The 456,760-nt window shown below is 45.4% G+C and overlaps 11 protein-coding genes and 6 non-coding genes across 27 annotated transcripts; 8 read left to right on the top strand and 9 right to left on the bottom strand.

Annotated features, from left to right (window-relative positions):
* The first annotated feature begins 33,918 nt into the window (after positions 1–33,918).
* On the top strand, positions 33,919–207,932 carry ZSWIM5 (zinc finger SWIM-type containing 5). Of its 2 annotated transcripts, none has more exons than XM_055138102.1 (14): positions 33,919–34,704; positions 153,461–153,817; positions 158,461–158,609; positions 160,186–160,336; positions 176,997–177,176; positions 189,198–189,374; positions 191,446–191,592; positions 192,102–192,239; positions 194,872–195,132; positions 195,333–195,468; positions 196,617–196,774; positions 204,921–205,084; positions 205,548–205,629; positions 206,225–207,932. In XM_055138102.1, the coding sequence occupies exons 1-14, from the start codon at positions 34,107–34,109 to the stop codon at positions 207,085–207,087; spliced, it is 3,561 nt and encodes a 1,186-aa protein (XP_054994077.1). In that variant the 5' UTR covers positions 33,919–34,106; the 3' UTR covers positions 207,088–207,932. The 2 variants fall into 2 exon arrangements, with proteins under 2 accessions (XP_054994077.1, XP_054994078.1); XM_055138103.1 differs by having other exon boundaries at positions 33,922–34,119.
* A 2,239-nt stretch (positions 207,933–210,171) lies between these two features.
* Positions 210,172–213,912, bottom strand: UROD (uroporphyrinogen decarboxylase). 2 transcript variants are annotated; one of them, XM_055138104.1, is made up of 10 exons: positions 213,766–213,912; positions 213,078–213,190; positions 212,884–212,963; positions 212,748–212,810; positions 212,349–212,546; positions 212,072–212,233; positions 211,160–211,297; positions 210,902–211,002; positions 210,736–210,802; positions 210,172–210,398 (listed from the first exon to the last, which is right to left on the bottom strand). In XM_055138104.1, exons 1-10 carry the CDS (start codon positions 213,783–213,785, stop codon positions 210,237–210,239), a joined length of 1,104 nt encoding a protein of 367 aa, XP_054994079.1. In that variant the 5' UTR covers positions 213,786–213,912; the 3' UTR covers positions 210,172–210,236. The 2 variants fall into 2 exon arrangements, with proteins under 2 accessions (XP_054994079.1, XP_054994080.1); XM_055138105.1 differs by lacking the exon at positions 212,748–212,810.
* A 1,002-nt stretch (positions 213,913–214,914) lies between these two features.
* HECTD3 (HECT domain E3 ubiquitin protein ligase 3) lies at positions 214,915–223,778 on the top strand. Its single transcript, XM_004621566.2, has 21 exons — positions 214,915–215,403; positions 215,565–215,725; positions 215,896–215,988; positions 216,066–216,201; positions 216,444–216,559; positions 216,641–216,754; positions 216,902–216,984; positions 217,636–217,801; positions 218,008–218,089; positions 219,429–219,611; positions 219,740–219,792; positions 219,972–220,036; positions 220,118–220,221; positions 220,383–220,502; positions 220,589–220,678; positions 221,627–221,833; positions 221,977–222,106; positions 222,185–222,259; positions 222,343–222,424; positions 222,534–222,605; positions 222,879–223,778. The coding sequence occupies exons 1-21, from the start codon at positions 215,035–215,037 to the stop codon at positions 222,961–222,963; spliced, it is 2,586 nt and encodes an 861-aa protein (XP_004621623.1). The 5' UTR covers positions 214,915–215,034; the 3' UTR covers positions 222,964–223,778.
* Positions 223,779–234,027: 10,249 nt separating this feature from the next.
* EIF2B3 (eukaryotic translation initiation factor 2B subunit gamma) lies at positions 234,028–334,753 on the top strand. Its single transcript, XM_055139687.1, has 12 exons — positions 234,028–234,161; positions 238,930–239,086; positions 243,583–243,728; positions 266,230–266,389; positions 273,727–273,838; positions 288,571–288,660; positions 304,829–304,956; positions 306,380–306,552; positions 307,595–307,672; positions 308,381–308,529; positions 321,998–322,101; positions 334,543–334,753. The coding sequence occupies exons 2-12, from the start codon at positions 238,939–238,941 to the stop codon at positions 334,593–334,595; spliced, it is 1,341 nt and encodes a 446-aa protein (XP_054995662.1). The 5' UTR covers positions 234,028–234,161; positions 238,930–238,938; the 3' UTR covers positions 334,596–334,753.
* Positions 334,754–342,786: 8,033 nt separating this feature from the next.
* Positions 342,787–362,681, top strand: PTCH2 (patched 2). Of its 2 annotated transcripts, XM_055138998.1 has the most exons (22): positions 342,787–343,020; positions 343,874–344,066; positions 354,139–354,328; positions 354,435–354,504; positions 354,725–354,816; positions 355,733–355,928; positions 356,449–356,570; positions 356,716–356,863; positions 356,953–357,084; positions 357,319–357,474; positions 357,558–357,650; positions 358,516–358,641; positions 358,725–358,843; positions 358,934–359,282; positions 359,366–359,678; positions 359,765–359,907; positions 359,991–360,171; positions 360,289–360,569; positions 360,664–360,801; positions 361,364–361,506; positions 361,584–361,683; positions 361,946–362,681. In XM_055138998.1, the coding sequence occupies exons 1-22, from the start codon at positions 342,949–342,951 to the stop codon at positions 362,198–362,200; spliced, it is 3,612 nt and encodes a 1,203-aa protein (XP_054994973.1). In that variant the 5' UTR covers positions 342,787–342,948; the 3' UTR covers positions 362,201–362,681. The 2 variants fall into 2 exon arrangements, with proteins under 2 accessions (XP_054994973.1, XP_054994974.1); XM_055138999.1 differs by lacking the exons at positions 360,289–360,569; positions 360,664–360,801; positions 361,364–361,506; positions 361,584–361,683; positions 361,946–362,681 and having other exon boundaries at positions 359,366–359,502; positions 359,591–359,678; positions 359,991–360,126.
* Positions 362,682–367,986: 5,305 nt separating this feature from the next.
* LOC129405203 (U5 spliceosomal RNA) lies at positions 367,987–368,103 on the top strand. Its single transcript, XR_008630386.1, has one exon. It is a non-coding gene; the product is annotated as a U5 spliceosomal RNA (small nuclear RNA).
* Positions 368,104–373,694: 5,591 nt separating this feature from the next.
* BTBD19 (BTB domain containing 19) lies at positions 373,695–378,918 on the bottom strand. Of its 3 annotated transcripts, none has more exons than XM_055140091.1 (8): positions 378,402–378,913; positions 376,804–377,005; positions 376,634–376,687; positions 375,729–375,770; positions 375,562–375,630; positions 375,304–375,435; positions 375,096–375,221; positions 373,695–374,984 (listed from the first exon to the last, which is right to left on the bottom strand). In XM_055140091.1, exons 1-8 carry the CDS (start codon positions 378,485–378,487, stop codon positions 374,850–374,852), a joined length of 846 nt encoding a protein of 281 aa, XP_054996066.1. In that variant the 5' UTR covers positions 378,488–378,913; the 3' UTR covers positions 373,695–374,849. The 3 variants fall into 3 exon arrangements, with proteins under 3 accessions (XP_054996066.1, XP_004621626.2, XP_054996067.1); XM_004621569.3 differs by having other exon boundaries at positions 375,711–375,770; positions 378,402–378,907; XM_055140092.1 differs by lacking the exon at positions 375,096–375,221 and having other exon boundaries at positions 375,711–375,770; positions 378,402–378,918.
* On the top strand, positions 375,111–381,229 carry DYNLT4 (dynein light chain Tctex-type 4). Of its 5 annotated transcripts, none has more exons than XM_055140096.1 (3): positions 375,117–375,227; positions 380,418–380,481; positions 380,583–381,229. In XM_055140096.1, exon 3 carries the CDS (start codon positions 380,593–380,595, stop codon positions 381,226–381,228), a length of 636 nt encoding a protein of 211 aa, XP_054996071.1. In that variant the 5' UTR covers positions 375,117–375,227; positions 380,418–380,481; positions 380,583–380,592; the 3' UTR covers position 381,229. The 5 variants fall into 5 exon arrangements, with proteins under 5 accessions (XP_054996069.1, XP_054996071.1, XP_054996068.1 ...); XM_055140093.1 differs by lacking the exon at positions 375,117–375,227 and adding an exon at positions 378,135–378,251; XM_055140095.1 differs by lacking the exon at positions 375,117–375,227 and adding an exon at positions 379,871–379,939 and having other exon boundaries at positions 380,569–381,229.
* A 12-nt stretch (positions 381,230–381,241) lies between these two features.
* Positions 381,242–386,061, bottom strand: PLK3 (polo like kinase 3). The gene is made up of 15 exons (XM_004621571.3): positions 385,733–386,061; positions 385,478–385,585; positions 385,250–385,366; positions 385,011–385,140; positions 384,799–384,886; positions 383,883–383,978; positions 383,601–383,799; positions 383,385–383,511; positions 383,075–383,166; positions 382,760–382,853; positions 382,572–382,655; positions 382,324–382,486; positions 382,103–382,232; positions 381,818–381,931; positions 381,242–381,732 (listed from the first exon to the last, which is right to left on the bottom strand). Exons 1-15 carry the CDS (start codon positions 385,943–385,945, stop codon positions 381,541–381,543), a joined length of 1,947 nt encoding a protein of 648 aa, XP_004621628.2. The 5' UTR covers positions 385,946–386,061; the 3' UTR covers positions 381,242–381,540.
* A 10,036-nt stretch (positions 386,062–396,097) lies between these two features.
* On the top strand, positions 396,098–399,616 carry BEST4 (bestrophin 4). The gene is made up of 9 exons (XM_055140387.1): positions 396,098–396,249; positions 396,340–396,434; positions 396,883–397,116; positions 397,292–397,446; positions 398,329–398,406; positions 398,636–398,830; positions 398,921–399,001; positions 399,083–399,237; positions 399,328–399,616. Exons 1-9 carry the CDS (start codon positions 396,098–396,100, stop codon positions 399,614–399,616), a joined length of 1,434 nt encoding a protein of 477 aa, XP_054996362.1.
* A 5,236-nt stretch (positions 399,617–404,852) lies between these two features.
* Positions 404,853–408,016, bottom strand: RPS8 (ribosomal protein S8). Its single transcript, XM_055139185.1, has 6 exons — positions 407,969–408,016; positions 407,457–407,563; positions 406,972–407,071; positions 406,462–406,637; positions 406,100–406,229; positions 404,853–404,999 (listed from the first exon to the last, which is right to left on the bottom strand). The coding sequence occupies exons 1-6, from the start codon at positions 407,970–407,972 to the stop codon at positions 404,890–404,892; spliced, it is 627 nt and encodes a 208-aa protein (XP_054995160.1). The 5' UTR covers positions 407,973–408,016; the 3' UTR covers positions 404,853–404,889.
* Positions 405,085–405,154, bottom strand: LOC129405366 (small nucleolar RNA SNORD38). The gene has a single exon (XR_008630522.1). It is a non-coding gene; the product is annotated as a small nucleolar RNA SNORD38 (small nucleolar RNA).
* LOC129405367 (small nucleolar RNA SNORD38) lies at positions 406,331–406,399 on the bottom strand. The gene has a single exon (XR_008630523.1). It is a non-coding gene; the product is annotated as a small nucleolar RNA SNORD38 (small nucleolar RNA).
* On the bottom strand, positions 407,154–407,257 carry LOC129405368 (small nucleolar RNA SNORD46). The gene has a single exon (XR_008630524.1). It is a non-coding gene; the product is annotated as a small nucleolar RNA SNORD46 (small nucleolar RNA).
* Positions 407,652–407,730, bottom strand: LOC129405361 (small nucleolar RNA SNORD55/SNORD39). The gene has a single exon (XR_008630517.1). It is a non-coding gene; the product is annotated as a small nucleolar RNA SNORD55/SNORD39 (small nucleolar RNA).
* Positions 408,017–412,480: 4,464 nt separating the features above from the next.
* On the bottom strand, positions 412,481–441,438 carry KIF2C (kinesin family member 2C). Of its 2 annotated transcripts, XM_055139666.1 has the most exons (22): positions 441,250–441,438; positions 440,259–440,353; positions 435,501–435,602; positions 435,281–435,329; positions 429,489–429,597; positions 427,780–427,809; positions 427,407–427,516; positions 426,526–426,626; positions 422,564–422,659; positions 421,635–421,689; positions 421,380–421,542; positions 419,427–419,517; positions 418,747–418,810; positions 418,579–418,670; positions 417,931–418,073; positions 416,718–416,922; positions 416,528–416,638; positions 415,275–415,342; positions 414,972–415,077; positions 414,774–414,887; positions 412,650–412,773; positions 412,481–412,563 (listed from the first exon to the last, which is right to left on the bottom strand). In XM_055139666.1, the coding sequence occupies exons 1-22, from the start codon at positions 441,311–441,313 to the stop codon at positions 412,481–412,483; spliced, it is 2,175 nt and encodes a 724-aa protein (XP_054995641.1). In that variant the 5' UTR covers positions 441,314–441,438. The 2 variants fall into 2 exon arrangements, with proteins under 2 accessions (XP_054995641.1, XP_004621631.1); XM_004621574.2 differs by lacking the exons at positions 427,407–427,516; positions 427,780–427,809 and having other exon boundaries at positions 429,475–429,597.
* Positions 441,439–452,836: 11,398 nt separating this feature from the next.
* On the top strand, positions 452,837–452,953 carry LOC129405202 (U5 spliceosomal RNA). Its single transcript, XR_008630385.1, has one exon. It is a non-coding gene; the product is annotated as a U5 spliceosomal RNA (small nuclear RNA).
* Positions 452,954–456,760: the final 3,807 nt, after the last annotated feature.

Here is a 456,760-nt window from a genome sequence, read left to right on the forward strand (position 1 = left end):
ACTCAATAGAAGGCCTGAAGGGCAAAATGCAGATGAGGTAGAATTTGATGAACTCCAACATCAGATGAAGGTAACCTCTAGAAAATAATAGAAGATAGGAAAAAGTCTGAAAACAAACATGGATCCTTGCACATGCAAGGTATGTGTGCCTGACCAGAGTAATCCTTCCAAGTCCCTCTAGTTACTTCATTGTTTTTTTTTTTTTTTTGCTTTTTGGGTCACACCCAAAAAGGGGTTACTCCTGGCTTTACACTCAGGAATTGCTCCTGGCGGTACTCCGGGGACCATATGGGATGCTGGGAATCGAACCCAGGTCAGCCGTGGGCAAGGCAAACGCCCTACCCGCTATACTATTGTTCCAGCCCCTAGTTACTTCATTTATAAAAAAAAAAAAAATTTAATTGGATATCTGTGAGATAGACCATTACAAAGCTGTTCATAACTGGGTTTCAGTCATACAATGATCCAGTACACATCCCCCACCTCCCACAACCAGTACCCCCATTTCTACATCACCATCTCCTAACCTCCACCCTCTAACCCCAGCCTCCCTCTATGAGAGGCAATTTCCTTCTTGTTCTCTCTCTCCTTTTCCTTCTATGCATTGTGGTGTGCAGTACAGGTGCTAAGAGGTCATGGTGTCTGTTCAGGGCATTCACAATTTTTACCAAGATGGTAAGGCTAGAGTAGCTTTTTAATTGGTTGGCAGCTTTGGGATGTGGATCTCACTGCTGAGACTTCCGGAAATACAGGGAGTTGGCGGGAGGTAGCCCATACCAACCACAAGAAAGCCTGAAGATTTCAGTCACAAAAACCGCATACCAGAATTTTCAACAGATTATATCTTGGTGAGGTCCATCCTGAGACGGTGGAGTCAGGCCAGGGGTATGGTGGAAATTTTGGACTGTGGAAGCAAGTGCTACTGGGAGCTCTGCTTTGGTAGGCCACCAGGCCAACCCTCCCCCTGATGTCGGTGGGCCCCACGGGTGACTTACGTGAAGCGGGGAGGAGAAAGACAGTCACTTTCTCTCCAACCGCCTCAAACACCCGGGACCCAGGGTTACTGGGTTCTTGTCTCGCTCACAGAAAATAATTTCAGGAGTAGACAAGCAGTGAAGTAGCAGATTTTATTTAGAAGTTCTTAGGGAAGGAGGAAGGGATAAGTGCAAAAGAAAGACCAGTAGGAGTAACGCGCTCAAGAAAGAACGCAGTCTCCTCCGAAGATGAAGAGAGCTCTACACACATCCTAGCACTAGACACGAAAACATGAAAGTATACATCTCAAGGGGGCAGATGCGGGCACCACATGTGCTCGGCCACATGGGTACGAGCAGCACATGGGCTCAGGCAGCATATGCGTGCCCTTCCTTTGTTCAAGGTGTCTTTTATAGGGTTTCTTCAACCTGCCCCCACCCACATGGGGTTTCTTTCCAGGTAAAAAGTTCATTGCTAAGGTTACCAGGGAGGTTGGGAGTGGTGATGGCCTTCTTTGGGGAACCTCCTGGGGAGGGGTCCATTATCCTCAGGGTCTGCTAAAGGTCTTATCAGGTTTGTTTCCTGTATCCACAGGGTGGGTCAGTCTCAGGATTCTCCTCCCAGGAGACTTTGATAATCTAAGTTTCATTGCCAGGGGCCTTTCCCTATCTACCTGCCTACATCACCCCCTCCAACTTACCTCAGTCTACTCAGCCATGCCAGGGTCCGAGATTAATTGTGGCTTTTGATCTCTTTCGAGATTTATATATGGTTCTCTGAAATAAGGCCAATAAATGAGCTTGTGTAGCTGAGCCAGAGGTGGTTTGTGGGCATGGCTCCCACATACCTGAATTTTGGCTGTTTAATTCTTGGTAAACTTGGTCCCAAGTTGTTGGGGTCCGGTCAAAGGCACAGTGGTAATTGTGGGTTGTTAGGAAGTCTGAAGGCACTCTAGTTAGTTCTTTAAGGAAGCGAAAAAGCATCTCATTGTATATTCATTATATTTTATTTATTACTTTCTAACTTATTACTTTTATAATCTTAAAAGATGGTGTCTGCTGGGTTTTTCCACTGTAAAGTTTCTATCTTTCCCTTCCTCTATAGTATCTTTTCATACTTGCTGAACGAATATAGCTACTCTCAAAGGGGAGAGGGCAAGAATTAAGCTGTACATCCTAAAGCTGGCAGCATCTACATAAATTATTATGTAGAAAAATTTGAGGATCTTTTAATTATAGTTTTTAAACAAATTTTAAACTTTTTATCAACAACAAATATTCACTAACTTATTTTTTTCTTCTAGAGGATTTATCATTAAATCTTATTATAATTAAAAATTGACAACTGACTAAAATTGTACTTTACAACATATTATGTGGGAAGGACCAACACCTTTTGTCTGTTTCCATTTATTCATCTTCATTTATATCTGGAATGCTGTGCTCTTATCCAAGTCTTGGAAACACATGGGCAGATATACAGGAATCACTTGTGTAGTTAAACCCTGCATTCCTGTGGCACTGCATATCCAGCTGCCCCAGGGAAAAAACTTACTGGACAGATGAAGCTTGAAGTTGCTATTAAATTTTGCTACACTAATGTAGTATAGAAAACATGAGTATGCATTTGTGGAATATAAAGTAACAGAATGGGAGACTAACACCCAAGAATAGTAGAGATAAGGACCAGGAGGATTGTTTCATGGCTTGGAAGCTGGCCTCACATACTGGGGGAAAAGGCAGGTCAGATAGAGAAAGGACCATCAAGTAAAGGATGCTTGGAGGGCCCGCTTGGGATGGGAGTTGTATGCTGAAAGTAGACTATAGACTGAACATGATTGTTGCATGAACGTTCCTGCTGTCAGAGGCGCTGAGATAAGGAATGCAGAAGAAATGTCTTGATTGGAAGACTAAGGCTTTCCTGGCTCTTAGCAAAGGCAGAGGGCCTCATGGACCTCCTTATAAAGATCATGGTAGCTCTAAAGGGCGCAATATAGTGACTTCACCAAAGGCATCAAAAGATGTTACAAGAAGAACATTGAGGCAACATTATTTCCTTGATCTGCAGGCTAGTAATCTAGGCCTCCAGAAAGAAGAAGCAAAACCAAAACTGAAACCTTCCCTGGGCTAAAAGCACTTGGATTTACATCCCAAAGACAAAACTGGGCCCTGCACCTGAAATCTACATCCCAAAGACTAGGCTGGGCCAGAGCCTACAATTTACAATATCAAAGGTCAGGCCTGGCTAACACCATCTGCATGTCAAAGACCAGCCAGGCTTCTGTGAGAGAAGGAAAACTGCTCTTTTTAGTTTACTGAAATTATTTTTCTGAAGGCAGCTTGAAGGGGGAAAATGTTCAGCTTCATCCAAACCAGTCAGGACACAGGAGAAATCTCGCCCATTTTCATGGGTCCCTATGTTCCTGTCCGTAGTACAGTACAGTATACATGGGCTTGCCCTGGTAGCTCAGTCCAGCCCCAACACATGATGGCCACTTAATACTTGCATTGCAGACCACAACACCCTAAAGGAGAGAGAGAGAGAGAGAGAGAGAGAGAGAGAGAGAGAGTAAAAGGGAATGTGCCTGCCACAGAGGTGGGGGTGGAGTGATGGGCTGGGGATGGTGGGAGGGATACTGGGAACATTGGTGCTAGAGAGTGGGCACTGGTGGAAGGATGGGTACTCAACCATTGTATGACTGAAACATAAGCATGAAAGTTTTTAAGTCTAACTGTACCTCACGGTGATTCATTTAAAAAAAAAGGAAAAAAGAAAAAGAAAACATGAGTATAAAAGGCAGAATGAGATTTGGGGAAAAGACAAACAATAAGCATGAATTCTTTGAGGTCAGGGACCAGGTTTGGTTTATCTTTGTACTTCCCGTTTAGCACATGAGCACTTATTGACTATCTGTTGAATAAATGACTAATGTAGCAAATAAATAGTTAAAGTTGACCTTCATTTTTTTCACGGGGGGCTCTCAAGCGGTGTTCAGGTCCAGATGAACCACTGATTCCTGGAGGCTGAAGTTCAATGTAAGGGCTTGAGGATGCAGTGCTGCCTCTGCTCCGGCCACCCTGGTTGTTCTGGAGTCTTCAGGGACACACCTGGTGGTACTCGGAGCCTCCAGGGATGCACCAGTTGATGCTCAGGAGACCATGTGGTGCCCAGAACAGAACCGGCCTAGCGTGTCCTCTAAGTGCTATACTATCTCCTAGCCTCTAACCACACTTTTAACCACACTCAAGGCTTATTTGACCATTGTTATGCTAGACAGCTTCTGTGGATTATTTGTATTACGTGCTCATATTATTTGAAGAACTTACCACTGGAATTTTTATTTTTGTCAGTGACATTTTTTCATATTCAAGTTTAAATAAATTCAGAGAGAGAGAGTGAGAGAGAGAGAGAGAGAGAGAGAGAGAGAGAGAGAGAGAGAAAGAGAGATCAATAGGCTGAGTGCACGCACTGCATGCAGGGGCCTAGGTTTGATCACCACACGATTCCCTGAGCACCAGGGAGCAATCCTGGATACCCAGATGGGAGTAGTCCCCTGAGTACTGCTAGATTTGGGTCGAAAACAAAATGAAATTTAAGTTATGATGGACTCACTAAAATATATATTAATATATATTAATAACATTCAAAATATGCTATTTATCTGACACATTAAAACACTGAATGGTTATATACATTATAGAATATTACATTTAAAAATAAGAATACAAAAATCACTTTCAAGCCACAATTATAATACAAATCAAGGTTGCGCATGGTAATAGGCAGATACTGTTTTTGTTGCTTAGTATCTATTCTTTTTTCTTTCCCTAAGAGCACATGTTTTGTTTTGAAGGAACCCAGTGCTTAGTGGTTAAGAAGGGAATTACTTCAGGGACAGTGTGTTAGTACAGCAAGTAGGGAGCTTGCCTTTCATGTTGCCGGCCTATCTTGTGACACTCCATGTGATTCCCCTTTCATGTTGCCGGCCAATCTTGTGACACTCCATGTGATTCCCCCAAGGCTGCCAGGAGTGATCCCTGAGTATATAGTCGGGAGTAATCCCTGGCCCCAAAACAACAAAAAAGCAAAAAAAGAAGGAATCCACTTCTTACCAATCATAAGTGTGGGTCCTGGTAATTCAAGTCAATCTGAACTTCATCTCCTTGGTCATAGTGGTTGGATTAGGGCTAGGTAAGTAAACTCATCAAGCTCATTTTTACAAGGACTGCATGAGGTGTGAGGATGCAGGATTTAGAAGTTCTGGTGGTGTTTGCCACCACACTGGAACTCCCTAAGGTTATGTGTGGAGCCTGAGGGTAAAGCCACACAAGGGCAGGGAGAATGGAGTAGACAGATGAACTTTTTTTTTTCTTTTTGGGTCACACTTGGCAATGCACAGGGGTTATTCTGGCTCTACACTCAGGAATTACTCCTGGCGGTGGTCAGGGGACCATATGGGATGCTGGGAATCGAACCCAAGCCAGCCACTTGCAAGGCAAATGCCCTACCCGCTGTACTATCACTGCAGCCCCAACTGAAGATACTTGGTGATTTAGTTTAAGCTTTGATACTTTAAGTTTGATACTTGGTGATTTAGTTTAAGCTTCTGGGTCAAGTTAGACTTTGCAGCAATTCCCATTCCTTTTCTGCCTGGTTGTTTGCAAGTGAAATACCTAATAGGAAAACACTCAAAAGAAAAGGGAAAATTGAAAAGAATTTTGATTTTTCAAATCAAAAGAAATTTGATAATTTTGCACTAGTTGGATTTGGGGTAATTTTTTCTTTCTTTGATTTCTACTAATATTGCTTATGTGACTGACAACTGACTAGGCTTTATGGATATAGAAGGCATCTCAAGATCATGCTGGCAGAAAAACAGCCCAGTGCCACATCTACAAAAGAACATGATACCTACTATAGAATCTTCTCAGGTAGACTCGTCTGGGCTGAGAACTCTGGGGCCTCCTCGGAATGGGAGTGGGTAGATTCCCCTTTCTGCCTGAATCACAGCAGCCCAGAGCTACACCTGACAACTATTTTGACAAAGAAATGGTCCAGCTCTGGGGCTGGAGTGATAGCACAGTGGGTGGGGCGTTTGCCTTGCACGCGGCCGACCCGGGTTCAAATCCCAGCATCCCATATGGTCCCCTGAGCACGGCCAGGGGTGATTCCTGAGTGCAGAACCAGGAGTAACCCCTGTGCATCGCCAGGTGTGACCCAAAAACAAAAAAAAACAAAAAACAAACAAAGAAATGGTCCAGCTCCACAATTGAACCTCGTCAAACTGCCAAATCTATAGTTCTTGGACCATGCATCTAATCGCCAGGCTACATGCCACTTCCAAATTTCATAGTATTATCAGTCCAGTAGGATCACAGCAAATCTGATGGGAAAGTTGCCTAGAAGCCCACCAAGCTCAGTGAGCCTAAACAATAATAAAGAAGGCTCAAGCTCAACTAGCACTGACCAGCACAGTAGATCCTCAGTGACTTAAGTAACAACATTGTCAGATATAACAATTATTACGAGTTGACTCTTATTAACCTAGCACTTTAGCACTTTTTTCCCATTGTTCATAGATTTGCTTGAGCAGGCACCAGTAACATCTCCATTGTGAGACTTGTTACAGTTTTTGGTATATCGAATATGCCACGGGTAGCTTGCCAGGCTCTGCCCTGTGGGTGGGATACTCTTGGTAGTTTGCCAGTCTCTCCAAGAGGGACAGAGGAATCGAACCTGGGTCGGCAGCATGCAAGGCAAATGCCCTACCTGCTATGCCCTACCTGCTGTGCTATAGCTCCAGCCCCTTATTGACCTACGTTTGATAATTCCATTAGCCTTTGTATTTTTTTTTTTTTGCTTTGTGGGTCACACCTGGCAATGCACAGGGGTTAATCCTGGTTCTGCATTCAGGAATTACCCCTGGCGGTGCTCAGGGGACCATATGGGATGCTGGGAATCGAACCCGGGTCGGCCGCGTGCAAGGCAAATGCCCTACACGCTGTGCTATCGCTCCAGCCCCTCCATTAGCCTTTGTATTATAACAAACAATATAAAGTAAATTTGTTCATGTCTGCAAAGGGCAGGCCGGGGTGGTGGATGGGAAACTGGGAATATTGGTGGAGGAAAAGTCACACTGATGGTGGGATTGATGTTGAAACATTTAATGCCTGAAACAACTGTATTATGAACAGCTTGGTCAATTGCAGTGTTATAATAAAAAATACATTAAAAATAAAGCATCTCAAGAAACCAGGGAGTCTCAATAAGGATAATATTATAAACCTGTACTTAAACTTCCCATTCTCTGTTAATATTATGAGAGTTCTCTCTGTATTTAGCCTTATTCAACAGGGGGGTCAGTACTAACACATGCTCTCAGAATGGAAGCACAGTCATCTCACAAGTGTATGTAGTGAAGGTATAAAATATCAGTGGCCTAAGGGCTGGAGTGATAGTATAGTGAGTAGGGAATTTTCCTTGCACACAGCAGACCCAGGTTTGATCCCTGGCACCCCATATGGTCCCCCGAACCCTGCCAGAAGTGACCCCTGAGCATAGAGCCAGGAGTAAGCCCTGAGCACTGCCAGGTGTGACCCTAAAATCACTGTCATCCCATTGCTCATCAATTTGCTCGAGCGGGCACCAGTAATGTCTCCATTGTGAAATTTGTTACTGTTTTTGGCATATCAAACACACCATTGGTAGTTTGCCAGGCTCTGCCATGTGGGCGAAATAGTCTCAGTAGCTTGCCGGGCTCTCCAAGAGAGGCGGAGGAATCAAACTCAGGTCGGCCGCATGCAAGGCAAACGTCCTACCGCTGTGCTATCGCTCCAGCCCAAAAATAAAATAAACAGCCCTAAAATAAAAACAACAAAGTTTACTAGTGGTCTAGAATCTAGTATGCAGCTCTTTCCAAATATTAATAGAAAAAAAAGACGAAGACTGTAAGAATTAAATATGTATTGTTTTATTCCCCCTAGTGTTAGCCCAATGGAAGAACTGCATAACAAATTTATTTTTGGTTCGTTTCGGCACTGCTTCTGGATCATTACTCAGAGGTCATTCCTGGTGGAGTGACTTGGATATACATGTGGTGCTGGGGATTGAACATGGGTCTCCTGCTTTCCAGACACGAACTCCAGCCTATTGAGCTACCATTATGGCTCAACAAAACTTAAAAAACACCGGTCATACTCATTGGTGCTGCATTAGGAAGGAGAGGCCATAATGTACGGAGCTTGAAATTGGGGTCTTCCACTTGTGAGGCATGTACTCTACCACTTGAACTATCTCCCTGACCCCACAACTGTTTCCCAAATTTCCAGGATTCCTCAGTTTGGTCTTAGATTTCTGGATCACTGCCATCTCTGCAGATCGAGTTTAGCTCTCAGGAGTAAAGGACTGAGCCTCATTTTCCTGTTTCTTCCTCTTAAAAAAAATGTGATTGCAGGACAGGTCCCTTACCTCCTTCAGTTGTGAGAGCTGCATTTTATTTATTTATTTTTTATCTTTTTAATTAATTTATTCTTTTATTGAATCACCATTTGGAAAGTTACAAAGCTTTCAGGTTTAAGTCCCAGTTAAACAATGCTCGACCACCAATCCCTTCACCAGTGCACATATTCCACCACCAAGAATCACAGTATACCTACCCCCCACCCCCACACCTCCCCAGCACCCACCCCACATGTGTAACTGGTAAATTTCACTTTACTTTCACTTTACTTTGATTACATTCAATATTTCAACAAAAAACTCACTATTATTGATTTGGAGTTTCTCCCCCCTAAAGTCGACCTGCTGAAAAGAAAGCATTTGATAATTTGTTTTCCATTGCTGAGAATGAAGAGATATGAGGTCGAGCGGCCGCACTAGCAGCCACATGGTTTTGGATTTCTGTATTTTAGTATTTTAGTAAATACAAAGACAATCTCCAGAATGGGAAAAGATATTTACGCAATACCCATCCGATAAAGGGTTGATAACAAGGATATACAATGCACTGGTTGAACTCCACAAGAAGAAAACTGCCAACCCGATCAAAAAATGGGGTGATGAAATGAACAGAAACTTTCCCAAAGAAGAAATCCAAATGGCTGAGAGGCACATGAGAAAATGTTTAACATCAGTAATCATCAGGGAGATGCAGATGAAAACAACAATGAGATATCATCTCACACCACAGAGACTGGCCCACATTTCAAAAAACAAAAGCAACCTCTGTTGGCGTGGATGTGGGGAGAAAGGGACTCTCCTTCACTGCTGGTGGGAATGCCGACTGGTTCAGCCCTTTTGGAGAGCTGCATTTTAAAGGTCCTCTTAGTTTCTGATCATTCTGGAGATGAAAGCATACAAGACAGAAGACCCCAAGAATAGAGAGAGAAGGGAAATGTGTCGAGAGCCTTGAAATACAAATGCTTCAAGTGAAAAGGGACTAAAGAAGGACTGAAATACTTGAAGTCTTTCCAAAGATTAAAGCCTTTGTAAAGGCAACACAAACATCTCTGAAACATTACTGAGTTTTGTAACACTGCCTAATGTTACAGTATAAGAGCAGCTAGAAGAAGTAATTGTTGAAGTGATGAAAAGGGAAGACATTGAGTTTTATTCTTTCATTTGTGTGTGGACACTCACCAAGTTCCCTTCCTGGTGTGTGCAAGCATTCAGGGTTCTCTCACTGTCCATCATTTTTGGATTTTGTTTGTTTTGGAGCCATATCTGGCAATGCTCAGAGGTTACTCCTGGCTCTGAACTCAGGAACTACTCCTTGTGATGCTCGGGGGACCATATGAGATGCCAAGGTTGGAACTGGGTGGGCTACGTGCAAGACAAACACTCTCCCTGCTGTACTCTCTCGGCCCTCGCTGTCCATCTTTTTAAATTTATTTTTATTTATTTATTTATTTATTTTGGTTTTTGGATCACACCCGGTGATGCACAGGGGTTACTCCTGGCTCTGCACTCAGAAGTCACCCCTGGCGGTGCTCAGGGGACCATATGGGATGCTGGGAATTGAACCCGGGTTGGCCAGGTGCAAGGCAAATACCTTACCCGCTGTGCTATTGCTTCAGCCCCTCGCTGTCCATCTTTCTTCAGAGTTCTCTTATTCAGCATTTGAAGGTTACATTTTTGAGCTTGACCTAATTTGGGTGATTCTATTGCCAAAACCTTAGTTCTTCCCAGTGAACAATATTCCTATAAATATTTATGTTTAAAACTCTTAGACATTTAGAGTCTACACAAAAACCAGTTATACCTGCATTGTATTTGAACTAAAAAACCTGGTTGAAATTATGTCTGGTTTCAGGGGGTTTTATGGTCTGTTTGCAAGTTTCATGGGCTTTGTTTGTTTCTTTTTAGGCCATACCTGCAGTGCTCAGGGACTACTCCCTGCCCAGTGTGTAGATATCACTCCTGGTGGATCTGAAGGGACCAAGTGATGCTGGGGATGGAACCCAGGCCTCCTACATGCAAAGTATGTGCTCCAGCCCATTGACATATCTCTTCAGTCCATAGCATCTATTTGTTTTGTTTGAGGGGAAACACCTGGCAGTGCTCAAGGCTACTACTTTTTTGTTTGTTTGTTTTAAAATTTTATTTTCATAAAGTTGTTCACAGTAATGGGTTACATTCAATATTTTTTTTTTTTTTTTGCTTTTTGGGTCACACCTGGCAATGCACAGGAGCTACTCCTGGCTCTGCACTCAGGAATCACCCCTGGCCGTGCTCAGGGGACCATATGGGATGCTGGGATTTGAACCCGGGTCGGCCATGCAAGGCAAGCGCCCTACCTGCTGTGCTATCTCTCCAGCCCCACATTCAATATTTAAACACCAATCTCACCATCATTACACCCTCCCACCACCATTATTTTGCATTTTCCCACCACCACTCAAGCCTGCCCCACAAGCAGATGTTAGATAATTTATTTTGTATTGCTTGTTATGAACAGCATGAGATGTCGTAAAAGTGGCCACTCCTGGAATTCTAAAATTTTAAATAATTAGGGTCCAGAGAAATCTCTGCAGGGAGCTGTTCAGTTCCCAGATTCATTTGTGAGTCTATGGATCATGGCTGTTAATGTGCTTAAATGGCACCTGGAGGCAGTTTGTGGGCATGACATCCAGGACCCTGTAGGGGTCAGGATATGGGAAGGAGTGTCAGGGCTACTTTTGTCTTAATGCTCAGCAGTCTCTCCTAGAGATGCTCAAGGGGCCATTTGGTGGAAGAGATCAAATTTGTGCTTCCTGTTTGTAAGGTATGCACTCAGACCATTGAGCTAACTCTTTCTAGCTCTCATGTTCTGTGTGTTTAGGTTTTTTGGCCACACCTGATGGTGCTCAGGGCTTAGTTCTGGCTCTGTGCTCAGATGTCATCCATGACAGTGCTAGGGGCACCATATGTGGTGCTGAGACTCAAACTGGGCTCAATAACATGCAAGACAAATGCCCTACCCACTGTACTAACTCTCTGGTACCTTGTTTCAAATTTTAGAGTAATTTTGCTGCATAGGCATGTATTACAATAAAATATATATATCTTATTTTTGAATTTTAAATTTAAGTTTTAAAGAAAGTTTGAAAGGGTATTAAGTAGTGAGGAAATAAGTAATTTAATGGACCACAGTAGTCTTACTAGGAAGTGTGGTGGGTACAGCTAATTAAAAATAAATAAAAGCTAATTTTAAAAACCTTTTGTTACGAAAACTTTCAAGGATATGCAAAATAAACAACAGCCTAATGAACTCAGGTGCATATCTTCCAGCTCCATAATCATTATCACCATTCTGCCATTCTTGTTTCATTTGTTTCTACCCACTCATCTCCCCTTTTGGCAGTTATTTTCAATGTTCAATTTACACATATGAAATGCCAACAAAGTTAATTATACTGTTTTGACATATAGAATCCACCTGTATAGCCCACACTCCAATTATTATAAAGAATGTTTCAACCACTGCAGATAGATTTATGTTCCATCAACCCTTCCATACTCCCGCCCCAGCAAATAGAATTACCATTATGATTATTTTCTTCCCAGCTCAAGCTGGGGTAAGTCACATGCAAGACAAGCACCTCAACTTTGGTGCTAATTTTTTAGACCATGTGTGTGATTCTTATGTTTCCTTGACAGTTGCTTTATTTTTTTGTCCTTTTTAAAATTGAACTTTCAATTCAAAAAGTGTAATTGGAGCAGAGACAACATATTATGAGTTACTTTTGCTTAATTCTTGTCCTTCAGAAGAAATCTAGCTAACATGGTATGGGTTCAAATAATAGCTCTGTATTTTACAACTATGTTACTTTGGGAAGTTACTTCGACATCAGTTTCTTCCCTGTTAAAATACACATATATCTATCTCTTTATCTATCTATCTATCTATCTATCTATTTATCTATCTACATATCTATCTATAGGCAACATAGTACTGTGCCCAGTACCTAGTATTCAATTTATATTAGTTATTAAAATTTATTCATATTTTCCAACCATATCCGGTCTCTGATTTGCCATGCACACTTGAGATCATTGAAACGTGTCCAGGAATATTCTGTGGTTTGCTTCAATACCAGGAATTTGGTAGAGAACTTGTACTTTATTCACATTTGAGTTCTAGAATATTCATATTTGTCTGTAGGACAGGGTTGAAGGAAGAATTTGTAGGACACCTGAAAGAAGAACATGAATGAGGGAGTTAGGCTGAAGTAATAGAGTTGATTCTTGCAGGCTTGGGGAATAGTTGCCGGTATGGGGAGGGTCTATGCTGATTAGCATTTAACTCAGCCTTCTCCAAACCCTGCTGGAGTGGCTATTGCTTCTGCAAAGGTGTAAGTTGAATTTAAGAAAATCCTTTACAGGAGGGCCAGTAAGCTATGCTGTGCTGGTCATAGGAAGCGGAGTGTGTTCTATCAACCAGGCAAGGGTAGAACTATTGGAAGTTGGGACATACAGTTGAAAGCAGATAACAGATCATAAGCAAAGACCAATAGCAGAGGGTATTATATCTGGGTAGCAAAATATATATGAATTCAAGGCTGGAGATAGTTCAGAGAGTAGGGTGCTTGTCTTGCATGTAGCTAACCCGGGTTCAATCCCTGGAATCCCATATGGTCCCCTGATCATGGCCAGGAGTGATCTCTGAGCACAGAGCCATGCCATGAGTAAGCTCTGAGAACTGTTGTGTACTCCCCATGATATCCCCCCAATTATCATGCATCATTTTTTTACTTTTGCAATACTGGGGATAAACAAAGGCCTCACACATACAAGGCAAGTGTTCTGCTAAGATATATCCCAGGCCTATATTTATCTTCTAATATGATATACATACAACCTGGTATTAGTTTCATTATTATATATAATATAATATACACAGAATGTAAATATTTTCATTTTTTCTTCTTCTAGTCATTTTTTTAAAACTAAAGTTTAGAATGTGCTGGCCTACATAATATTGAAGCTGAATCATTTAATGGCTAATCTAGGTTTTTTCCCCTATATTTATTGTATTTGATCTCTTTAAGGATTGGAGCTATAGCACAGCGGGTAGGGCATTTGCCTTGCATGCGGCCTACCCAGGTTCGATTCCTCTGTCCCTCTAGGAGAGCCCGGCAAGCTACCAAGAGTATCCCGCCTGCATGGCAGAGTCTGGCAAGCTACCTGTGGCATATTTGATATGCCAAAAACAGTAACAAGTCTCACAATGGAGATGTTACTGGTGCCCGCTTGAGCAAATCGATGAACAATGGAACAACAGTGCTACAGTGCTACAGATCTCTCTAAATACTTTTTTATTTTTCTCTTCTTTTTGATTGGAGGGTGGCTCCCAAGAATTGCTAGAGCTGGGGATGGGTGAAGGCTGGGAGGTTCAATTCTCAGGCCTGATGAGGGAGGGTGCTATGTTGTGGTACTGCTTGAGTGCAGCAGTGCTAGGGACCACCAGGGAATCAGGGGACCAGGCTGTCTGGGGACTGAACTCAGGGCCTCTGCATGCAACACGCTACCCCCATTGTCCTTTCTACTTAGCCTTCATTCTTCCGTTGTCCCAGTCTGCTTATAAGGCTCCACTCTTCTTTCTTTATTCTCAATGTATGTCTACACTCTATGTGTTGATTTCATTCTAGCTTGATCTCACTTGATTTCATTCTAGCTCCTCTCTCTGCCCAGCTTCCCCGACCAATTCTGGACACTGTTCTTAGTTATCCTGTCTCATCCATAAGACCCATTATTCTTACCCTAAGTCTGACTGAACTCTCCGTTACCCCAAATTGTTCTCCTGAGTTTCAGGTCATTTACACCTGAATGTTAATCTCACAAACATCTCAAGCCTAACCTGTCCCAAAGTGAACCCAATATTCTTTTTTTTAAATCTCCTATTCCTGGGCCAAAGTGATAATGCAACAGGTAAGGAATCTGACCCGGGTTTAATCCTCCGCATCCCATATGGTTCCCCCAGCCTCCTGGGAGTGATCCCTGTGCACAGAGCCAGGAATAACCTCTAAGTACTGCCAGGTATATGGGCTCAAACAAACAAAAAAAATCTCCCTTTCATGGATTTTGGAGACATAGTACCACAGGTAAGGTGCTTGCCTCCCATGTGGCAGACCTAGGATTGATCCCTGGTATCATATATGGTCCCCTGAGTCCGCCAGTAGTGATCCCTCAATGCAGAGCCAGGAGGAGGCCATGAAAACAACCAGATATGGCCCCAAAACAAAAAAATCTCCTAATCCCGAATTTGGTTATTATACTCCCATTTTGGTTATTGGCTTCAACTTTTACTATGTATTACAATTGAGAAGCCTGAAACTGTTTTCTACTTTCCTATAAAAGTTGCTTTATAGTTTCTAGTGAGTTTTTTTTGTTTGTATGTAATCAAAGTAAAGAGAAAGTAAAGTGAAATTTACCAACTACACAGGTGGGGTGGGGGGCTGGAGGGCGGGGGTAGGGTGGGGGGGAGGTTTACTGTGGTTCTTGGTGGTGGAATATATGCACTGGTGAAGGGATGGGTGTTCAAGCATTATGTAACTGAGACTTAAGCGTGAAAGCTTTGTAACTTTCAACATGGTGATTCAAAAAAAAAAATAAAGTTAAAAAAATACATAAAAGTTGCTTTATTATTTCAAGTCTACCTAGCCCACTTTTTTTTTTTTTTTAATTTTATTGACTCACCGTGAGATAGTAACAAGCTTTCATGTTTGGGTTACAATCTCACAAAGATCAAACACCCATCCCTCCACCAGTGCACATTCCCCACCACCAATATCCCAGATATACCTCCCCTTTCCCACCCTCCCCTTGCCTCTATGGCATACACTATTCCTCATACTCTGTCTCTACTTTTGGCTAGCCCACTTCTTAAATTTGCTTCAACATTACTCTTGTATTTACCTTTAAAATCTTCAGATCCATTCCCATTTTCTTTCCTCGTGGAGCATTGTTCATTGTATCACTACCTTTCTCCCACCTTAATATACAATCTGGTCTGGTCATTCCCTGTCTGAAAATCTCTGCTGGTTGGGTTACAAGATAACTCAGAGGTTGAACACCTACAAAGGTGAGTCTAATTTCAAGAATGTGCCTACCTGTTAAGTGTGATCCTGGTGGCACTGCTGTTTGTGACCCCTGGACCACAACCAGTGTCAGACACTGACACACCGACACTGTGTCTGCAAGCAGGGCAACTAATATTTGTGACCCCTGGTAGGCACTGCAACCAAAACAGCATGAAAACATCAAACCAAGTGTATGACCCTCAGCAAACATTGCAACTGGCATGGGCTTTGAAGCACTGTAACAAACGTGTGTGAGCACCACAATCAAGTGTATGAGCAGGGCAACTCAACAACACAGAGGTAAAAACATCTCTGACTCCCAAGTTCCTATAAGAGAAAATTTAAGTCCCATCAAATGACTTTAATGATCCTTCACCTGGATCATCAACTTCCTTGTGCTAACTTCAACCTACTGCCATTGTCCTTTCAAATCTGAAAGTCATCTATCTCAATTCTGGGAAATGTTCTTGAGTTTTTCAAGATTTCCTCCCTTCTCCTTTTTCTTTAATACCTGCACTTTTTAAATTTTTTAAAAATGCAGCTAGGTGTGGCACCCCAACAACAACAACAAAAAAGGATAGTGTTATCATTCAAAAATGTGGTTATAAGTTTTTTCTTAGCATAAGTATATGACATTTTCTAAAGTTTTTACTATGCACACGAAGAAATTATTTTTAATATTATTATTGAGTATCTTGGGCTGGAGCAATAGCATAGGAGGTAGGGCATTTGCCTTGCACACGGCCGACTCAGGTTCGATTCCTCCACCCCTCTCAGAGAGCCGGGCAAGCTACCCAGAGTATCCCACCCATGTGGTAGAGCCTGGCAAGCTACCCGTGGCATATTCAATATGCCAAAAACAGTAATAACAAGTCTCACAATGGAGACGTGACTGGTGCTCGTTCCAGCAAATAGATGAGCAACGTGATGACAGTGACAGTGATACAGTGATTATTATTTTTATTGTTGTGGGGTTCATATGAGGGACTTAGTGATATGCTGGGGCCGTGTAGTGCTAAGGATCAAATCCAGGTCCTCATACAGACAAGGCCAGTACTCTACCACTTGAGTCACATCTACAGTGTGGAATGCCTCTTATCCTGATGTACTATTTGGACTGATCATCTAATTTTAAAAAATCATTTATCTTCTAGTTTCCAACTTTTTTAGTATACTTTTAAGAGTTTCTTCAACTTTAAAAATATTTTAACTTCTGGGGCTGGAGTGATAGCACAGTGGGTAGGGCGTTTGCCTTGCACACAGCCGACCCGGGTTCGAGTCCCAGCGTCCCATATGGTCCCCTGAGCACCACCAGGAGTAATTCCTGAGTGCAGATCCAGGAGTAACCCCTGTGCATTGCCGGGTGTGACCCACAAAGCAAAAAAAAAAAAAAAAAAATTAACTTCTGGTGTCACTTGTCTTCTCAGATGTTTATATATTCTCTCTCTGAATACTTCTTTTATTGAATTATTTATTAATGGCATGATATTCTTTTTTTTTTTTTTTTTTTTTTTTTGCTTTTTGGGTCACACCTGGCGATGCACAAGGGTCACTCCTGGCTCTGCACTCAGGAATTACCCCTGGCGGTGCTCAGGGGACCATATGGGATGCTGGGAATCGAACCCGGGTCGGCCGCGTGCAAGGCAAACGCCCTACCCGCTGTGCTATCACTCCAGCCCCCATGGCATGATATTCTTGAGTTCTTTTTTTTTTTTTGCTTTTAGGGTCACACCCAGTGATGCACAGTGGTTACTCCTGGCTCTGTACTCAGGAATTACTCCTGGCAGACCGAGCCCAGAGTTGAACCTGGGTTGGCCGCGTGCAAGGCAAACGCCCTGCCCGCTGTGCTATTACTCCAGCTCCGAGTTGTTCTTTTTGAGGAATTTTTTTCTCAGTGTAGAAAATTAATTTTCTCCAAAAAGTTTCTTTCCTGATTGCTTGGTTGTTTTGATGTATGTCTTTAGATCTGTCTGTTAGAGGATCTTCAGTGACATGGTAATTTTGATTGTCTGCTCACTATAACTTGTACATCAGTTCAAAAGATTTTCTTTTTCTTTTTGGGTCACACCTGGCGATGCACAGAGGTTACTCCTGGCTCTGCACTCAGGAATTATTCCTGGTGGTGCTCGGTGGACCATATGGGATGCTGGTAATTGAACCTGGGTCGGCCATGTGCAAGGCAAACGCCCTACCCGCTGTGCTATCACTCCAGCCTCCCAATTTTTTTAAATGTGATTCTGTTTCAATTTTTGGATCATACCTGGTGGTGCTCAGGGCTTTCTTATAGCTCTGCTCTTCTCTGTTCCTATGGGGCTGTCCCTGGTGGGGGAGGGGTTCAGGGATGGAACCTGGGCTGGGTACATTCAATTCAAGACAAGTGCCTTAACTCCTCTACTGTGGTGATTGCATATTCTAACGGGGCTTATTGACTTTGAGTCTCCCCAAGAACAGGCCTAGGAAAATAATTTATTGAACAAACCTCTGTTATCAGTGTTTTTAGGTCTTTCTTTTTGGAACCTTCATATTCCCCACAAAAGAGTCCTACATTTCCTTGCTGAGGAGCAGAGGTCCTGTTCCTCTTGACTCCGAGCAGGGTAGACATGAGCTGGAGTCACAGCAGTTAGCATGAGGTGGTCATTTGATTGTCCTGTTTTTGTAAGGTACCCAAACCTTTAATTTTTGCCAGGCATCCCTAGTCTAGAGACCATTCATCATATCCTCTGCAGGAAATCAATCTAGCGACTTCTGTTGTAAAAGGGAAAGGACAATTACTTGGTTCCGGAAATGGAAAGGAAATCTAGGAAAGTAAGCACTTCTCAAAAGGTTTGCTTAATCCTTTTCATTTCAGTCATTCCCCTTTATCCCTAGCTTCAGAAGTATAGAATGTTACCAGTTTTCCTTTGTAAAGGAAAGAGTATGTGTGAACTTCAGGAGTAATACTAAAAGTAAAATTGATAATTAAAAGTGAATGTGAAATATAAGGGATATTAAGGATAACGGAGGAGTTGAATGGAGGTTTCTTTTTCCCTTGGAGGTTTTTTTTTTCTTTTTTTACATATTGAGAGTGTGAATAAAAAAGAAAGATAGTTGAGAACACCTGTAATAAGAGAAGTTAATTGTGTCAGGAAAATCCTAAAGCACCTGAAAAGGTGAAATTGAGGACACAGGAAAGTAATTAACCTTGGTAGGTTAAGGATAGGCTAAAAGGTGGGTAGGACACAAGAAAAGCAGAATTCTGTGATTGTTTAGGATAGTATTGAGAACAGATGGAGAGGGTGGACCTAATATCCTTTTGCTTTTCATAGGAAATGACTAAGAATAACTGGTTGAAAGCTCTACCTAGTCTTGATTTAAAATATCTGGAAGGGACTGGAGAGGCAGGGACTGGGTGAGGTGCTTGTCTTGCATGTGGCCAATCTGACACCACATATGGTCCTCTGAGCACTGCCAGGAGTGATCACTCAGTACAGAGCCAGGAGTAAATCTGGAGCATTGCCAGATGTGGTCCAATCTCCTCTCTCTCCCAAAACATTTTCTTTTTCCAAATAAGCACCATGAAAAGAACATCATAGGATTGACCAACTTGAAATATCTAGATGTATTTTTTTCCACACATAATTGGGTTAGAGTATCTGTGCATATCTGTACAAATGTTCTTAACAAAATTAAGGATAAAAGAAATGCCACAAATTCCAAAGATTCCACTGCCATTGCCATTTTTTGAAAAGAAGATGGTCTGTGGGAGCTATAGTGACAGGTCTTTCTATTTTCTCATTGTAGACAGGCAAGATTTTATTTGAGAAGTAACCAATTTAAAGGCAAAAGAATTAGAAATAGCAGTTACAATAGTAGTTTAAAGCAGGTATATAGCTTGAATTTGTGGCAAATGAATATATCTAGATACATTGCACTAACTTTGGAATAAATGACCAGAAGAAAAATACAGAAAATGGAGGTTTAAATGTGTTGTCTAATAATTATTCTATGCATAAGCAAGGTCAAGAGATAGCAAGGCATCGAAAATCAGATGGGCCAGATGTGTAATGCAATTTGGAGAAGACCGCTGGACTAGAGCTGTTACCGACTGGATTCCACAGGATGTGAAAAGAACGCCTGGCTGCCCACCTACAAAATGGTCAGACTTCTTTACCAAGACCCTAAAGGAATGGTTTGAGGCTCTTCGTGTTCCTGGAGCGAGCAGACGCCATTGGGCTACACTGGCACGCGACATGGACGAATGGAGATGTTACTGGCACCCACTCAAACAAATTGATGAGCAAGGGATGACAAGTGACAAGTGATACAAGTGATGCTTGCCACAGAGGCAGGGGGTGGGGGGGTGGCGGGAGTGAGACTGGGAACATTGGTGGTGGAGAATGGGCACTGGTGGAGGGTTGGTTACTCGATCATTGTATGACTAAAATGTAAGCATGAGTTTGTAAATCTGTACTGTACCTTACCTTGATTCATTAAAAAACACTGTACCACTGTCATTCTGATGTATGCAGGTAGATAGGGAAAGGCCCTTGGCAATGAGATTTAACAGAGCCTCTGGGAAGGAGACTCTTAAGACTTGCAGATTCAAGAAAACAAAAGACTGGGAGGAAACCATCAGCCAGATCCTGAGGATAATGGACCCCTCCCCAGGAAGTTCCCCAAAGAAGGCCATCACCACTCCCAACCTCCCTGGTAACCTTAGCAACGAACTTTTACCTGGAAAGAAGCCCCATGTTGAAGAAACCCTATAAAAGACACCTTGAACAAAGGAAGGGCGTGCATATGCTGCTTGAGCCCATGTGCTGCTTGTGCCCACGTGCCCGAGCACATGTGGTGCCCGCATCTCCCCCCCTTGAAATGTGTACTTTCATACTTTCATGTCCAGTGCTAGGATGTGTGTAGAGCTTCCTCCACCCTTGGAGAAGTTCTCTCTTGAGCGCGTTATTCTTACTATTTCTCTCTCCCACTTATCCCTTCCTCCCTCCCTCAGAAACCTCTGAATAAAATCTGTTACTTCACTGCTTGTCTACTCCTGAAATTCTTTTCCGGGAGCAAGACAAGAACCCAGTAACCCTGGGTCCCGGGTGGTAGAGGCGGCTGGGGAGAAAGTGACCGTCTTTCTCCTCCCCGCTTCATGTAAGTCACCTGTGGGGCCCACCGACATCAATTCCATTGCTCATCGATTTGCTCTAGCGGGCACCACTAACGTCTCCATTGTGAGACTTGTTACTGCTTTTGGCATATCGAATACGCCACAGTTGGCGTGCCAGGCTCTGCCATGCAGGCGGGATACTCTCGGTAGCTTGCCGGGCTCCCCTAGAGGGACGGGGAAATCAAACCCAGGTTGGCTACATGCAAGGCAAACGCTTTATCTGCTGTGCTATCACTCCAGCCCTGGAATTCTAAATTTTTTAAATATTTGGGGTGTGGAAGCATCTCTGTGGCATGCTGCTCTCTTCTGAGATTAATTTTTTTTAAACTATTTTTATGGGGGCTGGAATGATAGCACAGCGGGTAGGGCGTTTGCCTTGCACGCGGCCGACCCGGGTTCTAATCCCAGCATCCCATATGGTCCCCTGAGCACCGCCAGGGGTAATTCCTGAGTTCAGAGCCAGGAGTAATCCCTGTGCATCGCCAGGTGTGACCCAAAAACAAACAAACAAAAAAAAAACTAACTTTTTTTTATGAGGTACTATAATTTACAAAGTTATTCATAGCTCCCAAGTTTACAATCAGCCAAGATAAAATTCCATTTGTATGGTTTACCCGATCAAATCTCAACCTCATCGTACCAGTATCAGAAATCACTCCCGCCTGGGCTCTGGGGCCATATGGGGTGCCAGGGACCGAACCTGGATCAGCCCGCACTGCAAGACAAACGCTGTAACCACTGTCCTGTCACTCTGGCTCCACTTCTGAGATTCATTTGAAGGTCTCTGGGTCATGGCCGTTAATGCACTTAAATGGCACCCAGAGGCAGTTCTTGGTCATGACTGCCAGGAAACCGGAAGTGCAGGGAGATGGGGGAGGTTGTTCATAACCCAACTTTGTGAAGCTTGGAGTTTTCAGTCACTGGTCTCGCATACCAGGTTTTTCAGCATATTCATTCTCATGTGTGGGGGATTTGGGATGAGCCTGTGAAGGTCGGCCATGAGTATGATGGCATTGAGTTCTGGAAGTTTGCAGCTACTGGGGTTCATGTGGGGCAGGCAGAGGGATACACCTCCCCCCTCCCAGGTGCTCCAGTGAAATCAGTGTGGCACAGGGTGGGGAGACATCTCTGTGGCATGCTGTTCTCCACAGAGATTCATTTGTAAGTCTCTGAATCATGGCCATTAATGCACTTAAATGGCCTGCATTTGTTTTCTTTCGAGATTTATTTATGAGTCTCTGAAGCAAGGCTGATAAATGAGCTTGTATAGCTGAGCTGGAGGTGGTTTGTGGGCGTGACTCCCACATACCTGACTTTTGGCCGTTTAATTTCTTGGGAAACTTGGTCTCAAGTTGTTGGGGTCTAGCCAGAGGGACAGTGGCAATTTTGGGGTATCAGGAAGCCTGAAAACACCATCAATCTGCTGATGCACTTGCCCCGCAGGTACAGGGTGACCTGCTGGGCGGCATCATACCCCTAAAAAACAGTATTACTTTAATCCACACCAGTATATGAAAAGAACTAGTGGATGTCAACAATAGCTTTGCATAGCTTGCAATAACATTACTCAACTCCATATTCAATCTACATAAGACACCTATCACTAAGATTTTACTTTAACTTCATTATTATTATTTTATGAATCACTGTGAGATACAGTTACATAGCTTTCATGATAGAGTTTCAGTCATACAATGATCAAACACTTATCTTTCCACCAGTATACATTTTCCACCACCAATGTCCCCAGTATCCCTCCTGCCACCCCACCCCACCTTACCCCACCCCCTGCCTCTGTGGCAGACAATTTTCTTCTTACTCTCTCTCTACTTTTGGGCATTATGTTTTGCAATACAGTTACTGAAGAGTCATCATATTTGGTCCTTTATCTACTTTCAACACACATCTCCCATCCTGAGCAATCCCTCCAATCCACACTGACATAGTGATCCCTTCTCTATCCCAGCTGCCTTCTCCCCAAGCTCATAAGGCAGGCTTTCAACCATGGAGCAATATTCCTGCCCTGTCTCTATTGCCCTTGGATGTCAGTCTCATATTATGTTATTTTATATTCCACAAATGAGTGCAGTCCTTCTATATCTTTCCCTCTCTTTCTGACTCATTTCACTTACTCTCCCTTTCGATTCACTTAGAAGTGAATTTAATGACTTCATCTTTCCTAACAGCTACATAGTATTCCATTGTATAGATGTACCAAAATTTCATTAACCAGTCATCTGTTCTTGGGCACTCAGGTTGTTTTCAGATTCTGGCTATTGTGAGCAGTGCTGCAATGAGCATACAGGTGCAGATATCATATTTTCTGTGCTTTTTTGCATCCCCGGGATATATTCCCAGAAGTGGTATTGCTGGGTCATATGGAAGCTCAATTTCTAGTTTTTTGAGGAATGTCCATATTGTTTTCCAGAAAGGCTGAATCAGTTGGCATTCCCACCAACAATTGAAAGAGAGTCCCTTTTTTCCCACATGTGTGCCAGCACTGGTTGTTCTTTTTTTTTTTTTCCAATGTGTGGTGTTAGATGATATCTCATTGTTGTTTTGATTTGCATCTCTTTGATGATTAGTGATGTAAAGCATTTTTTCATGTGCCTTTTGGCCATTTATATTTCTTTCTCTGAGGAAGTTTTTGTTTGTTTCTTCTTCTTCCCCATTTTTGATGGAGTAGGAGGTTATTTCCTGTAAGATTCTACTAATGTCTTGTACATTCTGGAAATTAAGCCCTTTTCTGATGGGTATTGGGTAAATAAATTTTCCCATTTAGTGGGCTCTCTCTGTATTTTGGTCACTGTTTCTTTTGAGATCCAGAGGCTTCTTAGTTTAATGTAGTCCCATTTGTTTATGTTTGTTTCCACTTGCTTTTTAACCTCATTATTATTCCACTTGCTGATATTATTATGACTATCTTATCACAAGCCACTGCTGCTTGTATTTTTCCTTCTCACCTAATTTGCTGTCCTTTTGTTTTTGTGCTCCTTTTCCTTTTTCTTCACTATCAGACTACAATTAATGGAATTTGAATGGGTCTTGTATTTCACTAAAAAATCTAAGTGCTTATTCTCTTTTAAGCTAATCAATATGATAGACTTTTTCTGGCCCAATTTGAGTCTCTGTTCAAGATAGAGAATACAAAGTTACAACCCTTTAGGTCCTGAGTAAGACAACTATAGTAAATAAATGACTTTCATTGGATTCTGAATTCAACAACATAGATATGAGTTCTGCTACTTGCTTGCTAGTGAGCTTAATACCCAATTTTTCTAAACCTTTCGTTAGGATTAGAATAATGTTTTAGGTCAGCACAATCCAAATAAGATTTCTCCAGAAGTACTTTATTTTCCAGCTGAAAACCGAGATGCTCTACATTAATTTAAAATATTTTTCTTATTTTATTTTAGTTTTCTGCTTTTAGGGTCACACCTGGTGGTGCTTAAGGGTTACTCCTAGCTCTGCACTCAGAATTACTCCTGGTGGTGCCTGGGGGACCATATAGTATGGTGTGGATCGAACACCGCGTGCAAGGCAAACATCCTACTTGCTATACTATAGCTCCAGCCCCTAAAATATTTTTATTATCTGTCCTTGCCTTCTTATTTTTCTGCAACTTTTGTAGAAAGTTGATCCCCAGTACCTCATTTGGTCTTCCTGTACCAGTTCAAACCCACATTTACTTTTTTTTTCTATTCTTTATATCCAGTCTCTTAAACAACTTAGTATTTTCCATTGCCCAGGGATTTTTCTTGGCCAGAAGGGATCACTTCTGGCAGGCTCGAGGGACCATATAGGGTGCCAGGAATTGAACCTAGGTCAGCCACGTGCTAGGTAAGTGGTCTGTATACTATACTACCGCTCCAGCTTGTTTTTTTCTTACCAGTGCTGTATGCTCAAATCCACATTCCTTCATTTGGCATTTAAGATTATCTATAATTATTTATAATTTTTCAGGGGCTAGGGAGATATCTCAACTGGTAGAGCATGTGCCTAGGATGAGCAAGGACCAGTTGTGCTCCCTAGTACCACTTAAATGACCGCTTGAGTACTGTTGGGTTATGCCCATATAAAAGACAATTTAAAAACTTAAAAAAATTGTTTTTGGGCTGTTCAGGGCTTAAAACTTTTATTTTGTCTTGGCTCTATCTATGCACAAGGATCATTCCTGGTGGTGCTAAAGAGACCAAATGAGGTACTGGGGATCAAACTTGTCTTGGCTGTGTGCAAGACTAGCACCTTCCCACTTTACTATCTTTAAACATTAAAATAGTGATTTCCCATTTTTATAACATATTAAAATTGTTTTTATTAAAATCTTTTGAACTTTTCAGATTGTTTCTCTTGAACTTATTTAACTCAATTGAAATTCCCTTCTTAAAACTTCTATTAAAATTCTACTTAAAAGAGAGATATTGTCTGCCATAGAGGCAGGGAGAAGAATGAGACAGGGCTGGGGGGGAAGGGATACTGGGTATATTGGGGAGGAAGGGATACTGGGTATATTGGTGGTGGAAAATGTACACTGGTGGGGGGATGGGTGTTCAATCATTTTATGACTGAAACTCAAACATGAAAGTTTTCCAACTGTAGCTCATGATGATTCAATAAAAAAACTTTAAAAATCCTACTTAATCTCTAAGATCTAGATAAAACAACTCAGTATAACTTTCACATATTTTACTCAAAGTTATCTTTCTTCTGATTCCCAAAATAATTGCTCTTTTTTCAACAACCTACTAAAGCTTATTGGAGTGATCATCTTTTCCCCTATTTTTGATTCTTCCTGTCCTTATTATGATTTAACTTTATATGTATTTAATATTATTTCACTTAGGAGGTAAACTCCCTGAAGTAATATTGTTCCTTGTATAATGGTATTTTGAAAAATACAGAAATTATTCACTAGTATCACTTGTCATCCCATTGCTCATTGATTTGCTTGAGTGGGCGCCAGTAACGTCTCCATTTGTCCCTGTCATGTGCTAGTGTAGCCCAATGGCACTCCAGGAACAGGAAGAGCCTCAAACCATTCATTCAGGGTCTTGATGAAGAAGTCTGACCATCTCATAGGTGGGCAGCTAGGCAATCTTTTGACATCCCGTGGAATCCAGTCAGTAACAGCTCTAGTCCAGGTTGTCTCCAAATCGCATTATATGTCCGGCCCATCTGATTTTTGATGCCTTGGGAAATGAATTAGACAGCGTCCCTGATTCTCAATCGTTGACGAAGGTCAGAACTCCAGATTCCTCCTCTCACTTGAGTGAAACATGATATTCTAAGCATAGCTCTTTTGATTCCTCTTTGGGAGACCTGAATAGTGTTCTTATTCTGTTTTCATAGGGTCCAGGTCTCTGAGGCGTACGTTAGTGCAGGAAGAGCAGTGGAGTTGAAAAGATGTGCCCAGAGCCAGAGGTTCTTCGTCCTCTTAACCACGTCTTCAACACTCTTGAAGGCATTCTATGCTGCTCTCTTCCTCCTGAGCAGCTCAGGTTCCAGGTTGTTTGTCATGTTGAGTTCTCCACCTAGGTTCACACAGCTGCTGCATTTGGAGATGTTCATTCCATTGAGAGCAAATGGAATGTCAGGAACTAGTCTGTTTCTCATAAACATTGTCTTCGTGAGATTCAGCTGCAGTCCGACCTTTCCACACTCTCAGTCGAAGTTGGCCAGCATTCGAGCCACTTGGCTAATGTTTGGTGTTATTAGAACGATGTCATCAGTGAAGTGGAGGTGGTGTAGTTGCCGACCATCTATCTTCACTCTTCATCTATCTTCCTTCCCATTCCAGTCATTGCATGATTTATGATTTAACTTTATATGATTTAACATTCCAGTCATTGCATGACGTTCTCGAGGTGGCACTGAAGAGTTTCAGTAAAATGGTGTCGCCCTGCCAAACCCCTCTCTTTACGTCAATGATCACTTCCTTGTAGAATGGTGAGATCCTGGTGGTGAATCCGTAATACAGGTCACGAAGGATCCTGATGTACTGAGTTTGAAGTCCTGTTTGGCTAGGACTTCAATGACAGCTTCAGTCTCAACAGAATCAAAGGCCTTCTTTAAATCAATGAATGTTAGACAGAGCGGCATTTTGAACTCTCATGAAACCTCAATGAGCGTGGTCACTGTGTGGATATGGTCGATCTTGCTGAATCCTTTTTAGAACCTCGCTTGCTCACATGGTTGTCCTTCATCCAGTGTTCTACCAATCCTATTCAAGATGACTCGAGTGAACAACTTGTAGACAATGGACAACAGGCAGCTTGGGTGATAGTTGCCGATGTCATGGATGTCTCCCTTCTTGTATGGTCCTGCTGGTTTTCCGTTGGGACGAAACTTTGCATTCAGACAGTAGTGTGTGAGCCAGTGTATTGGTGAGTGCTGGTGGCAGATTCTTCAGGTATTCGGGTCTGACCTTGTCTGGACTGGGTTCTATACGCATCTTTACCGCCAAAATGGCATGTCAAATTTCGAAAGGGAGAACGCTGGGAATGACATATCCATCCTGTGGAATTTGGTATGTGGGCAGGTGGATGTGGCTATTGAAGAGATCTGAGTAGAAGTCATGGATAACCTTCTCCATTGCCCTTCTGGAAGATGTGATAGATCCATCAGGACGTCGGAGGGCAGTCATCTTGGTCTTATAGTTGGCAAAGGACAGGCGAGTGTTGCTAATACTTTTCCCGGCTTCTGCCACATCGGCCAACACTGCTGCTCTTCTCTCTTTGAGGTCTTCCTTTATCGCTTCTCTGCACAGCTTTGCAAGTTTGGACATTAGCTTGTGGTTGCCTGAGGCTCACGCCAGACCACATTGGTGAATGAGCTCGAGAGTTTCTGAAGACAGGAGACTTTTTGTGGCTTTGTTTCTCTCTGCATTCCTCGTATAATCATGGGGATGCTGAACCAGTCAATCATATTCCTTGTGGATGTTGTCAGTGATGGCATCTTCCCACGTTGCCGCAATAGTGCCAAAGAGCTTCAAGTTGGTGGTTGTTCTGGGAGTTCTCTTCTTAAACTTTGCAGCCCTTTGTCCTGCTCCGTGAAGTAGAATTTCGCACAAAGGAGAAAGTGGTCTGGTCCCGTTTGGAATTTTGGGACAACAGCAAGATCAGTGAGGCAAAACCATCGATTGAATATGATATGGTCAATTGTTGTGGAACTGTCCACTGGGAGACTCCCATGTCCAACGTTTAGATTCGGCCTTCTGGAACTGTGATTTACCATGGATGTTCTTGGTCAACATGATGAACTCAGACAGTCTCTCACCCTGTTCCATTCTAGGCTGTGGGTCCTGATTTGGAGTTCTTCAGGTGACCTTTCCAGGTCCTATCTTGGCATTAAAATTACCGACAATTACCTTGTAGAAGGTGTGATCTTCATTATAGAACTTCTTCATCTCCATGTAGAACTTCTCAATTTCTTCTTTGTCATAGTTGGACGTTGGTGCGTAGACGATGAAGATAGAAACTGCCGGCAATGAACCACATCTATTCAAATGTAAGCGTCTGATTTGTGTTGTTAGGCATTTGAACAAATCAACGCTCATGGCCAAGTTTGTGTTGACGAGGACACCCACACCACCAATGCCTCTACTGTCGCATATTCTGAAGAAGAGTTCTTCTTCGGTGTCGAAAATGGTGTATGTGTTCGATTCCTTCTTGTCTCGGTCAATTCAATGACGTTGTACTTGATCTTTTGCGCTTGCACCATCAGGTCCTTGATGGAGGTGTCCGATGCCAGCGTATGTGCATTAAAAGTGCTGACAGTCATTTTAGTCCTTCTTCGTTTTGGCAGCCTAGTTCGGCCCTGAGATTTTAGCAGCCCCTCCTTGTTTGTCCTTCTCAACGCTGCTGTATTGGGGCCTCTTCCAGGGTCAGGGGAATGAGGCCTATTCATGAGGTGAAGTGAGGGGGGCCACCTCCCTACATGCCACCTGCACAGCAGAGCCTGACAAGCTACCCGTGGTGTATTCGATATGCCAAAGACAGCAACAAAAATGGACCTTATTCCCCTGACAGAAATTATTAAGACTAAAAAATAAATATGAGTTATAATAAAACATTTAGTTTTTTTTAAAAAAGATCTTTTCAGTTATAAAGATTTTTGTTGTCCCCAGATGAATTTATAAACTCAATGTAGTTTCAATAAAAGTTTCAGAACTTTGGGGAAAACATATATATCAAAGGATAAAAATGTGCATTGAGAGCTATGAAACATTTGAAAAGCCATCACAAATAAGAGGAATTTATCCTAGCATCATCTAAACATTTCCAAATTCAATTATATTTTATAAAATTTAATGATAAATAAAAGAGAATATTATTATAATGGTAAGATATACAAAGGTAAGTGAAACAAACAAAAACATTCAGAAACAGATCTGTGCAATTAGATAACTTTGTACATCACAGATAAATGGAGGAAAGTGGACTTATTTGACAATTGGAACTAGAGTAATTAGTAGTTTTCCCTATGGAAAAAATTAAAACCATATCCACAGAAAGAAAATGTGAATTCTCAATAGATAAAATGACCTAATAGTGAAAAAGTCCAAAATAACTAGAAGAAAATATAAAGTGAAACTTATTCTCAATTAGGATAAAATAGGTATATAATATAAAAGTTAGGTATTTTAACTTCATATAAACATAAAGTTTTTATAGTAATATAGATAGTACTACTATGGGTAAATTATTCATATATGCCCCTATTGCAATAACTGTATCACTGTCATCCCATTGTTCATCGATTTACTCGAGCGGGCATCAGTAACATCTCCATTCCTCCCAGCCCAGAAATTTAAGCAGCCTCTCCTTACTCATCTTTCCCAACAATTGGAAGCTCTTTCAGGGTCAGTGCATGTGTGTGTGTGTGTGTGTGTGTATTACTCTCTGTGATTTGTTGCCTACTGTCTGAACTCCATCAAATATCTGTAATAGTTATGGAAAATGGGTAGGAAGTGTCTCATAATGTGTCTCTCGGTTTAGAAAGTGGCCTGGAGGGGGCCGGAGCGATAGCACAGCGGGTAGGGCTTTTGCCTTGCACGCGGCCAACCTGGGTTCAATCCCCGGCATCCCATATGGTCCCCCAAGCACCGCCAGGAGTAATTCCTGAGTGCAAAAGCCAGGAATAACCCCTGAGCAACGCTAGGTGTGACCCAAAAAGCAAAAAAAAAAAAAAAAAAAAGAAAGTGGCCTGGAGCGTGGCAGCAGTTAGGTAGTGAGAGTCGGCTGCCGGGACTGGGTCCCTTGGGGCAGGAGGGTTCTCACCTGCTCCCCTCTGGGGCACCCTGAGTGAAAACTGCCTGGTGCAGAGTCCCTAATTGTAATATATAGTAATATAATAGGGGCATATGTAAATTATAAATTCTGAGTGGTGAAGATATAGGTACATTATATATTACTAATATAACATAGAATATAGTAATATAGATAAAAGGCATAATAAAGTAAAAGACATACTGGAAGAAGATATATATAATGCATATAATAGAGGAGTACTGCCTAGAAAATATAAAATACTATAAATCAATAAAAATTGTATAATTAGGTAATTAACAAAAGATAATATATGATTACCAAAACCATATAATCAGTGACTGGGGATGAGACTCAAGTAGTAGATCACTAATATAGCATATGCTAAGGCATTGTGTTCAATACCAGGTACCACATGGCTCACAAACACTTTTGGATGTGGACCCTATCAATTAAAAATTATATATATATATGTATGTATATGTGATATATAAAATGATGTACAACCTCACTAGTAACAAAAGAGAAAAATTTCATATTAATCAGGTTCATAAAAATTATTATTATTATTATTATTATTTTTTTTCTTTTTGGGTCACACCTGGCAACGCACAGGGGTTACTCCTGGCTCTGCACTCAGGAATTACCCCTGGCTGTGCTCAGGGGACCATATGGGATGCTGGGATTTGAACCCGGGTCGGCCGCGTGCAAGGCAAACGCCCTACCCGCTGTGCTATCTCTCCAGCCCATGTTCATAAAAATTATTAAGTCTGCTTATTGATACAGTTACTACCACTACCAGTAACAACAGTAAAATCAAACTGATAGGCAAGAACTTTTATTAAACCTATTTTATAAATTAGAAAGTTAAGGCCTAGAGGATTTGAATCACTTCTTTAAAAGCATATATCTAACAAGTGATAAGAGTAGATTTCAACTGCCACATTGAAAAATATAATATAAAATAATAAATGTATGCCACATTGAATATTTTACTGCACTTATAGAAATAAGTGAAATCCTTGTGCATCTTTATGTATAGATGCAAAAAGAAAGTTACCAGTATAAAGATGGATATAACAAAACATACATAAAAAATATAATAGGGGCATATATGAATAATTTAAAGGTGGAATGTATATTCAGGTTGTAATCGCTCTTTGGGAGGCTACATGAAGGAAGGTAAAGTGGACTTTTTATTTATTTTTGTTTGGGGGCCACACCCAGTGGTGCTCAGGACTTCTTCTGACTCTGCACTCAGGAATCACTCCTGGTGGTGCTCGGGAGATCAGATGAGGTGCCAGCAATAGAACCCCTGCCTGCCATGTCAACTTAAACATGCTTGGTGTTTGGATAGGCAGATGCCCTATCTGTCTGGGCCTCTAAAATGGACTTCTCATATGCTAACTAAAATTATAAATTCTGAGTGGTGAGGGTATAGGTATAGGTAATGTTATCCTTTGTTCTTTTCTATATTGGTTAATGTCATCAAAATGAGGTAAAAGCACATAGTTAAGTCAAAAACATATGAATGGATTTTAATTTTTTTTTTTTTTGCTTTTTTTGGGTCACACCCGGCGATGCACAGGGGTTACTCCTGGTTCTGCACTCAGGAATTACTCCTGGCGGTGCTCAGGGGACCTTATGGGATGCTGGGATTCGAACCCGGATCGGCCGCGTGAAAGGCAAACGCCCTACCTGCTGTGCTATCACTCCAGCCCCAGGATTTTAATTTTTAATAGATTTTAACTGACACTTCTTCCTATATCCCATATTGCTATTAACCATATTATCCATAGTTAATTAAATCAAGTAATATACTCATTGATTAAAAAATTGGTATCTTCCAGTTACAGGCATTATGACAAATGTTAGAGATAGGCTCTTACGTAGAACAGGTTTCTGTTGTTATGGTCCTGGTTATGTTATGCTCATGGTCTAGCCTGGGAGAAAGGCCTTAAAGGAGTACTCACTCCCCCCACCCCAATAAACTAATCAAAGAAAAAATGTGGACAACATGAAAGTCTATTGTGATTATATTAAATTTAAGGGGGAGAATGGATTATGCTACTTCACAATTCATTAAAATACATATACAAATGTATTTGCAGATATAAAAAGATACTTATTGAGCACCTGCCATACTGAACAAACACTAATGATTTCTAATTCTTACAAGTTATATGCATAGGCATTATTACTACTTCCTTTTTACAAAAGATTTAACTGAGTCATGATTAGCATCACACAAATAGCAAGTGTGATTCACACTCAATCCTGACTCTATAGCCCAAGCTCTTTAATTCTGAGATTAGAGTAAGACCCGTTTGGCTCCAGTCTGTCTCTGATAAGCTACTCCTGGCTCTTATGCTTGGGCATAGCCCAGGGCAGTAAATGGGGGGACCATGCAATACTGGGCCTGGGGCATGCAAAGCATGTGTTCACTCTTTGAACCATCTCCTGGGCCCTCTTTACCCCCTTCTTACTCTTTTATACCTCACTCTAGAATTTATTCACTTTGAAGGGAACTCTCATTATAGTTCTTGGAGTGATTTTTATCCCCCAGATTTTATTTTATTTCTATAAAGTTGTTCATTACACTTTTTATTCAAATAGGACTGGAGTGATAGCACAGTGGGTAGTGCGTTTGCCTTGTACATGGCCAACCCAGGCCGATTCCTCCATCTTTCTCGGAGAGCTTGGCAAGCTACCGAGAGTATTCTGCCCGCACTGCAGAGCCTACTCATGGGGTATTCCATATGCCAAAAAAAGCAACAAGTCTCACAATGGAGAAGTTACTGGTGCCTGCTCCGGCAAATCAACAGTGCTACAGTGCTACTAATATTCAAACACCAATCCCACCGCCATTGCACCTTCCCACTACCATGTTTTGAATGTTTCCATCCCAAATCCCAAATTGTGTCCCCCAAAACTTGGTACATCAGTGGTATAGAGTATGAGAGGTTGCATGGTCGTGGATGCGGCTGCATTAGAACAATTTTTTAATTGCATAAATAAGTTTCAAATAATCTTAGCCTTCTGATGGATCCACAGATTGTCCTGGGAAGTCACTTTTCTTGAGCACTCACATCTGGGCTAGGTTGGGGATAACTCAAAGGGAGATATATATCTATATCCATATTTATTTCTATATCTATACACAAAATCCAAAGTCCTGTGAGCTTAGTGTGTTGCAAAGACATTAAAAGATATACATTAATAGGTACAACTTGTTAGTTGTAATATGTAGGTAGAGAAGACTGGAGCTAAAAGGAAAACACAACCTAATCCTGACAGAGATCGGAGAATTCATAGTGTTCGGCTTCCTATGTTCACAAGCCCTCGTGTGACTTGGAGATGAGCTCTTGGCGTTCGTTCGGGTGCTTTCATTCCGCCTTTCTGTGAGGTTAGGAGAGTTCTCACAGCTCCAACTTTCGGATTTCCCCCTCTAATGTCTTCCTAGCATCTTTCTGCCAGGTCCCCGGCTGGCTCGCGTGACAGCATCCTGTCCTGTCAGTGTGCCTCAGAAGCCTCATTTCGACACTCTCTCACTCTCTCACTCTCTCTCTCTCTCTCTCTCTCTCTCTCTCTTACACACACACACACACACACACACACACACACACACACACACACACACACGCCCCTCTCTCTCTCTGTCTCTCTGTCTCTTTACTTCACTGAGGCGGCTCCCGCTGACTCGCGGCCGGCCAGGCCGTCTCACTTGGCCCCGCTGTCCTCTCCTCTGTGTTCCGACCGCTGCTGGGTAGGACGCTCGCGGGCCGGCGACAGTGCCGGGCGCTCCTCGCCCTCCGAGGTGGCATTCAAGCTCCCACTAGCGCTCGGGCTAAGCGCGCGGTCCCGGCTTTCTGCGCTTGGCGCGCGCCGCCGCCGACCCGCGCTCGCGCCCGCGGCGGCCCGGACAGCGCGCGCCGCCTCACACGGGTCCTCAGGCCGCGCCCGTCGGCCCTGGCGGCGCGCGCACCGGACCAGCCCAGGCTCTCCACTCGGGCGGGCGGGCCGGCGGGCTCGCGGCTGGGTTCGCCCCGCCCCCGGCGTCGCAGCTGGGCGCTTGCGCGGGGCGCGTGGCCGTGGCCGGGGTCTCCGCCGCAGCCGGTGCCGCCGCCGCCGCCTCAGTCAGTCAGTCAGTCCCCAGCAATGGCGGAAGGAGGTGAGCGAGAGGAGCTGCCCTCGCTCCCGCCGGTCTCCCCGGCCAAGCGGCTGTGCTCGTGGCGCAGCCCGCAGGCGAATCCTCGCGGTTCTCCCGGGGCAGCCAACGGCGGGGCGGGGGGCGTCGGCGGCAGCTGCCTGGCCCCGGGGGCCCGCCCCCACCTGCAGCCCGAGTCCTTGCTGGACTGCGCTGCCAAGACGGTGGCGGAAAAGTGGGCGTACGAGCGGGTGGAGGAGCGCTTCGAGCGGATCCCGGAGCCCGTGCAGCGCCGCATCGTCTACTGGTCCTTCCCGCGGAATGAGCGGGAGATCTGCATGTACTCCAGCTTCCAGTACCGGGGCGGCCCCGGCGCCGGCTCGGCGGGCGGCGCGGCGGGGGCTCTGCCGGCCGAGGAGGGGCCGCCGCCACCACCCGGGGCCGCCGCTCCGGCCGGCCCCGCCCCCGGGCTCGCCGCGGCGGGGACGTCCCCCGGGCTGGGCGCGGGGGCCGGCGTGGTGGGCGGCGGCGGCGGCGGCGAGGGGCTGCCGTTCCGCCGGGGCATCCGTCTGCTGGACAGCGGCGCGGTGGAGAACGTGCTGCAAGTCGGTAGGTGCTCGCCCGGCCCCGGCCGGTCCCCGCACTCCCCTCCCGCAGGTGCCTTCGCCTCTGTAGAGACCCGGGCCGAGCCCCCGGCTTTCCGCCCCACTTCCCCGCCGGAGGACAAACAAGCCACCGGAAAAAAAACTTTTCTTAACATTTCATTCAGGGCCACTGCAGCTCGTTCCCCCACTGGCCTCTACTCCCTTTTCTTTTTGTTTGAAGAGCCAATAGGTTTCCTTTTTTTTTTTTTTTTGACTCTTCATTCTGCGTCCCACGCCAAAGGCTGAGAGAGGACGGAGCGGCGTGCCTCTTCGGACGGAATCATTTCAAAAATGCATTCCCTCCCCCCCACCACCTCATTTAAGTTTAGAGAGGAGAGAATTGTGAGGGAATCTGGGGCAAGCGGTCTTCCAGGGGATGTTTGGGGACAGGCTGTCAAAGGCAATCGACTGTCTCAGCCGATTGCAACTGGACGTACTGAACTTTAATACTGTAGGGAAGGAAAAAGCAAGCTAACAAAATTCTGTGCATTTTAGATAATTTCAATTGTCTGCTTTCATGGTCCTTTTCCCTGGACCGGTGATACTTAGGAATCTAGGCTGCGGACTAACAATAACCGAAGATGGAAATGTGACAGCGTCTCTCCGCACCCCCACCCAAGGCAAAAAAAAAAAAAAGCCACACAATCTGGAGTGGGGGTGGGGTTTGTCTTCCTTGTCAGACTGGGGTAAATCAAAGCTGCTCACGTTGGGTGTTTCAAATGATTCTCATTTAATAAGTCTTCCTATTTGCTTTTGTTTTATGGTCCTTTTTTTCCGGGAAAATGAAAAATGATCCCCCCACCCCCACTTCTTAGGAGCTTCTAGTCAGTTTTTTTTAAAAATCTCATTAAATATACAAAATAAATCTAAGGCTTCTGATTTGTGGACTGGTTAAGGAATATGAGAAAAAATGACATTGTTTAACATTGACTTGCTATTTAGAAAATGAGAACACTGATTTATTTTTTTCTCTCTTGGGTTATTATAGCATTCCGGAAGTGTACATTATCTTGATCATTGTACATTATACGCTCATATTTATTTTTTAAATACTGGGTTTTGAAGGGAGTTGGAAAGAGGTTAATTTTAGAATTAGATAAGCATAGGAACGCAAATACACTGGCGCTCTAAACATCTAGCTGTCTTCTCCGCAGGTAAACATTTGATTATTTTTGCTTTGAAGAGAAGTTCGTTGTGATTTTAAGTAATCTAGTTTTGATTGAAGAGGATCATTGAATCCTATGTTTTTTTAAAAAAAAACACTTGTATTGATATCACAATTTGTTCTGCAAATGTGAATTTAAATTTATCTAAATTTATCCTGTTCCAGAATGTAGAATTTAGTGACAGTGGATTGAAAAGTTTTATTTATTTGAAAGAGGCTAGTTCATGTTATGTTTTTGAAAGAATGAATTAAATAAGCAAAAAATTGAAGCTTATAGTTTTAATACTGAAAGCATGAAAATAAATACAGGCATTTCTTCATTATCTCTTTAGTTTTTAAAATTTAAATCAGTTTTAAGATTCTTGTTTGACATAGACTGAAAGTTAAGTGGTCATTTAATAGTAAGAGATGTATTTAAAGAATTTTCAAACTTGAGGGGGCCAATGAAAGAGAGGAAGAGTTTTAAAGAGGCATTTTTTGAAATCAACTTCAATGTTAAGTTCCAAATGAAATCAGCTTTTGTGGATGGTTAGATGTTTTTCTTTTTTGATATTTTGAATATTATCAGGGTGATGAGCTTGTATATTGCAGTTTTGGATACTGGGAAATAGGAGATTCTTGCTTTGGAGCTTTAGATGAAACTGGGAGATGAATTAAATCAGTTTCAGGTTATGTGAACCCTGAGCTGTGCAAAGTTATTTTTTTTACTTAAACATATGCTGTTGAGTGTGACAGAGAGGGATATTCCAGTAGGTATCATTTTGAACTTTGTATCTTGGCATGAACCACCTTTTAATAGTAAAATTAGAAACTCATCTCTTATCTCTTGAACTTAAAATTGTATGTGATTTAACCTAGATAGGTTTTATAAAAATATAAAAATAAGCAACAACAAAAAAAACTCCTTCATTGAGTGTCTTAAACTTTGGTAGCATCTTATTGCCATTTATAATCTGGTAATATGAAAGTATGAACTGTAGAAAAGCAAGTGGTTTCTGGAAGACATCAGTTTTGAACCAGAACTAAAACATTCCCAGCTTTATATAAGTAAATGAGAGACCTATAGGTTGTTGTGCTCAAAGGATACATTTCTTTTACATAACAGTACTGAATCAGAAGTATTGTTCGTTTAAAAAGGGAAAATTGTAATTAGTCTTTTCATGGACATCTGTAAGTTTGAAGCTGTATGAATAGACTTACAGACTGATCTCTCAGTATTATGAATGTAATCGAGTTCACATGTTTTAAGCATCTGCATTTTTAACCTGTTTAAGAAGTCCATGGAAATCGTGGTAAGTGTAAATCTTGGGAAAAGTGCTTATGCAGGAGTCCACAGATGGTATTAGAATGGAACAATTGCATTGTACTAATAATTTTGAGATGTTAACCCTGTATTTGGTAGAGCTTAAAGGAGATTTGTTCCTTCACAAGGAAGTTTGCATTCATGAGAAGCATTAGGTTTTTTATCTCTTAAAACAACAAAAAAATTATTTGTATATTATTATTTTTGAAATTGTGTGAAGGCATGCAAGAACCTGTGTTGGTTTATCTTAGTTGTATAAGTATCAAGAAATTGTCAGTATATTTTGACAGTTGACTTCAAAAATTTCTTATTTTTAGTATGTATATTTTCTCATAAGTATATAATTTATGTGCTTGGATAGCCTTTAAAGCTAGAGCCATAATACCAAGTACTGCTAACTTAAGTGAAAGAAGTATAAGGTCAATAAGAATAACTTTCATTTTAGAAAGTTATCCATAAGTTAAACATCAAATAGTAAGTTTGTCATTATGAGCTCTTGTATATCATCAATAAATATCTGGGATTTTTCTGTGGTACAACTTTTTTTTATGATGTGAGGTGCTGGGAATTGAATCAGGGCCTTATACATACAAGGCATGCACTATACAACTCTTGTGAAATAAAGCAATATGCACGGGTAGCTTGCCAGGCTCTGCCGTGTGAGATTTTCCATCGCTCTCTTCCGGGAGCTTTGTTTTATAGTCTCTGGATCTTGGCTGTTGATGAGATTATGTGGTGCTATGGGCAGTTTGTGGGTGTGACTGCCAAGCTACTGGAAATCTGGGGATCTGGGTGGAGGAGGCCCAGTCCGGATCCAAGCAGGCTTGGTGATCTCAGCTGAGATCTCCAAGTTAGAGTTGATATGAAATGATAAGTAGACTTAATTTTTGTTAAGTTTATTAAGGGGGAAAAAGACTTAATTCTTTTTGTTTGTTTGTTTGTTTGTTTGTTTTTGGGCCACACTGCAATGCTCAGGGCTTATTCCTGGTTCTGACTCAGATCAGACTGAGTGTGGTCAGACCCCACTCAGCCGTGTGCAAGTCAAGTGTCATAACTACTGTACTGTCTTATCTTTCTGGCTCTACTTACTTTTTAAAAGACCTGTTATAGTCAGAAAACAGTTGTATGCTTTTTAGGGATACATAAGAACATTTTTATAAATTATAAACATAAGAGATTTTTAAAATAGTAGCTGCTCTCAGTGTACATGGCAACCATAAAACCTTAACAATGCTTAGGGTCACCCATCACTGCTTAGAGGAGACACTGTTGTTGGGGATCAAACCCTATCACATGGTAGGTATATGCTCTTTTTTCCTGAACTATCTCCTTATGCTTAGAAATTTTAAATCATTTTTGGAGGGAGTGAGACCTTTCAACCCAGTGCTTTAGAGTCCTTACCATTGTTCTTTCTCTCCGGCTCTTGCTTTTTTATTTATTGTTGGTGTTGGGGGGCACACCCTGTGGTGCTCAGGGTTTACTTCTGGCCCTGCACTCAGGGATCACTCCTTGCAGGTTTTGGTGGACCATATGGGGTGCCAGAACTGAACTGGGTTGACTGCTTGCAAGGCAAGCACCTTGCCCGCTGTGTTGTCTTTCTGTTCCTTGTATCTTCTTTTTTTAACAAAACAAAACAAAACAAAACTTAATTCCTAACACTCCCTCTATCTCAGTACATCCCACACACATTTTAATGTTCAGTAAATGATGAATAGTCAATATTATTATGAATGGACATTTCAGTGTTACAAAGCTAAAAGAGTAAAAGAGCAAGGTAGAGAAACTTGAATCTTTAATGTAGTGCACTATTAGAAGATCACTGTCACTGTCACTGTCATCCCATTGCTCATCGATTTGTTCGAGCGGGCACCAGTAACATCTCTCATTGAGAGACTTATTGTTACTGTTTTTGGCATATCCAATACGCACGGGTAGCTTGCCTCGAGGGCTCGATACTCTCCGTAGCTTGCCAGGCTCTCCGAGAGGGGCAGAGGAATCGAACTCGGGTCTGCCGCGTGAAAGGCGAATGCCCAACCGCTGTGCTATCACTCCAGCCCCACTATTAGAAGATATGGAAGGAAATTCTTCTGTATACAATAATTTGATAACATTAAGTGGTACGAATATTACATATCTGTATCTTTTGTTTATTACCTACTTTATGTGAATAATGGTGATAAATGAGAGGGTCTTTTTTTCAGGGCGGGGGAATGTTTTAAGCTGTATTTGTCAGTGCTCAGGGGGCTACTTCTGGCTCTGTGCTTTGGGGACTATGCAGAATAGGCTGTATCTAAGAAAAGCATCTGACATATATTTCTCTGGCCAGTCAAATGAGAATTTTAAGTGAATTCTTATTGATTAATTTCTGAAACATAGAACTCACATTTTATCATTTAAAATTTTTTTTGGTCTGCACCTGGTGGTACTTGAGGGGTTATTCTTTTTTTAAAATTTTTTTTTAATTTTTAATTAGTGAATCACTGAGGGTACAGTTACAGATTTATACATTTTTGTGCTCATGTTTCCCCCATACAAAGTTCGAGAACCCATCCCTTCACCAGTGCCCATTCTCCACCACCAGTAAACCCAGCGTCCCTCCCACCCTCCCCAGTCCCGTCTCCCCCCACCCCACACTGCCACTATGGCAGGGTATTCCCTTTCGTTCTCTCTCTCTGATTAGGTGTTGTGGTTTGCAATAAAGGTGTTGAGCGGCCATTGTGTTTAGTCTCTAGTCTACATTCCGGCACCAGTCACCCCTCCCCCGCATGACCTCCAACCACATTTTACTTGGTGTTCCCTTCTCTGAGTTGCCCAGAATGAGAGACCAGCTTCCAGGAGTTATTCTTGACTGTTTGGGGGTCACTCATAGTGGTGCATGGGGGACCATGATGGGATCAAATCAGGTCAGGCTGCAGGCAAGGACCTTTACCCCTTTTGGAGACGGCTTTGGGGCCACATTAGCCTATTGAACTTCTATGCCTAAGAAATCATGCTCAGATTAGCTTTAAAATTATATTATCATATGCTAAATTAGTTTGATACTTTTCACAATCACATATAGCCAACTGATTAATTTTGATTTTCACAATTGAGAGAAAATGAGGAAAATACATTGCTTAGAATGTTTAGTATGCCCTGAGTTGGTGCTTAGTAAGCCATTATTTAATGAATGAGTAAATTGCTGTATAGATTTTTTATTTTAAATAGTAAGGACATAGTCATTCATTGCTTTATATGTAATTGAACCTATGAAATAGACTGGCATTTTATAATTTCTGGATATTTCTAATTTTTAAATCATTACTTTTTTTTAATGGAAACATTACTTAACTTTTTTTTTTTTTTTTTTTTTGCTTTTTTTGGTCACACCTGGCGATGCACAGGGGTTACTCCTGGCTCTGCACTCAGGAATTACTCCTGGTGGTGCTCAGGGGACCATATGGGATGCTGGGAATCGAACCTGGGTCTGCAAGGTAGGCAGACACCCTACCCGCTGTGCTATCTCTCCAGTCCCACATTACTTTAACTTTTAAACCATCACTTAGATTTTTAAAGAATGGCCTGGGAATGTGGCTTAGTAGTAAAGTGCATGCCTTTTGTGCATAATACAGTTCCTCATACTGCCAAAGAAACCTCAAAGCAACAAATGAAAAAAGTCCCAAGCATTATTACCAAGTAGTTCTTGATTCATTCATTGAACTTTTAGTTGTTTTCTGTAAGCCCTCCCCTCCCCTCTCCTCTTCCCTTTCCCCTTCACTTTCCCCTTCTCCTTCTCCTCCTCTCCTCTTCCCTATCCTCTTTCATTTTTTTTTTTGGGTCATATCCAGTAATCCTCAGGGATTTCTCCTTACTCTGCTTAGGAATCACTCCTGGCTGTGCTCAGAGGATATATGGGATGCTGGGGGTCGAACTTGGGTCTGCTTCCTGCAAGGCAAGCCCCCTACCTGCTGAACTATGTCTCTCCAGCCCCCAAATATACTTGGTATTTTTCTACCTTGAAATACAATCTGGGTTCGACACTAAAGACCAAGTTCCTTCCTTCCTTCCTTCCTTCCTTCCTTCCTTCCTTCCTTCCTTCCTTCCTTCCTTCCTTCCTTCCTTCCTTCCTTCCTTCCTTCCTTCCTTCCTTCCTTCCTTCCATAATTTGTTGAATCATCCTGAATTACAAAGTTACAAAATTATTCATGATTGAGTTCTCGGGGCACAATGTTCGTCACTAGCACACACTTTCCTCTGCCAGTGTCACCAGTTTCCCTCCTGTTCCACGGCCTGCCTCTCTGGCAAGTACTTTTTGTTTTCTTTCTTTTCCCCATTAGGTACTTTGGTTTATAATACTATTATTGATGGGGTATTATGCATATCACTTTACCTCCTTTTAGCTCCCAGTCCTAAACTTTAGTGGCCTCTTCTACCATTGTCCTAGTGGTCCCTTCATTGACTTTCCCTCCTCCCCCCCAGAGGCAAACTTCTTACAAACGGCCCATTGTCTTCTTCATTTCTATTATCTTTGGACATTAATTGCTCCCCTATGATGTTTCTTTATATCCCACAAATGAGTGAGATTATTCTGTCATTCTCCCTTTGACTTGCCTTACTCAGCATGATTAAAGCCATACCCAGATCTGTACATGTAATAGTAAATTTCCTGACTTCATCTTTTCTAATGACCTCGTAGTATTCCATTATGTATATATACCATAGCTTCTTTACCTAGTCATTTATTCTTGGACACTTAGGTTGTTTCCAGATTTTGGCTATTGTGAATAGTGCTCTAGTGAATGTAGGAGTGTGTAAAAAACTAATGCACGCCAAAGGGCGTGTGCACTCGAGGGCTCTCTGGGTGGCTCTGTCTCACCGCCCGCGTTCGGTGTTCTGGAACCGCTGTGTATGGACTGGATCAGGACGGCGGTTGGCCAAGGACAGGCGAAGGAAGAACGAGTACCAAGCTGGTTGCTGATTAGTTACTGTTTATTCAATCTTCCATCTTTCTCATCTCCCACACTCCCAGCTCCGTCAGGAGTGCAAATGTTTTCTTCATGAAAGACCACATTTATAAGTAAGTATACTTAAAAATTTTCTTCATCTCAGTGTAGGAGAAAGTCCCACATCCACTGGTGCTGTATGCTCAGAGATCACTCCTGGTGGTACTGGACAGGTGTGACCAAATGGGGTGACAAGAATCAAACCTGAGTTGGTCTTATGCAAGGCAAGTGCCTTACTATCATTTTCACGCCCTGAAAGGTTTTTAAAATTTTATTTAACTAATTTATTTTTGGTGTTTGGGCCATACCCAGAGTTGCTCAGCGGTTACTGATAGCTTTGTGCTCAGGGATCACTCCTGGCTGCGCTCAAGGGATCGTATGGGATGCTAGGGATCAAACCCAAATCTGCTATGTGTAAAGCAAGTGCTCTTACTCACTGCCCTACTCACTCCAGCCCCAGTTATTTTCTTTTTGGGTCACACCTGACAATGCACAGGGGTTACTCCTGGCTTTGCACTCAGGAATTATTCCTGGCATTGCTCAGGGGACTATATGTGATGCTGGGCATAGAACCCGGGCTGACCATGTGCAAGGCAAACGCCCTACCCGCTGTACTATCACCCCAGCCCCTATTTTCAATTTTTAAATAGGGTCCTCACCCCTTTAGTACTTGAGTGCACAAGCTCATGCTCCATAGGTAAGTGAAGATTATTAACTGAGTAGGTATTTCACTCTGAGTTTTTCTAAAATCTTTTAAAAAAATTATATATATTTTTTCAAATTGAGATTACTCTGCATTATAACATACACATTTCAGATGTATATCACCGAAACTCTACTTATATACTGCAGTACATTTCCCATTAAAAGCTCAGTTTTATTCTTGTTTTGTGTATTTGTTTTGATTTTGGCTCATATCTGGAGGTACTGAGGGTGCTCCTGGCTTTGCTTTTTGGGGTCACAACTGACAGTATTTGGGGACCATGCTGTGTTGGGGATTTAATTCATGCCTCCAGCATGCAAAGTATGCACCTGGCTAGTTGAACCATCTCTCCAGCCCATATATTCCCAAAAAAAATTAATTAGTGAATACATTTTTATTTATTTATTTATTTATTTATTTGCTTTTTGGGTCACACCTGGCGATGCACAGGGGTTACTCCTGGCCCTGCACTCAGGAATTACCCCTGGCCATGCTCAGGGGACCATATGGGATGCTGGGATTTGAACCCAGGTCGGCCGCGTGCAAGGCAAACGCCCTACCCGCTGTGCTATCTCTCCAGCCCCTGAATACATTTTTATAGGGAGCACACCAGTGGTTTTTAGAAGCTATTCCCAAAAACTGCTTGGGGTCTCTTCCAGTAGCACTCAGGACACCGTGCAGTGCAGGGTATTGAACCTGGGTTTCCTGCTTACAAAGCATCATTTAGCCCTTCCCAGCCCTAGTTTATTCCATACCACACATTTATCCCTTATTGTGGTTTTTGAGCCACATCCAGCTGTGCTCAGAGATCACTCCTGATGGACTCAGGGTACCATATGGAGTGTTGGGAATTGAAACACGTTGGCTGTATGCAAGGCAAGCATCCTACCCACTATACTATCTCTATCCTCTGTCCCTTTATTTTTGAAAAGTTTTATTTATACGTGTTTTCGATCATTTTCTCATTCCTCATTATAATAAGGTAATTAATGTGACATGTAAGGCAGTACAGCATTGTTACCTTCTTTCAAAATAAAATCTTGAATCAAAAGAAGTATCCTTCTCCCTAGTGGTTTCTTGCCTTAGGAACAATTGTTTGTATACTTATTATCTTTTAGTTCTTTAAAGTCCAAGCTTATTTTACACACAGGCACTCACAAAAATGACTAAAAATAAAGACAGATATTATCAACTGTGCTAACAAAAGATGAAGAGCTACTGGAATTGTCTTTGCTAGTGGGAACACAATGATATCATTCCTTTGAAAACAGTTTCTTATAAAGTTAATTATACACTTTATCCTAAGATTCAACAACCCTATTCCTAGGGGTTTACTTTAAAGAACCCAAAACTGGTTCATAGGATAGAAAAGCTATGATAGGATGCTTGCTTGCCTTTCACATGGACCCACTTCTTTTTTATTTTTCCTTTTTTTTTTTTTTGGGTTTTTGGGTCACACCCGGCGATGCACAGGGGTTACTCCTGGCTCTTCACTCAGGAATTACCCCTGGCGGTGCTCAGGGGACCATATGGGATGCTGGGATTAGAACCCTGGTCAGCCGCGTGCAAGGCAAATGCCCTACCCGCTGTGCTATCACTCCAGCCCCTCACATGGACCCACTTCTATCCCTGGCATACATATGGTCCCCTGAGCTCTGCTAGGAGTAATCCTTGAGTGCAGAGCCAGCCAGGAGTAAGCCCTGTGCACTGCCAGGTGTGCCCCGAAACCGAAATTAATAAATAGAATAATCACTTGTATCACTTGTCATCCCGTTGTTCGTTGATTTGGTCGAGTGGGCACCAGTAACATCTCCATTCATCCCTGTCACGTGCTAGTGTAGCCCAATAGCGACTGCTCGCTCCAGGAACATGAAGAGCCTCAAACCGTTCATTCAGGGTCTTGATGAAGAAATCTGACCATCTCATAGGTGGGCGGTCATGCCGTCTTTTGACATCCCGTAGAATCCAGTCACTAACAGCTCTAGTCCAGCGGTCATCTCTAAATTGCATTACGTGTCCGGCCCATCTGATTTTCGATGCCTTGGCAAACAAGACAGCGTCCCTGATTCTTGATCGTCAGTGGAGGTCGAAACTCCGGGTTCCTTCTCTCACTTAAGTGAAACGTGATACTCCTAGCATAGCTCTTTCGATTCCTCTTTGGGATACCCGAATAGTGTTCTCATCTTGTTTTAGTAGGGCCCAAGTCTCTGAGGTGTATGTTAGTGCAGGAAGAAAGGTGGAGTCAAAAAGATGTGCCCGGAGACTGAGGTTCTTCATCCTCTTACCAACTTCTTCAATGCTCTTGAAGGCATTTCATGCTACTCTCTTCCTCCTGCGCAGCTCAGGTGCCAGGTTGTTTGTCATGTTGAGTTCTCGACCTAGGTATACATAACTGTTGCATTCGGAGATGTTAGTTCTATTGAGAGCAAATGGAACATCAACAACTAGTCCGTTTCTCATGAACATTGTCTTTGTGAGATTCAGCTGCAGTCTAACCTTTCCACACTCGTGGTCGAAGTCGGCCAGCATTCGTGCCGTTTGGCTGATATTTAGTGTTATGTACAACCAAGAGTGGAACCCATTATTCTTGGTGGGTGGTCTAGTTGCCAACCGTCTATCTTCACTCCCATTCCTTCCCATTCCAGTTGTCGCATGATGTTCTCGAGGGTGGCACTGAAGAGTTTTGGTGAAATGGTGTTGCCCTGCCGAACCCCTCTTTTTACGTTGATGATCACTTCTTTGTAGAATGGTGAGATCCTGGTGGTGAATCTATAATATAGCTCATGGAGGATCCTGATGTACTGAGTTTGAACACCCTGTTTGGCTAGGGTTTCAGTGACCGCTTCAGTCTCAACAGTATCAAAGGCCTTCTTAAAATCAATGAACGTTAGACAGAGCAGCATCTTGGACTCTCGTGAAACCTCAATGAGCTTAGTCACCATGTGGCTATGGTTGATCGTGCTGAATAGAATAAAGAAATCAGGAAATTAAAATTTTATCTATATAAAAATTTTGTGCTCTAGTATTTAGAAATGGAGCAATAGCACAGTGAGTAGGATGTTTGCCTTGCATGTGGCCAACTGGGTTCAATTCCTTTGTCCCTCTCGGAGAGCCCGGCAAGCTGCCGAGTGTATCTCACCCACACAGCAGAGCCTTGCAAGCTACCCGTGGCGTATTCGATATGCCAAAAGCAGTAACAAGTCTCATAATGGAGATGTTACTGGTGTCCGGTTGAGCAAAGGGACGACTGTGCTACAGTATTTAGAGCTGCTTTATTCAAAATAGCCTTAATCTATTTACCTTTCTAGTGGGTGAATAAATGACAACATTGTTGAATATCCATATGATAGAATATTAATCAGCAGTAAAATAGAAGAAGCAGCAGTACCGATACCTCTCAGAAGCGTTATGCTAAATAAGTTAGATCAAAATGGGTACATGCAATAGAATTCATCAACATGAAATTTCAGAAAGGCCAAAGCTACAGTGATAGAAAGTAGATCAGTTGTTATTATGAGAGATTGGAATGAAGATTTGTGGGTGAAGGAAATACTATTTGTCATGATTATGGTAGTGGTTATAAGACTATGTATTTGTTTGCCAAAACTTCATGAATTGCCCTGGCAGCCGACCTCCACTACCCAACCGCTGCCATGCTCAGCTGCTTTCCAGACTGTGCAGCTTTGCGGCCACATGACACATTATAAAACACTTCCTTACTTGTCTTTCATGATTACCACACCATATTTGATGGAGTTCAGACAGTAGGCAACAAATCATAGAGTAATATATATATATGTGTATATATATATACATATATACATATATGTATATGTATATATATATTCGCATAGCCTGGCAAGCTATTGAGAATATCCTGCCTGCACGGGCAGAACCTGGCAAGCTACACGTGGCATATTCGATATGCCCAAAACAGTAACAATACGTCTCATTCCCCTGACCCTGGAAGAGTCTCCATTCGTTGGGAAAGACAAGTAAGGAGAGGCTGCTAAAATCTCAGGGCTGGGAGGAATAGAGACATTACTGGTGCCCACTCGAGTAAGTCGATGAACATTGGGACGACACTGATACAGTGATACAGTGAAATTTTATTAAATGATAATAATGCTTCAAAAATTGCTTGTAAAGAATAGTAGGTTCCACTCTTGGTTGTACATTAAAATCACCTGAAGAAGTATCTTTAGTAATTCTGATTAATTAAATCAAAATCTATGGAACATGAGGACTGAACTTTGGAATTTAAAAGAAGATTCCCAGAACTGCCCTACCTGTGCCTTGCGATACCTCAGTGACGCAACCAAGTTCAATCTGCTGCCCCACAACCCCATGCCTCTTGGCGAGCATCACAACCAAAATGTGTGCCTATATTACAACTAAAGACTAGCAAACTTGGGGCTGGAGCAGTAACACAGTGGGTAGGGCATTTGCCTTGCATGCGGCCGACCAGGGTTCGATTCTCAGCATCCTATATGGTCCCCTGAGCACCGCCAAGGGGTAATTCCTGAGTGCAGAGCCAGGAGTAACCCCTGTGCATCACCAGGTGTGACCCAAAAAGCAAAACAAAACAAAACAAAACAAAACAAAAAAACCCAAAACCAAAAAAAAAAAAAAAGACTAGCAAACTAGTGTGTAGACAGTACAACCAAGCATTCACTCTCCCATCATTGCAATCACACACACATGAATTAAAAACAAACTCCTAGGTGGTTTTATGTACAGCCAAGGTTAGAAAGAACGTTAGAAAAATGATTATCTTTATTGGTGTTGTCAACTTTTTTTTTTTTTTTTTCTTTTTGGGTCACACCCGGTGATGCACAGGGGTTTCTCCTGGTTCTACACTCAGGAATTACTCCTGGCAGTGCTCAGGGGACCATATGGGATGCTGGGATTCGAACCCGGGTCGGCCGCGTGCAAGGCAAACGCCCTACCCGCTGTGCTATTGCTCCAGCCCCGGTGTTGTCAACTTTTTAAACTTACTTCAGACACTTAAAATTTATAATAGTTACTATACAAATGTTATGGAATACATCAACTTTCTTTTCTACTTCAGTCTATTCTCTTTTACCTTTTTTTCTTTTTTTTGGACCACACCTGGCAATATTTAGGGCTTAATCCTAGCTCTGCATTGAGGGTCACTCCTGGGCTTGGGGGGGATCATCTGGGGATTTGGGGATTGAACCCTGTTCAGCCACATGCCTACATTGAGTTATTTACTATTACATTTCTCCCCACATTTTGGTTCCCTGTTGTGTAAAACCCTTAATTTTGCCAATCTTTTCTGTCACTCAGTACTTTATTATTATGATTATAGTTAATGTATTTTTTCATATATTATCTGCTGCACTATCATTCTGGTCCTCTTTTACCTTTCTTTATTAATGATCTTGGATAATTATTCTCTTACCACTTAAATAATATGTGTCTATGTTTTGGATATGTCTTATACAAGAGCATGTTATTTGTCATTGACACCACTAAAAGATCACTTGTTTAAATGTAATGCCAGAATATAATTTTCTTTGTTCACTTATTTATAAACCTTACATTTAGTATTTTTTAATATTTTGTGCAAGGTAGATTACAATTTTTATGTTAAACAAATATATAATATAGTTTAGAATACTCATAACATAGCATTGCAGAGGTTCCCAAACTATCTGACCTGTTGCCCCCTTTTCAGAAAAAAAGCCTCTCATCATCCACTGGAAGTCTACACTTCCTTAAAAGAACATATAGCTTCTCCAAATTGCACAAGAGGCTACTACTTCTTGAATCTTTCTAGGACTACTATTGCCCACTTTAGGAAGCACCAATTAATACAGTGATTTTTGATAATAGAGATAGTTATTAAGGAGGCAAAGAATAAGAAGTGATCAACCAGAGAAATGAGGACAGCTGTATATATTACTCTTTCAGTACAGTTTGAGTTATAAATATTACAACATCTAATATTACTATGAAGATTAAAATACTTTTTTTACTGCTTATAAGTTATATTAACTTTTTCTTGAAGTGTCGTCTCTTTTGACATTTTTTTTTTGCGTGGGAGCCACACTTAGTGGTGCTTAGGACTTACTCCTAGCTCTGGTGGGGCTTGGGGACCATATGGGGTCCTCAGGAATCGAACCCAGGTTGGCTGTACAGAAAGGCAAGTGCCGCTGTACCATCTCTCTGCCCTCCCACCCATTTCTCCACTCCTGTGTTTGACATTTGATATTGACATTTCTGTGCCTGTGTTGTTGATTCAAAGGAGTAACTTTGGCAACCAGGAAATTGACAAAAATATTGCCAGATACTAATCCTTTCTTCTCAGATTAGAGATTTCTGGCTTTAGAATAGCTTTATTATATTCATATAATCCTCTTTTTTTCTTTAAAAAATTGTTGCTTCTTTTAGGTACAAATATATGTTAGAGCTAATCAGCAAACTAGATTTTGTCTCATTCATTCTTTACCTTGTGTTTTGTGCACAAATAGGAAAATGTATTATATCTTTGAAAGCCTTGGAGGTAATTTTATTTTCTCCTATTTATTCATGGTTTTATTGAATGGAAGCCTGCAACACTAATACATTTAAGAAAAACCAGCCTGTTTTATTTTGTTTAACTCCTTTAATGCCAAGCATACTTGCATTACTGGTATTACTGATATACATTGATGTTATTTACTATAAAATTTCTCCCCACATTTTGGTTCCATGTTGTGGAACCAAAATTAAAACCCTTAATTTTGCCAACTTTTCTGTCACTCAGTACTTTATTATTATGATCATATTTATGTATTTTTTCATAATTTGTTTTACATTGTCATATATATGTGTGTGTATACATATACACACACACACATATATATATATATACATATATATATATGTATGCAGGAACTGAGCACCAGATAGCCTCAGAAACCTGGCTCTTAACTATTTTGTTCTTGTTAGCTTGCCTTCCTAAACCTCCTCATCTCTAAAGCCCTTTTTGTTTGTTTTTGAGCCACACCCATTGGGACTTCAGGGACTATATGGGATGCTGGGGAATAAACCAGGGTCAGTCATGTACAAGGCTTTACCTACACTATTGCTCTGGCTTCTCTGAAGCTTTTTCAGTCTGACTTAGGGCTTTCACCTAGTATATTAAAGTTGATCTTTTAAAGGTCATCAGTAGTCAGACACAGTTTGGAGTTTTAAATGCCATTTTAGTTTTTGCAAAAGGTAAAATTTGTGTTGTTTGGGTAATTGAAATGGAGCACAGATTCTCAGTGTGGCCAGCTTCTGCTTCTCTTTGAAATCCTGAAACACTTCCACATAATCTTGTGATTTGGAGTCAAGATATATTCCTTAATTTTTTCATCTTGGTGATATGATAGATAACTAATATATGTGAAATACTTTATAAATCATTGTGCAAATAGTATGACTGTTAAGTCTGCTTTATTCTTCCTTTGAAATTCAAGAGCAACATGTGTGTTTGCCTGGTAGATATTTCTAAGTGGATCCCCCTGCTAGTCATTCAAAATTGACATGTCTGGTAAGATATTGATGTCCAGAATATACATAAATAACTGTACCACTGGACAGTAAAAGACAACCTGACTAAAAGATGAGAACAAAACTTGAATAAATATTCCTATAAAGAAAGATATGTAAATTAATAAGCACGTGAATATAGCTAAACAAAGGGATGGGAGAGATTCGGGAACACCTTGATGGGTGAGACTGGGGTAAGCCTAAACTCTGGGGAAAACCAGGACAAGTTACTTGTGGCAAGGGGGGAGAGGACAAAGTAATGTCATCCTACAGGGGGTCAGGGAGATAGCTCAAGGACTGGGACTCATGCTTTGTATTCTGGATCTTTGGGTTCTGGCACTGCATGATCCTCACACACTGCTTAGTGTGACCCAAAAGCAACAAAAATAAAATTAAATTTAAAAAGAGGCTCAAGGGACAGAAATGTGGCTTAGTGGTAAAGCCCAGGCTTTGAATGTTTGTTGACCTGGGTTCAGTCTCCTGACACTTAAAAGAAAAGTTTAAGGGGCTGGAGTTGGTAGGGTGCTTGCCTTGCTTGTGACCAATTCCAGGTTTGATCCCTGACACCACATGTGGACCCTCGGGGCCCACTAGAACTGATCTCTGAGCTCAGAGCCAGGAGTAAACCATGAGCACTGCTGCGTGTTGCCCCAAAACAAAACAAACAAAAACTTCAAAATTGCTAATTGTTAGGGAAATACAAAATAAAATCACAATGGGGTAATCACTTTGTAACTGTTAGAATAGTTATTATTATTATTTAAAAATGAGTGTTAGGGTATGGGGAAATTAGAACTCTTGTGCATTGCTTTTGGAAATATAAAATGGCATAGTTGCTGTGGAAAATGGTATGAAAGTTTCTAAAAATATTTAAATGTAAAATTACCATATGATTTAATAATTTCTCTTCTCAGTATATAATAAAAAGAAATGAGGAAGGAACTTGAACAGATATTTATACATCTTTTTAGCAAAAATATTACCTAAATCAACACCTTTATTGCAAGCCACAACAGCTAATTAGAGAGAGAAAACAGAAGGGAATGCCTTGCCACGGTGGCAGGGTGGGGTGGGGGGGAGATGGGATTGGGGAGGGTGGGAGGGTCACTGGGTTTACGGGTGGTGGAGAATGGGCACTGGTGAAGGGATGGGTTCCCAAACTTTGTATGAGGGAAGTATAAGCACAAAAGTGTATAAATCTGTAACTGTACCCTCACGGTGATTCTCTAATTAAAAATAAATAAATTTAAAAAATAAAAAAATATATAAAAAAATAAAAAATAAAATAAAATTGAATTTCCATAAGGAAAAAAAAAATATTACCTAAAAGGTAGAAACAATCCAATGTGGAATATACATTAGGTATTATATATTACATTGAAGCCAATGTTGCTCAGCTTCAATGAAGGAGGAAATCTTGAAACATGCTGCAACCTTCAGAATAATATTTTAAGTGAAATAGGCCAGACACAAAAGAGCAAAATTTATTACTCTATTTATATGAAATCCCTAAAATAGACAAGTTCAGAAAGAGAGAAAGTGAAATAGAGCTTCCTAGAGGTGCAGGAAGAAGGGGGAATGAAAGGTTTTTGTTTAATGTAGCACTGTTTTTGTTTAATGTAGCACTGTCCTATTGCTCATCGATTTGCTCCAGTGGGCAACAATAACATCTCCATTGTGAGACTTGTTGTTACTATTTTTGGCATATCGAATACGCCACAGGGAGCTTGCCAGGCTCTGTTGTGCGGGCGGGATACTCTCGGTAGCTTGCTGGCTCTCCGAGAGGGGCAGAGGAATAAAACCCGGGTCGGCCGTGTGCAAGGCAAACGCCCTACTTGCTTTGCTATTGCTCTAGCCCCTATGGCTAACAAAACAAAATAGCTATTTTGTTTAATAGCCATTTGGAAAGATGAACAAGTTTAGGAGGTGTATAGAAATGGTGGTTAAACATAGTGTGAGTGTAATTAATGCCACTGAAATGACCTCTTAAAATGGTGAAAGTGGTGAGTCTTACTTTTTTTTTTAATGCACAATAAAAAAGTTTGGTTTTGGTTGAGGGCCACACTTGGCAGCGCTAAGGGCTTATTTGAGGCTCTGTGCTCAGGATTCAGTCCTGATATTTGGTGGTGCTTGGGGAATATGTGGTGCTTTGATTGAATTGGGGTTGGCTATGTGCAAGACAAACGCTTTTCCTGTGCTATCTCTTGGTTGCAATAAATATGCAAATAGTGAATCAGAAGAGAAAGAAATCAAAGAGACTTATTCCATTCAAAACTGTGTCCAGGAGCTGGAGTGATAGCACAGCGGGTAGGGCGTTTGCCTTGCACGCAGCCAACCCAGGTTCGGTCCACAGCATCACATGTGGTCCCCCTGAGCACCGCTAGGAGTAATTCTTGAGTGCAGAGCCAGGAGTAACCACTGTGCATCACCGGGTGAGACCTAAAAAGAAAAAAAAAAAAAAACTGTTCAAAAACATGAAGTAACTAGGAATTATCTTAACAAAAGGGTGGTAAAGGGAAAGTAATTTGAGTGTGGGGTTTCTTTTGGGGATGATGAAGACGGCCTAACATTAGATAGTGATGGAAATTCCACAAATTTGTATACCAAGTTCACTTAGTCGTATACTTTAAAAGCGTCAGTTTTACTTTATATGACATACTCCAATGAGATGTTATTTAAAAAAGATATGGTACAAGGTCTAGGGCATTTGCAAACCTGGTTTTTATCACATATGGTTTTGCAAGGATCACCAGGGGTCATTCCTGAGCACTGCTGGGTGTGGCTCCAAATCCAAACAAAATAAAAGCATATATTCCAAATAGGAAAGAAGGAAAATCCTCAGAGACATTCTGTTTCTTAGGGAGGATTGAAATCTAAATTCTTAAACTTTATTTTAGGAGACTTGACTTTTAATCATATTTCTGTCACTTTACAGCTGTGTCACATTGAATGACAAGTTACTTAGCATCTGTATCTCTCTGTTTCTATATGTGTAAAATGGAGAGATGAAGCTATATCAATAGTTAAATGAGATTATTTTCCAAGGTCACCTTGGAATTTCTTACACATAGTAAGGATGCTGTAGTTTTCTTTCTTTTTCTCTTTCCTGTCGTTTTAACAGTCTATAACCTTTGTTCTTGAAAGTACCATTTCTGAGGGCTGGAGCAATAGCACAGCGGGTAGGGCGTTTGCCTTGCACACGGTCGACCCGGGTTTGATTCCCAGCATCCCATATGGTCCCCTGACCACCACCAGGAGTAATTCCTGAGTGCAGAGCCAGGAGTAACTCCTGAGCATCGCCAGGTGTGACCCAAAAAGCAAAAAACAAAAAAAAAAAAAAAAGAAAAGAAAGAAAGTACCATTTCTGGGGCTGGGAGGTACAGTGAGTAAAGTGCTTGCCTTGAATGTGACTGATTCTGATTAGTCCTTCAGCACCACCAGGAGTGAACCCTGGGCACAAAGCCAATTGTGGCTCCTGAGCACTGCTGGGTTGCTAGCCCAAAACATGTTATTTTCAGGCCAGAGATATGGCTCAGTGGTAAGAGTGTCTGACTTGTAATTAGGTATGAGCCTACAACGTAGGCTCAAGGGCAATATTGACTGTAAGACATTAAGAGTTCCTTACTCCACCAGCTCTCAAGTGCACTCAACTAAATGTGTGCAAACCAGATGTGCACGGGGCTGTGGATATAGTACAGAGGGTAAGGCACTTGGCTTCCATACAGCCAATTCAGGTTTCATTCTTGGCAATCCATATGGTCCCCAGAGACCCATCAGGAAGTATTCCTGAGCACAGAGCCAGGAGTAAGCCCTGAGCACAGCAAGGGGTTATTTACAAAGCAAAGCCAAGAACAAAACAATTGAGGCTGAGATACCTGGTTAGCACCACCACCAAGAGTGTGACACCGTCTTTTGCCTCCCCCACCCCCATGAGGGAAGCAACTGTGTGAGCAACTCAGCCAAGTGTGCGACTCCTGGTAAGTACTGCCACCAAGTGTATGATCTCTCAGAGAGCACTGTAAACAGGTGTGTGGCTTCTGGCCACCACAAAAATAATAGTAAAGGGAATGGACTGGAGAAAATTATGATTAAAATCAAGCTTTCCTTTCACTTTTGTCCTATGACTTATTCATCAGTTGTTTTCTTGAGTGCTTGTTAGATTCTAGGCTGTGTTTCATGCATACCCACTAGATGTGGCAGTGAATTAAACAAAGTTCCTGCTATCATGAAGCACGTGCATTTTAGTGAAGGATCAGAGAGCATTTTGTACTTTCAGTTTGTTTTGTGTATGTTACAGGTGTTTTCTTCCTTTCCAGTCTGCAAACATCTCCAGGGCAAGAATTATCTTTTATATTTAGCACCTAGCATAATACCTAGTGCAGTTCATAATGAGCTTTTAAGAGGTTTTTGTGGAAACGAATAGAGAACATTATCTTGTTCTTTTTTTTTTTATGATTTTCATAATAGTAATTTCCAGTACTGGCTGCTTTATACTTGTCACATAAGGAGCTTTGGTAAAATACAAATTCTGGGGCTCTACCCTTGGAATTCTGGATAATTAATATTGGAATTTGGCCCAAGAAACTATATTTTTTTGGCAGGGGGCCGGAAAGATAGTACATAACGAATAGGACATTTGCCTGGCATATGGCCGACCTGGGTTTGATCTGCAGCACCCAATATGTTCCCAAGCCCATTAGGAGTGATCCCTGAGTGCAGAGTCAGGAGTAAGCCTTGAGCATTGCCAGGTATGGCCCCCAAAAGAAAACAAATCTGTATTTCTTAAAAATCTTTTAAAATTTGTTTCCTTTCTTGTTTTTGGGTCACATACAGTGATACTCAGGACTTACTCCTGACTCTGTGCTCAGGAATTGCACTTGGTGGTGTCAGGGGACTGTATGGGATGCTGGGGATTGAACTTGGGTTGTCTGTGTGCCCGCTGTACTATCACTCTGACCCCCCAAAATCTGTTTTTTGATAAGCTTTCCTGGTTTAATTATTTGGGAATTGATGCTTTATAGCATCTAGCACTATGATTTACATAGGATATGCTTTATAGATGTTAGTTGAATTGATTTATTAATTTGTATACTAGCAGTCCGAACCATATTGGAATTTATGTGTCAAATTGAATTAAATAATTAATCTTAATGAGAAAGATGTTAAGCTCAGTAATAATGTAAATTACCAATGTTGAGGGAATCATGTATGTATGTATTCATCGTTTTTTTTTAATTTTTAAAATTTGAGGGGATGGGCCATACTCAGTGTTGCTCAGGGCCTATTCCTGGCTCATACTTCACTGTATCACTGTCATCCTGTTGTTCCTCGATTTGCGCGAGCAGGTGCCAGTTATGTTTCCATTCATCCTAGCCCTGAGATTTTAGCAGCCTCTCTTTATTCGTCCTTCCCAATGGTGCCGCATTGGAGGCTCTGTCAGGGTCAGGGGAATGAGACCCATCATTGTTACTGTTTTGGCATATCGAATATGCCACGGGGAACTTGCCAGGCTCTGCGGTGCAGGCAGGATACTCTTGGTAGCTTGCCGGGTTCTCCGAGAGGGAGAACTAGACAATAAGAGGTCATGAGCTTTGTTTCATAGTCTCTGGATCTTGGCCATTGATGGGATTACACGGCGCTGGGGGCAGTTTGTGGGGGCTCATACTTGGGGGACCATATTTGGTGTTAGGAGATTTAAACTGGATTCAGCTGTTTGGAAGGTAAGAGCCTTAATCCCTTTTCTATCTCCCTGGATCCTGTCATTTGTTACTTTAAATAAAGTTCTTAACATAGTTGTATACAAAATAATACAAAACAGATGGACTGGAGTGATAGCACAGTGGCTAGGGTGTTTGCCTTGCACACGGCCAACCCGGGTTCGATTCCTCCGTCCCTCTCGGAGAGCCCGGCAAACTACTGAGAGTATCCTGCCCGCATGGCAGAGCCTGCAAGCTCCCTGTGGCGTATTCGATATGCAAAAATCATTAACAAGTCTCACAACGGAGACGTTACTGGTGCCAGCTCTAGCAAACCGATGAACAACAGGATGACAGTGCTGCAGTGCTACAGTGGCATCTTTTTTTGGGGAGAGGGGCATACTTCTGATACTCCTGACTCAGTTCTTTAGGGACTGTAACCATGTGGTGTTAGGACTCCTGCATGTAAAACATGTCCTCCAGCTCTTTGAACTACTTGGCCCTGTTGGCATCTTCCCTTTTAAGTTAACATGGGTTAGAGAGATGTCATTTTATCTTTATAAGTGTGATTTAGGTCACAAGTTCTTAATTAGGCATCTATAAATGAATCAGGGATTCATGAACTCCTGAAATAATTTTCAGATGTTACAAATGCATATAGGTGTTTTTTCCAGACAAGACAGACCACAACTTTCATGTGATACTCAAAGGGATTAATGACCCAAATAAGTTCATGAGCCACTAATTTATGCAGAAATCCGCTGTATTTGATATAAATTCTGCAGTAAATTCTTCTATTGTCTTTGAGTCTTGGTGTATATAATATGAGTGAATGTGATTCATTAGCTTTTTAAATTATACCCTTTTAAAGGATATGAATAGAACAGTTAACTTTATTTTCTTAAAGGTTGATACAGCTCTATTGTATGCTACTTCTAGTCAAAGAGCTGGGTTTTGACAACTTTGATATATTCATCATTTTTGCTACTTAATGCTGCATATACGATTCTTTTTTTAGTTTGTTTCAGCAGAATGGTGACTTGACAGTTGAGTTTTAATGATCTGCTTTAGCTGAAATAAAATGATATCCTATGAGGTTATTAAACAGAGTAGGTCATAGCTACTTCTTTATTGAATCTTCTTATGGAATTGGGTTTTTTAGGTTACGTTCCTTGGGAAATAAGAATGAGATGGAGATTTGCTTGCAGTAAGTTTATTGAGGAACTCTTATAGCAAGAGGAGGAAGAGTAGCAGAAGAGAGAATGAACTGATACAGTTGCAGCAGAGACTTTAGTCCTTTATTCTGGGTGCTCTGGAATTAAGATGACATTTCATCCTTTCCTAGAGTTGTCTGGAATTTGATTTGGGTAGACATACAGGAGAGCCGTTTTAACATGGATGGAAGTTTCTTTTTTAATAGAGATGGCGGTGGATTGTGCAACCCCTCTTTCCAGGTATAGGAAGAGGAAGTACTTTAAGCAGACAGCTTTCAGCTGTATCTGGTTCAGTGTTTCTTTCATCTATAGAGAACTGCTTTACCTACTACATCCCGAGATGTCACATTCTTGGGATAGCTATCAAATGACCCAGCATTTAAACCCTGAGTGTTTAAAAGTCCAGTTTTTTTGGCTAACATGGAACTCTTTGACAAACAATACTTGCTCCAGAAAGCTGTACTTGGCTGTTCCTGTTAAACATGAGTTGTGTTTGGCCATTTCTGCTTCTTCTCATTTCTGCCTCTGTTTCTTTGTTTGTGTTCCCTCCACCTCCATCCCCCACACCTGCATTCTGGGTATCAACATAGGGCCTCACAGATGCAAGACTTCTTCCTTTTCTTCACAGGTATCTTCTGCATTCCAAACTTCATCTCAGTGTCTGCTTTCAGATAACTCAACCTGTGATACTTTGGTTGAAGGCAGCTTTTGTATGGGTCTTAAGTGTCTAGTGGCATTTAAGGGAAGAATGCTTTGGTTCTGAAAGAATTATGTGCACACTTCACTCCTTGTGCCTCTTAGATTCATTTATGTAGAAAATTTGTCTCATGTAGAAACAGTTGTAGCATTCTGTTTGATCTCTTTTTCTGGGAAATTAATGAAAGTATGAATAGTGGACCATTTACAGGCTTTGTCAACAACTAGTTCTGATCACAGTTGAAACTCACTGTCTCCCTGCTTCAGTTCTAATTATATATATATATATATATATATATATATATATATATATTTTTTTTTTTTTTGCTTTTTGGGTCACACCCAGCAATGCTCAGGGGTTACTCCTGGCTTTGCACTCAGGAATTACTCCTGGCAGTGCTTGGGGGACCATATGGGATGCCGGGGATCGAACCCGGGTCGGCTGCGTGCAAGGCAAACGCCCTACCCGCTGTGCTATCGCTCCAGCCCCTCTAATTATATATTCTTGACCAGAATCTCTACTTGTCTATTTGGTTTACCAGATGGAGTGACTGTCATCATTGAGGAGTCTGGGCCTAGTTTTCATGCCCTATTTAGGCTATGATCACTGTGCTGTGCTAATTTACTGTCAACATGGGGCTGGGGAGTATGCAAGATACAGTCCAGTAATAACCTGGGTGTTAAAAAAGTTATCTATTCCAAATGTTATTTTTCTTTGTGTTGATAAATCTTTATTTTATAAACACCATCAGTTGCTAAGATTGCATCTTATATGACATTAAAACCAGTTCTAGCTCGGGATGGGAGATGTGTGTTGAAGGTAGACTATAGACTGAATGATGGTCACTTAATGCCTGTATTGCAAACCACAACACCCAAAGGGAGAGAGAGAGTAAAAGGGAATGCGCCTGCAACAGAGGTGGGGGGGTTGGATACTGGGAACATTGGTGATGGAAAATGGGCACTGGTGGAGGGATGGGTATTTGATCATTGTATGACTGAAATGTAAGCAGGAAAGTTTGTAAGTCTGTAAATGTACCTCATGGTGATTCATTAAAAAAAAAAAAAGCCAAAACAAAACAGTTCTATTGTGTAGGCTTTAAAGACCAAATATAACATTGTTGAATCTATTTTATTAATGTTTCTTTGATACATCCATTGGGATAATAATTTCAGAGGTTTGTAAAATGTCACCTTTTGTTTGCCAACAAGTATTTTCAGTACATTAGGATAATTATAAAACACATGTTTTTCTTTTTTGTATTTCAATGCAGTTTTTTTTTTTTTTTTGCTTTTTGGGTCACACCTGGCGATGCACAGGGGTTACTCCTGACTTTGCACTCAGGAATTACCCCTGGCCGTGCTCAGGGGACCATATGGCATGCTGGGATTTGAACCCGGGTCAGCCGCGTGCAAGGCAAACGCCCTACCCGCTGTGCTATCGCTCCAGCCCCCTTCAATGCAGTTTTATTTAGAATTTTTAGTACTGATTTTCTATTGCCAACTCCCCATTATCTGTTCAATTGGAGATTAGAATTGATCATTGAGAAAGAGCAGTATTTAAGTACTTACATCATTTACATTCATATAGCCATGTAAATTAACATTTCTGGAAGATTTTATTTAATTAATTTCATTAATTTATTTTTAAATTTTATTGAATCACTAGTTACAAGCTTTAATGTTTGGGTTATACTCATACAATGATTAAATACCCATCCCTCCACCAGTGCACATTTCCCACCACCAATATCCCTAGTATATTCCCCTCTCCCACCTTCCCCCTGCCTCCATAGCAGACAATATTCCCCATACACTCTCTCTACTTTTGGACATTATGGCTTGCAATACAGACACTGAGAGGTCATCATGTATGGTCCGTTACCTACTTTTGGCACACATCTCCCATCCTGACTGATTCCTCCAGCCATCGTTTTCTTAGTGATCCCGTCTCTATTCCATCTGCCTTCTCCCCTCTGCTCATGAAGCAGTCTTTTCTGGGAGATTTTAAAAGGAAACCATCCATCCTTGCTCTTTCTCAGAGAGATTTTGAAGATAGCAGTGTCTACGGTATTCATGGATAGACAGTATTTTAGAACTGGGAGCTCTCATAGCAGCCTCCCCCTACTCCCCACTAAATAAGGGGCATGTGTTGCTGGAGAGCAAATTCAGGCTTTCCATGTAATAAGCATGTGTTGTAGGACTTGAGCCATAACTCTGGATGTCATAGTAGTTTTTTTAAATTTAATTCTTATATTTTGTTCACGAAATAAGAGCCTGGCAAGCTACTCGTGGTGTATTTGATATGCCAAAAACAGTAACAATAATGGGCCTCATTCTGCTGACCCTGAATGCGACAGGGACGAATGAGACGTTACTGGCGCCTGCTGGAGCAAATCGATGAGCAACGGGACGACAGGCATTTTGTTCACAATAATTCATTACATTTAATATTCAGACACCAATCCTACCATCATTGCACCTTCCCATCATCATATTTTAAATGTTTCCACTCCAAATCCCAAAACGTGCCCCCCAAAGCAGAACTAAAATCATTAATTTTGCATTTTTTGTTACGAGTAATCTGCCGAAAATGGTCCAATAAAGTTTCCTTAGAGGAAAGTATGTGAAGATTGTATTTCATCCTGAGCCATTAAGACCTTGTATAAGAGATTACTAACAAATTTGTTAAAACCAATCAAATGTTGTATGCTACTCTTGGTAGAGCAATGGTATAGAGTATGAGAGGTTGTGCAGCCACAAATGTGGCTGCACACTCCAGGAATTTTAAATTTAGAATACGATTATAGAGCAGATTCTTTCATGGGTGAGGCCTGTGTTTCTCTCTTTCAGAAGCTTTATTGGTCATAGTAATTTCCTCTTTTTTTTTTTTTTTTTGCTTTTTGGGTCACACCCGGCGATGCTCAGGGGTTACTCCTGGCTTTGCACTCAGGAATTACTCCTGGCAGTGCTTGGGGGACCATATGGGATGCCGGGGATCGAACCCGGGTCGGCCGCGTGCAAGGCAAACGCCCTACCCGCTGTGCTATCGCTCCGGCCCCAGTAATTTCCTCTTTTTAACTTTTTGATTTTTGAGCCATACCTGGTGGTGCTCAGGAGCTACTCTCATTCAGTCATGGGAACTCATTTCTAGTGGTGCTTTGGGAACCATGTGGTAGCAGGAATTGAACCTGGCTGGCCTCCCACATGTGAAGCATATGCTTGAGTCCGTTGAGCTGTCTCCCTAGTCAGAGCTCTCTTTCTCTTTTTTTTTTTTTAACTATTAGTAAGATAAAATTCACTGCCACACAACTCACCCAATTAAATTGTCCACTTACATGGTTTTTAAAATATCCAAAGATATGGGCAGCCACCGCCAAATATACTTGGTTGTGGTAATTATAAGTATCAAACACTTGGTTGCAGTCTACTGGAGATTGATTAGACATTGTTGTGGCCCTGGGGGGTACAAACAGCAGAGCTGCTGAAATTGTGAGTGAAAAAGGTATATTTGAATATACTTTATTTAAATTTTAAATAATTTTTTAAAATTTTTTACCTTTTATACAAAATTTATAGGAATAATTATAATTCATAATTGTGTTAGCATTTTGCTAAAATAGTTAAGTGATCAGTTGGTTAAATTTCAAATATACTTGAAACATATTCTACAACTACATAACTACAGGAAAGATAGTACAGCTGGTAGGGCACTTGCTTTGTACACAGCTGACCCAAGTTTGATCCCTAGCACCACATCAGGTCCTTTGAGTCCAGAGCCAGGACTAAGCCCTGAGTACCACTGGGTGTGGTTCAAAAGCCAAAACCAAAATAAATTTTGATTACAGTTTTTGAATTATTCATAATTAATAAAAATAGTTGCAGTGATATAATCCTGCTGGTGATTCACCACCAGGATCTCACCATTCTACAAGGAAGTGATCATTGACGTAAAGAGAGGGGTTCGGCAGGGCAATACCATTTTACTGAAACTCTTTAGTGCCACCCTCGAGAACGTCATGTGATGACTGGAATGGGAAGGAATGGGAGTAAAGATAGACGGTCGGCAACTACATCACCTCCGCTTTGCTGATGACATCGTTCTAATAACACCAAACATTAGCCAAGTGGCACAAATGCTGGCCGACTTCAACCGAGAGTGTGGAAAGGTCGGACTGCAGCTGAATCACATGAAAACAATGTGTTTTTTTTTTTTTTTGCTTTTTTGGGTCACACCCGGCAATGCACAGGGGTTACTCCTGGCTCTGCACTCAGGAATTACCCCTGGCGGTGCTCAGGGGACCATATGGGATGCTGGGAATCAAACCCGGGTCGGCCGCGTGCAAGGCAAACGCCCTACCTGCTGTGCTACCGCTCCAGCCCCAACACAAAAACGTTTATGAGAAATGGACTAGTTTCTGACATTACTTTTGCTCTCAATGGAATGAACATCTCCAAATACAGCAGTTATGTGTACCTAGGTTGAGAACTCAACATGATGAACGACCTGGCACCTGAGCTGTGTAGGAGGAAGAGAGTGGCGTGGAACACCTTCAAGAGCGTCAAAGAAGTGGTTAGCAGGATGAAGACCTTTGGCTCTGGGCATATCTTTTTGATTCCTCCATTCTTCCTGCACTAACATTTGCATCAGAGACCTGGGCCCTACGAAAACAGGATAAAAACACTATTCGGGTCTCGAAAAAGCTATGCTTGGAATATCACATTTCACTCAAGTGAGAGAAGGAATCTGGAGTACCAACCTCTGTTGATGATTGAGAATCAGGGACACTGTCTCGTTTGCCAATGCATTGAAAATCAGATGGGCTGGACATGTAATGCGTTTTGGAGATGACTGCTGGACTAGAGCTGTTACCAACTAGATTCCACCGGATGTCAAAAGAACGTGTGGCCGCCCACCTTCGAGATGGTCAGACTTCTTCATCAAGACCCTGAACGAATGGTTTGAGGCTCTTTAAGTTCCTGGAGTGAGCATATGCCATTGGGCTACACTAGCATGAGACAGGGATGAATGGAGACATTATTGGCACCCGCTCAAGCAAATCGATGAACAACGGGATGACAAATGACACAAGTGAAGTAATACAATGATATAATGTTTTCTTTGGAAATTATTTTTATGATATTTTATTATATTAAAATATTGTATACTATAATATAAAATAATTTATAATATTTATAATATTTTTATAATTAATGTTCATTCTCACAGTAATAAGTTCATGTCTTATTTCTTTATAATTATACTCTGGTGCTTTTGTGATTCTTATGGGGTGTGGAATATAATGATATAACCATCCATCTTATAAAAATAGGCTGAACTAATTTTAAAAGAAGTGTAATAGTGGAGAGGTTAGAGAGATAGTACAGTGAGTAGGGTTCTTGCCTTGCACATGACTGATTCAGGTTTGATCCCTATATGGTCTTCTGAGCCCTGACAAGAATGATCCCTGAGCGCAAAGCCCTGAACACCACTGGGTGTAGTCCCAAAACAAAAAAGTGTGATAGTGGAGCTGCAGCAAGAGAGATATTCACGTAGTTGGAAGACTCTGAGTTTTCATTTCAGAAAAGTATTTAATTAAAGTATTTAAGTGAAGACTATGAGTTTTCATTTCAGAAAATATTTAATTTTTATCAAATATATGTCCTTGTAACAATTCATACTTGGTTGCCTTTCTGTTTTTTTTTTTTTTTGCTTTTTGGGTCACACCTGACAATGCACAGGGGTTACCCCTGGCTCTGCACTCAGGAATTACCCCTGGCCGTGCTCAGGGGACCATATGGGATGCTGGGATTTGAACCCGGGTCGGCCGCATGCAAGGCAAACACCCTACCCGCTGTGCTATCTCTCCAGTCCCTGGTTGCCTTTCTGATCTTAGCAATTAAATATTCTGCACCAGTAAAAAGATACAGTATTATTATTTATTTTGCTTTTTGTTTGTGGGGCATATCTGGTGGTGCTCAGGGCCAGAAAGACCCTTTTGCTCCTTCTCTTCTCCCTCCTTCCCTTTCTCTATGGTAACCACTGTAATTTTCACAGAGTTTAACAACTTTATGTTTCTTGCCAGTTTGTTCGTATTCATATTCACAATGGAACCACTTAGTAATTGGCTTTTGCTTTCTTAGTTAATTTAGTTAGCTTACTCACTTCCAATTCCATCTATTTTGTCCTAAAGAAGCATGATTTCATCTTTTTTAATGGTAGGGTTGTATTCATTTATGTATACATATCATAGTACTGCTTTTTTTTAGCATATTCTTTGAGCTATACCTAATGGTGCTCAGGGCTTACTTCTGGCAGTGGGATACTGGAGGCATATGGGATACTGGAGGCAAATGGGATACTGGAGATTGAACTGGGGTTGGCTGGGTTCAAGACCAACTCCTTAACCCCTCTACTATTGCACCAACCCTCATCATAGCTTTATGTAGTCTCATTGAGGGACATTTAAGTTGATTTCATGTTTTAACTTTGTGGATAATGTTGCTATGACCATAGGGATATTATTATTTTCATATTCTTTAAATTCTTAGTAGTGTTATCTTATGAAATTTCCATTTTAAAGATGATTTTTTTTTTTTTAACAGGAGTCACACCTGGCAGTGTTCAGGCTCCTGGAGCCACTTGCAATGGTGCTTGGGGCCAGCAGTGCTCCTGTCAACCAGTGCTTGAGGGTCATCAGGGCCACACCCTGGGACTAAATTCATAGCCTCACATATGCTAGACATGTACTCTACTCTTTGAGTTATCTCTTTAGACATTATTTGTTTTTTCCTGTTATTTATTTAATTGAATCATTATTAATTGCAAAGTTACAAAGATACTTATGATTGACTTTCAGGCCTACATTGTTCCAACACTAATCTCTTCACCAGTGCCCACTATCCTCAGTTTCCCTCCCATCCGCAGCCTGCCTCTGTGAAAGGCACTTTCCTTCTCCCCATGTCCTAGTTTTCCCCTCACCCCTGCCCCAATGCCAAGTTTCCTACTGAAGATCAGTTCTCTTGCTCTTTGTTTTTATTGCCACTGGGCTTTTGATATTCCCTTATGAATTTTCTTTATTTCCTACAGTTGAGAGAGATCATTCTGAATCTGTTTCTCTTCCTGTGGCTGATTTCACTCCATATGATACCCTCCTGATCCATCTTCATTGCAGCAAATTACATGGCTTTATCTTTTCTTAAGACTGTGTAGTAGTCCACTGTGTATATGTCCCATAGTTTCTTTATCCAGTCATCTGTCTGTTGGCATTTGGGTGTTTTTTCTATATTTTGTCTATTGTATATTGTGTTGACGTGAACATAGGAGTGCCGGTGTCTTTTCTGCATTGTGCTTTTAAGCCCTTGAGGTGTATTACCAGGAGTGAAATTGCTGGGTCATATGGAAGGTCAATTCCTAGTTTTTTCAGGGATGTCCATATAGTCTTCCGAGAAGGCCGGACCAGTTGACATTTTCAGCAACAGTGAATGAGTGTCCCATTTTTCCCACATCCTCACCAACACTGGCTGTTGTTCTTTTTGATGAGTGCCAGTCACTGTGGTGTGAGATGATACTCATCATTGTTTTGATTTGCATTTCCCTAATAATTAGTGATACGGAGCATTTTTAAAATACTCATTTTGTTCATTTGTATTTTTTCTTTGAAGAAGTTCCTGATCATCTCCCTATTTTTTGATTTGGTTGAATGTTGTTCTTTTCTATAGAGTTCTACCAGTGCTTTATATATCTTAGGTATTAACCCTTTGTTGGATGAGTGGTTGGCAAATAATTTCTCCTAGTCTGTAGGCTCTCTTTGTATTCTGTCATTATTTCCTTTGAGGTGCAAAAGCTTTTTAGTTTAAAGTAGTCCCATTTATCTCTGCTTCTACTTGCTTGGTTAACGGCATTTTATCCTTAAAAATGTCTCTAGCCTCAATGTCATGGAATAGATTCAGGTCTGATATCTAGGTCTTAATCCATTTTTATTTAATTTTTGTGCATACCATTAGAAAGAGGTCTGAGTTCATTATTTTTGCACATGGCTGACCAGTTTTCCCAGCTCTGGTTTTGAAGAGATTTTCCTTGCTTTACTTTATATTTTTTACTCTTTTATTAAAGATTAACTGACCATATACCTAAGAGTCTATCTCTGGGTTTTCTATTTATTCCATTGACCTGAAGATTTGTCCTTATTTCAGTATCACATTGTTTCTAAATTACTACTGCTTAAAGTAGAGTTTGAAGTTGAGGAAAGTGATACCTCCCATCCCCCCTACCCCTCAACAAGGATTGCTTTTAGTTAGTTATTGCGGGGATTTATTGTTCCATATACATTTCAGAAGTGTTTGATCTATTTCTTTGAAAAATGTCATGATATTCGTATAGGGACTGCATTGAATCTGTATAATTGGAGAATATTGCCACTTTGACTTTGTTAATCTTCTTGGTCTGTGAGCAGGGAATATGTTTCCATTTTTTGGTATTCTCTTTTATTTCTTTTTTTTTTTTTTGCTTTTTTTGGGTCACACCTGGCGATGCACAGGGGTTACTCCTGGCTCTGCACTCAGGAATTACCCCTGGCCATGCTCAGGGGACCATATGGGATGCTGGGATTTGAACCCGGGTCGGCCACGTGCAAGGCAAACGCCCTACCCGCTGTGCTATCTCTCCAGCCCCTCTCTTTTATTTCTTGAAGTAATGTTTTGTAGTTTTCTTGAATAGGTATTTCACCTCTTCAGTTAAGCCAGTTACTAAGTATTTGGTTTTCTGAAACACAATCATGAATGAGATTTTTTTGTAAAAAAAAAATCTTTCTCTTCTGTTTTGTTATTTACACATGGGAAACCCATGGACTCTGCATAGCCTGCCACTTTACTGTAAAAGTCAGTTGTTTCTAGGAGCTTTTTCTATGGTCTTCAGGTTTTCTAAATATAGTATTATGTTATCTGCGGATAGTGAAAGCTTTTCCTTTACTATCTGAATATCCTTGATATTTTTTTCTTACCTAATTCCTATGGCAATTACTTTCACTACTATATTGAATAAAAGTGGTGAGAGTAGACAGTCTTGTCTTGTCCCTGACCTTAAGAGGGAAGGATTTGAGTTTTTTTCCCATTGAATGTAACGTTAGTTGTAAATTTGTGATATATGGTTTTGACAGTGTTGAGGAAAATTCCTTCAATCCCCCCCCCTTTTTCTTTTCTTTTTTCCTTTTTGGGTCAAACCTGGTGATATTCAAGAGTTACTCCACGTGGTGTGGAAGGATCAAATGGGATGCTGGGGATCCAAACTGGGTCAGCCATGTGCAAGGCAAATGCACCACATAGTACCTGCTGTACTATCACTTCGGCCCTCAATTCCCATTTTATTGAGGATTATTTTTATCATGAATGGGTGATAAATCTTGTCAGATATTTTCTCCACTTATTGATACAATCATTATTTTTATTTTTCCTTGTATTGATTTGGTGTATTACATTGATTGACTTGCATATATATATATATATATTTTTTTTCTTTTTGGGTCACACCCAGTGACGCTCAGGGGTTACTCCTGGCTTTGCACTCAGGAATTACTCCTGGCAGTGCTTGGGGGACCATATGGGATGCCGGGGATTGAGCCCGGGTCGGCCGCATGCAAGGCAAACGCCCTACCCGCTGTGCTATCGCTCCGGCCCCTGACTTGCATATATTAAACTATCTTTTCATACTTGGGATGAATCCCACTAGGTCATGATGTAAGATTTTTTTTGGTGAGTTGTTGGGTTCTATTTGCTAGTATTTTGTTGAGGATCTTTGTGTTCATTAGGGTTATTGATCTCTAGTTCTCCTTTTTTGCGCTGTTTTTGGTATAGGATGTTTGCATCATAGAAACTGTGAGTGTTTCTGTTTCTTTAAGGTTTGGAAGAATTCATAGTGAGCCATTTCTTTGCACCTTATTGTTTGGGACGAGGTTCCACAGTGCTTGAAAGATACTCCCACCATTTAAAGTTTTTTTACAAAGAATACTCAATGCTGTTTTCCACAGAGGTTTCACTAATTTAGATTACTACCAACTGTAACAGGTTTTTTCCCCTACATCCTTGTTGATACTTGTTTAAAATCATTAATATTTTTTTAAAAAAATTTATTTTTGGGGGCTGGAGCTATAACACAGTGGGTAGGGCGTTTGCCTTGCATGCGGCAGACCCGGGTTCGATTCCCAGCATCCCATATGGTCCTCTGAGCACCGCCAGGAGTAATTCCTGAGTGCAGAGCCAGGAGTAACCCCTGTGCATTGCTGGGTGTGACCCAAAAAGAAAAAAAATTATTTTTATTTATTTATTTTTAAATTTTATTTATTATTATTTTTTTTAATTTATTGAATCACCATAAGAGCAGTTACAAAGCTTTTGGGTTTAAGACTCGGTCATACAATGATGAAACACTCAGTGCGTATTTTCCACCACCAAAACCCCAGTATAACACCCTCCCCCTACCTGTGTGGCAGATGATGTCCACATTACTCTCTATTTTGATTACATTCAATATTTTGACACCAGCCCCACCATTGTTATTTGCTATTTTTCCCCAACACTTATATCTGCCGAAAAGGCCACATTAGACACTTTGTTTTCTATTTCTGATTATGAATAGCATATGATGTTGCGTGGCTACAGTAGCAGCCCTGCAATTTTGGAATTCTCAAATTTTTATAATTAAATCTGGAGGGATTTCTGCCAAAAGTTGCTGGGTTCCGAGATTTGTTTCTGAGTCTCTGGGATCTTGGCCATTCAGCAGCTCTATCAGGAGCCAGAGAGACCATTGGTGGGATGGGCGGCAACTCGGGGTCTTGTTTGGGTTGAGGAGGAAGGGGCCTGCCCCACCCCCATCCCGTGAGGCCCCTCATGCCTTCTCACTGCAGGCCCAAACCTGTCTGTCCATTGGCCTCTGGAAGATGGCAGCCCCCGAGCCACCAGGGGGCAAAGGCCAGGGGGCAAAGACAGTGGATGGGCACCTTTTCCTACCTGGGGTAGCCCAGGGCCGAGAGCCTAATTTGGAGTCAGGTTGCATATCTGCCAAAAGCCACTGGGTTCCGTGATTTGTTTCTCAGTCTCTGGGATCATGGCCGTTCAGCAGCTTGATCAGGAGCCCTTAAGATCTTTTCAATATAGTCATTTTCCTGGAGATGTAGCTCAGCAGTAGAACACTTTCCTTGCATGTTTGAAACCCTGGGTTTCCTTTGAATCATACAAAAGAGTATGACAGCCTTTCTAATAGGTGTACGATACCTTGCTGTGCTCTTCATTTCCATTTCCACAGTAATTAGTTATGTTGTAGCTCCTTTATTTTGATTGTTACTTATCTTCTTTTAGCATCAATATTCTTGGGGCAATAAATAATATCTACTCATAGAATTGCCATGCATACATTTAATAAGATGTCACTTTCCACCGAACTCTGTCTAAAAATATGTTCACATGCATAATCTTTTATGAGATTGTATACTTTTCCAAACTTTTTTTAAAATTTTTTTTTTAATTAGTGAGTCACAGTGAGGGTACAGTTACAGATTCACACATTTTCGAGCTTGTTTTTCCCTCATGAATATTCGAGAGCCCATCCCCCCACCAGTGTCCATTCTCCACCACCAGTGAACCCAGTATCCCTTCCACCCCCCAATCCCATCCCCCCCACCCCATCCCACCTCTGTTGCAGGGCATTCCAATTTGTTCTCTCTCTCTCCTTTTGGGTGTTGTGGTTTGCAGTAGGGGTATTGAGTGACCATCATGTTCAGTCTCTAGTTTATTTTCAGCACCCATCTCCCTTCCCGCGTGGGATCTGCAATTACATTTTACTTGGTGTTCCCTTCTCTATCTGGGATGACTTTCCCCCAGCGTGTGAGGCCAGCTTCCAAGCTATGGAGCCAACCTCCTGGTATTATATACTACTATTCTTGGGTATTAGTCTCCTACTCTGTTATTTTATTTTATTTATTTATTTATTTATTTATTTTTGTTTTTTGGGTCACACCCAGCAATGCACAGGGGTCACTCCTGGCTCATGCACTCAGGAATCACCCCTGGCAGTGCTCAGGGGACCATATGGGATGCTGGGATTTGAACCCGGGTCGGCCGCGTGCAAGGCAAACACCCTACCCGCTGTGCTATCACTCCAGCCCCTACTCTGTTATTTTATATTCCACAGATGAGTGCAATCCTTCTATGTCTGTCCCTCTCTTTCTGGCTCATTTCACTTAGCATGATACTTTCCATGTTGATCCACTTATATGCAAAGTTCATGACTTCATCTTTTCTAACAGCTGCATAGTATTCCATTGTATAGATGTACCAAAGTTTCTTTTTTTTTTTTTTTCTTTTTGGGTCACACCCGGCGATGCACAGGGGTTACTCCTGGCTCTGCACTCAGGAATCACCCCTGGCGGTGCTCAGGGCACCATATGGGATGCTGGGATTTGAACCCGGGTTGGTCACGTGCAAGGCAAACGCCCTACCTGCTGTGCTATCACTCCAGCCCCATGTACCAAAGTTTCTTTGACCAATCATCTGTTCTCAGGCACTCGGGTTTTTTCCAGATTCTGGCTACTGTAAACAGTGCTGCGATGAACATATAAGTGCAGATGTCATTTCAACTATACTTTTTTGTTTCTCCAGGATATATTCCCAGAAGTGGTATTGCTGGGTCAAATGGAAGCTCAATTTATAATTTTTTGAGAAGCATCTATATTGTTTTCCAAAGGGGCTGGACTAGTCGGCATTCCCACCAGCAGTGTAGAAGGGTCCCTTTCTCCCCACATCCTCTTGAACAGCGGTTGCTTTTGTTCTTTTGGATGTGTGCCATTCTCTGTGGTGTGAGGTGGTATCTCATGGTTGTTTTGATCTGCATCTCCCTGATGATTAGTGATGCAGAGCATTTTTTCATGTACCTTTTAGCCATTCGTATCTCTTTCTTAGAAAAGTTTCTGTTCATTTCTCGTCCCATTTTCTGTTGGGGTTGGATGTTTTCTTCTTGCAGAGTTCAACCAGTGCTTTATATATCCTTGATATCAACTCTTTTTCGGATGTCTATTGGGTGAATATCCTTTCCCATTCTGTAGATTGCCTTTGTATTCTGGTCACTGTGTCTTTTGTGGTGCAGAAACTTCTTAGTTTAATATAGTCCCATTTGTTTATCTCTGTTTCTACTTGATTGCTTAGTTCCATGTCATCTTTGAAGATAACTTTAGCTTCAATACCGTGAAGGTTTTTGCCGACCTTGTCTTCGATGTACCTTATGGATTGTGGTCTGATGTTGAGGTCTTTAATCCATTTTGATCTGATTTTTGTGCATGGTGTCAGGTCGAGGCTTAAGCCCATTCTTTTGCATGGTGGTTGTCCAGTTATGCCAGCAACATTTGTTGAAGAGGCTTTCCTTGCTCCACTTCATATTTCTTGCCCCCTTATCAAAGATTAGATGATCATACATTTAGGGTTGTGTGTTGGGATATTTCACTCTGTTCCATTGGTCTGCAGCTCTGCCTCTGTTCCAGTACTATGCTGTTTTAATTGTTACCGCTTTGTAGTAAAGTTTAAGGTTGGGGAGAAGGATGCCTCCGATCATCTTTTTCCCAAGAATTGTTTTAGCTATCCGTGGACATTTATTGTTCCATATGAATTTCAGGATTGCTTGATCCATTTCTTTGAAGAATGTCATGAGTATCCTTATAGGGATCGTGTTTCAGCGGGCACCAGTAACGGTCTCTCATTGAGAGACTTATTGTTACTGTTTTTGGCATATCTAGTACGCATGGGTAGCTTGCCAGGCTCTGCCGTGCGTGCTCCATACTCTCGGTAGCTTGCTGGGCTCTCCGAGAGGGGTGGAGGAATCAAACACGGGTGGGCCGCGTGAAAGGTGAAAGCCCAACAGCTATGCCATCGCTCCAGCCCATAGGGATCGTGTTAAATCTGTATAATGCTTTGAGGAGTATTGCCATTTTGACAATGTTGATTCTCCCTATCCATGAGCAGGGGGTATGTTTCCATTTCCTCATGTCCTGTTTTATTTCATGGAGTAGCGTTTTATAGTTTTCTTTGTAGAGGTCCTTTACTTCTTTAGTTAAGCTGATTCTGAGGTATTTGATTTTCTGGGGTGCGATTGTGAATGGGATTGCTTTTTTCATGTCCCTTTCCTCTGTCTCATTGTTTGCATATAGGAAGGCCATGGATTTTTGGGTATTGATTTTATAGGCTGCGACTTTACTGTACAGGTCAACTGTTTCTAAGAGTTTCTTAGTAGAGCTTTTAGGCTTCTCTAGATATAGTATCATATTGTCTGCGATTAGTGAGAGTTTGATTTCTTCCTTTCCTATCTGAATGCCCTTAATATCTTTTTCTTGCCTAATGGCTATCGCTAGTACTTCCAGTACTATATTAAAGAGAAATGGTGAGAGTGGGCATCCTTGTCTTGTCCCCGATCTTAGAGGAAAGGCCCTTAGTTTCTCCCCATTGATGATAATGCTTGCCATAGGTTCGTGGTAGATGGCTTTTCCAAACTTTCTTGTATGGTTGAATTTTGAAGGAGTAGAAGCAGGATTTTTCAGGTGCTGGTGGTGTGTGGAGATAAACACATTAAGGACATTTTGAACAGAAGAAACTAGATGTGTAGCTTGCATGTCTAAAAAATGTAATGTGTTTAAGAAATGATGGTATATATCTGAAGGGAGTTAAATTAAGGGAAATAGAAGTTGAGTTATATATAGCTACAGCCCATATTATCAAGGGTCTCTTTTTCTTTTCTTTTTGAATTTAATTTTATTTATTTCATTGAGACTCAGTGATTTACAGTACTACTAATAATTTTTATTATGTAACTAATAATTATTTCTCAGATAATTTCAATACCATAGAACTAATCAGTGTACCCATCTTTCTCTGCAAAGAATCTCAACACCCATTAATTATTCTTATATATCAAAAACTCAGCCTACTACACTTAGGTAAAAGTAGATCTGTTTTTACCTTTGAGTTAATAGATTTGAAAGTAAATTACTTCCTAGAATATTGGTTTATAATCGCCAAAATTCTAAGTCTACCTGAAAAGCCATTACCTCAAATCTCATGCCTATACATAGAAACAGTCATTGATTTGTACAGTATCTTTATTATGTGCTATAAACTTGCCTTTATTTATATATTAAAAATTTTATTTTATTTTTATTACATTTAATATTCAAACATCAATCCCACCATCATTACACCTTCCCACCACCATATTTCAGATGTTTCTCCCCCAAACTGTAAAGCTGGCCTCCAAAGCAGGACCTAAATAATTTATTTTGTATTACTTGTTATGAATAATCCTCTAAAAATGATCCAAAAAAGTTTCCGTAGAGGAAAGTTTGTGAAGATTGTTATATTTTACCCTGGAGCCATTAAACCCTTGTCTTGGTACATCAGTGGTGTAGAGTATTTGCAGCTGCACAGTCCAAGAATTCTAAAATTTTAAATACGATGATATAGCTGAGGTTAATTAAGGAATTCATTTTTTTTAACTGGTTGGTGACTTTGGGATACAGTGGCATCCCTTGCGGCATGTTGTTTGTGTTGCTCTATTCCATGAGATTTATTTCTGAGTCTCTGGATCATGGTCATTAATGAGCTTATATGGCATCAGAGGCAGTTTGTGAGTGTGACTGCCAGGCTACTGGAATCAAAGGGATATGGGGGAAGGTCACCCATCCTCAACTTTGTGTAATCCTGGAGATTTCAGTCACAAGTTCTGCATACCTGGGTTTTTCAGCATATTTGCTCATGAATGAGGCTCCTCCAAGCCTGTGGAGGTCTGCTTGAGCATGGCGGCAGATTGAGTTCTGGAAGTTTTCAGCTACCGGGGCTCTATCTGGGGTGGGTGCAGGGATTCACCCACCCCGGCCTTTGGGTTTCCCTGAATGAGATAGCCTGGCCGCTCAACACCTTTATTGCAAACCACAACACCTAATCAGAGAGAGAGAACGAAAGGGAATACCCTGCCATAGTGACAGTTTGGGGTGGGGGGGACGGGACTGGGGAGGGTGGGAGGGACCCTGGGTTTACTGGTGGTGGAGAATGGGCACTGGTGAAGGGATGGGTTCTTGAACTTTGTATGGGGGAAACATGAGCACAAAAATGTATAAATCTGTAACTGTACCCTCACGTTGATTCACTAATTAAAAATAAACTATTAAAAAATTTAAAAAAAAATGAGATAGCCTGGCTGGGGGCGTGGGGTTGGAGGCACCTCTGCGGCATGTTGCTCATGTTGCTCTCTTCTGAGAGATTATTTTTGAGTCAAGGGTTTCTTTTTCTAAGGAGTACAGACTTTATCCTATAAAGGAGACAGAGTACGTTTATTTGTTATGGGAACCAGGGAAGTAAGGTAAATGAGTAATTTGAATTGGGTAAAGATTGTGGTAACCTGGCAACTGCAAATCCTATATTCTCTCTCTTACCTCAGTATCTTTCATTTGCTCCAGATTTTGTTTTGTAGAAATTTGGACCCAGTAAAAACAAATTTCTTATTCTTTTCTTTCTTCCTTCCCCTTCTTTCTTTCTTTCTTTCTTTCTTTCTTTCTTTCTTTCTTTCTTTCTTTCTTTCTTTCTTTCTTTCTTTCTTTCTTTCTTTCTTTCTTTCTTCCTTCTTTTCTTTCTCTTTCTCGCTCTTTTTCTTTCTTTCCTTTTATTATTATTTTTGCTTTTGGGTGGTTCTCAGAGGCCATTGCTGGCTCTGCACTGGTGACAGGGGTAATTCTGGTGGTGCTTTAGCGAAGCATGTTAATGCTACGGTTTTTCACCTGAGTCGCCCACATGCAATGTAAACACTCAACCCTTTGAGCCATATTTTCATCCAAATATTCTAGTTTTAGAAAGTGAAGCCGAATACTTTATACTTTTCTGCTCCCTCCCACTTTTATATTTGTTTGTTTTGTTTTGTTTTTTAAATGTAGGAATACTACTACTTGTTCAGCCACTGATTAACCTGACTGAAGTGGGCATGAACTCCACATTACTCTTTATTTTAAAATTATTTTTTATTGAATATCTGTGAGACAGACCATTACAAAGCTGTTCATGATTTGGTTTCAGTCAGACAGTGATCTAATACCCATCCACTAGTGTACATTTCCCACAATGTCCCCCATTTCCCTCCCACCATCCCCCAACAACATCCCCCTGCCTCTTTTTCTCTCTCCTTTTCCCTCTCCCTCTGTCTTCTGGGCATTGTGGTGTTCAGTACTTTTATTGGGAAAGTAAGGCTGGAGTAGCTTTTTTTAACTGGGTAGTAGCTTTGAGGTATGGATGTGATTGCTGGTGCTTCCAGGAGTATAGGTAATGGGGGAGGTAGCCCATCCCAACTCTGAGAAAGCCTGGAGATTTCAGTCACAAAACTTGCATACCCAAATTTTCAACAAGACAGTGGAGTCTGGCCATGGGCATGGTGGCGATTTTGGATTGCAGGAGCAAGCAGCTATAGGGGACTCTGCTTGGGTGGATGCCAGGTTGATCTGCCCCCTTTGAATTTGCACTGATCTGTTCAGCCTTAACTTGTGGCATTTGATCTCTTTTGAGATTTATCAGTCTCTGAAGGAAGACTGATGAGCTTGTATAGCTGAACCAGAGGTAGTTTGTAGGTATGGCTCCCACATACCTAACTTTTGGCTGTTTAATTTCTTGGGAAACTTGGTCCCAAGTTGTTGGGGTCTGGTCAGAGATACAGTGTTAGTATTGGGGTATCAGGAAGCCTGAAGGTACCATCAGGCTGTTGATGTATTCACCCTGCAGGTACAGGTTGGCCTGTTGGCGGCACTGCACCCCCTTGTTTTTGTTTTTGTTCATTTGCTGGCGGATCATACCTCAGGGCTTACTCCTGGCTTTGGGATCTGTGATCATTCCTGGCAGATTCAGTACCATCTGGGGTGCTGATCTCCTCCTTGTAAGGCAAACACCTTACCCACTTCACTATATCTCTTGCCCCTGTATTCTTATTTTTATTTATTTATTTATTTATTTATTTATTTATTTATTTATTTTTTTGGGTCACACCTGGCGATACACAGGGGTTACTCCTGGCTCTGCACTCAGGAATTACCCCTGGCCGTGCTCAGGGGACCATATGGGATGCTGGGATTTGAACCCGGGTCGGCCGCGTGCAAGGCAAATGCCCTACCCGCTGTGCTATCTCTCCAGCCCCAACCCCTGTATTTTTAATGTAAAGTATTTTCCTTTCGGGGAGGTCATACCCAGCAGTACCCAAGGTTTACTCCTGGCTTGGTGCTCAGGGATCACTGATGGCAGGGTTTGGGGGACCATCTGGGGTGTTGGGGATTGAACCCAGGATGAGCTGTATGCAAGACACATCCAGTCTGCTGTAGTTGCTCCAGTTCCCTAATGTGAAATCTTCTTATTTTTAAAACTAATTTAAGGAGCTGGGGAAATAGCTGCAAGGGCTGGAATGCATGTTTGGCATACACAGGACACTATATTTGATCCCCAGAACTGCCTAAGCTCCCCAGCAATGCTGAGTTCAGTCCTGGTGACCCCCAACTGGGAAGTTTTCCCAAAATCTAATTAAAAGCATCTGTGTGTATGTATGTATTTATAAAAATGCCAACTTTATTTATTCAATCCGTACCCTATCAGTTCATTGTCTTTGTTATACATAACCAGAAAGTTTCAAGCTTTAATTTAAAAAGCCTTTTTCTAATTGAGGTACCAGGATTTACATCTTATTAATCACACTTTTCATGCATATGTTATTCCAATGCCACACCCAGCACCAGAGAACCTGTTTCCTTCCACCAGTATCCCAAGGATTTCTCCCAGTCCACCCTAACGTAAGCTCAATTTTATAGACAAAATCTTCAATTTTGATGAATTTGACCAGTTATTGTTCCTTTACTAGATACAAGCCTTTTTTTTTCTGGGTTGGGAGGAGGCGTTGGGTCACATCTGGCAGTTCTCAGGGCTTAACCCTGCCTCTTCACTCAGGGATCACTCCTAGCAGCCTTGGGTGGTGCTGGAATTGAACCTGGCTTGGCCACATGAAAGGTGAGTGCCCTACCCACTGTACTATTGCTCCAGTCCAGATACAAGGCTTTCTGATACAAAGGATAGTCACACGACCAGCCAACATTATTCTGATGTCAAATGAAGATATATATCATGTGTGTGTGTGTGTGTGTGTGTGTGTGAGAAAGAGAGAGAGAGAGAGAGAGAGAGAGAGAGAGAGAGTGAGAGAGTGAAAGCAAGCGCATAGCAGGTAAAGTACTTGCCTTGCATGCAGCCAACCTGAGCACCACTGGGTTTGGGCCAATAAAAAAAGAAAGAAATTATTACTATTTTGAGTTACAGATGAAGAAGTTAGTTACTGAGATAGATATCATAAAAGAATACTGTGCACTTGATGAATATGACTTCAGAGATTCTCAGAAAAATATTAAGAGCTGAGCTAGTTTTCAAAGAGCTGAAATGCATACTTAGTATGAGGGACTCCCAGTTTGATTCCTGTCACCACATGGTCCTCCTGTGTACTGCTGGGATTGACCTCCAGCACTGCTGGCACCACTAAGTGTGTCATTCCCCTGAGAAAGCAGTGAACTAACCCACAATACATTAATAGGATTATATATCATGATGTGCTGAGATTTATTCCAGGGATGCAAAGGTTTAGCACACATAAACCAATTAATATACCATGTCAGCATAAGAAAAGATAAAAATAATATCATGTTGATATTACAGAGAACCCCGTTTTTGTTTTGTTTGGGGGCCACGCCTGACAGTGTTTAGGGCTTACTCCTGATTCTGCTCAGGGATCACTCCTGGTGGTGCTTGGAGACCATAGTGGAGACTATGTGGGGTGCCAAGTATCAAACCTGAGTTGGCCATGTGCAAGGCAAGTACCTTCCCTACTGTATACTATCTGCAGGGAAACCTTTTAACAAGATTGAACATCCGTGTATGGTAAAACTCTCAATAAAAATGGGGATGAAATAGACATACTTCAACAGAGCAAAGGTCATATCCAATGATACTACAGCTGTAGTCATAGCGGTGAAAATCAAAAACTTTTAAGATCAGGCACAAGACAAGGATATCCACTTGTATTGCTATTATTCAACATGGTAGTGAAAGTACTATCCAAAGTAATTAGGTAAGAAAAAAAGGTCTTTATTCTTTTTCAGTCTGGAGGTGTTATTTTTGTGGTATTGTGTGGATAGGTGACTAGAGTTAGGATGTAAGTGAGATATGAAAAGGTGAAGAAATACACTGCATTAGAGGCTGCATGATTCACAGGATCCTGACCAGGAGGTGAGATGGCAAGTTCTAAGTGCTGCTCCCCAGCTACTTTCTGAAGTTTTCTACAGCTTTCTTTTTACTTTCTACAGCTGCTTTGAGTTTGTTGGACCAGGAGCGGGGCCTTCTGAGGCCTCGCTGGGACCCTCCAGATCCTCTGGGGACTTCTGGGACCTCCCAGGGCTAAGCTGGGGCCTACCTTGGTACCTGAGAGCTTCACAAGGTCCTAACCCAGGGATGAGATTGCAAGTTCCAGATCTTTATATCTTTTTATTTAAAATAGTTACTTTTTATCTAAATTAGCGTGATATCTAATAGCCTTGCTCTCCCTCTTGGAGAACCTGACAAGCTACCAAGAGTCTATTACCCGCATGGGAGAGCCTTGCGAGCTCCCCACAGCGTATTCATATCCTAAATACAGTAAAAGATATATATATATATATACATACCTCTCGGAGAGACTGGCAAACTACTGAGAGTATCCCGCCCGCATGGCAGAGCCTGGCAAGCTACCCACGGCATATTCGATATGCCACAAACAGTAATGATAGGTTTCATTCCCCTGACCCTAAAAGAGCTTCCAATCATTGGGAAATACGAGTAAGGAGAGGCTGCTAAAATCTCAGGGCTGAGTATAATAGAGATGTTACTGGTGCCTGCTTGAGTAAATCAGTGAACAACGGGATGACAGTGATATAGTGATATATGTGTGTGTGTGCATATATATGTATATACATATATGTGAGATAGATATATATAGAGAGAGCATTGTTAAAATGACCATTCTACCCAGCTCTACAGATGCAATCCTATCAAAATTCTGAGAACACCCTTCAAAAAAAATTAAAATATGTACAGAACCACAAAAGACCCCCAATAGCCAAAGCAACTGAGAAAAAAGATGGTAGACATCTTATTCTTTAGCTTTAAATTATAGTATAAAGCAATAGTAATCAATACAGTGTGATTTGAATAAAAGGAGATACACAGATCAATGGAATAGAATTTAGAGCTTAGAAATAAAATTTCGTGTTTATTTCAGTTTCATCTTTAGATGACTTTCATTTGATTTGACTACTTTCAGATTTATTCTTATTTTGAATATGTTGCTGAACTAGATAAAAAGTAAGATACATTATTATTCTTCCTAGGAGTCTTGATCCTTTATGGTCTCCACAATTGCAGTAATTTTAGCTATTGTAAAGATTGAGTTTTTTTAAAATAGAGTTTTGCAGTATAAGAGTTGGTGTTCAGCTACTTAAAACAGCAACTGTTATATTACCATAGAACTACTATAAAAAAAGAACAGAACCAACGTTTATTAAAAATCCTTTTGTATGCCAGATATGTCAGAATGAATCCATTGTCTAAATCAGTATTTCTCAACAGAGACTGTTGGGCCCCCTGTAGAATAGCTGTGGCCCCAGGATATTCTAAGGCACCACAGATACATATCCTATAAATGTGAGGCCATGACATGAGACTAGGGGGCCCATGTTAGGACAGGTGGGCAGTAGGAAGGAAGCAAGTTTAAGAGAGTGCCATGATTAGAAAGAGGTGAAACTGGTATAAATTATCATAGAAACTCATAAAGCTAAGAATTTTCTGTATTTTACAGATGTAAAAAAAATTTCCCCAAGTGTTAAATGTCTCACTCAGATTCCCACAACTAGTTATAGTCAGAGCCAGAATTTAAGGCCAAGTCAATTTGACATTAAAAAGTAATTCTGTGAAATTACTGAGAAACTGTAAATAGTTCAGTCATTAAATACTTGTCCCTTGAGAAATCGTGTTTCCCAGACACATGTTTGACAAAACATTGGTAACTAAGATATTTCAAGAATTCTTGCAACTTGATAATAAGTGAAGTAGCCCAGCATGATATGGGCAAGATATGTAAACAAATACATCACAAAAATATTAGATACTAAAGGCTGATAAGCATGTTAAAAAGGCACTCATCATCATAGTCATCAGGGAAGTACATGATATATCACTGCATTCTCACCAGAATGGCTGATATTCAAACATGTTATTAAGTATGTGAAATAATGAGAAGTCATATTATTAATTGGGAATATAAAACAGCCACCTCCTGCCAGCGCCAGATAATCTCCTCATCAGCCACCCTCCAGAACTCACAGCTGCTTCTCCCCGAAGGGAGTATAAAATGAGGCCACCATAACCATGCCACCAGACTCTGCACCAGGAGCACTCCAGAGGGGATGGGTGAGAGCCCTCCTCACGCCAAGGGACCCAGCCCTGGCAGCTGACCTCCACTACTCAACCGCTGCTATGCTCCAGGCCGCTTTCCACATGCTCAGGCCAGGCCTCACGCATGAGTGAACATATTCCTGGACACATCATCATAAAGAGAAAAATATATATATATATATATACACGCATATATATATCTCATCATCATCCCATTGATTGTTGAATTTCTTGAGCAGTCTCAGTAACATCTCCATTCGTCCTAGCCCTGAGATTTTAGAAGCCTCTCTTCCTCGTCCTTCCCAGTGATGCAGCATTGGAGGCTCTTTCATATATAATATATATATAATATGCCTCTTTCATATATATAATATGCCTCCCTCTCAAAGAGTCTGGCAGGCTGCCAAGAGTATCCCGCCTGCGCAAAAGAGCCTGGCAAGCTCCCCGTGGCATATTCGATATGCCAAATACAGTAACAATAGGTTTCAGTCCCCTGACCCTGAAAAGAGCCTCCAATCATTGGGAAAAACGAGTAAGGAGAGGCTGCTAAAATCTCATGGCTGGGACGAATGGAGACGTTACTGGTGCCTGCTCGAGTAAATCAATGAACAACGGGATGACTGTGATGACAGTGAAGTAACAATTTAGACCGTGATGTAGAAGTGGTAGAGTACTTACCTTGCATGTGTGAGGCCCTGAGTTTGATTTATGTTACTGGGGGAAATAAAAGCCGTAAAGACTACCATTGATTAATAGTAATGAGCCAGATTTTTTTGCTAAATGTTTTATATACATTATGCAGCTGATATGATCTTTATAAAACACAAAGGAAAAATGCAGTCCATTTCTGATTTCTCTAAATCAAAGCCAACCCAACTCCTTATATGCTGCATTTAGTGGAAAGATCAATATCACCTTTCCCAAATAATATCTGAAATACAGTCATTTCCCTTTCTCTTTTATTGACTAAAAGCTTCAAAGGGGCTGTTCATTCAAAACAGGTGCACTTAATTTCTGCCTCCAAGCAGGGAGGAATAGTGGTGATTCTCAGGCAGCTGTTATTTTGTTCTTTGTTGTGAGGTGGCACAGATGACAAATAATTCACCTCTAGTCTGATACTGCTGATTCCCTTTCAACGACTGTTGGCAAAAGCCAGTGAAGTTCTTTCAAATGATGATGATTCCATGGGTAAATTTCCTCTCACTGTTCCAGTATTTTCTTTGGGTTTTTTGTTTGTTTTTTGGACCTCACGCAGCTTGGGTATTGCTCCTGGTGGTGCTCAGGGAAACATGAGGTACAGGCGATCAAACCTGGGCACCCATATGCAAAACTTGTACTACAGTCCTCTGAACCATCTTCTTTGTCCCCAAAGTGTCTTTTTGTACGCCTTTAGTTCTCAGTCTCTTTAGGCATATCCTGTAATCCATTCTTTTATCAGGTCCTGCTGCCACAGAGAAGTTATGTCTTCCTGGTTTTGGGTATCCTCTCATTGTAGATTTACAGTCACTGTCTCTTTAAGAAAATTCCCCAAGAATTTTATTTTCTGCCATCCAAATGCAAAAGTCCTTAAAGATGTCCCTCCCAGAAAGTCTTGCCATATATGTATGGCATACATACATACATATATGTATGCCATAATTATACATACATATAATTATGTAAATTATACAATTCATATAAAATCGTATAAGTTTATATAAATTTGTAATTTATATAATTACAAATAATTATAGTTTGTAATTGTACAAATATACAAATATATTATAACTTGTGTGCATATTTATTATGTACAAATATATAATACAATTGTATATTGTATTATATATACAATAATAGATAATGAGAATATCTATTATTAAGTCTCTCTATTTTGCTAGACTCTAATCATTAAATAGAGACTTCCCAGTTTTCTTACATATATGTACAAATTAAACAGAGGAGCGCCAGAGGGAGAGCTTAAAGGCCTGGGTTTGATCCCTAGTACCTCATAGTCCTCAAGTAAACACCAGGAGCAACCTCAGCATTCTGGTGTGGCCTCAAAATAAAAGAAGAGATCAGAATGCTAATACAGCAGATAGGCAATTTGCCTTGCATGTGTTTAACCTGGTTTGATCCCCAGCACCCCATATTGTCCCCTCAACTTGCCAGGAGTGATTCCTGAGCACGGAGCCAAGAGTAAGCTCTGGGCACTGCTGCATGCAGTCTCAAAACCAATAAAAATAATAATAAATAAAAATTTAAGCTATTTAAATTATCCTTTCTAAGACAAAAGATAAAATATGTAAAAAAAAAATACCACTTACTGTCCTCAAACTTTAATATACGTAAGATCTCTTGGGCTGTTGCTGGGGTTGCATATTATTAGGGCTCCAACCCCAAAGATTTTGAGATCTAAAAAGAGGCCTAAATTGAGCATATTTTGATAAATGCTTGATGTTTCTGAAGCGGATGATCTGTAGAACATCTTAGGGAAATACTGAATAAGTTTAGATACTCTTGTACTTTATAGTAGATAACTATAACTAATCTCCAGTCTCCCTCCTTCTTTCCCTCCTTTAAGATTGCTCATGCTTTGCACTTGCATGTTTTTTTTATCTGTATACTGTCGTCTCACATCTCCCCATCTGTGTGTGCATGTGTTTTGTGGCATGGGGAATAGTATTTAATCATTCTGAAAAACCTCCCTTCATACTTTAAAATTGTATTCAGATGTCATGTTTTCTGTGATTCTCACAGGTAGAATATAAGGATGTTTATGTTTTAAGTACCTATATAGGTAGATATATAATATGTATTGTACATGTTTAAGTACCTATATATGTATATATTATATATTTGGTTAAATACATATATTATATATTATATATATTTGGTTAAATATTTTGTGAGTTGGAAAAAACTGTATAAGGTGTGTAAATTGCAGCGGACTCTTCTATTCTGGGCAATTTGATGGGCCCTAGAGTAAATTATGTTTTGTTTAAGACTTGTTTGAGAGATATTAAGGTTAAAATGCACAGAAACATGCATTATATATAGAAATAGTGTATATGAATACCTAGAAGTTAGACACTGACATATTTGAAACTGAAAAAAATTTAGTCAGGTTTGAGAGTTTGCGCTAGGGTCATATAAAAAGAGAATTTTGTGGGCCTTAAGTCAGAGAGCTAATGACAGGTTTTGTTTTTTTTTTAAATTGGAATTAGGGTGAATGGTGGCAAGAAGTTCAAGATTTGGGAAAACTAGAACTTCTGGAAAATAATATTGATTTGGGCTAGTATACCTTGAAAAAGCAGTTGAATTTCATATATAAAATAGTGTAACTTGGTTATTGTTTACATATTGGGAGAATTTCTGCCAAGGCAGCAGTTGGAGATTAGAATGAATATCTCCCCCTCACCCTTCAATCCCCCTCCCAATCCCCGATTGTGACTTCTAGAAGTCCTCTAGAAAGTTGTTATTTGTTTGTTCACTTGATAGGATTTTGGGTTATGAAAAAAAAATTATTCTTATGTAGCTAAATTTATCTTTTCTATTAATCATCTGGATTTCAAATTATAGTTAAAAGCATCTCTGCAATTAGGTCTTAAAGAAAACTACCCATATTTTCTTCCAGTACTTACATAGCTATACTCTTTCATATTTAGGTCTCAGACTCATAGGAAGTTTATTCTTTTTTGTTTTGTTTCTGTTTGGGGGGGCCACACTTGGTGGTGCTCAGTACTTACTCCTGGCTCTGCATTCAGGGATCATTCATGGTGGTGCTTGGGGTACCGTATGGGATGTCAGGGATTGAACCCAGATGAGCCACAAGCAAGGCAAATGTCTTACCTGTTATACTGTGGAGTAGTAAGGCAAATGCCCTACATGCTCCCTGGAGTTTTTTCTTCAGTGTGGTATAAAGATAAATATAAGCTAATTTTGTATACACTATAGTTTCAATTTTTTTGAATAGTATCAACACCATTTACTAAAGAGTCTAGGGCTGGAGTAATAGTACAGTGGGTAGAATGCTTGACTTGCACGATGCTGATCTGGGTTTAATTCCCAATCCCCAGCATATGGGCCTCAGAGCCCACCAGGAGTGAGCCTTGAGTAGAGCCAGGAGTAAGCCCTGAGCACTGCTGAACGTGTCCCCCCAAACAATCACAATACCAAAATCAAAGAGTCTATTTTTTCCCTTATGACTTGAAATACCAACTTTGTCATTTGCTTTGTCATTTGCTTTTTGAATTGAGTGATTTTCTAGACATGCTGTTTTAGTCCACTGGTATTTCAATATATTTGGTAGTAATTTCTTATAATTCCCCTTTTGGTGTTTTCTTGGTTATTCCTTTTAATTATTTTTAATATGAAGCTAAATATAAGTTTATCTAGCTCCAGAGATTGGGGGACTTGTTAAATATCTTAACTTAGGAAATCTTGATGAAGTTGAAACAACCTGAGAGCAAGGTTTCATCTTTTAATAAGTATTTTTGTTCTTTCCAGAGTGTTTTGTAAAGGTGGAACATTTCTTACATTTATTTTATTTTTATTTCATTTTTAGTTTTGGGTCACACCTGCCGTTGCTCAGGGATTGCTCCTGGCTCTGCACTCAGGAATTACTCCTGCTGATGCTCAGGGGACCATATGGGATGGAGGGATCAAACTGGGTCAGACATGTGCAAGGTAAACACTTTACCTGCTGTGCTATGGCTCCAGCCCCTTATTTTGTATTTTTATATTTTCCTTCAGTAAGTAGAGTTTTCTCTTATAGTATCTATTCTTTATTTTCTTTTAAAAAAGTCAGAATTTTAATTTAGCTTAGCCAACTAACATGTTATCTCTGTTATTAACTTATGCCTTAATCTTTATTACGTGATGTATTTTATTTTTTGCTTTTTTGTTTGTTTTGGGGCCACACCCAGTAGTGCTCAGGATTTAGTCCTGGCTCTTTGCTCAGGGATCACTCCTCGTGGGCTCAGGGGACCATATGAGATGCCAGGGATTGAACGCGAGACATCTGTTTGCAAGGCAAGCACCCTATGAACTATAGAGTACTTGGTACAAGGGCTCCTGGATTTTTCAGATGGACTGTAGTAATTTTTGTTGGTAAGGATTTTGTTTGTTTATTGTTTTAAAAAATTGTGATTTTTTTTCCCAGTGATTAACACTACTATGAAATTTTGTGAATATAACTTCACACTTATGTATGTGTATAAAATTTTCTGTGCCCCCAGTCAAAATTTCAGTGTCATCATACTATGCTGACTACTTTAAATGTAACATAGATTGATTGTGATATAGTGTTTGGGTTACTGTTTTTCAAAAATCCTATAATTTCTGCTTGTATTTCCCCATTTACTCAATAGTTATTTAACAAAGACTTCACTTATAGATCAAAAGATATTTTTAGCTCTTAAATTTTGTTGCTTTATAATCAGTGTGCTGTTTTAATATTGTTTTATAAGATTTACTAATTCAGGGGGCTGGAGCGATAGCACAGCGGGCAGGGCGTTTGTCTTGCACGCGGTCGACCCGGGTTCGATTCCCAGCATCCCATATGGTCCCCAGAGCACCGCCAGGAGTGATTCCTGAGTGCATGAGCCAGGAGTAACCTCTGTACATTGCTGGATGTGACCCAAAAAGCAAAAAAAAAAAAAAAAAAATTTACTAATTCAACTTAGCAGTATTTTATTTATATCTATTTCAGGATATATTATTAGTTATATGTAGATTTTTGTATGTCCAATCTTACTTTCTTACCTGTCTTTTACTAAGAGCACTTTATAAATCTTTCTATATATATATATATGTATATATATATATTTTTTGCTTTTTGGGTCACACCCGGTGATGCACAGGGGTTACTCCTGGCTCTGAACTCAGGAATTACCCCTGGCGGTGCTCAGGGGACCATATGGGATGCTAGGAATCAAACCCGGGTCGGCCTCATGCAAGGCAAATGCCCTACCCGCTGTGCTTTTGCTCCAGCCCCTAATCTTTCTGTTCTTAAGTCTGAAGATGAATCTTAGTGGGAGACTCTCTGCCTTGCATTCGTAAGGTCATGAATTCAGTCTTTGAAACTGCCCCACATCACAGAGTGCCATCCCTGCTATTGTGATCCCTGGTGTCACAACTAGTTGCAAATCCCCACTGAATACCACACTCAAATGTGCAAATACCACAACCAAGTACACAATCCCTGGACATTACAACAATGATTAAAAACAACAACAAAGGAAGAAGAGGAGAGGAAAGCATTTTACTGATTTGGTTTTTATTGATTTCTTATTTTCTGGCATTTTCTGTTTTATATTGGTGGGTGTTTTTTGTCTTTTTTGCTTATAAGGTACTGTTAAGTCTTCATTTTTGGTTTAGGCTTTTCACATTATAATACATACCTCTTTGTTTCATTTAATGATTTTGTCCTAATTCTTCTTTGTCTGATAACAGGATTATTTCCATTTGCTTGTTACAGCTTTCCCACCTTTATTTTTAGTATTTGTAGGTCTTAGTGTACTAGGTATGACTCCTTTATATAGCATAGATTTAGATTTTTTTATGAACCAATTGGAAATGCTTCTTTAATTAAGTGAATGAAGCTTATTCCCTTTAATTGATATGACTGACATGTTTGGTCTCAACACTGTTGTATTATTTTATGCTTAAATTATCTCTGTTATTTTTCCTGAGTTGTTTTTCCTAATTCTTTGATATTTTTCTATTTTGAAAGATTTCTTTTGGCAAATAGAGGTGTTTTTTTTTTAAATTTTTTGGTTTGTTTGTTCTATTGGTTACCATGTTTATACATTTTGGTGTGCTCACTGTCATTTTTCTAACTTAAGTTTACTTTGCAATTTTATTTATTTTTATTTATTTATTTATTTATTTTTTGCTTTTTGGGTCACACCTGGCAATGCATAGGGGTTACTCCTGGCTCTGCACTCAGGAATCACTCCTGGCGGTGCTCAGGGGACCATATGGGATGCTGGGATTCGAACCCGGGTCGGTCGCGTGCAAGGCAAACGCCCTACCCGCTGTACTATCACTCCAGCCCCCGACTTTGCAATTTTAAATGCTGTGCTTTTGAGTATCACTATTGATTTTACTTTATGATACTATTATACTTTCTAATTTCTTACTTTTTCTCATATACATTTCTAAGTCCTAGTTCTTTTTAAAAAACACTGGGAAGCAATGCTGGTGGTGCTTAGAAATCTTCCAGTACTGACAATCAAAATCAGATTCTTACATATACAAGGCATGTTTTTTACAGCTTGAGCCTCATCTCTAGCTTTAAGTTCTAATCTTTTTTTTATGCGGGGGTGGGGCACACCCAGCAGTGCTCAGGGTTTACTTTTGTCTCTGCACTCCGGGATCACCCCGGGTTGGCTCAGGGACCATATTGGATGCTGGGGATTGAACCAGTTTGATTGTGTGTAAGGCAAGTGTTCTGCCTCTATATTATCTCTCTGGCTCCAAATTCTTTGATGTTGTTGTTGTTGTTGTTGTTATTGTTTTGGGCCACACCTATTGGTGCTCAGGGCTCACTTCTAGAACTCCATTCAGGAATTATTTCTGGTGGGCTCTGGGGACCATATGGGATGCCAGGAATATAACCTGTGTCGGCCACGTGCGAGGCAAATGCACTGCCTGCTGTACTATTGCTCTGGTCTCTGGCCCTAAATTCTAATCTTAAAAATGCAGAGACTTTACCCCCTTTTTTATATGAAACTTATATGTCAGTAATTTTAAATATGCAAATAAGTGGCATATCATGTGATCATAGTTTTGGGCAACCTGCCCCCAGGATGTATGCATCTTTAAGTACTTAATTTAACCAGCTTACCATGAAGTATTTTGTTAGGAAGGTTTGGAGAGGCCCAGAGATAGCTTAGTGGCAAAAGCACCTTTCTTATAAGTTATGAGGCTGTAAATTCAAACTTTGATGTTGTTTGTATGCCCTGAGCACAGTCATTGTGACTGTACTGTTTGGGACGCCAGTACTAGAGCAAGTAACTGAGTGTGCCATGTTTGGCTGATTGCACCCATGTGTGTGTGAGCACTGCAATTAAGTTGCGTGACGTCTCACAAACAATGGAACTAATAATATGGAGCATCATGGTCAAGCATGTGTGTATGTACTGCAATTAAAAGTGTGTAATCTTAGGACTGGAGAGATTGTACAGTGGGTAAGGCACTTACCTTTTGTGTAGCCAACCGGGGGTTGATCCCTGGCATCCCATATAGTCTCCCAAGTGTTGCCAGAAGTGATCCCTGAGTGCAGAGTCTGGAGTAACCTTTGAGCATCACTTGATGTGGCCCCAAAACCAAAAGAAAAAAAAGGGAACAGGGTGCAATCTCCAACAAGCACTGTGACTGTTTAAGCATCATTACCAGATGTGGAACTCCCAGCAAGCAACACAACCAAGTATGGGAGCTCCCACACCAAATGTGTGCCATAACAAATCACTTAACAGTCATTGCAACAACATGGGGAAAGGGAAAAAGTTCTGCCCTCCACCCGAAAATACTCTCCAAATGGAATATATTCAGAATCTTATGTATATAGATAGTTCAGTGTAACATCTCAGCTAAATGCAGAATTATTTTCATCCCCCAAAAATAAATTTAACAATGATAGTGATTATGTATTTCTTATATAGCCAGTCATTTCATTAAGATGTAAACTGAATGTATATTCAGCTAATGACAATCATAAATCTAAATAAAGTAACATTAGTTTTCAGTTAGTATTTTGTGTGTGTAACAGTTATGTATCTTGAAAGTTTAATTTATTATCATTCTCCCAAGTATTTGTGATCTTATGGTGTGTGGATACAAGATGAAGGGAAAAAGTATTCATATAAATATTGTAGGACGTACTTAAATATTATTAAAAAGTGTCCATTTGGTATTTTATAAGAGGGCTCAATGGTTACCTTTGAGAAATGAGGAACCACTGAACATTAGCTATCTAAGGGAGACTATCATTCTATGTAGCTTTTTGTCTGCTTCTTTTAAAGATACTTCATGATGCTCTAGGATATGCAGTTAGCAAAGCTTTGGATCTCACAAAAGCCTGAATACATCTTTGATTGGTTATATATTAAAGGAAATAGCCCACAGCATGATGCCAGACAAGTGTAGAGCTCAACCAATTTGATCCTTAAGCAGGGAGAAGTCTATTCATCATTAAGAGGTTAGATTGTAAAATGTTGTAATTATTTCAGCCTAAATTGGTTTAAAGCTTTTTTTTTTTCAATAAAACTTCTCTTCAAATTGTGAGGCAAGAAGACAGTTTTCATTTTGACGACCTTTCCTGTATTGTATTTTTCTTTAAGTCCTCCCACCCTACCCTGTGGCCTACTCTGTTTACTGTTCAAATCTGAATCATAATGTGCATCTGGAGCGATCCTGAATCATGTGACTGACTGAAGTGTCTCTTGTCATTTATTAACATTCTTTGAATATTTAATTTTGACATAGTATTTGGTTGTATCCTGAAGAAACTTGCTTCTGCTCTTAACTGTTATGGAGGTGGGTGCATATGTAAAATTATTTTTTCTCTTTTTCATTACACACAATTTTTTGTTTTTAAATTACAAACTAGAACAAAGAATGACAGCCACGTTGGGTCTTGACAGGAATCTTTTTACTTGAAGGACCACTCTTATAATGAATGATTTTTATTCAAGTGAATATTCATATATTTCTCTGACTCTAATTTGTATGAAATGACAGCCTGCAGACCATTTTGTTTGATTACAGTCCCTTCACCTTCATTATCTTTTATGTCTATTTAAACTCTGGACTTGCCATATCCATCTTGACCCTCCCCCACATCTCTCTGTTTGTATTTTCTTTCATTGCAATTTTCCTCTTTTCTCTTCTGTGGGCATTCACAGATTGTTTTTGGAGTTCATTAAAAACGGAGTGTGTTGTCTGGGTAGAAAATTGCATTTGCATGCTTGAGAGAGGCCTAGGGGTTTTTGTGGGGTTTGGCAAGATTCCTGTTTTTTTTTTTTTTAAAGGATGGGAGGGAAGAATTGGAAAAGGGTAATAATAAAGGATTAATAAAGGATCTTTTGGAATGGATAAAAAGTAAGAATTGTTGAGCTGATTTCTTCTGTTCTATATTTTTCTTTCCACATTATATACCTCTAACCATTTCCCCCCCTCCATAAACCACTTGACTAACAATGGAACAGATTAGAGGCCTTTATGGAACTCTTATTGAATGCATGGTAGAGAATTCTGCTAAACAGAAACCTTTCCTATGATGGTAATTGTACATTGACTAGTGATGCTGGCAAGTTTCTGTGTGTGTGTGTGTGTGTGTGTGTGTGTGTGTGCGCGCGCGCGTGCATGCGCCCTGAGCTTTTTTCTTTTTTGCTGTGCTTTCTGATAATTTGAAGGGGTTTTCAAGGGAAATTGTTTCTTGAACTAATATAGTTTATCTGAACTGATACCTGTATTGAAATTCAGCTGTGTTTGAATTAGGATTTTCCACTTTCAAATTAAAAATTTTTCTTTTAGGGGGTCTGGGGGGTAGCACACACCTGGTGGTGCTCAGGGCTTATTCCTGGCTCTACACTCAAGGATAACTGGTGGGCTTGGGGGGTGGGCTAGGGTTCATATGTGTGCTGGGTATCAAACCTAGGTTGACTGCATGCCAGGCAAGCACCTTACCCACTGTACTATTGCTCTGGTCCCACATTTTAGGTTAAGTGTAATATTAATCCTCTTGAAGTTGACAATATTTGTTAATTTTTATTAAATATATTTGCTATCTAGAACCTCTCATTTGCTCCTTCTGGGATGTGAGTTAACAGAATATTGATAATAAAAAACATACTTTACAGCACTAATAACTCAGATTATTTGCCTAGGTAAATAATTACAGACATGAGGGAGGCAGAGGATTGAGAATGGTATGTGGTAAAAAGTGGACAGAGGAATCAGTCCATTACTTTGTGCTATATTATATATTCATTGAAAAAATGTTGATTTATCATGAAGTAGAATTATTGTTTTTTCCCCACAGCCCTTGAATTCTTTTTGGATTTTTTTTAAAAGCCTGATTGGCTTACTCCACACTATAGCTATGCAGCAAATGATTTTAATTTATTACTTTGTTGTACGTATTCTCTTATGTTAGAACTACAAAGATGAGTAAAATCCAAGAGCTGTCATTTAGATGCTTGCAATCAAATGAATATGTATAGTTGTTGTTCTGCGTGATACACATAAAATATAGAAATAGAAACATCTTTTTTTTGAAACACATATTTTTAAGATTGCAGAAGTCTTTGATGATAGGTATATTTGCCTATATTTCCAGACTTTATTATTAACCATATTAGTACTGGGTTATTAGAGGGATGTTTACAATATAAATGTTTAATAAAACTGTAAAAAATAATTGGAGGGTAGGGCACATGGCTCAGAAGTAGAACACTTTCCTTAAATGTGTGAGACCTTGGATTTAATTTCCGCACTACCAAAATTTTTTTGAATTGCATTACCAGCATTCTTTATTTGACATTTCCATTAACAAATAAACATGTCTTGTCTCAAAAAAATACTTCTCTTGGGGCTGGAGCGATAGCACAGCGGGTAGGGCGTTTGCCTTGCACACGGCCGATCGGAGTTCGAATCCCAGCATCCCATATGGTCCCCTGAGCACCGCCAGGGGTAATTCCTGAGTGCAGAGCCAGGAGTAACCCCTGTGCATCGCCAGGTATGACCCAAAAAGCAAAAAAAAAAAAAAAAAAAACAAAAAAAAAAACCTTCTCTTTACTAATTTATATCAGCTATTCTTTTTCTGTGGGGAACAGGGAGAGTTTGACCCACACCTATCAGTGCTTATTCCTAGCTCTGTGCTTAGGGATCACTCCTAGTGAGCTCAAGGAACCATATGAGGTGCTGGGGATTAAACCTGGGTCGGCCATATGCAAGGCAAGCACCCTACCTTCTGTATGATCACTGCAGCCCCATCAGCTACTCTTTACTGTCTTCTGTAGCAAAACTTCAGGGGAGTGCTATATACATTAGTTCCTATTTCTTTTCTCCCATTTCACCTGAAGACTATTTTCCCAGTATTTACCGTTGTTTCTTATCTGTTTTCATTATGTCACAAGTAACTTCTGTATTGATGACTATAATTTCTCAGTCATTTGTGTAGCTTGACTCTCAAGTAGTATTTAGTACAATTGATTACTCCCTCTTTATTGATTGGTTTCTTTATAAGATTTCCAGGATATTCTAGTTTGTATTTCTCTTACCTCACTGATAATTTTTTTTTAAATTGAATCACGAGAGTTATATAGTTACAAAGCTGTTCATGATCAGGTTTCAGTCATGCAATGTTCCCACACCCCTCTTTCCACCAGTGTACATTTCCTACCACCAGTGTCCCCAATTTCCCTCCCGCCCCCCAACCCCAAGCCTGCTTCTAGGGTAGGCTCTCTCTCTGTCTTTATCTCTCTGTCTCTGTCTATCTCTGTCTCTGTCTCTCTCTGTGTCTCTCTATCTCTTTCTGTCTCTCTGTCTCTGTCTCTCTCCCTCTCCTTTTGGGCATCATGGTTTGCAATACAGATACTGAGAGTTAATCATGTCTGTTCCTTTACCTGCTTTCAGCATGCACTTCTTATCCAGAGTGATTGTTTCCAACTGATAACTCTTGTTCTCTTTGCTCATTCTTTATCGTCTCTATTTTCCCTCGGTTTAGAAAAATTTAAATTACACAGCATGAGCCTGGGGACATGACTCAAACAGTAGAGCACCTACTTTGTAGACATGGAGCTATGAGTTTGATCCCTGATACTTTCCTATGTGTCAAGTACAATCCTAGTTTGTGACTCTGAGCACAATCAAAACATGTGAGTACTAGAACCAAGTGTGTGACTTCCAGAGAGCACCATAGCTGCAAATGGATAAACTCCACCACAAGTGAGTGTGTAGCCCCTACAAAGCAACACTACAAGTATTCAGCACTTGCAACAACTGTGTGAACCCTGGTGAGCTCCCAAAATTATTGTATGACATCAGCAAAGGGACAAGAAGAGGGGAAAAATGGGTACTGAATTGCTTAGTGGCAGAGTGCCTGCCCTTATGCTAGTGACATTGCCATTGGAGATTCCTGGGGTACTGCAACAAAGTGTGGGATCTCTACAGCACTGTATCCAAGTGTTGTATGTCAGTGCCACAACTATCTGTATCACCTTAGTATGCACCACAACTAAATGTATAACAACAAGCAAGCATAACAACTAAATGTATGTCCTCGGAGAGTATTGCAATCTAATTTGAAATTCCTGGTCCTCACTAACAATAACAGTAAAGGCATGAGAAGTGGAAACAAACAATTATAGTAAAAAAATGAACTTTTGGGGGATATATTTTTGATTCTGTGATTTTTTTTAGGTGAATATATAAATTTTAACACATTTAGATTTGTGTAATAAGTATTATAATCAAAATGCAAAATAATTGTGTTACTAAAAACTCCTTTATGTTCTTGTTACATCTTTAACATCCTAAAACCAGTGGCCACTTCTTTGTCATCATAGTTTTCTTTTTGAAAATGTGACACAGATTTAACTCTTAAACTGGATTGTTTAACATAGTTTAATGCCTTTGGTATTCCTTTAAATTTTTACTTATTCCTTATATTTGTTGATTATTTATATGGATGTGCCATAAATTATTTATACAGTCACCTGCTGAAGGACATAAGCGATATATCAAATTGGATTGCATTGGGCAATTATGAAAAGAAGTGTTATAAATATCGATAACCAGGTTTTTTTGTGTTAATAGAAGTTTTCATTTCTTTAGGGAGAAATCCCAGGAGTGGGATTGCTGGGTAAATATGGTAAGTATATATTTAACTTTATAAGAAATTGCCAGATGCTTTTTCAGAGTCTCTATCGTTTTTGTATTCCTACCAGCACGAAAATCCCAATTATTCCACCTCCTTACCACCACTTGGTGTTGTCAGTATTTTTAAAAATCCATTCTCATAAGTATGTGTTAGTAGCTCATTATGGTTTTAATCTCCGGTTCCCTGAGGGCTAATGATGTTTGAACATCTTTTCATGTGCTTACTTGCCACTTGCATACTCACTTTGGAGAGGTATATAAATCTGGCACCTTACTTTAAATTGGGTTGTTTGTTTTATTATTTTGAGATGTGAGAATGAATTATGTGTTCTGGATACAAGTCCTTTGTTGGATCTGGTTTTGCAAATATTTTCTCCAAATATTCCTTATTTTTCTATTCTCTAAACAGTGTCTTTGGTAAAGCAAAGACTTTAATATTAATGAAGTACAGCTTAACAATTTCTTCTTTTTGGAATTATGTTTTTTTTTTTTTTTAGAAAATAAAGACAAGTTTATTTCAACAATAATCACAAATAGGGACTGGAGTGATCATACAGTGGGTAGGGCATTTGCCTTGCACACGGCCAGCCAGGGTTCCATTCCCAGCTTTCTATATGGTTCCCTGAGCACCACCAGGAGTAATTCCTGAGTGCAAAGCCAGGAGTAACCCCTGTGCATTGCTGGATGTGACCCAAAAAGCAATAATAATAATAATAATAATAATAATAATAATAATAATATTATGACTAGTGAAAAACAATTTAGATGGTTGGTGAAGACACAAAAAAGAATGGCAAGGAACTTGCTGTCTTGATTTCTGGAAGCAATTTATAGGTGTCCATGTGAATCAGAAAAATATATGAAAATATTTTGTACTTTATCTTTTTTAAATTTTTTTTATTTTTATTTTTATTTTTTTTAATTTAATAGTTTATTTTTAATTAGTGATTCAACGTGAGGGTACAGTTACAGATTTATACATTTTTGTGCTCATGTTTCTCCCTTACAAAGTTTGATAACCCATCCCTTCACCAGGGCCCATTTTCTACCAAAAGTAAACCCAACATCCCTCTCCCCCCTCCCCAGTCCCGTCTCCCCCCACCCTACACTGCCACTATGGCAGGGTATTCCCTTTTGTTCTCTCTTTCTGATTAAGGTGTTGTGGTTTGCAATAAAGTTGTTGAGTGGCCATTGTGTTCAGTCTCTAGCCTATATTGGGCCCGCATCATCTTTCCCCCACATGACCTCCAATCACATTGTACTTGGTGTTCCCTTCTCTGAGTTGCCCAGAATGAGAGACCAGCCTCCAAGCCATGGAGACAACCTCCTGGTACTTATTTCTACTATTCTTGGGTGTTAGTCTTATAGTCTGTTATTCTATAGTCCACAGATGAGTGCAATCTTCCTATGTCTGTCTCTCTCTTTCTGGCTCATTTCACTTAGCATAATACTTTCCATGCTGATCCACTTATATGCAAACTTCATGACCTGATTCTTTCTAACAGCTGCATAGTATTCCATTGTATAGATGTACCAGAGTTTCTTCAACCAGTCATCTGTTCTAGGGCACTCGGGTTTTTTCCAGATTCTGGCTATTGTAAACAGTGCTGCGATGAACATATAAGTACAGATGTCATTTCGACTATACTTTTTGGCTTTTCTGGGATATATTCCCAGCAGTGGTATTGCTGGGTCAAATGGGAGCTCAACCTCTAGTTTTTTGAGAATCGTCCATATTGTTTTTTGGAATTATGTTTTGAAAAATGTCTTTAAAAACTCTTTGTCCTTAAGTCTCAAAGATTTTCTGCTAAACAGTTGCTGTATTTGCATTTTACACTTATTTTATCTGTATTCTATTTTGAGCTCATTTTTGTACATATGGGAGATTGAGGTTAGGTTATTCTTGCCCCCCCCCGCACCCCCCCGTTGCCATTTCTCAATAATCATTCCTATATGTGGAAAAGCCTGTCCTTCAGTAGATACAAGGGCCAGGGGGATTGCCCCATAGCTGGAAGCCTGCTTCATGAGCAGAGGAGAGAAGGCAGATGGAATAGAGAGGGGATCACTAAGAAAATGATGGCTGGAGGAATCAGTCGGGATGGGAGATGAGTGCCGAAAGTAGATAATGGACCATACATGATGACCTCTCAGTGTCTGTGTTGCAAGCCATGATGCCCAAAAGTAGAGAAAGAGTATGGGGAATATTGTCTGCCATGGAGGCAGGGGGAGGGTGGGAAACGGGCGTTATACTGGGGATATCACTGGTGGGGAATGTGCACTGGTAGAGGGATGGGTGTTTGATCATTGTGTGATTGTAACCCAAACATGAAAGCTTGTAACTATCTCATGGTGATTCATCAAATTTTTTTTAAAAAAGAAAGAAAAGCCTGTCCTTTCTCCATTCAATTGTTAATCCCTCTCCCACTCTTTTCTCATTTCCTTCATCCATCCATACCAGCATAGCTTCATAAAATGAGTTTGGAAGTATTCTCTTCTCTTCTGTTTTCTGGAAGAAATTGTATGAAACTGGTCTTACTTCTTAGTTAAATGTTTGAACTTCTTAATTAAATGTTAGAGAGAATTTACCTGTGAAACCCTTTGTCTTTTTAAGTTTAATTCAGATTTTTAACTATACGTTCAACTTCTGTAATTAATATAGGACTATGTGGGCTAGAGAGATTTGGGTAAGGTGCTTGCCTTATATGAGGTCACAAATGAACCCCTGAACCCTGCCAGGGGTGATCCCTGATATAGAACCAGGAGTAAGCCTGAGTACTGCTGGGTGTGGCTCAAAACCCATAAATAATAATAATAATTATTATTTTTTTTGCTTTTTGGGTCACACCTGGCGATGCACAGGGGTTACTCCTGGCTTTGCACTCAGGAATTACCCCTGGCCGTGCTCAGGGGACCATATAGGATGCTGGGATTTGAACCCGGGTCGGCCGCATGCAAGGCAAACGCCCTACCCGCTGTGCTATCTCTCCAGCCCCCATAAATAATTATTTTAGGTTATTATTTAATCTTTGATGAGATTTGGTCCTTTGACTTTTTGTGTTTTGGGGCACTATATGCAGTGCTGGGGATCCAATCAGCACTGGCAGCATAAAAGACAAGAGGCTTAATTCCTGTGGTATCTCTGCAGTTCCTGTGTTTAATTTGGGGGGACAGGAAACCAGGCAGTGCTTGGTGGATCATAAAGTGCTGGAGATAAAACATTGGGAACTTACGTACAGAGCATGCACTCTTTTGTATCATAATACCCCAACCCCCAATTTGTTGAATTTTTATATATAGAAACCTTCCTAAACAATGTTTATTGCCTATTCAATATCTTCAGAATCTGTAGTGATATTTTTTCTTAAATTCCTTAAGTTGATCATTTGTTTCCTCTCTTTTTTTGGTCAGTCTTTTTATTTTATTTTATTTATTTATTTATTTATTTTTTTGCTTTTTGGGTCACACCCAGCGATGCTCAGGGGTTACTCCTGACTTTGCACTCAGGAATTACTCCTGGCAGTGCTTGGGGGACCATATGGGATGCCGGGGATCGAACCCGGGTCGGCCGCGTGCAAGGCAAACACCCTACCCGCTGTGCTATCGCTCCAGCCCCTGGTCAGTCTTTTTAGAGGTTTGTTTATTTATTTATGTTTTATGGTGTTGGTGGATGTTGCTCAGAGCTTACTCCTGGAGATGTTTTGGGGACTGTATATGGTGCTAGGGTTTGAATCAAGATTGTTTGCTTGCAAGACAAATGCCTTAAACCTTGTACTATTTCTCTGGTCCCAGTGTATGATTTTGTTTTTCTTTTTTGCTTTTTGGGCCACACCCGATGATGCACAGGGGTTACTCCTGGCTTTGCACTCAGGAATTACTCCTGGCAGCGCTCCGGGGACCATATGGGATGGTGCATATGGTCCACATGCATGTGCAAGGCAAACGTCCTACCTGCTGTACAATCACTCCAGCATCCCCCAGTGTATGATTTTTAATATAAGAAGTTTTTATTTCTCAGAAGTTTATAATTTATTAAATTGACTATTCCAGAGAACCAACTTCTCTTTTATTTTTTTATGGCTGATTCTAATTTAGTCATGCAATGTTCCAATACCCATCCCTTCACCACTGTACATTTCCCACTGCCAGTGTCCCTAGTTTCCCCCTCCTGACTCCCCCCCCCCCAATCTGCTTCTATTAGGGCAGATACTTTTCTTCTCTCTCTCTCCCTCTCTCTTTCTCTCCCTCTCTCTCTCTCTCCCTCTTTCTCTCTCTCTTCCTCTTTCTCTCTCTCTCTCCCTTTTTCTCTATTTCTCTGTCTCTCTTTCCTTTCAGGCACTGTGGTTTGCAATACCGTTACTGAAAGGTTATCATGTATTTCATTTTACCTCTTATCAGCACTTAGTTCCTGTACAAAGTGACCATTTCTAATCATCATTGTTATAGTGGTTCCTTCTCTGTCCTCACTGCATTCCCCCACAACTTGTAGCAAGCTTCCTACCATAGACCAGTCCTCTGGCCCCTGTTTTTCCTTGCCTTGAATATTAGTCTCAGTATTTTTTATATCCCACAAATGAGTGCAGTTGTTCTATGTCTGTTCCTCTCCTTCTGATTCATTTCACTCAGCATGATATTCTCCATCTCCATCCATTTATAAGAAAATTTCATGACTTCATTTTTCCTAATGGCTGCATAGTATTCCATTGTGTTGCTACAGTATCATTTCTTTATCCAGTCATCTGTTCTTGGGCACTTGGATTGTTTTTGGCAATTGTGAGTAGTGCTGCAATGAACATAGATGTGCAGATGCATTGTTTTTTGGGACCTCTAGAGTATATTCACAAGAATAGTTGTTAAGATCCAACCTTATTTCGTTTTTATTACTAATCTAGCACTTAGATTAGTGAATAAAAAATTTATTATTCATAAACAATTGAGAGCTAAAAATTTTCTCTAAATACTGCTTAGCTTAGCATGTTTTAGTGTGTTGTAATTTTTGTGTTGTTTTTCTTGGGGGCCATACCTGGTGATGCTCAGGGCTTACTCTTGGTTCTGCACTCAGGGATCAAGTATGTTTAATATATATTTTTTTAAATGATTTTTTTTTTTTTTGTTTTTTGGGTCACACCCAGCAATGGTCAGGGGTTACACCTGGCTTTGCACTCAGAAATTACTCCTGGCAGTGCTTGGGGGACCATATGGGATGCCGGGTCGGCTGCGTGCAAGGCAAACGCCCTACCCGCTGTGCTATCGCTCCGGCCCCCAAGTATGTTTAATATTAAGTTCAAACTGTTTTCGGCAGACTTCTTTTTGTGTTCGAGACTTCTTTGACCCATGGATTACTTAGAAATATGATGCTTCAAGAGTTTGGAGATTTTTCTTTTATCTCTTATTGTTGATTTCTAGTTTAATCTAGCATGATTTGAAAACACACTTTGTGTGTACCTGTGTGTTTTATGTTTGTATTTTGGCCATGTCTGGCAGTGCTCAAGTTTACTCCTTGCTCTGCACTCTGGGGCTACTTCTGATAGGCTGGTAAAGTCTATATGGAGTGTATTAGGAATCAAACCTGGGTTGTCTGCATGCAAGGCAAGTGCCCTATCTGTTGTACTATCTTTACTATGTCACTCTTCCCCTGTGTTTTTTTGTTTTGTTTTGTTTTGCTTTTTGGGTCCCACCTGGTGATGCACAGGGGTTACTCCTGGCTCTTCACTCAGGAATTACTCCTGGCGGTGCTCAGGGGACCATATGGGATGCTGGGAATCGAACCTGGGTCGGCCGCGTGCAAGGCAAACGCCCTACCCGCTGTGCTATTGCTCCAGCCCCTGTGTTTTTTTTTTTTAATGTTGAGGAATGAACCCAGTATCTTTTACATTTGAGGCATGTACTACGTCAGTAAACCACATCCACAGTCTCCTTTCCTTGTTTACTTTTTTGCTTCATGTATTTTGAAGCACTGCTAGTTGGATAATAGTGAACCAACCATATTTACAAATATTTTATTGGTGAAATTACCTCCTGTTTAATTATCTGTGATATTGTTTTATTTCAAAGTCTGCTTTGTCATATATTACTGTAGCCATTACAACTTTATTATTTTGCTTTTTGCATAGTATTTGTTTTTATTCTTTTAATCTTCCTATATCGTTATATATATTTTTTTACTTTTAACAGTTTTATCTAGGTACACTGATGGATTGACATGCATTTAGACTGTATCACTGATAGGTTTTTAACATATCTGTGTCTCTATACACATAGATAGGTATACACTCATGAAACTATCTCTACAGTCCAGAAAATGAACATATTCATCACCCTCAATAGTTGTCTTTGCCTTTTAATAATATTTCTTTCTCGCCACCTATGCCTTTTTTCCACATCTATCCATTTTCTGTTACTATACATGACTTTCCATTTTCTAGATTGATAAATGCTAGATAGAGCAAAATTAGGTAGATCTTAGATATAAGACAGATAGTAGATACTAGGTATGTAATACACAAGTAGATACTAGGTAGATAGATAATAATAGGTATGTAAGTACTAGATAGATAGGTACTACTAGATAGGTCAATAGCAATAAATAATGGGCAGGTAATAGACATGGGACTACATGCCTTAGACTGCTCTTTTCATCTGGCTTCTCTCATTCAGTATTGTAAAAAACTAAGGCTCGCCGAAGGGGTGAGTGCACTCGTGGGCTCTCTGGGCAGCTCTGTCTCACCACCCGCATTCGGTGCCCTGGAACCACAGCGTGTGGACTGGATCGGGACGGCCGGTGGTCAAGGAAAGGCGAAGGAAAAACGAGGACCAAGCTGGTTGCTGATTAGTTACCATTTATTCAATCTTCCATCTTTCTCATCTCCCGCACTCCCAGCACAGGCCTCTCTCTGGATCAACTGCTGCTTCTTTCTTCTTCTCTTCTCTCCTCCTACTTGTCTCTCCCACCTTGCCCTCTAGGCTACACCCAGCCAGCTAGCAAAATCAACATAAGAAAGCCCTTCCTGAGGGCAGGGCATTCCAAAGCCCTTCCTCACTCTTAAGGTTTCTTTTTCTTTTCCTTAGTCCAGGAACTTATTAACATCTTAATACTAGTTATTTTTGTATGGACATAGCAAGGGATACATTGAGGCTTGCAAGGCAGCTCTCCTGGCAACATCTTGCCACAGGCTCAGACCACAGCACTCAGGCCAGATTAATCATTCCTCACCCTAGCAGGGTCCCAATCTAGTTATCACTGTTTGGATCATGACAACATTTGTCCATGATCAAGCTCTTAACTTATAGTTAAGCGTTAGGCACTTTGGCCAGGCCCATCTCGATGCCAGGGTAGCACACACAACTCACCTCTTGCCCTGGGTCCTTCTTGTCCCACGTCGGTACCGTGCTTTGGGGGTGCTAGGAAGTAAGGGCAGCTGAGGCTTAGGTCAAGAGAACAGAAGCCCTGGAGGAAAATATCATGTAGAGTCAAATGACTCCCAGGTTACAAAAGCATAGCATTTGTTAAGTCTTCCTGTGTCCATACAAAAAGGACTTGCTCTGAATAAACTATGCAAAGGACTCAAGGAGAAGAGAAAAACATTATTTACAAGTAAACAGAACACTAAGAAAGAAGCTACAAATAAACAAAGAGGAATAGGAGCACTGTAATGGGAGTAACCAAATAAACCTAAACTACGTGAGGCTATGTTATCCTACACAGTATAATTTTTTTTTCTTTTTTTTTGGGTCCCACCTGGCGATGCACAGGGGTTCCTCCTGGCTCTGCACTCAGGAATTACCCCTGGCGGTGCTCAGGGGACCATATGGGATGCTGGGAATCGAACCTGGGTCGGCTGCGTGCAAGGCAAACGCTCTCCCCGCTGTGCTATTGCTCCAGCCCCTCATTCAGTATAATTTTTGAGGTTCATTCATGTCATTGTTTGAGTGCTTCAAGGTTCTTAAATATAAATTTTTAATTTATAGCAAATTTGAACATTTATTTAGTCTTGATTTCTTCAGAACAGTTTATGCTCCTTACATGTCCACCAAGAAATTTATAACATATTGGTTAGGGTACTATATCATTATATTTGAAGTGAGTTTATTTTGGTCAGTTGACTTTTGTTTAAATTTTTGGTATCACATAAACATATGATCTTAATAACATAATGGATGTTTAGTTGTGTAGGTAAACAGGACCTAGAAGGACATGTCAGGCATAACTGCGTGTAATTGTGTATGACTGTTCTTTGCTTCTTTTTTCCATTTCCTATTAACATGTTAACTTCCAAAAAATAATAAATATTTAAAAAACCTGCAAAAAAATTTTTTTGGTATCATGTTGGTTGTTCCATCCTGCCTTTGGTGTGCTTGTTGTCATGGTCAGATGTCTCAAAATCGGTTGTGTTGCTCATAGTGGCCACGCACTTCAGTTGTAGAGATTGTGCACTTGTATGTGGTACTTGGAATCATAGTCTAGTGCTGATATTACATTTATTCTGTGGGATATTTTTGAGAATCAAACTTGGGCGCTCTGGTTTGCATGAAACTTCATCCCTGAGCCTGATAAATTTTGTTTTAAAAGACAGTCTGGGCCAAAGATGGTACATGAGGTAGGGCCCTTACCTTGCATGTGGCTGCTTTGGCTAATCCTGATTCTATTCCTGGCCCTTAGCATCTCTAGGAAACACCCCTGAGCACAGAACCAGAAACTGTAGCCCCTGAGTACAACAGGGTGTGGCCACAAAACAAGACAAAAATACAGTCTTCAATTTGGGCATTCCTTAAAAAACTGGAAATTGAGCTTCCATATGACCCCACAATACCATTTCTGGGAATATATCCTGAAGGTGCAAAAAAACACAGTAGAAATGACATCTGCACCTGTATGGTCATTGCAGCACTGTTCACAATTGCCAGAATCTGGAAACAACCCGAGTGCCTGAGAACAGACGACTGGTTAAAGAAACTTTTGTCTATCTACACAGTGGAATACTATGCAGTTGTTAGGAAAGATGAAGTTATGAAATTTGTTTATTAGTGGATAGTCACGGAGAGTATTATGCTAAGTGAAATGAGTCATAAAGAGAGGGACAGACCTACAATGACTGCACTCATTTGCATAATATGAGACTGACATCCAAGGACCATAGAGACAGGGCCAGGAATATTGCTCCATGGTTGGTAGCCTGCCTCATGAGCTGGGGAGAAGGCAGCTGGAATAGAGAAGGTATCACTAAGTCATTAATGATTGGAGGGATAGTTCGGGAAGGCAGATGTGTGCCAAAAATAGATAAAGGATCAAATGTGATAGCCTCTCAGTATCTATTACAAACCATAATGTCTGAAAATAGAGAGAAAGAAGGAAATTGTCTGCTATAAAGGCAGGGGGTAGGGTGGTGTGGGGGTGATTGGAGGGATACTGAGGACATTCGTCGTAGAAAATGTGCACTGGTGGAGGGATGGGTGTTTGATCATTGTGTGACTGAAACTCAAACATGAAAGCTTTGTAACTGTATCTCACAGTGACTCATTAAAAAAAAAATACGGTCTTCTTTCTAAGGCTCATGCTCCAAATTCCAACCAAGATTTTGTGGAATCATCTGACTATGATTCTAATTCAGTTCTGGTTTTCAAACCCAGTTTGCCTTGCCCTCAGTGACCAATGTGGGACTTAATCAGAGGTCTGTTTGTTCAGTTTTCAGAGTTTTGTCCTGCCAAATGGAATCAGTCCACATATTTTTGGCTTGAGCTGAATCCATGAGTTTATTGACTTTACAGGATTGCTCCACTGATTTACTTGTCTATGTGAATGTCATAATACTTTCCAGTTCTTGCTATATACTTCCACTTCCAAATAGTGAAAGGAGAGAGAGGAAAAAAACAACTGAGGGATTGGTTCTACCCTTTGAGAGTCACAGCTTCATCAGATACAGAGGAAGGCTCTAATCTTTAATGTTTGCCTTCTGATGATTCCTGTTACTGCCAATTTTCTACTGCTACCACCTTCACTCTTATTACTGTAGGAACGCTGTGGGTTGGGATGTAAGAGAATGGAGAAAAAGAGGAAAATGGACCTTCTACATTGTGAGCTTTGAGATTTTCTTTCTCACTCTTTGAGCCAGGACTAAAAGAAAGTCTCCTTTCCCGATGTTACTCTATGAGATTTTTTTTTCAGTATTTCAGATTCAGGCAATAATGAATGATACACCAGGGAGTGAAAAAGAATAAACTCATAAATGATTCAGTGGTACTTTGAATTCTGGTTTTGTTTTTCAGAATCTGTAAATTCTATTCCATGCATTCTTCCCATATTTTTTTTCCTTTTTGGGTCACACCTGGCGATGCACAGGGGTTACTCCTGGCTCTACACTCAGGAACCACCCCTGGCGGTGCTCAGGGGACCGTATGGGATGCTGGGAATCGAACCCGGGTCGGCCGTGTCCAAGGCAAACACCCTACCCGCTGTGCTATCGCTCCAGCCCCTCTTCCCACATTTTAAAGTTACTTTCATTAGGTCTTACTCTTGGCTCTGCATTCAGGTATTGCACCTGGCAAGGCTTGGGATAGAAATTGGGTTGACTGCATGCACAGCAAATGCCTTATCCACTGTACTGTCCCTTCAGCTTCTGGGCTTTAAGTTTTTATATATATTGGGAATCTTTGCCTTTCTTTTTGGAATAATTAGAGCATTTACTTGTATGGTTTTGATTCAGTCTACCAAATACTGTTTGTTTTCTTGTATTCCCCCTGCATTTTGTTACTTTTCTAATTTTTTTTTCAGATTTAAATTTTTCATAATTCCACTTCATTTCTTGTGTTGATTATTAGCCACAGCTCTTTCTCTGCTTGAGGGTACAAATAAGAGTCCATCAAAGATTTTCTAAAAAAGGCCCAGATTATAAGTATTTCAGACTCAATGAGCTGTGCTATCTCTAAGATCAATACTATACTATCTTTGCACAAAAGAAAGTAGCCAAATGTAATGTATGAGTGAATAAATGAGTGTCTCTGTTCCATTAAATTTTTATTTGCAAAAACAGGTGGCAGGCCAGATTTGGTTTACAAGCCAGCCTCTGGTTATACCTTTAATTTAACATGATCTACCTTCAAGTGTTATTATATCATTTGTGAAGAATAACTTTGTTCCACCTAGAATGGCCTTTGCATTCTGTTGAAAATAAATTTACCATCAGTATAAGGTTTTCTATTTATGCTTTTAACTTGTGTGTGTGTTTGTGTGTGTGTGTGTGTCCTAGCAGTTCATATGGTCAACTCCTAAGCACTTCCAGAAGTGACTACTGAGCACCAAGCCAGGAATAGCCCTTTGAGCACTGTTAGGTGTGGCGCCAAAGGGCAAGGTGCTTGTATTGCACATGGCAGATCTGGGTTTGATCCCTGTATCATGTGTGGTTACCTGAGCATCATTAGGAGTGATTCCTGAGAGCAGAGCCAGGAGTAAGTCCTAAGCAGATTTGGGTGTAGTCCCCCCTCCAAAAAAAAAAAAAAGCAAAAAAAGAATGGATAGAATATGGAAAAAATACACTACTCCTAATGCTATTAATAGCATTAGAGATGTTGTTATTCTTTTGCTCTTATAGATAATGCTGATGTTAATAACTCATACATGTTTTACATTTGTGGGGGCTTGTGTTCACATAGTTTCTTAGAGGGCTGGAGAGATTGTTCAGTGAGTAGGGTGCTTGCCTTGTGTGTGACTGACCTCAGTTTGATTTCCAGTTTCCCATTTTGTCCCTCCAAGCAGTGCCGGGAGTGATCCCTGAGTGCAAAATCAAGAATAGGCCCTGAGCACTGCTGTATGTGGCCCAAAAACTGAACCAAAACAAATCAAAAAACAATAGTTTCCTAGAATTGAGACTGGAAAATAAATCTTAATACTGGAATAGCTGCTTCTCATTATTTCCACTGTTCGCACCATAGTTCAAGTTAGCATGGTAACTCTCATGAATTATTATATATTAATGTAACTATCTCTATCCTTGGCCTTACCAGAGTATTTGCAACATAACAGCCAGAGTGATCATGTCATGTCATGTTCCTGCAAAGACAACATTTTGCTCAGTATTTTCTATACCAAATGTTGTGCAGTGATTTATAATAATCTACCTAGTCTGTAACTCAGTTCCTATTACTTCTTTGATTTCCCTCTTACTGCTTTCTCACAATCTCATTCTCTGTCAACCACAATGTCCTATTTGCTCTTATTTGAATGTTTCATGCTTATTTCTACCTGGGGAGGGGGCGATCTTTATATTCTTTTTTCTTTCCTAATAAAATTTTTGTTTCAGAAGATGCCACTTTTTCCAAGTGTTTGCTTAGTTGTTACCCTTTTTTAGTGTGGGAGAAGGAATGGGCCACAACTAGCTGTGCCTAGGGCTTACTCCTGAACTCGGTAATCACCCCAGGCAGTGGTCAGAAGACCATATGTGGTGCCTGGGAGGCCAGATGCTGTACTTGAGATTAAACCTGGATCAGGTATGTGCATGGCAAGTGTCTTATCCAATGTATGAACTCTTCAGCACCTACAAACGTATATTTTAAATACTACATAGTTTTGTCAGGTGTATGTACTTAAGTTAAGCTGGGAAGGAAAGATGAGTGTATGGAGAATGTAACATGTACCAGGATCTCACATTATTTCTACAATTTTTCATACATAAGAATTGAAGCTCAGGGGACAAAATTCTACTAATAAATAAGAATTATGTAAACATCAAGAGAAAAAAAATAGATAAGAGAAATAGGCCCGTAGGGGTGAGAGCCCTCCCCACCCCAAGGGACCCAGACCCAGCAGCCACAAACCTCCAGAACCCAACTGCCTCCATGTTCAAGGCCGCTCCTCACTCTCTTAGGCCAAGCCTCACAATAAAACCCAGGTATGTGGAACTTTGTGACTGATAACTCTGGGTTCAGTGGGATTGGGAGCAGAGATCCTCTGCCCATTTCCCCTGTCTCTGGTGACCCAGCAGTCATGTCCATAAGCCACCTCTCTCTGGTGCCAGATAATCTCATCATTGGTCATGTCCAGATCACATGATCTTCTCTCCCGGAAGGGAGCATAACATGACACTTGCCGTATCCATGCCACCAGACCCCACGCCAGGTTGTTTCACTGGAGCGCCCCAGAGGGTGGGTGAGAGCGGTCCCCACCCCAAGGGACCAGCCCCCAAAGCCAGAAACGTCCAGAACCCAACTGCCACCAAGTTCAAGACCGCTCCCCACTGGCTCCAGCCAAGCCTCATGCATGAACCTATTCCTGGACCGCATAACACATCATAAGATACACTCCACCTATACTCCAAGAGTACCACACCACATCTGATGGGGTTCAAATAGTAGGCAACCAATTACAGAAGGAAATATAGATACATATATATACATGTGTACATATACATATATAAATATTTACAGATATATACATGAAAGTTCACAAGGCTCAACCTTTAACATGTTAGTGATAAATTATAGAAGGTCTTAATAATGGCCCCTGTCAAAATAGAACAATCTTCACACTCTTTCTTCTATGGATACTTTTTTGTAGCATTTTCAGTGGTTTTTCATAACAAACAATACAAAATATTTCAGTTCTGCTTTGGACAGGGTTTGGGATTTGGGATGGAAACATCCCAAACATGATGGTGGGAAGGTGTAATGGTGGTGGTATTTGTGTTTGAATAATAAATGTAATCAAATACTGTGAACTACCTTATAAAATAAAAAAAATTTTAAAGAAAAATCGACCCACAGGAGAGTCATATATTTGATTTAACAGTTATATACTTTATTTGCTATGTGTGTGGGGGGGGTTGTGGGGGAGGGTGGTTGGGTTTTTAACCACACCTGGCTGTGCTCAGAACTTAAGCCTGGCTCTGTGCTCATCTATCAGTTCTGGGTGGTGCTCAGGGAACTATCTGCACTGCTGGGATTGAATTTGACTGCATGCAAAGCAAACACCGAACCTGCTGTATTACATCTCTAACCCACAGATGTGCACTTTAAAATTGCAAGATACCGTTAAAAGGAATTTTAAAAAATCCAAATAAATGAACAAGGTGCTCTATTCATTGTTATGAGCATTATTAAATTAGAAGTATTATAAAGATATCAGTATTTTCCAAATAAAAAATCCAAATAAAAAATTTTGGGGTGTTTGTGTGTGTGTGTGTGTGTGTGTGTGTTACTCTGGATTGAATTCTGGACCTCACAAAAGAGTAGCAAGTACTGAACCACTGTAATACATCCTCAGCCGCAAGTAAACTTTTTTTTGTGGTACCTCCCAAGTGGTGCTCAGAGGACCTGGGTGCCTTGTGCATTGATACTCAACCAATAGGATACTATTTCAGTGCTAACGCCCAAGAATACAGTGCTGTCCAGGGGCCTCCAGTACCATACTTGGTAGTACTGTGGGACTTCCAGGGCCAAACTGGAGATGCTGAGGACGGTGATGCTAGGCATCAAATTGGGGTCAGATGCATTCAACACATACCCCTTATACTATCTCCCCAGCCCCCCCAAAAGTTTTTATTTCCAAGTGTGAAAATTAGCACTCTAAATCTACAGGTATGTGTAAATATAAAAATTAAGACTCTAGCTTTTTAAACAGTGATTGCAACTTCATATGGATCATAACACTTTTTAAAAGTTGATGTTATTGTTTATAATAGTATTAAAGTTGTTACTTTATAGTTGGAGAGTATTGCACCAGTTCTTCCACAGTATTTCAAGATTACTGCATCATAGTCCTACAGTCCCTTTCCCCTATCCCCAGTTCTGTTGATTATGTTTTAGGATTTTTCCCATAGAGGATGGAAATCTTTTTCTAATCACTTTGTTTGTTTTTTTGTTTAGGAGAAGAGAGGGATGAATTTTATTTTTTTCTGAATACCCTTTTATTTAAACACCGTGCTTTACAAAGTTGTTCATAATGCATTTATTACAGACATTTGATATTCTAACACCAATCCCACCACCAGTGTGACCTTTCCTCCACCATTATCCCCATTCCCCGCCCCCCCCCCAAGCCTACCCCCTTACTCCTTACCAAACACAAAATAATTTCTTTTATATTGTTTGTTGTAGGTGGGTTCCAGAGGTCTTTGGCTGCGGGATTCTGCTAAGGGTGGGGAGGGAAACTCAACCCGTCCCCCTCCGAGGGGCTCCGGTGAAGACAGTCAGGCGTGGGGGCAAGAGACTTGCTCTCTTCTGGGAGCTTTGTTTTATAGTCTCTGGATCTTGGCCATTGATGGGATTGCGGAGGTGGGGGGGGGCTTGGGGCACGGGGTGGCAGGGCGAGGGTGTGTGCATTTTGTGGGTGTGGCTGTCAAGCTACTGGAAAATGGGGGATCTGGGTGGAGGAGGCCCAGTCCTGATCCGGGTAGGCATGGAGATCTCAGCCCCGGGTCTCACACACCTGGGTTCCTCTGCTGGTTCCTTCATGCGTGAGGCTCCTCTGAATGTGTGCAGAGGGGCCTTGAGCATTGCTGTGTCTGAGTTCCAGAGGTCTTCGGCTGCTGGGGCTCTGCTCAGGGTGGGGAGGGAAACTCAACCTGCACCCCTCCAAGGGGCCCGGGTGAAGACAGCTAGGCACGGGGGCAAGAGATTCTGCCAAGCATTTGAGGCCTCGCAACCTCTTATAGCCTAGTTCTCCCTCTCGGAGAACCTGGCAAGGTACCAAGAGCATCCTGCCTGCACAGCAGAGCCTGGCAAGCTTTCCGTGCCATATTCAATATGCCAAATACAGTAACAATGATGGGTCTCATTCCCCTTACCCTGAAAGAGCCTCCAATGCGGCACCACTAGGAAGAACAAGTAAAGAGAGGCTGCTAAAATCTCAGGGCTAGGACGAATGGAGACATTACTGGCGCCTGCTTGAGCAAATCAATGATCAACGGGATGACAGTGATACAGTGATATTGCTTATTACAACTAAATGGCTAAGATGACTTCTAAAAACACTTGAGTAAAAGAAAATTTGTAAAAGTTGTTATATCACACCATGGGGACATTAAGTCTTTGAGGGTTTTCTGAGCTCTTATTGCTACTTGGGCCTTCTGTGTTGATGTTTTTGTTTATTGAGCTTAGTTGGTCTCTATGTTACTTTCCCATCTAATTTGTGTGTGAGTGTGTTCCTTCTGGGATGTTTAGAGCGCATGCCTGGCATGTAGAAGTTTCTGGTTGGATTGCTAACATTGCATGGTCTTGCTAGCACTGCCTGGAAGGAGGGAAGGGGAATGTGAGGGAGAGAGAAAAAAAATCCTTTACTTTTTTAACTTTTTCTTACTTGTTTTTGGTGCCACATCTGGTGATTTTCAGGGAATCATGTGTAGTACAGGAATTCAAACATACAAGGCCAGCACCTTACCACCTATATTAGTTCTCTACCCCTCCCTCACCTTTTTTCTTATGCTATCAAAATCTCAAATTTGTATATCTCAGATTCAGTCCCTCACATTTCTCCATTTTCAGGAAGCACTTTACTATCTTATTATTTTCTATTGTGAGGGTGTTGACCTAGTGTACTTGGTGACTTCTCTTATCCAACTCTATGCTCAAGGATCACTCCCCGTAGTCAGCAGGGGACTGACCACATTCAGGGATCAAATTGTGTTCACCTTCCATGCAAGGTATGCACCTTAATTAACCTTAATACCATATCTTTGGTCCCACTTTACTATTTTAAACTTTATTTCACTGGCACAGATCCAGTGAAAGAGATTTTACTGTCTTTTGAATTATCTGTGTTTATTTCACCTTCATACACAATTCCTGATGATGAACATGTTTTCAGAATTATTTTAGTTTACGAACTGTCCATTTTGTTGAGAAATTTCAGTGTGTAAAGTCAAAAGGCAGTACCTCAGTCTATTTTAAAGTAGAAAGAAGTCATATTCTTCTTCATTTAAATTTTTTTTAACATTAAAAAAATTTTCAGTGCCATGGGCTGGAGCGATAGTACAGTGGGTAGGGCGTTTGTCTTGCAGGCAGCTGACCGAGTTTGATCCCTGGGATCCCCTATGGCCACCCAGCACCACTAGGAGTAATTTCTGAGTGCAGAGCCAGGAGTAACCCCTGCGCATTGCTGGATGTGACCCAAAAAGAAAAAGAAAATTTCAGTACCAGTATTCAAACCCAGGTCTCATGCATGTAAGCCTGAACTTTACACAGAGCCATATGCCTGGCCATTTTCGTCATCTTATCCCTGAGCAGCTGGGGAAAAGGGGATGAGTTAAATCTTGGCCAATCAGTTGTTTCCTCTTAGTAACTTGAATCATAGATAGTGAGGCACACCTTTTAATTAAAACTTTTAATTTTAAGCAAATTGAGTACACTAAATGCTTTACTATATGCCACACAAATTAGCAAAAATGTCTTTGCACCAAAAGCTAGTATTGACTCAAAAGTTAAGAATTTAAAAAAAATTTTTTTATTAGTGAATCACTGTGAGATCCAGTTACATACTTAAAAGATAAATATTTTTAAAAGGAGTAATAAGGAAACTTTTTTTTAGTATAAAGATAATATATCACAGTTTTCAGTTACACACTATGAAATGATCATTCAATATAGGATTCTGTTTGTAACTATTTCAAATATTCCTGTACATTTCTTCTGTTGATTACTCTTTGCTTTTTTCTTCTTTTTTAATTTTTATTTTTATTTATTTTTTAGTATTTGGGTCACACCCCTCGATGCACAGGGGGTTACTGACTCTGCACTCGGGAATTACTCCTGGCAGTGCTCGAGGGACCACATGGGATGCTGGGAATCGAACCCAGGTTGGCTGCATGCAAGGCAAATGCCCTACTCACTGTGCTATCACTCTAGCCCCCTCTTTGCTTTTTTCATATCTCCAGAAGTTGGACAGGAAAGAGGTCAACTGAAAATAAAATTAGGTAGCAGTTTTACGGGTGAGCAGCTGTCATCATAAATTTTATTTATATTTTTTGTGGGTTTTTTTCCCCACATCCAGCAATGCTCAGGAGTTACTCCTGGCTCTGCACTCATGAATTACTCCTGGAAATGCTCAGGGCACTATATGGGATGCACGAATCAAATCCAGGTTTGCTGTGTGCTAGGCAAACCCCTACACACTGTACTACTGCTGTAGATGCCTGTCATAAGTTTTTAAAGTTAAAATATTGAAACTAACTGGGCCAGAATGATAGTTCAGTGGGAAGGGAACTTGCCTGGAATGTGGCTTACCTGGGCTCAATCCCCAGCACCCTTTTTGGTCTCTTGGACCCCATCAAGAGTGATCCCTGGGTGTGGCCCATACTCTGCCCCAAATAAATATTGAAACTTATAACTAAATTTAAATGCTTAAATTTTGAGTGGGTTTTCAATATTTGCTACTTTATTTTTTGTTATTGTTTGTTTTGCTTTTGGCCACACAGGCTGTACTTAGGGCTTACTCCTACCTCTGCACTCAGAGATCACTCCTGAGGGGGGATTTTTAGGGGACCACATGCGTGCTGAGCATAGAGCCTGGGTTGGCTTTGTGTAAGACAGGTGCCCTCCCCACTATACTATCTTTCCAGCCCCAATATTTGCTACCTTAGTAATTCTTGCCAACACTGGTTTTATTATAGAAGGAGAGCATTTGAATTTAGGTTAATAAAAGAGACATTGATGATATTCATTATATAACCTTCAGTTTTCTAGTTAGGGAAAAAATCAGTATCCTATTGTTCTGAAATAAGAATAGGATGGACTCAAGTAGTCATGAATAATGCAATAACTGTTTTTATATATTTCTAACAAATGAAATTTTGATTTTTTTCTTTTCACCCCCTTTTTAGCTGAAGGTATTATTAAAAAAAGATTTCTCTTATTATCTGCCTTGAAGTTTCATACAAACCTATTTGATAGACTTTCATTTGGTAATATCTTGCTATCAAGGGAGAAACTCCAAATAGCACTAATGTTATAAAGAAGATTCACCCATCTTCATGCCACAATTTATATTACCTAGAATATCTATTTGCCTTTTTCTAATGCAAGCTACCGAGAGCATCCTGCCTGCAAGGCAGAGCCTGGCAAGCTACCCATGGTGTATTTGATATGCCAAAAAACAGTAACAAGTCTCACAATGGATACGTTACTGGTGCCCTCAACTCAAGCAACACAATGAACAACGGGATGACCGTGCTACAGTGCTACTGTAACTAAACTTTCCTCTGTTTTATTCATATTAATTGGTTGTATATATACATACAATTGTTTATTTTGAAGTATTATTTGTGCTTAGAAAATTGACATAATCAGTGCCAATATTCAATCAATGGATTACTTATACATACACACCAAATTTTATTTGTTAGATAATTGGAAATTACTTCGACCTAGTATAGTATGCTGTTATATTTTTATTATATTATTGTTACAAATGAATTTGCTTTTTTCATGAATCACCAAGAAACTAGACTACTTGAAAAAGTACATTTTATTTCAGAATAGTTTCAGATCAACAGAAAAATTTATGAGATAGTACAGACTTCCCATATATTCCACTTGTCTCATTAATGTCTTTTATTTATGTCATAGTAAATGAACCATTGTTGTGTTACAACTAAAGTCCATGCCATGCTCAGATTTTCTTAATTTTGATCTGATTTTCTTTTTCTATGCCAGAATCTTATTTAGGATACCACATTACACTGTTTTGTATCCCTAGGTTCCTCAAACTCAGAGTTTTCATACTATTTTTTATAACCTGATAATTTTGGTGTGTATTTGTTAGTTTGTAAAATGTCTCTCAATTGGGTTTCTCTGATTTTTCCTTTATATTTAGACAGGGGTATGGATAGCAGGAGGAAGACTATAGAAGGAAAGTGTTAATTCTCATTACATCCCCTCAAGGATACATACTGTCATCCTGATCCCTGCTGCAATAATTTTTCTTGTTTCTCCATTGTAAAGAGACTCTTGATAATGAACTCTCTGGAAGGAGGTACTATCCATATTCCACATTCCACTCTTAAGGAACCAGGAATTCTGTTGCACCTCTTTTTTGGCTGAATATATAAATTGTTTGGATATTTCATTTGTTTCTGGATCATACCTTGTGGAGTTTGGGGACTATTCCCAGCTTAGTGCTCCAGGGTCACTCCAGACAGTACTCAGGGGATAACACCAGGTGCCAGGGATTGAACCTGAGACTCCAGTAGCTTTAGGATGCAAAGCATGTGCTCCAATCCTTTGGGCTGTGTTCCTGCCCCATTTGGATTTTTCTGTACTCACTTATCCTGTCTCCTACTTAATCAATTACTTATTTATATCAGTATGATGGATATTTATTTTGTACTTTGGTATGTAACCCAGTAATACTTTCTTTTCTTGCTTCTATTTGGCCACTGGGAGGTTTTTCAGTTGACTTCTGTGTCCCTTTGACATACGCATTATCGTGGGTTTCCTTGAATGATTACACTAGTATGCTTTTTGATCCTAGGGATCTTTTCTTTTCACATGTTGGCCCTTTGCATTTGTGCTTCATTTAAAAATATTTCTTGTTTTTATTTCTCTATAAATTTACAGTCATGATAACTTTGCTTATATCAATTTGATGTGTATTTAATTATATGAAATGAAATCTATTTAAAATTAATGAGGATTATTGAGAAACGATTAGCTTTTATATACCTTTGTGAAAATAGTTTTCTAAACAATAAATTATGTTTTAATTAATTAATTAATTTTGGTTTGGGACCACATCTAGTGATGCTTAGGTTACTCCTGACTCTGCACTCAGGAGTTAGTCCTGGCAGTGACCAGAGGACCATATTGGATGCCTGGGATTGAACCCGGGTCCACTGCATGCAAGGCAAGCGCCTTATCTGCTGTGTTATCACTCTGGCCCCTGTATGTTTTATTTCTTCATTTTACTGTCCTACCAAGATTTCATATAAAGGGGTATCTCTCCCAAGATTAACTGGACAACTGAAAATAATATGGAAAAATGTAGGTGAATGAGAGGGCACATATAGTCTAAAGAGTAGAGAAAAAATGTATTCTTTGGGTATGAGAGATTGCTCAAATGGCTTGATTGCATGCCTGGCATGCAGATGCTCTGAATTTGCTCCTGGAAACAATTGCTCCCAACACCATTGAGTATGCTTTTAAGCACTGCCAGAATGACCGTGGTGAGTGGTCCCCAGCAATACTGTACCTGAGTAGACTCCTATGAATGCACAGGCCTGAACATTCATCCATTCTTCACAGCTGAGCACTGCTTGTGATGCTGCTCTTCCTCCTATTTCCCCCTAAATTTGTTGATAATTAAAGACCATAGGAAATGGTAGTCCATAGTTCTTTTCAGTAATCTTGTTAGGATTATTTCCTAATCTTAATTCTTAGTAGATATTCACTCTTTGAAAAGGAAAAACAGTAGTTCAGAAGTAATTGAGTCATGTCAGATAACAAGTAGAGTCTAAATCATTCAGTTCAAACTGTTAACTGTCCTGTTATTATTAAAAAATAAGTAAATTTAAGTAATTTTTGTCAATTCTTATGTAACCCTAATCCACTAGAAAATGGTTTAATTTGCTAGTGCCATGGTTCAATTTTTTATTATGATTAAAAACCACAATATTAAATTTACCACATTACCATTTTTAAAATATACAGTTCAGTCGTGTTATGTGTATTAACATGGTGGTTAATACACATCTCTAGAACTTTTTCCAGTGTGAAAAATTGAAGTATCCCAATAAACTCTTATTCCTTTTCCCATAACTTCATCTGTTGACAAATACCTTTCAAATTTCTGTTTCTATGATTTTAACATTGTTGGATATTTTACATGAGTGGAATTATACAATATTTGACTTTTTGTTACTTACTTCACTTGGCATAATGCCCTCAAAATTTATTTGTGTATAACCTTTAAAAAAATTTTTTATCAGTGAATCACCATGAGGTACAGTTACAAACTTACGAAATTTCATGTTTGCATTTCGTTTACATCCCTCCACCAGTGCCCATTCTCCTCCACCAATGTTCCCATGTATTGCTTTTAACTATTCATCCATTTCACTTATCAGTGTATCAGGATTTTCTTTCTTTTTTAAGGCTACATATTGTTGCCTTGTGTGTATATACCTCATTTTCTTTCCTTTCTTCCTTTTTTTAATTTGTTGGGCCACATCCACAACTTTGTGGTACCAGGGATCAAACCAAAGTTTCTGCATACAAAGAATATTCTCTAGCATTTTTTTCTAGCTAGCTCCTGGGCCTATACTACATTTTCTTTACTGAACATTTGCATTGCTTCTACCTGCTGGCTATTGTGTATAATACTGCAGTCAGTGAACACAGGTGTGTAAACAACCCTTTGAGATCCTGCCTGGAATTCTTTGCATATCCCACATCCAGAAGAGGGATTTCTGAATAATATCTTAATTACATTTTAATCTCTGTACTATTTTTCTTAATGCTTGTATCATTTTATATCCTCAACGGTAGCAGACAAGGGTATCAGTACTTCTGTGTCCTTACTAATATTGGTTATGTTTTTTAATATGGGTTAATATGGGCTTTAATATGGGCTTTGTTTGTTTGGGGCCCACATTCAGCAGTGCTCAGGGCTCACTCCTGGCTCTGTATTCAAGGATCACTCCTGGCAGGGTTTGGGGGACTGTATGGGCTCTTGGGAATGAGCCCAGGTCAGCTGCATTCACGGCTAGTGCCCTACCTTCTGTACTGTCTCTCCAGCCCATGGTGTTTTGTTTTGTTTATGACAATCATCATAATGAATGCAGGGTGATACCTTACTGTCTTTTGATCTTCATTTTATTAGTAGTGGTGTTGAACATCTTTTCATATGCCTGTCGGCCATTTGTGTATCTTGTTTGGAGAATTGAGTATTCTACTTGCTAATATAAACATTTAAAAGAATTTTTTGTTTCCTGTTTTTTTTTTTTTTGTCTTGGGGAACCACACCCAGCTGTGATCAGGTCTTACTCCTGGTTCTGCCACATCCCAGCAGTCTTGGGGGACCATATTAATTGCCTGGGATAGAACCTGGGTAGGCTACATGCAAGGCAAACACCTTACCCACTGTACCATCTCCCCAGTCCCCTCTACGTGCTAATATTTATTTGGATAAGTGAGTCTATTGTATTTGCATTTTAGAAATTCTTCACATATTTTAGTTATTAATCCCTTACCAGGTATATGGTTTGCAAATATTTTCTCCCTTTCTATTGATTGCCAACATGATTAATTCTTTTCAGCGGGGCCGCACCTGGTTCTTTAGTAACCAGAGGCAGTTTGGTAGAGCTCAGCCTGTGAGGCCTTTGATGCTCAAGACTGGTGGTTCTGGGGCCCCTTAGGGTCTATTTTGTATGGTGTTCAGGGGTTGATCTCAGGGCCTTGTATGTACTAGACATGTGTTCTACCATTTGAACTGTCTCCCTAACTATACATGAATAATTTCATTTACATTGAAAAATTTGTCTGTTAAGTAGAAAGTGGCTCTTCCAGCATTCTTTAAGGAAGTAGAACATTAGTAAAATTTGCATCAAACTAAAAGAATACTCATAACTACCCTGAGGAAAAAAAGATAGGAAATATCTTGTTCCCATATCTTATACTGTGAAGCTATCTGTAGTAATCAAAACATTGGGATAGTAAAATAAAAGCAAATACTCAGGCCAATAGAATAGAACTGAGAGAGCCCAAAATACAGCTATTCCACTTTGTGGCATTTACCTCCCAAACACAAAAACATTAATTCAAAAGCACATATGTGTATACTTATGTTCAGCTTACTTCAGTAGTCAGGATATGGAAATAACTCAAATGTTCTACTACAGATGCACTGCCAGATGTGTCCCAAAAACAAAACAAAAAAATTAAAAATAGAACTACCATAAAATCCAGCAATTTTTCCCTATCTATCCAAAGAACAGAACAGCAGTAATTTGAAAAGATGTATGCACTCCTGTGTCATTGCAATACTGTTTATAATATGTAAGGTCTGGTAAAAACCTATGTGCTAAGTTACAGATGGGTAGATAGAGAAGATATGGTCTATATATACCATGGGATACCATTCATTTATATGGTCTCCCAAACCTGCTAGGAATTATCCCTGATCACAGAGCCAGGAATAAGCCCTGAGCACTGTTGAATGTAGGCCAAAACCAAAAGAGAAAAAAACAAAAAATGATGAAATGTTGCCTTTTGCTACTATATGGGTGGAACTGGAACACATCATGCATAGTAACTCAGAAGGTGAAAGACAAATACTGATGATGTCATCATATATGGTACATAAGGAAATAAATCAAATTTATTCATTACCAATAAATAATGAACCCCTAGATTCTGATCACTGATAAGTGGGCTGAAAGGATCCAGTGAACTGTGGTGGAGTTGGCACTTCAGATATAAATGTGGTGTGGTAATATTGTACCCCCTAAAACATTTACACTCCTGGAAACCAATGTAACCTCAATAAAAATAATTTTTAACAAGGGATATAAGGCGGGAAAGAAAATAGATCTGTATAAACTACAAGAGTGGGACTTAGAAAGTCAGTTAGGTGACTGTTTCAATAATGTTGTAGGACTCATGCAGGAGATAATTATGGCTTGCCAGTAGCAATGGGGAATGTGGAAGGAGTAGAATAACACTTAGAACCAGACTCACTGATATATGACTTGTTTTTTTAAGGTCCTATAGAAGGAGCAGTCAAAGATACCTTCTAGATTTCTTTTTTTTTTTTTTTAATTTATTTATTTTTAATTAGAGAATCACCGTGAGGGTACAGTTACAGATTTATACACTTTTGTGCTTATACTTCCCTCATACAAAGTTTGGGAACCCATCCCTTCACCAGTGCCCATTCTCCACCACCTGTAAACCCAGTGTCCCTCCCACCCTCCCCAATCCCATCTCCCCCCCACCCCACCCTGCCACTGTGGCAAGGCATTCCCTTCTGTTTTCTCTCTCTAATTAGCTGTTGTGGTTTGCAATAAAGGTGTTGAGTGGCCGCTGTGCTCAGTCTCTAGCCCTCATTCAGCCCGCAGCTCCCTTCCCCCACATGGCCTTCGACTACAATGTAGTTGGTGATCACTTCTCTGAGTTGACCTTTCCCCGGAAAGTGAGGCCAGCCTCGAAGCCATGGAGTCAACCTCCTGGATACCTTCTAGATTTCTGAGTAGGATAGTTTGGTGAGTATTGTTGCTTCTCTTGAGATGGAGATTGTAAAAAAATAAATAAATAAATTTGCAGAAAATTTGTACCAGTAGCTAGGGAGGAAAAGGCACAGTTGAGATTAGTAATACATATATATATATATATATATATATATATATATATATATATATATGAACTGTCTGTGGGGTATCCAAGTGATGACATCAAGTAGGAAGTTGAATATGAGGATTTTTAAGTTTAGAAAAGTATTCTAAACTATAAATATTTATAACCATTTTTGCATACTTTGTACACAATCTGGGGGTCTGGTATAAAATGAATTCAGGACATAATTGAATAAACTACCTCAAGCACGTTTTTTGTACTTTATCCTAAGAAAAACTTCCACTGTTGTGAATTAATCTTGGCTTTGGTTAGAATTTGCAATAATTCTAACTTCTGATAGAAATGAATCTAAGGGGGCTGGAGCGATAGCACAGCGGGTAGGGCGTTTGCCTTGCACGCGGCTGACCCGGGTTCGATTCCCAGCATTCCATATGGTCCCCTGAGCACCGCCAGGAGTAATTTCTGAGTGCATGAGCCAGGAGTAACCCCTGTGCAACGCTGGGTGTGACCCGAAAAGCAAAAAAAAAAAAAAAGAAAAGAAATGAATCAAAGAAAAAGTATTCCTCTTAAAGGCTATTTTGCTGCTGATTCTCACTATAGGCTGCTTCTTTTCTGCTACCCTAGCTCAGGTTACAGTTACTTCCCAGTATGCCTCCCAGCATATTGCTTTTTCTTTTTTTCTAATCTAAATCTAAAAGAAAGGAAATGATTCTGCTTACTTTTACTGTCTTCCTAGGATTGCCTTTGCTGCTTTTTCTAGTCTGCATGGAAATGTTCTCTTGATTTCTTCTCTTTTACCCTTTCTTGTCCTTTGAGGGTTGGAATTATTATAAAAGCAATTGGCATCAGACAAAAAGACTTAAGAGATTGTTCATTAACTTTTCTCTAAGATCCACAGCTCCTTCCAAGTCTGAGTCTAATTACTTTTTCAAGTTCCCATCTCTTTCTTTTTCTTCTATACAAAATTTTTAGATTGTATTTGAACAGAACAGGCACAATTGTGTGTGGGGGGTGGGGGGGCACGTGGGGATACAGTTCACATGAGGCCCAGGGGCTATTCCTGGTTATACTGGTCCTAGCTATATGGTGCTTTCCAAACTTATTGATGCTGGGGGGTCCAGGGCAACCCTGGTGATGCTCTGATACCTCAGGGGCTATATCCTGCAGTGTTGGGGAGGGCATACAGTGCAGGGGGTCAAAGTCAAGGCCTTGTGCATATCATATATGTACTCTCCAGCCCTTTAAGCTGTCTCCGTAACTTACCATGCACAAGTTTTAAATAATTTCTATCGCTGTCACTGTCACTGTCATCCCGTTTCTCATCGATTTGCTCTAGCAGGCACCAGTGACATCTCCATTGTGAGGCTTGTTGTTATTGTTTTTGGCATATCGAATACGCCACGGGTAGCTTGCCAGGCTCTGCTGTGCGGGTGAGATACTCTCGGTAGCTTGCCAGGCTCTCTGAGAGGGTCGGAGGAATCGAACCCAGGTTGGCTGCGTGCAAGGCAAAACGCCCTATCCACTGTGCTGTCGCTCCAGCCCAATAATTGCTATATGCCTTTTAAAATTAATTTTCCCATAAAGACAATATTACAAATGGTGATTTAATTCCTCAACTGCTAATTTTTTCTGAGGCAGGAATAGGAAGGGTAGTGGGTGTCCCAAGCAATGCTGAGAGGGATCCTCCCAATGATTCTTAGTCAATCAGGTCAGCTGTTCAAAGCAGGATGTGGTGCTTTTAGGCCCTGCAGTGCTGGAGATTACCCAGGCCATCCCAGCAGAGCTCAGGGGACTCCAGAGACACATATGGTGATACTATGGGGCTTCAGGGACTACACCCAGTGATGCTTGTGGGTTTTATGGTGCTGGGGATCTAACTAGTTTAGACCACATGTTAGGTATACCCCTTTACTCCTGTACTATCTCTTTGGCCCCCAACATCATTTAAACTGCTTTTAAGTGGTATTTCAAATAATTGACAATAGCTGTTCCTTATTTATTAAAAGCAGCCATATTTTGCCTATAGTTTTTCTAATATTGCTTAGAGAGAAAAGGACTGCATTAAAAGGGGCCATATAATTGGTTTTTTTTTTTTAACATAAATTGTTTTTAACTTTTTGTACTAACAGCCTAGAATCATAGACTTTATGAATAGCAGATACTTTGGAGATAATATAGTCCAGAATATATATTTTGTAAGATATAAAACTGGGAGTCAGGAGACCTAGATGACTTTTCCTTAGTGACATATTCTTTTACATACATGAATCCTTTTGTTTAGAATTTCAGATAAACTTTCTAATGTCCATTAAGATTCAGTTCTTCTATGAAACTGTCAGTAATCCTCCTTGCCTTAGGTATCACCCAGTCACTTTGCTACATATATCATATAAAGCTTTCATGTTTATTTCTTTTTTGATGATACTGAGAATAGAACCCAGGGTCGCATACCTGAAAGGCAAATTCTTAATCACTAAGACACATCTCCAGCCCTACATAACTTATTTTCTTAATAAAATATGACCTAGAAGTGCTTTGGGATACCAGATAAGTATCAAATTCAGGAACCCCATATATACTAGGCATGTTGCCTACCACTTGAGCTACTTCCTGGAGCCTGTTTGTAACTTTTACAGCGCTATTTAGCAAAAAGTATACAAGTTACCAAATATCTAAACCATAGAGGAGGAGGAAGAGGAGGAGTAGTAGTAGTAGTAGTAGTAGTAGTAATATCACCTATCTCATAGGATTGTGTCTATATAAAAAGTTAATAAATATAAAAAGCTTTATATAAAAACTTTAAAAATGTGTGGTGCATTGTAAATGCTATATAATTATTAGCTTTTATAATGAATTAGTTTTTTACATATATACTTATTTTTCCTGATCTGTGAGTTCATCAGATCACTAAGATCATAAATATTATAGTAACTAATTTTTGTAAGAATTATGTTTTTACCACCCAGTACCTCCATTACTAACCACAACACCCAAAAGGAGAGAGAGAACAAAAGGGAATGCCCTGCCACAGAGGCGGGGTGGGTGGGAGGGATGATGGGGTCATCAGTGGAGAACGGGCACTGGTGGAGGGATGGATACTCAAACTGTGTATGACTGAAATATAAGCACGAAAATATGTAAATCTGTATCTGTACCCCCACGGTGATTCATTAATTAAAAAAATAATAAATGTTAAAAAATTATGTTTTTAATGAAAGTTTTAATTTTGCAGTAAGTTAAATTTACATGCACCTGTAAAAAATATTAGAGATCCCATGTACCTTTTAATACCCCCAATAAGTACCACATTATAAAATAGAATACCCTGACCAGGATATTGACATTGAAACAGATAAGATTCAGACAATTCCATCCCCATAAGTATCCCACATATGTTCTTTTTTTTTCCCACATATGTTCTTTTATAACTGCGTTTATTTCTTTCCAATATCTTCTCCCCACCAACATTTCTAACTCCTAGCAATCTATTCTTCACTCATAATTGTATTCAAGAGTATTAGTTAAACAGAATAACCTAATATGTAAATTTTGTGTTTGTTGCTGAGCATAATTTTGGGGGGATTCATCTTAGTTGTTTCATTGGTCATTGAGAAAAGATACTGAGGCGCACTCCATTCTGGAGTCACCTGCATCGCAGCTCAAATGCAAAATTTCTCTTTATATTTCTCTCTCTCCTTTTTTCCTTTCTCTTCACTAAAACTGCTTTACTTCAGAAATTAATCAGTTACCGAGGGGTCATGGAGATAACTCAAAGAACTGGATAGTATGCCTCTGGTTAATCTCTCGCACTCACAGCTTTCTAGCACAACCAGGTATTGCCCTCTGACCATTTTTGGTGTGTCTCCAAAGTTACTGAGTTGTGATCCATGTACATACTAAGTTCTGTACATACTAAGTATGTTATGGTACATGGCATGGAAAACCATTCTGATGTTTTTTTAAGTATCCATTGGAGGGCACCTAAATTGTTTCCAGGTTTTAATTATTGGGAATAAAGCATTTTTGATCACATGTTCACATTGTGTGGATGTAATTTTTCCCTGAAATAAAATGCCCAGGAATACAGTTGCTGGATTATATAGCCATGGCATATTTAATTTCTAAGAAACAGCCAGCTTTTCTCCTCACAGATGCTTCCATCTAATCACTGGTGCATTTTCCCCTTCTCCCACACAATGCCAAATCATAGTCTCCCAAAGAGCTAGATCAGTTGCAAGAACTCTTCATTGGAGTGTTGACCTTTGAAGACTGATGAAAGTCTGAGAAGCCATTTGAATAATGGCAATTGCTCACAAACTGTGTGTTAATGAGAGATCCAAATACCAAGACTTCGGGTTTGTCACATGTGCCATTGTGGAGGAAGTAGGTGCAGCTATGAATGCAAAACCATAGAAGGTAAGTGGAACAGTTAGGAAACCAAAGAAAGATTCTCAAAGAACTGGTTCTCACTTAACTGAAAAATGATTGTTGGTGGCATTAAAGACACTGAAAAACATTATCTGAGAGTTTATTTGGAACAGAGTGAAAAAAGGAAAAAAAAATCCCTGGCAATTGAAATCATAACTAATGCAGCGGCATGAAGAAAGGCTTTGCTACTGTTAACCATGCGTCCATAGATAAAGATTGTCATTCAGAAATTCCATATGTGAATGGCTACAACTGTAAAATAAGAAAATCTTTATCTAAGCAGCAATCTTCAGCCTTCTTGCACCTATGAACCTGTATTTGTCCTGTATACCAGTCATACTGCACCCTTGAACAAACACTGGTCTGTGAACCAGTGGTGAAGACCAACTGAAGTAAGCAAGTGATGACTAGTGTTTCATACAGCCAGAGAGGTTTAGTGGTTCTGGGCACTTTGGTGGTGATCATGGAGGTGGTTTTGGTGGGAATGAAAACTTTGGTCGTTGAGGAATTCTCAGTGGGTGAGGTGGCTTTGGTGGCAGCCAAGGTGCTGGTGGAAATGTTGGCAATGGGGATGGCTTTAATAGATTTGGAATGTAGAAGCAGTTTGGAAAAGGTGAAAGTTACGATGATGTTGGTAACTACAACCAATTAGACTTCACGGGCTGGAGCATAGCACAGCGGGTAGGGCATTGCCTTGTTTGCTGGCCGACCCAAATTCAATCCCCAGCATCCCACATGGTCCCCCAAGCCATGCCAGGAGTAATTGCTGAGTGCAGAGCCAGGAGTAATCCCTGAGCATCGCTGGGTATGACCCAAAAAAAAAACAAAAACAAAAACCAACAATCAAACTTCAGATTTTTGATCCATGAAAGGAAGAATTTTGGAGGTCAAAGCTTAGGCCCCTACTTTGATAGAGAGGCCAGTATTTTGCCGAACCACAAAACCAAGATGGGTATGGTGGTTTCAGCAGCAGTAATAGGTATCACACTGGCAGAAGGTTTTAATTGCCAGGAGACAAAGTTTAGCAGGAAAGGAGAGTCAGAGAACTAAGGTTACAAACAGATTTGTGAACTCAGCCAAGCACAGTGCTGGTATGGCCTAGCTGCAGTTTTTAAAAAACGCTTTAGATAATACGTATATATGAGTTGTGCTGTCATTCCAGTCTGGATTGGACAGTCAGGACCGAAGTGATAGTACAGCGGGTGGGGCGTTTGCCTTGCACATGCCAGCCCAGGTTCGATTCCTCCGTCCCTCTCAGCTACCGAGAGTATCCCACCCGCACGGCAGAACCTGGCAAGCTACCCATGGCGTATTCGATATGCCAAAAACAGTAACAAGTCTCTGGTGCGTATGCTGCCTGAGCTCATGTGCTCTTTGTGCCCACACGGCCAAGCACATACGGTGCCCAAGCACATGTGTTGCCCGCATCTCCCCTCTTAAGATGTGTACTTTCATGCTTTCGTGTCCAGTGCTAGGATGTGTGTAGAGCTCTCTCCACCCTTGGAGAAGCCCATGTTCTCTCTTGAGCGCATTACTCCTATTTTTCTTTTCTGCTTATCCCTTCCTCCTTCCCTCAGAAACCTCTAAATAAAATCTGTTTACTTAAAAAAAATAAAATAAACAGTAACAAGTCTCACAATAGAGACGTTACTGGTGCCCGCTCGAGCAAATCAATGAACAACGGGATGCGAGTGCTACAGTGCTACAGTATATTTAAGCAAAATGGCTTGTATTTGTGTCTGATTGTATAATGGTGTAGGTTATAATGGTTATTTACCCTCATAAATAACTCCAGGTTATTTTAGTTTTTGCTCTATGGAAAATATAAAACGTTCCAACAAAGGATTTTAGTGTAGATTGGTGGTTTTATTTTTTTGCACCCTTGCTGTTTTTGCTAAATATAATAGTTATGATGCTGAATAAAAGTGTGTTCAAAAAGAAAAAAGAATTTGCCAAACTGTTTTTTCAAACTTAGATTCTCACCAGCAATGTATGGGTGATCCAATTTCTCCATATTCTTATTATTTGGTGTTGCTGCATCTTATTTTATCCATTCTGATAGACATGTAATAGTATCTTATTGTAGTTTTAATTTGAAGTTCTTTAGTAGGATATGATATTGAACCCTGTTTTGATGCTTTTTTGGTCATATGTGGATGCTTTTTAAAGAAAATATCTATTCATGAGATTGAAGGGATAGTACAGTGGGTAGGATGTTTTCCTTGAATGCAGCCAACCCAGGTTAATTTGCCAGATCTGCTATGGTCCCCAGATCCCCTGAGTACCACTAGGATTAAGTCCTGAGTGCAGAGTTAGGAGTAACCCCTGGGCATTGCTGGTCTGGCTGCCAAACAAACAGAAACAGAAAACAAAAAAATCTCTTCATATCTTTTGCCCATTTACCAATTCGATTTTTTAAACTTGGGTTTTAAGAGTTCATTATATAGACCAAATACTAATCTTTTTGTTGGCTGTATTATTGTTCAGAAATGTTTTCTTCTATTCTGTAGCTTTTCATTTCATCTTGCCACCATATACCTTTATGTAACAATAACTTATAATTGTTATTAAAGTATACAGTTTTTATTTTATGGATGGTGCTAAGAATTCTTTGTATGGCTTTCAACTGGATGTTTTTCTTTAATTTTCCTAAAAGTTTTACTGTTTTACATTCTGAACTTATCCATAATCCACCTTGAGTTTATTATTATTTTATTATGGATATTCAGATATGCCAAACACAGTAACAATGATGGGTCTCATGCCCACTTGAGCAAATCGATGAACAGGACTACAGTGCTACATTGTTTTCCTGATTTAATTTCATTTTTGTGTTTTTAATACCTTGTTTAATTTGTCAAAGCAGATGTTTTGAATTCTTTATCACAGACAGAAAATTTCACATCTTTGAGTACATTTATTATATCATTATTATTTTTTGATGACATGTTCATTTTATTCTTCGTACTTCTTGGTGTTATTTTTTGCTACTTTCATGTTTGAGGTAGCTAACACCTTTTTGGTGATCATCTATTTTTTAATTGAATCACTATGAGAGATACAGTTACAAAATTGTTCATTATTGAGTCAGTCACACAATATTCCAACACTCATTCCTTCACAATGTGTATTTGCCACCACCAGTGTCCCCAGTTTCCCTCCACTTCCCAACATCTAAGGCAAACATTTCCCCATCTCCTTTCACTCCTGTTCCCTCTCTCACTCTCACTGTATCCTCGATCTTTTTTTTTTTTTTCTTTTTGGGTCACATCCGGCAATGCACAGGGGTCACTCCTAGCTCTGCACTCAGGAATTACCCCTGGCGGTGCTCAGGGGACCATATGGGATGCTGGGGATCGAACCCGGGTCGACTGCGTGCAAGGCAAACGCCCTCCCCACTGTGCTATCGCTCCAGCCCTTGATCCTTTTTTTTTTTTTTAAGGCACTGTGGTTTGCAGTACTGTTACTAAGAGGGGATCATACATATCACTTTACCTTCTTTCAGCACTCAGTTCTTGTCCAAAGTGATCATTTCCAATCATCATAGTGGTCCCTTCTCTATCCTAATTGCAGTCTACCTACCCACTTATGGTAAGCTTCTTACCATGGACCAGTCCTCCTGGCCCTCATTTCTATTGTCTTTGGGTATTATTCTCATACTGTATCTCTTTTTTTGAATGTCCTGCAAAAGAGTGTGGTCATTCTATGTCTGTCCTCCTTGTGACTCATTTCACTCAGCATGATACTCTCTATGTCCTTCAACGTATAATCAAATTTCATGATTTTATTTTTCCTAATGGCTGCATAGTATTCCATTGTGTAGATGTACCTTAGTTTCTTTATCTAGTCATCTGTTCTCAGACATTTGGGTTGTTTCCAGATTCTGGCAATTGTGAATAGTGCTGCAATGAACATAGGAGTGCATATGCTTTTCCTGTAATGTGTTTTTTGGCCCCTACGGTATAGAACCAATTCCCAGAAGTGGTATTGCTAGGTCATTTGAAAGCTCAATTTCTAGTTTTTTGAGGAATGTCCATAATGTTTTCTAAAAAGGCTGAACCAGTTAGCATTCCCACCGCAGTGAAATGAGAGTACATTTTCCCCATATCTGCACCAGTACTGGTTGTTCTTGTTCTTTTGAATGTGTGACAGTCTCTGGGCTGACACCTCCTTGAATCATTATCATGTTGTATATACTCTTTATTAGTCCTTTTATATCCAGAGCTTTCTCCATCTGTGTATGACTGTACTTGTTCCTCATATGATTGAATTCTTTCTTTCTTTCTTTCTTTCTTTCTTTCTTTCTTTCTTTCTTTCTTTCTTTCTTTCTTTCTTTCTTTCTTTCTTTCTTTTTTGTTCCACTAGAAGGATTTGATAACAGTGATACAATGATACAGAAGGATTTGAACCCAGGGTTATGGTCACTGTCACTGTCATCCCGTTGCTCATCGATTTGCTAGAAGCGGGCACCAGTAATGTCTCCATTGTGAGACTTGTTACTGTTTTTGGCATATCGAATATACCACAGGTAGCTTGCCAGGCTCTCCCATGCGGGCGAGATACTCTCGGTAGCTTGCCGGGCTCTCCAAGAGGGACGGAGAAATCGAACCCGACTTGGCCGCATGCAAGGTTATGGTAAAAACTCTTACAATTTCTGTTTCTGTCACAATTCACCAGGCTGGATACTGGTAAGCTTTTCTTTCATTTTCCAGAAGGTGGTGCTACAACTCAAGTTTGTTGTTTCTTGTGCCCATAGACCCTGGTCTGACGTTTCATCATCATATATGATATTTGTGGCACTCACTCTCGATGCTGCCCTTGAAAGTATGCACATTGGGAAAGTTACTGACTAGACTATGGGGAGGTGTCATTTCAACACTTGGGGTGTTGAGTACCTGGGGGCCAGATAGGGCAATCATTAGGCCAGATTCTCCTTCTACTCATGGGTGGGTTAAACACAGCCTTGTCTCTTTAACTCACCTAATATTCTGATCTGCTTCTTCCTATCCTCAGTAATGGAGATTCCAGCTTAATCCTCTGGTACTGATGAAAAAGAAAATGGGTTTCTTAGGCAGCATCTGTAAAACTACAGTAGCTGGGAGCTTAGTCACCACTCTTCCTTTCCCTTGATTTACACTAGCTACTGTACCTCCTACTGTGTCACCTCCAGTGACAAATGAGTCTGGCACATTCTGCTTACTTTTCCCAGAAGATTCAAAAATATTTATTTCCTTCCAAGAGTAGACTTTCCCTTCAAGGGACTGGAGAAATAATACAGCTGGTGGGGCATTTGACCTGGATGGGGCCAACTTAGGTTCAATCCGCAGCGCCTCATGTGGTGCCCTACCAGGAGTGATCCCCTGAGTACAGAGCCAGGTCTAAGTCCTGAGCTCTGCCAGGTGTGGCCCAAAACAAAAAACAAAAAAATTCCCCTCAAAATGACTGAATTTTTATAAAGATTCTCATATCCTACATGACTGTCCAGTGCTAGGTTTTTTCTCAGCTGTAGTAAAGAGGAGTTGGGGCTAGTTTACTGAATCATGTTCTGAGCCCTTTTCAAATTCTGTCTGCCTATTTACCCAAAGCACAAGTGAGCAAAACTCTTTCTAGGTCCCTTAGCATCGGATGTTAGATTCCACAACTACTACATTGCTAATTTTGTTTGTGGATGGATTCAATTCTTTGTTGTTTCAAGAGGGAATAGGGCAGATGAGAAGGAACCTAGGTGCAGTGGTAGAGGAATATTGGCATTTGCTGAGGAGTGTGTTGTATTAACATTGTATGCTTAAAGTATAAATGTTAACTGTATTATAGACCAATACAAAGAAGGGGGGAAGAGGAATGTCTTAAGTAGCTATGATGCTGATGTCACTCAGGAAAAAATCTTTTGTTAGATTGAGGGAAGAAGAGACTTTGGGACCATGGTAGAGCATTATTGGTACTTCAGAGGTAGGGGTGGTGCAGTCGCATTACATATTTTAAAATAGTGTAATACTAGTGTAAACCACAGTAGCTCAGTAGCATTGTAGCACTGTTGTCCCATTGTCCCACATGTTGTTCATCGATTTGCTTGAGCGGGCACCAGTAACGTCTCCATTGTTCGACTTGTTGTTACTGTTTTTGGCATATAGAATATGCCACGGGTAGCTTGCCAGGCCCTGCAGTGCGGGCGGGATACTCTCGGTAGCTTGCCAGTTTCTCCGAGAGGGACAGAGGAATCAAACCCAGATCAGTCGTGTACAAGGCAAACACCCTACGCACTGTGCTATCTCTCCAATCCAATTAAAAATAAATCTTTTTAAAGTAAATGTTAGTGCTTTATAATACTGTATAAGTTTTGGGAGTGTAGCTTGATACCTTTATAGGTGTATATAGTACACTGAACTAACCAACAAAGTTTTAGTCTCATCATTTTTATATTGACCCCACACCCATTCCTGCCAATATGTTCTCTTTCCTTTTAGTTACCAATTTTTTTTTCCCTCGGAGTTTTAGTTATTTTTGTTGTTATTGTTTTTTAGTTCTTTTAGTTTTATCTGTCTCCCCTCCCCTCTCACCATTCCACAGAAAAGTGAAAACATCTGGTATTCATCTTTCACTTTGAGACTTATTTCATTAGCATAATCTCCTGAAGTTTCATTTATATTGCCACAGAAAGGAAGATTTTTACCTTTTTTACTAGCTAAGTAGTATTGCAGTGAGTACACATATCACGACGTATTTGTTTTGGAGGGCCTCCCTAGTGGTGCTTGAGGTGAGATGCAAAGCACTCCATCCTTGGAGTTATCTCCACGGTTTATGCCACAACTTCTTTATCCAGTCATCAGTGGGTGGCATTTAGGTTTGTTTCCAAGTTGTGACTGTTGTGTATAATGAATGCTGGCATAAACAACTATGCATATATCTTCTCAAATTAATATGTTTTTACTTTTTGGATAAATACCTAAAGTGGAATTACTGTATCATATGGCATTTCTATTTTAAGCTTTTACTTCACTTCTAAATTATATATTTGGGGACCTCCCAGGCAGTGCTCCCAGAAATCTTTAGTCAACCAGACTGACAGTTCAATACTGGGAACTGAGGCTATGGTGCTGCTCAAGCTCTGCAGTGCCAGGGGCCTCCAGGACCACACCCAGTGGTGCTTGGTAGACCCCATGGTGATGTGGGTCAAATGTGGGTCACCTGGCATGCTCCCTATCCTGTGTACTACCTCCCAGTCTCTCTTATTTTTTAGCTTTTTTTTTTTCCCCTGCTTTTTTTTTTTTTTTTTGCTTTTTGGGTCATGCCTGGCGATGCACAGGGGTTACTCCTGGCTTTGCACTCAGGAATTACCCCTGGCGGTGCTCAGGGAACCATATGGGATGCTGGGATTTGAACCTGGGTTGGCCACGTGCAAGGCAAACGCCCTACCCGCTGTGCTATTGCTCCAGCCCCCTATTTTTTAGCTTTTTAAGAACTTTCCATACCACTTTCCATAGATGCTGCACCTGTTCACATCCTCAATGGACATATTTGAGTGTTCCTATTTCTTTGTATTTATCATCATTTGTTTCTGTTCTTATTTTTGTGGGGGCCTTACCCAGCAGTGCTCAGGGGCCTTGCCTGACAGAGCTTAGGGAACCATTTGCAGTCCAGGATATGAACCTTTATTGCAAGCAGCTACAGCAGCATGCAAGGCAAGTGCCTTGTCTTCTGTATATTCTCTGGCCCCCCTTTTTTTAATTATTAGAAAAAAATTGAGATACTGTAGTTTACAATAGTGGTAGTGATGGTTTATGCATACATCATTCAAATACCATACCTGCCACCAGGGGGCTGATTTTCCTCAACCAGGTCCCAAAGACCACCACTTCTTGTTTAGTCCTCCCCCTCAAGTTTGGTTCTGTGGACCATCTCTCCAGTTCTGTTGTCGTTGGCCTCTTGTTACTCCCCTTTTTCATTCTGAGGGGATCGCTTCACTGAACATTATACCCTCTAGTTTTATTCACATATAGATTTTGTCCTTTCTTATAGTTGTATAATATGTGTGTGTGTGTGTGTGTGTGTGAACTTCTTGATCCATTCATTCTTAATTTGGCATTTGGTTTGTTTCCATATCCTGGCTACTGTGCTAAGTGCTGCAATGAACACAGGTATGCAAATAATTTCTAATTATTTTTTTTTATTATCGGGGTAGATGCCAAAAAGTGGTATCTCTGGGTAACATGGGAGTTCTAGTCTTACTTTTTGGAGAAATCTCCATATTGCTTTCCAAAGAGATTGAAGCAGATGATACCCCACCAGCAATATTGGTCATCACATCCTGCCAATACTGGCTATTTACAAACTTTTTGATACATGTCATACATATTGGTGTGAGATAGTTTCTCATTATGGTTTTGATTTATTTTTCCCTGATCAAAAGTGATGATGACCACTTTTTCATGTGTCCTTTTTGAGGAGTATCTGTTGATCTCTTCCCATTTTTGGATGAGGTTGTTTGACTTTTTCTTCTTGAATTTTGTGAGTGTTATATAGATTTTAGATATTGGCTTTTTATCTCATGTGTTGTGAGAAAAATATGGAATAAAAAATGGGAGAAAAATATTTTCTCCCATTCAGTGAGTGTCTTTTTAATCTAGGTTGAGTTACTTTTGCTGTACAGAAGCTTTTCAATTTTTGTAGTCCCATTTGTTTATTTTTGTCTTTGTTGTCCTTGCCTCTGTGGTCTGATCATTGAAGACCTCTCTAAGATTCATTTCCTGGGGAATTCTTTCTGTTTTCTTTAATGCATTTATATGTTTTAGCCTAATCTCAAGATCTGTAATCTATTTTGAATTTAATTTCATGAAAGGTATGAAATACAGTTCCAAACTCATTTTTATGTAATCAACCTTCAATACAAAAGTCGAAAATTAAAACAAAAAATGAGATAAAGAATCTTTTAAGAATATATATTTCTTTTCTTTTTAAAAAATGTATTTTAACTTTTTATTAAAGCACTGTGATTTACAAATTTATTCATAGTTGGGTTTTAGACATACAATATTGCGGCACTGATCCCACCACCAATACCAACTTCCCTCAAGCACTATTCCCAGGTTCCCTCCTATATCCCCAGCCCCTCCAGCCTGCCCTCTTGACAGGCACTGTGCTAAATTCAGTTGTTAAAGTTTGGGTCCCTTGATTTCAGTATTGTTGACTCTGGTTTGGATATTCGGCTCTATTTTACCTTAACGCCACCCTTGTACCTTAATCCCCCAATCTGGCCCTTGTTGTTTCTTATCTGCCTCTACTCCCCCAGCCCTCTATTCTTTTTTTTTTTTTTTTGTAGGTCATGATTTTTTATTTATTTATTTATTTTTAATTAGAGAATCACCGTGAGGGTACAGTTACAGATTTATACACTTTTGTGCTTATACTTCCCTCATACAAAGTTTGGGAACCCATCCCTTCACCAGTGCCCATTCTCCACCACCCGTAAACCCAGTGTCCCTCCCACCCTCCCCAATCCCATCTCCCCCCCACCCCACCCTGCCACTGTGGCAAGGCATTCCCTTCTGTTTTCTCTCTCTAATTAGCTGTTGTGGTTTGCAATAAAGGTGTTGAGTGGCCGCTGTGCTCAGTCTCTAGCCCTCATTCAGCCCGCAGCTCCCTTCCCCCACATGGCCTTCGACTACAATGTAGTTGGTGATCACTTCTCTGAGTTGACCTTTCGCCCTCTATTCTTTATTCCCTTTTCCTCCCTATATTCTGGGGCCAAGATTGATCTGGGATCCACCTCTCTTTAAAACATTGCATTCCAGGCGCATATGCTGCCTGAGCCCATGTGCTGCTTGTGCCCACATGGCGGAGCACATGTGGTGCCGAGCACATGTGTCGCCCGCATCACCCCCCTTGAGATACACCCCCCTTGTGTACTTTCATGCTTTCGTGTCCAGTGCTAGGATGTGTGTAGGGCTCTCTCCACCCTTGGAGAAGCCCGAGTTTTCTCTTGAGCATGTTATTCCTATTATTCTCTCTCCCACTTATCCCTTCCTCCTTCCCTCAGAAACCTCTAAATAAAATCTTAGACCATCATTTTCAGTTATAATGTTTAAGGATATAGTTGACACTTTGCTTTTATCAAGTTTTGGGGAGAGACATGGGTAAAAATTTAATCAAAGTCTTGTAAAGAAAGGGAAAAGTTTTTAAAATTTATTTTATTTATTTATTTATTTTGCTTTTTTTGGGTCACACCTGGCAATCCACAGGTATATATATATATATATATATATATATATATATATACCCAAAAAGCTATATATATATATATATATATATATATATATAGCTTTTTGGGTCACACCCAGCGATGCTCAGGGGTTACTCCTGGCTCTACTCTCAGGAATTACTCCTAGTGATGCTCAGGGGACCATATGGGATGCTGAGAATTGAACCCAGATTGGCTGTATGCAAGGCAAATGCACTACCCGCTGTGCTATTGCTCCAGCCCCTAATTATTATTTTAGTCACTGTGAATTACAAAGTTATTCATGATTAGATTTTGGGCATACAATGTTTCAACACCAGTTTCTTTCCCAATATCCACATTTCTCCACCAAGGCTTCCAGTTTCCTGCTCACCCACTAATAGGCACTTTTGAATCAATTCTTTGGCACTGTGGTTTATATAGTACTGTTACTGATAGGGTTTATGCATAACACTTTACCACCTTTCAGCACCTTTCACCTTTCACCCCTCCTCCTGGTTTGACCACTTTTCTCCACTATTTTTGTAGTGTTCTCTACCTGTTCTATTTCTCATTCCCTGAATCCCCCATCCAGCTTCCTACTTAATGTTAGAGAATATATATATATATACATACATATATACATATATGTATATATATGTATATATGCTTTTTGGGTCACACCCAGCGATGCTCAGGGGTTACTCCTGGCTCTGCACTCAGGAATTACTCCTGGCGGTGCTTGGGGGACCATATGGGATGCCAGGGATCGAACCCGGGTCGGCTGCATGCAAGGCAAATGCCCTACCCGCTGTGCTATTGCTCCGGCCCCTAGAGAATATATTTTTGTTTTAATGATGTTAGAGATGTCTCATGCTAGATAATGTATTTTTGCTTTAATGATAGCTTCTTTCACTATGAAGAATTTTAATAATTTAATGCAATTTTGTTTATTTAATTTTGGTTTTAGTTTCCTTGCAAAGGGAGTAGAATTCCTGAAGATAACATTGAAGCCAGTATGACAGAGCACTTTCACTGAATTTTCTTTTAGGAATTTTACAGTTTGGGGTTTAACATGCAGTCTTTAATCCAGTTTGAGATAACTTATTTATGGTCTAATTGATTCGGTTTTACTTTTTTGTTTTACAGGTGATTATTTCGTTTTCCCACTCAACTTTTTGTAGTGACTTTTCTAAGAAAGAAAAAGGGCTTTATTAGCTCTGCTCACGCACAAGTGGCCCATTTATTCCTCACAAAATATGAATAAAGTTATTCACCATTTTACAGATAGGAAAACTGAAGTACAGTGAAGCTTTATAATTGTTCAAGATTACACAAATATTAGTAAAACAATTAACCTAAATTTTCAGTCATTGTGATAGGGAGAATAATAGTTCTCTAAAGATATTTCCATCCTAGTCACTTGTGACTATATTGTTACATATCAAGAAAGAATGAAGATTCCCTTAATTTTAATTAAGAATATTTACAAATTGAAGACTGGTGCCCTTCTCGGCTGAGGTGCCCTTTTAGCACCTAGGCTAAAGGGAATCCCCGCAAGTCTTAGGAGTGGCCAAAAGTGAACTGAACTGCAAGCCCCAAGCTGGCACCGAAGCAGCCCCCACCCCCAACACACACAGGTATAGCAGTGGCGGTGGGTGTGATGTCTGGGGCATTGTGCCCAGTGAGCAGAGCCAGGGATCCTGAAGAGTATTTACAATTATCTGACCTTGAGATAGAGATATTACCCTGGATTATACAGGTGGGCCAATGTAACCAGTGTCCTTATAAGTCAAAGAGACTTGCAGAAGATTGAGTGACAGATTGAGGCAGTGAAGATACAGCCATTATTGTTGCTGAAAATGGAGAAATATTATTGGGACCTGAGAGATAACACAGGGGTTAAGGCCTTATATGCAGCAGACCTTGGCTTGATTTCTGGCACAACATATGAACCCCTGAGCACTGTCATGAGTGATCCCTCAACAGGGCCAGAAGTAAGTCCTGTGCATAGCTGGGTATAGTTTATAAACCCCGCTATCCTCCCCCAGTTATATCACATAGAACATGAGAATCCATAAATGTGTTTCTCACAATTTAGGGATTCTAACGGTGTTCAGAAACTTTTCTTAAAAAATAAAAAACCCATGGGGAAGGACATTCTATTTAGCAGTTGTGCTTTCTATCTTTAGGATTAAATAAAATTAAAAATTAAAAATCATCCATAGTGGCAGATAGGGGGTGAAGGGTGGAGGGTGATGGGAAAGAACCTGGGAACACTGGTGCTGAGAAGTGTACACTGGTGGAGGGATGAGTGTTGGAATACTGTGTGACCGAAATTCAATCACGAACAGCTTTGTAATGGTCTGTCTCACAGTGATTCAATTAAAAAGTTTTTTAAAAAATCATTCATGTCAGATGGGGTCATAGTGACAGTACAATGGGTAGGGTGTTTGCCTTGTACTCGGCTGACCTGGGTTTGAGCGCCAGCATCCCATATGGTCTCCCAGCCCTACCAGGAGTGACTCCTGAATGCAGAGCCAGGAATAAGCCCTGAGCACCACTTGCTGTGACCCAAAAACAAACAAAATCTAAGAACAGTGAACACAGGACCAGGAAGATGACTCAGAAGGCCAGATTGCATGCTTTTTATGGGGAAGTCCTGAGTTTGATCCTTAGCACCTTCGGGTTCCCTGAGCACTGCTTGGAGTGATACCTGAGGACCAAAGCCAGAAGTAGCACCCTTCCCCAAATCCAAAAAGAATAAGAGCAAGGAGATGTTGGCTAATGGATAAGATTGTACATTAAAAAGGTAATTTTGATTCAGAATTGTTGCTGATAATGAGATTTTTCTTATGAACTGTTCTCTCAGATCCAGTGGCTAAGATGAGTGCTTTTAGAGCAAAGACCTAATGAGAATGCTTTCTGTTTGGTGTCTGTATGGAGTCAGGTTACTGTTGAATGTGGAAAAATGGTTTTGCTCCAGTTTCTAAACTAAATGAAAAGCATTGTCCTAATTGAATTTGTTTTGATATTCTTGTTGCCCCACACAGGTCAAGTTGCAAGATGAAACAAAAGAACAAAGCTCAGGGATAATCTGAGGCCTTGACCAGATTGCTATAAATGTTAGGAATGCCATTCTTACTAGCACATGAAACCTTTATGTGAAGAATGTTATGTGGGCTGTGCATTCATCTGCATATTAAAAAGGCCATGTTAGAAATAAAATGTCATAGAATTTAGAAAAGATGAGGATTAAGGTCTCCTGGAAATTAGTCTTTTTATTGCTATAAAATTTACAATTCATGATTTTATGGATAGGTACGTTTCTTTGGATCATTTCAGGTTAAACTTTTCTTAAATGAAGGGGTCTTATAATATGAGACCAATACTCAAGGACAGTAGAAACCAATGGCCAGGAGAATTGGTCCATGGTTGGACTTGGACTCAAGTTCTGGGGGAGAAGGCAGTTGGGATAGAGAAGGAACCACCATGACAAAGATAGTTGGAAATGATCACTCAGGGTAGGAACTGCATACTGAAAACAGGTAAAGGAACAAACTTGAGAACTTCTCAGTACCCATACTGCAAACCATAATGCACCAAAAGGGGAAAAGGAGAGAGAGAGAGAGAGAGAGAGAGAGAGAGAGAGACAGACAGACAGACAGACAGACAGAGACAGAGACAGAAGACAGAGAGACAGAGAGAGACAGAGACAGACAGAAAGACAGAGAAACAGGAGGGGGGTGGGAGAGAGAGAAGGAAAGTCCTGCCATGGAGACAGGCTGAAGGTGGGGGGTGGCAGGAGGGAAACTGGGGACATTGGTGTGGGAAATGTACACTGGTGGAGGGATGGGTATTGGAACACTGTATGATTGAAACTTGACTATGAACAATTTTATAACTATCTCACAGTGATTCAAATTTTTTAAAAATGAAGTGGGGCAGGGGTAGGGAGAGATGGGAGGGAATCTGCAGACATTGGTGTTGGGAAATATACACTAGTGGAAGGATTGGTCTTGGAATATTGTATGACTGAAATCCAGTCATGAATGGCTTTGTAGTGCTTTAAAAATTTTTTTAATGAGAAAAAAATTAAAATAGAAAGTTAAAATATTTTTTAAATGAAGGAAAGGAACTACAATTATAGTCAGAATACTAAAATTAGCTATTTTTAAGTATTTGTAGTATATCAGACATTAAATTTTAGCTACCGTATATATTTACTTATTAGATTATAATTTCAGTATATTATGATTAATTGAACTATTTGCAGTGCCTCAGAGAAATAGGCATAAATGTCTTTTCCTCTTGGGAAAAGACGCTATTTTCAGTGCCATTAAATAAGTCTGAATACTGTTTGGAAAACTTGGAAAAGTGAACATTTGATTCCTCAATATTAGTTTATCAGAAATAAGTAGTATCGTTTTCCTTTTGAAAGTAATATATTTTTTCTTTTTCTTTCATGCAAACTACTGGAATTATGTAATTTCTGATTAATTAATTTTTGTCACGCCATATGCAAAACCTAGATCTCATCGTCATCATCATCATCATCATCATCGTCATCATCATCCCATTGGTTGTTGATTTTCTTGAGCGGTCTCAGTAATGTCTCCATTCGTCCTAACCCGGAGATTTTAGAAGCCTCTCTTTATTTGTCCTTTTCAATGGTGCCACATTGGAGGCTCTTTCAGGGTCAGGGGAATGAGACCCATCATTGTTACTGGTTTTGGCATATGAATACACAACAGGGAGTTTGCCAGGCTCTTCCATGTGGACAGGAAACTCAGTAGCTTGCCAAGTTTTCTGAGAGGGAGATCTAGGCTATAAGATGTTGCTCAGCCACAAAGTGGCTGATTCGATTCCAGGACCTTGGTTTTAGAGTCTCTGGATGTTGACCATTGATGGGATTACACAGCACAGGGGGCAGTTTCTGGGTGTGACCACCTAGCTACTTGAAAATGGGGAATCGGGCTGAAGCGATAGCACAGTGGGTAGGGCATTTGTCTTGCATGCAGCCGACCCAGGTTCGGTCCCCAGCATCCCATATGGTCCCCTGAGCACCGCCAGGAGTAATTCCTGAGTGCAGAGCCAGGAGTAACCCCTGTGCATCGCCAGGTGTGACCCAAAAAGCAAAAAAAAAAAAGGGGGGGGGGAATCTGGGTGGAAGAGGCCCAGTCCCGATCCGAGCAGGTTTGGAGATCTCAGCCCCGGGTCCCACACACCTGGGTTCCTCTGCCAGTTCCTTCATGTGTGAGGTTCATCCGGACGTGTGGAGAGGGGCCTTGAGCATGGCTGTGGCAGGGTTCCGGAGGTCTTTGGCTGCTGGGGCTCTGCTTGGGGCGGGGTGGGAAACTCAACCCACCCCCTCCGAGGGGCCCCGGTGAAGACAGACAGGTTCAGAGGCAAGAGACTCTGCCAGTACTTTACTACTGAGCTGTACTACTTTTTTTTTTTTTTTTTTTTTAATTTTTTGTTAGTGAATCACTGTGACATACAGTTACAAACTTATAAGCTATTGTGCTTGTGTTTGAGTCATAAAATGTTTGAGTACCCATCCCTCCATGAGTGCCCATTCTCCACCACCAGTAATCCCGGTATCCCTCCCACCCCCATCCCATCCCCCCACCCCACCCCGCCTCTGTGGCAGAGCATTCCCTTTTATTCTCTCTCTCTCTCTCTCTCTCTCTCTCTCTCCTCTTGGGTGTTGTGGTTTGCAATAGAGGTATTGAGTGGCCATCGCCATTGTGTTCTATCTATAGTCTACTTTCAGCAAGCATCTCCCATCACGTGCAGGTCCTCCAGCCACACTTTACTTGGTGTTCCCGTCTCTATCTAAGCTGCCTTTTCCCCCGTATGTAAGGTCGGCTTCCAAGACATGGAGCCAACCTCCTGGTACTTATCTCTACTATTCTTGGGTGTTAGTCTCCCATTCTGTTACTTTATATTCCACAGATGAGTGCAGTCTTTCTATGTCTGTCTGTCTCTCTCTCTCTCTTTTTTTTTTTTTTTTTTTTTTTTTTTTTTGCTTTTTGGGTCACACCTGGCAATGCACAGGGATTACTCCTGGCTCTGCACTCAGAAATTATCCTGGCGGTGCTCAGGGGACCATATGGGATGCTGGGAATTGAACCCGGGTTGGCCGAGTGCTAGGCAAATGCCCTACCCGCTGTGCTATCGCTCCAGCCCCTGTCTGTCTCTCTCTTTCTGACTCATTTCACTTAGCATGATACTTTCCGTGTTGATCCACTTATACGAAAGTTCATAACTTCATCTTTTCCAACAGCTGCATAGTATTCCATTGTGTAGATGTATCAAAGTTTCTTTAACCAGTCATTTGTTCTCAGGCACTTGGGTTTTTTCCAGATTCTGGTTATGGTAAACAGTGCTGCAATGAACATACAAGTGCAGATGTCATTTTGACTATACTTTTTTGCCTCTCTGGGATATATTCTCAGAAGTGGTATTGCTGGGTCAAATGGGAGCTCAATTTCTAGTTTTTTGAGAAGCATCCACACTGTTTTCCAAAAGGGCTAAACCAGTCAGCATTCCCACCAGCAGTAAAGTAGAGTCCCTTTCTCCCCACATCCACACCAACACCAGTTGCTTTTGTTCTTTGGGATGTGGGTCAGTCTCTGGTGTGAGATATATCATTGTTGTTTTGATCTACATCTCCCTGATGATTAGTGATAAAGAGCATTTTTTCATGTGCCTTTTGGCCATTCATATTTCGTCCTTGAGAAAGTTTCTGTTCATTTCATCGCCCCATTTTCTGATGGGGTTGCATGTTGTAGAGTTCAACCAGTGCCTTATATATCCTTGATATCCAACCCTTAACAGATGGGTATTGCATGAATATCCTTTCACATTCTGTAGATTGTCTTTGTATTTTGGTCACTGTATCTTTTGAGGTGCAGAAGCTTCTTAGTTTAAGATAGTCCCATTTGTTTATCTCTGGTTCCACTTGGTTGGTCAGTGGCGTGTCATCTTTGAAGATACCTTTAGCTTCAATATCGTGGAGGGTTTTGCCGACCTTTTTTTCAATGTACCTTTTGGATCCTGGTCTGATGTTGAGGTCTTTGATCCATTTTGATCTGACTTTTGTGCATGGTGTTAGGTCGAGGCCTAAGACATTATTTTTCATGGTGGTTGTCCAGTTATGCCAGCACCATTTGTTAAAGAGGCTTTCTTTGCTCCACTTCACATCTCTTGCTCCCTTGAGCTGTATTTCTAGTTAAGTAATTTCTGATTTTTTTGTCATATTATGTCGTACTTTATTCTGTTCTAATCAATAACTCAAGTGATATTAATTAGCTTGTAACATTAATTATAGTGCTACATGTACCTTATATAGTATGTGCACATTGTTAGGAAACAACTGCAAAATGAATATGGTAATGCCCCTCCCCCCAGCTCTGTGTTCAAAGCTGTGACCTGAAGAGGAGGCATTTATCTACAGTTCTGAGTAGATTGATTACTCATCAGAATACAGTACACAAGACAACTAATTCTATTAGCCTTATGTTCCATCGAATTGTCAAGGGGAAATTAGATTGCTATTTTAATTTTCTTTTTTACTTTGTTTTAGGATTGGGGTGAGGGAGGGAGCATATCTAGCCCAGATGGATGTTCAAGAGTTGCTCCTGGTGGTGCTCAGGAGGCCATTTGGTCCTGGGGATTGCACCTGTGCCTCCTGCATGCAGAGCCTACACTCCAACCATTGAGCTGTCTTTTTGTCCTTAATTTACTGTTTTTAAAGTGATTCTGTTTCTGTTTCGTTCTCTTTTGAGGGTCATACCCAATGATGCTCAAAGTTTATTCCTGGCTCTGTACTCAGGGATCACTCCTGACAGGGTTCAGGGGACCATATGTGGTTCCAGGGATCTCATGTTGGCCACATGCAAGGCAAGTGCCTTACTCTTCATACTGTCTCTCTCCAGCCCCTAAAATGATCATGTTTTATTAATGTTAGGCTTTTTAAATGAAATTTCAAAATAAATCTTGCCTTTTATTTTCCTACCTAAAGTGTTTTTAAAATAACTAAGGAGATTGCAGTCTTTTAGAGATACCTACCTAGATCCCTGGCAAGATAGGGTTGGGCAGCACTGCATCCCTGGGCCCTTACATTGAACCCCTAGCCTGACTGGCCAAAATTGCCAGGATGACCTTTTGAGCCTCCTAAGCCCTGCTTGGAAGTTTCCCCACAACCACGCCCCCTACACACACACACACACACACACACACACACACACACACGCACAAAGAAAAAAAGAAAAAAAAAGAAAAAGTAGTGTTAAAGCGTCTTTAGAAGGACAAAAGAAAAATAATTAATAATGATATGGGACTCAAATGGATCAATCAGAGTGAGAAATTTGATGTTCAAATGAAATTTAAAATGGAGATTTTCCTATAATTATCGCATCAGAGAAATGGCCAACATTTCAGGAAACTGAATATTTAAAGTGTAGGACTTATCTAATTTTTTTCTAAAGTTGTTACTACTGAGTTACTACTCAGGAATGAATAGCAATTGGAAATACCAGAATAGCAACTTGAGGGGTCAGAGTGATAGTACAGCAGGAGAGCATTTGCCTTGCATGTGGCTGACCCAGGTTTGAGTCCGGGGATCCCATATGGTCCCCAGAGCATGCCAGGAGTAATTTCTGAGTGCAGAGCCAGGAGTAGCTCTTGAGCATTGCAGAGTGTGACCTAAAAAGACTAAATAAATAAATGGCAGCAACTTGAGAAATAATAATAGGCAAATTTCAGTATTGGTGGAAATACCACATATTTGCCAGAATACCATCTGTGTATTGTCTTAAGACTTACATAACATTGTTATCTTCCTTTTTTCAGATGATGAAAAATATGCACAGAGATTTTAGGAAATTCTCCCAGGCCACTCAGATAAGACTTTCATTTGATTTCAGGCTACATATATATACCAAGTAGTCTCTTCCAGCTCTGTGCTTGGGGGTCATTCCTAGTGGTGCCTGAGGAACTGGGCAGTGTTACAAATCAAACATGAGCTTCCTTCATGCAGTACCTGTGCTCAGCCTATTGAAGTATTTCTCCGTCCCTTTAGGCACTCTTAAACATGATGTTAAATTATCTTAGTTTTTTGTCATCTAATTAAATGTATCAAGAGATCTGTTATCTTCACACTTCAAATAGCCAGATGTGGCCCCAAAACCAAAAAATAAAAATAGTATATGTAATTTTTGTTAAACCTTTTTTCTTTTGCTTAGGGCCACACCCAGTGGTACTCAGGGCTTATCCTGACTTTGCATTGAGGCATCACGCCTAGCAGGGTTCAGGGGTCCCTATTGGGTGCCAGAGATCAAACTCCAGTTGGCTGTGTGCAAGCAAGCACCCTACTTACCCACTGTATTGTTGCTCTAGCCCCATTAATTTTTCTACTTCCTCTCTGTGTTTATTTTCTAAGTATATATTTTTAATAACGATTAAAATATTTTGTTCAATAAAAATGGAACTCTGGTTTTGAAAGATATGTATGTACGTATATACATACACACACAAACACACACATACACCCTTTTCAAGAGTCATGTAAAAGTATACTAGAAAACCCTTTAATGCAAGGGTATTTCTAAGTCAATGCCAGGACTTTGGAAGCCTCGTTGTGCTTCAGCTATGGTTGCTGGCACAGATGGAGAGCGGAGACCACTATCTCATAAAGCTGATACTTAAAAGGGTCGGTAGCTGCTCTTCAGAGGTTAATACAAGGAAAACCTCTTGATTTGCCAAAGGAGTCTTGGGAGGAGAGCAGATGGCCACAAGAAGGGCCCTTCAGCTTACTCAGCTGCTCCCAGAAGCTTAGGGTGACCTTCTGATACAAACAAACCAAGTAGCTCTCAGAGTAATGGGACAGCATCGTTTGCATCCCTGAATAATAATCATTCTCACATTGCATCTCTCACACCCTCACCCAGTGAGTGGGAGCCATCTGCTTCTTGTGAACTTATACAGGCACTGGCCCTGGATGGTTTGGGTTGCTATTAAATATCTTTGGGAGATAAGTTCTTTAAAAGTTATTTTCACATAAGTCTAACAGACTTTCTTCTGAAAAGGAAATTTGTTATTTTGCTTGTCACTCTCACTGTTTTAAACCTTGGTACAGCAACTGCTTTGCTAGGTGATGGGAAGGAGAAAACGGAACTGCCTGTAACTGCTGAGGCCTTCCTGAAAACAGTAATTAATTGAAAAGGTCTAATTTACACAATGCTATTGCATCAAGGCCAAATTTAAGAGGAAAGAATTCTGGTCCAAAGTTAGAAAATTTATATTTCTCTGCATGTGCTTGTGTGTGCATGCTAATGTATATATTCCAACTTTTTTTTTAATTATTCTTTTTTGTAAACCACAACATTCCTTTTCCTGGCTATTGGCTAAAGCTACATTCATTTTCATGTATTAACACCTGCCCTGGGGCCTGGTGAATCAAAAGAGCAATGAGCAAAGTGGTTTTAATTACCCAAGCTTTCCTAGAGCCTTTCTTGTATTCAGAACTACAAAAGACTGAATGGTGTCAGAGGGCTATTCTGAGAAGTGCTTTCCTTTAGATCTTTTAGCAGATGATTCACTCACAGTGCTGAGATATTGTCTTGTACAGATAAGTTCTTGAGCCCATCTTCATTCCAACTGAGAGCCTCACAGAGCACTTGTCACTTTCAGTTGCCCAGAAAATTAGACATCAGAGTTTGCTAACTTGCCATTTGTACAGGATCTATCTTTGCAGAGTTGTATTTGCTAATTACTTTAATAAAATCTATATATAATTTAAACTGCAGTCATATTTAATTTATTGTAGTGGTTAAGAACACAGTTTCTGAAGATAATATACCTGTGTTCAAATAGCCCTACTTTTTATAGGCTATATGATTTTAAATAAATTCCTTTACTTCTCTAAGTCTTGTTTACCTGACCTGAAAGGGAATGATAATAGTTGAATCATATTGTATGGGTTTTAGATAATACACAGAAAGTATTTAGATAATATACAGAAAGTATTTAGATAATATACAGAAAGTATTTAGAACATTGGCATATAGTAGTCAATAAATACTAACTAATGAAACTGATGGTGCCTTCAGGCTTCCTGATAACCCCAAATTGCCACTGTAACTTTCAGGGGACCTTAACAACTTGGGGCCAAGTTTTCCAAGAAATTAAATGGCCAAAAGGTAGGGAGCCATGCCCACAAACCACCTCCTTTACTGGCCTTATTATACAGACCAATAAATAAATCTCAAGAGAAATCAGAAGCCGCAGTTAGGAACTGGAACAATAGCACAGTGGGTAGGGCATTTGCCTTGCACGCAGCTGAACCAGGTTTGATTCCCAGCATCCCATATGGTCCACTGAGCACCGCCAGGGGTAATTCCTCAGTGCAGAGCCAGGAGTAACCCCTGTGCATCACCGAGTGTGACCCAAAAAGAAAAAAAAAAAGCTGCAGTTAATCTTGAACCCGTGCATGGCTGAACAAACCAGGGTAAATCAGAGGGGGGTGGGTTGGCATGGTGCACGCCCAAGCAGAGCGCCTGGCAGCTGCTTGCTTCCATAATCCAAAATCGCTGCCTTACCCCTGGCCTGACTCCACCGTCTCAGGTTGACCTCACCAAGAAACAATCTGCTGAAAATTCAGGTATGCAGTTTTTGTAACTGAAATCTCCAGGCTTTCTCAGAGTTGGGATGGGTTACCTCCCCCTACTTCCAAAATGCTTGTAAGTACTGATAGTTACTCCCACAAACCAACTCCAGCACCACCATGTATGCTCTACTACCAGTCTTGCTTCAGAGACCCATAAAAAAATCTCAAAAGAGCTCAAAAGCCACAGTTAATCTCGGACCCACACATGGCTGAACAGACCGATGTAAATCAGGCGAGCTGGGGGGTAGTCTGGTGTCTGCCCAAGCAGAGCCCCTGGCAGTCACTTGCTTCCATAATCCAAAATCGCCGCCATACCCCTGGCCTGACTCCACCGTCTCAGGATGGACCTCATCAAGATACAGTCTGCTGAAAATTTGGGTATATGGGTTTTGTGGCTGAAATATCTAGGCTTTTTTGGGGTCAGGATGGGTTACCTCCCCCCACCTCTCTGTACTTCTGGAAGCCTCGGCAGTCACATCCACATCTCAAACTGCCACCCAATTGAAAAGCTACTCCAGTCTTAGCATCCTGATAAAAATACCGAATGCTCTGAGCAAACACCATGACCTCTTAACACCTGTACTGCAAACCATAATGCACCAAAGGAAAAGGAGAGAAAGCAAGAAGGAAAGTGCCTCCCATAGAGAAGGGCTGGGGGTGGGAGAATGAGGTGTTGGGGGATGGTGATAGGGAAACAGGGGACATTGGTGATGGGAAATGTACACTGGTGGAGGGATGGGTGCTGGATCATTGTATGACTGAAACCCAATTATGAACAGCTTTGTAATGACTTAACTCACGGATATTTAATTAAAAAATTAAAAAAGTAATGTGGAGTTCATGCCCAATTCAATCAGCTTAATCAATGGCTGAATAAATAGCAGTACTACTACATTAAATTAAAAAAAATAATGAAACTTGCTGTTTTTTATTAAAATGTATGGAAAGCTGGCAGAAACATAAAAGCTGTTCCTTTGAAGCATAAATATGGATTATAAAAAATAATCTTAGTATTTCATTATTATTTGATTGTGTAAAAGTTGTGATTCTGCTCACCATTAAGAAAAATTATTCAATTATTGGCTGGCTTAATTTTAATAATAAAATCAGATTTTATAAATTTGCCTAATTTTCTCTATTGAAGATATGAATAATTGAGTTAAGGATTTACTTTAAATTTTTCTGTGATAATGTTGGACTGGAGCAATAGCACAGTGGATAGGGCGTTTGCCTTGTACTCAGCTAACCCAGGTTCGATTCCTCCATCCCTCTCAGAAAGCCTGGCAAGCTACCGAGAGTATCCCACCCACACGGCAGAGTCTGGCAAGCTACCTGTGGCGTATTTGATATGCCAAAAACAGTAACAAGTCTCATAATGGAGATGTTACTGGTACCCGCTCAAGCAAATCGATGAACAACAGGAAGACAGTGCTACAGTGCTAATGTTGACTTGCAAGACTTGTAAATATTTATTTTTTCATTAGTTACTGCATCATGCCACCACCCCTTCTACTATGCCACTCTTCTACTACTGTCCCTAGGATTCTACCCATCCACTCCGTCTATCCTGTAACTTCAGTTCTGTCTTCAGAGTGTTAAGGGTTTGTTTTCACTGGACATTGTCTACTCCCTTTCTATGTCCACATTATTATCGTACATGAGCAAGATCATCTGGTATTTGTCCTTCTTTCAAGTTATTTCATCAGGGCTGGAGCGATAGCACAGCGGATAGGGCGTTTACCAAGTTATTTCATCGGTTGAATTTTAAAGAGGTGTGACATTGTACCTCTGAAACATACAGCATACAGTCTTATAAATCAACATTACCTTTATTAAATGTTTTAAATATTTAGGTGTTAATTTATTCATTCATCCATAAACAAATATTTGTAAACCTTTAAGTGTGTCAGATGAAAATATAAAAGTGAAAAAACAACTTCAGCTTTCAAGAATGGTTTTGTTATTTTTAGAAATTTTAAACTAAGATAACTTTTTTTTTTGCTTTTTTTTTGGGGGGGGGTCACACCCGGCAGTGCACAGGGGTCATTCCTGGCACATACACTCAGGAATTACCCCTGGCGGTGCTCAGGGGATCATATGGGATGCTGGGATTCGAATCCGGGTCAGCTGCGTGCAAGGCAAACGCCCTACCCGCTGTGCTATCACTCCAGCCCCTAAGATAACATTTGTTTGCAGGAATATAGGGGTACAGTGTTATCACACCACACCCACCACTAAAGTGCCAGTGACCCTCTAACATGGTAATTTGGACTCCCTCTCACCTATCAGCCCGCCTTCCCTTGGGAAATTGGCAGCCTTGGTTCTCTGGTCAGAGTCTGAGGGCTTGTTATCATTAGACACTATTCCCTTGCTTTGTTCCTCTTTATACTACATTTAAGTCAGATAACCCAGTATGTGTCTTTGTCGTTCTGACTTACTATGTATAGCATGATATCCTCCAGTTCCACCTATGTCATTGCAAAAGACAAGATTTCATCTTTTTAAATGTCTTTAGTATTTTATTGTGTGCATATACCATTGTCTTTTAAAAAAATTTTATTGACACTGATTTACAAAGTTGTTCCTAACAGAGTTGTTTCAGGTATACAATGTTCCAACACAAATCCCATCACCAGTGCTCCCCCTACCCCCACCAATGTCCCCAGGTTTCCTCCCACATACCAGCCTGCCTCCTCGGGAAACATATAACAAATTTATTTCATATTACTTGTTTCAGTAAAACTTAAAGGAATGGCAGATGGAATTATTAAAAAATAATAATAAAAGTCAATTTGTGATGAATGATTGCTAAGGGATTTTAACAATATAAATAATACATTAATTAATCATTGAATATATGTAAAAATTCTTCATCTAGCTTGGAGTATATATATCAGTGTTGTCCCGTTGTTCATCAATTTGCTCGAGCGGGCACCAGTAACATCTCCTTTGTGAGACTTGTTGTTACTGTTTTTGGCATATTGAATACAATACAGGTAGCTTGCCAGGCTCTGCCATGAGGTTAGGATACTCTTGGTAGCTTGCTGGGCCCTCCGAGAGGGGCAGAGGAATTAAACCCGGGTCAGCCACGTGCAAGGCAAATGCCCTACCCGCTGTGCTACATATACCTTTCCTAATTTGGTAGAGGGCAATCATAAGCACCATTAGCAAGTGTCATGTTTAATGCCACATGTTGGGAAGTTTGTCCTGTCCTTTAGAGAAACTTTTATTTTTTTTAATAATTTTTAAATTTTATTTTTATCAAATTGTCCACAATAATTAATTACATTTAATATTTCAACACCAATCCCACCACCATTATACCTTTGTAGCTTCCTACTTAATTATTTTTAATACTTTGTTCTTTCTGTTCAAATCTTTTACAATCTTTGTTTTTTCCTAGTTCTTTTTTAAAAAAATTTATTTTCAATAAATAGAGTTGTTCACAGTAATTGATTACATTCAATATTTCAGCACCATTACACCTTCCCACCACCATTATTTCGAATTTTCCCACCACCACCCAAGCCTGTCCCACAGGCAGATGCTAAATAATTTATTTTATATTGCTTATTATGAATAATTGACTAAAAATGATCCAAAAAGGTTTCCTTAAAGGAATGGTGTGAAAATTGTTGTATCATCTTGGAGCTATTAAACCCTTGTATTAGAGACCATTAACGTTGTTAGAATTTGAGTCTTGTGTGCCAATATATGTACATATATACATATTTTTTGGACAAGATTCGTTATCTTCTACTTTACAGCCCATCAAATGTGGTATGCTACTCTTGGTATATCAGTGGCATAATGTATGAAATCACAGCCACATACTCCTGGAATTCTAAAATTTTACATAGGGTACTAGAACTGTAGTTAAATTTTTTTTTAACTGGTTGGTGATTTGAGGGTCCAGAGGTATCTATGCAACATGTTGCTCTCTTCCGAGATTCATTGTGGGTCTCTGGATCATGGTTGCAAATGTGCTTAATGACACCCAGAGGTAGTTCGTGAGCATAATTGCCAGGAAATCAGAAGGGCAGGGAGATGGGAGAAGGAGCCCATTCATGAGTCCGAGCAAACCTGGAGGTTTCATTCACAAGTCCGACATACCTGGGTTTTTCAGTGGATTCAATCTCATGCATGGGGAGCTGTGAAGGTTGGCTGTGTGCATGGTAGCCATTGGTTTCTGGAGGTTTGCCGCTTCTGGGGTTCTTTTGGAGCAGGTGGAGGGACATACCTGTCCCCCTCCATGGTGATCAGATCAGCCTGGGAAAGGGTAGGAAGACATCTCTGTACGTGTTGCTCTCTTTCAAGATTCATTTGTGAGTCTTTCCTAGTTACTTCTTTTTGGTACTTTTGTTCTTTTTGTTATCCTGAATGGGATTGTTTCCTTTATTACTTTCTCTTCTATTTTATTTGTATATAGATATGCACAGAGTTTTATATATTGATTTTGCAGTCTGCTGGTCTGTTAATTTGCTCTGAGATTCATTTGTGAGTCTTTCCCAGTTACTTCTTTTTGATACTTCTGTTCTTTTTTGTTAAATTGAATAGGATTGTTTCCTTTATTACTTTCTCTTCTAGTTTATTTGTATATAGATATGCAATAGAGTTTTATATATTGATTTTGTAGTCTGCTGCTTTAGTGTATTGGTCTGTTATTTTCCATGGAGATCATGGAAGACCTTACAGAATAGGTATATTTGAATTGAGAATTAAGGATGCCAAAGACAGAAGGTAACATTTAGTATGGAAAGTTCATATTCAGACATATAGAGTATACAGATAGCTTAATTTGGAATTCATAAGAATTTTAGTAAGTTTGTATGTTGAGAAATGGTAGGAAATGTGCCATAGAGATAGAATTCACACCGTAAGAAGTTTGAATTTTATTCTGTAATCAGTTGAGCTTTTTGAAAGATTTTAAGCATTTGAATTCAAGAAATATCTTTGTAATTTTTTATTCTATGTCAGATTCCAGATTCAGTGTTCTGTATCAAGACTGTATAATTAATTGTTTTAGTAGGAATGACAGATTTTCTTTGTCTCTGCATCTATTGATGTGAACTTAGAATGTTTATTACTTCTTGTACCGATGGATGTATCACATTAATTGACGTATATCTAGTGAATCATCCTTGCATCCCTGGGGTAAATCCCATTTCCTTGCATCCCCCTGGTAAATCCCACTTGACCATACTGGAATGCCATTCAGGGTTACACCCAGTGATGTTCAGAGGAACATGCAGTGCCTGCAATCAAACTGGGTTCAGCTACATGCAAGGCATGTGGCTTAAATCCTATACCATCCCTCCAGCTCCTAGGACATTTTTAGTTTTATAAAGTACTTTGAAGAGACAGGTATAGTAAGTATTCTCATCCCAAATTTACAGAGGCGGAAGCTGAAACTCAGGAATAAAGTGAATGGCATTGTAGTACATAGTCAATAACAGATCCAAGCTAATTTTTAGTGTAATTTTTCTCTAACATATGAGCCTATTGGAATATCTGGTATAGCCACATCTATACCAGAGAGAAACTTCTTAGTTCTTCTTAGTTCAATAATTTAGCTATCCTTAGTTACTGGAAATTAATATTAACTTTTTCATAATGTGTATCATTTTTGTATTGGGTTTAAATATGCCTTTATAAGTATTAATTTTGCATTTTACTTAATGCTGTTAAGTTTGGGTTTTTTTTAATTAACTATAATTACTGAAACTTGAACTTCAGAAAGTTTTCTCTCTGCATTTTTGGTTTTGATGGAGTCTGAGCCATACCTGGTGGAACTCAGGGTACATTCCTGGCTCAGTGCTCTGAGATCACTCCTGGTGGGAGGTGACCATAGGTGGTGCCAGGAATCAACCCAGATCAGCTATGTGCAAGGCATGCACCTTACCCACAGTCCTATCTCTCTGGCCCTCTGTGCATTTTTCAATTCTGAAAATTCACATTGTAGTTTTGTTGTAGCAACTTCATGAGGTTTTTATGATGACTTATTAAAATTACCTAACAGCTCTGCAACATAATAGGTAATTAGGGCATTTGCCTTGCACGTGGCCAGCCCAGGTTCGATTCCTCCAACCCTCTTGGAGAGCCCTGCAGGCTATCGAGAGTATCTTGCCCACACGGCAGAGCCTGGCAAGCTACCCGTGGCATATTTGATATGCCAAAAACAGTAACAAGTCTCACAATGGAGACGTTACTGGTGCCCGCTGGAGCAAATCGATGAACAAAGGGAGGACAGTGCTACAGTGATACAGTGATATTCTGTTAATATCTCTAGGCCTAGTAGAAGTTTGATACTTGATATCTCAGACTTTTTTCCAGTGACTGTATCATTAGCTGATTACATATTTTTTTGTAAAAGGTTATACTCTTACTTAGAGTAAAAAATACTCTAGAATGTATTTGCTAGTTATTTTCCTTATTGTACAAAGTTCTTGTAAATAAAGATAAATATACTTTTATATTCTCAGCAGGTACTATCACTCCAGCCCTTAGAAGTCAATGTTTTAAGAAAAAAAAGTCAGGGACACAATTGTACAATGAGATAGGGTACTTGCCTTGCGCACGTCTGACCTGGATTTGATCCCTGACACCCATATAGTCCCCCAAGCCCCACCAGGACTGATCTCCAAGCACAGAGCCAGGAGCAAGCCCTGACCACTGCTGGGTGTGACTCAAAAACAAACAAAAAAAGACATTGCTGGTGGGATTGGTGTTGAAGTATGTATGCCTATAATCCAGGTATCAGTAACTTTGTAAATCACAGTTTTTTAATTAAATAAAAATTACCCTATTCCCTAAAAATGAGAATAAGTCTTTGTCTTCCTTGGTTTTCTCCCTGTCCTCATGGCATTCTTTTGGTTTCTTTGTAGTTTAGTAGCACTCTCCTTATTCTAGACTGTATAATACTTTTCAAATTGTCTTTGCCCTAGCAGTACCTAGAACTCAAAATCTAACGCAAAGGCTCTTAACTTTTGGGATTCCTTATTAACCTTTTTGAGATTATGATGAAAAGCTATGAGCTATTCCCTCTGACAAATATAATTATGTACAAATCAAAGTTTGGATATGAATCGAGAAAGTTCTTGTACTTTCTGAAGATTTTGTTTCTATTTAAAAAAAAAAATTGTGTGTTCTAGCGCCAGACAGCTAGTACAGGAGGTAGGACACTTGACTTGCACACAGCCCAATTCAGTCCCTGGCATCCCATATGGTTTCCCAAGGTGAGCACAGCTGGATGTGGCCCAAAATCAAACCCCAAAAATGTGTGTTCCTTAAACATCACACCTGAGTTTCATTGGCTTTTGCGCTGTGACGAGCCTTCATATGTATAGAAGATATTCATAAAATCATTTCTGATTTGATAAAATTGAAGTGCAAATGAGAATCTTCAGGTTTCTTACTATAGAATTTCTCATTGTGCTGTCTTTGTTTCCTTAGGCTTCCATCTCAGTGGCACAGTAACTGAGCCAGCCACTACTTCGGAACCAGCAGTGACTTATAAAGTTGCAATCAGCTTTGATCGATGCAAAATCACTTCAGTGACATGTGGCTGTGGAAACAAGGACATATTCTACTGTGCTCATGTGGTAGCACTTTCACTCTACAGGATTCGTAAACCAGACCAAGTTAAATTGCGCCTTCCTATCTCAGAGACCCTTTATCAGATGAACAGGGACCAGCTACAAAAGTTTATTCAATATTTAATCACAGCACACCACACGGAAGTTCTTCCAACTGCACAGAAACTGGCAGATGAGATTCTTTCCTCCAATTCAGAAATCAATCAAGTAAATGGTAATTATACAACATTTTTATGACTCTATGTACTTTTGCTTTATTTCATGTTTAGCGATTGGGTTATTTTTGTTGTGGTGGTAACATTCTTGTTCATCCTTTCATAACAACCATATTATTTAGCTTTTTGCTTCTTGTTTATTTTTTATTTGGGGTTTTAGTGCCGTACCCATTAGTGTTCAAGGGCTAATTCCAAGTTCTTTGCTATTCCAAGTTTTCTCCTCATGTTGCTTAGGAGACTATATGTGATACTGGGGATTTGAACCAGGGTCAGCTACATGCAAGGAAAGCACCTCAATTTCTGTACTATCTCTCTGTCCCTCAAACCTTTAATTTCTTAAAAAGACAGTTATATATTATTTCTATTTACAATACCTGCCCCCAAAGCAAAAAAATAATCTGTGTCACTCAGTGAAATGAAATGTAAATGGGAAACTCCAAACAATAATAGTGAGTTTTTTGTTGAAATATTGAATGTTTCTTTGTAAAGAGAAAGTAAAGTGAAATTTATCAGCTACACAGGCAGGGGGTGAGGGCTGGGGGGCGGAGGGGCTGGGGGGAGGTTTACTGTGGTTCTTGGTGGTGGAATATGTGCACTGGTGAAGGGAATTTGAGAATTGTGTAACTGAGACTTAAGCCTGAAAGCTTTGTAACTTTCCACATGGTGATTCAAAAAAAAAAAAAAGAAAAAAACAACAACAGAAAAAAAAGATTTCTCTTAATTGTAGTATTTCAGGAGTCTAGGGCTGGAGAGAGAGAGAGAGAGATCAGAGGGCTGAGTGCAGGCTTTGCATAGGAGACCTGTGTTTGAACCCTAGCCCCATATATGGTCCCTCTGGTACCACTGGGAGTAACCTCCATGCACCTGGAATAGCTCCTGACCATCGCCAGGTGTGACAAAAAAACAAAACCAAAAAATTTCGGGACTCTACAAGCATCTGTAAGTATTATGTTTATGAGCCATAAAATGGAAGCAATAGGGTGTGCTTGAAGGGCAAAGAAAGTAAGTGAAGAGAAACTGTGCTCACTCATTCAATCAGCAAGTATATATTGAGTACTGTGTGCAAGCAATTAGTGCTTATTGTTATGGGCATAAAACAGACATGGTTCCTGCTTTCAAGTAATTTATAATCTAATAGAAAAGATAACTAAATCTGTGCTTTTATAATGAAGTCAGACTGTAGGGACTTAATCATAAATTATTGAAGGATTTTGAAAAGAGGAGCTATATGAGCCAAGTTTTCGCTTTGTATGTTCCATTGTATTCTGGGTATCATGCAAAAAGGTCTTCATCTATGTTAATTCATTTAGTTTTCAACCTTCTCAGATAAGTGTTCATAACTATTTCTGTTTTATAAATAAGAAAATTAGTATAACCAAGAACAACATGACTTCAGAAATTAAATTCTTTTCTGTTACTTTATATAACCTTTTTATTTTTTATTTTAATTAATTGATTTTGGAGGTTGATTTTGTGTCACACCCAGTGGTGCTTAGGGGATGCTTCGTTTGGGGGCTGCTTTATGCCTGGTATTGCTGGGGGACTGTGTTGTGCTAAGGATTAAACCCAAGGCTCAAACATGCAAAGCGAGTATCCAGCCCTTTGAGCTATCTCCCTGAGCCCTGCCTTCCTGTTGCTAGAAGATAATGTTGGTGAGGGCCAGGGAGAGCTTAGCTGACTGAATGTATGTGGGCATTGGGACACAGTATGATCCCCAGATACTGCTGGGGGCAATCCCTAAGTACAGATCGGGGAGTAACCCCTGAATACTGCTGGGTGTGGCCCAGAAAACAGAAACAAATGAGTTGACCACACACAAGGTAAACACCTTAATTCATGTTATAGCATCTCTTTTAATGAAAATTTAAATGTTCTAGTGAATGCAAATAGGAACTTTTCTCTCTCTTTTTTTTTCATATTTTTGTTTGGTTTTATTTTGGGGGCATATCCAGCATGCTCAGTGTCTATAACCCACTTTGCTCTCTTCCGGCAGTGCTCCAGGAACCATATGGGGACAAACTTAGGCCTCATGCATGCATGCACTGCAGCCCCTTGAGCTATCTCTTTGGCTCATACTTGTTTTTTGTATGTTTGGTTGGTTGGTTTTGGGTTGGGAGCCACCCCTGACAGTGCTCAGGGCTTACTGTGACTCTGTGCTCATGGATCCCTCCTGGCAGTGCTTGAGGTACTATATGAAATGCCAGGGATTGAACTACATTAGGCCATGTGGAAGGCAAGTGCCCTGCTCAGCACCCTTATCTTTTCTTAACAAAAAGATTTTAAAATTATCTTTCTTGTGAGTGAAGGAAAACTAGAGAGACTTGTTGTATACTCCAGACTTATATCTAGTTAAAATTATAACTTTAATTATAGCTTTTGGGGCTGGAGCAATAGCACAGCGGGTAGGGCATTTGCCTTACATGCAGCAGACCCGGGTTTGATTCCCAGCATCCCATGTAGTCCCCTGAGCGCCGCCAGGGGTGATTCCTGAGTGCATGAGCCAGGAGTAAACCCTGTGCATCACCGGGTGTGACCCAAAAGGCAAAATAAATAAATAAATAAATAAAGCATAAAGTCAGAGGAAATGTGTTTGACTTTTGTCAACACTAGGTTTCCATCTGAAGCAGAACATAAGAAGACGAGGCCAGAAATGAAACTGTGGCATGAAATGGAAGGCCTTGAATGCCATAATTTTGTAAGAATAGCACCTTGGGGGCCAGGAAATAGTACAGGGGTCCAGACATGTGGACAGTAATTTGATCCCTGGCACTGTCTGGTATGTCTCTGAGGAATACTACCTGAAGACCCTGCACTGCTGGGCTGGCATTTGTGATCTCTCGCACTGCATGCAGCCTGGGGCCCTGGCGTTGAGCCTTCTAGTTCATTTGTCTGGGAATCGCATGAAGTGGTCCAGACTCCCTGAGTATAATTTGGGTGCCCTCCATAACCCCTATGCCCCCCAAATAAAATAGTACCTCACTAACATCTTTGGAAATGAAAGTAATATAATCCGAACTATGTTCAGAACTACATTTGAAGAGAAGTAGCATATAGTAGATATCTTATAGAACGTCTATGTATTCATTTGTATTTTCAGAATAAATGAATGATTGAGCACTCTAAATTTCTGGAGAATGAGAAGCCCCTGGGTTTTATTCAGGCAGGATTTTAAAATAGAGAGCCAAGAATAAAGGTAGACTGATTAAACATGACATGGATTTGTACCTATTACATGACGACATTGTGTAATGTTTGCTATAGTCTGCTGTCCTTTGGAGACAAGTTTCTAAAAACTTATCACAGGACCCTAACTGATAAAATTAAAGTGTAAGATTCAGCTTTTATGCAACAAATATTTCCTGGGTGCCCATCAGGTTATCTGCATTGTGATATTGGTGATACAGCTATCAACAAGGAGCTAACAATTGCCTAGGGGAGAATGTATAAATAGTGTTTTTAACTGTTGTTGAGGTAATTCCAGATATGAAAGATATTTTGAGCATAAATTTGGGTGAGAGGAATTTGGAGCCACACATGGCTTTGCAGAATGAACTCCTCATGGGGCCCAGGGAACCATTACAGTGCTGAGGATCAAACTGGAGTCAACAGTGTGCAAGGCAAGTGCCATACTGTGCTAACTCTCCAACCCTATTGAGTATAAATCTATAAAATTATGCTATATATGATTCTGCCTGTGCTTAATGGGCCAACATTCTCAAAATTTGAAAGTGTTGATTCCACTGAGAAAGTATAATTTAAAAAATAGAATTTTTAAGCGTAGGAAGATAGAACACTTGCTTAGTATGTGCAAGACCCCAAGTTTGATCCGTGGTACCACATGGCCCTCCTGGGCCCACACACCAAACCTTCAAGCCCACACCACCCAGCCAACCATTATCAGGAGTCCTCAAGCTCAAGTAGGGTTGGCACCTATAAAAAATAAAAATGGACTTGTTAATTTTCTAAGAAATTTTTGGGGGCAGAGCTCCTGAGCATCTCACAGTTGGGGGGCAAAGGGGCAGCACAGGAGCCACTCCCAATGGTACTCCACCCAGCCATGAAGGACAAGCAATTCAATACTCGGGTGCCATGGTGTTTAGGTACCACCAGAGTCAGTCAGCAGTGTAGAGCTTGGAGGACAGTGCAGTACTAGGGATCAAACTCTGGGCCCCATGCAGGCCAGGCCTGTGCTCTGCCCTATGAGCTATCTTCCCCAGCCCCACTAAGAAAGAATGTTTATTTTAAAATAATATGTGTACTTTAAGATTTCTTTGAACTTCATAGAAAGACAAAAACAAACAAAAAAACATAAATGTCACTCTCCTAGAGAAAAAATAACTATTTCTGTTTTGTACATTTCCATCTGGAATTTCTTCCCCGCACCCACCTCTAGTCCCCAGATAATACTTGTAGACCTGGGAATAAAATTAATACAAGAAAGGATTGTGAAAATACAAGTTAGACTTGAATGTACTTAAAACTAGGTTTGTATCTCTTACGTAAGTTTAGGACCGTGTAATTAACAAAAACCCAGATCAAGAGAAAATATCTGTTTTTTTTAATAGAGTAACAAAGTGTTGGTCTTGATGAATATTTGTCATATGAACCAAGACATTCATTCCACCTTTCCCGTTCATCACAGGTGCCCCAGACCCCACAGCTGGGGCCAGCATTGATGATGAGAATTGTTGGCATTTGGATGAAGAACAGGTGAAAGAACAAGTGAAACTCTTTCTCTCTCAGGGTGGTTACTATGGCTCTGGAAAACAGCTGAATTCAATGTTTGCCAAGGTAAGGTTTGAAAAGATTCCCCCTCCCCGCTTAAAGTGAACTAGGCCTGACACAATACTGGCTTCATGCATGCATTGACCTCGCAGTACTGAATGCTTGAAAACTAATGGGAGGGGCTAATCAGAGCAGACCTGAGCTGGCTGCATTGAGGGAGCAACTACTCTCATCCTGGCAGTCCTCTTCCTTCTGCTCCATTTTCTATAAAAGAGTTGATGTGGCAGTGGGATTTTGGTAATGTAAATCCCTCTACTACCAACTAAAAGCTGCTTGATGAGGCCTTGAATATTTTGGAACTAGAGAATCTTTCTGCCTTCTCTTCTTCCTCTCCCTTTTCTTGTCACTATACAGTTAACTCATTTAATGTGTAAAGTTCAACCATTTTTAGAATGTTCATAGATAATATGTGGCAGTCATAGTGTTCAACTTTAGAACATCTTCATTACTTTTTTTTTCATCACTTAAAAAAAAATCACATCTGGGTGCTTGCACACATCTCACCCAGGTTCCATCCCTAGCACCCCATATGGTGTTCTGAACACCACCAGGAGAGATCCCCTGAGTGTAGAACCAGGAGTAACCCCTGCGCACTGCTGGGTGTGCCCTTCACCCAAAAAAAATCAAAATACACCCCCCCCCAATGTAAAGAAATTAAACAAACCACATGTAACAGGAGAGTTAGTACAGAGGTTAAGGCACTTGCCTTGTGTAGACTGTGGCCATGACAAAGGTTTGAAACCAGCTTTACATATGGCCCTCCAAGCAACTCCAGATGTGGCCCCAGAGTACAGAGCCAGGAGTGGCTCCTTGACACTGCTGGGTGTGGCCCCCAAATAAAAAATAAGAATAAATAAAAAGAAACCCACACTCTATCACATCTATACAACTCATGCCCATCTATGGTGAATCCAGAGCAATCACTAATCTATCCTCTGAAGATTTTCCTGTACTGGACTTCTTTAGAACCAGAATCATATTGTACGTAGTTTTTTTTGTGACTGGCTTCTTTTACTACCATAATATTTTCAAGGATCACTAGTGTTTTATATTACCGATATTTCTTTGTATGTTCAAATAATATTCTATTATTTGTAATATCCCACATTGTTTAGTCATTTATCTATTGATAAGCATTTGGATTTCTCCACCTTTTGGCTACTTTAAACAGTGCTATAAACATTTTTTGCACAAGTTTCTATGTAGATGTTTTCATTTCCCTCTAGGAATGAAATTAATGGGTCATATGTTAATTCCACATTTAATTATTTGAGGTACTGCTAGACCAGTTTCCAAAGTGATCGTATCATTTGATATTCTCACTATGTGAGAATTTTAATTTCTTTATCTTTTTGCCACCCCTTTTATGACTCTTTTTATTTTATCCATGCTACTGCATGTGAAGATATACTTTATTGTGAGTAGAAGACTTTCTTGATACATGCAGATAATCTGTCTACAAACCCACAGACCTTTTTGATTATTGGAAATGTGCTTAGATATTTCTTCTCTTCATCTTACCCTTCCTTCTACTTTTTTATGATGTGCAGTCACCAACACCTTGTCCTGCCTTATGTATCAGGTTCGAGAGATGCTGCGGATGAGAGATTCCAATGGAGCCAGGATGCTGACCCTAATAACTGAACAGTTTATGGCTGACCCACGACTTACTCTCTGGAGACAGCAAGGAACGAGCATGACAGATAAGTGCAGGCAACTCTGGGATGAGTTAGGTAAGTACTCAGATTTCAGAGCAGTGCTGTTTGTCCTAGCAGGTTATCCCCCTAGTAATAGCATTATCATGAATTTCCACTGTCAATCATTCTATGAACCTTGCTAAGGGAACTTTAGGCCAGCTGCTGGAAGATTCAGGATCTATAGAGTCTACCCAGAGTACTTCTGAGCCCACATTGCTTCCACAGTATTGCACTCACTGTGACTCCAGCATCTCTTTCAGATATCATCTTAGGAAAGTTCTTGTTGAGAGGAAACCTTTCCACTTGGCTTTTGTTGCATAGCACTAGCCTGGCTCTTCAAAAATATTGACAGTTTGGGGCAGAGAGATAGTACAGCAGGTGAGGCTCTTGCCGCCAACCCAGGTTCAATCTCCCACATCCCATATGGTCCTCTGAACACCTCCAGGAGGGATTCCTGGGTGCAGAGCCAGGAGTAACCCCTGATCGTCACCATGTGGCCAAAAACAAAATACAATACACACCAAAAAACAAATACAGATGCTTCGTGGCTTAAGATTTTTCAACTTTATGGTGGTGTGAAAGTGATACACATTCAGTAGAAACTACTTTATTATCTTTATCTATTTTAAATTTTATATTTTCCAAGTTGTTGTTTAATACTTAAAATGCCGCTTCAGCACCCTGACCACCACCGTTTCAGTATTATTCCATCACTGCCCCAAGATCCTGCTTGCCTGCCCATTTTTGTCACCACAGATCACTGTTTTATTGGCATTGTCTCAGAGATTGTTTACTCTTGAGGACTGTCTTATTTGTTATGTTGCTTATATCACAGATACAGGAATGATAATTTGGCGACTTTTTTCCCTGTTGTCTCACTTCCCTTAGCATGATACCCTCCAAGTCCATCCAGATTGCACCAAACTGCATGATTTCATCTTTTCTCATAGCTGAGTAGTATTTCACTTTAAAAACTGGTGTGTGTTTTTATCTCACAGTTTTATTATCCTTTCATCTGTTATGGGCACTGAGTTGTTTATAGACCTTGGTTATTTAACGTGAATAATGTTGCGATGGAATGTTATTTTATCCATGCTACTGGGTGTAAAGATATATTTTATTGAGAATAGAAGACTTTCTTGATACATGCAGATAATCTGTCTACAAACCCACAGACCTTTTTAATCCTTGGAAATGTGCTTAGATTATAGTGTGCATATATCCTTGGAGATTAGTGTTCTTGGGGTAGATGGCCAGGAAGTGAATAGCTGGGTCATATAGAAGTTCTAGTCTTATTTATTCAGGAGTCTCCAACTGTTTTCCATAAGGGTTGGACCAGACAGCATTTGAATTTTGAGTTAAGACATTGTTTTTCACTTTCAGTATAAGTATTCAGTAAATTTTATGTGATATCCAATACTTTATTATAAAACTATACTTTATAATAAAGTATTATAAGATAGTTAATATTTTATTATAAAGTCTATTATAAGCTTATGATTGGACAAAGTCATCTAATAAAAACTTTTTCTAAAAAACAGATTATATTAGATGGTTTTGCCCACTTGTAAGCCGTGGTCAGCCCCTTTTCTTAGCCTTCTGAGCCCTCTTAAGCTAGACTAGGTTAATCTACCATGCTTGTTAGGTTTGGTACAGTAAGTGTTGAAGGGGGGACACAACCAACAGTACTCAGGACTGATTTTGTGCTCATGCATAATTCCTCACAGAACTCAGGGGATTGTATATGATGACAGAGATTGAACTGGGATCAGACACATACAAAGTATGCTCTTTAACCCTGGTATTCTCTGGATTAGATGCTTTTTTATCTTTAAGATATTTTCAGTTTAACAATATCTTTATCAAGACATAACACCCTGGTCCTGAGCGATAGTACAGTGGGTAGGGTGCTTGCATTGCATGGCCCATCAGGATCTGATCTCCAGCATCCTCTGTGGTCCACAGCCCCACAGGTAGTACGATCCCTGAGCAGAGCCAGGAATAAACCCTGAGCACCTCTGGGTGAGGCCCAGAAACAAACAGGAAAAGATGTAAAAGTACAAAAAATGCTGTACTTAACCTCAATTTCCTCCATTTTCCTAGAAAATTCTTTATTTGTCTTCTTTATTATTTCTAGACAGATCTCTTAGATATAGGGGCACTTTTCAAGTCTTGGACCTTCTATTCCTTATCTGTATTTTCTCAAGGAAAGGCTCTCTTATTAGCATCTTGATTTTCAACCTGTACTATGACTGGAGCGCTAGCACAGCGGGTAGAGCATTTGCCTTGCACACGGCCAACCCGGGTTCGATTCCTCCGCCCCTCTTGAGAGCCTGGCAAGCTACCAAGAGTATCCTGCCTGCACAGCAGAGCCTGGCAAGCTACTCATGGCGTATTCGATATGCCAAAAACAGTAACAACAAGTCTCACAATAGAGACATTACTGGTGCCCACTCAAGCAAATTGATGAACAACAGGGTGACAGTGCTATTCACAGTGCTATTCACTATGACCTCAGCTTTATCTTTCTTCCACTTATCTGATTGATATTCAGCTCCATATTAGCAGCAGCTGCCCCTTGACCATCCTGCCAAAAACAAAACAAAACCTGATAGTCGCAAACTGGAGAAATCTAAATAAATACAGAATTCTATTAAAATAAACCCCTCACTCTGGCCCTGGCACCATTCCTCACTCTATCAGACTTGTTTTTGAGCAGTCGTTTTTCCTTCACTCCTTACTCTCAGTTACCAACATTTTTTTTATTCCTAAACCTTCAAAATATCCACCTAACTTTTTATTTCCTATAACTGCCGAAATGATTGAAGGGTTTGGAACTTTCAGATTAAAATAAAAAATGTGGGCTCCTGAATAGTCTTTATTGTATCAACAAGATAATCTTCTCCAGTCATCCTTTGTCTTTATCATTCTCCTGCTCTAAGACTAGTCTTGCAGTGCTAATTCTCAGCTACTTTCATGTCTTCAGTATCTTCCATACTCCTTTTTAATGCAAAAATTTCATTCAATTCTATTTATACTCTACCTCTCTATTCAGTATGTGAGATACTTGGCAACAAAAGACATTGTAATAGCATTAAGAAAACTGACATATGAAATCCAAAAAAGGGCAAAAGAGAGCTGGAGCATGCTAACAGAAAAGATTTGTTTTTACTTTGGGGCCACACCTGGTGATGCTCAGGGCTTGCTCCTGACTCTGTGCTCAGGGGTCATTCCTGGGGACATCTAGGATCCTATACAGTGCCAGGGATGAAATTCAGGTCAACCACATAAAAGGCAAGTGCCCTACCTACTGTGCCCTACCTACTGTACTATCTCTCCAGTCCTTGGTTTGCTATTTAGTTGTGGTTAGTCTTCAGACTTGATTCCTCATACTCAGAGCAAAAAGGGAAATAGACTACAATAATGATCCTAGTGAAGAAGCATTCAAATTCCTAAAGGAGAAATCTTTCCTATGAATTAGTTACAGATTTCAGCTTTTCTGAAAATAATATAATTATGTTTGCTGAAAATAATTTGGAGAGTACAATTTTTTTTTAAGTGTGGGCGTGAAGCAATAGTCTAGTGTGTAGGGTGCTTACCTTACATAGGATCAACCCAGATTTGATTCCCGGCACCGTATAAAGTCCCTCATGCCCATCAGAGTGATCCATCCAGAGTACAGAGCTAGGAGTAATCCGTGAGCATAACTGAGTGTGGTCCAGAAGCCAAATATATATACATACACACACATATGTATATATTTATATAGCTAGTCACAATATTGTTAAAGTTTGTGGTATCAATACACAAAATTACTATGTCCCACTACTGCCCCACTTACTTCTGGTCTGGTCTTTTCTCCTCTCTCTGCCTCCCACTATTTGTTAATTGTTTTAATATTCCAGTACTAATGGTTTATCATTGTTCATTACTGTCTTTTTTCTTGTTTTGACACTATTCCACAAATGAATAAGATCAACTGGTATTTCTCTTTCATCTAACTTGTTTCATTTAACACGATACCTCCAATTCCATCCACATTGTGGCAGACTGGGTGATTTCTTTTTCTTTCTTACAGCTGTGTAGCATTCCTTTATGTATATATGTTGTAATTTTTGGAGAGTATCTTACATACTCATAACTCTTTAGTCATACCCCACTTTTTAGTTATACTGGAAGGGTTCTAAGTGGCATATTTTAAAAGTTCTAGTAAAATTATAATGAGGATTTTAGTTATTCTGGACTGAAGCCCTTGAAGCATCTACTTTATAAATGGAAGTCTGAAAACCTTAGGAAAGGCTGAATCACTCTGGGACTATATCTGGATGCTTTACAACTGATAGTGTGGGGCGTTGGTTTGGGTGCTGAGGCTTTTAAACATGGGGGCCACTATAATGCCTTTGGAGCACTCATTAATAATGAATAACTACATTGTTGAACGTTTTGTCCTTATCTATGTTAAGAATTACATTGACATTTTTTCATTTAGTTCTCATAATACTCTCAGATAATTATATGTTTATTGCAAAGAAATAGCTCTGTTTACTTATAGATACTGGGTTAAAATAATTAGAGAAATTTGTCTCTTATGCCATAATCATACTTTCTGTGATATTGAAATGTTACACTATTAGTCTATCCTACTAGTCCAACCAGTTGTTACCAGATCACATGACTCAACAACACATGAAACTTAGAAACTGTGTCTAAACTTTTACCTTAGAAAGATTATGACATGGACTTTTAACCAGGCCTAGATATAGACATCTCTGTATTTTTAGATGAAATAAATTATCTCGGAAAAGTTAAGTCAAGGTCACACACTTGTAGGTGGTGGTTTTAATGCTGAATCCCAAATCTTTCATACTCCAAACCAAATATCCTCTGCAAATCTCACTTAATTCTATCTTGTTATTCCTTTTTTCCTTCCGAGTGTACATTTCTCAAGAATTTTAAATCAGGGGCCTGAGTGATAGTACAGGCAGGTAAAGTGCTTGCCTTGCATGTGGCTTACCCAGGTTCAATCCTCAGTACCTCATATAGTACCTATGCACTGCCAGGAGTGATCCCTGAACACTGAGCCAGGAGTAAGCCCTGAATGTCATTGGGTATGTCCTCCCACCAATTATCTTTAAATTAGGGCCAGAGAGATAGTACAGTGAGTAGAACGCTTGCATTACATGTGGTTGATCCAAGTTCAAGCCCCAGCACTGCATATGGTCTCCAAGCCCTGCCAGAGATAACTTCATCTGAGGCTTGAATTTCTTGGACTAATTTCTATGATTATCTTGAAATTGTGTTGTGGGTTTGGGCTTGACCTTTGGTGCAAAGATATGTGAGATAATGTAAGAGGAGCTGGCTTCCAGAGTTCTTAAAGTCCTTATGTTATACATAGGTTTATTTCAGAAAGCTCATGCTTCTGACTTTTTTTGGGGGGGTGCGGGGAATGGAAGGCACACTCAGATGTGCTCAGGGCTTCTCCTGGCTCTGTGCTCAGGATCACCTTTGGTGGTGCTTGGAGAACTATATGAGGTGTTGGGCATCGTACTTGGTCAGCTGTAAAAAATTACAAAGATGCATGCGGGAGGGGGAGATGAGATGTGATGTTTGTTGTGTTGTCTGAGGGCTCTCGGGGCGGGGCGGTTCTCTCACACTCGCACCACTTGAGTTTGGTGCTTGAGTTTGGTGCTCTCGAGCCACACTGTTTATGGACCGGATCGGGATGGCTCTTCCTTGTGCTCTGCTTCTGTGTGCGCCACTGTGCTCTCTTCTGTCTGTCTCTCTATCTCTGTTTCTGCCTCTATGTAGTCTCTCCTCTGGTCTCTTCCAACCTCTCTCTGTCTCTGTCTCTGCTTCTGTGTCTTCTCTCTTACTTCTGTATCTTCTTCTGTTTCTTCTCTCCTGTCTGTCTTCTCTCCTTGCTGTGTCTTCTTCTGTCTGTGTCCTGCTGCCTCTTCTTCTGTCTTTGCTGTCTCCTTCGCTTCTGTGTCTTCTGCCCTCGCTCCTATGTCTTCTCTGTGTCCGTGTCTCTCTATTTCTGCTAGTCTTTGTTAATATAGCAATCACTTAGGGTGGTAACACAAAGGTGGGTTGAACATTAACAAATCAACAAAGAAGGGTAAGACCATTTCTCCAGGAGATTAACAAAATCTCATCTAAAGAGATTACTAGTAGATCTGCTCAAGGGTGGGGTCCAAACAAGGTTGTGTCAGGGTGTGTCCCTTTTTTTCCTTCCTCAGCTAGTAATCCACTTACATAGTTATAGTAAATTTACTTCAGATATTTCTAGCAATGTCATTCTGTATTAGCACAGTAAGAGATATATCAGACTTAAAGTTTGGTTCTTCCTGAGGACATTCACTATATATTCCAGACCACAGTCCTCAGGCCAGGTTAGTCTTCCTAACCCCAGCAGGGTCCCAGTCTCATTGTTACTTTTGGATCATGACAGCATTTGTCGATGACCATGCTCTCAATTTAGATTTGAGTATTGTGATGCTTTGGCCTGACCTATTTCGATGCCAGGGTAGCTCACAGCTTGCCCTGGGTCCATTCCATCCCTCGTTGGGACCCTGCTTTTAGGGTACTAAGAACTAAGGGCAACCGAATGGAGAAAGCAGATGCCCAGGAATAAATATTACTGGAGTCAATCAACTCCCAAGTTACAAAGCATAATATTAACTGTCTTACTGTGTCCATACAGAAAGGCCATTGCTCTAAGGTAAACTAAGTTTCCTGCGACAAGACTAAAAGGACAAACCCCATGTTATCCTGTAGTGAGCCACATGCAAGGCCAGCACCCTCCCCACGATACTATCCTTCTGGTCTCACTTTTGACATTTTTCTAACTGAGAAATTACTGTACCAGCTTTCTAAGAAATTTTCAGCATTCTGTAATCACATTGGTTTTCACACTTCTCAGGATCACCTGGAACGTTTGTTTAAATAGATTTTTGAGGCCTGTCCTAATTTCTGAATTCGTAGATTCAAGTAGGCCTGAATATTTGCATTTCTAACAAATTCCCAGTGAATACTGTGCTGCTGTTTCAGAGAATACATGTTTGGAACCCTGCACTTGTTGGGTGAAAACTCACACTGCATTCATGCTTTCCCTAACTACTGTGCAGCCTCCTTATCAATTATAAGATTTGCTCACTTGGAAAGAACATAGGCAGGAAAAGGGTTGTTTTTGTTGGTTTATTTTTTTGTGTGTGGGGGGAGGGCCTGGGGAGAAGAGGATGTGTTTGTTTTGGAGTCACTCCTGGCAGCAGTCAACAGTTACTCTTGGCTCTGTGCTCAGGGATCACCCCTGTCAATGCTTAGGGAACTATATGGGGTGTCAGTGATTAAACCTGGGTCGGCCGGCCATGTACAAGGCAAACGCCCTATCAGCTGTACTATCATTCTGGCCTAGAGGCAGAAAAATTCTGTAAGAATTTAAAGATGTGGGTGTCATACTATCAGTTCCTAAGTCAAAGGAGATAGAAGCAGATGTCACTTTTTTAAAATCTCTTCTTATTTATCTACAGGTTTTGCTTTCTTTTTTGGTTAAAAAAAAAATGTATAAGGTGTCCATTTCTGTTAAAAGTCAACCGTTACATGGTTTCTTGTATTTTGCCTCCATGAGTCTCTTCTTTTTTCTGACTTAGTAGTTTTTCCCTGTCTGCTGGATCTATTCCATCAGCACACAAGTATGCTCCAATATTTTTTATCTAAAAAGTGAAAGTGTCTTTGATGTAGCCACTCCTCTACATTTTTACCCTATTGCTCTTCCCTTCAAAGGAAACTGCACTTCCTGACCAAATTGTCTGCAGTCACTATCCGCTTGTTTGTCTTCCATTCTCCCTTGAGCCACTACATTTGAGCTTCTGTTGAAGTAATTCTTGCCAGATCACCATTTACTGTTTTTACATTTGGATCGTGGTACAAATACGGATACAGTAGTCACTTGTCTTACTGAAATTCTTGGAAATTTTCAGTAAAATCTCTCTCTCCTCTCTTGCTTCTTTCTCACACTCTCCTCTCTCTCTCTCTCTTGTTCCTCTCTCCTCTTCCCCCCCACCTCTCTCTCTCACTCTCATTTTAGTGTCATACCTTGAAGTATTCAGAGCTTACTCCTGGCTCAGTAGTCAGGGATCACTGCTGGCAGTGTTCAGGGGGCTTTATGTGATGCCAGGTATCAAATCCTGCTAGGCAAAAGTACCTTACCGACTATACTCTCTTTCCGGTTCATTACTCTCTTGAAACTTAGTATTCTCTTGGTTTCCTTATAATGACACCCTTTTCTGATTTTTCTCTTATGTTTCTGCTTTGTAGGTACCACTCCCTTTTCTCAGGTCTAGTATTAAATCCAAATCCCCTATCTTTGTTCTCTGCTTAAGTGATAACACTTAGTCTCATGACTTTAAATACCATCCAGGTGCAGCTAAACAATAGATTTATGTTTCTAGACCTGATATTTTTCTTTCTTTTTTTTTTAATTGAGTCACTGTGAGCTACAGTAACAAAACTTTCATGTTTGAGTTTCAATCATACAATGCCTGATCTTTTTCTTGAGTTTTACGTTCAGTTTCCTGCTTCCCACCACTTTCAAAAAACATCTTGAGGGGTTGGAGCGATAGCACAGTGGGTAGGGCATTTGCCTTGCATGCGGCCAACCCGGGTTCGAATCCCAGCATCCCATAGGGTCCCCTGAGCACAGCCAGGAGTAATTCCTGAATGTAGAACCAGGAGTAACCCCTGTGCATCGCCGGGTGTGACCAAAAAAGCAAAAAAAACAAAAACAAAATCTCGAACAATGTGACATTCAAAGAATACTTAATTTTCCTGCCACGGCTGATTGTCTCCTTTCCCCCATCTTGATATAAAGCAGCAAGACACTTTTAGTTGTGCTGGAAGATAATCTGAGAATTGTCCTTGGGTCTTTCTCTTTTCTATCTTCTACTCCCAACTCCCAGACCTGTTGACTCCCAGAGTTGGAGGAGTTGGAGAACATATCACACTCCTTATTTTAATTTTTTAAAAATACATAATTGTGTAAATTTTAAACCTTCGTAATAGCTGCATTTTGTTTGGTTTGACACATTTTTGAAGTTGCTGGAAAATAAACTTATTGATACTGGTAATAGTTCCATGAGTGCTATTACTGTCTATGTAAGAGCTGCAGAATTTTTTGGTTTGGCTGTTTCTAAAAAATGTGGTAGCCTGGGAGTAACTTTTTCCTTTTTTTTAAATTTGTCTTTCCTTCTTATAGCTTGAGTATTTTTTTTTTTTTTTTTTTTTTTTTGGGTCACACCCGGCGATGCACAGGGGTTACTCCTGGCTGTTCACTCAGGAATTACCCCTGGCGGTGCTCAGGGGACCATATGGGATGCTGGGATTAGAACCGGGGTCGGCCGCGTGCAAGGCAAACGCCCTACCCGCTATGCTATCGCTCCAGCCCCCAAGCTTGAGTATTTTTTAAACAACTTCATGTGGTCTTAAGATAGAAAACTAATTGTTAACTTGGTGAAAGTTTATTTATTAATTGTTAATTTGGTGAAAGTTATGTACAGGTGAAAGTTTATATGCTCATTTTCTCATGTTTTATTTTCTGAATGTCTTGGAAACAGGAACTCTATGATAACCAGAATTATTAGCACCCTGTGTTTCTTTACCTCTGGAGCCTTCTCATTTATCCAATCTGTTTTAAGTTTCTATTACCCTTTTTAGTTTTCTCTCAGAATATCATTAGAATCTTGCTGGTTACCAGGCTTAGTGACCTCTTTTTGTTTCTCCTCCTTGCATGAAAACTACCTCTAACTGAAGAATATTTTTTAAACTGTGAAATAAATGTTTGTTACTAATATTGAATCTGGGTACCAGAGAAATATTACAGGGGAAGGCACTTGCCTTGCACACAGCCAATCCTGATTCAATCTTAGCACTGCCGCCTGTTGTCCCCGAAGAATTACCAGGAATGATCTCTGAGCACCAAGCTGGGAGTGAACCTTGAGCACTGCTGGGTGTCACTCCCAAAAGCAAACAAAAAACTAGTAACAGCATTCTGCCAGATTAGGATTGCTAATTGACTTGATTATTCCCGCTCTCTTCTTCAAATTCCTTCTTTTCTGCCTAAGACTGACTTAAATATTAATCACTTGTATCACTGTCACTGTCCTCCCATTGCTCGTCGATTGCTTGAGTGGGCGCCAGTAACGTCTCCATTTGTCCCTCTCGCGTGCTAGTGTAGCCCAATGGTGTCTGCTCACTCCAGGAACATGAAGAGCACATTGTTGTTACTGTGTTTGGCATATCGAATATGTCATGGGTAGCTTGCCAGGCTCTGCTGTATTGGCCGGGATATCCTCAGTAGCTTGCCAGGCTCTCCAAGAGAGGCACAGGCTTTGAGCTTATATAGCTGAGCTGGAGGTGGTTTGTGGTTGTGTTTTCCACATACCTAACTTTTGACCGTTTAATTTTTTGGTAAACTTGACCTCAAGTTGTTGGGGTCTGGTCAAGGACACAGCTAAAAATTCTGTTCTTTTGCACTCCTCTCATTCTGAAGATGAGGGTTTTTTATATTGTTTTTCATTTTGGACCATACCTTGCTGTGCTTTGGTCTTTGTTCTGACTCTGTTCTCATGAGTCACTTCTGCCAGGGTTCAGGGGACCATATGGGGTCCCATGGATCAAACCCAGGTAGACCGCATGCCAGGGAAGTGCCCTACCCACTACACTTTCACTATGGCCTCGGTGAGGTATTTTTAATCTATTTTTAATAGGAGCCTCAACAGTCCAGCAGTGTTGGAGAGGCACCAAGCCCACACCTGCTGGTACTCAGGATAGGGTGGGGCATGCAGCATGCAGTGCAGTGCCAGGGGTTGAACTCAGGGCCTGGCATATGCTAGGTCTGTACAGTACCACTGTGTTTTCTCCTGCTCCCCTTATCTTTTAATTTGTGTGTGGAGCCCCATTTCCCATACATAAATTTGAAGGCAGTAGCAGACAGTGACAGTGTGACACAGGCACCATGGAGAACTAAAATGTGAAGTTCTCCATAGTTTTCCATATTCATAGAAAAGAATAAACTTCTTTTCTCATGAAGTTTATTCAGGCCTTTGGGATTCCCAAATCCTAAAAGTGGAAAAGTAATTCCTTTATAACCTGAATATTTTTGCATTTTTCTTACTGCCACAGTTAGAAAACTTTTTTTAATCTCCTGCACCTATATATTAAGAATATCCCGCCACCTTGTGTTCTTAAAGGAAACTGTAATTAATAGTAACAGTCCTGTAGCTCTGAATGTCAATGTCATAGATTTCAAAAATTTCAGAATAAAAAAACATTCTATAATCTAAATATCCATAGTAACTAAAGTGACTTTACAGACTGTATTTACTTTAGCTATGTCCTTTCGCCCACCATCTCTATCAAAAGAACACCTGCTACTTGGGTGGTGCTTGCCTTGCTCGTGGTCAACCCAGGTTCTATCCCCAGCACCCCATACAGTCCCCTGAGACCACGATGAGTGAACCCTGAGCACAGAGCCAGGAGTAAGCCTTGAGCACCACTGGTGTGTGGCCTCCCCCCAAAAAAGAATTCCTATTATTAATTTCTTGTTCTTTTAAAACTCATACTTTTTAACAGGCTAAATGTTAAAAGACTACAAATTTTAGAATAAACTGTGTTCCATTATCCCATTCTTTCAATTGCCAATTCCCACTTTTTAGAAAAACCAGTTTATATATATATGTAAAAGAAGTGTATATTATATAAAAGCAGTGAATATCTATGTACATATATTTATAAATTATAAATATATTTTTACATTTCACTGTATCACTGTCATCCCGTTGATCATCAATTTTCTCAAGTGGGTGTCAGTAACATCTCCATTCGTCTTAGCCCTGAGATTTTAGCTGCCTCTCTTTACTCGTTCTTCCCAGTGGTGCTGTATTGGAGGCATTTCAGGGTAAAGAGAGACCCATCATTGTTACTGTATTGCATATCGAATATGCCACGGAGAGCTTGCCAGGCTTTGCTGTGTGAGCAGGATGCTCTCGTACCTTGCCAGGTTCTCCAAGAGGGAGAACTGTTATGACCGTGCACTTCCAGGAGCATTGTTTTATAGTCTCTGGATCTTGGCCATTGATGGGATTACACCGCAGGGAGCAGTTTGTGGGTGTGGCTGCTAAACTACTGGAAAATGAGGGGTCTGGGTGGAAGAGGCCCAGTCCCAATCCAAGCAGGCTTGGAGATCTTAGCCCTGGTTCCCACATACCTGGGTTCTTCTGCGGGTTCCTTCATGCATGAGGCTCGTCCGAGCATGTGGAGAGGGGCCTTGAGTATGGCTGTGGCTGGGTTCTGGAGGTCTTCAGCTGCCGGGGCTCTGTTCGGGGTGGGGAGAGAAACTCAACCTGCCCTGCTCCAAAGGGCCCCAGTGAAGACAGCCAGGTGTGGGGGCAAGAGACTCTGCCATTTTTATATTTATAAATTACAAATATATATGTTTATGTATTTATATATTTTTTTTGGCTGGTGAAAGGGGAGGACCGCTTGACAGTGTTCAGAGACCACTCACTGCCATGCATGGTGAACATGTGGTGCTGGGTCCTCTGCCTGTCTCTGCATCTAGACATGTATTTCTGACTTTTAAGCTCTCCATCATGGCCCAGTTCTTAATTCTTTTAGATTATTTTTTGTCTAATATGACTTCACACTTTTAAATAGCTGTTCTTTTTTTTTTTTTTTTTTTTTTTTTTGCTTTTTGGGTCACACCTGGCGATGCAATGCACAGGGGTTACTCCTGGCTTTGCACTCAGGAATTACCCCTGGCCGTGCTCAGGGGACCATATGGGATGCTGGGATTTGAGCCCGGGCCGGCCGCGTGCAAGGCAAACGCCCTACCCGCTGTGCTATCTCTCCAGCCCCAATAGCTGTTCTTTCTTGATTTTTGTTTATTTTTGGTTTTGTTTGGGGGCCACACCCAGCTATGCTCAGTGCTTACTCCAGTCTCTGAACTCAGGGATTACTCAGGGGACCATATGGAATGAGGATCAAACCCAGGTTAAGCATGTGCAAAGTAAGTGTCTGACCCACTGTACTATTGCTCTTGACCCCATGATTTTTTTTTTTTTTTGGCCTCATGATTTTATAATTTTTTTTTTTCTTTTTGGGTCACACCCAGCAATGCACAGGGGTCACTCCTGGCTCATGCACTCAGGAATCACCCCTGGCGGTGCTCAGGGGACTATATGGGATGCTGGGATTTGAACCCGGGTCCCCTCGTGCAAGGCAAACGCCCTACCCGCCCTACCCGCTGTGCTATCACTCCAGCCTCTTGGCCTCATGATTTTAAAAAAATCTAGATATTATCTTTGTTTTCCTACAATGAAGTAAGGCTTTATCTCTTTAAGGATCATCCCTGAGTATTCTTTCAAAAATTTTTTTTTCTTACTCTTTTTAAGATAGGCCTAAGGGCCAGAGAGATAGTGCAGTGGGTAAGGCACTTGTCCTTCACAGAGCTGACCTGGGTTCAATTTCCAGCACCACATATAGTTCCCTGAAAAAAATGCCAGAACTGTTCATTGAGCATAGTTAGGGATAAATCCTGAGCACTGCCCAATGTGGCACAAAAACTAAAAGAAAAAATGAAAGAAAAAATGGTTTGACTGAAGAAATTACAAATCTTTAAACTCTCTTTTCTTTTTGATGAGTAATTCGCCTTTAAAATAATGTATATCCTCTTGCATTTTACTAATAGTAGTCACGAGGATCCAAACTATCTTTTTTAAAACCTTGCATAGCCTAGATGTGTATGTACACATACAAATGTGTATGTGTGTGAAAATCTGAGATCCTGTATTTATTAATCTAGCCTTTTATCTCACCAGGAATGACAATTCAATTTTAACTGCTAAAAAGATAGATAAATAAATAAATAAATAAATAAATAAATAAATAAATAAATAAATAAAACGAATAATTAAAATCTTGCTTAGATATTTCCTCAGTCAGCTTTGTAGTATGTTATGTTTTAGGTGTGCAGTGTTGACAGATCTTCTCGCAAATTACACACTGCCCACAGTTAGGCTTCTGGTCATTCTGTGAAGATGGGTAGAGAAGAAAGAGAGCAAAGGGGTATCTTCTAAAGGGGTTAACTACAAAGATTCATCCCAACATAGCAAGAACAGTAGAAGACCAATGGGGAAAATACTCAGAAACCCCCCAAGTTCAATAGGTGGAAACAACATCACCAAAGACATAAACAATACCAATCAGCTCAGTAAATACTCAGTGTTTTTAGTGACATTTCTCGGCCTGAAGGGTCCCAGTGAAAATAAACCCAAGTAGGAAATCTCCAAGCCACATTATAGTCAAAATGACAAAATCCAAAGATAGAAACAATAATAAAAGTAGCTAGATCAAAAAGGAACTTTCAAAGAAAAGTTTGTAACATGTACAGCAGATCTGTAAAATTACATTCTACAAGCCAGAGGAGGCTGGAGGTATACAGTACAAAAACTCAGCAAAATGAATACCTCACTAACAGTATACTATTCAATAGATTATCATTTCAGATTTGAAGAAATGATACAAAGCTGCATGGAGAGGCAACAGCTTAGGGAATTTATAACCATGAAACCAACTTTGAAGGAAGGATTAAAAGACCTCTTTTATTTATTTATCTGTTTGTTTGTTTGTTTGCTTACTTTTCGAGTCAGATCTGAGATGCACAAGGGTTACTCCTGGCTTTGCATTCAGGAACTACTCCTGGCAGTACTCAGAGGATCATACCCGGGTCAGCCGCGTGCAAGGCAGACGCCCTACTTGCTATACTATTACTCCAGCTCCAAAAGAGCTCTTTTAAAGAACAGGAGAAACTTCCCAAAATGTGGCATTAAGTATGGCACTTATTAATGATGCATAGGGTGGTCCTTTACTAGATTAAGAAAAGCTAAAAACATATAACATCACAGTTTGACTTCTGTTTATTTGTTTTCTGATAATTCTATTGGTATTCTTTTGTCTTGTTAAAGCAAGTAATATGAAATAAATTTGTTATATATCTGCCAAGGGGGGAGAGAACATTGAAATATTGATAGAAGAGGACATTGGTGGTAGGATTGATGTTGGAACAGTATATGTCTGAAAAAACTATATTATTAACAACTTTGTAGACCACGGTGTCTTTAAAAAAATTAAATAACGCATTCCTCTTTGACTTTGAGGGGTATAGTAATACACCTTCATCCAGATAAGAGCTCCATCCTAGAGGATGTTGAACTTAAGACAGCAGGCTTATTGCTAGCTTGAAATTGAGACTATAACTTACTCAACCAGAGAGTTAGCTTTGAAAACTATTCTGGGGCTGGAGCAATAGCACAGAGGGTAGGGCGTTTGCCTTGCACAAGGCCCACTCGGGTTCGATTCCCAGCATTCCATATGGTCCCCCTAGCACCACCAGGAGTAATTCCTGAGTGCAGAGCCAAGAGTACCCCTGTGTGTCGCCGGGTGTGACCCCCCCCAAAAAAAAAAAACTATTCTGGCTTGCTTGAGTGGAGTGTGATGTGGTCAAAAATAACACTATCTATTGACTGTGTGGAGTATGTGATATCTACTAGAGGGTCAGACAAGACCCAATAATAATATTTTCTTGTTGTTTTGATTTGAGGGTCATATCCAACAGTGCTTTGGGGCTATTCCTGGCTCAATGATGGTACTTAGGGTACCATGCAGTGCCAGGAATTGAACCCAGGTCTCCTCCATGCAAAGCAAATAACCCATTGCACCATCTCTGTAGCCCAGTGTGATAGGTTTTTGTTTTGTTTGTTGTGTGTTGTATTTTCTGTTTTCTTTCCTTTATTTGTTGTTATGAGACCACACCAGCCTGTGCTCAGGGATTACTCCTGACTCTATGCTCAGAGATTTCTCCTAGAAGTACTCAGGGTATGATATGGGATGCCAGGGATGACTGATTGCAAGGCATCTCTCTGGCTCCTCAGTGTAATTTTAAGGTAAAGTTTGTCAGTTGTATACAAATCCAAATAAATAATTTTCCCTGTAAAGGGGACTATTCAAATTTTACTCTTCCCAACAATATTCAAGGCACTTAAAAAATGTTTCATTTAATTCTAAGTGTTCCTACAGAATAAGTGTTGATACAATTTTCATTTTGCAGTTGAAGGATTTGAAGCTTAAAAGCTCAAGATCAACTAATAATCGAAACATTTTCTGAACATCTAGCTCTCTTCCCATCCTTGTGTTTCCTTTGTGTTGCTATTATACCCTGAAATTTTGCTTTAACACTTATCTTATTTAAATGGCATTATTTATTTCACACTCTCCCCTGGGAGGTGGGATTAGGTTCTTATTCTCTCACAAGGACTCAAAGTTCAAATATGTCTTGTTCATCAGCATAGGAATGCATGCAGATATCACAGTAATCCTGATATTTAGGAAATATCCTTGTTTTTAGGAAATTTTGAGAAAGAAAATGAAACCCAGTTTTGAAATTTTTTGGTAGATTTATTCTTTTATATAAAGAAAACTGGTATTTTGAAATTTTTCTTACTAACTTAAAATTGAAAAAAAGAGTAACCTGAAATATTATGACTTGTACATCAAAGGAGAAATAAGAGTAAACTGAAATATCATGGCTTACATACACATCAAAGGAGAACTATCAAGATTATGGGTTGCTTTTATTTTTCAGGTGCCTTATGGGTGTGCATCATTTTAAATCCACATTGCAAACTGGAGGAGAAATCCTGCTGGCTGCAGCAACTGCAGAAATGGAATGACCTGGATGTCTGTCCCCTGGAGGATGGGAACTATGGGCATGAATTGCCCAACATCACCAATGCACTTCCTCAGAATGCTGATCACAGCCCAGGTAGACCCAGAATACTTTTGGGGTTATTGTGCTTAGAGATTCAAAAGGTCAGAGAATCAAAATCCTACAGAAAAATGAATGGACAGTCTCTTAGTTGTCATAATTGTCATCCTAAATTTTAAAAGCCTGTTGGTTAGAGGGACTGGAGCGATAGCAAAGCAGGTAGGGCATTTGCCTTGCACACAGCCGACCCGGGTTTGATTCCTCTGCCCCTCTCGGAGAGCCCAGCAAGCTACGGAGAGTATCTCGCCCGCACGGCAGAGCCTGGCAAGCTACCCGTGGCATATTCAATATGCCAAAAACAGTAACAAGTCTCACATGGAGACGTAACTGGTGCCCGCTAAAGCAAATCGATGAGCAACGGGATGACAGTGACAGTGACAGTGGGTTAGAGGTAAAGTACTTGCTCTGCTTTGGGCAAGTCCAGTTTGAATCCCCAGTTCAACATATGTTGCTTTTGAGAACTGCCAGATGTGGCCCAAACCCCCCCACCACACACACACACCCCACATAAAATATTAGAAAAAGTTTGTCTTTCTCTTTTCTTTTTTTTTTTTTAAATGCCAAAACTTTAAAGGCAAACTTTTATCTTTGACATTAAGAGATGCGGTTCTTACCCACATTGAACGTATCTTGCACTGCTTAGGATAAATGCATAGAGCCCTTCAGAAATATCCTCTGTTCCCTTCAAGTTCTTCGTGACTAATGAATCTTGGTCTCAGGGATGTTTTTATCTTAAACGACCTACGTGAGGGCCTGGAGAGATAGTACAGCAGGCACTTGCTTTGTATACAGTGAACTGGGTTCAATCCCTAGCATTCCATATGGTCCCCTGAGCACTGCCAGGAATAACACTCCCTCACCCCCGCCACCCCCCAAAAAAGATCTGCCTGAAAGGACAGATGAATGGAAGGCCTACAAAAGACAAAACACAGTTTTTCTTCCCACCATCAGCCCCCCCTCAAATTTTCTACAGCTAGGGAGGGTCATTCTCCCAAGTTACTGTTAGGACTCATATTCCATTTCAAGATAAAGAGTATGATAATATTATTATTATATCATTATACTGTCACCAGGCATCAGCATTTATATCAGTTCTATTTTTTAATTTTTGACTTTTAGGCCAAACCCAGTGGTACTCAGGGCTTCCTGCTGGGTCTGCACTCAGGGATCACTCCTGGTGAGATTCAAGGAATCAAACTTGGGTCAGTCGCATACAAGGCAAGCACCCTCCCCACTCTATCTCTCCAGCAAATCACATCAGTTTTAGGCAATCTATCTCAGGCTCTTGAAATTGGCAGTTGGATAGTTTTTAGCACATCGGTAACATTTATTGGTAGAATATTTTATCAGACATTAATTTTACATGCAGTCCCTTTTATGGGAGAAATCTACTGATTTTTCAAGGAAGGAATCATTTAAATTATTATTCTTGCTTTGTCTGTATATTTGTCATAATTGTTTGTCTATATATTCTAAGTGTGTAAGGTAATGACTACAATTTAAGTGTGTAAGGTAATGACTTCATTGGTACTCATCTAATCTCCACAATACAGAAAGTCATCCTCTTAATTTTATTATTGTGGATTGGCATAGAGAGATTAAATACATATACAATGCCTCCGTATAACCATTTCTTCCTTGTCATTATATATTGTTATAATATAGTTGTTACAGCTTCTTTCAGGATGTTGCTTTCTCTGTAGTCTTTTCAAGTTGTATCTTGTTTATATTTCACATCTCTTTGTCTTTGGGTCCAGTGGAGCAATAGCAATCCTATTTATTCTTCATTGCTACTTCTATGACCCTGATACCAAAAGCATACAGAGAATCCACAAGGAAAGAGAATTACAGACTGATATCCCTGATGAACACAGACGCAAAGATCCCCAACAAAATATTAGCAAATAGATTCCAACAACTCATTGCTACTTCTATGTAATTTTTTTCTCCCTCTTTCTTAAAGTACTTACCTGATTTAAAGCTGACGATGCTCAGGGGCTACTCCTGTCTCTGCACACAGGAATTACTCATGGTGGTGCTCAAGGGACCACATGGAATGCCAAGGATCAAACCTGGGTCATCTATGTGCAAGGCAATTGCCCTATCCACTGTACTATCACTTCACCACCCCCCCTTGAAGTTTTTTGACTATTGGCTTGATAACACTGCTCACTCTGTCATTACTTCTGTCCTAATTCTTGATGATTTTAATAGATACAAATAGTCCTTTCAATATTTTATCCTCTTAGATCTTTGACCTCTTCTCCTTTGGTAGTCTTATCTGTTGGGATAGCCATAACTTAGGCATAAAAATCAGAAGATCAAATCTCTAAACTTGGTCATTACCAGTAACTATACACCTTCATAATCTCAATTTCAGCAGCTTTGATTACCACCTCCAGTCGTAGTAGCTTATTTTCTTCTCAATTGCAAACAACCCTAATTACCACCACCGGTCATACTAGCTTATTTTCTTTAGTAACCCAATTCTAGTAATTCTTTGGCCCACCAGGAAATTTGTTCCTACCTCTTGTTCTTTCTCTCGATAAACTCATTTTCTTCCTTATTCACTTTAGATTCCTTGGCGCACCATTATAACACTCTTTGCATACATACTTAATCCCCCTTTCTCTTTGTTCCATTAATGTAGCAAAACCTTAACCTGTATTTCTCTTTTAACCTCTAATTTCTCAGTGTTCACACTGCATGACTGGTGGAGGAAAAAATACAACTACAAAAACTGGTAATTTATAAGTTTTAACTGCTAATATCAAGTGGGTGTATAATACTGTCCAGATACCTACTACATTTCCCAACTCTATCTTTTTCACTTTATAAATTAATATTTCTTACCATCTTTTCTGTTAAAGTTTCTATAATTTCTCCTCTTCATTCCTTTCCTCTTTTATCCTTCCTTTCTATTCACTGAAAATATAAAAGCAATCAGGAGAGAATTTCCAAAACTATATGACCACATCTGTCACTTTCTCTGCCTATCTGCTATCTTTTTCTGCTTTTGTTTATGCATCTTGCCACAGCAAGATCTTCCCTGCGGCAAGGCTGAGAGGACAAACCTAATGTTTTCCTGCACCCTGAGCACAGGCCCCAGAGTTAGCCCTGAGAGCAACCAGACAGACCCCCTCCCCAGACCAAAATACAGATTATAAGATGGAAATACAACATTCCATGAATGAAGCATGATATCAAATTAACCGAAACAATAAAAATTGTTCTAAGTCAACTAGCAAGTTTCCAAGCATAGCCTCTTCCTGCTGCTATTTAAGGTTCCCTTTTCCCTTCCTTTTTTGGGGAGCCTTTCCCGGCAGTGCTAAGGGGACCGGGGGTATTTCCAGCAAATTTTAGCCTTCAGGGTCCTGAAATTCACTGTGAGGGTCTGAGGAAGCGACGCTCCTTGGGCCCCGGGGGTGTGGGGTGTCTAGGTGCCCTGGGGTGCTGGGGGGATTTCACATCCAGTCACATCCAGTCACACCCAGTGACCATTGGTGCTGGGTATGAAGTTGGGTCAACTGCCCGCACCTAACCCCCATTATCCCTCTGTATTCCAAGAGAGCTTAGCTTCAATCAAAAACAGAGAAATGACTGCTTTATTGGGAAAGGGGTCACCACAGACCAGGCCCTGGCACGACCCAGATGCAGTTTTCCACCTTGCTCTTGGTACACGTGGCACCCAGCTCCCACCCAGCCTGTCATAGTTCACAGGCTTCATCCCTCCATGCCCACTTCCAGTGTCAGGTCTTTCTCCCAGGACAGACCCCAAGTAGACTTTCTTTTTGAAAAAATGTGTATTAAAAATTTCAGGACTGGACTGATAGCACAGCGGGTAGGGCGTTTGCCTTGCATGCGGCCAACCCGGGTTCAATTCCTCCGTCCCTCTTGGAGAGCCCGGCAAGCTACTGAGAGTATCCCGCCTGCACAACAGAGCCTTGGCAAGCTACCCGTGGCGTATTCAATATGCCAAGAATAGTAATAAGTCTCACAATGGAGAAGTTACTGGTGCCCGTTCAAGCAAATTGAGGAGCAGCAAGATAACAGTGCTACAGTTTATGCATCTAATTCTAATACCTCTTCTTTTTTCTTGGAATCCTTTTTTATTTATCTAGGACATTAGCCAGGAATTTCCTCTCTGCCCTGCATCCAAAAAATTTTGTGGATTAATCCTACAAAGACTACATACTGTTTCATCAATTCTCCCAAAACATAAAGCACTCTTTTTTTTTTAAAAAAAAGAATCTTTAATTTTGCATGCCTATCAGAACAATGCCCTTATTCTATTTGTTTTTATTTATTTAATTTATTTTTGGGGGGGTCACACCCGGCAATGCACAGGGGTCATTCCTGGCTCTGCACTCAGGAATTACCTCTGGCGGTGCTCAGGGGACCATATGGGATGCTGGGAATCGAACCCGGGTCAGCCGCATGCAAGGCAAACGCCCTACCCGCTATGCTATCGCTCCAGCCCCAACATAAAGCACTCTTGATTCACTGGTCAGCACCCTATTTGAGGTAGTAGAAATAAATGAAAAAAATTAAGAAAAATAATTCAAAAGAATAGCATATGTAATGCTATCCCTATTTCTGCTGTTTTCTCCCTTGAACTCATTCTTTTTTTTAAAATTTATTTATTTTATTGAATCACCATGTGGAAAGTTACAAAGCTTTCAGACAATGCTCGAACACCCGTCCCTTTACCAGTGCATATATTCCACCACCAAAAACCCAGTATACCTCCCACCCCCCATCCACCCACCCCCGCCTGCTTAGCTGATAAATTTCACTTCACTTTCTCTTTACCTTGATTACATTCCATATTTCAACACCAAACTCACTGTTGTTGTTGGAGTTTCCCCCCAAAAAACAGCCCTGCTGACAAGGAAGCATTTGATAATTAGTTTTCCATTGCTGAGAATGAAGAGATATGAAGTCTCTTCATATTTTGGTTTGGGAGTTCTGTATTTTGGTATTTTAATAACTAAGTCCAGGGAGGGGCTGGAGCGATAGCACAGCGGTTGGGTGTTCACCTTTCACGTGGCCAACCCATGTTCAATTCCTCCGCCCCTCTCGGAGAGCCCGGCAAGCTACCCAGAGTATGGAGCCCACACGGCAGAGCCTGGCAAGCTACCCGTGCGTATTGGATGTGCCAAAAACAGTAACAATAAGTCTCTCAATGACAGACGTTACTGGTGCCCGCTCAAACAAATAGATGAGCAACGGGATGGCAGTGACAGTGAAGTCCAGGGAGATTTATGTTAGAAATTGCATCATTTCCCTTCCTGGGGCAGCATGGGGCTATGGCTTAGTTCATGGTCTAGAGACATTGCTGCAAGCAGCTGCTGGTACCAAAAGTAGTCTAGCTGGCCTCCGGATCGTGGCCACTCAGCATCAGAGCAGGCACACAAATGTGTGGCCAGCCAGGTCGCATCTCGTCGAAGAGCACACCAGTATCACCCCCCCGTGCCCCCACCGCCCAAGATCGCCCACGTGTCCTGCTGTTGCAAGTTCATACCTCTTTTTCTTTTTTTTTCTTCTCGAGCCACCAAGTTCATACCTCCTTAATGGTCCTTATAACATGGCGGACCCCACACTGTTTTTTCCCCTCCTCGGCCGGCATGGGGCTATGGCTTAGTTCACCATCCAGAGACATTTCTGCAAGCAGCTGCTGGTACCAAAAGTAGTCTAGCTGGCCTCCGGTTCGTGGTCATCAGAGCAGAGCGGCCACACAAATGTGTGGCCACACGGGTCGCATCTCGTTTGAGAGCACGCTGGTATTGCCCCTCCTTGAACTCATTCTAGTCAGACTTTCGTCCCCTCCTACTGATACAGTTATTGTACTGGTCACTACTGTGGACCATTGTTAACTCTGGCAGTTTATTCTGTCTTAATCTTACTTGACCTATCAACAGCATTTGGCACAGTTGATCAATAACTCTCTCATTGAAATACTCTTTTCTTCTTATTTCCAAGGCAATCTCCCCTGATTTTCCTTTTACTGTATTGACTTCTTTTTTTGTGATTCCTGTACTGTCTCATTCTTGATTCCCACCCTGGTCCTTTTGCCTTCTTTCTGTCTCTATCCATAGCAAATTTATGTTTAAAATATTAGAATCATTCTTGATTTTTTTTCTTTCTCTCTCATCTCCTAATCCAAACTCACCTATTCTTTTTTTTTTATTTTATAAAGTAGTTCTGTGTTCAATGTTCAGAACTACTTTATAAAATTTAAAAAAACTACTTTATAAAATCACTGTATCACTGTATCACTGTCATTCCGTTGTTCATCAGTTTACTTGAGCGAGCACCAGTAACGTCTCTATCACACTCAGCCCTGAGATTTTAGCAGTCTCTCCTTACTCGTCTTTCCCAATGATTGGAGGCTCTTTCAGGGTCAGGAGAATGAGACTTATCGTTACTGTTTCTGGCATATCGAATACACCCCGGGTAGCTTGCCAGGTTCTGCCATGCGGGCGGGATATTCTCGGTAGCTTGCAAGGCTCTCTTAGATGTATGTATATATCTGTTACTGTATTTGGGATATGAATATGCCACAGGGAGTTTGCCAGGCTCTCCTGAGCGGGCAATAGACTCTTGGTAGCTTGTCAGGTTCTTCATGAGGGAGAACTAGGCTATTAGATGTTGCCTATAAAATAAAAATTAAATTATTTATTAATAAAAATAAAATAACTTTATAAAATAAAAAAATAAAGAATAGATGAGTTTGGGATAGGAGATGAGAGAAAAAAAATCATGATTCTAATATTTTAAACATAAATTTGCTATGGATAGAGACAGGAAAGAACTGGAGCCACAGCACAGCAGGAAGGGCATTTGCGTTGCACGCGGCCAACCCAGGTTCGATTCCTCTATCCCTCTTGGAGAGCCTGGCAAACTACCAAGAGTATCCCACTCGCACGGCAGAGCCTGGCAAGCTACCCATGACGTATTTGATATGCCAAAAACAGTAACAACAAGTCTCACAATGGCAACATTACTGGTGCCCGCTTGAGCAAATCGATGAACAATTAGACAACAGTGCTCTACAGTGCTATAAAGTAGTTCATAATATTTGATTACATTTAATATTCAAACACCAGTCCCACTACCATTACACTTTCCCACCACCGTTTTTTGAATGTTTCCACCCTGAACCCCAATCCCTGCCCCAAAGCAGAACCAAAATAATATATTTTGTATTGCTATTATGAAAAACCGCTGAAAATGCTACAAAAAAGTATCCCTTGAGGAAAGAGTGTGAAGATTGTCGTATTTCAGCCAGGGCCCATTAAGCCCTATTAGTGAACTCTTATAGAGAGTTCACTAACATGTTGTTAAAGGTTGAGCCTTGTGTGCTTATATACATATATATATATATATAAAATGATGATATATATATACATATATATGTAAAGAAATATTTCCCTCTAAACATTGGTTGCCTTCTACTTTGAACCCCATCAAATGTGGTGCGGTACTCTTGGATTATGGGTAGGGTGTGTGATATGAAGTGTCCAGGAATAGGTTCACTCATGGGTGAGTCTCAGCCCGAGTGTGTGGAGAGCAGCAGTGAGCATGACAGCGGTTGAGTTCTGGAGATTTTTGGCTGTCCAGGCTGGGTTCCTTGGGGCAGGGAGGGGTCTCACCTGCCCCCCCTCTGGGGCACCCCAAGTGAAACAGCCTTGCACAGGGTCTGGTGGCATGGTTATGGTGAGTGTCATGTTCTGGGAAAGAAGGATATGCAGTCTGGATGGTGGCCAATGATGAGATTATCTGGCGCCAGCCAGAGGTGGCTTATGGGCATGACTGCTGAGTTGCCGGAGACAAGGGATATGGGCAGAGGGCAGAGGATCTCTGTTCCCTGTCTGGTCGAACTCAGAGTTCTCAGCCACAAAGTCCCGCATATCTGGGTTTTCCAGGGATTCACTCATAGGTGAGGCTTGGCCCAAGCAAATTTATCTATTCTTATCACCACTACTTATTACTCTGGCCAAATTACCATCATAGTCCACTAATGACTGTAGTATCTGCCTAACAGTTTGTGCCCTTACAGCCTGTAATCTGTTCTGAACATAGTTGCCAGTTACTCCTTTAAAATGAAACTCAAATCACATACCTTCAACATCTCAGAGCTCTCTAGTGGCTTCTCATCTTAATCAGAATATCAAAGCTGTCTTTCACTCATGGTCTACAAGGCTCTCCTTGATCAAGCCCCCTAGTTTCTCTCTGACCTTACCTCCTATTATTGCTCATTCCATTCAAGTGCACTGACCTCTTGACTGCCCTCAAACATTCCAAATACATTGACACCTAACGATCCTAGCACTTGCTGTTTCTGTTGCCTGGAATGTTCTTCCCTTAGTTATATTTAAACTTGCCCTTCAGGGGGCTGGAGTGATAGCACAGCGGGTAGGGCGTTTGCCTTGCATGCGGCCAACCTGAGTTCGAATCCCAGCATCCCATATGGTCCCCTGAGCACCGCCAGGGATAATTCCTGAGTGCACGAGCCAGGAATGACCCCTGTACATCGCCGGGTGTGACCCAAAAAAAGCAAAAAAAAAAAAAAAATCCAAAAAAAAAATAAACTTGCCCTTCAGTTTCTGAGTCTGTTTTAATTTAATGTTACTAGGGATCATTAGTGGATATTATTTGCAGAATTAATGAGTTAGTTAGAAAACATATTAGAAGGCTAATTCCACTATGACCTGAGCAGACCAGCCGTTTTGTATGAAAGAGACTTAGATTTCTGCCAGTACAAGGGTTAATATATTTCTATTGAGGGGACTGCATGAAAAAGAAGCAATGTTAGTAAATTATGTCAGTTCAATTCATATGCTATGGAATATAGCAGTTTCTGAAGAGATGACTTAATTCCAGAATTTTATGCTTAATGAATGAATATGTTTATTTTATGTTAGTCTGAGTCATGACTTTTTGCATTAGGTTCAAGAGATGCACAGCTCAGGGCTGGAGCGATAGCACAGTGGGCAGGGCGTTTGCCTTGCACGCGGCCAACCCGAGTTCAAATTTCAGCATCCCCTATGGTCCCCTGAGCACCGCCAGGGTTAATTCCTGAGTTCAGAGCCAGGAATAACCCCTGTGCATCACCGGATGTGACCCAAAAAGAAAAAAAAAGAAAGAGATGCACAGCTCATTTGGGAATCTCTGGAAACCTCAGTTGTTGATCCTAAAGTACTTTCAACCGACCTTAATCTGACAAAGAGTCAGTCAAATTATCCTTAGTTTTCCACTTAAATGTCGTTTTGATGAATCCTTCCATATAACAATATATTCCATCAGATCTCCCTACCACCTATAAGAATTTATCCTACTTAAAAACAGACTGCAGACCAATGGAACAGAGTTGAATATCCTGTCACAGACCCCCAAATAATATGGCCACTTAATCTTTGACAAAGGAGCAAGAAATGCAAAGTGGAACAAGGAAAGCCTCTTCAACAAGTGGTGCTGGGAAAACTGGATAGCTACCTGAAAAAAAATGAACTCTGACCTCTGTCTAATGCCAGGCACAAAAGTCAGTTCAAAGTGGATTAAAGACCTCAATATCAGACATGAATCGATAAGGTTCATAGAAGAAAATGTAGGCAAAACTCTCCATGACATTGAAGCTAAAAGCATCTTTAAGGATGAAACAGCACTGACCATGCAAGTGGAAGTGAACATAAACAAATGGGACTACATCAAACTAAGAAGCTTCTGTACTTCAAAAGAAACAGTGACCAAAATACAGAAAGAGCCCACAGAATGGGAAAGAATATTTACCCAATACCCATCTGCTAAGGGATTAATATCCAGGATATGCAAGACACTAGTAAGATTGTATAAGAAAAAAACCTCCAACCCCCTCAAAAAATGGGGAGAAGAAATGAACAGAAATTTCCTCAAAATAGAAATACAAATGGCCAAAAGGCACATGAAAAAACGCTCCATATCCCTAGTCATCAGGGAGATTCAAATCAAAACAATGAGATATCATCTCACACCACAGAGACTGGCACACACTCAAAAGAACAAAAGCAGCCAGTGCTGGCATGGATGTGGGGAAAAAGGTATGCTCCTTCACTGTTGGTGGGAATGCCAACTGGTCCAGCCTTTCTGGAAAACAATATGGACAGTCCTTCAAAAACTAGAAATTGAGCTTCCATATGACCCCACAATACCACTTCTGGGAATATATTCCGAGGATGCAAAAGAGCACAGTAGAAATGACATCTGTACCTATATATTCATTGCAGCACTGTTAATAATCGCCAAAATATGGAAACAACCCGAGTGCCCTAAAACAGATGACTGGTTAAAGAAACTTTGGTATATCTACACAATGGAATACTATGCAGCTGTTAGGGGAGATGAAGTCATGAAATTTGCTCATAAATGGATAAACATGAAATGAGTTAGAAAGAGAGGGACAGACATAGAGGGACTGCACTCATTTGTGGAGTGTAGGGTAGCATCACATGAGGCTGACATCCAAGGACAGTAGATACAAGAGCCAGGGGGATTGCCCCCATAGCTGGAAGACTGCTTCATGAGCGGAGGGGAGAAGGCAGATGGAATAGAGAAGGGATCACTAAGAAACTGATGGCTGGAGGAACCAGTTGGGATGGGAGATACATGCCGAAAGTAGATAATGGACCAAACATGATGACCTCTCCATGTCTGTGCTGCAAGCTATAATGCCCAAAAGTAGAGTGTATGGGGAATATTGTCTGCCATAGAGGCAGTGGGAGGGTAGGTATGGGGGGGTATACCTGGGATATTGGTGGTGGGGAATGTGCACTGGTGGAGGGATGGGTGTTTGATCATTGTGTGATTGTAACCCAAACATGAAAACTTGTAACTATCTCACGGTGATTCAATAAAATTTAAAAAATTTTAAAAAAAGAATATATCCTACTGATAATCCAGAGAGATAATACCTGAGACAAGGCACTTACCCTTGCATGCAGCAAGTCTCTATTCAATTTCTGGCATTGCTAGGGAATACTCATTGCCTGAGCATCCTAGGGATCACTCTTGAGCACAGTGCCAGGAGTATCCCCCTGAACACTGCTATTTATGGCCCAAAAACAAACAAAACAAAAGTAGCCCACTGAGAATCATGGAGAGATAGCTAAGTTAGCTGGAGCACATGCTTTTGAATGTAGGAGCGCTGGATTCATCTCCCAGCACTGCATGGTTTCTAAGCACCACCAGGAGCGATTCCTGAGTACAGAGCCAGGAGAAATCTATTTTTTGTGTTGTTTTAGTTTCCTGTGGCCCTTTTTCTGAAGAGAGGTGACATGGTAAGACTCCATTAAAAAATTGATTATTCTTGGGAGGGGGCGGCAGGTATACTGGGGGGGTGGTGATGGAAGATGGGCACTGGTGAAGGGAAGGGTGTTTGAGAATTGTATAACCGACATAATCCTGAGAACTATGTAACCCTCCACATGGTGATTCAATAAAATTAAAAAAAAATTGATTATTCTTTTGTCAGCACCAGTTTTTTGTATGAAAATGAGGCTATATAAAACTGTTGAAATCAGTGGGACGGATACCAATATATAGCAGAATTCCCCTCTGTTTTTTCTACTCTGAATATGAATTTTATGGAAGTCTGATAAGGGTTATGCTGTAAATGACTCAAGTTTATTGATTGGCCAGGGAAATTTTCTAATTGCTCTGTTCTCTGACTTCTGTAGAAGCTGTATATGACCTCATAATCTAACAGCTGAGCAGAATTACCCTTCTCTTTCATGTGGCTCTGCCTCTTCGGATAAATTGAAAGATAGCCATAGATTGTGCAGAAAGATTCTTTCCACAGAGGGCACAAGCACACTAAAAGCTATCCATAAAGCAGAGGATGCACAGTGAACATCCAGATGGCAGAGTAGTTGCTTCACTAACCATATACTATTCTTCTCCCCATCGTCCAACCTGAAGAAAACATGAGTTAGGGCTTCAGACTATTCATCATTGAACTGCTGCATTTTTCTGTTTCCCCAGACTCCTTATCCAGACCAAAACGAACAGTGTTCACTAGAGCCATCGAGGGCCGTGAATTGCACTGGCAGGACAGCCACTTACAGCGAATAATCAGCAGCGATGTATATACAGCTCCTGCCTGCCAGCGGGAAAGTGAGCGACTCCTCTTTAATTCCCAGGGCCAGCCACTGTGGCTTGGTAAGTGTACATCTCCATCTCCTCCACTCTTTAGACCTTCAGGCTCCCGGGTTAAAGAAAGCATTTGTCTTACGTGTGTGAAACTTTGTGGGTTTGATTCCAGAATCAGTATAAAAGGGGGATGAGAGAGAGAATTTCAGAGCTCACCGCATTCACCGCATTCCAGGTGAATAGATACGAGTAACACAACTGCAGTTTGTTTGGTTTTGGTTTTGACTTGCCCATGGGCTACTTCTGGTATGGTACTTCAGATTTACTCCAGTAGTGCTCAGGGGACCATGTAGTACTGGGAATTGAACCCTCCCTCTTGCACTGCTTGTACTCTTTGATCTATGTCCCTGACCCCACAATTGCAATTTGGACAATATTCATACAGATCCTTTAGGTCCTGACTAAGTCCTTAGGGTATTAACATTAGGTGTGGCCTATTTGCATATGTTGTCAGCTGAGATGTGATAATATTAAATAAGAGAGTTGTGTTTTCTAAGTTGGGAGAAGGCATAGGAGTCATTAAACCTCAAAACATACTAACAAAGCAATTAACCATCAATTAATAGGCTTTCTTAGAAGTTATTGAGCAACATCTTGATCTACTCTGAAATTTTTTTTTCTTTTTTTGCTTTTTGGGTCACACCCGGCCATGCACAGGGGTTACTCCTGGCTCTGCACTCAGGAATTACTCCTAGCGGTGCTCAGGGGACCATATGAGATGCTGGGATTTGAACCCGGGTTGGCCGCCTGCAAGGCAAACGCCTTACCCGCTGTGCTATCGCTCCAGCCCCTACTCTGAAATTTTATGTTTTGCTAAAAAAGCACTTAGGGGGCTGAAGCGATAGCACAGCGGATAGGGCATTTGCCTTGCATGCGGCTGACCCAGGTTCAATTCCCATCATCCTGTGTGGTTCCCCCGAGCACCGCCAGGAGTAATTCCTGAGTGCATGAGCCAAGATTAACCCCTGTGCAATGACCCAAAAAGCAAAAAAAATAAAAAATAAAAAAGTGGTTAGATTGGCAACTTCAGTTACTCTATGCTAGAAGCTAGGTCATAATCTGCATTTTTTATCAAACTGTCTTCATTTTCTCATCCCCATCTGCCCTTCCTTCAGCATAAAATACAATTGTTCTGTCATGAGTTTAATCCCTCTTCTGACCATCTGTTAATTTGTTCTTGAATTTATTTTTTCAAGCCCATTAAAAGTTTAAATTTTTTTTTCATGATTTATTTTCAAAGTATTATAGCCAAATACATTTTTTTCCCTTTTTTAATTAGTCACCATGAAATTACAAAGTTATTCATGATTGGGTTTCAGAATAGATACCCTAAGGTAAATACAAATTCCTTAGTGTAACATTTCATATTCTAACTTTCCAGGCTATATATAACCACATAACCTTTTGCCATATTCTAATGATGCTATATAGATACTTTTTATATTTTATTTATAAACACTTTTATTTATATACCTTGGCTTATATTCCCTTTGCCAGGAATGCCTTTCTCTATCTACCTGTTATAAATCTTGCATGTCCCATATTGTTATTTATTTTCTCTTTGTATGAATTTCTATCGTGTAATTCTTTTGACTATTTTATAATGATCTTTTATGTTACTTATATGGTCTTAAATAAATAAGTTATTTCCCTTTAAAAAAAAGTTATAAGGTTTTTTCCACTCCGAAGAAGTCCATATTCTCTCTTAAACATTCTCTCTCTCTACAGTTCTCTAAATAAATTTCTTGAAGTAAAACCATTTTATTTCACTTTTTTTAAAAAGTTATTACCTCTACCAGATTCCCATTGCAATATTCACCAAGAGGTGAATATTATCATCCTAGTTGTGCATGCTTTAGTGTATACCATACCGCTGCACTGTGACTTAAAATAGCTCTATGAATGTAGTATCTGAGGCATTCTCAATTTTACATTCCATAAAGGTAAAATAACTACTAGTGCATAATAGATGTCCAGTTGAATTTGAGTAACTAAATGAATACAGACTCCCTTTGTCAAGCATGAATTTTTCTGATTTGAAAATTTAACTTAATCAACATATTTTTCTTCCCATCGGTAGAGCATGTGCCCACAGCTTGTGCTCGAGTTGATGCTTTGCGTTCCCACGGTTATCCAAAAGAGGCCCTCAGACTCACTGTGGCCATTATCAATACTCTGAGGTTACAGCAGCAGCGACAGTTGGAAATCTACAAACATCAGAAGAAAGGTATAGTGACTAGGAGCCATCTTAACTCCCTAGGCTGAGGCTGATAAAGACTTCTTTGGGATTATAAGGATTATATTTAATTTTTATTAAGTGTTAAATTTTCACTAAACTCTTTGGTATAGCAGGGGTTAGGGGATTCTAAGTTATGTACATTCTACTCACTGTGTGATGTGCCTCACTTTACCTCAAGGAATCTCAGACTTTTTCACCTTAAAAAGGATTAATAATGCTGATCAGCTTCCCTCATAAGACAATTGGAAGGCCTACCAAGATCTGATATGAGATTTTTTTTTATGAACTGTAGAACTGTTTCTACTTATGTGTGCTTCCAGCAGATATCTAGAATACAAACTACATGATGAACTTGGAGTCCTATCAGCTCCAGGGAAGACAATGAGGGGAAAATGTCTTTGAATTTAAGACCATTGCCTAAAAGACACAGTTCCAGAAGCCAGGCAGGGACAGAGAGCAGGGTATCTCTCTTACTCTGACATTTTCCTTGTTTCCAGAACTGTTGCAGAGAGGCACCACAACCATCACAAACCTGGAAGGCTGGGTGGGCCACCCGCTGGATCCCATTGGCTGCCTGTTTCTCACTTTGACTGAGGCCTGCCGCCTGAATGATGATGGCTATCTGGAAGTGTCAGGTACAGGGCTTAGCTTGAGTCAAACCAAAACTTCCCATATCAACTCGCTTCTCCTTACTTGACACTGTTCCATGCATCAGGGAGCCTTTTTTCCCCTTTTATCCAAACTGGACCTCCCCTGAGGCTTCCTTGGGCTTCTTTTTCCTACCTAATTTTTTTTTTCTTTTTGGGTCACATCCGGCAATGCACAGGGGTTACTACCGGTTTTGCACTCAGGAATTACTCCTGGTGGTGCTCAGGGAACCATATGGGATGCTAGGAATCAAATCCAGGTCGGCCACGTGCAAGGCAAATACCCTACCCACTGTGCTATTGCTCCGACCTCTCCTACCTACTCTTTACCCGGTGGATTGGCCCTGCCCTGTCCTACTGCCCATTTTACCTTTATAGCTGTGCTTTGCTTCTCTCATTTCCCTACCATGAATGCCTGAAGAGTAGTGCGCCAGAGGAATAAGAACTAGAGGAACATAAGGAATTAGAGGCAAAGACTTCACAGCCAGGTAGGAACAAGAATGCTCATCAAGAATATGTATATCAGGGCTGGAGAAATACTACAGCGAGGGAGTAGATTGCTTGCCTTTGCACATGGCCAACCCAGGATCTATTGCCCGCATCCCACATGATCCCCCAGGAATGATTGGCACTACTGTTACCACCAGGAGTGATCCCTGAGCACAGAACCAGGAGTAAGCCCTGAGCTTTTGGTGTGACCCAAAAACAAAACAAAAATAAACCAAAAGAGTATGTATATTTCTTTCATCTAAATAATACTCTTATTTCCTACTCTCTTATTTCTCTTGGCAATTTTGTACCAATTTTACAAATGATAGAGGAAAATAATTTAGCATATATCAAAGTAGCAAAGACTAGAAACAGAACTGATCCTTTTCTTTAAACCACTACTGTATTGGGGCTGGAGCGATAGCACAGCGGGTAGGGCGTTTGCCTTGCACGCGACTGACCCAGGTTCGATTCCCAGCATCCCATATGGTCCCCTGAGCACCGCCAGGGATAATTCCTGAGTGCAGAGCCAGGAGTAACCCCTGTGCATCACCAGATGTGACCCAAAAAGCAAAAAAAAAAAAAAACCCACTACTGTATTGTATAAATACATTTGTTACAGTATTTAATACACTGCATTGCAATTTATTTGCAAGAGAGTCTTACTAAGCTGTCACCTTCTTGAAAATTGAAATTATGACACATTTATTGTGGTCCCAGCACATGATGCAATACTTTCCATTTAATAATTCCGTGAGTAGTTTATTACCAGATGTGGAGCTGGAGAGATAGTACAAAGATAGTATGGCAGGTAGGGTGTTTGCCTTGCACACAGTCAACCCAGGTTTGATCTCCAGCATCCGATATCATCTTCCAACACCACCAGGACTAATCCTAAGTGCAGAGCCAGGAGTAAGTCCCAAATACTCCCATGTGTGACCCAACCCCGCCCCCCCCGAAAACTTTTACAGGATGCATGAGAAATGTAGAAACCAAGAATTTGACTATTTTTGTTGGTGGAGGGGTCTCCCGAGCAGTGTCAGGGACCCCAGGACCACTCCTGACATAACTTAGCCCAATTTCGTGCTGGTTCAAAGTTCAGGACTTGGCAATGCAGTGCTGCTCAGACTCAGTGGTGCGGAGGACCACCAGGGTCACACCCTCTGGTGCTCAGATACCATGCAGTGCTACCAGGTGTCAAACTCGAGGTCTCCATATATACCCCCAATTCTTTGAGCTATCTCCCCAGCCAAAACTCTTCTCCTGAAACTTTGAACTCAAAGAAGGAGCATATAAAATAAAAGTAGCATAGACATTTCAAGTGTTAGAAGTATGATAGTTTAGATAAATGTGGATTTCTCTGGATATAGATACAAAGATTGACCCTAATCCAAGCTAGGGATGCCCTTTCCCTTTCCCGTGGTTTCCTGCAAAGGAAATCATTTTTGGTCTGTTTCATTTTGGTCTGCCACGTGACATACATCTTAAAAACCTAAAGTTGTACTTGGAAACAATATCACTGATACCCACATAGCTCCTTCTATATATCAGATCTTGGGATATATATCTTTGTATATGTCTCTTTGGAGATATATATTTGGGATATATATATTTTCTATATATCTTTGGGAGCTGGAATTATACTGTACTGTTAGACTCGGGTTTGATGTCTGGAACCACGTGGCCTCCCAAGCATTACTGGGTATTGTCCTGGAGACACCCAGGCACCACCATCATGGCTCTGGTGTCCCTGGCTCTGCAGGACCCCAAGAAGCATCACATCTTTAGGCTCGCATATTGAACCGCTGGCCCAGTTGGCCAGGCCCTTGACTACCACTTGGGATTGCTCCACGATTACCCCAAAAAGTGGACAGGTCACACATTCCAGCGAAAGAGACAGACATTAGTATAATATTTTCCACTTCCCCAATTGGCCTAGCGAACTCATATATTAGAAAGGAGTTACAAGTCTTTGTAATAACTTTTCAGTGTGTTTTCCTTACTACACTGGGATACTGACTCACCTTCCTTCTGCGAGCTGTTGACTAAAGTATAATCTAAACTGGGAGGGAGAAGAGCAGAATAATCCACAGGTCTTCATCTAAGGAATCTGGTGCCCTATTGTCTTCAGATATGAATGAAAGCAGAGCTCCTGTGTATCAGCATGTACCTGTGACTCCAGACTGCCCAAGCAGCAGTGAATCCTACCTGTCTTTGGCCCTAGAAGTTGCCCTGATGGGGATGGGTCAGCAGAGAGTGATGCCTGAGGGCCTCTATACACAGGACAAAGTTTGCCGTAATGAGGAGCAACTCTTAAGTAAACTCCAAGAACTGCAGCTGGACAATGAGCTAGTGCAAACACTGAAGAAACAGTGCATCTTACTACTGGAAGGTAAGTGGAGAAGGGACTGTTGTCACACCTACTTGTGACTCTGATTTCCCCTCTACTAGAGCAGAGATGTAAAAATATTTTGACAGAGTGTGGTGAAAGTTCCCATAGCTAATAAACATGTGGACTCCTCGGGTTCACGTCCAGGCTAGTAAATAGAAGCATAAAGATTAATAACATGCTCGCTTATTTTCTTCCTGTAGGAGGCCCTTTCAGTGGTCTGGGAGAAGTCATTCATCGAGAGAGTGTTCCCATGCATACCTTTGCTAAGTATTTGTTCTCAGCTCTGCTGCCTCACGATCCTGACCTGTCCTATAAATTAGCCTTACGTGCCATGAGGTGGGTAATCCTTTCCCAGTCCAGTGGTTTCCCTAAATCAGAACTCACCAGTACTCTTTTACTTTGTTTCACTCATTTTCTCTTCTATCTTTCTTTATTTATGCTGTTGTACCTACCACGAACATGCCCTGAAATGGCGCAGACATTTGGTAGTTAGGATTCCTGTCTGGGATGACGTGCTGCTCTCCCACTTTATCCCTGGCTATCCTCTTGGTGGATTGTCTAAGGCAATTGAGGGTTCCTTTTAGTCTTTATTCTTTTCCATTCTTAGTTTTTGTGCCACAGTGTTGAAGGACTAGGATGTTCTGGGGAATCCTACCCAGGCTTCTGTCATGCCTAGCTTGCACACTAACCCTTTGGGATATTCCCCCCTCCCCAGACCCAATTCCTGAGTTTTCAGTTAATAGTGAGGACCCAAGACCTAAATCTGCTGAGAAGTGCTTTGAACCTTCCTGCAGTTCAGCTAAGTCATGTCTGCCAGGCATTAGTCACCACAGGTAGCTGGGAGAAATCGAAGTATGTTTTTACCAAGATTTTGGGAACAGTGAGCTATGGCCACTTGTTTCCAAGTAAAATAGGATCCAGGATTCAGGCAGGTTGATCTCTTTCTACCTAGAATTTTAGGTCGCAGGACAGAGAATTCCTTAGATCAATTATAAAAAGGCTGCTGAGGATTCCTTGGCTTGCATATCTTCTAACTAGAAAACAATTATATGGCTCTTAAACTGTCTTTCTGATCCATGATATGTCCATCTAATAGGGGAAGGATTATTCACCTTGAGTTCCACAAGTACCCAGTCCCTCACTTCATATAGAGTGCTTTATCGTAGGCTTTAAAACCTGAAAATGTAATTAGACCTTTCATTCTCAGCTCCACACTGGCAAAGAACAAGATTCTTCGAGTGTTTCTCAGCCTGTTTCTCACCTTGACCCTCTTCTGAATTTGTTTCCATCTGTGACTCCCCCCTTTTACATGTTGGCTCCCTCTTCTCTTGCTATGCCCACGCCCCGACCCCCATTTGCACAATTTTGACCTGTGGCCCTTGGAATGCCCTGGCCCCCAGCTGAGAAACAATGCTCTAAAGAACAAGTGGGTCAGAGCATCAAGGACCTGGGTGATGGCTGATAACTCTCCCTGGGTCTTCTAGGTTACCTGTTCTAGAAAACTCAGCTTCTGCAGGGGACACTTCCCATCCTCACCACATGGTGTCTGTGGTGCCCAGTCGTTATCCTCGATGGTTCACGCTTGGACACTTGGAATCACAGCAGTGTGAACTGGCCTCTACCATGCTGACTGCTGCCAAAGGTGAGCATAGACCAACCTTAGACCCAGGCACCCTCACTCTGCTGCGTTTTCATGGCCGATGGGAAGTCAGGTCTGCAGGCTCCTGAAGGAAAGAAACCATCTTCCCTTGGGCAGTAGACTGATTGAGAGCCTCACTTGGATTGTTACCATTAGGTTGAGCACAAGGGTTCAAGCCAAAGTTTTGCCATAGTTAGTAAGTATAGGATGCTGAGTATACAGAACAAAATCATTTTAAAGTTAATTTATGAATGGGTCTAAGCCACCATTTCCAAAATCTCCAAAATGAGGATGACCTTTCAACCTTCAAAGACCTTTGGAGGAGTCAATGAAATGACTTACAAGATGGAGATACAGATCTCTGCAGATATGGTGTGCTTTCAGTAGGGCCCCTTGTCAGACGATAGGCATTCCAGAGTGATTCTCAAGCTCTTACGTTCACATGCAGGTTTATTAGCCATGCAGGTTTCACCACAAAGAGAAGTGAAACAAGTTCCTAAGAATCTATAAGCTACAATAAAATACTTATTATCATAGACCATGATTACATTTCTCAGAAGTGGAAAGCACATAGATAATTAAACCTTTTTCATTTTTAATTAAAGTAACTTTAGGGTTTTTTCCACTCTGGAGAAGTGCTCTCTCTCTCTCTCTCTCTCTCTCTCTCTATCTCTCTCTCTCTCTCTCTCTCTCTCTCTCTCTCTCTCTCTCTCTCTCTCTCGTCTTCTCTCCCTCCCTCTCTCCACGTCTCTCCCTCCCTCTCTCTTTCTCTCCTCTTCCTCTTCCTCCCTCTCTCTCCCCTCTCTCTCCCCTCCCCCTTCAGTTCCCCTCTCTTCCTCCAGCCCCCTGCCTCTCTCTATCTCTCTCTCTCTCTTTCTCTCTCTCTCTCTTTCTCATTTTTAAATTTGTTTGGGGCCACACCCAGCAGAACTCAGGACTTACTCCTTTCCTGGCTCTGCACTCAGGGATCATTCCTGTTGGGTCTCAGAAGACCATATGGGGTGCCAGGGATCGAACCAATTTGTCCCTACCTACTGTACTATCTCCCTGCCTCCCCACCCCCCGCATGTTGCTTCTTGAACATTTATCCCTCTTTTTCTCCCAAAGTAAATTTCAAAGTAAATTCTTTCAATAAAAAAATTTTTTGCTTCACTAAAGTAAAGGAAAAAATTAACTTTAGAGACTGAAGAGACAGTATAGCAGGTAGTGTGCTTGCCTTCCATATGGCTGCCCTGGGTTTGATCTCTGATACTCCATATGGTCCCTCAAGCTCTATTAGGAGTGATTCTTTTTTTTTTTTTAATTATTTGTTTATTTATTTATTTATTGAATCACCATGTGGAAAGTTACAAAGCTTTCAGGTTTAAGTCTCAGTTATACAATGCTCGAACACCCATCCCTTCACCAGTGCACATATTCTACCACCAAGAATCACAGTATACCCCCACCCCCCCAGTCCACCACCTCACCTGTGTAGCTGATAAATTTCACTTTACTTTCACTTTACTTTGATTACATTCAATATTTCAACAAAAAACTCACTATTATTGTTTGGAGTTTCTCCCCTCAAAGTCGAATCAGGAGTGATTCTTGAGTGCAGAGCCAGGAGTAAGCCTTGAGCAGTGCTAGATGTGGCTCCCACTCTAGAAAAATTAACTGTATGTTGTATTTTATTTCTCAAAAAATACATGCTCATTGTTGATAAGAGGTGTATATATAAATAAATATAAAATGATCAGTGATCCAAATTAAAAATTATATAAGAAAATTATTAGATAGTTCACAGAAAAGATACAAATTAATTTCAAACAATTAAGATACCTATTCTCATGAATATGAATTAGGGCTGGAGTGATTGTATAGCCAGTAAGGTGGTAAGGTGCTTGCCTTGCACACATCCTACCCAGATTTCATCCCCAGTACCATATATGGTCCCCCAAGCACCGCCAGGAGTGATTCCTGAGGGTCGAGCCAGGAGTAACCACCAAGCATCAACAGGTATGGCCTAGAAACAAAACCAAAAGAAAAAGAATACAAATTAAGGGGCCAAAGCAGTAACACAGTGGTTAGGGTGTTTGCCTTATGTGTGGCCAACGGGCCCAATCAATCCCCAACACCCAATATGCTCCCCAAAGCCTGCCAGGATCTCAGAGTTCAAAGCTAGGACTAAGCCCTGAGCACTGTCAGGAATGGCTCCAAAACAAACAAAACAAGATGTTTTAGGAAGACCCTAAGCAGTACTGGCTCTCCAACCCTGAACTTTCATGAATCGTGAGATATAGATCCAGTTTCATTTCTTTTTCCCAGTTTGTTGAAGAGGCTTTCTTTATTTCACTTCATACATCCAGCTCCTTTGTCATAGATTCATTGTCCATAAACTTGAGGGTTGAAATCTGGTATCTCAATTTTATTCACTGGTCTGAGAGTCTTATCTTTATTTTAAAACCACAAGGTTTTGATTACTATAGATTTATAATACATTTTAAAGTCAGAAAATACAATACTTGCCATCTTTTTTTCTCATAGCTTTGACTACATCGAATTTAAAACTTTTTATATGTGGGGAGGTGGTTGAATGGGAAGGGCCTTTGGGACCTTGGTGGAGAGAAGTGTGTTTGGGGTATGGTATTGGAATGATGTATGCATGAAACCATCATTAGCAGTATTGTAAATAACGGGATGTCAAAGATCTTTCTGAAATTTTTTACATGCAAAAGAAACTCAAGATAAAATAAAATGATACCCTACTGAATGGGAGAAAATGCTGGCATATCATACATCAAATACAGAGCTAATATCCAAGATACATAAAACATTGAAAAAGCTCAACAGCAACAAAATAATAACTGAAAAATGGGAAAGGAGATGAACAGGCACTTCCCCAAAGATGACATACAGACAGTACAATAGGCAAATGAGAAACTGCTTGTAGTCACTGTTATCAGGAAAATGAAAATGACAATAAGATAACACCTCCCACCCAAGAGAATGGCATATATCAAAAATATTGGGGAAAATAAGGGGCCAGAGAAATAGGACATGCGGCTGACCTAGGCTCAGTCCCCAGTACCACAATCCCAGTACCCAGGAGAGCACAATGTCAGGAGTAAGCCCTAGCTTACTAGGTTTCAACTAAAAGCAGACAAACAAAAACATTATTGGAAAGGATGTGGTACAAAAGGAACCTTTATTCACTGTTGGTGGGGATACCTTCTGGTTCAACCTCTGTTGAAGGAATTTTTATAAAATTAGAAATAGAATTTCATTATGACCTAGTGATTCCACTTCTCATCTACTCCAAGAACCTAAAAACACAGACTCAGGGGCCATACCAATAGTACAGTGGGTAGGCCACTTTCCTTCATGTGGTCGACCTGGATTTGAATCCTTACACTTTGTATGGTCCCCAAAGCCCTGCCAGAAGTGATCAGTGAGCTTAGAATCAGGAGAAAGCCCCTGAACACTGCTATATATGGACCAAAACCGAAACCAGAAGAATTTAAAAAAATATATATGCACATTTATTTTTATTGTAACACTTATTGTAATAGACAGGATGTAGAAATAGCCCAAATGTCCAACAATGGATGAATGGAAAAAGAGGTGATAGTATAGGGGCTATAGAGATAGTACAGTGGGTAGGTTACTTGCCTTGCACATGTCCAACCCTGGTTTGATCCCTAGCACCCCATATGGTTCCCTTGAGTCCTGCCAAGAGTGATCCCTGAGTACAGAGCCAGAAGTCCTGACACCACCAGGTATGCACCCCCCCAAAAAAAATAGTTATCTTAAACTGCATTTATAAAATAAATCTTGCTGTTTGCTGCAACTTGGATAGAACTGGAGGGTATCATGTTAAAAGAACTCAGGGATGAGTGAGAGAGAGAGAATACAGTGGATAGGGCACTTACCTTGCAAGGTTTGATCCCGTATAATTCAATCCCTGATATCCCATGTGGTCATCTGAACTTTGCCAGAATGATCCCTGAACCTAGAGCCAGGAGCATGGCTGGATGTGACCCCCCAAAATTAACATAAGTCAGAGAGAAGGATAAATACTGGGTGATTTCATTTATCTATGGTATAAAAGGAAACAAAACGAAGGAATAGACAATGTCAAAATATGAGGGGCCTTTGGTTTGGATTACAAAACTGAGATTACTGGTCAAGGGTAGAATTCCCATTGGTACTTTAGTCCAATGGGAATATGGACTAAAGTACTGTACTGCTCTTAGCCAAAGGCTGAGATATGATGCAGTATGGGAATATTGGTGGAGGGTCTTAGGCACTATGGTGAACATCAATAACTATCAGAGCCATAAATGTTTGGGTTTTGTTTGTTTTGGTTTGGGGCCCACACCTATTGGTGCTCAGGGCTTACTCCTAGCTCTGTGCTCAGGGATCACTCCCAAAGAGGATCAGGGGATCAGGGCACAGATGGGGTGCCAGGCAATAAATCTAGATCAACTGTGTGTAAGGTAAGCACCCTACCTGCTGTGTGACCCAAAAAGCAGAAAAAGTAAAACTATAAAAGGAAATAGCTAATAGAGTGATAAGAAAATAAATCAGTAAGTCCAGTTTGTGATTACTATATGATTTGGCCTATGTAAGAAAATTTAAACCATTTAATACAATATAGTAAAATGCTTATTCTTATTTCATGTATGTTTTCAACTCTAGAATCTAAAGTTACTGCATTAAATTTTATTTTATACTTGGATCTCATTATAGTAATAATCACATCTTACCTTTCATTAATAAAACTTTTAAAGCAATTCCGTGTTAGTATATTTTGGAGTTCACATAGACTCAGTAAGGCCTAGATAAGTAAATTTTCCCCTACACTTTATATAAACTGTGGTTTACAAAGTTGTTCATGATGATTTGTTGCAGGCATTAATATTCTTTTTTTTTTTAATTTTTATTGAATCACCATGTGGAAAGTTACAAAGTTCTCAGGTTTATGTCTCAGTTATACAATATTCAAACACCTATCCATTCACCAGTGCCCATATTCCACCACCAGAAACCCCAGTATACCCCCCTCCCCCGCCCCCCATCCCCAACTGTATAACTGATGAATTTCACTTCATTTTCTCTTTACCTTCATTACGTTCCATATTTCAACACAAAAATCACTATTGTTGTTGGAGTTTCCCACCAAGAAAGACAGCCCTACTACCAAGGTAGCATTTGATAATTAGTTTTCCATTAAAAGATTGTATGTTTTCAGATTTTAGGAAAGGTTGTGCGGCTGCATTAGCGGCCGTGCGGTTCGGAATTGTCCCAGTCCCGCGTCCTGGAGCCGTGTTAGTTGCTGCTCAGTGTCACCGGGGCTCCATCTGGAGAAGGTGTGCTGGCTATAACTCCTCTGTCTGGATCCCCAGTGTTGCTGGCCCCGTCTCGGGTCCGGAGCATTCTCCGGCCGCGTTGCTCACCAGAAGGCCCGGCTTCTCTGTTGAATGTGGCAAGATGGCGCCGAGGGTGGGTTGAGGGTGTGACTTCCGGTGGGGCATTAATATTCTTGCACCAATCCCACCACCATTACATTTTGCCTCCACCATTGTCTCCATTTTTTCTGACCACCCTTTAAGCCTGCCCCCATAGCAGACCCTCAATAATTTATATCACTTGTTAGCAATAATTTTCTAAGAAAAAAATTAGTGTAAATTGTTGTATCTCACCAGGTAGACATTAAGTCCTTGTATAAGTGATTACTAAGATGTTACAAGTTAAGTCTTCTGTATTTATGCTTTGTTACTCGAGATTGGTTACCTTTTGTATTACATCCCATTCAATCCGATGTGCTGCTACTGATTTATCAGTGTTGTAGAGATTGAGATGTCATGCAGCCACAAATGAAACCACACATTACAGTAAGTCCTGAATTTCTAAGGGGTGGAACAGCTGGAGTTAATTTTTAACTGGGTGACAGTATTAGAGTATGACTGTGACTGTCTGGGCTTCTGGAAGTACAGGGAGGTGGGGGGAAGTAGCCCACCCTAACTGAGAAAACCTGGAGTTTCAGTCACAAAACCTGCATACCCCAAGACATTGAAGTCCGTCCAGGGACATGGTGTGTTTTCGGAGTGTGGAAGCAAGTGGCTGCCAGGGTTCTGTTTGGGCAGAGACTGGGCTGACCCCCTGCTTCAGGGTGCCCCGGATGTCTCAGCCATGCACGGGTTTTCAGAGAAATTTGGGGGTTTTATTGATCTCTTTTGAGATTTATTTATGAGTCTCTGGAGCAAGGCAGGTATGAGTTTCCATGGTGGCACCAGAGATGGTTCCATCCTTAGCCTGTTGAGCTCTCTCCAGCCTAAACAGTGAACAGTAGCGTCTCAACATTTCTTCATCAAAAGTACCTCATTAATTTAAGATCTTAATAATAGGGGAAACTCTTAGGTTTCTGTAAACCAAAAGCTGCTTGAAAAACATAAAAGGGGCATTGAAGTGATAGTACAGCAGGTAGGGCACTTGCCTGGAATGCAGCCAATCCAGATTCAATCTCAGGTACCCATTGTGGCCCCCGAGCCCAAATAGGAGTGATCTCTGAGCACAGAGCCAGGTGTAAGCCCTGACACTTCCATAGATAGATGGGCTGGGGGCATGGCTCGCAGGTGTCAGACATACCTTTATATATGAAGCCCAGAGTTTGATTCCCAGCACCCCATGCACTGGTTGGTAGTTGCTCTGGTGTGTAGGAGTGGTAGCTGAGTACTGCTATTAAAAACAGATAAACACATCACTGCCACTGTCATCCCATTGCTCATCGATTTGTTCAAGCAGGCACCAGTAACGTCTCCATTGTGAAACTTGTTACTGTTTTTGGCATATTGAATACACCACAGGTAGCTTGCCAGGCTCTGCCATGCGGGCGAGATACTCTCGGTAGCTTGCCGGGCTCTCTGAGAGGGGTGGAGGAATTGAACCCGGGTCGGCTGCGTGCAAGGTGAGCGCCCTACCCGCTGCGCTATTGTTCCAGTCCAGATAAACACATAGCAAGTACTAATTTTTTTCAGTGTTTTTTAACATTATAGAAGAAACAACATTCTCTCCCATAAACTGGTCACTGAAAGGTAACTACTAGTACTAAGGCATTGGTATAAATATTCCTAGATATTTTCTGTTTTTTATATACTATTTACACATACATTATCTACATAATGTTATTTAATCATGTTTTATAAAAGTAAAATTCTGAGAGTATTAACTGTACACAAACTGTTCATAGTTTCACAAAATGTTACCATTTCCATTTTACTAATGAAATAATTGCACTGGAAAGTGGATGAACTAGGGTCAATCCTCAGTGTATTTTCCTCCAGTTTACTTCTATTATTGTATCTCTTTGTAATGCATAAGACACACTTCATTTTCCCTGTATCTTTTACTTTTTACCTTCATAATATGTACCAATCTTTTATACACCATTCTATCTTTTCTACTATTCTACACTGATCCTTTACTTCATATGGTATAATGCCCTACTGGGGTATTCTTAACTCTATATGCTGGTACTTTGTATAAAATTATCCTTTCTTACTGTAAATATTTAGTGGTCTCCTAGCTTCTTTTTGCTCTGGGGAGCTATCGTGAGTGGGGAAAATGACACCAACATGCTTTTTATTTTGAAAGCAACAATGTGTTTTTTCTGCCTACTTGTACAGGTAGCTCTCAAAATTCAGTCATTCAAGAAAATTATTTCTGGGAACAAAGGAGTCTGAGGGAAAAGAGAGTAAGGGGCAAATTAAAAGATGAAAGAGGAGCCAGAGAGATAGGACAGGGCTGGAGAGATAGTGCAGGGGTTAAGGCACTTGCCACGTATGTGGCTGACTGAGGTTTACTCTCCGGGTACCCCCAGGCCCCAGCAAGAGTGATCCTGAACACAAAGCCAGGAATAAGCCCTAAGTACCACCAGGCATGGCTCCAAAACCAAAAAATAAAAGATGGGGAGAAGTGAACTCTTGTGTGTACCCGGGGAAAGTAAGAAACTCCAGGGGCTCAGGGGAGGCTGTTGAAGGGTGTCTCGGAACAGGGGTGGCAGTCAGAGCCCGAGAGTCCACACCTGGTGTTCTTAGCTATCCAGTCCAAGAGATTGAAATAAGACCCTGTTCCAATTCATCCCCCCGCCCTTACTTTGCTCTTACAGGGGACACCCTGAGGCTCCGAACAATCCTGGAAGCAATACAGAAGCACATCCATTCTTCCTCCCTCATCTTCAAACTGGCCCAAGATGCTTTCAAGATCGCCACTCCCACGGACAGCAGTACTGACAGCACCCTGCTCAATGTCGCCCTGGAGCTGGGCTTACAGGTATGAAGAGGACTAGGCCAGCCCTACTTGAGGCATTAGCCCGGTAACAATTGATAGATGTCACATGGATTGGGCATGGGTCAAGTCTGTTTTTTTCCTGTGTCCCGTAACAACCACTTCTAGGCTAGGCATCAGGTAAGGACTCTATATATTGGGCTGAAGGCCAGAAACACATGTTTTAAGCTCCGTGGTATCCATATTCCACCAAGGCAGTCTCCCCATTTCTCCAAGTCAAGCATGGTGTGCGATAAGGACCATGTTCCAAGTAAGTTATCAAGGAAACCTTCTGATTGATGATGGGGTAGAGCAGAAATGAAGCAAACCCTTCTGTACTTGGGACAGGAAAAATGACTGTGTAAAGCACCATAACAATTTTTTGAATGAATGAATGACAAAGAAGATAGGGAAGGGGTAATCACCACAGTCACACTTAGCACCCTGGAACTGTGTCTATTGTACCTAGGTGATGAGGATGACCTTGTCAACGCTTAACTGGAGGCGCCGGGAGATGGTGCGGTGGCTGGTAACATGTGCTACAGAAGTAGGTGAGTCTCCCACCTTCCTCTGCCCCCTCCTTCCCAAAGGGGTTTCTAGGTCTCACTCCTGGGACAGCACAGTGAATCCTTAGAGCTTTCAGTTTCCTATTACTGATGGCCTAGCAAAGGATGGGGCTGCTGGTGGAAGATGCCTCTCGCCAGCCAGCCCCGGCTCTGCCCTCTCTGCTTGAACCCTGTCCTGATGTCTGCAGCACTTCGACCCTCTTACCACAGAGATGTCTGAAAGAACAAGTGTTCCATGTCCAGTACTGCAGCGCGCCCCGGGGAGGTAGCTGACCCAGTGGTTTGGTCCCAGTCTGTGTCTGCCCCTGCCTCTGAGAAAGCCCCGTTCCAGCACAAGACTCTGCCCTATGAGCCTCAGCAGAGACCTTCGACCCTCTGATCTGGGGGAGGTCGGGAAGGGGGAGAACCCAAACAGGGTCTGCCACCTGGGGTGCTCCCCTTGCCCCTGGTTTGCCTCAGATCATCTCAAGGCGGCTGAGGAGGGAGAACTCGTCTCCGCAGGCCCAGTTCTGAGCCCCGGTGGTAACGTGGGCAGACCCGGATCAGATGGCCGCAGCTGAGCTCGGGCTCTCCCTGACAGGTGTTCGGGCCCTGGTGAGCATCCTGCAAAGCTGGTACACACTCTTCACCCCCACCGAGGCCACGAGCATTGTGGCGGCCACCGCCGTGTCCCACACCACCATCCTGCGCCTCAGCCTTGACTACCCGCAGCGGGAGGAGCTGGCCAGCTGTGCCCGCACCCTGGCCTTGCAGTGCGCTATGAAGGATCCCCAGAGCTGTGCGCTGTCGGCCCTCACTCTCTGTGAGAAAGACCACATCGCCTTCGAGGCAGCCTACCAGATAGCCATTGACGCTGCTGCCGGCGGCATGACGCATTCGCAGCTCTTCACCATCGCCCGCTATATGGAGCTCCGTGGCTACCCGCTACGTGCCTTCAAGCTGGCCTCGCTGGCCATGAGCCACCTCAACCTGGCCTACAACCAGGACACCCACCCGGCCATCAACGACGTGCTCTGGGCCTGTGCCCTGAGCCACTCTCTGGGCAAGAACGAGCTGGCGGCTCTCATCCCCCTGGTGGTGAAGAGTGTGCACTGCGCCACCGTGCTCTCAGACATCCTTCGGCGCTGCACGGTGACCGCGCCCGGCCTGGCGGGCATCCCCGGCCGCCGCAGCTCCGGGAAGCTCATGTCCACCGACAAAGCCCCGCTGCGCCAGCTGCTGGACGCCACCATCAATGCCTACATCAACACCACACACTCACGCCTGACCCACATCAGCCCTCGCCACTACGGAGAGTTCATTGAGTTTCTGAGCAAGGCTCGGGAGACCTTCCTGCTCCCCCAGGACGGCCACCTGCAGTTCGCCCAGTTCATCGACAACCTCAAGCAAATCTACAAGGGCAAGAAGAAGCTGATGCTGCTGGTGCGGGAGCGCTTTGGCTGAGCACGCCAACAGCCACTGCCGGGCCCGCCTGGGCGCCCAGATCCCACCCAGTCAGGCCAAGGACACAGAAACATCTGTCCCCCTGAGAGGATTCTGAGCACTTGTGGCTGAAGCCAGAGGGCCCCAGGTCTAGGCACAAGAGAGTCCAGTATGCCAATCCGCCTGCCTTGGCAAGGCCCCGACGGCAGCCGGCTGTTCCCAGAGGAGCTGGGCCCTGCAGAGAGACAGAAACCCCACAACATGCCACCTCGCGCCCCTCTAGCCTGCGTGCCCTGGGCAGCGGCCCTTCTCCCCTGGCAAACACAGAACACTGTTCCTCCTCAGGGATTGCTTAACCAGAGAAACAGGACATATACAGTCTTGTAATATACTAGAGTATATGTGTTGCCAATTACATTGCAAAGTTGTAACTATTTATAATTCCGGTTTTAATTTGATGGGTACTTGAAGTAGCTGTGGGTGGAAAGATAGGCTTGTTTTCTGAGGAGACTCAATCATTTCTCAGGTTTCCCTTGCAGAGTATAATGCAGTTGGCAGTGGAAGAATGGGGTTGCAGGGAGAAAAAAAAATGGCTGGTTAGAATAAACCGCCAAGTCTAGTCTGTGCCAAAACCCCGCCTGCATGACCAGGAATCGCTAGCCCAGTGGCAGGTGGAGGCCTTTGGGCTGAGCCCAGCACTGGACTTAGACTTTTGCCTCACGAAGCCATGAGGACCCTGAAGTTCTTGCCTCTGCCTCACACAGCCTCACCGGGAGCCTGCAGGGCTTCCAAGAAACTAGTGCAGGAAAAGGGTAAAGGTGAGGGAGGCCACAGAGCTCATAATATTCATATACTCTGGTCACCTTTGTGTTGAGTATCTGGTTCTCTGTTTCAGTGTGTGTGTGGTGTGTGTGTGTCTGTGTGTAAGAACATCTGTGTGCATAAATATCTCTGTGTGGCTGTATGCACATGTGTGCATATTTGTCAGGTCAGTGTCTCTGTGACTCTATGGCTCTGCCTGTGGGTATGTATTAAAGTGTGCATCAGGTGTGTATGGGTTAATGTTTGTCTGCAAATGGTCAGTGTGCAGGTACCTGGGCACACAAGAGCACGTGCAGAAGCCTGCATCATGCCGTGCCAGCTCTCCACTGACCTGTGTTTGTGTGTGTGTGTGTGTGTGTGTGTGTGTGTGTGTGTTTCAAAATGTAGATACATCCCTGAATTTGTATTTGAGGGGGACCCGGGTGAGTGTGACCCTTCTTGGCATAGCACATCTCTCTCCCCCGATTCCTCTTAGACTCTCTTACTAGCTGTTTCCCAGCTCCGTACCTCCCATCAGCTTCTAAGCACTGTTCTTGCTCTAGCCTAAGAGTGACCCCTTGAGCTCTGCATTTCTCTCCCCTCCCTGTACTTGCTTTCTCTTCCTGCCTTTCTACCTCAAACTTCCTCTGCCTGCTTTCGCCACAGTCTCGCCGGCCACTAATTGGAAGGCTGGGACTGGAATGCATTTGGCCTTTCCCTTTCTGACTAGTTTCTAATCCTAGTGGACAACTCACCTTAGTCCTGGCTGACCTCCTTAGTGTATCATGTTCTGCTACCTTCCCGACCCCTGTGCTTAGCCTGAAATGATGACAGGAGGTAGCACAGTAGCATTCAGAAGAGTCATTTGGATGCCAGTGTTTTTAGCGTTTTACTGTTTCATGTTTTAGTTCCAGAGTAGGAGTTGGGGTATGATAGGAGAGGGATGGCATAGCTAGAGTATGAATTAAGGACTTCTCTGTCTGCTTTTTCTTTCTGGAACACACTGTGTCTTTTATTCCCCTCCACAATAACCAATAAGTTGTATTTGCTTTTTGTGGCTACTGAAGTCTTACTGTCCAGCTATGGGCCCTACAGCTTTCCAGCCTCATCGGTTGGCTTTAAAAAAGCCACTCCCATTTCTGTATCACAGTTGCCATTTTTTTAGCAAGTGTGTGAACTCACAGTGTTTTTCTATGAATAAATCCTGGATCACCGGAAAGATCACTTTTCTAAAAGCAGTATTGTGTTCTCAATAAATGGAGCCCTTTATCTCCCTTCTGCATTCCCTGGCTGGGTCAGAGAGGGAGCTGATTTGGTCTATGGAGTAATGGGCTCCTGGTGGTATTCGATATGGAATTATAAGTTAGAATTTCATGCTGTCCCAGGTCTCTTTCCAGGCCTCATGTGCACTTTAGAACAGGAAATGGGGGCCATGGGGAGCAAAATGAAAGTGGCCTAAGGCCTCACGAGTGACATAAGTTGAAGACTCTTATCATAAGCCATATAGGTCAGAGTCTTCATGTCCTCTCCATCTTTTGGTGTCAAAATTCAAGGTCTGCGGGGCTGGAGCGATAGCACAGCGGGTAGGGCGTTTGCCTTGCACACGGCCGATCCAAGTTCGAATCCCAGCATCCCATATGGTCCCCTGAGCACCGCCAGGGGTAATTCCTGAGTGCATCGCCAGGTGTGACCCAAAAAGAAAAAAAAAAAAAAATTCAAGGTCTGGGCCGGAGCAATAGCACAGTGGGTAGTGTGTTTGCCTTGCATGCAGCCGACCCAAGTTCAGTCCCCAGCATTCCATATGGTCCCCCAAGCACCACCAGGAATAATTCCTGAGTGCATAGCCAGGAAGAAAGCATCGCTGAGCATTGCTGGGTGTGACCCAAAATGCAAAAAAAAAGTCAATATCTGAGCTTCCCACTCCCCCAGACTCCATCTTCCTCAACAGCTCCTCGCCGGTATGCAAGCCATATCTGTATGCCTCTCCCATTTGCCCTTCCTCCCTCCCCAAACATGAAGTCCTGTCAGTTTGGCCCTGCATGCTGTAGGAAGCTCACTTCTCTGTGCAAGTCATAGCTCCAGCTGCTCGAAAGTTCTACCCTCACCATGTACCTTGGAAAGGGATGGGATGGGGAGAGGAGGGGAATCTGAGAGCAAGGTGGTGACCAAGGTCCTGACAGTCAGTGTGTCCAGTAAGTACATACCGACATCTGGGCTCTACGGCTGGTGGGAGTGGCGCAAAACAGACCCTATCGGAGGAACTCGGGGTGCAGGGGCCTTTCACAAGCAAAGCCACAGCTAGACTCCAGCTCTGGAACTTTTATTCTCCTAAAAACATGATCTGTATTAGCAGTAGAAGGTAAGTGCACTCAGTTCTTTCGAAGCAGACGTGAATGCTTATGCACAGCGTCCACAAAGGCCCCCACGTGCTCTGGATCCATGTCAGGGTAGAGCCCGTGGCCGAGGTTGGCAATGTAGCGCTGGGATCCAAAGTCATCCAGCATCTTCTGCACCAGCCGCCCGATCTCCTCCTGTGGGACCAACAGTGCTCCAGCTCTAGGGGGAAGTCAGCCAGCTTCCACCCTCCCTGTACACACTGGTCACCCACGTGTGTGGGCATGCTTTAGCTCAGTGTTACTCAAGCATCAACAAAATTGGCAGGGTGCCTTATATGGGCCAGGTACTTGGAAAACACAAAGGAATGACAATGAAAACAAATTTCTGCCTGGTTTGGCCTCCACAGTAGCCTCCTCAACAGCAGTACATATGAGTAGAGGGGGGACGTCATAATATACACACATGGTAACACAACTGCATCCGCAGCTGTGACAGAGCACACAGAAACACACAAGGGACCCTGGTGGTTACCTTGGGCGCATACAGGGCACAGGGGTCCAGGTTGCCCTGCAACGTCACTGTCTTCCCCACACGCTGCCTGAAAGCAGTTAGGGTCACATGTTGGTCACTGGTAGCTGCACCTGGCATCCGTACCCCTTCCACCTCAGAGTCTAGGGCCCACCCCTCCCTCACTCACCGGGCTATCGCTGGGGGCACTGTCCAGTCAAGTCCAACCACCTCATAGCCAGCTTGGGCCAGCTCCTCCAGGGCAAAATGTCCATCCTTGGCAAAGATGATCTAAGAGAAAGTGCAGATCTCTTGAGTGCAGGGCCTGCATGTGCCCACTAACCTTTCTCCCTTGTGCCTCTGCTGCCCTCCAGTGGTCACTTCTGATTATGTAGGCCTACCCAGAAAGCCCTACAGACCAGCTCATTCATCCCCTCCCTAGCCTTACCATGGGCACTGGTGCCAGGCCGGCCTCCTGCACCTTGGCCTTCACTCGCTTGGCCACATCACGGATGTAGGGCAGTGCAAATTGGTTGAAGAGCTGTGGGCCAAGATGCCCCGCGTGAGACTCAAAGAGCTGCAATGCCTGTCATCAGGAGGTAGTAAAGAGAAAGAAACACAAGCAACAGAAAGAAACTGAGGCCCTGTATATAGAATACACCTCAGCTTTCTCTCAAGTCACTTCAGCCCCTGGGAATGCTGAAATTTGCAAAAGCAGCAATTGTGCAAAAGTTTTTCTGGGACTAGGGACAGAGTTCAAAGGGGCTGCGCATGTAGCTTTCATACAGAGCCCCTCCCTCCATCCCCAGTTGGATCCCCAGCACTACAGATAGCCACATCCCCACCCATGAGCATAACCAGGGGTGGCTCTGGCAAGCCTTTCTCCCAGCAGGCCTGAGATACACATCACTCGTGCAAGCATCAAACTGTTGGGCCTGCACTGCTAGGCTGACTGGGAGCAGCCCCCAGGCCCCTGAGCACAATTAAGAAAGCCCCAATTAAAAAAAGTTCTCAGCCAGGGAGATGGCTCAACTGGCTAGAGCACCAACAGACTGGAGCACGTGTTCTGCACGCAGAAGGCCCAGACAGTCCCCTAAACACCACCAGGAGCACCCTCCAAGCACTGCTGGGAGTGACCCAAAAGCAAACCAAAAGTTTGGCCACCTTTAGATCCCAGTACAAGCTCATCTTTGAACTGCTGGAGGCTTAAGGATCTCTGCAAACGTTAGGGTGGACTTAGCTGCTTCCGTCAAATTCACAAATGCAGTGCATCCTTTGGCGGGTGGCATTCCTAACCTCCCAGGGGGAAGGAACTCATGTGTCTAGACCCAAACCTATTTTTCTCTACTTCAGTACTGACCTGGGCACCGGCAGCCACCTGTCCCACCAAGTAAGGGACTAGAGCATCAGTGAGGATGCGGAGCAGCTGGTGACTGGCCTGTGGTTTCTGGTAGAGCCAGCGCTTGGCCTGAGACATGGTGTTTGAGCCGCCACCCTCAATCATGTATGCCATCAGAGTCCACTGCAAAAGGATACGGAGAGGGAGTCACAAGTACAGAAACCACAATGACACTGTGTACGGCAGACTTGTCCCTGTGATCTGCGTGTGCCCGTTTCCCTGCTTTGTGTCTTATTACCGGGGCACCGGCAAAGCCGATCAGTGGCACCCGCCCAGCCAGCCGCTGCCGAGTGAGGGTGATGGCCTGGAACACGTAGTCCAGCTCAGAGGCCGCAGCCGCTGGGTCCCGGAGGCGCTCCAAGTCTCGCTCTTCTCGCAATGGCTCTGGGAAGCTGGGCCCTTTGCCAGGAACCATGGTCACCTCCATGCCCAGTGCCTGGAGGAGAGAAAAAATGGGGTTCACCATCTGTACCTCCAGAAGGAAAGGCTCTATTTAACCTATGCCGGGAGAGAAGGAAAGGAAAATTTCCAAGTCCAGGCTGTGTTTTCCTCTGTCTAGTGAAGGACAGAGCTTCTCTGGAGGCTTCACCATCGCCCCCTTTTCCAAACCATTCCAGAACCAGGTCTGAGCAAATACCTGGGGTACAACGAGGATGTCAGAGAAGATGATAGCAGCATCTAAAGGGAAGCGGCGCAGTGGCTGTCGGGAAGAGAAGAGAGGCGTTAGGTGGCAACTGAGGGCAGAAGCCCCTTCTCTTCCCAGGACCCCTCACCTGTAGAGTGAGTTCGCAGCACGCCTCTGGGGAGCGACAAGTGCTAAAAAAGTCCTGGGCAGCCCGAGCTTCCCGAAACTCTGCAAAGGGAAGACAAGGTTCAGCTGGGAGGAACCTCTAGAGCCCTCCCCACCCCTCGAAAACTATTCAATCCTACAGAGTTTGACCTAAAAATCCCAAGCCCTAGCCCTGACCTGGTAAGTAGCGGCCTGCCTGCCTCATGCACCAAACAGGAGTGTAGTCCGTTTCTTCTCCCCAGGCAGCACGAAGGAACGTGTCATTCTTCAGCTCAGGAAAACCCTGGGGTCTGCAGATCAGAAACCGGGTGGGGAAGGTGTGAGTAAGCTAGTTACGGGTGGGGCAGGCAGCAGGCGCGAGTTCCTAAGGCGGATTCTCCAGCAATGCTATCGGCCTGCAGCAGGCCAACTCGCAAGCTGCGGCTCCCCTCCCACTCCACCTCCTCACTGCCTATCAGGTGGCGCACAGGACGAGAAGGGCCCCTGCTAGGGCCTGTGCCCGACACTGGCTGCTTCCCCTACTCGAAGCTACTGGAGGAACTCAGGGCCTCCGGGAGTATAGGTAGAGGGAGATGAAAGTCTAGTAAGAACAGTTTTGAGGGTCTTTGGGCCAGGAAAGTCTCGGGATGCTCCCAGGCTGGGGGAAAAGTCAAGGAAGGATCAGAGGTGACAGTTCCGAAATAGGGATTCCCCTCCCAGTCTGGGAGACGCAATCTAGTTGCCATGAAAAAAGGTCTCAGGAATCCACGATCAGGGGATTCGGGTTGGGCGCTCTCCTAAGGAGGGGGGAAAGGATCTGGAGTCGGATTTCTGAGTCGGACAGCCCAAGTCGGAAGCCCCGCTACGCCGGATGCAAAGAACTCACCCCAACCCGTTCGGCTCCATGGTATGTTGTTTGTAACAGCGCGCACGGTCCAGACTTTCACTGGCATCTAAGCCCGCCCTCTTGGGCTCCGCCTCTTCCTGGAGTAAACCAGACTCTGGCCTAGTTTAAGGTCACGTGACCAGCACCAGTGACAGCTCCGCGGCTGCCCTAGCTGCTGCCGGTAGGACCCCTCCTACCTCCTCACCGTAATGTCCGCTGTAGCGACGCAACAGCAATAACCCACCAACCCCTAATTCCCCACCTCCTAATAGAACTTCCCACCTTTCTGATGCACGAGGAATTTGCTGTCCTCTGATGATTTGGGAATCCCGAAGTCTTGGCCCACGCTCCTGCTTTCCATGATTTTAACACTCCTATGCCTAGCTAGCCTAGGCAGCTATGTTATGAAACCAAGTTATACAGGGAAGTGAAATTATGGAATATTTATATAACCTGAAGTGTATATTACATCAAAATTTATATTTTGAAGATCCAGGCACTGGATTAAGTAGAGAGGTTACATTGATGTGCCAAGGAGCCTCTTTAGGGAGCTATAGACTGGGGGGGAGGGGAGAATCAGAAATAAAACAATAGTAAATATTTTAATGGAGAAAAGCTAGAAGCAGCTAGCAAGAAGCTAGAAGCTGCCGGTAGGACCCCTCCTACCTCTTCACCTCCTGCCTTCTCCACTTCTAGTTTAACTGGGGGTGGAAAACTGCCAAGCTTAAAGCGAACTATTCATGTTGTTGTTGTTATTATTATTATTATTATTGACTTTTGGGTTTTGGGGGTGGGGATGGTCACACCCGGCAGAGCTCAGGCACTCCAGACAGTCGTGGGGAATTATATTAGTGCCAAGTCGCTGCCACCACAGCCGCAAGCCGAACAAGTGCCTTATCTCAGTACTCGGGCCTTACCTCAGTCCCTCCGGCCCTATTTTATTTATTTATTTATTTTTAATGAGGAAGAGGGTAGGGTTACTCTGGCTGTGCTCATACTTTGGGCCTAAGGGCTTAATGCTCTACCTATGAAATACAGCCAGGGCTTTACTTGAGAACAATTGACAGGGCGGGAGGTGGAGTTAGCGGAGTACCCGAGTACCCGAGTACTCGGAGCAATACGGCAGCGCCGAGGCTGCTCGGTCCAGAACTTACGGCGGAGGTTGGCCGGAGGCGGGGCGGGCCGCGGCTGCCGAGTGGGTCGCTCGCTCTGCCTCGGGCCGCCGCTCCCGAGCCCGGATCGCCCCGGGTGGGTCTCTGCCTCTCCGCCATGGCGGGCCCGGGCCGGGGTACAGCCCTCGAGACCCCGCGGCAGCTGCTGGGCCGCGTGCGCTTCCTGGCCGAGGCGGCGCATTGTCTCCGCACCGGGAGGCCGCTGCCGGCCGCGCTGGCCTTCGTGCCGCAGGAGGTGCTCTACAAGCTGTACAAGGACCCCGCGGGCCCGTCGCGCGTGCTGCTGCCCGTGTGGGAAGCCGAGGGCCTGGGCCTCCGTGTGGGCGCCGCGGGGCCGACTCCCGGGGCCGGCCCCGGGCCGCTCCGCGCCGCCCGCGACAGCATCGAGCTCCGGCGCGGCGCCTGCGTGCGCACCACGGGCGAGGAGCTGTGCAACGGCCACGGGCTCTGGGTGAAGCTGACCAAGGTGCGCCGGGGACCCCCTGCGCCCCGCCGAGCCGCGGCTCCGTCGCGCCCCTCCCCCACGCGAGGGCGGCGGGCCGCTCGGCGCCCTTTGCCTGGGGCTGGGCCGGGCGGGCCGCTGGGCAGTTTCCTGAGTGCTGTCCCCGCCCGGCGCGTCCCCGGCAGGAGCAGCTGGCCGAGCACCTGGGCGACTGCGAGCTGGACGAAGGTTGGCTGCTGGTGTGTCGCCCGGCGGAGGGCGGGGCGCGCCTTGTCCCCATCGACACGCCCGACTACCTTCATCGTCAGCAGCTGCTCTTCGGGGTGGACTATCGCTCGGTGCTCAGGTCGGCCGCCGGCAGGGTGGGCGCGCGGAGGGAGGGCTGGGGAGGGGCGGGACAGGGCTGGCCCCTAAGGGAGAGGTGGGTCGGGCTCCCACAGGCGAAGTTCAGAGGAGCTGGAGCTCAGGAAAGGTTCCGGAAGACCTGGGGTCCGCTGATATCTCCTCGCCCCCCAGATGGGAACAGGTGGTGGACCTGACCTACTCGCATCGCCTGGGGTCCAGGCCGCAGCCCGCTGACCCGTACGAGGCCGCGGTGCAGAGGCTTCTGTGAGTGCGCTGGGGCGGGGTGGGAGGAAAGAGATCCCTGCTGGGCCCCACCTAACTGGGGACTTGGCCTTGCTCAGCTACGTGCCCCCCACATGGACCTACGAGTGCGACGAGGACCTGATCCACTTCTTGTACGACCACCTGGGAAAAGAGGATGAGAACCTGGGGAGTGTGAAGCAGTATGTGGAGAGCATCGACGTTTCCTCCTACACGGTGGGTGTTGGCGCGTTGCAACAATGGGGTCTTCCACAGCCACCTAGAACCCGCTGCTCTAGGCCAGACTTGGTCCTGCCCCACTTCTCCGGAGCACTGTCCAGCCCCTTCACACCCCCTCCCCATACCAGCTGCTCTTCTAACCCAGCTTCCCGGTGCTCTCCCTCTCATGCTCCCTGGTCCTAGGACACCCCCTGTACTGGGTGTGGGGGTGATCCTGACTGCACCTCCCTCCTCCCCAGGAGGAGTTCAATGTGTCTTGCTTGACAGACAGCAACGCAGACACCTACTGGGAGAGTGACGGGTCCCAGTGCCAGCACTGGGTGCGGCTTACCATGAAGAAGGGCACCATCGTGAAGTAAGTGGACTGAGTGGGCCGAGGCGGGTAAGCCGCGTGCATGCGCAGAGACCCATGGCCACACTCCGCCCCTCTCCCCAGGAAACTGCTCATCACCGTGGACACCACAGATGACAACTTTATGCCCAAGCGGGTGGTGGTGTATGGGGGCGAAGGAGACAACCTGAAGAAGCTGAGTGACGTGAGCATTGACGAGTGAGCAAGTGGGCCTGGGGCTCCGGGGCATGCTGTGAGGTGGTGGGGCGGGGGGGCCTGGCCCTGCTGGGAAGCTTATGGTTGCAAGGGACCGTGGCATCCCTGAAGGCAAGGGGTGCCTATGCTGCCTCCCATCCCTCTCCTCAGGACCCTGATTGGAGACGTCTGTGTCCTGGAGGATATGACCGTCCATCTCCCCATCATTGAGATCCGCATCGTGGAGTGCCGAGGTGGGGCTTCCGGCTCCAAGGAGGGAAGCGGGGCCCTGGGACCAGACAGGAGCTAATGGGCAGCAAATGTGAAGAGAAGTAGGTGGACTTGGCATAGAGGTGAGACTGATAGTAGAGCCAGCTCCAGAATTTGAGGTTTGGGGGCTGAGTCTTACGGTACTGGGTGTTGGACCATGTAAACGCCACAGCCACACTTGGGCTCACTGGCAAAGAGACCTGAGCTGGGGCCTTTAGGCTTCCTAATGTTCTACTGCTGCACAGGAAAATCAGAAACTCTCAGAAGCAGGTGAGGGCCAGAGAGATCGTACAGCGGGTAGGGCATTTTCCTTGCATGTAGCTGACCTGGGTTCCATCCCTGGCACCCCATAGGGTCCCCACAAGCACCGCCAGGAGAAACCCCTGTGCATTGCCAGGTGTGACGCGAAAAGCCGAAATATTAAATAAAAGGAATCAGGTGAAGAGAAAGGAATCCCAACAGACCCATGTTTCTAGGGGCTAAAGGTGACAAAAGACAGCACTGAGGGGGCTCCAGGGCTGCTTCCAGTGGTGCTGGAGAAACATCTCCCAGGCCCAACAGAGCAGTAAGGAGCCGGGCTGGGGGCCACAGGGGCAACAAGACCTGTAAGTGACCCCTCTTCATCTTTATTCCAGATGATGGGATTGACGTGCGGCTTCGGGGGGTCAAGATCAAGTCCTCTAGACAGCGGGAGCTCGGACTGAACGCAGACCTGTTTCAGCCCAGCAGTCTGGTTCGGTACCCTCGCCTGGAAGGCACAGAGCCGGAAGTCCTGTACCGCAGAGCTGTTCTCCTGCAGAGGTGACTGCCTGGCCTGCTGGCACCTTCCTTCCCCTGCCCAGCCCTGAACCGTTCCATGGACGGTCCTGAGGTTTTGCATTGGAAGCTGTCCCACGACCAGGGCCACTTGGCTCCTTGGACTGCATTCCTGTTTCTTCACCAACCTGGGGACCGGGAGAGAGAATCTTTCCTTTCTCGGTGCCCAACTCTACCTTTCACCCGCTCAGATTCATAAAGATCCTGGATAGTGTCCTGCACCACCTGGTACCTTCCTGGGACCACACGCTAGGCACCTTCAATGAGATTAAGGTGAGCCTGGCCTGCCAGCGCCTCTTTGGCAGTGGTCTCCCTACTTCTGCTCGTGGAGGTTTTGTTTTCCTTTCTTTCAGTTTTAAAATTTATCTCAGTTACCATGATTTACAACACTCTTGATGTTACAGTTTCATACATAAAACGGTCCAACTCCCACATCCTTCACTACTGTGTCCTCTCAGTCTCCCGGTATCTCAGGGTGGCCCCAGTCCCTCCCCCCACACACACACTCCTCCCCACCTCCATGTTAAGATCAGTTCTATAAACCACTTCTTGGGTTTTGTTGCCTTTGGCCATTTGTCCTCCCACTATGCTTCTTTATATTCTGCATATGAAAGAGATTATTCCATGGCTGTCTCTCTCAAACATCATTCAGTGTGATTCTCTCTCCACATCCAACCACATAGTGGCATATGGCATGATTTTGTCTTTTGTTTGGGTTTTTTTGTTTGTGTTTTGTTGGGGGGACATACCTAGTGATGCTCAGGGCTTACTCCTGGCTCTCCGCACAGGAATTACTCCTGGTGGTACTCAAGGAACTATAAGAGGTGCTGGGAATCAAACCTGGGTCAGCTGCTTGCAAGGAAATTCCTTACCTGCTGTACTATCTCTCCAGGCCCATTGTATTTTCTTACAGCTATACTCAAGTAGTATTCATTGTGTATGTGTACCGTAATATATTTATTTTATCATCTGCTTTTGGACATTTGGGTTGTTTCCTTATGAACAGTATTACAGTGAACATAAGAGACAAATATCCTTTCTTTTTTTTTTTTTTTCTTTTTGGGTCACACTTGGCATTGCTCAGGAGTTACTCCTGGCTCTGTACTCAGAAATTACTCCTGGCAGTGCTCAGGGGACCACATGGGATGCTGGGAATCAAAGCTGGGTCAGCAAGGCAAACACCCTACCCACTGTGCTATTACTCCAGCCCCAACAAATATCCTTTCTGAATAGATTTTTTTGTTTGTTTTGATTTGGTTTTTTTGTGCCACACTAGGTAGTGGTTAGGAACAACGTGAGCTCTGTGCTCTGGGGTTCCTCCCAGAGGTGGCAGGAGTTAATCCAGGGTTGGCTACAAGCAAGGCAGTACCTTTACCCCTGACCTATGTCTGCAGACCCCATTAGAAAGATTTTCAGTTGAGAAATGGCAAAGTCAGATTTGTTTGTTTCAAAGAGCCTGACAGGAGGTTGGCTGGAGGGAGAGACTGGAAGCCAGAAGCAGGGGTGCAGTGGGTGGGACTTACTCTGGAATTGGGACCATGCAGAGAGGAAGGTCCTGGGCCTTGCCCGGAGCTAATGGCCCTCTGACCCTGCTCTGCCCTGTCCCCACCAGCAAGTGAAGCAGTTCTTGCTGCTTTCACGCCAGCGGCCAGGCCTGGTGACACAGTGCCTGCGGGACTCGGAGAGCAGCAAGCCCAGCTTCATGCCCCGCCTGTACATCAACCGCCGCCTTGCCATGGAGCACCGAGCCTGCCCCTCCAAGGATCCTGCCTGCAAGAACGCAGTCTTCACCCAGGTCCGAGCAGCTGGGGTCAGGCCAAGGGAGGGGTAGTGAGGGGGGATCACAGCGAGGTCTTTGGGCACAAATAGGACCGGGCCTTGACACGCACTCCACCACAATCCTCCCCATGCCCCTTCTTCCAGGTTTACGAAGGCCTCAAGCCCTCTGACAAGTATGAAAAGCCCCTGGACTACAGGTATGGTCTGAGGGCAAGGGGTCTGCCAAGGGCATGCATGGGCACACACACACACGTCCCCGCCATGTCCCACCCCCTTGGGCATCACCACCCCTTCATGGTCCCAACCCTTAGCTGGTCTCAGTTGGGGGGTCCCTTCGCCAGCCCTCACCCAGCAAGTCACAGACTGTCACTTCCAGGTGGCCCATGCGCTATGACCAGTGGTGGGAGTGCAAGTTCATCGCTGAAGGCATCATTGACCAGGGTGAGGCCGGGTAGCAAACAGGTCCTGATGCCCCCGTGTTTGGACAAGGAGCCCCCGCTGAAGGCATCTCTCTCGCCTCAGGTGGTGGTTTCCGGGACAGTCTGGCAGACATGTCAGAGGAGCTGTGCCCCAGCTCGGCAGACACCCCCGTCCCGCTGCCTTTCTTTGTGCGCACGGCAAACCAGGTACCGTCCGCGTGCTCCTCTCTCTGCAAGCACTGCCAGGGCTAGACTGGGCCAGGAGCAGGGGCCCGAGTGGAAGGTGTTTGGGGAAGGCTTTTGCGGGGAGTGTTGGGCAGCAGAGAAAGGCTATCCCAGGCTGCGCCAACAGCTCCTGTCCCGGGCAGGGCAATGGCACTGGTGAGGCCCGGGACATGTACGTCCCCAACCCATCCTGCCGAGACTTTGCCAAGTACGAGTGGATCGGCCAGCTGATGGGGGCTGCCCTTCGGGGTAAGGAGTTCCTGGTGAGTACCCCTGATGTGCTTGGGGCGCAGAGAAGGGCCCTCCAGGCTGGGCGGCCGAGGCTGAGGATTCGGTGTATTGGCCGCAGGTGCTGGCTCTGCCAGGGTTCGTGTGGAAGCAGCTCTCCGGGGAGGAGGTGAGCTGGACCAAGGACTTTCCAGCTGTGGACTCCGTGCTGGTAAGCAAGGCCAGGAGCTCCCGGGCCCTCTGCCCAGCCCTGAAAGTGGCCGCTCCCCACAACCATCCTGAACCTCCTTCCCGCCACACACATGCTTTCTCTACAGTCTCATCCACACCCAGGGCCTCAGCCACTGTCACCCCCTAGTGAAGCCCAATTGCTGCTCTTCCAAGCCAATGGCCACCTCTGCCTCTGCCAGTGAGGCGTCTGCCCCAACTGACACTCCAGGCTTGACTCGTCTTCCCGTCTCGGCGGGCTTCACCCACCACCCTCCATGTCCTTCACTCCACCCCTCGCTCCCCCATTCCTTCCAGTCTACCTCTGAAATCTGCCCACTTAAACTTTCTCACTTCTGCCCCCCTGGATCATATCCTTTCTTCTTTTTTTTCTTTATTATTATTAGTTTGGTTCTGGGACCACACCCAGCAGTGCTCAGGGGTCCATACATGGTGCTGGGGGTCCGACCAACCCAAGGTTCTTCCTTTCTGACCTGAGCACTGACCGTAGCAGCCAGTGTCTGTCTCCCATCCAGCCGAGTACGCCTGAATCCCTTCCGCTCTCTTTGGGTGCCCCTTAGCAGCCTCCCGGGGCTTAGCCTAAAACATAGACCACACAAAGACCTTACATGGCCCCTGTATCTCTTGGATCTAATTCAGGCTGCAGCCAAACAAGCTGCCCAGGGCTCTTGTGCTCCCTACCTTATTTAGAGGTGTTCTCTCTCCTGACTCCCCCTGTGCCCAGTCCAACTCGCCCGCATGCCATGGGTGTAGGTTTGGATGCCAGTTCCTGCAGAACGCTCGCCCTGGCCCCCGGAGTTCCCGGGTGTTGTCTCACTGCTCTCCCGGCTCGATCTGTGCCCTGTGTGGGGCCTCTCAGAGCTGCTGGAGGAAACACCAGGGCTGTGTCCGCGCTGGAAGCTGACCCGCCCACCCCAACCTCCCGCCGCAGGTGAAGCTCCTGGAAGTGATGGAAGGAATGGACAGGGAGACCTTTGAGTTCAAATTCGGGAAGGAGCTCACGTTCACCACTGTGCTGAGTGACCAGCAGATGGTGGAGCTGATCCCGGGAGGTGCCAGCATTGTGGTGGGCTATGAGGACCGATTGCGTTTCATCCAGCTCGTGCAGAAGGCGCGCCTTGAGGAGAGCAAGGAGCAGGTACCTCCCCGGGCCGGGAACAGCCCCTTGGAGCCAGAGCCCAGCCTGAGAACCCAGCAGTCCCCACTCCCAAGAAACCAGCCGGCACTGCCCTGGAGGGGTGCCCCGCGTTCCCCAGGCAGCGTGTCTCTGCCCTCCCCTAGCTGGCAGCCATGCAGGCGGGTCTGCTGAAGGTGGTGCCACAGGCCGTGCTGGATTTGCTGACGTGGCAGGAACTGGAGAAGAAGGTGTGCGGAGACCCCGAGGTGACGGTGGACGCTCTGCGCAAACTCAGTGAGTATAGGGAGGGCGGGACTGGAGGGCCCGTTGGGTCACAGTGTTGGAGTCAATTCTGGCTTCGTCCCCAACCAGCCCGATTTGAGGACTTCGAGCCGTCTGACACGCGGGTGCAGTACTTCTGGGAAGCGCTGAACAACTTCACCAACGGTCAGTGGGAAAGTGGTCAGTGGGAAGCGCCGCCCGGTGCCGGCCCCGCCCCCTCACACCGCCCTCACTTCCTTCCCCACCAGAGGACCGGAGCCGCTTCCTGCGCTTCGTCACCGGCCGCAGCCGTCTGCCTGCCCGGATCTACATCTACCCTGACAAGCTGGGGTGAGTGGAGGGAGGCCCTGGGGGCCTGAGGCCAACCACACCCCCACGCCGGCCCCCTGCCCTGTGCCCCAACTATTCTCTCTGACGCATGCGCCCTCCACACCCCCAGCTGCGAGACCACAGATGCGCTTCCCGAGTCTTCCACCTGCTCCAGTACCCTCTTCCTGCCACACTATGTCAGGTGGGTGTTTCTGGGCATGGGCGATGCTGCCCGCTGGGGGTGCCGGGAGGAGTAGCCTCCGGTGACACTGGGGACCACTTTCTGTTTTCTTAAAGAAAGCAGATTTCTAGAAGGGGAACTGAGTGATTTTTTTCTTTTCTGAAAAGAGAACAGTAGGCCAAGTGAGTTTGGGAACCTCTGACCTGGAAGGAGGGAGGAGGGTGCATGCTGGGCTGGAAGAGAACTCCCCAGTGGCACTGCCTCTGGCACTGACCAAGTCCTCACCCCCTGCAGTGCCAAGATTTGTGAAGAGAAACTCCGCTACGCAGCATACAACTGCGTGGCCATCGACACTGACGTGAGCCCTTGGGAGGAGTGAGGCGGCGCCATTGGCTACCCGGGGCCACAGGACGGAATCCCTGGCTCAGCCCAGGGAAAAGACTCCTTTCTTGGACTAGTTAGGGTCTGTGCTTTCAATCTGAGCTGCCATGTGCAGGGAAAGTCAGCATCCGGTGTATGCTAGCCCCTGTGTGCGGTTCAAGTAGGGGCCAAGATTGACCTGGGCCCCGCCCCACAGAAGCACAAGCCCTGTGTGTGCGCGGTGCCAGGAAACCTTCCCCGGGCGCAGCCCCTGCTGCCCATCCTGAGCTACTTGAAGGGGCCGTCTAGCTCCCCAGCGCATCGGCCTGGCCTTCGCTGTCCTTCTCCCTCCTTTTGCTACCTTGTTTTTTTCTCTGGATTTTGCCTGGACTCGACATTTCAAACTCTGAAGGGTAGTAGAGTCTCCACCCCAGAGATGGGTCAGGGACCAATAGGAAAAGAGCATCCTTCTGGTCCCCAGGGATGGCAGAAGCCAAGTCCCCCTCCCTCATGCTGCCTTTCCATCTCAGTCTCAGCTGTGAAGTGCCACAACTACTCTCCCTTCCTGCCGTTTTGTACCCCATTCCACCCACACTCTGCAGCCCCCCTTCCTGATTCTCCACCTGCTACTTCAGAAACCCCAAGATTATGCACAGCTTAAGGCTATTTTTCTAAAACCTGAGATGATTCCTCTTCATCCAAGTCCTTGGATGTATCCCTGCTTCTAGCCCCTGTGTACCTCCTCGCCCCGGCCCCGGCCCGCCCTCCAGGCCTCCGTGACACTCCATCACTGAAGTTTGCACATGAGGAAGTGGAATAAACAATCTAATGGTTCCTGCTGAGTGTGTTCCTTTAGCTGTGTGGACAGGCTCTGCTCGCACAGGGAACAGGTACTAGAAGTCACTCTGTCCTGGGAGACCTACACAAGGTTATTTCAGGACTTCAGGTTCCTGCTGAGAGTCAAGGGGAGTGGAGGGGCTTCACAGTGATGATCCTTCAGTCCAGACCTCATTGTCCAGAAGGAAAGGAGCCTGACCTGGCATCTCCTGGGACAGGTGTCTTGACTTGGAACCAATGGGCAGAAGAATTTGTCATCCTAGAATAAGTTTCTAACCCTGGTCCACAGACCGGTCATGTCCTGCCCATCCTCATAAAAGGTAATAGCAGCAGTTAAATAGTACAGCAGCTAGGGCGCTTTGCCTTGCGTGCTGCTGACCTGGGTTTGATTCCTGGAACCTCATATGGTCCCCTGAGCCCAGCCAGGGGTGACCCTTTGGTACAGAGCCAGGAGTTAGCCCAGAGCATTGCTGGGTATAGTCCCCCAAAAAGTAATTGCTGCTTAGCATATGGCATGCCTAGCTTGTAAGGTTCTGTTATAAATACTGATTGGCAAATGTTTTTAGTATAAATAGTGGTGTTTTTTAATACCTATCTGGAGGTCAGTGACATATTTCTCTTGGTTTTATTGGTCTGCAAATGTAAAGGCTGAAAACTACAGTCATAGAGATCAAAACCTTGAGATGGGTTTTGTCAGGAGAAGGGCCAGTAACACGATAGCCTCTCAGTCCCACAAAGCTGAAGAAGGAACAAGTACACCTTGACAAACACAGTGAAAGTACCACCTCCTCCTCCCCACCCTCACACTCTGACCTCACCCTCAAGCATGAACCCAACCCAGTGGCAAAGCTCCAGGTCAGGTACTCCCTTTGCTTCCCGTTTTGTCCTCAAGAGGGCGCACTCACGATGCACAAACCATGAAGCTTTCCTGGGTCTGAGCCTCTGTGTCCTTTGACTGGGTGTGCTCAGAGGCCTGTCACCCCAGAGTAATGAGTTTAACATCCACCCAGACTCCTCAGTCCCTGCATCTCAGGTGGTCTCCAGCAAAAATCTCCACCTACAGCACCTTCGTGCCCAGGGAGCTGAAGGACCGCCACTTTTTACTCAGCTGTACCTGTGGTGCCTCCTGGCTAGTCCCAGCCCCCATGCCTGCCCCATCTGGTGGTCTTTCCCTCTTCTACCCCAGTAAGGGCCTGGTCAGTTTCCATATGTAAGAGCTACTTGATTTCTGGCCACAGGGCCTTTGATCTGTCTTACAAAATTAGTCCCAGACTGTATATGTTGTAATTTGATTCTCATCCAATCATTGATGCAATGAACAAACATAGGCACCTATGTCATGCACCATAGTAGGTACAATGGATGAAACAGTGGTTAGGGAACTAGAGATTTGACCCAGTAGTAGAGCACAGGCCTTATATGTGTGAAGTACTGGGTTCATCTCTAAAATCATCCAAAAAGAAAACAAATAGTGGCTTAAACATATCATTTTTGTCCCCTTGGGAAGAGACATATATTATGCAAACTATTGCATAAACAGTATTTAAGAGTTCCAAAGGGGAAGTGAAGGGCTTTGTCAGGAAACAAGTGAATGATTCAAACTAATGGTATGCTAACCCCTTAGGGGAAATAATTAAGATACTAAAGTGGTTGAGAAGCATGTTGAGGCTTTTGAGTGTGTGTGTGTGTGTGTGTGTGTGTGTGTGTGTGTGTGTGTGTATGAAACAATAGCTCTGAAGGCCATTTAGGATTTTTTTTCATTGAACAGAGCAGTTGAGGTCCTTGAGCAAGAGAGTGATGAAATTACAAACATTTGGCTTCGGCAGCTATGCAAAAAATACGGGCCAGGGAGAGGCTGAGGTAGGGAGGGATCCATGCAGGAAATGATAGACTGGGACATGGAACAAGGTGAATATTCATTTTGACCATTATTTTTATTGGTTGAAGCTATCCATTGCAAGAAATCTTCATAATTTTTATTTAAAACTACAAAAATAAAACTATAAGTGCACAATAAGATCGTTTACAAGTTAGTTTTCTAAAAAAATATTACAATAAACATCTTCCTTGCGTACTTCGATCTTTCTTTGTCTGGTTTTGGTTTGGGGTCCAAACCTGGCTCTGTGCTCAGTGGGACTATATGCAGTGCCAGGTATTGAAGCAGGATCTGCTGTGTGCAAGACAAGCACCGCAACTCCTATACTATCTCTCTGTCCCTTATTTTATTTTTTTGGTTTTGGGGTCACACTGGGCTGTCCTCGGGGGCTGCTCCACTTCTGATGGTATTCAGGGACCAGGCAGTGCTGGGGTTCTATACTTATACTTAGTCTTTTGAGCTTCTCTTGAGTTCCCTCCTTCGCCCCATTCCTTTTTTTTTTTTTTTTTTTGGCTGTACATTGATTATCTTATGTTACCTTCTCAAAAACTCCATGAAGTTAGTGTTTTTATTATACCCATTTCCAGATGAGAAACTTAGAGCAAAGATAAGTAATTTGTGGACAAAGGAGATACTTAAATGGGCTAGTAAACATGTTTTTCATGCCAGAGACTCAGGTTCCATCCCTGCTACTTCATGGTCCCTTAAAGCCCCCAAACTGGGAGTCACTTCTTTGCACCTTCAGATATGGCTTTCTGCCCACCCCCAATTCAACTCCACAGAAAAGATTTTCATACCAGAGAGAGCTCAGTGGGACTGAGCTTTGCATGTAGGAGGCACAAGCACGGTCCCCAAAGAACAGAGCCCAGGATGCAGGAATAGTATGTAATGAACTTAGGATTTGGAGAGGTGATTGCCCACTCCAAAGCCAGTGGACAGGGTGACTAAAGGGTCCTGTATATTAACTCCCTTGTCTGTCAGGTGTAATAAATGTATTTTCTCCACCTGTATCTTTGTATTTTTTTTTCTTTTTGGGTCACACCTGACAATGCACAGGAGTTACTCCTGGCTCATGCACTCAGGAATCACTGCTGGCAGTGCTCAGGGGACCATATGGGATGCTGGGAATCAAACCCAGGTCAGCCACGTGCAAGACAAACACCCTACCCACTGTGCTATCACTCCAGCTCCTCCACCTATATCCTGCCACTTATTTCTACCTATGTTCTTCACAATTACCAATTTAAAATGTTAAATTTTGATGAATTTAAGATCTTTTTCTTCAGGGGAGAAAGTACATGTTGGCTACATACCAGGGAAGCAATGGAGTGCACTAGTTAAATCACATTCTCCAGGCTCAGCCTGCCTGTAATCATATCCTGGCTTTATCACATGCTATTAACACATACCACAACAATAATAGCTAAGGATTTTTCCAAATTCTTAGTTTCTTTAGCTTTCTTTGTATTTATTTGTTTATTTAATGTTTTGAGCCCCACCCAGCAACACTCAGGAATTACTCCTGCTGGGACCATATGGGATGGCAGGGATCAAACCTGGGTCAGCTGTATGCAGGGCAAACATTCTACCTGCTGTACTATGGCTCCAGCTCTTAGCACCACCAGAAGTGATCCCTGAGACAGTGCCAGAAGCAAGCTCTGAACACAGGTATGGACTGGAAAAAAAATAATAAATCCTCATTTTGCACAGTTGTGCCAGACCATAAAATTGTCTCTGGAGTTAGAAACTGAGCAAAGAGATCTTAATAAATCCATGAAGGGGGGAGGGGGAGCAGAACAATAGTACAGAGGTAGAGCATTTGCCTTGCATGTGGTCTGCCTCAGTTTGATCCCCAGCACCCCATATGGTTCCCCGAGCACCACCACGAGTGATCCTGAGTGGAGTCAAGAGTAACCCCTGAGCATCGCAGGGTGTGACCCAAAACCAGTCATCACCATCATTAATAATCATCATCATCATCATCATCATCACCAATGAAGGGAATTATGATTATCTCATAACCTCTAAAAAATTATTAAACTCATCTTGTACTGCCGATTATAAATGCATTAGATAATTAAAAATTAGTAAAGTCGAATGTAATTAGTACCTTGTAATCAATGTTTTTCATTGAGAATTAACTTTTCATTGTACAGGGAGCTGGAGATAGTATAGGGATACAACACCTTGTATGTGGCTCAGCCCAATTTATTTCTACCCTTGGCACCATATGGTCCTAGAGCATTGCAGAGTGCAGCCTGGAGGCCGCCGCAAGCACTACTGACAGTGACCAGGGGCAGCCCTGCCATCTCCATCACTGCCGGGTGTCCTGGATAAAACTGCCACCAAGCAGCTCCACATCCCTAGGCACTTGCCCCGAACTATTGTTTGACCAGGAATTTAAGGGAGATTTCTCGTGCACCACCATGTGTGCAACCCTTGAGCACAAACCTAGGAGTAAGCCCTGATCACACCCAAAAAATATCCCAACAATGAAATATTTGTGTGCTTGAAAGAAAAATTAAAGTCTTACCTAAGTAATGAAGTTCCATTCTAAGCTCTTTATGTAAACAGCATCCTTTGCTTGTCTTATTTACCATGACTCTTATTAGGTAACTATATACAAAAATTAAAATTTTTAAGTTTCCTAAATAGAGTGAGTTCTTTCATTTTTATCTTTCACTCAAAACTAAAAATTCCCTGGCCCCCAGCAATCTGGAACCAAATGAAGGAGATGGAAATTAGGATGTGTCCTGCAAATTCCCAAAGAGACATCTCTGGTGAACTGTGGAAAGAGTCTCTGAGTCAAGGCCCAATTTTTTAAAGAGTTCTTTTGTCTCCCACAGTTCAAAGAGCTTGACCTTCTTGAACTATTCACCTGCCATATGCATGCACAATCACACAAATATCCCCTAAAGAACTGTGAACAAGAAATAAACATTTTAGGAAACAGCCTTATTCAAATATTTATAGAGAATTTCCTGTGTACTTAGAAAATAAAAACAAAGAATAATAAACATGAGGGGGCTGGAATGATAGTACAGCAGGTAGGACATTTGCCTTGCATGTGGCCGACCTGGTTTCAATTCCCAGCATCCCATATGGTCCCCTGAGTACCACCAGGAGTAACCCCTGTGTATTGCTGGGTGTGACCCAAAAAGCCAAAAAAAAAAAAAAAAGAATAAACATGAGGCAGAAGTAACAATACTATAAATTGACTCAGTCAGAAGGGCATTGCCAGGGACCAGGACTCTAACTGTATCTTTTCAAATGGGAGGTTATGGGAAATTTATGGGTAGCCCTTAATTCAGTCGGTATTATTTACTTAGCATGCTACGGGTCCTGGGCAAGTACTTAGGGAAGGAAAAACAAATATCATAGCCTTTGTGCTCAAAAACTTCCTCAGTGTCCCCAGTGTGTTAGGGAAGACATGAAACAAAACAGAATATAACTAGAGGTAATGCAAGCCAGAGGAAATAATCTAGAGAGTGGCAGTTCTTTTTAAAAATTTGGGGGAGGGTCTCCTCAGAAGTGCTCAAGGGATCCTAGAGGACTCCATACCAACCAAGGTGGTTCACTGGTAGGGCCTAGGGGTGCAGAGCATTCAGGCCTAGGGGAGCTGGAGACCACCAAGGCTATTCCCACAGTGCTCGGAATCAAACTCAGATCTCACGTGCCCTCACCCCTTAGCTATCTCTCCCGCCCAAGGCAGCAGTTCTTAAAGCATGCACCAAGGACCCCTGAAAGAATTCAGACCTATGAAAGGGCTCAGTCAGGTAAAAAAGATTTGGGGCGGGGGGGAGGGGGGGAGCAGAGAGGGCACACCTGGCGGTGCTCAAGGATTACTCCTGGCGTAGCTCAGGTCACCAATGGGGATCGAATCATCTTGCCTGTATACAAGGCAAGCTCTCTGTGCACTCTACTATTGCTCTGGCCAGATTGAAAAAAAAAATTTCAACATAGGATTTATATGCCTCATTCATTGTATTGATATTTGCCACATGGCACAAAAGCAATAATGGGTAAAACAACTGATGCATTAGCATGATACCAAAGTATTCTAATAGTCACGGTATTCTTCACTGCCACACAATTGCAGTAAAAAGTAAAATAATAAGACAAGGTAAGTTTACTTAAGGATGTCTTTAATAAAACAACAGCATCATTTTTGCAAAATCTCCATCTTTGTGTCACTTGTCACTTGTCATCCCGTTGATCTTCGATTTGCTTGAGCGGGCCCTAGTAGCATCTCCATTCGTCCCTGTCGCGTGCTAGTGCAGCCCAATGACATCTGCTCACTCCAGGAACACAAAGAGCCTCAAACTGTTTGTTCAGGGTTTTGACAAAGAAGTCTGACCATCTCGTAGGTGGGTGGTCTTTTGATGTCCCGTGGAATCCAGCTGGTAACAGCACTAGTCCAACGGTCGTCTCTAAATCGCATTATGTGTCCGGCCAATCTGATTTTTGACGACTTTGCAAAAGAGACAGCGTCCCTGGTTCTTGGTTGTTGACAGAGGTCGGAACTCCGGATTCCTTCTCTCACTGTCACTGTCACTGTCATCCCATTGCTCATCGATTTGTTCGAGCAGGCACCAGTAACGTCTCTCAATGTGAGACTTATTATTACTGTTTTTGGCATATCAAATACGCCACAGGTAGCTTGCCAGGCTCTGCCGTGCGGGCGCGATACTCTCAGTAGCTTGCCAAGCTCTGCGGGAGGAGCTGGAGCGATAGCACAGTGGTAGAGCGTTCGCCTTTCACACAGCCAACCCATGTTCGATTCCTTCTCTCACTTGAGTGAAATGTGATATTCCAAGCATAGCTCTTTCGATTCCTCTTTTCGATATCCAAATAGTGTCCTCATCCTGTTTTCATAGAGCCCAGGTCTCTGAGGCGTATGTTAGTGCAGGAAGAATGGTGGAGTCAAAAAGATGTGCCCAGAGCTGGAGGTTCTTCATCCTCTTAGCAACTTCTTAGATGCTCCTGAAGGCATTCCACGCTGCTCTCTTCCTCCTGCGCAGTTCTGGCGCCAAGTCGTTCCTCATGTTGAGTTCTCAACCCAGGTACACATAGCTGCTGCATTCGGAGATGTTTGTTCCATTGAGAGCAAGTGGAACACCAGGGACTAATTCATTTTTCATGAACATTGTCTTGGTGAGATTCAGCTGCAGTCCAACCTTTCCACACTCGAGGTCGAAGTAGGCCAGCATTGGTGTGGCTTGGCTAATATTTGGTGTTATGAGAACGATGTCATCAGCGAAGCGGAGGTGGTGTAGTTGCTGACCACCTATCTTCACTTCCATTCTTTCTCATTCCGTTCATCGCATAACGTTCTCGAGGGTGGCACTGAAGAGTTTCGGTGAAATGGTATCACCCTGCTAAACCTCTCTCCTTACGTCAATGATCACTTCCTTGTAGAATGGTGAGATCCTGGTGGCGAATCCATAATACAGCTTGAGGAGAATCTTGATGTACTAAGTTTGAATGCCCTGTTTGTCTAGGGCTTCGATGACCACTTCAGTCTCAATAGAATCAAAGGCCTTCTTTAGACCGATGAACGTTAGACAGAGCGGCATCTTGAACTCTCGAGAAACTTCAATAAGCTTGGTCACCGTGTGGATATGGCTGATTGTGCTGAATCCTTTTCGGAATCCGCTTGCTCACATGGTTGTCCTTCATCTAGTGTTCTGCCTATTCTATTCAGGATGACTCGGGTGAACAACTTGTAGACGATGGACAACAGGCAGATTGGGCAATAGTTGCCGATGGTGTGGATGTCTCCCTTCTTGTATAACAGAACACGGTACTGCTGATTTTCCATTGGAACGGAACCTTGAATACAGGTGGCATGTGAAGAGCCGAGCCATTGTGTTGATGAGTACTGGCAGCACACCATAAGACAATACCCATTTTCCATAATTTCCGCACCATATTTGATATTAGAGGCCGCCCTAAAAGCCTCCATCCCTCTCAGAGAGCCCGGCAAGCTACCCGTGGCGTATTCGATATACCAAAAACAGTAAAAACAATGGGCTTCATTCACCTGACACTGAAAGAGCACCCAATGCAGCAGCATTAAGAAGGATGAGCAAGGAGAGGCTGATAAAATTTCAGGGACGAACTAGACTGCCAAAACAAAGAAGGACTAAAATGATTGCTGTACTTTCAACACACGTACACTGGCATCGGAAGCATCCATTGAGGACCTGATGGTGCAAGCGCAGAAGATCCACGACATCATTGGTCTGACCGAAACGAAAAGGCATGCATCACATCGTGCCATTTTCAATACTGGAGAACTGTTCCTCAGAATATGCGACAACAGAGGCATCGGAGGCATCAGTGTCCTTGGCCATGAGCATTGATTCATTCGAATGCTTAACAACCTGAATCGGACGATTATGCCTGAATAGATGTGGCTCACTGCCAGCAGTTTCTATCTCATCGTCTTGCACCAACATCCAACTACAATGAAGAAGAAATTGGGAAGTTCTACATGGAGCTGGAGAAGTTCTATAAAGAAGACCTGATCATTGTCAGGTCAGAAGACCAAAGACAAGATCATTGTTGGTGATGTTAATGCCAAGATAGGACCGAGAAGGTCGCCTGAAGAATTCCACATTGGGACCCATGGCCTAGAATGGAACAAACAGGGTGAAAGACTGTCTGAGTTCATCATGTCGAGCAAGACCATCCATAGTAACTCACAGTTCCAGAAGGCCGAATCTAAACGCTAGACATGGGAGTCTCCCGGTGGACAGTTCCACAGCGAAATTGACCACATCATATTCAACTGATGGTTTTGCCTGACAGATGTCGCTGTTGTCCCAAAATTCCAAACGGGATCGAACCACCGTCTCCTTCATGCAAAATTCTACTTCGGGGAGAAAGGACTGCATACTTTAAATTTAAGAGAACTCCCAGCATGACCACCAACTGGGAGCTCTTTGACACTATTGCGGCAACATAGGAAGATGCCGTCGTTGACAACATCGACGAGAATACGATTGACTGGTTCAGCATCTCCATGACTGCATGAGGAATGCCGAGAGTGGGAAAGCCACAATCAGACACCTGTCTTCGGAAACTCTCAAGCTCATTTGCCAACGTGGTTTGGCATGAGCCTCAGGCAATCACAAGCTAACGTTCGAGCTTGCAAAGCTGTGCAGAGAAGCGATAAAGGAAGACCTCAAAGAGAGAAGAGCAGCAGTGTTGGCCGATGCAGCAGAAGCCGGGAAAAGTATTCAAAACCCTCGCCTGTCCTTCGCCAACTACAAGACCAAGATGACTGCCCTCTGATGTCCTGATGGATCTATCACATCTTCCAGAAGGGCAATGGAGAGGATTATTCACAACTTCTACTCGGATCTCTTCTACAGCCACGTCCACCTGCCCACATACCAAATTCTACAGGATGTATATGTCGTTCCCAACGTCCTCCCTTCTGAAATCCGACACGCCATTTCATCGGTAAAGACGCATACAGCACCCGGTCCAGACAAGGTCAGACCCGAACACCTGAAGAATCTGTTGCCATCTTTGTGTAAACATCTTTTTAATATTCTAGGCGATAAACTTGTAAGCACACATGTAATACTTCTGTGCATGCTGATGTATGACGCTCGTCTCCAGGAAAAATACTTTGTGTGATTTGGTTATCTGAATTGCAAACTATAGAACACTCCTTCGAACAATGTTTACGTCAAAGATAGCTGACCAACATAGTTGACCAATTATCAAAATGAATAAAGCAAGGCAGTCAATTCAAGGAAAACCACTAACAACAGTATTTGTTGCTCAACTCTCTCTCCCTCTCTCTCTCTCTCTCTCTCTCTCTCTCTCTCTTCCTGTGCTTAATTCACAAATGACTCCAAAGACCCAAAAGATCTTCATTCTCCAGCCTCCCCAACCCCTTTGCCTCTGCCATCATTCACCCTGGGTAAGGCTGTTACCCAGACAGTCCTCCCGCCTCACTCTCTGCAGCATCTCTTTGCTGATGTGTGATGGCTCAGGGATGTCGCCCTTACCGTTCCGTCGGGTTCAGAATGGAGCCGGAGAGTCACCTTGCATTCAGGACCTGGAGCTCCCTGGTTTTCAACGAACAATTGATGATTCCGCCACTGGTCCGTCCCCCAAGAGCTTTCTTTTTCAGCAGAGCGGGAGAAAGGCCCAAGGCCGTCGAAAAAGAACTCTATTCTGTTCGAGGGTTGGAGGAGGCACGCTGTGGGAAGGGACGAGACCAGATATTTGTGAATGAAACAGAGCGCCGAGGCCCCGCCCACGCCCCGCCCCTCCCGCCCCGCCCACGCCGGTATCGACAGCTCGGCGCTCGTCCCCTCTGCGCCTGCCTGCCCGGCCCATCGAGCCGCTCCGCCGTCGTGCGCCTGCGCCTTTGGGCTGTCAGTCGCCCGCGGCGTGGGGAGCGCTGGGATCGGTTTCCGGACGCCGGAGCCGAGCTGCCGCCGCGGCTGTTTTCCCTGGCGGGCCGCGAACTGCCGCCGAGGGTGAGCCGCGCGGGGGAGGCGGGAGACGGGCTTCCCCGAGCCCGCGGGGGAGAGCCAGAGCGGGTGCCGAGCGCCCAGAACCTTCCCGCTCGCGTGTTCCGGTCCGATCGCGGAGCCGCGTTTAGGCATGAGACGGGAGCGCGGGCTGGGGGAGAATTCGGGCCGAGCCGCGCTCTCTGAGGCGCCGGGCGGAGAAACTGAGTTTCGGGGAAGGGAGAGCACCTGCTCGCGGCCCAGGAGCACCACACGCTCCGCCGGGACGTGACGCCCTCAGCCCGGCTCCCCTGCCCTCTCTCCCGCAGCGCTCCATTCATTCCTGCTGCCTGTTTTCAGTCGTTCGGGTGCAGTAGGATGGTAGCGGCCACACACTCCAGGTGGTCTGCCGAGAGGCGAGTGGGCGTCCCACTTGGGGAGCGCGGTGATGACAGAGGCGTGTCTGGGCGCGGGGAGCACCGGCTCCACCTGAAACGTGCGAGGCTGGTGAGAGCCGCGGCGCCCGACGCGGGGCGTGCCGGTCGCCCTGGTACCCAGGTTATCCCCGGGGACCTCCCCCGCTGGCAGTTGGGGGGGCACTCAGGTCGCACACGACGGAGCCCGGCTGTGTGTGTTCACCCGCTGTGGCCCCATGTGGCTCCCAGATGCTGCGTTCGCTCGCACTGCCTGAGCGCCTGGCATCTGCCGGGCGCTGTGCAAGGCACCGGGGCTGCGCGGAGGCCGGGAGCCCGCAGCCCGCGGCGCAGAGACACCGAGAAACACGCGTGGGAGCAGGCACAGAAAGGCGGCGCCGGGCCGGGCGAGGTCAAGGGGAGCGTCCAAGGGGCAAACAGGTTGGCGTATTGTAGGCTAGGTACGTCCGGAACCGAGTCTTAAAAGTTTAATAGGTGATTACTAGGCATCTGGGGGAAGGGAACAAGACCAGCAATACTCTAGAATTATCTAACAGATGGTTCCTGTTGGCACCGAAGGCTTTTCACCACCCAGCTTCTGCCTTTAAAATGACCGTTTATGTCGATAGTGCTTGCATAGGATTGAATTATTTTGTGTCCTTTGCCTAAATAGTTCATGACATCTACACATGATACACCCTGTGAAGTAAAAGCTGTAACTTTCTTCCTCTTAGAAGTCACGGAAAACCGAGATATAGAAAAGTTGTGTAGTTTGCCCCAGTCAATATGCTGGTAGCTTGTTGAAGCTAGAATTCAAATCCAGCCTGCCCGGCTGTGGGATCTGTGAACTTGGCCAGTATTCTTCCTTCTAGGATCTGAGGATGATGAGTGTTGAAATGTCAGACCCCTGGTCAGATCACTAACAAGTGACAGAAGTAGACTTAAACTCAAGTCTTTGTGACTGTAGGGTTCCAGTGCTCTTATTACCATAGTCATATCAAATAGAATGTGGGTTCTGTAGTGCCATATTGAAGTTAAATTCCAGCCAGAGGGGATGGAGCGACAGCATAGAGGGTAGGGCGTTTGCCTTGCACGCGGCAGACCCAGATTCCATTCCCAGCATCCCATATGGTCCCCCAGCACTGCCAGGAGTAATTCCTGAGTGCAGAGCCAGGAGTAACCCCTGTGCACTGCTGGGTGTGACCCCCCAAAAAAAAGAAAAAAGAAAGAAAAAGAATAAGCTGTGAGTACCCTGGGTATGGCACCAAAACCAAAACCAAAAAAGGTGTATGGGTAACCCTAAAGAAAATGGCAGGGACTGGAGCAATAGCACAGCGGGTAGGGCGTTTGCCTTGCACGCGGCCAACCTGGGTTTGATTCCCAGCATCCCATATGGTCCCCCGAGCACCGCCAGGAGTAATTCCTGAGTGCAGAGCCAGGGGTAACCCCTGTGCATCGCCAGGTGTGACCCAAACAAAAAAAATCCAGCCAGAGGGTATAGCAAGTAAGGTGCCTTTCCTTGCACGTAGCCAACCCAGGTTTGACTCCCAGCATCCTGTATGGTCCCCACACACTGCCAGGAGTAATTTCTGTGTGCAGAGCCAGGAATTATTCCTGAGCATCCCCAGGTGTGGCCAAAAAAAAAAAGAAAATCCAATCTGGGGTAATGCTTTCTCATGACTCTGCTTTGGAAAAATGGAAATGACCCCATTTTGAAGTTGTGGATGTTGTACTAGAACCTTTACTTTGTCCTTTGAGTAGACAGTTTGTAGGTGCTGCAGTTTAGATATTGATGGGAGAGACCCAGCTCTTACTACGGTTATGATAAACATGCAACATTATTTGACAGTCTGAAAAAAATTCTTTTTCTGAATGTTGCCATTTCCATTTGCACTTAAAAGATTATATCACAGGCACATATGCTGCCTGAGCCCATGTGCTGCTTGTGCCCACGTGGCCGAGCACATGTGGTGCCCGAGCACATGTGTCGCCTGCATCTCCCCCCTTGAGATGTGTACTTTCATGCTTTCGTGTCCAGTGCTAGGATGTGTGTAGAGCTTCCTCCACCCTTGGAGAAGCCCGAGTTCTCTCTTGAGCGCGTTACTCCTACTGTTCTTTTCCACTTACCTCTTCCTCCTTCCCTCAGAAACCTCTAAATAAAATCTGTTACTTCAAAAAAATAAAATGAAATAAAAGATTATATCACATATTATAAGTCATGCAGTATTTTCATTTTTTTGATGCTGGTATTCAGACCAAGTCACATGTAAGGCCTGCACTCTGCTGTGAGCCATATCCTAATCCAGACTCCTTTTATATTATTTTTATTTTTTGCTACATTTAGCTGTGCTCAGGGCTTACTCCTGGCTCCGCACTCAGGGATCCCTCCTGCCAGGCTCAGGGAACCATTTAAGATGCCAGGAATAGAGCCTGGGTCAGCTGCGTTCAAGACTAGCTCTCTATCCACTGTTTTTATTTTTGTTTTGTGTACTTTTAAATCAGTAAAGATTTATGACCTTTAGCTGGACCTCTGCTACATAGTAGCTGCTGAACGGCTTGAAAGTCAAGCAGTTCATTTCTTACCTTGAGTTTGAAAAAAGGTATTACTTTGGCTGTTTTTGCAGTTAACCTCCGAAAATCTAAGTTGAGATGTAAGCCTGCATTTGTGTTTATAATGATATCTTTCATAGTTGGAGGTAATGAGAAGACTGGAATAGATCACTGCATTTTTCAATTGAGAAATATTAAGTCATTAATATTAATATTAATGAATTAATCTCAATATCTGGTTTGCTTGTATTTACGCTGTTTATTCTAGTCAGAGGGGCTGGAGCGATAGCACAGCGGGTGGGCTTTCGCCTTTCACGCGGCCGACCCGAGTTCAATTCCTCTGCCCCTCTCAGAGAGCCCGGCAAGCTACTGAGAGTATCGAGCCCGCGTGGCAGAGCCTGGCAAGCTACCCGTGCATATTGGATATGCCAAAAACAGTAACAATAAGTCTCTCAATGAGAGACGTTACTGATGCCCGTTCGAACAAATCGATGAGCAACGGGATGACAGTGATTCTAGTCAGAAGTAGTAAGAATTCACATGTCAGAAGTTCAGCTTCTTCAAGATTCAGTTCAAGCATAACTTACCTCTACAGCCTTCCTTATATTTTCTAGGAAGTTAAATCCTCTTTTCACTATTATCTTCACTTATGCTTATGGCATCTTGGAAATAGTCTTACCATAAATACAAATCTTACATCTCTAATTTCCTAATATTTTTCTTCTCTACTTAATTGTGAGAAGCTCAGAAGGCAAGGACCAGTTTTGTTTCATTTTGTTGTTGTTTATTTTTTGCTTTTTGGGTCACAACCAGTGATGCTCAGGGGTTACTCCTGGCACTGTACTCAGGAATTACTCCTGGCAGTGAGTGGGGGGGGACCATATGGGATGCCGGGGATCGAACCCAGGTTGGCCGCATGCAAGGCAAATGCCCTACCCGCTGTGCTATCATTCTGGCCCCGTGTTTTGTTTTGTTTTGTTTTAAATGCATATCCTTCCTCCATTCCATTTCCCAGGATAGAGCCAAAAATAGGTATTAATAAGTAAGGGACTATGATAAAGGTGGTGGTTACACATCACTGTAGTGAATGAACCTTTTTTTTTCCTCCCAAAGGAAGAAATAGAAACTCTATATTTTGCCTGAACATAATCTACAATTAAACTGTCACTGTCACTGTCCCTGTCACTGTCCTCTCGATTTGCTCGAGCAGGCACCAGTAACATCTCCATTGTGAGACTTGTTGTTACAATAATAGTAACAATTAAACTATCTAAAATTAATAACAAACTTTATTAAATACCTGCTGTTTGAATAACTTCAAGCATTCTCATAATTAAATAGAAAATCACCCTGGTTGTGTTTTATTTCTAATGCTATGGTGCAGGAATGATCCCTTTGGGGACCTCTCAAACAGAAGTGGCTAAATCATTCCCCTAATGAAACATCTCTGACACCAGTGGCATACACAGAGGAATGAGCCTTTCTTTCTCACACTGGTGGGCTGGATGGTTTGATCTGCAGGCCCCCTACCAGTGCTGCTCAGGCCTAATGATGGGGTGGTCAGGGTGCAGGAAGTGCCAGGGTGCAAACTTACATCCTTAGTATGCAAGGCATGCCCTGACTACTGTCTCCCTTACTTGTGAATGAACCTTTCCTTTCTATTCTGGTTATTGGAGGTAGAAGTGATACATATGACATTTTTTGTAATCTGTGTAAAAATAAGGTTAGTGTGTGCTTTGGTTTTTCAGAAATTTTACTTTAGGCACCATGGTTTACAGTACTATTAATGGTAGTTTTCTTTCCCCATTAATCATTTTCCTCTGTGCTTACAGTGTGCAAAAATGGAATTTCAAGCAGTAGTGATGGCAGTTGGAGGGGGATCTCGAATGACAGACCTGACTTCCAGTATTCCCAAACCCCTGCTTCCAGTTGGAAACAAGCCTTTAATTTGGTACCCGCTGAACCTGCTCGAGCGCGTTGGATTTGAAGGTGATCTATGGCAATAAAATGTACTCATAAAACTTGCGGGGTGTTTGGTCCCAGTTATGTGTCAGACTTGTGAGGGTGAGATCAAATGAATAATAAAAGACTAGTAGTCACTGTTGGACTGGAGGTTGATCTCTTTAAATTAAGAACATCGGCATCATCTTTCTGTATGCTAGAATTTGAAAAGAAAGCATAATTTTGGAGCCCTCTCTGCAATAATCCACAATGGACTTCTACAAATATCAGAAAGAAAGTAGTGGAAATCGAAATGCCTCATTACTAGAATTTACTGAAAAACTGTATGTATTTGGTAATAAGCACTGGGGTACAGAATTAAGATGCTGATCTAGGGGGCTGGAGTGATAGCACAGCGGGTAGGGCGTTTGCCTTACACGCGGCCTACCCGGGTTCGATTCCCAGTATCCCATATGGTCCCCTGAGCATGGCCAGGGTGATTCCTGCGTGCAGAGCCAGGAATAACCCCTGTGCATCGCTGAGTGTGACCCAAAAAGCAAAAAAAAAAAAAAGATGCTGATGTAGACCTGATTTCTGTGACCTTAAAGTCTATTGTAGAGAAACACATATAAATATTTTATTATGTAGCATATAAATATAATAACAGATGTATTATAAATGCTTAAAAATGCAGAGGAAGTTGCCTCAGTTTTTTTGTTTAGTTTTGGGGCCACACCTGACAGTGCTCAGGGCTTTCTTCTGGTTCTGTGCTTGGGGAATCATTTTGGCTGAGGGGACCATCTAGGATGCCAGGAATCGAACCCTGGTCAGCTGCATGCAAGTACATCTTACCTGCTATACTATCTCTCCAACCTGGTAATTGCTTTTTCTACATGAGGGTCTCAGGAAAGACTTCATAGTAGATGACAATTCAGTCTTGAAAAATGTATTACCCAATTGATGAGTGTGAAGAGCATGCTTTGTAGAAGTAATAACATGTATGCAGAGACAAAGAGTCATGATGCACATCATGTTCTAGCAACTGCTCTATTTTGTTTTGTTTGGAGGCCACACCTGGCTGTACTCGGGTGTACTGCTGGCCTTGCACTCAGGGATCACTCCTGGTGGATCTCGGGACCATATAGGATGTAGGGGACTAAGTGCCTTACCCACTGTACTATTGCTCTGGCCTGCAACTCTTTTTTTCTTCTGTGGATTATATTAAGTGTAAGGGAGAGGAATAGGTGTAGCAAGAGAGGTAAATGAGGGTCATGCTAAAAAGGGCCTGTATTCCATGCTGAGTAATTGAGATTGTTTTTCCTGAAAACAACAGGAAAGCAGTAAAAAATGTAAACACAGACATAATATAGTTAGAATCATATTTTAGCTCTTCTAAAATCTTTACATCCTTATATAAATTTTAGAGTTAGCTTGTCTTTCTACAAAGGGTTACTGGGATTTATATTGAGATTGGATGATCAGTCTGAGGAGAATTTACATCTTAACAGTACTGAGTGTTTTTGATCCATAGTCATGCTATATTTCTTCACTTACTTATGTCTTCTGAAATTTTCTCCATTTTATGGTATTCAGCATATAGATTTGCACATAATTTTGTTAAATTTGTCTCTAAACTTTGATACGGTTATAAATAGTAATTGTTAAATTCCATTTCCAAGTTGTTTGTTGCTAGTATATTAAGATACATACATTTGGTGGGGTGTGTATATATATATATATATATATATATATTATATATGTTTTTTCTTTTTGGATCAGACCCGGATGGAGATGCACAGGGTTTATTCCTGGCTTTACACTCAGGAATTACTTCTGGCAGTGCTCAGGGGACCATATGGGATGCTGGGAATCGAACCCGGGTCAGCCACGCACAAGGCAAATGCCCTACCCACTGTACTATCACTCCAGCCCCAGGATATATTTTTTAATTTAATTTTGTCTATTTTATTTTTTAACCAGACAGATAGTATTTTTTTATTTTTTACTTTTTTGGGGGGTCCACACCAGTTGGTGCTCTTCTGTATTTAGTGGTCACTCCTTGTAGGTCGCTCCTGGGGTGCTGTGGGTAAAACCTGGGTCAGCCCCATGCAAGGCAAATACCCTGCCTGCTGTCACCCCAGTCCCAACTGGTAGTGTTTATTAAGGGGCTACACTACTGTGTTGCTTAGAGAACATTGCAGTTCTGGAGAAAAACCTAGGGCTCCCAAATGCAGAGCATCTGATCCAGCCTTTTGAGCTATCTCCCAGACCCCAAGAAACAATTTTTGGGCCACACCCAATGGTGCTTGGGGGCCACTCCTTGCTATGAGCTCAGCAATCATTCCTGCTGGTGAGCACCGAACTGAGGTTGGTCCGTGTAAGGCAAGCTCCCATACTGTCTCTCTAGGACCCCCTAAAATACAAATTTTTTACTGACATGCCCTTAAACTTTGCTAAATGCATTTATTTATTTACTTTTCAGTTTGGGGACCATACTTAGTGGTGCGTGGGTGTTAATCTTGGCTCAGTGCTCAGAGGTTGCTCTTGGCAGTGCTCAGGGGACCACGTGGTACCAGAGATCAAATCAGGACTTGCTTCATACAAAGCATGTGCCTCTAGCCTCCTGAACTGTATCTCAAGATACTTGAACTATGTATTTACTATTCTGCTAAATATTTCTTATATATTTTTGTAGCTTTTTTTATAGAATCCTCAGATTTTTCTACGATTTAATCCCCAAAAGTGGAAAATAAGTTCAGTGTGACTCCCCTTGAGCTTGAGTTGTCCTGTAGTTTGAGCAAATCCGAGGACCAAAAGGAAGTGGTTGAGATGCTGAAGCCCAGTCTTGTGAGCCAGCACTTATTTCAGCTGGAAGAATTGCCTTCTGGCACTGGAGCCATGGTACAGCAGGGAGGGTGCTTGCCTTGCACACAGCCAACCCAGGTTGCAATCCCTAGCACCGTATAAGATCTCCACAGCCCACCAAGAGTGATTACTGAGCATAGTCAGGAGTGAGCCCTGAGTACTGCCAGTTATGGCCCAGAAATCAAAAAATAAAAATAAAATTCACCCTGTTTAAAAAAGAAAAGAAAAGGGGGGGTTGCCTGAGTGATACTACAGAGGGTAAGGCACTTATCTCCCACGAAGCCAACGCAGGTTCAATTCCCAGCATCCCATATCGTGTCCCCACAACCCAAGCCCACCAGAAGTAACCCCTGAGCATTGCCAGATATGGCCCCAAAACTGAAAAAAAGAATTGTCTTCCTGGAACAGAACTCGGGTCTGCCGCGTGCAAGGCAAACGCCCTACCGCTGTGCTATCGCTCCAGCCCATATATTAAACATTGATGTTTTTATTGAGTGAGTGAATGCATTAGAGACTAAATCTGGAGGGGTCGTAGTTGTGACTTAGTGGTAACAGGCCTGCCTTCCTGGCTACAAACTTGACCCCTGGCACTGCTCCACATTGTGAAGTGTGACCACTTCGATTCTTAGCACCACAACAAATGTGACCTCTGAGCATCCCAAGAGTAGCAACAGGGAAAGGGAAGAAAAAATGTAGTTAATCCAAAAAGTCTAGGTAGGGACATAATAAAGAAAAGGAAGGAGTAAGTGGTAAATGATTTTAAAAAAGAGGAAGCAAGGATAAAAAGACAATAGAAAAAGAAAAGAGGGAGCAGAGCAATAGTAGAACAGACAGGGCACTTGCCTTGCATGCAGCTGACCCAGGCTTGAGAGAGAGAGAGAGAGAGAGAGAAAGAGAGAGAGAGAGAGAGACATGCCAAACCCAGAGAGAGAGAGAGAGAGAGAGAGAGATCCATGCCAAACCCAAAGTTTTCCATCATTGATTGTTGGATACATAAAGTGAAGATATCGGTGGTGTAGAAATTGTCTTTTGCTAGGATTCATTGTGATCCTCAGGAAAACATTAATGACTTACTGGCAGGAAGTGGTGATAGCACTTTGTAGTGAAAGATTTCAAATGCAATTCCTTTTATTTTATTTTATTTTTTTGCTTTTTGGGTCACACCTGGCGATGCACAGGGGTTACTCCTGGCTCTGCACTCAGGAATCACTCCTGGCGGTGCTCAGGGGACCATATGGGATGCTGGGAATCGAACCTGGGTCGGCTGCGTGCAAGGCAAACGCCCTTCCCGCTGTGCTATTGCTCCAGCCCCTGCAATTCCTTTTATTTATGCTTTGAGGAATGCTCTCCAGAAATCAGAAATGGCATGTAATATAGGCATTCGTTTAAGGATCATAGAGACTTCAGTTTTGTTCTCAGATTGATTGTTTAGTTCTGTTATTAGTTGTATGGTTGAGTGAAGTTAGGTGTTTTCATCCAAATTTCCTAATTTGTACAATGAGATTGCTGTAACAGTAGAGAGAATGCATGTAAAACATATTGAGAAGGCTGGATGGTAGTAGCTCTGTTACTATTACAACTGAAACAGACTAAAATCTAATCAAAATAAGAAAGCTGTTAAGCGAATGAATGAAAATGTTTGCATTATTTTCTTTTTTTTTTATTCTTTTGTGCTATAGAGGTCATTATCATTACAACCAGGGATGTCCAAAAGGCTCTGAGTGCAGAATTCAAGACAAAAATGAAGACAGATATTGTGTGTATTTCTGATGAAGCTGACATGGGAACTGCAGATTCTCTGCGCCACATATATCCAAAACTTAAGGTGAAAAACGATCTCTTGACTTTGATTGTTGAAAATGATATCATTTTATTGAGATTCCAGCACGTTTTACATTTTATAATTACCATTCGCCTAGCATTTTCCAGTTTACAGTTTTTTTTCAGGAGCTGGAGTAGAAGTGTTTAGAGCCACCCGGCAGTGCTCAGGGACTCCTGGCTTGGTGCACAGTGTGCTGGTATCAAACCCATGCCCCCTGCATACACTCCAACCCACTGAATTACCTCTCCAACCCTATAGTTTTTGTTTGTTTGTTTGTTTGCTTTGCTTTTTGGGCCACACCCAGCTATGCTCAGGGGTTACTCCTGGCTCTGCACTCAGGAATTACTCCTGGCAAGGGCTGGAGCAATAGCACAGTGGGTAGAGCATTTGCCTTGCATGTGGCCGACCCGGGTTCAATTCCCAGCATACCATATGGTCCCCTGCAGAGCCAGAAGTGACCCCTGTGCATCTCCAGGTGTGACATAAAAAGGAAAAAAAAAAAAGGAATTACTCCTGGCAGTGCTTGGGGGACCATATGGGATGCTAGGGATCAAACCCGGGTGAGCCTTCCCCACTATACTATTGCCCTGACCCCCCTATACTATTTTTTTAACTTTTTTTTTTTTAATCACCATGAATTACATGGTTACTCATGATTATGTTTCAGGTGTACAATGTTCCAACACCAGTCCCTTCACCAGTCCACACCACCCTCCACCAATGTCCCCACTTTTCTTCCCACCCCCTGTCATGTCTCTGTGAAAGGCACTTCCCCCCTTCATGACTGTCCTGTTGCTTCCTTCCCTACCTTATTCTCCCACCCCACCCAGAGGCAAGCCTCCTACTGAAGACCAGTTCTGTTCTTCATCTCTGATGTCAGTAAGCATTTGATATTTCTCCCAGAAGTGACTTTATATCCCACATATGATAGAGATGGTTCTGAGTCTGACTCTCTCCCTCTGACTAACTTCACGCAACGTGACACTCTCCAGATTTATACAGGTAGCAGCGAATTGCTTGACTCCATCTTTTCTTAGGCCCAAGTTGTATTCCATGTGTATAAATTCCATAGTTTTTTACCCAGTCTTCTGTTCTTGGACATTTGGGTTGTTTACAGCTTTTGGCAATTGTGAATAGTTCTAGCCCTTTAGTGTTGCTTTAAAAAAAAAAAAAAAACTGTGAGCCAGAGAGATAGTACAGGGTCTATTTGTAGGTAGACCTTTCAGGCTCTTTCTTGCCTTGCATGCAACTGACCCTGATTTGATCTGTGGCACTGCAGATGGTCCCAAATACCATGTATGCCCCAAACTGCTCCGCCATACATGTATTTTTGCATCGAATACTTTGTTGTCCATATGCTTTCAACTGCTTTTCGTTTCATTGCTAGTATAGATTTAAATGGTTAGTTGCCAAGTCATTGGTTTCCAATATTCTGAGTACAAGTACATCTTTATTAAAAAGATGTAGATGCGGGGCTGGAGCAATAGCACAGCGGGTAGGGCGTTTGCCTTGCACGTGGCCAACCCGGGTTCGATTCCCAGCATCCCATATGGTCCCCTGAGCACTGCCAGGAGTGATTCCTGAGTGCACAGCCAGGAGTAACCCCTGTGCATCGCCGGGTGTGACCCAAAAAGCCAAAAAAAAAAAAAAATGTAGATGTACATTTTATGTATTAAAGGATTCCATGAACAGCAAATTGAATATGTGGTAATAGAAATCAGTTGACTCTGCAATGAGAGGTTGATTACGAAGAAATTCAAACAAATATGCAAAAATGCCACTCCTCAGGACTGGAGCGGTAACGCAAGAGTGGAGCATTTACCTTGCACACGGCCGAGCCAACCTGGGTTCGTTCTCCAGTATCCCATATGGTCCCCCTGTACCACCAGGAGTAATTCCTGAGCACAGAACCAGGAGTAATCCCTGAGCACTGCCAGTGTGCGCCCTCCCCATTCCCCTACTCCCACAAAAATACCATTCCCCCTTGCAACATAAAAGTCCAAGCATGGGGGCTGAGCGATAGCACAGTGGGTAGGGCCTTTGCCTTGCACTCGGCCGATTCGGGTTCGATTCCCAGCTTCCCATATGGTTCCCCGGGCACCGTCAGGAGTAATTCCTGAGTGCATGAATCAGGAGTAACCCCTGTCCATCGCTGAGTGTGACCCAAAAAGGAAAAAAAAAAAAGTCCAAGCATGATAATATTTGTACTGTTTTTGTTTTCTTTTGTTTTGCTTTGGAGCCACACCTGACTTAGGGCTCACCCCTTGCTCTGCACCCAGGGTGGGTTCAGGGGACCATATGGGATACTGAGGATTAAACCCAGGCCAACTGCATGCAAGGTAAACGCCCTACCTGCTGTACTATCTCTCAGCCCCAAATTTTGTTGATGTTATTGTTCTATTTTATCTTGAGAACATACCCAGTGTGCTCAGGGGTTACCCCTGGCCTGGCTCTGTGCTCAGGGATCACTCCTGGTGGGGTTCAGGGGACCAGGTGGAGTGCCACGGATAAACCCAGGTTGGACACATGCAAGGCAAGCTCCCTACCTGCTGTACTATCCAGCCCCCGAATTCTCAGACTCTTTTAAAGAACATAAGTGAATCAATGTGAAATGTGTGAATTGCTTCTGTTTCCCTTCGAGGCAGCCCCTGGAAGTCATTCATTGCCCCCTCCCCGCAATCCAGTATTTCTCCTGGTTGCCCTGTGTACAGTTCTATAACTTCTTCACAGTCATTCTGGAAGTTCTGTTCGCTCTCTCTTTTTTTTTTTTTAAGTTCCGTTCTCTTTATTGTGTTGGGTATCCTGGCTCCTGCTTTCTCTCTTGGTTTATTCCCTAATTTCAGGGAAAGCCAACCCTTCCTTACCTTCTTTTTTTTTTTTTTGCTTTTTGGGTCACACCCAGCGATGCACAGGGGTTACTCCTGGTTCTACACTCAGGAATTACTCTTGGCGGTGCTCAGGGGACCATATGGGATGCTGGGATTCAAACCCGGGTCGGCCGCGTGCAAGGCAAATGCCCTACCCGCTGTGCTATCGCTCCAGCCCCCAACCCTTACCTTCTTAATGGACGAGAAATACTTGAGAACGTGCATGTTTTAATTCTACCCTTACTCCTGACTAACTAATATTTATGTAGAATTTGAGGATAGAAATAATATCCTCTCAGAATTTCCTGCCGTGAGCCCAGAGACGGACATACACTACTTTGATGACTGTGTGCTAAAAGTAGATTCCCTCTTTAAGTTTATCTTCACTGAAGTCTTGTTTATGCTGGTTTCTAGTTCAGATTTCTGCTTCAGTTCTAGCACATCATATTTCCTTATTTCTTGTACATTTGAATACATTTGGAAGACGTTTTGTGATGTCTTATCAAAAAAAAAAAATTTAGGTATTTATGACATAATTTGTAGGTTCCTAATTCTCCAGTTTCCCAGCATAAGAAACCTCTACACCAAATACTTCATGTGTGTTATATTTATCTAATCCTCCAACTACATTCTGAGGTAGCTCTAATCTTGATCTCCACTTTACAGATGAGAAAAATGAGACTCAGGAAAAAAAATCAAGCAAGAAAAACAGAGCTCAGGGAGCTTGAGTTACAAGTTCTATTGGAAAGACCATGAATTAGATGCTAAAGTCACAGTAAATGCATTTGAGTAATCAAAGGATAATAAAAAAATATTTGGGGACCAGAGCAATAGTAGAGCTTTGCCTTGCACGCCACCCACCCAGGTTCTATCCCTGACGTCCCATATGGTGCCCTGAGCAACACCAGGAGTGATCCGTGAGTGCAAAACCAAAGAAAAACAAAAAATATTATAATGTCTGTTCAGTACAGCTAGATGGCACCTATCTCAGTGGAAACTGATTTTTTTTTTTTTTGACAGCACAGTGGTGCAGTGGGTTAGGGATGTGGTTCTTGTAGTTAGCTGAAAGAGTACTGTGCACCCTCTAGAGGAACATTGGGGAAATTACTTGGACGAACTGATGGAAAGGAAAGGAAAGTTTCATGAAAGTCATTTCTAACTGAGTTCTTTTTAGAAGGCCACTCACAGAGATTCTAGTGCCAACGGAGGTGGGGGTGGGGGTGAGGCTGGAGTTGTCACACCCAGTGAGCCAGATGTACTATCTCTGGGCCTTCTGAGTCTTTTAGGAAGAACAGAAATTTGTGATAGTAGGGAAAAAGAAAGCATAAGTATTCCTACTGATAAAGTAGGAATAAGTAGGACTTATTCCCACTAAATAAGTCCAAAAAAGGCATGAAAGTGCTGGGTTGGTTTGTTTTAATTTTAGCAGTTGAAAAATTACTATAAAACTTTCGTTAGTGTGTACCATTAAGACTTTAAAAAAAAAAAAAGATTTTTTACCCGGATCTGTGTCTCTTTGAGATGCATTAAATAACTTCATTGGTATCCCTTTTTCTTTTCTTTTCTGGGTGTTAGCCTAACCTGTATGTACATGTGAGGTTGAATCTAATCCCTTTTCTTCTTTTTTGCTCTTTTGGGTCACACCCGGCGATGCACAGGCGTTACTCCTGGCTCTGCACTCAGGAATCACCCTTGGTGGTGCCCAGGGGACCATATGGGATGCTGGGAATCAAACCTGGGTCAGCCGCGTACAAGGCAAACACCCTACCTGCTGTACTATCGCTCCAGCCCCTTTAATCACTTTCTGTAGAGTTTGAACAACTTTGGAAAGAGCATAAAGGCAGTTAAAAAACTAGAACTGAGGAGCAGCAGAGACCTGCTTTGCAATAGCATTTGATTATTTACACTGGATCTCTGTGTCAGATGACCACTCTGAGGAGACTTACAGGTGCTCTAAACCTTTATAAATTAAGTCCTTTTTACACAATGAATTTATTACCTAGCTCTTTTTTTTTTTTTTTTGCTTTTTGGGTCACACCTGGCGATGCACAGGGGTCACTCCTGGTTCTGCACTCAGGAATTACCCCTGGTGGTGCCCAGGGGACTGTATGGGATGCTGGGAATCAAACCCGGGTTGACCATGCACAAGGCAAATGCCCTACCCACTGTGCTATCTCTCCAGCCTCTTATTTTTATTTATTTATTTTTTTAAGAAAGAGACTTTTCTAAAATAGAGAATTAAATTACTGATCATGGAGTGTAGGATAACATTGGGTTTGTCCTTTCAGCCTTGCCGCAGGGAACTTGTTTTACCTTAAAGCAATGTCCTTTCTGTATGGACACAGGAAGACAGTTAATATTATGCTATGTAACTTGGGAGTTGATTGACTCCAATAATATTTACTCCTAGGCATCTGCTTTCTTGACTCAGTTGCCCTTAGTTCCTAGCACCCCAAAAGCAGGGTCCCAACAGACTGAATGGATCCAGGGCAAGCTGTGAGCTACCCTGGCATTGAAAGGGGTCAGGCCAAAGCCCACAATACTCAACTATAAGTTGAGAACATGGTCATAGACAAATGCTGTCATGATCCAAAAGTAACGAAGTCTTTTGAGGTTAGGAAGACTAACCTGGCCTGAGACTAAGAGAGGGAAAGAGAGAGAGTGCCATCCTGAGAGCCCGTGAACACTCATCACATCACCCCTTCTGCATACGCGCTTGTATTTTTTATAATGGGGTGTTCTAATTTTTCTGTTCCTGAAATACTTGCTCTGAAGATAACAAGGGAGAGCTGCCATACTTATTACTTTGTGTATCTGGCCATGTGGATTTTTCTCTTTTTCCTTTTTTGGGACATACTCAGAAATGCTCAGAGGTTTCGCTTGGCTCTGCACTCAGGAATTGCCTAATTGGTGGCAATGTGGGATGCAGAGGATTGACCCAGGGTGGGCCACATGCAAGGGTAATGCCCTACTCACTGTACTGTTGCTCTTGCTCCCGACCTTGTGGATTTCTGATCTCTAGTCACCTTGAAAGGTAGGTGATATAACTTGTGCAAAATGCCCCACCTGGGCAGGTGCTGGACCAAGACAAGAGCCTAATCCTGGGTTTGAGGTGTATTTGTGCATCTCATATGCACCAGGCATTTTCGTTATGTAGCTTTCTACACACAAACTTCAATACCTCTTAAAATCTACTCAAGCTCTAATCTCTTGACTTTAGACACACTTGGTTTAGTATTTTCAGAATTACTATTTTCTTTTTTATGTGAACATTTTGTGTATGTTAGACATTTGTATGTACATACACATTTTTTTTAATTGATTGGTTTTTGGGCCAGACTTGGCAGTGCTCAGGGGCTACTCCCAGCTCAGTGCTCACAGAACCCTGTGGTACTAGGGATCAAACTTGGACTTAACCTGAGTACAGCATGTACGCTAGCCTTTTGAGCTGTCTCCTTGGCCCCTGGAACTCAGTGTACAAGTCAAGTGGTTCTAAACACATACAAAATGCTTAAATGTTTTTGTATGAAATATATTCTGAAAGTAGAAGGTCAGGGGTTAGAGTGTTAGTATTGTGGGTAGGGCGTTTGCCTTGCATTCAGCTGACCTGAATTTGATCCCTAGCACCCAATACAGTTCCCTGAGCCCTGCCAGGAGTGATTCCTGAGCACAGAGCCAGGAGTAAGCCCTGATTACTGCCAGATATAGCCTACCCACCCACCCACCCACCCACCCCCCAAAAAAGAAAAGAAAAATTCAAACAAGACTGAAGAAACTCCATAATGGGGTTTATTGAGCCCTTACTTTTCAGCCTCAGTATTCTCATTTTGCAAGTGTGCTATGGTTTCTTATTAGCATCTCCTAAGTGGAAGGAATTGCAATTATTCCTAAAATGAGTATTTTGAGAACAGGATAATAAGATATTTAAGAGGCTTCAGCAGCCTATAATAGATTTATGTAACCTATATAATCAGGACTTCTGAAACTTTTTCTCTTTGCAACCCCTTTTTATTCAAAATTTTATGCAGCCCTGATTATATAGGTATATAAAATAGACATACAAATCAAACATTTAGGGACTAAAGAGATAATACAGTAGGTACAGCACTTATAACTGACCTGGGTTTGATCCCCAGCATCCCATTTAGTCCCCCGAGCCCACCAGGAGTAATTCCTGAGTGTAGAACCAGGAATGACCCCTGAGTGCTGCTGGGTTAAGCCCCAAAACAAATGAAACATTTACCAATAATGGATATAAAAACAATTTTTTAAGTGTCTGAACCCTGACTTAACAGATAGTGCAGAGGTTAAGGTACTCGCCTTGCAGGGCACTGAACCCAGTTTGAACCCTGACATTGCATGTACATATAGTTCTGGAGCACTGCTGCTAGCAACCTGTGAGCACAGAGCCAGGAGTCACCCCAGAGCCTTGTTAACTTTGACCCAAACTCCCCCAACACCACCAAAAATATTAATTACATAACCACATCACTGTATCACTGTCATCCCATTGCTCATCGATTTGCTCGAGCAGGCACCAGTAACATCTCCATTGTGAGACTTCTTGTTACTGTTTTTGGCATATCCAATATGCCATGGGTAGCTCGCCAGGCTCTGCCGTACGGGCGGGATACTCTCAGTAGCTTATATGGGGTTGCAATGAACAGGTTTTAAGCTTTTTTGGGTTTTAACTCCAAACCTTAAAAAACTAGGTTTTGTGTTCTGGAACATTAGCACAGTGGGTAGGGTGCTTATCTTTTATATAATCTAATCGATTTTGATCCCCAGCACCCCATTTTATCCCCCAAGTTCCACCAGAAGATCCCTGAGCATGGAGGCAGGAGTAATCCCTGAGTACTGTTGGGTGTGGCCTAAAAAAATAAAGAGCTAGGGTTTGAAGTACCTATCTTATACTGCAGGTCTCACGGATTCTCTGTAACTAAGAGATTCTAGAGATGATAACTTTTTTAAAAATCTAGACAGAAATATTTGTCCTCAGGCAAGCCCATTTACCCTCTGCCTCAGTTTCACAGTCAACAAAATAGGGATAATGATACCAACAGACTGGTTGTTAAAGGTTTAGTTATTTAAGACCTTTGATGTAGGTAAAGGACTATTGTTATATGTCTTCTGAAATAGCTAACATGCTACAACAAAGAGCAAACTATGCAGCTGAAATCCCCTCCTCGAGACAGCTTATTAGAGTGAGCCCCTGCTATTTTTAGATGTTTAAAAACCTAAATGCAGGTTATTTTCAGTTGAGTGTTTGATGTCTTTATCAAATTACAAATCTGTCATTCTTTCATAGAAGCTTTTATTGTGCCCAGGGATTTATTTTTGGCAGCCTTCTTTATGCCTGAAAAGAATTGAGTACCCTTTTGTCAGGGGCAAGATCTGAGAACCTGGTTGCAACTTGTTTAAAGACTTTTTTTTTAAAGTGGCAACTTTCCTTAGTACTGTTTTGGTGGGCTGTGGCCGCCCCGGGGGCGGCAGCGTATCTCTGCGTGTGCTGTCTTTGATTTGTCCCTCTTCCCTTCCCTTTGTTGTTGCGATGGTGGGGGTCCCACATTTAGGTGCATGTGCCAGGGACCACGTTTCTTGTGTCACTGGGATCACTGCTGTGCCTCAGGGATCACCTTTGGCGGGTGGAGCAGTGCTAAGGATCAAACTCAGGCCTGCGAAGGCACACTCTGCAGCTGAGCTGTGGTCTTCTTGGGAAGTGCCAGGCAGAGAATGAAGCGCTCAGAGTTACGGCAGAACAAATTGGATAAGGGAATTTGGGCGGGGGGAAATCACCCCAAGAGTTTCAGTGGAGCTTTTCTCTTGACAGTGCTCACCTGTGTTCACAAGTTGAAAATGCTTTTCGTCTCACCTGGTCACAGGTTGCCCCGTGTTGGACTGCCAGTCTGTGGAATGGTATTTCTGCAGCCCAGGACTGAATTTGGTAACCAGAAAACTGTCCAGTTTTCCATAAGGATCCTTTATGGAAAGGACTCTTAGGATGGGTCAGCGGCAGAGAAGGACAAAATCTGTTAAGTAGGAATTATGATAGAAAGTCCAGACTGTTGTCACAAGCCCTGTTTATCTTCTCCGGTTAATATGGCTCCTGTGGCTTAGATGTTTGGGAGCTCTTGGTCTACCTGGCTACCCTGCTTTGAATTTTTTTTTTCTTTTTTTGGGTCACACCTGGCGATGTGCAGGGGTTACTCCTCACTTTGCACTCAGGAATTATTCCTATCGGTGCTCGGGGGACCATATGGGATGCTGGGAATGGAACCCGGGTCAGCCATGTGCAAGAAAGCAAACGTCCTCCCTGCTGTACTCTTACTCCAGCCCCACCTGCTTTGAATCTTAAAGTCACTCTCCAGCCTGACTAGTGGAATAGGTCTGTACAGTAGATGGGGAGTCAGTATTATGTTAGCATGAACAGAGAAAGCCTTCCCTGGCTTTCTGCAACAGAATCATGTTTTCTGTATTTGCACAGAGGATTAAAATTCTGTGTTAAATCATCACTTTCTTGCACTAGATTTTGGGAGCAAGTTGAAAAATAAGAATTTATTCTTGGGCTAGAGAGATAGTCCAGTGGTTGGAGCATTTGCCTTGCATGTGGCCAACCCAAGTTTGATTTCCAGCATCCCATATGGTCCCCTGAGCACCACCAGGAGTAATTCTTGAGTGCAGAGCCAGGAGTAACCTCTGAGCATCATCGGATGTGGCCCAAAAACAAAAACAAAATTATTCCTGGTGGCTCTGAGGATCCCAAAGGATCCTGGGGCCAGTCCTGAGCTCAGGCACATGGGCGGCGTTAGGGATCTGACTTGACAACTCATGCTTGCAAGGCAGATGTTCTTCCATGGAGCCACGCCAAGGCCCCTGGGAAAGGCGCCCCTTTCCCAGTTGGAGATGAATGTATTCTCAGTGACTTCTTAGCTTCACACCGGGAGGATGAAGACATTCCCTCTATTCTCTTTTGTTGTTCTTCTGTCTTTGTGTTTTATAAATTAAAACAAACAAACAAACAAACTTAGACAATACTGTTGATAATAAAATTTCATGCATACAGTATTCCAATGGCCCACACCCCACCAGAGTGCCCCTCTTCATCTGCCACCCCATCCTGAACCCCCACCCCCGCCCCATGGTAAGCTCAGTTCTCAGACTCTGTTGCCTTGGCCATTTGTTACTCTTACTATGTATGCTTCTCTGCAGCCCACATAGGAGAGAGATCCTTGTGTATCTGCCCTGCTCCTAACTTCCCGTCACCTGATACTCTTCAGATCCATCCCACATAGCAAATTGCATCATTTCATCTTTTTCTGTTTATTCTTAATCCAAAAAGGGAAATGCCTGGTAGGAAGATGCATGAAGTAAGTGTTGAGCCTACATTTAAAAATTGTAAATCTAGCCCATCTTCCCCCAGGACAGCTCAGTCTGATTTCTTTCCTTTCAGACAGCTCTGTCTTTTTCTTCTTCAGAGGCAGCAGGGTAACTTCCTTATGCCTTAGGAGTTGCAAAGTTACCTTTGTGGCACCATCCTAACTTTGAATAGAATCTGCCAAGGGGAGGAGGGCACTCAACTCTGTCAGGAAGTATGTTGTTTCTAAATATCTGAAATAGGATGTTTTTATGTGTTACTTAATTTAAACAAGGGCTGATAGGAAGAATGCTATGTTTCAGTCCCTTTGGAAAATGATTTGGATACCATTCAGCATTTCTACTGGTGGGCATCTACCCCAAGAACACAAAGACATTAGTCTGGAAAAAAAAAAAAAAACACATGCATTCCTGTGTTCATCATAGCACTATTTACAATAGCCAAGGTCTGGAAGTAACCCAAGTGTCCAAAAGCAGATGCGTGGATAAAGAAATTGCGGTCTTGGGGCTGGAGCAGTAGCACAGCAGGTAGGGCGTTTGCTTTGCACGATGCCGACCCGGGTTTGATTCCCAGCATCCCCTATGGTCCCCCGAGCACCGCCAGGAGTAATTCCTGAGTGCATGAGCCAGGAGTAACCCCTGTACATTGCCAAGTGTGACCCAACCCCCCCCAAAAAAAATAGAAATTGCGGTCTCGGGCCAGAGTGATAGTACAGCAGGTAGGGCATTTGCCTTTCATGTGGTCGACCTGGGTTCGATCCCTGACTTCCCATATGGTCCCTCAACACCACCAGGAGTAATTTCTGAGTGCAGAACCAAGAGTAATCCCTGAGCATTGCCGGGTGTGATCCTAAAAGACAAAAAAAAAAAAAATTTGTTGTCTATATACACAATGGACTACTACTCAGCGGTGAGAAAAGATGTTGTTTTGCAGTTTATTACAACTTGGATAGAATTGGAGAATGTCATGCTACGTGAAGTGAGTCATAAAAGATAAATTCCAGATGGTCTCACTCATTTGTGGAATATAAAGATACAAAGAAAGGAAATAGACAATCCCCAATGCAAACTAACCCTGAGACATGACGAGTAGAACTGAGAACTACCCCGTGGCAGGCCTTGGTACAGGTCGGGCATTGGTGTAATAATGGTGGAGAGATTTTCAAACACAGTGGAAAGGCTGGAATGATAGTACCTTGGGAAAGGTGTTTACATACTGCTGACCTGGCTTCAATCCAGACACCCCATATTAGCCCTTCCAGAAGTGATCACTGAGTGCAGAGCCAGGAATAAGCCTTGAGCACCACCAGATGTGACCTAAAAATAAAGGAGAAGAAGAAGAAAAGAAAGGAAGGCAGAAATGAAACACTGGGGTGTAGTAACTTTGCAACTGTAAAACAGCGACTTCAATAGTATATAAACTGTGATACTTAAGTGGGAGGAAAAATAAAATATATATACATATATATTATATTTTCATATATATACTATCTCCTAACTCAGACCAAAAATGGCATATAAAGCAATGTGTAAACATAAGAAAATATGACAAATAAAAATATCTTTTAAATAAAAAGTGCTTACAGGGGGCTGGAGCGATAGCACAGCAGGTAGGGCGTTTGCCTTGCATGCAGCTGACCTGGGTTCGATTCCCAGCATCCCATATGGTCTCCTGAGCACTGCCAAGGGTGATTCCTGAGTGTAAAGCCAGGAGTAACCCCTGTGCATCGCCGGGTGTCACCCAAAAAGCCAAAAAAAAAAAAAGTGCTTACATACACTATGCTTTTTTGCCAGTACTAGGTTATAATCAGGATAAGAGATGGAAGAACCCCATGTGAAGCTAGCAGTGTGGGGCATAAAGGGACAAGAGAAAAATGGAGCCTAATTTAGTGATTTGAGGTCTGTAATGAATCAGAAAAGAATTGTTCAGAGGAGGTAATAAATTGACTCCTTTTAATGTGACAAGTAGTAGATGGATAAGTGTTCATTCTTGATGGATGAGTATATAGCGGAGTGGGAAAGTGAATAGGGAATGCATTCTTGGCAGTTCAGCAAATTAACATTAGCTCTGTAAGGGGTAGTTGTGGGAGAGAAGATGGAATTAGGGAGCTGAGTCCTATTTTGAAGATCCTAGTATCATGCTAAGAAATTCAGACTCAATTTCAGACTGCAGTGGTCTCCAACATAAGATGTTTGTTCTCAAAGCTAGAAGGTTCTTAGGATGAAGTACTAGAGGAAATATTAGACTTTCATTCTTTCAGTTCTCTCTCTCATTGTAAGTATATTTTTGAATATGTTTTATAAAAACTATTATGTCATTTACAGTGGTTTGTGGATTTTTATTTATCTTGGTGTTTGAGCCAACAAAAACTATAAACAACAATAAGCTATAATCCCAGCTTATTCCTGGCTCTGCACTCAGGGATTACTCCTGGCAGGCTTGGGGGACCATATAGGGTTCCAGAGATCAAAGTTGGGTTGGGCATATACAAAGCAGGCCCCCTACTCACTGTGCTGTCACTCTGGCCCCTGGTTTGTGAACTCTTAAATAAAACTTAAGTGATAACTGGACTTTAAATAGTGATAAAACTTAAAGTAGTGATAAAATTCAACATTTTATTTTTGTTTGGAGAATACTCTTTCAGGATATCTTTTTTTGGCGAGAGGGGGGATGACACACCCAACAGTGCTCAGTGGTTACTCCTGGCTCTGCACTCAGGAATTACTCCTGGCAGTGCTCTGCTCAGGGGACCATATGGGATGCCGGGGATCAACCCCAGGTCAGCTGTGTACAAGGCAAACGCAGTCCCCACTGTGCTATCACTCTGGCCACTGGGATATCTTTAAGCCGGGAAATAATATTGGAAATTGGAATATGGATTAGAATAGAAGATTGGGGAGAGATCAGATGCAAGAGAGCAGATAAGAAACTGGAAAAATATTTTTAGAACTAAGAGCATTAGAGATACAGGAATAGGATTGAGACCATTGAGATTTGGCGTAGGAAACTGGACATGAAGACTTCAGACCTAGACTCTGGCCAGATTTCTGGCTTCAGATCCTGGCTGGTTGGTGACATGAAGATTCATGGGGCTGGAGCGATAGCACAGTGGGTAGGGTATTTGCCTTGTACGTGGCCGACCGGGGTTCAATTCCCAGCATCCCATATGGTCCCCTGAGTACCATCAGTAGTATTTCCTGAGTGCAGAGCCAGGAGTGACCCAAAACGAAAAAAGAAAATAATTTTCAGTAAGTAACAGAGGCAGGACACGTAGCTCTAAGGATCATCATACTTACTTCCATAGTGGCTGGCCACTACTTTCTGCACCTTCTGCCACAGCCTCAGTAAAAGTCAAGTGGCAGCTGACCCTGCGCTGTGCACTTTGCAGAGTACAGAAGGAAACCATCTCTGAGTATTTTCAGCTGATACTGAGCACGGTGAGGACTCTGCACTTAGCCAATGATGTTTATTAAAGCACCAAACTGCTCTTGGGGAGTGAATTAAGATCGGATCACGGGGATAGAGGGGTGGGTTGGGGAGGGAGGGTATACTTTGTGACCATTCATGAAAACACCAAGTAGCTGAATTCATTAGTTCCATATGGGCAGGGCTGGGAGCAGGGTGGTGAAGTGGATCGTGGCCATTGTTTCTCGAAGTGCTGGGTCGATGAGTAGAAGTGTGGTAGTTACCTTGCCCTGACACTTATTTTCCCAGGGCGTAAGTGTGTTTTTCTTTCTCCTTGCATAGGAAATCGTTTGCCAGATTGTGTTCTTTATAACAATCTGTCATGGAAACGGCTGCCAGAAAGTGGAGAGAGGCTATTCCCAGTAGCTCTCCCACTCCCACCCCCCCATCCTCACCACACACACATACATCCGGTTTGCTGGTTTAGCTTTTGTTGTTTTTTTTTTTCCCTTCTAATTTTACTCAGTGGTTTTGGCTTAATGGAAAATGTTCTCGTAAGTAAAGATTTCTGGGCTTTGCTCTGGCGAGGCAATCGGCTTTACTGAGCTTAATGTGTTTCCCTGAGTCAAGGCTAGCTGGCAGCAGTTAGTTTGAATTCCTGGGTGTCTTGATATCTCCCCAAATACAAAACTGTTATGTTCCACTTTCCCCTAAGGACCTTGTATTTTTCTTTGTCAAAAATGCGCATACTTGGTGTCCTTTTAAGCTGTGTTTTGGTTCTAAACATCCATCACCCTTGCTCTTCTCAAGGAGAGTTTTTAGATGGTTTGCTCCCCATGATCCCTTTTTGCCCCAGAAGTTTTTACATGCGATAATATAGCAGGTAGAGCATTTACTTTGCATACAGCTGACCCAGGTTCAATCCCTAGCATCCCATGTGGTTCTCCAAGCACTGCTAGGAGTGATCCCTTAGTGCAAAGGTAGAATTAACCTCTGAGCATTGCTGGGTGTGGCCCCAAAACCAAAATGAATAAATAAAGACGACCTCAGGTATATAAAGTGGACATATACAAATCAAATATTCTCTAGTAATCTTAAAATTATTCTTTTATTATTGTAGTTAAGGTAACTAAAATTGTATTTACATTCATGGCCTTGGTGAACACTTACTGCATGCATTTTTATTTAGTTGTTTTGTTTTAGGGCCACACCTGGTGGTGCTCAGGGCTTATTCCTGGCTGTGTGCTCAGGATCACTCCCGGTATAGTGCGGGAGACAATCAGGGGTGCCGGGGATCCAACCAGGTCAGCCACAGGTCTGGCAAGTAGCCTGCCTACGGTGCTATCTCTCCAGTCTCTTTTTTAAACCCCCTCACCGAACTACCTGCACTCCTCATTGCCACTGGTGAAAAATACATCCAGGGGCTGGAGCCATAGCACAGCAGGTAGGGCGTTTGCCTTGCACGCGGCTGACCCGGGTTCGATTCCCAGCATCCCATATGATCCCCTGAGCACCGCCAGGAGTAATTCCTAAGCACAGAGCCAGGAGCAACCCCTGTGCATCGCTGGGTGTGACCCAAAAAGCAAAAAAAAAAATACATCCATTTAACACACATTCATGTACAGGCAGTAATGATTTTCAAAGTGCTTCATTATTATTTCTCTTAAATATTTGTCACATTTTGTTTTACTATCTTTCTGGCCCCTGCATAATTTATTTTCAGACAATTATATTTCAGACAATTTCCTTAATAATTTTTTTATTTAATTAAAATTATTATCGCTGGAGCGATAGCACAGCGGTTGGGCGTTCGCCTTTCACGAGGCCAACCCATGTTCGATTCCTCCACCCCTCTCGGAGAGCCTGGCAAGCTACTGAGAGTATCGAGCCCGCACGGCAGAGCCTGGCAAGCTACCCTTGTGTATTGGATATGCCAAAAACAGTAACAATAAGTCTCTCAATGAGAGGCATTACTGGTGCCCGCTCGAACAAATCGATGAGCAACGGGATGACAGTATACAGTATATATATATTTAATTAAACAACTGTGATTTACAAAGTTATTGATAGTTGAGTTCTAGGCATGTAATAATATTTCAACACCAGTCCTACCACCAGTGTCAACTTCCCTCCACTATTGTTCCCATACTCTGTCCTCACCTGTCAACTTGTCATGCGCATTACAAAGTTCAGTGTTCGCAGCTTAAATCTCATGCTTTCGGGGTTGTTCAGTCTGTGTTTTGGGTATATGACTGTGCCACTCACCCATATCACTTGTGTAACTGAAGCCCTCATGCCTGACACATTTTGATGATGGGGTCCTAACCCACAGTTTTAGAAGCAAGACCCTAAAGGAGCAGCCCCGGCATGAGGCACACTCAGAGCTGCTGGAACACAGAGTCAGGAGGCCTGTGGAGATTCCAGTTGGCCACTGCAGAAAAAAAAATAAATAAAAAGGCGTGTTGTTTGTGTTGATGTTAGAAAAGTTTAAGGTAGCTATCGGGTGTGTCCCAGCAACTTTCAGATTGATTACATTCCAGATATCTGATGGCTTTCTACTCCGGTCTGGTACCCGTGTCTCATAGTCACAAGAAGTACTTCCTAGCTCTTTCTAATTTCCCTGCTTTCCTCTAGACTCTAGCTAGTAGAATAGTTGTGTTTATAGAATGGCCCTACTACCACTTTTTCAGAATTGAAAATGAAAACAATTGTCATCTTAGAGCTTTTATAAAGTGTAAAGAAATTGGTATTGTGGAGACCCAATAGGATTTGCTTATGCCTTTGTTTACCTTTTAGACTTGTTTCTTCTTTCATGGTTTCCAGCTTTGGGAGCAAGTTGCATTGATGAGACAGCAAAGCTTTCCCTTTGGAAGTGGTGGAATTGTAAAGGGGACAGGAATGTGTCTGGTCTGGGTGCGCCTTGCATGGTGCATTCATCCTCTGAGAACAGAGGCAGGAGAGGGGCCTGATGAAACAGCACCTCCATCTGCATCCCAGGCCTGCCCTTTCAGACCAGCCGCTTTCTTTTCATACCGAGAACAGATGGCAAGCAGACACTGGGGTGGGGAGGGAGGAGTTCCTTGGGGATTTTTCATTCAGTTTAGCAAGAAGTCATCTAAAAGCAAAGAGAAAAGTGAGACTGCAGACTGTTCACAATTATGCCAAACTTGTTTGGCATTCACTACCCTGGCAGATTTATTTCTCGCAGATATTGCATGATAACAGCATTTACTAAGACAACGTTGTCACCACTTCAGAGGCCTCTGCACCAGGGTCATTGTCACTTGGAGTATACTTAATAATTCAATTTATTGTAGGATAGTCGGCTTGCAAAAAAAAAAAGTCAACTAATTAGAAAGTCTTAGAAAAAATAGAAAGTGGGTTTTTTTTTCTTTTAATGAAACAGGACAGCTTCTGTACTGCTAGAATGCTAGAATAGCAATTGTGTGGATGTCTTTAGTAATGCCGTGCGCCCTGCCTTTCTAAGCATGCTTGTAAGAAGTTAGATGGGGGCTAATTTGCTCATGTTTTGGAGTTTCTGGATGGTGAGCTATTATATAGGCTGAAGATTTTTCTTTCCCTTAAAAAAGATGCTATTAGGGCTTTGTTTTTTTTCCAGCCAAGAATTAAAATGAAAAGGAATAAACTTCTCATAAACTCAATGTTCAACTGTTTAACCCTAGAACAGCTCCAAAAGAATTGCTTAGACCAGTGTTTCTCAGCTTTGTTTCAGTGACCTGCTTCCAACTTTCCTCTCTATGGCCCTCCTGTCTTTCTGAGTAACCTTTTATAGAACCTTGTGCCATGGCTCCTGATTTATACAATTTTTTGGGGGGGGCTGCTTTGGGGCCACATCCGACAGTACTCAGGGGTTCCTCCTGGCTCTGCATTCATGGATCACTCCTAGTGATATGGGGTGCTGGGGATTGAACCTGGTCAGCCACATGCAAGGCAAAGCACCTGCCCCGGTGTACTAACTCTCATAATTTTCATCTGAGGGCCCACAGGACGGACCTAAGACCCCAGATGAGAAACCGTGGTTTAGACTATGTGTAAGATATATGTAGGGGAAAAAATGACATGGGCTGGAGGGGCTGGATCAATAGCACAGTGGTAGAGCGTTTGCCTTGTACACAGCCAACCCGGGTTCGATTCCTCCACCCCTCTTGGAGAGCTCGGCAAGCTACCGAGAGTATTCCCCCCCCACATAACAGAGCCTGGCAAGCTACCCGTGGCATATTCAATATGCCAAAAACAGTAACAAGAAGTCTCACAATGGAGACGTTACTAGTGCCCGCTCGAGCAAATCAATGAGCAATGGGATGACAGTGACAGTGATACAGTGATGGGCTGGAGAGATAGTATAGTGGGCAGAATGCTCACCTTGCATGCAGGTAATCGGGGTTCAATCTGTAGCATCCTGTACATTCCCCCAGGCACCACCAGGAGTAATTCTGAGTGGAGAGCCAAGAGTAACCCCTGAGCAACACCAAGTGTGGCCCAAAATTTAAAAAAAAAAAAAGGAAAGAAAAATAGTGTTTTTGGTACAAATTCTATATTCACAATAAGGAATTTTGAACTGTAATATAAGACATCTTGAAGGGTTTGCTTTACTTTCTGAGCCAAACATTACTCTCTGCTTTAATAAAATGTGAGTTGAAATCATCCATTTTCCCACCCAAAGAAGGAATCTTGATTTTAAATTAAAATTCCAGAAAAGTTGGAACCTTTTATAAAAATTTCTGTGTAGATACTCATTTTATTCTTTAACTTGTAATAACCCAGGTCAGTATTTTTAAACTCTCTAAGGTAGTGGAGCTTGCTTTCCAAACCAGCGCTCAAACAGAAGCCTAGAAAAAAATTTTTTTTTGCTTTTTGGGTCACACCCAGCAATGCACAGGGGTCACTCCTGGCTCATGCACTCAGGAATCACCCCTGGTGGTGCTCAGGGGACCATATGGGATGCTGGGAATTGAACCCGGGTCGGCCGCGTGTAAGGCAAACGCCCTACCTGCTGTGCTATCACTCCAGCCCCAGAAGCCTAGAAAATTTAATGAGATACTGAGTGAGTATAGTGGGTAAGGCTCTTTTCTGGCTTGTAGCCCACCCAGGTTCAATCCCCAAGACCCCATATGGTCTTTCAAGCACCACCAGGAGTGATCCCTGAGCGCAGAGCCAAGAGTAAGCATTGAGCACCACTGGGTGTGGCCCAGAAACAAACCAGGAATACCAATGAGATGAAATTGAGGGCTGGGAATGTAGTACTGAGCACATCCGTCACATGTACAGGGCCCTGGGCCAGACTTCCTCGGGAACCTCTGGACATCTGTAAATGTGCTATGGGTGCAGTGAAACCAATGAAAGGCATTGCTGCATCTCAACCATCTCACAATACAAAATTATTATGTGATTGATAGTAAATTAATACTAATATAAAGCTTATAATAGATGAATATTCATGTTACAAGAAAAGAAACATTGATATAGCCAATTTAAATTTCAATATAAGGGCCCCTATGCACTGCCAGGATGGTCCTGGTGGTCCCTGGCACTGACAGCACAGGGCTGGCGCAACACCCCCTCCTGGGACCCTCACGTTGAACCTCTGCCTGGTTGGCTGGGAGTCACCGGGCCCCCTGAGAACTGCATGGGTGGGTCCCTCAACTTTTTTAAATTGAAAATTTAAGAGATTTCTTTTCTAGTCGATTGTATATTAAGTCTCTGTTTTCTTCACTTATTATAAAATGCCACATTAGAATGTACAGGTGGAAATTTGCTTAATATTTATTAAGTAGCCTTGGGCTGGGAAGGTGGCTTGCCTAGCTTGCATGAGGCCCCACATTAGTCCCCAGCATTCTGTGGCCCCTTGAGCACCATCAGGTGCATCCCGGGTGGCCCTTCATCACCACTGGGGTCGCCTTTGTGACCCACCCCCAACATAGCTGGTCCAAGCATTACCACAGTACCAGGCCTGCACAGAACAATCACTGCACTCTGCCTGAGTATTGCTAGGAGTGGCCCCTGGAACCGCCAGTATTGGTGGGGAGGTCCACCCAAAATATAATAGTGAAATACAATACACCGAGTAGCCTTACTTTACCATTCCTATTTAATATTGTCTAGTTTAAGTTTCTTCCAGTTTTCTAAAGAGAGCCTGGCTGCACAATGGTTACGTGACTCGATAAATGCTAGATACGTTCATCATTATAACCCAGTTGATGGGTCTTTATTTAATTTGGCTTTTTGGGTCACACCTGGCGATGCTCCAGGGTTACTCCTGGCTCTGCACTCAGGAATTACTCCTGGCAGTGTTCAGGAGACCATATGGGATGCCGGGGATCAAACCCAAGTTGGCTGCATGCATGGTAAACGCGCCCCCTGCTGTGCTATCACTCTGGCCCCATTAATGGGTCTTTAAACTACTGAAATTGTATTTCTTTAAGCATTATTCAGATACTAGAGAGATAGATCAGTGACAAAAGCTATCTTTGCATGCAGGATGTGCCCAGTTTGATTCCCCAGCATCAAAGCATTCCTCAACACTGCCAGGAGAAACCCTTAAACTCTGAGCCAGGAGTATCCCCTGAGCATAACAGGTCTGGTCCAAAAAGAAGAATCAAGGGGCCGGAGCGATAGTACAGCAGGTAGGGCATTTGCTTGCATGCAGCCAATCCAGGTTTGTTCCTCAGTATCCCATATGGTCCCTCTAGCACCGCCAGGACTAATTCCTAAGTGCAGAGCCAAGAGTGAACCCTGAGTATCGCCAGGGGAAAAAAAATAAAAAATAAGAGAAGAATCAAAACAGAAAACCCACTATTTAGTAGTGCATATTCTTCAGTTACATGAATAGTCATTATTCTGTGTTAAATACTTGATAGTTTAAAACTACAGAAAAATGGGGTTTTGTAAAGTACTAATAGTAGTAATACTGCTTACTCCATAGAGCTTAATCCATAAAGACCTGAGATAATGCATCTAAAATTGCCACAGTAGCTAGTTGGACATATTTAGTAAATGTTAGCTATCATTATCAATTATTGAAATGAATCTAAATTGTTAGAATTATAATCAAACAAACTCACCACTATAAGGAAATCTTGAGGAGGGCTGGAGAGAGGATACAGGGGTTAAGGCCAGTGCTCCTTACAGCTAGGAGTAGGCCCTGAGCACCCCCAGGAGTTCTCCCTCCCATCCTGCAAAAAAAAGGAAAGGAAGAAGAAACTTTTACATCATTGATTTATTCGTTTATTCACATTATTAAATGTCTGGTTTATGCAAAGTTTTCTGATCAGTAGGCCTCATTTTTCTTACCCATAAAAAATAGGTACTAATAGGGGCCAGGGCAATAATACAATAGTTGGGCATTTGTCTTGTGAGCATCAAACCTGGGTTCGATCCCCAGAACCCCACATGGTCCCCTGAACATTGCCAGGAGTTATCCTTGAACATAGAGACAGGAGTAAGTCCTGAGCACCACTGGGTATGAGCCCCACTCCCAAGCCCCCAAAAAGGGGTAGAATAATAGGGCCTGAGATAGTACAAAGGTTAAGGTGCTTGCCTTGCTTCCTCTACACCTAGTTCAAATCCCTGGCACCACCTGTGTTCCTTTGAACACAACCAGGGGTCACCCCTGAACTTATAGCCAGGACTAGCCCCTGAGCATTGCTGAGCATGGCCCAAAAGCAACACCTCCCCCCCCCCAAAAAAAGGTGGGACGAAAATTATTGTTGATAGTTCTCTCCCCCATGGTTTTGTTACGATGATTAAATAAGTGACTGCATACTTGAGGTTGCATTGTGATAGTTTGTTAGCTAGACTGAGGTCCCAAAGGATGGCATTCATCCTGTTTCTTCCCAGTAGTCTAGCAAAGTGCCAGTGTTATAGTCTTTTATAACTATATGGAATCATCAAACAATGTGAAAATACTTTTCAACCTATAGTTGAAATTATGAGTTTAAGATAATTCTATAATGATAGAAATGGACAATGTGCTGTCTTTCAGACTTCTGTAGAGCCAGGATTCCAGAGATGGCTCAGGAATAGGAATAGTAAAGCACACACAAAGGGAAGGTGTCATTTCTAGGCCGTCACTCAGCATAGTTCTGTTAATGCAGACACAGTTTTGTTACTTACTCTGCCCAGCAGGTAGAGCATTTGCCGTGCATGTGGCTGACCTGGGTTCAATTCCTCTGTCCCTCTCAGAGAGCCCGGCAAGCTACTGAGAGTATCCCGCCTGCACGGCAGAGCCTGGCAAGCTCCCTGTGGCGTGTTCAATATGCCAAAAACAGTAACAAGTCTCACAGTGAAGATGTTACTGGTGCCCACTCGAGCAAATCGATGAACAATGGCCGACAGTGCTCCAGTGCTGCTCTGCTGCTATAAAAAACATTTGAATGCTGGAGAGAGTGTACAAAGCTTAAGGTGACTGCCTCGTGTGCAGCTGTGGCCATGACACTGGTTTAAATCCTGCCACTGTGTTTGGTCTCCCCAACCCCGCCCCCACCTCTGCCCCAAGCACAGTCAAGTGGGACCCAAAAACAAAGATTTGAGGGGCTAGAGACATAGTGCAGACAGTGAGGTGCTTGCCTTGTTGCATTGTGCCTACCCGTGTTTGATCCCCAACACTTCGTATGGTCCCCCCAAGTGCCACCAGGGGTCACTCCTTAGCACAGAACCAGGAATAGCCTCTGACCACACTAAGGTGTAGCCTAAATCCCCACCCTATCCCACCCCTAAAGGAATTGAAAACAAATGTCAGCTTTGTGTGTTGTTCTAAACCATTGTGAGTTTGTACTGTGATGATTTGCATGACCTATGGCCCTTTCTGATACTGACTTTCTCCTTTTCTTCTTGATAGACAGATGTGCTGGTCCTGAGCTGTGACCTGATAACAGATGTTGCTTTACATGAGGTTGTAGACCTGTTCAGAGCTCATAATGCATCACTTGCCATGTTAATGAGAAAAGGCCAAGATGGTTTGCAGCCAGTTCCAGGTCAAAAAGGGAAAAAGAAAGCAGGTAAGGTGACCGGAGCTCAATTTATTTGTTGATTTTTCTAAATAATTATTATCATTCATGCTTTGAAGCATTTATTGAGATCTGCTATGCACTCAGGCACCACCATACTAGGAGTTGATTGATGACATAAAACCAAATAAGATAAAAGTCACTGACTTGGAAGAAGCTTAACTACTGATTAGATTCTGTGATGTTCAAGTGGATTTTGTCTGCAGGAATCTCAAGACTGTTTGCATAGTATTGAAATCTCATACAATTAAATGTTTAAATCTAAGAAATAAAATCTAACTTAAAATTTAGAAATGGCTTTTTTTCCCCTATGAAAAAGCTCATGTTATCTTTTTTTGTTGTTTTAGGGCCATACCTGGCAGTGTTCAAATCTTACTCTTGACTGCACTCAGGGATCACTCCTGGCAGGTTCAGGGGACCATAAATGATCCCAAGGATCAAACCCAGGCCCCATGTTCTTTTTTTTTTTTTTTTTCTTTTTGGGTCACACCCGGCGATGCACAGGGGTCACTCCTGGCTCTGCACTCAGGAATTACCCCTGGCGGTGCTCAGGCGACCATATGGGATGCTGGGAATCGAACCCGGGTTGGCCGCGTGCAAGGCAAGCGCCCTACCCGCTGTGCTATCACTCCAGCCCCTCTTTTTTTTTTTTAATTTTTAAAATTTTTTTTCTTTTTTTCTTATTTTTTAAATTTTTTTTCCCATGTTCTCTCTTGATTATGTAAATCTCTCTCTTTTTCTCCCTTCACATCTCTCTAAATTTCTTTCAACAAAAATGATTTTGCTTCACTGAAAAATAAAATTTTAAAAATTCTAAAAACAATTTGGGGCTGTAGAGATAGTATAGCAGGTAGGGCGCTTGCCTTGCACATAGTCAATCCGGATTTGATCCCTGGCATCTCATATCGTCCCCCAAGCATTACCAGGAGTAATTCTTGAGTGCAGAGACAAGAATTATCCATCCCTGAGCACCATTGGATTGGATGTGGCCAAAACCAAAAAATTTTAGCAATGATTTAAATTTTAGTAATAAATTTTTTTAGGTATCTCTTTAGGTGACTAAAATTACTACTGCAGAGCCAAGAGGATTTCTCACAGGACTAAAGAACATGCTTTGTATATGGTTTGATCCTTGACACCACATCACTGTCCCTGTATCACTGTCATCCCATTGTTCATCAGTTTGCTCGAGCAGGCACCAGTAACATCTCCATTCGTCCCTGTCGAGTGCTAGTGTAGTGCAATGACATATTGGGGCTCTTTCAGGGTCAGGGGGAAAAAAATCCAGCAATGTTCATCGGTTACTCCTGGCTCTGCACTCAGGAATCACTCCTGGCATCTAGGGGACCACATGGGGTGTTGGGGATAGAACTTGGGTCATGCAGCATGCAAGGCAAGTGCTGCACCCACCCCCTGTACTCTCTCTCTTCAGCCTGATATTTTTTCCCTAGAATTCTAGTAGTGGACTATTACAGACTATCATACTATTACACTTCTTTTTCATCATCAGAGAGTTATAGCAATCTCACCATATCCAAAAGAAAAAGAATAGTACGTAGTAGGCTGACCAAAGCTATAGAATTCAAGTCGTTAACCTGACGGTGTATAACTGCTTTTCTCAGAGTACTTTTCACTGATTGTGTAACTGGGCTGCTTGGGCTGTCGTGCATTGGTCGGTCGTGGGGGGAATAGAACCCAGGGCCTCCCTGGTGAGGCGTGCATGCCACTGCTGAGCCACCCGCATCACTGACCTACTTTGAATGGCTCTACTAGATCACACTTGATGCAAGTTTAGATTTGCCCTGGAATAATCTGCTTTTGTTTGATTTGGTTTTAGTCTTGGGACCATTCCCAGAGATACACAGGGGCTAGTCCCAGCTCAGCACTTAGGGGTCACCTCTGGTAGTGCTTGGAAGACCAAGTGGTGTCAGGCACCAAACCAGGGTAGGGGTCAGCTGCACATCAGACTACACAAGTACCTTCACCTCTGAGCTATCTCTGGCCCTACAATAATATGTTTTTCTACCCTGGGAAAATCATGTGTTTTGTAGGCTTTGCTTAGCCAGCGTTATAACCCGTTGACTTGCTATATTGAGGTACTATATAAAACTTACCTAGTATTTTGCTATAATTAATAGAGACACTGAGAGCTTTTTTTTTTTTTTTTTTTTGATGGTTGTTGCTGTTGTTCTGGGACTCACCTGGCAATTCGAAGTGCTTACTCCTGACTTTTGATGGGAGGAACTGTAACAAAAGTTTGATTTGCTTAGAATCATTATGTTCATATAAAATGCATATATGGAGATCTGAGTGATAGTACAGCGAGTAGGGCACTTGCCTTGCATGCAGCAATGCAGACCCAGATTCAATCCCTGGCATCCCATATGGTCCCCTGAGCACTACCAGGAATAATTCCTGAGTGCAGAGCCAGGACTAATCCCTAAGCACTGACAGGTTCAGACAAAGAGCAATAAATAAATAAATATTTTTTTAATATATATGGCCATAATTTTCCTTCTTTTTAATATCTTTGTCTGGTTTTGATATCAGGATCATGCTTGCCTCCCAAAATAAGTTTGAATTACCAACCTAATGCCTCTCCCGGGATAGGTGCACAAGTTTTTTTTATCAATTGAATGGATAAGTAAGTGGCTATACTGAAGACAGAGGGTCAATCACAGGAGTTAAAAAAAAAAAAAAGGAAAGGAAAAATGTGAATATAGTTGAATAGTCAGAAACTTTTTTTTTTTTCTTATTCTGGATCTCACCCGGCGATGTTCAGGGGTTACTCCTGGCTCTGCACTCAGGAATTACTCCTGGCAGTGCTCAGGGGACCATATGGGATGCTGGGAATCAAATCTGGTTTGGCTGCATGCAAGGCAAACACCCTTCCCACTGTGCTATCACTCCAGCCCCCAAAACATTTTTTTTCTTTCTTTCTTTTCTTTTTTTTTTTTTTTTGCTTTTTGGGTCACACCCAGTGATGCTCAGGGGTTACTCCTGGCTCTGCACTCAGGAATCACTCCTGGCGGTGCTCAGAGAACCATATGGGATACTGAGAATTGAACCTGGTCAGCCACATGCAAGGCAAATGTCCTGCCCACTGTTCTATCACTCCAGCACCCCCAGAACGTTTTTAAATGGGATTTTTAGTTTGTTTTATTTCTGGTCTTCACAGCAGTGCTAGGGCCACACGGGCTGCGCTGGGCAGTTCCTGACAAGCCCACATGGTGCCAGGGATGGAATCCCAGGCCCTGTGCGTGCCAGACACGTGCTCCAATCCTTTGGGGTCTTTTTTTGGCCCAAAGATTCCTAGTTTTCCTTTTTTTTTTTTTGGTGAGTCACACCAGCAATGCACAGGGATCACGCCTGACTGATAATTCCAGCCCCAAGACTCCTAGTTTTCTTGGGGCTGGAGCAATAGCACAGCGGGGAGGGCATTTGCCTTGCACGCAGCCGACCCGGGTTTGATTCCCAGCATCCCATATGGTCCCCTGAGCACCGCCAGGAGTAACTCCTGAGTGCAAAGACAGGAGGTAACCCCTGTGCAATGCCGGGTGTGACCCAAAAAGCAAAAAAAAAAAAAAAAAAAAAAAAAAGACTCCTAGTTTTCTTGCCTTATTTCTTTCTTGCCCTATTTCTGTAGTTTTTATTCTAAGATTTTCTGCCCTACTCCTAAAGTGAGCTTCACTCTGTAAAAGCAAAAAAGAATAAGCAATGATAAGCAATCTTTTCTCTAATTTGTGTGATAATTCAGAGGTCCCAGTTACTATGGTAGCTTACAAAGAAGCAAATACAGGGAGAGGGAGGCCCGAGAGGGAGAAGAATTCAACCCAAGTACCACAGAGCTGAAAAATTGACTTGTTGGAAATTATTGTTCCCAGGACATTCAGTGCTTCAAGGCTTTCGTGGGCCCAAGGATTTGGGTAGGGTAAGGACAAGGAGTTATATCCAAAAATAACATGGCTGTGTTTCTGCTTTAAATGTTGGCTCATAATCAGATCTTTGCAGACATTGTTTTAGTCTCAAGTTTCCATGTAGTGGATGAATTGATAAATGTCAAAGCTGCTGTGTGGCTTTTCGTTTTGTTTTAATTTGGGGACCACACCCAGCAGTGCTCAGAGACTACTCCCAACTTAGTGCTGTGGGGTCGCTCCTAGCAGTGATCAGGGGACCAGACAGTGCCAGGGATTGAGCCCACGCCTCCCCAGTGCAAAACAGGCACTCCAATCTTTGAGCTCTCTCTCTTGTCCCTGCTTGGTGGCTTTTTGTTTGTTTGTTTTGTTTTGTTTTGGACCCACTTACTCCTGGCTCTGCGCTTAGGGATCACCCTGTGGTGGGGTTCAGGGAACCTTATGGGGTGCCATATGCAAAGCAAACTCATTACCCGCTGTCCTATCTCTCCAAGCCCCATATAACTTTTTATGAGAGTTTCTCACTATTTAGATTTAAATACTGTAGCTGATAGTATGAACGGAGACCATCTGGATGCTTTCAAAAAGCTGAACTAAACACATGTGCCTGGAGTGATACATTTCGTTTCTGAGGATACAGGCGGTTGCTGCTGTTGGTAGTCATGCTGGGATATGTGGTAGTACTAGCAGTGGGATAAATTCATCTTCACAGAGTATTTTTCCTGGAACTCAACCTCAGTTTCTCCTTGCTTTTGGGTTTTGGTTTGGGGTTTTGGGCCACACCCAGCTCCTGACTCTGCACTCAGGAATTACTCTTGGCAGCCCTCAGGGGACCATGTGGAATTCTGGGAATGAACCGAGAGGTCAGGCGTGTGTAAGGCAAGCATCCTACCTGATGTTCTACCTCTCCAGCTCCCCCCAGTTTCTACTTTTCTACTTTTTGTCAGCACATATACTAAAAAGTAAATAAATCATTGATTCATTTGATTATTGTGAAGATCAAATGGGAACATGTATTTTGTTTTGTTCTTAATATTTAAAACTGTTGATTTTTTTTTTCTTTTTGGATCACACCTGGCGATGCACAGGAGTTACTCCTGGCTCTGCACTCAGGAATTATCCCTAGCAGTGCTCAAGGGACCATATGGGATGCTGGGAATCGAACTTGGGTCGGCCGTGTGCAAGGCAAACGCCCTACCGTCTGTGCTATTGCTCCAGCCCTAAAACTGTTGATTTAATGTTCCTATGATACCAGCTTTATGTATATGATTAATATTATGAATATTCATCTGAATATTATGAATATTAACTTATTTAGTCCTCAGAACAAACCTGTGACTAAAGCACTAGTATTATCCTTATTGAATTTGATGGAAGTAATAGAGATTTACTATTCTCTCTAGAGCTCTAAAGAAAGTAAGTAATATTCATAAATAGGTGGGCTGACTTTAGAGGTTCTATTCTTTCATTTTGTATTTGTTTTGGGGCCACACCCAGCAATGCTCAGGGCTTATTCCGAGCTCTGCACTCAGGGATCACTCCTCACAGGACTTGGGAGACCTTATGGAGTGCCGGGAATTGAACCTGGGTTGCCCTACCCACTGTATTATCTCTCCAGCCCTTTGAGGTACAATTTTTAATCATTATGCTATAGTATCTCTATATGAAAATTCTTTCATAAGTGATAGACACTCTACCACTCTTAGTAGCAGATTCTATTAAGTATAAAACACCTTACTCAATGTGTCACTGTATCACTGTCGTCCCGTTGCTCATTGATTTGCTCAAGCGAGTGTCAGTAATGTCTCCATTCATCGCTGTCGTATTCAGGGTCAGGGGAATGAGGCCCATTATTGTCACTGTTTTTGGCATATCAAATACCCCACAGGTAGCTTGCCAGACTCTGCTGTGTAAGATTTTGCATTGCTCTCTTCCGGGACCTTTGTTTTATAGTCTCTGGATGTCGGTCATTGATGAGATTACATGGCCATGGTGGGGCTTGGGGGTGAGGTGGGTCCAGTGACTGCCAAGCTACTGGAAAACTAGGGATCTGGGTGAGGAGACCCAGTCCCGATCCGAGTTCTCAGCCATGGGTCCCACATACCTGGGTTCCTCTGTCAGTTCCTTCATGGGTGAGGTTCATCTAAGCATGTGGAGAGTGGCCTTGAGCATGGCTGTGGCTGGGTTCTGGAGGTTTTCGGCTGCTTGAGGCAGGGAGGGAAACTCAATGTATGGGAATATAAAAAAGATCTAAGATTACTTGCGGCAAGTTTGTAACCTGGTTGGGAGAGAAATAAAGAAAATAGCAATAAGACAACCATATCATTGTCTACTAGAGGAGTTTCCACAGTTAGTAAATATGCATCTTGCTTGATTTGTTTTGTCTTTCTGGGTTTAGGACCACACCTGGCAGTGCTCAGGGCTTACTCCTGGCTTTGTGCCCAGGGATCACTTCTGGCAGTGCTCAAGGGACTTTATAGAATGCCAGGGACTGAAATGGGGTCAGCAGCCTGCAAGGCAAGTGCTTTAATGTCTGTACTATCTCCCTAGATCCCTGCATCTTGCTTATTTTCAATGTTCTCAGCACAGTATAAATCTAGTAAGCTGCGGGCATGTAGTTGATATTGATTGAGGATTTCCTTGAATAATATTATTGCCATTTTCACCATGAACTGACCAAGGGTGGCCTTTTCAGGCCAAAAAAAAAAATTTATTGTATTTTCAGTTCTATACAGTGGGCTTGTGGATTATCCACCTAGACTGTATTTGACTTTTTTCCTTCCTTCCTTCATTTTGATAAATAAAAATTATATATATTTTGGGGATTCAGTGTTCACATATATATGTATATATATAACATAAAATGAAGTGATTACCATAATCACACTAATAAAATATCCGTCATCTGTCATAACAAAAAAAGTTTTGTTTTTGCAAAATTTTTACATTTATTGAATGGTTAGAATAGTACAAAGTATTGATACATTCTTTCTCTGTTATTCTCTGTTAGTCTTATTATAATATATTCAAAGATATATAGTATGTATATATAACAGTGTAAATGTTATTTTCCTGAGCTACTTGAGAATAAGTTGCAGACAGGATTCCCTTTGTCATTAAATATATCAGTGTGCATTTCACACATACATAAAAATAAAAGAAATTACAGGGGATTACATTGAGTTAATAGTTTACAGACCTCATCCAAACTTCTCTAGCTAACTTAAGAATATCCATTAGTGCAGGATCAAAATGTGTTGACACCCTTGTTTTAAACAACGTGGTGATACGTGCTGCGTAACACTCAGGCCTGTGTCTGGCTCCAGTGTGTCGTGAGCAGGTGTCCCGTCCTCTGACTTCGTCGTGCAGGCAGTGACTGGCTTTGTTTGACGTTCCTTCTTTTGTTTGACTCAGTGGAGCAGCGTGACTTCATCGGAGTGGACAGCACAGGCAAGAGGCTGCTTTTTATGGCTAATGAAGCCGACTTGGACGAAGAACTGGTTATTAAGGGATCCATCCTGCAGAAGTAAGCCCTTGGGTTTTTCTCTTTTGGCTTTTCTCCTTGTTTTGAAACAAAACAAAACCACCCAGTGAATGGGAAAGAGGGAATGAAAACTAGATGATACTGTGTGAAATTGACCAAAGTATGTGAATGTTTTCCCCTGAGATAGGATGGAGGCTTTCCTCACTGCACAAGTTTAGCTTTTTTCTTTTTTTTCCCTGTGTCTTTTCTTCCCAAGATCCTACAGATCCTACATAAGAGTCAGGCAAAGCAGCTATGGGAGAGACCATCCTCTGACTTTCTGTTTCTAATAATTCGACAACTTCTGATACCTAATATAAATGTAGAATCAGCCTGTATTTGTCTGTTGTCACTTGTTTCACTTACTGTATTGTCCTCAAGGATCACCCATGGTGTAGTATGTCAGAATTCCCTCCCTAAGACTTATATATATCCACATTTTCTTTATTTATTTGTCTGTTGATAGACATTGGGCTACATCCACCTCTTGACTATTGTGAAAAATTCAGTGTACATGGGCGTGTAAATATCCCCTCAAAATCTTCCTTTGAATTATTTGGATATACTTGGGATTATATGCGAGTTATAATTGGAGTTGCTGGATCATATAATCATTCTCTTTTTAATTCATGCCTCTATACTGTTCTCTATAGAGTCGCACCATTTTACAATGCACAAGAGTTTTGATTTCTATACATGCTCGCCAGTATTTGTTTTTTCCTTTTTTCTTTTCTTTGTTTATTTGGTTTTGGACCATACCAAACAGTACTGAGGGCTTACTCCTGGCTTTGTGCTCTGGAATCACTCCTGAGAGGGCTCAGGGGACCGAATGTTGTGCCTGGAATTGAACCCAGGTTAGCTGTGTGCAGAGCAAACACCCTACCCACTATATTTACCTCTTCAGCACTCTTTTTATAGTAGTTACCCAATGGCAATTAGACCATATCCTTTTTAATATAAGGCTACATATGTACAGCCCACTTGTTTTATTCAGTCAATATTTATTTATTAAGTGCTTTCCTGCATAAACTTTTTCATCAGAAGCCTTATAAGTAAATGCTTCATTCTCTGACACCATTACTTAAGAATGCTAAATAGAGACCAAAGAGATAGTATGGCAGGCAGGGTACTTGCCTTGAACATGGCCCACCCAGGTCCAATCCCCAGTACCCCATATGGTCCCCCAAGCCAGGTATGATCTCTGAGTGCAGAGCCAGGAGTAAACCCTGAGCACCACCAGGTATGGTCCAAAAACAAGAAAAGAATGCTAAATTATGTTTTTTCCCGGTGTGGAATGAATGTGAAAGTAAGTTGGAAAAGAAAGGTGTCTCCTTGTTATTGCTATCTAGTACAACAAAGGAGGAAGCAAATATCATAGTATATATTTTCTTTTGTTTTACTTTAGTTTCGAAGCCAAAGCCAGTGGTGCTCTGGTTTTGTAGTCTTATGTCAACAAAAACTATAGTAAGTCAGCACCCTCTTATGTAGCTTTTGGAGGGTCTGTTGCTCAGCAAATAGAGGCACCCTGCTTCCTTCCACTAGGATGGGGAAGCAACCTCTCTCCCATTGGAGATGCATGTTGGCTCTTGGGTCCTGTGTATTGCTGATTGCACATGTGTGAGAATAACGCTCTTCTAGACTTCCCACATCATATGAGGGTCCCCAGGGCCACCCTCATAGTATTTACACAGCCAGAGATTGAACTGGGACCTTAAAAGTGCAAGGCATTTGTCCTACCCCTTTGAACTATCTCCCCAGATCCCACTTTAAAAAGAAACACTAGAAGCATTTTTACTGAGATAATTCTGGGAAACAGAAGTATAGATAGATGATTCCTTTCTTTATAGCCTTCCACATTAAAATTTTTACCGCAATTTTGTTTTGTTTTATTTGGGAGCCACACCCAACAGTACTCAGAGCTTACTCCTGGCTCTGCACTTAGGAGTCACTCTTCAGTGGTACTCATGTGGAATGCCAGGGATCAAACTCAAGTTGGCTGAGTGCAAGGCAAGCACTTTATCTGCTGTACTATCTCTCTAGCTCCTCTAACTTATTTATTTATTTGGGGTTTGGGGCCATACCCCGTAATGCTCAGGGGTTACTCCTGGCTCTGCACTCAACAATCACTCCTGGCAGTGCTCAGGGACCGTATGGGATGCCAGGGATCGAACCTGGGTCAGCCATATGCAAAGCAATTACCCTACCCACCGTACTATCACTCCAGCCCCAAGGGTGGTTATATTTTTAAGCATATGCTCCAGTGAATGAAGACGTTTCTGTATCCTTTGCTCTTGATTTGGGGAAGTACCCTTTTCCAGTTTAGTGCAAATTCATGGATGGGTGGATTTCAGGGGACAAAGTGTCTTTGTTCTTGTACAAAACCAGGTTTCTTAGTACACTTGACCTAACAGCTTTTGTTGGATTGTTCTTGTTTCCATTTATAAAAAGCAAGTCTAGTCAAACTCTGAGCAACTTTCCATTTTGTTTAATTTTTTTTATGGTAGTACTAATTCACACATCCTTGGATAACCTCTCCTGAGAGGTTGGAACATAATTCCCCTCCTCCTGATTACAATTTCACCCTCAGCATTAGATTTATAAAAGGTAAAGCTTCTGTCTTTGGTGCCTGATCATGTTTCTTGCTATCACTCTTGAATCCATTTCTTTGGGTGAGTCAGCTGCTATATTGAAAACTCAAATATAGAAAAGAAAAGTTAACTGCCATATCATGAGGATGTTCAGACAGAGTACGGAGAAGCCAAGGACTGTTTGCAATCATGTGAGTGAACTTGGAAGCAATACTGTATATTTCACCACATAATTATCACAGAGTGAGTGCCAATTTTTTAAAAAGTGGAGTGTATCCATTATGTGAGGCTTTATTTTTAATTTTATTTTTTTGGTTTGGGGCCCATACCCAGAAGTGCTTGAAGTTATTCCTGGCTCTGTGCTCAGGAGCGACCCCTGGCCATGTTCAGGGGACCATATGTGGTGCCTGTTGGCCATGTGCAAGACATACTTTGCCTCCTGTACTATCTCTTCAACCCCGTGAAGCTTTATTTAAAAAAAAAAATGTGTTGGTGTTACTAAAAATCACATATGATTCAACTCTCTTAGGTGTAAGATTAGGAAGAATGGGATACTTGTGAAATATAACAAAGCTGAGAGTTTAAGTGAACATTTTTCCTGTTGGAAAAAGTTAACATTGTTATTCATTTGTAAATTGTAGTCAAAATAACTGTACTTGGGAAAATTTACTATCGTGTTGCAAAGTACAAACTTAAAAAATTAATGTATCTGAAGATTTTACACCCCATTGGTTTCATTGCCTGGTGCCATTATATGGCATGTATACATTATAAAAGATGTGGTTGCATGCTTGCTCTGTCCACAGTGTTTCACTGTCAGATCCATCAAATGTGCTCAAAAATTCTGTCACTTTGGAGCTTTTGATGACTTTTCATGTGGTATACCATTTCATCCCTTAATTACTCATGTGCATAGTAGTTTCAAGAATGGGCATTTAATATTTCCAGCAGGCACAATTGGTGGTCACCACTCATCATCCACTCACTATAAAATAGTGCAGCTGGTCTTTTAAGAGTGTGTTTATAAAAAAAAAGAGAGAGAGAGAGTTTGTTTACACATACATTCAGTGGTTACAGGTAGATGTTTTGCCACATCTATCTTGACTACTTGTTACATCTTGTGTTCATGAAGAGGTTGCTTCATTTCATTTGTAGTATGACCTCATAAATTAAAACAAGGGGCTGAAGAAATAGTACAGCCAGTAGGACATTTACCTTGCACACAGTCGACTCAGGTTTGATCTCCAGCACCCTATATGAACCCCCAATCCCCACTAGGAGTGATCCCTGAGCACAGAGCCAGGAGGAAGCCCTGAGCACCACCAGGTATGACTCAAGAACCAAAAAAATAAAAGAAAGTAAAATGAGCAGAGCCGCCTGTTTCAGTATAAGGCTGGCAGCCAAACTAGACAGTTTATCTAGCACAGGAAGATGCAAGTCTTAAGGCATCATATGACTGACTCTGGCCACTTTGCCTGCCCACTGGGTTGAGTGAGGATACCATTAGTACCACAGCATCAGCTTTTGGAAGTATGCCAATAATGCATATGCGCTGAGAATTGTATTTGGAGCTTGCAGCGCCAAGAAGACAAATGCACTTATCACTGACATGGGTGTAATCAGTGTAGTAAATACGTTGCTGCCCTGTTTGTCAATCTTTTTAAGCAGTTTGACAGAAGGAATTATACTATCTCATGAGTACATGGTGAAGAGTCATAAGCCATTTTGAATTGAAAACAAAACAGTAACTATAGTATGACTGTTGTGCAGTGAAATAGGCTATTCTTAGGCCTGTCGGTAGCTGTGCAAAAGCAGATCTGCCACCAGTTAAGCTTGAAATGATTGAGCCCTGATCGACAGCTCAATGCAGCCTCATGAGATCCTCTGAGTTGGAACCACCATGCTAGAGCATTCCCCAGTTCTGGAAACTATGAGATACTAAATGTAGTTATTTTAAGCCTATGGATTTGGGATAATTTGGTACACCATTATAGATGACCAGTGAAATTCTAAGTCTCTAGACTTTAGGGGTTTTTTTGGGGGGATGGTGAAAGGTATTTCCTTTTGTTTCGGGGCCACCCCAAGTGGTGCTCAGGGATTACTTATGGCTCTGCATTCAGGAATTACTCCTAGCAGTGCCTAGGGGACCATATGGAATGCTGGGGATCAAACTCAGGTTGGCCATGTGCAAGGCAAGCACCCTGCCCACTGTACTATCACTCCAGCCCCTCTAACAATTTTTAGTAAAGTAAAATAGTTTTATTTAGAAAAATGTTAACAAGGGTTAGAGAGAAAAAGAAATAAAATACACACTGCAGGTTGTGAGGAAGACAGCAGGGAAACATGTGTCTCCAGTCAGATTTTGTCAGCTCTTGAAAAATGCCATGAGCATTTCTTCTGTATTGGAGCTGGGGCTAGGCCACACCTGGTGGTGCTCAGTGTTAACTCCTGGGTCCATGCTCACGAGTCACTCCTGGCAGTACTTGGGACCATCTGTGATGCCCGGGATCAAACCCAAGTTGGGAGCATGCAAGGCAAAGTGCCTTATCTGCTATATTCTCTCTCCAGCACCCCCCACATACACACCCGGCATGAGAATTTTTATTGGGATTGCATTGCATTTATAAGCTGCTTTGGGTAGGATTTTTTTAAATGATCTTTGTTCTCGCAATCCATGAACATGAAGCATGTTCTTATTTCCTTGTGTCTTCTTCTGTTTCTTTTATTTTTTTTGTTTTTTATTTTTTATTAATGAATCACCATGGGGGTACAGATACAGGTTTACATATTCTCGTGCTTGTGTTTCAGTCATATACATCTTGAGTATCTATCCCTCCACCAGTGCCTGTCCTCCACTCATTCCTCCCACCCACTCCCACCCCATGTTCATTACAGCACTGTATCTTTTAGAAATAATATATAATTTTCACTAAATAGATCTTCCACCTCCTTTATAAATTGATTCCTAGATATTTGAATTTTTGAGTCTGGAGCAATAAGACAGTGGGTAGGGCGTTTGCCTTGTACACGGCCAACCCTGGTTCGATTCCCAGCATCCCATATGGTCCCCTAAGCACCACCAGGGGTAATTCCTGAGTTCAGAGCCAGGAGTAACCCTTGTGCATCACCAGATGTAACCCAAAAATTTAAAAAAAAATGATACTTGAAATTTTTTTATATGATCATAAGTGGGATCATCTTATTTCTATCCTACATCATTATTTACATTTAAGAATGCAGTCAATTTCTGTGTATTGATTGTATAGCCTGCTACCTTACTATGTAGGATTATTATAGAAACTTGGTAAGAAATTTAATTAAATTCTCCTTAATCACTTGTTACTACTGCTTCTGTTCAGGTGATTAAGTGCTCAGGGATCACTCCTAGTTGGACTCCAGGGATTATATGAGGTGCTGGAGATTGAACTCACATTGGCTGCATGCAAGGCAAGCATCTCATCCGCTGTACTATCTGCCCTTGTTTTCCCTTTTGAAAATGATAATAGGAGAGGCCAGAGCAATGGTAGAGCATCGTATGTCCCTTGCATATGACTGACTCAGATTTGATTGTGTACGGTCCCCTGAGCACTACTGGTGTGGCCCCAAAACAGGACAAACAAAAAAAATAATAGGGACCATAGAGATAGTATAGTTCGTAAGGTACTTGCCTTGCATTCAGGTGACCAAGGTTCCATCACCAACACCACCTATTGCCCCCTGAGCTCCATGAATAGTGATCCCTGAGCACAGAACCAGGAAAACACTCTGCCAGGTGTGGCCCACAAACAAATAAAATAATAATGATAATAATAGCTTTATTGATATGTAACAACTCAGGGATTACTTCCAGCTCTGTGGGGAATACCACTGGTGGGGCTTGAGGAATCATAGGGGATGCTGGGGATTGAACCCAAGTTGACTGCATGCAAGGCAAACACCCTACTCATTGTACCATCACCCCAGCCCCCTGGACACTATTTTAAATGGAGTAGTCTTTCTTATTTCTTCTCTAGTTCATTTGCATATAAAGATACAACCAGGTTTTGTATATTGATATGTAGCCTTCTAACTTGCTGTATTGGTTTATTATTTCTGTGAAATTTTTTAGTGGAATCTTTAATTCTTCTATGTATATTATACTGTCATCATTCATAGATTTATTTTTCCCATCCATTGTTTCAACTTGTAACAATGGATGATTCAGGCTCTTTTCTCTGTGGTTTTAATAGGGCAGCTGGCTGGATAAATAAACTGTAAAAAAATGTTCTTCCTTCTCTTCCTGTGACCCTCTGGGACATTGCACTCCTCCTAACCTCAGTAAGATGATGGGTTAAAAGATAATTAGATGCAGATTTTTAAGGACTCTTTGGATATGAGAATGCAGTACTCTCTATCTTTTTGTAAAAGTCAAATATCCAAAGGTGGGAGACTGCTTGCTGTTGGGCAAACAGAAGTTATCTTTAAAATGCATCTGTGTCAGGGGCTGGAGCAATAGCACAGCGGGTAGGGCGTTTGCCTTGCACGCGGCCGACCTGGGTTCGAATCCCAGCATCCCATATGGTCCCCTGAGCACCGCCAGGAGTAATTCCTGAATGTAGAACCAGGAGTAACCCCTGTGCATCACTGGGTGTGACCCAAAAAGCAAAATAAGTAAATAAATAAAAATAAAATGTATCTGTGTCTGCAGGAGAGCTAGAAACCTCTCTTTTCAAAGTTTCTTGCTTCCATACTTGCTGCAGGAGAAAAGGACAGCAGTGACGGACTGTGCACTCAACTGTTTCTCCTCTTAGGTTTACTTGATTTCCGAATGTGTTCTGATTCATTGCATCTCTTTCACTTTAAAAGTGAGTTAGTACAAGGCTGTAGTTGGATCACGAGGTATTGATCAGGCACAGAAGCAGTCTCCCCAGCCAGCTCCTCAGTCTGCAGGTGCTCATGGCTTTATCCCAGCGGGCCCAGATTCTTACTGTCTCAGTGGATTAGTAGAAAGTGCAGTACCTTTCCCACCTGCTGAATGGCATCGATTCAGAGTGGCATTATATGTAGTGGGAGAAATGTTGGTGGTAGAAAAAAGCATGATACTGGAAATGCAAGTCCAGGGACTATGTTCTAGAGGTAAATATGATCCTGAGCAAATCAGTTTGCTTCTTTAAGCTTTCCTCAGCTGAAATTGGCTTAGTTGTTCTTTAAAGACACTCCTCCCACGCCCCCCACAACTAGTACTGAAATTCCTGTTTTATATCTAAGATACATGTGTTTTTAATAATTTATAAGTAAAGGTATTTGTGCCAAGTATTTAATAAGAAAATCATGTAGCTTTTTCCCAATGTTATGTTGTTTTCTTTTGAATACTGGTCAAGATATTTTTTAAACTGGAAGGGTAATGAAAATATTAAAATGACCTTCTAAAGGACATCATTTAAAATGTAATAAAATATTCACACATTCACCTTGAAACTTTTAGGCATTTATATTTGAGAAGACAAAAATATAAATCAAAACCTCAGATACCGGAAATTGTAGATGATGAGAAATGGGTATACTCGATTACTCTCCCAATGGCATGGAAAGTCTTGAAATGCCATTTATCTAAATCAGCATCTCCACTACTGCTAAACTAGGAGCAATTCCTAAAATATTACTCTAATTTACAGTTTGGGGGCAAGCAGTGTAGAGGAAGTTATGGAATACATCATCAAGGTTATTTCCGAAGGTCTAGCATAGGCACTAAAAGTATTTTTTCTGAGATTTTTTATGCTTTTAACTCCTACTTCTATAAAGTGGTATTACTAGGTTATTGACTTACTTAGAGTTTGGGGGTCGTACCTCAGAGTGTTCAGAGGCTGTTCCTGGCTCTGTGCCTGAGGAGTAACCGCTGCCTGCACTCAGGGGACCACATGCCATATGTGGTGTCAGGGATTTGAGCCTGGGTCAGCCGCTATTTCTTGTTCCTGTACTATCTCCTGCACTAGCTAGTTTTTTATGTTTTGGGATCACACCCAGTAGTGTTTAGGGTTTAGTCCTGGCTCTGCACTCAGGATCACTCCTGGAGTGCTCAGGGGACCATGTGGTGCCAGGGAATCAAACCCAGGTTAGTCACATTCAAGGCAAGTACTATCACTCTGGTTCCTAACCAGGTTATTTATCCGAAAATTTTCACCTTTTGTGAGTATCTAAGTCTTCTTTTAATTTTTTTTGTTTAGGATCACACCCAACATTCTTTTTTTTTTTCTTTTTGGGTCACACCCAGCGATGTACAGGGGTTACTCCTGGCTCTGCACTCAGGAATCACTCCTGGCGGTGCTCAGGGGACCATATGGGATGCTGGGATTCGAACCCAGGTCAGCCGCATGCAAGGCAAACACCCTACCCTCTGTGCTATGGCTTGGGTGCAGCCCACACCCAACATTCTTGAAGCTACTTCTAACTCAGTGTTTAGAGCTGGGTTGCTCCCACTGATGTTCAGGGGACCATGTGATGGTGTGGATCTAACAGGCCTTACACATGCCAAGCATGTGCTCAGCCACTTGAACTCTCTCAGACCCCTTTTCTTTAGGGCTGGTACAGGCTTCAGAAAAAAGTCTTCTAATCCCCAATATATGTAGATACAGGCTGTGTGCTGGCAGTTCCTCAGCATTTCTGGGCATCTGCAGTACAAATCACTTTGCAGCTTTCCTTGAAGTTTGTTTAGGATTGAGTTTTCTTGAATAGACTTCGTGTGCTATCACCATCACTGTGCTCCCTTAGCTTCTACAGTTTTGTTCCTTTTCTTTGTACTTGGGTGATTATGCCTTTCTCTCACCAGTTATATTTTGCCAACAACCAAGTTTTGTTAGTTTCCTTAAGAGAGATTATAGGTGTTACAGTACATTCCAGAAACCACTTTTTATTTATTTATTTATTTATTTATTTTTGCTTTTTGGGTCACATCTGGTTATGCACAGGGGTCACTCCTGGCTCTGCACTCAGGAATTACCCCTGGCTGTGCTCAGGGGACCATATGGGATGCTGGGAATCAAACCGGGATCGGCCGCATGCAAGGCAAACACCCTACCCACTGTGCTATTGCTCCAGCCCCCACAGAAATGACTTTTTTAATTCATCACTGCTGATCTTCCCCTAGTGCTGTGAGGAATCAAACCCAGACTCACACACATGTAGGAGAAGTGCTCTGCCACTGAACCATATCCATGGTCCATCATTATGCCTTAAAAAAAATTTTAATTATTTTCATCTCAGAGCTGCAGAGATAGTACAGCAGGTAGGGTGTTTGCCTTGCACACGATCGACCCCCGTTCGATCCCCAGCATCCCATATGGTGCCCCGAGCACTGCCAGGAGTAATTACTAAGTGCAGAGCCAAGAGTAGTCCCTGGGTGTGACCCAAAAAGCAAAAAAAAAAAGAAAAAAATTATTTTTATCTTAATGAGCTCTCAGAATCTTTAAGAATCTTAATCTTAATACCTGTGTTTAATCATCCATCCTTATAATTTCCTTTATGCATGATATAGAACAAATACCTGCATATCATTTAATCATTTCCTTCATTTTCAACTCATTTTGTTTCACTCCCCTCTGTACAGGAGGTAAGGTGCTTACCTTTCTTGTAGCTAACCCCAGTTTGAATCCCTGGCACCACAGATGGCCCCTGAGCACTGCCACTGTGACCTCCCACCAAAAAAGAAAAGTGTTTTGGAGAAATATTACTCATTTTTGGTTATTGGTACTACCATAAATCTATTATTCTAATCTTAACTGTTTACTGAGAACCTCTCTGCATTCTTAACACCTATGCTGGACCTCTTCCCGTCTCTCAGTAGCTCTTGTCAATAAACACCACTGGGGCTAGAGCAATAGTACAATAGGGAGGGCATTTGCCTTCCACGCAGCTGACCCAAGTTCAATACCTGGCACCCCAGATGGTCCCCCAAGCACTGCCAGGAGCAGTTCCTGAACACAGAGCCAGGAGTAACCCTTAACCCTGAGCATCACCATGTGTGGCCACCTTCAAAAAATACTCACCACTTTCTGTCTCAAAAAATAAACCTGCGGGGCTGGAGCGATAGCACAGCGGGTAGGGCATTTGCCTTGCACGCAGCCGACCCGGGTTCAATTCCCAGCATCCCATATGGTCCCCCAGCACCGCCAGGAGTAATTCCTGAGTATAGAGCCAAGAGTAACCCCTGTGCATCGCTGGGTATGACCTGAAAAGCAAAAAATAAATAAGTAAATAAATAAACCTGCCTTCTCCTTGTGTGACTTAACTGCTATTAGCCTCCCAGTCTCAAGATTTGCGTTCACCAAAAATTTATTCTAAAAAGACCTCTGAATATCCATGTCTGTTTCTTCAGCATGTTCCAGATTTGTAGCTACACCTCTAGTCTTGAGCATACCAGCTAAAGTTTTATACTTTTTCTTTAAAAAAGGGGGGGGGGGCAGGGCCGGAGCAATAGCACAGTGGGTAAGGCATTTGCCTTGCATATGGCCAACCCGGGTTCGATTCCCAGCATCCCCTATGGTCCCCCAGCACTGCCAGGAGTAATTCATGAGTGCATGAGACAGGAGTAACTCCTGTGCATTGCCTGGTGTAACCCAAAAAGAAAAAAAAAAGCTATGAACTATAAAATGCTAGGTGGAACCAAAAAGACCTTTAGCTCATACTCTGCATGCAGAAGGCCCAGGTCTCACCCCCAGCACTACTTAGTCCCCCAGCACCACCAGAAGTAATCCCCAGACACAGAGCCAGGAGTAGCCCCTGAGCACAGTCAGGTGACAATAATAATAGTAATATTAATAATAATGCTAAAATAAAATGCTGTATGACTGTTAGTGCCATGTATGCTGAAGTAAGTTTAGAAGATGATGACTCGGACTTTGGAATTATTCCTATCTTCTCTATACAAACTGATCTTAGCTCTAAAGATAAAAGTAATATATCTACCTATGAGTTACTTGTGAGGATTAAATAGCATAGGTAGTAGTTATTTTAAGAGGAGAACCACACTCAACTCAGTAGTGCTCAGATGATTAGGGGTCACTCCTATTGTACTCCTAGAACCATGGGGTACCAGGGATCGAACCTACACCTCCCACATGCCAAGCTTGCATTCCAGACCTTCTTTTTTTCTTTTCTTTTCTCTTTTTCTTCTTCTTTTTTTTAATTTTAGGCATCTTGGCTTACAAAACTGTTAACATTGGAGTTTCATGTATAAAACAGTCTATCATCACTCTCTCCACCAGAGTATTTGCTTCCCTCCATCTTTGTTCCAGTGTCCTTCTCCCCCACCCCCACCCCCCCACTGCCCCCTGCCCTCCTTGGCAAGACCATGGCAATACTGAAGACCATTCTCCATTTCTGTTGCCTTTGGGCATTTTTTATTCCCCTTCTATGTTCCTTTATACCTCACATATGAGAGATATCATTCTATGTCTGTCCGTCTCCCTCTGACAAACATCACACAGCATGATGCTTGCCAGATTCATCCACATAGCAGCAAATTGCATGGCATACTAAAAGCTGAGTCACATTCCGAGTGTATATGTATCTGTGTACCAGTTTCTTTACCCAACCTTCTGTTCTTGGGTTGTTTCAAGATTTATCCCTTTAAGCTATCTCCCTGGCCCTGTAGATAATGTTTTTGAAGAATTCAAGGAACTTGTAAGCAGAGGGACTGAATAGGAGACTGCAGCTTTCCAGATTAGGTAGATCAAGGGAGATGATTGCATATGAGTTTAAGACAAATTCTTGAATTTACAAGATTACCACATTCATAACTTTTAGGAAAGTTTTGTTTCCTAAAAATTTACATAAAACTCAAAAATGTTAGAAAATCAGGAATGGAAAGTATATCTTCTTTTTTTCCGTCATCTTCTCTGTGTATAATAATTGCTGTCTGGATCAGAGCAATAGTATAGGGGTAGGGCACTTGCCTTGCACACCACAGACCCAGGTTTGATCCCCAGCACCCTGCAAGAATGAACCATGAGTGCAGAGCCAGCACTGCTTTTAGCACACATCCCCCATCCTGAACGATCCCTCCAAACATCATTGACTTAGCGATCCCTTCTCTATCCTAGCTGCCTTCTCTCCCAGCTCATGAGGCAGGCATCCAACTACGGAGCAATATTCCTGGCCCTTGTGTCTACTGTCCTTGGGTTGTCTTATTGTAACCTGACTCAGGAATGGCCCCCAGGGCTGGAGCCATAGTATGTAAGGGAGGACCTTTGCCTCGTAAGCAGCCAACACGGGTTTGATCACTGGCATCCCATATGATTTCCCAAGCACCACTAGGAGTAATTCCTGAGCCCAGAGCCACAAGTTACCCCTGAACACTGCTGGGTGTGGCCCCCCCAAAAAATGGGCACCACGTGTTATTGAACTTGGATTGTCAGTGAAGGTTTCCTAGAGGAAGTATGTCTGAGGAAAGTCTGGATGAATAAATACAAATAGGGAAGTTTGCATATAAGTGGATCAGCATGGAAAGTATCATGCTAAGTGAAATGAGTCAGAAAGAGAGAGACAGACATAGAAAGATTGCACTCATCTGTGGAATATAGAATAGTAGACTAGGAGACTAACACCCAAGAATAGTAGAAATAAGTACCAGGAGGTTGACTCCATGGCTTGGAGGCTGGTCTCTCATTCTGGGCAACTCAGAGAAGAGAACACCAAGTAAAATGTGGTCGGAAGTCATGCGGGGGAAGGGTGATGCATGCCGAATGTAGACTAGAGACTGAACACAATGGCCACTCAACACCTTTATTGCAAACCACAACACCTAATCAGAGAGAGAGAACAAAAGGGAATACCCTGCCATAGTGGCAGTGTGGGGTGGGAGGGGAGACGGGACTGGGGAGGGTGGGAGAGATGCTGGATTTACTGGTGGTAGAGGATGGGCACTGGTGAAGGGATGGGTTCTCGAACTTTGTATGGGGGAAAACATGAGCACAATAATGTATAATTCATTTCAATTCTTAATGTAATTTTATTAGATCAATAAAGTCCAGATGGAAAAAAAAAAGAATAAATACAAATAGGAAGTGGAAAGCATTCATAGAATTTTACTTTTTCTTCTAAAAAAAATGCAGTGACGTATGTCAAATCCTAATCATAGGTAAATCCGACTAAAGTGTAGCCTATACCAGTCAGAGAAATAGTGCAGAGGTTAAAGCTCTTGCCATGCATATGGCGAACCTCGGTTCAGTCCCCAGGACTATATACGATTCCCTGAGCACCAGCAAGAATGACTGAGTCACAGACCAGAAGACCCTGAGCATTGTCTGGTGGCCTCCCATAACACCCCCCAAAAAAAGGTCTGGGGCCAAAGAAGGGGTGCGTGCCATGCACTGCACACGGCCAACCTGGGTTCAATCCCTGGCACTCCACATGATCCTCTGAGCACCGCCAGGAGTGATCCCTGAGCACAGAGCCATGAGTAGCCCCTGAGGACCTTCAGATGTCACCCCCAAAACAATGGAGAAGTATGGCCTGTAGGAAATAGAACTTTAGAGTAGAAGCAAGAGAAAAATGTTAGTCATCATACAAAAACTCAGGATTTTGTAATAGACGATGAATTACCAGTATTTTGATGGCTTGTTAATTTTGATTTAATAGCTTTTGAAGCCTAAAGGCCATACGTAGATTTGTACAAAAAGGACTTTTATTGTGTGACGGGGCTGAGGGAATGGGAAGGGGGAGCTCACACTGATGGTGCTCAGGGCTTACCCTAGCTCTGAGCCTAGGGATCACTTCTGGCAGGGTCATGGGACCATATGGGGTGCCAGGGATTGAACCTGGACCTCACACATGCAAAGCATGTGCCATAGCCCACTAAGCTATCTGTTCGCCTCTCTGTATAAGAAGACCTTGTAGGCCGGTGAGATAGCTCAAAGGACTGAACGCAGACTTTGCATGCAGGAGGTCCAGCTTCAATCCCTGGCACTGCTGGGTTTGACCCAGTTAAAATAAAAAATAAGAAGCCCATTTATTTAATAGAATCAGGACTGATGTCCATCATCCTGATTTCCCCAGAGTAAAGCATAGGCAATTTGACTGTGACCCTTAGAAACTGTCTAATGCTTCCTACCGAGTAACAGGATTGATGATGTGACCTGACTGTAAACCTCTTCTCTCCCATTTTCTTCACAGGTACCCTAGGATACGTTTCCACACCGGCCTTGTGGATGCCCATCTCTACTGCCTGAAAAAATATGTTGTGGACTTCTTAATGGAGAATAAGTAAGAAAGAGGGAGGTAGAGTCAAAACCACCAGCTAACCAAGCCACTTGTGACCTGGTTAAGGGCTTTAAACCTTGATAATGGAAGATAATTGGTTTATAGAAGTAACACAGTTGTTTTGGGGTTTAATTGTTGTTTTACTGAAGCAAGATAGTTTTTATTAAAAGAAACCCACTTAGAAAAATGTGAGGAGAAAGAAAAAAGATCCATGTTCACGAGAGAACCTGAGCTTCTCCAGAAGGGACAAAGCCTATTATAGTTGATCATCATCATTTAGAAATGATGTCACGGTAGCTGCATCCTAGTATAATTTTCTGTGCCATAGACCCTGCTTATATATCACGGGGTCTGTATTAAACCAGCAGCATTTCTTTTGTGAAATTGGTTTTATTTTGTTTTGGGAGCAGCCATACTTGGCAGTGCTCAGGGGTTACTCCTGACTCTGCACTCAGATATTATTCCTGGCAGTGCTCGAGGGACCATATGAGATGCCGGGGATCAAATCCTGGTAGAACGCATGCAAGGCAAGCTGAACTGTCTCTCCAGCCCCACATTTCCAGGTTCTTTCTGTTTTGTTCTATAAGGATAAACTCCCTAGCCGTTTGTTCATAAGCAGGTGTCTTCCCCTGGGCATTTTTACCAATGAGAGGCCTTCTTAGTAAAGAGTCAGAGACTTACCCAGTGGCAGGGGTGCAGGGGAACACATTTGCCTTGAATTTTAGTGAAGAAGTCCCTTCAGAGGCTGCGGGGCTTGGGGATCTAGGGCCACTCCCACTAGTATTCAGTGCTCAGGCCTAGTGATATAGTGCTTGGGCCCAATGATTGTGGGGACCACCAAAGCTGTACCTTACGGTTTTCAGAGCGCAGTGCAGTGTTGGTGGTCAGACTTGGGACCAAGAGCCATGCAGTGTTGGTGGTCAGACTTGGAACCAAGCGCATGCAAGGCATGTCTCTAGCCCTCTGAGCTATCTCCCCAGCCCCATCCAGAATTATTTTAATCATGTCTCAATGATATCATTTCATCAATATGATATTTCAGTTAAAATTATCTGGGGCTGGATCCATAGTACAGCAGGTAGGGCACTTGCCTTGCACACACTGACCCCAATTCAATCCCTAGCACCCCATATGGTTCCCTGAGCCCCGCCCAGATTAATTCCTATATGCTGAGCCATGAGTAACCACTGAGCACACCCAGATGTGGCCCAAAATCCAAATTATGTGTGTGTACATATATATGTAAATATTTCAGTGTGTATAAAGCATAGCTCTTTTTTCTTTTTAAAATATTTTTTGGGGCTGGAGAGATAGTACAGCGGGTAGGGAATTTGCCTTACATGCATGTGGCTGACTCATGTTCCTTCCCCATCGCCCCATATAGCCCCTGAGCCCTACCAGGAGTGATCCCTGAGATAGAACATCAGGTAGGATGTTTGCCTTGCATGCAACAGACCTGGGTTCGATCCCTGTATTCCGTATGCTCCCCCAATCCCTCCAGGAGTGATTCCTGAGCACAAAGGCAGGAGTAAGCCCTGAGCACAACTGTGTGTGATCCAAAAACAAAAGTTGTGTTGTTATTTTATCTATTTTTTTGGCAGTGGGGAGTGGGATTTGGTCATCCCTGTGATGCTCAGGGGCTATTCCTGGCTCTGTGTTGCAGCATGGCTCCTGTATACTAAGGGGGCCATCTGCAGTACTAGAGATAAAATGGAGGCTGGCTACATGCAAAACAAGAGCCTTATCTCAAATACTATCTCTGTGGCCCAGTATTTTTATCTTTTTAGTAAATATGTAGATGCCATTTAACACACCTTTCCTTTTAAAGCTAGCAATGCTTCCCTAATATAATCAAATAGTATTACAGTTTTGGGTAGCTGTACTTAGAGTTTTGCATTTGAATACCACCATTTAGCCATTCCTGTAACTTGTAAATCTAATATATGCCTAGAAAAAAAATTAAATTTAGAACTCCAATGGACAGAAAGATAGTACAGTGGGTAGGACCCTTCCCTACATGTGACCAACCCAGGGTCAAGCCCCAGCATCCCGTATGGTCCCCCCAGCCCTGCCAGGAGTGGTCCCTGAGTGCAGAGCCAAAAGCATCTCTGGCTATGGCCCAAATACCCACTCCCCCCAAAAACAAAAAACAACTAAATTTAGTGATTCTCTGGACCCTGGCCAAAAACTGCCAAGTGGGACTTTCCCAGATCTGTGCAGATAGCAGATCAGCAGCCCAAACCTACTTCCCCTTCTCAAGATCTGCTAATGAGACCCTTATCTCTTTCTTCTGCTCATTTCATCTTTATCTGTCAGAGTCGTTGGGATTAAATATGGAAAATTGGTCAATTTTAATATACTAATAGCTCCCTAGTGATCTGGTGGTTAGGATCCAGGGTTCTCAGTATATTAGGAAAGATGTAAGGGTACAGCAGGAAAAATTACAGTGGGTGCGTGAGAGATTTTCTTTATTTCTAGTTAAAACATGGAATATATGAAATTGGTGGTGAAGTAGCATGTAGAGAAGGCTTTGAAAACCGAACAGGAAATTACAATTCTTTCAGTAAAACTATCCCTAATAAGCAATGAAGCAAGCTGGCAGGAGGACATAGTTAGAATATTCTAGATTGGAAAGAAACTCTCTCAAGGTAAGTAGGAGGGATCTGGTACAACAGAGCTGCATGCAGCCAGCCCAGGTTCAGTTCTCAGCACCACGTATGGTCCCCTGAGCCTCTCCAGGAGTGATTCCTGAGCACAGAGCCAGAAGTAAGCCCTGAGCACTGGCAGGTGTGACTCCCAAAATAAAGAAGATTCTAATCCTCCTTTTCTCATGTAGGACCTGATCTGTCTTTGCAGGAAATCTTGTTTTAAAGTTTGTACTGATTGAGAGATTTGCCTCCAATAGCACCAATCATATGCTGGGCGCTTTGATAGGTACTTTCCATACATAAGTTGATTCATGTAACTCTGCATGAATTGCTGATTCATATAGATTCATGTGATTCAACGTAGTTCTCTCATTTAGGTATTAGAGAGTAGGGACAGGATGGGACTCAATTATATATCATGTGCCTTACTTGCATGGCATTGGGTTTAATCCTGGCTATGCAATTTTTTTTTTAAAAGAGGAAGAAAATTAGACTGAAAAATCATTTGCTCACGGTCATATAAAATAAGCTGTTGCTAATGAACTGATTATTGACAACATTCAGCAGATATCATATAATTCCCATAGCTGTTCCAGAGATGCAGAGTTACCTGGAAGGAATAGGGCAATCCAAACTTCCTAGTCTCAGCTACAGAGGAATGCAAGCGAAATCAGGAATTAGAGATAGGAACTAGGGAATGTGACCCACTGGTAGAGCACTTGTCTTTCATGTGTGAGGTCTGGGTTCAATTCCAGGCACTGAAACAGAAAGGAAAGAAAACAAAAGAGGAATTGGAGCTAGGCAGCTACACCGCAAGATTAGAACCAAGATGATAAAAATATCAGATGCAGGATTAAGTTCCGGACTGGCTGGAAAAGGAGCTGGGGAGGTGGCTCAAGGGGCTATCATGCATGCTTTGCCTACGGGAGTCCTAGTTTTTGACCCCCAGTGTGAGAGCTGGGAGGACGGACCCCAGCACATGGTACTGAACATAAGAACGTAAACCCCTCTGCACTACCACCACCACTGGTATGATCGGAAAGAACAAACAAAGCCAAGAAAAAACTTAAAAAAGCAAAGTGAGCGATAAGGGACTGCTTGCTTAGTGCCCTGGGAGATAGGCGGGAGAAAGCTGGGATTCTTCCTGTTCAGCTCAGGCATCCAGATGATGATCATACCTATTTGGTTTCCTGTCCTTAGATGTCCTAGAGATTGCATGATAAACCTGTCATTTAGATAACAACAAAATTCAGAGATAGTACAGCGGGCAGGGTGCTTGCCTTGCACATGGCTGACCAGGTTCAATCCCCCATCCCATATAGTCTCCTGAGTATCACCAGGCATATTTCCTGAGTGCAGAGCCAGGAATAAACCCTAAGTGTTGCTGTGTGTGGCCCAGAAACCAAATAATAATAATAATAATAATAAAACCAAATTAAGCTAAGAATAGATGACTTGTATATCTTCTGACTGGCCTGTTACCAATATCTGAAAGTAATAACAATAATAATAATAATAATAAAACCAAATTAAGCTAAGAATAGATGACTTGTACATCTTCTGACTGGCCTGTTACCAATATCTGAAAATGCAGGGGCTACCGAGGCTGAAGGAGAATAGTTTCCTTTGAATTCCTTAGTCATGTGTTCGTTTCCATTTCTGAAAGCTACTGGTTGCTGGGAAGGGGACAGAGACCTAGCAACACATCATACTGACTTAAAGTTAACATAAGTGTGAGTCACTCTGGGGCTGGAGTAATAGTACAGTAGAGAGGACACTTGTCTTGGACCTGGCCAACCCAGGATCAATTCCCGGCATCTCATCTGGTCCCCAGAGCCTACCAGGAGTGATCTCTGAGCTCAGAGACAGGAATAAACTCTGAGCACCACTACATGTGACCCAAAAAGTAAATTTTAAAACTCCCCCAGGTAAACTTGCTATGCCAGCAGTGGGAGCAGTAGGCAGACCAGGATAGCAAAGATCACCTTTGAAAGAGGGCTCCAAGGGGCTGGAGCGATAGCACAGCAGGTAGTGTGTTTGCCTTGCACGTGGCTGACCCGGGTTCGATTCTCAGCATCCCATATGGTCACCGCCATATGGGATGCCAGGAGTAATTCCTGGCACCGCCAGGAGTAATTCCTGAGTGCAGAGCCAGGAGTAACCAAAGAAAGAGGGCTCCAAAACTGGCAGAAGGGCAGCAGAGATAGTCTAGAGATTAAGGCAGTTCCCTAGCATGTGGCCTGCCCCAGTTTGATCTCCAGGACTGCATGTCATCCCCCTAACTCCACCAGGAGTGCGCCCTGAGCACAGAACCAGGAGTGACCCCTGAACTCCACTGGATGTGGCCCCCACCACAAAAAGAGGACATAAGAACTGGCAAGAGCAATTAAGATAGAGAAGGGACCAATGTAACAATGATAGTTGAAAGTGATCCCTCTGGACAAGAACTGAGTGTCAAAAGGAGGTAAAGGGATGTGTATGATAATCTTTCAGTGTCTATATTGTAAACCATAATGTCCAAAAGGAGGGGGGAGGCAAGGGAGAGAGAGAGTCAGGAGAGAGACAGGAGAAGGGGAAAGAGGAGAGCGAGATAGAGAGAAGGGGGGAGATGGGAAGAGGAGGAAGAGAGAGAGAGCAAGAGAGAGAGAGAAGTGTGATGGGGGAGGAGTGAAACTGGGACCATTGGTGGTGGGAAATGTACACTGGTGAAAGGATGGGTGTTAGAACATTGTATGATTGAAACCCAGTCATGAAACCTTTGTAACTCTATTTCACTGTGGTGCAATTAAAAAAGGGGTGGGGAGGGGCTGGAGCGATAGCACAGCGGGTAGGGCGTTTGCCTTGCACGCGGCCGACCCGGGTTCTAATCCCAGCATCCCATATGGTCCCCTGAGCACCGCCAGGAGTAATTCCTGAGTGTAGAACCAGGAGTAACCCCTGTGCATAGCCGGGTGTGACCCAGAAAGCAAAAAAAAAAAAAAAAAAAAAAAGGGGTGGGGGATAAGAATGGCATAACATCAGAAGAGATAGTACAGGGATTTAGACATTTGCCCAGCACTCAGATGACTCAGGTTTGTTTCCCAGCACCCCATTTGCCCCCCCTAAGTACTGCCAGGAGTGATCCTTGAGCACAGAACCAAGAGTAAACGCATATGGTCCCCCAATCCCTTCAGGAGTGATTCCTGAGCACAGAGCCAGGAATAAACCCTGAGCATGGTGTCTGGTGTGGCCCCAAAACAAAAATCTAAAATCAGGGGGGGAAATCTCAATAAATACAATGCTTGATTAGTGTCCTTCCCATTTTTCTTCTTTCTCTAACAAATACTCATTAAAATTTGCCAATAAAGTCAATTCATTTTGGAAGCTTCTCTCATATTTTTCTCTTTAACTCTTAGTTATCCTTGTTTCATGCTATCATAGTATTCTATGCTTATAACCATTTGGCACAATTAATCATTTTCTCCTGATTTTATATGACCTTCAGTCATTACATTTTCTGTTAAATTATATTTACATGTATCTTTCCTGTTTTTCTTCCCAATTTTTGTTTGTTTGCTTTCAGTTTGGGTTTTGGGGCTATGTCTGGTAGTGCTCAGGATCACTCCTGGCGATGCTTAAGGGACCTTGTGGGGTGCTGGACTACGTGCATGTCAAGCACTCTAACTTATTAAGTCCCAGCTTTAAAGTCAGTCCCTTTTAATCTAAAATAATTTTCTGTTTACTGTTCCAGATTTTATGTTTCCTTTGGAGGCAAAGAAAAGCCTGAAAACAAAGCGTAGGGTTAGCTCAGCATGACTTTTCTTCCCAGTTACTGTCCTGCTGAGAGAGGAGGTGAGAAAAACCAAGCCCTTAGTATTTGGCTCTGCAGAACTGAGTTCTGCCTAGGCCCCATGAAAGTAGGTTTTCTATTCTACCACTTTCTTAACTAATATTTTGAAGGATTGACTTGAAGTGGAAGACACTTAAAGAATTTCTGAGACTGGAGTGATAGCACAGTGGGTAGGGCGTTTGCCTCACATGAGGCCGACCCGGGTTCGATTCCCAGCATCCCATATGGTCCCCCGAGCACCCCCAGGAATAATTCCTGAGTGCATGAGCCAGGAGTAACTCCTGTGCAAAGCTGGGTGTGACCCAAAGAGGGAAAAAAAAAATTTCCATTTCTTTTACTGTGGTCGGGGGATTGTTTTTGTGTATCAGCCCAGCTGTGTTTGGGGGGTTGCTCCAGCACTCCGGGGCGCACAGTGTGAGGGATTGAACCCAGGTTACCTGCAGGTGAAGCAAGCCTCTAGCCCTCTGAGCTTGCTCCAACCCTCAGTCTCTTTGGATTTGCTTGCAGACAGAGTCAAATGCAAAAACTTGCCATTTTTTTTTTTTTCATTTTCCATAGACATCATTTGGTGGGGGCCAAACCCAACGATGCTCAAAAGTTACTCCTGGCTCTTCATTTAGGAGTCAGTCCGGGCGGTGCTCGGGGGACCATATGGGATGCCAAAGATTGAATCTGGGTGGGCCACATACTAGGCAAGTATCCTGTCTGCTGCATTATCTCCTGGCCCTGCAATGGACATCACTTTTAGGCTTTCCCAGGGCTCTTGTAGCCATGAAAAGGGTCCATTCTTCAAGTTAAAATACTAAAAAATATCAGCAAGTATTTTCTTAAATATTGGATTGTCAGTATTAGTAATACTACTAACAGATAAATATCTTAAGAGTTTATTATTTTACCAAATTGTGAAAACTGTCTAAAAATCAGAATAATTAATTATTGCCAATTGTCTAACCCAGAGGGATGATAATCATTTATACATTCACTCTTCATTTATTCAAATAAATATTTAGCACTGCATGCATGTTTATTGGTAGGAACAATAGGGAGAAAAACATGAAGTGCTGTGATTGTAGTAAGCACAGTCAGCGTGTGATAGTGAGAAAACTCATGACTTTGGGATAGGTGTAGAGTAAATTTCAGTTCTGCCAACTGTGACATGGGTTCAAAACTTGAATATAGGGCTGGAGCAATAGCACAGCGGGTAGGAAGTTTGCCTTGCATGCGGCAGACCCGGGTTCGATTCCCAGCATCCCATATGGTCCCTTGAGCACCGCCAGGGGTGATTTCTGAGTACAGAGCCAGGAGTAACCTCTGCGCATCGCCAGGTATGACCCAAAAAGCAAAACTTGAATATATATGGCTTCCAAGAAGAGATGTCATTTGAATAGTCTCGAAGCTCAGTGAATGTCAGAGTAGACAAACTCTGTGTGGTGAGCATACTCTGGTTTTTGTTGTTGTTTGTTTTATTTTTAGACCACAGCCAGGCTGTGCTCAGGGCTTGCTTTTGGTTCTAACCTCAGGGGTCACTCCTCTCGGTGCTCAGGGACCACATGGAGTGCCAGGGATCAAACACAGGTCGGCTCCATGCAGGCCTTACCTACCGTACTATCTCTCTGGGCCCAACATGCGCATACTCTCATAACTACTATTCAGATCAAGAACTAGAACGCAAGGGCTAGAGACATAGTTCAGGGGTTAAGGTACTTGCCTTGCATGTGACTGACCCTTCTGCATTGCATGGTTCCCCCAGCGCAGCTGGGAGCAGCCCACAGCACAGCAGAGTGTAGCCTAAATCCCTTTTTCCCCTCCCTCCCCCCCAAAAAAAATTACCAGATTTCCGGAAGCTCTTCTACTGCCTCCCAGGATGTAACTTATCTCTCAGCACAAAAGTAACCCTTATCCTGAACATCAAATGTTAAAGGAGATAAGATTTGTTCTTTCAAGCCAGAGAGATGGTGCAAAAGACTGGAATCCATACTTTACGTATGGGAGCCCTGAATTCTGTTCCTGCACCACTATACAGGCTCCCCAAGGATCACTGACCCCAAAACACCACAGGGTGTGATACATACACACACACACACACACACACACACACAAATTTCTTGCTTAAAAACAAAGTACTACTCCTTCATAGCCAAACCAGGTCTGATTTTGAGCATCTCATATGGTCCCCTGAACTTGCCAGGAGTGATTCCTAAGTACAGAGCCAGGAGTAATCACTGAGCATCACTGGGTGTGGCCCCAAAACAAACACACACACAGAAAGAAATCACCTGCCTGTAATATGGTGAATAGATTAAAGGAAGAGATATGATCAGATTGTACTTTAAAGGGTTTTCTGGGGCCAGGGAGACAACTCAAAGGGCTAGTGCACATGCTTTGCATGCAGGAAGCCTGCGTTTGATCCACACCCCTACATGAGCCCCCAAGCACTGCTACAACCCCAATATCAAGTTTGGAATACCTCTAAACACCACTGGAAAGCCCCGGGCACTCCCCCCCCCAACTTCAGGAAAAAAAAATAGTATTCTGTGTACTATATGAAGAATAGATATCAGTAGGAAAGAAACCAATTGAAAGCAGCTGTTGGAATGCAGGTACTTGATGACAATGGTTTGAATTACAATTAAATTGGTGATTGTAGACATGGAGAGAAGATGACCTTAAGAAATTTAAGAGAGGGGGGGGCCAGAGCGATAGCACAGCGGGTAGGGCGTTTGCCTTGCACTCGGCCGACCCAGGTTCGATCCCAGCATCCCATATGGTCCCCCAAGCACCGCCAGGAGTAATTCCTGAGTGCAAAGCCAGGAGTAACCCCTGAGCATCGCTGGGTGTGACCCAAAAAGCAAAAAAAAAAAAAAAAAAAAAAAAAAAAAAAAGAAATTTAAGAGAGGGGCTGGAGCAATAGCACAGCGGGTAGAGCGTTTGCCTTGCACTCGGCAGACCCAGGTTCGGATTCCCAGCATCCCATATGGTCCCCTAAGCAGCGCCAGGGGTAATTCCTGAGTGTGGAGCCAGGAGTAACCCCTGTGCATCACCGGGTGTGACCCAAAAAAGCAAAAAAAAAAAAAAGAAGAAGAAGAAGAAGAAGAAAATTAAGAGAGGTTGCAGTCATTTCCAAGGCAGTGTTTGGTACATGGCGCAAGGCGCACGAGGACTCTGAAGGGATCGCAGCTGCTCCCTGTGGAAGGAACATAGGTGGTCCCAGTGCACGTCCCCGGGAAAGAGAAGGCGGGTGCTGAGAAAGGTCCCAGTCCAGGGAGAGAAACCGAAGAAGGAGCTGCCCTCGATCCCCGCACAGAAGACGCCTCAAGATGACGTAGACCTACATCTCCTTCCCCTCCCCGACTGAAAGAAAGAGGAGATGATGAAAAGAAAGAAAAGACACAAAGAGCAAAGAACAGCAGATTACCAAGGAAGACTTAGAGGGCAGAACTGAGGAAGAAATAGAAATGATGAATTTAATGGGATTTACTTCCTTTGATCCCACAAAAGGGAAAAAGGTGGATGGCTTTGTAAACGCCTGCACCATCAACGAGTACAGGCAGTTCATGAATCGAAGAGGCGGATTCAACAGACCTTTGGATTTCATTGCATGAGAATTGTTAGAGTGATTTCTCCCCTCACCTTGGTCAGAAGATGAGTGGATTTTGTAACTGTATATGATAGATATCAAAATAGTATCATAGTCCTTCTGCCTTGTAAAGTAAGAAAACTTTATTTATAGTGTGTGTAGTTCACTTACCTTGCCTCAAGAGAAGAAAGGTTAAATACTACACTTTTTCTTTGAGGAAATATGTTTGGGGGTAATCATCAACGCCCTTGTTTGATTCTTATTCCTGTGGAAGCTATAGATGTTTTTCTTCTTGGATGCTCATTAGGACTTTTTTTTTCTTTTTGGGTCACACCCAGCAATGCACAGGGGTTACTTCTGGCTCATGCACTCAGGAATTACTCCTGGTGGTGCTCGGGGGACCATATGGGATGCTGGGAATCAAACCTGGGTCGGCCGCGTGCAAGGCAAATGCCCTACCCGCTGTGCTATCATTCCAGCCCTCTCATTAGGACTTTTTAAAACACATAAAAATAAGTTGGATGTACGTTTCTCAAATAAAGCAATATTTATTTAAAAAAAAAAAAGAGGGGCTGGAGTGATAGCACAGCGGGTAGGGCGTTTGCCTTGCACGCGGCGGCCCGGGTTAGATTCCCAGCATCCCATATGGTCCCCTGAGCACCGCCAGGAGTGATTCCTGAGTGCAGAGCCAGGAGTAACCCCTGTGCATTGCCAGGTGTGACCCAAAAAGCAAAAAAAAAAAAAAAAAAAGAGTGATCCCTGAGGGCAGAGCTAGGGGGAAGCACCCTGAGCACCACCAGGTGTGACCTAAAACAAAACAAAAATTATGAAAAAAAAGAAAGAAAATATTGCCCGTAGATCTACTGCTTTGTTCACATAACTCAACATTTTTGTCTACTTCTTTCCAGTGCTAAGCACTGCCAGGGGCCAAACTTGGGGCTTTTGTGTGTCTCAGGCTTGTGCTCTGGCCCTTCCAACTATCCTTGATCTACTTTGTCTTTTTTATCTTTTTTTTTTAATTTGGCAAAATTGTTTACAGCTCATAGTCAAAATTATGGTCCTCCTTTGTAATTTGTTATTTCTCGGGCACTTATACTTTGATAAGGCCGATGTTTCCAGGAAGATTGCATTTAAGGGAGAAAGTGAGCCAGCGAGACCCCTGGCACACCAGCTCCAACTGTCCTCTTCAGCCCCAAGGTCAGGGTGTCACAGTCTCCCGGGATGTGGTCCCCTTCCTTGGCCAGCTTTGAGCTGCCTCTATTTTGACTAGGAAGAAAGAAGAGTCATTTCATCCTCCAGTCGGCTGCTAAACCGGCTGCATTGTGGGAATCCACCGAAGGCCGAGTGCCAGCAGAGGTGGGAGGAACGTGGCAGGAGAACTTCACGTCCTCTCTTCAAATGGCTGTCAGATCTTCAGGGGCTCTGCCCGAGGGGGCTCTTTGCCATGGCTTGTTTGCTTGCCTTTTGCAGTGACAGTTCTGTTTCGCCCATAATGTAAATATCATGGCTCTGAAATCCCCCAGCTGTCCGTGCTTTGTCACTCCTTCAAAAGGAACTGACTTGTTTTCCACCAGAGGGGGCCAGGGAACATTTGCTACCCACACACTGGTTTGGCACATTAAAAAGGGGAGAAAAGCGCTAAGCGTTAGCGTCCCATTCTTTGTATTCATATGGAAATTTTTTATCTTCATCAGAGAATCAGGAGAAAAATCACATTGAAATTAAATACAAGAAAGGGGGGAAAGAAATGAAATACAAGAGCTGCCAGCTTACACAGAATTTTTCAAAGATGTTTTACTTGATCCGTTAAAAAGTGACAAAAACCATCAACTGTGTAGCTCCAGGGTTCACTCATAATTTTGCTTCCCCTCCTCAGCCTCCCACTCTCTCGCCTTCCTACCTCCTCTCCATCTGTGTGGTCTCGTGTCCACCCGCGGAGCTTCTTTCAATGGGGGGCGCAGGAGGAGAAATACGAAGCAACAGAGGCTGCCGGGGCTGCTGATACATTAGTTCTCTGAGCCACGCCAGCTGATCTTGTTTTGTAACTGGTCTCCCTATTTTCGTTTCCAGGGCTTTGTCTTCCTCATTTCCCTTGTTCCAGGCCCTATTTCTACTACGACCAGAATTAAAGAATTAAGATGGAGGGGCCAGAGTGATAGTAAAGCAGGTCAGGCACCTGCCTTACATGCGGCCCACCTGCATTCAGTTCCTGGCACTGTCCCCTGTAAGGTCCCTGAGCCTGCCAGGAGTGATCCCTGAGTGCAGAGCCAGAAGTAAACTCTGAACAGAGCCAGCTATGGCCCAAAAAAAGAAATAATAAAATTGATAGTGTGACTTTCCTGCTTGAACACTGCCACCGAGGGTCAGAGCGATAGTACAGTGGGTAGAGTGCCTTGCACATGGCCAGCCGAGTTCAATCCCCGCGCCCCATGTGGTCCTCCGAGCCCACCAGAAAAAAACACTACTCCTGACCTCTCAGTCCAAACTTTCTAGACTGCCGAAGAAGGCGGCCTTGATTTGGTTCTCTTGACAATCTGAGCACTCTCGTCTCCTGTCCTCCTTAAATCCATCGGCTACTGTCCAGTTTTGTTAGTTTATTTTTGTTTGGGGCCACACTCAGTGCTTACTTCAGGCTCTGTGCTCAGGAATCACTCCTGATGGGACTCAGGGGACCACGTGGGGGTGCAGGAGATTGAGCCCAGGTCAGCGGTGTGTGCAAGGCAAGCGCACTGCCTATTGTACTATCACTCCGGCCCCAGGCTGCTATCCACTGGTTGTGAGTTCTCACCTGCTCTTCCACCCATCACCGGTGCAAGGGATCAAACACAGGGTCTCAGAATATAAGACAAGGACTCTAGTGCTCAGCTGTACATCCCCTGATCATGAATTCTTTGAAGTCATATATTTATAGCAACAGTATAGTGACTGACATATGCATGGTAAATATTGAATTAAATAGTTATTTAAAAGCAAGTTAGGGATAAAAGAATACCGTTAACCTGGTCAGAGGGACCTACTGACTAAAGCACGAAGCCCAGCAACTACATATAAAAGTTAAATGGTAACTTTGATGATTTAAAAAAAAAACTATATTATTAGTTTGATGATAAACTATTATCCCTAGTCTCCTTAAAAGCAAGAACAAAGGGCCAGGGAGATAGTACGGGGGTGGGGGGGTAAGCACTTGTTTGGGTTTTGGGGTTTTTTGTTTTGTTTTTGATTTTTTTTGGAGAGGGTTGATTCTTTTGGGGCCGCACCCACAATATTTTCTGGTTCTGCACGAAGGAATCAATCCTGGGGGTGCTCAGGGGACCATATAGGATGCCAGGGAATGGAACTTGGGTGAGCCGCATGCAGAACAAGTTCTTTTCACGCTGTACCATCTCTCTGGCCCCTAGGCACTTGTTTATTCTCTGACACTACACATGAGCACCAAGTGGACTCGAGCACAAAGCCAGGAGTAGTCCTATGTACTGCTGAGTGTGGCCCTTCAAAGAAACTAAAATTAGGGGCTGGAGTGATAGCACAGCGGGGAGGGCATTTGCCTTGCACTCGGCCGACCCAGGTTCGATTCCCAGCACCCCATAAGGTCCCCTGAGCACCGCCAGGGGTAATTCCTGAGTGCAGAGCCAGGAGTAATCCCTGTGCATCACTAGGTGTGACCCAAAAAGCAAAAAAAAAAAAAAAAAAAAAAAACTAAAATTAAACAAGAATAAATAAAGACTGTCAGTGCATCTATTTAGCATTATATTGAAAGTCTTAGCCAATAGTTAGATAATGAAAATGATAAGTAAAATATAATAGTGATTAGAAAAAATATTTTTACAGTTTATAGAATCTTAACTTCTACACATAAATTGTTAGAATAAGAATATCTAGCAAGGCAGTTGGGTGTAAGATCAAAATACAGAGTAAACTGAGGATCAGGGAGCTAGTTCAAAGAGCTAGACCACGTGTGCTGATAGAAACCCAGGTTCAATCCCTAGCATCGTATGGTCCCCTAAGCACCACTGGAAATAACCTCCATGCACAGCGGCTATGGTCCAAGAAAGATACTTAGGGACCAGAGGGATAGGATAGGAAAGGCATTTGTCTCGCATGTAACTGTGGCGATCATGATTCTGGTTCCGGTCCGTATCACATAGGGTCCCCAAGCACTGCCAGGATCAGTCCTGAGTACAGAGCCAGAAGTATCCCAGGAACACCACCAGGTGTGGTCCACCCCCTGTCCTCTTGGCAAAATAAAAAAAATACCTAGGATTAATTTAACAGAAGATAAACAAGGATTTTTTATTATTATTCATTTATTTATTTGCTTTTTGGGTCACACCCAGCAATGCTCAGGGGTTACTCTTACTCCTGGCTCTGCACTCAGGGATCACTCCTCGAGATGCTTATGGGACCATATGGGTTGCCGGGGATCAAACCCTGGTCGGCCGCATGCAAGGCAAATGCCCTCCCTACTGTGCTATCACTCCGGCCCCCTAAACAAGAATTTTATGAAGAAAAACAAAAGTTAGGTTATAGTTCCAGAGACCCAGCAGTCCAGGGATCAAACCCAGTGCCCTGTCACTGAGCTATGATGTTCCCAGCCGTTTTTTTTGTTTTTGTTTTGTTTTGTTTTGTTTTGTTTTTTCAGGGCCACATCCAGCAGTGCTCAGGGCCTATTCCTGGTTCTGTTCTGTGCTCAGGAATCACTACTGGTAGGGCAGTGCTGTAGACCATATCCTGTGCCAGGGATTGAACCAAGGGATGATAGCTAGTCCTCTAGCTGTTTGGGGATTTTGTTTTGTTTTGTTTTTGTGTTGGGGCCGCACCCAGTGATGCTCAGGAATTACTCCTACCGGTGCTCAGGCGACCAAATGGGATGCCGAGGATCAGCCTAGGTCAGCCATGTGCAAGGCAAATGCCCAACATTCTGTATTGTCACTCAGGCTCCCTCCCGCTGTTTTTTAAAATAGCCTTTTCCAAAAAACTAATGGATTTTGTCTTCGCAGAAGTTATTGTCACTTAGGAGTCAAGGCAGAAATTTTAAAATACACACAGGGCTAGGACAATTCTGTAGAGGTCATGGCACTTGCCGTGCATCAGCTAACCCCAGTTTAGTTCCCAGCACCACATGGGGCCCCCCCACAACACCACTAGGAGCTACCCCCAAGCTGGCATCATTGCCTGGTGTGGCCAATAAATTAAAAAAAAAAAAATAGAATACACCTACACAGACAAGACTTTGTGAAGGACTGTTTTAATGTGTGATAAAGGGATTCTTGGTTTGGGTACATTGCTCCCCAACCCTGGACTGGAGCGATAATAGCACAGCGGGTAAGACGTTTGCCTTGCACGCTGCCGACCCGGGTTTAATTCCTCTGTTCCTCTCGGAGAGCCCAGTGAGCTACCGAGAGTATCCCGCCCACACGGCAGAGCCTGGCAAGCTACCCATGGCGTATTCAGTATGCCAAAAACAGTAACAACAAGTCTCACAATGGAGACATTACTGACACCTGCTCCAGCAAATCCATGAACAATGGGCGATGGTGCTACAGTTCTACAGTGCTCCCCCACCCCAGCCTTGAGCAGAGCCTTTGTTTCTCAGCAACTGCCAGCTTCCTGCCACCCTTCAGTGCTCTCTGCCCTGAGGTGATGTGACAGAAAGGATTTGCCTTTTCCTTACATACAGTTTTCTTTTTTTCTTTAAAATCTCATTGGGATGCACATAGAATATCTCTCCCTCTTTCCTGCTCCCATTCCCCTCTTCCTTCTCCCCTCACTCCCCTGTCTATTTCTCTCTCCCTCCCTTTTCTCCCCCACCCATCAGAATATCATACGTGAAAAGCATGTGTTCCACCACCAAACGTCTACAACCTCAAGAATTCTATTGCGGGGCTGGAGCAATAGCACAGCGGGTAGGGCATTTGCCTTGCATACGGGCAAACCCAGGTTCGATTCTTGGCATCCCATATGGCCCCCTCAGCACCACCAGGGGTGATTCCTCAGTGCAGAGCCAGGAGTAGCCCCAATGCATCATCGGGTGTAACCCAAAAAGCAAAAAAATAAAATTAAATTAAAATTAAAAAAGAATAATTAAAAAAAGAATTCTCCTATTTGCTTTCTTCCTAGATCGATCACTTCCATCCGGAGTGAGCTGATTCCATACCTAGTAAGAAAACAGTTCTCCTCAGCTTCTTCACAACAAGGACAAGAAGAAAAGGAAGAGGATCTAAAGAAAAAGGAACTGAAGTCCTTAGGTCAGTACTTAGTTGGTGACGTGACAATGATAGGGGAGGCAGCATCTTGGGAAGGAGTAGCTGGGGGTACTCAGAGGGCCGAGTACATACATGCTTTGCATGTAGGAGGTCTGAGTTTGATCCCTGGCACTTTGGGATCCCCTGTATTCACAGGAAACAACCCTCTAGAACAGAGCCAGGAGTAGCCCTCTAGCACTGTGGGGTGTGACCCAAAGTCCAGACATTTTTTAATACAAAAGTAGCTGAGGACCAAGCCCAGTGCACAATGCCCACCTCAAGGCAACAGACTCGTGTTCCCCCAACAGGCGAGCCAGGCTAAAGCCAGCTGAGTTCTGGGCCAGCTCCTGTGCCCTGCAGGGATCAGCTAATGGCAAGTCAGGCCCCACTCTGTACTCCTCACCAGAACATTTGACTTTAAATTCCACCCACCCCTTTTCAGTCCCTCTGTTCTCTAGACTCTGGGCAGCCCATTCCTGACTAACTCCAGCCTCTCTCGTCAAAGAGCGAGGAAGGAATATTGTGTTTAATTCGACCAGAGGCCAGCCAGACTCTCTCCTTCCCATGGAGAGCTACAGGCTTGTCTTACTTGCTCTCATATCCCCATGTCCCGGCCTGAGCTCACAGTAGGTATTTCAAAAAAAACCTTATCAAATGAGTAAATGGAACAGTCTAGCCAGATAAGTAAGTTTGCAGGAGTTGGTATCAGGCAGACCTGGCTTCAAAATCAGTCTCTTCCTCTTACTCTGTAGCTGAGGCAGGCTACTCGGTCTTTCTGATAATATAAAAGATCTCAGGATTATTGTTCTAAGAGTTGAAACGCTGAGCCCAGGAACCCTGACTCCAGGTTCTATGCTATTTCTGTCACATCACAAACACTGTGATATATGCCAACATGACCCATCAGTAAAGCCTAGAAACTTGTTTTTGTAACTTCATGATTGAAGAGTCATCTATTTATTTTTGCTTAAAATGCTTGATTGCTGGTCAAATTTACTTGGAGGCAATTTATTTCTTTTGTTTGTTTACTGTTGTTTGGGGGCCACACCCAGCAGTGCTCAGGGCTTATTCCTGGCTCTGCACTCAGGAATCACTCCTGGCAGAGCTCAGGGGACCATATGGAGTGCCAGAGATCGAATCCCAGTCAGCCACATGCCAGGCAAGCGCCCTACTAGTGCTCCAGCCCCACTTGTAGGCTCCTTTTAAGCATTTGTATATGGTGCAGCATCTCAAGCATATAAGAAAGCACATTGCCTCTTTTCACATGACTCAGTCATTCAGATTCGAAGGATTTCCCCCGGGTCCATGATGCCTGGGGTGAGCTCCAGGCGAAGAGGTCTGAGCTGAACCCCCTTTGCAAAACTTCACCGGTTCTGTTTCCCTTCTGCCATCTCTCTCTCACTCGGCCCGGACATTGGTTGTGAAGATATTTACAGTTTTATGAAAGAAGCTCCCTGCGATCCCTGCTGGAATGCCTATCGCGGAGACCAGTGGGAAGACGTGTCCAGGTCTCAAGTCCGCTGCTACGTGCACATCATGAAAGAGGGTCTGTGTTCTCGAGTGAGCACCCTGGGGCTCTACATGGAAGCAAACAGACAGGTGAGCGGGCAGCTTTGGAAGAGCATTCAGGGGCGTTCCTGTTCCTGAAACTGACAGAGCCTTTTGGCTTAATTTTTCACTGGGTGGATACTGACCCCCCAGATGCAAATTAGAGTGGGGGGGAGCCAAGCAGAGTAATAAATTGAGATTGTGAAAAGTGGGGTTGAGTCCCTAGCAGTCCCAGGGATGGGGACAGGGGAACTAGCCTTTACATTGCCATTGTAGCCAGCCCTGGCGAGGCTTTACGGGACCACATATAGCCCTTTGATCAGCATTCTGTCCATACTGGAGAATCAGATAGAGAATGTCTGTGCCTAAGATTTATGGGTAAGATTCAAGGTTATTAAACAGCCTTTCCAGGGCCGGGAGATAATATACACATTAATAACCCAGATGACCACATGGGCCCCCGAGCATTGCCAGGTGTAGCCCTGGGCATCCCCAGCACTGCTGGCGTCACCCAGCTGTCCCTGGAATCACTGACCTGGTTGGCCTGATTGGCTGAAAATTGCCATTGGGACCCCAGACCTCCTGAGCAATGCTTGGAAGACCTTTCCCCAACAACAACAACAAAAAAAATTGTAAATGGTCTTTTCAATTGTCTCCCTAGACTGGAGGGAGATTAGTGTGACCTTTCCCCTCAGTACTTTTTTTTTATGGCTGGCAAAGAACATATATCAGCCTCTCTGGGTCTTTCCCGCCAGAAAATCTGTCTGACCTGAGTGCTCGCTTCATACATGATGAACAGCGGGTCAGGGATATGAACAGGAACCTGTGGTGACTGTGGTCAAGACATCAGGTGCTCCTTCCCCTCGGTGCTCCTGCTGCCAAGCTGAGGGGATCCTCACATCTTATTAAGACCAGAAAGCAGTTGAATTAAACAATCCTCATCGTCGGGGGATACATCAGCCTCTGCTCTGACCGCCTGGGTAGGACTCGCTGGCTGAGAACTTCCCGTGTCTGTGACAGAGCTTTAGGTGCTACCTACTGTGTTTTCAGGCATTCCTGGTTTTACTTTAATGACCAAACTTCTTTCTTCAAGGTGCCCAAATTGCTGCCTATTCTCTGTCCGGAAGAATCACTGGTCCATTCATCAGCACAGATTGTAAATAAACATCTGGTAAGTGCTCCCCTGCTCAGGGCAGGCAGGAAACAGTCTACAGGGGGGCACCTTGTCCCAAGAAACTGAACTGGGTCCTCTCTAACACTGAACCTTATTGACCCCAAGGAAATCCCAAATTCTTTTTGGTAAGAAAATTGCATCTCCTCACCTTGGCACTCAGAAGACGGTCTGGACAGGTGCTAATCCCAGCCATACAGTAAACCCTATAAGGAAAAATTCATTATAATCTGGAGACTTAAGACACACAAGGTTTTTGGCTTTATTCCCTGATTTGAATTCTCTCTTCAAAGAAAGTTGGGGCATGAGTGGTAGTTGATTTTCTTTTTTCAGTGCTGGGAATCAAACTTAGGGCCTCATATATGCCAGATGAGTGCTGTATCCACTGAACTACAATGCCCATCCAAGCGAGTATTCATAAGGGCCAAGGTATAACTCAGTGGTAAAGCCACATGCCTTGCATGCCTAAGTTCAATTTCTGGCACCAAAAAAATTAAGAGTGCATTTTCATACAAATGCCTAAACGTATGTTTGAGTTGGCCTCAGAAATACTGTCACCTTTTCCTGGGAAACACAAAAAAAATGGTGCTCCCTCTTACTGAAGTGTCTCTAGGGAAAGATTCCATTAGACTCTACTCAAGGGATCTAGGGAATTGTTTTGCAGCTAATTGAAATGAATGAACAAGGTTGTATATTCTCACTTTGTAGGTTGGCGCTGACACCCTCATCGGACCAGATACACAGGTGGGAGAGAAGTCATCTATCAAGCATTCAGTCATTGGATCATCCTGTGTCATAAGAGACAGAGTGACTATCACCAATTGCCTTCTCATGGACTCAGTCACTGTGGAGGAAGGGTATGTTTCCCCTTGTGACCATGAAGGCAGAGTTTTTGGTATCCCTGGGGGACTTTGAGGGACAAGCCAGCCTTAAAAAAAAAAAAATGAGGGGCTGGAGTGATAGCACAGTGAGTAGGGCATGTACCTTGCAGGTGGCTGACCCGGGTTCAATTCCCAGCATCCAATATGGTCCCCTGAGCACTGCCAGGGGTGATTCCTGAGTGCAGAGCCAGGAGTAACCCCTATGCATAGCCAGGTGTGACCCAAAAAGAAAAAAAAAAAAAAGAAACCAAAATGAAATTCACATTGGGAAGGGAGAAAGAAGAAATGATGGAGGAGCAAATAGTACCTGTGTTCTCCAAGGCCTTGGTTTTGATTTCATGATGACATTGGTCTCTGAAAAGCATTTACAGTGGCCTTCTTATGATAGCTGTAGTCTTGGGGGAAGTTGCCTTTGCTGGCTTTGATAGTCTATTTGATTGGATGGTTACCGTTACAGTAGTGTAATTAGGGGCTGGCGTGATAGTATAGTGGGCAGGGCACTTGCCTTGCATGCAGTCCTCAGCACCCCACATAGTCCCCTGAGCACCACCAGGCGTGGCCCAAAAACCTAAACCAAAAAATAATGTGAAGCATATCTTTTCCCAGAAACATCTCCTTTTTATCTTAGTTCCAAGTTCACCACTTCATTGCTACCTTAAGTAATCTGTCTTAAATTGTCAAATCAGACAGTTTTATTTTCCTCATAGCATTTTAATGTCTGGCCGTATCGTATTTATTTGTCTCTTGTAAATAAAATATTAGTTTTAGAGTGTAAATACCTTATATTTCTGTTTCACTGTTATATCTGGAGGGCTGCAGGATCTCACCAAATATTCATTATATAAAAGAATAGTAAATAATTCATAATGACTAGACTGTAGAATTCAAAGAGGAATATATATGATAGGACAAAGTAGCTGTATCCATGGAAAAGGACCAGATCTTGGTCTGTCCCCTAGGCAATTTAGTAGATTATAGTAGCACTGTAGCACTATAGTCCCATTGTTCATCCATTTGCTTGAGCAGGCACCAGTAATGTCTCCATTGTGAGACTTGTTGTTACTGTTTTTGGCATATCGAATATACCACGGGTAGCTTGCCAGGCCCTGCTGTGTAGGGGGGATACTCTCAGTAGCTTGCCGGGCTCTCTGAGAGGGACGGAGGAATCGAACCCAGGTTGGCTACGTGCAAGCCTACTTGCTGTGCTATCGCTCCAGCCCCAAAACTGAGGAAATATTAATACGGTGATAAACACTAAAATAAGATTATTACTGTCTGGCCCTATCGTATTTATTTGTCTCTTGTAAATAAAATATTAGTTTTAGAGTATAATTTTTCAATATAAATTGAAAGAGAAAAATTAAGGAAATTTCCCAGGTTTCTTGCTCAGACAGTAAAGTTTTTTAGGAAAATTTCCTAAGAACCTTACTTATACTGAGAAATCAGTGAGACAGACTCAGGAGATAACGCGAAGAGCCGGTGCACATGCTCTGTTTGCCTAAGATGCAGGCTCAATCTCAGCACCACATGGTCCCCTGAGCACCACAGGGAGCAACCTCTGATCTCAGAGCTGGGATTAATAGCCCCTGGGCAGCACCAGATAAGGCTCAAGAAACAAAAATAAATAGATCAGTAAGAGAGGACCAAGACTTGTAGAGTAGAAGGCAGGGAAATGACAGGTTCCATTTGGACCAAGTTGAGTTTGCAGCGCTTTGCAGGATTCCTTGATGCGCACAACTGGAGCTCAGGAAAGAAATGTGTGCATTAGTTCAGATTTGGGGGTGGTCACAAGAGGCAGCAATTGAAGCCAAGGGAGTATATGAGATCACTCAAGGAGAATGTGCCATATGAAAGAAGCCAAGTCGAAGCCTTGTAGAACATCAGCAATTTTAGACCTAAACTAGGACTCTAAGGAGGCTGATGACAGTGAAGGGTAATAGGGGGAAAGGAAATGTCATTTAATAGGTAAATCTCTGATTTTGGAGAAACAGGGTAGATGTTGGTGAAACCAATGAAATAAAGAAGGGTAGGATTAGCATTTTGTATTTGTTTCTGGACCACACCCAGCAGTGCTCAGGACCTGCTCTTGGCTCTGCACTCAGGAATCACTCCTGGCAGCCTTGGGGGACCATACAGGATGCCTGGATGCAGTAATCGAACCTGTGTTAGCTACATGCAAGGCGAGTGCCCTACCTGTTATACTCTCACTCCAGCCCAGATTAGCATATTTATGGAGCTAAAAGGTGTCTGAGATCAGTGGTATTTGTAGGATCTCCAGTTATATGGAGATATCTGGTAGTCATTTGTGATCTGAGGTTAGAAGAGGTCAGACCAGAGATTTAAGTCTTTGTCTCCTTGTGCCAGAGAGATAGAACAGAGGGCAGAGGCCTTGCCTTGCAAGCAGTTTGCATCCCTGGTCCCTGAGCTCAGAACCTGGAGTAAGCCCTGAGTAGGTGTGACCCAAACACTCCCCGCAAAAATAAATCTGATTATTTGTGCCTGATTTTCTCATTATAAAATGGGATGAAAACTAAACCACATCATAGATTTATTGAGAATACTAAATGAATTAATAGACATAAAATACTTAGAACGGAGGCTGGAGCAAGCAGTACATCAGATGGGGCATTTGCCTTGCATGGAGCTGACCCGGAGTCGATTCCTGACACACCAAATGTTCTTCAGGTACCTTCGGGAGTGATCCCTGAGTGCAAAGCCAGGAGTAAGCCACGAGCATTGCTGGGTGTAACCGAAAAATGTACTTAGAATAGTGCTGTGCACACAGAATATTAGCTTCTGTTACATTATTATCATCATTAGCACTGTCATCATTACTTTTTCTCATCTCACAGAATGGGTATATTGTCAGCACTGTCTTTCTGAAGAATAATCCTGGTGCCAGAAAGATAGCTTGAAGGATTGAGCACATACTGTACATGCAAGAGGCCCAGATTTGATCCCGATACTGCATAGTACCTGGAGCATTACTAGGAGTAGCCCTAGAGCATCACCAGATATGTTCGAAAGACTAAATAAATACATAAGTAAACAAAAGGGCCAGAGAGATAGATCAATGGCTTAAGCATATATTTTGAATACAGGAAACCGAAGTCAACCCCTGACACTGCTAAATGTCCCGGAGGTAGCCCTGACCATTGCCAGATATGGCACAAAACCCAACAAATTTTAAATAAGTAAATAAAATTAAAATAAATAATATTTCTAGCTAGTTTAGTAGGTAGGGCTCCCATTTTGCACACGGCCAACCTGTGTTAGATCTCCAGCACCCCATATAGTCCCCCAAGCACTACGAAGTCTGGCCTCAAAATTAATTAATTAATTAATTAAATAAACTTCAGGGTCCCTCATGATCTAGCTCTCTCTGACATTTAATTTTGGAATGTTAGGGTGGGATGGAGCCTGTGAAACCATCCAAAACAAAGGGTGCATTTTTATAGCTGAATAAAGTGTGGTATTCCGGATTCTTTCTCCTTGCACCCCTGCTATTTCATGTCCCCCTTGAGATTCATGGAGCCAGAGAGATTGTACAGGAGCTAAGGCACTTGCCTTACATGCTGCCACCCATGTGGTTTCCTTAGCACTGTAGCGCTGTCGTCCCATTGTTCATAGATTTGCTCGTATGGGCACCAGTAATGTCTTCATTGTGAGACTTGTTACTGTTTTTGGCATATGAATATGCCACGGGTAGCTTGCCAGGCTCTGCCGTGCGGGCAGGATACTCTCAGTAGTTTGCTGGGTTCTTGGAGAGGGGCAGAGGAATGGTTCCCTGAGCGTCTTTGGGAATGACCACCAGAGTACTATCAGATATGGACCAAACCTCCACCAAAAAAAAAAAAATTAGAAGATTTCATGCATCAGACTGAAAGGCATCAGTAGTGAAACCCAGAATTACTTTTGTCCTTTTGACCCCAGGGGTTCAGAGTAACTCATACAGCTGTTTAACTTTCAATTTTTTCTCATTGTTCCCTCAGACCTTCTGAGGAAGACGGTTCCATAATTTTGCCATTTGCCCTAATTAGCAGCCACTCACTCCCCACCTGTACTAGAAGCACAGCCCTTTAGCACCTTTTTTCTGTCCAGCGTCACTGCACTCAGTTGGCCTCAAGAGGAAGCCATGACCCTCTAAGGAACTCCCTGCTTGTTTATTGGGAAGATGTGTCCCCGAAAAGACCTGACATCCCAGAGTCAGTGGCTCTTTTTGAGGACCCCTAATGCTGGCTTCCCTAATAAGGTTTCTAGCTGGGAGTATTTTAGGTGGTGACTGTTACTTATAAGTTTCCCAAATAACCATGTTGCGGTAAAGCTACAGGCAGCCCCCATGGGGCTAATGACTAGGAAGGCTATTAGCGATTACACAACTGTGCAAATAAGCTCTGAGGTGAGCTCAGACATCCTGCCTCCCCTCCAAACTGTTCTCCGTATTTTTTCAGGTTATTTAGTTTTAATTACTTACGGTAAATTTGGGGAGGTATTTAAATAGCGATCCCATGAGACTTGATTGCGTGCTGCTATTACTTCTGAACCGAGTGGTAAGAGTAGGTACTTGAATTTGTCCAGAAGGGAGTTTCTCGTGTTCTTGATTGGCTTGTCTCTGCCAGCCGTGGGGAGCTGCCGAGGCTTTCTGGACAGTGGCTTGGACACCTGCCCAAGGTCCTCGGGGCTTGAGGGATGCTAATGGGACCACCTTGGGGAAGGTGTAGGCGGGACTGTGCAGAGAAGGCTCCTGTCTGTCTTTCTCATTTTCTGCTACTTCTAATTTATATGACAGCTGATGCTCAGGAATTCAAAGTCTAGAGAAAAACGTTGTCTAAGCCTACATTGTCTGTCCTGAGTTTCAAGTCGTTGGCAGTTGGTTCTGAGCAACAGTTCCTGCATTTCATCCTTGTCCAATGTAAATGGCCCAAGATGCAGTGTAGTGTAGAACCTCCCACGCAGACAGGCGAGGGAACCAGGGTGCCCTGCAGGTCTCCCTCACTCTCTGCAGGCAGCAAGTACAGCCTTCAGAGCCACGCAAGATACTGTTCCTTCTCATTGTCACTCCAAGTGTCCTCTTGATCTGTACTCAACTGGCTGCCCTGCCCACTGGGTCCCTTACTATTATTCCTGACATTTATTCTGCCTGAATTTCCTTTAAGAACTCTTTCCCTGTAGAAATCTTACCTGTTGTCCAAGGTCCAACCCACAGTCCAGCTTCTCCATGTAGTCTTTTTACGTTTGGGTTTTGGCCACACTGGGCAGTCCTCAAGGCTTACTCTGTGCCCAAGGGTAACACCTGGCAGATTTGGGATCTTGTGGGATGACAGAGATCGAACTTGTGCTGGCCTCATGCAAGGCAAACACTGACCCACTATAATATTGCTCTGCCCCCTCCCTGTCTATACTCTTCTTGAATTATCCTAGGGAGAAATGCTTTCTATCACATCTGTTTCCCTGTGAATCCCAAATACTTTATTTATACTTATGTGACACATACCTCTTTTTTGTTTTGGTATTTTTTTTTGCTTTTTGGGTCACACCCAGCGATGCACAGGGGTTACTCCTGGTCCTACACTCAGGAATTACTCCTGGCGGTGCTCAGGGGACCATATGGGATGTTGGGATTCGAACCCGGGTCGGCCGCGTGCAAGGCAAACACCCTACCCGCTGTGCTATCGCTCCAGCCCCTGAGAAAAAAATTTTTTTTTGTGAGGGACACATTCCTCGATGTACAGGGGTTACTCCTGGTTCATGCACTCAGGAATTACTCCTGGTAGTGCTCGGGGGACCATATGGAAAGCTGGGAATCAAACCCTGGTCAGCCACTTGCAAGGCAAATGCCCTACTCACTGTGCTATCACTTTAACCCTGGGGAGATATTTTTTGAATACAGAATACTTTTCATATGTCTTTAAATTCCTAACACTATATTTTTTTATTTTTATTTTTTTTTTTCTTTTTGGGTCAAACCAGGTATTGCACAGGGGTTACTCCTGGCTCATGCACTCAGGAATTACTCCTGACGGTGCTCAGGGGACCGTATGGGATGCTGGGAATCAAACCCGGGTCAGCGGCGTGCAAGGCAAACGCCCTACCCGCTGTGCTATCACTCCAGCCCCTCTTTTTTCCTTTTATTTTTTTTAAGTGAATTAAGGTAGTTTTTATTGAATGAAACTTGCTTAGAAATATGTGAAACAATGGGCCAGAGCGATAGTACAGGCGGCAGAGTGCTTGCCTTGCACGTGGCCAAGCTGGGTTCCATCCACAGCATCTCTTATGGTCCTCCAAGCATCACCAGGAGTAATTCCTGAGTGTAGAGCCACTAATAACTCCTGAGCATTGCCTGGTATGGCCCAGAAACCAAAGAAAGGAAGGAAAAGAAAGGAGGGAGGGAGAAAAAGAGAAGTGTGTTCAAGAGAAAACACAGGCTTTCTCCAGAGTGGAAAAAAGAAGCAAAGTAACAAGCAAGAAGGATACATGTTCAAGGCACAACAAGGGCTTGAGGAGCAAGCCCTAACACTAAATTTTCTATATTCCACTTGTACCTCAGATGTGTTTCCTAAGAGAAAAATAAAGCTCCCTGCCAAGTGTGTTGAAAGAGCCACCAATTCGGGAACCACGAAGTACCATCGGGTTTGGCCCAGAAAACAACAAAACAGACAAAAAAATAATAATAGGGGTTGGAGCGAGAGTACAGCGGGCTGCACACAGCCAACCTTGGTTTGTTACCTGATACCCCATATGGTTCCCTGAGCCCCACCAGGAGTAAGTCCAGAGCACAGCAAGGGGTGGACCCAAAATCAAAAACAACAATAATAATAATAATAATAATACAACTCAGTGCTCAACCAAAAGTATGACCTTCAGACAAAGGGGATGGAAGGGGGATAAATAATAATAATGACAATAGTGCATGACTGTCCATCAAGAACACCTGGGTCTGCAGCACCCTTTGGGCTGTGACTGGGGGCTTTGTCACCGGGGAGAGATGGATGACTCAGCCATTATCTTTGCACTAATGGAGTGTTGACTTAAAACAGACCTTAGTCAGATGCCTAGAAAAACGGCCTCTATCTCCAGTTCTGTACTCTCCTCTCCCCCTCAAGTCATGAGTAGTTGAGAAAGCTTGCCAGCTCATAGCCGGAGCAGAGCCCGCCTGTCCTCAGTCGTGGAGAGGTGGTTCCCACCAAATAATGCCAGAGCAGCTGTGGGCGCAGAAGTCCATGATGCCGTGGGACCACCAGCCACTGTGGCACGTCGCTTAACCTCGCTTAATTTCTCCCTGTAAAAATTAGAATAAATTCCATCACTCCTGCAGGTTTCCCAAAAGAACTGCAACATAAAGGAAGTCCTAGCTACAACAGAAGAGGAGTGAGAACTTGAGACATTCTTGCTTCCCAGCTCATGGCTTCTTCCTCCTCTAAAGTGGCCAATTTTTTTTTTAATTGAATAACCGTGAGATACAGTTAAGCTTTCATAATTGAGTTTCAATCATATAATGATTGAACATCCATTCCTCTACCAGCATACATTTCCCACCACCAATATCCCAGTACCCCTCCCGCCTCCCCCATCCCACCCCACCCCCTGCCTCTATGGCAGACACTTTCCTTCTTACTCTCTTCTACCTTTGGGCATTATGGTTCATGCAGTGTTCTTGTTGTAGGCTTGTTTTCTCACAGCTAGCTCTCCACTGAAGCACCAGGGCTTTCAGGACAGTTTTCCTGTACCTTTGCTTAAATTTGACCCCACCAAGGAAATATTTGTTCCATCAAGTGGACCAAAAGCCCCATTAATCTGGGCCATTTTAAGCGGATTTTTTGGCCACATGCAAGGCAAGTGCCTTCTCCGCTGTACTATTTCTCTGGCCACCTTCTCTAGAGTTTTGCAGGAAGTTACCTCCTCCCCTGACTTAAGCCTGATCAAAAGAGGCAGCCATTACTCTGGAATGGCCACTGGAGAGGACTTGTCTGATGTGGTGTCAGCCCTGTCACACACACACACACACACACACACACACACTTCCAGTAAAATCCTTAATTTTGGAGTTTCTGGGCAGAGGAAAAGCTTTTTTTTTTTTTCTTTTTGGGTCACACCTGGCAATGCACAGGGGTTACTCCTGGCTCTGCACTCAGGAATTACTCCTGGTGATGCTCAGGGGACCATATGGAATGCTGGGATTTGAACCTGGGTCGGCCACGTGCAAGGCAAACGCCCTACCCGCTGTGCTATCACTCCAGCCCCTGGAAAAGCTATTTTGGCTTGAAATTTTTCAGAGTATTTCTGCCTTGCTCATGGAGTTAACTTCACATTTTACCAGGTGTGGTTCACCTCAGATTCTTCCACAGCAGCAAGAGCGTCCAGAGAGGGCCCTCAGTCCACTCACTGCCACACTGCAAGCCCATGGTGGTTCATGTCTCAGAGGAAGCTGTGTTCCAACTAGGTGAAACAAGCAAGAGCAGAGGTTCCTGGGAACCACCAACTGACATGCTGAACCTCCGGGGAGGCCAAGCTGGACACTGCTGCAGCAGTCTGACCTTATCCCTCCACGCCCTTCCTTCTGGAAAGGCTTATTCCTGCTAGCTCAGATTCCAACATAGCCAATTAGTTGTCTAAACTGTAGCTCTTTTTGTTTGTTTGTTTGTTTGTTTGTTTTTGTTGTTGTTTTTGGGTCACACCTGGCGATGTACAGGGGTTACTCCTGGCTCATGCACTCAGGAATTACTCCTGGCTGTGCTCGGAGGACCATATGGAATGCTGGGAATCGAACCTAGGTCGGCCGCGTGCAAGGCAAACACCCTACCTGCTGTGCTATCACTCCAGCCCCTCAAATGTAGCTCTTTATGTTTCTGCTAGTTGAGGGGGTTTTGTGTGTTTGTATGTGTGGTGTTTTGTTTTTGCCTTGTTTGTTGCCTGCTGACTGTTTACCTCTTGCCTAGCTCCAGAGCCTGAGTCTCCAATTCTTCAGCTTATCAGCCCTTTTTTCCATGTTGGGAAAAACTGCTCCAGAGCATACATTCTCAGGCTCTTAAATCGTGGAGCAGGGGGCCGGAGAGAGTCCAGGGTGTAAGGTGCATGCTTTGCCACCCACATTACTGGGTAATCCCTGGCACGGAGGGTCTCAGCAGCACTGCATCCTTGAAGTCTAGTGTTGAATCACAAGCCAGTTGGCCTAGAAACTCTGGGAGGAGGCCCAGGCCTCTTGAACAGGATGCAAGCCCCCCATCCCCCCTGGGGAGGAGGAGGCGGGGAGGCTTCAGTGACAAACTAGAACCAACTCTAATAAAACAACTCTTGGTGGGCCCAAGAGCAAGTAGAGGGTTAAGGCTGCCTTGTAAGCATCCCACAGTCTTGTAAGCACCTTCTATAATCCCAAGAACTGCCAGGAGTGATGCCTGAGCACAGAGCCAAGAGTAAGCCCTAAGCACCACCTGGTGTGGCCCCCCAACCAAAACAAACAAGAGAAGTTTGTCCTAGGATGCTCTGTATCTGAGACTTTCTGTATTTCCTTACTACTCTTTTGGGGGAAATGCTCCCCAAGGAGTACCCTAAATGCTGACGAGGCGGCTTTGCCAAAGGCAAAGGGCAACTTGGAAAGATTGGAAGGTCCCTGAAGGCCCACCCACGGAGTGTATGTACCCTGAGTTTGGGCCAGACACACACTGCCCTTCTCTAGCCCAGGCCTCAGAGTTGCTATCGCTTTGGCCTTTTGATGCTTCCCAACAGGATTTAACCTTCTGGAAAATCAGAGATAAAGAAGACTCTGGAATTCCATAAAGGGCAAGAGTTTCTCTAAACTAAAGTTCTGGCATTTGAGAAGACTCTTTTGGAGTGGCCTGTGCATTGGTAGTTACAGTCTTTGAAAATGTCCTTTCCTCATCCTTCATGCCTTCTGGATCGCTTAGGATTTTTGTTCTTGGTTGATTTTTTGTTTTGTTTTGTTTTAGTTTTGTTTAAGTCAGTGTTTCCCAGTTGGAGGATGCTCTCCTCTGCAAGGCTCCGGGACAGTCTGGAGACCGTAGCAGCCTCGGTGCAGTTGGGGTCACTTTCTATTTGTTTGCTTTATCTTTTTTCTCCCTCTTTTTGACTTTTTTTGGTCACACCCAGTGATACTCCTGACTCTGCACTCAGAAATTAGCAAGGCAAACATCCTACCCGCTGTACTATTGCTCTAACCCCCGTCTGTTAATTTTTTTTAAAGAAGGTAAATTTGGAACTGGAGTGATAGTACAGCAGGTAGGGCATTTGCCTTGCACGCGGCTGACCCGGGTTCAAATCCCAGCATCCCATATGGTCCCCTGAGCACCGCCAGGAGTAATTCCTGAGTGCAGAGCTAGGAGTAACCCCTGAGCATCTACAGGTGTGACCCAAAAAGCAAAAAAAAAAAAAAAAAAACATAAAGAAGGTAAATTTCCAGATCCTGGATCCTCTGTGATCCCCACCCCATAGATCTGTTTATTTCATTTCTCCCACTTTCTGACCCATTAGAGTACTGAATAGTTCCTTTAGGAATTGCACTGTAGCACTGTCGTCCTTGTTGCTCATCGATTTGCTTAAGCGGGCACCAGTAACGTCTCCATTGTGAGACTTGTTACTGTTTTTGGCATATCGAATACACCACAGGGAGCTTGCCAGGCTCTGCCGTGCAGGCGGGATACTCTCAGTAGCTTGCCGGGCTCTCCGAGAGGGGTGGAGGAATAGAACCCGGGTTGGCCGCGTGCAAGGCAAATGCCCTACCCACTGTGCTGTCGCTCCAGTCCTTTAGGAATTAGGAAGACAAAAGTTCTTACAGAGCCAACTCAGCTCGGAAAAAGAACTTGGTAGTCCTATAGTTTTTCTCCCTTGTGTGACATTATGATGAAATGTGTGGATTCTGTCTCTTGTTTTTGTCCCAACCCAAGCAGTGCTCAGAAACTGCTCCAAACTCAGTGCTCTGGAGGGACATGCAGTGCCATTGACTGAACCTGGGCCTCTAGTATGCAGGGCCTGCACAATAGTCCTTTGAGCTACCTGTTTGGCCCCTGAAGGTGCAGATCCTGAAGTTAAGCATACCTGAATTTGAATTCACTAGTTGGCACTCAGTGTGGTTTGGGGTTGATGTCTCTAAATATTACTTTATCTGCAAAATGTGGGTTCTTTTATCCTACATCAAAGGTGAAAATGATATTCCAGAATCAGCTTCTGGTTTGTTTGTTTGCTTTTTTTTTTGGTTTTGTAACATAAGCTCTCCATCTCAGGCCTACCAAAAACGTTGTAGGTACCAGGACAGTGAGAGTGTTCTTGTTTATTGTTCACACTACCCAGGTGATGTTTTCTGATGAAATGGCTAGATCTGTAGCCTATAATATACATAGTGTATTTATTTATTTTTGCTTTTTGAGTCACACCTAGCAATGCTCAGGGGTTACTCCTGGCTCTGCACACAGGAATTACTCCCGTCATTGCTTTGGGGACCACATGGGATGCAGGGGTCATACCTGGGTCAGCCACATGAAGGCAAAGACCCTACCCACTGTACTGTCGCTCACGGCTCCTACGTAGAGTATTTAAAAAAACACTCTACATGGCCCCAGAGGTAGCTCAGTGGCAAAAGGGCCTGCCTTGTAAGCAGTAGGCCAAGAGTCTGCTCTCCAGTGCCACCCACATGCACTGGGCACCGTGCCAGCAGCTCTATGGCTTGGGATTCCTGGCACTGGAACAAGAGTGTGCAGTCTCCTGTGCACCACTGCTGAAAGTTTGTAAACCCCAGCAGTGCAGGTAAATATTACGAGCACTGTACCTGGAGTCAAACCTATGCAAACTCCACAGCCAAAATGTACGTGAGCAACACAGTCAAAAGAGTACTAGCCTGGATGGGATTGATAGGTAACGGGCAGGGCACTTGCCTTGCACACACCTGACCTGGGTTTGATCCCTGGAACTACATAAAGTCCTTGAGCGCTGCCAGGAGCGATCCCTGAGCACAGTCAGGAGCAAACCCTGAGCACCAATAGATATGACCTTAGAAACAAATAAAACAGACAAAAAGAAAGGTTCAACCCCCAGCAAATACATGAACATGTCAACCAAGTATGTATTCAACTCTCAGTCATTGCAACATAACGGACAACAAAAATGGTAGTGTGATACATGGCATTTAGTAGCTACTCAGTAATTTCCAAGGTCTAGAAACTACTCACCCCAAAAATTGTTTTCCAAAAGAACCTGCTTCCTACCTACCAGTTTTCAGGAGCCAGAAAATTGTTCTCCTGTGTGTGTGTGTGTGTGTGTGTGTGTGTGTGTGTGTGTGTGTGTTGGGGATGGGGGTGGGGGTGGTGCTCAGGGGCTATTCCTGGTACAGTGTCTGGAGGTGATTGGAAGACTTTATATAGTGCTGGGTTCCAAACGCAGGCCTCCTGCCTGCAGTGCCTCCCCTCCCGCCCACTGTGCTATCTCTCCAGCCCTGGTACTTTCTTTAAACAGCCAACTGCTAGTCCAGGGATGTAACCCAATGGGAGGTGCAAGTCCCATATGTGTGATGCCCTGGATTCCATGCCTGGCACCACACACACACACACACACACACACACACACACACACACACAAAAGTATTAGCATTTAGATGCTAAGATAAAGTTGTGCTACTTTAGAAAAAGTGGCTTTGGGATTTGGAATAGTCTTATGCGACATGGAACTGGTTTGACACACCTCCTTTATAGGGCTGTGGATGTGACTCAGAGAGAGCAAATGCTTCACATGTGGTGGAGCCCTGTGTTCAATCCCAAGCACCACAAAAAAATAAATCCTTTGATTTATTTATTTTTTTTGTTGTTAATTGAATATGGTTTTGATTAACTGTAGTCTGTGATCAGAGCTGGGTGGCACCCATTGTTTCCATAGCTGATTTCCTAGGAAGAAGAGTCATTCATGGGATCTAAGACTTATGAAAAAAATAATTAAAAATACACGTACACACACACACACACACAAACACACATTCCCAGCTTCCAAACCCAGACCTCAGAAAAAGAGGCTGAATGGAACTAATTTAGGGGCCACATCTGACAGTGCTCAGAACTTCCTCCTGACTCTGTGCTCAGGAAACTCTATGGGGTGCTGGGGATCAAACCTGTGCTGGCCTTGTGCAAGGTTAACCCCTGTACTATCTCCCTCCCTAGCCTTAGTGGAATTTGGGCCAGTCTGGGGTGCCTGACGAACTGAAGTCAGAATGTCTGCTCCTTTCAGGCTTTCAGGGAAGGTCACTGGGGGCCAATTCAGCCTCTCTAAAATCCTGTCCTCCCTTGTACCAGCTGAGCCATTTTGCCATCGAGTGATACCCAGGCTTCCTGCATGAACTGCGTTAAGGAACCATTAACCAACAGAGATGCCAGAAGCCCCCACCCATAGCAGTGAGGATGGTGATGAGCGTTGAGGACCTGCCCTAACTTGACTACTTGTGTGTTAACAGAAGCATCATCCACGGATGTGTCATCTGCAACAATGCTGTGATCGAGAAGGGAGCCGAAGTCAAGGACTGCCTCATTGGAAACGGCCAGCGGATTGAAGCCAAAGGTATACCAGATCCCAAGTGACAATCATGGATGTCATTTTTCTAATGTATCTGTCACATTAGTATAGGTCACACTCAGTGATGGTGAGAATGAGGGAACAAGTGCGTGCATTACACAGAAGATGAAAACAAATTGATAGGTTTTCAGGTGGGCACACCCTCCACTGCTCAGGAGGACTACTCCCAGCTCTTTCTGGGGGTTGCTCCCACTGGGATTTGGGGGACCATACTTTTCCCAGGGTCAAATCCAAGCCTCCAGCATGCAAAATATTCATTCAGCTTAGTGAACGCTCTCTCTGGCTCTGTACTTTTTTTTTTGCGGGGGGGTGGGGGTCACACCTGGCAGTGCACAGGAGTTACTCTTGGCTCTGCACTCAGGAATTACTCCTGGCGGTTGCTGGGGGGACCACATGGGATGCTGGGAATCGAACCCGGGTCGGCCGCATGCAAGGCAAACGCCCTACCCGCTGTGCTATCACTCCAACCCCCAAACCATCTTTTGAAGAGGATTAATATCACTGTTAATGTCTTTAACTCTCCGTAGTCCTGTTTCTAGGAATTTATCTAACAAATATGTTCATATATTTAAGCAGCCTTATTAATTGAAAAATTTTAAACATAGCAAAAAGATCAAATGGTCTCGATTAGCACCAATATGTTACAGTGACTTTTGGACATTAGAGAGAAGGGCTAATAATTCAACAAGGTCTCTGGCACTGGTTCTGGCCTCCAGAAGTCCTTGACATTTAAGGGAAATAATTCCTTGGATTCCTGGTCTGGAAGAATATTAGAAGCATCTTCAGATATCAGTCACTGGATCGCAGAGAAATGCACAAGGGGTAAGGCCCTTCCTTTGCATGCAGTCAACCTCCGTTCAATCCCCCACCATATCTAGTCCCCCCAAGACCCACCAGGAGTGATTCCTGAACTCCAGAAGAAAGCCCTGAGCATCTCTGGGTGTGGCCCCCAAAATCAAAGCCACAGCAGGGAAGCAGTTGACTGCTTCGACTGCTTCGAGGTGAGGCTGAGCTGTACTGTTTAATTTGCTCCGTAGCCTGCCAAAAAAGAACATGCAGTCCTTGAGAAACGTACAAATGCCAGAACGGGCGGGGCAAATTGGTCAATAAACCGCTCAAGTAAATAAAAGTAGTTTATTCTTTTTGTTGTTTGGAGCTACACCCCAGAGCGCTCAGGGGCCACTCCTGGCTCTGAGCTTAGGGGGCAAGCCTGGCATGCTCCAGGGACCATATTCAGCACCCTGGGTTGGCCACATGCAAGGCAAGCACCCTAGTTGCTGTATGATCTCTTCCACCCACCTGTTTGTTTTGTTAAGTTATTTCCCTCTCTTTTAAACTTGAGAATCAGATCAGGGGGGCTGGAAAGATAGTGGGTAGGGCACATGCCTTGCACATGGATAACCCCGGTACAGTTCCCAGTACCACATATGGCCCCTGATCACCACCAGGAGTGATTACCAAGCACAGAACCAGGAGTAAGCCCTGAGCATCACCAGTCACGGCCCAAAAACAAACGAACAAAAAAAAAAATCATATCTAGATTCTGGGCTCAATTGTGCAACTCACAAACAGTATACCAGACTAAGTGTTTTTATTTCTAGGCATTGGATTGTTTCTGAAACTAGAGAGAAAAAAAAATGAGACAGTACTACCTATCTTGGAAAATGAACATGAGAATTAAACGGAGTTCAATTTTGTAAGGAATATGCCCGACGCCAGGAATTTGCCATACAGTCCAGGCTGTGTGTCTCCCCACACCTCTGCACATTCCCTTCCTCTCTCTGGAATCTATTTCCTGAAGGCAGGCCACATAGCTTCTCCTCTAAACAACCCTCCTTAACTCTTGCCATGACTTCCCGTAGCCAAATTGGACATATCTTATTCTTCTGCTCCCCCAAACTTTGTCATCTCCATTATTAAAACACAGCCACAAGTTCTGGCAGTAGCTCCTTTCTATGTTAGATTGAGATCCTTCAGGTCTGCCTTATTTCAGTGAACGCTGGGTCCTGACTTAGTAGAGGCTGGCAGAAATGATAGCGGAGATGATGAAGGAGTCCATCTCTGATCCACACAGCATATTCGGGGGGTTCCAGAGTAGAAAGTCAGTGTTCCGAGAAAGGGATCTGAGCTGGAGAGATAGCACAGTAAGCAGGGCACTTGCTTTGCATGTTGCAAACTCAGGCTCATTCCCTGGCACCTGGCACGGCATTTGGTCCCCTGAGCACTGCCAGGAGTTAACCCTGAGCTGTGCCACATGCGGCCCAAAAACAAAACCAAAGAAAAGAAAGCAAGCGAGGGATCTGTGAGAGGCATGACTTATCCTGAGATCCCTCCTCACTTTTTTCTTAAGCTTAATCTGATAAAAGAACCATGTGACTTGCCCTCTCAAGCCTGTTGTGGTTTTGAAATGTATTTTTGCTTTTTTTCCCTCTCAAGAGAAGCCTATGTTCTCTCTTTCTCTCCCCTCAAGTCTTGTTGTTGTTGTTCTGTTTGGGGGCCACACCCGGTGATGTTAAGTAGTTACTGGTGGCTCTACACTAAGGAATTACTCTTGACAGTGCTTGTGGGGCCATTTGGGGTGCCAGGTATCAAACCCAGGTCAGCCACATGCAAGGCAGTACTACCCAAACATCCTACCCACCCACTGCACTATCACCCCCTCCCCACATTTTTCTAAGTAAATTTCCTTCAATAAAAACTATCTCGCTTCACATTTGAAATAAATAAATAGCTATGGTAGGTGGGCCAGAAATATAATACAGTAATCAAGGCACTTGCCTTGCACATATCCAACCTGGGTGCAAGATCCCCAGCACCCCATATGGTCCCCCGGCTCCATTAGGAGTGATCCCAGAGCACAGATCCAGGAGTAGTAAACCTTGAGCACTGCCAGTGATGGCAAGAAAGAAGTAAACAAAGAGAGAGAGAGAAGGAGGGAGAGAAAGGGGGAAATGAGGGAGGCATGGAGGGAAGGACAGAGACAGAGACAGACAGGCCAAAATGATAGTACAGCGGGTAGGCATTTACCTTACACAGCCGATAGAGGCTCAATCCTCGGCATACGTATGGTCCCCTGAGCACCACAGGGAGTAATTCTTTAGTGCAGAGCCAGGAGTAACCCCTGAGCATTGCTAGGTGTGACCCCAAAAGCTAGAAAAAATAGGGGGAGCACCAGAGTGATAGGATAGTGGTTAGGGCATTTGTCTTGCATGCAGCTGACCTGGGCTCGATCCCCGGCATCCCATATAGTCCCCCGGCACCACCAGGAGTAATTCCTGAGTGCAAAGCCAGTAACCCCTGAGCGTTGCTGGGTGTGACCCAAAAAGCAATTAAAGATTAAAAATAACATTAAAATAAACATTAAATAAAATAAACATTAAAAAGACATTTAAAAAATAAATAAACATTAAAAGGGGCTGGAGTGATAGCACAGCGGGTAGGGCGTTTGCCTTGCATGCAGCCGACCCGGGTTCGATTCCCAGCATCCCATATGGTCCCCTGAGCACCACCAGGGGTAATTCCTGAGTGCAGAGCCAGGAGTGACCCCTGTGCATCGCTGGGTGTGACCCAAAAAAAAGCAAAAAAATAAATAAATAAATAAACATTAAAAGATCACAATCACGAAATTTCATTAATCATCGATTTCTCTAGCCGGCTCAGTAACCTCTCCATTCGTCCTTTCCCTGAGACCTTAGAAGTCTCTCTCATCGGCCCTCCCAATGATGTCGCACTGGAGGCTCTTTCAGGGTCAGGGGAATGGGATCCAGCTTGTTACTGGATTTAGCATATGAATACACCGTGGGAAGCTTGCAAGGCTGTCCCATGGGGGCAGGAAACTCTCAGAAGCTTGCCAGTTTCTCCCAGAGGGAGAAGTAGGTTACAAGATATTGCGCGGCCACAATGCGGCCGCGCGCTTCTGGGAGCTCACTTTTAAGTCTCTGGATGTTGGCCATTAATGGGATTACACATTACATTGAAAGATAAACGTTAAAAAAAGAAGAACCATGTGTAGCACTGCTGAATGAATGGGCACCATATCCCCTGGCCCCCAGCCTGCCTTCACTATTCACCATTATTTCTCCACATACACTAAATGCAACTCTTTCTCCTCACTTTTGTTTTGTTTTGTTTTGCTTTTTGGGTCACACCCAATTCGATGCTCAGGGGTTCTCACTCAGGAATCACTCCTCATGGTGCTTGGGAGACCATATGGGATGCCAGGGATTGAACCCAGGTCGGCCTTGTGCAAGGCAAATGCCCATCCCACTGTTACTATCACTGCAGCCCCTCTCCTCACTTTTTTTCTTCTCACATCTCAGATGCATTCTTGTTCTACATGTGAGAATTATCATGTTTCTTATCACAGTATCACGTTTTAAGAGACCTTTCTTGCATATCACTCATTTACCAGTGAGGTTCGAACTGTATGATGGCTGCAGAATCAAGCATAGAAGTTGAACTGTCACCAATTTGGGAGTGGCTCAGCAGGAGAGCACTTGCCTTGCATGTGTGAAGCCCTGGTTTCCATCCCCAGTGTCAGGTGGTTACCCAACACCACCAGGAGTGACCCATGAGCACCAAGTCAGGAGTAGTCTCCTGAGCACAGCTGGATATGGGGCTTCCACCCTCAAAAGAAGAAGGAAACTGAGTCCTAGCCAAGTTTTACACTCTAAACCTGTGGTTTCCCACTGCCAGTGGATAGTCCACAGAAATTCCCCGCTGGGCTGCCAGCTATGCCAAAATAAAAAAAGGAGTAAGAAAAATTCCCGGAAAGCTGGCACTCCCTCTGCCATACCTTCGGCTGACAGCTGTTGTTCCAGCTTGGATATATTCTTGTAAGGCCAAGGTTGTGATTTAGATGAACTCAGAACATGTCAGGTTCTCATGCACCTGATCTTGCTGTAGACCCGTAGAAGCCCTGCGGACCAGCAAGCTAGCTCAGAGGGCTCGAGCATGTGCTTTGCCCACAGGAGACCTGGGTTCAGTTCTGGCCACATGTCCCTGAGGAGCACAGGTGGTCATGCCTGCTCCCGTGTCACCAGGTCCTGGTGTGCATTGGCCATGCTGCCCGCCATGGCTGCACCCCTGTTTGCAGTGCTCACACGCATCCGCCTGCAGAGCAGCCTGGAGCCATTCGCAGTGCCAGGACCAGCCAGCAGAGCCCTCGGGCTCGAGGGAGCCAGGCTCACGTCTGGTGAAGGAGGACACTGGGTATTTGAACTCGTGACCAGACACTTGCAAGGCAGCTGCTCTAAGCCACTGCCTAGGCCTCTGGGCCAGAATAAACCATTTTCTGACAATTCCAATTTGTCTCAGCCTGCCCCAGCATGCATGATTGATGATTTTGTATCTGGCAACTAAATTTGACCTCAAGCCAGCAGAAAGGCCACAGCCAACAAAACAAGAATCTCGGATACTCTGAGTCTTTTCTCTTTTTTTAGAGGGATAGTTAGGGGAGTTGGTTTCAGGGCCACACCAGCAGTGCTTACTTATTGCTCTGTGCTCAGAGATCCCTCCTGGTGGTACTCAGAATACCGTATGTGGGATGCTGGGAATTGAATTGGGATCAGCCACTTGCAAGAAAAGCACTTTTTTTTTTAATTGAGATACTGTTATTTACAGTATTGTTAGTGATGGTTTCCCGTGTACATATTCCAACACCACATGCTTGCCAATATACCCACCTCCCTTCCCCAGAGAACCCAGTACCCCTCCTTTCCGAACCCCCCCCATACACACACACACACACACACACACACACACACACACACACACACACACACACACACTCACTCACTCTGTGTTATGGATCAGTTCTCTTGTGGTGTTGCAAGGCAGGCACTTTTGCCTCTCTCTCTCTTTCCCCAGGTCCTGAGTCTCTTCTTTCTTTCAGTGAACTGAGCTGGACCCCTTCCCTCAGGTCACAGAGATCAGTAGATCTGATGGGTATGAACCATCTTTCCTGGATCCCAGCAATGCTCCTTTTTGTTTTTGACATAATTTGCTTCTGTTCCATTGTTTATTCCCCAGCTGGCCATTGTCCCTTGTACTCATCCCTTTAGGGTCTTTCCCAACCTAATACCAGCCCAGAACCTTTCTCCTCTGTTTACTGGAACCAGCTTCCAACTCTCACTAAGCAGAGCTAGTCCTGCCTGTGTGTCTCACAATTTCCTCCACGTCACTCAATCTCCATGGAAACACATCGATACCAGGATGCCCTGAATCTCAGCGAGCAATCTTCTCCTATCCCAGGTCTAGAGCAGACCAGAGGGAAGGCAAGTAGAGAGGACAGGCCAGAGAAAGCTCAAGTTTGTATATGGATTCTGGCAGGGCAGAAAATAAACATTATCTGCTACAGCCAGGCACATTATGTGCCTCTCTGATCTAGAGATCTGAGGTCCAGAAGAATATTCACTGGAATTGAGAAAGTCTTGGGGGATGGGGGCAGGGGGCTAAGGGAGGCCACTTTGCACAGAGTTCGTTCCTAACGCTCAGGTGACTTTAAGTGCCAGGAATCAGACCTGGTCTTAACATGCACAATATTTGCTCCAGCCCTGTGAGCTGTCTCCCAGACCCTGAGCCTGTCTTTATAACAATCCTTAGAGGGCCAGACAATAGCACAGCAGGGAGGACATTTGCCCTCTACTTGGCAAACCCAGGTTCAATACCTGGCACCCCATAGCACTGCCAGGAGTAATTCGTGAGTGCAGAGCCAGGAGTAAGCCCTGAGCATCTCTGGGTATGGCCTAAAAACAAACAAAAAGAAAGTCTTTAGAAACAAGTAAACAGTGGATCAGACTCCCAAAATTATTTGTCCTACTGCCCCCTTCTTAGGAAAAAAGTGGTACTCAGTGAGGCACTGAGCAATAGTACAAGGGGTAGGGTGTTTGCCTTGCATGTAGCCAACCCAGCTTCAATCCCCGGCATCCCATATGGTCCCCTGAGCACCGCCAGGAGTGATTCCTGAGTGCAGAGCCAGGAGTAACCCTGTGCACTGCTGGATGTGGCCCCAAAACAAACAAAAAATACTACACATATTCCTGGAAATCTGCCATATTTAAGTACATGAACAGAAAGTAGCCCCATGCTTGCACCTAAAATTTATGCTGCCCTCATAGATTTTTCTAGCACACCCCCTGAGAGGCAGTTTCCCTCACTTGGGAAAAACTGCTCTGATGAAGGCACTGCTAATTTCAGTCTATATAGGAGATGATAAGGCTGACTCAGGGTCTGGGGGGATAAACAGAGCCTTTGGATATGGCCCGGGAAACTAGCCAGAGAGGCATTTCCTCTATCGGGGACTGTTGGGGGTGTTTTGGTCAGTCTTTCAGGGCAGAACTAATTGACAGTTACACTCTAGAACGAGACCTCTAGAACGAGTCCTCAAGAAGTTAAAAGCTGAGCTCAGGCCTCCTTCTTCCTGTGCCTCTCAAAGAAACAGATGACTCTGGTTTGTTTTGTTTTGTTTTGTTCTGTTCTGTTCTGTTTTGCTTTGTTTGGGGGCACACCCGACAATGCTCAGGAGTTACTCCTGGCTCTGCACTTAGGAACTGTTCCTGGCAGGCTCAGAGAACTACATGGGATGCTGGGGATCGAACCCAGGTCAGCCGTGTGCAGGACAAACAAGCACCATCTCTCTGTACTATCTCTCAGGCCCCAGAAGCAGATGACTCCGCAGGGTGTTGGAGCACCTCCTTGGGAAGGAATCCGAGGGCCAGCTCCAGCTCCAACTCCATTCTGTAGCTTCTGTGTAGTGCTCGCAAAGCACCGTGCTTGTGTCTTTACATCAACCATCATACTGAATCCCCACAACGTCATAAGGAAACTAAAGCGCAGACATATAATAATTTGCTTAAGGTCAAATAAGTCTTTAGGACTCAAAACTCTTCCTTCCTGCACTGTCACCTTTTCTTCCTTCCTTGTCTTCTCAGGCAATACTGCCTCTCTCCAGGATGGTGCCTGAGCAGCAGACTAAGATCTAGGCTGAGAAACAGGCCGGAATCCCAAAGCAGCCGGGGGTTGGTAGTTACCCGTGCATCTCAGTTACTCGCCAGGTTGGAGGCCTTTTCCTCTATACACGCTCCTACCTTTATACTCTCCATACCCCCAAAACACACATCCATTCAATAATTTCTGCCTGGGTGTATTCTAAGCTCTGGTGTATTTGGGATATAAAGAGGAGTACACTAAAATAGCTCATAGTCTGGACATGGAGAGTATCATGCTAAGTGAAGTGAGTCAAAAAGAGAGGGGCAGACATAGAAGGACTCCACTCATTTGTGGAATATAAAACAACATAATATGAGACTGACACCCAAGGACAGTAGATACAAGGGCCAGGAATATTTCCCCATAGTTGGAAGCCTATCTCATGAGCTGGGGGAGAAGGCAGCTGGAATAGAGAAGGGATCACTAAGATAAAGATGGTTGGAGGAATCGTTCGGGATAGGAGATATGTGCTGAAAGCAGATAAAGGACCAGACGTGATAACCTCTCAATATCTGTATTGCAAACCATAATACCCAAAAGTAAAGAGGGAATATGGGGGAAATTGTGTGCCATGGAGGCGGAGGGTGGGGGTGGAGAGGGGGGTATACTGGGGACATTGGTGGTGGAGAATGTGCACTGGTGGAGCGATGGGTATTTGATCATTGTTTGATGGAAACTCAAACATGAAAACTTGTAACTGTATCTCAGTGATTCAATTTAAAAAAAAAAGAAGAACTGATTCAAGACTACAGGAAAAAATGACAGTAGAAATGAAAATCACTGTATCACTGTCATCCCGTTGTTCATCGATTTACTCGAGCGGGTGCCAATAACATCTCTATTCATCCCAGCCCTGAGATTTTAGCAGCCTCTCCTTACTCATTTTTCCCAATGATTGGAGACTCTTTTCAGGGTCAGGGGAATGAGACCTGTTATTATTACTGCATTTGGCATATCAAATATGCCACGGGGAACTTGCCAGGCTCTTCCATGTGGGCGGTATACTCTCGGTAGCTTACTGGGCTCTCCGAGAGGCATATATATATGTATATATATATACACATCTGGATCTATATTCAGTAAGTATTTTCCAGTAACGTCTCTCATTCAGAGACTTATTGTTACTGTTTTTGGCATATCCAATACACACAGGTAACTTGTCAGGCTTTGCCTCGCGGGCTTGATACTCTTGGTAGCTTGCCGGGCTCTCCAAGAGGGATATATATATATATATATATATATATATATATATATGTGTGTGTGTGTGTGTATGTATATATACATATATATATATATATATATATATATATATACAGAGAGAGAGAGAGAGAGCGCGTTTGCCTTGCATGAGGCCGACCCAGGTTCGATTCCTCCACCCCTCTCGGAGAGCCCGGCAAGATACTGAGAGTATCTCACCTGCACAGCAGAGCCTGGCAAGCTACCTGTGGCGTATTCGATATGCCAAAAACTGTAACACTTGGAGATGCTACTGGTGCCCGCTCGAGCAAATCAGTGAGCAATGGAATGACAGTGACAGTGATATTTCCCTTTATGATGATATGTCCAGGAATATGTTCACTCATGCGTGAGGCTCAGCCCAGTGTGTGGAAAGTGGCCTGGAATGTGGCAGTGGTGGGGTAGTAGAGGTCGGCTGCTGGGGAGGGCTCTCACCCACCCCTCTCTGGGGCACCCCTGGTGCGGAGCCTGGTGGCATGGTTATGGGGGCCTCATTTCATGTCCCGAGAAATAAAAATAAATAAAATAAAATAAATAGCTCATAGTCTATTTTAAAAAACAAATGAATAAAGGGGAAAAGTCTATAAAAAGTAGGGGATGTAGCTCATGGCAGAGCACATGCCTGGAACATGTGAGGCCCCGGGTTAGATCCTGGCACTGGGGGCCAGGGGCAGGGGAGGGGGTGGTAGGACAGTTCGTGTTAATTAAGGACATGAAAGAGAAATTCGGGACTTAGAGTGTTAGTACAGGCAGTAGAGCATTTGCCTTGCACATGGCCCACTTGGATTTGATCCCTGGCACCCCATATGGTCCCCCAAGCACGAGGAGAATTCCTGAGCACAGAGCCAGGAATAAACCCTGAGCATCCCCCAGAGTGTCCCCCCCCCAAAAAAAAAAGAATTTGTCACTTCTTCACACAGGATCAGGAATGCCATCCTTTTAATTTATTTATTTAATTTTATGTATGTCTATCAAGAGAGAGTGAGAGAAGGCTTATTTTAGGGCCACACCTGCCAGTGCTCGTGGGCTACTCCTGACTTTGTGCTCAGTGGCTGCTCCCAACCACGTGATCACAAACCATGCATGCAGTGCCAGGGGTCAAACCTGGCTTTCCGAGTGCAAAAATGTATTCAATCCATTGAACTCTCCCCCCAGCCCCAGGCATACCATCTTACAGGAGAAATAAACTCTGAATATTGAAATTTGGAGCTATTTTCCAAATAGACATGAGGGGGAAAACTCAGCACAGGGACGCCCTGTAAGCAAACTGTGAGCCCCCATCAGTGAGACAAAAGATAATCTAGTGTGCGGGAAACTCATTTTGAAAATGTAAAATAGACATGAAGGACATGTTTCTACGGTACTGGAAAGGTGGGTGGAACTAAAGACATATTTTGTGGTGGGGGAGGGGCCACACTAGGCAATGCTCAGGGCTTACTTCTGGCCCTGCACTGAGGAATTACTCCTGGCAGCGTTTGGGGGACCATAAGGGGTGCTGGGGATCGAACCCTGGTCGGCTTCATGCAAGGCAAACACCCTCTCAGCTGTACTATCGCTCCACTCCCCTAGCTCCCCCAAGACATATTTAAATATCAGAGTCTCTAATGGTCCAATCAGTAAAGGCTGGAGAGATAGTAGAGTGGACAGGGCGTTTGCCTTGCATTGGGGGTTCAATCCCCAGCATCCTGCACGGGTATCTAAGCTCCACCAAGATTCTTCCCTGAGTACAGAACCAGGAGTAAGCCCTGAGCACTGTCAAGTGTGACCACAGGGGGGGGAAAGTTCAGCCAGCCAGAAACCTCCTTTCAATAAGCAGAGCACAAAAGTCTGTAGGAATGGGCAGAATAACAGTCCCAAAGATCTCTGTCAAGTCTGGTTCATCATTGAGGGTCTTCATTGTGCTCTCAGCACCTTCTGGTTGAAGTAGAGCTTCAGGAAAGCCAGAAAGCCTGCCTGCCTCTCAGGGTCACACTCAGGCCTGCCATATGGCAGTGAGTGTTGGGCCTTGACAAGCAGCTGGCACGGCAGCTTCCGCTGTATTAAGCCTTTCTCTTGTGGGCCCCAGAAGCCTGGGAGATACTGCTGTTTCCTGCCGCTGCCTCATGCCTATAGGCAAGAACTAGGACACCCGTGGTCCCCCCTTCTATTGTAAACCATTGGTTCCCCCATCTTCTTTTTTCTGGGAAGGGGTCGGGCACACCTGGGCGTGCTCAGGCTTACTCCTGGTTCTGTGTTCAGGGATCACTCCTTGCAGTGCTTAGGGGCTGTCTGGGATGCTGGGGTTGACCATGTGCAAGGCAAGTGCCCCATCCTCTGTATTATCTACCCCCGACATCTATTCCTAAAATAGTTCTTATTCCTTAAAGGTAAACTCTCGGGGCTGGAGCGATAGCACAGCGGGTAGGGCATTTGCTCTGCATGCAGCCGACCCAGATTCGATTCCCAGCAGCCCATATGGTCCCCCGAGCACCTCCAGTAGTAATTCCTGAGTACATGAGCCAGGAGTAACCCCTGAGCGTTGCCAGGTGTGACCCAAAAGGCAAAAAGCCCTCTCTTCAGGGGCTGGAGTGATAGTACAGCAGGTAAGGTGCTTGCCTGTACACAGCCAACACAGGTTTGATCCATAGCACCCCATATGGTCCCTCGAGCCCATCAGGAGTGATCTCTAGACCTGAGCACCACCGGGTATGGCCCAAAAACAAGCATAAAAAATCGTAATAATAAACTTGTTTGTTTATTTGGGGGCCACAGCCAGTGTTACTCAGGGCTTACTCCTGGCTCTGTTCTTAGGGATCACTCCTCGCAGGCTCTAGTTTCATACCTGGCATCCGTATGTTCCCCTGAGCATGGCCAGGGGTGATCCCTGAGTGCGGAGCCAGGAGTAATTCCCTGAGCATTGCTGGTGTGACCGCCCCCCCAAAAAAAAGAAGGAAGGAAGGAAGGAAGGAAGGAAGGAAGGAAGGAAGGAAGGAAGGAAGGAAGGAAGGAAGGAAGGAAGGAAGGAAGGAAGGAAGGAAGGAAGAAGGGAGGGAGGGAGGGAGGGAGGGAGGGAGGGAGGGAGGGAGGGAGGAAGGAAGGAAGGAAGGAAGGAAGGAAGGAAGGAAGGAAGGAAGGAAGGAAGGAAGGAAGGAAGGAAGGAAGGATTGGATTTGAAATAACACCTTTTGCTGTCAGTCTCATACCTTTTCTTTACTTTTGCAGCCAAGCGAGCAAATGAGGTCATCGTGGGAAATGACCAACTTATGGAGATCTGAGCAAGTCCTGTCCTTCCTCTTGGCCCTGCGGACTACAGATGTTGGCTGGCCCACCTATGCGACTCTGTATTTATTTCCCAATAAAGATGTGCTCCCCGAGTCATGTTGGAGACTCGCGTGGAGTCGTCCCAGGCACCCCGTCGGGTGGGCTCCAGGAATACAGCGTGTGTTCGGGTGTCGTGTGGCGTAAAGTCTCGCTCACCTAGAGCCAGCGGCTCCTGCCTCCAGGTTACGGGGCCAGGACAGCGGCCTCCGGTGGGAAAGCCCTTCGGAGGGCTCAGCCGTGTTCATGAGAGCCTCCCCCACCCGAAAGAACAGTGGGTGCTGCAGTCCTTGACCCTGTTCAGGCTCCCGAGACTTGCGGACCGTCTAGACAAGTGTCACCTCTGTAGCTGATTCACACTTGGCAGCTTTGATGGAGAGAGGACTGTCCCCCAGGGTGGACTTATCCTAATCACTGCTGATCACCCTGAGTTTTCTTACCTTCAGATAGGAAAGGTGGGGGTTGGAGGGACAGGACAGCCATCAGGCGTTTGCCCTTGAATGTAGCCAGTCCAGGGTCAATCCCTGGCACCCTGTATGGTCCCCTAAGCCCCTCCACAAGTGATCCCTGCGCACAGAGCTAGGAGTAAACCCTGAGCACTGCCATATGTGGCACCCAAAAAAAGAGAAGAGAAGAAACATGGACCTTGGGGGCAAGGGTCTGGTGTTGGGGAACCACACGCAGCAGGGCTCAGTTCTGTGCTTGGACCTGCTCCTGGAAGCTCAGGGCCATTTGGGAGCCTCCGTCCAGGCTGGACTCTGGACTCTGATCCCATGTATGCTATCCAGATTCCCAGTGCCGCACATGCGTGCACACACATGCATACCACCCCCCACACACTCCATTCACTCCGTACCTCGTCACTTGGTTCAACTCAACTGGTCTCCTTAGAGACTCTTAAAGAAGCAGGCGGGACGGCCTACTGCAAACAAGGCCACCCCCACGGGTTCTAGTGGAACGAGAGCAATAAAAGCCAGCCAGGACCTGAGAGGCCAGGCACCTCCCCTCTCCCCTCGGCGAGGCCTGTCCAGCCTGGTAAGGAAACGCAGGCCCCTAGAGCAGGAGATTCTTCTTTCCCCCCCAAACCTCTTCTCCAGCTGCACTGCTTTATAACCTAATTACACAGACTCTTCTGCTGCAGATAATTGAGGAATGAGATTTCCATATTCCCAGCACACCTATGCTCTCTGCTCAGGCCTCTCCCTGCTCGCCTTTTACAACCTGCAGGTGTTTGGGAGGAGATAAAAGTGGTTCCTGGGGTGAGATTTTACCTCTTAGAATTATCAAAGTGAAGGTTTCTCTTGATGTCCTCACTGTGGGTGGCGGTAATTATAAAGACTGATTTGAAATACTGGTTTCTCCGTTGCTTCAAAAATGTGAAGGCTCTCAAGTTCACTTGAGTAATCTTGCCTGATCTGAGTGTTGTTCTCCTCGAACTTGTGAGAGACTGGATGAGCATTCGTACCCCGGGGGGGTCTCCACCTCCATCCGCCTTCTTGGGAGTGCTCCAGCTCCGCCTTTCCCCCCCTCTGAGCAGATTAAGGTGCCTGAGTGTTTGCCCTAGTTGGACTGGAACTGAAATGGCCCGGCAGGAGCGGGGGAACCACTGGGGCGTGTTGGAAGTGGGAGTGGGCAGAGTAGTGATGTGATGGAGTTCTGATGCGGCCCCTTGGCAGCTAAAACTCAACCTGTGGGCCCAGGGTGATGCTGGAGGCAGTCTTGCTTTGATGGAAAGAGGAATGTCCCTGGGGGGTGGACCTTGGGTGGATCCCTGCTGATCCTCTGCCCCTGAGTTTCCTTACCTTCAAAATAGGAAAGGGTGGGGGGGGTTGGAGAGATAGTACAGCCAGTAAATATTTGCCCTTGAATGCAGCCAACCTAGGCTCAATCCCTGGTACCCCATACGGTCCCCTGAGCCCTGCCACAAGTGATCCCTGAGCATATCCCTGATCAGGTGTGCCCCCCCCAAAAAAAAAAAAAAGAAAAGGTGGACTTTTTCAGGGGGGGAGTGGTCCAGTATTGGGGAACCACTTATAGCAGGTCTTGGTTCTGTGCGTGAACCTACTCCCGGCAGCTCAGGATCGAACCCAGGCCTCTGTGTGCGAAGCACATGCGCAGTCCTCTGAGCCGCCTCTCTGGGCCAAGCTGCACTTGGTCAAGGTCCTTCGCATCCTTAGCTGTTTGGCCGCTTTCTCAGAGCATTTTGGTCCTTGTGGTCTGGGTGGTCCAAGAGGCTGGGAGACTATTCTGGCATGACGGACAGGAGATGGGACAGCATAACTTTGAAGGCAGGGAAAGGAGAAAGGATTGATCCACAGCCCCAGAACTTTCTGCCACCCCTTCCTCTGCGAGCGGCAGGGGAAACGCCTGTCCTCTGCCTCCCCCGGCCCGCACCCGTGAGCAGCCCCTGCACCCAGGAAGAGCGGCAGCTCTGAAGCACACAGATGTGACGGGGGCTTGGCCAGGGGAAGGCCCCCCTCTGGGTTTGAGCCTCGGTCTCAGGACACTGCTACTATTGTGTCCCACTCTGGGCCTGGCCGGGCGCCCATGAAGGTAGCGACAGTTTTTGTTTGCTTTTGGCAGCAGCTTCAGAGGGCCTGAGTACATCTGAATGCAGAGGGCAAGTGCATGAATGCCTGCTTGCCAGCCGCCTCTCTGTGGGACAGAAGTCAGCAGGGCCCGGCCGACAGTGACTCGCTCCCTGCCTCTCCCCACGACCGCCCCTGCTCGAAGCCAAGGAAAAGAGGAAGGAGGCCCTCCCGGTCAGATCCCGGGTGGACTCTGGGGGAGGTGTGGACACACAGTGCTGGGAGCGCGCCAGCTGATGGCTCTAACTCCAGGGACCTCTCCCTCAGTGAGCCTCGCCCCTAGCTCCTGTCAAGTGCTCCCTGCGCCATCAGGGGTCTGACTGGCCTCCAAGCTTCTTCCCAGCCTCTTCCCACATACTCTTCCTACCCTACTCCGTGCCGCAGGCGCCAGGGGCAGGCCTGTCTTTACCTGGAACCCCAAGAGCAAGTAGAGGCCTACACAGGCCGTGGTTGAAGCTGTGTGTGTCTCCAGAGACTCACGGTCTCCCCGGCCCCTAGGAGGCCCAGAAGCCAGGCCTGTGTACGTTACTTTCTAAATAGTTAAATGTGTGTGAGGAGGGGGGAGAGGTCTGTGGGAAGGACCACCCAGACAGAAGGTCTAGAGCGGGATGGAGCTGAAAGGGAGGGGAGATGGCTGCGAGGGAACACGTCCCGCTGGAGGCCAGCATGACCTGACCTTGTCCTTGGCCGGCGCTGCCTGCCACCGCCCAGAAAGCTCACATCCGGGGCTTTTCTGCGTGAGTGTCCGCTTCTTCCCCCTCTCTGATATGGTGGAAGGCCAGTCTCTGGTCTGTGGTTGGCCCTGGAGACTCGGGGCTGTTGGCCTAAACACTCCTGGGGTGGGCACCGTCTCCCAGTCATTCGCTCTGCCTGCCCCGGCCCCCGGGAGTGAGAAGTTAGACACCGGAGAGAAGGGCCCGTCTTCACTGGCTGCCACTCAGGACCCTACCCTGACGCCAGGCCGGTGACTTTCTCAACACACCTCAACACACGCTGTGTCTGTGTGTCTGTTTTCGCTTTTCCTGACTCTGTTCTCAATCACATATGTTATTCTATTCTTACTCTTTTTTTTTTCTTTTTGGGTCACACCCGGCAATGCACAGGGGTTGCTCCTGGCTCTGCACTCAGGAATTACCCGTGGCGGTGCTCAGGGGACCATATGGGATGCTGGGAATCGAACCTGGTCGGCCGCATGCTAGGCAAGCAACCTACCCGCTGTGCTATCACTCCAGCCCCATATTCTTATTCTTTAATTTATTTTTAAGTTTCGGTTTTTGGGCCACACCTACCAGTGCTGCTTGTAAGGCAAGTGCCTCAACACCCCCTCCCCTCTCTCTCTCTCTCTCTCTCTCTCTCTCTCTCTCTCTCTCTCCATTTCTCCTCTCTCCTCTTTCCCCTGCCTCTCTTTCTATCTCTTGCTCTCTCTCTCCTCTCTCCTGTCTCTCCTCTCTCTCTCTCTCTCTCCCCCTCTCCCTCTCTCTGCCTTTCTGTCACTTCTCTCTTTTTTCTCTCTCTCTCTCTCTTTCCTTATTTATTCTATGTCAGTGTTGAAATTTAGGAGATTCGCCTGAGATCTCTTAGACAAAAAGTTTCAGGGCTGGAGCAATTAATGTAGCAGGTACAGTGTTTGCCTTGCACACGACCAACCCCAGGTTCAATCCCCAGCATCCCATTGGGTCCCCAGAGCACTAGCAGGAGTGATTCCTGAGTATAGAGTCAGTAGTAAGCCCTGCCTATCACTGAGTGTGACCCCAAAACAATAAATAATCAGTTTCTAGCCTGGAGTAATAGTACAGTATGGCATTTGCCTTGCACATAGCCAATCTGGGTTCAATCCTGAGCCTGTCAGGAGTGATCCCTGAGCACAGAGCCAGGAGTAAGCCTTGAGCACCACTGGGTCTGGCAAAAAAAAATCAAAGATTCTGGGCCACAGCAATAGTACAGTGGGTGGGGCATTTGCCTTGCATGTGGCCACACCAGATTCCATCCCAGCACCCCATACGTCTCCCAGGCATGATTCCTACCAGGAGTGACCCCTGAGCACAAAGCCAGGAGTAAGTCCTGAGCACCACCAGGTGTGGCACAAAAACCGAAAACAAAAAGTGAAAGGTTCTGACCTTGGACTATATCTTGAAGGTTCAGTTCAGGTACCCTGCTGCCTTCCTACTTGGTTCCTCTCACTTCTGTAACTCTCCACGTCCCCAGCGAGCAGGGGCTTCTTTGTGAGTGCCCTCTCTGCTCCCCCTTAGAACCCTGCACCCTCAGAGCTTAACAAAAGGGTGAACAGATATCTCTTATCTCTCGAATCTCATTTTGTCTCATGAATTAGTAATTAGATGTGTTCCTTGGCAACAGCGCATTTAAGTAGAATTGCTTTTCTCCTTTCTCATTCTTTGGAGAACTTTAGTTTGGGCCCAGAACACAGACACGGGTCCAGAGGAAGTCACAGCAAAGCAGGCCGCTTACGGAGAGGAGAGGTTTCACTCCCCCTCCTGTTCTTCCTGTCTGGATGCAGCTACACGGAGGAAGAAACCGCTTGGATTTGGTGTGTTTTGTTTCGAAGTGCAAGGGATAAACCCAGTGCGTCACCCATACCAGACTGTGCTATACCGCTAAGCCACATTCCCAAACCCAAGGCAATCACTTTGTTGTGAAGAAATAAAGATCATCTTGGATTGTGGAGCAGCTGAGGGTACTAAACCCTGAGCTGAAAAACAGAGACCTGCAGAACAGTTTATCCCATCCTGTCTCTGGACTACAAGACAAGACTTTTTTTCCAGCATACAGGCATTTTAAGGGACAGAAAATTAGTATAGAGGATGAGGTGCCTGCCTTACATTAGGTTGACCCTGGTTTCATCCCTGGCACCACCTATGGTCCCCAAAGCACCGCCAGGTGTGGTCCAAAAATGAAAGAAAGGGACCAGAGTAATAGTACAGTAGGAAGGGCATTTGCCTTGCACACAACTGACCTGGGTTCAATCCCTGGCATCCTATATGGTGTCCCGAGAACACTGCCAGCCAGGAGTAATTCCTGAGTGCAGAACCAGTAGTAATGCCTGAGCATTGCCAGGTATGATCCCAAAAAGAAAAAAAAAATAAAAGGGAAAAAAGGAAGGAAGAACAGGCAAGCTATTTGGCGGGGGTTGGGGGGAGGGATTGGGGTGGTACCTGACAATACTCAGGGGTTACTCCTGGCTCTGCACTCAGAAATTACTCCTGAAAGTGCTCGGGGACCATATGAGATGCTGGGGATTGAAGCTGGGAGAGTCACATGCAAGGCCAGCCCCCTACCTGCTGTACTGCTGCTCCAGCCACCAGACAAACAATTTACAAGGACCAAAGCGGTAGGTAGCTCACAGGCTGAGCTCTGTGCTTTACTGCAGAAGGCCTAGGTTTGAGCCTAGCATGGCAGGGTCACCCAAGCAATACCAGGAATGACCCCCACCCCCCATCACAGAGCCAGGAGTCCCTGAGAGTCGACTGGTATGACCCAAAAAAAATTATTTTTTTTAAGGAACTAATTAGGGGGCAGAGATAGTACACTGAGTAAGGTGCTTGCCTTGCACATGGTTGACACGGGTTCAATCCCTGACATCCCATATGGTCCCCCAATCACTGCCAAGAGTAATTTCTGAGTGCAGTCAGGAGTAACCCCTAAGCATGGCTGGTTGTGGTTCCTCCCCAACCCCCCAAAAGGAACTATTTACAGAAAGCCTCTGTACAAGTCTATAGATATAGCCCCAAGAACAAACTAGTGTAGAGATTATTTTATACATATGCTTTTGTTTTATACATATCCAGAGAATGGCCCAAGGTACACTTTATTTACCCACAAATCATCCTAGATGATGAAGGGAGAAAGGACTGGATGTATATGCTGCTCTGAGTGTGCAGGTGCCTCTGGGTACATGAGTTCCTCCACAGGCATTTTGCGGGAGGGTGGACCAATGAAAATGATGAACCTATTAGCTGTTTATCCCTCAGCCTAAAGATTCCCTCACCTCAGGATGAGACTCTCAGAATGAAGTCAACAAACACAAGTATTCAAAAAACAGTTTGTCAATGTGTGCAGTCGAAGCCATAAAATTGTTCATAGCCTTTGACCTAACACCCCCAATTCTGGGAATCTGTCCTTAGGACATTCTACAAATGATTGATACAAGATTATGTGGTAATATGAACTGTTCATGATGTAATGATAAACAAGTTTGGAAGAACTAACCAAGAAATTGGCCAGAGATAATAATACTGTAATAGTAGATAATAGTAGAGGAATGCATTTATAGGAGATTATTTTTCTCTCCCAAATATTACCCTGGAATATTGATTTTATTCAATGCTATCAGTTTGGAAGGAACCTGGCAGAGATATTATTTTCAAAAAAGAAACAGTATTTTCAGATGGGATTGTTAATGAAAGTCTTTAAGTATCTTTTCCATGTTTCTTGTCCTTTTCACCCTGGTTTCTGCAATTCTCAATGACTCACTCAACAATTATTGAGCACCCACTTAACTGTCTAGTCTTTCAAGTACATGAATTGTGTCAAAAATACTATAACAAAATTATAAATTGAGTGCCATAAGGAACAGAAAGAACAAGGGCCAAAGTGTTAGTACAGTGTGTAGGGCTCTTGGCTTGCACCGGCAGACTGGGGTCAGATCCTCAGCATCCCTTATGGTCCCGGAGGCACCGCCAGAGTGCAGAGCCAGGAAAAACCCCTGAGCATCCCCGGGTGTGTCCCCACCCCCAGAAAAAAAATTCAAGAAGTGTTTCAAAGAAGCGGTCATTGATTCCCGCTCAGTATCTCGGTTCTCTGCCAAGAGTTCTCAAATATGTTCCAAAGCAGACACTCAACAGAATCACCGGGTGCGTCTGGGACATTCTGGTGGTTGTGCAGGGCAGGCGGGCCCGCGAGGTTGGTGTGAGGGACCGGTGGGAGAGAAAGCTTGTTTGGGGTCCTGCAGGGCTGTACGTCAAGTGGGCTTTGTGTTTTAAGGTATTTTCACTTTAGGGGCCGGAGCGGGTAAGGCACTTGCCTTGCAGACTCGGGTTCGATCCTCGACATCCCACATGGTACCGGAACCCCGCCAGGCGGGATCCCGGAGTGCAGAGCCCCCAGTAAGCCCTGGGCATCGCCGTGTGTGGCCAACAAGCAAACAAACAAACAAGGAAACCCGATGTTCACTTTGGAGAGAGGACTGGCTCCGAGCGCCTCCTGGAGCGCCCCAGCGGGGCCGAGTCAGGGGCGTGCTAGGAAGGCTGCGAGGAACCTTCGGGAGCTTCAGATACACTCTCTGCGCCTTCTCGGGGGCCGGCCCGTGGCCCCGCGCCTCCCCAGAGTGCTCGCGGGGCGCCGGGGGCCGGCGGCGAGCGAGGCTGGGGGTGGCCCTGCCTGGGTGGTCTCCCGCCCCGCCCCCCGCGGCGCCGTTGCCTAGCAGCAGATCCGGCCGCGCGGCTCCGGGTAATTTGCAGGCCCCTCGGCCAATGGGAGGGCGCCGCCCCGGCCCGCTCCCTTTTTCTGCAGCTACAGACGCGTCCTCGGCACTGCAGCCGCCACCTCGAGCCGCGCCGGGCGCCGCGGGGCCGCGAGTCCGCCCGCCGCCGAGCCCGGCCCGCACGCGCGCCGGAGCGGGCTCCTCGGGACCCCCGCCGCGGGGCCGCCTATGGGAGACCCCAGATAACGCGGGTTGGGGGTGCCCACGCCCCCTGTCCCGGCTGCCATGGCTCGGCCGCCGTCCCTGGGGGAGCTGCCCCCCAGCTACACGCCCCCAGCTCGATCCACAGCCCCCCAGGTGAGTGCAGAGAAAGTCAGAAACGGGCAGTGTGGGACGGGGCGGGGGTCGGTGCCCCGGGCTCCGGCAGGGCGGCGGGGGGTGCGCGTGCCTGCCTTGGTGTGAGAATGGGTTTCCCCTCCGTCCCCTCGAGAACAGGTTCGTATGCTGTTAATTCACTCGCAGGAAATGGATCTGTGCCTTCTTTTTAAAATTTTTATTTAATGTAGTGAATCACCCTGAGATCCAAAGTTGTTCGTGATTGAGTTTCAGCTTTACAAAGTCCCAGCACCCATCCCTTCACCAGGGTCCATTACCTCCCCCGTGTCCCCAGTTTCCCTCCGGCCCCCCAGCCGGCCTCTATCGCAGACACTTTTTTCTATTTTCCTTTTAGGCACTGCGTGTTGCATTCCTGTTACTGAAAGGGCATCATGGTGTGTGTGTGTGTGTGTGTGTGTGTGTGTGTGTGTGTGTGTGTGTGTGTGTGTGTGTGTGTGTGTGTGTGTGTGTATTTGCTGGAGAGGATGGAGTTGGGTCTTTTTTCCATATTGGGCCTCTGTGTGTGTGTGTGTGTGTGTGTGTGTGTGTGTGTGTGTGTATTTGCTGGAGAGGATGGAGTTCAGTCTTTTTTCCATATTGGGCCTGTGTATGTGTGTCTCTGTGTGTGTGTGTGTGTGTGTGTGTGTGTGTGTGTGTGTGTGCTGGAGGTGATGGAGTTTGTTTTTTTTTCCATATTGGGCCTGTGTCTGTGTAAGTGCCGGGTACCCAGACACCCAGAAGCTGGGCTCCGCGCAGGGTGTGCACGGTGAGAAAAGGGAAGGGCTTCCTGCTTTGTTGCCATCATGCCTGGCTAACCCTCCTCTCTCCCTCCCAGATCCTAGCTGGGAGCCTGAAGGCTCCGCTCTGGCTTCGCGCGTACTTCCAGGGCCTGCTCTTCTCTCTGGGCTGCAGGATCCAGAGACACTGTGGCAAAGTGCTCTTCCTGGGACTGCTGGCCTTCGGGGCCCTGGCGCTGGGGCTCCGCCTGGCCGTCATTGAGACGGACCTAGAGCAGCTCTGGGTAGAAGGTGAGTCATGACTATTTCCCCATAGTTGTTGGGGTCTGGTGAGCTCAAAGACAAGGACAGGGCAAGGAGCTAGGATGGAAACGGAGCGGGCTGGGCTGGTGCGGGGGGAGGGGGGGCGGCCGGCTCCCGGGATCTCTGCCCCCTCCCACACCTGGAGACAGACATCTGCCGCTAAGAGGGAAGGAGTTTATAGAGTCGTTATCTCTGAGTCTCAGTGTGTTTATTTTACATCTGTTCCCAACCTTTGTGTGTTCGGGGCGGCCTCCCAAGCAGTGCTCAGAGGGTCCTGGGGTCACTCCCAGTGGTGCTTAGGGACTTCCAGAGCTTTGCCTGGCAGCGCCCAGGGGGGCAGGCAGTGCCAGGAATCAAAGGACAGGGCCTGGGACATGCAAGCCGTGCACCCTGGCCCTTGGCGCGCTCTCCCCGGTGTTCTGCAAAGGCAGCAGAAACAAGACCCATCTTTCCGGGCCGGGGGAAGGAAGTTACGCACTGGGCTCCGATATTCAGGATCATATGGAGCAGAATATAATGGTATATTGCCTCAGAGAAGACGAGGAGAGATCACATCTAATGAGGAGAAACAGAAAAGTTAGAACCAGAAGGCTGGGGAAACTGAGTAAATGTGATACCTTCCCAGGAGGGGTCCTGCACCCCCGACAGGGAGGCAGCACAGAATCCGCACTTTGAAGCCACAGGAGAGTCAGGTAGTGCCAGCGCTCACTTAGTGATGAAAGCATTAGAAAAAAGAAAAAAAAAAGATTTCTTGTTAATAATCTCAGCATAACTCTTCTTTCTTTTGGGGCTCTGTGGGCCACTCCTAGATGTAGTTGTGCTCAGGGCTTACTCCTGGCTCTGTGCCAAGGGCAGGCTCCTGGTTCTCTGCTCAAGGGCCACTCCTGGCAGGACTCAGGGGACTGTATGAAATACCAGAGATCAAACCCGGGTCAACTGTGTACGAGACAATTGCCCTAGCTGCTATCTCTCCAGTCCCATAACACTCCTGGACCCTGGCTTTATATGTCATCCCTCTAACAGTCAAACTCCCTTCTGGTTTTTCCTGGGAAGTGTGTATTTGTGGGTTCCCCCAAAGCCTCCCCGCCAACTCTGGACCACACCCAAAGGCAGGGCCCAGGTTAGTCTTTCACCCTTGAGTTATTTCAATGCTGGCAAGCCCTTAGATCCAGAGCAGATGTTTCTTGGAGCCTGCCTGTGGGGCTCCCACCCCCCATCCCCACCCTACCCCCAGCACTCGGCAGACTCTCATATACATACACACTCAGGGCCAGCCCTGGGGTCCAGAGCAGATGTTTCTCTGTGCCTGCCTGCCCCCAGCCCCAGGACACACATGTGCATACACGCACATACACATAACCCCCACCCACACCACCGCTGCCTGGGTGGTCCCAAATGACTCTTCTATTTCCTGCCACAATAGAGTCTGTCTCCCCCCTCCCCCGCACACACACTCCCTTTCTCCTCCACCGCCACCCCATCTTCCTCATCTAAACATCATGTGGACCCCCCGTGTTTCTTCATCCTCTCGACCCTGCTCTCTGGCACCCAGCGGCCAGGCCCCCCCTGGGGATCTGTCGCTCTTTGTGGGTGGGGGCGTCGGAGGGCAGCCAGTCCTACAGCCTCTCCCCGGCCCCAGTATTCTGCTTGGTGCTGTCGGTGCTGTCACTGCAGGGGCTGAGGTCAAAGTGGTGATTCTGACCTGGTCTTTTCTCTCTCCATTAACACTCAGAATTGTCTGGAGTTGAGGGGGGTTAGGGGAGCCGATGAAGAGGAGCACTTAGGGGGTTCTTAAGTTCTTCCCCCCTTTGAACACAGAAAGCACAGGAAGAAGCAGCACCTACCCCATCCGGGTTCCAGGGCAGATTTCAGAGTTCTCCGAATTTCGAATTTCGTCCTGCTGAGCCCGGGAATGGGTTTGTCCTTCCTGATCAATTGGAAAATTAAAGGGCTCGGAGATGAATTGTTTTCTGAAATAACACACTGTGACAGAAATGGCTTGAAAGTAGAGCCTGAACCTGAGAAACATGCAGGCATTTGTTTAGAGGAGGTTGACCACCCCCACTGGTGTGACAACCACCCACACAAATAAATAGGACCACGGAGATAGCGCAAAGGACGGGAGCGCAGGCCTCTGGTGCGGGAAACCCAGGGTCCAGCCCCAGCACCACATGGTCCGCTGAGTTCTGCCAAGAACGAGCTCCCAGGACCTTGCCGGTGTGGCGCTGAGCTTTTCCAGGTGTGGCCCCTCAACAAAAATAAGTCAATGAGTTCAAAAGTAAACAAACTAAGGAGTCGCCCTCAAATCTTCCCCATACCTGATTAGTTGCCATTTCAGCAATTTCTCTTTTTTTCCCCTCTTTTTTGGAAATGAATTAATTATTTGGTTGTTTCTTATTTGTTTATTTCATTGTGTTTGTTTGGGGGCCACACCCAGCTGTGCTTGGGGGTTGCTCGTGGTTCTATACTCAGAAATTCTCCTGGCGGTGCATGGAGGAGCCATACGATGTGGGAGATCGAACCCAGGTTGGCTGCATGCAAGGCACGTGTCCTACCTACTTACTAGCCGCTCAGGTCCCTTATTTGGTTGTTTGTTCGGAAGGGTGCCCATCTGGGACAAACAGGCCATTTGTGAGAGCGAACACAGAGCACAGGTAGCCCTGGGACTGGGAACAGCTGTGATTTAGAGCAGGATTTACAAATCTGTACTGTTCTGATCAACCTTCTCTACTCTATCATCTCCTCCTTCTCTTTCTGTGTCAAAGGTCTCGTCTTCCTGGCATCTGGGCTTACACAGCTTCTTTTGGAGTACACATCAGTGAGACGGTTTGGGATTTTCACACACTGGTGTCAGTTTTGGCGGTAGTGGCAAGGACAAATTTCCACTGTATTCTACACAAAGGAACTCAGTTGAGAGACAGTGGTCCAGGGATAGCAAGTCGCTGCCCATTTGCTTCAGGAAAATGTCCTCTGGTCCAGGGAGGGCGAGCTGAGAGGTCCCAGCAGTGACGCTCACTCCAGGTGCTCACACATGCTGGCTGAGGGGCGTTTGTTTTGGCTTGTGGTCTTAGAGGTGCTTCTCTAGTTTTTATTGGGGGAGCGAGGGGGAGCCCCTGGTGGTGCAGGGCTTCCTCCTGTCTCTGCTCTCAGGAATCATTCCTGGCGTGATTTAGGGGGCTCCATGGGGTGCTGGGGATTGAACCTGGGTTGACTGCGTGCAAGGTAAGGCAAGCCCTGCCCCTTGTACTATTTCTCTGTTCCCTGGGGTGCATCTCTCGTCAGGCAGTTTCAGCAAGCCCTTGCCGCTCAGACACTGCCATTCTTGTTCTCATTCACTGATATTATGACAGGAACAAGAACTTGCTCCATCTTTTCTTTTCCGGCCTGGAGTTAGCAGCTCAACACCTCATCTTGTGCAGGGCCTTTCAGGAATGCACGGTAGATCAGGACTATCTTCCAGGTGCTCCAGTGAAGGTTGTGGCTCTAAGGAGCCTTCCCTTCGTGGACGTTTTAGTTCTGAGCTCTCCTTTCCTCACCTGGCCTCCAGCATCAGCTTTTTTTTTTTTTTTGAGGGGCCAGTGCTCAGGAGTTAGTGCTGGCTTGGCACTCAAGGATCACTCCTGGCAGGCTAAGGATATCTTATGTAGTATTGGGGATCAACCCTGGGTCAGCTGCATGTAAGGCAAGCACCCTACCCCCTGTACTATTGCTCTGGACCCTCCAGTGCCCCCCAAATTTCTTATCTTTAATACCTGACTACTCAGCTCTTCCACCCACCATCTTATAAAGTGTGAAAGAGTATTTCTAATTTTCCTTTTCTTTCTCCTCCTCCCTTTGTTGTTGTCTGTTGTGCAGTGCTGGAGTTCACACAGTTAGGGTGACATATTTGGAGGTGGTACACTGGGGGTGGGGGGTATACTTGCTGGGAATGACCGTCAACAGTCTTGGGTAATGCCAAGGACCGGACTCCCGGTTTCACACTTCAAGCCAGTTGCCCCTCACTGGTCCACTCCCTTCTTTCCGACCACGCTCAGAACAGGCTTCTCCTCTCCATCCCTTTAGGCTTTTGCTGCCTCCAGCTGTCAGTGTACAGTCATACCTCGGAGAGAACAGAGGTGCTATTCCAAACCACTAGTAAAGCAGATATCACAATGAAGTGAGTCCCAGAAAGTTTTTGGCTTCCTAGAGCATGTAAAGAGAAAACTACATGAGCTGGAGATGTAGTCAGTGGTAAAGTGAATGCTTTACTTATATGGATGGTACCAAAAAAAGAAAAAAAACAAAAAGTTATGTTTGAAATGCAGTCTAGGGCTGGAGAGATAGTACAGTGGGTAGGGCACTTGCCTTGCTGACCCAGGTTTGATCCCCAAGCCCTGCCAGGAGAGATTCCTGAGCTATAGCCAGGAATACTTGGCTATAGCTTCTTGGCTATAGCCTTTAAAAAATAATAATAAAAAGCTTAGGGGCTGGAGTGATAGCACAGCGGGTAGGGCGTTTGCCTTGCACGTGGCCGACCTGGGTTCAATCCCCAGCATCCCATATGGTCCCCTGAGCACCGCCAGGAGTAATTCCTGAGTGCACAGCCAGGAGTAACCCCTGTGCATCGCCAGGTGTGACCCCCCTCCAAAAAAATAATAATAATAAAAAGCTTAGGTGGAAGAGGCCTGAGCAATTGTACAGCAGGTAGGATATTTGCCTTGCATGTGGCCAACCCACGATCAATCCCTGACACCCCATAGGGTCCCCTGAATCCCACCAGGAGAAAGGAGAAACCCCTGAGTGCAGAGCTAAGAGTAAACCCTGAACACTGCCAGGTGTTTGCTCAAAAATAAACATGTGCGTATGCGCACGCACACACACACACACACACACACACACACACACACACACACACACACACACACACACCCTCAGGGGCCAGAGCAATAGTGAAAATGTAAACCCCAAATATATCTGGGTATGGCTCAAAAACAAAGAGGGGCCAGAATGATAGTCCAGCTGGCAGGATACTTGCCCTGAATGCGGCCGACCCAGGTTTGATCCCCGGCACCACCAGGCATCCCATATGGTCCCCAAGCACCACCAGGAGTAATTCCTGAATGCAGAACCCCTGAGCATTGCTGGGTGTGGCCCCAAAACCCAATCCCCACCCCACCACCCCTCCCCCCCAAAATTCCACAGACCAGGGATGTGGCTCAGTGGTCCAGCACATGCAAGGCCCTGGGTTTGATTCCTAGCTCTGCATGGTCCCCAGAGCATCTCTCTAGAAGCAAATCCCCGAGCACTACTTTGTGCCCCAAGAACAAAGACCAAACGTTGTCTTCAGGCTTGTTGCCTCCCTGTTCCAAGGTGGCTGCTGCAGGGGCAGAGTGTCCTTTTCTGAAAATGAAGAGAGTGGGGCCAGGATGATAGTCCAGAGAGAGGGTAGGGCTCTGGCCTTGCACTTGACCAATCTGGTCCAGTTCCACGTATGATCCCCCCCAGCTCACCAGGAGTGATCCCTGAGTCCAGAACCAGGAGTTAGCTCTGAGCACTGCAGTGTGTGCCACCCACAGAAAAAAAAATTAGAAAAAAGAAACTGAGGAAAAGGCTTACCAGAAGCCCCCTCTTCCCCTCTCGCCACCTTCATCAGCCTACTTCCCATTTGGTTGCTCTGGTAAAAACCAACCTATGCCTAGGGGCCGGAGCGATAGCACCGCGGGTAGGGCGTTTGCCTTGCACGCGGCCGACCCGGGTTCGATCCCTGGCATCCCATATGGTCTCCCCAAGCACCATCAGGAGTAGTTCCTGAGTACAAAGCCAGGGTTACTCCTGTGACCCAAAAAGAAAAAAAAAAAAACACCTAACAACCTATGCCTAAATCCTTCATTTGGCAAAGGCGGTGCAATTACTGTAGTCGACTGCTTAGACTCATCAAATTGTACTTGCTGAGACTGAGAGGGGGCCTCGATTTCTCCAATCACTCTGCCGAGCGGAGGGTGAAAATTCAAGGTTAGAAAGGCGACCACGGGCGACTGCCTCCACACTGCCCTCTGGTGGCATATTTGGGTCTTACCGGCTCCTTCCCCTTTCCCCATTGCCTTCTGCAGCCTTCTGGCAATCCAGCGCCTAAGCACACCAGGTGCTCCGTGATTTCCTTCTTCGCTCCAGCATTCTCTCCTGCTCGCTCTCAGCAGTCGAGTCGCACGGGTCTTTGACCATTTCCCTGCACATATCTGACCCATAGTGCGGAGCCCCTGTCGGCCCCGGTGAGACCCTGCTTTGGATCCGTGGCACCTCTCCCTCAGCCGTACCAAAGATAATATAGCTCAGCCAGGGCTGGGTGGCAGAGCTCATGAGGCCCTGGGGCCCATTCTTTGCATAAAGAGGGAAAGAGGGGGGAAAAAATGCAAGAGCATCAAGGGTCCTTAGAAAAGCGATGGGGGGTGGGGGTGGCTGGAGCGATAGCACAGCAGGTAGTGCGTTTGCTTTGCACATGGCCAACTCGGGTTCAATCCTGGGCATCCCATATGGTCCCCCAAGCACCGCCAGGAGTAATTCCTGAGTGCAGAGCCAGGAGTAACCCCTGAACATCGCCTGTGTGACCCAAAAAAAAAAGTAAGAAAGAGAGAAAGAAAGGAAGGAAGGAAGCACGATAGAAAGGTGATGGGAAAAAAGAGCAACCCAGGCTGGAAGTGAGGCCAGATCTGAGAGGAGCCGTGTCTTCTCTCCCTGACCAACTCCGGTTCACCCTCGGCTCAGAGCACAGTTAGGGAGGAACACGTCAGGTCCTCTAGCTGGGCTCACCTCCCAGCTTGTCTCCCACTCACTCATAGAAGCCCCAGAAGTCAGGAACTCCCAGACCCTTCCTCCAGTGTGAAGTTTCCAGAACAAAGATGAGACATATTACTGAGGGTCTTATCTAAACCACAGTATTGCTCCCCACCACGCCCCGAACCGTACCAAGCCTTATTCTCACAGTAGCTCTGTGTGCACTCCTGTGAGCTGCCAATGGTGCTACCAAGTTTTGAGTTGGTTTTTGTTTTGTTTTGGTTTTCTTTCTTTTTTTTATGGTGCCAAACCCAGAGCCTCACACAGGTAAGGCAAGAACTTGATTACTCGGTGGGGGGAATAAAAAAGAATTTTACTGCTGAGCTACAGGTCTGGCCCCGTGCTACCAATTTTTTAATGTTTGCTCATTTGATAGATGATGACTGATTGCTTTTTTAAGTACAAATTAAATTACCTGTAGGATGGAATTACTTCTCCGTGCTATTAACCAGTTATGTTTCCCTTTTGTAAAGCCACACACAGGAGTTTTTTAGCGAATGTATTGCAGAACTGGGGAAATAGGTCCAAGGGCTCAAGCCTGTTCTTGAGAAGCAGGAGCCCCAGGCTGGATCCAGCTCCACAAACATTGCTCACGCAAGAGCCTCCCAACTCCTGGTGGTTTCACTGTGGCCCCAGAACCAAAAAACACAGAGCAAAGTGGGGAAAAAACAAAAAAGCTTGAATTGCTATTCTATTTCCTTTCCCACCCACAGTCTTTTTCCCTCTAGTTCTCGTTTTTCTGTTACATCACTCCTCTCCTGGCAGCCACTGAATAATAACTGTGTCTATGTGCCTATTTTGTCCTGGGAAACTCCCTAAGTACTTTTGTGCCAACATTGATTCTAATTCTACCAAGGTAGGTATTGTTCCCATTTTACAGATGGGAGTTGAGGCTTAGAGAGAGCAAATAATTTGTCCCCAGCACAGACAAGTGTCCAGGGAGAGTCTGTAAGAACTTGCACTGTCCCCTCCACCCGCTGCCTCTTCCCGCCAGCATCTCCGCTCCCCTCTCCTCAGATCTGTCCTCACTGTCAGCCCAGACTTCTTTTTTCCCATCATTTTTCGGAGAGTTCTTGACTCTCTGTCATGTTTCCCCCCACCCTTGGTGCAAAGGATGGCCCCCAGGGCCTGGTGAGTTCTACCACTGAGATCCTGTCTTTGGCAGGGGTGGGGAGAGGTGCCACGGATCAAAACCGGGGCCTCCTTGAGCAGAGTAGGGCCTCCACAATGAGTAGGGCCTCCACACAGCTCCAGGCCCTGACGCTGCATTTTTGAAGGTCAGTGTTTCCCTTGCTTTCTTATTCACACTCTGGGTTCCCTCCTTCTACCCTACACGCCCCCCCCCCCCCCCCCCGTCAGGAAACTCACTCAGAAGAGCTTATCTGCCTGCTCCCTTCTGTCCCCTGTGGCAGCTGTGGCCTCAGCCTGGTGAAATAAGCACCACAGTGCTCACCGGGAAGGGCTGGAGTCAGGCGACCGAGAGGTGGGATTGTGTTTGCGTTCCTCTTGGGGCTGGAGCTATAGTACAGCAGGTAGGGCACTTGTCTTGCATATGGCTGACCCAGGTTCTAGCCCTGGCATCCCATCTGATCCCCCAGCACTGCCAGGAGTCATTTCTAAGTGCAGAGCCAGGAGTAACCCCTGAGCATTGGCAGGTGTGGCCCAAAAACCGAAAGGAAAAAAAAGGTAAAATGTGCCCGTGGAATGTGAGATGGCCAGGTGAGATCGTGAGGGAGGGAGGGAGGGCCAGAATGTGGCAGGGGGCTGGACTGAGTAGTACGGCGGGTAGGGTGTTGGACTCTCGAGCAGCCAACCGTCCCCCAGCACCCAGGATAGTTCCCTGACCCGCCCCCCCTTGCTGTGAGGGACCCCTGATGACAGAGCCAAGAGTAAGTCCTAAACACTACAGTTATGGCCCATAAACAAAAGCACAAGGTGTCTGGGGCGACAGGTGAGCAGAGTGGGCCAGTCAGCTGACGGTTACTAAGAGTTTGGGTCTCATAGGCGAGGAGAGGAGAAGGGGTTTGAAAAGGAGATTCGTAATCAGGGATGTGGCTGGTGTTGTTCTTCATGTGGGTGAGACCCTGGGTTGTGTTTCCAACGTAACAAAATGAAACAGAGATTTGGGTGCATGAAGATTCCACTGAAGCCAGACCTGGGGACCGCAGGTGCCACTGACCCCCCGAAGAGGCCCAGAGAGGTAGAAGCAGAACTGGGCATCAGGCGGGTGTATAGAACACGCAGGGGGTGGGACTCAGGCCCTTGTCTTCCCCTCCCCTCCCCTGAGCTTCACCCTGGCCCACCTAATGCAGGGGCGAGGGCGCTGGGTGACGGAGACACACGCAGGCCTCGTGCTGGGACTTAGGTGCTAGACAAGAAGCTGGGTGACCTCGGCCAGGGCACATGAGCTCTTCATCCAATAGTGACATTGACAGTATCACACCAACAGACGGAGCCTCTCAGAACTGTGTCCCCACAGACCCATGGACACTCACTCACAACTTTCCCATCTGCAAAAGAAGCCTGGGAGACATTAGTCTCGTCTGCAGTAACCCCGTCTCTCACCTATTTCAGGGGGCTCTCCCTGTGGCCCCTTTAGCCCTGGTGCTCCTCCCGCCGAGCAGAGACTCCGACCGAGGCTCCCTCGCCAGCACACCCCACCTCAGTTCTTGCCCATCTCATTTTTTTTTTCTTTTTGGGTCACACCCGGCGATACACAGGGGTCACTCCTGGCTCTGCATTCAGGAATTACTCCTAGCGGTGCTCAGGGGACCATATGGGATGCTGGGAATCGAACGTGGGTCGGCCGCGTCCAAGGCAAACGCCCTACCCACTGTGCTATCGCTCCAGCCTCCCATCTCATTTTTAGGTTATTTGCCCCAACCCAGATTACCTAGTTACTGCTTACACCCATGATAGCACAGGGAATGCACAGAGGGCGGAGAGGGAGCTCAAGGGGCCGAGGACATGCTGTGTGTGCAGGAGGCCCAGGGTCAATCCCAGGCACTGCATGTGACCCCCAAACTACAGAGCCTGGAGTAGCTCCTGAGCCCCCCCAGGTGTGGCCCCGGAACAACAGGGGGAGGCGGCTCCAGTGCCCTGGCAGAGGATCTGGGGGGGCCCGATGGGGTGTTGGGGAGCAGGTGGGGCCGACTCCTGAGAGGCCTGCAGAGGCCCTGGCAGGGGCGGACCCCCGAGCCCTGATCCAGCGAGGCTCTCTCCCCCCAGCTTGTTCTCTCTGCTCTGGCAGTGGGCAGCCGCGTGAGCCAGGAGCTGCATTACACCAAGGAGAAGCTGGGGGAGGAGGCTGCGTACACCTCGCAGATGCTGATACAGACCCCACGCCAGGAGGGGGAGAACGTGCTCACGCCAGAGGCTCTTAGCCTCCACCTCCAGGCAGCCCTCACGGCCAGTAAAGTGCAAGTATCACTCTATGGAAAGTAAGTGTGGCTGAGCCCCTGAGCAGCCGAGAGGGAGGCCCGAAGCGGCCGGGCGGGAACGGGGCACCCCTCCCCTGCTGAGCTTCTGTGCCCCTGGCTTTTGCAGGTCCTGGGATCTGAACAAAATCTGCTATAAGTCCGGGGTTCCCCTTATTGAAAACGGCATGATTGAGCGGGTAAGTCTCGTGAGCTGCTCTGAGCCTGGAGGGAGGTTGAACCTCTGTGCAGTGGGGAAGGGCTGTGTGTGTGTGTGTGTGTGTGTGTGTGTGTGTGTGTGTGTGTGTGTATGTGTGTGTGTTGGGGTGGGGGGTGGGGGGATATCAGGAGCAGGGAGGGGTTTGCTGAGGGTGGGTGAGGGGACCCAGGACTGACTGGGGCCTGGGATGTTCCTGGCAGATGATTGAGAAGCTATTTCCATGCGTGATCCTCACCCCCCTCGACTGCTTCTGGGAGGGAGCCAAGCTCCAAGGGGGCTCTGCCTACTTGCCGTGAGTACCCCAAGGCTGGCGGGGTGTCAGTGAAAGAGATCCAGCCTCGCCTAGGCCTCATGGCCGCCCAGGCAAGGGACAGATCCCCCTTTTCCTTGCTTCCAAAGAAAGATCAGACCGGGGCCAGAGCGAGAGTACACCAGGTAGGCAGGTAGGGCGCTTGCCTTGCACACGGCCAACCTGGGTTCCATCCCCGGCATCCCATATGGTCCCCCAAGCACCTCCATAATTCCTGGGTGCAGAACCCAGGAGTGACCTCTGAGCGCTGCCAGGTGTTACTTAAAGAAAGAAAGAAACGAAGAAAGAGGGCCGAGCGATAGCACAGCAGGTAGGGCATTTGCCTTGCACGCGGCCGATCCGAGTTCGATCCCCAGCATCCCATATGGTCCCCCAAGCACTGCCAGGAGTAATTCCTGAGTGCAAAGCCAGGAGTAACCCCTGAGCATTGCTGGGTGTGACCCAAAAAGAAAAAGAAAAAAGAAACTAAGAAAGATCACAGGGCTGGAGCCGTCATGCGGGGGAGAGGGAGCTTGCCTTGCATGCAGCCGACCCGGGTGTGAACCCGGCACCCTATAGAGTCCCCCAAATCCAACAGGAGTGATCCCTGAGCACAGACCCAGGAGTAAGCCTTGAGCACAGTTGGGTGTGGCATAAAAACAAATAAACAAAGGTGATTCCCTGAAGGACGAGACTAGCCCAGGCTAGAGAGCTGCCCCTGGCTGATGCCCACATGGCTGTGTCCAGCCTTTGCTTCTTCAGCCCCGTGTACTCCACAGCTCAGCAGCCTCCACCCCTCCACTGGGTGGCACTAGTGAGCAGCTAGGAAGCGTCTGGGGTCCCACCCAGGTCCCTGAGGAGCACTGTGGAGGGTGGGAACCCACCTCTGGCCTCCACCAACCCTGACTCCCCCACTCAGGGGCCGCCCTGACATCCAGTGGACCAACCTGGATCCAGAGCAGCTGCTGGAGGAGCTGGGCCCCTTTGCCTCCCTTGAGGGCTTCCGGGAGCTGCTTGACAAGGCACAGGTGGGCCAGGCCTACGTGGGGCGGCCCTGCCTGCACCCTGATGACCCCCACTGCCCGCCAAGCGCCCCAAACCATCAGAGCAGACAGGTGAGTTCCAGCCAGGGCCGCTGGGGACGGGGGCCCTTTCCTGCACAGCCTCCTCCTCCTCCTGCAGCATCTCCCAGTCCAGGAGAAAGCCGGTCGTGCTCTAGGCTCTGTGCCCCAACCCCACTTGCTGGACACTGTTACCCTGCCCCCACTGTTCCGGCATGTTCCATTCCAATTTAGTTCTAAGGAGCATCCCCAGGATCATACGATCCCTTTTTCTTGTTCTAAACCCAGGCAGGGCCGACCTTGACTGAAATGGACTCGAACAGAGAAATTCCAAGTCGGTTCCACACAAGTGTGCCTAGTTTCCTGTTTCCTCTGAGTGGACCTTTCCCCAAAACCCATCAGGCATGCCGGTGGCTCCCCGCATCTGTCCCCCGGGCTCTCTGCAGAACACTAGCTCACCCCTCAAAGAGCGTGTTCAGGAGAGCGTTATCTGCAGCGCGGGCCAGCGGAGCTCCGTGCAGGCAGCCTTCCCCCCCTACCCCCGGCCACTGACCATCTGCCCTGTGCCCCGCAGGCTCCCAACATAGCTCAGGAGCTGAACGGGGGCTGCCACGGCTTCTCGCACAAGTTCATGCACTGGCAGGAGGAGCTGCTGTTGGGGGGCGTGACCAGAGATCCCCGCGGCCAGCTGCTGAGGTAGGACCCCTCGGGGAGTCAGCATGCGGCTCCCAGGGCTCCGGACCCTCACTCGGATGCCAGGTCATCCTGGCAAAACTCTCCTGCCCACCTGCCCCCGGGGGCTGCCGCAGCTCAGACCCCTCATTCCCTGCCCCCTCCCCAGGGCAGAAGCCCTGCAGAGCACCTTCCTGCTGATGAGTCCCCGGCAGCTGTACGAGCACTTCCGGGGCGACTACCAGACACACGACATCGGCTGGAGCGAGGAGCAGGCGGGCACCGTGCTGCAGACCTGGCAGCGGCGCTTCGTGCAGGTCGGCGGGAGGAGGGCGAGGCGGGAGCCCCCACAGCAGTGGCTGCTTGGCCCGCCACCGCCCCTCACACCTGCGCTCCCTCTCCCCAGCTGGCCCAGGAGGCCCTGCCCGCGAACGTGTCCCAGCAGATCCACGCCTTCTCCTCCACCACGCTGGACGACATCCTGCACGCCTTCTCGGAAGTCAGCACAGCCCGCGTGGCAGGGGGCTACCTGCTCATGGTGGGTCCCGGCCAGGACCATGATATTCTCACACACGCACACACATGCTCACCCCGGGGACCCCCACCACCGTGCCGGGGAAGAAGGTGCAGATGGGGCGGGGCCCGTGGATAGTGGGGGGGATGGGGACTCTCTGGTGGGGTGGCAGGTGTGTTGGGGTCACACTGTGCCCCTGAAACGTATTTCCGCATATCTCGCTCAGAGGAAGGACTGCTCTGCCTTCTCTCCCCACAGCTGGCTTACGCTTGCGTCACGATGCTGCGGTGGGACTGTGCCCAGTCCCAGGGGGCCGTGGGCCTTGCAGGGGTGCTGCTGGTGGCCCTGGCAGTGGCCTCGGGCCTTGGGCTCTGCGCCCTGCTTGGCATCGCCTTCAACGCTGCCACGACCCAGGTACAGCAGGGCGGTGGGCAGGCTTGGAGACCCAGGTCCCGGGAGCCTCAGTCCCTCCAGCTGCTCGCCCTGTGCTCCCGTAGGTACTGCCCTTCTTGGCACTGGGCATCGGTGTGGATGACATCTTCCTGCTCGCACACGCCTTCACAGAGGCGCCCCCCGGCACCCCTCTCCAGGTGAGCCCCTGTTCTCCAGCCTGGGCTCCCCAAGGCGGCTCTGCTTAGGGGCTCAGAGCTGTAGCTCGCGGGCTGAGTGCAGGCTTGGCCTGCGGAGACCGGACTCCACCCAGCATGGCCGCAAGCAGTCCCCCCCACTCCCAGGCCCTGCTGGTTGCCTCAAAACAAAACCAGGATGTGAGAGGGTGATCTGGCCATGACCTCTGCCACACATTCATTGCCAGGGAAGGTCCAACTGAGCCGGCTGGCGAGGCAGCTGCCCCTTCCTCCCTCACTGTTCTGCTTGTGCCCTTCCCGAAGCAAGGCTCTGGGTCCCAGAGGACGGCCTTCCAGCAGCCTCCCTTCAGCGAGGGTTAGAGGAGCTGCTCCTCTGCCAGAACCTCCAAACTCGTTCTTGAAGACAAAAGCAAAAAAAGGGGGGGCCTAGGGCCAGAGCAGTAGTACAGCGGGGAAGGCTTGAGGATTGAGGGTTCAATCCCTGTATGGTCCCCTGAGCACCGCCAGGAGTGACTCCTGAGCACAGAGCCGGGAATATGCCCTGAGAAACACCGGCTGTGGCCCCATAACAACAACAACAAAAATCCAGCAATGTTCATCGGTTACTCCTGGCTCTGCACTCAGGAATTAATCCTGGCTGGGCTTGGGGGGACCATATGGGTTGTCAGGGATCGAACCCGGGTTGGCCGCATGCAAGGCAAACACCCTACCCACTATACTATCGCTCCGGCCCCCAAAACAAAATATTTTAAAGAAGAGTCTCTGAGTGTGGGTGCCTGGGGCTGGTGACAGCTGTGAGGACCCCCGCACCCTGCCCTGTGCCGCCCCTCCACCGCCCCTTAAGGACCGGCCCGCCCTGTCCCAGCAGGAGCGCACGGGGGAGTGCCTGCAGCGCACGGGCACCAGCGTCGCCCTCACCTCCATCAACAACATCGTCGCCTTCTTCATGGCCGCGCTGGTCCCCATCCCAGCCCTGCGGGCCTTCTCCCTGCAGGTGAGGTCCCCGCCCCCTGCCCAGGGCGGGGCTCTGGGTGGGCGCGGAGTACGGGGTGCCTCACCGGGCCTTTGCGCCCCCAGGCGGCCATCGTGGTGGGCTGCAACTTTGCGGCCGTGATGCTCGTGTTCCCCGCGGTGCTCAGCCTGGACCTGCAGCGGCGCCACTCGCAGCGCCTGGACGTGCTCTGCTGCTTCTCCAGGTACCCGCCGCCCGCCCGCCGGCCCCTCCCAGCCCGCCCCTCTACGGCTTCTCCCCGCACCCCGCTCAGCCCTCTCCCTGCCTTCTCCAGCCCCTGCTCTGCCCAGGTGATTCAGATTCTGCCCCAGGAGCTGGCGGACAGGACCGTGCCAGTGGGCATTGCCCACCTGACAGCCACGGTCCAAGCCTTTGCCCACTGTGAAGCCAGCAGCCAGCATGTGGTCACCATCCTGCCTCCCCATACCCACCTGGTGCCCCCACCGACTGACCCGCTGGGCTCGGAGCTCTTCAGCCCGGGAGGGTCCACTCGGGACCTGCTGGGCCAGGAGGAGGGGACCGGGCGGAAGGCCACCTGCAAGCCCCTGCCTTGCGCCCGCTGGAGTCTTGCCCATTTTGCCCGCTCTCAGTTCGCTCCCTTGCTGCTCCAGTCACACACCAAGGTAAGAGGGCGGCCTGGGGAAGTGAGCAGGCCCGAAGCTCCGAGGCTGGGGCCACCCTCAGCCTCCGTCCCCGTGTCCCACAGGCCATCGTGCTGGTGCTCTTTGGGGCTCTCCTGGGCCTGAGTCTCTATGGAGCGACCTTGGTGCAGGACGGGCTGGCGCTGACGGACGTGGTGCCTCGCGGCACCAAGGAGCACGCCTTCCTGAGCGCCCAGCTCAGGTACTTCTCCCTGTACGAGGTGGCGCTGGTGACGCAGGGCGGCTTCGACTACGCCCGCTCCCAACGTGCCCTCTTTGATCTGCACCAGCGCTTCAGTGCCCTCAAGGCCGTGCTGCCGCAGCCCGCGGCCCAGGCGCCCCGCACCTGGCTGCACTACTACCGCAACTGGCTACAGGGTAAAGAGGCAGGGAGCCCGCAGAGGGGGCCGCCGCCCGCAGGGCCCGCCGTGCCCCCCATCACCACCCTCGTCTCTCTCCCCCAGGGATCCAGGCTGCGTTTGATGAGGACTGGGCTTCTGGGCGTATCACCCGCCACTCCTACCGGAACGGCTCAGAGGACGGGGCCCTGGCCTACAAGCTGCTCATCCAGACTGGAGACGCCCAGGAGCCGCTGGACTTCAGCCAGGTTGGGCGGGGGGCTGGACGGGGCGCACTCAGAGGGGCCCCGGGCTCCGGAGCCCCAGCCTTCAGCCCACGCTGCCTCCACAGCTGACAAGGAGGAAGCTGGTGGACAAGGAGGGGCTGATCCCGCCCGAGCTCTTCTACGTGGGCCTGACCGTGTGGGTGAGCAGCGACCCTCTGGGTCTGGCCGCCTCGCAGGCCAACTTCTACCCGCCCCCTCCCGAGTGGCTGCACGACAAATACGACACCACGGGGGAGAACCTCCGGAGTGAGTGCCCGGGGAGCGCAGCTGGGGCCTCGCCGGGGAGCCCGACAGGAGCTGGACCCTGCCCGCTGCTCCCGAGCTCACGGCCACCCCTCCCCTCTCCCTGCCGCCCCCCTGCAGTCCCGGCAGCCCAGCCCCTGGAGTTCGCCCAGTTCCCCTTCCTGCTGCGCGGCCTCCAGAACACAGCGGACTTCGTGGAGGCCATCGAGGGGGCCCGGGCGGCGTGCGCCGAGGCGGGCCGGGCCGGGGTGCGCGCCTACCCCAGTGGCTCCCCGTTCCTCTTCTGGGAGCAGTACCTGGGCCTGCGGCGCTGCTTCCTGCTGGCCGTGTGCACCCTGCTGCTGTGCACCTTCCTCGTCTGCGCCCTGCTGCTGCTCAGCCCCTGGACGGCCGGCCTCATCGTGAGTCCCCAGCAGGGGCCTCCCCGCTGCCCCGCCCTGCCTCCTCCTCCTCCTCCTCCTCCCAGGAGCCCTGGGTGAGCCCTGCCCTCCCCAGGTGCTGGTCCTGGCCATGATGACTGTGGAGCTCTTCGGCATCATGGGCTTCCTGGGCATCAAGCTGAGCGCCATCCCCGTGGTGATCCTCGTGGCCTCTGTGGGCATCGGGGTGGAGTTCACCGTCCACGTGGCTCTGGTGAGCACAGGCCGGGGGCAGGGAGGGCCAGCGGCTCCCGCGCCAAGCGTCTGCGGCACGAGGGTCCGGTGTGAGACTTGGCTGGGACTGTAGCTCAGATACCCGGCGCGTGCTTTGCGGGCATGGGACCCTTGCTTTGATCACTAGCCCCAAGAGGAATAGTGGGTGACACAGTAGCAATATAGATGGCTCTACACTCAAGGAGCTTATGTTCTAGGGGTTTACACACCCAGAGATAGATAAGAAAGGAGTATGGGGGCCAGAGCAGTAGTACAGCGGGTAGTACAGCACTGGCCTTGCATGCAGTAGACCCAGGTTCGATCCCCTGCATCCCATGTGGTCCCCCAAGCATCACCAGGAGGGATTCCTGAGCACAGAGCCAGGAGTAACTGAGCACCACTGAGTGTGGCCCAAAAACAAAGAAAGGAAACAATGCTACCAAGCAGGCCCAGACACAGCGACCAGCAGGTCCTCAACAAGACAAGGCATGAGGGAGCCCAGAGGACCAGTAGGCACAAGTTGGGGACAGAGGCAGCAGTTCTAAGACCACCTTCTCCCCCAGGGCTTCCTCACCAGCCAGGGGAACCGGAACCTGCGGGCTGCCCGCGCCCTGGAGCACATGTTTGCCCCAGTGGCCGATGGGGCCGTCTCCACCCTGCTGGGTCTGCTCATGCTGGCTGGTTCCAACTTTGACTTCATCGTAAGGTGGGTGGGCCGGGACTGCCAGGGCTGCAGGGCGGGGGCTGGGGCCTGCCCGGGCTCACCCCGCTCTACCCACCCAGGTACTTCTTCGTGGTGCTCACCGTGCTCACGCTCCTGGGGCTCCTGCATGGCCTCGTGCTGCTCCCGGTGCTGCTGTCCATCCTGGGCCCCCCGCCAGAGGTGAGCCACTGCCCTCTGCCCCCAGCCCAGGGGTGGGGCGGGACAGCCAAGGTAAGGAAGGGACAAAATGCCCTCAGGGGGCTCCAGTCACTGCCTGGCTCCTGAGGACCCTCCCGGTGAGGTGCCACCAGCCGCCTCGGGCCCCCACCCCGACCCCCCACCCCAACCCTGTCCCTGCCGAGAGTCTCCAGGGATCGGGGCACCAGAAGGGGCCTGTGACCCCCCAGCCGTGGGCTCACTGGGGCTGGTGTCCCTCCCGCAGGTGCTGCAGATGTACAAGGAGAGCCCAGAGGTGCGGAGCCCCCCGGCTCCACAGGGCAGGGGGCTCCGGTGGGGGCTGTCCCCGCCACTGGCCCAGAGCTTTGCCAGAGTGACCGCCTCCATGACCGTGGCCCTGCACCCTCCGCCACTCCCTGGCGCCTACACGCACCCGGCGTCCGACGAGCCTGCTTGGGCCCCCGCTGCCAGCAACCCGGGCAGCCTCAGCTCCAGGGGGCCCTGTCCAGCCACCGGGTGAAGCTCAGAAGTGGGGGAGGGGCCTGCTTGGCCCCCAGAAGTCATGGGGAGCCGTGGGGGGCTCACTGGATGCAGGACAGACCCCTGAAGTGTCCTGCTGTGCTGCTGCTGTCTGCTCCCCTCCCAGTCTGCTGCCCACCCCCCCCAGACACACACATACGCACACAAACACACATGCGCACGCCTCCTGGGAGCCAGACCAAACCTCCGCCTCCAGGCAGGCCACAGCCTTGCACAGAGGGGCCGCTACATGCCTGTGTCTGGAGAGGACGAAAGCCAGCACCTGAGGCTGCAGGACAGCCCTGTTACCCCACCCCATGTTCCTGCCCCACCAAGCAGACCAAGCCTGAGGGATCCTCTCGCACCCTCTGCCAGTCTGGGCCCCCCACTGCTCTCTGATTCCTGGTTGGTTCTCTGTATCCCCGCCCACCCCCTACCACATAAATTATTTATAATAAAGATGTCTATTTTTGTAGTTTGCATAGATGTTAGCTATGCTGAAAATTTTATTTTTAAAGAATGAAATATATTCTATACAAACTCACCCGTGACGACTGGTTCCTTTCTTCTTGACTGGGTAGGAGGGGGGTCAGGGAGACTGGTTGTGGTGGTGGAGGCCCCGGTGTAAGTGTTGGCCGTGGAACTTCGGTCTGTGTATGGCCTACAGGTGAGTGGCTGTTCAGCAGGTGTGTTATTGGTCACATGTTTGATAACAGGGTTTGAGCGGTGCACCCAGAATGCCACACAAAGTTTCGGGTGTCGAGCAGCATTCAGAGCCTTGGGACTCCCGCACACCTCCCCCACCCATCTTCTGCCTTCCTGCTTCAGCTTCGGGGCACAGGAGCCAGGGAGATAGCCCAATGGGCTGGAACAGCCATTTCGCATGTGGGAACCCTGGCTTGAATCCCTGGCACTGCATGGTCCTCTGAGCAGTGCCAGGAGTGGCCCCAAATACCACCAGGTATGGCCCAGAAAACAGGGACCAGATAGACAGTAGTGCTAGTAGGGTGCTTCCCTTGCCTGTGGGAGACCTGGGTTCGATCTCTGGCATCCCATACGGCCCCCCAAGCACGGCCAGGAGTAATTCCTGAGCACAGAGCCAGGAGTGACCCCTAAGCTTCACTGGGAGTGACCCAAAACCAAAAGTAACCAGGGGCATGGGCAGGAGACACACCCATCCCCCAAATGGGAGGTGAGCTGGAGACAGGATGGGAAAGGGGTCAGGCACCAATGCGGGACAACAGGTCTGAATACCCGCTCATGAGTGTGGTGCTCAGACCAGCCTCAAGGCAGAGGCCCAGGAGGTCAGTAGTCAGCGCCCTCGAGGCATCTCTGCAGGGGTGAGGGGACTGGGGCAACCCTCCAGCAACCAGGAAAAGTGTCAATTTAAGCTATTTGTTAAGTTCAGACTGCCCCATTTTACAGCCTTAAACACATTTTAATGAATTCTGGTTCTGCTAGAATACAGAGCCTTGCCCCAAGGGGTGGGTGGGGTCTCTCCCAGCTGGCACTGACACACCTCCCACTCACCAGGAGTCCACCCTGAGAGCATGGCCTCCTCACCCACCCACCCCACCCAGGCCAAAAATCGGAAACGCCTATTCTGACCAAAAAATGGGAAAAAAAAAAACACAAAAGGAAATGTCTTAGTGTATGCTGGATGGCATCAATAGATTGTATCTGACTGTTGGAGGAAAACCTCCAAATAATCATAGTGAGATTCCTGTTGAAAATTGAATGTAATCAAAGTAAGGAAAGAGTAAAGTGAAAAATGTCTGCCACACAGGCAGAGGGAGAGTGGGAAGGAGGTATGTGGGGGTTTGGTGGTGGATCAAATATGAAAACTTTGTATTTCACAGTGATTCAATAAAAAAAATTAAAAAATAATAAAATAAATAAAATTTAAAAAATCTAATTCATTTCCAACATTAAAAAAAAATAGTCTTGGGGGCTGGAGCGATAGCACAGCGGGTAGGGTGTTTGCCTTGCACGCGGCTGACCCGGGTTCAAATCCCGGCATCCCATATGGTCCCCTGAGCACCGCCAGGAGTAATTCCTGAGTGCAGAGCCAGGAGTAACCCCTGTGCATCGCCAGGTGTGACCCAAAAAACAAAAAATAAATAAATTAATTAATTAATTAATGCAACTGAATCACCACTACGATGCTCAGACCGAAGTAGGTACCTAGCTATGGCCTACACCAGAGTCAGCAGGGAGACAGCAAGGAACAGAGATGAGACAGCAAGGAACAGAGATGAGCCAGCAGTCCTCACAGTGGAAGGGTGTGGTGAAGCAGGTGAGCTGGCCAGGCGGCACAGAACAAAAGGTCAGCCACAGTTCATCTACCAGCTGAACATGACCTAACCTCAGAGAGCCTCCATTTCTTCATCTGTGAAATGGGAAGATTAGAGTTCATCCTGTAGAGGGTTGGTTCATTTTTTTCTCACTTTCAGGATTTGAAATCATATATTTTTGGATATCATTGGTTTGTCCTTTCTCCCTTGCCACAGAGTTTGGGCTTATCTGGTAATAATCTCTAAACAATTCTAGACTACATTGGTATGTCCTGCTCCCCTTGCCACTAGGAGCTTAGGTATATCAGTCACGCCCATCAAAGTGCTCCCGAGTCACTCCCATTCCTTTGTTTATCTGTAACACTTCTACCAGTTTATCTGCTCTCCCTCTAATCAAACTCTGTTAGTTGGTAAGGTCAGACCTTGCTAGGACAGTGAACTTGTATTGTAAGTTAATATTGTCTTTCTCCTCTCATGTCTTTTGAATAGTTTACTTTAAAACAATATCCTTTTTGTGGGGCTGGAACGATAGCACAGCGGGTAGGGCGTTGGCCTTGCACGCAGCCGACCCGGGTTCTAATCCCAGCATCCCATATGGTCCCCTGAGCATGGCCAGGGGTAATTCCTGAGTGCAGAGCCAGGAGTAACCCCTGTGCATCGCCAGGTGTGACCCAAAAAGCAAAAAAAAAAATCCTTTTTGTTTGGACAAAGAAAGACATTTATTAATATGCTTTGGCAACATGGGATTTAATTGGCTTCAAATATTATTCATTCCTGGGCATCTGTTTTCTCGACTTAAGCCTCAGCTGCCCTTACTTCCTAGCACCCCCAAAAGTAGGGTCCCGACGAGGGATGGGACAGGCCCAGGGCAAGTGGTGAGTTATGTGCTACCCTGGCATCGAGATGGGCCTGGCCAAAGCGCCTAATGCTTAACTATATGTTAAGAGCTTGGTCATGGACATGTTATGTCATGATCCAGAAGCAACGACGAGACTAGGACCCTGCTAGGGCTAGGAAAGACTAATCCGGCCTGGGCACTGTAGTCTGAGATCGAGGTGACCCCCAGAGAGCAATTCTATAAGCTTAATGCATCTCTTGCTATGTCCATACAAAATGATTTATAATATGAATACTTATATGTTAGTTGGACAAAGAGAGGGGGAAACACACCCAGGGGATTCCGCTCTTGGGTGGATGTCCTGCTGAAAGAGATTCTGTCCTAGTGAAAGCATCCCCTAAGGGATAGAACTTTACCCCCTATTGATTGTAACCACACCTATGCACAAGCCCTGGCCCACCATGGCCCACCGCATCCAGAGCCGGATGGGGGGGGGCGGATTTAAGGTGGCTGTGAGAGGGGGCTGGGGGCGAGTGCTGTCAAGTTCCAGGGCCAGTCCCAGGGCCAGATCTGGAGAAGCTAGATCAAGACCCAGAGGAGAAGGAGAATGAAGTAGCATGGGGGAGGAAGAAGCAGGAGGAGAATCAGAGGAGAATGGAGATGGGAATGAAATAAACTGCGATTAAGACCAACCATCTTGGCTCCATTCTTTCCTTCACCTGCCTCCTCATCGCCATCAACCTCCCCGGGGTGGGGGAAGCGGCTGGAGACTACCGAACTCGGGTGGCGGGAGAGACAGCGCCGCTGCCCTGGGCCCTGTGCCTGGCGCCGTGCTGTGAGGCACCCCCCCCCGCCCCTTTCTTTTTCTTTTTTGTGTTTTTACACAATATATATAAGAAATTACTTGGTGGGGGCTGGAGCGATAGCACAGCGGGTAGTGCATTTGCCTTGCACGCGGCCGACCCGGGTTCAAATCCCAGCATCCCATATGGTCCCCTGAGCACCGCCAGGGGTAATTCCTGAGTGCATGAGCCAGGAATGACCCCTGTGCATTGCCGGGTGTGACCCAAAAAAAAAGCCAAAAAAAAAAAAAAAAAAAGAAATTACTTGGTATTAGGGCCAAGGAGTCGCAAAGCCTGCTCTTAGTATGTGCAAAATCCTGAGCTTGACCCCTAGCAGAGGTGTATGTATGTGTACGCGCGCGCGCACACACACACACACACACACACACACACACACACACACACACACCCCATCTCACACCACTCCATGCCTCATCATGGTCCTATTTAGCTGAAAAGAGAGAAATGGCCTGTTCTCTCATGGGTGCTTTCTGTATTTGCTCACAGCAAGTGTGTGTTGTCATCAAATGATTCTGATTGAAACACAGAGCAGAGGCGCGGGAGAGCGAGGGGGCTGAATAGTACCATAGGTAAGGAGCTTGACTTGCCTGCAACTGACCTGGGCTCTGTCCGCGCCACCCATATGGTCCAGTGAGCCTGGCCAGGAATGACGTCACCCTAGGCACAAAATCAGGAGTAAGCCCTGAGCACTGCTGGGTGTGGCAGTACAATAAGATAGTACAGTGGGGGAAGCACTTGAACGCCGCCGAGCTGAGCTCAATCCAGGGCATCTCATGTGGTCCCCTGAGCCTTACTAGGAGAAATTCCTGAGCGCAGAGCCAGTAGTTACCCCTAAGCATTGTCAGGTGTGGCAAAGAAAAAGAAAAGAAAAAAAAAATGGAGGGAGGGGAGGAGGAGGAGGAGAAAGAACAGTAAGCACCTGGTGAGGAATGACTGGGCAGTGACCACATCCGGTCTCCAGGACAGATCCCAGGCGGGAGCGCAGGCTACCCTGTGTGGCACCTCCCACTCCCCCGCCCTCTGACTCAGTTCCCTGCATCGCTGCCCCCAAGCGACGAGATAAAATCGAAGTCCCGTCCAGGCGCACGGCCCTCTAGTCTACCCTCCCCGGCTCTGTTTTCACCGTGCCGACCAGACAGACCCACCTTCGGGCAGACACCCACTCTCGGGGCAGGCGCACGACTGTAGCGGCTCACTTTCCTCTGCCAGGCCAGTTTCCCATCGCCTCTGGACAAACTATCTCGAGACAGATGGTGTGCCATCTGCTCCGTGCTCCCTAGGCTCCTGATCAGTTAAAACCTGACCCACTGGGACGAACCTCCGTTTCTGCTTAGTCTTGGGGCCACACCTGGCCGTGCCCGGGGCTTACTTCCTGACTCTAGAGTGCTCAGCGATCACCCCCGGCAGGGCTCGGGGCGGGGGATCCGCTTCGCAGACGCGGCTAGGGGCCCGGACCCACGCCGCCAGGCAGCGGCGCCCTCGCGTCTCCAGCAAACCCGCGCGGCTTCCGCGCGGACTCGCAGTCAAAACCAAGCCGCGCCCCCACCAGCACCTGCTCCGCCTCCTCCACCTCTCGGATTTGCATACCCAGGAGGGTGGGCCACGGAGAGAAGGACACACGCGCGTGCTTGAATCCCAGCTCCCAGGGGCTTCTCCTCTATTTTAGACCACTCTGCCTCTGGAAATCGACCAAGTTCATGCACACAGGGAGTACGATCGGTGCATGCACAAAACAACCATAAGTGATCTAGGTGTTGTGTCTCTCTGGATTATTCTAAGCGCCACCCAGCGTTAACTCTGGTTTCTCTTCAGATCGTATAAATCTTTCGCCTTTTACTAAAGATTTCCGTGGAGAGGAACAGTATTGAGTTGTAACTCAATTTTTTGAGGTCTCGTGTCTCACGAGACTACTATTTTAAGTACAAGAGTAGAAGTAAAGCTTAAGTGGACATTGCAGTTTTGTTGTGTGTGGCGGTGATGGTTCTTATAGATGAAAGTGTACTTTGTCCGTGCGGTACTGTAAATCTTTATAGTCTCACGAGTGAACATGTGCTATTAGTTTTCTACCACGTCCAAGGTTCACCAGTGTTTTCGCGTAGTATTGGGATCTCTGAGATGCTGTATGTCCTGGAAACGCTTCTGGTGATACTCCATAGTTCACCACGGGCTACTTTAAGGTGTGGGTGCTCCCCAGGGCTTGCAAAGACTGCGCCTGTGCTCCTGGTTATACTCTTACTTAAGGCACACAAACCATGAAGTGGTGATCACAGCTGACCAGCTGTCACCCTTCTGGGCCATGGTGCTTGAGCATCATTCTAGTTTCAGTGCTCACTGACATCTGAACCTCTCACCCTCACGCAGTGTTTACACACACACCCAGCTGCAAAGGAACTGGAAATTACTTGCTGTGCAAGGAAGGGCAGGCAGCAGAGTTTACCACATAATACTTCGGAGGCACTGTGCTTTTTATCACCAGTTAGTAACCCAAGAGAAATGATGAGGTCTGGAAGCAGTTTATTAGAAAGGTTTTTTTTTTTTTTTTTTCTGTTATTTTTTGTTTGGGGGCCACACCTGGCTGTGCTCACAGCTTACTCCTCTGTGCTCAGGATCACTCCTGGCATTTTCAGGAGACCATATGGGGTGTCAGGGATTCAACCTTGGTCGGCTATGTGCAAGGCAAGTGCCCTGCCTACATACTATCTCTTCAGCTTCAGGAGTTTTATTTTATGGGGTTTTTTTTGGAGGGGGGGATATTTATTTAGGGGGAACCACAACCAGTTTACTCCAGGCTCTATGCTCAGGGATCACTCCTGGTAGTGCTCCGAGGACTATTTGAAGTAGGAGGGAATGAACCCAGGTAGGCCACATGTAAGATAAGGTCTTACCCACTGTATTATCTCTCAGGCCCTTATTTATGTTTAGGGATGTTTTTGTTGTTATTGTCTGTGCTCCGGAGTTGCTCTGGGTAGTGCTTTGGGACCATGAGTGTGGCTGATCAAATCTTGGTCTCCTGGGGCCTGGAGCCATAGTGTAGCAGATAGGGCACTTGCCTTGCACGCTGTAGACCCAGATTCGACCCCCGACATCCGGTGTGGTCCCAAGCACCACCAGGAGTGATTCCTGAGTGCAGAGTCAGGAGTAACCCCTGAGCATTGCTGGGTGGGGCCCCAAAACAAACCAAAAAAACCTTGGGCCTTCTGGATGCAAAGCTTGTGCTCAGCTCATTGAACAACTCTGTCGCCAGCCAGAGGGAGTGAAAAGTTTTAAAACAGAGTTGTTCTGAGGTGTCACTTTGTGATGGGTTCACCATCTCCATTTCTCTGTCCATTACTTTTCACAGAAAGTCTCCAAAGGACTGAGTACAGGGTTTACTGACACATCAGACATGTCTCCCAGTTTCTGTGATTGCTGAATTATTGAGTCAGTCTGTTTAATTTTTACCTAGAAGTCTCAGCTTCTTGGGCTGGGACAGCAGAGAGGACACTTGGCTTGCACGTGGCCAACCCAGGTTAGATCCCCAGAATCCTATATGGTCTCCTGAGCACTGGCAGGAGTAAATCTTTAAAAAAATTTTTTTTTTTTAAATTGAATCACTGTGAGATAGACCCTTACAAAGCTGTGGCAGGAGTCATAAGAATGAGTGTAGAGCTAGGAGTAAGCCCTGAGCATTGCCAGGTATGGTCCAAAAAACAAACAAAATGAAGTCTCATTATGCAATTTTTATGTCATTTTATTTATAATTGTATTTTATTTTACAGTTTCAGGCCACACCCAGTGCTTATCGGCTATTCCTGGGTCTGCCTCAAGACCCCTGGCAGTACTCAGGGAAACATTTATGGTGTGGTGCTGGTGAACTGAAACAGGGCCAGCTGCAGGCAGGCAAGTGCCTTCACCCCTGGACTATTTCTCAAGTTCTATCATCATGTTATTTTAGAGAAAAATGAACCAAAGAACACAAATACCTTTTCCCATCATTTTAGTTTGTGTATTTGTTTTTGCTTTGGGGACCACACCCAGCGATGCTCAGGGATTACTCCTGGCTCTGAACTCAGGAATTACTCCTGGCTGTGCTTGGGGGACCATATGGAATGCCAGGGATTGAACTCGAGTCAGCTATGTGCAAGGCAAACGCCCTACCTGCTGTATTATCACACCGGTCCCTTTCTATCATTTTAAGAATATACCAGGGCTAACTTAATCAATACTCGAGGTGTCTTCAAGGACAGCTAGTTTCTTTCCAATTTTCGTTAGCCAGCAATGCTGTCATAAAGTGGTAACTCTTCATTGTTGAGAGGTCAAATCAAATCCTTTGCGTGCTATATAACATTTATTGTTTCTAGTTAATTTTTTTTTATTTCTGTATGAAACAAAGAAGTCATAGAAGAGAAAATATACCAAGTCAAAAGCACAGTGAAGTCATGAAATAGGGCAGAGGCCAAGCAATAGAATACACATCTATAGGGGAATATTTGGCTCTGGAACCACATTCCTCCAACGATATCAGGTTTTTCTTGAAGCCTCAAGTTCCAACACAAGGTTCCCCACGCACTGCTGAGAGCGACCCTTTAGCCTGATCTGGGAGCAGCCGCCATCCACCACCAGGAGTGGCCCAAACCCCATCTCCCACCAAAAATTAACAATTCACTCTGTAAAATCTCGTTTGGGGGCCACACCCAGCAGTGCTCAGGGCTTACTCTTGGCTCTACACTCAGGAACTACTCTTGGCAAGGCTTAGGGAAACATAATGAGGACCAGGGATTGAACCCGGGTAAGTTGCATGGAAGGCAAGTACCTTACCCACTGTACTATCCTGCTGGAACATTCTTTTTGTTTTTAGTTTTTTTTTTTTTTATTTTTTTTTTTAAATATTCTAAGGCTTTATTTATTTTATTTATTTTTTTTTGGTTTTTGGGTCACACCTGGCGATGCACAGGGGTTACTCCTGGCTCTGCACTCAGGAATTCCTCCTGGCGGTGCTCAGGGGACCATATGGGATGCTGGGATTTGAACCCGGGTCGGCCGCGTGCAAGGCAAACGCCCTACCCGCTATGCTATCACTCCAGCCCCTAGTTTTTATTTTTTTATTACTTTACCATAAGTTTATAATTCTGTAAAATTACAGGAGTTCAGTTTGCCACCTAGACTGACATTACTGATATTACTTTGGATTTAAAATCCATATGGAATAAACTAAAATTTAAAAAGAAAAATCAGAGCTTAAAAAGTTTAAAAAGTAAAGTCAGAGTTGAGTAAGGAAGGAAGACCTGCTAATAATCGAAATTAGAAGTAATTTTTTTTGAGTATCCAGGAAGTATAAGATTGTAATTTGTCCTGGAGGGTGGTGAGGTAGCAAGAGGGTTAAGGAACTAGACTTGCTGCTGCCAACTTTGAATTGATTCCATGCTACACAATCCTCTGAGCCCTGCCAGGAGTCAGCCCTGAGCAGTGCCAGATGTGCCCCCCCCCAAAAAAAAAAAAAAAGAAACAGACAAAAAATTACAGGTAAGAATTTCCCAGAGTTGGGGCTGGAGCGATAGCACAGCGGGAGGGTGTCTGCCTTGCAGACAGCAGACCTGGGTTTGATTCCCAGCATCCTATATGGTCCCCCAAGCACTGCCAGGAGTAGTTCCTGAGTGCAAAGTCAGGAGTAACCTCTGAGCATCGCCGGGTGTGACCCAAAAAGCAAAAAAAAAAAAAAAAAAAAAAAAAGAATTTCCCAGAGTTGAGGAATGAGGAATGCTGGCACAGATATCCTAGAAACCAGAAGGGTCACCACTAAAATAGACTCAAACATAAAATTCTAAGAGAGGGGTCGGATAAATAGTAAAACAGTTACGATGTTGAACAAAATAATATTTCCTTTTTTTTTTTTTTTTGCTTTTTGGGTCACACCCAGCGATGCTCAGGGGTTACTCCTGGCTTTGCACTCAGGAATTACTCCTGACGGTGCTTGGGGGACCATATGGGATGCCGGGGATCGAACCCGGGTCGGCCGCGTGCAAGGCAAACGCCCTACCCGCGGTGCTATCGCTCCGGCCCCAATATTTCCTATTTTAAAGTCAATATTCTCCTTTAGGATAAAACACACTTTTATTCTTTTATAAGCTTATTTATATCTTCCCTTAAAATTCCTGGCTGGGGCTGGAGCGACAGCACAGCAAGTAGGGTGTCTACCTTTCACGCAGCTGACCCAGGTTCAATTCCCAGCATCCCAAATGGTCCCCTGAGCACCGCCAGGAGTAATTCAGGAGTGCAGAGCTGGGAGTAACCCCTGTGCATTGCCAGGTGTGACCCAAAAAGAAAAAAAAATTCTTGGCTCAAGAAATTGCACAGCGGGGGGGTAGGGCGCTTGCCTTGCATGCAATGGCAATGGACCCAATTAGATTCCCCAGCACATGGTACTCCCGGTCCTCAACCTGCCAGGAGCACTCCAGGAATAAGCTCTGAGCACTACAAGGTGTGGCCCAAAAACAAAAACAACTCTCTTATATGTGGGATATAAAGAAACAATCGTAAGTAAACAACAAATGGCCAAAGTTACGGACCTGTAGATTTTTGTCAACAGAACAGGAATTACATGGGTGTGTGGCTAAAAGTGCCCAGGAGAATGCCAACTGGTTCAGCCCTTTTGGAAAACAGTATGGAAGATTCTCAAAAAATTAGAAATGGAGCTCCCATTTGACCCAGCAATACCACTCCTGGGAATATATCCCAGAGAGGCAAAAAAGTATAGTAGAAATGACATCTGCAGGGGGCTGGAGTGATAGCACAGCGGGTAGGGCGTTTGCCTTGCACGCGGCCAACCCGGGTTCGAATCCCAGCATCCCATATGGTCCCCCGAGCACCGCCAGGAGTAATTCCTGAGTGCATGAGCCAGGAGTGACCCCTGTGCATCGCTGGGTGTGACCCAAAAAAGCAAAAAAAAAAAAAAAAAAAAAGAAATGACATCTGCAGTTGTATGTTCATTGCAGCACTGTTTACAATAGCTAAAATCTGGGAAATACCCGAGTACCCAAGAACAGATGACTGGTTAAAGAAACTTTGGTGGGACTGGAGCAATAGCATAGCGGGTAGGGCATTTGCCTTGCACACGGCCAACCTGGGTTCGATCCCCAGCATCCCATATGGTCCCCCGAGCACCGCCAGGGGTGATTCCTGAGTGCAGAGCCAGAAGTAACCCCTGTACATTGCCAGGTGTGACCCAAAAATCAAAAAAAAAAAAAGAATATCATGTTAAGTAAAATGAGTCAGAAAGAGAAGGACAGACATAGAAAGATTGCATTCATCTGTGGAATATAAAGCAACAAAATGGGATACTAACACCCAAGAGTAAGCAGAGATAAGGACCAGGAAGTCTGCTCCATGGCTTGGAAACCGGCCTCACATGCTGGGAAAAAAGGCAGCTCAGATAGAGAAGTGAACACCAAGTAAAGAGTGTTGGGAGGACCTACTCGTGTTGAAAGATGCGTGCCGAAAGTAGACTATAGTCCGAACACGAGGGCCACTCAATACCTCTATTGCAAACCACAACACCCAAAAGGAGAGAGAACAAAAGGGAATGCCCCTGCCACAGAGGTGGGGGAGTATAGTGGGGTGGTGGTGGTGGAGGGATACTGGGAACATTGATGGAGGAGAATGGGCACTGGTGGAGGGATGGGTAAACGATCATTGTATGATTGAAATGCAAACACGAAAGTTCATAAGTATATAACTGTACCTTACAATGATTCACTAATGAAAAAGAAAAAGCTGTTAAAAAAAAAAAAGAAGTACCCAGGAGACAGTGGGTGGGTGGAGGCGGGCTCTCTGTTGATGGGTTTGGTGTTAGGATGATGTATGCATGAAAAATATAACTGACGGCATTGCAAATCCTGGCATCTCAATAAAAAATGGTAAAAAAAAAGGGGGGGGGGCAAAATGATTGGTAACTTCTGCTTACCAATACAAACTAAACAAATGAGGAATAGAATATGAGGCTGACATTTTTCAAAGTTTTTGTTTCAGGACCACACTCGGTAGCAACCTAGCTACTGCTCAGGCCCCAGAATCTAAGTTTTTTTGTGTGGGCAACACCCAGGGATGCTCAAGGGTTGCTCCTGGCTCTGTGCTCAGGGGGCCCTATGGGGAGCCGGGATGGAGCCTAGGTCAGCTGCGTGCAAGCGCCGCATCCGCTGGACCACCTTCCCGGCCCCCCGGGGCTGACAACTTTGGAGCGTGGGGAATGACTGTGTCGGAGACTAACACCCCCATCGAGGCGGCGAGGGGTCACCAGGAGGCTGGGTACGAGCAAAGAAAGGGACAGCACGGTTTGGGAGTGAGCCTAAGGTCCAGGGGAGAGGGCTCTAGGAACCCGGCCTGGAATTAAAGAAGGGGCGGGGGTTTAAGCTGAAAAGACGTGTGGGGGTCAATAAGCATTCACGGGTGGCCCGCGAGTGGCCCGTACCCGACGGACAACGGAGCGACCTTAGGGGCTCGGACCCAGGCCAAGGCCTCGCAACCCCGCCCAGCCCACTAGCCCCACCCACAGGAAAGGGGCGTTCCAGAGGTCCTCTCGCAGGGCATCTTGGGAGCGGAAGGCGGAAGTCGCTGCCAGGCATGCCGGGAGTTGTAGTTTGGTGCCGGTCCCGCGTTCTCACGTGTAGCCTCAGCCAGGGATCACTTGAAAGGCATGTCCAGAAAGCGGTGATGCTCTCGGGGCAGGGTGCCCCTCCGGCGACGGCACCGCGCGCCCCGGGCCGTATCCCCTCTTCGCAGGGCGTGGCATTTCCACGCCTCCACGATCTGCTCCACCTGCCGGGGAAGGACCGCACCGAGTCCCGCAGTGCCCCCCGGCGCCTCGCTCCCCTCGCTCCCCTCCCACCCGCGACTGGGTGAAACCCGACTGGTTCCCTTCGACCGCACCGGGATGAGCGGCTCCCGCCGGTTCTGCTCTTCGAGGGCGCTCAGCTCCGCCGGGGCCAGCAAGGCCAGTCTCAGCTCCCGCACCACCGGTGCCGCCACCTCGGCCACAGGCCGCTCCAGCACCGCCTGCATGTACGTGCAGCCCCCCTCAGAATGCGGGGTTCCTGCGCCCCGAGCCCTCCACCCAGCCCCCGGGACTCCCACTCACCGCGCCCACGCGCGCCCAGCTTCGCGCGGCCAGGACCAGCTCAGACTCGTCTACACCGAGCCTGTCACTGCGCAGCAGCAGCAGCAGTGCGGGCGCTGACAGCTCCAGGAAGCTGCGCGTGCGGAGCACCTCCTGCGGGCCAGGGCCCAGAGAGGGTCAAGGGCCAGGGCCCAGAGAGGGTCAAGGGCCAGGGCCCAGAGAGGGTCAAGGGGTGGAGGGGAAGGCGGGTGGTTAGGGTATGAATGTTGAGGGCTGTACCTGGCTGTGGGCCTCTATGAAGGCCATACAACGCCCCTGCAGTGGACCTAGGCCAAAGGTTACGGCAACCTGAGAGCAGAATGAGGCGGTCACGTTGGAGGCTGAAGCCACAGAGCCCACACCCAGGAACTTTGTCCAGAAGCTCCCACCTGCAGGGCCTCACACACCAGCTCCACGTCCAGCACCTTCCCCACAAACTCCAGGCACAGCTGGAACAGAAAGGGACATGGGGTGTGGGAGGGCTCTGCTCCTGTCCCAGCCTAGAAGCAGTGAGCATCCCAAGCCCCTAGGAATCCCATGCCTGGAGATCTAGAGAGACCGTCAGCCTCATTTCTCCTCTCACAGTCATAGCAAGCCTACTTCATTCCTTTCCCGCTTGTCACTAGAATGCCAGTTCCTCTTCCTCCCAGTTCTAACTGATTCAGTACAAATGTTTCCTCTTCCAGGAAGTCTTCATCTCCTCACACTGGTGGCAGGACTCTTGAGACCCTATAGATAGTCTCAGCTCCATCTGTCATATCTGTCATACTTGAGGGGGGGTATGACTATACTATACCCTGACTATACTTAGGGCTTACTCCTGATTCTGCACTCAGAGCTTTCTCTTTTTGGGGGGGTTGGAGGGCCACATCCAGCGGTGCTCAGAAATCACTCCCGGTGGTGCTTGGCGGCCACATGGATTGCTGGGAATTGAACCCAGGTTGGCCACGTCCAACGCAAGTTCCCTACCTGCTGTACTGTCTCGCCAGCCACTCAGGGATTATTCTTGGTGGGGCTCATGGTATTATATGTCATGCTGAGGATAAAATCCAGTTGGCCACATGTTATACTATGTTTCTCTAACCCCCTGTCATACCTCTTAAACCACTTAATCCCTCTCTTTGAAGAAGAGGCTGGCCTGTCCTGTGTTTCTGGCATTCTGTCTGTTCCCCGGTCCATATAGAACACAGGCGAAGGGCGTTTACAGTACAGAGAGCCACCCAGATTTCTCTACAGGGGCCTCCGTGCCAGATAGGATATGAACCAAGCGCACAGAGGCAAGAGAAATGAGACAGGCTGGCACCAAACCCACCTCTCGAAGCTCCTCCAGTCCATATTCCACAGCAGCAGTCAGTACCTCCAGCACCTGTAGAGTGGGTGTTGGGGGAGTAGAAGGGAATGTGTGGGGAGTGGAAGGGAGTTTCCCCTGCCCCTTGGCCCACCCCTTGCCTCTCCCACCCTGGTCCTGTCCAGTGTGCTCACAGAGTGGCGGTGCAGCTTGACACTGTTAGTGTACAGGAACTCCAGCACTGCTAGGAAGGCCTCAGCTGGCACAGTGCTCAGCACCAGGGGGCTAGGGACCCTGGTATCCAGAAGTCGCTGGAAGAAGTTGCATCTACAGGCCAGTAAGCACCGGTGGGCAAATACCTCCTGCCGTTCCTGACCAACCACAAATCGGACATCACTGTATGAGAGACAGAAAGCGAGGAGAGAAGAGGCCAGAGTGGAGTGTGCCAGAAAAGGTCCACCTTTGCCTGCTGAGGGCTTTGTTTGTCTTAAAAGCAACCCAGGGAGATATGCCACAGCAAGCAGGGTGCTTGCCTTGCACTCAATCAACCCTGGCTTGATCCCTAGCAGCCCAGAGCACTGCCAGGATCCCTTAGTGTGGAGCCAGGGGTAATCCCTGAGCATTGCTGGGTGTGTCCCCCCCGTCAAAAAAGACTGATAGAGAGACTGAGACAGAAAGAGAGTCATAGAGACAGAGAAAGAGAGAGACCAGGCCTAGCCTTTCCAGCTCAAGAGATGAGTGAGACCAGCGCCTAGGTTCTAGTCCCAGCTCTGTCCAGCTCCATAGTGCTAAGGCCAAAGAAATCCTACCCAACTCTCGGATTTCTCACAGGGAAACGGAATGTGATCTCAAACCCTCACATTGGGAGGAGGCAGCTCTGCCTGATTGCTGAGAAAAGCACCAGGGCCGAAACTAGCTGATCCCATCTACCCTCTGCCCCATCTACCCTCTGCCCCCTGGTCTGAGTCTTGGGGGAAGGAAAGATCTTTGGGTTCATCCACAGACTGCCAACTCAGCTTTTTCCAGCATCCTCCAGATTGGAGTGGGTGCAGGATGCTTCATCTTGAAGCCAGACCACATTTTCCATTTTCATGAGCACTTCCGACCCCAGTTTCTGGGCCTCAGAACAAGGTAGGGAGTAGGAGGCAGGAGAGGAAACCTGAACTATTCGGAAGCTCCTAGTGCCAGGTTCAGGGCCTGGGGTGCCAGGTACAGGTGGGACATCTACCAAAAGCAGAGTCTGAGAGGCAGGAACCCTGGGGGGAAAAGCCCAACTCCTAGCAGGGGGCCAGGAAGCTGCGTTCTGGTTCTCTGGCAGCCCTGCCCCCCTGCTCTGTCTGGTTTCAGGAAGCACCAGCATCACGGGCAGGCGGGGGAACCCAGGCTACCCCCTTGGCAGCTTCCTGTCTGAGACTCTGACTCAATCATTCGGGCTTTGTTCCTCTTGTGAATCCCCAGATCTCAAAACAGGGTCATCTGTTCCTTTGCCTCCCCCAATACTCAAGCTCCGTCCGCGCTCTCAGGATCCAGCGGGCATGGGGCTGTTCTCCGTCCGGAGTCCCAGACACAGGTCTCCCTGCCTATCATCCTGAGCCACAGTCCTCTCCCTGCCTCGGGCCTCAGGAGATCATGGACACTGAGGGTGGGTAGCCCCCCCCCCCCACGCTCTCCACTTGACTTCCCCCAGGTCAGGAGGTTTGAGCTCAAACTCCCCCACCCAGTACTCTGGGCTCCCTCAGAGTCATAGGACACAGCAGAAGCAGCCAGGGGAAACCCAGGCCCGCCCCCTCACCTGTAGAGGGGGTTGTTGATGAGGCTTCTGAGCGCTGCTGAGAAAGGTGCAGCCTCTCCATGCACAGCCAGTCCTGGGGTCTCCATGGGCAGGTGGGCTGGGGGGAACCGCCCAGAAGGCCTGTCGGTAGGTGGGAAGAAGCAGGAGGCCTGGCCAGGCCCTGGAGCAGGGAAGGAGACCGGGAAAGGCCTGGGAGGGAGGAGCAGGAGCTTCAGAGGCCTGTTTACTGAATAGTCAAGTTTTAGGGATGCGGCAGAAGAGGTCCAAGTGCTCCCGAAACATCAAAAACCAGTGGAGGAGGCTGGAGCGGAGATGAGAGAAGGAGGACAGGCTGGAGGAGGGGGCGAGAGGCTGACTTGGAGCTGGCCGGGAGGAGAGGCTGGCGGCTGGCAGCAGCTGAGCCCCAGCTGGGAGCCTGCCCAGGCAACACCCGGGTGGGGAGCCTGTGGGTTTCCACGGAAACTGCAGAGAGGCCCCGCCTATCTCCCACAGGCCTGGGGAGAGAACTCGGGCTCCCAGAGAAGCCCCAAGCCATGCAGAGGGTCTCGGCGCCTTGGTTTCTACATGCCCTGGCTTCACAGTTTACGCCTTTCCCTCCCGGCCCACCCCCCACCCCCAGGCACACAGGGTAGCTTGGGTGAGCCAAGCCTGGGAACTTCCTTTCTGCAGGAAGTCTTCACCCCCAGGGATGGTTTCCAGGGCCCAAAGCCCAGGTGTTTGGGAGCTGACCATCCCGCAGATGGAGGTCAGATGCCGAGGTGTCAGAGTCTGAAGGGGTGTCATGGCCTCTGGCATTCCTGCAATGCAAGCTCCCTGGGGGAGGGGACTATCTGGGCACACAGGGTGTGGCATGCTGGGGACAAGTTCCAGGACACTGGGGTCAGGAAGCTGGATTAGGTTGGCCTGGTCTTCCGTATTGCATCAGATCTGCCTCCCCCCCCCCCGCCCCCGCCCCAAGTAGGGGTGTCCCTCCACCCTCCCTCTCCACACTGCCCAGAGCTGAGGAAGTCATCCAAGCCCCACCTAGTCAGCTCAGGGAGCGGAAATGTTTGTCCTTGTTGAGGCTGATGGGCAGACGATAGAACCATGACGTGTGCTCCTTCCTGTGGGCTGGACCCTAATTCCCAAGCAACCACCCCCATGGTCTCAAAGTCTTTCCATGCCCGGGGCCTCTGCAATTTGCTCACTGGAGGGAAGGGCCAGTCTTTACAGGGAGGGAACCGATGGTGGTTGGGTGGGCACGGGACCCCTTTCTGGATGAGAGTCCCTCTTTACCACCATGCCGTCACCCCAGGCACCCTTCACTCAGCACGTGTTCAGAAGCAGAGCAGGACTGAATGGAGGGACGGAAGGAGGGAGGAGAGCTTGCCTAGCAACCCATGGCAACCCCACAACACAGGCAAGGGGCCTGAGCTTCCCACCTACCAGTCAGGCAGGCCAGGCAAGAGCCTTGGAGAGTGCTGGGAGGCCAAAGGCCGACAGTGACTCAGGGGCCTCGGGGAGTTTCGGGAGAAGGAGCTGATCCCCTGATTCTGGAGGTACAGCCGGAGGCCAAAAGCCAAGGGTGGAAGAAGCTTCATGAGTCACCAGTCCCCAGCCTCAGCCAGTAGTGGGGAAATTTGTGCCAACTACTCAGGAAGTAGGTAGAAGGGAAGATGACTGGGTTCAGTACCCACAGGGCTGAAGGCCCTGAGTCTGTTTCCTGGCCGGGGCTGGCAAGAAGGAGTTAGAGGCACACTGTCCGACCCTGGGCAGAGGCCTCCCTCTTCTGCTGAAGCCAGGTGGGGAGAAACAGAAGTGTTTATTATTTACTAATTTCGTGGTGCCAGGGATTCAACCCAAGGCCTTGCTCACACATGCAAGACAAATGCTCTGCTGCCGAGCTGCACAGCCCGCCCTGGGAGTTTCCAGAGCTCACAGTAACGGATTTTTATGGTGCCAGGAGAAAGCTCGCAGGTGGGCACGGCCCTTGAGACGATCACCTAATCAGGATCTTTTCCCTTATATGCCTGACAGCCCTTGACCTTCTGAGAAGTCACCTGATCCCAGTCTGTCTGGTTCACCTGTCCCCCAAACACAGGTAAGAGGAGGATGAGGGGGGCAAAACGCTTATCACAGAGTAAGGGGGTGATGTGCTAAGATGGCCAGTGGCACCCTACTGGTCAAGTGTGGGTCTTCCAGCCGCAGGTCCATGGCTGGCAGGCCACTGCCCCCAGGACGCCAGGAGGAGGAGGCTTCCAAAGAGCCGGGGCTCAAACTGTCGGCAGCACGGCCCCCTGTACGCCTGCAGAGCCCTGGCCCGGCCTCCCGCCGAGGCTCTGTGCTGGGTGCCGCTGCCTCCTTTTCCCGCCGCAACTCGCTGGCCGGGCCAGGTCCAGGAGCTGGAGGTCGGCGACCATCCCTGGGTCCAGTGCCTCCGCTCAGCTCAAGGATCAGCTTCTCGGGGCTGCCCCTGGCACCCGTGCGCCGGGTGGCACCATCGTACCGCATGGAGCCGGCGCCCGGGGAGCGCTGGGATGCGACCCGAGCCCAGCGCGCCCTGGAAGCGGCTCTGGCTTGGGGGCTGCGCGACGCCTGCTACTCAGGGACCGAGGCGGGGGCCCTGGCCCGCGAGCTGTGCGAGCAGGTGCGTGTGCGCCTGCGGGAGCTCAGCCCGCCGCGCTACAAGCTGGTGTGCAGCGTGGTGCTGGGGCCGCGCGCCGGCCAGGGCGTGCACGTGGTCAGCCGTGCGCTCTGGGACGCTGCGAGCGACGGGCTGGCCTCCGCTTCCTTCACAAACACCTCACTCTTCGCCGTGGCCACCGTGCACGGGCTCTACTGCGAGTGAGCAGGCCTTCGGCTTCTGCAAAAAAACGGTTTATTTTCCCAGGAGGAGGCCCTTCCTGGGGCTCACATCCCAATAAATAAATGTCTGTCAATAAATAAAAGTGGTCCATAAATAGCGCCCCCGAGCTGGGAGCTAAGGCTCAGGCTTGGAGTAGGGTTGAGCGGTGCCGAGGGGACGGCTGCCTCCAACCCCAGTAAAGCTGGTCCCTGTTTCCCTGGGGGATGTGGCCCAAGGCCCCAGGGATGCACCAAAGGGACAGGGAGGGTCACGAGAGTCTTCCAGCCGGAGGCCAGTGGGTTCTGTGGTGTGGGGTTAGGCCGGGCAGCGGTCCCGTAGCAGCCGCAGAGCATAGCGGAGACGCTGGCGAAGGTCTGGGGAGCAGCCCAGCTGCCGGAGGTGGGAGGCGAGGTAAGTACAAGCACTGCGATTTCGGGCCACAAAAGTCACGAGGAGGGGTTCCCAGCCACTGAGGATCAGCTTGGTGTGGTCCCCGTAGAAGTTCACCTGTGGAAGGGAGGGAAGCGCCCATCAGGACGCCAGTCCAGTTTCTTCCCAAGACCTTCCCCACAATTCCAGGAGGGCCCCCTACCTGGACGGTGCCGTCACTAAACAGCATGAGCAGGGCCTGATCGGTCTTGACCCACTGCAGCAGGAGCGGGGGGACAGGTGCCTCCACTTCTTCCACGCTGGGCAGATCTCCACCCTGCAGGAGGGACGGGTCATTTGTCTGAGGGTCAGGACTGTCCCCGGGTGTCTCTGCCATTCGGCCCTGGGCGCTGAACCTGCCAGCCATGAGCCCTCCTCCCCGACACGGTGACTAGGAAGGGATCAGATGTGCCTTGTGTCCCCGCTGCAGTCCCCCCAGTCCACGCACCTTCATGAGGCGCTGTTCCATGTAGGAGGCAAAGTACCGCAGGACGCTTAGCTGTGGCTGCAGGGCCCGGGGCACGGCTCCCACAGAGAAGGAGAAATGCTTCGTGCTGGTGGGGTTGTAGTGCACGGTCCTGGAGCGGGGGAAGGCAGAGGTCAGAGGGCGCCCGGCACAAGAGGCCCTGAGAGACCACAGGAGCCCAGGTGCCTTTTCACCAGACTTACTTCCTGTTGGCCGACAGCGCCATGTGTGTGCCATTGTTGAAGAGCACAGCCACGCGGCGGCTGGACAGTTGATAGCCAAAGCCAAACTTGTTGGAGTAGTCAACCCACTTGCTGACCCACACCAGCGGCTCGGGCTGTGCCAGGGGAGCGGGGTTCTGTTCGGCTGGCATGGGAGAGGGAGGGTGAGGAGCTGACCTCTGAGCCAGAGCCCGCCCACGGCGTTCCCAGCTGCCAGACGTCAGCTTTACCTGGGGGCATGAAGGCCAGGCAGTTTCTCAGAGCGCAGAGGGCAGACTCTACCACCGTGGCCACCGTCAGCCCTTCCTCAAACCCTGAAAGGAACAGGACACTGGGAATTGGGGCCTGGGTTCCCCCAGATGCAGGCCGTGTGGGCCCGGCCCCGCAGTCGTCCAGCACCCCTCCTTCTGCGGCTCACCATCTCCACTACTTGCCAGCGTCCCCCGGGGTGAGCTGTCCTCGGGTGCTGTCTCTACCAGGCTGGGAGGGGCTGGGCCCGAAGCTGCGGGCGCCTGGAGGGTGGGGGAAGGGAAGGAGTGAGAAAGACCCTGAAATCCAAGGCCTTGAGTGCGGGGGCCCTCCCGGGGCACCTCAGGTCAGCCCGCCTGGCTAATGAGACACAGCCAATTAGACAACCACGAGGCTAGATGCTTCACCAGCCTCTTTTATCCCTGCTTCCCGCAGCTGCTGGGGAGGGGTGAGTCAGGGAAGCCCTGCCCACGTGAGCGCTCACCTCAGGCCTGGCATCCTGCTGGCTGATGGACGCCCGTGTGAGGCCATTCACCAAACAGGAGATCTCGTCCCGCTCCTCAGGATGGTTCTTATCTGAGGGGGAGGGGCAGGCAGAGGGGAGTTAGTGGGGGCAGGACAGCCCTCAGCATGCTGCCCCGCTTCTGCTCCCCACAGGAATCATAAAGATGAGAAATCTAAGTGCCCATGTAACGCTCACTCTCCCAGGGGCTCACAGGTACCCAGGCCCACACTCCCCACAGCGCAGCCAGGCCCCTGACACCCTGTACCCTCAAATGATACCCCAAACTCACTCTTGTTCTTCTTCCGGCCAAAGAGGCTCTTGGTAACTTTGACAAACAGAATCTTAGCTGGGTTCAGGGGTATCAGGTCTGGGACTGTCACGCAGCTGCTGACAGGGAGCCGGTCGGGGGTGTAGCCCTGAGGAGGGAGCCATGTGAGCCAAGACCTCTCGCCGCCCCACTCACCCCCGAGGGATGCACAGGCGGGACCTCAGGGGAGTCACAGACCTTGGTGAAGAAGTCATGGCGCAGAATCTGGTCGATCGAGGGGCGGTCTTGGGGCGAGGCGCGAAGGATGGAGGACAGGAGCTGCCGGGCAGGCAGTGAGAGGCTGGCGGGCAGTGTGTAATGAACCTGCTTGATGCAGCGGTATGTCTCCTTCAGGTCAACAGTCTCAAACGGAGGGCTCCCACAGAGCAGCGTGTACCTGCGAGGCCGAAACAGGGGTCAGGAGTGGAAGGGCCACCCGCTATGCACCCATCCGTCCACGCAGAGGATGCTGGGACTCACATGACGCATCCCAGGGACCACACGTCTGCCTCGGGGCCGTGGCCTTGTCTCTGCAGCACTTCCGGAGCCACATAGTTGGGAGTACCGCAGATGGTCCTGAGGAGGTGGGGGAGAGGCAAGGGGCAGGTCCAGACCCAGGCTTGCTAGCCCCATCCCTACCCCCACTGTGAGTTCAGACAAAGCAGCTGCCTGTCACCAAAGGCCTGAGAACTCCAGCTTGTCCTGGGACAATAGATGCTGGGCTGGCAGCTGAGTCTCCGCCCCTCCTCCCCGCCTGCCCAGCTGCTCAGCTGCTCAAGGCTGAGGGAGAGGCCCGACCCCTCCCCACTCTCTCCTCTCTGGGGGTCAGTGCACCCTGCATCCCCGCCTCCATCTGCCAGACATCCAAACAGACTGTCACCTCCCCTGGTTGGTGCCACACACATGGCAACACCAGCTGCCACATTCCCCCAAAACCTCATCTGCCACACATGCTGTGTCACTCACACCTCACACATCTTACTGACATGGGGCCTCATGCTCTGCCACTCCCACTGTCAGTCTCAAACACACCACTTCTGTTGCCTGCCCCTACCCCCACAGAGGGCCAGCAAGACTACCTTGAGTCCTTACCTCCCATCTTTCTCAGGAACTCAGCCTCCAAGTAACCCAGCGGCCACCCCCTTGCTCCCCCCACACCACACAACCGTCATGCCTTCCCTGTCTATGACAGTGCACACACACACGCACAACCTTCATGCCTTCCCCATCTATTAGAGACACACACACCCACCCCCCCCCACACACACACAGAGTCTCATGTCTTCCCGTCTATCACAGGCACACAGGAGGCAGTCATGCCCTCCCACACATTCTGTCATGCACATCATCTGTGTCACACAGACTGGGTGGCCACCCCCCACCCTGAAACACTCACTTCTTCCTATGCTCCGGGGGTTCCAACCTAGTCGCCAGTCCGAAATCTCCCATCTTCAGTTCCATGTTCTCAGTGATAAAAAAATTCCCTGGGTGGGGGAGGCAGAGGGAGCTGTCTCAAACTGCTTTCCCTCTGCCTCCCACACCCCCATACCCTGCCTTCTTTCCCTGTGCCTCCACACCCCCAAACCCTGCAGGCACCCCCAGTCTCACCCAGCTTGAGGTCCCTGTGCAGGATGCCACGCTGGTGCAGGTACTTGAGTCCAGAAAGGATCTGCCGCAGGTAGTATCGCACCTCTGGCTCCAGCAAGGTGTGCCGGGCCTTCCAGATGTGGGCCAGCGACTGCGGAGAGCCACAGCCTCAGCCCCGTGCCCCCCTCTCAAACCTCCCGGTGATCTGAGAAAGAGCGGGGCTCCAGCTCCTGCACCTCCTCCCGCACCTCCTCCCTCACCTTTCGGCTGCAGAGCTCCAGGAAAATGTAAATGTTGTCAGCATCCTCAAAGTGATGCGAGAATCGCACGATGTGGCGGTGCTGCAGGTCGCGGTGCAGCTCAATCTCGTTTAGAATCTGCAGGGAGGGGCGTGTTGGGTGGGGGGCAGCAGGCTGTCATCTTTCACAGGCTTCCATGTCACCGTCCCCAGCCCACCCCGCATCCCCGGAGCCTGGGCCCGGGCGCACCTTCTCTCTCTGATGCGGCTTGGTGATGCGGCTCTGCGAGATGACTTTGACGGCGTAGGCGCTGCCAGTCTCCGTGTCAGTGGCCTCGTAGCAGCGGGCGAAACCTCCCTACGAGGTGGGAGCATCAGGCAGGGAGCTCTCGCCAAGGCCGAACCTGGTCCGCAGAAATCTCTGCGCCAAGCACCAGCGCCCCCTCCCCGACCCTCCCGGCGCCGAGGAGGAGGCCGGCAGGACCCCCGATGGTCCCCTTCCTACCTTCCCCAACAGACGACCTTTGAAGTAGGTCCGGCCGCTGCGCGGGTCCGTGATGAGACGCGCAGGGTCGGGCGCGGGCGGCGGCCCGGCCAGCATCTCGCGCCCCGGTCCGGGCACGGCACCCTGCGGCGGCCCGGGCCCGGCGGGAGGAGCGGGCGGGGCGGCAGCACGCGGGCACGGCCGCGGGGACAGGAAGCTGGTGGCGGGCTCCATGCAGGCGGGGCGTCGCAGCGCCCGCCCGGCTCGGTCTCCGTTCCGCCCGGGCCGGCCGCGCGTGGCGCTGCCAGGACTCGCTACGCTGCGCTCGCGCCCCGGAGCTCGGCGTTTTTATCAATGAACGCCTGCCCCCCCCTCCCCGGCGTCCCGTCACTGAGAGCCCGCCCCCTTCCTGGCGGCCAGTCAGCGATCAGACACGCCCCTCGGAGGGCATGACGTCACCTGGAGGCCCCACCCCTCTCGGGGACCCGCCCCCTATCAGCGCCTTAAAGACGCAGTCTGTACGCCCAGATCCCACCGGGATTTGACCGTGATCCTGGTACCGACATTTCTGCAACCCTCAACACACACACACACACACACACACACACACACACACACACACACGCATGCATGCACACACACGCAGTCGCTACTCAGGTGACATCCTTTTTATTCCTCATCTTTCTGGGATTTATGCTGCAGTCCCTATGGAAGCCGGACATCTGGGGTCCTCTCCCAGCAAATAGTTAATATTGGCGTTCCAACCGGAGTGGCGAGACAGAGTCGGCGCCCAAAGCTTCATCGGACTCCTCTTCCTGTGCTCTCGGCCTGCGTCCCCAGGCCCAAGTGCAGTGCTTCCCCCTTTAGGGCTTTGGAGAGACTGCACATTCCCACGCCTAGCTTGCTGGCGAGGGAGGGGATGGGGGCTGCCACGCTAGTAGGTTTGGGGAATCTAACTAACAGTACGTGGCTTACACTGGGAGCTAGGCCACATCTGAGGCTACCCGCTTCCACATCCTTAGCAGCATATCTAGGTCTTCTCCCGGCCCCAAATCAATTATTAAATCATACAATCAATTCTGGAAGATTTCCTGAAAGCATTTACTGAGTGCCAAGCACTGGCTTTAAAGACTGGTCAGGGTCACAGCCCTGGTGGAGTTTACATTCTGCTTCATGGAAACAGACAATAAGCAAAAATATAAACAAGGTAATTGTAGACTGCGAAAAGTGCTATAAAGGAAGTAAACGGAAGAGTAACCAAAGAGCTACTTTAGAAAGGGTAGCCAAGAAAGTCAACAAATCTTTATTGACAACCCAAATCAATTTTGTCTCCCAAACATTTCTGACATCTATCTCCCTCTGTTTCAGATAGTATACAGGGATTAAAAACTTGCCTTAGGGGCCAGAGTGATAGTACAGCAGGTAGGGCATTTGCTTTGTACGCAGTCAGCATGGATTCGATCTCTGGCATCCCATGGTCCTCTGAGCAATGCCAGGAGTAATTCCTGAGTGCAAAACCAGGAGCAATACCTGAGCATCACCGAGTGTGACCCCCCCAAAAAAAAAGCAAAAAAGAAAAGCTTGCCTTGTACTCCACGGACCCTGACTAGATCTTCAATACCCTGCATATGGTTCCCTTCCAGAATCAATCCCTGAATACAGTATACAGTCATAAGTAGAGAACCAAAACAAAAAATACATATTTTTCAAAAATCTGCGGCTAGTCAAAAACAAACCCCCACCCAAAAAAAATCGAAGGCCAGAGAGAGATCACAACAAGTAAGGAACTTTCCTTGTATACACCCAACCAGGGTTTGACCCCCAGCACCCCACGTGGTCCCCTGAACCTGCCAAGAGTGATCCTTCAATACTGTCACTGTTACTGTCACTGTCATCCCGTTGCTCATCGATTTGTTTGAGCGGGCACCAGTAACGTCTCTCATTGAGAGACTTATTGTTACTGTTTTTGGTATATCCAATACGCACAGGTAGCTTTCCAGGCTCTCCCGCGCAGGCTCCATACTCTTGGTAGCTTGCCGGGCTCGAGAGGGGCGGAGGAATCGAACTCGGGTAGGCCTCATGAAAGGCAAAAGCCCAACTGCTGTGCTATCGCTCCAGATCCTTCAATACAGAGCCAGAAATAAACCCTGAAATAGCTGGGTGTGATTCTCCCTTAAAATAAAACAAAAATCCACTTTTTTTTTGTCATCCCCTCACACTTTATTCTGTGTCCTTCCCAGATTTTCTGCCAGGATTGTTGCTTCTACACCTTCTCAGTCTCCATGGTTTTTCTCTCATCTCCTTCTTCTCAGCCCTTGAAGTCCCTCAACAGGACCAGAGGGCCTATATCTCTAGTCTTGCTCTGAGCAGCAGGAAGGAAGAACAAACATTGAAGGGAGAATCTTAATAGCTTGAGGTTGGAGCGTTAGTACAGTGGGTAGGATGCTTGCTTTGCATATGGCCAGCCCTGCCACCCCATATGGTTGCTTGGGCAATGCTAGGAGTAATTCCTGAATACAGAGCCAGGAGTAACTCCTGAGCATTGCCAAGCGTGGCCCACAAACAAACCAACCAAAGAGAGAAAAAAAGAAATACCAGAGCAAAATTGAATGAGGGTCAGTGAGAGATGGAGGAGTTGTTGCTCAGGGGTCACTCCTGGTGGGCTCAGGGAACCATGTGGTCCCAGGGATTGAATCTGGGCCTCCAGCCTGCAAAGAGAACTTCAGTCTTAGGAGCTCAGTGTTAATCTGTACAAGTCAATAGTTTTCTAAGAAATTTGGCGTTGTTGGGGGCTGGAGCGATAGCACAGCGGGTAGGGCGTTTGCCTTACATGCGGCCGACCCGGGTTCGATTCCCAGCATCCCATATGGTCCCCTGAGCACTGCCAGGGGTGATTCCTGAGTGCAGATCCAGGAGTAACCCCTGTGCATCGCCAGGTGTGACCCAAAAAATTTTTTTTAAAAAAAAAAGAAAGAAATTTGGCGTTGTTGGGACCAAAAGGGAAAAATCCACAGGGAGAAAGGAATATACATAAAATGTTTATTTAAGGGGCTGGAGAAGTGACTGAAAAGACTAGAAAGCAAGCTTTGCATGCAGGAGTCCAGACTTGATCCCCAGTACTGCATGGTCCTCCAAACCTGCCTGGAGCAATGCTCAAGAACAGGACTAAGAGTTGTAGTCCCTGAGTTCTGCTGGGAGTGACCCCAAACAAAACAAAAGACATATTTTAGACTGTGGTCTTACATTTGAAAAATAAAGCAAAATGCCCCTCTGCATTATTTTGCTAGGTTTGCCTTTTTTCTTTTTCTTTTTGTCACACTTGGCAGTGCTTTGGGGCTACTCTTGGCTCAGTGCTTGAGGGTTAGTCCCAGTGTGGCCTCAGGAACAGAGCCCAGGACTCCCGCATACAGAGCATGTGCTCCAGCCTGTTGAGTTCCACATTCCTTGTTTCTCTCCTGTATCCTCCCATCCCATCTGGGATACCATAATCAGAAAATATGAGGACACTTTTTTCTTGCTTCTGTCGCAAGAACTGGCAGCAAAAAGGCAATTGCTGCAGGTCTGTCAAATAGAAGCATCAAAAAATTCTTTTACAAACTAGAGTGATAGTACAGTGGCTAGTGTGCTTGCCTTACTTGTAGCCCAAATAGTCCCAGACATCCCAAATAGTCCCCTGACTCCACCAATCCACCAGGAGTGATTCCTGAGTGTCAAACCAGGAGTAATCCCTGAGCACTACCGAGTGTGGCAAAAAGAAAACAGAAAAAGAAATTTCTTTTCTCACAGGTTTTTTTTGGGGGGGGGGTCACATCTGGCGATGCTCAGGGGTTACTCCTGTCTTTGCACTCAGGAATCACTCCTGGCATGCTCAGGGGACCATATGGGATGCTGGGAATCGAACCCGGGTCGGCTGTGTGCAAGGCAAATGCCCTACCTGCTGTGTTATTGCTCCAGCCCCTTCTCACAGTTCTTGAAGCTATAAATTGAAGACTAGATTGACGCCTTTGGATCCCTCTTCTTATTCTCAAGGAGGGCAGTTGAGAGTGCTGACTCCACAGTATGCAGGAGTTCCCGACTGTGCTTGGCTACCCTCACAATGCTGACATTGAACATGGGGTTCCTGCATTCAAAGCTTCAGCCTATTGAGTCTCTGCCGCAGAAGACTATCATTTTTGTTTTGTTTTGTTTGGGGCACACCTGGCAATGCTCAGGGGTTACTCCTATTTTTGCACTGGGAATTACTCCTGGCATTGCTCTGGGGACCATACAGGGTACTGGGGATCAAACCAGGTTTGCCATGATCAAGACAAATGTACTGTGTCTCCAGCCTCTCTGGCATTACTCTTTGTTTTTTCCTTTTTTTTTTTACTTTTTAAAAAATAAAACAGATTTTATTAGGAGGGTTTTAGAAAGGAAGAGGGAGAGAAAGTGAGAGAGTCACGTGCTCAAGAGAGAACACAGACTTCTCCAGAGACAGAGAGAACACCTACACACATCCCAACATTAGATATGAAAGCATGAAAGTACACATCTCTGTACCTATATATTCATTGCAGCACTGTTCACAATAGCCAAAATATGGAAACAACCGAGTGCCCTAAAACAGATGACTGGTTAAAGAAACATAGGTACATCTACACAATGGAATACTATGCAGTTTTTAGGAGAGATGAAGTCATGAAATTTGCTTATAAATGGATAAACATGGAGAATATTATGCTAAGTGAAATGAGTCAGAAAGAAAGGGACAGACATAAAGGGACTGCACTCATTTGTAGAGTGTAGGGTAGCATCACATGAGGCTGACACCCAAGGGCGGTAGATACAAGGGCCAGGAGGATTGCCCCACAGCTGGAAGACTGCTTCATGAGCGGAGAGGAGAAGGCAGATGGAACAGAGAAGGAATCACTGAGAAAATGATGGCTGGAGGAACCAGTCGGGATGGGAGATGCATGCCGAAAGTAGATAATGGACCAAACATGATGACCTCTCAGTGTCTGTGTTGCAAGCTATAATGCCCAAAAGTAGAGAGAGAGTATGGGGAATATTGTCTGCCTTAGAGGCAGGAAGAAGTGGGAAAGAGGGGTTATACCCGGGATATTGGTGGTGGGGAATGTGCACTGGTGGAGGGATGGGTGTTTGGTCATTGTGAGATTGTAACCCAAACATGAAAGCTTGTAACTATCTCACGGTGATTCAATAAAATTAAAAATTTTTTTTTTTTAAAAAAGAAGAAAGTACACATCTCAAGAGGGGAGATGTGGGAGACACATGTGCTCAGGTACCACATGCGTTTGGCCACATGGGCACAAGCAGCACATGGGCTCAGGCAGCACATGCACCTGGCGCTACTCTTTAACAAAAGCATAGGTTACCAAAAGAAAAACAAATAAGATCATTATCATGTAGGTCTTATGTGTACATGGAAGATACCCAGGGAAAACTGAGTAATTCATTTGGCTTATAATTTAGACACGTATCATTTTATTTATTTATTTTGGTTTCGGGGCCACAGCTGACTGTGCTCAGGGCTTACTCCAGGCTCTGCATTTGGATCACTCCTGCCAAGGAGACCATGTTGGGTGCTCAGGATGGAGCCCATGGTCAGCTGCATACAAGGCAAGTGACTTACCTGCTGCGCTATCTTTCCAGTCCCAATATATCACTTTTATAGGGAAAATGGAAAGGACGTGCTAACATCTTATGAGAGAAGATGGTTTGGATTGTTTCATATGCAAATTGAAAAGGCTGCACAAGACATCAAAGAAGTCCCCAAAGGTCGCTTGAGGTAATCACCATTTTTGTTTTGTTTTGTTTTGGGATCACATTTCCGTATTCAGGGCTTACTCCTGGCTCTGTGCTCAGGGAGCATATCTGGCAGGATGTGGGGACTGTGGGGTACCATGGGTTGAACTGTAGTCAGTGTGTGCAAGGCAAACTTATTACAGCTGTGCAATCTCCCCAGTTCTGGAAATCATTACTTTTAAACTGTCTGTGGGAGGTTGGATGGAGTGATAGTACAGCTGGTAGGGCGTTTGCCTTGCATGCGGCGGACCTGGTTTCAGTCCCCAGCATCTATTTGGTCCTCTGAACAATGCAAGAGCAGTCCCTGAGTGTAGAGCCAGGATGAACTCCTGAGCATCTCACGGTGTGACCCAAACAAAACCAAAAACAAATAAACTGGCTGTGGATGGAAGGCCCCTGTCCAGAATCAGTTCAGGGCCAGAATCCAGTATCAGCTCTTGGCTACCCTCATCCCACAGTGCCCCATGGTGCCCATTTGCTCTAAGCATTTATCCTAACTAATTGCTTACAGTAACTATGTGAGGTGGATGTAATTACTAACATATCTGTGAAACCTGTGCTGCAATTCATGTTAACTAAACATTCATATATGAGCCACCAGTGGTACACACAAGCATCAACATGTCCCATTTTGCAGATGAAGAAACTGATACAGGGGGATTAAACTTCCCCAAAGTCACTTTTAGCTTCCAAGGGAGTAGAACCAAGACTATCTGACTCCACTCTTTATTTTATTTTTTTTTGCTTTTTGGGTCACACCCGGCGATGCACAGGGGTCACTCCTGGCTCTGCACTCAGGAATTACCCCTGGCGGTGCTCAGGGGACCATATGGGATGCTGGGAATCGAACTCCGGTCAGCTGCGTACAAGGCAAACGCCCTACCTGCTATGCTATCGCTCCAGCTGCTATATGACTTCACTCTTTGCCTGCCTTTCCGGGGGCAGGGAGACAGGATTCTGGGTCTCTAGTCTTTTTTTTTTTTAACACTCTGTTGATGAATCTTTGAGATTAATGCACTTAATATCATTATTATTATTATTATTATTATTATGCTGTTTGGGTCACACCCAACGATGTTCAGGGATCTACACTCAGGAATTAGTCCTTTCAGTGCTCAGGTTGGGATCATACATGATGTCAGGTATTGAACCCAGGTCAGCTGTGTGCAAGGCAACTTCCTTCCCCGCTGTACTATTGTTCCAGTGCCATTGAGTCTCTATTCTTGTCTCCTCTTCCTTTTACACTCCTCAACGTCTCTCTTACTAGTGTTCCTTCCTTCCCTGCCAAGACTCTCCCAACCTGTGTCCAAGTGTGTGTGTGGGGTAGGTTCTGTTGACCTCTCTGGGTCCCCAGCGGGTCTGCTATCATGCCCATTGCCCTGGGCTAGTCCCAACAGGCTCGAAATTCGTTGCCTATGTGAAGCTCAAATTCAAATCTCCTGACAGTATCCAGTTGCAAAGGTCAAGAAAGTCTTACAAAAATAAGATGTGTCTCAATGATGAACCACATGCTTTGTGCGCATGAGACCTGGGTTTGATCCCGAGCACTGCTAATGAGAGAATGAGAGATGCCAAATCAGATTAGGATTTGGGAGGGGCTATTGGACTCAGCAATAAGAAACGTGATGAGCTAGAAGCACTGAAGCTTCCAGAGGGAGGAGAAAGATGACTATACTGCATACTTACAGGCCCTACTGAATACCATGTAAATACTTATTCCTTTACTTTTCACACCTTTGTGTGACAGGGTTTAGCAGTCCTCCATCCCACATGGAAGTTAAGCACAGAGGATGAATGATTGGTCCAAGGTAATAGGCAGCAGCTTTTGGATTTGGGACTCTGGGTAAATGGCTTGGAAAATATCCAACCAAGGAGACAGTTTTCAGCTATGAGGGAGGAAGAGGGGCAGGGGGTTCAATCCATGGGCGTGGACCAAAGAGAAGGAAGCGAGAGCTCAAGGAGATAAAGAAGGTGGGGCAGATGATTTATGGGAGCAGAGTGGTTCCCCCTCCTGGACCATAAACCATAAGAACAGGTTGCAGCTGGGAGGGGAAATAGGTGACTCAAAGGAGGGGCTGGGCGGGCCTGGGGACCACCCTTTCCTGAGATAGAGGCTTCAGGTCTGGGACGTTCATTCCTGGCTCTGTGGGAAATTCACAGCCTAGGCATACGGTTTGAGGGCCACAGATGGGCCCGGGGGTGGAGAACTGAAGGGCGCCACCTCAAGGACAGTTGTTGGGGCCCCAAGTGTAGGGGCTTATGACAATTGCCTTGGAAGCACCTGGATACAAGTTTAAATCTCCCAAGTCCCACATTCACCAAGTGTGATCCAGGCGGCTCAAGCTGTTTGTGCCAGGCAGGTATGCTCTCTGATGCTGAATGTGACTTTCAGCAGCTGTGTGTGTGTGTGTGTGTGTGTGTGTGTGTGTACCACAAAAGGGAGTGTGGCACTCAACATCACACTTGTGGGCCTTGACTAAAAGTCTGAGTCCTGGTGAGCATGTGTGCAAGGATAGCAAACCTTGGTGAGCACTCAGCAGAGGATATGAGCACTGCAGCTTGTAGACTGCCCTAGTGAGCATCGTTCCCAAGTGAGTGCACCCCACTCCCCACTTCCCTTTCATCAACATCATCCATAAGCAAGGGAGGGAGGAAAGTTTTTAAAAAAGAGATGAGCAGAAGGGCTTGAGCAATAGTACAACAGGTGAAACATTTGCCTTGCACGTGGCCGACCTGAGTTCAATCTCCAGCATCCCATATGGTTCTCTGAGCCCAGTCAGGAGTAAGCCCTAAGCAGTATCAGGTGTAGCCACCGCACCCCCCCAAACAAAACCCTAGGACCCAGAGGTAGAAATAGCCCCATAAGACCCTTGCAGTCAGGTACTGGACACAGACTGAAGGGGTCCTGCTGTGGCTGGGATGATAGCACAGTGGGTAGGGCGTTTGCCTTGCACACGGCCGACCCGGGTTCGATTCCCAGCATCCCATATGGTCCCCCAAGCACCACCAGGAGCAATTCCTGAGTGCAGAGCCAGAAGTAACCCCTGTGCATTGCCAGGTGTGACCCAAAAAACAAATAAACAAATGAAGGGGTCCTGCTGCTCCAGGCCTGAGTCTCCAGCTCTTTTTTCCCTTCTGTTTTTTTGTCTCTTTGTTTTGGGGTCACAACCAGCAGTGTTCAGGGCTTACTTCTGGCTCTGCTCTCAGGGATCACTCCTGTTAGTATTTGGGGGATGAGATGGGGTGTCGGTACTGGGAATCAAACCCAGGCCAGCCATGTGGAAGGCAAGTGTCCTACTTGCTGTACTATCACTCCAGCCCAGAGTCCCCAGCTTTGTGTCCTCACCAGCCCTGCACCGCCTGGCATTGTGTGACCAGGACACAAGACCCTGTGCAGGCCAGTTCCGTCTGGCTTTGAGTCCTGCCTCCAGGGTCCTGGTCATGACATAGGGCACGTCTCCCGGGACCCTCATCTGTGCAATGATGAGGACAAGGTCCCTGGGGAGACGCCTGGGTAGTGCCTCTGTCACAGCACCTGTCACTCAGCCAGAGCTCTACGCTCAGTATTACGGGCACAATTCATCACACACCTGCCTTCTCAGCAGGAGCGTGGGACAGTGATCCCTGTCAGCCAGGCGTCAAGGTCACAGTGTCATCTGTGCGAGCTGCGGGCTCAGTGCAGGTGCACTTCAGCTGCTCAAAGGCCAGCCCAGCCCTGCAGGCGTCAGGGAGACCAAGCCAGTTCCCAGGCCTAAGCGGAGCTGGGTGACAGTCTCAATCCATCAATGACAGCCTCAGTGCAGCCAGACTTTATGGGCCCAGGAGGTACTTAAGTGTGTGTGCAGGAAGGTGAGCCCAGTTCTCTTTAGCACAAGCTTCTGCCCAGAACAATAGGTAAGTAAGTATGAGGGCGCAGGGTGGCGGGGGGGGGGGGGGAAGGGTCCTAGGCTCGGAAGACCAGCGCTTGGCCTCAACCATTACCCCAAGGATACTGGAGGGTCTGAGACTTTTTTGTTTGTCTGTTTGGGCTTTCTGGTCACACCCAGAAATGCTCAGGGGTTACCCTTGGCGGTGCTCGGGGGACCATATGGAAGGCTGGGGATCGAACCCAGGTTGGCAAACGCCTTATCCACCATCCTATCACTCCAGTCCCTCGTGCTCCTGTCCTCAGCTCTTTCATTAAATCTTTTCTTTCAGCCCTACATGAAGAGACATTTAAGGAAATTCATAAGTACTGGGGGGCCTTTGGCAGGGAGGGGCAGTGCCAGAGGGACCCTGTGATACTGGGGTTCCCTCATATAAAGATATGCTCCAGCCCTTTAGGAAATCTCCCTAACCCCACAAGAGAGGACCTAGGTCCCAGCCCCAGGGCATCTTCCTGGCTTGACCCACCGAGTTCTGGCGGGGTGGGAGTGCGCTGTGTCTATTCTTGTGGCCTCCTTCCATCTTATCTGCTGATACGTGGGGGTGGGAGCTGAGGGAAGGTGGCCAAGAACTAAGTTCATCGATAAGGCCAGAGAGGGGGGGCTTGTTGGAGGAGAAGGACAGTTCTGTAATCTCTTGCTCCTGACCCCCAGAGCCATGACCGTCTCCTACACACTCAAAGTGGCAGAGGCCCGCTTCGGGGGCTTCTCGGGGCTGCTCCTGCGGTGGCGGGGGAGCATCTATAAGCTCCTGTACAAGGAGTTCCTCCTCTTCATTGCCCTGTACGCGCTGCTCAGCATCACCTACCGGTGAGAGGCTGCTTTGGGGATGGGGCGGGGGCTTGGGGGGGTGCAGGCTGCCCTTCCCACACTCACATAGGCCTGGCCCTTCCTCCCCAGGCTGCTGCTGACACAGGAGCAGAGGCAAGTGTACGCGCAAGTGGCCCGGTACTGCAACCGCTCCGCGGACCTCATCCCCTTGTCCTTCGTACTGGGTGAGGGGCCTCTCTGCTTCTCCCAGGCTTTCTCCTGGCCACCCCCCTGACCTCTGGATGAGGTGGGAGATCCAGAGGGGGGTACTGGCCCAGAAGCACAGCCTGGAAGTGACCAGGCCCAGGCCCAGCCGCCTGGGCCCAAGATTTCTAGAAGGCTGGACCTTCACTCCAAACAGGGACCAGACCCTTGGGGCACTGGGGAGTTGGAGAGATGGGTTAACCATTACCTGGCCTTGAGCCACCCTTTCTCCACTTCTCCTTTCTCTCGCCCTGGCTCGGCTTTGGACGGCTGGAAGAAGCTGTCACTGCCTGCCCAGTCCACCCTGGACACTGGGCTCAGCCCAGGCGCTTTGCTGGGGGATGGGGGTGGGCAGAGCCAGGGCAAGCAGATTCCTAGCTCCCCCATTTTCCCTTCTTTTGCATCCCTTCGACCCTTGGGGGCGACCAGGGTTCTACGTGACACTGGTGGTGAACCGCTGGTGGGCCCAGTACACAAGCATCCCGCTTCCGGACCAGCTGATGTGCGTCATCTCGGCCAGCGTGCACGGCGTGGACCAGCGCGGCCGCCTCCTGCGCCGCACCCTCATCCGCTACGCCAATCTGGCCTCGGTGCTGGTGCTGCGCTCGGTCAGCACCCGCGTGCTCAAGCGCTTCCCCACCATGGAGCACGTGGTGGACGCAGGTGCGCTGTGGCGGCGGGGTGGGGCCACTGGATAAGGTGCAACTCCCTCCCTTCCCCTCCACCCCCCTTCCCCCCCACCCTGCATCGGGCGGGAACCAGGGCTCTCTGGTCTGGCCCCCAGGGGGGCGCTCTCAGGCCACAAGACTGCTAGTGACGCCCACTTTCCTCCCGGCAGGTTTCATGTCCCAGGAGGAGAGGAAAAAGTTTGAGAGCCTGAAATCGGACTTCAATAAGTACTGGGTCCCCTGTGTCTGGTTTACTAACCTGGCCGCCCAGGCCAGGCGGGACGGGCGCATCCGGGATGATATTGCTCTCGGTCTGCTCCTGGAAGTGAGTAGACTCAGGCTCAGGCCTGTCTGCCCCCCTCTCCCTAGCTTTGCCAACTGGGACCATCATTTGTGAACCTAACACACATCAAGTGCTTTGTAGAGACAGTTGGAAGTATTATACCTGCATCACCTCATTAACAGCTACCTTTTGGGGTTATTTTTTTGTTTTGTTTTGGGTTGCACCTGGTGGTGCTCAGGGGTCCTTCCTGCTCTGCACTCAGGGATTACACCTGAGAGCTCAGGGAGGGAACCATATGGGGTGACTGGGGAATCGAACCCGGGCCAGCTATTTGTCAGGCAAAAGCACTCCCTGAAGTATTATCACTCTGTTCCAACAAGCTACCTTTAAAAAAAAAATTTAATTTATTTATTTATTTATTTATTTATTTATTTATTTGCTTTTTGGGTCACACCCAGCGATGCTCAGGGGTTACTCCTGGCTTTGCACTCAGGAATTACTCCTGGCAGTGCTTGGGGGACCATATGGGATGCCGGGGATCGAACCCAGGTCGGCCGCGTGCAAGGCAAATGCCCTACCCGCTGTGCTATCGCTCTGGCCCCAAAATTTAAATTAATTATTGCTTTTTACTTTGTGGGTCACACCAGTGATGCTAAGGTTACCCCTGGCTCTACACTCAGGAATTGCTCCTAGCAGTGCTTGGGGGACCATATGGAATGCCGAGGACTGAACCTAAGTCAGCTGCATGCAAGGCAAACGTCCTGCCTACTGTACTATTGCTCCGGCCCCAACACAGCTACCTTGAGACATTTTCTATTATCATTCTCACTCACAGAGCAGGAAACAGACACTGGGGAAAAGAACTGTGCCCATGTCCCCATTCTTCCTTCCTTACTTCCATCGATTTCTTCCTTTTTCCCCCAGGAGCTGAACAAGTACCGGGCCAAGTGCAGCATGCTGTTCCACTATGACTGGATCAGCATCCCTCTCGTCTACACCCAAGTATGCTCCCCACCTCCCACCCCTGTCCCCTGCATGCCTGTCACCTTGTGGATTAGCGGTGGGGCCTGCCCGGGCCGGTTCCGTCCAGTGAGATTCTTGGAGCCCTCCCCTCTGGGCCAGCACACCAGGCAGGCTGCATATTTTCATTATTAGCGAGACCCCCACTGTCCCTCAGAGACAGGAGACAACCCCTCTCCTGTCCCGCTCAGCTCAGCGTCCCCTGCTCCAGGTGGTGACCATAGCGGTGTACTCCTTCTTCGCCCTCTCCCTGGTGGGTCGCCAGTTTGTGGAGCCCGAGGCAGGGGCTGCCAAAGCCAAGGAGCTTCTTCCGGGCCAGGAGCCTGCACCCCAGCTGGGGGACCTGGACATGTATGTGCCACTCACCACCCTGCTGCAGTTTTTCTTCTACGCTGGCTGGCTCAAGGTGGGCATTGCAGATGGGCATGCCACCTTGACGCTGGGCACAGAGAGGGACTGAAGTCGGGAGCTCAGCAAACTGTCTGACGACCTGCAGGTAGCGGAACAGATCATCAATCCTTTCGGTGAGGACGATGATGACTTTGAGACAAACCAGCTCATAGACCGAAACCTGCAGGTGAGCAGGGGTCCGAGGTGCTCCCACCGGCTCTCAAGCCCGGGTATGGAGAGTATGGTGGTGACCATCTCCCCGACCCAGGTGTCCCTGCTCTCCGTGGATGACATGTATCAGAACCTGCCTCCTGCCGAGAAGGACCAGTACTGGGACGAGGGTGCAGCGCTGCCGCCCTACACGGTGGCCACGGTGGCGGAATCCCTGCGTCCTTCCTTCATGGGCTCCACCTTCAACCTGCGGTGAGAGGCGGGTACTGGTGGGTGGGCTCCCCGCGCGCGGTCGTCGCGGGGTGTGGGGACCCCTGACTCCGCCCACCCGCCTCCCCGCAGCATGAGCGACGACCCAGAGCAGAACCTGCAGGTGGAGGTGCCGTCCCCGGGCGCTGCCCGCGCGGCGGCCGCCGCAGCCCAGACCCCGCTGCTCGGCCGCTTCCTGGGCGCCGTCGCGCCCTCCCCCGCCGTCAGTCTCCGCAACTTCGGCCGCGCGCGCGGGGCCCCGCGGACGCCCCACGTGCTGCGCTTCCGCACCGACGAGGCCGCCGACCCCGAAGCCGCCGCCGCCGACCGCATCGAAGAGGAGTCGGCGGAGTCCGAGGATGAGGCCCAGGGGGAGCCCTGAGGTGGGAGGGACCCGCCTGGGCGGGGATCAGGGCTGGGGCTGTGACCACCCGCCGGGAGAGGAGGTGGCTGGGGCTGCCCTGGAGCTGACGCTAGGGCCAGGGCCAGCGGACACTGCTTTGGGCTCTGCTCTGCCTCCCGAGCTGCGCCAGCTCTCCAACTTGGACTCAGTAGAGGGCAGCGTAAAATCAGTGCGGGCACTACTTCCCAGTCTCCGATTTATTAGATTTGGGCAGGAGCCCAAAATTTTGCATTTGTGTAAAGTTCTCCAGTGCTGCTGTTGGTCAAGGTACCACTGAGTAATACACAGAACAATTCTTGCAGGATTTCCCTTCTTTGGATAACCTTAGGAAGAGGGAGTATGGTGCGCTGGGGTCTTGCACTGTATCCCTACTGGTCAGTTTTGTGGTGATGAGAGTATAGTCATCGTGGTACATTTGCATTGTTTAAAGTTGAATTAAGGCCTGGCGAGCTCAAAAGACTAGGGTGTTTTTATTTTTTTTAAAAGACGTTTTATTGGATAGTTTAAGACGTCTTATTGGATGAGGCAGTTACAAATTTGCATGATTTGTGTTTCAATGCTCGCTTGAGCACCTATCCCTCCAGTGCACATTTCCCACCACCATTGTTCCCAGTGTCCCACCCTACCCCACTCCCTGCCTCTGTGGCAGGTACAACCTCTCTTACTCTAATGATTTGCAGTACAGATACTACGAGGTCATTGTGGTACTAGAGTGCTTTACATGCACAGGACCGGAGGGTTTGATCCCCAGAACTGTTTATCCCCTCCAGCACCACCAACAACAACCCCCTCCCCCAGCATCACCAGGTGCGGCCCCCCAATGAGAAGTTTTAAAAAATTTAGTGAAGCAAGGTACTTTTTATTGAATGAGACTTATTTAGAAAGCTGTGAAGGGAGAGGAAGAAATGGAGTACGTATTTAAGAAACAAAACTGGCTTCTCCAGAGTGGAAAAATCTAGCAAAGATCTATAGAAACAAACAAGCTACATGTTCAAGGGAGAACATAGGATTGAAGAGCAAGCCTATTTAAAACACTTTGAAGCTGAATTGACATGATGCTGTACAATGGGATAAGGGTTTGGGAATCTTCCCTAAAGGCCAACGTGAAAGTTAGACGTGGAAGGTAATGACCAACCCCAGCGTAGATCCCTCGGGTAGGTTTGGAAGGCTAATATCTGAGCTGGAGAGTATCAGGAATAAGGTGCGTCCTTTACATCCCACATGATTCCCTGAGCACCGCTAGGGGTCGCTTCTGAGCAGAGCTATAAACAGCTCCTAAATTAAGGCCAGGTATGGTCAAAAGACCCCCGCCAAGCCTTCCAAAAATTGAAGTAATTCCAAGTCTCTTTCCACTCCTTTTTTTTTTTTTGCTTTTTGGGTCACACCCAGCGATGCACAGGTGTCACTCCTGGCTCAAGCACTCAGGAATCACCCCTGGTGGTGCTCAGGGGACCATATGGGACGCTGGGATTTGAACCCGGGTCGGCCACGTGCAAGGCAAATGCCCTACCCGCTGTGCTATCGCTCCAGCCCCTTTCCACTCCTTCTGACTAGGGAATGAAGGAGTTTCAGGCAATGGTTTTCAAATGCTGTGCAGGTGTAAACTGGCTGAAAACCACTGAAGGTCCTGCAGCGCTGGAGGAAAAAGTACCCGGGACTGTTAGATCTAGATCAGAGTCGCTGCTAAGGGGAGCTTGAGGCTTAACTGAATGCCAAAACTAAACATTAAAGCCTGAGGTGGGGCTGAAGCTATAGTACAGGGGATAGGGTGTTTGTCTTGCACACAATGGACCCAGGTTTGATTCCTGATATCCCATATGGTCCCCTGAGCACCCACCACCAGGTATAATTCCTGAGTGCAGAGCCAGGAGTGCAAACCCTGAGCATCACCAGGAGTGACCTAAAAAGCCAAAAACAAACAAACAAACCAACCAAACCAAAAAGCCTGAGGGTAACAAAATTCAGAACTTCAGGGATGCACTTGAGTCGAGGTTGAAGGCAAACTCTGCCATTAATGACTAAAATGGTTTCAATGCTTGCTTTGCCTTTCTTACTGAGTGACCATAGGATGCTGAACATTTTTCTAAGCCTGGATTGGAAATAATCTGTAACATGATAGCCATTCACTCTGAAGGCGCCCGAGGGTTTTTGATGAATGCTACGGGGAAGGACTGGAGTGATAGCACAGTGGGTAGGGCATTTGCTTTGCACGCGGCCAACCTGGGTTTGATTCCTCCGTCCCTCTCAGAGAGCCCGGGAAGCTACTGAGAGTATCCCGCCTGTACGGCAGAGCCTGGCAAGCGCCCCGTGGACGTGACGTATTGGATATGCCAAAAACAGTAACAAGTCTCACAATGGAGACGTTACTGGTGCCCGCTCGAGCAAATCGATGAACGGAAGGACAGTGCTACAGGACAGTGCTCTGGGGAAGACAATGGTCCATGGCATAGTGGAATAGATCAACTCAACTCTAAATTGAGTTAGAAATGCTGTTCAATGGTAAAACAATAGCTTTTCATGTAGGAGGTTTTGGAGTAGATTCCCTGCACTGAAAAAAAAATTTCCTCAACTTACTAAAAGAAGCAAAACCAAATAAACATGTTTTAATGATGGATTAGAGGTGAAGGCCAGGGAAGAATGAAGATTGGTGCTTTGTAGAGTTCAAACTAGAAAGTAAAGGGCCGGAGCAATAGTACAGCAGGTAGGGCGTTTGCCTTACACACCTGGGTTGACTCCTGGCATCCCATATGGTTCCCCCCAGCCCACCATGAATAGCCTGAAGTAGCATTGCTGGGTGTGGGCCCAAAACAAAAAACAGTAAAGGCACATTATAGATAATGCCTAGGTAAGGCAGGGGTCAGCATACCCCAATCAATAGAAGATTTTAAAGGGGTTAGAGGGTTGGGGAGATGTGCAGTGCCATAAGGTTGAACCAGCCTCACATGTAAGTGCTCTTGTCCATAAGTTTTTGTGCTCAAAACAGGGACAAATTTCCTAGTTCATCTTTCCCAACTTAGTTTAGTCACAAAGTCTGCCTTTAAGCCAAGGGGATGGACCAATTATAATTTGCATTTCTTGGACAGTGCTTGCTTGGGCCAGACATGGCGTAAGTTGAGGATCTGCTTTACACATGGGAATCCCTAATCTGGATTTTTTTGGCCACATCCAGCAGTACTCAGGGATCACCCCAGAGGGACAAGGGGGAGACCAATGGGGTCGAGAGCAAACCTGGGTCAGCTGTGTACAAGGCAAATACACAGCCTGAATAACACTACTCTCCTGTCCAAGGCCCACATTTGATCCCTGTACACGGTCCTGAGCACCACTAGGAGTGACCTGAGAAGTCAGGAAGTAGCCCCTGCAACTGAGCACTGCTCAACGTAGCCAAATAGAACCCCCCCAACCCCCTCCAAGAGGGGTCATTTGTACTTTCCATCAGCTTTATAAATATTCCTACTCTCAAACCAATTAACTTACTATTTGTATGTCTTCGACATTGGCAAGCACTGATAATGGAAATAGCAAATACCCTAGTCCCTTTCATGGCATCATAAAAAGGAGCATAAAATAAACATTTACGCCCAACTACGGGGTAGGAGTAAAAACTGGAAAAAAGTGCCATAGTGAGTCACTTTAAAAAAAAAATCTTTTGAGGGGCTGGAGCCATAGCACAGGGGGAGGGCTTTTGCCTTGCACTCGGCCAACCCGGGTTCGATTCCCAGCATCCTGTATGGTCCCCTGAGCACCACCAGGAGTAATTCCTGAGTGTAGTGCCAGGAGTAACCCTTGCCCCCCCCCCAAAAAAAAATCTTTTGAAGGTGGGGCTGGAGCAGCACATCACAGTACAGTACCTAGGAAATTTGCCTTGCACGTGGCTAAACCAATTTGATCCTTGTGCATCCCATATGGTCCTCTGAGAGCTGCCAGGAATAAACCATAAAAACTGCCAGGTGTACCCCATCCAAAAAACCCAAATCCTGTGATAGGGCTTAAGAGAGATGGCTCAGAATCTGGAGTACAGGCCTTCTGTGTGTATGTGGAAACCAGACCTAATGCAAAATGGTCTGGCCCTCCAGAACTGTTCATGTGTCTTAAAAACTAAAGTGCCAGGGCCCAGAGCTACAGTACATTGGGTAGAGCTTTAGCTTTCCATATGGTCCAACCCATGGATCCCTGGCATCCCATATGGTCACCTAAGCATCACCAGAGCAATTCCCGAGTGCAGACTAAGGAGTAACCCCAGAGGATCACCACCAGCTGTGACCCAAAAAGCCAAAATAAAAATATAAAACATAGTATAGAACCACGAAACCAGAAATGAACAAAGCTTATACTTTGCACGCGGGAGGACTAGATTTAACTCCCAGCACAAGGTTCCCTACCTAAGCTGACAGGAACCGTCACTAAGAGGGATCAGGTTAGAATTCTATGGCGATTTTTTTTTTTGGCCACACCTGGCAGTGCTCAGTCCATATGGGGTGGGGGAAGCTGGAGAGATACAGTGGGTAAGGTGCTTGCCTTGCATGTGGCCAACCCAGGTTTGATCACTGGTATCCTAGATGGTCCTGAGTCCACTAGGGGTCATTCCTGAGTGCAGAGTCAGGTGTTATACCAGAGCACCGGTGGGTGTGGTTCAAAAATCAAAAGTCACATAGAAAACTGGGGGTGGATTGCATTCAAGGGAAGTGCCTTAAATAACCCCTGCATCATCTCTCAGGTTCCTTGAAAAGATCTTCTAAAAAAAGTGACTAGCAGTTAAATCATGACTCGGAGGCAGATGTTAAGTTTCACCAGATAATAAAGGTCAGGATAATGAGCTGGAGTGTATGATGCTTGAACTGTACATAGCCAACCCAGGTTTTATCCCTGGAACCTCTTGTGGTCCGGTGAGCCCTACCAGTATGGCCCACAAACAGATTTCTCTTCAGGTGCTCGGCTTACATGCCAAGTCTCTATTTTCACTAGAGTGTAAGACAGTACAGGTTTTAGGTTTAGGGCCCTTGCCTTGCATATGGCTAATCCTGGTCTCTCTATGATAGACACAGTCTACATAACAAGATCTTGCCCAGGAAAAGGAGAACTGGGCTCTATACTATGAAAAACCAGACAGGACAGAGAAAAGAAAGCATCTACTTCTACCTAACCCTTATTTTACTTAGCATGAGGGAACCAGAGAAAAAAAAAACAAGTATTTAAATACTACCCACACAGAATATAGAACAATAAACAGCTTTATTACATGAGCAGAGGATTTATTTGCCTTTTCGGGCCTTGATTTTCCTCAGATAGAACTCCAGCTCCTTGCCCTCTAGCACATAGCCATCTGCTCGGCCACACTGGCCTGGTCTTGAAGCGATGCATGCTGCAAAAGAATAGGTGGTCCTGAGCGTAAGGACAAACTAAAGCATTCATATTAGTTCAGGCAACTTGCAGGCAAGCAGAAGCTGTCTCCTCAGATACACTTTATCGTCACTTTCAAGTCAGTAGCAGAACTGGACAAAGTTTTCATCACTGAGACAGTCCCCTCAGCCTAGGGAAACTTCATGAAAATTCAAGCCTACAGATGCCTGCAAAGTGATCCTATTGGTTAACCCTTCAGGCCCGTGCTGGCCCTTAGGTAGCTAATGCTTGCCTTGCATATGGCTGAATTCAATTCACAGAGTTTCATATAGCACACACCCCCCACAAGCAGTGCAAGGAGTAATTCCTGAGTGCTTAGCTAGGAGCAGACTGTTGAGCATTGCAGGCTGTGCCCCCACATAAATAGATGGAGCCAGAATGATGGTACACAGGGTATGGCATTTGCTGACCTAGGCTCGATCTCTGATGTAAAGTCAGTCTGGGTGCGGCCCCCAAGCAAAAAATAGATGGGAGATAGTACCTTAGGTTAGACCCCTGGGCAGGCAGAGCCAGATTAAGTCCAAATATCTGAGTTCAACTCCCCCACCAAAAAGGGGTGGTTGGGAAGGTGTGTTGGTGTGTAAGGAGCCAGAGACAGCTATGTGATTGCATCAAGCACTTCCTTTCCAAGCAGCCAACACTGGTGAGAGCTGAGCACATGCAAAGACCGTAAGAGGCCCAATTTGATCCATGGATCACTGATGGGGTGGCCCCCAAATCAAAATAAAACAGTTGAGCTCAGGGGCTGGAGCGATAGCACAGCAGGTAGGGTGTTTTGCCTTGCAGCAACTGACCCGGGTTTAATTCCCAGCATCCCATATAGTCCCCTGAGCACCGCCAGCGGTAACTCTTGAGTGCAGAGCCAGGAGTGACTCCTGTGCATCACCGGGTGTGACCCAAAAAGAAAAACAAACAAACAAACCCAAAATAAAACAGTAGAGCTCAATCCCTGCTGTTACTGGGTCCTAGTGTTGAACCTTAAGTCGGGCCAAGTATAAGATATGCCCCCCTCCCCCGCAACAAGGGTGATCGCAGCATTGTTAGTCCCTGCAGCCATCTCACCAAGAAGCTTGCCCTGCTGGAACTGCTCCTCCAGAAGACTGCTGATTTTGGCATTCTTTTTCCTTTCCTCATATTTCTTCTGAATTTTCTTCGACCGCTTTTTGTTTAAAATCTCTTCCTCTTCGGGAGTCTGAATAAAGGGACAGATGGGTTAGGTAAGTCCCCTCTACCCCAAAACTTGTTTCCAAGAAGGAACGTCAACTGCCATCTTGACCTGGGCCCAGCCCAGCCTTCCTCAGATCTATAGGCTTCATCGCTTTCCCTTCAGTAGCAGAACTGGACAGAGTTATCATCACAAGAAGGCTGGCAGCCCGCTCCCACCCTACCTCCACCCTAGAGAAGCTGGCTCCCCTAATACTCACCAACTTGGCTCCCTTTTTGCGACCAAGGGGCAGCGCATAGTGGGACTCATACCACTGTCGGTATGGTGTGCTATCAATCAGCACGATGCAGTTCTTCACCAGGGTCTTGGTGCGGACCAGCTCATTGTTGGATGCATTGTAGACAACATCAATGATCCTTGTTTTGCGGGTACAACCTGCTCACAGGAGAAATACACTATCAACCCCCAGGCTCCATGGGCTGTGTTGCCCCTCCCATATACCTTTCCCTAGCCTTAAAGCTCATCTCTCACTTAAACCAATTTTTCAGGAGTGGCACACCACTGCATGCCATCCCAAGAATCGGCCCAATCCCTTTTGGGGGCAGGATGGAGACCTCTGGATTCCCAGCAACCTTCAGTCTGTCAACAAGGTGGTCTTGGTTGAAATCGTGAACTTCCTGTTGAAAGTACTTCCCGAAGCCTAGAATAACCCGTTTAGTGCTGAGTGGTCCGCGACCCTCCCCCCTTCCTCCGCGAGGGTCCCACTCACACTCTGAGCCCCAGGAGAAGTTCCCCACGTCCAGCCTCAAGGCCCGGTACTTCTTGTTGCCTCCCCGAACTCGAACTGTGTGTATGCGGCGGGGGCCAATCTGCGGAACAAAGGGCGGTACAAACGGGGTTAAGCCAGGCGAGCAAGAGGAAAGGGGCATGGGGGAGCAGGCCGGGTGAAGGCAACAGTCAGTGTAACTATGACAAGTCCTAACACTGGCAAGTGGCAAAAAGGTGACCAAGACGGCCACAACCACGCCTAAGGTTACTTTCTCATCACTCTTGTTGCCTCCCAGAGAAAAACAAAGCCTTCGTGCAAGATGCAAGATACATGCCCAAGCCTTTGTGCAACCCCGCTCCCTCATGGCCCCGGGACACGATACAGCGAGAAAGTCTCTGCACGACCTCATTAATCCCACACGCAAGCTAACAGCCAGAGGACAGCGCCGAGGGAGAGGACGTCCCGGGGGGAGGCAGGTGACCCACCTTGGTGTTGGCAGCCGGGCGTCCCAGCTCATACTTCCGCTTCTTGTGATAGGGCTTTCTCTTGCCCCCGGTTTTGCGGCGCTTGTGCCAATTGTCCCGAGAAATGCCTGCGGGGGGAAGCGGGGGGCGGAAGTTAAGGGTCGGGGGACTGGGGGGCTCAAGCCGGGGGGGCCGCAGACGCCGCGCCCCGCGGGCCGCACGCTCAGCTCTCCAAGGTTGGATTCCCCACTGCGCAGTCGGGAGTCACAGCATTTCCAAGGTGTCATCACACACGTGCGGCCCGCCCGCACCCTCCCGGCGGCGGCCATGTTGGCACCGCGGCGGCCCCGGGCCCCCGGAGCGCCCTTCCACGGCGGATCTCGGCGGCCCGAGCCCGATGACCACCCTCCCCACGGCTGCGGGGGGCCGGGAGGAGAGACGCCCGCTTTCTAAATCGGGCTGCGGGGCAGGATGGCTTCGGATTGACCGCAACCCTCCCCGCCGACATGGACCCAGAGGAGAGCGCCGCTCACCCATCGCTAGGCGCTGGCTGGAAAGAGAAAACGCAAAGGCTCACGGGCCGGTTTGTAAAATGTAGCCCCGCCCCCTGACGTGTCTTCCGGGCGCCGCGAGCGGAGACTGGAAGCGCGGCGCGACGCTCGTGACGTATTTGCTTACGCGCCGACTCTCGGCCCGGCGGCGGGAAGACTGGACCCGCGGGGCGTGGCGCCCGGCCCCCGCGTTCTGCAGTTCTAGGGCCTTCGGGTAGAAGCGGAGGACTCTGGGCACCCCCGACGGGTGGCTGGCTTCGTCTGCGTTTTGATTTTTTTTTTTTTTTTTTGCTCTTTGGGTCACACCCGGCGATGCCCAGAGGGGACTCCTGGCTCCTGCACTCAAATTACTCCTGGCGGTGCTCGGGACACCATATGAGATGCTGGGAATCAAACCGGGTCGGCCTCGAGCAAGGCAAACGCCCTACCCGCTGTGCTATCGCTCCATACCCCTCGTCTGCGTTTTGAAAAGCGTCGTTTCAGAAGTCGTTCAAAGGGCCGGAGTAATAGTACAGCCTTTAGGGCGTTTTCCATACATGCAGCTGACCTGGGTTCGAACCCTATGAACCTCCTCCCAAGTTCCTCCGAGAGTGATCCCTGAGATGAGTAAGCCCTGAGAGACCCGCAGGTGTGGCACACGCGCGTCCCCCCTCCCTCCAAAAAAATCAGAAGCCCTACAGTGTTCATGAAAAGTTGTGCTGGGGCTGGAGCAATAGAAAAGCGGGTAGGGCTCTTGCCTTGCACGCAGCAGACCCGCGTTTGATACTCGGCATCAAGTACCGCCACGAGTAAACCCCTAGAATCGCTCCTGGTAGCTCAAAAATAAGCAGAGATGAGATGTAGTGCTGTTGCGTTGAAGAAAGGTGAAAGGCAGTGAACCTGGGTCTATTTAGAAGAGTTTGTTTGGAAGAGGTTAGGGTTTGGTCTTGGTTAAACCCCAAGGGAGAGGGAGGTGTGCCAGATATTCTTAAATCCCTTACTAATCAATTGAACGAATATTTCTACCTCCCCAACGCTGGCGCCCCCCACCAAACCCCAGGGCCTCATATACAAAGCGCTTCCCCTGAGGTTTCCAATTCGAATATTCTTTCCCTTCAGAAATGGTGTACTCTTAGGGCAGTTAGGGCAGGAAGTATTCTAGACATTTTAATTGAGATCTTGGGCATTCAAGTAGGTGGGAGTGAAAAGCGGCTCTATGTGTATGGGCCGCCATCCTGAACATAACTTTATTTTAGAATTATTGGTCCAAGCAACAGTGCAGAGGTAGGATGCTTGTCCACCAGGGTTTGCTCCCTGGCATCTTGTATGGTCTCTAGAGCTTTGTCAGGAGTAAACACTGAGCATCGCCAGGTATGACCCCAAAACAAAAATATCAAAGCTAGAGAAGGGCTAGTAAAGTGGGTAGGATGCTTGCCTTGTGGGCTGGCTACCTAGGTTTGATTCCCAGCACCCCATCTGGTCCCCCAAGTCTGTCAGGTATAAGCCCTGAGCACTGCTGGGTGTGGCTGAACCCCCAAGAAAGCCAGAGAGGGTGCAGAAGAGTACAGGGGTTACACTTGCTCCATTGATCCCCAGCACTAAATATGCACCCCCCTCCTCCCACTCCAGCACCACCATGAGTGACCCCTCAGCACAGAGCCCAAAGCAGCCTGTCTGCCGAGTGGCCCAACCTCTCTCGGCAAGTGTATAACATGTGATGGGGTCAACCCAAAGGGCCAGACAGGGACTGCAGAGCTAGAATAGTGAGCAGGGCGCTTGCCTTGCACAAGTCTGACCTGGGCTCAATTCTAACACTCCGTATGATCCACTGAGTCTTGCCAGGAGTGATCCCCGAGTGCACAGAACTAGGGGTAAGCCCTGAGCACTGCTGGCTGTGGTACCTCCTCCGCCCGCAATAAAGGGCCAGAGCAGTGCCTGGCATGTATGAGGCCTAAGTTCAATTTCTGACACTGAAGGGGAGAACAGGTGGGTTCAAAATGTCAGGTGATTAAAAATTTCTATAGACTGGGTTGGAGGAATGAGAAAGAATTGATGTGAAGCTTCTTTCCTGGAAAACCATAGATTGTTGGCAAGGCACCAGTTAGTAGAGAATGTTGACAGGCAGGTTTCTTTATTTTGAGCACTGCACCCAGCGATGCTCAGGGCTTACTCCTGGCTCTGCACTCAGGAATTATTCCTAACGGTGGTCAGGGGTTTAAACTCAGGTTGGCTATGTGCAAGGGAAGTGCCTTTCCCTCTGTACTATCTCTCTGAACCCTTAAGGAAAAAAATTTGGGATTTTTGGATCACACCCGGAGATGCTCAGGGGGTTACTCCTGGCTCTGCACTCAGGAATCACTCCTGGCGGTGCTCACTATACTTTCACTCTGCCCCCTCACCCCCCCCCCCCGAAAATCTTGGTGATGAGTGACGTGCTTGATGCATGAGGCCTACTGGAGAAGACAAACTGATTGTACTCGTGGGCACTGTAAAGCAAATTACGTGCAGTTGGGAAATGAGATAGGGTGGGTCTGAGATAGCTACTTGGGGGCGACAGACACGGGTCCACAGATCTGACAGCCATTTTCTTTCTTCCCTTCCAGGTTCCTTGACTAATTCTTGTACTCTCTCTCTGACCAGAGCTAATACTTTCTTTTAATTTTTGGCTTTTTGGGTCATACCCAGTGATGCACAGGGGTTACTCCTGGCTCATGCACTCAGAAATTAACTCCTGGCAGTGCTCAGAGGACCATATGGGATGCTGGGAATTGAATTCGGGTCAGCCGCGTGCAAGGCAAATGCCCTACCTGCTGTACTATCACTCTAGCCCCGTTTTTTAATTTTTTTTTTGCGTCACACCCGGAGATGCACAGGGGTTACTCCTGGCTCTGCGCTCAGGAATTACTCCTGGTGGTGCTCAGGGGACCATATGGGATGCTGGGAATCGAACCCGGTCGGCCGTGTGCAAGGCAAACGCCCTACCCGCTGTGCTATCGCTCCAGCCCGTTTTTCAATTTTTTTTTTTCTTTTTGGATCACACCCAGCAATGCACAGGGGTTACTCCTGGATTTGCATTCAGGAATTACTCCTGGTGGTGCTTAGGGGACCATATGGGATGCCGGGGATCGAACCCGGGTCAGCCACGTGCAAGGCAAATGCCCTACCCACTGTGCTATTGTTCCGGCTCCCCGTTTTTAAAATTTTTTAAAGAAATTTTTATTAGTGAATCACTGAGGTAGTTACAGACTTACAAACTTTCGTGCTTGTGTTTCAGTCATACAATGCTCAAGTACCCATCCATCCACCAGTGCCCATACTCCACCACCGTAATTTTTTTAATTTTTAAAAATTGAATCACAATGAGATAGTTACATGGGTATATGGGTTTGTTACATAATTTTCCAACACCTGTCCCTTCATCAGTGTACATTTCCCACCACCAATCTCTTAAAAGGGCTTGGGCTTTGGGTAGTATATCAGTGAAGAAAGCGCAATGTTCATTTATATGTTTGACCCTAAATTACCACTACGGGGCCTGGAGTGATGGTATAGAAGCTAAGATGCTTGCCTTGTGAATGGCAGCTTCTAACCAACCTGGGTTTGGTGCTCCAGCACCACCAGTAGCCACTGACTCCAGAGCCTGGGATAGTCCTTGAGCCCTTTTCTTTCTCCGGATCTTGAAATGCTTATCAGTGATTCCTACCAAATCTTCAACACGCCTGGAACAGATATTTTTGTGTGCCATACCTGGCAATACTTACTTCTGCTCAGGGATCACTCCTGGTGATGCATATGGGGTACCAGGGATGGAACTTAGGTTGGTAGTGTGCAAGGCAAGCACCTTAACCACTGTGCCATGGCTCTGTTCTCCATAGCTGGAACAGATTGTGTGCTAAGTGCTATCTTCCTTTGCCTTCCACTCCCGTTCCTTGCAGAGACTCAGCATTGGTGACAGCAGCATGTCAGGAGGACAGGCAGGGACACAGTGTCCTAGGAGCAGTGCAGTGTCCTGGGCCCAGAGTCCTTCCCACATACCACTCCACAGACTGTGTTTTTTCTTTATTGTAAGACATAATGTACAGACACATAAAACCAGAGAGAAAACAGCAGGGATCCTCTCAGATCACAGAAGACACAAAGAAGGGACAGGTCTCAGAAATGTTTTTTAAAGTATAAGACACTGTAGTTTCCAGGCCTGGTGTGAATGGCAGAACAGAGCCCACGCTGCACTAGGGGCTCGTCGTCCATCCGCAGTACCGGGCCACCGAAGGATGCTGCCCAAGAGAGCACTTTACAGATCGGGGGAGCATGCAGGACAACTAAAACCTCTGTCATCATCCTTGCTCCCGGAGGCACAATGGAGGGAAAGGAAAGTGTCCCACGCCACTTAGAGGCCCTCCCCAGCTGTCCTGGGCTCAGACCCCCCTACTCAACCCCCCCGCCCCACCATGTGCCCAAAGCTCGCTGGGGAGGGGAAGAGGCTGGCATGAAACCAAACATCTTTATTCGAAGTCGTCACTGGTGCCGTTTCTTGCAACTCATCTGTCTGCTGGCCTGCTCTTCCAGCTGCATGGCCAAGCGCAAGGCCTTCATGGTATCTGGAAGGAAGGGGTGGAAACGGCCGGGGTAAGAGAGCTTCTCCAGGTCCCAGCACCCAGAGGCCTGGCCTCCCGGCAGCACCAACCTTGCAAGGATGAGAGGTGCTTGGTCTGCTGGACCAACGTTGACTCTGTTTTGTTCACTAAGGTCTCCAGGTCGTAGTCAGGCTGCTCAGTCATCTCAAAGAGCTCAATCCAGCTTGGGCCTTGCTGCAGCAAAGGGAGAACCTGGTTCAGTAATGACCAAACTAGGGGCTGAGGGGACGCTGCAAAGGGCTGGGGCACTTGTCTGGCATACACAGGAGTCTGGGTTAATCTGTGGTACTGCAGAGCCCGCAGCCACGGCACTAATGCTCAAAACATGGCTGAGAATGTCCCCAGTAAACAAAAAAAGCAAAACAAAGACCAGCCAAATTGGGCAGACCAGGGCCAAGTGATGGAACAGTGCACTTGCCTTGCATGTGGTCAACTTAGGTTTGATCCTCGGCACCCCATATGGTCCCCCTAGCCCCACCAGGAGTGACCCCTGAGCGCAGAGCCAGGAGTAAGCCTTATGCTGGATGTGGCCCCCAAACCAACACCAAGTGGGCAGACCATTCCAAGGCCAAGGGCAGCAATACAGCTGTCCCTGCCAGATGCCTGTTTCTCCCGTCGTGCCCATTCCCGGCGCCCCCTGGCTCTCCCTATTAGTCTTCAGTCTGAATTCTCCCTTCTCCCCACCATCATATGCCTTTGCTCAAAGCCAGAAATCTGAACAATGACTTGATTCTTTTTTATGCTTGTCCCTAGGTCTTCTTGCTCCCTGTCCAAAGATGCGGCGGCCATGCTCACAAGGGACGTGTGGTGCCAACATCTCAGAACACTTTGCTGCAACTTAACTGCCGTTTGCTCCTGTTTTTTTGCTTTCTTTTAGCGAAGCAAGATAATTTTACTTTTAGCTATAAAATTTATTTTGTGTTTGTTTTTGGACCACACCCAGTAATACTCAGGGCTAATTCCTGGCTCTGCACTCAGGGATTATTCCTGGCGGACTTGGGGAACCATAATGGAATGCTGGGGATCGAACCCTGGCTGGTTTTTAATTTTTAATCTACAAAAATTTTAATCTACAAAATTTACTTAGGTAGATGTGAGGGGAGAGAAAGAAATACTTGTCCAAGAGAGAACAGAGCTTCTCCAAAGTGGAAAGAGCTGCAAGCAAAGACAAGAAACAAGCAAGAGAGATTGCTGTTTCAGGGAGAACACGGGTTTGAAGGGCTAGCGTTTGCTCCAATTTCTGCCCAGATGTGCTACCAGGTGATGTGCTGTGACAGTGATGTGTCCACATCACTGCTGCTGAGCTCCTTCAGACAGATGCTGCCCCCACAGTGACGTCCCAGCCTGTGCTGCAAAACCCCTTGGCCTGCGGTCTGCTGCCATGCACAGCCCATCCACCTGCACATGCCTTTTCCTTTGGCCAGAGGGAGCCTCCCTCTCTTCCTGAAAGTACTGTCCCCTCAAACGTTTGCTCTGCTGGGGAGGAAACACATGGCCCTCCACCCCCCAGTGCTAATGCCTGCACTGCTTGTCCTGCTGTGCCCCAAGCCCTCCACGCCCAGCACAGACGTGCTCTCAACCCCTTTCCCCATGGCAGCAACGGCACTGCAAGTGCTTTAAGAGCATCACCATGAAACCTGTGCATGCAGAAAGCCCTGCCGTGCCCATTTTAGGATGACAAAACTGAGGTCCAGTGAAGCAAAACGATTTGTACCGATTATCGGCTTGGAGGTAGAGGGAGCTCAACAGGCAGAGTGCATACTTCACATGTGGGAAGGCTGGGTTTGATTCCTGGGACCACATGGTCCCTTGAGTGTAGCTGGGAGTGACACCAGAGCCAGAAGTAGCCCCTGAGGACCAAGAGGTGTCCTTCCCTCCACCAAAACCATCCTGTAATAGGAGTTCTTATTTTTGGGCTCACTTTCCACACGTTCCTTGTTTAATATAGGAACTGGCATAAAGCACCTGGCAGACATACACTGAATAAATAAGACGTGGCCCCAGAGCAGAAACCACCCATTAACCCATCAGGAGCATGTGAAAGACATTGAGAGAAAACGTGGGTGCCAGGCTGAAGAGGGTGGTGGGGACAGCTGGTGGGAGGCGGTGACAGCTGCCTCTGCTAGACCCCTGCCCAGGGACCGCCAGGCCCCACTCCAGGGCCTGCTCCCTACCTGGATGATCTCCTTGAGCCCTTCCATGACCCTCTCCTCCAGCTCCCTGATCTGAGTCATGGCTTCATTGAAGCTGGACATCTGGGAAGACAGTTCCTCTTCTTCCTTGGAGAACTGAGGGGACCAAGAGCAGAGACGACAGTGGAGGCCAGCCCCACCGTGGCCCTCGTCCCCCCCGGCCCCGCCCTGCCTCCTTACATTGCTGGTCATCAGGGCCCCAATCGAGCTAGTTTCCGTCTCTTCTGTTTCCATCTGAGTCGTCTGTTCCCCACTGGGCCCAGTGTGGGGGCTCAGCTCCTTGACCCTGAGAAGCGAGGAGGTCTCAGATCCCACCAGAGGGTGGCACCAATCACGCCCAGCCCAGCCCAAGGCTCTCACCATCAAGGTGAAGGGGATGGCCACAGACCTTCCAGCAGCAGGTCTGAACCCCAAGTCCCAGAGCCCGCCTGTCTCATCACGGTGGATCCCCCTCTCCCTCCCCGCCTGCCACGATACTAGTACCTGTCTGCATATCTCAGTGTGTTTAAAGTATATTCACAGGAGCTGATGCCCGGGGAGATCATGGTGATCTGTGAAAGAGGGAACAGCTGTATGGTCACGGCCAAGGATTTGAGGCTGCGTGTTCCTGGGGAGGCCACCAGGAGGAATCCCTTCCAGCTGTGACACCTGTCCAGAAGTCTCCCTGGCAGATTTCTCTCTGCCCAGGAAGAGAGGTCCATGCCCCTTTTAAGCAGCTTAAACTTTGGGCTAAAGTCACATCTGGGGGCTGGAGCACAGCGGGTAGGGTGTTTGCCTTGCATGCGGCTGACCTGGGTTTGATTCCCTGCATCCCATATGGTCCCCTGAGCACCGCCAGGAGTAATTCCTGAGTGCAGAGCCAGGAGTAACCCCTGTGCATCGCCAGGTGTGACCCAAAAAACAAAAAACAAAAAAATAAATAAAGTCACATCTGGGCCAGAGAAATAGGGACAAAGGCACCTGCTTTGCCTGTGACTAGCTCTGGCTTGTTCCATGGCATGGGCACAGCAGATGGTCCCCTGGCACAGCCCCAGGAGTAGCCCCTGGAAACCACTGAATGTGGCTCAAAAAAAAAAACAAAACCCCAAGTAATAAGTAAAGTCATCTTTGATGGCCTCTAGCTGCCTGTCTTCCTTTAGGTAGACCTCAGCAAGGTCACATTTCAAAGGTGGTGGTTTCTCTGTGGAATCTGCAGTTCAGCCAGGTTCTGGGATAATTAGTAGAGAAAGGTTAAATACTTAAGAGGGATCTCTCTCTCTCTCTCTCTCTCTCTCTGAGCCAGCAAAGAGGTGTTCAAAACTTATTCCTGCCTCTATGCTCAGCGATAAGGCAAGGCAAGGGGGAGGGGAACTATATGGGATGCCAGGAATTGAGTATGGGTTGGCCTTGTGCAAGGCAAGTGCCCTACCCACTGTCCTGTAGCTCCTGCCCCATAAGAGGGAATTTCTATTCCAAACCGGGCAGGTGAGACAATGCTCCCTGAGGGGAGGGGAAGGCACTCTAGCTAGGAGAGCAAAGGGAAGAAGTGGACAAGAAAGCATCCCAGGCTGGGAACCAAAGGACCCGAGGGGTAGCTATGGAAGAGGCAAGTGCCCACTACCCTTACCCCCAATTTCCCCCAGCTCTCCACTTCAGTATGGGAGGAAGGACTCAGCCCATAAGAGCTGCAGCACAACAGTATAGGAGCAGCCCTTTCCCGGCCCTCTGGTGCACTCCAGCCAGAGTCAGAAACTCACCATGCAGGTCCTCGAGTTCTCCCCGATGAAGGAATCCCTTAGCACCTGTGTCAGCTTGCTCTCTCGGAACGGGGTATGAGCCTTGTTCTGTCCTAGGGCCCTGATGCACTCCTGTGGGCCAGCAGGGGCAAGTGAGGTCCCTCCCCGCTCCCCAGTTGCACCCCAGCTAGCCCTGAACAAGTCCTGCTACCTTCAGGGCCAGGAGACTCTTGTTGATTTCAGCACCCTCCATGCGTGTCTGCCGGTCGGCGCTGGAAGTGTCTGCACCTCGCTCGTTCCCTGCCAGATCCACCAAAGAAAACTTGCCAAACAGTCTCCCTTTGGATCGAAGAAGAATCTGGAAGCAGGCGTGGGAGCGGGAAGAGTTGGAGTTTGCAAAAGTCTGCCCAGAGGTCCTATGGCAAAGGAGGGCAAAAAAACTGAGCTTATGCAGCCACAAGACACCTGAGTCCAAAGCAGACATATTCACAGGTTTTTTTCTTTGTTTTTTGGGTCACACCTGGCGATGCTCAGGGGTTCCTCCTGGCTCTATACTCAGGAATTACACCTGGCAGTACTTGGTGGACCATATGGGATGCCAGGGATTGAACCTGGGTCAGCCATATGCAAAGCGCCCTCCCCTCTGTATTTTGCTCCAGTCCACAAAGCAGAGTTCTGATATAGGAGGGACCCAGGCGGACCTGTCCCAGGCCCACGAGGACTCAGCTGCAGAGCACCCAGGAAGGAGAGACTGACAGGAACCACCAGTGCGGGGAGGCCCAGCAGAGGGTGTGTGTTCCCTGGTCATCCAAAGCTGCCCACAACCCACTGTATCGTGTGTCCCAGGGCCCCAATGGGAAGAGACATCCCTGCCTGTCTCCAGGTGCTAGGACTAGGTTACTGGCAGCCTGCAGCAGACCACACTCCAGTCAGAGAGGGAGGGGACAGCAAGGAAAGGCTCAGAAAGGCCAGAACATGCCTTTGGGGTAAGAGCTTGGGAACAGCTTGACAGGGTGGAATAAATGTTTGCAGGCTACACTTAGCAATGCCCAGGGACCCTGTGATACCAGGGATCAAAACAGGGACTCCAGCGTGCAAAGTGCTCCCCGTTAGACTGGAGATGCTGCTTTTTGGGAGGTGTAGGGCACACCTGGTTCAGGGCTTATTCCTGGCTCTGTGCTCAGGGATTACTCCTGGTGGGACTCGGGACCATGAGGTGCTGGGATTGAGCCCAGGTCAGCTGTGCGCAAGGAGAGTGCCTCACCCCTGTATTACCTATCACCCCTGGACTATCACACTCGCCCCGATGTCTGATATCTGATGTCTGCTGCTGGGTCTGCCCAACTGAGATGGCTTCAGGCAGAGGCTCACCACCCTCACCGCAAGGGGAGGCAGCCCCCAGCCTCCCTCAGCAGGATGCTGACCTGCAGGCGCTGCCCATGTCGATCTTCTTGATGACATCGTCGGCACTGTTCACCAGATGCTCCTGCAGCCCCACCACCTGCACCTGCTGCTTGCCGTCCTCCAGCACCCGCAGCTTGGCCTTCTTGTTGAGCAGGTCGAAGAGCTGTGGTGGGCGGGGACAAGGCTTGGGCCGTTAGCCACCCCAACTCCCTACTCTGATGCAGCGCCAGGAGCAGCTAAGCTGGGATCAGTGTCCAACAAGTCCCTTAGGACATGAGGAGTCCACCTCAGTGTGCTGCCTCTGCCACTGGCCAGTGGTGTGCATCTGCACAAACGCAGGCTAAACCCACCATGCACACAGAACAATGACGCTATTCAGTGCACTTGGCAGGTCTTTCTGGGGTCAAGGAACGCTCACAATGACTTCCATATAAATGAATATGACCACCATCCCCTGGTGGAGGCAAGGAATAAACGTGCACCACCAGGGGAGAGTGAAGGTGGAAGGACAGGGGATCCCCCCAGACTCCACCTGCACAGGGCCCTCTGGAGCTCAGGGGCCGCCCCATCAGAAGGAACATCCCTGTCACAGGCTTCTACTACATCCAGTCAACTGGGAGGGGTTAGAGTCTGGAGTCCCACAGCAGAGAGGGCTCCCGGCCAGCTACCTTCCCATTATAGATCTCAAAAAATGTCACATAGACTTCCAGGCCCAGGCTCCGGTAGCGGGGCTGATTCTTCAGCAGGAAGACGTCCCGGGCTGGGGGAAGAAGAGAGCCGAGTCCATAAGGATGCTGACAGTGATGTTGTGCCCCCCTATGGCAGGGAACACTTACAGGCCATGGCGTAGATCCCTTTGGATGCGTTCTGGGCTTTCCCTGTGAGGTCTCCGCCCATTGTCTGCAAAAGGAAGGGGCAGAGGCTGTGGCGAAGGGCCTGGGGCCTAGGCCAGAGCATGGCTGCTTCATCACCCAGTGGGCCACACCAAAGTTGGGAGACAGGGTGTGGATATGCACAACAAAAGCATCAGGGGCTGGGGTCTCTGCAAGGAGGAACTTTTTTTTTTCTTTTTGGGTCATACCCGGCAATGCACAGGGGTTATTCCTGACTCATGCACTCAGGAATTACTCCTGGCGGTGCTCGGGGGACCATATGGGATGCTGGGAATCAAACCTGGGTTGGCCGCATGCAAGCAAATGCCCTACCCATCGTGCTATTGCTCAGTCCCAAGGAGGGAATTTTCTGCAGGAAATTCATCGTCTTTCTTTTCAAGGACCCACTATTTTTTTGGTTTGTTTGTCTGGGTCACACCCGGTGATGCACAAGGGTTACTCCTGGCTCCTGCACTCAGGAATTAATTCCTGGCGTTGCTCGGAGGACCATATGGGATGCTGGGAATCGAACCCGGGTAGGCTGCGTGCGAGGCAAACGCCCTACCCGCTGTGCTATCTTCTCCAGCCCCCAAGACCACTACTGAACCTCAGGAGGGTCCCTCCCGTGAGGCCCGGATACGCACATGTGTCTTGCCACTTCCCGTCTGGCCATATGCAAAACAGGTTGCTTTTCCCCCTTCGAAGATTGTCTGTACCAGTGGTCTTGCTGTGAACCTTGGAAGAAGCACAGGAAGTGTCTGTCTCTCCTCTGAACCCCAGCCTGTTCACTGCACACCTGGGGCCCTCTGTGTGAGCATCCCTGAGCGTATATACTAATGTTCTGCACCTGTGCAAGAGCGGACATCACAGAGGGCTCTGACAGCACTCGAAACACGGCTAGTGTGATTTTGGAATGATCTTTCTGCCTCGCCTGCTCAGTGTCCCTCCACCCAGCCCCACCACAAACCTGGGGTGTTCCCGGTCAGTTGGGGAGAGCAGGGCTGATCTGCCAGAACAGGCCGATGGCCTGTGCTTCCCCAGAGCCACCAGATCCTCCCTGAGCCCTGAGACAATGTTACAAGCTGGACACAGCTACTTAAAGGTCAGAGGAATCCAGTAAACGAGGCCTCAGTATTTCTGGCTCTGTGAATCAGTCCCTCTTTTTTTGGTTTGGTTTTGTTTTCAGGCCATACTCAGTGATGCTCAGGGGTTATTCCTGGCTCTGTACTCTGAAATTACTCCTGGGGGGCCATATGCGATATCAAAGATCAAACCTGGGTATGCTGCATGCAAGGCAAATGCCCTTCATGCTGTGCTCTCGCTAGGCCCCTGTGAACCAGTTTCTAGCAGATATGCAGAGTTGTACATCCTTACTTGGGCCAACTATGTTTGTAATAATCCTTAAAACACGTGTAATTCAGTCTAAATCTGAGAGCCATATGAAGAGGTCACAAAGTACATCAGCCCCAAGAGCTGTGGCTTGTCACCCGTGGCCTAAGGGAGCAGTCTGAGAGACCTTCTGTGACACGAATATTCTGCACCTGTGCAAGAGCGGACATCACACAGAGGGCTCTGAGAGCACTTGAAACATGGCTAGTGTGACTCTGGAACGAATCTTTCCATTTTATTCAACTTTTCTTTTTGTTGGGGGAAGGAGGGCTTGGGCTCTATGTACCTGGCAGTGCTCAGAGCTAACTCCTGGCTCTGCGCTAAGGGATCACTCCTGACAGTGCTCAGGGAACAATATGCAGTGCCGGGAGGCAAATCCAGACTGGCTATATGCAAAGCAAGTGCCTTACCCACTGTACTATTTCTCTGGTCCCTCACATTTTTGTTGTTGTTTGTCTGTTCTTGGGCCACTCTTAGCTGTTCTCAGGGCTTATTCCTGGCTCTGTGCTCAGGGATCACTCCGGTGGTGCTTGGGGGACCGTAAGGTGTGCAAGGGATGGAACCAAGATTGGCCAGAAGCAAGACAAGCCCTACCTGCTGTACTAGCTCTCCGGCTGCCCCTGAACTGTCATTTCAGCAGTGGCCTGAGGCTAGTGGGAGCTGTCGTCAGCAGGGTGCTGCTCAGGTTGCCGGAGACCTTTCTTTCTTTCTTTCTTTCTTTCTTTTTTTTTGCTTTTTGGGTCACACCTGGTGATGCTCAGGGGTTACTCCTGGTGGTGCTTGGAGGACCATATGGGATGCTAGGAATTGAACCCAGGTCGGCCGCGTGCAAGGCAAACGCCCTACCTGCTGTGCTATTGCTCCAGCTCCATGAGACCTCACTGCTGACCCACTCAAAGAAGGTTCTACAGCTGAAAAGTCAGGTCATAGGAGGCCAGGGATGTAGCTACGTGGTGCATATGCATGTGCGAGGCCCTTGGTTCAATTCCCCACACACACGCATGCGTGTGACGTGGCAAGCCCAAATTGGATCTTCTTGGTTTTAGAAGTCAGAGCCAGCTCTGTGATGACAGATCCAAAGAAAACACGAGGAGGCCAAGAAGGGCTCCGAGTTCAGAGTGTCTGTGTGTGTCTGTGGGGAGTGTTACCAAAGTGTCTGCAGTGAAAAGTAGGGGGCACAAGGAGGAGGCGGGGAGTGAAGGACTAACCTGTAGACAACTTCATTTGAAGTCATTTCATCAAATACAAAGTCAAAGCAGAATGCCTGATTCTCTAGATACTTTGTTAAGTCCACTTTTAACTTGGGTTCATGCACCAGGAGGTGACACTTGCTAGGAATGGAAATCACGTCAATTTCCTTCTTGGCGAGTTCTGCAGGAGGAAAGTACTTCAGGGTCTTTCCCAGACACAGGGGCTGAGGCCTCAATCAGCCCAAAGCCCTTTTCGGGCCGAAAGGGGCTTACCTTGTTTATTTAGCGGCCGTTTCCTTACACAGACACATATTCTGTGCTCTTCAATCTTCAAGAGGACAGAAGAACCATCAGCAAAGGCTCAGGACAACGTGAAAGGAACCCACCCAGGATCCTCCCTTCCAGTCCCGCGTCTGGCGAGTCAGTCTCACTCGAGGACTCCACACCCCCAACAGAGCACAGGACCCCAAATCTACCAGGCCCACTACTCCCCTCTCCAGAAGCCACTCAGTGACCCCTGAAATATGCCTTCCTTAAGCGAGCAGAAAGCACCCCTCCAAAATGTACCTGATCTATTACTGCCCGCCTAGAAGATTTAGCACCACCCCCCACCCCGGATCGGGGGCAGGGGGGTGGGGAGAGGTCCTGCAATTTGGGAAACACTGCTCAAGAACCTGGCCTCTTAAACTGGGGGTTATGACCCAAAGGGGGCTGCGTAACCGAATGCAGGATCATGAAAAAATCTGTATTAAGGATCCAGAGACATAGAACTTAATGGCATAAGCTCAGGCAAAGCATGCAGGAGACCCTATGTGGCACTACATGGTACCCCCCAAACAATGCTGTGACTGGCCCACTGAGCAGAGCTGGGAGTAGCCTGAACATACCTCCCACCATAAAAAAAGTGTTCTGAGGCTAGGGACAGACAGACAGACAGACACACTCACACACTCTCACTCTTTGCGTACATATATATGAGTATATGAGGTCTTGATCTCCAGCACCACTGAGGCTGGGGACACACACACACACACACACACACACACACACACACACTTTGCATATTACTCATATATATATATATATATATATATGAGTAATATGAGGTCTTGATCTCTAGCACCACAAAAAGAAACCAAGAAGTTTCCCCTCAGGTATGCACCTGAGGAAGCAGTAGAGGCAGAAGCCAGTGGTTTACTTACAGGATCTGTCACAGTAAGTGGATGATACTCCAAAGTGGTCCGAAACTCTTTAATCATCCGGGCAAATTCCCAGTTTGGAAAGTTGCTGTCATACTCCTGCTTGGGACAAAGAAAAGAACTCACACTACATGCTCTTCACAGGCAGACAGTCCTTCGAAGGTGACAACCCCCCCCCCACCCCAACGCCATCTCGCTTCCTCCCACCCTGGCTGCAGGTAGAAAATCCAGGAACCAAGTCCCAAAACAGATCAGCAGGGGTGCCCAGGCATGCACCGAATCACTTGGGGAACTTTTGTAAAAACAAGAATTGGGGGATAAAGAGATAGTACAGCAGGTGAAGTGCTTGGCTTGCACATGGCTGACTTGGGTTTCATTCCTGGAAATGCATATGGTCCCCCAAGCCTTGCTAGGAGTGATTCCTGAGAGCAGGGCCAGGAGTAAGTCCTGAGCTTACTTCTGGTTATGCTCTCAGGAATCATTCCTTGCCCTGTGCAGGGAACCACATCGGGGTGCCAGAGATCAAACGCAGGTCAGGCACATGAAGGCAAATGCCCTACCCACTGTATTATCTCTCCAGCCTCCTATTATTAAAATGCTTCAGGAGAGAATGCACACTGATAAACTTATTTCTCTGTGTGAGAGGCTTTGTGTGTGATCGGGAGACCAGAGGATCACTCCTGGTGATATCTGGCCAACAGACCAGTTAGGACTCAAGGGTTGTGGTACTGCTCAGGCTCTGAGAGGCTGGGGGCCACCAGCACCACAACTCTAATTCCTACGTGTCTCTTCAGGCATAAAACCAGAATTCTTAATCCATCATTTAGGGACAGATATACAGATTTATATTTATAAATCCTTTGAGGTCATTAAAAGAAAGCATATAGCTATCTGATTCTGAGTCAGCTAGTTGCTAGTTGTATGAAGTTTGATTTATTTTCTTCTGTCACTGTCATCCCATTGCTCATCGATTTGTTCAAGCGGGCACCAGTAACGTCTCTCATTGAGAGACTTATTGTTACTGTTTTTGGCATATCCAATATGCACGGGTAGTTACCAGGCTCTGCCGTGCGGGATTTTCTTCTATAAGTAGGAATTTTCTTTTATTTCTTATAGTTACAAAATAGTATAATTTTATGATATAACATATGTTTTGACACATACTCCGACTAGATTTTGGGTAAAAGTAAACAAAAGGGCAGGGAGAGCTCAGATTGCAGAGCACAGGCCTGGTGTGTGTTCCATCCCTGCCTGACATGGCCTCTGAGCTCCACTGGTCCAAGAGTACACCACACGGTAGTTGATCACCCCGAGGGGCACTGGGCCCCTCACCTACTGCTGGTGGCTTCCATATAAAGAAGTTAAAAGAGGGGACTGGAACAATGGCACAGTGGGTAGGGCGTTTGCCTTGCACAAGGCCGACCCGGGCTCCATTCCCAGCATCCCATATGGTCCCCTGAGCACCGCCAGGGGTAATTCCTGAGTGCATAAGCCAGGAGTAAGCCCTGTGCATCACCGGGTGTGAACCAAAAAGCAAAAAAAAAAAAAAAAAAAAGTTAGAGGAAAAAGCAGTCTGTAGTTAGTAATAAAAGATATGATATTGTAGTATATTTGCCAAAACTTATGATTCTTTTTATGTGTATTCAGTAACAAGACATTTATTTCTTTGCCTTAAAAATTTTTATATTTTTATATTTCTGTGAGTCAAATTTTACACTTAACTATAATGAAGAAATTTTTCTTCCGTAAAATGCCTAATATTTTTATCTAAACCTTAATTTGTGTGGGTTTTTTCTTAGATTTTTCTTTTTCATAAGTTCCATTTCAAATACCGAAAGTAGTCAATTTTAATAAAAAGTAGAGTAAATGGAAAAAGAAAAAAAAGGAGTAAGTCCTGAGCACTGCCAGCTATGGCCCACAAACAAAAAATAAAACAAACCCCAAAATGCAAGAGTCCCTTCATAGGAGATCAGGTGGACCGGAAGAACCTGAGCAAGTAATTCAATTAAGGGGCAATTGCTCCAAACTCGAACTCCACTGTAGCACCCTTAGCCCTGACTGCTCCCCGCCCTGTCCCCCACCCTGCCACAGCTCAGGGAGCAGAGAAGGCAGACAACTGTACCCTGGAGCCTGGCCAAGGCTTGGCACTTTAGGGCACATCCTCAGCACAGTCAGCATGAAAAACCCCTAATTTAAGGGTCTTCAGAAATAGAGGAACCAAATAGATCTCTGGTGTTGGTGAGGTCAGTTAAAGGACACCTAGTCAAAAATCCTTCCTTGGGTTGAAGTAATAGCAGGGGGGTTGGGGGGGGCGGCGTGGAAGGGAGAATGCTTGTCTTTTTTTTGTTTGTTTTTGCTTTTTTTTGGGTCACACCCGGCGATGCACAGGGGTTACTCCTGGCTCATGCACTCAGGAATCACTCCTGGCAGTGCTCAGGGGACCATATGGGATGCTAGGAATCGAACCTGGGTTGACAGCATGCAAGGCAAACGCCCTACCCGCTGTGCTATCGCTCCAGCCCCGAGAGTGCTTGTCTTGAATGCAGCTGACTTGGGTTTGATTCCCTGGCATCCTATATGCTCCTCCATGCACAACCAGGAGTAATTTCTCAGGGATAACTCCTGAGTGTCGCTGGATATGCCTCCCCCCGCTAAATAAATAAATAAATCCTTCTCTGAACACTCATCCACTATTTATTGGTGGGCATACCATGTGGTTCAGTTTCTATGGAAAATCATAAATACTTCTTTCTAGATATTTCTTTTTTTAAAAAAAAGAAAAAGAATAAATATTTCATACAACTCAGCAATTCTACTTCTTGGCACCTGCACTCAAGATACAAAATTATTTATTTGAAAAGATATATGTATATCTGTGTTCACTGTAAACCTCAGTACAACAGCCAGGAGACTGAAACAACCCAAATGTTCAAGACAGACAAATGGATGGTGAAGCTGCAGTCTACATAGACAATGAAATAAGAAAAGGTTAAACAGGGGGCTTGAGGGGGGGCAGAACAATAAGCAACACTGAGCATCGTGCTTGCTTTGCATGTGGCTGACCCAGGTTGGACCCCCAGCACCCCCCGAGCACCGCCAGATGTGACCCCTAAGCATGGAGCCGGGAGTTAAGTCCTGAGCACTGCTGGGCGTGCCCCCACACAAAAACAATCAAAGGGGCTGGAGCAATAGCACAGCAGGTTGGGCATTTGCCTTGCACTCGGCTGACCCGTGTTCGATTCCCAGCATCCCATATGGTCCCTGAGCACCGCCAGGGTAATTCCTGAGTGCAGAGCCAGGAGTGACCCCTGTGCATCGCCAGGTGTGACCCAAAAAGCAAAAAAAAAAAAAAGACAAAAACAATCAAAGATGAAATCCTGCAGTTTGCTGCAAATTGGATGAAACTAGAGAGCATTATGTCATTATGTTAAATAATCCAGAGCAAATACCAGATCATCTCACTGATCTGTGGTATAATATAAACAAAACAAGGGAATGAACAGCTACCATATGGTAACAAGTCCTTGGCTCTGGATTAAAGATAAGAGAAAGGATGAAGTGGACTGGCAGTGACAGCAGGACTTGTGGAAGGTTTGGGCATTCCACTGGTGGTGGTAACTCCATCAAACAGCGTTAACATGGTCGTAAACATGTGACCTAAGCTATAATTCTAAGGAAAGCAAAGTATAAATATGAATATACATTTTGAAAAGATTTTCATGTCATTTTCAGTTGCTGGATTTAACTGAAAAAAAAAAATGAAACCCTTGCCCAGGAGACTGGAGAGAGAGTCCAGTGGGGAAGGCACTTGCCTCGCCCGGGTTCCATCTCCAGTGCCCCTTTATAGGTTCCCAAACCCTGCCAGGTGTGATCCTGAGCACAGAGCAAGAAGTGAGACCTGAACACTGCCAGGTGTGGCCCTCAAACAAAACTAAACAACTTTGCCCTCGCTCCCAGAAAGGTACCTGAGCACGCTTTATTCTCATTTCAGAGTGGTGGGCTTTCTTCTCTTCTCGCTTGGTCTTCATTCTTTCGATTTCCTTCACAACACAGGATTTCCTTCGAACTATGGAGAAAAAAGGAATTGCACTTCTGTTGTTACAGTGCCAGGGATCAGTCCCAAGGTCTGGCACCTGCAAGGTGCTCCACCAAAGAGCCACCTGCCCAGCCCAGCCTACACGCTCACCTGTCTAGGGCAACTTGCTCTTTGCTGGCTGCTTTACAGACGGAGGGACTTTGCCGCAACTAGGCCTTCCCTAGACCCTTGCTCTTAACTCACCATATGCAACAAGAGGAAGCAATAGCTGAAACCTGTCCTGGTCAAGTCCACGAAGAAAAAATTCACTAGTGGAAGCACTGCAGGTCTAAGACATGCACGCTTTTTCTCTATATGCTTTTTTTGTTTTTGTTTTTGGGCCACACCCAGCAATGGTTAGTTTACTCCTGGCTCTGAACTCAGAAATTACTTCTGGCGGAGCGCGGGGATCATATAGGATTGAATCCAGATTGATCATGTGCCAGGCAAAAAGCCTACCTGCTGTCCTATTGCTCTGGCCTCATCTCTCTCTGCCTTCAGCGGCATTTTCTCAACAACCAGAAGAGGTGAGACCAACCCAGCTTGATCATGAGTCATCCTGGGCTACTCTTCGGGCCTTGGCTGTGACAACACCTTGTTACCTCTGAGAGCTCCTACCAGCTTTCAGAGAAAGGTCACCTCTTAGGAAAGACTGATTCTAGGGCCCTAGGGAAACTGGCCCAGGTGATACACGTGGTTTGAACTCAGGCCCGGGACAGAATGTAGCTGCCGACCTGTCACAGCAAACAGCAGACAGTTCAGCGTGTCTACCTGAGCTCGCAGGGTTCGTAGCAGAGGAGCCGCGGCTGGGACGGACTTGCTCTTCCGCTTCCTCGCTGACCATCGCCAATGGAATTTCAGCCATTGCAGAACAGGAGGGCCTAGGGAGGCCGGCTGTGAGGGAACAAGAGTCACTGGAGGGGCAGAGACAGTACAGTGGGGAGGGTGCTTGCCTTTATGTGGCTGACTAGGGTTCGATCCTTGGCATCCCATATGGTCCCCTGAGCACCGCCTGAGGCAGTTCCTGAGTGCAGAGCCAGGAATGACCCCTGAGCATTGCTGGGTGTGCCCCCTTATCTCCCCCCACCCTGCAAGACAAAAAGATCACTGAGAAGCACGCAGGACGATCACAGCTGTGCTCAGCCTAGTCCACGGGCCAGGAGGGACTGACCATCTCGAGGGGTCCAGCTCCCACTCACTGAGCAGACGAGGGGCTTTTCCTTTTATCTCAGTCCACACCTTGAAAATGACTGTCTGTAGGCTCATAGGATTTTTTTTGGCAATGCCAGGTATCAAATCCAGGTCTCATGTATGCAAGGCAAATGCTTTGCCACTTAAACACATCCTTGGTCCTGTCCAAAAACCTTCAAGGTCTATCTGAAGCCTTGGAATGAGACAAAAACTGAAAAGGCAAGAATAACGGGGCCCCGAAAATAACTAACCAGAGTGATTTAACCCAGAAAGGCACAATTCATGATGACACACTACTTCCCATATCTGGTTGTTTCCTTTCATTCAGAGCTGAAATTGATACATGTGATGACTGCATCTCACTCTCTACACGTATCTAATAAAAGATGACCATGTACTTCAAAATGTTTTAAAATTCCACTTATACAAACTTTAAAAAAAAAAAAAAACAGAAAAGGGATTAAAGAGCCTTGCATGCGGCTGATCCTGGCTTCGACCCAGCATCCTATATGGTCCTCTAAACACTTCCAGGAGTAATTCCTGAGTGCAGAGCCAGGAGTAGTAACATCTGAGTATTACTGAGTGTGGCCCCCAAAATAAAAACAAAAAAATCCCCAAACACACACACAACCAACCAGAAAAGCTCTCTCCTGTGAAGAAGAGTTCAAAGGACCAAAGCTTTTGCACTGTGCCTGGGTTCAATCCTCAGCCTGAACCATCAGGCCCTCAGAGCTAGACCAAGTATCACTGGGAAAGGTCCTGAGGCTCCCTAAGTATGTTGTGGTGGCCTCAGCCCCCCAAACGCTGGAACTACGGTCAAAAAGTTGAAGCTAATGAGACTTTTAAAAAAAGAGAGGAAAGGCTAATTTAAGACATTAAAAATCAAAATTGTGGATACCCTTGGGGTATGACTGGGGAGCTGGTAATGCTGTTTGGTATGTTGTTTGAAAATTCTAGTCAGTGATGTATATGGCTTTCTGTACACTGCAGGTGTATATATCCATATAATCTTTCAGGAGGGTTTAGTCAAATGAGATGATGTCCGGATAAAAGGCAGTGCTAGGGAGTCTGAGGTAGCTCAGTGAGGTGAGGGCATGCTGTGTTAAGGGGCCCACATTTTAATTTTTTTCCTTTTTGGATCACATCTGGCGATGCACAGGGGTTACTCCTGGCTCTGCACTCAGGAATTATCCCTGGCGGTGCTCAGGGGACCATATGGGATGCTGGGAATTGAACCTGGGTCGGCCAGAGTGCAAGGCAAACGCCCTACCCGCTGTGCTATCGCTCCAGCCCCAAGGGGCCCACATTTGATCCCAGGAACTGCATGGTCCCCTGAGAACTGCTGGGAGTGACCCCCAAGCATGCAGCTGGGAGTAGCCCTAACACAAACGGGCCGGGGAGATGGTGATGGCTCGATAGACTGAGGAGGCCTGGATTTGATCCCTGGCACTGAGCATTACAGGGATCAAGCCTGGAGCACAGAGCTGGGAGTAGCCCCCAAAGCAGGGTTGGAGGGGCACCAAAAAAATTCCCCAACAAACACAAAAGAGGCAATGTCAGTAGGGGGCGGGCGTGTAGAAATCCTGGGATCTCCTAGGACAGGGGAGGCCTGTGTGGGCAGCCACCTGTGGCAGGGAGGCCGACTCACCGGAAGCAGCAAACTGTTTGCGGGAGTTTGCAGACGCAGGCAGCTCCACCTCCATATCATTTTCCTGAGTGGTCATTCGAGCCTCCGCGAGAGTGGACAAGCGAGTGGAACGGCCACGCAGACCTGAGGAACCAAGGAAGCAGACAATCAGGGCAGCTTTTAGCAGGGCTTAGCAGGGCTGACAGGGCGCAGAAGGATGGAGGTGGCGGTGGGGTCAACCCTCCACCTTTCAGTCAGGGCAAGATGGGCCCCACGGGTCCCAACCACCAGGAAAGGGGCCCACCAAATTTCCACCATTTCCATCGGAGCAAAGGGAACATTTGAAAGGTCATTATCAGGAACCTCAAAACAAACTCCTCACATTTGGCAGATGAGAGCTCCCAAGGCCAAGGATATATCCCTAAGACATCAGTCTGCAGTAAATACCTACAGCAGGTAGGCACTTGCCTTCCACACAGCTGACTAGGGTCAGGTCCCTGAGCCCCGAGTCCCACCAGGAGTGACCCCAGAGCACAGAGCCAGAGTAACCTCTGAGCATCACTGTGTGCCCCCAAAACTAAAACAAAACAAAAACCTACAACTAATCTGAAATCATTGGATAGAACCAATCCCTGAAATACAGCATCACTGGCCTTATTAACACTGACCATCAAACAATTTTCACCTACTTCAAAGCCCATTAGAAAGTAAGAATCAGGGGCCAGAGTGATAGCACAGCGGGTAGGGCGTTTGCCTTGCATGCGGCCAACCTGGGTTCAATCCCTGGCATCCATATGGTCTCCCAAGCACCGCCAGGAGTAATTCCTGAGTGCAAAGTGCAAAGCCAGGAGTAACCCCTGAGCATCGCTGGGTGTGACCCAAAAAGCAAAAAAAAAAAAAAAAAAAGAAAGTAAGCATGTAAGCATCAGGGGGGCTAGAGCAATAGCACAGCGGGTAGGGCGTTTGCCTTGCACTCAGCCGACTCAAGTTCAATTCCTAGCATCCCATATGGTCCCCTGAGCACCACCAGGAGTGATTCCTGAGTGCAAAGCCAGGAGTACCCCTGTGCATCGCCAGGTTTGACTCAAAAAGCAAAAAAAAAAAAAGAAAGTAAGCATCAGGGGCTGGAAAGATAGTACAGTGTGTGGGGGCTTTCCTTAAACACTGCTGACCCAGGTGTGATATCTAACATCCCATATGGTCCCCTGAGCACTGCCAGGAATGATTCCTGAATGTAGAACCAGGAGTTACCTGGGCATCACTGGTGCGGTCCAAAAATCAAACAAAAAAAAGTACCAGGGGTCTGGAGAGACGGTATAGACAGTTGTATACCTGGTACCATCTATGGTTCCCTGAGTGCGACAGGAGTGATCTCTGAGCACAGAGGAAGCCCTGAGAACTGCCAGGTGTGGTCCAAAAACCAAAACCAAAAAAAAAGAAAAACTAATTATCAGTACAAAGAGAGCAAATATCAGTACCCCGATCTGTTAGTACACATCATGCTCAGGGAAATTAAACTACTTGTCCAGGACACTCAGCTGGCAAGTTGCAAACCCAGATGTGAATGCAAGAATGTCAGGTGATACTGGGGCTGGAACAATAGTACAGCGGGTAGGGCGTTTGCCTTGCACGCGGCCAACCTGGGTTCGATTCCCAGCATCCCAATATGGTCCCCCGAGCACCGCCAGGGGTAATTCCTGAGTGCAAAGCCAGGAGTAACCCCTGTGCATCACCGGGTGTAACCCAAAAAGAAAAAAAAAAAGTTAGGTTCCAAAGAAGTCTGGGTTTCATTTCACAGCTCCACAACAGTCCAGAGAGACAGGACTGAGTCTCATCATCAAAAACCCATGGGAGGGGGCCGGAGCGATAGCACAGCGGGTAGGGCGTTTGCCTTGCACGCGGCCGACCCGGGTTCGATCCCCGGCATCCCATATGGTCCCCCAAGCACCGCCAGGAGTAATTCCTGAGTGCAAAGCCAGGAGTAACCCCTGAGCATCGCTGGGTGTGACCCAAAAAGCAAAAAAAAAAAAACAAAAAACCCATGGGATCAGGAGCCGGCGAGATAATATGGCAGGCAGTATCTGGCTTTGATCCACTAGCAGCACATATGGTCCTAAGCCCCACCAGGAATAACCCCTGAGCATCGCCAGATGTAGCCTAAACCACAACCCCCCGCCCCAAAAGGGAAGCCCATAAGATCATTTCTAAAGACTTTCAAGATCTGGGGCCGGAGCGATAGCACAGCGGGTAGGGCATTTGCCTTGCACGCGGCCGACCCGGGTTCGATCCCTGGTATCCAATATGGTCCCCCAGGGGCTGGAGTCATAGCACAGTGGGTAGGGCGTTTGCCTTGCATGCGGCCGACCCGAGTTCGAATCCCAGCATCCCATATGGTCCCCTGAGCACGGCCAGGGGTAATTCCTGAGTGCAGAGCCAGGAGTAATCCCTGTGCATCGCCAGGTGTGACCCAAAAAGAAAAAAAAAAAGCAAAAAAAAAAAAAAAAACCAATATGGTCCCCCAAGCACCGCCAGGAGTAATTCCTGAGTGCAGAGCCAGGAGTAACCCCTGAGCATCGCTGGGTGAGACCCAAAAAGCAAAATAAATAAATAAATAAATAAATAAAAAAAATAAAGACTTTCAAGATCTTAGAATACTTAACTGAGAAAACAATTGAGAGACCACTGAACTCTTGTCACTTTCTACTCATCTATAGTTCCCTGCCCTGTGAAACACAGTCACTGAGTTATAAATTCAAATATGTGTGTATAAACATACATATACATATATACATATACTTGTATAAAGTTATAAGTTGCTAGTTTGGTTGTTTTTTGCCACACCCAGTGATGCTCAGGAATTTCTCCTGGAGGGGCTCAGGGGGACCGACCATCTAGGAAGCCAGGGATTAAACCTGGGTTGGCAGCATGCAAGACAAGCACCCTACATATTGTACCAAATTTTAAGTTATATCAAAGAACTAGAGCACATGGCTCATATTAGCACACATTAGTTTGTGCTGAATTCTGAGTCAGAGTATGGGCCCATGTGCTGACTCCCTGGAATCCCTAACTTTCCTAACATGTGTAAAGAAGGGCCAGCGAGCTGGAGCCTGTGCTTTGCAAGGGGGCTGGATTCAAGCCCTGCACTCCAAGGTGTTCTCAACGTGCCAGTAAAGCCGCAAATTAAATAAGAAACGTAAATCATTACAATTTTCCTATTTCTCCCCAAATTCGTAAATCTATTTCTACTGTTAAATAGCATGACCTTTCTGTTTGGTTTCTGGGCTACAAGTGATGCTCAGAGCTTCCTCTTGGCTGTGCCATTGTCCTCTCAGTGCTCAGACCTTAGGAGGTACAGCTGATCGAACCCAGGTTGGATAAGTGCAAGGCAAGGGACTTAGCACCCATACATCCTCTCCTGTCGCTAGCACGTAACCTTGTTTCTTTGTTGTTGGTTTTGGGGCCACATCCAGCAGTTCTCAGAGTCTACTCCCCACTGTTCAGAGCATCACTCCTGGCGGGGCTCAGGGACCATATGGAGGGCTGGGGATTAAACCCAGGTTGGCCACATGAAAGGCAAGCATCTTACCTGCTATCTGTCTCTCCAGTATCTGTGGAGATTTTTTTTCCTGGGCCAGAGATGGCTCCATTGGCTGAGCTCATGAGGGTGTGGTAGGCCTGGGTTCAATCTCTGGTATCACATAGCTCCCCAGGATTGAGAGAAGATACCCCATTCACCCCAGGACCTCAAATTCATCTAAGTACTCCCCGGGCCCCCGAGGTAGTCAGATCATGCAGGGTAGTGACGGTAGCTAGACTGGGCTCAACCACACAGGCTGAGACATATGGCTGAATAGTAAGCGAGATTTCGCGGGCAGCCTGTGCCTACAGCTAACCTCTAGAGTGGCTTACACTAACTTCATTACGCTATTTTTCTTTTTTTGCTTTTTGGGTCACACCCGGCAATGCACAGGGTTCACTCCTGGCTCATGCACTCAGGAACTACTCCTGGCGGTGCTCAGGGGACCATATGGGATGCTGGGAATCGAACCCGGGTCGAATGCATGCAAGGCAAATGCCCTACCTGCTGTGCTATCGCTCCAGCCCCACATTATGCTATTTTTCTTCCCATTCCAGATGTCTGTAGCCACTGATCATACTTCTCAATGGTCTTGGCCTAGGTATCTGCTCTTCGTACAGCCCACTCATAGCCTCCCTCCCCTAGGACACATTACTCCAAGAAAAGAAAACAGGACTAGCAGCTGATCACTGTTCCAGACTCTACAGGAAAGCCTTCCAGGTCAGGCAGCAGATTTCTCAAGGTACCAGATCTCTAAGAGGATGGTCTCCAAGGGCTGCAGGCTAGACAACTGGCTGTTGTTTTTTCCCTTTTTTGGGGTGGTCACACATGGTGCTCAGGGCTTACTCCTGGCAGGAATTATTTCTGGAGGTGCTGGGGGCGGGGAGGAACATAGGGATGTTGGGGATTGAACCTGGGTCTGCCATGTCTAAGGCAAGCGCCCTACCTACTGTACCACTGCTTAGTGCCCCTCCACCCCTTTTGAAGTGAGGGAAATAGTAGAGAAATTTACCTGGAGAGGGTTAGAGACTACAGTAAGAGCACTTGCTGTGCGTGCAGTTGATCCAGGTTTGATCCCTGGCACAGCATATCGTCACATGAACCCTGACAGAAGTGATCTCTGAGTGCAACAAAGGATGGGAGGAAGGAAGGATGGGAGGAAGGAAGGATGGGAAGGAAGGAAGGAAGGAAGGAAGGAAGGAAGGAAGGAAGGAAGGAAGGAAGGAATCTAGAGAAACCTGAGGGGAGAGGGCTGGGAAGGATAGTACAGGGGGTAGAGCACTCGCCTTGCACACAGCAGAATCAGGTTTGATCCCTGGCAGCACAAATGGTCAAATGGTCCCCTGAGCACAGCCAGGAAAGATTCCTGTGCATAGAGCCAGGAATAAGCCATGAGTACCCCCAGGTGTGACCCATCCTCACCCACCCCATTCCCCCCAAAAAAAGGAGAGGAGAAAAAAAAAACAACACGAGGGGAGAAAAGGATGGAGTGAGATATACGTGTTTAAGAGTGAACACAGGGGGACCAGAGCAATAGTACAGCAGGTAAGGCACTTGCCTTGCAGCCGACCTGAGTTCGATCTCTGGAATCTCATATAGTTCCCTGAGTGCAGAGCCAGGAGTAAGACCTGAACACTGCTGGGTGTGCCCATCACCAAAAAGAAAAAGAGTGAACACAGGCTTCTCCAAATGGGGAAAAAAGCCAAGAGTACACATCTAAGGTCGAGATACAGTCCAGAGTGAAGAATGCGCCGTGGCAAGTATTTTAACATATGAGTGTGGCAGTGTTGGTGGCAGGCCCTAACTTGCACATTACAGCTCCAGAACTTCACTATCTTTTTTTTTTTTGAGGCGGGGGGCCACACCTGGCTGTGCTCCTGGCTCTGCACCCAGGGATCACTCCTGGTGAGGCTTGAGGAACCATGTGGGGCGCCAGGGATTGAAAACAGGATTGGACATGTGCAAGGCAAACACTTTACCTACTCAACCACCTCTCTGGCCCCACGGATTTTAGTATGTTACATAACTGAAACTTTCTGTCCTTTTACCATCATCTCCATTTCCTCTCTCACTAGTGGTTGAATATTTTGAGAAAAGAGTTTAGAAGCTAGAGTAGGACAGAGAAGACAGAGTCCACACTTTGAAGCCACCTGTTAAACTGGAGCAATGGGCACTTCATTTCTGAGCTCCAAGAACATGATTACTGGCACACACCCCATAGCAAGAGGACAGGAGATATCTATTTACCTTCCCTTGGAGCAGGAATTTTGGAGTTGACTGATCTGCGTTTTTGTTTCTGAAAAACAAAATAAACCGTGATATATTGTCCTTACAACTTCACAAGGGCTTACGCAGGGGTTCTGTACTGTGCTTAAGTCCTCAGAAGTCTCAGAAAACCAATAAGGGTCACCAAGCCAAGTCACCAAGGATCCTTTGGGGCACTGACTATAGCCAATGAGTCACATACCTGGACAGTTACATTTTCCTGCAAGGGCAGATTGTCCTTTGGGTGTAAGGGCAGAATTTGTAAGAGTTCAGGATTTATTGCAGCCACATCATCAAAATCAATCTGCAAAGAATAAGCAGAAGTTTTCAGTGGAGGGACAGGAGAGATACAAGGATTATGGTACCTGCCCTGAACGCATCTCTGACCCCAGTCTTTTTTTAAAATTTGTTTTGTTCTTGGTTTACATTTGGCGTTACTCAGGTTTAGTCCTGGCTTTGCACTGAGAAATTACTCCTGGTGGTGCTCTGAAGACCATATGGGATGCTGGAGATTGGACCAGAGCTGGTTGCAGGCAAGTCAAATGAACTACCCATTATACCATCACCTTGACTCCTGACACCAGTTTGATTCCTGGCACCATTAGGTGTGATCCCTGAGCCAGATGTAAACACAGAGCTTCACCAGATGTGGGGCTCTCCTCCCCCCCAACACACACACACACACACACACACACACACACACACACACACACACACACACACACACACACACAGAGTTGTAGTGGAGTAAAACTGCTCAACCCAAACAAGGAAGACTACTATATTCATATTTCACTAACTTTAAGTTCCAACAAATATAGATGGCCATAAACATATACTGTCTGACCAGAGCAATAGTACAGCGGGTAGGATGCCTGCCTTGCATGCGGCTGGCCAGGTTTCAATCCCCGCCAGCATCTCATAAGGTCCCCCCAGTGCCACAGGAGTCATTCCTGAATGCACAGACAAGAGTAATCCCTGAGCATCGCTGGTTGTGCTCCCCCTCCCCCAAATAATAAAACCAAAACATAAAACAAATATTGTCCCTCAGTTGAGGTTTACCATCTAGATGGCTATGTGTTTCTGGTTTCCAAGTCAATGGCAGATGGGAACGAGGAGGAGGACAGCGGACAGGCAGTCCACTAAAGCTTTAGGCTGCTCTGCTCCCTGCTGTTCTGCTGGACAGAGCCCGGAGTCTCTTGCTCTTGACACGGAGGCGGAAACAAGTTCTAACTGTCCAGTGAGAGTCCAAATTGGAGGGCCCTTCAGGATCTTACGGGCAGGGACGAGATCCCGAGAACTGCTACCTAACCCTAAGTCTATCTACATTTTCTACCAGGCCCAGAAACTTCTTCCCCAGTCAGATTCCTGCTGATGACTTCCCTGCTCAGGTCTGCAATGAGGTCACAATTCTAGATTGACATCACCAGAGTCCTACAACGCTGTAGGGATAACGCAGACATAACTTCACAGCAGGTCCAAAAACAGTACCACAGTGCAAACTGCATCATCCTTGACATTTCAAAGTGTGAAAGAACCAGGTCATACAACTAAGCCTGTGCTCTAGGGCAGTGCTTGAGAGGACCACAGTGTTTGGGACGGAACCAGACTCCCAGCGTGAAAAGCACAGCTTCAAGCTTGGGCAGGTATAAGTTTTCAATTCTTTTATTTCTCAAACATACCAGCACACTTACCCCATCACACTATGCTAAAGCAAGCTCTTTACAGGTCTTGGTAAGCTCTGAAGAGTTTAACAAGTGTGTCTTTCTTGTCCATGGGTATGTCTTAGCCACCTCAGTATCCCTCACACCAAACACACTGGCTTTTTAGAACCAGCTGAAATGATTTGTTGAGTAAATTCTCACAACATAGTGTGAGATATAATATCACCATCTTCATTTTAGCCCTTTTTTTTTTTTTTTGGTGGGCCAGGGGGCTGGGGGGGGGGGCGGGCACAGGGATGTGGGTGGAGCTCTTGGCTTAGTCCTGGCAGTACTCGGAGCCCTTGGTTTAGTGGAACTCTTGGCTTAGTCCTGGGAGTATGTAGTGCTGAGGATCGAATCTATGTGGGCCACATGCAAGCCATGTACTGTCCAGGTCCTCATCCTCAGTTCAGAAATGAGGAAAAATTCGAAGGTGCCTGTGAACACAAGGTGTGGCAAAGCCCAACTAGAACCAAGTTTTTCCACATTTCTCTCCTGGTGACCATCTTGCCTAGTCACAGTGCCTCTAAAACATAAATGTCATAGACCGCGGGCTGGAGAGATAGCACAGCAGGTAGGGCATTTGCCTTGCATGCACCCGACCCGGGTTCGATTCCCAGCATCCCATATGGTCCCCTGCCCCCGAGCACCACCAGGGGTAATTCCTGAGTGCAGAGCCAAGAGTGACCCCTGTGTATCGCCAGGTGTGACCTGGCAAAAAAAAAAAAAAAAAAAAGTCATAGACCGCACAACAGAGCCTGGCAAGCTACCCATGGTGTATTCGATATGCCAAAACCAGTAACAACAAGTCTCACAATGAAGACGTTACTGGTGCCCGCTCGAGCAAATTGATCAGCAATGGGATGACAGTGACAGTGATTAGAAATCCTTCCAAGTTCCTCCACACTGTTTACAAAAGAAGATTGTCTTTTTTTTTCCTTTTTGGGTTACGTCCAGTGATGCACAAGGGTTGCTCCTGGCTCTGCACTCACTCGGGAATTACTCCTGGTGGTGCTTGGGGGACCATATGGGATGCTGGGAATCGAACCTGGGTCGGCTGCATGTAAGGCAAACACCCTACCGCTGTGCTATTGCTCCAGCCCCCAAAACAAGATTTTCAACATCTTAGCGTCAGAGATGAAGCCCCTCCAGTGATCCTTGAGTTTCTGCCAAGCATCCTGAGTCTTCCACTGTTGGGGGCAGTTTCTTCACTGCCCTGCTGAGAGCCAGGGCACTGTTTCTGCTCATTCTTCCCGCCCTGCAACCCCAAGAGAGCTACTCAAGCACCAGTTTATCTGTGCCATTCACCAAGGTGACACAGGGATATGGCTCAATGCTAAGGATATGGCTCAGGGAAATGGCTCAGTGCTGAAACATAGATCTGGCATGACGAGAACCAGCATCTCATAACAACAAAAAATAAGTTGCCTTCTGTGAGACTTTTGTCTCCTCAACCAAGTCATCCATTTTGATCCCAAAATACATTTATCAATAGTTGTGGCACTTAGAAGCTAGCTTATGACAAGGTTTTAAAATTCTGTACACTTGTGAGGCTGGAGAGATAGCACAGCGGGTAGGGCGTTTGCCTTGCACCCGGCTGACCCGGGTTCAAATCCCAGGATCCCATATGGTCCCCTGAGCACGGCCAGGGGTAATTCCTGAGTGCAGAGCCAGGAGTAACCCCTGTGCATCGCCAGGTGTGACCCAAAAAGCCAAAAACAAAACAAACAAAAAAATAAAATTCTGTACACTTGTCTTGTTACGTGGGGTAGGCTGCGCACTAGCAGAGATCAAACCAGGCTGTTGGGATGCAAGGCAAGTGCCTTAATCCCTGGAAACACGGAGGGGCTGGGTAGTACAGTGGGTAAGGTTTTGGCTTTCACATAGCAAGGTCAGATCTCTGGCACACATATAGTCCCCTGGAGTCCACCAGGAATGATCTCCGAGCACAGAGCTCAGAGTAAGCCCTAAGCACTTTCATGTGTAGCCAAAAAAAAAAAAGGAAAATTTAAAACAAAACAATCACACCATAAAGTATTGTGAGCTTCAACTTAGAACAGGCCTAACTAAATTATTTTCTTAGGGAAGTAAAATGTGATTGGAAATCCCGAGTGGGGAGGGAAATGCACACTGAAAGTAGACTAGAGACTGTACATGATGGCCACTCAATACCCCTATTGCAAACCACAACACCCAAAAGGAGAGAGAGAGAGAACAAATTGGAATGCTCTGCCACAGAGGCGGAGCGGGGTGGGGGGATGGGATGGGGGGTGGGAGAGATACTGGGTTCATAAGTGGTGGAGAATGGACACTGGTGGAGGGATGGGCTCTCTAACATTGCATGAGGGAAAAACAAGCACGAAAATGTGTGAATCTGTAACTGTACCCTCACTGTGACTCACCAATTAAAAAATAAATTATAAAAATAAATAAATAAATAAATTCTTTTCTTGGGGAGTGGGATGCACACCTGGCAGTATTCAGGGAACCATGTGGACCAGGATCAAACCCAGGCCTCCCAAATGTGCCAACCCTGGATAACATTCTAATGCGGGTCTGAAGTGATAGTACAAATAGAACGCAGATGACCCAAGGTTCAATCCTTGGCACCCCAACGGTCCCCTGAGCACCATCAGGAGTGATCCCAGAGCACAGAGCCCTGAGCATTGCTGGGTGTGGCCCAAGAACAAAAAAATAAATCTAATGAAGCTCAGGTGTATAAAGGTACTGATTAAATAAGGAATAAGCCCTGAGCATTGCTGGGTGTGGCCCAAGAACAAAAAAATACATCTAATGAAGCTCAGGTGTAAAAGGTATTGATTAGGGGGCTGGAGCCGATAGCACAGCGGGTAGGGCATTTGCCTTGCACGAGGCTGATCCTGGTTTGATTCCTAGCATCCCATATGGTTGCTCACCGCCAGGAGTAATTCCTAAGTTACAGAGCCAGGAGTAACCCCTGTGCATTGCCGGGCGTGACCCAAAAAGCAAAAAAGAAAAGAAAAATAAAACTGATTAAATATGGGCCAGAAATAAATATAGGAATCGGGGCTGGAGTGATAGCACAATGGGTAGGGCATTTGCCTTGCACGTGGCCAACTCAGGTTCGATTCGCAGCATCCCATATGGTCCCCTGAGCACCACCAGGGGTAATTCCTGAGTGCAGAGCCAGGACTGACCCCTGTGCATCGCCGGGTGTGACCCAAAAAAGAAAAAATATATATATAGATATATATAGGAATCAATCTCACAAAACTTACCTCTTTGCCTTTTGTGGTACCTCCTTCTATCCACTCCACTGAAACACAGGATTTCTCCAGGTTCACAGATCTTACACTGGCATTGTGAATGATGCCTTGAGCAAGAAAAGGTCAGAATTACTCATCTCTTTCATTTTTAGGCTCCCACAGAGACTCAGCTGTGAACTAACCCGAAGAAAAAACAGTTGTCCTCCCCCCTCTTCTAGGAGACAAATAAACTCCTGGCAGTTCACCTGACAACATTCCCGCTAAGGAAGCAGGTCACAAATTTTATCAGAGTTACAGGGGACATATGAGGCCACTGGGGCGAGAAGGTATGTTTGGCCAGGGGAGTCACTCTAGTCCAGCAGCGTTTCTGGGACTGGGGGGGCGCTATATCACTCTGGGCCCTCCAGACTATTTCAAGGGGGCCACAGTGAAAATCGCATCAGTTGGGGGTCACCGCAGGAGTCTAAGGGGGTTAATCGGTCGGACTGTGGGCGCACAGGAAGGAAGAAAGGAAGGAGGCTGGAAGGGGACCACGCTTGAGAAAGGGCTGCGAAATATAGTTCGAGGCATCTAGACCTGCCAGGACTGGTAGGGGAAGCTGCTTCAGCAAAGAGAAGAACTGCAAGTTCCCGACCTCGTTACAGGAATGTCAACGTTTGACAGGTGCATGAGAACTCTTAGAGTCTAGGGGCCAGGAAGCCAAATCACTATGCATGCAGGGTCGTTTCCCGAGGACAGTGAGCGGATGGGAGTCGACAACCAATCCTAGTTTCACAGAGAGATTCGGGGATGCGGAGGAACCCCGCCCCTCCCTCGAGGCCGGGGAGAGGCTTCGGTCCTGGGTAGGGAAGAGTCGCTGCCAGTGCAGACCCCGGCCAGTGGAGGGAGCGGGGGACGCGGGGGCGCCCAGCGGTGTTTCAGGAAGCTGCAATTTGGGGACCCCAGGGAACTATAGACTGTGCCTCGCCCACCGGCGCCCTCGGCCAAGGGACCCCGCGCTCACCATTACTGCGTTGGATCTTGATGGAGAGACCAGGAAATAAACGAGTTTGAAGCGACGACTCCATCTAAAATGTGCGCGGGGAACAGAAGTGCGTATTGCCGAAAAGCCGCAACACTACTCTAACGCCGCGTAAACCGCCGCAGTTTAAATCCCGCGCGCCAGCGTCCCTGCAGGCGTCATCACGCAGGCGCCGACCTGGCTTCCGTCCACAGCACCGCCCCTCAGCCTTTCCGGAGGCGCTCCGCAAGGCCTTCCGGCGCCTGGGACCGCCCACTCGCTGGCCACACCTCCAAAGCTGCCTATTGGCCTGGCCAACAGCCCAGGGCCGCCTATTGGCCTGGCCACACCCCCAGGACCGCCTACTGGTCTGACCACACCCCCGGCGCTGTGCCTGCTGGGACCTTCCCGGCCCGCCTGCTAGGTGCTACACCTGACGTTGTGTTTCTTCTACTTCTCCTGACCTTAATGTGCTGTTAGAAAACAGGGGCTCCGGGTTCCTTAAACTTGGGTTTCACTGTATCACTGTTATCCCGTTGTTCGTTGCTTTACTCGAGTGGGCCCAGTAATGTCTCTATTCATCCCAGGCCTGAGATTTTAGCAGCTTCTCCTTACTCGTCTTTCCCAACGATTGGAGACTCTTTCAGGGTTGGGGGAATGATACCAATCATTACTGCTTTTGGCATATTGAATACGCCACGGGTAGCTTGCCAGGCTCTACCCGTGTGGGTGGGATACTCTCGGTAGCTTGCCGGGCTCTCTGAGAGGTTATATATATATATATATATATATATATATATATATATATATATATATATGGGGGGGTCAGAGTTATAGCACAGCGGGTAGGGCGTTTCCCTTGCACGTGGCCAACCCGGGTTCGATTCGCAGCATCCCATATGGTCCCCTGAGCACCACCAGGAGTAATTCCTGAGTGTAGAGCCAGGAGTACCCCCTGTGCATCGCCAGGTGTGACCCAAAAAGCAAACAACAACAAAAAAACCAAATATATATGTGTGTTTGTGTGTATATATAAAACATTACTATGTATTATATATTACTCTAGTAATATATATGTATATTACTCTCTGATTTGTTGCTTACTGTCTGAACTTCATCAAATATGGTGTGGTAATTATGGAAAATGGGTAGGAAGTGTCTTGTAATGTATCACGTGGCTGCGTGGTCCAGAAAGCAGCCTGGAGCGTGGCATTGGTTGGGTAGTGGGGGTTGGCTGCCAGGGCCGAGTCCCTTGGGGTGGGGAGGGTTCTCACCTGCCCCACTCTGAGGTGCCCTGAGTGAAAACAGCATCGCACGGAGTTCATCACTAAACTTGGGATTAGTGATCCCAAAATGTTGTAAACAGGGCCAGAGGGATAGTCCAGCGAGTCAGATGCTTGTTTGCTTGTAACTGACCCAGGTTGGATCCCCAGCACCACATAGGGTTCCCTTGGGCCCCACCAGGAGTGATCCCTGAGCATCACCGGGTGTGGACATCAAATAAAATAAATATTTCAGGTATCCTTTGCACAATGGGGAGCTCGTTTTTCCCTTCGTGGAGTTAGTATGAGGTTTACATGAGGGCCTGTGTTTAATACCTGGGAAGAGGCCGGGGCTCATAGTACTGGAGCATATATTTTGCATGTGCGAGGCAGGGGTTCAGGTCCCCAGATCCGCAGGGATTGACCTCTAAGGACCTTCAGTTGTGGCCCCCCAAACAAACTAATACTAAAATTTCACTGGGATTAAGGGATATAGGACCCGGGTAGTGCTGAATATTGCTTGTTTTGTCTTTGTCGAGCAAGAATTCAAGGATAAGACAAAATGGTAGAGATCTATTCAAAAGATAAGAAATAGCCAAGCCATGGATGAGGGTGCTTTGAAGAAGTCAATTCTGGGTTTTGAGTGGGAGCTTCATGAGGATAATTAAGGGGCAAACTCTAGAAGACCGTAGTGTATGGACCAACTCTTTTCCTGCAAAAAAAATTTTAAGAGAGGCATATGCATGAGGATTTGATCCCAAGTAGCAAGTTTGGGGTGTAGCCAAAGTTGCATATGTGTAATTGTGGCTGCAAAGTTTGTTCATATAACGTAAGCATGCTAAATGTGCAGCAAGGGAACATGTAAGTTCATATGTATTATCTAATGTACATCATAATTCATTCGGTAAAGGTTGTCTTGTTATTTTGAGGGGAATTTTTGTTTTAGGGCCATGTCATACCTAGTGGTGCTCAGGGATTACTCATGGCTATGTGCTCTGGGATCACTCCTGGCCATGCTCAGGGGACCACATGGAATGCTGAAGATGGAACCTGGTTGGCCTCATGCAAGGTAAATACCCTGCCTGTTGTACTGTCACTCCAGCCCCTGGAAGAAATCTCTGAGGTGATTTAATACCTTAGGATATTTATCCTGCCTAGAAAATAAGAACCAATTAGTCAAAATGGAGAAAGAAAGTTGGAGGTCCTTTCAGGTTAAGATCTGAGAGACTGGAGCATTAGTACAGCAGTTAAAGTGCTTGCTTTGCTCACGGTTGACCCATGTTTCACCCCCTGGACTTCTTTTATATGGTCTCCTAAGCACTGCCAGAAGTGATCCCTGTGCACAGAGCCAGCAGTAAACCCTGTGCACCTCCAGGTGTGCCTCCCCCAAAAGATACGAGAATAGGAGACATTAGAGATTTAAGGCATTTGCATGATATATATTGGAACCCAGTTCAATTACTGGTACTCCATATGGTCCCCTAAGCATCACCAGGAGTGATTCCTGGGCACTCTGGTGTGTGTGTGTGCACTGGGGGTTGGGGGGACCTCAAAAAAAATGGTAGGTGAGAATGGTAGGTGCAAAGGCCCCGAGTAAGAAAAGCGCTTGGTTTTGTTTTGTAATGTATGATCCATGACCTACCCATACATGGTGTTAACTGCCCTGATTTCAGGGGAATGACTACCCCCCTTCCCTTGATGTAACTATGATTGTAAATCTTTATCTTAAGATGTCCTTGATGTACTGTAGCCCCGATGTCATTTTTTTTTTTTTGCTTTTTGGGTCACACCCAGCGATGCTCAGGGGTTACTCCTGGTTTTGCACTCAGGAATTACTCCTGGCAGTGCTTGGGGGACCATATGGGATGCCGGGGATCGAACCCGGGTCGGCCGCGTGCAAGGCAAACGCCCTACCCGCTGTGCTATCGCTCCGGCCCCCCGATGTCATTTCTTTGTTTGTTTTTTTTTCTTGCTTTTTTTTTGGGTCACACCTAGCGATGCACAGGGGTTACTCCTGGCTCTGCACTCAGGAATTACCCCCTGGCAGTGCTCAGGGGACCATATGGGATGCTGGGAATTGAACCCGGGTCAGTCGGCTGCATGCAAGGCAAACGCCTACCCGCTGTGTTATCACTCCAGCCCCCCGATGTCATTTCTATACTTGATGCCAATGGCTGTCTCATACTAGACAAGTCCCATGCTCTGTAGGTACTCTGTATAGGTGCTCTTGGAATCCCTAATTCCCAGCCAAGAACTTCAGGTGCTTTGCCCTGCTATTGTCCCAGGCCCGGCCCTCCCGGGAACTGCCCTCCCTGTTTTCTCTCCTAGTGTTGCTGGAAGACAATAGGTAGGGAGAAAGGGGTGAGACTGTTTAGTATTTTGTAGCCTGTAATCATCATTTTGACTTTTGTTCTGATGAGAAGTTATTGAGGAATTTTAAGCAGGAGTGACAAAACCTGAGTTACATTTGATCCTACTTCTATCAGGCTTGCTGCTGTGGTGGGCTGATTGAGGAGCACGGGACTGGAAATGAGACCATTCATTTAGCAAGAGATCGTGCCGACCTACCCTGGGCAGAGCTGTGTTGCTCATAGAACTGGTGCATTGTACTTGCGAGGTGGAGTGCATGGATTTTGCTGATGTGGGGATGTGGGTAAGGAAAAGAAATGATCTTAGATGCTTCCCAGTTTCAGGCCAGCACATCTGGATCCATGATGGATCTTTCCCTTTAATAAAGGAGTAGAGTTTTGAGGGAAATGTTAGTAGTTGAATATATAAATAGGGACTAAGGAACAAATCAAGACTAGAGATGGAGATTTGACTTAACGATCATTTTTTGTAGATTTATTTAATCATGGAATAGAATCAGGTCTCTTGGGGAGCTGGAGAGATAGTACAGTTGGTAGGGGGCTTGTCTTGCATGTGGCTGACCAGGGTTTGATCTCTGGCACCCCATATGTTACCCTGAGCCCCACCAGGAGTGATCCCTAAGTGCAGAGGCAGAAGTAAGCCTGGTGTGACCCAGGAATGAGAAACACCGAGGCTCAGGATAGCAATTGCTGCTGGTAGAGATAGTATTGGGATTGGAATAAAATGTAATTTAAGGGGCCAGAGTGATAGTACTGCTTACCTTGCATGCGGCTGGCCCAGGTTTGGTCCCCAGAACCCCATATGGCCCGCTGAGCCCTGCCAGTTGTGATTCCTGGGCACAGAGTCAGGAGTAAGCCCTGAACATGGGTGGCATGGAGAAGAAAGAAGAACCTAATTTCCACAAATGTGCCATGGGTGAAGGTGGTGATCCAAGTCAACAGGAACACAAAAAGATGATCGTGTGCTGAGGCAGGAGAAATGGTTTCTTTACCTTCAACTTGTGTATTTTCTGAAATGTTCTACTTAACAACAGTGAAGAGGGAGGGCTGAGGATTGAAAAAACTTAAGAAATTCATGGGGCTGGAGAGATAGCACAGCGGGTAGGGCGTTTGCCTTGCACGCAGCTGACCCGGTTCAAATTCCAGCATCCCATATGGTCCCCTGAGAACGGCCAGGGGTAATTCCTGAGTGCAGAGCCAGGAGTAACCCCTGTGCATCGCCAGGTGTGACCCAAAAAGCAAAACAAACAAACAAAAAAAAAGCAAAAAAAAAAACCTTAAGAAATTCTGGATGTGGAGCTGGCTCCAAGGAGGGGAGTCATACCTGTCACACACGAAGCCCCAGGTTAACCCCCCCCCCCCAAGACTGCACAGCCTTCCACATCACCTGGTGTACCCACGGTGGTCCCACAGAGTTGCTGGGAAGACTACCCTAAACACAAAGCAAAACGAGAGAGGTCCACAAGGAGACGGTTGAATAGAGACTGTGCCTTAGCCAGCATGGAAGAGCTGGGGACTAGGCTGATGGAGGCTTTTTCAGCTGTACCCTCCTCTGCCTCTCCTCAGTGTACCCCCTTTCCCCAGGGGCTGGGGTCACTACCTGCCCTATTCCCTTGTACGGCAGAAAGGCAGGAGCGAGCACCAGCTCAGCGCCCTATCCTGACTGAGCAGGGCTGGACTAGAGGACCTGGAACATTTCCCCACCTCCTAGGCATTTACTGTCCCATGCCAAGTCGACCTTATATGCTAGGAACTCAAGGGGAGAACACGTTTGCAATAGAAGCAACAAACTGAGAAAGGCTTATTCAATGAAGTCAACAGACCTGGTTTAGTTTAAGTATAACAAATATCCTCAGGGGACTGGAGGAAAATACAGGGGTTAAGGGATTATCCCATTCTTGGCCCTGCGTAAGTTCCCCTGAGCACTGCCAGGGGTTACTCCTGAGCATGGAGCCAGGATTAACTCTGGAGCACTGTGGGTGTGCCTCTCCGGCTCAAAATCCTCAAAATGTAAAGTGTTGGTAATCTAAGACAGGAACAATTAGTCGGAAAGACTGCATCTGAAAAATGTGATAACTGAAATCCATGCATAGGCTGAATAACTGAATGGTTACAGCCCAAATCAAGATGAGTAATAATGAGATGCAGGCGAGGACTCACCCAGAAGGCATCAGGAAGGGGTAAAGGAAAGACTGAAAGCAGAGGAGTGGGTTGTTTGTGATGTACTCCTCAGGCGGCTAGTCCACAGCCACCCCCAGACCCCTTCTTGCTCATCTCCATAAGATTTTGGAGACTGAAAATGTGAAATGCTTGCTTTCCAGGTTCCTGTGCAATCAGAACTGACTCAGACTTGGTTCTGGCCAAGAGATATTAGCAAGGGTGCTGGGGAAGGGAGAGGGATATGTGTAGGGTATGTTGTTCTCTTTTTTGTTTTTTAATTTTGAGTGCTCAGGAGCTACTCCAGGCTTGATGCTCCGAGGTTGCTCCCACCAGCTGGACCATGCCGTGCTGGGAACCAAACCCCCAGTCTCACACACGCCAGGCAAGGGCTCTATCCCTGAGGACCAACCCCAGGCTGGAGTGGTGGTTTGCAAATGGACAGAAGGAGAGAGGGGCTGCTTTGCTCTCAACGTGGCATTGCCTTTCTTCTTGCCTGGCACAGGGATGTTCCTGGGGGTTGTGATTGCTGCCTCGTGATGATGAGGCAGGGTGAGAGTCATCAAACACTTGTACACTCAGGACAGTCAAGCAGGAAGGCGGAAAGAGCCCAGCAGCCTTCTTGGTGGCAGAGCAGTTGAACTAATGCCAACCACCCCTCCATCCAGACTCCTCATTTGTAAGAACAAAGGCCACCAAGACCCACTTGTGTTTAAGCTCCCTTTAGTCCACGTCTCCTGTAACCTGCTGTTGAGAACAGCCGTAATTGATACTTGGCTTCATGATTTGGGAAGGTGTACAACATTAAGATGCAAAGAAATTGGAGGGAAAGAAAGGGAAATCTATCAATCCGTGGGATAGATTTTTAAAATCATTCTAAAAGATTGTACAAGAGTTTTACTGAAGGCCTGAGTGATAATACAGTGGGTAGGGCACCGTCTTGCATGCGGCTGATCAAGATTTGTTTTCCAGCACCTCATATGTTCCCCCGAGCCCCACCAGGAGTGAGCTCTCAGCACAGCCAATCGTGGCTCAAAGCCAAAAAAACAAAATAGTTGTAATGAGTTAGACAAACCTGGTGAGAGTGATGAAAAGCAAATAAATGGACAAAATACAAAATGAAAAGGGGGAAATAAGTACAAACACAATAGTGATCAGTGCCTGGCAGAGAGCTAGGACAGAAGATGAGGCAGCTTGTCCTACACGCAGCCAATCCTGGGTCAACCCCTGGCGCTGGGTATGATCATCTAGACATTGTCAGGAGTCACTCCTGAGCACAGAGCCAAGACCCCCGCCCCATAAATGGGGGCCAGAGAGAGAGCTCAAGAGCCCCAGCCCATGCTCTGCATGCCGGAAGCCCAGGTTCCATTCCTCACCACTGCACAGGGAGTGACCCTGGAATGCAAAGCCAGGAGTAGCCCCCTAGCACCCACATCACCAGGTCTGGTTCAAACTCCCATCGCAACATTAAAAAAAAATTAATGAACAGGCCCATGTGATAGTACAGTGAATAGAGCACTGCCTTGCAAGTGGTTAACGGGTTCAATTGCCAGCATGACTTAATGGTCCCCTGAGCCCACCAGGAGTGATCTGAGTGCAAAGCCAGGCGTAAGCCCTGAGCACCTCTGGGTAGCTCCTCCCCTGTTGGATAACACTGGGTTGTCCTTGCTCCTCCCACAGGGAGCTTAGGTTTATTGAGTTACTCCAACAGTGCCCCTGAGGCACACCCAATTCCATCAAGAGCTAATAATCCTATAGTGCTCTTCTCTTTCCTTTATGTCACTTGCAGGGTTTATTTAGCAATGTCCTTTTTGTATAGACACAGGAAGACAGTTGATGCTATGCTTTCGTAACATAGGAGTTAATTGACTCCAAATAATACTCCTGGGTGCATCCATCCTATTTACCTGACTTTAACCTCAATTGCCCTTACTTCTTAACACCTCCAAAAGGAGGGTTCTGATGAAGGGACTGGATGGACCCAGGGCAAGCTGTAAGCTACCCTGGCATCGAAAGGGACAAGCTAAGTGCCATAAGGAGTATGATAAGTTAGGAGCACGGTCATGGAACAAACTTTGTCATGATCCAAAAAGAAGTAACTGAATAAGGACCCTGCTGGTTTAGGAAAGACTAACCTGGCCTGAGGACTGTGGTCTGGGATATATAGTGAGATGTTCCCAGGAAGAGCCAACCTTTAAACTTAATATATCTCTTACTGTGTTCATACAAAATGACTAGAAATATTATAAGAAGTAAAGTTACTATGATTGGTTAGATGGATTACTAGCTGAGGAAAGGACAAAGCAATACACACTAGATGGAATCCCGCCCTTGAGTGGATCTCGTAGTAACCTAGAGTGCTGAACCCGAAGATGAGATTTTGTCCTTAAGTTAATCTCCTTGAACTTCCCCTGAAGGAGTGGCTTTACCTCTCTTTGTTGTTATGACAATTTTCAACCCCACCTATGTGTACCCCCACCCTTCATGATTGCTATATAACTAAGCTGTAAGGGATAGGAGGACTAGATGACTAGGAGTAAGACTAGGATGATGGGACTACGATGACTGGAACTGCGACCAAAACTATCACCATGATTGTGCTCAAGGGAGAGATCCGACTATGCTGGGGAGGAGAGAAACTGACTACCAATCAGCCCGGTGACCTACTTCTCCGTACCCCCCCCCATCCTTCGTCTTTTTGTCACTGTGTGCTGGCCAGGGGAATGGTTCTTGGGTACCAAATGCTCAAGTCCCTCGTGCGCCCACACTTTCTTTTGAAACTCACATTCCCCCAAATAAATTAACGAACACACACATATATGTTAAGTTTTAAGGTCATACCTGACAATGTTCAGGGGTTACGTCTGGCTGTGCACTTAGGAATCACTCTTGGCAGTGCTCATATAGGATGCCCAAGAATGAATCCATTTTGGCCATGTGGAAGCTCATTACTATCTCTCCAGCCCCACAATTTTATGTTTGTAAAGCAAAAATTCTTGGCGAAAATGATCAAGTTCTAGAAAAGTCAAAATTGGCACAAAGAAAAATACTAGACAAATAGACCAATCACCAAAAAATTCAAAAGTGAATTAAAAACAGATTTCTTCTTTAGGAGACTCCTATAACCTGGGGGTTTCCCTCTGCTTTCTTTCTCTTTCCCTAAATAAAATCTTTTCTGAATTTGGCCAAAAAAGAAAAAAAATCTTTCTCTAAAGCTGGAATACTTAGAGATAACTTCTTTTGGGGGGCGTGACTACATCTAGCAATGGCAGGGCTTACTCTTGGCTCTGAGCTCAGGCGTCACTCGTGGCAGGGCATAGGGGACCATAAGGAAAGCAACTGCCCTGCTGGCTGTGCTACCTCTCTGGCCCATCCTTCTGGAAGGAATGTTGCTTTTCTCCCCATCTCCCCAGTGCTAGCACTGCCTCAGCTCACAGCCAATCCTGGGAACATCAGACTTCAGGGTAAACCCAGACCCACAACCCAGAGCACGTCAGGAACCAGGACCACCATCACCTTTCCTTATCACGGGTTGAGGCCACGACACCTCCAGGCAGCTGTGTCACTGGGTCACCCATGAGGATATACAAAATATGTGACTGGGGGCTCCCTAGTCTAGGGGGCGGGGGAAGCTAGGGTTCCTCTACGCACTATTGAAGGCCAGTTTCTTTAGATGCTGGGCCTGATCACTGGGGGAAGCTGGTGAGCCCACCTTGCTGCTCTGTCACCTTCCTGAAGCACAGGGCAAAAATTTCTCAGGCCTGACTACTCAGTGTCTTGAATTTTCTCCCAAGCTTTTTAATTTTGATTGTTTTGGGGCCATGCCTGGCAATGCTCAGGGGTTACTCCTGACTCTGTAATCAGGAATCACTCCTGGCGGTGCTCGGGGGACCATGTGGAACGCCAGGGATGGAACCCAGGTCAGCCACGTGCTAGGCAAGCACCTACCTGCTGTACTATCACTCCTATCCCATCACCTATGTTTCTAACAAGCACCAAGGGGATAAACTTTATTTGCTCTGGCAGCCATCAGCAAGCACTAAACTGGGCAGTTTTGCAAATGTGTTGTTTCATGCTTTTGAAGTCCTTCTCCTGACTAATTCCACCTGCAATGCCTTATGTCCAAATGAGTCACATTCTAAAGCTCCTGGGGTTAGGACTTCAATATACAGTGCTTGCTTTGGCGGCACATATACTGAAAATAGGACTTTAATCTACAAACTTTTGGGGGAGACACAATTCAACTCTAAACACCAATATCACTGGGTAATTACTGACGTTCCTTGGCAACCCTAATCTGATCATGTTATTCGTGTTAGTCTTTAGAACTTGCCAGTGACTCTCTATAGTCTCCAGGGTAAACCCAGGCTCTGAGGTTAGCACTGAAGGGGGGCGGGGTCCTGCTCACTGCCTAGAAATTCTACTCCACTCACCTGACTTTTGTGGATCTCTAATGCTCCATCCATGTGTCACTGGATATTCTATTATTACTGCTCATCCCACATACCTGTCTGCTTGAACAGAAGCTTCCATATACTGTTCAACACAGTTTTTTTTGATTCATGTATAGACAATTATTATTTTTTTTATTCATGACAATTATTTTAAAACTAAATAAATTTCTTTTTTTTTTTCTTTTTGGATCACACCCAGCGATGCGCAGGGGTCACTCCTAGCTCTGCACTCAGGAATTACCCCTGGCCGTGCTCAGGGGACCATATAGGATGCCGATAATTGAACTCGGGTGGGCCGTGTGCAAAGCAAACGTCCTACCGCTGTGCTATCACTCCAGCCCCAATAAATTTCATTTTTAATGTAAAGAGAAATCTTTACTTGGAGTAACTTAAAAAGATAGTCTGGTGCTTATTTTGGTATATATGCTACAATTGGAGTAACAGTGATTGGCCTTGTTCCTGCACAAAGATGACACGCACAATGTGATGTTTAAAATTCTTTTTTTTTTTTTTTTGCTTTTTGGGTCACACCTGGCAATGCACAGGGATTACTCCTGGCTCATGCACTCAGGAATTAACTCCTGGCGGTGCTCGGGACCATATGGGATGCTGGGAATCGAACCCGGTTGGCTGCGTGCAAGGCAAATGCCCTACCCGCTGTGCTATTGCTCCAGCCCCTAAAATTCATTTATTTTATTTTACTTATTTATTTTGGCTCTTTTGGGTCACACCCGGCGATGCACAGGGGTTACTCCTGGCTCATGCACTCAGGAATTAACTCCTGGCGGTGCTCGGGACCATATGGGATGCTGGGAATTGAATCCATGTCGGCCGCGTGCAAGGCAAACGCCCTACCCGCTGTGCTATCGCTCCAGCCCCAAATTCATTGATCTTTATGTGCCCTAAACTACAATGATTAAATTAAAATCTTTTGGGGTCAGGGAGATAGTTCAAAGCTGGTACGCACGCTGGGCCCGCGATTTGTTAAAGAGGGGAGAGAGCGGCTCCACGTTGGCCACAGCGTGTGTTCCTGCCAATCTGGCGTCTGCTCTGCCCTCTGGTGGCGGTCCTAGGCCTAGCGGGATGCGTACAAAATTTCCGGAAACCCGGGGCAGGGGCCTCAGCTCATTTACATACCCAGAATGCATTGCACAAATGCTATATTTTTATACTTAAAACCAGCCAAATTCTTTCTATTTCGATAATTTACCCCCAATAAGTATGATCCTAATTTAATATAGTTATCTGGGATGAAAGGAAAAATCATTAGCTCTTTAGGTAATATTATTACCATTGCTGTTCTAGGAGCTACGGTTACTCCAGGACTGTGTGTGCGAGCAACAAAAGCATACTCTGGTTTCTCTTCAGATCGCATAAATCTTTCGCCTTTTACTAAAGATTTCCGTGGAGAGGAACAATTCTGAGTTTTTACCCAATTTTTTGAGGCCTTGCTTTTAGCAGGGCTAATAATACTGTGCAAAAAAAAGAGAAAGCTAATAAGTTAACTCTCACATCCTTACTGCGAGTCTTGCGGTTTTTCGAACTCTGCTTAATAAAGTGTAAGTCTATGTTTTCTAGTTGTTCAAGAGTTCTGCTTTTTTTTGAATCGTAATTTAAGTTTTCGTAGTTTAATTTTGCTAGTTTTCCGTGGAGTTTGGGAGCTGCAGCCGAATCGACTGCGTGCATGTCAAGCGCCCACTCTCTTATACAGTTTATACAGCTCCTGCCATTAGTGGCTGAGTCTTGGCGCTTGGGCCCTTTCTTTGAAATCTCCTGACCTGGTTTCGATTCCCCGAACCCGCCAGGATTATCAGTGCTGTGACGGGACCATGTTCGGGTAACCCGTGAGCTTCCTGATGTGATTCCCAGAACAGCGAATGCCAACAAATTTGTCAATAGAAAAGTGTCAGGATTCTCTAAGATTTTAATTGCTATGTGGATGAAGATAGCTCTGTAATCCTGAACTCTGAATTCTTCTTGGTATGTGGGCGAGAGTGATAGCACAGCCGGCAAGGCGTTTTCCTTGCACAGGGCAGGAAGACAGTGCAACAACGGGAGGACAGTGCGTGGTATAACCACCTGCCTTGAAGCTTTGGGTTCTGCCCCTCTGCTAAATGAAGGACATGGCAACCAAATGTTACATATGACGCTTAATTAACAGAAAAAGGGAGAAAAGGGTGAGAGAAATAGCACTGGGGAAAGAGTGCTTGCTTGCCTTGCACAAGCGAGTCTGGGGTTTGGTCCCCAACTTGATGGTCCCCCAAGCCCTGCCAGGAGTGACCCTTGAGCACCACCAGGTGTAACTTCAAAACCAAGATATAAGGGGAAGGAAATGATACCTTTTGGGGACTAATGATGGTTTTGCTATGTGCTCTGAGTAAGTTTTAATATGTGCTCTTTTAAATTGTAGTATTGAATTAAAGGTTTGTTTATCTTGTGGTGCTGAGGACCAAACTCAGAACCCATGAGAGCTATCTTCTCACCTCTGTATTGTTGGGCTTTGTTCTTTAATTTTTTTTCCTGTTGCTGCTGTAACAAATCAGCAAACTTAAGACTTAGAATTCTAATAACTGTCTTAGAATTCGGCAGTTTAGAAGTCCAACATCAAGGTGTTGGCGCATTGGCAATCCTTACAGAAGCTTTAGGGCACAATGCTTTGCTTTTTATTTTTATTTTTTTTGCGGGGGTGGGTAAATGGGTGGGGAGCAGACCACACCCAGAAACGCTCAGGGGTTACCCCTGCATTCAGCAGTTACTCCTGGCAGTGCTTAGGGAACTATATGGGCTGCTGAGGATCGAACCTGGGTGGGCTGTGAGCAAGGCAAACGTCCCACCTGCTGTACTATCTCCAGTCCTTAAAAGGAAGCTAAAAAGAGTTTCTCTTCACCTTTTTTTCAGTTTCTAGGAGTTACCAGCAGTTAGCTTGTGACACACAGCTGGGTGTGTTAGAGAAGAAGGAAAGCAGCAGAAGAAAAAAAGCCCAAAACAGAGAAGAAAAAAAGCCCAAAACCTGGGCTTCCTGCAGGCAAAGCATGTGCTTGCTTGCAGTCCATTGAGCAATCTAGCCCCTGAAGATTCACGATTTAAAATTATGTTATAATTGCATTAAACTGAGATCACCTTTGACAAATAGTCTGTCATCCCGTGGCTCGTCGGTTTGCTTGAGTGGGCACCAATAACGTCTCCAGTTTGAGACTTGTTACTGTTTTTGGCATATTGAATACGCCACAGGTAGCTTGCCAGGCTCTGCCGTGCAGGCGGGATACTCTCGGTAGCTTGCCCGACTCTCCTAGAGGGGCAGAGGAATCGAACTCGGATCAGCCCTACTCCTGTTCTAAGTGGTCTACAATTTTTTTTTCAATTATTAAAAGTTTTCCCAAAATTCTTGGCACTGAATTTTGCTTACCATCATTTTACAAAGAAAGCCATTATTCTACAAACGTTTTGAAAGACCTTTTTCCCCCTTTGGTTTTGTGCCACACCTGAAGGTGATCAGGACTTACTTCTGGCACTGTGCTCAGTATCATTCTTGGTGAGGCTCATGGGACCATTTGGGGCATTGGGGATTGAACCCTGGTCAGGCGCATGCCAGTGTCCTACAGCTGTACTATCTTCCCAAGGAGGCCCGGGTTCTACCCCCAACACCACATGACTCTTGTGCCCCTTTGTGAGTGACCCTCATCACCCAAACAAAAAACAGCAAAAAACAATTTAGTGGTCCCAGGTTAAGCTCAGAGATCAAGCACCTGTCTCACACATGTTAGGCCCGGGGCTTAGTTCAGACACGGCAAAAAGCCCAAAGCAAAAAGCCTAAGAACAAATGTTACTAGTGCCCTCTTGTGTATTTCTAGTGAATTACTTCCTATTACTCCACTCCCAGTGATTTGGAGGGACAGTTGTTTTGCAATACTTCAGTCATTCAGGCATGCATGTCAGGTGCTGTTCTCAAATTTTTTTTGTTTTGTTTTGTTTTGGCAACGCCTGGAAACACTCAGATGTTGCTCCTGGCTCTGCACTTAGGAATCACTCCTGCTGGTGGTGCTTGGAGGAACATATGGGACGGCAGGGAATTGAATCAAGGTTGGCTGCGTGCAAGGCCAGTGCCCTAGCCACTGTACTATCTTTCTGGTCCTGTTCTCAGTTTTTAGAATATTTTCTGATATTTTTGGAATATCAGAAAAGAAAATATGCCAGCCAGAGTGGAGCTTACATTCAGCGAGAGAGACAGTCAATCAAGTAGTAAGCCTGTGTACAGAGATACCGGTTGGTGGTTAGAGTACAGGAGCTGGCAGTTTAGAAAAACAAAAAAGTGGGTCCTGGGGCTGGAGTGATAGTACAGTGGGTAGGGCGTTTGCTTTGCACGCAGCCGACCTGGGTTCAATTCCCAGAATCCCATATGGTCCTCTGAGCACTGCCAGAGGTAATTCCTGAGTGCAGAGCGAGCCAGGAGTAACCCCTGTGCATCGCCAGGTGTGAACCCCCCCAAAAAAAAGTGGGTCCAGAGAGATAATATAGCGGCTAGAGTATCTGCCTTACACATGACCAGGTGTGATCCCCTGGACCCCAGATGATCACACCCACTGCCAGTTGTGAGCCCTGAGCACAATAGGGTGTGGTCCCACAAAAAAAGGAAAAAGTGGGCCTCACTGAGAAGGAAGAAGGTTTCCCTCCTCCCCCGCCCTCCCCCCCCCCCCCCCCCCGTCTTTGAGAAACATCAGGCAGTGATACGGAAGGGGTGGGTGTGAGATAGGGTGCATAGTGCACCCTGCACAGTGCTTGGGGGACTCTCCTGAAGGTGCTCGGAGGCCTGTGCAGGCTGGAATCCGTGCGCTCCCTCCCTCTGCTAAGGTGGCTTTTGTAAAGAAGGGAAAGAAGGTGAGAGAAGGGAAGGGGCAGGGAGCAGAGAAACAGGAAGAGCTGATGGCCGCAGGCGAGAGCACTAGCTCCGGAGGCCCCAAGACAGATGGGGGGGGGTCCTGGTCTGTGGGAAGGTGGTGAGCACTGCTCGAGGGGCTACAGGGGCGGGGCGGAGCCTGTCCGAAGGCGGTAAGGAAGGATGAGCAGGTGGCGGGACTCACGGTCAGGAGTTCTTCCAGACACTATGAGATGACAATGCTTAGCTGGAAAGAGAAATGTAACTTCACAAGCCGGAAATAGCACATCCCAGCCTGGGACCAGGCGGCAGTGCCAGGGCTGCAGAGAGACGGGAGGCTCAGGGTCTCGCCTTGCTCCAGTGTGAAGGAAACTAAGTTGAAGAAGAAGAATCAGCAAG

This window comes from Sorex araneus, chromosome 5 (genome assembly GCF_027595985.1).
Source record: "Sorex araneus isolate mSorAra2 chromosome 5, mSorAra2.pri, whole genome shotgun sequence".
Taxonomy (NCBI): Eukaryota; Metazoa; Chordata; class Mammalia; order Eulipotyphla; family Soricidae; genus Sorex; species Sorex araneus.

What these genes read in the sequence shown, in the direction of transcription:
- ZSWIM5 (XM_055138102.1), top strand. Translation starts at nt 34,107, where the DNA reads ATGGCGGAAGGAGGTGAGCGAGAGGAGCTGCCCTCGCTCCCGCCGGTC. An exon ending in GGAGAACGTGCTGCAAGTCG is followed by an intron (nt 34,705 to 153,460) that starts GTAGGTGCTCGC and finishes TTGTTTCCTTAG; the next exon opens with GCTTCCATCTCAGTGGCACA. An exon ending in GTGCATCTTACTACTGGAAG is followed by an intron (nt 195,133 to 195,332) that starts GTAAGTGGAGAA and finishes TTCTTCCTGTAG; the next exon opens with GAGGCCCTTTCAGTGGTCTG.
- UROD (XM_055138104.1), bottom strand. Translation starts at nt 213,785, where the DNA reads ATGGAGCCGAACGGGTTGGG. An exon ending in ATGGAGCCGAACGGGTTGGG is followed by an intron (nt 213,191 to 213,765) that starts GTGAGTTCTTTG and finishes TCTGATCTGCAG; the next exon opens with ACCCCAGGGTTTTCCTGAGC. An exon ending in ACATCCTCGTTGTACCCCAG is followed by an intron (nt 212,547 to 212,747) that starts GTATTTGCTCAG and finishes TCTCTCCTCCAG; the next exon opens with GCACTGGGCATGGAGGTGAC.
- HECTD3 (XM_004621566.2), top strand. Translation starts at nt 215,035, where the DNA reads ATGGCGGGCCCGGGCCGGGGTACAGCCCTCGAGACCCCGCGGCAGCTG. An exon ending in GCCGCGGTGCAGAGGCTTCT is followed by an intron (nt 215,989 to 216,065) that starts GTGAGTGCGCTG and finishes GGCCTTGCTCAG; the next exon opens with CTACGTGCCCCCCACATGGA. An exon ending in AGTGACGTGAGCATTGACGA is followed by an intron (nt 216,755 to 216,901) that starts GTGAGCAAGTGG and finishes CCCTCTCCTCAG; the next exon opens with GACCCTGATTGGAGACGTCT.
- EIF2B3 (XM_055139687.1), top strand. Translation starts at nt 238,939, where the DNA reads ATGGAATTTCAAGCAGTAGTGATGGCAGTTGGAGGGGGATCTCGAATG. An exon ending in CGAGCGCGTTGGATTTGAAG is followed by an intron (nt 239,087 to 243,582) that starts GTGATCTATGGC and finishes TTTGTGCTATAG; the next exon opens with AGGTCATTATCATTACAACC. An exon ending in TCAGTCACTGTGGAGGAAGG is followed by an intron (nt 308,530 to 321,997) that starts GTATGTTTCCCC and finishes GTGTGTTAACAG; the next exon opens with AAGCATCATCCACGGATGTG.
- PTCH2 (XM_055138998.1), top strand. Translation starts at nt 342,949, where the DNA reads ATGGCTCGGCCGCCGTCCCTGGGGGAGCTGCCCCCCAGCTACACGCCC. An exon ending in GGGGGCTCTGCCTACTTGCC is followed by an intron (nt 354,817 to 355,732) that starts GTGAGTACCCCA and finishes TCCCCCACTCAG; the next exon opens with GGGCCGCCCTGACATCCAGT. An exon ending in CCCCCGGCACCCCTCTCCAG is followed by an intron (nt 357,651 to 358,515) that starts GTGAGCCCCTGT and finishes CTGTCCCAGCAG; the next exon opens with GAGCGCACGGGGGAGTGCCT.
- DYNLT4 (XM_055140093.1), top strand. An exon ending in CACCTGTCCCCCAAACACAG is followed by an intron (nt 380,482 to 380,582) that starts GTAAGAGGAGGA and finishes TGGGTCTTCCAG; the next exon opens with CCGCAGGTCCATGGCTGGCA.
- BTBD19 (XM_004621569.3), bottom strand. Translation starts at nt 378,487, where the DNA reads ATGGAGACCCCAGGACTGGCTGTGCATGGAGAGGCTGCACCTTTCTCA. An exon ending in GACTGGAGGAGCTTCGAGAG is followed by an intron (nt 375,771 to 376,633) that starts GTGGGTTTGGTG and finishes TTTCTGTTCCAG; the next exon opens with CTGTGCCTGGAGTTTGTGGG. An exon ending in TCATAGAGGCCCACAGCCAG is followed by an intron (nt 375,436 to 375,561) that starts GTACAGCCCTCA and finishes CCTGGCCCGCAG; the next exon opens with GAGGTGCTCCGCACGCGCAG.
- PLK3 (XM_004621571.3), bottom strand. Translation starts at nt 385,945, where the DNA reads ATGGAGCCCGCCACCAGCTTCCTGTCCCCGCGGCCGTGCCCGCGTGCT. An exon ending in CCCCCGGAGCATAGGAAGAA is followed by an intron (nt 383,979 to 384,798) that starts GTGAGTGTTTCA and finishes CCACCTCCTCAG; the next exon opens with GACCATCTGCGGTACTCCCA. An exon ending in TTAGTGACGGCACCGTCCAG is followed by an intron (nt 381,733 to 381,817) that starts GTAGGGGGCCCT and finishes TCCCTTCCACAG; the next exon opens with GTGAACTTCTACGGGGACCA.
- BEST4 (XM_055140387.1), top strand. Translation starts at nt 396,098, where the DNA reads ATGACCGTCTCCTACACACTCAAAGTGGCAGAGGCCCGCTTCGGGGGC. An exon ending in TCCCTCTCGTCTACACCCAA is followed by an intron (nt 398,407 to 398,635) that starts GTATGCTCCCCA and finishes CCCCTGCTCCAG; the next exon opens with GTGGTGACCATAGCGGTGTA. An exon ending in TCTACGCTGGCTGGCTCAAG is followed by an intron (nt 398,831 to 398,920) that starts GTGGGCATTGCA and finishes GACGACCTGCAG; the next exon opens with GTAGCGGAACAGATCATCAA.
- RPS8 (XM_055139185.1), bottom strand. An exon ending in GCCCGGCTGCCAACACCAAG is followed by an intron (nt 407,072 to 407,456) that starts GTGGGTCACCTG and finishes TTTGTTCCGCAG; the next exon opens with ATTGGCCCCCGCCGCATACA. An exon ending in CTTCTCCTGGGGCTCAGAGT is followed by an intron (nt 406,638 to 406,971) that starts GTGAGTGGGACC and finishes TCCTGTGAGCAG; the next exon opens with GTTGTACCCGCAAAACAAGG.
- KIF2C (XM_055139666.1), bottom strand. Translation starts at nt 441,313, where the DNA reads ATGGAGTCGTCGCTTCAAACTCGTTTATTTCCTGGTCTCTCCATCAAG. An exon ending in TACGAACCCTGCGAGCTCAG is followed by an intron (nt 426,627 to 427,406) that starts GTAGACACGCTG and finishes TTTTCTCCATAG; the next exon opens with TTCGAAGGAAATCCTGTGTT. An exon ending in GGGCCCTGATGACCAGCAAT is followed by an intron (nt 414,888 to 414,971) that starts GTAAGGAGGCAG and finishes TGGTCCCCTCAG; the next exon opens with TTCTCCAAGGAAGAAGAGGA.